Source organism: Mus caroli, unplaced genomic scaffold, assembly GCF_978045245.1.
Source record: "Mus caroli unplaced genomic scaffold, Mus_caroli_1 scaffold_11, whole genome shotgun sequence".
Taxonomy (NCBI): domain Eukaryota; kingdom Metazoa; phylum Chordata; class Mammalia; order Rodentia; family Muridae; genus Mus; species Mus caroli.
In genome coordinates this window covers 75,685,652-76,144,978 of record NW_028227266.1, presented here as the reverse complement: position 1 = coordinate 76,144,978, position 459,327 = coordinate 75,685,652, and the positions used below count along the sequence as shown (strand labels likewise).

General features: G+C 39.2%; 2 protein-coding genes, 1 long non-coding RNA gene and 2 pseudogenes across 18 annotated transcripts; 3 read left to right on the top strand and 2 right to left on the bottom strand.

Annotated features, from left to right (window-relative positions):
- Positions 1 to 8,530: 8,530 nt before the first annotated feature.
- Positions 8,531 to 43,628, top strand: LOC147002070 (uncharacterized). The gene is made up of 4 exons (XR_015048985.1): positions 8,531 to 8,588; positions 18,480 to 18,558; positions 23,203 to 23,295; positions 40,474 to 43,628. It is a non-coding gene; the product is annotated as an uncharacterized LOC147002070 (long non-coding RNA).
- Positions 43,629 to 62,184: 18,556 nt separating this feature from the next.
- Positions 62,185 to 307,060, top strand: Mlip (muscular LMNA interacting protein). Of its 15 annotated transcripts, none has more exons than XM_029481426.2 (17): positions 62,186 to 62,308; positions 62,598 to 62,696; positions 63,533 to 64,119; positions 168,810 to 168,965; positions 172,126 to 172,518; positions 184,942 to 186,486; positions 204,428 to 204,499; positions 229,692 to 229,757; positions 229,839 to 229,922; positions 230,046 to 230,105; positions 240,628 to 240,672; positions 248,025 to 248,069; positions 256,908 to 257,036; positions 275,225 to 275,431; positions 295,819 to 295,893; positions 300,671 to 300,746; positions 306,754 to 307,060. In XM_029481426.2, the coding sequence occupies exons 3-16, from the start codon at positions 64,051 to 64,053 to the stop codon at positions 300,716 to 300,718; spliced, it is 2,994 nt and encodes a 997-aa protein (XP_029337286.1). In that variant the 5' UTR covers positions 62,186 to 62,308; positions 62,598 to 62,696; positions 63,533 to 64,050; the 3' UTR covers positions 300,719 to 300,746; positions 306,754 to 307,060. The 15 variants fall into 15 exon arrangements, with proteins under 15 accessions (XP_029337290.1, XP_029337297.1, XP_029337286.1 ...); XM_029481429.2 differs by having other exon boundaries at positions 62,187 to 62,308; positions 185,017 to 186,486; XM_029481430.2 differs by lacking the exon at positions 229,839 to 229,922 and having other exon boundaries at positions 62,185 to 62,308.
- Positions 307,061 to 309,948: 2,888 nt separating this feature from the next.
- Positions 309,949 to 312,217, bottom strand: LOC110302553 (disintegrin and metalloproteinase domain-containing protein 29-like; annotated as a pseudogene).
- Positions 312,218 to 352,682: 40,465 nt separating this feature from the next.
- Positions 352,683 to 354,151, bottom strand: LOC110302370 (pseudouridylate synthase RPUSD2 pseudogene; annotated as a pseudogene).
- Positions 354,152 to 365,388: 11,237 nt separating this feature from the next.
- Positions 365,389 to 458,977, top strand: Tinag (tubulointerstitial nephritis antigen). Of its 2 annotated transcripts, XM_021172721.2 has the most exons (11): positions 365,389 to 365,820; positions 381,432 to 381,495; positions 382,149 to 382,238; positions 387,980 to 388,094; positions 398,771 to 398,894; positions 402,090 to 402,240; positions 406,102 to 406,282; positions 407,964 to 408,009; positions 410,818 to 410,941; positions 447,998 to 448,043; positions 458,658 to 458,977. In XM_021172721.2, the coding sequence occupies exons 1-11, from the start codon at positions 365,469 to 365,471 to the stop codon at positions 458,790 to 458,792; spliced, it is 1,428 nt and encodes a 475-aa protein (XP_021028380.1). In that variant the 5' UTR covers positions 365,389 to 365,468; the 3' UTR covers positions 458,793 to 458,977. The 2 variants fall into 2 exon arrangements, with proteins under 2 accessions (XP_021028380.1, XP_085700926.1); XM_085844800.1 differs by lacking the exon at positions 458,658 to 458,977 and having other exon boundaries at positions 410,818 to 410,946.
- Positions 458,978 to 459,327: the final 350 nt, after the last annotated feature.

Sequence of the window (459,327 nt, the reverse complement as noted above, 5' to 3'; positions counted from 1 at the left end):
ATTATCATGGGTGACGTGGGTGAGCCTGGTCAGAGCTGCTGGAAGGCATCAAAGGCAGGACGGGTTTTCCCACGCAAGCAGACACTGTAGATGGCAGCTTTGGTCTGTTTCCACACAGTCTTCCTGAGCTCCTGACTTTCAGTCCTGACAGCTACGTGAGCCAGTGGTGCTGATGGTTTGGCTCTGTGTCCTGCTGCCTGCCTGTCACATCATATAAACATAGATGTATATATACATACAAAAATTCTTTAGTCCTGCTTTGGTCTAACTTTGGCCAACAGACTGTTTTCTCTTTCATATAAATTACAAAGCCTGCTTTACTGTACAAAAAATATACATGTTTGGGCTTTGATTTATATTACATTGAATCTATATGCTAATTTGAGTGAGATTGCTATCTTCATCAAATCTTATCTTCCAATCTGTGTTTTCCACTTAGCTAAGTCTTGTTAATAGTTTATAAAGTTCTCATCTTCTCCAAAAAGCTAGTAGCTATCACAGATGCCAATTTAAAACCATATTCATATTAACTGAAATAAAGATATAAACATTGCACAGCTGAAGGGACCGTCATAAGCATCTATTTAATTGACTACCCAGGTGAAGGAGCAGACATCACCTGAGACTTTCTAAGTACCCTCTCTGATTACAACCCCTTCTCTGCTTGACCTTAACTGTCCTTATAATAGGAATAGCACACACTACATCCTCCCATCTTTATTTTCTTAAAAAAACCTTTTCTTTCTTTCGTTTTTCTAAAGATTTATTTATTTATTATATGTAAGTACACTGAATAGCTGTCTTCAGACGCCCCAGAAGAGGGCATCAGATCTCATTAAACATGGTTGTGAGCCACCATGTGGTTGCTGGGATTTGAACTCTGGACCTTCAAGAAGAGCAGTTGGTGCTCTTAACTGCTGAGCCATCTCTCCAGCCCCCTTCCCATTCTCTTAAGAGAACCTTTGTTATTCCCCTTTCCAAAGATCTATAGAGTTTGTTCTTTTCTTGTATCCCTAATTGATTACATTTTAAAACGTTTGTTCTAAGTAGGGTGGTTAGTACAACTTAACTAGACCATTACTAGAAGCATTAACAGAGTTTTAATTGTATCTTCTTTTAAATTGTTTTTCTTCATGGTTAACTTGTGTAAGATGTCATTTTTATGCATTGATCTTAACTTGTCCACTCGCTACAGTTTCTATTTTTAGCTTCCTGCATGTAACTATTTTGTTCCTGTGTAGATCTTGGTGAACAATAAAGGCTTTTCTTTCTAGTCTTAATGCTGTATTCTTTTCTCTTGCCTTGCCTTGCCAGGTATCTTAATATAATTGATCAAAACTCTTGGGGAGAGAGAGAGAGAGAGAATGGTGTGTATGTGGTGTGTTTGATATGTATGTAATGTGTGTGTGGTATGTGTGTGTGTGTGTGTGTGTGTTGTGTGGTATGTGTGTAATATGGTGTGTGTGGTATGTGTATATGTATGTATGTGCATATGTGTATATGTATTTGGGGGAAAGCGCCTTTGGCTCCAGACTTTAAAATGAATTCTTTCATTTTCACCGTAAGCAAGGCAAGGATTAACTTCATCATACCTTCTGTGAAGGTTACTGAATTTTCGTGCTGTTTCTTCTGCATCTGTTGAGATGACCCTGCCAGAATCTATGATTACTGGAACATCACATTACCAGCAGCATGTCTAACTTCACTTGTGACACTGAACCTTCTGCGCTCCTCTGAACAAATTCAGTCCAACCACATTGTCATTTCTGTCCTTCTCTTCATTCATGTCACTGATAACTCATCGAGGGCTTTTGTTCTCATGTTCGTATGTGGCGGGAAATTAACTTGCTTATAGTATTCATGTCTAGTCTGGGCATTCCAGCCATAGCCAGCTCATAAAACGAATGGGGGCGTACTTCCTGGATTCTTTTTTGAAGTGACATAGGTGTGGAATTATCTCGTCCTTAAGTACACAGGAGAGCTCGCTTGTAAGCTATCTGGATCTCGCCTTTCTTTATGGGAAGACTGTAAATACTGATTTAGTTTATAGGCAGAGTGTACATCATTAGATATTCCTAGCGTGGGAGTTTGTAAGGAGGGTGACCCGACCCAGCTGGCCACCATTGCCTTGCTGGTCTCTGCCCTCTAGTAACATTAAGTGAAATACACAGAGGCTACAGCGACCCCCAGCGGCCTATGAAAGGCATCTCTTAAAGGGACTGACAATCAGGGTGCTCCATCCTAGCCCCGGGAAGCAAAGGCACAATTCCTCTTACCTCATAACTATAGAAAGCCTGCCATCTCCTCACTGCGGTGAAGGCTTTGGTTAGAGAAAGAGACAAGTAGGAGCTGCAGAGGACTGCTTGGTAGATGGATGGACTAAGGAATATGAGGACACAGAGATTATGACACAGAGATTATGATGGTACTGGGACTCACTGCTGTGTCTCATTCTGGCACTCAGCTTCTAGATGAGGGGACATCCCAGGAAAGGGGCACTTGCATGGCTGTGGTACATGCCTGAGCAGGGGGGTGGGGCTCAGTACTTCAATGCCAATTACACCTTCTTTGTACCAACTCTGTCCACTCTGTATAATTGTAGACCAAGAGATATTTTCTTTCAATATTCATAAAGCATCTTGTCAAGCCTGGGTTATATTATCCTGTAAGAACTTAATTCTTAGTGGAGCTGTAAATTGTTGGAGATGTTGCCTTTTCTTTATCACAGTGGGGTTTTGTTTGTTTGTTTGTTTGTTTGTTTTCGAGACAGGGTTTCTCTGTGTAGCCCTGGCTGTCCTGGAACTCACTCTGTAGACCAGGCTGGCCTCGAACTCAGAAATCCACCTGCCTTTGCCTCCCAAGTGCTGGGATTAAAGGTGTGCACCACCACACTCAGCTCTATCACAGTTTTTAAGACTCTTTTTTCCTACTTGGGTATTTTGACAATCATATACCTGCCAGTTCAGCTGATTCTTCCTGCTGTGACTTTGCGATCTGAGGATTGCAGTCGATCGCCAGCCTGAGACCTTTCTCCGGAATGCCCCCTCAGTGCTTACTCTCCCCAGTCTCTCAGCATTTCTCTTCTGGGTTGTTCTCTGTGCCCTCTTACTTTTTTCTCACATTTATTCATGAATTCTATTTTCTACAGTGTCATTTGGAAGATATTTGGGGGCCTTAAATCCTGCCTCACCAATTCTCTCCTCAGGTATACCTAACCCACCACAAACCCACACAAAGCTCCATCCCTAGAAGCCTTTCTGTTCCCTTTGCATAAATGCGGACTAACATTTGAAAGCCTTTTATTATTTCTTTGAAATGCTAAAATGTTTGGTTTGCATTTTATCAGGATCCCAGTTGTCTCAGTGTTTGTGGGTCTCCCGAGACTTCTCACTATTGGTCTTTGTTTCTGCCATGCAGCCTGGGCTAACCTGGAGCTCCTGGTGGTCTACCTGGCTTCAGGCTCCAAATGCGGGGACTGCAGGATCCCGCTGTTCTGCCTGATTCACTTTACTGATTTTTAACTCAAGATGCTTATTTCTTCTGGCATGCTGAGCTTTTACTGTTCAGTATTTTTTTATTTTTTAAACAATTTTGTCTGTGAGACATCATTGAGATTCTGAACTTGAAGTGCTTGGCTTAGTGAGTACCTTAGCTTCCATGCTGCGGCTTGATGTGAATTAGAGACTGGAACCCATTTTCTTGTGAGTTGCTTTCTAACAGCTTTGAAGGAGAGACTGTCCCATCCCTCCCTGTCCACTGGAGGAAAGACAACGACTAAAATAGACTATCAGTCCCGTTTTTCCTGCATCACTCACAGTGCACGTTTCTCTTGGGGGTCAGCACTGGGTGTGGTCTCACTCTTGTGCCAATCTAACTTCTTGCCAGACATTCTGAAGACCCTGGTGATTAGCCAGCACATTTTGGGAAGAAGAACTCTCTTTTGGATTTTAGGAGCCCCAAACGATGTAATTGGCAGTAGGCTAAAATGACCTTGCTTTGAGGGAAGACCTATCCAGATGTTTGGTAACAATCTTTCAAGTTCCACCAACATTTAAAAGCTGTCAAGGAAATAACGGAAGAAAGAAAGAAAAAGAAAGAAAGAAAGAAAGAAAGAAAGAAAGAAAGAAAGAAAGAGGCAGAGAGAGAGAGAAAGAGAGAGAGAGGAAGGAAGGAAGTGAGAGAGAGAGAGGGAGGGAGGGAGGAAGGAAGGAAGGAAGGAAGGAAGGAAGGAATCAAAGATTGAAAGAAGGAAAGAAAGAAGGCTCAAACTTTCAGAAATCTAGATCCAGGAGCTTTGTAAGACAGTCACAGAAAGCATTGATTCATTTAGCCAGTGTTTGCTTTATGTGACAAGCACTGTTCTAGCACAGAAAACAGTGATAGTGTGCAATAGAAAAAGCCTGTCGTCTGTGGACCAGCATTTTCTGCATCGGTAAAGTCAGTGCTGGGCAGGCTCCACTCTGAGCAAACCTATGTAGAGTTTTATCAGAAGCACTTTCTCCACCAACTGTTTTATTTTGCCAAGACCAACCTTACAGCCCACATATGGTGACTTCTGTGATGAAATTGAGGCCATTGCTAAACAGCCAATACTTCCTGATTGTTGCTCATTCCCATCAATGTGAAACTGTATAAAAATACACAAATGGAAAAGTCTATTTCTCTGAAATACAAAAGATTCCTTTGCCATACCTGGGCTAACACACTGTGTACACTGTTCTTACCTTTGTGGGTTCACTAAGCCATGACCAACCTCCCAACAATGGTAGGAACTCACACATATTTGTTAAAAATTGGAAAAGTACTTTGATACTGGAGTGCCCCAACTTAGAGGCCTGTATCCACCAAATATTCTTTAAAGATAAAATGCCTTTTAAAAAGCCATCAACTTCATATTCTTATGAAAGCTCATTTTTGTTTAATACACTGGATGCACCCTGTGTGTCAGACTATTTTGACCTGTCTCGTTGTCCTGTGTGGTAGTTTGAATGAGATCTCCCCCATATGTTTTGAATGAGATCTCCCCCATATGTTTTGAATGAGATCTCCCCCATATGTTTTGAATGAGATCTCCCCCATATGTTTTGAATGAGATCTCCCCCATATGTTTTGAATGGGATATCCCCCATATGTTTTGAATGAGATATCCCCCATATGTTTTGAATGAGATATCCCCCATATGTTTTGAATGAGATATCCCCCATATGTTTTGAATGAGATATCCCCCATATGTTTTGAATGAGATATCCCCCATATGTTTTGAATGAGATATCCCCCATATGTTTTGCATATTTGAATACCTGGTTCCTCATTCTTGGTTGTTCACAGAGATTTGGGGATGTGGTCTTGCTGAAGGAATTATGCCGCTGGGGGTGGGTTTTGAGGTGTTGAAAGACTCCTACCATTCTCAATGTACTTCAGTGTGCGCTCTGCCCCCCCTGCTTGCCGTTCAAGGTCTGAGCTCTCAGCTGTTTCTAAAGCCTTTGCCTCACTTCGTGGCCTCCAGCCTTCTGGAACTATAATCCCAATTAAATACTTTCTTTTATAAGTTGCTGTGGTCAGGGTGTTGTATAACAACAGCAATAGAAACATAACTAAGATATCCTGTTTACTGTAGTCATTTACTAAAATTACTCTCACAGAATCTCAGGTGGTACCTTGTCTCCCTGGGGAAAGAATGAAGTCTTTCCATAGCAACTGCCACAGGGGAGGGCCTCTCATTTCTCTGTCTTGTGTCTAGTTTTGCTGCTACATCCTAAAACCTGTATTCTTATCTGGATATTTTTTCTCATTATTTTTTATTATCACCGTTTTGTTAGAATGTGACTTCCATATTTATTGATATTGCTTAATTAAGATTATTCTACCATGTATGTACTACAAGACAAACACTCTTCCATGTTCTTCCTCTTCTATCTATCCATCCAAGCAGAGACATCATGTTCCTCCATACAGTCTGTCTCACCTGGTCACAACTGAGGTAGGCTGTCAGCTACTTGACCATCAGTGGGACTAGAACACGTGACAGAAACAGTCTAAGAGAGGGAGGGTTTTTTGGCTTTCTGGTTCCAGAGGCATCAGTCCCCTCATGGTGGAGGGTGTGACAGAGTATGGTAGCTGACATCTTGCCAGCTGGGAGGCAAAAGGAGAATTGTGAGAAGCCAGGCAAAATACAGCACTAAGGACTTAGGCCCCACTGACCTACTTTCTCTGACAAGACTCCACCCCCTACCTTTCATCACTATCCAATAATGCCATCATTCCACAAGCCTACCAAGGAATTAATCCTCTTTTTATATCATAGCCCTCAAGGCCTAACTGTCTCCTGAAGTGTCATCATGGACATCCCTCCAGTGTGCTTCACTGATGTCTTGACAAATCCAATTACATTGATTATCAGGATTAACCATTACATATAGTAATCAGTGGTGGAACTAAAGGGTTTTGAATCTGTTGACCCAAATCTTTTTGAATGACTGACATCTTACCAGAAGGTATTGGCCATTGCTGTCTTCCTTTTGGAGAGCTGAGAGTCAGAGTCTGACTCACATCTGCTTCAGAAACCTTCCTGTTGGAATTCATGTGGATCCTCCTCAGGAAATCATATTTCCCAAGTCACAGTGCAATGCTGTAGTGGTTTGAATAAGCTTGGCGCAGGGAGTGGCACTATTAGGAGGCATGGGTTTGTTGGAGTAGGTGTGGCCTTGTTGGAGGAAGAGTGTCACTATGGAGGTGGGTAATGAGACCCTCCTCCTAACCATGTGGTGGTTAGTCGTCTAGCGGTCTTCAGATGGAGATATAGAACTCTCAGTTCCTCCCATACCATGCCTGCCATGCTCCCACCTTGATTGGACTGAACCCGTAAGCCAACTAAATGTTGCCCTTTATAAAGAATTGCCTTGGACATGATGCCTCTTTATAGCAGTAAAACCCTAACTAAGACAAATGCTAAGTTGTAGGATTGGTTTAAATTGGGAAATATCTAAATATGGAACTGTTTGAGGAATCCCTAGTTATTGTTCATTGTTCATCATTTTTTTTTTTTTGGTAGGGAAATAAAAACTTCTCCCAGAAACCAGAATGCACTATCTTCATTAGGAAATATGCAAAACTTGTGAGACAGGCAGTGGTTGGGAAAATAGCTTTTTGAAAATATTATATTGACTCTATAGCATATAGTGTATGTGGCTACAATCCATGCCACCATGTTCTCCCCCCAATTCCTCCTCTATTTTCTATCTTTCCTTTCTCATCCCATGCTCTCTCTGTCTCTCTGTCTCTGTCTCTCTCTCTGTGTGTCTGTCTCTGTCTCTATGTCTCTCTTTATCAGTCTCTGTCTCTCTCTCCTTGTCTTTTAATCCCCACTGAGTCCATTTAGTGTTGTCTCTGTGGAACATCTTTTAGAAAATGGGCAGCCTCTCGGTGCCCACATCCCCAAAGGAACCTGACCCTCTCTCCAGCTGACCCTCTCAGCAGCTGTCATTTGCCAGTAGCTCCTCAGAAAGGAGTGGGACTCAACACAAGCCTCCTCCATCCATGCTGGGATTTGGGTTGAATTGATCTTGTGAATGTCCTGTGCCTGCGAACTCAGCCACCATGAACAGCTTCTCACTTCACACATCTGTTCCCTCTGGCCCTTACCATCCTTCAGTTCACTGTTTCTCCATGGTCACTGAGCTATTAAGGGAAGAGGTATGACATAGATGTCTCATTTAAAGCCGAGAATTCAACAGGCATTTATTCTCTACATGTTGACTGGTTGTGGGTCTCTGTCTTAATCACCAGCTACGCCTAAACTAAGCCTCTTTGGTGGGCATTGAGAACTACATTAATCTGTGGGTATAAGATAAGAATTTAGGGAGCGCAGTTTATGACTTTGTCTATTTAACAGAGTGACTCTCAACCTTCTTAATGCTTTGAGCCTTTAATACACTTCTTCATGTTGACCCCGCCCCCCACACCATAAAAATTTTCATTGCTACTCTATAACTGTAGCTTTGCTATTATTGTGAATCGTAACGTAAATGTCTTATATGCAGGATGGTCTTAGGTGACCACCATGAAAGGGTTGTGTAGCCTGTGGAGTCTTGGAGGGAGGTGCTGTCCCTTTGGTGGTCTCAGAGATACTCTTAGTGTCTCGATAACCTAAAATAAAATCTTAGGAATTTTATAAATGTAATCCAATGATTTAGTGTCTAGTAAGAACGTTTTCTGAAAGATGGTCTGAAAGTTTTCAGAACGATTATTTTTGAAATGACCATGTTACACTTTCTCAGAGTCGGTGGCCTTTGCAGGTCTAAGTTCCTCTTAGCAGTGTCAGCAGCTGGACCTTGCTTCAGGAGCAAATAGGATGATGCTATTGTGGGTAAAACCAGTCACCTGGTCCTACCTTGCCTCCCCCGACCTGGGAACGGGGCTTGTGAAATCTCCTAAGAGCTGTAACACAGGAGATCCCCAGAGGAGCTCATTACCTGGAAAGGGAACTTCACGGTGGTTTTTGCACAAACTCAGATCAGCTAATGAAAAGCGGAAGGAAGAGTCAGTCAGCCAAGAACAAGAAGACGGGAGACAGAGCACCTGCAGGAGACGTAAGAAAAGATTTCCTTTAAAATAGGTCTAAAAGATAAATAGCCACAGGCATTTCTCTCTGTGGCTATATACTTCAGCAACTATAAAGAAATATCCTGCTAGTTTGGGCTTTTAGAAAATGTGTGTGGATAGTCGTGTCACCTGGCCACCTTGCTGAGTTTCCCCCATTAGGCTCTCTCAGCCTCTCAACACTGGTCCCCTTTGTGTGATGATGGCCTGTTGCCATGGTACCGTTAAGCCAGCTTTCCTGAAGATGGACCTGCTAATAGGCTTTTCTGTTCTCAATTTCAGGAAGGGAGTGGAGAGAGGGAAGGAAATCTAATTATTCCAATTTATCTAATGAGTTCCTTGAAGGACTGTGAAAGATTGGCTATTTGTACATAGAGGTGTTGAGACAATTCCCTAATATATATTGTGCTCAAACATTTTTTTTAATTGAAAAAAAATTTCACTTTGAACTTTCCAACCTGTGATGTCATACTGCAGTTTGTTTTATGAGATATCAACTTTTTTTTTTTTTTAAGCATGAATGCAGCCTTGTCAGCTGGACTTAAGTCACTTAAAATTACATTTAGTGTGTCTGTGTTTGTGTGTGTGTTGTGTGCACACTTAACCATGGTGGGAGCATTGAGGGCAGTTTTGGCGTCAATTCTTTCCTTCCATTTGGTTCCAGAGGATTGAACTCAGGTGGGCAGGCCGGGTGCAAACACCTCACCTGTCCCACATTTACCTGCTTATTGGGTGGTGTATGGTCTGCGGATGCAGCACTGGGCCTTACAGAGCATCACATTAGAGTGAAAGAAGGCTTTTTACAAAGAAAGGTGCTCTCTTCTCATTAGTGTAAGATGCTTTGCATGTCTCAACTCCCTGAAGGATTGGTGACCATCCTGGTTATTACTCTCAGCGTTGCTTAGCTTTTAAAACTGGCTTGCTGGTAATTTTAGTAGATTACTTATTATTTTAATAAATAGGAGATAAAAAAACCTTAAGAGTAAGTACCACCTCACTAGTTACTTTCTTTATTATATAAATTTTATTATATAAGTTTAAAAAGTCAGATTGATTAAAATTAATTAATTAAAAAATATATGTATATATATGTGTGTGTATATATGTGTGTGTATATATATATATATATATATATATATATTTTTTTTTTTTTTTTTTTTTTTACCCTCCCCATCTCTAGTCTAAATGTAAGGCAACAGTATTTAAGTCGATAGTGGACTTTCCCAGGACCATGTGCTTTGAAAATGTTAGCTACTCACAATCTTCACAGATGGAGATTTCTTTGTTAGTGGAACAGGAGAGGTATATCTCGCTGCCTGGCATCACCTGAAGTTACCGATGCTTTGTTGCTATCCATCCAGACACATCTTCGTCTGTGTACCGCCACTGTCCAGTGTGGGGCGGGCAGGAGCAGACTTAGGTTGGGAGTTAATGATTTACCCTTCCCCTAAAATCTGACTACGGAGCAGCTGTCTTTCCTGACTTCAGTCTCTGGTTGTTCAAATACACTTCTATCATAAGGTGTCTTGGGTCTCTCTGTCGTCCTTAATATGGACAGTCACTGAGAATCTAAAAAGGAAATAAGATGTCTTTGAAGTTCCTCAAGCCGCAGAGCTGTCAGTCATTTGCAGGAACGACATAGCAATCTAAAGGACATTGCTATTTTGAATTTCCTCAATCTCTTCAGAGATTCAGGCATGGCTGTTTCCAGGGTCATATCATTTCTGTTCTGCATGTCTCCCCTGTTGCTTAGGAATAAGTGCTGGAGGACTCCTGGGAAGGCTCTCCCAGATAAAAGCAGCTTTAAACTAGTTACAGAAACAAAAGGGTGGACATTATCTTGAATTACTTTCTTAAAGTCTTCACCAGTTTTGATTCACTTTTTTGGTGAACATTATGATTTAAAAATTTGCTTCTTTTTTTTTTTTTTTTGAATGAAGACTTCACAGCTATGTAAAGGATTTTGAATCAAAGCTGCATCAGTGTAAAAGGTTAGTTTATTCTGAATGAAAATGAAGAGTCAACAAAACAAGTCAAGGACGGCCTGGAGCTCCGTCACTGGCTGTTACAGGTTGTTTTACCATCAACCATACTTTGCAAGGTGTGTTGAAAAGAACCAGAGGCTGCGATACAGGCAAAGTCGTTTGCCAATCTGGTTCAAGTGATATCAACTCTGTTAGAAACAACCTTACTTAAAACATTTGTAACCTTGGATATAATAATTTTACTTTTAGAAACTGATTTTTCCTCTCACAATTATATCCCAATATAGATGGGAAGATAATTTTGTGGAAAAGATAGATAGGCCACTTTTAGTAAAAGCTGTTCCTCTTATGTTTTGACTTTGTTCCTTCCCAGGCTAGATAACTTTCTTCCCTTTAGAAAATTTCATACATGCATATCATGTGTGTAACCCCTCTTCCTCGCCTCCCATGCTTCCCACCCCCTCAACCTTTACCACCCAACTTTATGCATTCCTTTTAAAACCCAGCAAGTTCACTCTACCATGCCAGTATGTGCATGCTTGTAAAGGCCTTCCACAGGAACAGGGACAACCTGTCAGGCTGCATCCTTGAGGACAACACCTTCTCCAGCCCCTAGCAGCCATTGGTTACTACTAGTTCCTCAGGTAGAGGTGGAGAGTTAGCGAGCCCCTCCCCAGTCCATGCTGGCACTTTGGCTGGCTTGATTGTGTGCAGCCTTGTGAATGCAGTTAAACCATGTGTGCTGTGTGTGCCTAAGGTGTCAGCTATCCCTGCAGTCACTGTCTTGAGAGTGCCTCATGGCTCCTGTCTGTCCCTCTGGCATCACTTACCTGGCCAATCCTCGCACCGAGTGAGCGTCTTTCATTCCCATCCTTTGGCTCACTTTTTATCCTGCTTAGAGAGAACCAGGCAGAATAATGGTGCCATCAACTGATGCTTAGCAACCTCAAGCATGCCTTACTGATTTGCTCAGTACATGCCAGGTTTCCTTCTCTGTGCCTATCTCGGGACTAATGTTTTCCATGAAGCTGCATCTTTCTCTGGCGTTTGGAGCATATGCCCTCTTCCTTCCTTTCTCTCCTCTCAGAGGTCAGCGCCTGCCCCTTTGCTTGGCCTTAATATTTTCCATTTCCCTGTTCTCTATGGTTGGGCTTTCAACTCTTCTCCTCTCCCTGGGTCTCAAATGACTGTATATGTAGCAGTGCCCCTGCCATTAAATGCAGCCTTTATCAAACTGATATCCAAGTATATGTTCATCTTCAGACCTACCTTCTCTCCTCAGCCTCAGATTCCAGTATCTCACTAAGAACTGGGTAGAAACAGTGGTCATAACCACCCATTGTTTAGAAAGAGTCTTTGTATGTAGCCCAGGCTGGCCTCTGGGGTGCTGGGATTCCAAGTACATCACACCTTCCTGCCTGGCTGCTTCACTTGCTTTTACCATCTCCTCCATGCCGCCGCTGCCTCCTCCTCCTCCACCTCCTCCTTCCTCTTCTTCTTCTTCTTCTTCTTCTTCTTCTTTTGTCCTTAAAATGCATATTCTCCATAAAGAAAAGAACAACTTCCTTATTCAGGTGAATTTCCTTTTGGTAAACCAACGTTATTTTTGAAGAGAAATATTGATATTAGGAGAAAAATAAACATGCTATAATTAAAATCACAAGAATTCTTTTATCAAATTTATAATTTGGGATGTATGCAGAATGTGTTGAGTGTCTAGTTCAGCAGACATAAATGATAGTAAAGAAGAAACTTGGGGCTTTACTAGTGAATCCAACGTTAATGTAAATGTTGAAAAAAATATAACCTTTGCCCGTTTCTTAAGCTGTTGAATCTACAGTTTAGATAAACAGCATGGCAGATGTGAGAGATGTAGCTCTCAGAGGAGGAGGTGCACAGTTATTTCCATTTGCAAAAATCCACTGGGATTGGTAACACCAGCACAGACATTCCACTTACAGCCCACAGCCTGCGGGAGAGAACGGCTGTGTCTGTCTTCAGGGAGCCACAGAGACAATGTGTGAGCATTAATGAGATAGATTCACATGTGAAAAGTAGATTCACTCCACCTGTAAATTAGAAACAGTTTTCTAGCTTGCTGGCTCTCAAGTTGGAAAGTTTGAGGATATCTTTGCAACGTGGAAGAGGAGTTACAGACAGCTTCTTGCAAAACGTCCACCTTAGACAGAAATCTAACACAAAATCATGGTAGCCACTACAGTCCCATGTCTTCTACAAACTGCCATTTCCCTGTGATTTGCTCTACAGTGAATCACAGATCTCAGAGCTCTAGTGATCTATCTGCCCCTTGCTTAGAATGGGATATTGAAAGTGGATTGGAATCTCTGTGTTTGCGAATAGGACTGTCCAATAGGGCTCTTAGTCATAAGACATTTACTCTTTTCTATTTCTAGGGGATTTCTATAAGCTTGGCAATGTTGGTATGAACTTCCATTGTACTTTCTGAGGTCTTCAGATTCCATAGTGAAAAGTTCTCTTAATTTTACTTAGATAGTTGCCTAAGATCATCTTTATTATTTTTAATACAAAGAGGGAAGGAAAGCCATTTATACTTGTGATGCTAACAGAGGTGGGCCCTGCCAGAATCAAAATTTGTTCCAGTTGAGTCTGTGTAGAGGTCTATTATTTGTACAGTTGAAGTATCTTGGAAAGGTAGGAAAGACCTCCGAAATGGTAAATGGATAGATGTGGATTACATTTATCTCTGGTTCCATAGCAGAGAGTGCCTATGTTTTCTCATAGCAAAGAAGTTTAAGGGGAACAGGGAAAGATGAGGCTCGATGGCTTTTAGCAGACAACCATAAAAATACTCAGATGGCTGAGGCAGGGAGATTATGAATTTGTGGCCATCTTGGGCTCCAAATATAGCAAAATCCTATCTTAAAACAAACAAGTATCTACACAAATGACAAAACCACCACTCACACCAAAGGGATGCTGTAAACAAGGGGCAGAACGGATGCTTTCATACGGGCTTCCACCTGCAGAAAGGGCTTCTGGGAGCAATTATGCTACCTAAGTCTGAGATAAAACTATTTGTTTATTTATTGTGGTGGTGCTGGGAATTGAACACAGAGCCTTGCATGTACATTGTTATGCAAGTGCTTTACCACTAAACACACACACACAAACACACACACACACACCCACACACTGAAAGCTTCTGTTCTCCCTTTGTGTGCCAGTAGGGAGTGAGACCAAGCAGGATTGGTAGGTCCATTTGCAGAGTTGTTAAGGACTCTTTAAATAGAAGGTCTCAGAGTGTGGTAGGTCACTACCAGCCTTCAGAACTAGTTATAAGTGCTAATTCTCCAGGCCCATCTCCAAATTACTAAATCAGGGTTTGGTGCTCTTAACACATACACATACAACCCTGCCTTTGCACATACAACATGCAAGTTCTGTTCTGCTGAGGAAGAATTTGGAGAGCTGACTTATGCTGTATAATGAACACAACAAAGGTCTGGGGCCTCTCACCTTCCACTGGCTGGTGGGAAGGATGGAGGCGGGTCACTGACCTCAGGAAGAAGAGGCACAGGGCAAGTTCTCTGCAGAGAGGCGAGGAGCTTAGCAGCACAGCAGAGGAATAAGAGGAATATAGCTGGTAAGTTTCCAGAGGCCAGGGAGGCTCAAAAAAAAAACAAACAAACCTCAGTGTTCCATGCCATCCTGCCCCATTCTCAGTCACAGGTCTGTAGAGAAATCATACATGTATATCTAAGTCGTGCCAGTGATACAGTGGAGAACAAAGAAAATGCCTCAGAGAAAAACTGGACCACTGATGTGCATGCAGGGGGATGGGGATGGGGCGCATCCTTTTTACTACTTTTATTTTCAGCAATCCACCAATACATTTTATTGGTTACGGAAGAAGTGAAGTGTCTGGATATTTTCAGGACTTTTGTTGCTTAGTTTTTTTTAACCCGACACAAACTAGAGTTATCCGGGAAGAGGGAATGTCAGGTGAGGGATTGCCTCCGTCAGATCGGGTGCACTGGAGGGGCATTTTCCTGATCAATGATGAGTGCAGGAAGGCCCAGCCCACTGTAGGTGGTGCCATGCCTGGGCAGATGGTGCCAGTTTATAAGAAAGCCGAGCAAGCCAGGAAAGCACCAATCCCACAAGGCCTGCACCAGTTCCTGTCTCCAGATTAATGCTTGGAGTGTTTGCCTTGGCTTCTCCCAGCAATGGATTGTTACCCAGAAGAATAAACCTTTTCTCGCTAAGCTGCTCTTGGTCATCGCGTGTATCACAGCAACAGACAACAAAATTACAAGAGGACTTATGTGTGCCTAGTATTGTTTTTAAAGAAATGATCATCAGTTGCCTTAGGCCATAATACAGTGCTAAAAACAGAAATGAGAAGGCCAGGGTTGGTGGTGTATAACTTTAATCTAGCACTTAATAAGAGGCAGATGCAGGAGGATCTCTGTAAGTTCAAGGCCAGCCTGGCTTACCTAGTGAGTTCTACAGTGAGACCTTGTCTTGAAAGAAAGGAAGGAAGGAAGGAAGGAAGGAAGAAAGGAAGAAAGGAAGAAAGGAAGAAAGGAAGAAAGGAAGAAAGGAAGAAAGGAAGAAAGGAAGAAAGGAAGAAAGGAAGAAGAAAAAGAAAGAAAGGAAGGAAGAAAGAAAGAAAGAAAGAAAGAGAGAAAGAAAGAGAGAAAGAAAGAAAGATATCTTGTTTTCTTAAAAATGTAGATATTTAGACCCAATGATCATGTTGTTTGGATCATCTAAATATTAGTGCTACTTTCTTTTAGTAGAATGTAGTATAACTATTTATAAAAACTTTCTTTAACATCTACATGTATAGTCTTGGAAAGTTAAAGTAAAATTTCATCCCTGTAGTCAGTCAGATTTCTTATACATTTCTATCATACCTTCTCTCATTAAAAAGCAAGGACAAAACCAAAACCTTTATTAGGGATGGTGGTGATTTGAGTCAAAGGTACCCCATAGTCTTGGGCATTTGATTAGTCAATCTCCAGTTAGTGGTGCTGTTTGGGAGGTGTCTTAATTAGAGGTTTATAGCTGTGAAGAGTCACCATGACCACGACAACTCTTATAAAGGACAACACTTAGTTGGGACTGGCTTACAGTCTCAGAGGTTTCATCCACAATTGTTATGGCAGGAAACATGGTGACCTGTGGGCAGACATGGTGCTGGAGGGATAGCTGAGAGCTCTTTGACTTGATCTGCAGGCAGCAGAGGGAGACTGTGTCCTGCACTGGGCATAGCTTGAGCATACAAGACCTTAAAGCCTGCCCTCACAGACACACTTCCTCCACCAGGGCCAGATCTCCTAATAGTGCCACTCCCTACAGGCTAAGCATTCAAACACATGAGTCTATGGAGGCCGTCCCTATTCACTCACCACCATCGGAGGTTGAGGACGTGTGGCCTTGTTTGAGGACGTATGTCACTGGTGGCAGGTTTTGAGGTTTCAAATCCTTGTGTCATTCTTGGTGCAGTCTCTCTGTCTGCTTCCCCTTGGTGGTTTTGGATATGAGTCCCCAGATCGCTGCTCCATTCACCGTGCCCTCCTCCCGTCATGCTTCCTTGCTGTGATGATGATGGACTTTTAGCTTCTGGGACAGTAAAACCCAAATCAAGTCTTCTATAAACCGCTTTGGTCACGGTGTTGTATCACAGCCACAGAAGAGACATCGCTATTATTGACAACAAAAGTCACCCATAACAATACAGCGGGTATGGCTGGAACCACATAGAATCTTCTTGGAAGAGATTCCTGTATGATGATAGACCCAGCTGGTACAAAGTTGTCTCTGAACTTCTAGCTCTAGATCTGTTTATACATTTTCTTTATTGATGTAGACCAAAACACAACGTCAGATGTCCCCCTCTGTCCTATGAGCACTTCTCCATTCCTCCCGCTTATGTGAGGCATCAGACTTCCCTGAGAAAGCCTTGCTCACGACACATGTCTATTTCATTGTGTCTTACGTGCCTTGTTTATGTGTTCATTTCCTTTGCTTCCATGACCTTAGGATCCCTAACCTATTTTTTCAAGCTTAAATTTCTTCTCTGCAGCAATTTCCTATCTCCATCTGTTCTTTCGAGGTTTGATTTTGGATGTTGTTTTGTTTCCTTCAAGTCTTTTTTTTCCAGAATAGAATTTTGGTCTCTCCAGGTCTCCTGACAGCTGTTTTGATTTATGTCTCTGGATTCATCACTGCTCTTGTAAATGTTACTGTCTCCTATCTTTGTCTCTCATCTCAAATCAGCTCCTAAGGTCCCTTGGTAGTTCTTTTGTGAGCCCCTCTGGATGCTGTCCTTCTCGTTAGCCCTTTGTGCCTGGCCTCCCCCCCCACCCCCCAAGTCTCTTTCCTCAAGCCACAGCTCCAAGTGCTGCAGAATCAGCCCTGTGAACTTGTCATTCACAACTTGTCATCTCCTCCCAGCTGCCCTCAAAGGCCTACCCTTGCCCGAAGTTTAAAACCTGGTCATCTGGTGCTTAGCTCTCCACACTCCAGCTGCAGCTCAGGTCTTCTGTAATGGCTGACCACCCTTGAAGTATCATTTCTTATTATAAAAGGACAGACAGCACCTCTCCTCGCGTTCTGAATGCTCCTGGCTTATTTCTCCCCCTTATGGTTGACTGAGGTTCTCCTCATTCCTTCCAGTCTTACTTCAGATGAGAAAACTATATATCCAGGAAACCTTTCTAGTCCATGTGTGGTGAGATAAGTGTGTGTGTGCACCTGTGTATGTGTAGGTCAGAGGTCAATATAAGGTTCACTTCACTTTTTGAGGTAGGGTCTCTCCCCAAGCCTGGAACTCATCAGTCAGGTAGGCTGACTGGCAGATGAACTTTAGGAATCTGCCTTTCTCCTATTCCCTCTGTCTTCCCCTTACCACAAGCAGCAGCAGATTCCATGCCTGGCTTCTGGGTGCACTGGGCATCTGAAGTCAGGCCCTCAGCCTTGTACAGCAGACCCTTTACTGACAGAACCGTCTCCACAACCCCAAGGATCTCTTTCGATCAGCTAACCCTTAGCTTTCCTTTCGTTCATTTGAGGCTGAAACAACTCCCATCCCATATGTTTGGCTCTTACCTGTAGGAAAATAGTGCCGACCAAGGTTGTCCTTAGTGACCATCACATAGATGACATGAGTGCAGTCTTGGCTCCATGTCGTGAGGAAACCACGCCCACAACCAGGTATATGAAGTCACAGGATGGCTTCCCGGCACAGGCTAACTGTTGAGGGTCAGTTCTCTGAACTCAGCTCTGTTTTAGAGCTTCTGAACTCTTGGATTGCTCCTTTCCCTGCAGTGGTTGGGATGTATATCCTGTGTGTTCCCTTCTCAAGTAAAGTGCCTGTCTGCCCCCTCGAGGCCACAGCCGTATAGTATACCCATTCCCCAGCAGGATTAGAAGAAGGCTGTGTGCTCCAGTCAGCTCTGGATGCAGTGTGGGTTGAGCGGACTGTGGGGACTGCTTAGTTTTGAGATGATATAGTTAATTTCCATCAGTTGTAAAAGCAGTCTCAAGTTCTGGGCTCTTGAGAGAAAATACTCAGAGAAGCCTTTTTAAAAATTTTTTTATTTTATTATTATTATTATTTTTAACCCCTGACTTTTACCACAGGGTCCAGTGGCATCTACTCATTTTCCAAGTTATGCGGTGTGGACATCTAAAAAGTAACACCGATGCAATGATCCCACGTAGTCCTTGCTGATTCTTGTCACAGGAAGAAATCAAACACCAGCGAAGTCCATGAGTCAGCAAATATGCAGTGACCCCAGCCTGGGTCCAGTGTCTCCTCAGCTGGGTGGTTTTACGTTCTTCCCTTTGGCGTTGTATGTGAAATGTGGGTGGAAAGTTCTGACAAGATGTTTTTGTCTTTTTAAGGATCCCTCACTGAGACCTCAAGTTGCTCAAAGGAAAGTAAGAAATGCCTGGCTTGCCTGGAAGAGGCGTGTCACCAGAGGTATGACTGAGGGGGGGAGGTCTAGTGTTTAAACACTGATTAGCGTCTCAGCATTACCCGAGGCTGGGTCATGAGCTGCAGCTTTGATTTACCACTCTCTCTGGAATGAGACCTTTCCAGGAGCTTGTAAGAGCGCCTAAATTATGTATAAATGAGGTAAAACTGTCTGTCTTAAAAGCCACTCTCTTTTTAAAAAGTAGGCATAAGTCTCAGGCTGTACAGTATCAGAGTGTTTAATCGCCTTTTCTAGAATGTTCTGAGTACTTTAAAAGTGAAGAGCAATACTAACTTGAATACAATCTGACTTGCTAAGGTTCTTGGATGAGCACACATACACAGTTTTAAAGAAAACAAATTAGACATTCCTCGCAAGTCATACATGAAGCCTACTATCCCGTTAGGTAAGAAATGGTGAGGGGATGGAGAGAAAACAGGCTCAGATGCCATTTGCCTAGCTGTGAAGGTCCGCTTGGGTGGGAGCCCATGTCCTTCAGCCACATCTTTTTATTTCAGATGTCTCAGCAGCTTCAGTGATATTCTCTTGTTCACAGATGGAAGGGCCGAGGCTGTACCTTTACCTTGCACTTGCTCATGTGGTGCCCAGGCTGCATGCGTGTTGGTCCTTACCATCGTGCCTAGATGTGTTTGTATCTAGCCAGCGCCACACATTTGCTGCTGATGTCATTCAATGCTCTGAGTTCTGAAGAGGTTTTTTCTTCCTTTGTGTCCGTCCATACACCAGCTACTGAAAGTAGATCAAAACCAAACAAAAAGTTAACTACAAATATCAGACAGTAGTGTACTAAAAACGGTGTCATCTGGGAAATGTTTCTCAATATTCAGAGGCAGAGCAGTATCAGCCAGGAGGGACTTATTCCAAGAGCCAGAGCATCTATCTAATTTAGAGTCTGCCCGGGACTTAAGTTTTTATTGTTGGCAGGTTCTGTAAAAAGGGCAAACGACACCTGACCTAACTCTGCCTAGGGATGTGAGGAAGCCCACGGGAGCCCATGGAAGAGAGCAACTAAGAGACAGGTTGAGCACCCAAAGCCAGCGGCTAAGCTTCCGGCTACCACAGCCTGCAGAGCCTTCACACGCTCTCTTCTGAGAGAAACTGGCTTGTGCTTATTTACTGAGGGCGCATCCATAATCCACAGATGGCAGGTCTTCCCAGAGAAAATCTAACAGCACTGGCAATTTTGAAGAGATTTGAAAGCATGTATTTAACCTTCATTAGTGTGAAGAGATGCCAGACCTACCTCCAGAGCGGCTCTGTGCAGTGCAGGAGCCTCTGGCCACATGTAGTTTCTGTGCACTGGGAATGGGGCACCAATTGTGGTATGCTAGACAGATAGCACACATCTTGGATTTTGAAAGCAATGTAAAAGTCCAAGGATTGAGTTGTTAATACTTTGATTTAACTGCGTTGGGATGATGGTGTTTTAGATACACTGACTGGATTACACATAGAAAGATAGTTTACTTGGTTATTTTTACTTTTGGAATGGCTACCAGAGAATTTAAAGGTCCACATGGGACATGCATGTATGGCTCATATTATCTTTCTGTTGGACAGCTATTAGTTAGGATTTAGATAGACGGGGGGGCGGGGGGGGGGGAAGAGTCATACAGGGAGAGCACTGCATGCTGGGGCCAGTGCTTTAGGGGCGGTGCCCGTGAACCGAGCCACTGGCAAGTAGGTGGCCCTGCCAGGGATCAAAGAATTGGGAGAGGGGATAGGTCTTAGAGAAAGAATACAGCTGGAAGGAAAGGTTGGTCAGGAAGACAGACGTTAGCCTAAGCACAGAAGAAAGATTAGGGATTTACAGAGGAACCTGCCTGCAATACAAAGAAAAGGGGGAGAGAGAGGGCAGAGACACCCGGAAGGCACAGATAGTTTGTCTTGATAGAGGTCAAGTTTTGTGAAGCCCACCTAGAATATTATCATATTACTTGAATAACAAGCCTATTTTACTTACAAAGAATGCTTTAATGTTAGGCATGTATTATCTCAAGGTGCCAACAGATGGCACTGTGTTCCAGGATTGAGAAAAAGGCAAATTGTTGGTTTAGTGATGCTTAAAATTTCAAAATATAACTCTCTCTCTCTCTCCGTCCCTCCCTCCCTCCCTCCCTCCATCCCTCCCTCCCTCCACCCCTCCCTCTTACACACACACACACACACACACACACACACACACACACACACACAGTTTAGACTGGTTCTTGGACTTCAGAGGGTGGGTTCTTAGGTAAAGACTCCATACTTATCATCCAGAGAAGGACAACTCCTGGTAATTATATTCGTACAATATGTTAAATCATTTGGTTAGCCATGTACAGTATAGTATGAATAAGGAAACTTGGCTAGGAACTAATAATTTCTGTAATGGCTGTGACCCTCTATAACCAGGTTGAGCTTCAGTCTTGCTACCTTTAGGTAGTCTCTGGGTTGGTACACTAACATTTCAGGCAGCTGGAGAGAACTAAGAGGATGTCATCTCAGCACAACTTAAATTATAATGGAAAGTACAATTTAAAGTTTTCTTCTGAAGACGGCACCAAGTTCCACCCTTAGTCTAGAAGGTACTGGAAAGGGGGAAAAAAAATCAGGTTTCTTTTTCCAATGGAGTGACATTGGGTATATCAGTCACATGCTAGGGCAGGTTCCATGGTCAGGAGTAATTGGTCAACACAAATCAAACCCCATGTTTTGTTTAACTTTTTAAAGGGGAAACGATATGATAAAAAATACATTGCATGACATTCTTAAAGAAAAAATAAAAACATTAAAAATAAACAAAGTTCTCTTTCTCATCACGGGGCTGGCGTTTAGCTCTGTAGTGGGCATTGGGCCCTGTCTTGCAGTTGTGTCCCATCTTTTCCAGCCCAAGACTCTTAGGTATTCTGTTTTGATAGAGAAAGGCAGCAAGAAGCCTGCGCCTTCCCTAACTAGTGCTGGCTGTATACTCTTCAAGGACTCCTGCTGATTTTCAGAGCCCTAACTGGTTCTAGAAGTTTCGCGTGTGGCAGTCAGAAACAGGCAGACTGTCTGAGTGACTCTGGAAGCCTTCCAAGGCCTCCCTCATACCCCAGCGTTCCATCAGGAATCTGGCTCCTCCCCTTGCTCTACGAAGACCTCTGAGGTTCCGGTCCTTAGAGGCTTGCTGGTTCTCTTGGCCCAGGTCTGCCATCTTGGGTCATAAACGAGCTCGAAGCCGGGGCCATGCTTCCCTCCTTGCTGTGCGTGCGACCCAAGGAAACCCAGCATCCCTCTGGAGCCACCGGCACAGGCTTCGTGCTCATAGCCGCTTCTCTTCAGTTGTTTGCGCCTCTCCTGGGAGACAAGCAGCTGTAGAGCTGCGAGAGAAATGCCCTCCCCTTAGCTTCCACCGGAACGAATGGAGGAGAGGTGGGAAGATTCTAGCCTCGTTCTGTGGCTCTGGTTTACGTCCAGTCACAGCCTCCTTCGTAAAGAACATCTTCTAAATACCTAAGCTCTGCATTCTTTATACAACAGATACTTTGTAACAGGCAAGGGCAAACACAAGACAAGCACAGGTTTCTGTTTGATCACTACTGGGCAAGATATGGTTGGAATGAGATGCTTTGATCCCGGGTTCTGTTTTCTATGTATGGAGTGTGTGTGAGAGAGAGGGGGGGGGGGAGAGGGAGGGAGGGAGGGAGAGAGAGAGAGAGAGAGAGAGAGAGAGAGAGAGAGAGAGAGAGAGAGAGAGATGCTGGGTTCTTACTGCAGGCAACAGATCCGGGTGGTGGTGGAGAAGTTTTAGTAAATCCAATACCTGCTTGGCATCCATAGCTTTTTTGGAGTCTCTAGCTTTCTTGAGAACATGAAGCAATGTTATCCTTGCTTAGTTTTGTTCCTGTGGTATACTCACAGAACAGAAGTGAGGTTAGGGCCACAGACTCTCTTAAAAGGCACTCTTCCTTGGGGGGTCCTTTCAAAGATTGCTTGCAGCTACATTTCAAAGTCCAAAACCTGTGACCACATGGCACGAGGTACCCTTAAACCCAAGAGGCGGCTCTGCTGCTTTGGCTCTTGTCTTTCCTCAGTGCCCACTTTCCTTGGGCAGATTGCTTGATTTGTTAATTTTATACGAGAGACGCTTTGAGTGTCTATGAAAGCTCGGGGCAGACCTTAGGAAGTCAGGAAAGCAGGTGTCTTAGCAAGGCTGTCCCAAGTGTTCCTTGTCTCAACCCCGAACCAGGAGAAAGAATAACAGGGTCAGGTAAAGAAGCTGACGAGGGGTAACGACTCCCTGTCCCCTCCGTGAATCACCGTGTTAGCCAAGGCAGTGATGGGCTGCTCTTGCCAGTCACGGTGGAGAACGATTCCCGATCCCTCTGGCTCTTTGCAGGAGCTAGAGGAGGAACAACATTTACAGGCATCGGAGGTAGGGCATCCCAGAGCAAGCCAATCCCCCCTGGATTCCACCCTTCTGTGCTGCTTCACGGAGTCAGGAGGGAGCCAGCCCCTCTAGTGCTCGAAGGGTTGGAATTTTGTGACAGGCAGCGGAATTAAGATCATACAGATGGTTTTATTTTATTTTATTTTATTTACCAGCTCAACCCTGAGAGTGATGAAACAAGTGTGGTCCTGATGAATTTGTCCTTCTCTTGCAGGAAAGCGATCCCTCAAAACCAAGCTCATCTGACCGTGCCCATGACTCACCTTCAAAGGCTGTCTCCCTCCAGTCAGTGAAGCGTGCAATCACAGTGAGTTTGCCCCACGTCAGACGTGGATAGCTCTTGGTGGACTGCTGCTGTATTTCAGCAATACTTTCGCACCATTTCTGTCTGTAACCCTTTACACAGGTCAGAGTAAGTAAATGGAAAGAGATATACTTTTATTTTGTTTTGTTTTACTTTTGAGACAGGGTCTTGCTATATGTTAGTCCAGGCTGGCCTGCAACTCAAGATCCTCCTGCTACAGCCTCCCAAGGGCTGGGGTCTCATGTGTGTTTTTGGTAAAGTCTGTTATATCTTGATAATAATAAAGTCATTTTCTTCTCTTGCTACAACCGAGCCTCTGGGAAGATCAGATTGTTTAATTTTTCCAAGCCACCATATTAGAGTCCAGCCCAGTGATTTCCCTTGCGCTGAAGTGAAATTCATTTGTAGGTTAGTCGTAAGTGACTACAGTGCACAGCAGGATTTCTGCTGACAATTGCAAAGCCTGGTATGGGACATCCGCCTTTTCATAGCTCTGTGTTGGTGACATGGGAGCCATGTGATGTTTACCATGTCACTGGACCAGAGTCTGTGAGTTCTACTGTCCTGTGATTGATTCATAGCAATGAATTATCACTATTTTACTGGCTTTACTTAGGATAAAAATGCATCAATCCTACTATTAGTGGCATTTGTAAACTTGGAGCCCACTGCCCTCAGAGTCATCCTACCTGCCAGGCAACACATGCCATCTTAATCCTTTGTTTTATTTATTTTTTACATTGCAGCATATTCCTTATTGTATTTCTATGCCCTGCAAATATCTTGGAGGCGTGGAAGAGATAAGATGCCTATATTAAGGAAAACCCTTATGAACTGTTTATATATTAAATAATTTAAATGTGTTGTCTGTTACCATAACATTCACATAGAAATGTACAAAATCATAGTTTTTAAACAGGATGAAGCAAGCAAACAAACAAACAAGAAACAAAACAGAATGCATTGATGTGGGAGTCCCTGTAGACACTGTGGCTGGTGACAAGGATACAGCAGCAAAGGGGTGAGAAAAAAACTGGGTTTAGCTGGACCCCGTCTGCCTGGCTGGATCAATGCCAGGCAATTTACTGTAAGCCTATTTAAACAGTATGATTTGGGGGGAAAAGGTTTCCAGGCAACAATCACTCCAATTCCAGGTGCACAGTAAAGCTTAAGTTGTGACTGCACAGAAACTCTTTTGTAAAGTACCTGTGACTGTGATGGTGGATTCTATAGTTTAAAGGCCTAGGATCTGGCCTGGTCACTGACCAAGACAGCATGGAGGTTAGCAGGCTATAAAACACGCGTGGCTTCTCCCCAAGGATGGGCTCTATTAAGTGGAGGTAAAGATAAAGGTCTAGGGAAGGGGAGTCTGGGATAGGCATTCTGGCAGATTTACAGGGGGTCTGGCTCCACAGATAGCAAAGGTCACCAGGTCATTAAGAGCATCCACTCGCAGCTCTCTGGGTGGAAAGCAGGAATTTTATTTCTTCCATGGAGGTGACAACCCTGAATGTTTAGCATTCCTGGTTCCCTGGTGCTTATCTGTGCACACAGGACCTTGTGCCTTCTACGAGTTTAGCATAAGATCCTTTCTTCATGCTAATCTCGAGGTATAGAAGGGCATAGTCAAAACTGAGCCACCTTATGGTGCTGTGGAAATGAAAGCAAAGCCAACATCATCCTGAGATGAGCTTTCAGAGTTACTTATCCAAGGTTATACACACACAGTCACACACACACACACACACACACACACACACACACACACACACACAGAGTGAAGGGTTGTCTGGGGACACACCCAAAGCTTTGGCAGCTATATGTAGAAGAAATTTTATTTGATCACTTTCTGGCAGCTCCTGTGTGGAAGCCCACAGTTTTTTCCCTTTTTTCTTTCTTTTTCTTTCTTTTTCCTTTTCTTTTCTTTCCTCTTCTCTTCTTTTTTTTCTTTTTTCTTTTTTTTTTTTGAGCTGAAGGTCTGTCTTAGTCAGGGTTTCTATTCCTGCACAAACATCATGACCAAGAAGCAAGTTGGGGAGGAAAGGGTTTATTCGGCTTACACTTCCATACTGCTGTTCATCACCAAAGGAAGTCAGGACTGGAACTCAAGCAGGTCAGAAAGCAGGAGCCGATGCAGAGGCCAGGGAGGGATGTTCTTTACTGGCTTGCCTCCCCTGGCTTGCTCAGCCTACTCTCTTATAGAACCCAAGACTACCAGCCCAGGGATGGTCCCACCCACAAGGGGCCTTTCCCCCTTGATCACTAATTGAGAAAACGCCTTACAGTTGGATCTCATGGAGGCATTTCCTCAACTGAAGCTCCTTTCTCTGTGATAACTCCAGCTGTGTCAAGTTGACACACAAAACCAGCCAGTACAATTGACCCCTTGTCAACTTGACACACAAACACATCACTAGTAAGCCTCAACCCTTACATTCTTATTCATCCCCAAGATCTAAATAACTTTAAAAGTCCCACAGTCTTTACATATTCTTAAAATTTCAATCTCTTTAAAATATCCATCTCTTTTAAAATCCAAAGTCTTTTTACAATTAAAAGTCTCTTAACTGTGGGCTCCACTAAAACAGTGTCTTCCTTCAAGAGGGAAAATATCAGGGCACAGTCACAATCAAAGCAAAAATCAATCTCCAACCTCCCAATGTCTGGGATCCAACTCACGATCTTCTGGGCTCCTCCAAGGGCTTGGGTCACTTCTCCAGCCATGCCCTTTGTAGCACACACGTCGTCCTCTGGGCTCCAGATGCCTGTACTCCACTGCTGCTGCTGCTCTTGGTGGTCATCTCGTGGTACTGGCATCTCCAAAACACTGCATGACCCCTTCAGTCCTGGGCCTTCAATTACAACTGGGGCTGCACCTTCACCAATGGCCTTCCATGGCCTCTCACAGTGCCGAGCCTGAGCTGCTGTATAACCCCTTCATGCCTTCAAAACCAGTACCACCTGGGTGACCCTTACACATTACCAAGTCCCACTGCAGAAGGAGTACAACCTTGCCTATCTCTGGAACACAGCCTCTTTGTGCTTTCAGAAAACACTTCCCAGAAGATGTCACCTCAACGATGCTGGTCTCTTCTTAATCACCGCTAATTTCTTAGCTCCAGCTAACCAGCATCAATAGTCCCAGTAATGCAAAGTTTTTGCTTTAGTAGTTCTGGTATCTTGTTAATCACAGCTGATTCTTCAGCCCCAGCTAACCAGAACTACAAAATCTTCACAATAAAAACAGCAATGGCCCTGAAGAGAGTCTTTAATTTTCCCCCTGAAATTTCACAAACCAGGCCTCCATATTCTGCACTGTTCTCAGCATTATCTTCCAAGCTCCTACACAACATCTGACAGAGCTCTTAACAACGAATGGATCTTCAAGCCCAAAGTTCCAAAGTCCTTCCACAGTCCTCCCCAAAACATGGTCAGGTTGTCACAGGAATACCCCACTCCTGGTACCAATTTGTCTCAGGGTTTCTATTCCTGCACAAACATCATGACCAAGAAGCAAGTTGGGGAGGAAAGGGTTTATTCGGCTTACACTTCCATACTGCTGTTCATCACCAAAGGAAGTCAGGACTGGAACTCAAGCAGGTCAGAAAGCAGGAGCCGATGCAGAGGCCATGGAGGGATGTTCTTTACTGGCTTGCCTCCCCTGGCTTGCTCAGCCTACTCTCTTATAGAACCCAAGACTACCAGCCCAGGGATGGTCCCACCCACAAGGGGCCTTTCCCCCTTGATCACTAATTGAGAAAACGCCTTACAGTTGGATCTCATGGAGGCATTTCCTCAACTGAAGCTCCTTTCTCTGTGATAACTCCAGCTGTGTCAAGTTGACACACAAAACCAGCCAGTACAAGGTCTTACTTTATTTTTTCCCACAGTTTTCTTTCATGGCAATTTGAAACCAACCTGCAAACAACCTGTTCAAATATGAAATGAATAGGATAGTCTGTAAATTAGCACGGAGAGCCACTGAGGAAACTTACCTGTTAAGTCTAATAGTCCTGGTTTGTTGGAGACTTGGATCCTTTCTCCTCCCTTGGCTCTTGAGTGTACTTTCACGGATGTCCAGCAGGGGGCAGGGTGGTGCCAGCTGAGGGTTCTGCCCTTCAGGGCTCCTCATTCCCCGATATTCCCAAGGAGAATTCGCTTTGATTGTTTTCCTCTGATTCCATACTTTTTAGAATATCTGAAAAGAACTTACTATGTTTTTGTAGACATTATTTCACTTGATCTTCACATTTTTTTTCCCCAAGGAAAGCACTTTTCACATTTTTATGTGATAAAAGAAACTCTGAGAGGCTAGAGGACTTTTATAAGTGGAAGAGCTAGGAGCCATGTGGGGCTTCACTGACTTCTACCCAGAGTTAGTGTATTCTGTCAGTCTTAAGCACACCCAGACCGAACTGCTTGATTTTATTTTGTTTATTCATAGTATATGTATATGTGTGTGTGTGTATGGTTTTTTGTGTATGTATGTTGGCACATCTGTGCCACTTAGAGGGTTTGGAAGCCATAGGAGTTGGATCTCTCCTTCCTTGCTGTGGGTCCTGGGGTTAGAACTCAGGCCACCAGGCTGGTCACAAGTGCCCACTAAACCATGTTGCTGTGAGCCGACTATGCTGTAGATTCTCTGTCGTTGCTCCAGAGTTCATTCAGGTGGCATCTGGCAGAGCCGGGGCTGCAGCTCAGTGTAAGCACCGTGGCTGCCCTGTACCGGAGGCTACATTGCTCATTAGAGAGAAGAATTCCCTGTTCTGCTCTAGGACTGGAGTTAGACAGCTGTGAACCACTGAATCCTCTGGAAGAGTAGTCAACGCTTTTAACATCCGAGCCACCTTGACATCCCCGTTGGCTTGGTTTATGAAGACCTAGAAAGAAGTCTCAAGTGGACGTCACCAAAATGTTACAATCTAGGGGACTTGATTTTTTTTTTTTCTGCAGGTTAAAGAATTAAAAGGCAGGAAAATACAGAGTACAGCAGATATCAGCTGGGGGAAAAAAACAAAACAACCTCAGACAGAGCAGACTAGAATCAGCCAGTTAAGAAAAGCTTTAACACAAACACACACACACACGGGTATGTGTGTGTGTGTGTGTGTGTGTGGGCAGGGCACAAATGGAGATAAAGACCCCCCTGCAGAGCTGAGGGAAGGTATGGGAGCCAGAAAGAGGGTCCTTCTCTGCTAAGTTAGGGTTGGTCCCATTGAATAAAGACAGAGAAGCTGATAGGCCCACTCACAACTTTGGTAGAAACATGCTGTGACCCAACCTTCTACTTGCAGGACTACTGGCAGGAGGGAACAAAAAAAATCCCTCTAGGCCTGTTTTAAGCTTGTAGGCATTTGTCATGGTAGAAGAAACTGAAGTTGGCCATCCTTCTATTGAGGCTCCTCTCCCTGTCTGACTCCTATCAGGGATCCGTCTAACTTCCGGTCCTCCGACCCTGCGCCTTACTGCAGCGCACGGTGTGGGTGTGCCCACACGATGTGCCCGGCCTGAAACATCCTTAAAGGGTAAAGACAAGCTTTGGCTTTGCAGTGTGGCCTCAGAGATGTGGTTTGCACGACGGAGGATGTTTGCCTCCTGGGTAGGGCCTGGCAGAGCTCTCTACACACCCCACCAGCCAGCTAAAGGAGACGAGTCACCCCGCAAACAGCCGCGACATCTTCAGCGTCTTCACTGGGTTGGTGGTCCAGCAGCTTTGATGTGTGGAAGTGGATGATCCACCTCTCGATCCCTCAGATTTCTTTAATGTTTTTTTTTTATTAGATATTTTCTTTATTTACATTTCAAATGTTATCCCCTTTCCTAGTTTCCCCTCTGAAAATTCACCTATCCCCTCCCCCTGGCTCCCCAACCCACCCACTCCTGCTTCCTGGCCTTGGCATTCCCCTATACTGAGGCACAGAGCCTTCACAGGACCAAGGGCCTCTCCTCCCATTGATGACCGACTAGGCCATCCTCTGCTACATATGCAGCTGGAGCCATGAGTCTCTCCTCGTGTTTTCTCCGGGAAGCTCTCAGATTTTACCGTCTGCTTTTGCTGCTGCTGCTTTCTGCTCTTTCACATTTTGCATCTGACTCTGACTCTCTCTCTCTCTCTCTCATATCTTGACTTTAATTTCCTATAAGCATATAATTATCACTACATTTTGAAATAGGGTTTTTTTTTCTTTTAAAGGAAATTTGGTATTTTTAGTGTAGGTACAGTTTATCTACTTTTCTAATGTTGTCTCCTCAGTCTTCCCATATCTGGATGACACATTGTGTGTGATGCGTACAGCACTCCTCCTATATAAATACCCTCGGGGCGTTTCTTTCCTGATAAATGCAATTCTAGATCACATGCAGAAGACTCGGAAGGAAGGTAGTGTTAGCAGTTTTTGGAAGCTGACTCCTGGAGGTGACTGCATGGCAGAAGGTGGCCAGCAGGGGGCAGTCTCTCCCAGTAGAACAGAAGCGTCGTCTTCCTTGTGGCTTGTTTATAGCCATTTGCGTTTTTTTTGAAGGAGCAAAGCTGACTTCTTGTATGTTTTAAGCAAACTGTTTTGTGGCTTACAGAGAAGCATCATCTCAGCCTGGTACAACTTCACAACCAGTGGTTCATACTGATTTTTCCCTTGTTAAAATCACTGACTGGGATATTGTCTGGGCATCTGAGCATCATTAAATAGGTGATTGGGATTTTAACTTTTTCTTGAAGGTGATTGATTCATGGCTGTGAATACAGGGCTAGAAGTGTCCCCTTGATATGAGCCCCATATCCCAGGTCCTGGAATTTTTAAGTTAATAAACACATGTAGGGAAGAGATTTGTTTAAAGATGCACAGCTGTAAAGGACAAGATCAGAATTAGGGCCAACACATCCAGGTCTTCATTAAGCCTGAGCACTGGGCTGGAGCACTGAGTTAAAGCACAGAGCGACTGGTGACTTCCTTGACCGTGGCAATTGCCTGGAACCAGTAATCCGTCCTGAGAATTGACAGGCTCAGAGAGAGGGGCAAAAACAAACACTGGTCTCCGGCAGGCTGTCAGAATCCACACATGCTTGACTAGTGATTATCTTCGGTGTATGTCCCTTGGCAATGAAGGACAGCGCTAGCCCATAGCTGGGTGATAAAGATGATCATGCTAGAGAAGGAAAGAAACTCCCAGGGGAAGCTTGGCTCAGGAGGGTGTCTCGTGCTTCTTTGCCACTGCGGTTGCTTTTCCCGTGGGCAGCCACAATAAGAAAGAGGGCTTGCGAAGTGTGCTGTTCACATAACAACTAGAAATCCCATGCTGGCTGGAGCTTAGAGTCCAACTACCTGGCGAGCCAGAAATCACCCTGGTTTCTGGAGTTCAGCCTGTTAAGTTTGCTCTGCTGCCACCCTACCAGCTGCCTTTTATCATAGGGATCCCTTCCCTAGGGATGGCTGAAGTTTTAGGCCAAGGACCAGAAGCTAATGGTGGCTTTCCAGATGGAAACCTTGGCTGATAAAACTAGATTTAATAAACATGGGAACAAGCCCACGGCAAGACTCCCGGAGCTCACTTCGTTGTGTCTTTAAACGTCGTGGTTTGGGGCTGCTGAGTGACTTTGGCAGGGAATGGTACTGCTTTGGATGGAAGTGGCTGGGTTGCGTGCCCTGTGGAGTCCGTTCCACAGCAATGCAGAAATCGTGGTGTCTGGTCCTTGCTGGCCAGCAGGGGGAGTGTGCCCCACATCCGGATGGTCGCTGTCACTTCCTGTGCCTCCCTCCACTCAAGAGCCCACCTTCAGTGACTGAGATGAAGGCTGGGAGGAAAATGAAGTTCTTTCATCCAGCGGGGGCCGTCAAGCCCAGAGTGGCCTGCTTGAAGTGAATTGACTTTCCTCTTGGCTTAATCCATCCCTGTCCCAGTCCTTCCCAGATAATCCATCCTACATCTGCTTCAGCATCTGCAATAAGTAATTGTCTCATTTGCTTGGAGAGCATTCAGTGGGGAAAAAGTAACCGGACCCATAAAGTAAGCCTACGATGTCCCCCGGAGGTATTTCCCCTTTATGAGAGAGACAAGCTTTGTTTTCTCAATGTCTCAGAAGAGAGAAGTTGTCTAGTGTTAATATGAGGGTTACTTACAGTAAACTGACTCTCAACATGCTCACTCAACTACATTTTGCAAGGGGGAGAAAAGGCTACTCAACTTTTTAGTAGGATCAAAGCACACCCCGGTATCACGTAGGTATTGTCGGGGTAAAGCCCATGTGTCTCTCCTCACCCACCCCTGCCCCTGCTGAGAATTCCTGCAGGACTCTAGGAGTAGCTTGATGAAGTGAGAGAGGGGAGGAAGGAGACATGGTTTCAGCCTGTTGCCCTGGCAACTGTGGTTCTCCCTCTTGCTGCGTCAGCTCTTGACCTTTTAATTTTCTGAGTAAGTCAGAGACCGTTTAGGATCTATGGATTGGATGGGAAGAGGGGAACCATCTGCAGGAATCAATGTTTATTTACCTGTTTGTGAGGCGGGATCTCATGCATCCTAGACTGGCCTTGAACTCGCTGGATAGCTCTGGATGACCTTGATCTCCGATCCTCCTGCCTCCATCTGCCAACTGCTACAATTACAGGCAGGCAAACACCCCTGAGGACTGGCGATTAGAATAAACCATCTTGCCTTGAAGGTGCTATAGAAGCACCAAGAGGAGTTAACAGCCAACCAGCTTGTGGCTTTGGTATTCTGACTTTTGAGCAGTTGAGGATGGACATATGCTACACAGAACCCACAAAGCGATGGACATACACGAGTCAGCAGGTTACGTGAAGTGTGAAGATGTATAACTTAGCAGAGGGAGCAACTCAGTCCAAGTCAGATTTAGAACTGGCTTTAATATGATGTTGTGTCAAGATCTCCTGGCTACCACTGCGAATGGATTTGGGGTGTGTGTTAGGGCAATGGGCAATGATAGCATCTTGTCCTTATGAGTATTTCTTATTAGAACCACCCAAAAGAAAGAGTTATATTAAAAAGCTTGTGACATGACTTAGTCTTCAGTATCGCAGGACAATGAAAAGCCACATCTGTGGCTCTCACTTGGAAATCTTATTATTAAGAGCAAAGACTAAAAAAAAGCACATGAGAACACCTCCAAGAAATGTTAGCTTCATTTGTGGGATTTACCAGTCACAGTGATGTGTGGATACAGTTCTGCCAAGATATGTGGCGTATGTTTTACTCAGTGCCTCATGGCCGCTGCTCTGTGGGCTCCTAATGCGGCCTCTTTCAAGTTTATCTGCTGTGTGAGAAGGAAGCCACCAACTTCTTACAAAAAGAAAACATCTTCCTCTTGATTACATTCTAAAGCTTTCTAAAAATATTTCCTCACAAAGTCACCAAGGAAATGTTTTTAGAACTATCCGTTTTTAAACTTTTCCTTTCAGTTCGAATTAAGAATGGACATTCTAGACATCAGCTGAGAGGTGTTCATCCCAGGCCACCTCACTTGTGCAGCTCACGGTCTCTGATCTGTGGGCCTATGGTAAGCTGGTTGGCTCCCTTGTGATGTTGAGTAGAAAAAACATCAGTCAGCTTGGGTCCAACATGGTTCCCCGTGTTCCACTCTTTGACTTTTAAAGGTTTCTTCTCTTACTCCATTGTCAGCCTTCATCTCTGCTTATGTTTTCTCCTCCTTTATCCCCCCTCCCATGTGTGTGTGTGTGTGTGTGTGAGAAAGAGAGAGAGAGAGAGAGAGAGAGAGAGAGTGAGAGAGAGAGAGAGAGAGAGAGAGAGAAAGTATGTGTGAGAGACAGTGTGTGTATGTGTGTGTGAGAGAGAGAGAGAGAGAGACAGAGACAGAGAGAGACAGGAGACAGTGTGTGTGTTTGTGTGTGTGTGTGTGTGTGTGAGAGAGAGAGAGAGAGACAGAGTGTGTGTGTGTGTGTGTGAGAGAGAGAGAGATAGAGAAGACTGTGTGTGTGTGTGTGTGAGAGAGAGAGATAGAGAGAGAAGACAGTGTGTGTGTATGTGTGTGTGTGTGAGAGAGAGAGGGTGTGGGTGTGAGAGAGTGTGTGTGTGTGAAAGAGTGTGTGTGTATGTGTGTGAGAGAGAGAGAGGGGGGAGAGAGAGTATGAGAGGGTGTGTGTGAGAGACAGAGAGTGTGTGTGTGTGTGTGTTTGTCTGTGTTATCTCCTAGAATGGGAAAGATTTCAGCTCACGAGAAGTGCTGGTCACACTTTAGAGAGGTCTCGATTGCACTTAATGTACAGTATTTTACCTGAGAGAAAGGCTGTTGTTCAGCTGCGTCTTCTCTACAGCTCAAAGCAGGAGGCCGAAAGCACCATTTTTCAGCAGTTACTAAATCATAGAAAAGTGTGACATGTGTCTGGGGAGAACAGGGCAATTCAGAGAGGGTTTTATTCTCCCTGTTATTTCTTTAAGCTTTGAGTATCAGTGCTCAGTTTTAAGTTCCCATGGCGGATGCTCTTATTTTATCGGAAAACTTCAGTGAAATCTCTCAGTGCTGTTATCCAGGGGAGCTTGCAGAACCCAGCCAAGTCTTCCCAGTCCCTCCTCTTGGAGGTCTCCCTTCCTCTGTACTTATCAGATCCTTAGAACTGGCTTCATGGAAGTTAAATATTAGTAATAAGAAAGCCAACACACCCCAGGGCCCAGAGATTTAGTATCATCCTGGGGTTTGATAGTCAGTCTTTGAAAGGTAAGAACAAACCATGAGCCAATTGAATTCATTGGAAGGAGTCATACTAGAGGACAGGGAAGATGGGGAGAATGTTGAGGACGGGGAGGACGGGGAGGACAGTGTCCCCAGAGGTTCTGAGTCCTGAGCACCTTCGGGCCACAGACAATTCCTTTTCTTCCCCGTACATCACTGAGACAGCTCATTCCATTAGCAGTGATTTTGCCACCCTTGACAGACTGATTTATCTTCCAGCCTAAGCAAACATTACCTCTCTCCATTCTATCGATGGTTAATGGAGCCAACCAAAAGATTGGATGACTTTTAACAAATGGCTGTTTATTTTTCTTTGTGTTTTGAAAAATATTCCTCAAGTCACATATTCTACTGATGAGGCAGATGTCACGTCTTGAAGACATATGTGTATGATGTGTGTGTGTGTGTGTGTGTGTGTGTCTTTTTGTCTAGAAGTAATTTCACGTTTATGGAAGTTTCTTGAGTAAGAATAGCATAAAGAACAGTATTTCACCAGTCCACGGGGTCCATGCCCTGGTGACGTCTGCTAGACTGTTTGTTTACCATCCTATTCTTTCCTTTCTTCCTCTCTCTCTCACACGCACATGCAATGACATGCCCTTTCAGGGAAGGCACCAGTTTGAGTGAACATATCAGTGATTCTTTTATCTAATTTACAGTGTAATGCCCTCCCATTCTGCTAATGTGCAATGTGGCTTACTTTTGCCTCAGCGCAAGCTGTAGCCAGAAGGCGTGTTCCACATCCCTAAAACATTTCTGCAGACTTTTCCTACTTTTATGGCATTGAAAGTTTTGTGGCAAGGGTAGAAGTCTCCTCTCTCTATGAATTTGTCTGAGTTTCTTCACCACTAGAGTCAGGCTGTATAATGATGCCAGAAGGTAGCCATTTCTGAAATGCACGCTTCTCAGAGAGCCAGTTCGCCCAGTGGGTAATGCATTTTCAGCACACAAAACGGCTGCACCAATTCTCAAGTTGTAAATGATCATCATTTTCCCCACTGCAAATGGTTTACAGAGAGACATGTTAAGACTGTGCGGCCATCAGCATCTTCACCTCAATGTCCCCTTAGTGTTAGCATTTGTTGAGGATGCTTGCCTGAGCCAGCAGCCAGTATTGTGGTAGTAACTCAATGATAAGTAAGGATCTACTCTGGTGGGCTTTTGTTTTTGTTTGTTTGTTTTTCAGCCAGCATCCGGGAATTTACTAGAGCCTAGACCCCTCCTTTCTCCTAGTGTGTGTGTGCTAAGCTAGTCTCCTGTGTATGTGTGTGCTAAGCTAGTCTCCTGTGTGTGTGTGTGCTAAGCTAGTCTCCTGTGTGTGTGTGTGTGTGTGTGTGTGTGTGCTAAGCTAGTCTCCTGTGTGTGTGTGCTAAGCTAGTCTCCTGTGTGTGTGTGTTAAGCTAGTCTCCTGTGTGTGTGTGTGTGTGCTAAGTTGGTCTCCTCTGTGTGTGTGTTAAGCCAGTCTCCTGTGTGTGTGTGTGTGTGTGCTAAGCTAGTCTCCTGTATTGATTATGGTTATGGATGCTAAGAAGTCAGAGATCAAGGCACCATCAAAGTTTGTGCATCTTGTTTGGCTCCTTTCTCATGATGAGTGCCTTCTTTGTGTCTTCAAGGCCCCTCCCCCTCCCCCAAGTCCCACCCACAATACCCCAATCACCCAGGCTCCCCACTTACCCCCAGTTATTAGCACAGGGTCCTCCATGGTCTATTGTCGGAATCTGGGGAACATACACAGCAAAACCACCGTAGCATGTATTATCTGTGTGGATACACAGTCCCCATTTCTGTTCTGTGCTTCAGATGGCCCCCCAGTTCTCATCCACATTTAGCTCCATTCGTAGATTAGTCTGGATCTGGCTAGCTGTGAGACGTCCAACCTGGTTTTGTGTGCCTGTGCCATACGGCAGTTATCCATGTGAACATATCCTTATATTCTAATGTAACAGCATATTCCAGGCTCACCTTGTATTGCAAGATCTAGAACCTTGCCTTAATCCACTTCTTCAAGAATTTCTATTTCCTTTTAGTGGAGAACAGCATTAAAGATAAAGATCACTAGCTGAACTCATTGCTTCAGAGATCTCTCTTTCCAGAGTTTTTAGTTAGAAGATCCGGGAATACAGGCATGTAAACGTTCACACAAACATGCATATATACTATACACAGCACACACAGATGGGTCTACATGTATATATGCACCACAACCCGTATTTTAGCGACTGTGTCAGCCTCAGTTCATAGTCAATGCCTTCTGTGCGGATTTGGCTTTATGTGACTATAACCACCTTGGTTTGTCCCAGATTATGGAAGAATGGCCATTCCAGTTGGCAAGTAGCATGGAGAACTTTACAACCATAGCTTTGTACAGACCCCTTCGATATTATTCTAAGACAAACCAGCTATATTCTAGCTGGGGTGAAATCATCTTTATCCTAAACCATAAATATATCCTTTTATCAAAAATTGTAGGTCTCACTGCCAACCAGTAACACACAGCCATCAACTTTGGGTCCATAGTTGTATGGAGATGGCATTCATCCACCGGAACTGGGTTATATCAGAACACCTTCCCCATTCCACATTTGCTGTTTTTTTTTTTTTTTTTTTTTCTTCCAGGAGTGAGAGCCATGGCTTCCCAAAACTTCCACACATTCCCCCTATAGCATATGTAAAAATAATGGCCATGCTCATATAGAACCTACAACAAAATAAAAGCACTAGAATGAAGCAAGGGTCTTCATTCTCCTTTTTCTTCCATCTTCCCACCCTGACCATGACTGAGGGGCACAGGAGGCTGTGATGAAAATTATATAATAGCTCAAGTTGTTATTAGATAATAACCCAAATTATCTATTTTTGAGAAACAGTTTTGGCCCTGTGTGATGATTATAATTTTCATTTGACACACACTTGAGCTAATTTGCTGCACTGTCCCCTCTTTGCCCTGTTAGCTTTGTTTTAATAGCAGAGGAAATTTTAGTCGGTTAGAAAAACATTTTCTTTCTCTCTAAACAGATTTATTCATTTGCAGTTTCACGGATGTATATACTACATTTTGACCATATCCCCCATTATCCTCTCTTACCACTCCTGCCTGCGGAATCCCTTCCCCTTCCACCCAGCCAGTTCTCTCTCTTTCATCTTGCCTTTTTTTTTTTTTTTTTTTTTTTTTTTTTTTGGTGCCTTTCTGCATAGCAAGAGGCGGGTTGTTTCTCCAGCTTACCCCTGGCCACACCACTAAAGGATGTGACCCTCCCTTCCCCACCAACCACAACTCACAAAACCCCTCCCCATTCTATGACAGAAACTGCCTGGCCCCAGCCTTGGGAGGGTAAGCCCGTGCGGAATGTGCACCCGTGCGGAAACGCGCGTCTAGAAGACAGTGTTTCCCGGAATTCCTTCCCTCCTCCACTCCCACATTCTTTCTGCCCCTCTTCCGTGATGTTCGCTGAGCCTTTATAGGAGTACATTAAACATTAACCTGTTTCCGAAAGTAAAAAGGTAAAAGCGGGTGGATCCGGAATGTGTTCCGTCCTCCGTATTCCTCTTCTCTCGCATCCTTTCTGGTCAGACAACACAACATGCTGTTTCTCCTCCCCTCCACCCACCCACCCAACCTCCCCGGAAACAGAAACATAAGCCAGGTCACAGTGTGTTATTTCTTCTCCAGCGGGAGGGTGTTTTCACTTGTTGGCTAGTATCCTGCCTTAGTCAGAGGACTTGCTCACTCCTTCACAGAACATCACAGTAGCCATCCTGTGCTTGGTTCGGAGTTTATTCAGGCTCCTTTGACTGCTTCTACAAAGTTTCACTTACGGTGACTAACTCTTGTCTGTACTTCAAATTGTTGAAGGGATATTATGGGGATAAATTTCCAGGAGCAGGGTTCCTAGGGTTGAGAGGGAACTCCATTCAATTTGTTAGATATTCTGTGGGGTAGCAGTATCTTGTACCCCAATGATAATGTATGAAAGTCTGGCTTCCCCATACCCTCTGCTCAGGTTTGTGAATTTTTCCAAATCTGATTGCTGAGTACTGTTTTGTGATTTTAGTCACTGTGCATTATTAGCAGTATTAATGAAGTGAATATCTTTTCATATAAGTAAGTTGCCTGTTTTTATTTATTGTCCATTGATCGATGGTACTTTTCTTACTTCCTTCAACTTTTAAAGTTTTTTTTTTCTTTATATAATTGGGATAGTAGCCCTTTATCTATGATACATCAATATTATGTATATTGAAAATATTTCTGATCTGACTTTGCCTATGCCCACTGAGTCTTAAGTTAAAAGCATTTAGTTCAGTTGCCATTGTCTTCTTAAGGTGCCTCTGGATTTGGCTTTAGTCATAGGTTAAAAAGCATTTCTTAGTCTATATCACAGATGAACATATTCTTCTGCCTTATACTTATGTAGTTATATTTTTAAAATTCAGATCAAATTGCTGTGATATTTACTTTTCTATATGATGTGAAGAATTGATCAAAAATTCCCAAATAAATAATTTATTGACATAATTTATATAAAAGTTACTATTGTGCCAGTTATTTGAATGATGTATGGGATTCTATATCTACATAAGCTGTGGTGTTTTCATATATACAGATATATGTTTCAGATATACATGTTATGTTTTAATATGGCACACACATGCACACGTGCACACACACACACATATATGTATATATATGTTTCAGATATATGCACACACACAATTAAGTAAATATCCTTTTAGGATTTAAGATGAAGCCACCACCTAAAGCTTTCTGTATTCGGATTATTGCAATTCTGGCATTTTGTATTGTATTTTGTGTTTGTGTTGTAACCCTGGCATTTGCGTCCCACATGATAATGATGGCAGTAGCTGTCAGTCATCTCGAGCACCACTTCAGAGAGGACAGAAGTGCTGGCTCCTGAGCTCAGTCATTAGAAGTTGTCAGGGGTCCGGGGTGGAGCCTCATTTTACATCAGCTTTAAAGGTAACACAGCAAAGATGGAGCAGAGCCACTGGGTTCTTTCTTAAGATGGTCTTAGAGAAAAGAGGCAGCGAGAAAAGAGGGTCATGGTTAATTTATCTGCATGACGGCACACACAGCACCGGAGGGCGACTCACAGAGCTAGGGCTCTTCCTAGTGCCGCAGTGGCTGCTGGAGATAAACTCACATTCGCAGCTCCATAGCTGAGATTTCAATTTCATTTGCTTACATTATTGAGTTCTGTGGTTTTCAGTCCCTTCGTTTTACACATTGCTTTGGGCTCAGAGGAACTTTTCTTTGTGACAAAACCCCCTTTAGCATACAGTGACAGGTGGCTTCTCTGATCCTGTGGGATTAGAAGTTAGATCCAAGGACTACACTTGCCAGAGTTTAGCGTTACACGTTTTATGACGCTGCTCCATACAATCCCGATATGTTCTTTCAGAACCAGGGGTATAAATGGTTGTGCATGGAGACCATAATCAATTTAACACTCTACTAGTCTTGGCTGGGCCTTTCACTGTGTGGTAGACGGCAGAAGCACTTCCTCTCCTTTCTTACTGAATCCACTCAGAAAAATTTGTTTTCCTCTGACCGTTCATTCCTACTTTTTTTTTTTTTTTTTTTTTTAGCTCAGGGTCTGTCGTGATTCTAGTGTCCATTATAACTGGTCCCCACAAATAAACTTCCAGGCTCTGGTACACATGTGCATATTTTACATTGTGATAGTAAAAGTCACGGAGGGCAGGGACCACATGGTCAGCATGGTCTTAATGCTTTGCAGGTTGAAACCATCAACCTGGCATTAAGCACAGGAATTTTTCTGTTCACTGTCCAAGAGTACAAGGCAGCAACGGAACAGTTAAAATTAGCTTTTTGGCAAAGACTTGGATATCTACCCTCTGGCTTCCTCTGGTTCGCATCTGTATTTCAGAACGCAAAATTAACACGGATTTAATTTTGGTGAAATCTGCCTACTAAATGATGCTTGCAAATAGCACATTCACCCATTAGCATTTGGGATTTTGATTAAACCATTTTGCAAGTAATTTCGCATTAGTGGCTGTTAAAGAGTATAGCTTGAAAGGGGGAAAATATGTTTTGGCATTTAGCACTGTGGGATTCTCTGCATTTTATCAGCATCTATGCAAATTCTAATGTGGCCTTTTAATGTACAGCTGAACCCTTCTGACCCCAGCACTAACAGTCTGCTGTATAAAATAATCTACATGCCTTCATTCCTAAAACGTCGAAAAGAGGCAATGGCTTACTTTGCACTTTTAGCATTGTCTTCTTGGCTTATTAGCCCTAATGGAATGTATCCGCTCCATTTTTGCCTTGATTTCTTCTGTCTCATTGTGCACCCCCTCCCCCGACTCCCTGTCCAGAGCTTCTGGGGTACACCATCTGCAGGTGCCTTTTCCTCCTCACATGCTGGTTTCTACCCACTGCTTGTCTTTGGAAATGCCTCCATCTCATATGTCAACAATCTCTGGTTATCTCAAAGGTACCTCGAATTATCCTGACGGAACCTTCAGCTTCTGGTGAAGACAGCAGCTTGGTGCTTCGTGGGATCCATGACTTGGACTCAGAAGCCGGAGCCAGCGCCGGTGTCCTCCATGCTTCATAGGTTGTTTGAAGCCTTTTTTTGTCTTTCCCCACCCTTCTGTTTTCCTAGGAAAATGGCTTAATATCGTTGCCATTCATGTGTTTCCGTTGATGGAATCGGCTAAAGTTGGTACCATAGGCATAGTTAAATAGGTTGTACCGAAGTTGTTTTCAATAGAGTGGGGACAAAAGAAAGGTATTTAGGTTTAGGTTGTCTTTTATTTACAAACACTGACGTGAGTTTAAAGTTGTAAAACTTGGAATAAAACAGTCGATCAAATAAAGTTATGGGCTTATTGAAATTTTTCAATGTTTAGGCTAAGGAGATGGCTCTGTGGGTAAAGTCTGTTGCTATTCTGTCTGGACTCTACCCCCACAGTTACCTGGTAACAGCCAGGTAGGCCTGGTCCACTATAACAGGGGCTGCTTGCCCCCTATTCTCCCTCTTGTCTCTCTTAAGCTCTTACTCTCTTGCCTCTTGCCCCCTGCTCCCCCCCTCTCCATTCCCTTCCCCTCTCTCTCCACTGTGGGGGTGGAGTCCAGAGAGATACCAATAGTCTTGCCTGTTCAAGTATGAGGATCTAAGTTCAAATTTTCAGTACGCTTGTAAAAGCTGGGCACCATGATATACTCCTGGACCCTTCACCCTAGGGATTTGGAGACAGATGGTGCTTACTGGCCAGCCAGCCAGCACCAAACAGGCAGAGTCCCCCATGTCAAAGTGTATACACACACACACACGCGTACACACACACACACACACACACTTCCTATTGTTTACTTTATGTGTATTTTATTAAATACGATAGTCCACAGCATTACAGTAACTATGATGGCACTCATTATATTTCATGGGGAAGAATGATGAAAATGATCACATAGATTTTTTTTTTTTTACTTTATTGTGTTGTGTTGCTAAGCCAATTATTTGCTTTATGTACGAATGCCTTAGTTCCTGAAGTTGTTTACTGTTCATTGGAATAGAGAATGTTTTCCATTTAATAAATAACTTCTGATGTATATGTATTTGTTTTGAGAAAGGGCAAATGATACCAATTTATTATGTACCACTTTTCTTCTGAACATTATTAATCCACTCACGGAGTAATGAATTTTTCTCAGGATAATATTCTCCTCTCAAGTAACTGCTATCCCTCTTAAAAATATTTTAGCCTGTCTTTATTTTTTCAAGTTTATTTTTCTCAGTAATTTCTTGTCATTGTTAAGAATGATAGAGCTGGTTTAAAGATGTCAGATCGTGTGGTATCATCAGTCTTAGCCCTTTGCTCCTGGTCACAGGACAGCTGCAGCCAGTTCAAGCATATCTACTTTTAGAAAAAGAGTCAGTCCCTTTACTTTGCAATTTAGGAGATGTATAGGAACCTCTCCTTGGGAGAATATGTTACCTGAGAGCACACATATCACATCTTCTATTTGCAGAAACATATTACTTTTCAGAGGTGTCCTCTAAAACATGCATCTTAAATGCATTATATACTGTTCACCATGCTCCAAATGATGGTTAAGGAACCGAGACAATAAATATAAATGAAACAGATTCTTGCCTTTGTGTTACTTCTGGACTCACCAGGAAAGAAGGATGTGAAACAAAGAACAGATACTGGTAGCTGAGTATACTACTGCATGAGGGAGAAGCCATAGAGCTTGCTGCTTCAAGGCATAGGGAAAAGGATGGAGTTGCTCTATGGAACTTGAACAGATGAGAACTGATCTACAATGTGGCACTAAGAGTGAGAAGGAGGAGTAAGATGAGGAGGAGGAGGAGGGAGAGGAGGAGGAAGGGAAGGAGGAGGAAGAGGAGGAGGGAGTTCCTGAAACATCAGGTCCAGCATATGCGCAGCCCTTGGAAATGCCAGAGCTCAAGAATCACAAGTGATTCTGGGTGGTTTGATTCTAGGCAAAATTGGGGGAGATCTAAATAATCCCCTCCTTTATTCTTGGATCTTAAACTTCCCCTCATTAATTATGCTGCAGCCTTTTATATTTGCCTGGTATTGATTCCTTAGACCTTCATTTTACATGCACTATCCTGGAACTCATAGATTATAAAACTCCGCTATTTTTCTTGTATCAATGTTAGTCTTTAATGAAATTTCTATATTGGCAATTCAATAGCCTAATCTCACCTACAGACATAGATAATGAGGTAGTTTCCCCTTTTCATCCTGTGAAGCTTAAATACAAAAATTAATTCATTACAATATCAGAAAATCAGGATATTTTATAGATGAGCCCAATTACTTTAGAAAAAGGTAGAACATTTAGACTGGGAATGTGAACCAACATGGCATATGTAGTGGACTTCTGTCTTAAGTATAGAAACACACAGATAACCAAATAAGAATGAAGGAGGGTGTCTTGGAATCACAGACCTCCTACACTGTGCAGTGTGTGGCCCCATTCCTACTTTTTTACAACATGCCCACTTGACTAATTGAAAGTTGTTAGCTAGTCAGTCCCTGAAGAGATTTACATTTGCTACCTCTAGTAAAATCTCAGGCAATATAAACTCTTTTACCTGTAGCTCTTCTCAAGGTATGGTGACATAAATCTATTGTCATTGACACAAATTGGCCACATGATTAACACTGACACCAACTTGCTTGATGAACACTAAGGAAATATGTCTATAGCATTAATCTTTTTTCTAATTCTTAAGTCATCTTTCTGTGTGTGTACCATGCCCTCCTGCCATTTCTATGTCTCTAACGATCCCTTCTTGATAGACATCATACTCTGAAAACTTTTGTCAAATTATGCAAGAAAAACACAATGATAAAACTCCTAGTCTGTAGACATGATGTCTAACTGTAGCCTCCCCCAGCCTGAAGCGGGCTGGTGCAGACCTTGTCACCACTGAGGCAGGGCCACCTGCAGTGCAGCTTTCCAACTTGACTGGCTTCTTTTGAAGTGACAACTGCCCTGCTCTTCTTCCGAGATGCTGCTACGCCAAAAGGCTGAACCTGTCTTCCTGAATAAGCAACAGCCTGGTGACCAAGTGCTGACAGCATGGCGACAAAGCACCAAGGATGAACTGGCGGTGGTGGGGTGGGGTGGGGATTGGCCTTTGCCCTTTTAAGCACAGTCTCTTAGTAAACTTGCGGGCCTTGATCAGAGAAAAATTTGTCTTGGCCTCATTCTTTTCTCATGTCTAGTCTCTCTCTCTTTCAGCCCCAGCCTGCCTTCCAGAAATACCCAGTTCATGTAGGCCGCAGGCTGGCTTACTACTACACTAACAAACGTATGGTGGTAGCTAACTGTATTTACTCTCTTAGCCCTCAGTGTCTTCTTGGCTAAAATATCTATAGTGAATGGGATGGGATATGGCTTAGTGAGAGTGCTAACTTACAATCAGGAGGCCCTAGGTTCTATCCTTAGGACCACACCAGAAATTAAAAAGAGGAAAAAAAAAAAAAAAAGAAAAGAAACGAATTTATCTGTGAGGCCATTCTCTGTGAGTGCTATGGAGAGGTTCGGGTGGGGTGGTCACGGCTTACTGTTGTTTGGAGTCTTGGGGCTGTTGACAGTATCATACCTCTTGATTTACTTGAGAGTACGCCTAACCTAAGAAATGATCCCCCTTTAACTTTCAGTAACTTCAGCACTGCATGGGGGCGTGTGGTCTTTAGACTGAAGGATACAGACTGATGTCGGGGCATTTGGTTTTGCTCAGCGGAACAAGAGAGCTCACTAGTCTCTGGAATGCGTTAGATCTCTATAACGGAGAAGTAAACAGGAAGTCACTTCAGGCCACTCATTCTAGTAATTTCTAAGTAGATTCTAGAGGGACAAAGGGATGAGGTAGAATCAAATTGCCATAAGAAGCAGTGATGTCTAAGTCTCAATCCAAGAACCCTTCTATGATGCCTCTGAGACCTTCAAAGAGAGAGATTTGGGTGGTGATGTGGGGCTTAGCTACAGAGGGTTGACAAGGTTTCTGACTTATAAAGAAGCCGCTGAGTTTTAAGATATCTTTACATTGTGTGCCAAGGAAGGGAGCCTCCATCCACAGTTCTTATCCCTGATGGTTTTGAGTTAACAGGACTTAGTATAAGCTCTGACTTCTCAATGGTTGGAGGAGCATAAACAGGGTTGCTTCTTTGCCTCAGATACTCTGGGATGCAGACATCTCAATTATGTTATGTGCCTTTGCTGTTGTGGTCCTGTCTTTAATCCTGGCTATGCAGGAGGAATCTTTTCAACTACAAGCCTGCCACAAGTTTCCTCATACACCCATGAGGAAACCTATTATAGGTGAGTAAAATCACGTTGGCTCTACGAAACTTCTCAGTAGATTGGATTTCATTCCTAAATTATCATTGTCAATTATATCATTGCCAACTAAATAATTCTTTTTCTAGCACGAACTAGCTTAACACTAGAAATCAATCCTGTATTTTTATTTGATTGCTTGGTCCTTTTGATGATGACGATGACAATATTTATTTATTTATTTATTTATTTATTTATTTATTTATTTATTTTCTGTTTCTCTAGTTGAGATTTCTAGATCTATTTTGCCTGGGCTTCTCCAGTACAGCTTGTGATTTTCCTGTATCACTGCCTGTGATAGACTGATTGGACTTGAAACTGTCCTTCTAGAGCACCCTTCTAGTTGAGTTTCCTGTGGAATTAGTGAGAGAGGAACTGGACTGAAACCCAGAGGTAGAAGCATAGTTAGTGTTGAGAGGACAGGATGCAGAGGCATCTGATGGATCCCAGGTGTTTCTCACAATGCTCCCCTTGATGACCCTTCTGTCTCTCTTGACTCCTGGACCTGCTGACCATCTGTGACCTCAGACCCACCATCAAGAGCAGTAGCTGCCAGGGGCAACAGTTCTCCTGAGACCTCCAGGAATTTGGCTCTTCAGCTCTGCCTTAGAGGCTCAGCCTGCCTGGCTTCCCAGTGGGGAAATGTTGTCTAGCCCAAACCCAGTAAGCATATCTTGGGATCCTTCACAAGTCTGTCCTCTAACTGCACTTTCCATCTTTCTCCTTCTCTTGCTGTAAGAAGTTCTCTGCATCCTGTCCTCTCAACACTAACTATGCTTCTACCTCTGGGTTTCAGTCCAGTTCCTCTCTCACGAATTCCACAGGAAACTCAACTAGAAGGGTGCTCTAGAAGGACAGTTTCAAGTCCAATCAGTCTATCACAGGCAGTATTCAACACAGAGTGATACAGGAAAATCACAAGCTGTACTGTAGAGCTCACACTACATAAGCTCTAACTCCTATATTAAATCTCTTATTTCCATATTGGTTGTCTCTCTGATGCCCAGCAGATAACTACCCATCTAGGCTCACTAGTTTCCTCTTCCAGAGCAAAACTTACATGGTGAAAATATCCTGTGCTGACCCAATCTTTCTCTATCCCAGTTAATCTTTGATCCTCAGAAAAAGCATTAGACAAAATACAACACCCTTCATGTTAAAAGTATTGGAGAGGTCAGGAATTCAAGGCCCATACCTAAACATAATAAAAGCAATTTACTGCAAACCAACAGCCAATATCAAATTAAATGGAAAAATACTTGAAGCAATCCCACTGAAATTGGGGACAGGACAAGGATGCCCACTCTCCCCATATCTATTCAATATAGTACTTGAAGTGCTAGCTAGAACAATAAGACAACAAAAAGATCAAGGGGATACAAATTGGTAAAAAGAAATAAAGGTATCATTATTTGCAGATGATATGATAGTATACATAAGCGACCAAAAATTCTACCAGAGAACTTCTCCAGCTGATAAACAGCTTCAGCAAAGTGGCTGGATATAAACTTAGCTCAAATAAATCAGTAGCCTTCCTTTATACAAATGATAAACAGGCTGAGAAAGAAATTAGGGAAACAGCTCCCTTCACAATAGCCACAAATAATATAAAATACCTTGGGGTAACTCTAACCAAACTAGTGAAAGATCTGTATGACAATAACTTCAAGTCTCTCAAAAACAAAATTAAAGAAGATCTCAGAAAATGGAGAGATCTCCAATGCTCATGGATTGGCAGGATTAACATAGTAAAAATGGCCATCCTACCAAAGGCAATCTATAGGTTCAATGCAATCCCCATCAAAATCCCAACACAATTCTTCAAAGACATGGAAAGAGCAATTCTCAAATTTCATCTGGAAAGGCAAAAAACCCAGAATAGCGAAAACAATTCTTAACAATAAAAGGAAGGTGGGGGAATCACCATCCCTGACCTCAAGCTTTACTACAGAGCAATAGTGGTGATAAAAACTGCATGGTATTGGTACAGAGATAGACAGGTTGATCAATGGAATAGAATTGAAGACCCAGAAATAAAACCACACACTCACACATACTTGATCTTTGACAAAGAAGCCAAAAATATACAATGGAAAAAAAGAAAGCATTTTCAATAAATAGTCTGACTGTCTGTCTGTATGTAGAAAAGATGAAAATAGACCCATATTTGTCACCTTGCACAAAGTTCAAGTCCAAGTGGATTAAGAACCTGACCATAAAACCAGATACACTCAATCTAATAGAATGGGAAGTTAGGAAGAGCCTTAAACTCATTGTCACAGGGGAAAATTTCCTAAACAGAACTCTAATGGCTCATGGTCTAAGATCAAGAATTGATAAATGGGACCTCATGAAACTGGAAAGCTTCTGTAAGGCAAAGGACATAGTCAATAAGACAAATGAGCAACCTACAGATTGGGAAAAAAAAATATGCCCTAACCCCACATCCAATAGAGGTCTAATATCCAAAATATATAAAGAACTCAAGAAGCTAACCACCAAAAGAAACCAAACAACCCAATCAAAAATAGGGTATAGAACTAAACTGAGAATTCACAGCAGAGAAATATGGAATGGATGAGAAGCACCTAAAGAAATGTTCAAAGTCCTTAGTGATCAGAGAAATGCAAAGCAAAACGACCCTGAGATTCCACCTTACACCAATCAGAATGTCTAAGATCAAAACCTCAGATAACAACACATGTTGGCAAGTATGTGGAGAAAGAGGAACACTCCCCCATTGCTGGTTGAATTGCAAACTGGTACAACCAATATGGAAATCAATCTGGAGGTTCCTCAGAAAATTCAAAATAGATCTACCTGAAGATCCAGCAATACCACTCTTGGGAATATACACAAAAGATTTCCCACCATGCCACAGGGATGCATGTTCCACTATGTTCATAGAGGCCTTGTTTGTGATAGCCAGAAGCTGGAAACAACCCAGATGTCCCACGACAGAATGGATACAGAAAATGTGGTTCATTTACACAGTGGAATACTGCTCAGCTATTAAGAATGAGGGCATCCTGAGTTTTGCAGGCAAAGGGATGGAACTAGAAAACATCAATCCTGAGTGAGGTAACTCAAACCCAAAAGGACATGCATGGTATGTGCTCACTAATAAGTAGATATTAGCCAAAAAAAAAAAAAGTACAGAATACCAAAGACACAGTCCACAGAACTCAAAAAGGTCAACAAGCTGAAGGGCCCAAGTGAGGATGCCTCAGTTCCACTTGGGAGGGAGAAGAAAGCAACCATGGGGTGGGGGAAGGAGGGAGGGAGGGAGGGAGGGAGGGAGGGAGGGAGGGAGGGAGGGAGGGAGGGAGGGAGGGAAGGAGAGACCTAGGAAGGAAAGGTGATGGTGGGGGAGGAGGGAATATGATCTGGTATTGGGTTGGGGAAAAGGAGTGAAGCCCTGAGGGCCAGCAGAAAAAAATGGAAACTGGCAACCTCGGGAGGTAGGAGGTTGAGGGAGCCATTTAGAATGCACCAGAGACCTGGGAGGCGAGAGACTCTCAGGACTCAAAGGGAGGGACCCTAGATGAAATGCCCTACAGTAGGGAGAGGGAATTTGTAGAGCCCACCTCCAGCAGAAAGACAGGGCATCAAGTGAGGGATGAGGTTGCTATCCCACAGTCAAAACTCTGACCTATAATTGTTCCTGTCTGAAAGAACTGCAGGAGAAGCCTGAGGAAACGAAGGTCCAGTGATGGGCCCAAAGTGGGATCCAGCTCAAGGGAAAGTCCTAAGGCCTGACCCTACTACTGAGGCTATGGATTGCTCACAAAAAGGGACCTGTCATGACTGTCCTCTGAAAGACCCAATAAGCAGCCGGAAGAGTCAGATGCAGATATTTGCACCCAACCAATGGACAGAAGCTGCTGCCCCCTGTGGTTGAATCAGGGAAAAGCTGGAAGAAGCTAAGGAGGAGGGCAACCCTGTAGGAGGACCAGCAGTCTCAGTTAACCTGGAACTCTGAGATCTCTCAGATACTGGACCACCATCCAGGCAGCACACACCTGCTGATACGAGGTCTCCAACACATATACAGCAGAGGACTTTCGGGTCTGGGTTCAGTCAGAGAAGATGCATATAACCCTCATGAGACTGGAGGCCTCAGGGAGTTTAGAGGTCTGGTGTGGTGGGGGTGTGGGTGTGGGGGGGGTGGGAACATCCTCGTGGAGATGGGAGCAGGGTGGAGGTATGGGATGTGGAACAGTCAGAGGGTGGATGAGGAGGGGAATAAAATCTGGAGTGTAAAAAAATATAAGATTAAATAAAAAGAAGGAACACACACACACATATATATATACATTATTATATGTATATAATTTAAAAAGACATGTAACCCCCTCCAAGAAAAACCCCAAAACCCCCAAAACCAAAAATCTCTCCTTACCTAAGATTCTAAGCAATTTCACTAGGTCCCATCCATCAGCCCCTTACCTGCATATTTTGGTGTGTTGGGTGTCTGCTCTGACAGGGTCAGGTTAGACTCTGTGGAGAGGACATTGATTCACTTCCTCAATTTCCCTTCTGAGCTGTGTGAGAGTTTTAGCATTTATTAGATGTGGCTTTATCATTTGTGAGATCAGGACAATAATAACGGCTACTCCACAGAATCACATGTACACACAAAACCCTTAGAGCTTTTAGCAGGGCTAATACTTAAGAATAATGCCACAGACAATGACTTTCCATCAGCCACCAGTTTTCAGTGTCTTCCTAAGAGAAAGATGTGGTCTCATGATCTAGGTGTCTTAGTCTCTACTCCCACTACCTTAATAGAAAAAGAAAATGATCCAGGATGAACTGTGGGCTGAGACACTGCACTGAGGTAGGGGCATCTTGGCTCAAGTGTAGGGAGCTATGCCATTTACCTATCTATCTATCTATCTATCTATCTATCTATCTATCTATCTATCTATCTATCTATCTATCTATCTATCTATCTATCTATCTATCAGTGTAGGGAGCTATGCCATCTATCTATCTATCTATCTATCTATCTATCTATCTATCTATCTATCTATCTAGACAGTCTTGGTATATAGCTCAGGCTAGACTAAAAGTCTGAAAGTCTAACACTTATAAAAGACCTTTTATAAGAGTTCTTAGCACTGGGTTCTGTCTTTTTTTTTTTTTTGGATCGGATATATATATATATATATTTACATTTATATTACATTATATTTATTTACATTATATATATTTACATATATATATATATTTACATTTAAAATATTTTCCCCTTTCTGGGTCTCCCCTTCAGAAATCCCCTATTCCATCCCTTCCCCCCTGCCTCTATGAGGGTGCTCCCCCACCCACCCATCTATTCCTGTTCTCCTGCCTTAGCATTCCTCTACACTAGAGCATTGAACACCCTCAGGCCCAACGACCTCTCCTCCCACTGATGTCCAACAAGGCCATCCTCTCCCACATATGTGGCCAGCACCATGGGTCGCTTCATGTGTATTCTTTGGTTGGTGGTCCAGTCTTTGGGAGCTCAGGGGTAGGGGGAGTCTGGCCTGTTGACATTGTTGCTCCCTCCATGGGGCTGCAAACCCCTTCAGCTCCTTCAGTCCTTTCTCCGACTCCTTCATCGGGGATCCCAGTGCTCGGTCCAATGGTTGGCTGCCAGCATCTGTCTCTGTATTTGTCTGGCTCTGGCAGAGCCTGTCAGGAGACAGCCATATCAGGCTTCCATCAGTAAGTGCTTCCTGGCATCCACAATAGCATCTGGGTTTGGTGGCTGTATATGGGATGGATCCCCAGGTGGGGTAGTCTCTGAATGGCCTTTTTTCAGTCTCTGCTCCACACTTTGTCTCCATATTTCTTCCTTTGAGTATTTTGTTCCCCCTTCTAAGAAGCACTGAAGCAGTCTTCCTGTCAGTAACAACACTGAAGCTAACATTTTAAAAATGCTGATGTTGGAGTCCTTTAAATATATAAAAATGAACAAAACGGGAGAAAAGAAATAATGGAAAAGGGCTTGATTGTAAAATTAATTGCAGGCATTTACATTCATGGCCTCTCATATGTAATTAGCACACCACTGCATAACAATGGCACGCATTAGATACACCACTCCACGGACTTCATTCGACTGAAACAGGAAGTTCAGTGCATAACCCTTTTCTTGTTTGGGTCGTATGTTTATTTTCTGACAACCCAGAACAACTAGAGCAAAAAACGATTCCCACGAGATCGTAGTGACGTACTGCTGTCATTTTAAACTTCCCGTCCTGGGAACAGCGTTGAGAGAACTGTTAGTTTAGTGTTCTGAGGAGAAACTAAGGTTCAGGGGTGGAAGGCTTTGCTTTGGGATCTGTAGGCAAAGTCTAAGTGTGGCATGAAAATGTGAAGAGATGACTTGGGAAAGCCAGGGGCAAGGACACCACTTCTTATTTGTCCCCGAAGTCAGCCTAACTCAAATATTTGCTTTAGGTGAGTGTGCCTACGTACACTGTATAACCCATAGGCTTCCTTCTTGGTCCTAGTAGACATTCACACCTCGAACCAAAAGCCTCTGTCCATCTCAGAACCAAATGAAGCTAAAACCAAAAGAAAAAAAATGCAGACGAGTGTGTGGTTGACCCTAGCTCTCAGCATGTATTCCTGTCACTCTGATATAATGGTTCTGAGATTCATCTTCAAGGAAAGGACAGAGGTACAACTGAGGCTTTTAAAGGCTATTAAATATTTCCCCCTCTTTGCCCTAGTGTTCCTTGAGGTTCTTACCATCCTCCTGCCTCAGTTTCCCTGTTGCTAAGATTGCAGGTACACAAATCCACACTCACCTTGCTTTCAAGCTTTCAGAAAGCCACAGTGCACTGTCTTCTCTCAGGGAAGAGTGGCTACTACCTCTTTAGTTTGTTTTGTTTTTCTTTTCTTTCAGTGTAGGTTAGCAGTTATTTTACACTCCCTGAAAAAAACACTGTAGCAGTTACTCAATGAATAGTGCACAATTAATTTATGAACAGAAAAATTACATGCCATCCGCTACTATGTTAATAAGTGTGTGGCTTTCATTAGTAGGTAGAACAATTTTGAGCTTTATCAACCCCAATTGTTGAAATTAAAATGGAAATAGCAACATTTGTTTTTATTCTTCTTGTACAAATGACTAATTATTTTCCTCTGGGTAAGGATAATTAACAAATTCCCTCCTGTGCTCCCGATCCATGCACAGCTGCTCCTCAAGTGATCGCAAAGGCTTGGCTTTATGTGGTGACATTAAACTCCCAACTTGGGAAGTTTATTAACTACATGGTATTGTCTGAGCTTATTAATTCTAATTTATGCCTCAGTGAACTTCACACACTGGGAGCAACATTTATTTGAATGAATTGAATGAAAGAGGAAAAAAATAAAGACATGATATGTATATATATACATATATAATGTATATAGATATTGAATATTAATGTACCATGTGCTGACATCCTCTGCTCTTCATGATATAGCTGAGCATATGTTTGATATGCTTGAGTGCATTTGGAGAGCAGCTCGTCCATCACCTGGGGTTATCAGCCATCCTTTGAGTTATGCAGGAACAGTCACGTGCTAGGTGGGTCTGGTTTGGGGACTGAAATGTGTTCAGATCATTGCCCACCTATTCCTTGGGCTTCTCTGACTTGCATGTTTGCACAAGGCCAGCAGAAAAGCCTGCCATGTATGCCCCATCGCAGGGTAAGATGCAACGAGGTCTTTCTGAGAACCCCCTATCCCATCCCCCCTCCCTCTGCTTACCAACCCACCCACTCCCACTTCCCTGTCCTGACATTCCCCTACACTGGGGCATTGAGCCTTCACAGGACCAAAGGCCTCTCCTCCCATTGATGTCCGACTAGTCCATCCTCTGCTACATATGCAGCTGGAGCCATGGGTCCCTCTATGTGTGCTCTTTGGTTGGTGGTTTAGTCCCTGCGAGCTATGGGGGTACTGGTTGGTTCAGATTGTTGTTCCTCCTATGGGGCTGTAAACCCCTTCAGCTCCTTGGATCCTTTCTCTAGTTCCTACATTGGGGACCCTGTGCTCAGTCCAATGGTTGGCTGTGAGCATCCGTGTGTGTGCTTCCATCTGGACAAACATCTTTCTTTCACATTCTTTGTGCAAGTCTCAGCTAAGATAAAGACCAGGTACCTATGCCAGTTTATTTTTGAATTTTTAAATCAGTGACTGGCTGATTGTTACCTGACCCATCAGAGCTTACTGGATGATGGGACAGTGTGGTACAGAGGTAGGAGGCCTGAAGCTCATTCTTCTTTCGTTGAAGTTGGAGATTTTTTGTTTGTTTGTTTGTTTGATTTTTGAGTCAGGGTTTCTCTGTATAACCCTGGCTGTCCTGCAACTCACTCTGTAGACCAGGCTGGCCTCGAACTCAGAAATCCCCCTGCCTCTGCCTCTCAAGTGCTGGGATGCATGCGCCACCACTGCCCTGCTGAAGTTGGAGATTTTTTTTTTAAAGATTTATTTATTTATTATATATATATGTACACTGCAGCTGTCTTCAGACACTCCAGAAGAGGGCGCCAGATCTCGTTACGGATGGTTGTGAGCCACCATGTGGTTGCTGGGATTTGAACTCTGGACCTTCGGAAGAGCAGTCGGGTGCTCTTACCCACTGAGCCATCTCACCAGCCCCTGGAGATTTTATTATAGATGTTTTAATATAAGACTTAAGCAGCATGCTTAGGAGAAAGGGAAGTATCAGGAGAGTATAGGTGAGTATTCTCAAACTGGAATAATAGAATATGTGTTCCCCAAGAGAGAGGCACAGCTCATTGGGGTTTTTGTTTGTTTGTTTGTTATTTTCCATTTATGGAATTTTGGGGGGCTTGAAGTAGCATCTAATCATGGAGTGGTTCCTGGGAGGCACCTGAGAGGATTTTAGTTGATCAGATGTATGCAGCCCATGCAGGTACCCGAAGCCTTGTTGATGTCTGAGATCCTTGTTGATGTCTGAGATCCTTGTTGCCAAGGGCCATGTCTGAGTTGGTGGTCCTACCGTAGCAGGGGACCGTGTTAATGTCTGTGGCCAGCCCTCTAGCCACCCAAGTAATGACTTGGAGACCTTTTGTTAATTATGAAAGCCTAGTCTTAGCTGGCTTGTTCTCAACTAGCTCTTATAGAGTGAATTAACTTGTTTTTGCCAACCTTCATTCTACTTCTTCTCAGGACTGGTACCTGTTTCTTCCTCCCTGTTTGGCTGGTGAATCTTCCTGCCTGGGACTCGTTGTCAGGGTTCCTATTTCTGCTGGGAAGTTCCACCTGTCCTCTCCTGCTCTGCCATAGGCCATTCAGCTCTTTATTGAATCATTCAGAAAGTGATGGAGAAAAGTGTTTATTGAACACTGAGACAGGTGAAGATGCTTCATAACTATAACAATACAAATGTTCTGCCTGTACCCAACCCTGTGCCTATAGAAACCAGCATCTGAATAATACAAAGGCAATCTTTACCCAGTGCACAAGAAGATAATCCCTACAGGCCCCCGTTACCACCTAAGGTTGTGAGATGTCCACAGTCTGTGCTAACGCCTGAAGCCATGATGATGTCCATAGGCCGTGCTGCTGCTAGAGGCCATGATGATGTGGGTAGCTTATGCATCCACCAGAGGCCATGTTGATGTGTGTGCTCCATGCCATGGCTGGAAACCATGTGGAAGTCCATTATCCAAGCTCCTGCTTACCGAATGGAGTGAGCGAGCATGCCACGAACCTGCTGTAGGTGAATATTGCAGTCAGAGGAATCCCGTGGCTCTGAGGAAGGCACATGTGTGGACTTTTCAGGGACACACTGAGGTTGTAGTTGAGTTTTAGAGGTTTAGTCCATTATTGTCATAACTGGAAGTATTGCAGTGTGCAGGCAAATGCGCTAGCGAAGGAGCTGTGAGTTCTACATTACGATCTTCAGGCGGTAGGAAGAGAACTCACTCATTTGTGGTGTCTGAACCTCTGCAGTGTGAGAAGTAACCATATTTGTATCGTCTCATTCCCACTATGGAGATTATTAAATGCAGCAATGTACTGCATGTGTGTAAGGGGCACATCATGTTTCCCCCATTGAAAAGAAATTTAGCAATACCTGTCTACAACTTGAGTGATGTTTATTTTCTTTATTGCAGTAAAACCGAGTACTGGGAAGTAAACCTCAATTAAATATTTAAAATAGAGAAGTATCTTTCTGCACACTTTTCTTGGAAAATGAAAGATATAAAGGCAGCCTAGAGTTCAGATGCCCGGGATTGTTGGTGCCAGTGGCACAGTCTCTGACCTCTTGCTTCACTTAAGTGAAAGCAAAACGTTTTCCAACTCTACAGTAATATGAACAATCAGTATATTAAATAATAAGACCGATGAGTCATCCTCGCAACAGAAACACACTGAGAGACGATTCTTAGATGTGAGGATTAAAAAAGAAACCAGAAGAAAATACATCAAAGCTTTAACATGCTTAGTTGTAGTCTTTGTTCCGTTGTTTTCATTTCCCTCTTCTGGTAAGAAGAGCTGTTTTCTCTTCTTTCCCCCATTCCTTTGTGTTGAGAGCGCCTGGCCCTGTCTGTAGTCCCTGTCTGTCAGTCTGTCTCCTCCTCCTCCACTTGCCCCACTCCTAGCAGATTGGATCATGATGGACACCTCACTCAAGCTCAGAAAATTGCATTCTTTCTTCCAGGAATTTATGCTCGAGAAGTCAGAGGAAACAAGTCTATTTGTATGCATGATTCAAGTTAAGGGGGATGCAAATCACCATGTCTTCTTTCCCTTGTATAAACAAAGCAAAATTTCATATATATATATATATATATATATATATATATATATATACACACACACAAAAGTAAAGAAAAAGATACAGAAAAGGAAAAGAAGAACAAAAAGAAAGGAAAGGAAACAACCCCCCCCAGGAGCTCAGGAGACCCCAGGAATAAAACAATGCAGTGATTTGTTGCTCTTGCTCTCAGCCTTCCTCGAGCCTGGTGAGTGGCGTGAAATGTCCTCTTGGTTATTAATACAGGACTTTGTTCTCAGTTTCTGTTGCTTACAATCAGGTGAAAGTAAATAAGGTGCCTTTCTTTCAGATGTTTTTAAGGATGCGTGTAAGGAACATGCATCTCTGCATCACTTCTTTTGTTTGTTTCTGAGCTAAAGCTTCCTTCTGGAGATCAGGCGGCCCTCCAATTTGTATATCTTCTGACACAGGCTCTGTGTGCCGGCATTAGAGGCAAACGTTTCCACACCTGACAAGAGCTCTTACATTTTATTTTACCTTTAACAAGCAAGTCGAGGAGGTCACTGGGGGGTCCTGACAGCTTTTTTTTTTTTACGTATGCTCAGTTCTGTCTGCTTCCTCCTGGCCCCTCCCCCTCCACGCACCAGTCATTTGTCTCCCTGGCCCCTCCTAAGTTCTATCCCCCACCGCCACCATTCCTCTTTTCACTTTGATATTACACGTGTTGGACTCCCATTCTCCCGTCCATTCCTTAAAACCTCTTTCTCCTCCGTGGGCCCTCTTTTTGGAGCTCACACTCACTGCCACATAAAGACACACAGACAACAACCGGAAGCCAGGATACTTGTCTGAGAGAGAATATGCAGTGTTTATCTTTCAGATCCAGAGTTACCTAACTTAATATACTCTCCAGTTTTTATACATTTTCCTGAATATTTCATTTTTTTTTCCTTCACAAGCTCCCCGTGTACATGTACCAGGTTTGACATGCTGTTTGTAACGAGTAAGAAATCAAGGTTACTCATGATCATAAAATTAGTGTTACGTCTGGTCTTATTTTCTTCCCTTTCAGGAAATTCGATGGTACCATTTGCCTCTAACATGCAGCTATTTGTTAATGTAAGAAAATGTAGTGTGGACTATTTCAGTTTTAAAATGCAGTAGGAAGACAAATCCAGGGTTGTAGGTTATGTTGTCAACCCCTCTCTCTCGTTTCTGATACCGGCTAACCTCTAACCTCCAATTTTTTGGCTTAATCAGGCAAAAATTAGGTGTTTCCTTACCCAACCATTGGACACATTGATGGATAAAAGTTCTTGTAGCAGAGGAAATTCTCCACAGCACCCTGGTCAGCAAAGGTGTGGTCGAGAGGACAATATGTGCCCATTAAAAGTCACAGATAATCCAATCAGCCTGGAAAACTAGCACGGAATGTCAGCTGTCCTGTATTTCAGACTCCTCTCTAGAGTCCATCGGGAACAGGATTTGGAGAAGAAGGACAAATTTAACATGGGCCATGTGGACTGCTCAGCAGTGTAACTCAGGCGTTACAACTCACCTCCTGTGCTGACTGTAGGCTGTGTGAAGCACTGGGGGGTTGGAACAGGTAGAGAGAGAACCAGGGCTCAGAAGTGAGTATTAGTTTAGAGCCTCAGCTGTGTTCTTTTCTGTCCATCCGTGGGAACTTGGAAGATGACAACACCAGTCTTAGTGTTCTCCCTTGTAAAATGATGGAGTTGTTGGGCACAGAATGGGAGAACTTTGAAACGATCAGTTAGCTGGGTGGCTGTGTCAAAGTCAATGGCCATGTGTGTATGTGTGTGTGTGTGTATTGTTTGTTCTAAGTTTCAGATGGTGACAGTCAGAGCTTTCAGACATGCTCATACATCTGCCACATGCCCTTGCCATTACTCATGTACATAGCGCATATTTTGGCTCTCATTTGCCTTTCCACCTGACTTATCTTTTCAATATCTCTAGCAATCCCAAAAGCAGTTTAATAAGTGTTTTTTAAAACTTTAGTGCTCATACACATAGCTAGAGGATCTTAATTAAAGGACAGATTCTGACTCTAGGTTTGGATTGTGGCCGAGGATCTGAATTTCTAATAGACTTCCATGTGAGGTTAGCTGCCTTTACCCAATTGTACCTTCACAAGTACCATGATGACCCACTTCCAATCCTGTGTCTCTTTGTGGGCAGGACAGAATCTGTGCCTGAATGGGTTCTTCAAGAACATTATCTACACTTCTCTCTTTTGCCCCCTAGTGGTGTGAAAGAGAACTGTCCCCCAGAGGCTCTTTGAACATTTAGTCTCCAGTTGGTGGTGCTGTTTGAGAGATTATAGCCTTGGCCCCCTTTCAGACTGCTGTCTTTACTGTGTGCTCAGGGTTAAAGGCATGTGCTCCTGGCTTCCTGATTCCACTGTCATAGCTGCCTCTTGCTCTTCTGCATCCCTGTCAGGAAGGCCTCTTATCCCTCTGAAACTGTGAGCCAAAATAATGTCTTCCTTCTACAAGTCTTCTTGATCATGAAATTTTTCAAGACAACGCAAAAGTGGCTAATGGAGGCCGCCATCATCAGTTTGCCCTGCTACATTCAGTATGTGACGCTCTGTACCCTTGTCAAGGAACTGTGTGTTCAGCTTTGAAGTTATCAACTCCAGGACCATGGTGTGAGTGCGTGTGTGTGTGTGTGTGTGTGTGTGTGTCCTGACTATAAGTTTCAAGTCATTGAACTGGCTGAAAAAGAATAAGAATGATGCCTGAAAATAACGTTGTTTGACAAGAGTATTAATTAATTAATGTTAATATTAATATTACCAACTTAAATCTTAATTAGTGAGAGCCACTGAAGACAGTGGGCAGGAGAGTTAACTCAAATGCAAACATTCAGTCGTGATTTGTTTTCTTTTTGTCTTGTTTTTTGTTTTTAATGTACGGCACATAATAAATGCAACATAGGATGGTGTGCTGGGTGGGAGGACGAAGACAGTCTTGGATTATTTGTATTCTAAACACAGGTGACAAAATGGGTAATGATTTGTTTTTTTTTTTTTTTTTTTTTTTTTTCAATTCTGAGTCTCTTAGGTCATAATTTAAATGGAGCTTCTAACTAGACTAGAGTCCAGGGTAGATCCCCTGCATAGAACCGAACACACAATTAATAGTTTGGGTGTGTGTGTGTGTGACATGGTCTCAATTTTGCTAAAATTATCCAGGAAATAAAACTCACGGTGCTGAAGGAGTGGAGGAGGTCACCCTGCTCTGGCAAGAGCTGCTGTCGGGTGGCCATTGCTGGTGCTACTTAACTGTGGAAGTAATTCATCCTTATCATTGGCCATCTGCTGTTTAAATCCACCTTTCCTTCCAGGGAGTGATTGGCATCACATTTCAGAACTTTCAATTCCCTTTAAAACTCCACTCAAAATACACGGGACCTTTTACGACACCACTCACATCCTTAGGAGAGCGTGGAGAAATTTCACCAGCACACCATAATTGGCCGTACCAAAAAACTTCCGGCACTTGGATCCAAACCTTCACGCTGTCTAGGACATTCTCATGAAGAAGTCGTCTGGGGAAACTCAGCAATTATTGTGTTTGAAAAGTGGTCCCAGTGGGGATGAGGTGGATACCTAACTCTTTTAATTTAGGTTCTGTCTCTTGAGTCTGGCATCCAATATTAGTGACAGAGTAAACAGTATCTTCCAAAGACTGACAGGGTCAGCTGCTCTGGGAATGTGGGCGTGACCTCTCCGGTGGATTATCGTCCTGCTGGCTGAGTCCAAGTCCGTGGAAAGGTAAGATTCTTTTCCTAAGTGCAAGTCGCTTTGGAACATGCTTCAATTTGCACTGATAAAACTGGACACACTGGGCACAATGTTGCAAAGGGCACAGGGTTGTTACTTTGGTGGGGGGCGGGGGGGACACAGTGATTTGTCATGTCAGCACCACCAAGACAGCTAAGCTGCTGGGTTTAAGGGAGGGCGATTGCTGGTGTTGAATTTGGTTGTTTTGATTAAGCCACAAAGACGGGAAATTTTCAATGCAGGATTCCTTTCTGAAGTTAGAAACATTCATCACAATTCCATGTGAGTCCCTTTAATCAGTTTAATCTGGCTTGCTGCTGTTCTTCCTCAGACACCAGTGGAGTGTGTGTGTGTATGCGCATGTACACACATGCAAGAGAGAGAGAGGAGAGAGAGAGAGACAGAGAGAGAGAGAGAGAGAGAGAGAGAGAGAGACTCTGCTAGGCAATTTACTTCCTGTTCAAAGTAGCTGGAAGTTATTTGAGTACAAATGTAAGAGGAAAAAACCTCTGTTCAAGCATGCACCGTCACCATGAAGAGGAGAAAATGCATCCTAGTATCGTTGGAATCGATAGCCATCAAGCATGGAATGGTTGGGCATCCCATCCGGAACGTGCTAGGCCTTGATTCCTAGTGGATTTAATCATTTTTGTAGACCCGGAGCTATGTTTTTAGCTCATCTCCACATCACTGTGTTTTAAGTTGCCAGTTTTGATGTGTTAGCATTTTTACAGCTGCACACTTTGACTTCACAAGAACTTTTGATAAAAATAATTGCAGTTTCCATATACAATAACAATTTTGAAGCAGTTTAAAAAGATATATTTATTATTAGAAATAAGTACACTGTAGCCATCTTCACCCACACCAGAAGAGGACATCAGATCTCATTACGGAGGGTTGTGAACCATCATGTGGTTGCTGAGATTTGAACTCAGGACCATCAGAAGAGCAGTCAGTGTTCTTAACCACTGAGCAATCTCTCCAACCCTCTGAAACATTTTTTAAGTGTAACAGCTATCACTTAAAATATTTTCTGCTATTCTAAACACACATTCTAACTTAAAATCAAAATCAAAAGTGATTTTATAAAGAATATGCTCCTTTCTAGTGACTAACAGCTTTTGTCTTTGGTCATTAGAAAAATAGGGTTCAGTCAAGACCAACACAAGAAAACTCACAGAGTCCACTTACATGGGCTCATAAGGACTCACAGAGACTGAAGAAACAACTAGGGGCCTACATGGGTCTGACCTAGGACCTCTGCACATATGATAGAGTCCTGTAGCTTGGTCTTCCTGTGGGACTCCTAACAGTGGGAGTAGGGAGTGTCTCTGATTATTTTGCCAGCTTTGGGGACCTTTTTTCTACTACTGGGTTGCCTTATCCAGTCTTAATATGAGGGAAGTTGCCTAGTCTTACTGCAACTTGTTAGGTTTGGTTGATATCTATGTGAGGCAGGCCCTTTTCTGAAGAGAAAGAGAGGAAAGTGGAGGGGGTGGGGGAGGAACTGGGGGGAAAGGAGGGAGGGCAAACTGTGGTCGGGATATAATGTCTTTAAAAATGGAAAAAAAGAGAGGGCCCAATATCAAAGTTTAAAGAAAGACAACAACATCTGAAGGGAAAATCATATTTCAGTAAAAGCAGTTCTTTTGAAAGTAGTTATTATAAAGGCACACATTTGCTAGCCTTCAAATCATAATTATTATAGACTGATATTTTGAGGTATTGTTTTTTGGCAGTTATGTAGTAAGTTTATTATAGAGTGATAAACTCAACTTTCCAGAAGTCCTTCCATAGCTGTTATCCTTTCACAAGTTGTGGACACAACACCATGACTGTCTTGCAGTGTTGGTGTGTACAAGCTTTAAAGTGTCCCCTACACATGGCTGTGGTGGGAGGTTAGAGCTCCCCGATGTTTGCCTCTTCACCAGATGGGGAGGCAAGAGGAATCAAAGGCAAGCGACAGAATAGCTTGGGCTGTTGCTCTAGAGTTCTGAATTGATAAATATATGCTAGATGAACAGGGGGAGTTTAGAGCCACTTGCTCTAAGCTGCCTCCTCTGCTCTCCCCGAAGCCCTGATGATCCACTGGACCAGTCAGTCCTCTGTATACACACTCTAACGGGTAGAGTGTGACCACTCTGAACCAGCTCAGTTCACAGTTATGCTAGAGCTGACCTTTTCATCTTCAACTGGCTGCTGGGTGCCACAGGAAGTGCACTCCTGGTGTGGTTCTTGGGTCAGGCTATCCCTACCTGGTTCTTTAATAACTGGATTTAGTCTTTTCAGTCTGTGACCCCTGTCTTGCAAGGGGCATGTGGAATGATAGCAAGTCAGTATACCATGTTGATTGTCTTGGAGGAGAATTCTTAGCAATAGACACTTTTAACCGTGAAGGCTGCAATGGAGAAAGTCGTCTACTCCCTCCTGTGCAGATTGGAATTCTTGCAAAGAGACTCCACATCTGCTCTCATGCCTTGTGGGTATGTGGTCAGTCTTATGAAGCTTCAATAGAAGAGCATTTCTTTGACTCCCTCCCTCCCTCCCTCCCTCCCTCCCTCCCTCCCTCCCTCCCTCCCTCCCCCTCCCTCCCTCCCTCCCTCCCTCCCTCCCCCTCCCTCCCTCCCTCCCTCCCTCCCTCCCTCCCTCCCTCCCTCCCTCCCTTCCTTCCTTCCTTCCTTCCTTCCTTCCTTTTCTCTCTCTCTCTTCTTGAGGCATTGATCTCACACTGTAGCTCCAGCTGGCCTGGCGTTGGTTATACAGTCCCTTTGGCTTTAAGTTTGCAACAATCTTCCCATCGTAGCCTCCTGAGTGCTGGGATCACAGACATCAACCTGCTTGCCCAAGGTGATGATGCAGAGGGGTGAAGAGAGGTGGCAATGTCTAGAAGTAAGTGTCACTTTGCTGATGGTCTTCTGTGTCACTGTTGACAAGAAGAACTTCTTGCTTGTCTTCTATAGCACAGGCTTCAACTTTGGAGTGACCCATTGTGCATATTGTATTTCTAAAAAACCAGAAATTTCCATTTAAAGAGGACTTTTTGTTAACTTTTAAGACAAAGAGTTTATTATGATATAATTGATATACTTTAAAATTCATACTTTTCATAAAATTTATTGGTTATTAGGGTTTCCACAGAGTTATCAAATTAACAGTATCCATTTTTTTGACCCCACAGAGAATCCTGTGCCACTAACTACCACTCACCCTTGTCTATATAACAGCTTCTGGGAAGAATGTATCATCTTTATTCCTATGGATGTATCTGAAGTCTTAAGTAAGTCGTATAGTAAGTGGCCTTTTGTGACTAGATTTTTTTCAATTATTTTTTAGAGTTCTTTCATGTTGTTGTTGTCTATATGAACGTTCCACTTCCTGTTAGTACAGAACAATATTTTTCTGTATATTATACACACATATATGTTTATACACATGGTAATATATATGAGATACCACTATTGCTTCAAGTTCCTGGGAGAGACAAGAATAAATGATTTGGGATAAATTCTGTAGCCTTGTCTAGCAACAGAACCATAGAGTTACTGACAGATATACTCTTCCAACATATTTCCTGAAGTGTTTCTTCATCAATGAGGGGCAAACTAATAATCAAAGGTAAATAAAAAAAAAAACATCCAGTCATTAACATGTGTGTCTGAACAGGTCAAGGGCTAAGCTCCAGAGAAACCATATCCATGTATTCTGAAAGACACTTTCATTTCCTTTTTATTGCCATGCACAGATTTTTTTTTGCCTCAAGACACAGAAGGAGTTAGTTAACCATTACATTACACAATTAATTTTCTTTAAGACATACAACACTCTGTAAAGAACTCTGAAAACATTTGTTGCATTGGATGAAATAAACTTTGTCCCTTACATCGTTAGCTTTCTTCCCAGAGGAAGTGCTGGGATCAGGATGACCAGAACTGGCATTTGTTAAGTGAATGCCACTTTTGTCTCATGGTATATCTAGATGCAGTCAGTTAAGTTTTCATAGAAGGACATCGGCAGGACCGCGTGACTGTTCACATTGCTAGCCCTTCTGGCTTTGATTAGTTATTTACTCTTCCTCTGTAAGCAACATTATTTTTGTTTCTTTTTTATGTACAGAGGGAAGCACACGTGTCTATCTACACTGCCAAGATGGAAACTGGACTCTGAAAGCGCTAACTTAGCCCAGTTATAGTCATTGCACTATCATCACATTTGTCCTTTTACTTGATTTACAAGGCTGGATTCTGGAGTATTTTTATTCTTCTCCAGCAGCTATTGATGAAATCTGTGGCAAAACTGCTTGTCACGTGCATCTTTCTGGGTTCAGAGAACCAAACTTGTGGGACATTCTCCTGCTGAAGGGTTGCTTTCATGTTTAGTGACATTTATCATTATCTAGGGCCAGCTGCCTGACTTCTCTTCCGTGCTCTGTTTATGGGGTTTGAACATCTATAAATGGAAACACTAGCTAACCAGAAATTATCGCCAGGGCTTCTGATATCGTCCTAGGCTCTTACAACGTGGAATGCCCGGCATTATCTAACATGCAAGCATGTCAAATCAGTTTCTAGACAGAATCTGGACCCCTCTCTCTTCCATTCTGTCTCTTTCTACCTCTCTCTCATTCTTTCACCATGGAATTTGAAAAGCACGAACCAGGAAGCTCACTAAAGAGGAACAAGAACTTAGAGGAGGGAGTGACGGTAAGATGCCTGGGATTTTGCAAACTCAGGATTAAAATCTAACTGACAGGATGAAAGGGAAGCAGTCCCAGAGTAGAAATGCTGTTTCCCTGTCTCAGTTTGCATTTCAGGCTGGTCAATAATCTTGGAATGAACGAGTTCGCTGGCTTTCTCAAATATGGTGTAATAAACTTCTACAAAAATGTAAAAAATGTCATTGCTGGGAAGTGGGCAACTTGGATTTGAACGATGTGTTCTCCCTCCATGTTCATAGCTGGCATTCTTTACTCTGAGTCTTTGCTTGGTTTATTGTCTTACTTACTGATACTAGGAATGGTGAGTGTTCAAAGACCAGTCTTCCTGGGAAATACAAAGGACATTCACAAAAGAAAGTCTTGTAGAATATTTCAATGCCTTTTGAAGTAAGTTTTATGAACTCAACATAAAGCTTACTCATCATAAAAATTTGGATTTCTTTTGTTTTTGTGCTATAGAAATAATAAAAGCAGCATTACTTTGACAATAATCAATTTATTGTCAGTTAACTACCATCAGTATTACTGTCTCCAATACGATGTGTTTTACATTCCCCAATACAATGTGTTGTATATGGTCCACCTCCTGGGTTTAGATGGATAACTTTGCTTGCAAGCTTACTGTGGTTACAGAGCTAATGTTAGAATTATTCATGCTTCATTTTAACAGCAGCAAGCACAAGGCTAAGCCATAATGACTCTAATAAGGCCCAACTTGTATAATTATATTGTTCTAGATATCTGAAGATAAGGATTACATACTCCTATTGATATTAAAAACTAAACAAACAAACAAAAGACATTCTGACTTGAAAATTCTTGAAGAATATTCAAACAAAAGACATTCTGACTTGAAAATTTTTGAAGAATATTAGAATTTCAAGATCTTAAGAACATTTTGGATAACATATATGTGTTTTTTTTAAAAATACTCAAGTCATCATTATTTTGAGCAGTAATTATAGAAACTGTGTAGCATAGAAGGACCACAGACTACTTTCGCCTTTGACTTTATTGGAAAATCAAATGTTGTAGAAATAGATAGAGCTTTTGAGTCAGAAATATCTATACGAAAGTTCTTGTTGCTCTACTTTTAAGTAAAAAGCTTTGGATTTTGCTCAGTCTTTCTGAACTTCCACAAACTCGCTTGTAAGGTGGGGAACAGTAGTAACTAGTTTGAAGGGGGTCTGTGAAAAATAAAAGGTGTAATGTGTGAAGTCTCTAGAATTACCTCATTTTCATATTGGCTTGTCTTGACATGGCCCAGAGACTACACAACACACACACACACAGACACGCACACACACAAACACACACAGACACGCACACACACAGACACACACACACACAGACACGCACACACACAGACACACACACAGACACACACACACACAGACACACACACACACACAGACATGCACGCACACACACCTACACACACACACAGATACGCACACACACAGACACACACACACAGAGGCACGCACGCACACACACCTACACACACACACACACAGACACCCACACACACAGACAGACACACACACACACAGACACCCACACACACAGACACACACACACACACAGACACGCACGCACACACACCTACACACACACATGCACGCACTCACAAACAAGTTATAAAAAGAGAAAGTTGAAATGTATTTTAAGGCTAAAGGAAACCCCAGCTACTGCAAGTGTAAATGCTGAGTGTTGTAACTTTGATAGAAAATATGCGACTGCAGTCTAGCTGTGAACTCGACTCAACTCTAACCCGAGTGAGTTTTGCAAATAAATGCAGTAGACCTGGGGCAAATCCACGAAGTAAAACCGAGCTCTCGCTATTTGACATGGCTTGATGCATTAACATTCCACTTTCTGGAAGGTCAGACATTTTTACATGTCCCACTCTCCCTTGGAAATAGCTATAAATCTAAAAGTGAGCAAAACATGTCCCCTTAGAGGATGCTGCCGTCCCTCAACTCCTGGGCATGGCTCTGTGGCAGAGGCCTAAGGCTAGTCTCTGATTCATGTTCAGCAGACTGGAGGACAATGTGGCAATGGATGAGAAAGCAAGCCCACGAGTATTCAGCTTGCACTGTAGAGACAACTCCCTAGGACAGAAGGAGTGTCCAAGAGCTCGTGTCTGGGGAAACGGATACGGGCAGCCTGTCAGGCTTTCAGACCTGGGGATTTTGATAGTGCTCATACCAAGAAAAGAATAAGTCCTGGTCAGTGTTTACTGCAGGAGAGAGCTGGGAAATGTGTAATACGTTTTAGAAAAAAAAATTAAGCCAAACGTAGCGAGCATATGGTTGCTTTGAGGATGTGCACCTAAACATGTTAATAGCTCGATCACTGCTTTCTTTGTCAATGTCAACATTTAGTGAGGTTGCTAAAAATCATTTGAAAATATTTTATATGGCGTTCACTTTGTTCTGAAAATTATTCATTATACTTACTACAAATAGTACTATTTCTTACATGTTTTTTTTTTTTTTTTAAAGAGGAGAATAATTTTCTAAAGGGGAGAATATCTGTACCTTGCTTAATTAAAGTTGTATTTCTCTGGATTTTAATGAACAATATTATAATATGTATCATGAGAGAAGGCAACATACACAGTTTCACTTACCATTTTAAGTTATTATGCACATGAATAAGTAAGAAAATCTCCTGCAGCATTTAGAAAGACATACTTTATTCTACTAGAAACAGACAAAACTGAAGTGGTAGTCCTAACTGTGTGCCATCCGATGGTGAACGAATTAAATTTCTACCTTTTTTTGGTGTGTGTGTGTGTGTGTGTGTGTGTGTATGTGTGTGATGTAGGTGTTTCAATGTTCACATGTATGTGGATGCATATGCATTTGTGTTTGTGTGAATGTGGAGGGCCCAAATTGATGTTGGATATGGTTCTCAGTAGTTTAGTCTACTTGAGGGACTGAGGCAGAGTCTACAGCTGAGCCTGGAGCTTGCTGATTCCAGTTGGTCTCACTGGCCAAGCTCACTCCAGGGATCCCCACTGCTGCCTCCTTAAGGACTGCGATTGGAGGCAGGGGACCCACTTGTCTGGCTTTGATGTGGGGAGACTGGAGCTCCAGTTGTCCTAGCAGGATGACAAATAAATGTTTTATCCATAGAACCATATTTGCAGTCCCATCTACTTTTAAATGTTGACTTTTCTCTTCGCCCTGAAGTCGTTGCTGTCTGGTGGCTAACAGTGAAGATTCCTGGGTGCTAACTACTTTCCCTCTCATCTAATTAATAATATGAAACATCCCTAAAAAAGATCCTCCAAAGCTTTCTACAGCTGTCAGTGCTGAGTGAAGTCATGCATAACCAGGTGGCTATCATAGCCAACTTCCAAACACTGTAGTGACAAATCAGTTTCCATGGATTTACAAGTCCATTCTCAGCCCTTGAGAAACCTGCTATGACTCATGCTGACCTCTTAGTCATGGAAGCTGTAAAAGGCAGACTATACTAATGCTAAGGTCTGGGGAATGTGGCAGGGGTCGGGAAGGGGAGGGCTGTTTGTGACATATTTCAATGTGGTCCTTTCCTCAGCCACAGACATTAGTGCTGAATGGACTTTTGTTTTTCTGGTCCTTCTGCATCCCCAACTGTGTTCCTAGGAACTCTGATTTTTTTTTTTTTTTTGAATGACTTCCTCCAAAGGAAGTGGCTACACTCAGGAAGATTCAGAAAACACTAGGGAATGTACTTTTTGAGCCTTGTATTGTATTTAACATGCATCTGTGGGATACACTGGAGCTTGATTTAGTGTGTCTTAAGCTAACGGATGAGTGTGACAGTTCTTAACTTGTTACCAGGGTCGGTTGAGGGTTCGAGGAACCGTGCCCTCTGGAATATAATTAGGAGATCACAGATTATCATGTAAGCTAGTCTTTTGATTTTATATATAACTTTATAGCTTGCATCTAATAGAATAAAAACCTCAAGCTTGGTGTCACAAAAATCTATAACATAAGGTAAATTTGGGAGTAGTTTAAAAACAGCTATCAATTTCTATTTAATGTCTTAAAAACTAAGCAAAACCAATGCAAAATATCCTAGCTGTTTTTCAGAGCAAGTCTTATTTACAATTACAGTGTATTAGCAAAAAAGGTTACTCACATTTATAGTAATTGAAATCTTGAAATGAAAAGAACTCTTCATATATTAATGTAGTAGAAATAGTCATCTCCCTTAGGGCATTCTAACATACTGTGGTTTGAGGTGATAAAACCAACTAAATTTCATATATAAAGCTATTAGCTCCTATTGTGTTATTGTGATGTGTCTCAAGGGACAGTCTTATTGTCTCGAGTATTGACGGTTCAGTGATATTATACAGTAATTATATAACAATAACTCATTTTATACTCAAACTTGTTAGATGCAAAGCAAGCCCATAGTTAATTTTGGAATGTCATAAATACTGTTTCAGAAGAGGAGCTCTCTGGGGGGGGGTGAGTAGGCACCTGATGATTAGAATTCTAACAGAATATATGACATAAGAAGATGAAAAATTTTACTTTTCATGTTTAATGATTGACTCACTTTGAATTTAAAATGACACACATAAGTTTACAGATTACCTTACAATTTTTTTTAATTCAGAGAGAAATTAATTTTGATTAGTTTTGAATACAGGGAAGATAAACAAAATTAAAAGTATTAATCATTGCGAATAAAATGTAAAATATGAAAGATTATGCCTTCAAAATCATGATAACCCAGAGAAATACAGCTCTTTAAGTAAAAGTTATAACTCCATCAATAGGAGGAAAATTAATTACTTTCTGAGAACAACCTTGTTAGCAAACAGAAGAGGACAGGAGTAATAGTTTTGGTTTAATTCCTGATGTGATTATGTGATGACATTGTATTTTGTTGGGCATAATAAGATAGAAACAGTCTTAGGAAAAATGATTCTCAAAGCAATGTGTGTTTCTCAATGGCTATTTGGAATAGGGCAGAGCAAATTTAGCAAAGGCTCTGATTTTGAGAAGAGCAGTGAGCTTTAGGTGTTTCAAGCGGATTATGAATGATAAGCATACATTTTAATAGCTTGGAAATATTCTAAGCATACACAACCCAGACATCCCAGTTTCTCATATAGATCTGTGGCAGCAAGTCCATAATTATTCACCAGAATGTCTTAACAATGGGACAATTATAGAGTATTTCATGCAGTAATGTATTTTCCCTATTCATTTTTCTTTTTAACTGTGTCTCATTAGAGTGAATTGCCAGGAGGTACTCAATACCGAAGAGAGCCGATAAAAAGTTTTTGTTGCTATTATTTCTGGTGTGTTACTTGTTAATCGTGACATGAATGTTGTTTCTGATTCATAGAGTATTCCAGACAGGGAAATTTCTATAATTAAAAAAAAGTGGTAAATCTCTGAATATCAGGTGGCATCATTATTTGTCTTTTTAACAAGTTCATCTTGGTGGTAATCAACACATAGGGAAGATAAAATCACCCTTTTCTTTGGCATGAGTTTAATTGTTTTGGAAACTTTATTCCATTCACTTCTTTACTACTCAGGATGAGCAAATGATTCCTGCTCTGCCGTGGGCTGGGATTTCACTGATGAAGTTGCCTTGTGTGACCATTCTGTCTGATTACTTAGTGGGTGTGAGCTAACTTACACCTATACTTCAATTCTCTTATGCTGTTGCTGTATGTGTGTTGGTGGTGATGTGCACATGTGTGTGTGTGTGTGTGTGTGTGATGGGCAATGTTGGGTATTCTAGTGTGGTTTAACAATGGGGTTGCGGATAAAAGAACCTCTGGTGGAATCACCATGCTGGACCTAAAGCTTTACTACAGAGCAATTGTGATAAAAACTGCATGGTACTGGTATAGTGACAGACAAATAGACCAATGGAATAGAATTGAAGACCCAGAAATGAACCCACACACTTACGGTCACTTGATCTTCGACAAGGGAGCTAAAAACATCCAGTGGAAGAAAGACAGCATTTTCAACAAATGGTGCTGGCACAACTGGTTGTTAACATGTAGAAGAATGCGAATCGATCCATTCCTATCTCCTTGTACTAAGGTCAAGTCTAAGTGGATCAAGGAACTTCACATAAAACCAGAGACACTGAAACTTATAGAGGAGAAAGTGGGGAAAAGCCTTGAAGATATGGGCACAGGGGAAAAATTCTTGAATAGAACAGTAATGGCTTGTGCTGTAAGATCGAGAATTGACAAGTGGGACCCCATGAAACTGCAAAGCTTCTGCAAGGCTAAAGACACCATCAATAAGACAAAAAAACCACCAACAGATTGGGAAAGGATCTTCACCTATCCTAAATCAGATAAGGGACTAATATCCAATATATATAAAGAACTCAAGAAGGTGGACTCCAGAAAGTCAAATAACCCCATTAAAAAATGGGGCTCAGAACTGAACAAAGAATTCTCACCTGAGGAATACCGAATGGCAGAGAAGCACCTGAAAAAATGTTCAACATCCTTAATCATCAGGGAAATGCAAATCAAAACAACCCTGAGATTCCACCTCACACCAGTCAGAATGGCTAAGATCAAAAATTCAGGTGACAGCAGATGCTGGCGAGGATGTGGAGAAAGAGGAACACTCCTCCATTGTTGGTGGGATTGCAAGCTTGTACAACCACTCTGAAAATCAGTCTGGTGGTTCCTCAGAAAATTGGACATAGTACTACCGGAGGATCCAGCAATACCTCTCCTGGGCATATATCCAGAAGATGTCCCAACCGGTAAAATGGACACATGCTCCACTATGTTCATAGCAGCCCTATTTATAATAGCCAGAAGCTGGAAAGAACCCAGATGTCCCTCAACAGAGGAATGGATACAGAAAATGTGGTACATTTACACAATGGAGTACTACTCAGCTATTAAAAAGAATGAATTTATGAAATTCCTAGCCAAATGGATGGACCTAGAGGGCATCATCTTGAGTGAAGTAACACAATCACAAAAGAACTCACACAATAAGTATTCACTGATAAGTGGATATTAGCCCAAAACTTAGGATACCCAAGATATAAGATACAATTTAATACAATTTACTAAACGCATGAAACTCAAGAAGAATGAAGACCAAAGTGTGGACACTGTGCCCCTTCTTAGAATTGGGAACAAAACACCCAGGGAAGGAGTTACAGAGACAAAGTTCGTAGCTGTGATGAAAGGATGGACCATTTAGAGACTGCCGTATCCAGGGATCCATCCCATAATCAGCTTCTAAACGCTGACACCATTGCATACACTAGCAAGATTTTGCTGAAAGGACCCAAATATAGCTGTCTCTTGTGAGACGATGCCGGGGCCTAGCAAACACAGGAGTGGATGTTCACAGTCAGCTATTGGATGTATCACAGGGCTCCCAATGGAGAAGCTAGAGAAAGTACCCAAGGAGCTAAAGGGATCTGCAACCCTATTGTTGGAACAACATGATGTACTAACTAGAACCCCGGAGCTCTTGTCTCTAGCTGCATATGTATCGAAAGATGGCCTAGTCGGCCATCAATGGAAAGAGAGGCCCATTGGACTTGCAAACTTTATATGCCCCAATATAGGGGAATGCCAGGGCCAAAAGAATGGGAATGGGTGGGTAGGGAAGTGGGGGGCGCTATGGGGGACTTTTGGGATAGCATTGGAAATGTAACTGAGGAAAATATGTAATAAAAATATTAAAAATTAAAAAAACAAAAACAACAAAAAAACAATGGGGTTGCTCTTTGTAATATTTTTGGGTTGCCTACTGTGCACTCAACCCTCCTACTTGGCACATTCCAAGATGGCTCAATTATCATTATATCATTTATTTATTGGACTCTTTTCTCCAGAGAGTGCCAATACTCTGTAATAAGTCGATATCCAAAATGCTCGTTGGAAATAATTATTTTTAAAAACCAGCCAGGCAGATGCTGCAGGAAGTTCCTCAGTAATTGCCCCTCAGCTAGAGTCCACAAAGAGGAACTTCAGGGCGGGCTGCTCTGGGTTTCTGGACTCAGTGCCACTTCTGAATCTCAAGGAACATTGCTAACGTGTTCATTGTTAGTAATTTAATTTTATTTCTCAGGGAACCAAAAACTCTCTGAGAACCCACTAAAGAGCCTGTAGGATTGTTCCATCTGCATCAGGTATTGGAGAATTCTCGGATTACGATAAGGCTTTCTGGAGAAAGGCAGCTTTCCATATCTCTATGAGCAGGAAGGGAATTCTGGCTTTATTTCAGGCGAAGAGGTAAAGCTGCACACATTGTGATATTAAACAAGAGTGGCTTTTCCCACATGTTTCTCTTTCGTAAGAACAATCCCACCCTGACATACTTCTAGTCCCTCTTCTCTCTTAGAGCCACTAACAAATAAATAATAAAAAATCTTGAAGAATCCATGACCCCTAAGTACAGAGAATGTAAGATCCTGTGAAGGGTGTGAGAACTGAAGTCCTACTGTGAGCCTGTACACGATGGTGAGCCTGCGGAAAAGATGAACTGGGTGTTTTAGTCCCATCCTCAGCTTTCTGTAAAAATCCACTTTTAGTGCCTGAATGTAACTCTGGGTGCAGATGAGGACTGCCAGTGCTGCTAACATGGAGGGGAGCTCCTGGGAGCCTTCTCAAGGAGCCCAGTGCGAGAAAAATGTTGTGTTTATGTGACCTTTGGCAAATCACTTAACCTGTGGTTTCCTTATCTACAAAGTGAGAGGTTAGATTGGTTTTTTAAAGGAATGTTGTACTGTGTAGCATTTTATAAGTGTATGAAAAAATGTCCCCTTTGCAAACATAAGCGGTCTTGAGGCAGTTTATTTTTTATAATGTAAATGTGTTGGTAGAAGTTATTGCTATTAAAAAAAGACTTTTTAAAATATAAAATTCACAGTTCAGTACTCATGTATTCAATTGCATATTTTTGCAGTTTTTTCTCTTTTCCTTACTGAGAAACAATAGAGTCAGGAATTTGATCATGGGAGAATATTGTGGAATAAGTGACGAGAAGAAAATGTAAAGGTCTCACTATTTGTATAGAAAGATCAAAATAAAATAGTGTTTTTGCATAATATTACAATATTGTTTTTTTTTTTTTAATCAGCAATGAAAACCTAGAACACAGAAGAAACTTGTTTTAAACGTCATTTCCAAAATGGCTTCTTCAGCTGTGACTCCTTCTGTTTTGTAGTTTTAACCACCCCCTGCAAAGCACCTGACACAGATAAGCTTGATCGCTTCTTGCTTTAATTTTAGCCCCTCCGCATCACAGCAGGTTGAGGGAAAAAAAAAAGAAAAAGGAAAAGAAAAAGAAAAGAAACACGTAGAAGCAGGAGAGTGGCAAAATCCTAGCTGGTGTTCATGTTTCTTTTTCTCGTTAACAAAAGCAAGGGCTGGAGAAGATTAGAACCCAGGGGGAGTTAAGAAGTGAAACTGATAGAATCCAGATTTTTGCTTTCTGGTTCAAATCCAGTTCTTGAAGCCATCCAGCCTTTTGAGAACCACTGCTAATTAAAGCAGTGTCTGCTGATAACGTAAGTCCGGGATACGCTGTTTGAATGGCTCTTTTGATGTAGCTGTGTGTGATGGCAAATACAGAAGCGAGGCAGATGGATTGCAGGCTGTAGCTCAGCTTTCAAAGTGACATTTAGAGCGCACTGTACGAGGCAGCGCGGGGCGGGGGGTGGGGGGGCGTTCAAGTCGTCTTCATGGGAATTACAATTGTGTATAAGTTCAGCCCTAAGCACGGTTCCCCACAGGGGTGGGGATGAGGAATAGACTATCTTCGCGACAGAATTGCATTGCTACGTGACCGTCATGAAAACAAGGAGATGATTTTTCAGATAATTTTTGGAGGATGGCTGTGATATAATTGCTGGCTCGTTGCAAGTGCTTTTTGCCTAAATATTTCCCCAGGGTCCTTTCTTGAGTTTTCTGAGTTAATGGGCAACAGCCTGCCACCTCTCCACCTGGTTCTATTAAATAGGTCCTGTGCCTTTGTAAATATCAGGATACAGTGGTCCAGGGGTCGCCTCATGATTTTAAGTACAGACTTGATAACCTTCATCTTAGAAGATCAGAGAGCCAGTAGGATTGCTTTTCCAAGCCTGTTGTAATTTCTCTCGGGATATCATGTCATAGCGTGAGGCTGAAGGCAGAAAATGTCAGCATGAATTAACAAGCTTATTGCAGAGAGTGGGGTTCTCCTAAGCCTGTGGGGAACGAAATAAAACCTTTGCCAATCCTGACTGCGTTTGCAGTTGAGCTCAGCTTCTCAGCTGGGAATTCCTGCAGACATTGTCAGGCTGTCTGCTCTGCTCTCCTGTAGGTACATCCATCCCATCCATCCATCCATCCATCCATCCATCCAGACGCATGCTATCATTCCTCAGTCTAAATGCATTCATTCATCCATAGGAGCGGGCAGTCTGATTTGTTCACTTCCTCGCAACTGCTACTACTATGTCTGAGGTGCAAAATGAGGTGACCCCCAAGACTTCCACAGAACCCTCTTGTAACCTCAGCGTCATAATGAAGGCTCTGTGGGATTTCTCTCCCTGACTGGGGCACCCTCGGGAATTACAAGGTGCCCATTAAGGGTCTCTTCCTTCAACTCAGCTTCACCCCACTGCTCCATTTTCTTTTTCCCTAGAAAATTACAGCATGCGTTTTCATACTGATTCTCTTCTCCTACCAGGTTTCTCTTGGTTGAGAGTTTAACTTTGAAACTTATTTTGACTGGCCAAGAGATACATGCTCCATCAGACATCTTGAACCAGAAGATCCTTGATATCTCCCCCCCCCTCTCTCTCCCTGCATGCATGCATGCCTGTGTGTGTGTGTGTGCGCGCGCGCATAGATGAATACACATGAGTGCTGTTGCCTGCAGAGGCCAGAAGAGGGTATCAGTTCTCCTGGAACTAGAGAGACAGGCAGTTTGAGTCCTGGTATAGTCACTGGGAACCAAATTCTGGTCCTCTGCAAGAGCAGCACGTGCTGTTAACCCTGAAGCCACCCGCCTACCCGCCCTGAATTATTTTTTAAAGGGTTCTCTCAATATTTTATTCATGTTGCATATTCTTTGCAATCAATAGCTGATGAGTGTTAGATAGCATTTTAAAATTCTAATTTTAGGTTTTTGTTTGTTTCTTGAAAGAGAATGTTGATATGTAGCTCAGGCTGACCTTGAACAGCTGGGAATCCCTGGCTGGCTTTGACTACAACATCCACTTGATTGCCCCTGTGCCTGGGTTGTTGTAGGATATTCACATTATCTATTAGAAAATGCTATAGTCAGAATCTGCCCCCTTAGTTCATATGCTGAAATAAGCCAGTGTGCTTCTACTGAGGACTGGGGTTTTTAAGGTGAGAGGGTAATTAAGCTGTGTGATTGGAGACCTAATGAGTGAAGTTATGATCTTGTTAAAGACTTTGAGGGAATCAAGACAGGATGGAGCAACTGTCCTTTTTTTCTTTTTACCATTTATTCATTTCTCTATTTGAGGACACATGGGAGTCTCCATCTCTACTAAAAAAATAAACCAAGCCTTCTCCAGACACAACATGTTCAGTGCCTTGGTCTTGAACTCTAAAGCACAGGACAATGAGAAGGCACACTCCTGTTCTTTGAAATAGATGTAGGTTCTTAGTTATGCAGCACACATGGACTAAGGCATTCACAGGACTGTGAAACCATTTTGTAAGCTATGTCATGTGGCATGCCAAAATACGTAGATCTTGAAAAGTCAAATCCTATTTTCATGTCTTGCATTGACTTCTCTGTTTCATCCGTCTCTCATCTTTGAGTTGCTCAGCTGTAGTTATGACCATTCTCTAATTGCTTAATATGTTCTTTGCCTTTTTTAGGGTCCCTTATTATGGGATCTGTACTTTTCAGTGGTGATATGTTATTTTTTTAAATGCTGCTTTTATTTCTGAGTTGAGATCTGTACATGGGGAGCTACTGACAGTTACTAGCTTCTAGGAGAACAACAGCCACTTTTCTTTAAGGGCATGGCCTCTGGTGGATAGACCACCCTCCAGTGAAGGCCACATATCCAAGAGTATTTGAGCAATATAAGCTATAGTTGATGTGTTAAGGGGGAAACAAAAGAGGACAGAAGTTGGATGGGTGGGAAAGGGACGGATATGACCAAAACACATTCCACAGAACTCTCAAAAAACAAATAAAAATGAGAAACAACGTAGATGATGTAACTGAAATGGTCCCATTTTAGAGGTTTGGAAACTGACTTGTGTGGCTGTGATATGCACATGGTGGTGCCCATCTCATGGCTCTTAGACTTTCAATGTGGGGTTTTATAGGAAGGGACAAGAAGGAGGAGAGACAGAAAGCATCCTGGTACACATGTGAGTGCAGAGAATGTTCGAAAGATCTCAGACACACAGGAAGCGACACTACTTGATTCAACATTTTATTAAAATCCATTTTCTACAATGTTGAAGATCAAAGCCACACAAGTTACCCTCCCCTGCCAGCCCTCAAAGGGGTTCAAGCCCAGATTCTATTTATTCACAGTATTATCATCCTTACCTCTTTCTCTAGCACTTTTTCCTTTTACATAATATTTTCCCAGGAAATGAGCATTTCTCATAGTCTTTTAAAAGAGTTTTCCTATGAAATATATAGTCCTTAAGAGTAATATTCCTTAAGAGTCATAGGTCCAGAGACCCAACTATTCAACAATATGCTTTTGGGCAGGTAGTTTTACCGTTGGAATTTCTTAGAAGCAAAGAAATATACATGTGCTTGACTGAAACGATGCTCATGCAATATTGTTCATAAAAAGAATAAACAGTAGAACATTGCTAATCTATGATGGCAATACCTAAGGGAGTTTGTTGTACCAGACTCTGTTTTTTATTATTTTGCTAGAAAATACAGCTTTTATCCAAAGTAGAAGCATCATAGATCATCCATGTCACAGACATTATGTATCTGTCCATGAGTGTATTTGTTCAGGATATCCTCATTTGCCAACCTATACAAATTATTTTTTCCTTTTTCTTTTTTCTTCTGTCATACATCACAAGTGTAATTTCCCTTCTCTACATTCCTTCCAGTTCCCCCCACAAATCCTCTCTCCCCCAGACCCACTGTTCCTCTTCAGAAAAGAACAGGCTTCAACTGAATATAGCATAACAAGATGCAGTATGACAAGGCACAAACCCTCATATCAAGGCTGGATGGGGCAACCCAGTAGGAAGAAAAGGGTCCCAAGAGTGGGCAAGAGTCAAGGACAGACTCCACCCCACTGTTAGGAGTCCCACAAATACCCCAAGCTAAACAAACACAACATATATGCAGAGGACATAGTGCAGACCCATGCAGGCTCCGTGATTGCTCCTTCAGTTTCTGTGAGCCCCTGCAATCCCTGCTTAGTTGATTCTTTGTGCCTTGTTCTCCCAGTGTCATTGATCCTTCTGTCTGCTACAGTCCCAACTCTGCAGTCTTAAGTGTCCACATAAGGATAATTCTGTGGAATAAATTTTTATTTTTCAATTTTACTGAAATTTCAAATAGCTGAGAATGATTTTTTTTTTGCAATGAGCTCATATTTTGATGGCTGAGCTGATTGATGAAAGTGTATTAAAAAGAATCGCAAGACTGCCTGAGACATGGTGCTGAATTCATCTGGCAGCAGGCATAGAGAGGCCTTGAGTGCATTTATGCTTCTGCCTGTGTAAGTCCAGCCACCTGGAGAATGCGAAGCTCCTTTAAGGTTAGGGACCTCGTGTTCTTGGTGCTTCATTATCCAGGTCAATGTGGACTGGCACTCTTAAAACTTTGAGCTATATAGACATGGCACGTACATACCTAAGTGTGTGTGTGTGTGTGTGTGTGTGCATGTGCGTGTGTGTGTGTGTGTGTGCGCGTGTGCGCGCGTGCATTTGTGTATGTGAATGTGTGTCTCTGTGTGTGTGTACTGCACTATATATAATTTAATACATTTCAGAGACCCCAAACTAAACCTAAATAGCATACTATTAAGCCTCAGTTATATATGAAAAGCTGGTTATTTGACACATTTCCAGGACTGGTTTCAAAGGATGTTGAATCTCAGGAAGAGACATACCCCAAGGGAAAAGACAGATGGGATATTTAGGTTTTTGTTCATGAAAAGCAGTAATCCACAAGCATGAGAGCTGGCTTCTCTTTCTGATTGATCTCCAACTCAGCCTCTCCAGTCCTGGCTATGAGTACAAATTGAGTTGTCTTTCATAGAATCTTCATAGGATGTGAAGAGCCAGAATACAAGCATGTTTGATGCTGTGGCGTGGGAGAGTCCTGGACACCCTTGTGTAGATTGATGGCAGCAACTGTGACGTTGGCAACACTGCAGGCTGTTGGCATTGGCAGTAGCACCACCAGAGAGTTATGTGAAAGCGATCCCGACTATGACACGAGGGACACAGCAGTTTCTGTGTGTTTGTCAATACCCCCATCAAAGAGGAATGATGGAGTACAGAGATTATGAAACTTTCTCTTAGTGTGTAAAATTATATATAGAGATATTTTTATATATAGTATTTAATTTTTTAGTTTGTTTTTTACATGTACACATATAATACTCATACCTCCTCCCTCTCTTATATGCCTCCCCATCTCTCTCTAACATTCTCCTTCCTCTTTCCTAGTCTCCATCCCATCTTCATGTCTTTTTAACAATTATTATTGCTTTATTTTTTTATTTTTTGCTTTGTGGCCCACTGTGTTTAGCCAGTGCTACTCCTGTGAGCATGAATGTGGAGCTCTCTGTTGGACCACGAGTAACTCAACAGTGGCTGCATCATTCAAGACAATGACTTCCTCTTGATTCCCTTTGATTGCTCCTCTCTGTGTGAGAAGTCCCATGAGCCCCACTCCCCATCCATGACTGAAAGTTTACAGGCTCCTTCTTGTCTAGTCCCTATGCAGGCATGTGTAGTCTTGAGTTCATACTACAGTGGCCATGGCATACCCATAAGACAACCTTTCAGTGCCTTACTCTGAGTTCAGCTATCACATTCTTTCTGTTAACTGTTTTCAAAGTGTTCTTTGAACTTTGTGCAGAGTGATGTGAGTGTCATCATCAATGCTGTACACTCAACAAGTCTTTCACTTTCAGCACCTTGGCCAGCCAGAAACCTATACATTAATTGTTAATTACTGCTTCCTGAAAAGTTTTAAAGACATTTTAAAAATTAAGGCCAAGGACAGTACTAGTCCATGGGTATAAACATAGATATTTATGAAGCTATTTGGCAACATGTTTATTCATCAAACCAAAAATAGTAGCCCCCCCCCCATGCCTATGACTTCTCTAGCCTATGACTTCTCTTGCCTATGACTTTGACCCAGGTGCGAACTCCCTTCTAATGGACCAGGGCTCAAGTCTAATCAGAAATCATTTACTACTCCCCATGAGTAGTCATATCACTGTTACACCATTTAACTTCTCTTGCTTTGTAGCTGGCATTGTACCATACAAGGTTGAAAGGTGGGGAAGGCTACTGTTTGCTGCTCCCTTCCCCCAACTTCCCCCATAATAATCTTTGGCCAGTTTCAACTTGGTTTCTTTGTATTCTTCAACCAAGATGTGTGGTGTCTTCAGCGATAGGGTCTTAACATCCTGTTTTGAAAGCAGTCAATGGCAACAGCTATCACCTGTATAGTTCTGGAGGCCACTGTGACCTTCTTGGTCAACAATACTTAGGGAGGTGTCCTGTAACTAACACTGGGAGTTTCCTTTAATAACCCCTGGCTTCTGGGATAAGCATTGCTCACCTATGCAGGACACTTATATTCAAAGAAACATTTTTTTTAAAAATTTATTTATTTATTTATTTTATACATGAGTACACCACCATTGCTCTCTTCAGACACACCAGAAGAGGGCACTGGATCCCATTACAGATGGTTGTGAGCCACCATGTGGTTGCTGGGAATTGAACTCAGGACCTCTGGAAGAGCAGCCTGTGCTCTTAACCTGTAAGCCATCTCTCCATCTCCCAAAGAAACATTTTAAAATGATTTTATTTTTAGCTGTATGTACTGTGTTTTTCTGTGAATGTATGTACAAATGGGTATGGGTTTCTACAGAGGCCAGAAGAAGACATTGAATCCCCTGGAGTTGGAGTTACAGACAGTCAGGAGCCACCTGCCATCAGTGGGAACCAAATTCCAGTTCTCTGCAAGAGTAGCAAGTGCCCCTCACTGCTGCACTGTCTATCAAGTCCCCCAATGAGGGACTTAGCTTAAAAACTAGTTCGTTTTCTTGGGAATTCTTTATACATAATTAGTTTTGATGAATCCCTTCTTGTACTCATAGCCTCCCTTCCTCTATCTCTGTTCAAACTATCTCTGTCCCTAGCAATCCCTTCTATTTTTATAATACATGTGTTCTGCCATCCCCACCTTGTTAAGGCCTCTGTCCCTACCACAAGCCTCCTTCTGGCTTCTAAGTCTCTATAGACATTACAGTTGAAATTAGCAAATATTTAAATTCAAAGCTATGATTTATATATGAGTGAGAACATATAGAGTCTCATTATTAAGCCAAGGGTTATTTGGCCTTACCTCACTAAGCATATTTTCCCCAGTCCTAATCATTTCCTGAATAATTAATTTCACTTTTTCTTTATGTGAATACATTTCCATTGTATATAGGCACCATGTTTTTTTATTATCCATTCATCTTTTGATGGTTATTTAGGCTGACTCTGTTTCTTAGCTATTGTGAATGGAGCAACAGTGAGCATTGATCTGCATGTGGCTCTTTAGTAAGACGTAATCTTTTGAGTCCATCCTCAGGTGTGATATAGCTGGGTCATATGGCAGTTCTATTTCTTGATAGTACACTTCCTTCTTTCTTTCCCTCCTTCTCTTCTTCCCTCCCTCCCTCCTTCCTTCCTTTGTTCTTTTAAAAACCAAAATATTCATATTAATTTTCAAAGTGTCTACCGTTTTACACTCCCACTAACAAGTATAAAGCTTACTCTTTATGCACATCTAAGCTAGCACTTGTTATCATCTGTAACCTTCATGTTGGATGTTATGACTGGAGAAAGACGGAATCTTAAAGTAGTTTTAGTCTGTATTCCTATGATATTTAAGGATTATGAACACACCTCTGTTCGGTTCTTAAATATCTCATTTTAAAATTAAGGGCTTTGTTTCTTTGATGCTTAGCTTCCTGAGTTCTTTGTATATTCTAGAGTCTCAGATGTGTAGCTGGCAAAGATTGTCTACCATTCTTTGGACCATCTCTCATGAAAGAGATTTTTCTTTATGTGAAGAAGCTTTTGGTTTTGTGAGGTTCCATTTGTCAGTTATTGACCCTATTTCATGCGCTACCAGAGTCCCATTGAGAAAGTCTTTGTTTGTGCCTATAAGTTGAAAGATACTGCCTTGATATTTCCTCTAGCAGTTTTAGGGTGGTAGGGCCTTTGACCCATTTGGAGTTGAATTTGTACAGAGTGAAAGATAAACATCTTGTTTTAGGGCTAGAGAGGTGCAATGATTAAGAAGAACTCATTTCATTTCCAAGGCCCCATGTCTCAAGGCTCACAGTTGTTTGTAACTCCAGCTCCAGGGAATCCAACCCTCTTGCACTCCTGTATATATATACTGTTCCCATGTACATGTAATTAAAAATAAAATAAGACTTAAAGAAAAAGAGTTTAGCTTCATTCTACATGACAAAACCAAGTTTTCCAAGTATCATTTATTGAAATTGTTCTTTCTCCAGTATGTATCTTAGCATCTTTGTTAAAAATCAGATTGTTCTGTGTTAGACCTGGAAACCAGCAATGGTGATACCTCCAGAAGTTCTTTTATGGATCAGGATTGTTTTAGAGATCCTGAGTGTTTCCATATGAAACTGAGTATTGTCCTTTGAACATCTGTAAAGAATTGTGTTGACTCTCTAGATTGGTTTTGGTAGGATGGCCATCTTTACTATGTTAGTAGTATCAACCCATGAGCATGGGGGATTGTTACATCTTCTGATATTTTCTTCAACTTCTTCCTTCAAAGACTTGGAGTTCTTGTCATATAGGTCTTTCACTTGCTTGGTTAGGGTTATCCAATATATTTTATAGTGTAGATGAGTATTGTAAAGGGTGTTGTTTCCCTGATTTCTTTCTCAGTCCCATTGGCCTTTGTATGTAGGAGGGCTACTGATATTTTTGAGTATCTTGTATCCAGCCACTTCGCTGAAGGAGTTTATCAGCTGTAGGAGTTCCCTAGTAGAATTTTTGGGGTCATTGATATATTCTATCATATGTCTGCAAATAACAATTTTTTTGACTTCTTTCTTTCCAATTTGTATCCTCCCAGCTTTGGTATGAAGGTTTATGCCTAGTTTCATTGCATCTTGTTATGTCATCTTTGTTTGATAACCCTAGAAAGTCTGTTCTTTCTGAAGGGAAATGGAGGAGCAGTGGATCTGGGGTAGAGGGGAGGTGGGGAGGGGCTTGGAGGGGTGTGGAGGGAGGGGAGGCTGTTGGGATGCATCGTATGAGAGAAGAATAAATAAAAATCTAAGGTAGCTATAGTTGCATGGACTTATATGTGGGTTTTCTTTTATTCCATTCAGCTATGTGTCTGGTTTAATGCTAGTGTTATGCTGTTGTTACGATAGCCTCATAGTATAATTTAACATCAGCTATGCTTATACTACTCACAGTATTCTTTTGTTCAAGATTGTTTTGACTATCCTTGGGATTTTGTGTTTCTGTATAAAGTTTTGGATTTTCTATGTCTGTTAGGAACTGCAACTTCGGTTAGGATCGCATTGACTTTGAAGGTTGCTTCTGTTTGGGATGACTGTCTTCATGATTTTGATTTTTCAGCTCATGAAAATGAGAGATTTGTTCTATCTTCCTGTGCCTTTCTCAAATCCTTTCTTTAGCATTTTAAAGGTGTTCTTAGAAAGATATCTTTCATTTCTTTGATTAACCTTATTCCCAAGTATTGTATTTTTATTTACTGCAAGTGGCCTTGTTTCACTGGTTTCCTTCTTGGCATGCTTGCCACTGGCATAAGGAAGACTACTGATTTTTTATATGTTGATTTTGTGTCATTATGAATTTTGACACTTTGCTAAAAGTGTTTGTCAGCCCTAACGAATTTTTTTTGGCAGCATCTTAAAGGTATCTTTTGTATAGGGTCATATTACTTGTATGAAGTGATATTTTACATCATATTTTTTATTTGTATAACTTCATTCCCCTTTCTTGTCTTATTGCTCTAGTTAAGACTCAAGCACTATACTGAATAGAGACAGTAGACATCCGTGTACTTGATGTCTTTCATTTTTAGTTTTATCTCTTAATGGCATTAGAAATCACACGAAAGTTTCAACATATGAATTTTAAGATAGTTAATTATCAGTCCATAACATTATGTTATATTTTATAAGGAGGAGAGAGATGGTCTTCATGTCATTACTGCACAGCTACATGGACAGTGACATAGCTAAGTGTCCTTGACCATAAAGAAAAAAGTAAAACCAGCTCAGATTTCCTTAAATATTGGTTGAGTTTGCCTGCTAATGGGAACTGAGAGAAAGAAAGATGAGCGATGTGGCTAAGTAGCTCTGGGCCTACCAGCTTCCCAATGGACAGAATATTGGGTTGGTTTATTCAAAGGTATGAAATATATTTTTTCAAAATTATAAATGTAATTTTTTTTGTATCACAAGGTTACCAGGGAACTTTAAATGTTTGTCAAATCCTCCACCTTTTATTGTTGTGGTTCATTGAGTTATGCAAGGTGATATTGTGGGAAGAAGGAAGGCCTGGGCATTAGCAAGCATGACTGAGAAAACTTGCTTAGCTCACTAACTCTCAATTTCCTCATCAATAAAAGGAAACTAGTGAATATATAAGTTGAAGTTTCTCCCACATTAAATCTATGTAACTCTGTAACTCTGAGAAGTGTGTGCTATTGAAGTTTGGACTTCAGTGACATCATGCTGCAACTTCATGAGTCATCTAAGGAAGAGGGTAAGTCAAATTTGTTTCTCAAGTTGTTTTTCTACCCAGAATAACACTTCTTGTTCCAGTATTAATCACTATAATATATTTAAAAGCACCCCACTCAATCTCCCACCCAACACCACATCTTGTTTCTTATTGTCACTAATAACGATTGAGTCAGTGCTGCCTACGTGTGCAGGTGGGTAGTGGTGGATGGATATGATCAATATGCAGCATATAAATGGAACTTACAAGAAACAGCACTATTATTTATAGAAGAATAAATATATCAACAAGTTTATTAAGAAGCACAGACGCACATATTACAGGGGAGTGTGTTTTATAATTACTAATATTATAGAAAGGACAATATAGAATAAATATTGAGCAAGGATTTTCTTTTAAAGTGAAAAATTTGTTCATTTAAAGAAGTTCCAGTTACTTTTCCAAATGTCTGAGCTGGCTTAGCTCTTTGAATATAGAGATGAAGGAGTTATTATTATTATTATTATTTTTTACAAAGCAGATTATTCTCTTAGTCATTGAGAAGTGGTTGCAAATTTTGAGAAGCGTGCGACTGTTTTAAGTCACATTTGTTGTTGACAAAGTTCACTGGTAAAGGATGCAACATGCCAGGGGAATGTTCTAGAAACAGAGACCCTTGGTTCTCATCGGTGAGGATTGTTGGGTAATGATCAGAACGGTCATGTGATGAAGGTAAGGTGTTATCTGGATTCAGGGTTCCAGACTGAATCTCTTTACCACCAAGTGGGGGAGATGTCCAGTGACTGAACATGAGCTTCAGTGTTGTTCCTATATACTCTGTGTTGTCCACTGACAACAGCTTTGTTCTTTAATGTGTGATTAAATAGCGAAGCCACATAGATGAACACATACAGAATCCAGAACGTTTTTGTACATATAAGCTTCACTCCGCTCTCCAGTCTCAAGGTTCAGCTCTGTTTCCCTTTTTGTGGTAGGAGTCCGAATGCGTGTACCCACAAGTGTAACTGTACACCAGACTCTGTGTGCTCCTTTCAGCCCAGCTGTAGACACTGGATACCTGCTGGGGCTCCAGTCTGAGAGAAAGTAGTGAATTTCATAATAGGAGTCTTTGGGATATATGTTCAAAATGTCTGAAACTCCTCAAAGGGAGGACATATTTTAAAACAAGGAAAGCAGACTTAGAAGCGTTTTGTTTGTCTACTGCTGGATAGGCAACTGGATGGTGAAACAGGGTTTCTGGGTTTGTGTGTGTCAGGATGAGGCTGCACTTTATTCCTTTGCAAAAACAAAGATAACAGCAATATAATTTATTTTACCAAATAGTTTATGTTCATTCAATATTTAAAAGATTTTTTTTTCTAAGATTATAGTTGTCCTTGTGTTTTTGTTTTGTTATCTTTATATTTACAAAAGAACATTTCTTCTAAGCTACAGCTACTGACCTGTATATAACTGAAAAGCCTGAAGACCACTTTTTCTAACCTTCATGTCTTAACTTTCAAATATCCTTAAAAGGTCCATGGAACTTTGTTTTCTTACCAGCTGTAGCCTAAATGGTATATTATCTTGTTTTGCTTTTTTAAAATATGAAATTTCTTATCCAGCAAATTTCCCTAATTTCATTCTTGTATAATTTATAAATAGTTTCCATTTAATTTTTTTATATATAAGAAAGTTTGATTTAAAGCTAACAGAGATTTTGAACATCTCACTCACTAAGAGACCGTACTCCTGTTGTGTATGTTGAGAAGTAGGGTTTGTCATTGGGAGATTTTTGTTTTGTTTTGTTTTTCTGGTAAAATTATAAAACATAGGATAACCACATGATATATGTAATTAGTACAACTTTTTTGGTCAAGATTGGCAGCCTTTAGCTCTTTGAACAACAAAGATTTCACTCATTAAAAAGTCATAACCAAACTCTATCAAATCATCCTTGGTGACTTTTGATCAGATTATGTAGCATGTTTAAAAGGCTTAAGTCTGATTTTGATCTTCATTGCCTGAGTAATTTGTTAGAGAACGTGGAACTGTATGATGACATTTTATGAACTTTAGATCATTCTCTTCTGAAAGTCATGCTGGGAGCTGCCATTTAAAAACAAACAAACACAAGTAAAGCCACTCTAGAGGAATAAATGTGTTGGATGTAAAATGGGCGAATGCTGTTGATGTGCATTAATGACCAAGACCAGTCTCAAAGTGGGAGCTCACCTGCCTTTCAAAATGAAAGACACCAAGCTCCCTGACATGGTGCAGATATAGGCAATTACATTGTTCAGGTTTAAAGACTGAATGAAAGGAAAGTTGGTGAGTAAAACCAGACCTGAAAATTGTCTCTGGCATAATGCTGAATTTGGTTTCAATTGACTGAGTGGGTACTGATCTTGAATGAAATTATAGGCCGTTTATTTTCTGACATGAACAAGCAAAATATGAAATTTAACAGCGCTACAATTTAACCATGCTTTTAAATCACTCAATGCCTTTTGTTATTTTTAATCTTATTAGAATAAAATTGCAATGAGTAAAAAGGATCAGACACAGTGACACAAATCTGTGTCTTTTAGTTATATGTTCCTCACCTCTGGACTTCTGTAAAGTACACACTTGTTCTTGAAAGCTAATATTATATCTTTTTGAGAATGTTGTATCAGTAGAGTCATATTGTAGATGTGCTGTCAGCTTTCTGTCTTTGTGACAGTGTGTCTGAAAGAAGCTCGGCACAAAGGAGATTTCGATCCAAGCACAACAGGCTCCAGTTCTTTGCACCCGTGGCAAGGCAGAATATCATGGTAGTGGGAGTATGTGGCTGATGAACAGCTCTCTCTGTCTCTCTCTATCTTTGTCTCTCTCATACAAACACAGGGGAGAGAGAGAGAGAGAGAGAGAGAGAGAGAGAGAGAGAGAGAGAGAGAGAGAGAGAGAGAGAGAGAGAAAGAAGAAGAAGAAGAAGAAGAAGGAGAAGGAGAAGGAGAAGGAGAAGGAGAAGGAGAAGGAGAAGGAGAAGGAGAAGGAGAAGGAGAAGAAGAAGGAGGAGGAGGAGGAGGAGAGGAAGAGGAAGAGGAAGAGGAAAAAAGAGGAAGAGGAAAGAGAAGAGAAGAGAGAAGAGAGAGAGAGAGAATAGTGACATGATATACCTTTCATGGACATGTCCTCAAAGACTTACATTCTCCAACTCCTCCCCACTTCCTACTATTCCACTCAGCTATAAATTCATGCATTGGTTAATTCATTGATTATATGTGAGTTCCTGTGATCAGCCACTTCTCATGTCCCACTCCGAGCATTGCTATTCTAACTCAGCATTCAGCACACAGGTATGTAGGCTACTGACCGTCTGAAGCTAGCTTCTTTTACTTGGAACTTGCCTCGAAGGTCTCTGTTCAGCATGCCACCTGACTGGGCAGGACAGTTGTGTGCGTTATTAGTGTTGAGTTGGGCTCCATTCCACCATTTCTTTAACTTAGGCCTCTGAAAAAGACCTGGGTTGTTTCCTGTCTTACTGCTATGAAGAGAGTACAAATACCATTGTACAGGTTTTCTGTGGACACGTGAATGTAAATTTTCATTATGTAGAATGAATAACTAGAGAAGGAATTCCTGGGTCATATAAGTATGTTTAACTTTATAAAAACACTATGAACTGAAGGAAAGTCGCTCTTTCTCATGTTGCTTTTCAGGTACAAGAAAAGTGATTAATATAGCTGGAATCTGACCTTGTGGCTAAATTGCTTCCTCAATAGTGAAATGACAGATTTACCTCCTTTCTTGTAGCTCTGCATCTTCTATTCATGACTTTTCTGTGAATAGAAACCTGACAATACTCTTCCTGTGTGCAATAAGTGTTTTCTGGTCTGAGCTTCTTCCATTGCTTAGGGATTTTTGGGGGAGGGTTGTTGCTGTTTTGTTTTTAATGAGTTTTTTTTTTTTTGAAGAGATACAAAAGGACAAAGCATTTCCTATCTGCCATCATTCCACCCCCCTTGTCTATTTCCAGTTCTTCTGTTTTCATAAATACAGTCTCAGATTGATGGCTGAGTTTCCATCTTGTCTCCATAGCAACCAATTTTAGGGTACCGAATGAATTATTACTTTTCAAAGGCACAACTCTGAGAAGTATTAAATCTAATAGTATAATAGCAAGATTATTATCAAAATGTTACAAAACAGTGAGGGACAGCATGCAAAGTTATATAGGAACCTTAACCAACGCCTGTAAGCCAGTGCTTCGTGATTAACTCAAACATGGTGAGGGTACAAAGGACAGAGGAGCTGTGGACGATGGCTCAATGAAAACATGCCGATGCAGTCACATGACTGTTAGTACCAAGTGCGATTGACCCAATCTCTCCTTTTAAGTTTCACATTTGTGAATTAGGGATGTATTTTCTTCCTTATAAACATTACTTGTGTGTAAAAGTAACTTATTTGCCTGACGTAATTGTTGTCTTGGACAGAGGCTTATGTTGAATAAGCTCACCCTTTCTAGCTCTTTCAGACTTCTGGCTGGTTGCTTCAACTCAGCTGTCCTGGCTCAAACTCCTCTCTAAGCTGACTGATTCAATCGGTTATTTCTTGGCTTCTCACTGAATTGCTCTGCTTGGTCTCACACTGACTCGGGTGATTTGTTCTAATCTCCTGCTTCTGCTGACCTGTACAGAACTGCATGCACTCATGAACAAACTCAACTCCACTGCACTGTGCTCACTGCACTGACTCTCACCTGATAACTCAACTCTCTGACTCAGTTTCACTGCACTGAACTCAACAGTCCAAACAGAACTGACTGCTGAGTGCTGGGGTTAAAGGCATGAACCCCCATTCCTGGATCTAAGCTTTTCTGTATCTGGAACTTGCTCTGTCCCAGGCTGGCCTTGAACTCAGAGATCTGCTTGTTTCTGTATTCCAGCCAGAATAGCCATGTTGCTGGATTAAAATTCCTCTACATTGGTGCACAGCTAATGTCAGTTGGATTCCATGTATCATGATTCCTTGAGCTCTGGGGATGTAGGAATTCACATATTTCTACCAGTACCATCAACCCTTAGTTACAAAGGTTTCCTGACTTCAAAGGGAACAGCTATGGACAGGAAAAGAGACGAAGAAGTTATAGCAGTACAGGGGGATATTGAGGGGGATTTTGACCTGGTTGTGTCTGTTCACTATTACCTGCATACAAAAGCTTCAAGATTTCTGGTGGTTTTCAATGGTTGTGCTCTTGATCATGGCAAGTAGAGTAATTTATGACACATCTCTTACAACATCCTCAAAGTTGTTTTACAGCCTAGTGCTGCTTCCCCTGAGGCAGCCTTCAGTCAGAGAAGAAGAAATTTATACTTCCAATCAAAAGATGTAATAAACTGAAATGATTAATCTTGAAAACTGGCATGAATGGAAAGTTTAGTGTCTCTTCTGTATAATTTCTCCATTTTTGTATTTGAGTTTACTCTGAAGGTTTTTCATTTATGACCACCCCCAGCCTTCCCTAAAGAAATCTGCTCTATCTACAGCGCCACGACTTTCCTAATTTGTGTCAAGTATGTGGTCCACCCATCTCTTTGTAAAGTTTACTGAGCCAAGGGAACTAAAATGCTCAAAATTGACATAGTGAGTGGGGTCTGCTACACAGAGGGGCTGGAGACCCTCTTTTAGAGATAGGGAATATGACGTCTGTTGATGATAGGGGTTATCATGCTACACTGAAGAGAGAGACCACAAAGGAAGAGAGTAATACTTGAGTAAATAGTGGAAAAATATAATTTTAGATAATTGGAGTCAAGCTTGGCACTGCGGTATAGTATGTAGTGAATGATAGCTCAGAGAAATGAATCAAGAAGCAAGCACATTCCTATGCAGTTGTGAATTTCTTGCGGCTATAAGGAAATATTCAAGGCTTTATATTTTATGAAGAAAAGATTATTTAGCTTACAGTCTTAGAGGCAGGATGACCAAGATTGGCTCACCATTTTGGTCAGTGGCTGGTGAGGGCTCCCCTGGCTACATCACAGCATAACAGATGGCTCATCTTGGGAGGACTTTACAAGGATAGATAGTAGGGTGAGACAGGAAGTCAGAAGAGTGGAGAGGGACAAGTGTTTCCCTGTTTGTACCTCCTTCTCACAAGAACTCCCTCCAGAGGAGAGCAACATTAGTTCCTTCTGAGGACAATGTATCAAGTGACATAGTTCCCTTCCTCCCACTAGAACTCAACTCCCAATTCTTCCTCTGTTACTCAGCTTTGTCCAAAGACAAGTTTAGCACCCATCTTCAAGAAAGCAACTAATTTTATTTATTTATTTGTTATTCCATGTGGCCACATTGAGAAGATATACAAAGAGATCAAATGGCCTTCTCACTTCACCAAGTCCATCTTTGGGATTCTGCAGTGATTAAAATTTAGACGTAAAGCCAGGGATATACACATCTACACAATCCTGGTCAAGATATAGTCCCTTCCACCATTGACCAATTATTGGTTGGGCTAACATCGGATATTACAAGGTGACCTGATAAGTCCTTAGAAATCCTCTTTCTAGGAGAAGAGTTTCCCCTCTGCTTGGGACTTTTTCCTTTCCTCAGCATAAAATTCTGGGGGAAGTTTTCATTTTTTGGGGGGTGTCTGTATTAGTTACTTTACTATTGCTGTGACAGAGCATCATGGCTGAGACAAGGTCTTGAAGGATGGGTTTATTTGAGGGCTACAGTTTCAGAGAGATAGGAGTCCATTACTATCACCTTGAGAGCAGAACGGCATATGAACTTGGAACCTCAATGCTCACATCTAGTGACACACCTCTAACAAAGCAATAACTTCCAATCTTTCCCAAATAGTTCCACCACCTGGGAGCCGAGCATTCAAATAGATGAGCCCATAGGGAGGACTAGCACTCTCATTTAAACCACAACAGTGTCCACTGTTTTAACAATCAGGTAGTCAGATTGAAAGACACAACTGTTTAGAATGTCTTCATTTCTACTAGGCCTGTTGTATTCTTATTCTCTTTCTCCTCCTCTTCCTTCTCCTTCTTTTCCTCCCTCTTTTCTTCCTCCTTCCCCATTCCTTTCCTTTTTCCTCCTCTTCTCCTTCTCTTCTCTTCTCTTCTCTTCTCTTCTCTTCTCTTCTCTTCTCTTCTCTTCTCTTCTCTTCTCTTCTCTTCTCTTCTCTTCTCCTCCTTCCTCCTCATCCTTCCTGATTCTAGCTCTTAAAGGCTTTCCTACCTCTCAATGGTGCCACATTAAAGACTCCCTTCAGGAAACAAATCACATCCAAGCCATAGCACCTTCTATCTCTGATGTGTGACATGAAAGTGGGTTGGAATGAAGTACTGACTGTGGAATGAATGTGATTCAGCTCAATGGGATGTGTACATCCTGCTGGTTTATTTAAGACACCAAAGAAATGGTGACTTTTTGACTATTTTAACAAAATGCCCTAAAGTTGACTTATGGTGATGATTGTCATTCACTGAAGATTATAACAATCTTTGAATAATATACTTGCAATAGATAAATTACATGTTCTGTAAAATACATACCAATAATTCTGATCCCTTTAGGTGAAAATTCTCAGACTTATAAATAAAGAGATACTTCTGTCATCTTTCTCTTACTAGTCCAAAGGCAGCTATGCATAGGGAAGGCAGCAAACAGCTTGGCTACTTCAGATATTTAGTCCTTAATTTGACAAATATGTTAATTACATTGCTCTCTGGTTCCTGGTTCAAGAATTAAAAGCCACAATCAATTTTAAGAGCTGTCACATAACTACAGAATGTCATAGCAGATGTTGACCGTGGGTGGGGCTTGATCTGGGTCTGCATGAAGCTAGACACTGTTTGTATGATATCCTTTCCCACATGAATCATATTGTGCTGTTCCAGGTGGAGTAGACTCATTGGATACCACTGTAGGAATATGCCTAGGTCTTCTTTCCTTCTTTCCTTCCCTCCCTCCCTCCCTCCCTCCCTCCCTCCCTCCCTCCCTCCCTCCCTCCCTCCTTCCTTCCCTCCCTCCCTCCTTCCCTCCCCCTCTCTCTCTCTCTCTCTTTCTTGTAAAGAAAACATCTCTTGCTCATTACTGCATGAATGTCAAACAAGAGTGCTCTTGCTAATTCTTCAATGTTTGAAAGAAATTTGTCCCATTGATGGTAAATTCTCCTCTTTTCATGGTACCCTATTATTCCCGTAAACCTTCCAGTTCATTCTACAAGGAGTGGGAAAGGTCCTTTTATTGGGGTGGACGTGGAGCACGGGCTAGTCCATGATAAATGATGTAAAAGAAAGATCCAGAGGAGCCAGCTCTTTCCTGCCCTGGCATGGGCTCAGAGTGAGGCCTGGGCACGGGAGGACTCAGAGGACCTGTGACCCGGCCAGGCTTGTGGGTGAGAAGGAGGGAAAAGGCTGCTCGGTGTGTTGGGGGACCAGCCCACCCTGTGCTCTAGATCCTGGAGAGGTCTCTCTGTGGGTGGCTGGGTGGGGGACACCACTGTGCTTTAAAAAGCATGTACTGATACCTCGCGGCTGGGCCTGGTATCCCTTTAACCAATGCTTGACACCAGTTACAGCAAAAATAAAAACTCAAGGAAAATAAATACATGGATCCTATGAGGTCAGAGGGCGCGGCCTGATGTAGGAGGCGGGCCTCGCTTACACTCGCGGGTGGGAGCAGACAGAGCTGACAGACGAGGGGCAATGCACAAAACCTAGGTGTCCTCCTCCGGCATGTCTGGGCTGTGGTTACGGGCCACCATGCGAGGTGGGGCTGAGCTCTCGCCCTCCGCCTCCACGTGCTCTTGGTCTCTCTTCTTGGCAGCATTCTTTTTGTCCAGTTTTTTTTTTTTTTTTGGTACTTCTATTTCTTCTATTTTTTTCTGTACTTTTTTTTTGTACTTTTTTGTTTTGTTTTGTACTTCTAGTGTGGAACATGTAGGGAGTGTTTTTCAGCGAAATTAATAAGTTCCTACTTGAACAGTGACTTTTGTCACTTTGCTCTTTGTTTGGTACCGCTGAGGTGTGTCACCTTGCTTCCAATCCCTGACAGGGAAGAGCAGATTGAGGCTGAAGTTGTGTCACAGGGAATGCCGTAAGGGGGTGAGCATAGTATTTGACATGTAGGAAATTTCAGAGTTTTATTGAAAATGATTATAGTTCAACATGGTTATTTTAAAACTTGGCTTCAGATTGTCAAATAATATTTTCATCATTAGAAATTCATGAGGCATGGTGGTACAATACACCAAGGCCAATTTTTAAGATTTTTTTTAAACGTCTCAGGGAATGTGCTAGTGGCAAAAACCTGAATTTGATTTCCCCATGAATCATCGTGACCTATTTTGTTATTAATAGAGTTGCCATAGATGTGGAAAGAGGACCAGAGCACTTGGCAGCGACTCTAATTCTGCATTTCTTTAAGGTCAGTTGTTTTTAGTGTCAGGCTCCCTCTAGGCAAGGTTATCCAGTGGAGAAGCTGTAATTTCCTCCTCCCTTTACTTTGACTGGCCTAGTCACTCCCCGAGAGGTCGAAACTGGCATCTCCTTTCTCCCAAGATTTCATGAAAATATTTTCACATAAAGTTGTACGTGGTTAACACTAACTTAAACATTGATGGACGAAGCCTATCCTCTTGGCATAGTTATTGCTTTGGGGAAAGGAGACTGGTAATACTGAAATTAAGGACATTTCTCTTCTTCACTGAATAATTTAATGCATTTTATTATAGAACATGTACCATGCAGTTAACAAAGAAAGCAAATTCACTATGAACCTAGGTTAACCTTGCCACATGCTTCTCACAATAAAGTGACATCATCTTGTCATGTCACCCACCTTTTCTCTTGACCTCTGGTGATATCTGTAAGATTTATGATTACAAGGCATATTCAGATGTAGACGGCAGGAAGTCCTTGTGCACACACATGGTGAAAATATGACAACTGGTGTTAGATCCCAAGGAGTTTGGCCTAGCACTGGTTACCTAAGTTAGGCTGAATCAAGTTTCCTTTTTCTCTCACCTGGTTTGTTCCCCTGTCGGCTGGAAAGCCTGCAGGGACCCTCCATTTTCAGTGTTTGGTGATGGTGTTGTCTGTAACCTTCATACTCGGAAGTCACGATCAGTGTTACGTGATGGTGTTGTCTGTAAAATGCCATCTTTACAAGTCACACTCAATATCCGCATGGTCTCATGCTCTATGACTTTTCCTTAAATTATTTGAACAACATATAACTGCTTGACATTCAGATTTTGCTTATGAGATCATGATCATTTATTGTAGACTTTATTGGTCACTTTCTTCAAATATAGTCACAACAACAGGGAGAATAAACATTGGATGTACTATACCTCCTTACCAAGCCTCTTGATTTTCAGAGAAACTTTTTGTTTTAGACATCTAGCTAGCTATTCCAATATTTTTCTTTGCTTGCTGATGAGCATAGCTTTGTGTGACAGCATTAGAAGTTATACATTAGGACAAAACTGAGCTAAGGGGCACCCGCATGTGGAAGAAAGCAAGCAGTTACGCTGTGTGCTTTATATTTGCTTGAAGATAAAAAGTATATTATTTGACCTGTATTCGACCCAAGAAACAAATATTTGAAGATAAAATAATCAAACTGAATCACAGCATTGAAAACTGTATCAGAGAAATGGTTTCTTAACTGAAATGCTCATAATTTTGAGTGGTTTCTCTTCTCAAGCCATGATCCCTCCTTAAACCATTCCTGAGGCAGATGATGGGGAACCAGGAATGGATCAGTGAATGGAGAGGAGAAGGGTACTTAACAACAAGGTCTGTGAGCTTGTAACCTCATTGGCTATTAAGAGAGGGGAAGATAGGATGAAGGAACAAGGACTAAGGACTGTGAATATATGTAATGAACCCAGAGCCCTTCTGATTGTCCATTCATTAAAGAAGAACCAATTTTGTGGACACAACAACTTTTCTCACTGAAGACAGAGTTTCTGCCAGTTTAACCACACAACTGGAACAACAGTGTGTATGATTCATCATTTTAACCATATAGGGAATAAGTCTGTGGTGGTTTGAATGAGATATCCATCATAAGCTTGCAGCCTTTTAATACTTAGTATGCAGTTGGTGGCTCTTTGGAGATGATTAGGAGGTGTGGTCTTAGTGGAGGAAGTGGCCACTGGAGGTGGGCTTTGAGGTTTCAAAACACTTGCACCATTTCCAGTGCATCCTTTCTACTTCCTATATTCAGTATGACCATGAATTCTCAGTGGTCATTCCATTGCAATGCCTGCCTTCTGCTACCATACTACCCTTCTCATCATGATGGTGATGGATCTAGACGTCAGGAACCATAATCCGCAAATAAACCCTTTCTTCTGTAAGTTACCTTGTTCATAGTGTTTTGTCATATCAATAGAAAGTCACCAAATACATTTACTTTTATGTAGCTAGTTATTTATGTATTTTTCTTTGCTTGCTTGAGAGCATAGCCTTATGTGCCACTACTTAGAAATTATATATTAGAATAAAACTGAGCTAAGGGCTAGCATACTGAGCATAACCATTTACTGGTGTGTTTTTCTACATGTGGATGCCCCTTAGCTAAGTTTTATTCCAATGTATAATTTCTAAGTACAGGCACACAAGGCTATGCTCAACAGCACAAGAAGAATGGGTGTTTACATAAGAAAATGAAGGAAATGATGCAATGGTAGAGAGTGAGCAATGCATGGAGCAGAGAAGAGAGTGCATAGTTGGGAGGACATAGGAAAAAGACAGCTTTGGAGACAGATAACAATGGAGCCCTGCTGGCATACTGACCTGCTTTCTTGTTGAATGTCAATTAAGAAGTCCCAAATGAAGGTGCATTTAGAAGCCAGACAATAACAAAATTAACACTAACATTAAGAAAATCTAATGTGTGGAGTTTTTCATGTGGTACCAGTGCCAAGCACATCATTTGTTACACAATTTGTTCCTTGTAGCAATGGCTAAGTGAAGCATGATAATGTCTGTCAGTGATGGAGGAAGTACAGTGGAGCTTCAAGCCATTTTGTTTTCTTTTGAGGAAAAAGTCAGGTTTTACTTTGAGGTAAGAGTTCATTAAGATGAAGGAGGGTATGGATACAAACACGTCAAGCTGTGTGAGTGTTCCTAGCTCACTTGCTCTAATAGCAAACCTCAAAGGAAGGACAGACTTTACCCACTGAGAAGGAGGCAGACAGAACGATGAAAACAGGGCTAGAATGGTGTCTTCTCCAATGGAGACTGGTTCTCTGGGTACAGAAGAAGGTTTTGTGCTGAGCCCCTGGTGGGATTATGGTTATTAACCACCACATTTTATTATTATTAACCACCACTTGTGGATAGTAGGTAATGAGCAGGTTGATGACACCTGCCCTTATGGGAATAGAGAGGACTGGGAAGGGGCCTTATTTTGGCTGAGTCTTAGACCATCTCCTCTCTACTGGTGCCTCTGATTGCAATGTTGATGGAATTGATTGGTTTTTTTTTTTATGTTTAAAATCTGTTTTTTTTTTTTTTTTGACTGTCAAGACTCAGTACTCAGGATCGCTCCAGAGTTGAAGACACAGACAGTGAGGATGGGCAGATGTCTTTGGAACTTTCCTTGAAAATCTATATGATACAATAACATTTTAAAAAAAGAATATGTCATCCATATCTTAAGTGTGGGCATTCTCTTCAGCCCCAGTGTTCACAATATTTACACTCATTAATCTCCTTAATCTGGGCTGTGAATTAGGACCTAGGGTTCACCAAAGACCAAGTGGAAGTCCTGATGTTGAGAACTGAGCAATGCTCCTCTGTGCTTCTGTTGCTCAGTAGAGGCTAAACACATCTGCTTTATATGAAGAGCTCAAAACCAGGAGCCGCTGAGCAAAACGTTCATAAATATGTCCATGCTCCTGCTAGGTCAGGCCAGTATTCTTGTGCCACTGACAAGTCTTAGCATTGATATTACTTATGGCTGATTCTTTTTTAAAAATCATAGGCATATTAGCACACATGCTGGGTAGTGTTGAAGATATTAGTCTTATATTTCGGGTTCCAAAATGTGAAATGTTAGATGCAGGTCAGCAAATAGAGAAGCAGCCTACTGCCTGCAGTGTGAAGAACTGGCATGATGAAGACACAAGCTTATCTCATAGAGTTGCTTTATCTTTATTTCGATTTATCGATCCACAGGGCAAGTTCTGCAGTTCTTTGATAAATAGTCTTACTCACAAGCATCCATCTCTCATGCATTATTTAGAAATTACATGAGCTGAACTTTTCTGCCATAAAATTACTAATCTAATACAAATACTCTATGTTATCATCAAGCAGTTTTAGAGCATTGTTGTGAGGTAATGTTCAAAAGAAATAGGTGAGTTTAATTCTTTTCTTTCAGTTAACTTAAAAAATAAGCTATGTAAAAAAATTTTTTTATGTAAAGTTCAACACTGCAGGTGTTCCGATTGAAATGTTGATGGAAGCTTAAAAAGTATCCTGGAATCAAGTAAATGAAATACACTTGTAGTGGGCATGGGAGCTTTATTTCAGGAAAAAGAATATGCATGCATTGATTTACCATTTTTCATTTTGACCGAACAGCAGAAGCCCAGAGTCTATGTCTATTTTAAGTTTATTTTCACACAGGTAAGGACTTAAGCTTGTATATACGTCACAACCCCCCCCCCCCCACATACATGCAAGCATGCATGCATGCACATACAGACAAATGCACGCACATGCAGATGAGTGCATGCACAATATGAACATATACACATATGCACACTTGCACATATACACACATGAACACATGCACCTAAATAAGTAAACAGAAGAAATGAAAACCTGGGTGTGATCTGCTCACTTTAGCTATACTCACACATTCCTGTTTACGGCATTGGAACACTGATGTTCTCATGCTGTCTTCCTCTACAGTACAACCTTTCTGGATACGGTTTTCATGGTTTGAATACTGTAATTCATTTGACAAACTTCTGCTAGGCATTAGATCGTTCCAATTTAGAAACAGGAAAGTTTAAAATTTTAAATGCAGAAACACAGAATTTTGAAAGGGAGTGCAGTTTTGTTTTGGTTGAAAGAGACAATAGGGTGCATGTTTTGTAGGTCAGCAGGTGAAAAGCCTGTCACTGTGTTAGCCCTCTGGCTCTGAGAATACCAGCTTGTGACATCATTAAGCCCCCTCAATAGGTAACACTGGGTATTATTTTTACCACCTTACTTTTCTTATGATCATTCTAGATCCGTGACCCTAGCTTTAGAAACACACTGTGACCTGTCTGCATTAAACCTCATTACCAAGTATGGGTGCCTTTGTGCTGCCCCATCTCCAGAGCAGGCCCATGGAACTCAAGTCTTCAGTAAAGGTAGCTTATAGGTCATTTTGTCAAGAAAGTCTCCCTCTGCCTTTCAGGAAGATTCTGCTCCTTTTCTGTACCTCTGGGTCCACCCTGTCCTCCATACCCAGACACCCTGTTTCCACGTTGGACCAGAACAATTTGCCTGTTGAACAATACCTGAGAAACTATTTCTATTGTAAATATTAACCACGTTCTGCAGTATGCTATACTGCCATCCTTGAGTACTTGAGAACAACCTAAATTCTTGGAATTGTTTAATAATTCAATCTTTAAAAAGATGCTTCAATATTGAGCTTTCTTCTTGTCCCTTTCACTGTAACACAAAGGCAGAGAATGAAGAATAAAGGGTAAATGGAAAAATTATAATTTACTGATAATTCCCCATTCTTATTTGAAAATGAACATAGTTTTAAACGTGAAAAATACTTCTTCACTCAGCCTAAAGGTTGGATATTCTTTTTACTTCTTTATCTGAGTCAGATGACATCTTATGTCTCTTAAGCCTTAGTTAATTCTGAGAGCATTTATTTCTCATAATAATGTAATATTATTATTTTATTATAATATCATATACAATGTTTTAATCATAATACAGATGTATAAGAAAGTCTGGGTTAAGATTCTAGGTGTTCAAATAAGAGTAGTTTGATTATGAAAAATTCTAACCTTCTTGAGTCTCAGTTCCTCTAGGAATGGAAGATCTCTGTTCTCATGTAATTATAAAGTTCCACAATATTAAAACATGATGTCTATATTTTTTAGTTTAGGATCCTTGCAACTGATTAGCAGAAGGCTGAGCATTTTATATACTTTCCAGATTGAGAGCACATGCTATGGACGGCTACTGGGTTGAATATCTCCTATACCTCTTTGTTGATAGCAGAAATCTAATCGAAATGGTTTCTAAAGCTAGGGTCACGGATCTAGAATGATCATAAGAAAAGTAAGGTGGTAAAAATAATACCCAGTGTTACCTATTGAGGGGGCTTAATGATGTCACAAGCTGGTATTCTCAGAGCCAGAGGGCTAACACAGTGACAGGCTTTTCACTTATTGGCTAGTCTAACTGGAAAGAGAGGAGGATATGGACTGTATTGTTAGATTCCAGCTACGGTGACACAGTCACGTGCTTTGCCTGGGACTTACTGCTGTCATGATGTCTTGGTGTTTTATGCCCTGGTTTCTCTGTATTGACCTTACATGCCAGGGACACAGAGCTAGAATCTGCAGCAGTGTAACTTGAAGCTTGACCTACTGGGTCTCATGCTTAAGTATTAAGCCTTCCAATGGGTTCTACGATATGAAAAAAATTTTTTTTTGATGTGGTTCAAAACAGTGAGGTAACAGTTATTTCCTAGGGTAACAGAGCCAGAATGGACAAGATCCTTTGAGTGTATATCAGAAAATAATTATATTTCTCTGCCTTTCAAACCTCCTGGGAGAATAAGAATTCATCCCATCTCTTTTGACATAGCTTAGAGCAGTTTGCCTTTCTTTTCTCCTGATCCTCATTCCGGGAATATATGGTAAAAAGCTATATCTAGTAGCCTTGCTTAATATAAACAAATATGTACATACAATCTCATTATAAAGTTCAGGTGACATGATGCTAAATTTTTGACTCATCATAGCAGGTGATTGTGAAACTACAATGGAAATAAACAATGTCAACTACAGTGTGCTGCAATGATTATGTTGTTTGCGACTCCAGGTAGGTTACTGAATCTAAGGTAAATGTGTTAATGTTATGTACCATTGTGATACTATTGGAAAAATAAAAATAGAAACTACACAGAAAAGACCGATGATACTGCTGAGCTTAGTATTTTTCTGTTATTATATTCATCATACTTCCAGATTTTTAAGTGTGTATTTGAGAATTGTATCTATTTGGATATTTTGAGATATTTGGACGATACAAGTATCCTGATAGCTGACACAGCAGACAATACAGCAATTACTTGAAGCCGAGAATGCTCGAAGCACTCTCAGGATACTTAAATCTCTGTTCTACAATATAATCCTGGGGTAATGTTTATGAGCAAAGCTTAATTCAGAGTTTAAATTTTCTGGCGTGGAAACCTTCCAGCTTTGTCATTTGAACTACTTGGGAGAAACCTACTGATACCCAGGGTCGCTGCCCATCTACAACTTGGTTATTTTGCCACATAAAGACTGAGTTTTAAAATTTCTCAGTGTTCACGGGTCACAGAGACCATGAGAAATCTTCCCCCTTCTTCTGAAAGGCTCCTTCATCAGCACACTGCAAGAATGTACGGCCCGCAGTGAGTCACGTTGCAAGTCTAGTGCTTCCCGGCAAGGAGCTTAGCCTCAAGTTCCACAGCTATTCTTAGCTGCTCCACACCCTGTCATGGATGGAGGATACTGGATGAACTTGCAAACGACATACTGTACTGGTGGCAAACAGGGCAAGTGTCATATTGGGTTTCTAAGTCTCTCGTTTCTTTCGTGTATTGATGTAGGAGAGGGGGTGAACTAACAGCAGCAACAACAACAACAACAACAAAACAGATGGCCCTCCTTGTGATTTCAACCCCTTAGCAAACATGAGACCCTGGGTGGGACATGGGGAAAGTAGACTCACTCTTTTTAGTCTTCCCTATCTCCAGGTTCAGGTCTACATTCTGGCTTAGATACATTGTGTCAACGCAGTAAGAATTCATGTTTCACCAGTACTGCAGCATGGTGATCTGGTGATTCTACAGCAGTTGCAGTTTTGCTTGTACAATGGTGTTCAGAATGGCAACTTGTACTAGCCCTGGCTGGCAACATGGCCAGCCATCACAGGTGCCAGCATTTTGTCTCATGAGATAAACTGTTTCAGCTCAGACAACTTGTAACTCTGCTTCACAAATTGCACCATCACTGTCTTTTTATTTTATTTTTTTTTAGTTAAAAACTTATAGTCACATCCAAGCAATCTGCTTTCCTGACTTCCTCATGTGTGTGTGTGTCATTGTGCCTTGCGTGTATTTATGGTACTGATCTATTCTACTCTCTACTTGGTCTTCTCCAGTAGTTCTTCTACCCTCACCACTCGTGTGTGCATATGTTCAGATGCTTTTTCAATTTGGGCTCCACATGAACAAAAAAGCATGCGAAATTTGTCTTTCTAAATCTCAGCCTGGCTGCTGTTTTACTAAACAGGATGCTCTCCAGTTCCATTGTGTACACAGAGCACAGTTCTGCATGCACTCATCCATTGATGGGTATCCAGGCAAGTTCCATATCTTGGCTCTTTATAGTCTGTAGCAAGCTGCAATATCTCTATGCTTACTTTGATTCCTTTAGGTGTATTTCATTGCTTTTTATATGTGTATCTCCTGTGTGTGCATTTCCCTTCTGTATTTCTCAAGTACATGATCATAGTCCTAGTTATACAGCAGAGATTGTGTATCAATATGAATATATATGTATATATATATATATATATATATATATGATTATATAATATTTGTCTCTGGCATCTTTCAAATTCTGCTATGCTTGTGGAAATGTAGATAGTGTTCAGCATCAAGATATAGAGATGCAAGGGACTAGAGAGATGGCTCAGCAGTTAAGAGCATTGATGCTCAGAGGTCCTGAGTTCAATTCCTAACAACCACATGGTGGCTCACAACCATCTGTAATGGGATCTGATGCCCTCTTCTGGTATATCTGAAGAGAATGACAGCATACTCATATAAATAAAGTAAATAAATAAATCGTTTAAAAATGTATTTGCTAAGAAGATATAGAGATGCATACTTTAAAGCAGTTCTTTTAAAAGACCTTATTTTTAATATTTGTAGTTATTTTAGGGAGATGATAGAAAATAGAACAAGAAAATGTATATTAAAGATTCAATATAGTCACTTATGATCTGCTGTTTTTCTGAATACATATGTATATATCATATAAATCAGTATAATTATTAAGTTATACCGAGTTCATATGTGATCGTTGATATAGAAAAAAACTTAAATGGAATGTATTGGAGGGAGATTTGGAATAAGGTTCTCTGGGACTGAGCCTGAGAAGGTGACATTAATGAAAGAACCAGAAGAAAGGCTCCTGCCGTCCTGTTCTGGGACAGAGACCTCAGTTGTTTTTGTCACCTGTCTGTGGGAATTCAGGCACTCAAGGAGATGTAGTAATTTGGGTTGTTTCCTAGTACTGAGGCATAGATAGTTTCAGTATTTTATATATACAATAATTTCCATGCTCTTATACAATAACCATATGTTAATTTTGAAATAGAAACAATTGATATTCTCTCCTTCTCTCTCTCTCTCTCTCTCTCTCTCTCTCTCTCTCTCTCTCTCTCTCTCTCTCTCTCTCTCCCACTCCCTCTGCCTCTGCCTCTGCCTCTGTCTCTCCCCCTCTCCCCCCTCTTCATTTCCTTCCCACTCCTTCTCCCTCCCTCTCTGGTGCTGCAGATTGATCCTACGGCTTTTTGAACTAAGGTTTATTTATGGAGGCAATCCTCACTTTGGCTTAAGAGCACTTGGTATATGCATATTTTGTTTTAGCTCTTAGTTCACCAGGATTGGAAAATTGCATGGTTTTGCTGAAAGTCTGAAATGGGATGCGCTGTACAGTAGTTTGAATGTGAAAGGTCAGGCTGACCTTTGGGAGTAATTCAGAGGCTGCTGCTCATCTCTGCCATCTTTCTCCACTTCAGGAGGATGCTGCTCTCTCCTTTTGTCAGAGGTCATTTTACCCTCCCATGCTCAGTTGATAGCTTGCTCTATGAATCGAAAGACTAGGATATTCATAGAACTAAACAGTGCTCAGGACTGAGAGACCTCTCCCAATCCTCAGAGGGTGTCCTTACATTTCTGTGTAGCATGTTTGTAGTTCACTCTGTGCTATTGTAAAAGCCTCATGCTTCTCGATGTAGATAAATGCTAAAAATTGGCTCTGGAAGCTCACCATCAAGAATGCCTTCGTCCCTACAGTGGTCATCTGCACTGCTAGCTGCACTTGCTCTTAGTGGAGCATTTCTCTTAGAGAAGGAGGAATCAGGATGAATAAGTACTTTCAACTGAAGGATGGAGAGTTTCTTAGTTTACAATACTGAGTTTTTTTTTTTTTTTTTTTTTTTTTTTTTTTTTTTTTTTTTTTGTGCTTGAAAACATTTCCACATCTGTCCTGTGATTGTCATTTGCTCTGTGTTGGGGGTGGTTCTGTCTGTGCATTCTTTTTAAGTGAGAAAGCAAAGACACAGAAAAGGTAAGAAACTTGCTTGCAAGAATAGGGTTAACAGTTTTGGAGTACCTGCACTTGTCGGGCATCGTTGTGCTTGATAAGGATTTGATATTTGCTCTTTAAAGTAGACCAGGTTACTTTGATAGTATATCTATCCCAGTTCTTTAAACAGGAAACAAGGCACTGAAAAATTCAATTATTTGCCTAAGGACATGAAAATCTTGTTAGTGATGGAGAAGGTGCTTGCATTCCAACCCCTGATCCTGTCTGAGAACACTGAGTACCGTCTGTGTGTAAGTTTGGTGAGGGTGGAAGGTGGAGGCTGTAGTGAGGAGTCTGCTTTCAGGGATTTCTAAGTATAGTGCTTGCAACCACACTTCCATGGCAACAGAGACTAGTCTTATGGGTTGTATGGCCAACACAGTAAGCACACAACCAAACACAGCCCTGGCCAAATGGATGGAACTAGAAAATATCATTCTGAGTGAGGTAACTCAGTCACAAAAGAACACACAGGATATGTACTCACTAATAAGTGGATATTAGCCCCAAAGTTTGGAATACCCATGGTACAATTCACAGACCATATGAAGCTCAAGAAGAAGGAAGACCAAAGTGTGGATGCTTCAGTTCTTCTTAGAATGGGGAACAAAATACTCAATGGAGGAAATATGGAGACAAAGTGTAGAGCAGAGACTGAAGGAAGGCCATCCAGAAACTGCCCCACCTAGGGAACCATCCCATATACAGACACCCAAATTGGATTCTATTGTGGATGCCAAGAAGTGCTTGCTGACAGGAGCCTGATATAGCTGTCTCCTGAGAGGCTCTGCCAGAGCCTGACAAATAGGGAAGTGGATGCTCACAGCCAACCATTGGACTGAGCACAGGGTCCCCAATGAGAAAGGACTGAAGGAGCTGAAGGGGTTTCCAACCTATAGGAAGAACAACAATATCAACCAACAAGACCCTCTAGAGCTCCCAGGGATTAAATCACCAACCAAATAGTACACATGGAGGGACCCATGGCTCCAGCCACATATGTAGCAGAGAATAGCCTTGTCAGGCATCAATGGGAGAAGAGGCCCTTGGTCCTGTGAAGGGCCCCAGTATAGGGGAATGCCAGGGCAGGGAGGCCGGAGTAGGTGGGTGGGTAGGTGAGTGGAAGAACACTTTCATAGAATCAGGGAGAGGGAGGATGGGATAGGGGTTTCCAGAGGGGAAACTGGCAAAGGGGACAAGATTTAAAATGCAAATAAATAAAATATCCAATAAAGAAAAAGGAAAAAAACCCCACATCCCTGGCAATCCCATTGTATTTGTTTTCTCACAATGGATAGCAAAATGACATGATGCCTGTAGATTTAAATGCAGGGGAATAGTCATTGCTTTGATAGTAAAAGGATCTTTATTCATGGGAAATGCTGAGAGTACACCTTTCTTCATATGCCTTTTCTTTTTCTGGAGTCTTTTTACAATAGCCACAAGCCCACTTCTGCTTCTTCAGGTCCTTAGGCAAGGCAAGTTATGTGTGTATGTGTGCATGTGTGTGTGTGTGTGCATGAGTATGTGTGTGTGTATGTGTGCATGCATGTGTCTGTTCGGGGGGCACATTAACTGGTTAGATTAATTGATTTTTCAATTTTAAACTACATTTTACTTATTGTGTGTGTTTGTATTGCCATCTTATTTTTGTGAGTGTGTTTGTGTTGGTGAATGTGTAGATGTCAGAGGACACCTTGCTTCTGTCATCTCTCTCCTACCTTTGTCTTCTCAGTCAGACTCAGTTGTCAGTCACGATGACTAGTGCCTTTCATCCGTCCCCTTCTGTCTGAACAGATTCATTGGAAGACTCAATGCTTATGGTTAGACCTTGACTTGACCTGTCCATCATCATGAGTGGGGCTGGCCCTGGATGAAGAAGCATTTCACTGGATGATCCCTCATCATGGCATAGACTTACATGCTGGAGAAGGGAACCCTTATAGATCCAACATAAGTATACCATATGAGCTCTAGACTTGCTTTAGAAGGCCCACATTCTAACAACAAAGACAGTCTTTGAACACATGAACCATTAGTGTTACAAATGAGAATTTTAAGATATTTTATTTGGGTCAAAATGCGAGAAAATCCTTATTAAGCAATTGATATTTAGAAAGTGTACCAAAGAACATGGTTAGGAGTTATAGCCATATTTAAGAGCTTGTCTCTGGCCTTGTAGAGAAAATTGTTATTGAAATGACCACTCAAACAAACCCTAACGTCATCTCAAAGACAGCTGTGATTTGCAGTTAGCTAGACAAATGGAAGGTGGGAGGAAATCTAAAGAAAGGGATAAGGTTGTTGACTCATCTTCTACTTCTGCGAACTGAAGCTTAAGGCTCTGCATTTGAAATGGAATGGTTTCAGCAGTTAAAGCAAATAATCATTATACTGCAGATATGTAAGGGTAGAAGAGCTATAAAATCACCATAGGCTTTCTGCTGCAAGTACTGCAGACATTATAATTGATAGACATTTATTTTGTTCACTATTCCAGACGCTTGGAAGTCTCTACTAGACTGTATCTGTGTCTTAATTTTCTTTCTGGTGCTCTGATAAAACCATGACCAAAAGCAACTGTGAGAGAAAAACGTATATTTCATGTGATAGCTTATCATTCATCCATGGGGGAAAGTCAGGGCAGGAGCTCCAGGCAGGAGCCTGAAGGCAGGAATTGAAGCAGAGACCTTGGAGGGACATTGCTTTCTGGCTTGCTCCCCATGGCTTGATTAGTTTGCTTTCTTATACAACTCAGGATTACCTGCTTAGGGGGAGCACTGCCCACAGTGGACTGGGCCTTCCCACATTAACCATTAATAATAATAATAATTAATAATAATAAACCTGTCTCCACAGAGTTGCCTACAGGCAAATCCAATGTAGGCAATTTCTCAATTACATTCCCTCTTACGAGACATGTTGAAGTTTGTGTCAAGTTGAAAAAAACTAACCAGCATAATCTGTGAATATCTTTGTTATGCAACATAGGCAAGGGACAGGGGTCTGAGTGTAACTATCTGACTCCAACATTAGTGACATTAGTTCATTCATGAGAGTAGAGTCTTTGTGCCTTAAAAGTATTCCCTTTCTTTTCCGTTTTTGTTTGTTTGTTCATTTTTTAATCATGGTCTCTTTGTAGCATTGGTTGGCCTGGAAGTAAGCTGCTCTCAGACTCAGAGATGTGCCAGAGATCTCAAACTCAGAGATCTACCTTCTAAGTGCTGAAACGAAATGTGTGTGCCATTACACCAGGCCAAAGTATCCCGCTCTTAAGACCATTAACTATGGAAATTGAATTCCAGCAAACATTTTGGAGAGAGTCAACACTATAGAGACTGGTGTATTGGTCAGTAATATGTTTTTTAATGTAAGGAGGAGACTGAAGAGAAGAGGAGAAAGCATAGAGGGGATATATATATATATATATATATATATCCTTTTTCTGTTTTTTTTTTTTTTTTTTTTTTTCGAGACAGGGTTTCTCTGTGTAGTCCTGGCTGTCCTGGAACTCACTTTGTAGACCAGGCTGGCCTCGAACTCAGAAATCCACCTGCCTCTGCCTCCCGAGTGCTGGGATTAAAGGCATGCGCCACCACGCCCGGCTATATATCCTTTTTCTATTGACTTTGCTTTCTGTCCTTCCTATATGACAAATATACTAGTTTTCCTTTAAAAAATAAAGAAAACAAAAGCAAACACACAACAACAACAACAACAACAAACCAACCCAGCCTGTTTTATGCCTCACATGAGTTCAGCCAAAGCAAATCTCAATGCCTTTCAGCGGAAACTGCAGTGTTGGGCAGCTACTCAACGTAGCTTTGGTCTGTGTATGCAGCTGTCTTAGTGACGCTCAACTCAGGCATGACCGTGTGCTCTGATGTGCTATTTTCCCAGCACTGCTTCTGATTCCAGGTAATGTTTCCACTTCACCCTCCCGACCCACAGAGGGAAGGGAAAATACTGGGGCAAGTCAGACGTGAATTAAAAGTGACTGACCTTTAGGGAGAGAGTGAGCAATGGGATGTGCCCTCCCTCCCTCTCTCTCTCTCTCTCTCTCTCTCTCTCTCTCTCTCTCTCTCTCTCTCTCTCTCTCTCTCTCTCTCTCTCTTCCAGTTATAATGGGACACTCCTCTATGCTGGCAGAATGTACTTTCATTTACTTCAACAATAGCTACTCTTATTTTCTAGCTCTCATAAATATTTGAGATCTGATTAACTCATCACAGATATGCATTGCTGCCCCCATAGGTCCACAGAAGTACATTTTTGTTTAAAGACCATTTTTAGGATAGTAAGTTTGTTGCTACTCTGATGACCTGACCTCTCTGGCCTCTACCTAGTGGAGGGAGAGAAATGTTGCCAGCATTTGTTGTCCTTTGACCTCCACACCCTTGATGTACTACAGGAGGGCACAGCACACACAAGCAGATGTATAGATAAATCAATGTAATTTAAAAATTTAAATATAGTAAATTTGCTTCTTCCCCGTGGTCCCTTTTTAATGCTCACATTGTGACTACAGAGAGCAAGAGCATGCAAATGCCTGCTGTGGAAATTGCTGTGTCCTGGAAGCTCCAGGCATCCTTCCCACAAGCAACATCTGGGTGCTCTTGCAGTCTCCAGGAGCCATAGTTACAGATTACATTTAACGGCCATATCACGTTGCAAATATACAGAATTCTCGACAGAATTTCTAGAGTGTTTCACACTTAGGAGTCATTTTCCTGGGTCACAGATCTTTAGAAATGCTTTTCAACTGAGAGGGAGAAAAATCTCATTAGAGAACTTATTTATTTGTGCTGTGGCTTGGAATTTTCTCCTGTTTATCTGATGTTCCTAAATGTTCACCCCACGGCTGGAGAAAACAGGAGGCCTGCCTGAGTGGAGGTGTTTGTGGTCTGTGTCCAGTGATATGTATGTGAAGGCTGTAAAGTGACCCCACTGATCCGGGTCACACTCTCATTGACTGCTCTTTGGTATTCAGTTAATAGATATATCAATAAAGTTTTGATATCATTACAGGGAAATGAAAATCTCTGAAACTGGGGTGGGAGACATCTTTACTGTCAAGGACAACAAATCTGTCAGAAGTAACAAGTGTTCTCATTTATTAGTTCTGGAGTCAGCTAAAAACAGGGATGAGAAACAAAATATGTTTAAGATAAGAACAATACATTCACAGAAAGGGTTTAGAAAAGACAGATGGAGAATTAATTGTAACATGAACAAAGAATACGGGCAAAAAAGAAAAAAAAGTTTCCCTTTTCTTTGAAGAAACTAGTGTCTATTTTGAAACAGCACCTTAAAGAGGAAATCCGTAAGAGGCGCTCAGGGAAGCCAGACCTAGGGACCCTGGTTAAGGACACCACAGGCATTTCAACTTTTATTGACCTTTTTATTTCTAAAGAATTAAAACATTTGGATTTCACAAAATCTAGCCACAGTTGTCGTTTTATAAAAGCTGATGGGGGCTGAGCTACCTGGGAGAGCAGCCAGGACATGAGTCTTGGCTGCCAACATTTGCCCATTTCACCCTTCTGAGCAGTTTCCTGAATTGCTTTGGCTTTGCAAATATTTCACCATATTATTAGCAACACAGCTGGCCCAGAAAGGAAATGGAGGTGAGGAAACAGAGCTAACAGAGCGACATGTCTTGTGGACAAACCCCTGAAAAGCAGGAGAAGGCTCAGTGGGAGACGATGCTACCAACCTGGCAGTTCAGCAGTTACCTAACGTGGGGGCTGTTTCTTAGCCACTTATGGGAACCAAACATTGGTCTTCTGGATTTTTTTTTTGAGATCAAATGCAGTAGTGCATGTTCTTCCCTAACTACAGGATGGACAGCGTAAGCAAGTCACCCTGACCTTGTTAATGATTGCCTTAGTCACTGTTCTATTGTGGTGAAGAGGTACCGTGACCACAGCAACTTGTTTGAAAGAAAGCATTTAATTGGGGCTGGTTTACAGTTTCAGAGGTATAGTCCATTGCATCATGGTAGTGTGTAGGCAGACATGGTTCTGGAGAAGTAGCTGAGAGTTCTACATTTGAATCTGCAGGAGAGGGGGGGGGAGGAACAGAGAGAGAGGGAGAGGGGGAGGGGGAGGGGGAGAGGGAGAGGGAGAGGGAGAGGGAGAGGGAGAGGGAGAGGGAGAGGGAGAGGGAGGGGGAGGGGGAGGGGGAGGGGGAGAGGGAGAGATTGGGTCTACTCAAAGCTCACTCCCCAGTGATACTCTTCCTTCAATAAAAGGACACCCATTCAAACAAGACCACACCCCCAATTCTTCTCAAGTTGTGCAGATCGATCACCAAACATTTAAATATATTAACATAGGGGGGCCATTCTTATTCAACCACCACAGTGACCCAGGTCCCATCTTTGAAATTTTTCAATAATTCCAGAGGTAGAATATGCATGCTGATTTTAAACATTTCTGAGTAAGTGGAGAAAGTCATGTGTTAACCATTGTACAAATGACAGCTTTGCTTATTCCCTTGGGGAGTTTACACTGAACAGTTAACATAGCAAACTAAGGCAAATTGTACTAAAATGATGCTAACAGTGCAGATGTGAAAGGCTAAAGAAGCCACCTATTACAGGGTTAAACAGAAAACTCTTGGAGAGATGTCAGAGCCAAGGTTAGTTTAGAAGTCAAATTGGTTGGTGTGCAAGGATTGCCTGGGGATTTGTGTCAATCCCATTACTCCATCAAATTGGTTATATATACATTTTCCAAATCACTGCCTTTTAAAAGCCTTTGCTTTGAGATGTTCTTATTTTCACTCTACACCCTTTAAACATTTCATTTTAAAGAGATCTTTGAAATCTTTTCTGGTTGACCTGATTTTATGTTACTCACCTTGGTTATCAAAGAGGCAACTGCATACAGACAGGCAAATCCCTACTCTTCCCCATCGGTGTGAGGGGCCAAAGGAGCCATGGAAGAGAGCCATTATGTTCAGCGTGAGAACTGTCTTATTTTTCGGTATTGCCTTTGACATCTGAATTATTTTCCTCAAACTTCTGATTGCGTATGATTCCCCTCTTACCCAGACACGGTGTTTCTTTGGTTTTTGCCCTTTACTTCTCTAGTCAACTCCTGACACAGGTTTTCAAAAAGTGCGTAGGTGTATGTATGTGCCTGTGCAGGTGCTTGTGTGTGTGTGTGTGTGTGTGTGTGTGTGTGCCTGTGTGTGTATGGTGGTGGTGGTGATGGTGGTGGTGGTGGTAGTAGTGGTGGTAGTGGTGGTGGTAGTGGTTTTGTAAGCATATATAGTGAAATGATGCTCAAGATCTTATTGTTCAAAGCAAATATGTCCCTGGTAAGCTCTTGGGATTCCATGCTCAGTGTAATTGCTCTAATCAAAGAGTTAAGCAAGACGCTTATGGCTTTAAATTAAATATTTTTTTTCATCTAGAAATTCCAATTAATGTTCCATTGGAACCAAGTTAGCTCTGCTTGAGGAATTGTTCTCATTTGGACTTTTTGCTTCAGGTCATGATAATAATGAGCTCTGAATTTCCTACTAGTAAAAACTGCTGCCTTTATTTTAGAAATAATTTGAGAGTAATTTTGCTTAAAAATGGAGAAAATAATAAAAATAAAATTCCAAGAGATGATAGTGGATCATAGCTAATTTTCACTGTTTTATTTAATTAATTTTTAGTTTACTCTTTCCTTTAAATAGTGTATTCTTTGAGAAGTTCATATATATATATATATATATATATATATATATATATATATATATATACACAGACATATATTATAAAATATTATAAAATAAAATATTTCCCCATCTAATTTTCCTGGATTCTTCTTACATATCCCCTCCTAATCTTGTGTTCTTTTTTAAAAAGAGTAAGATTCCTGCTTATTCCAGTTAGTGCTGCTCATATGTACATGAGTGTAAAGTCATGCCCTGGAGCATGGGCAACTTGCCATTGGCCACATTTCTAATAAGAATGGTTTGTCCTTCTCCACCAGCCCTCAACTGCCAATAGTTCCTCAGCTAGGGAAGTAGTCTTGTGAAGGCTCTTCCCTAATTCATGGTGGAATTTTGGCTGGCTTAATATTTTGCACATCTTGTTCAGGTAGTGAGAGCTGCTGCCAGTTAATGAGTTTAATAATCACATCATATCCAAAAGACAACATTTCCTTACATTCATCCCCATTCTCTGGCCCTTATATTTTTCTCTGCCTCCCCTTCCACAAAGTTTCCTGAGCCTTGGTGGTATTTATAAAACTGTCCCATTTCGGTCTGATCATTCACAGTGGCTTATATTCAGGATTTGGGTCAGTTATGTATCTCTGCATTGATTGCTTCTCTGACCAAGCTTGAGAGCAGTCCAAGTCTATGTATAAACATTCACATAAACATTATTTAGCAAAGTTATAACAGTAGGTTCTACTTTCGCACATGTGACCTAGTGTTCTGAGATTTTTGAAAAGATTTACAGTAGCAAGCATGAAATCTCTCCTGTGGAGCAGGCTTTTAATCAGAAAACCAATCAGAAAGCAGTTGGTTACTTCCATACCAGTTATACCACTATTGCATGATTAGTCTTCTTTTATTTACTTTTGATTAGTTCTTGATTTAAGAGTCTAGTCTAAGGCAACGTTTTTGTTGTCTAAGGAAGGTGATTTGACTTTATAAAAGAGTGCTAGGGTCTGGAGGCCTTCATAGTCCCATCCCTGCTGATGGCTGAACTATAACACCCCCTCCCCCAGAGATTCACCTCTTTCCTTCCTGCTCTCCATTACCATCAATACCCAATGTTGTGACATTTAACTTAGTTTACAAAATAATATCCTTAGTTTACAAAATAATTCTTGGCTATCTTTAGTGTTAGTTCTCCCTCCCTCCACAGTCCTGCTTTGTCCTACCCTCCCATCCTTCCCCCTTTCAATCCTCCCTCCCTATCACCCCCTCCTCTTTTTAATTACCTGTGTTCTACTATCCCTTTCCCTTAAAACCTTCTTTGCATCTTCCCAGCAATTGTTCACTTTTAGTTTTCTGGATCCTATAGGCATTTATTTAAACACAAATATAAAGATTATATAACTAAGACAAAGATGTGAGTAAGAACTGAATGTTTATCTTTGTAGGTCTGAGCTACCTCATTCTGTATTATACTTTCAAAGTCCCTCAAATTTATTAACTGTAAGATAAATGAATCGCCCCCATATGGGAGTGTCTTAGCTAGGGTTTTATTGCTGTGAACAAACACCATTACCAAGGCAAGTCTTATAAGGACAACATTTAACTGGGGCTGCTTACAGGTCATTATCCTCAATGTGGGAGCATGGCAGCATCCAGGCAGGCATGGTGCAGGAGGAGCTGAGAGTTCTATATTGTCATCTGAAGGCTGCTAGCAGAATACTGGCTTCCAGGCACCTAGGAGTAGGGTCTTAAAGCCCACACCCACAGTGATACCTACTCCAACAAGGCACTAATAGTGTCACTTCCTGGGCCAAGCATATACAAACAATAACAGGGAGTCAATATCAGATTTATCTTCTACTTTTTACTTTTTTCTGTAAACAATAGATTAATTTGCACTAATCCAATATAATATTCCTGTCATGGCTATGCGTCGCTCACCCAAGCAACTCATGTTCAGCAAATGGCAACTTCTAAAACATTAGAGAGTTTAACTGTAAATAGAGTCTATATATTCACTGTGCATGGTCACTTCTCAATGTAGGTTTGACAAACGTCTGAATTTAACTGCTTCTAAGGAAAGGGATATCCTTAAAGGCGAGCTTTAAAGTTTTCATTCTAGTAACTTGACTTAAAAAGAATGAACCAGCACATACCGACCAAAGAAAACACAAACTGGTATTCTCTTTTTTTTTCTTTTTCTTTTCTTTCTTTCTTTCTTTCTTTTTTTTTTTTTTAAAGTTCAGAAACAATGATAACCCAATCACAGGGCACAACACTAAAATTCTAATCTTGTAAGCCTTATTAAATCTAAGTCCTCGGGTGGGAAATTCTGACGGATCCACCATTGAAACCGGGAGACACTCATAGCTACATCTTGCCTTCACATTATCCCCATCCAAAAAGCAAACTGGTATTCTTTTAAGACAGACATTTCAATATGATATTCATGTTTCTTCTTCTTCTTCTTCTTCTTCTTCTTCTTCTTCTTCTTCTTCTTCTTCTTCTTCTTCTTCTTCTTCTTCTTCTTCTTCTTCTTTTTTCTTTTTTTGACATGATTTAAGGGCTAAGGTAGGCAGTATTGAATGTGACTGAGTGGCTTGTCATTTAGATGGTCATTATTAATCCTAGCTTTCTTGCAATCAAGTTGTCAAATCTTGGAGAAGAACTATGCCCTTTGCTTCCTTGTATGAAGAATGGAATAAATAGCAAAGCAAACGCATACACGTATTATGTATGTAAAATGAATCAACCCACTCTGGGCACCCAGAATGGTGCCCAATAAATAAATGCATGTTCTGGTTTGTTATAACCATAAATTATAAAGAAACAATCACATGTAAAAACAGTTGGGAAACCTGATGGATTTCTGTCACCCCTGTGGAAAGTGTGAGCACTGTAACTTCCCAGAGGTGTTTATTTATTTGTTTTATTTATTTTTTATTTTATTTTTTTACCAAGCACTGATCTCTCTGATGGGAAGAAGGAGGTTGTGATTGATCAGAAGGCCAAAATGAATTTTAAAATTCGTGTGTTGGCATTTGATCTTTGGCGTGGCATTAGATTGATTCAGTATATTATATGTATTTGTGGCCAAATTAATCAAATTTATTGAAATTAATAAAAGAAGAAATAGACTTTGACATGCTGTTTGATAGTTTCCATTAATTAGATGCCCTAAAGCTTTAATAAAGTGCACAGTCAATGTCGAAATAAAATTTGGTTTATGTTTTTTTTTTTCTGAAAATTGTCTCTAAGTACCTTTTAATGGGTTCCCAAAAGTCTTTAAAGTAAAGGATTCTTTAGAGATGAGACAAAATTTTAATCCATTTGGAATCAGGAGCTCATTCCAGTTCATTTTCTGGAATTAGGACTGATCATTTTCTTTGAGTTGAGACTAAATTTTACTTCTCTCTCCTAAACAGTCAATCAGCACATTGAGGACTCATTTGAAGTAAATTTTGTATTTTGATATTCAAGGCACAAACCCAGGGAAGTTAAAAGCTTTCCTGTGCATATCTTGTACCTTTTCTCTACAAACAGAAGAAATTCAGGAGGTCACAAAGCTGTGGGTATGTGCTTTTTCCTGGGCACCCAGCTCTGGTAATTTCTCAGTGAACATGAGATTTGCTTTACAGCTAGATCCAGAGTGCCAATTGCTCCTGCAGTGTACCACGTACCACTTTGCTGTCCAAGGAGTTTCAACAACCCAGTCCCAATTTAAAACATTAGCACAGATGTTAATAGTGAACCTGATGTCAGGACTATTTAATGGCACACTCTCAGATCCTTAACAGCAAGAATGGACTTTTAGATCCGTTACCCGCCAGAGTCACGCAAGGCAAATGGAAATCTTAATTTTTATCTGACAGATGATATAATTATTCATTTAAAAAGTTAGGTAACTTTCACAGGTTTACCAGTTAGGCATCTCAGAGCTAAGGCATAGATGCAGGATAGGATTCTGTCAGGTGGTCAGATCTGGTCAGGACATGGCCAGCCTTTCTTCATAGTACCCTCTATCATCCACTGTTCTCTGTCATTAACTTCATCTGTGCAAGGGGAGTGCCTTTTGGGTGCATTTCTATGTAGAAGGGCTCGGAAGCACCATGACACATGTCCTGAAGAGAGAATGGCGTAGCAGACATCCACATTATTCACACTACCATCACACACTATCTCCATACCAGCAGCACAGGGATCTTGTGGGTCCTCTTACACGGCCTGTGTGCTAGCTGTCCTGGGACAGAGTCAGACCTCAAAAGTCACTTCATGCTTAGTAGCATGTCGAGCGCTCTGAGAAGCCACCTGTGAAGTTTCCAGGCCTGTAAGCCAAGTGTGTAACTTTACTCCTGTTTTGTTTCTTTTATTTTTGACATTTGTAGTATAATTTCAACATTTCCTCCTTCCCCCTTTTCCCTCCAAACTCTCCCAAATACGCCTTGCTCTCTTTCAAATTCATGGGCTCCTTTTTACACACACACACACACACACACACACACACACACACACACACACACACACACACAACTATAACCTGCGCAGTTTGTATAATGTTGCTCATATGTATGTTTTCAGGGCTGAACACTTGGTATTGAATAACCAACTGGTGTGCTCCTTACTGAGGAAGGCTACTTCTCCCACTTTCAACATTCCTGAAATTCTTTGTGTAGGGTTGAGGCCTTGTGGGTTTTCCTCCCATTCCAATCACATTTATTATTATTTTATTTTATTTATTTTTTATCTTTAGGACTGAGATATATTTGTTCCTTTTTGAGATAATTTTGAAAAATTTCAAAGAACGTTATTGCCCCCCCCCCCCCCCAGTTAATTAGATTTATCCTTCTTGTTTGGGTGCTTATAGATAACAAACAGTAGAAGGATATTCATTTGTACATGTTCAGCTGGAGCACCACACAGCTGCTGGATGATGAAGATAAGCTCATTTCAAAAATCAATTGCTTGAAAATTAGTAGATAGGTCCTTTCAAGGGATGTATGGAAGTTGTGTTTTTATACCAAGCATGATAAACAGAACCACCAAACAAGCTTAAATTATATATTATTTCTCTTTCGAACTGTAGTGTTTTATAAATGTAATTCTTTGAAAACAGAAAGGAAAAATGTAGAGTCAGCCTCAGTGTAATTCTTTTGGGCTCAGGTCTGCTTTGCTGTTACTGTAGAGTTGGCCCAGCTTTGTCAGAACCGTTCCCAGTGACATCTGAAACCCCCTTTTGCCTGGACAAGCTGGTCAAAATTCACACTCGCTGTTATACAGCTCTGAAAATGGATCTATTTTTGGTAAATACCAGCCTGTAATTCTTGGGCTGCTTAATCTCACTCCCCTGCTGGGGACTGTGGATGGAGTCCTGATGAAAGACGTGGCCACACCCTTCCTCTTCTGGAAAGACAGCCTGGTAAAAGAGACAGAGATTGGCTCAGGAGACTCCAGTATAACTGTTCTTGTGGGCTCTGGGATGAAAAGGACCATCATAGTGAGGAGAGAGTTACTGAAAGCAGGTGAGAAAAATCTTCAAAGGCTAGGGTGCCTCCTTGGAGAAACATTCTAAGCTGCATCAGCTCAGATCTTGGTTGTGGAAAACCCAGCCAATACCAAGTGACTGCTAATGCTTTAAAGAGTGCCATTTTCTCAGGAGACCAGTCCTTGACTGATTATGGTCAACCATGCTCTGGTGAAATAGAAACAGAAGTGGAGGCTGGCTCACAGAACTCCCCATGACTGGGCAGCAGCAAGGCTAAGCTGTCCCCAAACTCAGAACCACCCAGTGCTGTCTGCCGAGAGCCCAACTCTGACCACAGCAGAGAGCTCTGGATCAGAACACAGAAGGGGAATTTTACCCTAGGGTGTTATCTCTGATGGAACCCCAGTGGGATTCATGGCCATCTGCTTCCCTATTCCCAAGGTCATCAGGAATAAGACCTGGAGGTTTGCTGAGAAGTATGTCACTGCAAAGAAACTGGGAGAGGGACTATCCTACCTGTGGATTTCCTCCCTCTAAATGACAAGGTCATCATTTCGATATGAACAAATAACTCAAAGCTGGGCAATTTAAATGTCCCCTTTGACTTTAGTACTAAATACTGTAATTGTTTGCGGGCAGGAACACGTGTTAAAGTCTTTGTGATTCTTGGTACAGATTTGTGAGTGGTACTCTGTTGTCACGCTTGTTAGTGTTGCATCCTAAATAAAAGTACATTCAGGTGAAAAAAAATCTGTACTGTGATGTGAAGAATTAAGACAAAACAAACAATGTCTCTTTTGCCAGATAATCTTTCAGAAAGAGGAAGGGTGTGGGGACCCTATCTAGAGTCCCCAGCAGGGGAGTGAGATTGAACAGTCCAAGAATTACAGACTAGTATTTACCAAAAATGGATACATTTTCATGCTGTGTCCACTGCAAACCATCTCCTTATTTTAGTTCCCCGTTTTCTTAATTGTGCGAGTAAACTTACAGTATGACCTCTTTAGTGTAAATCTTGAAGTGGAGACCATTGCTTACGCTTGGCTATTTACGCTGTTTACCATATAGATACCAGGAGCCCCTGCATGTCAGTCTCTTCACGTCAGTCATACGTTGGTTTTTTTTTTTTTTTTTTTTTTTTGTTCTTCTTTGATTTTCTCAATGACTCAGTATCATTTTGGGTCTCAAACCGTTTGACATGATGTCATGTATTCTACTCCTTTCTTTCCCTCCTACTCCATAATTGATATCCTGGGTAATAATAGATTGCTAAACTAGGGTGTGTTCTGTAGAAGTTCTCTGCTCATGGCTTAGCCACAGAGATCTATGAGGTGAATCAAGGTAATTATTCCCAAGCTGGTAGTGCTTCTCTGACCACATTGCTGCATTTATATGTGGAAAAGGTAGCATGTGCCAAGCTTCTGACATGCAGATTGGACCTTCTAATCTTGTTCCTGCTTTCTTCACAGCTAGAGGGGTACTGTTATTTAAATAGCTTATTTATCTTCAGAAAGAGCCAAATATCATGAGCTAGCTTGTTTGGGATGGAAGAGAAAAACAAGGGCTATTTTAAGACAAGGGCATCTAAGAACATTAATTTTGAGAAAAATTTTAAAATATTTTTCAGAAAACAGAGCACTCTCTTCTCATTGGAAACTCTGACATTGTGGATCAAACTCAGGTCCTGGTGCATGCTTGGCAGTAGCTGTATTATTGAGCCATTAACCAACTCTCCAAAGCAAGTTCATTGTACATAGGATTCACATCAACATATGTTTTACTTCTGAGGCAAGTAAGATAGATTAGCGCATAAGGGTGTTTGCCACTAAGCCTGACAACCTGGTTTTGATTTCCAGGACTCATGGTAGAAATGAGAACTGACTCAAGACATGCACACACACACACACAGACAGAGAGAAACACACACACATACAGAGTGAGAATCAGAGAGAGTGACATAGAGAGACAGAGTCAGACAGAGAGACAGAAAGAGAGACAGAGACAGAGAGAGAGAGAGAGACAGTGACAGAGACAGGGGCAAACACACAGAGTAAATAAAAATGAATAAATGGCATTTAAAAGATTAAAAGATTAAAAAATTTTGCACTTTGGGTACAGAGAGGTCATTTTCTTGGCCATTCCATCCTCTGATTTAGACATCTGTATTTTCCTGCTTGGCTTCCTTTAGATTCTGCTGCAGTCTGAATGGACTGAGGCACTGCTTGCACTGGTGCCTGTCAGTGTTCGCATCAGTGTCCTGGAGTGCCCTGTGCTCCACTGCTCAGAGCCCATTGTGATTTGCACTGACATACAGCCGTGATCTGGGAGAAGGACCAGGCAGGTTAGAAGCATGAAGTCGCTTTTGTATCCATCAGAAGAAGTCATTTTGCCTTCCTTTTCCTCCCTGTGACCATTTTCTGTAAATATATTAAGTGATTGGTGACCTGACAATTCTTTACATTGCATTTGTCCTTGATTATGAAGTTGCCAATAGTATTTTTTAGTATGAGATATCTAACTGTAGAAGTCAAATATGATTTGTGGATGTGGCAGAAGTTTTGTATGGCATTTAGAATATCTGTAGGGAAAACTACACACATTGGTAAATTTTAATTTCTGTAAGTTGGGAATCATAGCAGTTCTCTTTTCCTTTGGTTATTCATGTTTTCACATGTTTTAACCAGTTTTCCTAAGCTACGTACATCACATAGTTTGTACACCCTAGAACATATTTCCCACCAGGTGACAGAGTTCTCAATTTTCAAAGTGTGGATTTGAAAGTTTGCATTGTAATGGATCAAAAATGACTGTTAACTTATTCAGTTTTCATTTCTTCTGCATCTGAATGAGTTTTATATTTTTGTCTGAATATGACAGGGTCATTGCAGTCATGAATACACAGCTGCTATGTTTCATAACTGCATGAAGTCTGTGTGAGACTGGGCCTTTTAACATCCCATCATGCATTGAAGGAGGTGCCAATATAGTCCAGATTCCTGCTGAGGAGCTATTGGAAGCTGGTGTTTACAGGGTTTGGGGAGTGGTAATTTCTTCAGTGGTGTAGCCCCTACTGAACTGCCCATGTTTCAGCAAATAGCTCCCATCCGTGCTTTTTGCTTTTTCAAGCAACCTTAAGTGGGTTAAAAAAAGTTGTAAGAGTAAGCAAGTGACTAGTTAGGAAGGAAGTGGCAGAGAGAGAGAGAGAGAGAGAGAGAGAGAGAGAGAGAGAGAGAGAGAGAGAGAGAGAGAGAGAGAGAGAGAGAGAGAGATATTAGGAGATCAAATATAACCAGAATATATTGTTTGTGTGAAATTATAAAAAAGGAATTTGGGTTTTAAATTATGCAAATGAACACAATACTCAATGGATATGACATATATTTACTTACTTGCTTATTTTCAAGTTTGCAACCAGATATTAAGCCCTCAGTTCATAGCAAGAGTCTTACAGTCATTCCTTATCTTGTGATTTAATCTATTAGATCAATCCACTTTTACTTACTTGTGATCAATTTTCTTCTGGTCTTTGGCTTTTGAGCCATGCTTTCTTGGGAATTGCCTTTCAACAGTTTTACAAACCAAGTTTGTTATCTTTTTAGTTTGAAATCAGTAGGGTCCCCTCCCGACTAGTGACACCAAATCGCTTGTAGTTTATTCCTCCTACAAGAGGTAAAACAATGTAACTGACTTTATTGAGGTGCCAGGGCTCTGCTCTGGGGACTGTCTCCACTTGACATATGTGTGAATGGAATCAGAATTGGAGAGTTCTGTTGCTAATCACCACAAGATGCTGGGCTGGGCTTGGGCAGCAAACAAGCATAAAAATGCTTTTCCTTTGGATGTGTGTGTGTGTGTGTGTGTGTGTGTGTGTGTGTGTGTGTGTGTGAATGAAATCAAAGCTATGACATGTTCATATGGTTGGCTCTCTTGTTCTCACTTAAAAAACACAATCCTTTTGATTAAAATACTGATATGTTCATTTAAATGTCACCCTAAAATTTGAACAGTTTTTTTATACCTTTGATTCAAGAGGTTTACCTAGAGGCAGGAAAAGCCAGAATTTGTTATATTTTATGAGAATTAGTGAGGGGTTTCCTTATTCCCATGTGAGTACTGAAGCATTCTATGTACTGGGTGGCATTGATGCACTCAGGAAAGCACATAGTATTAAATAATGATACCACAGAGATAACAGCCTTAAGTTCAACCCCCAAATCTGTTACTTTATGTAAAGTATTCCCTTCACCTTGGAAAAGTAATCTGGGAGACAATTGTAGGGAGTTTACAGGGCTGGGAGGGCGGGGTCACACACAACAGCTGGAGAAGGCTTGACACTGAGAGGAGCCAATAAGTGGAGGTTATTGTAGTCAGAGAGTCAGTGATTTGCTTATTGATTTAAAGCCTCAAATTGCTGCCATTCACAAAAGAGCAGCTACCATTTGGGGAGCCCTCAAGGCCCTTGATGATAGCAGCAGATGCTTGTGTGTTTCTCACTGAGTTTTTATTCAAGGGGACTTTGGATCATTTGTCCCAGCTTTCGTCCACTGGAGGGAGAGATTTGCAATTGGCTCGTTGAATGTTAATAGCTGCCTCAGAACTTCTACCTATTTGATCAAATTCTTTAAAGTAACTTTTCAGTGTGCTGTAGCTATAAATAGAACTTCTATGCTCATCTGATAAATTCTAAAAAATCATGCCCAATATTGCCACTTAAAATATTAGTGGTTCTTTTAGTAATTACATTCTATAGTATGTGATCCAAGTGCTTCCTGTCCTGGCCACCCCATATGTGGGTCTGTTTCAGATGCAGGTTGAGATAAGAGTTGTTAGCCTTTTCATCCATATAACTGCTTCTAGCCTTTGAGGTCACCATTGTGGTTTTCCCAGCCCTGAAGTTGCTTCATCCAAGGGGCTTTTTCGCTCTGCATTAACATCTCAGAGGACAATCCACAAACACAACTGAAGTCTTGACAACGATGACTCATTTCCCTACACTTAAAAAGAAGAGCTTTGAATATATATTTCATCAATACGGAGTCATTTATTTTCTTCCTGCGGCTGGTAATTGGTTACACAAGGCAGAAAAAAGTCTGATTAAATTCTGATTAGTAATAATATTTGATGTTAAGGTTATTTTACTGGTTTTTAAATGACCAGAGCTGATTGCTTTGGTAAATATAAGAATGAGTCATTTCTTACCTCTTTGGAGAAGGATTCATCTCTGTCTGTTGCTGTCAATACTCTCCGACCCCAGGAGTTCAGGATCGATGAACTTGGCAATGGGTGGGTTGGTGTGAGAAAAGCTAAGCTGCTTCACTTTTATCCACTGCAAGTCTATCCAAAGGAAGCAAAACTTTATCTAAAATTCATGTGCTGATTGTTCAAACATTGGCAGCATGTAGAGAGGATGTGAAGACCATGTGCAGACCAAGCTGATGCACCTTGGCTTTGGGTAAGGAGAGCAGTCTTTTATGCAGCAGTGAGAGAGTCTGGGCTATCATTTGGAGTGGTTGTTGAACCCTGTTTCTTGAGGATGCACTTCTGGTGCATAACAAATAGCTGTAACTAATGAGATGGAGTGCATCTGCTTTCTGTTATAAGGCATGGCTGTAGTTAATGCTCATGGGATTTACTGAAGGAAACTCTATGTAGTCCATAAATGACGTTTCCAGACCTCAAAGAATATGTGTTGGACAGTATGATAGTTAGCTTTAAACTGTCAGTATGATACAACCTAGAATTATCAGGGAAGAATGTCTCAATGAGAGATTGTCTACCTTCGATTGGCCTGCATGTCTGCCTGTGATTATTTTAGTTACTTGATGTGAACCCAGATGCCCCTCAACAGAGGAATGGATACAGAAATTATGGTACATTTACACAATGGAGTACTACTCAGCTATTAAAAAGAATGAATTTATGAAATTCCTAGCCAAATGGATGGACCTGGAGGGCATCATCTTGAGTGAGGTAACACAATCACAAAGGAACTCACACAATATGTATTCACTGATAAGTGGATATTAGCCCAAAACTTAGGATACCCAAGATATAAGATACAATTTGTTAAACGCATGAAACTCAAGAAGAATGAAGACCAAAGTGTGGACACTATGCCCCTTCTTAGAATTGGGAACAAAACACCCATGGAAGGAGTTACATAGACAAAGTTTGGAGCTGTGATGAAAGGATGGACCATCTAGAGACTGCCATATCCAGAGATCCATCCCATAATCAGCTTCCAAACGCTGACACCATTACATACACTAGCAAGATTTTGCTGAAAGGACCCAGATAGTCTCTTGTGAGACTATGCCGGGGCCTAGCAAACACAGGAGTGGATGCTCACAGTCAGTTATTGGATGGATCACTTGGCTCCCAATGGAGAAGCTAGAGAATGTACCCAAGGAGTTAAAGGGATATATAACCCTATAGGGGGAACAACATGATGAACTAACCAGTACCCCCGGAGCTCTTGTCTCTAGCTGCATATGTATCTAAAGATGGCCTAGTTGGCCATCACTGGAAAGAGAGGCCCATTGGACTTGCACACTTTATATGCCCCAATACAGGGGAATGCCAGGGCCAAAAGAATGGGAATGGGTGGGTAGGGAAGTGGGGGGGTATGGGGGACTTTTGGGATAGCATTGGAAATGTAATTGAGGAAAATACATAATAAAAATATTAAAAATTAAAAAAAAATGAATATCTGTCCTCAGATATATATGACTCAGAGAACATGTTTTCTTATCAGATGTACTGTTGATTTGTTTAAACCTCTATGGAGACTTAGGAACATATTTTCCATTGATGACATGATAGCTTTCTGTGGGTCAAAATTAGCTATCTCCTCTATCGAGAATCCACTTTTCTGTGGTCTAAGCTATTCTCATTTTCACTCAGCAATTGAACAGAAAAGAAGGAATGGTGCCCTGAATAGCCATATGCCCTCAAGTGCTGTTATTTTGGCAGAGATGTTTAAATGGCCCCTATTTACTGCCCCTGACAGGTAGTGAGTTCTTTGTGATATTAAAGCAGCCATTTTTGGGACAGCCAGTGCTTCTTCCTGTCACCAGGTTAATAGTGTTTGGAAATGGGTTTGTAATCAATTCATTTTCTCTTAAAGACTGATGCTCAGAAAACACCACAGAGTCTGTAAATGGCTTAAATAGTGTTTTGGTTCCTTTCTCATCACTGGGGACAAAACACCCAACTGAAGCACCATAGGGGAAGAGGGGCTTACTGTGACTCACTATTGAGGGACTATAGCAACTTGAGCAGATGACATGGTTGGGTTCATGTTGATGAGAGTCTGCTCTATGGCTTGTTGACATCTGACAGGACCAGGAAGGAAAGAGCTGGGGCCAGGAGCAAGGCCCATGTCCCCAAAGGAGTGTTCTTAGTGGCCTGGGGCCTATATCTTTACGTTTGTACAACATCTCAAAACTGCTACCATCAACTAGAGCAAAGTATTTAAACACTTGAGCCTGCGGGACATTTTAGACTCAAACTGTGACAGCTGAAGATGTCGAAGTGACTTATTAAACTGGATGAATGAAAACCCATGAGTTCCAATCAAATGTGCGACAAATGGCAAATACTGCTTTACTATATGAAAAATATTTGGGACATACTAGTGCTTAAATACTTATTCTAAATATTTTATCTGATATAATTATGACCAAGACTTATTTAAGTATAGTGTGAAATTCAAATTTAATTAGTCATCTTAAAACATGGAAGTGTATTTGGTAAGGAAAATTTTTCTAGATGATACTCTACCCAGATTGCCACAGCCATCTACGTGGGCACATGCTTTGGGTGGGCAGTTTTCCTCGGCAAATCCCCTCTCATGTTCCTGTTCACCTTGTTAGCTAGTAAGACTTGGTCACAAGAGTGGGTGCCGCTTTGATGACATCACAGAATGTGTATTTCCGTTGCATGAATTTCGTTTTCTTTATTCATAATTGGTACCTAAATGACATTAGGAAAACAATCTCACTCACAATTCTTGAGAACAACCATACTTCCTAAGCCTCTCAGGAATAAACTCAACCAAAGAAAGAAAATGAAATGATATCTTATCTACTGTGAAAATTATAAAACAACGAAGGAAGACACTGAAGATGACAATGCAATGGACCAGTTTCCCATGCAGAAGCGGCATCATTAATACTGTAAAGATGTCCTGTCTACCCCAAACAGGCTGCAGATTTGGTGCAATTGTCATCAAAATTTCAATGAAATTCTTCAATAAAGAACAAGAAAAGGCCTAAAATTCATCAGGGTATGTAAAGGACTAAAGAAATCCCAAGCTACATATGCAACTAGAGACACAGCTCTGGGGGGGGTGGGGTGGGGGTACTGGTTAGTTGCATATGTAGCAGAGGATGGTCTAGTCGGCCATCAATGGGAGGAGAGGCCCTTGGTATTGCAAAGATCATATGCCCCAGTACAGGGGAATGCCAGGGCCAGGAAGCGGGAGTGGGTGGGTTGGGGAGCAGGGAAATGGGAGGGTATAAGGGGCTTTGGGAATAGCATTTGAAATGTAAATGAAGAAAATATCTAATAAAAAAGAGAAAAAAATCCTAAGCTAAATGAATAATACTGCAGATATCACAACAACTGATTTCAAAATATACCACCAAATCATAGGAATAGAGAAGTGTACTACTGGGATAAAAACAGGCACATAAACCAATGGAGGAGATTGAAGGACCCATGGACCTACAGTGTCTGATTTGGACCAACCACCAAAGCAATGTATTGGAGAAAAGATAGTAGATCAACAAATGGCATTGGAAAAACTAAATACTCACACACAGATGACTGAATCTAGACCTACAGCTTATACAAAAAAAAAAAAAATCAATTCAAAATGTGTTGGGAGACCTTAATATAAGAACCCTAAACTTGAATCTACTAGAAAAAAAAAAACATAAAGAAAAATCTTTAAGATATTGGTACTAGTGAGGATATTCTGAATTCGGGAAACAAAAATCAAGAATTTGTAAATATAATTGCATTAAAATACAAAATTTCCTCACAGCACACAGTGAATCATACAACAAGTGCTCAATCAAAATATGGAACGGAAGAAAATATCTATCCTGGTACTCATGTGTTAGGTTTACTTTCTAGAATATGTAAAGAATATGGGCCAGTGAGAGGAATTATCATGTAAAGATGAGAGCAGAAGGGTCAGTTGAGAGGGTTTCCTGGGTGAGGGCGCATGCTGTCAAGCCTGGCAACCTGAATTAAATCCTGAAACTCACACAGAAGGAAAGAGCCAGTTTCCACCAGCTGTCCTCTGACATGTGCTGTGACATGAACCCACACATATTCAGGCGGGCACACACACAAACATGCAAACATGCACATGCATACATGTAACAAACTTAAAAATAACCCTATCTTCCAAGAACAAGTAGTCCAATCAAAATGATCTAACACACTTCTTATAAAGACAGATGGCTAATAAATGGATGAAGGAAGTGTTCAGGATCTTTTCCCATCAAGAGTGCAAATCAAGACTAAATTGAGATTTCCTTGGCCAGGAGGGCTACGATAAGCAAAGCAAACAGCCAACAAGAGCTGCTGAGGAAATATCTGCTCCATATGTCTTTTGTTTTTCGAGACAGGGTTTCTCTGTATAGCCCTGGCTGTCCTAGAACTCACTTTGTAGACCAGGCTGGCCTTGAACTCAGAAATCTGCCTGCCTCTGCCTCCCGAGTGCTGGGATTAAAGGTCCATACACCTTGATAGCGACACATACCACAGCAACTACACACAACAGTATGGAGTTTCCTTCAAAATCTGAAAATAGAATTACCATGATGTAGCTCTATTACTAAGTATTTACCGGAAGGAAATGTAATCACCGTACAAAGACAGATAGATGAACCTGGAGATCCCTGTGTTAACTGAAACAAGCTGGACACGGAATGACAAGCTTCATGGTTCCTCTCCAATGCAGAAAATTAAAAGAAAACCAAACTAGTAGACATAAAGGGAATGGCCTCATGATAGAACCACGGATGGAGAGGGCACACATGACTTTCCCTTCTTCCTGGATGACTTGCCTGCTTCCCAAGGCCTCCAGCAAGTAGACATGTCCTGGAAGTAGAGCTGCTCCCAGGCCCTGTGTAGTCTAAACCACCACACTGTGATGGAACATCTTTATCTTTTGTTTCCAGACAATTGGTTTGATTTCTTTCTCCATCTGGTGGGATGCCCCTTAGGACTTCAGTTGAATATTTCAAAAATATTCCTGGAGAGAATCGGACTGTGGACAGCTGCTCTCTGTTCTGCATTTCCACCGTTCCTCAACCAGTTCCCTCTCACAGGGCTGAGCCTGTCACTTTGCTTCTCATTGTTCCTCTAGACTCACGGTCCTGTGCATCTGACTGTCCCAAAGATTAGAAAGTTACAGGGGGTGGGTGTGTGGGACTCAGTAACACACCGGCAAGGTAACTGAGTCCAGAGTAGTCACTCATTCTGCTTCTGGAAGCTTCCCAGACAGGCTCTGCATCTGCCTTGTAATTTCAAGTCCAAGAGACTCCTGTAAGCTCTCATCTTATTCAAGAGCCTGGCTTTCCCAGCTCTGACAGTCTTTGCTTTCTTCTCCTGTCTCTCAGCCTGACTGAACACTGGCATTTCTTATCCAGGGGTGTAATTTGTTAAGCCCCTCCTGCCACTTTTTCAGTCACCTTAATTGAGCCCTTCTGACCCTTTCCCCAGCAAAGATGATGAAGATACAAATGGACAGATCCTATAATTTTAGTTCTCTCGGTTTTACTCTTTTAGGTGATGTTTGGTAAGTGAGCCATCTCTACACTTTCACAGGGATCCTGGCAGTCAGCACATTATTTTAGTCAAGGCATTTTTTGTTGTGTAAATTCCTATTTTTCTCATTGTTTTACTTAATGAAAATGAAAACCTATTAAATTTTCTAAGTGGCTGTATTCATACTACAAAGATGCCATTTTATACTCACATGTAAATACAATGACACAATAAAACACAGATTTTGTTCTCTCTTAGAAATGTGTTGACATAAGGACCAGGAGAATCTTTGAGACCAATTCTTTCTAAAGTTCCTCCTGTGGGTGAAAGGTCAGGTATTTTTCTACCTTTCTGCCTCTTTCCTGTCAACCTTCCTCACCTTGAGCTCTTAGATATTTTTTTTTTCTCAAGTCTGTCCCAGCTCTGCTTCAGCATTTTGTGACTCTGTTCAAAGTGCCCTAAGGGCTTTGCCAATCCAATGGACTTTCCATTTTGATGCTAAATTCTCCTGTCAAATCGCTGCCCCCTCTCTCTCCCATGCCCTCTGGAGTCCATGGATCCTCTACATACCTTGTTGGCTTGTTCCTCTCTCTGGGAGCTTCCTGCAAGTGCAGGTCATGTCAAATTCTTGTTCTGTGTAATTCATTATCCACTCACTGGCTATAGAGCATTTAGGTTGTTTGCATTTCCTAGCTTCTCCGAATAGAGCAACAAGGAATGTGGCTAAGCAATTATCTCTGGAGTAGGATGTTGGGTCTTTGAGGAATATATCAGAGAGTGATACAGCTGGGTCACATGTACATCTAGTTTTAGCTTTCTGAGACTTCTCCACAGTGATTTCCATAGTGGCTGCTCTGATTTGCAAACTCACCAACAGTGAATGAGGGGTTCTCCTTCCCCATGATCCTTGTTCCCATTTGTTGACAGTGGTTTTTTTTTTAGATCTTAGTCTTCTGGCTAGGGTAAGATTAAAATCAGAATTTGCATTTGCACTTCTCTGATTGTTCAGCAGTTTCTGACATGTTTTGTAGCCATTTAAAATTCTTTTTATTTTGAGAAACCTGTCTTCAAATTCATTGCCCATTTTTTTAAAAAAGTGGAACTTTGGTTTTTCTTGATTCTTGTGTTTCGAAAGGTTCTTTGCTCATTTTGGATGTTCTTGTATCACACATACAGTTGTCAAAGATTCTCTCCCATTCTGCTGGCTTATTCTTCACTTGATCGGTGGTGGTCTGTCTCTTTTGATGTACAGAACCTTTTGATTTTTGTGACCCACCTGTCACTTGTTAATCTTTCTTTCCCTAGTAATGATAGTCTTGTTCAGAAAGCCCTTTCCTCTCTAGACACCCCAGGAGCATTTCAGTTTCACACTGGAATCTTTGCTGTGTCTGGAGGCGATTTCTGTGCTACCAGTCCAGCCTCCTCCGTGTGGACAAGCAGTTTTCCAAGCACCATTTGTGGAAGATGCTGTCCAATCTTGTTTGTATTTTTGGCATCTTGATAAATATCAGATGTCTATAATTATGTACACTCATGTTTGGGTCTTGTATTTTGTTCCATTGATCTACATGTCTACTTTTCTGTGAGTACCCTGATACTTTAATTTTTATTATTAATCTATTATTTTACTTATTGTTATAGCTCTGTAACATAGTGTTAAATATGGTGGTGTTTTTTCCAGCATTGCTCTTTTTGTTCATGATCTTGCTGATTATCTGGGGTCATTTGTGATTCTACATGAATCATGAGATTTTTTTTCCTATTTCTGTGAATAACTAAGTGGAATTGCATTAACTCTGTAAAATGTTTTTGATAGACTGGTTATTACACTATTAATTCTACCAATCCATGAGAATGGGAGCATTTTTCATCTTCCAGTGTCTTCCTCAGGTTCCTTCAGAGATTAAAGATTTTCATTTCATTTTTCTTTTTACATCTCTGGTTTGTTTTTCTCATTGATATTTTTGAGGCTATTTTGAATAAGAGTGGTTCTATGAGCTCATTCTTAGCATTCCTGTTATTGGTATATGAACAGGCTATTGTTCTTTGTAAGGTGATTTTTGTATCCTGCCACTTTGTTAAAAGAGTTCATCATTTCTAGAAGTTTTCTGGTGCACTTTTGGGATCTCCTATGTATAATATCATATAATTTGCCAATAGTGATAACTTGACTTTTCCTATTTGTATCCCTTAATTTTGTACTCTTATGTTATTGTTGTTCCTAGGTCTTTAAACACTATGGAAAGGGGTGGGTATAGTGGATAGCCATGTCTCATTTCTGCTTTAATGTGGTTGCCTCTAGTTTTTCTCAATGAAGGATGATGTTAGCTGTGGGTTTGTCATATGTAGTCTGTGTTGAGATACATTCCCTCTAATCCTACTCACTTCAGAACCTTTATAATGAATCATGCTGGATTTTTCCAAGGCTCCTTTTTTGTGTATGTTGATTTTTGTTTTAAGTCCATTTATATGATTTATTATTACATTGATTCACTCCATGTTATGAGCCATCCTCCTTATATCTCTGGAATAAAGCTAATTTGATTGTGTTGGAGAATATATCTATATCTATATGTATGTGTGTGTGTGTGTGTGTTTTGTATTTGTATGGCTATGTCTTAATCTGAAGTTATTTCCTTTTATGGTTTTATTCTATGAATATTTGGTCTATGGCACCATCTTGATATATTTTCCAAATATAAGCCAGTCATAGATTAAAGCTTTCCTAGTGTCCCAAACTTTCCACACACATATCACTTTCATGAGTTTGAAAAAGAATTCTTACCCTTTGCTTGTGCGGTCCAATTCCTCTACTGTAAGTCCTGATACTCTATTTCAACACGATCTGTTCTATTCATAAGCCTGACTTTTCTAATTGTATCATTGAGGTTTTCAATTCCATCTGAGCTTAGTTTGTACGTTCTTCAGCATTTCTATCTCATTACTTAATTCAGTTTTCACATTTTTTTTCATCTGTAACTCATGTCTTCTGAGACCTACTTACAACTTTTTCTTATCCTCTTTAAGTTCATTGAAGTGTTTGTTCATGTCTTCTTTAAACTCTAAATTCTTCGATCAAGTTTTTGATTGCTGGTTTAAATTCTGCATTCTAGATTTCAATCAATGTACTTCTCATTGGAGACACCATTTCTATAATGTACTTTTGCCATTCATATTTCTTTTTATGTGAATTTTCTTCCTGATATAAATTTCAAATTATTTTATTATTCTTAAGAAAGACAAATTACAGAGGACTTAAGTATATTTAATTGGTTTTTTATTACATTTATGTATTTATGTGTGTATGTGTCCTGTGCATCTGTCTCAACAACAGGCCCCTTTATCCACTGAGTCACCTTTTTACCCACTTGGCCTGAGATTTAAGTTATTGGGTAAGCATGCAAAATAGTGACAACCCTATACATACGTGCTGCCATGCTTGGCTCCCAGTGGGACCCATGGGAGAGGTCCTGTTGTCCTCTCCCATGCTCTCTGTTCTCCTCTGACTGGTTCCCTTCAATCACCCATGCCACACCCTCTTCTGCTTCTTATCACAAACTTCACAGGAAACACTCTCTGTCCAGCAAAGGAAACCAGAATGAAGAGACAGCACATAGAAGAGGAAAACCTTTGTTAACTTAAACGTAGCTTTGACTCTTACATACTTTTTTGATTTTTATGTATGGCAAGTATATTCTCCCCATCCATTATTTAATTGCAGTAGTTTTAATATAACTCTAGGAAAACCATTAATGTAATTTACTATAGGAGATCATATACATTTAAACCTTTTCTCGCTTCATGATAAAGAATTTTCTATCATCATTTTCATGGGACATATATACCCATTCATAGGACATATGCATATAATAATTTTTGTGCACATGAACAAATACTTGTACACATATGAAGAGTGGTATTGTTGTTCTATGTCAGAATAGGCTCTTTTATTCACTTTCAACTGAAAATATTTTCATTTATTATTATTGTCAGTGTGTGAGTTTGGAGCATAGGTGTACCGAGACACTCACATAGTAATTAGAACAACTTTTACAAGACTGTTCTCCCCTTTCAGATTTCTGAGGAGGGGTCTCTCCTGCGTTTCTTGCCTCCTCTATGCTCTGGGTCAGATAGCCACTGAGATTCTCAGCAGCTTCATCTCTACTTCCCAACATGCCATGGGAGTGCAGGATTACATGTGTGCTACCACATCCAGTTTCTCGTGGGCTGAATGGGCTGTCCTCAAGTCACCAATGTGGCATGGCAAACGTTTCTGCCCACTGAGCAATCTTGCCAGGCCTTTACTAACTTTCAGAGTGGAACTCTGTAGTCCTAGGCAGAATTCTTCTCAAAACGAGGCTAAGGCTGAGGCTGAGCAGGTTAATAGATTCGGGTGGGGTTGAAATAGCAGATTCATTGTTCAGAGTTGTGGCTGAGGAAGATGTGAAGGAGGGTGTAATTTGTAGATTGCTTTGTCATCTCTGCAGCTCATCAGTGTCAGCAGCTGACACAGGCAGGTGTCTGTCAGGGGGAACTATTAGCTGACACTGACCTTGTCATTGCAACCGCTGCTTTCTTGATGTCTGCTGGTTTGACATGTGCCAGACTCCGTAGAGGTGGTAAGTTGGACTCTGAGTTCCTTGATATAGGTGCAATTCCTTTAAACTGTCACTCAGTGAAAGTTGTGTATTTCTGTGTCTTGTTGCATGTCATATCAGCTACATTTTAGGTAACAGTTGCTCTTTATAATAAACAGCAGCAGAGAACAGATGCTGGAGTAGCTGTGGACCAGCATGCCTTCATTGGCAATTGCTCCCCTTTACTGTAACTTAATATATCTACATCTAATGAGAAATGCCAAAGAACTTATATAAGTAAGTTGTGGGTAGGCATGAACATGAAGACTTAGAAAAGTTATTTTGCATTAAACTATAATATTTTTTATATTTCAAATTTGTATTATTTTATATTTATATAATTTTCATAACTGCAGACTTAAAAACATAAGATTAAATTAAAAGATTGTACATCTAAATTTTTCTTTTCTATATTTTAAGTAGGAGTGGCTTGCGTCTTTAAATGTAGCATGATAATAATCAGAAAGTCTTGAAATAGGTTTCAAAATGTAAACCTAACTTCTTCTTCATATAGTCTTAGTTGTGAATTTAGATTATAAAGTAGAGAGATAGGAGTTTCTGCTTTTCTCCCTTGTCCTTCCTTAAACCAAGTTCTTTCCCTCCCTCCACTCCTCCTCTTCCTTCTCCTTTGCCCATCTTGGTAGAAGGTACCTGGTATTCCAAATATTCTTCTGTTCTTCAGGTGAAGCTTAGGATTTGACTTAGGAAGTTTCATCATCTGTTTTGCTCTGGGTGCTTCCCTTTAAGACTAAGAATTCTGCACAGTACTGAGAAGAGCATCGGCTGTGTTGATTGTGGGACAGAGCAGCATTGGCTGTTGGAATAATAAATGGTACTGAATGTTCCCGCAGCTTTTATGGGAGGCATTGCTCTGCCATCAGGGTCACATTACCTAGCTGGAAGCAAAATGAGATGGGCAGAGGAAGATTTATCTAATCCCCTGTGCATGCATCCCAGAGTGATTTGATTGTTCTCAGTGTCTTTGAGTAGGGTGGCTGGGTGGGACATGGGCATGTATGAATAGCTGGGAATCTCTTTATATTTGTGTAAGTAAGGAGAGAAAAGAATTCTTTGCTTTGCAAATTTAGGCTTTTTTTTCTCCCCTCCTTGAGTTCTTCAGAGAATAAGAGAGATCAGTGTATTTTTAGAGATTCTTAGCTTGTTCCCCAATCGTGACTGCTTTAACTGTGTGCAGTGTAACCTGCTTATTGTAAAAGCTGTTTTAATCTTAGCATCAAGGGGACATTTGAATAGTGAACAAAAGCTCCAAATATTCAACCACTGTGAATTTCTGTAATTTTTTCTATACTTCATTTCTTTTCTGTCTAGAAGTTAGGTATGTCAAGACTTAAAGGCTCCTTGAGAGGAAACTTCAAAGACTTCTTTTGAATGACTTCACATTTGTCACAAATACATGCTTCTTAAAAGGTTCAATAACTTAGATGTGATTTCAAATGCACAGTATCTGGGCTTCAGACAGCTTCTCATTAGAAACTAGACTCATGGCACACTGTTTGTTTCCAGTGAATCATAGCTCCAAATGAGGGCCCCTTAAACAACTGAGGCTCCGAGCCAGATGAGTGACAGTCATATCCCAGCCTTCCTCACGATAGCAGCACAGCGTCACCTGTGAGAGGAGTATTCCTGAGAAACACTGCACCGTTGTGGTTAATATCACAGCGATACAAAGTCCAAAAGACCTGGACTGTGCCAAGCCTATAATCTGCAACCTTGTAAAGTGTACAACCTTGGTGAAGGTGAATTTATTATTGCTCAGCATTAGAATTCTCCCCTTTAACTGTGGATAATGCTAGTGTTTAGTTTATGGTTTCTATAAAGCTGAATGAGAAGGTACTTGGAAACATTTTGCATACAGTAAGCAGTAGGTGCACATTAGCTTGAATTTCATGTTCATTATTTTACTGTGATCATCATTGCTATTTCTGGTGAAATCAGAATTCGGTGGTGGTGGTGGGGGATATTTGGAAATGACAGGTTTCTCATTTATAGCTAGGATACAGGTAAACAAAAGCAATCCATGAGATTAAGTAGGGAGAGCCAGCAGGGCGAGTCTGAACACTTTTGAAAGCACAGCTGCAGTATTCTGTGAAAAGCCTTCAACGTGCCAAGTGTTGATCCTTTTCCCTTGAAAAGGTCATTGTGTAAGGAACTGCCTACCAGCACTTCCCCTTACACAAGTTTCTATTCATGTCCATTTTTGTATTCTTGCTTCCAGTGTGCTGGCCTCTGCTCAAAGCCTTCAGTCTTCCCCTCCCCCTGGAAGAGGCACTGTTTAAGTGCATCGAGCTTCACCTTGCCTTATGTAGATGCCTGGAAGCCCATGCTCTGGAATTCTAAAGAAGATATTTTTAGGCTGCACGCCAGGCCCTGTGTTCTCTCTGAGATGTCTTGCCACAGCCTGAAGTTCCAGAGCTCGGCTTCCCATTCTGCATCCAACAAGCTGAGCTACTGAAGGTTTCCAGGAGGCACACTGTGGCTTTCAACCTTTGTCCTCCCATAACTACTTTTATTACTTGGTTATACAATATAACTCAATCTCAAGGCTATAAACACTCCTTGTATTTTTGTCTGCACTATTTATATCTTCACACCTTGTAATTGAAAACCAGACTTACATTCAACTCCTTATTCAGCCCTTTCTCTTAGATATCTTGTCTCTAACCCAAACTATCCAAATTTTAATTCTAATATATTCTTCCCTTAATTCACTTACTCTTACACTTTCTTACTACAGAAAATTTTAGTTCACTTTTGACTTAGTAACTTTTTGTATTGGTGAGGCAAAGTGTTTGACAAAAGAACTAATGGAAGGCAGGGTCTCTTTTAGCTCATTGTGTGAGGCTGCAGTCTGTCATGGTGGGGAAGGCATGGTGGCAGGAGCTTGAGGCAGGTGATCACACTGCATCTGTGGTCAGGAAGCAGGGAGAGACGGATGCTGATATTCAGTTCCCCTTTCATTTTTGTTCAGTCCAGGACCCCAACCCATAGGTTGGTAGCACTGCCCACATTTTGGGTGTGTTATTCCATATCAATTAATTTCATGTAAAAAGTCCCTATTAGGACCCATTACTGTTTCCTCAGATGTAGCACAATGTCTGTAATTGGGCTAGTGCTCAGCCAATATTTAACAAACTGCAAGTAATGAATTCAACTGAGAAGAGGGGAGGCCCTTGAACTTTAGTGCTTCTGAGTTTGTGAGGGAAGAACATGAAGTTAAAGAATTACCCCAAGTGTTTAAACTGCAGAGGAGGTAAAAGTTTTGAATTTACTGCAGCTAGATATGGATTTAGAATATCTATTGACGAGTTCATGCTGATGACTCAGTGACTCAGCGGAGGTGGATGTGTAACAATAGAAAAGCCATTTGAGAAAAAGGGAAAGTATGGGGAAAGGATGAAGACAAAGAGAGGAAAACAACGTATCCAGATCACTGATGACCAGTTTTAAAAGCTGTTGAGTTCTCCCAGTTCTACTTCACTGGAGGGCAGCTGTTTATGAAGGCAGAGAGGAGGAAGACAATTCAAGTTCAGGGTTCCCATGATTATGTCTGTTGTGGGGATACTGAAACTACTTAGTCTAAATAAAAGTATGTTCTGAAGTCTGCCTGGGGAATGTGTGCAAAGCAGAACACTTGGATGACCTGAACTTGCTCATCACCTCTGTCCAGGAGCTGCATTGGCACTGGGAACCTTCAGCAAAGGCCACACTCTCATGTTTATGTTGCTTTAGTTTCAAGAGAAAATGCAACATTTTAAAGGATAATGTGTTTTATGCATTTTACATATTTAGCTTAAGCAAGATGGTTTGAGAATTTAGGTGCAATGATTTGTTTCCCCTGAAGAAAATGCAAAGCTTGTACAACCACTCTGGAAGTCAGTCTGAAGGTTCCTCAGAAAACTGGACATAGTACTACCAGAAGATCCAGCAATACCTCTCCTGGGCATATACCCAGAAGAAGTTCCAACTGGTAATAAGTACACATGCTCCACTATGTTCATAGCAGCCTTATTTATAATAGCCAGAAGCTGGAAAGAACCCAGATGACCCTTAACAGAAGAATGGATACAGAAAATGTGGTACATTTACAAAATGGAGTACTACTCAGCTACTAAAAACAATGAATTTATGAAATTCTTGGGCAAATGGATGTATCTGGAGGATATCATCCTTAGTGAGGTAACCCAATCACAAAAGAAGACATTAGATATGCACTCACTGATAAGTGGATATTAGCCCAGAAACATAGAACACCCAAGATACAATTTGAAAAACACAAGAAAATCAAGAAAAAGGGAGACCAGTGGGTAGATATTTCATTCCTCCTTAGAATAGGGAACAAGATACCCATGAAAGGAGTTACAGAGACAAAGTTTGGAGCTAAGATGAAAGGATGGACTATCCAGATACTACCCCACCCAGGGATACATCCCATAATCAGCCACCAAACCCAGACACTATTGCATATGCCAGCAAGATTTTGCTGAAAGAACCCTGATATAGCTGTCTCATATGAGGCTATGCCAGTGCCTGGCAAATACAGAAGTGGATGCTCACAGTCATCTATAGGATGGAGCACAGGGCCCTAAATGGAGAAGCTAGAGAAAGCACCCAGTGAGCTGAAGGGGTCTGCAACCCTATAGGTGGAACAACAATATGAACTAACCAGTACCCCCAGAGCTAGTGTCTCTAGCTGCATAAGTAGCAGAAGATGGCCTAGTCGGCCATCATTGGGAAGAGAGGTCCCTTGGTCTTGCAAACTTTATATGCTTCAGTACAGGGGAATGCCAGGGCCAAGAAGTGGGAGTGAATGGGTAGGGGAGCAGAGCATGGGGAAGGGTATAGGGAACTTTTGGGATAGCATTTGCAATGTATATAAAGAAAATATCTAATAAATAAATAAATAAATAAATAAATAAACAAATAGAAAATACAAGGGAGGGAATGGTGTGTGTGTGTACGTATGTTTATATTTTCTCTAGATGTTATAATTTAAATGTTTCACAAGTACCATTAAAATTTAATTGATTTCTTAACAGTGTTGATGAGGTAGAATCTTTAGAGGTATTTGAGTTGTAAGTGTCCATTTACTCTTCGTGGAAGTGCGACTGGATAGACTTGGTCTGCAAGTCTTTCTTGTTGGCTCATGTCTTCTCCTCTTTCTCCTCTTACTCCTCTTTCTCCTCTTTCTCTTCTTCCTCCTCTTCCTCCTCTCCCTTCTCCTTCCCCTGCTGCTGCTTCTGCTTCTGTTTCTGCTTCTTCTGATGAGGTATGGTGCTGGAAGAAGGCCCTTGCCAGATTTGGTCCTTTCAGTCTTAGACTTTCCAGCCTTTCAATCTAAGTGTGGTATTTTGTTATACTAGCAGGAAACAGACTAAGACATTGAGATTCAGTAGTAGAGGAGGCAGTCTTGCTGCCTCAGTAGACAGAGATCAGAATGTGATGGAACCTGAAAACAGATGTCATTCATTGCCTCTCTTCTAGCTCCTTGTTTTAGTTATGGGAACATCTGAGATCAAGTCTCCCAAAGTGTACCTGCTCCCAGGTTTGGAACAGGTTGTCTCTCAGCTTTAGTGGGCATTGTTTTCCAGTTCCCATTAACTCAAAAACATTTATGTCAAAAAAATCAGCTCCTAGTCTACTACTCTTGAATAGATTAAATTGCATGGTTCGTAGTACTCTCATAACATATAAGTACATCCGCACTTTTAATCTTTCCTTGGAATTCTTCACTTATACACACATTTTACATGATGCATTCGTGAAGAAGTATGTATGTGCATATTTAAGTAAAACAGTCATACAGTGGGGGAATGAGATCATATTTTTTATTAGTGTGTACATAGAGCTGGGAGATGATTCTTTGTTTACCATCGAACACATCAATTGAAACTTGAGCATCCCCTGTGTTCAGACTCAGGCAGAAACTTCCCTTTCAGTGTTTAGTCATTATGCAGGTTCTTTGTAAGTCCTCAGCATGGCAGAGGATACTGATCCACCACAAGGGATTCTCTTCATCTTTCTAAATAAGCACACTCATTCTAATTGATTATAACTTAGTAATTTGATGTATTATTTTGTAATTAAGAGCTGTATAAAAATTGAAATACATGGGTGAGAACATGCAAAAACAGGAAATTAAAAAATTTAGAGTTCAATGATGGTGAATTTTAAAGAAATAAATTGTGTTGCCAAAACAAAAAAATGACACCAGCATCTTTATTTTCAGAGACGCCATCTTTATTTCCTACAGGTCATTGAATGAGTAGAGGAACAAGGAATTAAAAGATGTATATGAATTCATAGAGATTTTTAATATAGATGTTTGGTGAAACATAACTTAATTTTTAAAAGCTAAAAGGTCCCTTGAGCACAGTAACAGGTCAGCAGGACTGAAATCCCTGTGTTCAGGATATGAGGATCATTAGAACCTGATTGGCTAAGCTTGAATTTGGAACTACCTGTTATTGCATTTAATCTTATTGATGCTGTGCTCAAGGCCACAGAGTTTTGTTTGTTTGTTTGTTTGTTTGTTTTAGATTCAAATTCATGCCTTTTCTTTTCCAATTGCAGATATATTAGAATGTATTTGTTTCAATCAGTTCCAGGAAAGTAGAATGGCCTGCGTTTTAGGACTGGTCTGTTTCCATGGATAGCTCATATGGCATAGCTCTGATGAAGAGATGGTCCTTCCTACAAAATGCTTTTACTTTGTTTTTTGAGTCTCTCAGGAGTAATCCTCAAACTATATGCCCCAAATAAACTGTAATTCCCCTAAATATCAAATACACCTGAAGGATTTGTTGAAGACTGAATTGAACCCAATATTGAGTTTATTTTCTTAAATAAAAATTGGTACTGAGCATATTTCATTGTATTCTTAAACTTATTCATGTATTAACTGCCATGAAACCTAAATATTTCCCAAATTATGATGCTGCAACAAAACTAGGCTGTCAATATAGTCTCTGGAAGGAGCTAGGCTTAATCCAGTACCTTGTCTTCAGTCCTTAACTAAACCTGCTCACAGCAATAAAATCCCCCAAGGCCCCTGTGCACCACCACAGACAATATTTCTACTTAACCATGCTAATAATACCTTACTTCTTTCAAACAACCCTGCTCCTAACTTGGAAGCATTATTCTTAGAGAAGATAAGACTAGCAAAATGACCCATCACTTTTAATTTATTTTCTTCTTCATGGGTTTTTGCATTTGTAAAAGCACAATAAACAAGTGTTCCCAGATTTCCTTGATCATCAGAGGAACTCTGATTCAGGGTTTGCTTCACCTTTTCCACTGATGATAAACTTCCTTAGCCCTTAAAGCAGAAAATGCTTGTGACAGCACTGTCCACTGCATATGCATCTCATGAGAATGTATTAGATGTATGTGCTGTGCTTTACACAATAGCTCTATTATAGATACAGACTCTTAGAATCTTCTAGATATAAAAATGACTCAAGATGGCACCTCACACATCTTCCCAACCTCCACTACATTCTTTCTGCCTCAATCTTGATACTCCCTGAACCTTGGCAGTGTGTAGGGGGCAAAGGGAAAGGGTGTGTGGGGGTAGAGGGGTGGGACAATAGGGGACTAAGGAGGAGTGAGACTAGGGGGTGACAGATTGCTTTATAAGAAAACAAAAAGACATGAGGTTGCCAGGAGACATGTTACGGGGATGTGGGGAAAGTCAGAGAGGGAAATGGAAGGTGGATAGGTCATATTTCATTATATGCTTGCATAAAATTCTCAAGAATAAAGAAAAATTGTGTGTGCACATGCACATATATATGACACACACACACATACAATCTGCTTCTAATTTTCTAATAAAACTAAGAACAAAACAAATCCCCAAAAACCAAAATACTCAGTCCTTTTGCCCCCACAACAGGGTGATTGTCAACCCTAGACTTGATTTTCTGTTTAAAATATTTTACTTTTATTTGAGCCCTAATGACTTCCTTTGTCCATTAAAATAATTCAGTTTAGATCTGGAGTGTCTTCTATAGGCTCAGTGCATGTTTTGATTTTGGTCCCTTCCTGGTGGCACTATATTGGAGATGGTAGGTTGGGCTCAGCTTTTAAAGGTTCCATTTACTCCTGGTTCAAGGCTGCTGTCTTGGAACAATGAGGCAAAATCAACATAGTCTTCCTTCTGTTGCTTGTCAGGCATTTTGTCACAGCAATAAAAAAGTAGCTAGCTACAGACTTCAGTCTTTTCAACACCAAGCCAGTCTTCTATCTGCAGCTACTCCACAGTGCTGGAGATTGAACACCAGGCTTCAAAGCTGCTGGGAAAGCAATCTATCACAGAACTACACATTCTCTTTCCAAGGCAGTCATCATGATTCTGACACCACAACTATGGGTGTATGGGAAACCATTGTCATGAAGTAATAGGCACCAGTTGTGTGCAGGGCACTCTATGTGTGTGTGTTTACATGTGTTTGAGGCACAGTGATTCCCAACACACTCCACACAGCTGATGCAAGATCTTCCAGCATACATGCCTTTGACATTCATAAGCAGTCCTCAGATTTCAAGTTAGATACTCAGTTTGTTTTGGGGGGATTATCCTGTATGTCATTGGATGTCTCAAAATATCATTATTTTCTACCCACTAGATTCAGGTACATAACTCACAGGTGACAAATCAAAATGTCTCTGGACATTGCTAAATGTACTGTAGGGGATAAATTCTCTCATGATTAAAAGACTTTTGGATGAAAAGTTAAGCCATCATAATCCATACCTCTATTTTCTCTAACTATTCTGTAATACTTTGTGACTTATTACTAAGAACCTGTCCATTCACAGCATTGCAAATTTATTTACATTATTTATTTTTAAAAAGTAGTTATTGACACAGAAAATGAAGTATAAAATCTCTATTGTGTTTAAGGAAAAAAATCTTATTGATAAGGCCTCTTCAACCTTTCTGACGGTCTTTGAACTGAATACTATCAACCGTTTCTGTTGAATATAAATGTACTTGCGTGATGCAAGCATTCTTTATTAACAGAAATGACTAAGCATTTAGATGTGTGATGAGATGGTGAGCGGGAGCAGATGATTTGGGAAATACAGGCAAAAGACTGTTAAGATTAATCTTGCTTATAAGAGGGGAGGAAAGATACTTTTTCAAGAAGTCATAGAAAAAAAAAGTCACTGAGTTCCAAACAAACGGCCACACTCCATCCAGTAAAACACAGCCATCCCCTCCTGCAGTGGGGACCCAGCGTGGCCTGCATCTTTAGACTTGGGAGCCTCTAGGGGCTCTGTCTCTTCTCCCTGGGTAATTCTTACATCTGGACTTGTGTTTTGTAATGCTAATCCACCAAGATAGTGTTCAGGAGAAACTGCACCTAAGTGAAGCATTAATAATTTGTCAGCCTGGAAACTCTTCACATGACTTGATCAGGACCCCCCTAGACTGAAATACCTAAGAGAGAACTAAGAGTAGAGTGGCATCCAATTTCAAAAGGAAGTTTCTCCAGTTGTCTTTCCTGTCCTTTGCATTCCATTTACTACTACCTTCACTGATACTGTTGTCTCTGCAGAATTGGCAATGTTTCTTCTAGGCCTCTAGACTGAAGCAGAGTCAAAGGAAAGGGCCTAATTCTTTTAGCGAGATAGTGTTTCGTGCTAGTTGAGTTCAGTTTTAAGGCAAATTGTAATTATTAGCCTGCCAATATGCTCTTCAGATGGAAGTAAGAAATGGTATATTTTGTACTCTTTATTTTTATTTATTTTTATTTTTTGGAATTATAGGTGTGTACCAACACACTCAGTCCTGTTTTTTGCTTTTGTCTGTGATTTCTTTTTTTTTTAATTAGGTATTTTCCTCATTTACATTTCCAATGCTATCCCAAAGGTCCCCCATACCCACCCCCCCACTCTCCTACCCACCCACTCGCCCTTTTTGGCCCTGGCGTTCCCTGTATTGGGGCATATAAAGTTTGCAAGTCCAATGGGCCGCTCTTTCCAGTGATGGCCGACTAGGCCAACTTTTGATACATATGCAGCTAGAGACAAGAGCTCCGGGGTACTGGTTAGTTCATATTGTTGTTCCACCTATAGGGTTGCAGATCCCTTTAGTTTCTTGGGTGCTTTCTCTAGCTCCTCCATTGGGGGCCCTGTGATCCATTCGATAGCTGACTGTGTGCATCCACTTCTGTGTTTGCTAGGCCCCGGCATAGTCTCACAAGAGACAGCTATATCTGGGTCCTTTCAGCAAAATCTTGCTAGTGTATGCAATGGTGTCAGCGTTTGGAAGCTGATTATGGGATGGATCCCTGGATATGGCAGTCTCTAGATGGTCCATCCTTTCGTCACAGCTTCAAATTTTGTCTCTGTAACTCCTTCCATGGGTGTTTTGTTCCCAATTCTAAGAAGGGGCAATGTGTCCACACTTTGGTCTTCGTTCTTCTTGAGTTTCATGCATTTAGCAAATTGTATCTTATATCTTGGGTATCCTAAGTTTTTGGGCTAATATCCACTTATCAGTGAGTACATATTGTGTGAGTTCCTTTGTGATTGGGTTACCTCACTCAGGATGATGCCCTCCAGGTCCATCCATTTGCCTAGGAATTTCATAAATTCATTCTTTTTAATAGTTGAGTAGTACTCCATTGTGTAAATGTACCACATTTTCTGTATCCATTCCTCTGTTGAGGGGCATCTGGGTTCTTTCCAGCTTCTGGCTATTATAAATAATTGTACTTTTTATAAATGTTGGTGTACTATGGTTCTCTAAAGGAACAGAACTAATACAGTTAATATGTATGATGTCTCAGCAGTCTCTAATATGCTGATGGGACCCAGGAGGATTCCTAAAGAGCTATTGGCCTTCAGTCTACATTGGAATCCTTAAGATATAGGTTCTAGTTCCAGTGAAGGAATGCCCCCAAAACAGGGAAGGTGAACTTGCCAGTGCGAGTAAGGATAAGCATCAAAAAGCAAAAGGTTCCTTCTTCCATATCCATTTATGTGGGCTCCCACTGGACTGTACTGCCCAGATTTAGATTATGTCTTCCCACCTCAAATAATCCAATCAGAAAAATCCTTCACAAATATGCCTTATATCTTGGGTTTTAGTTGATTATTGATGTGATAAGATGTCAACCAAGATGAGTCACCAGAATGATTGACATTGAATCATTTAAAAATATTCCAATATTCAATGTTATAAACATCTTATTTAAGCTTACTGTTGTGTTAGTACCATAAAAGTCAGGTGGGTTTTTGTAGAACCTATTTTTTTGGAGTATTTTTCAAATTCAAATATATTTAAATATATACATATGGAATTACATACATTTGCAATGTAGTGAAAGTAGTGTTACAAACTCTATTGTGAAAGAGTTGCTATTCAATGACGGATATGGCTTTCCAGCAACTGCTGCACATGGTGGTATGGAGAAGGTTTGTAGTAAGTGCAGTTTCTTTGACCTCAGTCACATCAATGTGTGGACTGAGTGGTTTCATCGCAATGAGGGGGAGCTATGGACTTACTGAATCTCAAAGCTCCACAGAATTCTTGGATCATCTGCTCCAGTAGTTTTCAAACTTATGAACCAGAGCAAAGAGAGTGTGTTTTAACAGAACACTGGAACAGCCTCCAACAGAGAACTTAATCAAATATCGCTACCGAATTTGGTTCTAATTTATTTTCTGGTTAAAATTTTAAAATTTTGAGCAGGGATCACTATTAGACACAAATTCCCAGTTGGAAAGCACTCTTTTGGGCCAGCAGTTGTTTCACAGATGGAGAACCTGGGACCTGGCAATGCGAAGTCACTTATCTAAGGACAAATGGTTCAAATGAGTAGTCTTTTGAAAATGCATGTGGAATTTCAAATTTAGGCTTTCTAGTATTGGTGATTACAAGATGGCTTCCTGTCAATCCGATGGCCCTGGAGGAAGTTAGTCTATGGGCCTGCCACATGATGGCTGTGCATGCTCAGTGACACTTGTGTTTGCTCTGTTGTTGGCCTGTGAACAGGCACATAGTTACACTGAAACACAAGCTAGTAAGTTTATTGGAATTTTTTTTATGGCTGTGTTTTCCTTACAATGAGATGGGTCACTGCGAGATAGTATGGTTCATAGAATGTTCACTATTTGACATTTCACATAAACATTTGCTAAATCCTGAGACTCACTTAATGAGGTATTTACAAGTCCTAGCACATAGAAAGAAATATAAAACAAAAAGCTGTTACACAGGAGCATTAGTGACTTAACTGACAAGAAAATAATGGTGATGTTGGTTATGATACTAATATTATAACATTAATAACTAATAATAGTAGTGTTGACAATAACAACCAAAATATAAATAAAAGTAATTTCTTGAACTATAAACTTTGGATTACTTTATCTTCTTATAGAAGCAACTTCTTATATTGCTCAGCTAATACATAATTCGTTTTCTTTGACTTGTTATCACAATTCATTCCAAGAATCTGAAACCTGCTGTTAGGCAGAAGCATGAAGCTCTCTATGTTTATGGTTTAGTCATAGTGTTGGTGGCTACTTTGCAGGACACTCTGGGCTGCTTCTTGTGGACATCTGCATAATGGAGTCTCTAATCATATCACGTCTATATGTTTCATGCTGGACAGCTCCCCTGAGAGCACCTGTGGATCATTTGCTCTTCTGCAGTTCCTTTAGATCCCACCAGCACCGCTCACTGGAGCCTTCACAAGTGTGAGCCTTGGTTGTGAACTCCGGTCATTTTTTTTCCAACCCTGACAGTCTTCTAGAAAATACATTTGCCTTGTATTTGGAATTTAAATAAAGACATTTCCAAAAACAAAATGAAGAAAGAATAATACCAATAAGAGTCTTTATTAACAGATAATTTTTGTTATGTTTATGGACTGAAAACATCTCCCTCATTTTTGCCACCCATGGACCCCAAATGTGTCTTCAAGTAAATTGGCTTGACCTGGAAACTTAGCATCCATTTCTTCTCTCAGTTATAAATTCACGAATAGATCTGTCTCCCCCTTTAAAGTGGTTTCCCTGGCAACCGAACCACCCTGGCATGATCAGAGCAGTTTGTCATTTTTGAAGTTTGACTTTCTGACAAAGCTGCCTGACTCAGGAGAATGAGGAAAACATCTAAACACAAACATTTCCAAAACATGCCAATGGTGGATTACATATGGAAAGCACACTGAGGTGACTCCTCTGTAGACCGCATGTCACCCCATTAGCATCACCTTCCTCCACCAACTGGCAAAGGGAAACATCTCTTGAAGTAGCTATCTTTGTAGCAGGGAACAGATGGAAGTGATTCTTAAAGTGGATCTATTACCATAAAGATATATTCTGGGCAGCAGTGGGAAGATAGAGATAGGGGAGACAGCAGAAGGCACATGAAGTGAATTCACCTTGCTATTGCTCAGCCTTGCTTATCTCCAGGCTAAAATAAACACACGGGCCACCTCAGACAAATCATGGGAATATAGACACATGTCCCACTCACAGTCAGACAGGGCCAGATGAGAACAATGTGGGTCTTATTGAGTCCCCAGGCTGCCTTGTCATTTGTTTTACTCTCTTTACAATGGCATGAGTATTTAGTATACATCCCTAATGCTTCCTCAACACCACATTGATGTGTTATTTTTCTGGTGACCAGTTAGAACCTCATTCAATCTGAATTTCCTTCTTTCCTGAAATCCTATTCCAGCTCTTGTTCCTAGAATACAGTGGAGGGAATAGTGCTAGAGAGGATGGTATGGAAAGAAGAACATGTAAATACGTCTGCTTTTTAATATAATTTTCTTCTACCCTTTGAAAAAGTGAGAGGGATTTATAAAACACAGAAAACGTTGAGATCTATAGTAACCCCCAAATGGGCATAAAATCAAAGAAGTCAAAAGAGCAGAGTAGATGCCATAATGGGGAACTTGTCAGAGTTCTCTCCTAGTGAGTTTGCAGTCTTGGTATAAGATGAATAACAGGTAAATAGGCTGTGTTGTCCTACTTGCTGGCCTTCAGATGGAGTGTGTCTGGGGGTCCTAGCAACATCTAACATGGCAGTAGGCATCATATAGGATTATTTGACAAAAACACAACAAAACATGCAGGGGGCTTAACTCTTATGCTCTGAGTGCCCATTCCTGAGAGGCGAAAAAAAATATTTGACAGAGTTTTTTTTTTTTTTCCTTATGAAGGAACTGTTGAACACCTTTGTTGGGGTTCTGGGGGATTAATTTCCTGAACTCGATAAAGATCATGTTTCTTAGGTCAGTCATAGAAGAAACTACAATGGAGGTTTCTGTAGATATTTAGCAAGAATAGATTATATGTATTTTTAATATTAAAATTGGCATTTTGGAATGTGAGTGTAGATACTATGGTGATCACAAAGATAGGGAACACAGGACCTTTTTGAGAAAGACCTGTTGAGCAAATGCAACACAGGATATAGTTGGAAGTTTCTGCCTGGTGCCTCTTTTCGGGATACCTCAGCGGCAGAATGATAATTGACTCTGTTGCCAGCATGCCTGTGCAACCCATACCAGGAAAAGCATTAAATACTTTGTCTGGGTATGATATGCTTTTATGTGGCAATGCTTCAAACCAGCACATATTAAGAGATACACCCATTAGAGAAGTCACTCTCAGTTAGCCCAGGCTTTTCTGGATTTATATTCCAATTCATTTTTTTTCCTTTGACCTACGTTGTTTCTGTGATGGTTAATCTTAAGCCATAAGCTTCTATCATCATGGGCATCATCTTAACTATCTACTTGATTGGATTGAGGATGCCTAGGAGATTAGTAAAGTGGACCTTTAGGGTCCTGGGAATAAGTCTATGAAGAAATTCAAAGAGAGGATAAGATCAGAAGCTCTTACCTAATGAATAGATTCATCTATTGATAGGTTCTTAGTATGATGACATTAAAGGAGATGGTGAAAAGTAGGGAGTCTCCAGGGACCAGATCTTGCCCAGGTTCATTTTGTGTCTCTTGTTTCCCATAAAGTGGGCAACTCTCTGCCGTAAGCTTCTATTATCACGGGCATTATCTTACATCAAGAGAATCAAAAACATGTTGGGGGTTGTTTCTTGCACCCCCTGTTAAGTAATTCAGGAGACTAGGAGATCTGCTGTGGATTACTGGTGAGACTGGGCAGAATATGCATGCTATACAAGAGGAAGATGTTTAATCAGTTCAAATATCTGAGTGTCCTCCACAATATATTTTTTTGTTAGACTAAGATAGGAAAGTGTTAGAAGTGACAAGACAATGAGGCCGACTGAGCATAAAGAGAAAGAGCACAGTGAAACTATGAGAAGATGATTCTGGCTGGACCCAAGGCTACACAGAAGGCTGGAGTTAGAGGTCAAATGATTGTTAGCTATGGCTGTAGACAAGAGAGAAAACAACAGGAAATGATTGAATTCTTTACATAAGTGATTAACATTATGGCATGGTCAGTTCTGACATTCTTTGTGGTTTCTTCCTTTCTACCTATTCATCACCAGCCTGTGATCTTTAGAAAGAAGCCTTGTCCTTAGGCTCTACAAAGGCTATGAGATTCTAACCATCACAACCAAGTTTCAGATGCCAGGATACATGGTGAGATAAAGACATGCATGCCATGCCATTTTAAAGAAGCTTGCTTCTAGTATGGCTCAGTGGTTATCACTTGACCAAAGGGCCCTACCTACTCATTAGGGTGGCTACAGGATATAATCTTTAAAGGCAGCAGTGACATTTATATCTTTTAAAAAATGTTTTTAAATTGCACCTGAAATGTAATCTATTGTTTCATATGATGAAAACATAAAAGCTAAAATCTGGTGTTTTAGATCAGAAGGTAGCAACAACATCTTCCTGGAAACCACAGAGAAATGTTAAATGTCAAAATGTATCCCCTATATCTCCCATGGGAGTCCGTTACTAATCATCTAACATGTAATGAGATGTTTTCCACATACCAGGAACTCTGCCCCTCTCTCTGCCATTGTATTTGACAGAGCCTCTGAGGTCATTTTAATGAATGACCTATTATAGCAGATAAAGAGATGGAGGGTTTGGGAAAGTGAAGAAAATCGTTCAGGGTCACAAATCTCATGCTTTTCTGGTAAACTCATGCCCATTCTGACTTCCCCCTTGTACTGTGATCTTCATAGTAAGATCCACAGCTGAGATATCACAGAGAAAAAGCTAGAGCTCAGGTCAGGGTAGCTATGGAAGTCAGGGTGGACTGTGAGACTCAGCCAGCTCTTTTGAGTGTTGGAACCACAGGAAAAGATCATACAAAATTAAGGGGGAAAGACCTTCAAAGTTGGAAGCAGTAGGTGGCATGCCAGTGTTGTCTCTAGGAGGAAGGCACCCAGAAGGGTCACTGGAGGAAAACCAAGGAGGAAATATCAGACAAGTCCTGGAGAATGATTTCAGCAGAAATGGGTTGAAATATCCACAGCACAGAATTTTTCAAAAGCACAAAAATGCCAATGGTTTGAGTTGTAGAAGATCCTATTCTGAATATCTTTGGAGTGTAGACAGTGGGATAAGATAATCCATTGAAACGTGTATGACAACTATGATGCTAATAGCATCTGACAGAAGCGAGAATATGAAGAGAACTCTGTGGCCCAGTGATGTCCCATCTGCTTGGTTGCATCTGTATCCAGTCCTATGGCATTACACCTTTGACCATCTTTCTGTAATCTGTCCAAGGTCATACTGCTCTTCAGTGACAGAGCTGGCTTCTGAGTTCTTGCTTATGATTCTATGAAAATGAATGCATTTGTTTGTTTGTTTCTCTTCTTGCCTTTCCTTGTTTGGTGTAGCTTGTTGCTCTCAGTGTCTAATGAGACATATAGACTATCAATAAGCTGGGTGCCAACTAAAGTTTTTATTTATTTTTTTGTAAGAGAATGGAAAAAGCCCATAAATCCCCCCAAAATAATATTGGGTACACTTTTATAGGAAATACTAAATGTATTAATGATAACTTATTCTTTCCCTAAATAAAATGTTTTAAGGAGAAATGAATTTTGATCTATTTTTTCCTGCATTATCTTTCAAGACTATACATAGCTGTTACTTTAAAAATAATTTTAAAACTTTGAAAAATTTTTTGGAGAATATGATAATTTTACAAGTAAGTTCATTAAGAGAACTCAAATGGTGCATTTTGGATCACAGTAAATGTCTCTGGAAATAAAGAAGGCATTTTATCTTTAGAACAAGACATTTTACCAACTCTGTACTCCAACAGTACTCCTTTGTGTTTTAAATTCCTTTATGCCTACAGATTGGTCAATTGAATGCCATTAGGACCTCTAGAACTTATTTTCGCATATTTGAAAGCTCACCCGTCTCCTACACAGTCATGCTGGTAAGAGAAGCCCACCCTGTGTATATATCTGGGCATGATACAGCAAGGGCAGCCATTGGAGTCTGAGGCTTACAGATTGCTGCTCTGTGTCCCTGGGCCTTCTCAGACAACAAGAGTCACACCACAGTATACTTTCAAAACACTGGTAAGAGACTTTTAAAATATTTATATCATGAACTTTGAGGATATTTTTCAATAAAATAATATGACTGGATTTTTAAAAAGCCCCCAAAGCTAAGGTTTTTCAAAAAAAAACTGTGTGTTTAGAATTTGGGAGTAATTAAAATCAGATGACTGGAAGACAATTGATTTGTCTTGTTGCCATACCAATTAATGGAAATGTAAGTGGGAATAAAGTCTGTTTATACACAGATCTATAAAGGCAAAGATATCAAAGCAAGAAAAATAAATAGAGATTGATTGGGAAATAAAGAGAAATCAAAATAGTGATTTTTAAAGAAAAGTACTTTGGAATATACTTGATACCAATCTTTTGATTTTGTCATAGGTATGTACTGGCTTTTATTGGGCTCTCAACATTAAATTGCTAGTTGATTGGGAAACTCTACATAATACCATATAGCAACAGCAGCAGGCAATACCCATAGCTGAGAGCTTACTGGAGGAGCCCCATGTTGGGAATACCCTATGTCTATTTTTATTTCATTACTATAGAAGCCCTAAGAGTCAGATCAATTGGTGCACTATTACTTCATTCTATACCCTGAAAAAATAAGAAAACCACTTTTTCATGTCGCCTTCTGTTCTATGTCTTGTCATCTCACCTTTGAAATATAACCTGTTTGTGATTATACTTAGGCAACTTTCTATCACTTAATATGACTTGGTGAGAGAAAAGGGAGTGGCAGAGAAGGGTTAAATTACATCTAACTAGTGAGATGACACTCAGCACCTGTGTTTCTTACTTTTTTTTTTTTTTTGTAAACAAATATAATGTACTCACCCAGCAGCAAACAACACTTACTAAACACAGGCAACAACAGCACCTACTAAGCACAGGCAACAACAGCGTAACAAAGCATCATCATTAACTCGGTCTCTATGGAAGACTGCCAGGTTTTTTCCCCCCAGAACACTTCTCAGGCTGTGACAAGATGCTGGTTAGCATGGCTCTAAGGTGCACAGAAACTGCTTTTCAGTTAAACCAAAAGCAACGACCATCCTAGTGTGACTTGATTCACCGGCAAGTTCTCATGCATCCCGGCGGATTGTTACTAATGCACGCATCTTCATACAAAACAAGACTTCAGTGTAAATGCCGACCCTCGGAATTTGCTTTTCTATTCCAGGGTAAAAACATAAAGGGCAGAAAAGGGGAAATGATATAAATATTAAAAACAGAAATGTGCTGTATATATTAACTGGGGGTTTCTGCTAAGCCTCATGCGTTTATTCTATCCCACCCCCCAAAAAAAGAAAAAAATAGTATTGACTGGATTTTCACTGTGTGTAAAATATCTACTAGGGGCTTAAATGTCATTTCAATTAAACTCTAGGAAGATATTCGTTAATAATAGATTGATTTAGAATTTGGGTCTCATTCCAAACATCATTATTTCCGTTAGCACAGATAATAATGAATCAATGAAATCAAACATAGAGATCATATATTACCTTAGATTTATTTTTATTTTATGTGCATGGGTGTTTTGCCTGTATGTATGTCTATGTTTCATGTGCATGTATGGTGCCTTCTGAGTCCAGAAAAGGACTCATTGTCAAGAGTCATTGGAGCGCATTTTACAGATGGTTGTGAGTCATCATATGGGTATTGGGAATTGATCCTGGGCCATCAGTCAGTGCTTCTAACTTGTGAGCCATCTCTCCAGCTCTACATTAGATATATTATTAAGATAAATATATTTGCTAAGAACTCTGGTCACTGTGCATTTTGCATTTCCTACATAGATAGTTATATATAATAGTTTTGCAACTCTTATCAAAGTCCATGAAATTCTATTCTTCAGTGAGATCTTCTCTACTTTAAAGCTGCGCTTCAAAACAACATGAATTTCTTTCACAGCTAGGATTAAACACACAAACACTAAGTGTAACATCTACGAATAGCTGTATAGTAGTATGAACAGGTAGTTATACTTTGACTACCAGGGCTTAAGAAAAGTATTCACTTGCGCTCAATTCTCCTGGGTAGGAACCATGTTCAAAAACAAAATCCTCACTGACTACAGCGCTGTAATTTATCATGTCCTGCCACCGTCCTTATCTCTGTGTGGTAAATGAGCGTGTCTCAGATAAACTTTAGAAATGGGGAACAGAAGAAAGGCGGCCTGAACCCAGCTTCTGGCAGGCAGGTGCACATGCAAATCCTCTCACACTGGGTGCTGGTCAGCGAGGCCTTTCATCTTCCCAAGGCTCATTTTTCTTTCTTGTCTCATGAACATAATTCTCTTGATTCTTTGTGAGAATCACAACAGATGAAACACTGAGTACCAGAAGCAAGTCTCATGAAGCTCACTCAGTGGCATGTCTAGGTTTTATATGTAGAGTGAAATCTAGTCTCTGGGGGAGTGTTTGAGTTGGCCACTGAGTCAAAGCTTAGCTGCCAACGAGGTCTGATTCTGAGCAGGAGACACTTCTGTATCTCTCTTTATGCCCTCAGGCTCTCACATACACCACTTTCATGCCGATTCTTAAAACATCCAAAGTGTTGGCACTTGGCATAGCTTCTTCACCGTGAAAGGGGAAAAAAAGGAATACAGTGATTAACTCCTGTTACTCTGCAGACACTGAGATTCTTGAAGCAGAAACCTCCACCATCATTCTTTTATTTAATAAACACTTGCTGGCCTTTGGCAGTGACACGCACTATTGTAGGTCCTAGAGGTATTCATGGAACAATAATGAGAAACTTCCACTGTCTTTGTGATGATGTCCCAACTGGGGAGCCAGAAGCTAAAAAATGTTCTGTCTGCTATAAATGCAGGGCAACAAGTACCACATAGAGATCCAAGGTCAGAAGGGAGTGTGTGCACAAGCAGGAGGCACCCTGAGACCTTTGCTATCAGGGAAGCCAGAAGGTACAGTGTTTATAAAGAGTGGCCTGTGTCAGAAACTGTTAACTCACATGACATAACACAAAATAACTGCCTCACAGTCTGAGCTTCGGAAAGCTAAGCAGAGAGGCTATCCAGGAAGAAGCTTATGGGAAGAATTCTAAGCAGACCGTGTAGCATCTTAGGAATCCACCCTACTTCATGTAAAAATCTCCCCTTCCTTTCCTTTCTTGCTCTCCTCAGGGGTGTGTGTGTGTGTGTGTGTAGGATCCTGTGTTTGAGAGTACACACACACACACACACACACACACACACACACACACACACTGTGGTACATAGTATAAGTGTGGAGGTCAGAGGACAATCTTGGCTGTCAGAAACCATACTCATAAATTATTTAGCAGAGAGAGAGGGAGGGAGGAAGGGAGGGAGGGAGGGAGGGAGGGAGGGAGAGAGAGAGAGAGAGAGAGAGAGAGAGAGAGAGAGAGAGAGAGAGAGAGAGAGAGAGAGAGAGAGATGCAGTCCTCTGCTGTATATGTGTTGAGGGTTGCTTATCAGCTGGTATATGCTGCCTGGTTGGTGGCTCAGTGTCTGGGCAATATTGGGGGCCCAGGCTCCTCCCTTTGTGTCCTGAGAGTCTCTCACCTCCCACATCTCTGGTACATTCTTGAGGGTTCCCCCATGTTGTATATTTCCATTCATTCTGCTGGCCCTCAGGGCTTCTCTCTTGTCCCCCCAATACTTGATCATGTTCCCCATTTTCCTCTCACTCCCCTCTTCCACCCAGATCCCTCCCTCCCTCTGCCTCCCATGATTGCTTTCTTCTCCCTTCCAAGTGGAATTGAGGTGTCCTCACTTGGGCCCTTCGACATGTTAATCTTCTTGAGTTCTGTGGGTTATGCCCTAGGTATTCTGTACTTTTTGGCTAATATCCACTTATTAGTAGTACATACCATGCATGTCCTTTTGGGTCTGAATTATCTCACTCAGGATGATATTTTCTAGTTCCATTCATTTGCCTGCAAAATTCATGATGTCCTAGTTCTTAATAGCTGAATAGTATTCCACTGAGCTAGACAGAATTTTCAACAGAGGAATCTCGAATGGCCAAGAAACACTTAAAGAAATGTTCAAAGTCCTTAGTGATTAGGGAAATTCAAATAAAAATGACCCTGGGATTCCACCTTACACCAATCAGAATGGCTAAGATAAAAAACTGGTGATAGCACATGTTGGCAAAGATGTGGAGAAAGAATACTCCTTCACTGTGGTTGGATTGCAAACTGTTACAACCACTCTGGAAATCAATCTGGAAGGTCCTCAGAAAACTGGAAATAGATCTTCCTGAAGACCCAGCTATCCCACTCTAGGGAATATACCCAAAAGATATCTCAGCATACCACAGAGGCACGTGTTCCACTTATTCATAGCGGCCTTATCTGTGATAACCGGAAGTTGGAAACAACCCAGATGTACCACAATGGAAGAATAGATATAGAATTTGTTTTAAATCAGGGACCATCATCATTTGCTGGCCAAGTAATGGTTTCTTCAGAAGCTATTCTAAACCCATGGACTCTCTGGAGCTACCGACGCAACTAAGCAGATGGTTGACAAATGTTGCTGCGATGCATGGCTTTTAAGTTTTTATTTTAAGTAAAAATTATGACTTCTCTCACTGAAGTAGTTGTAACAGCAATGATTATTTTTAGTGAAACAATAATTGAAAATTACAAGAGAAAAAATGCTAAAAGATAGACAAAAGTTGCAAGTTGACAGGTTAACTGTTCTGATGTTACAAAGTGCTTCAAGGAAAGCTTTGGATATAGCTAAAGACAGAAGCTACAATGTTTCCTTTTCCAAATTTGGGCTTAATTGCCTTCCTTGCTTTATGTTTGAAGAAGAGAATGGGCACAAGACAAGATCCGAGTGGGGAAAGCAGAGTGACATAGAAGACAAGAACACTGGAGTTGTCAAGTTCTTTTAGAATAAACGGAGCCATTGATAAAATTCTATACATCACTGGCCTGGGATCCATATACTAGATAGACTTCAGAGAAGAGTGCATCTAAGACTCGATGGCAGGCACTCTTTGAGGTTTTGTTCATTACATAGAAGTACACATATTCATCTCTGAATCCTTATTGAACGACGCATAAAGTTAAAATACCTTGATTCAAAGTCTTTGATGATGATCTAGATTTGACCGACTTTTCTGGTCTTAGGAGTCTTTTTATTCTCTCTTGTATTATTTATAAGGTTAAAACCCCACAGTGCCACGAGAAGTAACATACAAGGGATAGTATCTAACACATAAGCATGGGCTGCCCAAGCTGAATCTAACTGTAAGATTCTATGGAGCAATGCTTTCCTTATTCACATTCACAGGGTAGACATTCAGAATAGCTCAGAGGTCCTCCAGCTGATCTTCTGACTTGTGTCCTATGCTTTTTGTCTATTCTTGCTACTCACTTCTCTTACTGCTCTAACAAGGGATTCCCTAAATCTTCTCTGACTGCCAGATAAATTCTTCTAGATCCAACAGGACACCATTTCCCCATTCTGAGTGTAGCCAAATTCTTGCAATTAATTCACAGCAAGTGTCTGTGCTCTTGTGGCTTTATGAATGGTCAGGAGAATACCACCGCATGATTTAGTTTTTGTCAGCTTGACACAAACTAGAATTGCCAGGCAAAAAAACAAATTTCAATCGGAGAAATGTTCCCATTTTATTGTCTTGTAGATAGGTCTTTATGGCATTTTCTTGATGGTGTATTGATATGAGAGGGCCCAGCCCACTGTGAGGGGTGACACCCCTGGGCAAGTCCTGGGAGGTATAAGAAAGTGAGCCTGGAAGCTCGTTGATTAAGCAGTGTTCCTCCTTGCTGCTTGCCCTAGTTTCCCTCAGTGGCAGACTGGGATCAGGATGTGTAAGCCAAATAAGCCTTTTTCATCTTCAAGTTGCTTTTGGTCATGATGCTTATCAGTGCAACAGAGAAGAGAAGTAGGAGAGTAACACACCAGCAATGGGACACAACCCAGAAGCTTGTTGAAAGTGCAGGTGTGGAGAATCCACTGCTGAACTTCTCAAGCAGAAACTACAGTTCTAAAGGTCCTGCCAATGGTGGATCATGCAGTGACATTTAAGAACTATAGGATGGGCGATCTTTAAAACTCTCTTCTCTTTGTATCTCTGTTATTTATATGACAGATTTATGTATATTCTCAGAAAGAATGAAAGGTTCTTGGCATCAGATATACATAGCCATAAGTGTAGATGTCAGAAGATATGTTTTACTGATGTAACAGCACATACATTTAGAAATTTGGCCCTTTCCTGGGGCAAGATGTACTAGTGTTATTTGCAGTAGTTTCCCTGCTTCTTTTTTTTTTTTAATTTAAGATTTTATTTTTTTAATATTTTTTTATTACTATTTTCCTCAATTACATTTCCAATGCTATCCCAAAAGTCCCCCACACCCTCCCCCCCACTTCCCTTCCCACCCATTCCCATTTTTTTGGCCCTGGCGTTCCCCTGTACTGGGGCATATAAGTTTGGAAGTCCAATGGGCCTCTCTTTCCAGTGATGGCCGACTAGGCCATCTTTTGATACATATGCAGCTAGAGTCAAGAGTTCCAGGATACTGGTTAGTTCATAATGTTGTTCCACCTATAGGGTTGCAGATCCCTTTAGCTCCTTGGGTATTTTCTCTAGCTCCTCCATTGGGAGCCCTGTGATCCATCCAATAGCTGACTGTGAGCATCTGCTTATGTGTTTGCTAGGCCCCGGCCTAGTCTCACAAGAGACAGCTATATCAGGGTCCTTGCAGCAAAATCTTGCTAGTGTATGCAATGGTGTCATTGTTTGGAGGCTAATTATGGGATGGATCCCTGGATATGGCAGTCTCTAGATGGTCCATTCTTTTGTCTCAGCTCCAAACTTTGTCTCTCTAACTCCTTCCATGGGTGACTGTTTCCAATTCTAAGAAGGGGCAAAGTGTCCACATTTTGGTCTTCGTTCTTCTTCAGTTTCATGTGTTTTGCAAATTGTATCTTATATCTCGCTATACTACGTTTCTGGGCTAATATCCACTTATCAGTGAGTACATATCATTTGAGTTCTTTTGTGATTGTGTTACCTCACTCAGGATGATGCCCTCCAGGTCCAACCATTTGCCTAGGAATTTCATAAATTCATTCTTTTTAATAGCTGAGTAGTACTGGACGAAATGGACCAATTTCTAGACAGATATCAGGTACCAAAGTTAAATCAGGATCAAGTTAAGGATCTAAACAGTCCCATATCCCCTAAAGAAATAGAAGCAGTCTTTAATAGTCTCCCAGCCAAAAAAAGCCCAGGACCAGATGGGTTTAGTGCAGAGTTCTACCAGACCTTCAAAGAAGATCTAATTCCAATTCTGCACAAACTATTCCACAAAATAGAAGTAGAGGGAACTCTACCCAACTCATTCTATGAAGCCACAATTACTCTGATACCTAAACCACAGAAAGATCCAACAAAGATAGAGAACTTCAGACCAATCTCCCTTATGAATATCGATGCAAAAATCCTCAATAAAATTCTCCCTAACCGAATCCAAGAACACATTAAAGCAATCATCCATCCTGACCAAGTAGGTTTTATTCCAGGGATGCAAGGACAGTTTAATATACGGAAATCCATCAATGTAATCCATTATATAAACAAACTCAAAGACAAAATCCATATGATCATCTCGTTAGATGCGGAAAAAGCATTTGACAAGATCCAACACCCATTCATGATAAAAGTCTTGGAAAGATCAGGAATTCAAGGCCCATGCCTAAACATGATAAAAGCAATCTACAGCAAACCAGTAGCCAACATCAAAGTAAATGGTGAGAAGCTGGAAGCAATCTCACTAAAATCAGGGACTAGACAAGGCTGCCCACTCTCTCCCTACCTATTCAACATAGTACTTGAAGTCCTAGCCAGAGCAATTCGACAACAAAAGGAGATCAAGGGGATACAAATTGGAAAAGATGAAGTCAAAATATCACTTTTTGCAGATGATATGATAGTATATATAAGTGACCCTAAAAATTCCACCAGAGAACTCCTAAGCCTGATAAACAGCTTCGGTGAAGTAGCTGGATATAAAATTAACTCAAACAAGTCAATGGCCTTTCCCTGCTTCTTAATAGAATCACTGTGAGTCACTATTGCACTCATGATTGTCCTAAGTTCAAGCTCTTGACAATGTTGAAAATATTAAATGCTGTAACTGTACATGAAATAAAACCTTCACTTTTGCATATCGTTCAGTATATAGCCAGCTCCCTCCACATTACATCTTCCAGTGCTTATGCACAAATATAGGTTGTATAGGTTTGTAGAAAAAAAATCAATGCTTAGAGAATAGGAATACTGAATAAATCAATCTCATGAGAAATATTTGTGACTTGTTTATAGGTAGGCAGGGCAGTCACTATCTTCCAGAAACAGTGGAAGGGAATTTTGTTTTGACAGCTATTTGGTAACAAGCTCTCTTTTAGAGCTACTTTTGTTTAACAGCAGAACTTGAGTCACTCGGATGCTCCAATATCATTGACTGCCGTTCACACGCCAAGGACTTGTCACTGAAATGACTGGCTTTCCAAAATGATCACTGTGTTTTCCAGTTCTTTATTTAGACGCTCTGTTTGCATGTGTTTGTGCATCTGAATGTTCTCTGTGAGCGTGGTCAACTAATCACTGAAACTGGCAGATGCCAGGGCCCTTCAATCAGCTTCTCATTGCTGTCCAATCTGGCTTCTCCCTTCCTTTCACAGAATACATAATTGGACTGCAAGCCTGAAAGGAAAAGAGGGCAAACACATAGAGGTAGCAATTTTTCACTTCCACTGATCCCATTTTAGCAGTCAGTGTGACCTCTCGTGAAGTTCCAAAAGAAATAATTGTCAAAACAAATCCTTTGGAGCTGAAAAATATTCAACTCGGAGAAGCATCTGTTCTGTCTTCTTTTAGATTCCTCCTCCCCCACAACCGTGTGTGTGTGTGCATATGCATGTGGGTGCATGCGTGTGTGCTTGTGTGTGTGTGTGTGTGTAGGCGATTGCGTGCGTGTGCCTGTGTTGTTTTAGTAAAAGGCTCTCTTTCCACCTCAGTCATTGGTTTGCTTTCAGAGCAGGGGCTTCTGAGTGACTGCAGGAACAATTACTTCCAAATGACCTCCTGCATCTTAGCGGGGAGCCTTGAGACCACACCCAAGGTAAAGAGAAGTCTTTGCTTAATGCTTTCAGTAACTTTAAAAGACACACTGTTCTGGTATATGCGGAGGGTGTGAGGGCGAGCTACCCGGGTGCTGATAAATTTGTCTGTGTTGTTGAAATGAGATGGTATCTATAATCAGAGAAACGGGCAACTGATAAAGACAAAATTGCTTGTTGGGCAAAGAAAAAGCCAAGGATTGTGCTTGGCATAGAGTTAATGTTAGAATGCTTGTGATGTCTTTTCTTAGTAAGAGGCTATTGGTCCTTTGTGCTGCGGGTGCCAACACGGTGGTGTGTTTGGGGGGCACTTTTAGGGAAATATAAGAAAGAAAAGCACACAGCCTGAAGCTGAGCAAAGGAGTTTACAGCCTGCGAGGCACTGGGGAAAACACCTGTCATGTTATAGCCTGTGCCACCGGTGAGAAGGGGTCAGTCTGACCAATTTGGGGTATCTCAAGCCAAATTTCGTATACTATTTTAATCCATTTAGTTCTTATTTCTGTTATTAAAATAATTTCCCAGAGATCAGATGTTTAAATGGCATTGGCAGCTGAAAGTGTTAATTGCCAATTAAGAAGCGAATGCCATTAACTTGCATCCGCTTCCGCTTTGTGGGAAAATGATTTTTCTTTTTTTGTCTCCATAGCAATTCATTTTGGGGCTCTGTTAGATCTGCCACACAGTGTGCAGTAAATGGTAAATGGCTTTCTTCTTCTTTTTTTTTCTGAACAAGGGATTCATCAGTCTACAGGCTAACATAGATCTTCAGAATATTCCACAGTGTGGCTAGTGTAGCTTCAAATCCCATTCCATCAAAAGGTCCTTTCAAGTGAACCTTAGGTTTCTGGTAAGACACAATACAGGTGCTAGATAAACACAGTGAAAGACCTGGGTGCTAATTTTGTAGTACTTTCTTGAAAGTTAATATCAAAGGGTTGCCCTTTTCCTGATGTTCTGGAATATGCATATAAGGACAGGAATTAATCCCTGAATTTATTCCTACTCAGTCATAACTCTGAGGTAAGCCTTTAATCTTTAGATTACATATAATATATATCACATATCACACACATATATCTATATGTAATAAGTAAGTATTATATATATAATATATATATAATAACTAAATAAGGAAGTAGAATTGCTTCCCTACATTGATGTAGATATTTCACTTAGGGAGGGCATTGAAGTTCCTGTGGGCAGAGTGTAGCCATAAAGTTGAAGGCCACTATCTTGCTCCTGTTCAGTGGCCTTTTTTCTCATCGTGTGTTCATGTTTAGAAATCTCTCCATCATACTGTGAGAAGGGCACATCTTGTTCATCTATGTACTGGCTTCCTTTTGTTCTTGTTTTGTGTACTAAAATTATAATTACCAACTTTTTAAAAGACTATAGGTGGAAGTATCCCTTGCAGAATTTTGTACTTTAGAGATTTAAGACAAGCTAAGCTGGACAATTGTGCAAGGCACTTGGGGAAGTAAGTTTAGATCACTGTATATGCTTTAGAAGATATGGCTACTGCCCATTTATTAAGAGTTAATGGATTTTGTACCTGTGGGCTATACTGAAGGCTTTTCTATAAATCTATTTAATTTCCTTTGGATAGACTTCAGGGAGACCAAGTCATTTCATAGGAAAATGAGGGCAAGAATAAGCACCTGGAAGTGAGGTCAACATATCATCCCTTCTTTCTTGATAACTATTAAATGACTATTTTGCCCAAAGGAGAAGAAAGGATAAATATTTTAATTATTATAGATAGTTATTTATTGTTGTAGCCAAATACTTGCCTAAGGCAATTTAAGAGATGAAGGGTTTATTCTGGCTTGTGGTTTGAGTGTGTAGGTTAACATGCTCAGGGAGCCAAGGCAGCTGGAGTGTGAGGCAGCCTGCTAAACTGAACCGTCAGTCAGGAAGCAGAAAGAAGATGGATGCTGTCACCAATGTGGCTTCTCCTATCTTGTCTTTTGCTTGGAACCCCGGTCCACTGAATTCTGCTGCCCACATCCAGGTGGGTCCTCTTCCCTCATCAGTTAAGCCTTTCTGGGGTACTCCCATAGCCACACCAGCAGTGTCTCCTAAGAGATTTAAAAATCAGATCAAGCTGACAAGGAATCTCAACTACTGAGTACTCAGTGGTACCCCTCTCTACACCGATCTCCATATCTGCAGGACATTGACAAGCTTAACTATGTAAGAAAACATCCCTAGGAAAACCTAGGAAGTCAGTAGCATTCATTATGTGTTGTTGATTAGCCTTAAGGGCCTTTCTTTCTCAGTCCTATAAGGAGTCTAACCTTTCTTCCCACTAAGGAAAAAATGTGAAGTACTGCTTTCAGATGATGAGCTACTACTCGTCAACTCTGACATGGCTATTGTAAAGAGATCATGACAAATAATTTTAATTTCTATGTTATATTTTGTTTATATTATTTCCATTCCCCAACTCTTTCAAGATATTTCTCATTTCTAACCACATAACTTCGTAAACTTTCTTTCAAAAAAAGAAAAGAAAAGAAAAGAAAAGAAAAGAAAAGAAAAGAAAAGAAAAGAAAAGCAAGGCAGGAAAGAAGGAAAGAAGGGAAAAAGGGAGGACAGAAAGGAAGAAATAAGAAAAATCTATTTACGGTGAGAATCAGGTATTGAAGCTATCTGCCCTCATTGTGTTAGGATCAATGTGATTTTAGCATAGTAGTAGTGTTTCTTTTATGAAATTGGGTGCCCTTGCATTGGGTACATAATTGTTTGCAATTATCCTAATCTCTTGTTTGATTTTTTTCCTTTAATATGTATGCATTGTCCTTTACTATCTCTTCTGATTATTTCTTTTTTATGTCTATTTTGTCAGAAATTAAAAAAACTACATGTTATTTTTTTTTCTTGGATCCATCTGCTTGGAATAACCTCTTCCATTCTTTTACCCGAGGGGATGTCTATCCTTAATGGTGAGATGTGTTTCTCAGAGAAAGTAAAAAGGATTCTGCTTTCTATTAAAATCTGATATTTCATGCTCTTTTATTGAGGAATTGAGACTGTTGATACTGAGAGTTATTTCTGAGCATTGCTTATTAATTACTATTATTTTATTGTGGATTTTTAAAAATTCATTTGGTTAACTGTTCTGGGATTATTTGTTCCTTGAGTATAGTTAACATTCTCTTCAGACTGAAGTTTCCTTATAGTGTCTTTTGTAGAACTAAATTGCCAAAATGAAAATTTTTAAGTTTATTTTTATCATGAAATATTTTTCTCTCTCCTTTGATTATGACCAATAGTTTTGTTGGATATATCCAGCAAAAATTATATATATATATAATTTTATAATTATATGTCATATATATATATATATGACATATGTGGCTTTTCAGAGCTTGTAGGGCACCTTCCAGGTCATTTTGGCTTTCAGAGTCTCCATCAATATGTCAGCTGTTATTCTAACAGGTCTGTCTTTATATATGACTTGATATTTTTTCCTTCAGCTTTTAATATTCTTTTTTGTACTTTAAAATTAATATTTTAGTTATTATGTATCACAAGGCTTTTCTTTTCTGGTGGTGTCTATTTGATGTTTTGTATGCCTCTTGCTCCTTAGTAGATATCTGTTTAGATTTGGGAGATTTTCTTCTATGATATTTAAATATATTTTCTGTGTCTTTGACCTCAGTTTCTTCTTTATCTATTCCCTTTGTTTGTAGGTTTGATCTTTTCATAAAGAATTTTTTTTACCTGAAATTTTCTTTTATATTTCATCTAGTTTGTTGATAAGACTTTTCTTTGAACTTACTCTTTTGATTTCTTGAATTTTTCCTACCAAGTTTTATTTCAGTTTTGCTGTTCTTTAGTGATTCTGTTTCTTTGTTAAATTCTATTTTTATATCTTAGTTGTTTTTATTATTTCATTCAAGTGTTTGCTTATATTTCCAAGCCTTCGTATCCTCTTTAAAGTCCTTTAACATATTCACAATTGCTATTTTGAAATTCTTGTCTTATTTTTCAGTTAAATTCACCTTTTTAGGGTATTTTAAAATAGGGTGTGAGATCCTGGAAGAGGTATATTGTCTTGGTTGTTTATATTTATGTTTTTGCACAGAGTTAAAAATTCTGTGGTATTTCCTGGTATTGATATCTGGTCACATCTTTGTGGTGTGAGTATTTCTTTCTTTTTTTTTTTTTTCTGTGTTTCTAAATATTTTATTTATTTATTTTTTTTAAATTTTTAATATTTTTATTACATATTTTCCTCAATTACATTTCCAATGCTATCCCAAAAGTCCCCCATAGCGCCCCCCACTTCCCTACCCACCCATTCCCATTCTTTTGGCCCTGGCATTCCCCTATATTGGGGCATATAAAGTTTGCAAGTCCAATGGGCCTCTCTTTCCATTGATGGCCGACTAGGCCATCTTTCGATACATATGCAGCTAGAGACAAGAGCTCCGGGGTTCTGGTTAGTACATCATGTTGTTCCAACAATAGGGTTGCAGATCCCTTTAGCTCCTTGGGTACTTTCTCTAGCTTCTCCATTGGGAGCCCTGTGATACATCCAATAGCTGACTGTGAGCATCCACTCCTGTGTTTGCTAGGCCCCGACATCGTCTCACAAGAGACAGCTATATTTGGGTCCTTTCAGCAAAATCTTGCTAGTGTATGCAATGGTGTCAGTGTTTAGAAGCTGATTATGGGATGGATCCCTGGATACGGCAGTCTCTAAATGGTCCATCCTTTCATCACAGCTACGAACTTTGTCTCTGTAACTTCTTCCCTGGGTGTTTTGTTCCCAATTCTAAGAAGGGGCACAGTGTCCACACTTTGGTCTTCATTCTTCTTGAGTTTCATGCGTTTAGCAAATTGTATCTTATATCTTGGGTATCCTAAGTTTTGGGCTAATATCCACTTATCAGTGAATACATATTGTGTGAGTTCTTTTGTGATTGTGTTACTTCACTCAAGATGATGCCCTCCAGGTCCATCCATTTGGCTAGGAATTTCATAAATTCATTCTTTTTAATAGCTGAGTAGTACTCCATTGTGTAAATGTACCATAATTTCTGTATCCATTCCTCTGTTGAGGGACATCTGGGTTCTTTCCAGCTTCTGGCTATTATAAATAGGGCTGCTATGAACATAGGAGCATGTGTCCTTTTTACCGGTTGGGACATCTTCTGGATATATGCCCAGGAGAGGTATTGCTGGATCCTCCGGTAGTACTATGTCCAATTTTCTGAGGAACGACCAGACTGATTTCCAGAGTGGTTGTACAAGCTTGCAATCCCACCAACAATGGAGGAGTGTTCCTCTTTCTCCACATCCTCGCCAGCATCTGCTGTCACCTGAATTTTTGATCTTAGCCATTCTGACTGGTGTGAGATGGAATCTCAGGGTTGTTTTGATTTGCATTTCCCTGATGATTAAGGATGTTGAACATTTTTTCAGGTGCTTCTCTGCCATTCGGTATTCCTCAGGTGAGAATTCTTTGTTCAGTTCTGAGCTCCATTTTTTAATGGGGTTATTTGACTTTCTGGAGTCCACCTTCTTGAGTTCTTTATATATATTGGATACTAGTCCCTTATCTGATTTAGAAATGAACCCACACACCTACGGTCACTTGATCTTCGACAAGGGAGATAAAAACATCCAGTGGAAGAAAGACAGCATTTTCAACAAATGGTGCTGGCACAACTGGTTGTTAACATGTAGAAGAATGCGAATCGATCCATTCCTATCTCCTTGTACTAAGGTCAAGTCTAAGTGGATCAAGGAACTACACATAAAACCAGAGACACTGAAACTTATAGAGGAGAAAGTGGGGAAAAGCCTTGAAGATATGGGCACAGGGGAAAAATTCCTGAATAGAACAGTAATGGCTTGTGCTGTAAGATCGAGAATTGACAAGTGGGACCTCATGAAACTGCAAAGCTTCTGCAAGGCTAAAGACATCATCAATAAGACAAAAAAAAAAACACCAACAGATTGGGAAAGGATCTTCACCTATCCTAAATCACATAAGGTGTGAGTATTTCAATCATTGTTTGCTGGTTCCTTAATCTTATTGTGGATCAGCTGAGTGATTCTTCGTTTTCAGTTCTGAAGCCACTCTGAGTTTCAGGGTCACAGGACACCGTGGTTGTCAGGTTGGCTGAAAGCAGAGAGAGTAAGGTGAGGAGAATGACTCTTGAGAATCTCTACCTGAAGTTCTGGCTGGAACTGTGGGCTCTGACTCCAATTAGTCCCAGATTGGTACAGTAAGAGTCATGGAAGAACAAATGGCAAATGACAAAGAAGAGCCTGTTAAAGGGTGAAAGCTGAATAAGAAGGGTGTGGCATGTACTTTAAATGCCCTGAAGAATGAACATTGTATTCACATATGTGCACCAGTTACTAGAACATTATATCCCATGACAAATATTACTGAGTAGTTTAGATCTTTCAAGAACATGGGTGAAGTCTAACACAGGGCTGTCTAATTTTCTTCAGTTGATTCATGCTCACAAAGAATATCTCTAATCAATAACCTAATGTCCATGTTGCCAGTTCCAGAGACTCTCTGGACCTCACTCTCCGACTTTTTCATGTTTGTGCTACTGTGCTGACTCTTGGTCCTGCCATTTCTGCTATCTCTCCACACTGCATGTACAGAGATAGCCCTGTCATCTTTTACCTCCTATACACTTGCCCTTCATATGTTTAGTGACTTCTTAGATCATCTTCTCAAAGTCAAAGCCCAGACTCCATAGTCATTCAGAATTTCTATACTATTATTTTTTTTTGTTGGACTACCTCTTACTTTTCTAGAGTAAAATATGATCAAAACAGAGGAAATGCAGTTACTATGGAAGATTCAGATGCTTAGGTAGTTTTCTTTTTAACCCCTATGTATTAAAAACGGTGTCAAAATTAATGCATGGCATGAATCAGATGGGACCTTCCTTTCTATTCAAAATGATGACATCCATGCCACAAAATGGTTTCACAGAAGGCAAGGTCGGCCTGGTTTTCCTCTGGGCTGGCTAGACTGTTGTTCTCTCCAATTTACAACTGAGTGGCTCTTTCTCAGTGTTCTCAAGCATTTTTCAATTTCTCCATCTAATCCTGCATTTAAAAAAATTACATTATGTGTATATGTCCATGTGCATGTGTGCTCCGTGTATGTGTGAGCATAGGTACCTTGGAGTCTAGATGGGGTTGTTGGTTCCCATGGTGTTCCAGGCAGTTGTGAGCTAGGACTCTAACTCAGATCTCTGCAAAAGCAGTGTGTTCTTAGACACTAGACATCTCTCATCCCCTTTGTTTTTGAACTCTATCGTCAAACCAGTTTGAAATATTGGGTCTCTTATTTCAGTGAATGAACTCCCATTTCCTGTAGTTATTTAGTTAAAAGGTTTTATGCTTAGATAAAAGGTTTATATTTTTCTTGTCCATGGTCTTCTTTCTACAAAGCTTTATAGAAACTCTTCACTTATGGAAATACTATATATTTCACATATTTATTTATCAATACCCCTCTCTCCCCACTGGATTACACATTCATGACAGCAGAATTTTTTTCCATTGTTAAATTGCCAGTCCCTGAAGTTGATTAGACTTTGTTGAATCATTCAAAGGATAAGGCAATGTGCCCAAGTGAGTGCCAGCTGTAGCAGAGGCATTGAAGCAGGCTAATGGGCATGGAGGGAGACAGATGTGCTGGGATGAGCTGAGGGGTAAAGGAATGGGATTCAGGGCTCTGGAAACACAGGTTCTTTAACTCTGTTTATATATCCTCTTCTATTTGTGTTTAGTGTGTTGACTCTTTCCTCTTCACTATTATAGCCTTCCTCCTGGGGCCACAAAAGTACGCATTTAATGAAACTATTAAATTAATTAAGTATAAACGAGTAAGAAGGCACATCTGTAGGCATAACTTTTTTGCAACCTACTTTTAATAAGGGTTCAATCTCTCCTCTATCCAACTACCCAACAGAAGTAGTGGAAGAGAAAAGTTATTAAGATATGGGGGAAGTGGACCTAGTTCAGCAATAATTCTTTGGGGACAAGGTCCATCTTCTTTGGCAGCAGTTCAGTCCTGTAGCAAACACCAAATACTACTCAGCAGCTGCAAGCCTGTCCAGTAGGCAGGCAGATACGAGACACAAACACCAGCAGGTTTGAGGTGAGACTATCGAAGCAGCAAGCTATAGCAGGAACCCCACTAGCAGTTCTTGGGTAAGTTTCTCTCACTGTCAGAGTTATCACAAGTTGAGCTCAGTTATGCAAGGTGAGCCAATACACGCACATTGTTAGAGAAGAATATTGAGGCAGAGCAAATCAAACCAATGTTCAGTGCTCATCTCCGACTGTCTGTGGGATCATATTTATACCCCTTCATCAAAACATCCTTTCACCGGTGTCTGCTTCAGGAAAACATTCTTTCATTTGTGTCTGCTTCAGGAAAACATTATTTCATGTGTTTGCTTGAGCAAGACATTCTTTTATCTGTGTGCCCCAGCAAAACATCATTTGACATAACTGACACTAGAAGTTTCTGCATCACACATCCTTTAGAGAAGGTGCTGCTATTCCAACAGACATCTTTCACTTTCAGGTTCACATCTTAACATGAATACGATGCAATGATGCATGCTGGAATTTTCTTGCATGTCTGTTGTTCCTAAGTCAATATTCTGAGACTTTTGCCTTAGGGTTAAATGGATAGATGTCACATTTGAAGTAGACCAAGTTCTGTGGTTAGAATGTTCTCAAATACCCATGTAAGGAGTTACAGAGACAAAGTTTGGAGCTAAGATGAAAGGATGGACCATCCAGAGACTACCCCACCCAGGGATCCATCCCATAATCAGCCACCAAATCCAGACACTATTGCATATGCCAGCCAGATTTTCCTGAAGGGACCCTGATATAGCTGTCTCATGTGAGGCTATGCTAGTGCCTGGCAAATACAGAAGTGGATGCTCACAGTCATCTATAGGATGGAACACAGAGCCCCCAATGGAGGAGCTAGAGAAAGTACCCAAGGAGCTAAAGGGGTCTGCAACCCTATAGCTGGAACAACAATATGAACTAACCAGTACCCCCCAGAGCTCGTGTCTCTAGCTGCATATGTAGTAGAAGATGGCCTAGTCAGCCATCATTGGGAAGAGAGGCCCCTTGGTCTTGCAAACTTTATATGCCCCGGTACAGGGGAATGCCAGGGCTAAGAAGTGGGAGTGGGTGGGGAGGGGAAGAGGGAGGGGGGAGGGTATAGGGAACTTTCGGGATAGCATTTGAAATGTAAATAAAGAAATATCTAATAAGAAAAAAAAAGAATGTTCCCTCTTCACATCACAGGGACACGGTGAGCTTCAGCGAAATGGCTTTCCAGGCTGCAACTTTGTGCTATTCACCCACCCCCCCCAACACACACAGGACCTCTCTAGAACAGACTGATTCCCTTGATATAGTCATAGTCATTTTGTTTTCTGGCTGGTTGGTTGGCTTTTTTGAGACAGGGTTTCTCTGTGTAGCCTTGGCTATACTGGAGCTTGTTCTGTAGACCAGGCTGACCTTGAACTCACAGTAGCATGCCTGTCCTTGCCTCTGAGTTCTGGGACTAAAGGTGTGTGCCACCACTGCCTAGCCTGCTATGGTAGTTTTAAAGGGGGTTCTAATGTGCTATGGATATTTTTTATGTGAATTTTATTTGCATCAGTACAGGTCATCACATGACAGTAGGCAATTTATCAAAGTGAATGAGATAAATACGGAACATGGAGGATAAAGTCAAGACAAACCTACTTTATTAAAGACAGTCTACTTTATTACATATCTCATAGGTCTCTCCTGGAGATCCTGAAGCCAAACCTCTGATCTTCACATTTGTCCCCACTCTCAGAAGACTACCAACCCACATTCAGTTGGCTGACACTTCCAAATTCCTCGTTAAAATTCCCGAGGAATCAACTGATAAGAGTCCAGAAACTGTAAATAGGGTAGGATTATTTTTTTTTCTTTTAAAATTTCAAATGACATTCTGAAATTATCCATAATAATGACTTGGAAAAATGTATCAATGTGTATTTCTTCTGTGTAAAATAAGATGATTGTGAAATCTAAGAATGGCTAAAAATAGGATTGTGAGGGCTGAAGGTTTAGCTCTATAGTGGAGAATGAACTTAGCTTGAGCTCTGTAGGCTCCATTTCCAGGGCTGCCATCTGTATGCATATGAATGTATAATATGTATATATATACACACATATATATATATGTATATATGTATATATATATATATATAAATCTTAAATGACATCAGTTTCTCAAAGTGTATTTCATTATTCTCAACTCTTCTGAGTTGCTGTTTTGCCTCCTGGGACCTTCCCCAAAAGTATCTGAAAACAAAACAAAAACAAAACTGAAACCAAAAACATTAAAAACTTCAATTGACCCTGAAAGGAAACCCAAGAGAAACCAACAGGATGTGAGGATGCATTTGTATGTGGTGAATAAATAATCCATATTGGGACAGTTCTGGGAACATTGGCATGCTGTATTTTGTTGTCAGGACTTTTATTTCTTTGTATGTTTGATAGAAAACCCTTATCTATACTCATACAACTGTTCTAATGTATTTTAAAGTATTAAAAAGAAAAAAATATTACACAGTAAAATGATTGGAGAAAAATAAAAAGAGTGTGAGACTTGACAAAGTAAAAGATAATCATATTCCTAGCATATGTCCTAGACAAAGTTATACTTATATTAAGTACATGATTCAATTGAAATGTTACTGTTTGACTATTAGTGTAATAAAGTACACTGTAAGGCTGTCTATCTACCTGTGTGTGTAATAGGACAGTACTAGAAATGAAAGGGAACAAGTATAGGGTCTTGGGAAAAGGGAAGAAAGTGAAAGGGGAGCATTAGGGGAGTGAGGGGGGGAAAGCATGATTCTCGAGTGGTGAATTAGCAAGTTAGGGGGGAAAACATGATTCTCGAGTGGTGAATATTGTCAAAACCAAAATACTCATATATGAAAATGTCATAGTAAAACACATTGCATTGCACGTTTAATATGCATTAATCAATATTAAAAAAGTTAATTTTGGAGCAAATGTTGTCTCTTTAAGACATATTCTAATATTGTTTTATTTGTTATTTTAAAGAGTACGAGATAGAAAACTTCCTGTTTTGTTATTATTCAGTTAAGTGGAGGGGTTGGGCTAATACGGTTTACCTTGTATATATGGAAAATTCTTATCTAAAATGTAGCAAGATTTTCATGGTGCTAGAATTGCCGTGTATTTCAAAGACTAAGGAAGTCAAGTCATTTCATGGCAGTCTTAAATACATAGAGGTCTCCTGGGATGTTCCTTTTTAATAGTGTCCCATTCCATGCAATGTAGTAATAGGTTCTTTTTTTATTAGTCCTGTGAGCAGGGTGAAACACTGTAGCTCTATGATTCAGTCTTGGCAGCAGACGCTAAAGCTTCCCAGACTGATAATATTCATCTGTGGATTCCATATAAATTATATACCTAATACTCAAAGGTTTAGATTTCTATTGAATCATGTACTTATTATAATTATGATTTGGTCAATGACACACACACATATAGATAGATACAGAGATAAAGATAGATATATATCACCAAATATCTAAAAGTTTAAGATTTTTCTTCCTAGTTTTTAAACCATTTGGTATTAAAAAGAGGTCATTCTTCATTTATATATTCAACAACTTTGCGACATATATTCCAATGAATAATAACAACTCACAGGACTTACTAATTATTGAGAAGACCTAAAAGCAAAGACAGAAAGAGTGTGTGGTAAAACCCGAGGTAGTGATAAATGCTGTGAAATAGGTCAGAGTAAAAGAATAGAGAAAAACACTGAAAGTCACTACAGACAAGTCCACCTGTGTCATTTAGATGGCATCAGTATTGGGAGCAGCTACACAGTGTGGGGTGGGAATAGAAATTACCTCTTCAATTCAGTTGTATTTAATCAACTTTTGACTTCTTTCCTTATACACGTAATGTGTAATGCATACATGTATATACCATAGTTGAACTTGTTAGTATTACTGACTTAGCTTTTTTAAACTAATTTGAGCATTATAGAAAAGTTGCCTTAAAGAAAGAACAATCAGAATAGTGATTAAAATAAAGAAATTGGCATTGAAATTTTCAAGTAACATCTGCCTGTGGCTGTTATTTAAAAAAAAAAGATATTTGATAGCTTGGTATAAACATGAATAACGTTGTTGAAAAAAACCTTTACATTACATTTGTTTATCTTTTTATACACTGGTGCATATGTCTTGTTCACATTGACATGAGTGGAGGCCAGTGGTAGACTCTGGGTGTCTTCTCCAATTGCTTTTCGACCACATCATTTGATACAGGGTCTCAAACTCACTGAGCCTGGAACTCACCATTCTGGCTAGAGTGGTTCACTGGCTGCTTAGCAAGCCCTTGAGCCACAGTGTTGGGGTTATAGACATGTGTAAGTCATTTGACTTTTTCTTTTGTGGGTGCTAGGGACCTGAGGTCAACTCTATGTGCTCCTAAAGCAATGAATCCACTTACACATCTCTCCTGTTAATCTTAAGTAAAGAAAAAACAAAACATCCAATTCATGAGCTCCTTCCAGTTAGCTTAGATCCCTTTATTCTGATAATTGATCTTTCCTTTGAAAAGTTTAGAAATTTATTTTATTTTGGTATCTTTCAATAGCATTTTCTCCCCTCAACACCATTAGTAAAGGCTATGCTGGTTGTTTGATAATTAAGTGAAGCCTTTCCACTCCACATGGCCGCTGTTTCATAAATATCTCCACTGATCCCCTTTGTTGTCCCATCCATCCCAGTTCTATTCCTCACTCCCTTTCTCATGATTTACTGGGAAGCAGTAAGTGTCACTTGTTGATGTGAAGTCTGGACTCGAAGGCTTTTGCACTTAGGGCAATGCAAACAGGCAAGGGTGTCAGAGGAACACCCTGTTTCGGTCTATTTCTCTCAGGTGAGCCTGGTGTTTAATGTAGTAAAAACCTTCCAATGAGAAGGTTAAACATCTTTAGCATATTCTAACAAAAAGTTGCATTTGTCACCCCTGCGTCAACAGTTTTTTATCTTTCCACATCTGTTGCAGTTTGAGTACAGTGATCATATGACCTTCAGCTGTGAGAGCAAACAAGAGCAGGACCAGAGGATACTGGATTATTCTTCAGAGGTCAGTGGGAGGAATTCACAACAAAAGGAATTCAATACAAAGGAACCTCAAGGAATGCAGAAAGGTGATCTCTTCAAAGCAGAATATGTTTTTATTGTGGATTCTGATGGGGAAGATGAAGCTACATGCAGACAAGGTGAACAAGGCCCCCCAGGGGGACCAGGCAACATAGCTACTCGGCCCAAGTCTCTGGCTATTTCTTCTAGTCTGGCTTCTGACGTGGTGCGTCCCAAAGTAAGAGGGGCTGATCTCAAGACCTCATCACATCCTGAAATTCCTCATGGGATAGCCCCTCAGCAAAAGCATGGGCAGGTAAGTTTCATCTGAGTGTTGCTTGCATTATCTTTTGTTCTGGGTGTCTGCAAACATCTTCCTTTTTAAAGGACATATGACTCTCAAAGAAAACTATATTAAAACTCTCAAGGCTCAAGATCACGACTATCACACTGTAAATAAGCATCAGGAAGTTGATGAGACAAAAACTAATATGGTGAATCAACTGGACAGACAATGTAAATTTGGGGAAAGATTGTCCTTTCCCTGTGAACAATTCTTGGAGAAGGTTGACATTATAGAAGGTGTGTGGAGGGATGGGTGCATAAAGAAGCATACTTCAAACAAGATATCCAAGAAGAAGCATTCAATGTATCTGGGGTAAACAGGGTACTTTTTTTAACAAATAAGGGAGTAATAAAAGGATAGGCCAGGAAATAAGCATATAAGGAATATAATTTTCCTACGTTTATCTTAGAGAACACACTTGTCTATTATGGTTTCCCAATACTGTCAGAACTGACTTCAGTGAGTCGGGGGAGGATATCCCACTCTGAAATTTATCAGTGAGATAGAAACTTCCTCTAAGGTGGAGAGCCAATGGTGTGGTTGGAGAAGCCCACTCTGTGATGGCAAAAGAGTTAGGGAAAGAACTTGAAGGAAGTCATGGGAAAATGCTGTTGTTGACTGGCCACTGAAAGTAACTGAAATGCCAGGGTTCTCTGCAATGCAAGGTGTGGTTAGAAGGTATGGTTAGAGGTTGGCTTTGAAGGTGGTACATAGAGAGGCCTCACTGCTTATCAGTAGAGAGTAAGCGGGATCTGGGGCAATCTGCTTAGGTCCTATCTAGCCAAGCTCCTATATGCATTATAAAGTAGCTTGAAGGACATTTTCATCGGTGAATTGGTCATTTTTGTGATATTAGGATTTAGCAAGACGGTAGAGTAGGTCTTCTACACTTGTTTCTCATGTCTGTTCTCACAGCCTTCCCTGGTTCACGATGCGATGCTGTAATTTTCATTACTCTCAAGAACCAAGAGTACTCCACTGCTTTGAGTAATGGAAGATAATCACTGGGGCACAACTATTGTGGACCTAAGTCTAAGACATAACTTTCTTCTTCCTCTTTTTCATTCTTTAAAAGCTTTTGTTGGTATGGGTGTTTGTCTGAATGCATGTCTGTGTACTATGCCAGTTGCTCATGGAAGCTAGAGAAAGCTTCCGATCCTCTGGAACTGGAGTCTCAGATGCTTGTGAGCTGCAATGTGGAGGCTATGAATTGAACTCAGGTTCTCTAGAGGAGCACCTGGTCCTGTTAACCACTGAGCTGCCATCTCTCCAGCTCCTAAAATATTTATTTTTTTGAAAAGTATTCAAAGCTAGGTACTGGAACAAAGTGTGATAGTAATATAACTCAGGGTGTTCTCAAAAGGCTGTACCACCTAGGACATTGCTTTCTTGACTCAAGAAAAATGATAGACGAGAAAAATTGGAGGCACAAAATTCTGGTACTACCGGAGGATCCTGCAATACCTCTCCTGGGCATATATCCAGAAGATGTTCCAAATTGTAAGAAAGAAACATGCTCCACTATGTTCATAGCAGCCTTATTTATAATAGCCAGAAGCTGGAAAGAACCCAGATGCCCCTCAACAGAGGGATGGATACAAAAACTGTGGTACATTTACACAATGGAGTACTACTCAGCTATTTAAAAGAATGAATTTATGAAGTTCCTAGGCAAATGGTTGGACCTGGAGGGCATTATCCTGAGTGAGGTAACCCAATCACAAAAGAACTCAAATGATATGTACTCACTGATAAGTGGATATTAGCCCAGAAACTTGGAATACCCAAGATATAAGTTACAATTTGCAAAAACACATGATACTCAAGAAGAACGAAGACCAAAGTGTGGACACATTGCCCCTTCTTAGAATTGGGAACAAAACACCCATGGAAGGAGTTACAGAGACAAAGTTTGGAGCTGAGACAAAAGGATGGACCATCTAGAGACTGCCATATCTGGGGATCCATCCCATAATTAGCCTTCAAACGCTGACACCATTGCATACACTAGCAAGATTTTGCTGATAGGAACTTGATATAGCTGTCTCTAGTGAGACTACGCCGGGGCCTAGCAAACACATAAGTGGATGCTCACAGTCAGTTATTGGATGGATCACAGGGCCCCCAAAGGAGGAGCTAGAGAAAGTACCCAAGGAGCTAAAGGGATCTGCAACCCTATAGGTGGAACAACATTATGAACTAACCAGTACCCTGGAACTCTTGACTCTAGTTGCATATGTATCAAAAGATGGCCTAGTCAGCCATCACTGGAAAGAGAGGCCCATTGGACTTGCAAACTTTATATGCCCCAGTACAGGGGAACACCAGGGCCAAAAAAGTGGGAGTGGGTGGGTAGGGGAGTGGGGGGGGAGGGTATGGGGGACTTTTGGGATAGCATTGGAAATGTAAATGAGGAAAATACCTAATTAAAAAAAAGGAAAAAAAAGAATTCTAAAAAAAAAAAATTCTGGTGTCAGAGAAGACTGTTTTTAGTATTACTTAGATAAGGATATGTAGCATGCTTACAATAACTGCTAATATAAATATTCTTATGAAGAAATTTGGAGATTTTCTTTCTCCTTTTTCTGTTAATCGATTTATTTCATTGAACTATCCATTTATTTTGCTTTTGTGTCGTCACATATAGAGGCATCAAAGTAAGATGTGTTCATACTTTGGAATTTGTTTTTCCTAAAAGCTAGATGAAGTTTGTAATTAAAATACAAAACAAGATCAATAAAATGGCTACTTCAAGCCCATTAAGCTGAAAACTAGGAGATTATGTGATGACCTTAGTGGGAAGAGTGGGAATAGGGCATCAGGGGCAGAACTAGAGCTGAACATGGATGGAAAGGGAGGGCAGGGAAATCTGATGTAGGAGGCACAGACATAGGAAGGCAGACATGAGGCAGGGACCTTACTTTCCAATCCTCTGAGAAATCACTTGAAATCACAATTCCTTTCTTCATTTTTAAAATGAAGTGAGAATATCAACTTTGGATCTGGAAAAGAATGCTCAGCTGAGAGAGAGAGAGAGAGAGAGAGAGAGAGAGAGAGAGAGAGAGAGAGAGAGAGAGAGAGCGCGAGCGAGCTTGGAACTATGGAATTGTGTCTAGGATAAGCTATTGGTACATGGTTTTCTCTATTTAAGAAGGCTGGGATGAGCAGGGCGTGGTGGTGGCGCACACCTTTAATCCCAGCACTTGGGAGGCAGAGGCAGGCAGATTTCTGAGTTTGAGGCCACCCTGATCTACAAAGTGAGTTCCAGGTTAGCCAGGGCTATACAGAGAAAACCTGTCTCAACAAACCAAATTAAAAAAAAAAAAAAAGAAGGCTGGGATGGCAACATGATTGGGGACACATAATAAGAGGCATAAAGAACAAGAGGCTTTATACATTTGTTCACTTACAGCTTGTATATGAGAGCTGGAGAGATGATGTGGACAAGAAGATCAAGAGAATAGGCTAAAATAAACACAAGATGTTATTCTATAAAATTCTAGTTAATTTAGACATTGCTGCCTGTATTTATTAGATCCAAAAAATGTGCAATATAGTAGTACCTTGGTCAATGATAGATGAATATGCAATTGTGGTCCTAATCAAATTTGGAGTGCTACTGTGGAGGTCTTGGTTCTATCTGTGCTTTCTATAATGTTTGCACAATGATGAAAACAGGTAATGATGTATTTCTTAGAATGTGTGCCAATCAAAAGTGCCAGTAAGCACTTGTATGTCAAAAATTTTAATATTCCGCCAACTCCAGTTTTTTCTAGGAGCACCTTATTCACACCAGCACATTGGGTCACAGTAGCTTTGTATATCTGATCCCATTAGAATGGAGTATTGACAAAGATTTTCCTCCCTTCTGGTCCCTACCAAGGAACACAGTACCTGAACTAGTGAGAGTGCTTAGAATTTATCACATGAATGATAAAACAAATAGTCCTAGGAAATATATACAGAAAAGGCACCATCATACTAAAACTGTTAGTGAATATTCACAGCTGAACGGGAACCATAAAAGAGCACAGAAGATAGCTCTGGGCCACTGTGACATAGCTAGTGATGTTGCTGATATTTGATTCCTAAAACAAACTGTCCTCAGCTTACAGCTGGAGGATTTAGATGCTGAATATCTTCAGATAGGTTGGAGTATTTAACTTCTTGTTGGATTGTGCTAACTTCTGGAAGGACCATCTTGGGGCCCACCAACTAGCTTTTGCAATACGGCATGGTTATATAAAAAAGCTAGGAAGCAATATGTTCAAGGTTCCACCTGGAAGACTCCAACTATAAGCAAAACAAAACCCACAAAAGTGATCCGACCTTGCATGGTAGGTGACAGGTGATGAAAAGTCTTAATCCAGGAGGTGGGCTCTCATGGTGGGGTGCTAAACATTTATAGATGTTTGTCTTTATAGTTGATAGAAAGAAATACAGTTTTATTCATTTCAACCACTTTTCTCAAGTGATTGCTCTTTCTTCCACCACCTTGCTGCTTGTGCTTGCTCCTTTAGCATATTATCTCCTCTCCCTCTCCCTCCCCCTCCCCTTCTCCCTCTCCCTCTCCCTCTCCCTCCCCCTCCCCCTCCCCCCTTCTTCTATGACAAGTAAGAGCAGACATAATGTAAGAGAACTTTTCTGAGTTAGTGGGAGATTACAGGCTCTGTCAAATGCTGGCAAAATCTCTATTATTCACGAGTAGTGGTTATTTCCTCTCGTGGCTCAGTCTGTACTAGCAGTCATGTTCAATGGGACTGTTTATGGGAAACTCAGTTTGAATGAACATTCCAGTAGGAAATGCTATAGGCTTTTTAGAGGATGGGCTCCTGATTTGTTGGTGCTAGACATGATTTTTGTCTGTGTCTGGGAGGCAAAGAATACATCAGACATTAATGTCCAGAGCCTAGAGCAAAATAAGTTGAAAAATCACAGTCTGGTATGAGCTCAGACTCCACTAAGGAGCAGAAGCAAGATCTAGCACAATAACTCTCCAAGCAGTTGTTTCTGTAGAACAAAAGTCCACAACTTGTGGGTTAGGACCCCTCTGACAAACCTTTATCTCCAAATATATTTACATCACAATTTGTAACAGTAGCAAAATTACAGTTATGACATAGCAATGAAGATAATTTTATGTCTGCGGGTCACCACAACCTGAGGTATGTTAAAGGGTCGCAGCATAAGGAAGGTTAAGAACTACTGCTGCAGAAGATTTGCTATTTTACTACTGGCCAAGAATAGGTTTTAGAAAAAGGACTCAGTAAAAAACAGAATATTGTCATTTTTCACCCCCACCACAGTCATACCTGTTAAAATTTGTTAAAATTTGAAGAGATAATCTCTCTTTTTATTTTACTTAGGATGGGAGAGTTAGTTAACCTATAAAAAGGATGAATACATAAATCATGGGGTACAGTTGATGAAGTGAAATACAGAGAAGGCCAGTGCTCCTGTGACTTAGAGTATGCATGAGAATTCAGCTTTTAAAAGAAATTAGGGAAACAACACCCTTCTCAATAGACACAAATAATATAAAATACCTTGACGTAACTCTAACTAAGGAAGTGAAAGATCTGTATGATAAGAACTTCAAGTCTCTGAAGAAAGAAATTAAAGATCTCAGAAGATGGAAAGATCTCCCATGCTCATGGATTGGCAGGATCAATATAGTAAAAATGGCTATCATGCCAAAAGCAATCTACAGATTCAATGCAATCCCCATCAAAATTCCAACTCAATTCTTCAACGAATTAGAAAGAGCAATCTGCAAATTCATCTGGAATAACAAAAAACCTAGGATAGCAAAAACTCTTCTCAAGGATAAAAGAACCTCTGGTGGAATCACTATGCCTGACCTAAAGCTGTACTACAGAGCAATTGTGATAAAAACTGCATGGTACTGGTATAGCAACAGACAAGTAGACCAATGAAATAGAATTGAAGACCCAGAAATGAACCCACACACCTATGGTCACTTGATCTTTGACAAGGAAGCAAAAACCATTCAGTGGAAAAAAGACAGCATTTTCAACAAATGGTGCTGGCACAACTGGTGGTTATCATGTAGAAGAATGCGAATTGATCCATTCCTATCTCCTTGTACTAAGGTCAAATCTAAGTGGATCAAGGAACTCCACATAAAAGCAGAGACACTGAAACTTATAGAGGAGAAAGTAGGGAAAAGCCTCGAAGATATGCGTACAGGGGAAAAATTCTTGAATAGAACAGCAATGGCTTGTGCTGTAAGATAAGAATCGACAAATGGGACCTCACAAAATTGCAAAGCTTCTGTAAGGCAAAAGACATGGTCAATAAGACAAAAAGGCCACCAACACATTGGGAAAGGATCTTTACCTATCCTAAATCAGATAGGGGACTAATAGCCAATATATATAAAGAACTCAAGGTGGACTCCAGAAAATCAAATAACCCATTAAAAATGATGGGCAGCTCACTATCAGACAAACACCAGTGTGCTTGATCTGGGTCTAGCAAATCGTGTGCATTTGAATCAAATTGGGATGTAACTCCACTGAATCACGGTTGACTCTCTGGTTGAAATCATAACTGGCATTTGTATTTATTTTCTTGTAGCCATATTAAAACCAGTACTTTCCAGGATATTTGTCAAGATGAAGAGCCAGTTTTAATATTTTGATTTAGTGACACTACTGGCATCTACAGGACAGGGGTTGAGGTGCCCCTACACCCAACCACTCTACACTGAATAGATGGATCCTCCATCAAAGAATTGTCTTTCTTTTAATGTCATTAGTTACCAAGGTTGCATAATTAGCAACCTTGTAGTAGCCTGTAGCACAGTGGGATCTTCATATCTTCTGTCCAGGTACTGTGTTTGTAAGTCTTTGGACATTAAAAATGAGTGGCTTTCATATCCTGACTATTAAAAGTCATTTAAAAGAAGATTTATTCTTTTGCATTGTACATGTTTGAGTGTTTGACCTGTGTGCATGTAAATGTACTGCATGCATTCCTGGAGCTCAGAGAACAGAAGAAGGCATTGGATGCCTGTGTACTGGAGTTGTGGATAGTGTAAGCTGCCATGTGGATGCTAGGAACCAAACTGGGATCCTCTGCAAGAGCCAGTGCTCTTATCTGATGAGCCATCTCTCCAGCCACAATTTTTATACTTTGAAGAAGCAATAAAAGTCTCTTCAAAAGGAAAAAAAATGGGGCTCAGAGCTAAACAAAGAATTCTCACCTGAGGAATACAGAATGGCTGAGAAGCACCTGAAAAAATGTTCAGCATCCTTAATCATCAGGGAAATGTAAATCAAAACAACCCTGAGATTCCACCTCACACCAGTCAGAATGGCTAAGATCAAAAATTCAGGTGACAGCAGATGCTGGTGAGGATGTGGAGAAAGAGGAACACTCCTCCATTGTTGGTGGGATTGCAAGCTTGTACAAGCACTCTGGAAATCAGTCTGGCGGTTTCTCAGAAAATTGGACATAGTACTACTGGAAGATCCTGCAATACCTCTCCTGGGCATATATCCAGAAGATGTTCCAACCAGTAAGAAGGACACATGCTCCACTATGTTCATAGCAGCCTTATTTATAATAGCTAGAAGTTGGAAAGAATCCAGATGCCCCTCAACAGAGGAATGGATACAGAAAATGTGGTACATTTACACAATGGAGTACTACTCAGCTATTACAAGAATGAATTTATGAAATTCCTAGGCAAATGGATGGACCTGGAGGGCATCATCCTGAGTGAGGTAACCCAATCACAAAAGAACTCACACAATATGTACTCACTGATAAGTGGATATTAGCCCAGAAATTTAGAATACTCAAAATATAAGATACAATTTGCTAAACACATGAAACTCAAGAACAAAGACCAAAGTGTGGACACATTGCCCCTTCTTAGAATTGGGAACAAAACACCCATGGAAGGAGTTACAGAGACACAGTTTGGTGCTGAGACGAAAGGATGGACCATCTAGAGACTGCCATATCTGGGGATCCATCCCATAATCAGCCTCCAAACACTGACACCATTGTATATACTAGCAAGATTTTGCTGAAAGGACCCAGATATAGCTGTCTCTTGTGAGACTATGCTGGGGCCTAGCAAACACAGACGTGGATGTCCACAGTCAGCTATTGGATAGATCACAGGGCCCCCAATGGAGGAGCTAGAGAAAATACCCAAGGAGCTAAAGGGATCTGCAACCCTATAGGGAACAACAATATGAACTAACCAGTTACCCCCCCCCCCCCGCCCCCGGAGCTCGTGTCTCTAGTTGCATATGTATCAAAAGATGGCCTAGCCGGCCATCAGTGGAAAGAGAGGCCCATTGGTCGTGCAAACTTTATTTGCTTCAGTACAGGGAACACCAGCAATGCCAGGGCCAAGAAGTGGGAGTCGATGGATGGGGGAGTGGGTGGGGGAGCAGGTGGGGAACTTTTGGGATAGCATTCGAAATGTAAATGAAATAAATACCTAATAAAATAATAATAATAATAATAATAAAGGTGGTGAATTAAGGGTTGGAGGAGAATATTAACATTGGAACAGTTTCAGCGAGGAAATGGAGAGAAGCCACATTCTCAAACAAACATACAAGCAAACACAGCCAAAGCATATAAAGTCCAGCTGAAATGAAAGAACCCCTGGTGCCCTGTCGTGTTCCCAAATGCTGCTTGAGAAAGGGACCCAGTCTCCACCTGTGCAGATCTTTTGCATTTTCACCTTGTGCTGCTTTACAGGGCATGGTTGTAAATCAAGTGCAGTGGTGACAGTTTTTCTTTCAGAGCAGCTTTGGGTAGACAATGGCCAGGAATGTAATGCCAGTTAGTGGGATTAAGAAGGAAGATTTTTTCCAGAACATTGATTAGAGACCAAGCTTGCTAGAATGTTAACCATATTCACAAAAATGCTGAGAATGAGGAAAGTACTGTCAAAACCTAAAATGGAAAATAAGAAAGAGGATGAGACTCAAGGGAAGGGCCATGTAAGAAGGGAAGACTGTTGGTTCACAGTAGCATGGATAACGTCTTGAGCAAAGATTGAGTAGATTATAAAAGTTCAATTTAGTGATGAGTTATATGAATTAAGCTAGAGTTAGGTATACGGGAGTATATTATGTCATTGATTCAGATAAGAAAGGCTAAGAATCATCCTGATAGCGTTAAGTACATGCCTTAGAAAGACGAGGATCAACCAGTAGGTAGAAGGCCACCTTTCTATGATACAGTGATTTGTGTGTTAGGGCAATGGGGCATTTTTCTACAAAAGGCTGTTGGGGGAGGCTGTAGTTGTGAAGGATCAGCATCTGGCCATGTCTGTATCTCAGAAAACTGAGCAGTCATGTCAGCGTTGACGTCGATACTCTCGAATCTCTTTCACACGTTAGAAAGAGTGAATGTGTAAAGACACAGTTAACGTTAAATTTACTAAAATGACTTGCAAGGTAGCTCTCTAATAGCATGGCCATTTAAAGAACGTAGGGCCTCGATGATCCTCGATGCAGTGATTGAGTTCATCTACCTTATGAGATCAGCACACTGAAAACACTTCCTCTCAGTAATAGCTCTGACACTGCCACCCAGCATCGAGGACCGTCTTTTGGTCTTTTGAGAAGAGTGTCTTGAGAATGAATGAGTTTGGAGGAAGCCTGTGGTCAAGGGCTCAAGGAAGTGAGCTTCCTGGGGACAATCTCAGTCACTACTACAAAAATCTTCAGACAGTGTGGGAGAAAGAAGGAACACAGAGTAGTTATCCATGGGGAAAGATGAGAGGGAATACTTTGTACATTTCAGTTAAGTTTTCCATTGGTGGTGCAGGCAGTCGGAGGTTAAATGAAGGGCGCATTCCAGATTACTGACTGGGCATTTGATGAACATCCCTGGTTTCTACATGAAATTATTAATTTACGTCTTTGGTTTTTTTTTAAAGAAAAAAAATAAAAATAATATGAACTCAGGAATGTGTATTTTTTAAAATTAAAGGTGAATCTCTTTTATAAGTCTATAAATTATGGTGCTACACTTAATTAGTGTTGTGTAAATTAGAATAGTATTAGTGTAAATTAGAATAACATTATGGAACATTTGGAAATTACTAATGAGCATTCTAAATATAATAATAAATAGCTCCTAAAATGTGTGACAAAATTCGGAATTATTATTAGAAAAAAATATCATGTAGTGGAGTAGGTATTAGGGAAATAGCAGCCTTTCCCTTGAGGAAGCTCAGAGAGGCCTTTTTCTTTTATTAACACCTAAAATTAGGAAACTATGTTCTTAACACTGGTAATTTGGTAACTAATCAAGAGAAATTGATAGTTCATTGCATATATTGAAGTTCTTTAAAAAACAGCATTATTCGAAAGATAGTTGGATTCTGGTAGTAGTTAGTATTAATTTACAAAGTATCTCTAGTAAATTCTAACAGGTTTTCTAAACAGGGTACAGTTTGCAGAAATATCCTGGACACTTGAAATGTCCCCATTCTTCTTGTGAGGAGAAATCAGTCATGAGGAAGAGTAGAGAAAATATTTCATGCTTAAAATACACACATGTACACTAGCATGCAATACACACACACACACACACACACACACACACACACACACACACATTTGAAAACTAGGACCTCTGAGTGATTTCTTTTTAACATTAAATGTGACTTCAATTACAAATTATTGCAAAACTCCAAATAAAATGTTGTCATCTTTTATAACAGAAGCCTGTGTTGCCCAGTCTGTGATGCTTGCATTTAAGCATCCTCCCAACTATGGGAATGAGTTCCATAAACTCCAGCTAAGCAGGGCTCCTTCCAAGATAAACTGTATGGGGATGATGCGGCTTTCTCAGGTTGATTAAATCAGTTCTATTTCATTTCCCATTTTCACTGAGGTTTTGATATTCTGGACTCTGTCAATGGTTTCAAATGTCATTTATGTGGCAAAATTACATGTTGATCTTCATACTTATAAAAGAAATACTTGGGACATGTTTGCACAGAGGCTAAGAATCTCAGGATGGAATGTTTGATTTTGTTAGATTTAAGTGTTTTTAGGGCTCAAGACTACATGTTATGATGGCCATTGCAGGAGGTCTCTTTAGAAATTTTTTCCACATCATTCTGAAAAAAATTCTAAAATATGTTCCTACCTACTGATAAACTTATACTAATTTAAGTTTATAGACATTTTCCAGCTATTTGATATATATATGTATATATATATATATACACATTATATATACACATTATATATATATATACACACATACATATATACACACACACATACACACACACACACACATATATATATATATGTATATATATATATATATATATATATATATATATATATATACACTTTTTTGGGTGACTCATCTCTCAAATTCACTAGTTGTGCATATTTTTATTTTATAGTCTGATAAAATCAAACTAATAATTTTAAAGTCTCTGTTTAAAAACTTTGGCATGATTTCAGCATTTGCCTTAAATTCTGGACTACTTAAGTGGGGCAAGAATACAAGTACAAGCTATCTCTACCTTAGACAGGTTATGGCAAATATTCTTTAATCAATTCATATTTTAAAAATTCCTCCTCTTTTGATGTGGGATTGTCAGTTGCCTAGTTTCAAATGGATTATAAAATATTCTGTACTTTTCCCAGGAAAGGGAGCCCATTGATTATAGGAGATTCCACACCATTGGCTATGTGTTCATTAAGTTATTGTTGTATGTTCATTCTGGCAAATACTTGAGGAAAATAAGCTAAAGTACCCCTTCTACTTTGGATTTGATGTTAACTCTCAATTTATCTTGTGTGTGTGTGTGTGTGTGTGTGTGTGTGTGTGTTGGTGTTAGGAGCTTTAGTCTTTGAATTCTGGGCACCTTTTCAGGTTCACAATATGTATGAGTACATATTCCAAGTTCTTAGAGCGTTAAGCAACTGAAATACATAAATGTTTAGGATTCTAGTCATTATCAAGCCATGGTTTAAATTCTTTCCATGGTAGAAAATCCATTTCATTTTCCAAAATGATGACAATCTTTTTAGACTACACATTTTTAGATTACACATTTCCAAGTTAGGGCAACTATTTTAAATATTGTGAATTATTTTTGCAATAGAATTATGAAGACAACTTTTATATTGATTTTGTTTCAGGGAATAAATGGGCTGCAGAATGTAATGCCTAACAGTTCAGGTCTTATTTAAAATTCAAAGACATGTCTCATTAGTAAGCATACATTCCATCATTATTAATGGGGGCTTAAAATCGCATTTCATATAAAACTAGTAGAAGGACTGTTTGCATAACCACACTGAAAAGAATACCTTGATAATTTCATAAGTAATGTCTATTTAAATCTATCTTTCTTTCCTCTAGCTAATTTCTCCCACTACCTCTGAGCAGCTCGCTCATAAACCACCTGCTTTCTCCTTTGTTTCTCCAACTAATCAGAAAACACCACCTGTCCCAGCTAACGTCAGCGGAGCCACTGTGCTACGGGAGTTTCACACTCGCAGGCTGGATGTCACTGGGGCCTCTGAGGAAGAAACAACTACGTATTTTCACACTACTGCTCACGATTCTCCCCTTTCTGCATGGAAGGGCGCTTCGACTTTAGTATTCTCTCCTTCCACTCAACTGTCAGGTTCTAGTTTATGTGGCTCAAATGTCACTGATCACACACGTGGGCTGGCATCGGAAGCACAGAAGAAAATGTCCACTTCGAATGTCCTTAATCCCAAGGAAGATGTGAGAACCTGTCCTGTGCCTGCCTCTGGTGCTTCTCTGACATCACCCTCAGCTTCCTACATACCAGTCCGTATTGTCATGCACTCACTGTCCCCAAGTCCCAAACCACTTACCTCCTCTTCCCATGGCTCTTTGTCTACTGTCTGTAGCCAAATGTCATCCAGTGGAAGTCTTTCAAAGTCAGGGCTGAAGTCCCCAGTACCCTCTCGGCTTTCTCTCCTCACCGCTATCCTCAAGTCAAACCCTTCTCACCAAAGGCCTTTATCCCCTGCATCCTGCCCGACCTTCTCCCTTAATTCCCTGGCTTCTTCTACTCTTACACTTGATCAAAAAGTAAAGCAAACTCCACCCACACCTAAGAAATCTCTCTCAAGTGGCTCCTTGACAACGGGGTCTACAGAGCAAGAACACCAGGCTTCTGCAGAGAGCTACCAACCCTGCCACCTCCCTTTCTTTTCCAAAACTACTCCACTTTCTCAGGCACAACCCCTCTCTCCACTAGCACTGGCCAGTAGCAGTTGTGCTTCTATGGATATAGAGAAAATACCAGGAAGCACACTAAGGAGCAATACCACCTCACCCCAATCACAGACTGATACATTCAGTCTTGCAGATGTCCCTTCTGTCACACCAGTCTTGTCCCCTCTTTCTTCTTCCAAGGGCAGAAAGGATGGTGACCCCAGGACTCCAGAAAAAAACAGGAATATTTGCATACAGCCTTCTACCTTAGCTTTGACACCGCCTGTTGATGAGAGCTCGGCCCTTTCCTCTTCGGGGAAAGGTTTCCACCCTTCCCCAGCCCTCTCAGACCTGATAGACAGATCCAAAAGAGCGTGCTCCCAACAACACCCAGGCCAGCAGCCAAGCCCTTCAGCTCTTCCGACTCCTTCAGTCTCCAGGGCTGGCTCTGCTTCTCATCCCCATTTGGGGTGCTCCATTCTCCCTCTCGAGAGTTCACTCACCCAGACACATCACCCTAGTCCTTCAGCACTGCGCACAAGTTATGGGAGTGCTACATGTCCTTCAAGAACTGGGACGCCGGAAAGTACGGCATCCAACCACAGCTCACGTGTTTCAACTCCATCACTTCCTGTCTCTCTAACAAGAACCAAGGAGCTGTTCTCGCCTTGTGCCCTGTCCATGTCAGCAGGCCCTGAAAATAAGAAGCCCAAGGTATTTTTTTTTTTTGGCTTGTTGCATGCTTATTTTGAAATATAGGGTGAAAGTCAATAATTATTATATTTATCTTATGACTGTGACTTTAGGAACATGCACACACATACACACACACATATATACATATACATATACACAACACACACAGACACACACAAACACAGACACACACAAACACAGACACAGACACAGACACAGACACAGACACAGACACAGACACACATACACACATTTAAAAATTTTGGGGGTCCTGGCTTGCAGCTTTGTTCCCAATTAAAAACAGATAGCATTTTACAGTATGCTACATTTCTAATCACTTAATAAGAAGGGTCTTATTATCCATAAAACTATGTTGTACTGAAAGGATTAGTCAGTAGACAGGATTAGTATTAATGTATATAGCATAGGTCTAGGCTCATGATATACCCAACACCAGTTTGAACATTATCTATTTCCTTTGTCTTTGTTATTTATAACGATCACCTTTCTTTCCCTCCTGCAAGGCTGATTTTTTTTTCATTGCTCCCCTGCTGCAAACTATATCAAATTGGATTTTACTCTATACATAAGACAAAATGGAATAGAAATTTTCTTTATGTGCAAAAATATTTAATTTACGATGAGCACTAAATATTTAACATTGTTCAACACAGAGAGAATGAACAAACAGAATAAAGAAAAAGAAATAAGAAGAAGTACTGCTGGTTTTTAAATGCTCTGTTGAGCAAGAGTATGGAACAGCATCGATTTAATACGAGACCAGAAACATTTGAGGAGAGAGTCCGTAATTCAGTCCTGCTGGAGCAGACAGTCCTACTCTAGGGCATGGCAGCTTTCCCTGCATTCTCAAAGGGCTCAGGAATGGATCCGATTGCCCTTAGAACTGGATAGTTGTTAAGTGAGTGAAATAAAACCGTGGAAGTGCTGGTGTTAGCAGTCCACGGGACTTTCAATTCAATATATTTAAATAGTACAGTTTCTAGGCTTTGCAGCAGCATCACACAAAGTGAGCTCAGTACTGTTATCACCAGGTGATGAATGTAAGGTGAAGGAAGCAGAGCAGCTCAGATGATATTGTTACTGGCATTGTAATACATTTCAACTGAAAAAGTAGGCATTAGAAACAGCCTGCTTGCCACCATGCTAGCTTTCTTAGGAGTCGCTGTGATCATTTTAAAGAGAACAAAGAGGTAATTATTTATCTTGAAAAAAAATCTTGTTAACATTTAAATATAGATGCATGATTATGAGATTGGTGTGCCATGTACTAAAAGTTGTCATTCTAATCATTTTTCTGAATTTGTTGACTTGTTATTTTCTTAATTTAAGATAGGTTCTCCCCATGTAGACCAGGGTGGCCTTGAACTGGAAATCCTTACTTCTGTTTCCCCAGTGCAGATGTGCACCCCTATGTTCTGCTATGGAGAACCATGCTTTAATGCTTTATTGATGTTCTGGCTTGGTTTTTAACTGCTGTGATAAAACACCATGACCCATCGCAGTGTGGGGAGGACAGGGTTATTTCACCTTACAGTTTACGGTCCACCATGAAGAGATATTGGGACAGAAAGTTGGGTAAGCACTCGGGCAGAGACCAGGGAGGAGTGCTACTTCCTGGCTTGCTCCCCTGGGTTGATCAGCTTGAGTTTTATATATTCTAAGATCCCTCCCTTTCCAGAGATGGTGCCGTTCAGAGTGGGTGAGCCCTCCCACATCAATTATTAATAAAATAAAATGCCTCACAGAGTTGCCCACTGGCCAATGCGATGGAGGCATTTTCTCAGTTGAGATTTCCTCTTCCCAGATGACCTGAGCTTGTGTTGAGTTGACAAAAACCAGCCATCCCTCTTGCCATCAGTTACTCTTGAGTTACTCTTTACCCTTTGGGAAAAGTTATTTCACTAGAGGAGCTTGTTCAAAGGGGTTCTATTTGTGCTCCAGTGTGCTTTGTTCACATTGTATCTGATCATGGATACAGTCAGTGTTTGATGAGGATGAGCCTGAAAAGCCTTTGATAAATTAAAGACCTGTATGGCAAAGACCTATTTTCCCTTGGTTTTCTTCATACTCTCAGTTTTGAAGAATTTTCAGCACTAGCTTTCTTTGTTTAATTTTCCTGATTTCTAGTTAAGGAAATTGTAGCTTATAGATGTGTTTGTTTAAATTGGTGACCATGAAAATAACAAGAACTATTTTCCTATCAGTCAAAATATTACTGTACTCCTTTTTTTAACCAAATGTTATAACACACAAATTCAATATTTCTGCCAAGAAGATGTCCCTAAGACATCATCTTCTCATCTTTAGTTTTTTATTTCCTTCTTATTTTTGCATTTCTATAGTTTAAAATTAGACAAACCAACACACATTTTATTACAAACTACCCTTCTTGGGAGTTCTGTCTTGAGTATAGAAATTCATTCAAATTGACACAATCAGAGGTGAACTGCATCCCAATTTTGTTTTTGTATCTGACTGTTTTGTTTAAATTGGTGCAATTTTTTCACAGAAGGAAAGGATGAAGTAGACAAAAGCTCTGAGATATCAAAGAATTTATTTGCTTTTGTGAGTTGTTTCTTGCCTCAGTCCTTCCAGGGTGGTACAAAATGATCAAAGAAGTAAAAGTATGTAAATAAGCAAATAAATAAATAAATAAATAAATAAATGGATAAATGTTCAGATTTATTTAAGCTTTATGTACCAAATAGATAGGGGGTCCTCAAACACAGGTACTCAACAAACTGAAACAGTCATGCCTAAAAGAAATCAGTTCAAAATCTGGGTTCTACCTAACTGTCCTTTGATATTAAAATAGATTGGAATGTGTAGCTAAATTTCGATAAAAAAAAAAAATGTTTGAAGCCCCTTTGTCGTTGTCCAACTTGTATTTCATTAATATGGGATAATTGGCATGCTAATTTTAGGTGTTGCTTTATTATTAAATATTCTGGTTTGTATTCATGGCCCTGGACAGGATGGACAGCTCCCTGAGTATTCTTTGCCAACTTCTGCATTGTTTGAGACACTTTTCCCCTTTGGAAAATGGGGATTCAACATTCATCCAAGGTTGTGTTTGGTTCCAAATATAATTCATTATCATTTTTAAAAGTGTTTGATTTTTTTCCCTCCTAGTGTGCTGCCATGGTATTTCACATAGAATTGGAGAGTCTATTATATTAACATCTCATATAATCTAGTACTCACTGGAAATGGTTTCAGATTTCTTCCAAATGAGTGCTTCCGATGGTCTGGCTTAAAGCTATCTGGACTCAGCTTGTTTACAGGATCAGTAGGAGCTTTCACTGCTTCATGAGGCTTTATAGCCAGGGTCCTATTTATTAAATTCTCATTCCTTGAAGGCATCAAAACATTTCCAATTTTGTTATACTGGAAACTTGGTGCAGCAGGCAGGAAGTGGCTCTCCGCATTTTGTAGAGCCAAGTATGACTTGAAAAAGGAGTGATAAGAAACATGAGCTAAAAAACTAATCTGGGTCACATTCAATAAGCACGCACTGCCGTTCTATATACACTTTGCTAAGAAAAGTTAAAAAAAAAAAAAGAAGCAAAGAAAGCTTACATTCTGTGGTGGAAGAGAATTCATTTCCCGCATTTAATGTCCATTAACTTCTTAGAGGGTGGAGTGTAGTATGGAGAAGAACATAGCCCAATGAAGTCACTACAGAAAGGGGCTATGTCTCAGATCTGTGTCAGATTGCTGGAATAGGTTTCTTTGAGAAGTTATCATTCAAAGAGGTGTGTGATGAAGATAACCCCGGAGGCTAAAGAGTTCTTGATTGACAGGTAGAGGAACAGTCTGGGAGCAGGTACTGGGGCTTGTAATGAGCAAGAAGATGCTGAAGGTGTGCGTGCGCGCGCGCGCGCGCGCGCGCGCGCGCGAGAGAGAGAGAGAGAGAGAGAGAGAGAGAGAGAGAGAGAGAGAGAGAGAGGAGGCTGGATAGCACATTCTATGCTGAAATTCCCGATCTACTTTAAGGAAGACAGTAAGCTTGTGTTTTGTCTTATTGAAAGTTTTAAATTTTGTTTTTGAAAATTTAATGTTTTGAAACATTTCACACAAATACAGTATTTACATTGTTTCACATTTCTCACCCCTACTATGACTCTTATGTTCCCTCAGTCCCTCTTAAATTAATGATATCTTATTAAGTATCTATCTATCTATCTATCTATCTATCTATCTATCTATCTATCTATCTATCTATCTATGGGTTTAGGGCTGACTGCTTGGGTTAAATACATACCAGAGGATGTATTCCTGAAGAAAACCATTGCTCTCTCTCGGTAACCAGTTTGTTACCAGTTGGATGTAGTTCTTTGTTTAAAGTGTAACCCTCTGATAATTTTCCCAATCCATGTTGTCATGCTGACTAGTATTCTGACAACCACATTGCTGATATTTCATGGGAATGACTTCCCTGTCATGTCAAGAAGATACAGTTTAACAGCAGCCATCCTCTTCCTCTGGCTCTTACAATCTTTCCACCCCTTGAGCCTTAAGATGTAGAGGTTGCATTACAGATGTAGCAATTGGGGTTGAGCCGCGCATGATCACTTACAGTCTGCATTTTGACTAGTTGTAGATCTCTAATAGCTTTTATCTGCTTCGCAGGGAGTTTATTTGATGAGTGGTGAGAGCTACACTTCCCTGTAGGTATAATAATACATAGTTAGAATACATGTAGAAATTATATTAGTTTAAGAAAATGGCAGTTGGTCTATGACCCTAGGGTTGTTGGCTAGGTTTACAGCACCAGGCATGGATTCTATCTCTTGAATGAAAGCCAGTGTCTACTTAGATTACTGCTGGTTACCTCCTGGATAACACTGCCACTGTTGTGCCATTGGGGATATCTCACTTGGTTGGTCATTAGTGAGATTTGTAGCCTATAAGGCTGGGTAGGACTATTGGTTGCTTTTCTCCATTGGCCGCTTCCATAACACCTTCGGATATTATGAGTGTTGGTCTCAAAGATGATGCTTCTAGTTCCAGATCAATTCTTTCAAGAACTATGTCTGAAGTGTGTATGGTCTTCCTCAACAGGGTTTTATTTTCAGGTTCTTGAAAACCCTTGATTAGCTAGGTGATACAATATTGATTGGTGTATAAAGAATGGAATAGACAAGGATAGACAAGGAAGTAAAGAGACCTTGGAAGGTGATTATAACTTTCTAGATAAGACATGGTCAAGCATAGAAGAGAAAGTGAAGGTGTTTGTCTAGAGTTTGTAAGTTGTATGACTTTTAGCAATCATCAGACCCACGGTATGGGATGTTAAGCTACTACATTTTATGACTTCCTGTTTTTACTCCTTTTCTGTCACTATTATTTTTTTGCACACTTAATAAGTTTTCTGTGATTTTAGGGGCCTAATGACTCCCATCATTCTCCTACCCTTATTTCCTGTATCTTCCAACTCAATACTGAGTATTTTTCTGTCCTATTTCTTTGATTTTTCTCCAGATGAACCCTGAATTGTTCTTAGTGATACATAATTTCTATGTGCCAGGTGTTGACAAAAGCTTATTTTATTCTAGGGGAGTGCTTGCTTTTTAATTGTGGAGTTATTCAATTTAATTCAAGAAGAGACTTTATATTTCTTTTTGACTTTGTATATGTGTGTGTATTTTATGTAATCTTGAGTGTAAGTGTGTGATGCAATTTCTATTTATGCATGTATGTATGTATATCCATGTGTGATATAATCATGTGTGTATGTGTGTACTCATCTTTTATGTACATCTGTAGGTTAGATGTTGATACGATTATATCTTTTTCAATTGCCTCTGTACCATATATTTCGTGACAGGGTTTTTCATGGAATTTGGAGCTCACCATTTTGACTAGATAAGCTGGTCAGTGAGTCCTTGGGATCTGCTGGTAACTGCCTCTCTTCCCAAGTGCTGGAGTTAGGGAGGTGTGTAGTCACACCTGATGTTTTACATGGATGATGGGGATCCAAAACCCAGTTCCTTCTGTTTGAATAGCTAGAACTTTACTGAATGAGCCATCTCCTCAGCCCAGAAAAAAACTTTTTGAAAGAAAAAGACAATGAAGAAAAGAAGACAGTAATCCAAGTTCCTAACTTAAATGTTACAATTTCACATCTAGAACCAAGATAAGGCTTGGTGTGGAGATATATACCTTTAATCCAGCAATCACTCTGAAGGCAGAGGCAGGCAGAGTTCTGTAACTTCTTGGCCAACCAGGTCTGCAGAGTAAGATTATGTCTCAAATAAAAGCAAGCAAGCAAGCAAGCAAACAAACAAACAAAATAAAACAAAACAAAATAACAAAACCAAAAAAGCCCAACCAAACAACAACAACAACAACCCCAAACCAAAACCAAAACCAAACTAACCCCTCCCCCCGACACACACTGAGAATAACAACAGCAATAAAGAAGATGACCTTAGAACTCTAGCAAGTTAGAATTGTCTAGTGAAGTGTTTGATGGAGAAAAAGGGATCACCAATGAAGAACAAAGTTTGTGATTTTTCATGTTCTTTGGGTTTTATTATAATCTTCAGTTAAAACTTTAGTCAGATACTCATATTGGCAAAGCATGTTGCCCATTTGTTCTGTGCTAAGCTAGTATTAAGAATAAGATAAAAATAAATAGAAATACAAAGTATCTCTGCTAAAATACCTAGCAGATAAATAGGTGTGGAAAAATATTCTAATGAAGTAAGTTTTATATATTTGGGATATTCAAAACACAGAAAGGATAAGTCAGCTATAGGTAGAGTTTCTGTGAAGAGAGGTGTGTAGACAAAGTTTGTTAGCAGCTACTTCTCCCAGATGATCTGTTAAACACAGGTCTTTATAGGTTTTGATGGTTCTTCCCTGACTGGAACATTCTGGTAGAAATGCAGACAGTCTAAAGAGACATTTGTACCCCTCTTTATGGCTATCAAACTACTGAAACAAGTATTCTAAAATATATGGATTTTCTCAGGAATATCATGCTGAAAGAAAGAAAAGACAGAAGTCATGCTGCCATTCAGAAGGATAAATTTTCTCTGGGAAAAATTTCACACAGTTCTGAAACTTGTCAGAAAAAACTTGCAGCAGAGACTAGAGTTCAAACAATGATGGGTAGGCCACATCTGGGCTAGGACTACTTAGTTCTGTATATACTCCTTGTTATTTGCTTAAGTCTGAACTTCATGGCAAGGCCCCAAAGATGGACTTGGGTACCACGGGGCATCTTGTTTCATTTCTAGTATGATCACATTAAATAAATCTTTTTCATTTTTTTCATTATTTCTTGTTTGTTTAATTGACTTTTAAGGAGGTAAGGATGTAGTTTATCTTGTCAGGTCTGCCATGGTCCAGGGTCTGTGCCCAGCACCTGCCGTCATACGAATTCTGCCTATTCAGTTATCAGGATCATTATAGATTGTAATGCCCAGCATTTTAGAAATAATATGGAGGGTGTGTCTCTGAGATGAGGTTGACTTTTTATCTCAGATCTTATATTACCAAAATAAAGACTGTAGTAATTTGGGTGTAGTCCTGGAAAACCAAGAAGTGAAAATTTGATTCAGATTCTTTTCAAACTCATAAATCTAAAGAAGCTGATCATTGTAATGAGAATCTACTCAAAGAACCCCATGTTGTTGCTAATAAGGGGTTCTGCTTCTGAAACTATAACCATAGATCCAGTTCTCAATACCCATAACCTGGTGTATCTTGATATGTTATTGGCTTTTATGACTGGCTATCTCTTTGACCCTACTGATGGTGATTTTTGTAACATCACAGGCTATAATTCAAGTTATCTGCTATTATCTTCTCTACAACAGTTTAGATTTATACCAAAGATTTCAGATTTATACCAATGAGATTTGCATATTATGTAGAAGTCTTGGAATGTTGGGAAGAAGTAAGTTCCATATTAGAACAAAGAACTCAGCTTTTGCCTCAGGATTGGCGGGAGCCATCTTGGTTCCGGGACTCCGCTGAAATTAGTCTGCACAGGTGAGAGTGTGCACCAAAGAAGCTGACAGCTTCTGGGACAGGCGGGAGCCACAGAGCTTCTGAGGCAGCACCCTTTTTGGGCTCCAGACATTTGGCCACCCTCCCGGCCAGAGGACAGGTGTCTGCCAGGCCCGGGAGGCTTTTGCCTCAGGATCAGCTGGAGCCATCTTGGTTCCCGGACTCTGCCAAAATTAGTCTGCACAGGTGAGAGTGTGTACTACAGAAGCTAACAGCTTCTGGGACAGGCCAAAGCAACACAGCTTCTGGGAAAGGTCCTGCTTTGGGCATTCATCTTCAGCCAGAAGGAGGTCCAAACACCAGATATCTGTGCACCTTCCCTGTAAGAGGAGAGCTTGCCTGCAGAGAGTGCTCCGACCACTGAAACTCAGAGGAGAGAGCTAGTCTCCCAGGTCTGCTGATAGACGGTAACAGAATCACCAGAGGAACAATCTCTAAACAGAGACAACTATAACAGCTAACTCCAGAGATTACCAGATGGCAAAAGGTAAATGTAAGAATCTTACTAACAGGAACCAAGACCACTCACCATCATCAGAACCCAGCGCTCCAACTTCGCCCAGTCCAGGGCACCCCAACACACCCGAAAAGCTAGACCCGGATTTAAAAGCATATCTCATGATGATGGTAGAGGACATCAAGAAGGACTTTAATAACTCACTTAAAGAAATACAGGAGAACACTGTTAAACAGGTAGAAGACATTAAAGAGGAAGCACAAAAATCCCTTAAAGAATTGCAAGAAAGCACAACCAAACAGGTGATGGAATTAAATAAAACCATCCAAGACCTAAAATGGGAAGAAGACACAATAAAGAAAACCCGAAATAAGGCAATGCTGGAGATACAAAACCTAGGAAAGAAATCTGGAACCAAAGATGCGAGCATTAGCAACAGAATACAAGAGATGGAAGAGAGAATCTCAGGTGCAGAAGATTCCATAGAGAACATTGTCACAACAATCAAAGAAAATGGAAAATGCAAAAAGAACCTAACTCAAAACATCCAGGAAATCCAGGACACAATGAGAAGACCAAACCTATGGATAATAGAATTAGATGAGAATGAAGATTTTCAACTCAAAGGACCAGCAAATATCTTCAACAAAATTATAGAAGAAAACTTCCCAAACCTAAAGAAAGAGATGCCCATGAACATACAAGAAGCCTACAGAACTCCAAATAGACTGGACCAGAAAAGAAATTCCTCCCGACACATAATAATCAGAACAACAAATGCACTAAATAAAGATAGAACACTAAAAGCAGTAAGGGAAAAAGGTCAAGTAACATGTAAAGGCAATCCTATCAGAATTACACCAGATTTTCCACCAGAGACTATGAAAGCCAAAAGAGCCTGGACAGATGTTATACAGACACTAAGAGAACACAAATTCCAGACCAGGCTACTATACCCAGCCAAACTCTCAATTACCATAGATGGAGAAATGAAAGTATTCCACGACAAAACCAAATTCACACATTATCTTTCCACGAATCCAGCCCTTCAAAGGATAATAACAGAAAAAAAAAAAACCAATACAAGGACGGAATCCACGTCCTAGAAAAAGGAAGAAGGTAATCCCTCAACAAACCTAAAAGAAGACAGCCACAAGATCAGAATGCCAACTTTAACAACAAAAATTATAGGAAGCAAAAATTACTTTTCCTTAATATCTCTTAATATCAATGGACTCAACTCCCCAATAAAAAGACATAGACTAAAAGACTGGCTACACAAACAGGACCCAACATTTTGCTGCTTACAGGAAACTCATCTCAGAGAAAATAATAGACACTACCTCAGAATGAAAGGCTGGAAAACAATTTTCCAAGCAAATGGTATGAAGAAACAAGCTGGAGTAGCCATTCTAATATCTAATAAAATCAACTTCCAACCCCAAGTCATCAAAAAAGACAAGGAGGTGCACTTCATACTCATCAAAGTTAAAATCCTCCAAGAGGAACTAACAATTCTGAGTATCTATGCTCCAAATACAAGGGCAGTCACATTCATTAAAGAAACTTTAGTAAAGCTCAAAGCACACATTGCACCTCACACAATAATAGTGGGAGACTTCAACACACCATTTTCACAAATGGACAGATCATGGAAACAGAAACTAAACAGGGACACAGTAAAACTAACAGAAGTTATGAAACAAATGGATATGACAGATATCCACAGAACATTTTATCCTAAAACAAAAGGATATACCTTCTTCTCAGCACCTCATGGTACCTTCTCCAAAATTGACCACATAATTGGTCACAAAACAAGCCTGAACATATACAAAAATATTGAAATTGTCCCATGCATCCTATCAGATCACCATGGACTAAGGCTGATCTTCAATAACAAAATAAATAATAGAAAGCCAACATTTACGTGGAAACTGAACAACACTCTTCTCAATGATACGTTGGTCAAGGAAGGAATAAAGAAAGAAATTAAGGACTTATTGGAGTTTAATGAAAATGAAGCCACAACATACCCAAACTTATGGGACACAATGAAAGCATTTCTAAGAGGACAACTCATAGCTCTGAGTACCTCCAAAAAGAAACTAGAGAGAGCACATACTAGCAGCTTGACAATACAACTAAAAGCTCTAGGACAAAAGGAAGCAAATTCACCCAAGAGGAGTAGACGGCAGGAAATAATCAGAGGTGAAATCAACCAAGTGGAAACCAGAAGAACTATTCAAAGAATAGTTCTTCCAATCGAGGAGCTGGTTCTTTGAGAAAATCAACAAGATAGATAAACCCTTAGCCAGACTCAGTAGAGGGCACAAGAAAGTATTCTAATTAACAAAATCAGAAGTGAAAAAGGAGACATAACAACAGATCCTGAAGAAATCCAAAACACCATCAGATCCTTCTACAAAAGGCTATACTCAAAAAAACTGGAGAACCTGGATGAAATGGACAAGTTTCTAGACAGATACCAGGTACCAAAGTTAAATCAAGATCAGCTTAATGATCTAAACAGTTCTATATCCCCTAAAGAAATAGAAACAGTCATTAATAGTCTCTCAACCAAAAAATGCCCAGGATCAGTTCAGTTCAGAGTTCTATCAGACCTTCAAAGAAGATTTAATCCCAGTTCTTCACAAACTATTCCACAAAATAGAAACAGAAGGTACTGTATATATGGAAATCCATCAACGTAATCCAGTATATAAACAAATTCAAAGACAAAACCACATGACATTCATGGCGTGACTCTAACTAAGGAAGTGAAAGATCTGTATGATAAGAACTTCAAGTCTCTGAAGAAAGAAATTAAAGAAGATCTCAGAAGATGCAAAGATCTCCCATGCTCATGGATTGGCAGGATCAGTATAGTAAAAATGGCTATCTTGCCAAAAGCAATCAACAGATTCAATGCAATCCCCATTAAAATTCCAACTCAATTCTTCAACGAATTAGAAAGGGCAATCTGCAAATTCATCTGGAATAACAAAAAACCTAGGATAGCAAAATCTCTTCTCAAGGATAAAAGAACCTCTGGTGGAATCACTATGCCTGACCTAAAGCTGTACTACAGAGCAATTGTGATAAAAACTGCATGGTACTGGTATAACGACAGACAAGTAGAACAATGGAACAGAATTGAAGACCCTGAGATGAAGTCACACACCTATAGTCACTTGATCTTTGACAAGGGAGCTAAAACCATCCAGTGGAAAAAAGACAGCATTTTCAACAAATGGTGCTGGCACAACTGGCGGTTATCATGTAGAAGAATGTGAATTGATCCATTCCTATCTCCTTGTACTAAGGTCAAATCTAAGTGGATTAAGGACTCCACATAAACCAGAGACACTGAAACTTATAGAGGAGAAATTGGGGGGAAAACCTCGAAGATATGGGTACAGGGGAAAAAATTCCTGAATAGAAGAGCAATGGCTTGTGCTGTAAGATCGAGAATTGATAAATGGGACCTCATAAAGTTGCAAAGCTTCTGCAAGGCAAAAGACACCTACAATAAGACAAAAAGACCACCAACAGATTGCGAAAGGACCTTTACCTATCCTAAATCAGATAGGGGACTAATATCCAATATATATAAAGAACTCAAGAAGGTGGACTACGGAAAATCAAATAACCCCATTAAAAATGGGGCTCAGAACTGAACAAAGAATTCTCACCTGAGGAATACCAAATGGCTGAGAAGCACCTGAAAAAATGTTCAACATCCTTAATCATCAGGGAAATGCAAATCAAAACAACCCTGAGATTCCTTCTCATACCAGTCAGAATGGCTAAGATCAAAAATTCAGGTGACAGCAGATGCTGGCGAGGATGTGGAGAAAGAGGAACACTCCTCCATTGTTGGTGGGAGTGCAAGCTTGTACAAGCACTCTGAAAATCATTCTGGCAGTTCCTCAGAAAATTGGACATAGTACTACCAAAGGATCCTGCAATGCCTCTCCTGGGCATATATCCAGAAGATGTCCCAACCGGTAAGAGGAACACTTGTTCCACTATGTTCATAGCAGCCTTATTTATAATAGCCAGAAGCTGGAAAGAACCCAGATGCCCCTCAACAGAGGAATGGATACAGAAAATGTGGTACATTTACACAATGGAGTACTACTCAGCTATTACAAGAATGAATTTATGAAATTCCTAGGCAAATGGATGGACCTGGAGGGCATCATCCTGAGTGAAGTAACACAATCACAAAGGAACTCACACAGTATGTACTCACTGATAAGTGGATATTAGCCCAAAACTTAGGATACCCAAGATATAAGATACAATTTTTAAACGCATGAAACTCAAGAAGAATGAAGACCAAAGTGTGGACACATTGCCCCTTCTTAGAATTGGGAACAAAACACCCATGGAAGGAGTTACAGAGACACAGTTTGGAGCTGTGATGAAAGGATGGACCACCTAGAGACTGCCATATCCAGGGATCCATCCCATAATCAGCTTGGAAACGCTGACACCATTGCATACACTAGCAAGATTTTGCTGAAAGAACCCAGATATAGCTGTCTCTTGTGAGACTATGCTGGGGCCTAACAAACACAGAAGTGGATCCTCACAGTCAGCTGTTGGATGGATCACAGTGCTCCCAATGAAGGAGCTAGAGAAATTTCCCAAGGAGCTAAAGGGATCTGGAACCTTATAGGTGGAACAACATTATGAACTAATCAGTGCCCTGGAGCTCTTGACTCTAGCTGCATATGTATCAAAAGATGGCCTAGTTGGCCATCAGTGGAAAGAGAGGCCAATTGGACTTGCAAACTTCATAGGCCCCAGTACAGGGGAATGCCTGGGCCAAGAAGTGGGAGTGGGTGGGTAGAGGAGTGGGGGGGGTTATGGGGGACTTTTGGGATAGCATTGGAAATGTAAATGAGGAAAATACCTAATTAAAAAAAAACAAAGAATTCCCTCTGTGTTAAATTCTAACAATATTAAGGGAACTTAGAAGAAAGATACTGAATCTGATAAGCATCTTTTATGTCAGTAAGCATGGTTTTTCAGATTGAAAATTTGGGAAAAGCACTTGTCTTAGAGAAGTACAGTATGCCACAGAGTAGCTATTCAAGAGGTAATTATTGAATAAACCCATTAGTTGAATTCTACATCCAGTAAGATTGACAGAATTTTTTGATGTCAATCACACTGAGAGAACTCAGTAGTGAGAGCTTTCCATTTGGACAATGAAAAAGATAATACATCTAACAAAAATGGCTCATGAAATAATATAAATTTTTTGTTTACACAATTTAAAGCAAGAAAACATTGCTCTAATATGAAACTAGACAGAAATAACATTCAAAGTCTAGGATATATCATTTGATTTCTGGTTTTCCTGATGAATCTTTAGCTTCAGGGATCTGTAAATATATGCCATTTTTCCTGTTGTTCATAAAGAAATTGCATTTCATTTTAAATCCTTACCCAGATCCATTGTTTTCTAGAGGTGACAGCATTGTAGGATCAATGTAGATACTAGGACTGGAAGTGACCTCAGGTATCCTCCAGATTTGCCCCTCACGGAGGAGATGGGAGTACAGGACCCAGGAGAGTTGGAGGCTTGCAAAAGATCACAAAGCTGCTGCTTCTTAGAGAAAAGAGGCATTTGGAGAAAGAAAGTTGCAGATAACTATGCAGAGTCTAGTCTCCAATGAGAGGAGTGTTGACTGTTAATATTTAGAGGTCTTCATGTGTGTGGGCTGTTGATTATGTTTTCATGTTTATATGAGAGTATGTATGTACGTATGTATGTATGTATGTATGTATAGATATGAACTTATGTGTGCATTTAAATAAGTACATTCATTTGCATATGAGTATGTGTAAGTGAGGGTTGTGAGTGATATGCTACAGTGGCTTCCTGACATCCTGGCTTTGGGTTGCTAATTCCACTCTAGCTAATGTAACGAACAGAACAAGAAGGAAGAAAACAGCAAGAAGAGAGAATGATTTTGGCTTTCAGCTGTACACTGCTGTTCTTCCTTTAGGTCTGTCACTAAAGCCCTCGTTCTTCCCAGATCCTTCTTAGAAAAATGGATGTGCTAGACTCATCATCGTCATACAAGTTTAACCAAGTGTACTGTAATTGTATCCATAAAACTTAAGGATACATAAAAAAAAAATCCCCACAATATATTCTGATCATACTTTTCCCACCTTGCAACTCCTCCCAGATCTGTTCACCACCTCCCTACCCACGCAACTCTACACCCTATCTCTTTCTCTCTCTAAATAAAACAATCAGGAAAACAAACAGACAAACAAATAACCAACCAACCAACCAAAAAAAAAAAAAAAAAAACAACTCCAAAGAAACAAACCCCACAAAACCAAAAAACAAACAAACAAACCCCCCCCCACAGTTGGAAACCACATATACAAGCAAAAGACCAATAAGACAAAAAGATTAAAAAAAAAGGCTAAGCAAAGAAATTTGAGGCAAACAGTCTACAAAAATATCACTGAGTTTGTTTTGTGTTGGTCATCCACTGATGGATATAGGACTTACTCAAAAGTGTGTTTAGTATACACAGTGAGAGTTTATTAGGGGAAAAAACCTCTCTGTAAGCAGGTCTCAGTTTCTTGGTTAGAGTTGGTTTCCTATATCTACTTTCTTTCCTCCACCTTGGAACCCTGTCTAAGTTGATCCTGTGCAGGCTCTGAACATGTTTCTACAGGCTGTGAGAGTTCATCTGTATGTTAGTATATTCTGTTGTGTCTGGAGTATGCTTTTTTATTGGCATCATCTATCCCCTTTGCCTCTTAGATTCTTTCCATATCCTCTTCACATAGCTTTCTGAGCCTTGGGAGGAGTAATTTGGTGAAGACATTCCACTTAGGACTGAGTGTTCCAAAGTCTCCTGTTTCTGCACATTCTCAGCTATGTGTCTCTGTGTTAGTTCCCATCTATTGCAAGAGGAGGCATCTTTGATGATGTCTGAGAAAGCCACTAAGCAGAACATAACTAGGAGTCATTTTATCGTAATGTTTCTTTAGCAGAACCATAGCATTTGATTTTCCTTTATACCGATGGCAAACTAGTCTAAAGTTTGTGGCCACCTGAGAATTGTCAGGCATGGGCTTCATCTCTTGGAAATGTCTTTAAATCAAACCAAACAGTGATTGGTTGCTCACACAATGTTTGTGCTGCTATTCCAGCAGTATATCTTTCAGGCAAGTCACAGAAGTGCTGCTTCTTCTTCTATTTTTAGTTTCTTTTATTTATTTATTTATTTATTTATTTATTTATTTATTTATTTATTTAATTTTCATTGAATATTTTATTTATTTACATTTCAAATGTTATCCCTTTCCCAGTCCCCCCCAAAACCTTCTATTCTATCCCCCCTCTTCCTGCTTCTATGAAGGTGTTCCCCCACCCACCCACCGACTCCCTTCTCCCCACCCTGGCTTTCCCCTATACTGGGGCATCCATAGAGCCTTCACAGGACCAAGGGCCTCTCCTCCTACTGATGCCAGACAAGGCTATCCTCTGCTACATATGTGGCTGGAGCCATGGGTGACTCCATGTATACTCTTTTGTTGGTGGCTTAGTCCCTGGGAGCTCTGATGGATCAATAAAGATACCAGTGACCAATGACTGAGGGGTGGGACACTTAGAGTTGTGTGGAAAGACAAAGGGAGAATCAGGAGAATGGGGGAAGAAAAAAGACAACAGCAGCATGAGATAAAGCCAACCAGCCATGTGAGTTTTCAGTTGGATTGGCCAATGGCTACTCTATCTGATTATGCCTGGGGTGGCAGATGAGTTTTAGGGGTGCCCAGTTGTTGAGTTAGCAAAGATGTTTTAAGATTAGCTGGTGTGTGTGTGTGTGTGTGTGTGTGTGCGCGCGCGCATGCATGTGTGTATGTATGTATGTATGTATGTATGTATGTCGTTTTTCATCTGTGGATCTAAGGGGATCTGGGTGGGGACTGGTAGCATGGTCCATCTAGAGTTTAAAGTGAGGTAACAAAAAATACACACAAGTCAGTATGAATGAAGCTTCTAGTTAGGCAATAGCCCAACTTTTGTATGTTCAAGGAGATGGGTCAGAGTTGTCATCAGCACTAGGATGGTGTCAGCTGTCTGTTTGAAGAGAGAAACCAATATCCCTGGCATTTGGGTCTTTCCGTTGGGCCCCTTTGGCCAATGACTCAACTAGATTTAACTCATTCATGGCATAAGAGGTTTTATTTGGTGGTGAACAATGTTTAGCTGGGGCATTGTCTTCCCCATTATTTGGTTACTTCACTCAGATTTTTTTCTCATATATATATGCGCATAGACATGTACACACACACACACACATATGAGAAAGTCTCTCTAATACTAGGTTTACATATGGTCCTCAAATGGCCCTTAGTATTAATTAATTTTCCAGCTCATATTTCCTCCCTTCCCCCTTTATCCATCTCCTTTTCATTTAATTTACTCATTCCAGCCTTCCACCTTTCTGTAACTATATATTCTATTTCCCCTTAGGTTGTATGTTTTGACACCCCCAGTTTTTATTTGTTAAATCTTTGGTTTGCTTTGCAAGGCACAGAGGGAGGCAGCTTGGAGTGCTGTTCCTTGTCCCTGCTGGCTATGAGCCGCTGGGGAAGCTGCCTCAGGTAGGGAATTTGGTATCATACAAGTCTCAAATTTAAACAATCAACTCAAGACCAGCATGAGATAAAATTATGGCTTCTGATACTGAATTTTATCATATTCCAGTTTCTATAGCTTCATTCATCTCCAGATATTCCAAACAACTCATGTAGCTCTATTTGACTAAATCATAGAATGTGTTAAATTTCCTTTGTTAATATCATTGATTAGAAAGCAGAAGTATTTATAGTATTAAATATAAGATTAGGACCAAGAGATTGGGCCTCATTTCCACTATGGACAAATTGTGGTGTTAAAACTGCTGTTAGCTAGGTATAGAGGACTATCCAGCAATTCTACTACTTAGAAGAGGGTGGCAAGAAGAGCATGGGTTTCAGGCCAGCTTGAGCTACATACAGATGTCAAGCCTATCTTAGGCTATATAAAGAGACCTTGCCTAAAATTTCAACTTAAACCAGCCTAAAACTGTTGCAAAATTTTGTATATTATAATCTATGCTTTCGTGAATGATGCAAGTATGTATCAAGAGCTCAATTAAATGATTGGAATATTTACTACTAATGGCTATGTAAAAAGACAAATATTTAGAATTTGTAGGCTAACATCTTATTGTGGTGTTTATTGACCTATCAGTCTAATAAAAGATTAACATGGACTAATTTTTCTTTTTCTGAAATATGCTGTGGAAAATAACTCGTTTTTTTTCATCTGATAATGTGTTATTTAACTTGATAGACCTGCCTACAGTTATGCCTTATTCTTGTCCCTTTTCATCTCCATTCTTGCTTTCTGGTTACCCATTCTAGCAATACAAGACCATGTCAAGCTACAAGGCTTTTGCAGCAATCCCTACAAACACATTGCTCTTGGAACAGAAGGTTAGTGTTGCTTTCAAAGCAGGGTGATGGTTATGCTTCTACTATTCCATTTTGCTATGTGCATAAAATCTCTCCTGAGAAAATGTATGCTTTCCACTTATTCTACTTAAACCAAAACTGCTCCTAGTTGAGAATCCTGTGATGAAAACATCTTAGTTAGCATAATGTCTGACATCCTAGTGATAACTAGGGTTAAGTATGATCTCTGAGCTGTCTTGTCTACTGTCAAGCAGACTTGGAAGTTTGAATCAGAATTCAATATATCTTTCTTCTTTGGAAATTTAAAATCTATTATGTTAAAGAGTTTCTACCTCTGTTTTCATAAACAAAATTCAATGGAATGTAGTGGGATTATGTGCACAACTGGCTAACTTGTTCATTGACTGATCATGATTTGATGAATATCAGCTTCCATTACCATGCTATGTGCATACCTAGCTTTAATACCCAAATATCTATTATAGCAATATAGACTCTACCACCAGCCAAATCTCTTCATCTATGGCTGTCAACTATTGGTCCTACCCTTTTCCCTTCTGATTAGCAGGAAGATTGGTGATAACTCCTAATGATGAAATAACTTTCATATAAATCTATGTAGTTTTGCTTTGCTTTTAAACATCATCAATTATAAAATTATAGGATGATATATATATTAATAAGTTAATTACATATGTGCACGTGAAATCACTTGAAGGATTCACATCAGAATGAAAGTGAAATTGTTCACCAAGTATGGGAAATTGTAGACTTCATATGTTATTTTATGGTGATTTATTTAGGCTATTTAGCAATTACTGCATTAAGCTATTTTTTAACATGGCTAGTAATAGTGCTTCAAATATTGTTGCAATCATTTGTTAAATGTGAACTGGTTATCAGGCAGGTGTAATTTTGATAACAGGTTTATGAATCATCATTTTTATTCTCTTATAATAATGTAGAAATTGAAGCCTTTGTATGATAGCTAAAAAGTAGGAACTATGTGGAACATGTTTAGTAACATAAAGTCAACATTAAATGGGTAACATTTCTTGTAGTCTGAGTTTATGGTAATAATTCCAGATTATCCACATGTGATCTAAAGTCTGTGTTCTGTATGCAAGACTTCATTGATCTTCATGGCTATCTGCTGGAGAAACATCTGAGAGTTGGTCTCTAGCTCCTTTTTTGACTTTGTATCTTTCATACCTTGATAAAAGTTAAGATAGGATTAAAGTATTGGAGAGCATGGGAAGCAACACTTCCTTGGTTACTCATTTTCTCTTTATCTAGGGCCATCATGGCCGTGTTTAGGGATATAGAGCAGCTGCCAGTTTCAGGTGGTCACCTCTGAAATCTGATCACAAGCATCTACCTTCAGAGACGTGGGAGAGGTTTTCTTGGTAGCTTGGGAAAGTAAACACACAGCCTGATGTCTCCTCTGATACGTAGTCCCCTGGAGTATGAGGTGCTGTATGCAGCTATATAAACTTTCCATGTAGAAAAATGATAGTTAATACTCTCTGGAAATCTTTAAGATATGGCTCCAAGTCATATTTGCTTGAGAACCTCTGACTCTCTAGTTTCCCTTTCTACTAATGAACTATTTGATAGGAGTGATAATATGTTGGACATTAAAGATAAAAATTAATTAGTTTAACTTCTAATTTTATCACAAACCTATGTCACAAAGGTGTGTGAGGGATATTGATGCAATTTGTGCAGTTCATATGAAACAGATTTTATGTTGTTTATTTTAAATATAATATTATAGAAGAAAATTAATATCTTATTTTGGTATGATGGGCTATAAATGTCATGATACATGATTTAAAATAATGCTTTTCTAATGAACAATACATTAGTATATAAAATTAATGTAGTCATTTGACCAAGATGAATTATTCTAGACCATAGATACTTGGCATCCTCAAAAGCCATGAATTAAATGAGAATGATTTTAATTTTAATATCATTTGTATAATTGTACATTCTTTTAAAAAATACCAGTGACCTGTAGGATTTATTTATACAATGCCACTAATCTTCCCCCTTCAGTCAAAAGTGTTTCCTGTGATCAACAACAAAGCATTCATAGGATGCCCTTCATAGTGTTCACTGGCCCCATTCTGGTTTTCACCTGCAAGGGATTTGATAGCTTTGAAATAAAAGAACCTTGACAAAGAATGAAAAGGATGAGCTGGCTTCCTCTGAGCCTCTCCCCACCATTGTAGCTTTTAGAGATGGAGCCAATCAGGTCACATACAAACACAGAATGACATCATTTGAACAGCAAAAACATGGAGCAGGGAAATTATAATTTTACATATTTCTATTAATTTTTCTTATTGTATGTTTTAAATCTGACAATTACTTTTAAATAATTAAAAAATGATTTCCTGTTTCCTACCTTACTTTTATTTCCTCTTTTGCCCATTCCTTCTCTTGTTTGTGCTTTTCTTTCCATTCAATAATATTGGAGACTGAACTCAGAGCCTCATGCATGCTAGACAAGCATCTATCATTAAGCTAGATCCTTAGGACAGCAAACTTTTTAATGTAAAGTCATGCTCATTTCAGATAACCTTTTAAAATGACACTGTATTTGCTTTTTTTCAGTGTTGTAGTTTTTCAGAAGTAAATCTGATAGCTTAGTCCTTTGAACCCAACTGTTTATACAGCATAATTCATCATGTCATTGAAGTCAAAGGGATTTACTTCTGAATTGAATGAGAAAATTAAGACCATTTAGAAACTCATTTATTTTGGAAAGAATCAGTAATTTGGAATTAAGAAGAAAGTCTGTGTGCTCCATTTGCATGCATATTTGTGCATCACATGTGTGTCTAATGCCAGGAGAAGGTATTAGACACACTGAAACTGCAGTTGCAGACAGCGGTAAGCCATGTGAGTTCAGGGAATCAAATCTGCTCCTATGGAAGAACAGTCTGTGGTGTTAACCACTGAGCCAGTTCTCTAACTCAGTGGTTTTCATCCAGTGGTCACGACCCCTTTGACAGTTGCATATCAGATATCTTGCATATTAGATTTTTACATTACAAATCATAACAGGAACAAAATTACAGTTAAGAAGTTGCAACGGAATAATTTTATGGTTGTGGGTCACCACAACTTGAGGAAATATATTAAAGGGTGGAAGCATTAGGGAGGTTGAGAACCTCTGCTCTAGCTCCTAGAATATATTTGATATAATATTTTAAAATTTTAATACAATATATTTTGACCCATATTCATCTCTACTACTTCCTTTAAGTCAATGGTTCTCAAACCATGGATCACAATTCCCTTTGGAAAACCTCTATCTACAAAAATATTTACATTATGATGCAGAACAGTAGCATAATTAGTTATGGAGTAGTAAAGAAAATAGCTTTATGTTGGGGTCACCACCCCACGAGGAACTGTATTATAGGGTCACAGCATTAGGAAGGTTGAGAATCACTGCTTTCACTTCTTCTAGATCCACTTCCTACCTCCCACAATACTTATAGTATAGTCTTATGGCCTTTTGCATCCAATGGAGCAAGGCCAACCTACCAGGTGCTTAATCCTCAAAGAAAACCTACCCTCACTCTCAAAGCAGCAATTAACTCTCAACCACACCAGGTTGCAGTGGGGTTCATAGACTGCTTTTCCCCCACTGTGCTAAAATCCTAGCTGCCTTGACCTTGTGCAGATGTTGTACTTGATACCACAAGTGCTGTGGATTCAGGGATACAACAGCTCTTTATGTCCAAAAGACACTGTTTGTTGCGGTCCTTCCCGACAACTGGCTTTTACAATATTTTCACCCCCTCTTCTGCCTTGATCCCTGTTCCTTAGGGGGAGGATGATATTATTGCTTTCTCATTTTGGTGGAGCATCTTGCAGACATTTATTCTCTTTGACCAGTAATAAGTTTCTGTGCAAACCTCTATTCACTACACAATTCCCTAATAAGTTCTGAGAGCAACACTAACCTATGGCTACAAAGATACACATTTAGAGGATAATTTGGCCCTGTGTATTTTTAGTAAAACAGTAGTCGCAGGTTTATATAATCTCCCAAAATGTGAGTTCTTGGCCAAGTTTTACAGTATCAAGTATTTGTTTCTTCCCACGGAATGGGCTTCAAATCCAATCAGAAAGCGATTGGACACCCCAATAACAGTCATGTTACTATTATACCTTGGGCATGTCTTGCCATGCCATTAGGTATTAGTTAGTATAGCTCATAGACTCCAGAGCTAGGAAAGACTGTTGATAATCTGCCTTTCTAGCAGCCCAAAGAGCACCTTCTGGTACTTTGAATGTTTTCAGTTCCTACTTTTGTCCTGTGATAAAGGTGGATAGTATTTTCAGCAATAGGATCTCACCTTCAAGTTCTGGAGGGTGACTGTCTTTGTTAGGGTTTCTATTTCTGTGAAGAGACACCATGAACACACCAACTCTCACAAATGAAAACATTTCATTGGGTCTGGCTTACAGTTTCAGAGATTTAGTCCATTATCATCTTGGCAGGAAGTATGGGAGCATGCCAACAGGCATGTTTCTGGAGAAGGAGCTGAGAGTTCTACATCTTGATCTGCAGGTAGCATAAGAAGACCATGTGCTACACTGGGTGTAGAGCATAGGAGCCCTCAGTGACACTCTTCCATCCACAAGAACACACCTATTCCAATAATACCATTCTGTATGGACCAGGCATTGAAACATATGAGTCTATGGGACCATTCCTATTCAAACCATCACAGTGATCAAGAGCTATAAAATGGCTTGCATTGTTTTATGGTCTTTGGTAATACTCTTACTAACAACTCAAGGGAAGGTATTTCAAGCTGCACCTTTTTATTTGGCAACCTATAACTTCTGGGATGAAAATTGTCCCCTATGTAGGATAATTTCAATTAAAGTATTTTATATTCATATGTGTGTATTATTTACAGATGGAATATTCTCTCTTTTTCTCTTTTTATTAGGTATTTTCTTCATTTACATTTCCAATGCTATCCCAAAAGTCCCCCATACCTTCCCCCCACCCCCGTGCTCCCCTACCCACCCACTCCCACTTCTTGACCCTGGCATTCCCCTGTACTGAGGCATATAAAGTTTGTACAACCAATGGGCCTCTCTTTCCACTGATGGCCAACTAGGCCATCTTCTGATACATATGCAGCTAGAGACATGAGCTCTGGGGGGTACTGGGTAGTTCATATTGTTTTCCCACCTGTAGGGTTGCAGGTCCCTTTAGCTCCTTGGGTACTTTCTCTAGCTTTTCCATTGGGAGCCCTGTGATCCATCCAGTAGCTGACTGTGAGCATCCACTTCTGTGTTTGCTAGGCCCTGGCATAGTCTCACAAGAGACAGCCATATCTGGGTCCTTTCAGCAAAATCTTGCTAGTGTATGCAATGGTGTCAGCGTTTGGAGGCTGATTATGGGATGGATACCCGGATGTGGCAGTCTCTAGATGGTCCATCCTTTCATCTCAGCTCCAAACTGTGTCTCTGTAACTCCTTCCATGGGTGTTTTGTTCCCAATTCTAAGAAGGGGCAAAGTGTCTACATTTTGGTCTTCGTTCTTCTTGAGTTTCATGCGTTTAGCAAATTGTATCTTATATCTTGGGTATTCTAAGTTTCTGGGCTAATTATCTACTTATCAGTGAGTACATATTGTTTGAGTTCTTTTGTGATTGGGTTACCTCACTCAGGATGATGCCCTCCAGGTCCATCCATTTGCCTAGGAATTTCATAAATTTATTCTTTTTAATAGCTGAGTAGTACTCCATTGTATAAATGTACCACATTTTCTGTATCCATTCCCCTGTTGAGGGGCATCTGGGTTCTTTCCAGCTTCTGGCTATTATAAATAATGCTGCTATGATCATAGTAGAGCATGTGTCCTTCTTACTGGTTGGAACATCTTCTGGATATATGCCCAAGAGAAAGAGGTATTGCGGGATCCTCCGGTAGTACTATGTCCAATTTTCTGAGGAACCGCCAGACTGATTTCCACGTTGTACAAGCTTGCAATCCCACAACAATGGAGGAGTGTTTCTCTTTCTCCACATCCTCACCAGCATCTGCTGTCACCTGAATTTTTGATCTTAGCCATTCTGACTGGTGTGAGGTGGAATCTCAGGGTTGTTTTGATTTGCATTTCCTTTATGATTAAGGATGTTGAACATTTTTTCAGGTGCTTCTCAGCCATTTGATATTCCTCAGGTGAGAATTCTTTGTTTAGCTCTGAGCCCCATTTTTTAATGGGGTTATTTGATTTTCTGGAGTCTATCTTCTTGAGTTCTTTATATATATTGGCTATTAGTCCCCTATCTGATTTAGGATAAGTAAAGATTCTTTGCCAATCTGTTGGTGGCCTTTTTGTCTCATTGGCGGTGTCTTTTGCCTTGCAGAAGCTTTGCAATTTTATGAGGTGCCATTTGTCGATTCTTGATCTTACAGCACAAGCCATTGCTGTTCTATTCAGGAATTTTCCCCCTGAACCCATATTTTTGAGGCTTTTCCCTACTTTCTCCTCTATAAGTTTCAGTGTCTCTGGTTTTATGTGGAGTTCCTTAATCCACTTAGATTTGACCTTAGTACAAGGAGATAGGAATGGATCAATTTGAATTCTTCTACATGATAACCGCCAGTTGTGCCAGCACCATTTGTTGAAAATGCTGTCTTTTTTCCACTGGATGGTTTTTGCTCCCTTGTCAAAGATCAAGTGACCATAGGTGTGTGGGTTCATTTCTGGGTCTTCGATTCAATTCCATTGGTCTACCTGTCTGTCACTATACCAGTACCGTGCAGTTTTATCACAATTGCTCTGTAGTACAGCTTTAGGTCAGGCATGGTGATTCCACCAGAGGTTCTTTTATCCTTGAGAAGAGTTTTTGCTATCCTAGGTTTTTTGTTATTCCAGATGAATTTTCAGATTGCCCTTTTCTAATTTGTTGAAGAATTGAGTTGGAATTTTGATGGGGATTGCATTGGGGATGGGATATTCTTAATCATGGAAGCTTGTCTAAAGCCCTTCCTATCACATAGGGCACAACCAGAAGACTGATACGAGATCATCCTTACAGTCCTATTTTAGGATCCATGCTGAGAATTGCTTTGACAATAGAACTCACATATAGAACTCATCTTGCATTGTTCAGCAATTAACCCCCTTCAAGACACATTATATGCACAGTATGATTTTATGCCTGGGACATTATATAAGTGGCAAATAGAATTATTTTTGGAAAATAAACCTATTTTTGAAAACAAGATTTTCAGTAAGTTAGAACTCAGCCATTCTTTGTAATGAGATGTTAAGCTATCAGTAAATTATGGGATTGGCTTCAGCTCTATTACCTCTGGACAAAACCCATCATTTTCAAAGGAATACATTTTGTTGGCAGGCAACATAAGGTTTCTTAACTTGTCTATATCAGTTGTTCTTTATGTGGGTCCCCTAACAATTGGCTATCTCTGACCCTGCAGTTGGATCCCCTTCCCCTAGCTAGACTGTCTAGTCCGGCCTCAGTGGGAGAGGATGTGTTTAGTCCTATAGCTACTTGATGTCTCAGTGGAGGGTGGTATCCAAGGAGGGCTTTATGAACGAAACAGTTTTATCTAATTTCTTTTAACCATGTTTTAATAGGAAAAGATAAATATAAGGCACATTTTAATGAATTAACTTCAGCATCTTTTGTTTAGGCTTGCATCAGTAATCATTTCTCTCCATCATTTGGGAACATGGAATACCAATAAAAATGCCACCTGCTATAAACTTGGTTAAGATAAGTGACTTTGTTATATGCATTAACCTTAGTCACAGTGTATACACTTGTCTATTGCAGAAAGTGTTTGAGATCTTTCGAATTTTTTAATAATTCAAGTCTGACCGCAATAAAGAAAACTTTAAAATTAAATTGTGGGCATGTACTAATATTCCAAGTAAATAAATCATTTTCCTTACAATTTTTAAGGTAAAAATTTCTTCTTTAAAAAGGAAGAGCCGGGCGTGGTGGCGCATGCCTTTAGTCCCAGTACTTGGGAGGCAGAGGCAGGCGGATCTCTGAGTTCGAGGCCAGCCTGGTCTACAAAGTGAGTTCCAGGACAGCCAAGGCTACACAGAGAAACCCTGTCTTGAAAAAACCAAATAAATAAATAAATAAATAAATAAATAAATAAATAAATAAATAAAAAGGAAGAAATGTCTATATTAAAAAATCATATGTACTTACTATGTTATAAAAGAATAATATTTTTCTATGGAGAGATATTTTTTATTTGGAAGAAAGTTCATATTCTTTATTCCTGACCTTCCAAGCATCCGTAAAGATAACATGTTTATCTAGTTTTAGACACACTTTTCCCAATAAATGTCATTACTGCCTGCCATTTTAATGATATATTTAATTTATAAATAATTGTGTCTTTGCTAGATTCTGGAGCTGTTCAATATTAAAACAAATAAAGTAAAAATATAAAAATAGTTGTTTAAGTATAAAGTTAAATGGTTCACTTCCCCATAGCAGAAGGATACAAGATTGCTATTTTGAAGATTATAATGAAAACTGTCATATAAAAATAGTAAAGCAAAAAAATAAAAATAAAAAGGAAAAATAATAAGTTATAGATTTGGTTTGTTTTCCTGTCAGGTCAATTTATCTTAAGCTGTCTGTTTAATATTTCAAAACATGGATTGCTAACTGAAATCTGATTAAATGTAGGTCTTTAGTGAATGTTTTATTTTTTTGTGGTTCAAAAATAATCTAGTTGTTAACTTAGGACATGACCTACACTACAGAGACATCAACTAATATTCTTTATTTTAAAATTAATGAAAATATTTCTAGGATTCAAATCTGTACTGATTTGTTATATGCAAGTACTGTCAGATTTGCATTACTTTAGAGCACTTGTGATTACCACTTATGAACCTGTTGGTTCCAGGCTTTATTTATGTATGTATCAAAATTACATCATGTCCTATCTTCTCTTTCCTCTCTCCAATATCTCCCATGTAACCTTTTCTCATTCAAACTCATGGTCTCTCTCTCTCTCTCTCTCTCTTTTTAAATTCACACACACACACACACACACACACACACACACACACACACACACACACACACACACAAACACACACACACACACACCTCAGTTCATACAATATCAGTTGTGTGTATATTTTGTCAGGAATAACCATTTGGTGGTGTTTGTAGTGCTTTGTTGAAGTTTGAATTCTCATGAGTTTTCCTGTTTCCATGTTTGCATGCCTATTGGTAGCGTCCTTGTTCAGATCTTGGTCAAACAGCCATGTTGGTGAAATATCACAGCTATAATTCCCTGACATTTCTAGCAAACACAGTCTCACATAAAACTCTGGCTCTTATGATCCTACTAGCCCTCTCTTCTGCAAATATCTCTGAGTCTTAGGTGAAGGAGTTGTATTACAGATGTGTCAGTTGGGACTGGGATCCACAACTCTTAGTTTTGAAAACCTGTAGTTTTTTGTAATGTTGAGCCTGTTGCAAAGGTGATTTTCCTTGGTGAGAGGTGAGAGGTGAGAGGTGAGAGGTGAGAGGTGAGAGGTGAGAGGTGAGAGGTGAGAGGTGAGAGGTGAGAGGTGAGAGGTGAGAGGAGAGAGGTGAGAGGAGAGAGGAGAGAGGAGAGAGGTGAGAGGTGAGAGGAGAGAGGAGAGAGGTGAGAGGAGAGAGGAGAGGAGAGAGGAGAGAGGAGAGAGAAGAGAGGTGAGAGGTGAGAGATGAAATCTATAGTTTTCTGTGGTATAATGATAGATATGTGGAATGCAGGTAGAGGTTATGCTGGTTCAGTAAAATTATAGTCAGTCATAGGTTTTCTTTTGAGGTCTCTAACTTTACTATCCATGGGTAGTTGGCTAGATTTTAGTACCAGGTATGATTTTCTTTTTATTGAGTTAGCCTTCAATCAAATTAGAGAGCTGTTTGTTACTTCCAAGCTATACATGCTACTACTGTATCCTTAAAGTTATTGTGCCATATTGGACATTGTTGTGGTCACAGGGGCCACAGCTGGATGGGACTGTTGATTGCGTCCCTTCATTGGAAGCTTTCTTGGAGCCTTATGGTATACATGAAAGCTAGTTCTCAGGAAGGAGGCTTCTAGATCCAGCTCAGGTTTCTGATCCTTGTGTTCAAAGTGCAAGGTATGCTAGGCTGTAGACACTTTCCTTTCACCTGTGGGAGACAAACAAAGGCCGTGTAATGTTTTGGAAGTCTATTAGACAACCTTGACCAACAACTCAAGAGGGATTCTCATGACTGGTGTTTGGATATTTGTTAGATAGTCTATGGCTCTTGGGGAAAGCATTGTCAGCCCAGATGGCAGAATTTAAACGATATGTATGTGGATACACCAGCTTTTGTGTATTATCAATATTGTTATAGATAGTTAATGAATCGATTTCTTGTAAGTTTTCTGGTATCCTTACTGGCATTTTATCCCCTCCTTTCTTCTTTATCTCTCCCCTTATCATTAATTACAGCCACCCTGTTTTTCACATTTCTCCCTTTAGATCACTTGTACTTTGCTAGTCCCCTCTTAGTTGCTCTTCCATTTTCATAAATGTGAAATAGTCTCTGGTCACTTTCTGGGTTTCTGCAGATACTCCAGATTATACACTCACATCTGAAGATGTGGAGCTAGGCCCCTCAGATGACAGAGAACAAGTGGTCTTTGTCATTTTGGGTTTATGTTATCTCACTCACCATGATGTTTGTTTTTAGTTCCTTCATTTATCTGAATATTTCATGATTTTGTTTTTCTTTATAGCTTAATAGTGTTCCATTGGATAAATATACCACATTTTCATTATCTGTCCATCAGTTGAAAGACATTTATGTTATTTCCATTTCTTAGCTATTGTGAGTAGAGCAGCAATGACCATGCATGAGCAAGTATCTGTGGATGTTGAGCCCTTTGGGCATATGCCAAGGAGTGTAACAGTTTGGAAATATGGTAAATTCATTTTTAACTTTTTAAGAATTCCTTACATTGATTTCCAGAGTGGGTGGGCCAGTCAGCATTCCTCCCAACAGAGAATGGTTTCCCATGTATCCCTTTCAGCACCTTATACTGGTTGTTTTGTTTATCTTCACAATAGAGTAAGATAAAAATCTCAAAGCTGTTTTGATGCATAATTCCCTAATTGCTAGGGATGATGAGTATATTTTGAGATAGTTTATTTTTTAGCAATTTTTGTTTGTTCTTTGCTTTCTTGAGTTCTTTTTATATTCTGTTTATCAATAATCTGTGAGATGTAGAGCTGGCAAAGATTCTCTCCCATTCTGTGGGTTTCCTGGTCACTTGATAGATGGTTTCTGTAGCTCTTCAGAGGTCTTTCAGTTTTATGAAGTTACATTTCCTATTTATTAGCCTTAATACTTGGACAAATGGGGACTTAATAAGAAAGTCCTTTTGTACAACTCTATCAGGTGTGCTACAGTCTGTGTTTTCACTTATAAGTTTCAGAGTTTCAGGTTTAACATTGAAGTATTTTAACCATTTAAAGTTATTTTTTGGCAAGGTGATAGATAGGGGTCTTGTCTCATTTTTCTACCTCTAGGCATCCAGTTTTCTCTGTATTATTTGCTGAAGATAGTTTCTTCTCTCCAGTGTATATTTTTGGCCTCTTTGTTAAATATTAAATGGCTGAAGTTATATGTATCATGCTTGACTCTCCAATTTTGATCCATGTGTCTACATTTATTATTGTGCACTACTACTGATTTTTATTACCATGTATCTTTATTATATCTTGATATCTGGAATGGAGCAAACTCTCTAGCAAACTCTCTAGTTCTTTTTGCTCAGGATTGTTTGGATATCTGAGGTCCTTTTGTGGTTCCATACGAGTTTTAGAGTAGTTTTTTTCTATTTCTGTGTAGAATGAATTGGGGATTTTGATTTATATTTCACTGTAATTGGCTTTTGATAGAATGGTCATTTTCACAAAATGAATTCTGCCAACTCATGAACTTAGGATGTCTTTCCTTTTTCTAGTGTCTTCTCCAGTCTGTTTCTTCAGAGATTTCATGTTTCCTTGTAGTTGGTTTTCACCTCCTTGGTTAGATTCATTCCTAGACATTTTATTGTTTTTGCAGCTACTGAAATGGTCCTTCTTTGTGATTTTGTTGGTGATGCATACAAAAGCTATTGATTTGCCTAAGTTGATTCTGTATCCCACTAAATTGGTGAATTTGTTTATAATTCTTTGGAGTTATTTTTAGTAGAAGCTTTGGTATCTTTTATGTACAATAATGTGTTATTGGCCAAAAGGTGTAGTTTGATTTCTTCTTTCTTATTAAGATCCCTTTAATGTCCCTTTGCCTTATTGTTCCAGCTCGGAATTTGAGCACAATAATGGAAAGAAGTGGATTTAGTGAACACCCCTGTTTCCTTTCTAATTCTAGTAAAATTGCTTCAAAATTTTCTCCATTTTGAATGTCAATGGCTGTGTGTTTCTTCCATACAGCTTTTATTATAGTGAGGTATGTTCCCACTAGTCCCACTCTCCAGGAAGTTTGTTATGAAAACATACTGGATTTTGTCAAAAGCTGTTTTTCTGTACCTATTGATAGGATCATGTGATTGTTTTGGTCTCTAAGTCTGTATGTTAAATAGTTTATTGTATTTATTAATTTGCATATGTTGAACCATCTATGCATCTCAGGTATAAAGACAACTTGGTCTTGGTTGATAAATTTTTTGATATTTGAGTTTGAAATGTTTTTATGAGTATTGTAAAACCTATGCTTATCTATATTGGCCTGTAGCTTTTTTTGTGTGTCTTTTCTGTTTTGGGTATTAGAGTAATACTGGCTTCATAGAATTTGAGAGCACCTCTTTGGTCTTTATTTTCAGTTTTAAAAAATTGTTTTGAAAAAATTGACTATAGTTCTTTTTGAAAAGTCTGGGAGATTTGTGCTGTGAATCCACTGATCTAGTTGGAAGGCCTTTTATTATATTTTAATTTTCTAAGAAGATTATGGACTTCTTAGTTTAATATTGGTAGTTTGGCTGAGTCTAGTAATTGTTCCTTTAATTTTTGTTTTTGAATGCAAACTTTTAATACCCCGTATGGTATTCTGAATACCTTTGGAGTATGCTATATTTTCCTATGCATGTCTGATTTTGTTAAATTTGGTTTCTTTATTTTAGTTAGTTGTGCCAAGGGTGAGTCACTCTTATCTTCTCAAAGAATCAGCTTACTTGTTAATTCCTTTTTTTGTTTTGTTTTTGTTCTCTTTATTTTATTGGTATCTACTCTGATTTTTATTATTTGTTTCTGTCAATAAAATGTGAATTTGGTTTGTTCTTGCTCTTCCAAAATTTTGAGTAGTATCATTAAGCTCTTTATCTTCTGATTTTTAAATGTGGGTATTTGGAGCTATAAATTCTCCTCATAGGACTGCTTTCAGCATGCTCCAGAGGATTTCTTTGTTGTATTTTCATTTCCATTTAGTTTCAGGAAAGTGTTTTATTTCTTTCTTGATTTTTTTTGACACACCCATAATTCAGCAATGAGTTGTTTGATCTCCATCAAATTTATGTATTTACCAAAGATTTGTTTGCTGTTGATCTTTAGTTTTATTGAATTACAGTCAGAGCAGACATTCTAAGTAATTTCAGTATTTCTGAATTTGTGATGACTTGTTTTTTGTCCCAAGGTGTAGTCCGCTTTAGAGAAACTTCCGTGTGCTGCTGCTGCGTAGGAAGTTTACTCTTTGATATGTGGGTTAGTCAATAGGTTGGATCCTCCCCAACCAATCACTAATTAAGACAATGCCCTCAGGCTTGCCTGCTGCATGATTTATGGGGGAGTGTTTTCAACTGAGGCTCCCTCATTTCAGATGACTTTAGCTTAGGACAGATTGCCAGAAAACTAGCCTGTGCACGTGAAATATTCTGTAGGTACCTGGTAAGTCCATTTGATGTTTAATGTTATATTATTCTGATGCTTCTCTTTTATTTTTGTCCAGATGACTTAACCATTGTAGAAAACTGAGATATTGAAATCATCCACTACTAATAGATTGATCTTAATTTGTGCTTTAAATCTAGTAATAATCCATCCAGTGATACTTTTTTTTTCTCCAAAAAAAAAAAAGAAGAAGAAATTGGTTGTACTTGAGTTTGGTGCACTTATGTTTACTTTAGGATAGTATGTCTTCTTAGTTGACTGTCCCCTTGATTAGAATGAAGAATCCTTTATCTCTTTTGAGACAGTTTTAGTTTGAATTGAGTCTTGTAAGGTATTAGGATAGTAGTAACTGCTTGCTCTCTGGCCCCATTTGATTAGAATGCAGCACCCTTTAACTCCTTTTACTCTACTGAAGTGTCTATTTTTACAGCTTAGTTGCACTTTTTGTAGAAAGCAGTCATATGGATTTTGTTTCTTTTTTTAGTATATGTGCTGCCGAAGCGAGCACGGATTTTGTTTCTTAATACATTTACCAATTCAGTGTCTTTTGACTGGAGAATTGAGGCCAATGATATTTAAGGTTATTCAAAGTATGCGTTGATGGCAGCCAGTGTGTGCGACTGTGTAGCAGAGGCTTTCCATGGAGATCTCTGGCCTGAACTGGGTGAGAGTTCCCCTGAAGGGAAGCAAGTGAGGGCAGGGAGGGGAAGTCTGTTGCTTCTGCTGCTGCAATTGGCTCTTCCTGTCTCTGCTGTGCTGTCTAGTTACTCCACACTGCCTTACACTGAGTCAGTCGGGCTGAGTGGGGCCAACTGGCCAGTGAGGAGTCTGGCGGAGTTTCAGACAGCGCTTCATGAGAGAAGTCCTCTTCCCAAGTGGTAGAGCTTTTAGAACAAAAGACTCAGACGACAGAATAGTTCTCACACCCCTTTAATTCCCTGGATAGGATTTATATATAGTTTTGGGGATGATTCAGGATTTCACAGCAGGTACCTCTCATTGGCTTGGACTGAGAGCTTGGGGGAAACCTTATTTGCACGTGGGAAGGCTTAGGGCTGCTCCTACATGACTGATAGTCACACACCTCTCCTGCGGGTGACTGTGGGTCTGTAACTTCAACAGGAGCCAGGGGCCCAGGAGACATGACCAAACATCTTCTGTCCCATGCAGGTAGAAATCACCACCCACTGGGTCATCAGGGTTCCAGGCCTTTGCTTTACAGGAGACCAGGCTGTCTGTGCACAGCCCACAGCCCCATATCAATGGTCCTTTAGGTTTTAGTAATTATGACTTCATATTTTTTTCTATAGTTTCTTGACCATGCTTATTCCTCTCTTGAGTTCGAAAATTTGCTCCCTATATTTCTCTAAGGTTAATTTGTTGCATGTAATTGCTTTAGACTATTATTGTAGAAAATTCCTTCTCCTTCAACAATAGCAGATAGTTTTGCTGGGTATTTTAGTCTAGGTAGGCCATCATGGTATTTGGGGATGTGGAGTACATTGCTATAGGTTCTATTGACTTTCAAAGATGTCACTGAGAAATCAGCTGTTATTCCAATGGATTTTCTTTATATATGATTTATATTTTTTCCTCCTGAAGTTTTCAATCTTTTTTTTTGGGGGGGGGGAAGTTCCACATATTTAGTGCTTTATGTTGTGAGGGTTTTTTTTTTTTTCTGGTCTTGTCAATGTGATGTTCTGTGTGCATACTGGATCTCTATAGTTATGTCTTTTCTTTTTTTTTAGTTTGGGAGTGCTTTCTTCTGTGATTTTGTTGAAAATGTGGGATATGCTATTTACCTGGAATCCATCTCCCAGATTATAGTCTTATAATTAAAAATTTTCAGGGCATTCCACATTTTCTGTATGCTACTTTTATTGTTCTTAATCATATTCTTTGCTAATTTCATCTAGACCCTCTACTTTGTCTTCAAGTCCTATTGTTCTATTTTCTGTTTGGTTCATCCTTCTTGCTAAGCTTTACATTGGGTTTTCTAGGTGGGTTTTTGAATTTTCTAATGGAATCTTAAGTTTAACTTTAGTACTCTTCAGGGTTTATATCTCTTTATTAAATTCTGTTTTCATACACTAATTTTTCTTCATTTTCATCATTTCCATTAGCCCCAGGTTCGAGTTTCACTGTGCATATTTCAGATGTTTTATCTTTTTAAATCCTATACATTCATTGAGCTATTTGTGTCTTTTAAGTCTTTAAATTCTTTGATAACATTATGATTGTTATTTTAAATTCTGTGTCCTGTGGGTTTATCTAGGTAATTTCCTCTGGCATAAGGTGGGGTTGGAGTGAAGATACTGTCTTGATTTTTCATATTGCTTTTATTTTCGTGATGAGATTTGGGCATGTAAACTTCTTTTGTTAGTCCTATGTCTGATATGGATAGAGCAGTTTTGGTGCAAAGAGAGCATGTGCAGGTTACCTTGGGCCCATGATGTGGCTTAGGTAGAATAAAGTCAGGTGGACACAGGAGACTGGGTTGATGTTCAGTGTCTGCATCTGGGTCCAAGACTGGAGTATGAAAGCAGATCTGGGGTTGGTGAGGATACCTGGAGACGATGATCAGGCAGATTCACCTGGGTAAACCCTGGAGAAGAATGTCAGGATCTGACTGAATGGAGAAGTGTGTTCAGTGTGGGAAGGTCTTGTAGGTAGGAGGCAGGCATGGAAATCATGAAAGAAACTTAGAGATTGGTTGTTGTATAGGCAGTGTTGATCAAACTAGGCTAGGACACTAGGTGTAGCACAAGGGCTAAATCTGGGGACTTGAGGAAAATGCATGGATAGATCACTAGGATTCACCCTGGTGAAGGATCTGCAGAATCTGGCTGGGTAGTAGGACAGAGTAAGTCCCATTGAGTAGCAGTAACCAAATAGCATTACTCAAATTGATCCCTTTGGTGGCTCATATTTCTTGCTACCTGCCCCAGTGTTCTGGGTTCCTGAATGAAACACACACACACACACACACACACACACACACACACACACACACACAGAGAGAGAGAGAGAGCCTTTATACTTTCATATACCTTAAACAGTCAATGGCTGGGCTACTTCCTAACCTCCACATGGCTCCCCTCACCCCCAATCATATTCTCAAGTTGGTTACTTACTAATCCTATATTCCATCTTTGCTGCCCTAGACCCCAAATGTGCAGTCCTCTTGAGCCATAATCCCCACCATCTAAGTGACGGCAATGCTCTCTTCCTCACCTCTCAGATCTGGTGTCTCTCTTCTTTCCCCAGCATGGAAGCACTCACTTCCTGTTCCTTTCTCCATCTCTTGCCCAGAAAATCTAAAAGTCCCACCTCTGTTTACCTGTCTAGCCATTGGCCACCAGTAACTTTATTTACCAATTAAAACCAAATGGGGGCAGAGTCCCTCAGTGTCTTACTTGCGGGACACTGCAAAGTTTTTTTTTTTTTCCCTGGGGGGCATAGTTTGTATGAGAATATGAGCAGCTATGCATTGATTGTACTTTTACTGAATAGTTACAGAAGTCCTTCTGCTAGGAGGGAAGTTATTTTAGACTTGGTGACATTTAGCAATGGGACAATGTAGTTGTGAGAGCTTCTATCTTGAGAACTAAAGGATGTGATACATATTTTATCATCTTCACAACTCAGTAAAGAATTTGGTGTTCAGAGAAGCCTCATAAACTCCCCTAAAGCAGTATAACTAGGATGTGTGATTAAACTGGGGCTCAGACTTGATCCAATCTCTCCCAGACTTGTTCTGATTACTTCCCAGCAATAAGAGCAGACATATTCATTGAAATACTGAGCAAGAGGTAATGAGTTTGAATTCTTTTTTATAATACTTTTATCATTAGTTGCTAGAATGTATTTATAGTCTCATAAAATGAGAATGACATAATATTTTCCCTTTATGAGAAAATATTTGAGGGAACTGGAAACAATTTAACTTTGAGAAAAACTGATTAAGCCAGGGCTCACAAACATCCTGATTCCTTGTGATGTTGAGAGAGGCAAGGCATATTACAAGGACAGGATCACCGTATGGAGGTAAGAACCAAACTCCAGATGCTCTGACTGAAAGGAAAGCCAGATGTGAATCCTCCTTCCAGGAAGCCTTGATGGGATGAACTTGAAACTGGTAGCAAGTTTATAAAAACTAAAAAACCAAACACAACAGCATCTAAAAATAACACAACTGCCTTCTGAGTGAGAGGAGCAGGTATCGAATCTTCTCAACCTCCAGAATTAAAAATACCAAGTAAGACAGAGCTCCTCGGATTTTGAAGTTCATAGACATGCCATGTGAAAGGAATATACTTTGAGTAGTTGAAGATCCTTAAAGAAATTGTATTTGTTTTTTTTCTATATATTCTTTCAGCTTTTTAAAGTGGAGGGTTAAATCTTAAATGTTTTTAAATAAAAAAATGTATCATAGAATAAAAGCTATATTCTGTGGCTATTAGGAGTGAGTTAAGATGATGTATCTGACAAATTACCTATCATAGTCGATCAAAAATATATTTTAGTAAAATTCAAGGACATTTTGCTCCAATATATTTTATTTAACATAGTGTGGGCAGTTTACACTATCCCCAAATCATAGCCTTACTTCCCAGTTCTCATCACCTCTTATAGCTTTAGGAGAACATTTTGACATTCATTGGCTATATTTCAATATTTCAAGTAGCACAAGAATTATGTTTGCCTGTGGTAATTTTCCACAGACTAAAGTATTGACTTCATTTGGTTTGGGCTGAAAAAATTCATTTCATGAATATTTATCACATGCTAAGGCCTTTGATTGCAAAGAGTTGAATAGTAATATGTAACGTTCTTATTTGTTTGTTGAAATACTCAGTTTATGGTGAGATCACATGCAGAGTCCCATAGCCAAATATTAGGCAGAGCCTAATACTCCTGTGGCGTAGGGGTAGGAAGGATTGGAGAAGCCAGTGAGATCACGAACATGGCCCACAGAATTACATAACAAACTGATAGGGACTCAAGTGGGCTCACAGAGATCAGGGAGTCTGTATGGGTCTGACCTAGGTTCTCTGCATATTTGTTATGGTTGTGTGGCTCTGTGTACTTGTGAGACTCCTAATAGTGAGACCGGACTGTTTTTGATTCTTTTGCCTGCCTTTCGGACTCTTTTTCTTCTACTGGATTGCCTTGTCATCTTGATGTCAGAATATGTGCCTGGTCTTATTGTAACTTATTGTAATATGTAATGCCATATTTAGTTGATTTACCTGGAAGTCCTTATTTTTTTTCTGAGGTGAGGTGAAAGGGGGATAGATCTAGGGAAGAAAGGAGAGGTGAGGAGGAGAGATTGTAGGAAGGGGAAGGAGGGGAAACTGTAGTCAGGATGTAATATATGAGAGAAGAATAAATAAAAATAAAAAACCACTCAGTTTAAATCACATATCTATAGTATTTTACTGAGAGCTACAATAATATTACTTATGTCATTTATCTATTTAACTGTTTCCTCCTCTGTTTACCCTTCAATCTATTCTAAATACCTTTATTGATCCATTGATCACAATGGAACAAAGACCCAGTAGACTAGAGATACAATTGAAAAAGCACTCATGATGCAATAATCTTTTTTGTTATGTGTGTGTGTGTGTGTGTGTGTGTGTGTGTGTGTGTGTGTGTGTGTGTATGGGGAGGTAAGTTGATTTTTGGAGTTCTCTGCTATTGTTTTTCTCCCATAATTCCTTGAGACAAAGTTTCTCAATCAAATTTGGAGCTCTTCTGTATGGTTAGTCTTGCTATCAAGATTGCTTTGTGAGTTCCCTATCTACATCCTCTGAAGATGGAGATACAGGGGGACCACTATACTCACTCTGATTTTATGTGGGTTTCTGGTGATATGAATGTGATTCTCATGTGTGAGTGACATGCACTTAACTGCTGAACTGTCATTTCATGATACAATATTCTTTACGATTTCCAAAATATATTCCTAACCAGGGAATGGCTAAATTTGGAGTGAGGTTATCAGAAGACACTTGGATCTTCATGATAGAAGAGGAATTCCATATGTAAATGGAAATTTAGAGCAAGTAAATTCCACAACATATAAAAGATACAAAATTCAAGGAACACAAGGAGGTCTTTGTGGGAAAAGATTAGCAGTAAGAAGTGCATGGGCAAATGTTGCTGGGAGTCAAGGGTGCCATTCTTTTTGCTGTGAACTAAAGGGATACCATATGCTTTGTTGTGAAGCCAAAGGGTGCCATCAGCTTTTCTGCCATGTTCAGCCTCCTATACAGAATTTGGATTTAATTTCTTGAAAATTTCTTCTCCACAACTAATACTACAGTGAAGGCCATGTGTAGTGTAATACTCAATATAGATTTAATATTATACATGGCTCAGGCTCTGGTAAATTGGGAGATCCTTCAGTATCTAACTACAGCTTGCCTCTCCAATATGTTCATGTGGATGTAGCTCACTAGCCAGACAGCCCTTCTCAAAAGACCAGGTGATGCTCCTGCTTAAGCTTTAGAGGCAGCTGACAGTTCCAGAGAGATTGGAATAACTGAATCACATGTGTCTGTGGAATCAGATGACACTTCATCTTCTTGACACTGCAAAAGCTCCTGTTATAGTTCTTCATTGTTCTCTAGTATAACTTTTCATTTTATGACTTCATTCCCTGGACTATGGTTACCTGTGACCATGCATATTATATGTAAAGCACTGTGGTTGTATCTTGAAGTACAGACATCGTGTACTCTCCCTTTCCTACAGGGTAAATAGCAGAGGAAAAACACTGTATTGGGGAAAATTAAACTTTCTGAGTTAGCTTTTATGAAATTTTTATTTCCTCCTTTCATTTCTCATGATTAATCATAATTATAGAACATAAAGGAAAAAGCATAAGAATAATTACTATAAAGTTCTCCATTGTTATTATTAATTTCCCCAATTTTTTCTAATACAGAGAAGCAAAATTTGAAAACAAAAGTTTTCAGACAATATTTTCCTAAGTAAGGAATGTTGAGAGTGGAAGCAACAGTTTTCAATAGGGAAGAACATACCAATTGCATGTCTAGTACCACATTGTCATTCCTGAAAACACAGAAAAGTAAAATAGGACTGAACAGGGTATATTTAGGAATATATATGTATATAGATACATACACATAATAACAATTAATGAAAAAGGAGGCCATGGATTTGAAAGAAAACAATAATGGGTATTAAGAGGACTTAGAGGGAGGAAAGGGAAGGAGGAAATGATGTAGTTAATTTAGGATTTCAAAAATTAAAAAAAAAACTATTAAATTATGAAATTTATCTTTCATGTTGCTTTCTCTGAATTCTTAGGAGTATATTCCATGTTCATATCCTGTATCTTCCAGACACAGTGCCTGTTAGTGAAGACTAGTTGTTTGTGATGTTTCTTGCTCTATTAAAATAGACAAAAACAGATTCTGATGAGCAATGAGTCCTGTGTTTCCATGGCTGATGAGACACTTTGTAGTCAGGGCATGATAGCATTAGAATAATGGTGAAGATGTAAGAACTAGGAAGTGAATGCAGACGAGAAGGCAGGGTGGCTTGTTATTCTAAACACCGTACAATCCATTCCAGTTGCGAATTGTCTTATTTGTTTGTGTACAATGCAAGTGATCATTTTTTTTTCAGTTGAGAGCTATTGCCTTAAGGGATCAGACATTTGTTTTAATTAGTTTGCTAATCATATTTTATAACCTTTTATAATTGCCTTCAAATACATTCCACATATTTTTGAATGACTTTAATGATGATAAGTTGTCAAACTTTGAAAGTGAATTAGGACTAGGTATCTTGGAAAATTCCCTGTAGCAAAAGTCTTAGAGTTTATTGATCAAAAATTTAAAAGATGAATGGGAATAAAGGGTTAAAAGTGATTCTGGACTAGGAGAGGTTAAAGAAGAGGCAAGAGCATAGTAGAGGAGAGAATATTGGGAGACAGAAATAATACTAATGGCATTTGAAAAAAAGTCATATAGAAACCCACTACTGTAGAAGCTTCTGTATACATAAACTAAAAGACTAAAAATGAGGTCTCCCTTTAGGTTGGGCAACAATAATCCTACAAGACAATGCAGACTAACAAAAAAAGGTAGTAAATTCTTGGTCAGTGAGGTTTCAAAGACCCTATAATGTTATAGGCTATTGCCAATTTTTTTGGTGACTCTCTAAAACTTGAAGATATAATCCTGTTGCTGAAGACATCACACAACTGAGTCATAGGACCTAAAGCAATTGAGCTGTTATTGACCTTGAAGATTCATTCCTATTGGATAGTTTCCATAGTGCAGGAAGTTGCTATGTACACCAGTGGAAGTAGGAAGTAGTCATCATTCTTCTGCAGCTGTGGACCTTGTGAAATATGATAATGACTATGCTTGATAAGACGTGCCCACTGGTGCAATAGTAGCACAAATGTCACGGGAGTAACCATTTCCATTGGATTTAAGATCTGCTACTTAACATGAAAATCATACCTAACATTATTATTGGGACAAGAATTTTAGGTTAGACAAGTCATAGACCATAGAATATAACTCATTACTATTATTCTGCTAAATGGATATAGTACTAAATTAACTCTTAATGACTTATCAATATACCCATAAATTAATGCATCTCTTCCAATAGATGGCCAAGGTATAAATTAACTCTTAATGACTTATCAATATACCCACAAATTAATGAATCTCTTCCAATGGATGGCCAAGGTATAGAGAATAAGAGAATTTAGCATGCCTGCCTTAAATGGGACACACATCCCTTTTTCTTTCCTTCTTCCCTCTGTCTCCTCTCCCTCCCTCCCTCCCTCCCTCCCTCCCTCCCTCCCTCCCTCCCTCCCTCCCTCCCTCCCTCCCTCCTTCCCTCCCTCCCTCCTTACTTTCCTTTCTTCCTTGTTTCAAGACTCAGACATCACTGAGAGATAGGGTAGGAAACATGTAAAAGCCAGAGGTAGTAGATGAAGCCAAGGAAGCATGTCCTGGCGACAGCAGGGTAGCTGTTCATATGAACAGCAGTAGTAACAGCACACACAAAACCTTCAGAAGCTCAAGCAGACCAAATGCTAGCATAGAAAGGGAAGGGTCCTACTCTTAGGTGATGAATTCTTGGTAATTTTCAGGTGTGGGAGAAAGAAGGTCAATTTATGTAACAGTATAGCCCCTAATAAGTTGACCATGTTCATGCTTTAGTCGAAGGCCACACATCCAAGTATATTTGGACAGTATAAATTGCCATTGATAGGAGAAAAATAACACAAAGGAGGCTGAGTACAGGAGTGGATATATCTGGAATAAGGTGGGGGAGGAAGAGTGAACATGATAAAAAAAATCATAGCATGAAATCCTCAATGTAGTAATAAAATATATAGAAATAGGTAGAACATCATGAAGTAACCATTTCCTTAGGTAATTTTAAATTAAACACTGACAATTCTATATGCTTCAACCTAAGAAAAATCTGACAACAAAAATGTGGGGAAGAGAAATCTCCAAGTTGTCACCTACTGTTTATTTGGATTCTGATGCTATTCTGAAGGCATTGAACTCACCAAAAAGATTGTCAATCAGGCAAGGTTAAAAAAAAGACTGGGCTGAGAAATCCAGAAACAGAGTTTGCATCACTGTTACAAAACCAAGAAGTTTTTAATCACTGAATTCTCTAGGACAAGATGGATGAGAAAAAATATTTGCAAAGGTAAATGACAATGATATTTGCTTAGGGCAGGAAAAAGGTAATCTTTAGCCAGAATCCTATTTTTAAGTGGTTTTAAAATTTGAATTCACAAAATCTTACTGTTAAAAAACTTGTGAGCTTAAAATATTAAATTAACTTGTTTCCCTTTGCTTCTGAAAATGGAGGGGCAGTCGACATTGGGGCAGTTGTTTTGCAGATCACAAGTGAATTCAGGAAGATGCTTCTTGGTGTAGATAACTCCCAGCGGATACAGGGCCAGACTGACTGCACAAAGTCTCGGGCTTAATCTCTAGCAGCAGATAAACTAGACATAATGTCTCCCCATGTCCATAATCCTAGCACTTGGGAGATAGAAGCAGGAAGACCAGGAGTTCAAAGTCATCTTTTTGTTACATAGAAGTTAGAGGTCAGTCTAAAATACATGAGACTCTGCCATTACAAAAGCAAAGAGGATGGTTTGAAGTTACTAGACTAGGTAGGACAAAATTACTGTGGAACAATATTCAGAAGAAGAAAATTATACTTTTTTCTTGCTTGTTTTATTTTGCTTGTTAGTTTTATTTATTTTCTTTCAAGACAGAATAGCTAAAACTTAGCAAAAATCTAAAACCTTGTTGAAATTCAGAGAAAAAGATGCGAGGTCACATAAAAACTGGAATTTGAGGGGATGGGGGAATTCTAAAAGTCTCCACAAAGGAGAACCCCAAGTGCTGCTTCATTAACTCTGGGTACCACTTATGACAAGCAGAGTATAGAATAGCTGAGTAGAGACTTTGGCTGGTATTCACTATCAGGGAGTCAGAGTGTAAAGCCAAAGACTAAAGGAAGGGCTGATGAGATGGCCCAGGAATCAAAAGTGCCTGCTATAAATACCATCAACCTGAGTGAAAGCCAACTCTCATTGAAAAACCCATGGTAGGAGAGAATTAGTCCTCTGACTTTCATGCATACATGCATCATAGCATGCATTAAATTAAAGAATACAATGGTAAAAATTTAAACTAAATGAAGATAGTATTTATGGGATTATATCAGAATCATGAGTTTTTTGCTTATAGTTCATATTTTCTAGTCATTCAAAGAAACAGAATAATGCCACCCATATTCAAAGGAAAATATAAATTCATAGCAACAACTCCAAAATTTTGCAGATGTTGTTATTAACTAGCATGGACTTAAGCTTTAGCTGTTTCATAGATGCATGAGAAATGAGCCATAATTAATGAGTTAAAATAAAAAAGGAGTAAAAGCAAAATAGAAAATGTAGAGTAGGGTAAAAAGTTAAAAACAGTTGTCTGCCTTTAGCATTTCTACACCATAGATTAGAGGCACTGACCTGAGAGGAGAAAGTGGACATATGTGAAATGTGTCTTCATGTCTGAGAATATCTTACTAAATGATTCCATCAGTTTTTTTTCCCTTAGAAAAACTGAGGTTTATTTCTAGGGCTTCTTTGTAAGGATATCACTACAGCATTGTAATCAGCATGAAACCTCATATGAGAACTGTTTCATTTATCACTAGGCACTAGATGAACCAGCCAGGACTGAAAGCAACTCCAAGGCCAGCGTGTTAGACCTACCAGTGGAGGTAACAACTTCAGCTTACCCTGCTTTGATATGCAACCCCCAAATTCATTGCTAACCCCATTCCTGGTTTCGATTTTTCCAGTTTTGTTTCCCTGCACAGCTCAGGCAGCAAACTGAAGAGCTCTGTGCTACCATTGATAAGGTCTTGCAGGACTCCTTGTCTATGGTAAAGCTGTAGAGTAGAATGTGCTATTCAAACCTTTGCTTTGCTTTTCTTCATTTCCCTCTGTTTTGCCACGATGCCTCATAGGCTTGTTCTTCCCTTTTCCTTTGTTCTTTTCTTTTCCAGCATTCTTCTGATTCTCCTTCGAGGCCCCCACAGACAATGTTGGGTTCTGAAACAATCAAAGTATGTATATATTTATTACAGTGTACTGTACCATTCAATTTTTGCATAGATAATTTCGAACTGTTATTCAAGACTCAGCGGTAACCTCAGAAATCAACTGAGGAGCTAGCAATCAGGATATACACAGCAAAGTATAGTATTCACTCTTGCTTCTGTTTACACATATACACATAGGTCAGTCTTCACAGAGCTGCAATGTAAAATTTCTTTTAGCCATGAGTCTATATCAAACAGTTCGAAAAACCAATATTTCAGGTTTTCAACATTGAATGTTGGCATTTTGTGGGTTCACATGCCAAATTTCTACCTTATATTAGTTTTGGACTATAGCTTCATTATCAATATAATTTACATATACTTAGAAGTGTAGATATGAAGTCGACTAAAGTAACACTCTGGTAGCTCTCGTGGGTGTTAATTCAACAGTTCTTTGTTTCTTACCAATTGAATTGAAACAACTTCACTGATCTATGACTTAAACTATCAGAACTTTGGAAATGTTAGACCGTCAGAGGAGTTATTCTGTATTATTTGTTTTTTTTTCTGTATAATGTAGCTGTTTGCATTTGTTAGGACAAGGGATACAGTTCCCTAAATTTATACATTCCAAGGCTAATGCTGCTCTATTCATCTCAAATTTGAAATACACTTTGTTTTTCCTTTATGTATAACAATATTCCTTTTTTATCATTTACAGACTTATTTTTTTCTCTTTGATTGAATACAAACACTTTTGCCATAAATTGTTTACAATGGGATACATGATAATGTATCTGAAAAAAATTTAATGTACAGATGGTCATGACTTAAAAGAGTAGTCCTCATTTTCAGTTGTGCAGTTACAGATAACTATCATGAATTTTTGTAATTTTTTGGGTGGTATTGGCAGTTTCCTTTGCTTCAAGTATCTATTATGTTCATACTATAGACTTGGGCTTTGAGACAGTAGGAAGATAAAACAACCCAGGTGAAAATCCTAGGAAGTTTATTACAGTTGTGGAAGTAGATATAATTTACTCTGAGATCCACATGTGGAATGGAGTCAGAAAGCCCAGTGATAATATTCTTAGGCCAAGGCATAGTAATATATGAATTTCCTGAGGTTACCTGACTTGCTTATGTGAGGATGTTGAAAAAGTCAGGGTATTTGAAATTTCATGAGCCAGGGACAAACAGCATAAAACTAGTTCGAGAATCTATTTGTTATGATATAAAATTTGGAACTGAAGGAAAATATAAGGAGATAAAAATGATCATTCTGGTTGCTGGGAAGAGGCTACTGAGGAAGTCAGTAGTACAGTGACTGATGGTAAACTGGAAAGGTAGATTCAAAGGAGCCATGGAGAAGCAAATGGGTTTGGGGCTTAATAATAATTCATGTATGATCAATAAAGGAGAGAAGCCATGAATGAGTTCAACATCTCTGGTCAGGGCATAGTGAAATAGGTGCAGAAAAAAGGAAGATAGAGGGTGTGGCAATTTAAGTGGTGTTTGTATGAGAATTGTATGAATGGAGTCATTCATTGTGCAGCTAGTAGGAGAGATGCGGATATTACATATTGTGAGTCTGTAAAGAGTGCCAAGGAGCAAAACATGACAGGTAGGTAGAGGTTGATCCAGTCAAAAATATTGTAAAAAGATTATGTTAAGGGGATAATTAGAGCAGAATACTATCATGAAAGCTGTGATAGTGTTGAAGAGAATAGGCTTGTTTATTGCTACCAAGAGGGAGGAAAAAAGTATTCAACAGGCATTATGAAATTTGACTTGTGCATTTTGAAACTAGATTATTGATGCTTATAGGAAGATCTTGTTCAAATCTAATATTTTATAAATTTGCTATAATATAATCTTTTTTGAACACAGATTTTCTTGTGTGATAAAGTCTCTATTCTTTCATCTTTGTCTTTTTTTTTGTTTTGTTTTTGTTTTTGTTTTTTTTTCGAAACAGGATTTCTCTGTGTAGCCCTGGCTGTCCTGGAATTCATTTTGTAGACCAGGCTGTCTTCAAACTCAGAAATCCACCTGCCTCTGCCTCCCGAGTGCTGGGATTAAAGGTGTGTTACCACGCCTGGCTCTTTTGTCTTTTTTTTAATCCCTTTGCCCAGTTTTCTTTCAAGTCACACATTTTTATGTATTAGTTTTTATTCAATGTAAGATTGTGTTTATTTGGAAATTTAAGCCAGTTACACTTATTGTAATATTTGTCTTATCATAATGACTTCTGTTATTATTAATATTTTCAACTTAAATCTTTTTGTTCTTTTTGATATTTTGATTAATTTCTCTTTTTCTTTTGGTAATTGACTTTTACTAATTTAAGACTAAAAAAATTAGAAAATTTTGTATTATATTTTATATTTTTGTAGTTGCACACACATTATGGAGAGTGATTGCTGGGTGTTGGTAAACCATTTCACACTGGATGATCAAAGAAAGAGAGATACTCGAGGGTGAAGCAGCTTCAGAGGACTGAACCCTGAGCAGCTTTGCAGAAGCATATTTATTGATTGTTATACAAAAGCTAATTTTACAGTAACTCATTTCTCATACTAGTCTCTGATCTGACCTATGTGCTGACTGAACGTACACATGATTCACATGCTTCTCAGTCTTTATTGTGTACTATTTGCAGTGCTCAGTAATAGAAGAATTTCAAGTTTACCAGGAAGTCTTGTGACTGGAGTCATGCAAAACCCATAAAGCAGCCGGGCATGGTGGCATACACTTTTAATCCCAGCACTCAGGAGGCAGAGGCAGGCAGATTTCTGAGTTCAAGGCAAGCCTGGTCTACAAAGTGAGTTCCAGGACAGGCAGGGCTATTCAGAGAATCCCCGTCTCAACAAAACAAAACAAAACAAAACAAAACAAAACAAAACAAACAAACAAAAAACCCCCACCAAACCAAAAAAAAACCCCTAAAAAAAACCAACCAACCAACCAAACAATAAAACCCCATAAAGCTCTTTCAGAAACACACCAACACAGCTCTACAAATCTCAGAAAGCAATCATTGATGAGATGCAAAAGATTTCCTTAGGGCTTAGGTACACCTGAAAATAATCCCAGTACTCAGTGTTCACGCTAGATACAAGGCTTTACTGATTTTCTCACTATATATTCCCCTTTTGTTTAAGGTACATTTATTTATGTTGAGGATTATATACTTATGCTGAAGGCTATACATTCTTAATGTAAATACAGATTTTTCTCTAGTGTGCTGTTGCACAATCTTCTATAAATAAGCCAGAATACATTTCAAGGCTAGTAAAGTTATTACAGCAAAATCAAGTATAACCATTGCTGGAATAAGTAATCTGTAAAAATGATGCATAGGAATAAATGAAGTTAAGGTACAAGGTTTCCACAGCATCCATTACAGTCATACCAGGCAATCTTTTTGAGAAAGTATCCTTCATTTCTTGATGTAAATCATGAATCATTTGGGAAGAATTAAAATGATTTATCAAATGCATTTTAACCTTTTCCCAATCATACTTGCTTCCATTAAACTTTAAAGGTTTAATACAGTAAGAAGAAACATTCCTACCACATCTAAATTTCATCTGTTTTTTTTCAAATATATCTAACTGACTTCTAATCAGTATTACAGCTTATCTCAGAGCAGCTATTTTATTAACTATCTCACCATCTATTTTATTCTGTTGAGCAAAGAGTTCTACAGAATGCTTATGACAGGTTTTAATAAAATCAGCAGTTTGAATTTCTTTATGAAGCATCAATCCAGCTTAACAGCAGTAAGCAGTACTTCAATGGCCCCCATAAAAACAGCATTACAAAGTCCGCTAATCTGGTAAGTTCTTGATACTCTTTCAGCAAGCATCTGCATTAGTGTCATCACAGTTGAGTCTAGTGTCACACACTCATGGTCTTGACCATTTCATCAGCATCTATAAGGTTGATCTCATACTGCAAACTCCACAGTAAGGACTGAGAAGTGTGTGGGTAACATGTTCCCTTAAGCAGCACATACATCATATCAGATGCTCTGAATGAGGAGTGACTTACTCTAAAATTAACTTTGGTATAACTGTCAATAACTTCTGCAAAGCTGCCCAGTTAGCTCAGTCTGTAGAACATGAATAGCATGGTTGTGGGTTTGAACCCCACATTAGGCACCAAATGTTGATCAACTGTTTTACTCTGGACTACCTAGGAGGGACACCCAAGGATGTAATAAGGTTTTCAGCAGCAGGGTGGGACAACCTAAGAGGACAAGCAGCTTTGCAGAAGTGTATTTATTGATTATTATACAAAAACTAATTTTAGAGTAAGTTGTTCCTCATACCAAAGCCTCTGATCAGATCTATGTGCTGCCTGAAAGAATACATGACCCACAGAATTCTTAGTCCTTATTGTGCACCATTTGCAGTGCCCAGTAATACAAGGATTCTAGGTTTGCCAGGAATGTCTTGTAACTGAAATCATGCAAGGCCATAAAGCTCTTTCAGAAACACAGCTCCATGAATCTCAGAAAACAATCACTGATCAGTTACAAAAGATTTTTTCAGAGCTTAGGTACACCTAAAAATAACTCCAACATTCTGATGTTTATTCCAGATACAATGGTTTGTTTATTTATTAATTTCCCACTACAGTTGGGTTATGTTAAACTAATTACTATCTTTTTGAATGTTATATGAGACAGTACTTTTTATTGTATACTTTTTAAAAATCAAGACAAACATATAAATACATACTATTTGTTAGTATATTTTGGAGTTGTGTCTGAATTATATATATATATATATATAATTATATATATATATATATATATATATATATATATACCTTTTAATTTCTCCTTTAGATCTTTCAGTACTTTTTTATTGTTTTTTGAAATTGTACTGATAATTATTTCAACTTAATCTATTTGTATATTTTGTGAACTTCATCTATGAAAAAATAATCTTCATTTTGCTCTTCCAATTAACCATAGTTCCTGGGCTGATAATATGGTTCAGTGAATGAAGATTCTGTCTTCTAAGTTTGATAGCCTCAGTTGTACCTGTAGGACACATATGGTAAAAGATGAGAACTGACTTCTGCACGTTGTCCATTGACCTTTATGTGCATGCTACGAATACACACACACACACACACACAAACAAAATCAATAATGTAATTAAAATTATAATTTTGCTAAAAATAGGATGATATGTCTTCTTTTTGACTTTATCTATAATCTCTTTTTCATACTTAAAAATATTTTGTCATATGACATTTGTAACTGCAAGAGAGTGACCACTTTTAATTTGGCTTTGTAAGCATTTTGAATATTAACTCTGAATATGACATTATTAATTTTTCCTATAAGTATCTAGGAATACATTTTCATACTGTGTATCTCTGCTGTTATTGTCTATGACCTTTCATCTAGAGTCTTGACACTTCTTCCTATACTTCCTAAGTTATATAGGTAATTTGGGTATACATGTATCTAGAACAGCAGTAATAAATCCAATCACTAGAATTACCAGTTTTGTCAAGGTTCTCCCACTATTTTCAGAGTAAGAGGAAAGTCTACTACATAATGTAGATGTTCTCTGGTACCATCTTTCCCAATGCAACTGTTTCCATTTAGTAGCTTCTATGCTACTAAACAATCATATTTTGCTGATAAGCAAGTAGCATCATTGTGATGTGGGTACCTCATTTTGCTCTGTTCACAATATACCACACAGAGATCCTGTTAAAGTATTCCTATATGACTTTTGTCCAATGCCTACATATTTTCCCTGGAATATAATTCAAAGTCCATGTAAGATGCTGAACTTCATCCTGATTCCCTGACCCTCTGCTTACAGCTCTCTTCTAGGTATCATTCTGTGTGTCATGACTAAGAAAGAGTTCAGCAGAGAACTAGCAGAAGCTATTAGGCCATTGTCTTAGTCAGGGTTTCTATTCCTGCACAAACATCATGACCAAGAAGCAAGTTGGGGAGGAAAGGGTTTATTCGGCTTACACTTCCATGCTGCTGTTCATCACCAAAGGAAGTCAGGACTGGAACTCAGACAGGTCAGGGAGCAGGAGCTGATACAGAGGCCATGGAGGGATGTTCTTTACTGGCTTGCCTCCCCTGGCTTGCTCAGCCTATTCTCTTATAGAACCCAAGACTGCCAGCCCAGAGATGGCACCACCCACAAGGGGCCTTTCCCCCTTGATCACTAATTGAGAAAATGCCTTACAGTTGGATCTCATGGAGGCATTTCCTCAACTGAAGCTCCTTTCTCTGTGATAACTCCAGCTGTGTCAAGTTGACACAAAAATAGCCAGTACAGCCATGTAACTTGTTTTTTTTTTTTTTTTTTTTTTTTTTTTTTCCAGCCTCCCTTTTATTTTATTTTCTGGGCATATTGTCACCACAATTACATCACTTTTTAAAAAATATTGGATATTTTCTTTATTTACATTTCAAATGTTATCCCCTTTCCTGGTTTCCCTACCTCCCGGAAACACCCTATCACATTCTCCCTTCCCCTGCTTCTATGATGGTGTTTCCCCCCAAATCCACCTACTCCCACATCCATGCCCTTGATTTCCCTACACTGGGGCATATATTGAGCCTTCGTAGGACCAAGGACCTCTCCTCCCATTGCTGTAGGCTAAGGTCATCTTCTGCTACATATGCAGCTAGAGCCATGCATATTCCTTTGTTGATGGCTTAGTCCCTGGGAGTTCTGGGGGGTCTGGTTGGTTGATACTGTTGTTCTTTTTTTTTTTTTTTTTTTTTTTTTTTTTTTTTTTTACCATAAAGTAGTGGCTTTTTATTTTTTTTATTTTTATTTTTTAAATATTTTTATTACATAATTTCCTCAATTACATTTCCAATACTATCCCAAAAGTCCCCCATAGCGCCCCCCACTTCCCTACCCACCCATTCCCATTCTTTTGGCCCTGGCATTCCCCTATATTGGGGCATATAAAGTTTGCAAGTCCAATGGGCCTCTCTTTCCATTGATGGCCGACTAGGCCATCTTTCGATACATATGCAGCTAGAGACAAGAGCTCCAGGGTTCCGGTTAGTACATCATGTTGTTCCAACAATAGGGTTGCAGATCCCTTTAGCTCCTTGGGTACTTTCTCTAGCTTCTCCATTGGGAGCCCTGTGATACATCCAATAGCTGACTGTGAACATCCACTCCTGTGTTTGCTAGGCCCCGGCATCGTCTCACAAGAGACAGCTATATTTGGGTCCTTTCAGCAAGATCTTGCTAGTGTATGCAATGGTGTCAGCGTTTAGAAGCTGCTTATGGGACGGATCCCTGGATACAGCAGTCTCTAAATGGACCATCCTTTCATCACAGCTACGAACTTTGTCTCTGTAGCTCCTTCCCTGGGTGTTTTGTTCCCAATTCTAAGAAGGTGCACAGTGTCCACACTTTGGTCTTCATTCTTCTTGAGTTTCATGCGTTTAGCAAATTGTATCTTATATCTTGGGTATCCTAAGTTTTGGGCTAATATCCACTTATCAATGAATACATATTGTGTGAGTTCTTTTGTGATTGTGTTACTTCACTCAAGATGATGCCCTCCAGGTCCATCCATTTGGCTAGGAATTTCATAAATTCACTCTTTTTAATAGCTGAGTAGTACTCCATTGTGTAAATGTACCATAATTTCTGTATCCATTCCTCTGTTGAGGGACATCTGGGTTCTTTCCAGCTTCCGGCTATTATAAATAGGGCTGCTATGAACATAGTGGAGCATGTGTCCTTCTTACCGGTTGGGGCATCTTCTGGATATATGCCCAGGAGAGGTATTGCTGGATCCTCCGGTAGTACTATGTCCAATTTTCTGAGGAACCGCCAGACTGATTTCCAGAGTGGTTGTACAAGCTTGCAATCCCAACTTGTAATAAGCTGCTCCCCTTTCTGCAGCCAGCACAAAGGACCGTGGGGACTCAGTTTACTCCCAGAGTTTGCTCCTTTACTTGCCTTATCCCTGATGTTGCACAATATTGTGAGAAAGTAAAGACAAAATATCTAAATGCCAACAGACAAAAACTATAGATTAAATAACACCTGTAATTAATTTGAAAAACTTCAATAAACTGATTAGTAATGGGGTCAAGGAAGACATTTTTGTTTGAGACTTGGAATGACTAGATCATGGTGTTGTGCTGATGGGTGGGTCTCATGATGAATGACCGTGAACTACTGGTTATGCTGAAGAGTAGAAAGGCTACAGAAAAATTCCATCCAGAATCGAATCTTGATTCACAACAGAATGTGTCATGGTCTGACTCCTTCTTCCAGGAGTAAGTGATCAATCATTGATGTGATGGTATTATAATGAGGCCTTTTAAAGTGTGTGTAGGTCATGGGGATAGACTCTTAATTAATGGGATTATGAAAAAGACTGGAGAGCAACTCTTTATCTCTTTCACTGATTAAACAAGAAATTCCCAACTGTGATGAGAAAACAGGACCTCACCATACAATGAGCCTGTCTAAGCCTGTCTACCCTCTAGAACTGAGAAAATTAAATGCCTGTTCTTTAGGAGCTACCCAGTCTATTGCATTTTGTATAAGCCAGCCTGAGACATTATGCTTTGATGAAAAAAGAGAGAATGGCTCTTACTACAGAAGGACAAATAATAGAAGACTCACATCTAGGATAGTTATAAATTGAGTCTGAGAAAATTAAAAAAAAAAATTTGAATGGCATTCTTATTTCACAACAAACTTCTTTTAATAGAGTATGCTTAAGATTATAATTGAGCACCGTATTCTTCCAATTTCCTCTCTGCATTATTATTTCTTGCTCCCTTATGTTTGCCCATCTGCCTTTCCCAAACTGACCAATGTAAGGGTGTTTAGGGACCAGTCCCTAGATTTCTCATTCCTTTAGTATGGTTATCCAGCCTTATGAAAATCATATACATGCTGGCAGCTTCATATGTGTGCCTCTGTTCTGGTACTTTTTTCAAGTTTTAGATTCTTAACTATTTAGTCTTTGTTCCACTCAGAGCTACAAAAAAAGCTTTCAAGCTCAGCACTGGTGAAGATGCAGTTAAGACTTTTTCTTTCAACTGATCACACCCACCACCCTTTTACATTTTTTTTAGTAGTCTTTCATTCGCTTAAGTCCAGAAACTTTGCATGAGTTTTTTCTCTTTTTGTCACATTCAACAAATCCTCTTTTTTTCACTATAGTTTTAAAATATCTGTAGAATGTGATTATTACATAGCTTCTGTGCTTCTAAACTGTCGCCATATTTTACTGACCAGCACAGAAGCATCATTGTTACGTGGGTACCCCACTCTGCTCTGCTCTGCTCTACACAGAGATTCTGTTCAAGTATTCCTCTATAACTTGATAAAAGCTACATATTTCCTCCCAGAATATAAGTCAAAGACCTTATAAGGTGCTTTATTTTTAGGTCTCTGAACTCTGTCATGATTTGTCCTCCTCTGACACTATCTATTCTGCTTTGAACCCTGGTAACCTCATTACTATGACTTGAATGTCCAAAACATGCCACCACTTAGCACAATTATCTGATCCCAGAATCTTACAAGTTAACAATGAAGACTAATCATCATGAAGACCAAGTGATGTCTTCTGGGTCACACTTGAAGCTTAAATCTGTTTCTGTAATCCCAGAAAGTAGACCTAAGGGAAAAAAATATTAGGGGATTATCAAACCATCTGGATTGTGCACAGGTGAAGTTGATGGCCATTTATTTAAGATGAAATCAAATTGTGGTTGAGAGTTCCACAGAAATATTTTACCTCTCAGATTTACATTTGAGATAGAATAGAGATAAATGGATCAGAGAGCACATGTAGGATTTCTGTTCTTGTTTTACAAGCAGATGTGTCATATAAAGAGAGGAAAACAGGATAAATGAAATATTAAACATGAGGTTTGAAATCAATTCATATTAATTATTAATTGAACATTAATTAATATTTTATTAATAGTAAACTAAGCGGTAATAGGACCAGAATAAAGTTAGTGATGGCAAACAATTTAGAAATCTCACTGTAATATAGCTGATAGTAGACGTATTAGAGACATGAAGGTATGGGTAAAGAGAGAATTTTGAAGGAGGGATATTTAAAGTTGAAATTTAGAGTTTCAATGTTATTCCTGGAGGTAAAGTTGAGTTTGATCTTCAAAGTAAATTACTGAGATGGGATGAATGTCTTTGGACATAAGGAATTCAAAGAACTGACAGAACAGAAATTTCTAGTGAATTTTGAGTCAGCCAAAAATGATAGACGAACTGTGTTTAGGTACTGTGGGACTCATGGGTAACATTATCAATAAATAAGAGGAAATTGCCCGAGTATGAACAAATAACAGCTGTGAAGAGACTAACAAATGGGGACAATTTAATAAAGCAATTTTAGAGATAAACGGAAGTCTGATTCAGTGGGACTTATGGTTGGAAAGCCTCAACAGAGAAAAAGATGCGTTTCTTCCTTAAAATCTGAATCTTTCAGTATTCACTAATCATTGAAATGTATAATTATTTTTATTTTCATGCAGACTCCTACAACCCATCCAAGAGCAGCTGGTCGAGAAACCAAATACGTAAGTATCTTTCTAACTATGCTTGCTACTTTTTCAGTGGAGGCACGTACACATTTTAAATGGAACTCAGCTTTGTATCGACTATACTGTATAATTATAATTCACTCTTTCATACGTGGAAAGGGATACGATGCTATCCTTGGCCCAGACACAGGAAATCAGATACGTCAGGTGTATAGCATCAAGTAACTGTATCAATTGGGTTCCTTCTTAAACGAATTATTGTCTAATTCACTTAGCTAAACAAAACAGAATGCTATCACCTACCTTTTGTATCTATAATCATCAAAGCTTAGATGGCATTTATTTTTATAAGCACTGATTCTGTGTTTAAGAAATAGCCAACTCATATGCTTGAAACATTGAGGTTATTCCACAATGTAACTTTAATTCCACAGTTTAATTGAGTGATTGATTAGTTTGTTGCTTTCCTGTGTTTAGTTAGCAAGTAATTCAGTGTCTGTTTATGAAAAAACCAGGAATCTGGAGTGATGGCTTAGGGGATGAGGGCATTTTCTACTGCTGTCAAACACTCAGGTTTGGTTTCCAGCATCCACATGGCTATAATTCTAATTCCAGGGGATCTGGTTTTTTTTTTTTTTTTTTTTTGCCTCTGGAAGGCAACAAGCACTCATGTGGTCTGCATACATACACTCAGACACACACATATAAATAAATGAATCTTTAAAAAAAAGAATACTTCAGCAAAATCTTGCTGTCATATCCAATAGTATCTGGGTTTGGTGGATGATTATGGGATGGATCGCTGTGTGGGGTAGTCTCTGGATAGTCCATCCTTTCGTCTTAGCTCCAAACTTTGTCTCTGTAACTCCTTGATATAGCTGTCTCATATGAGGCTATGCCAGTGCCTGGCAAATACAGAAGTGGAGGCTCTCAGTCATCTATAGGATGGAACACAGGGTCCCCCGTGGAGGAGCTAGAGAAAGTACCCAAGGAGCTGAAGGGGTCTGCAACCCTATAGGTGAAACAACAATATGAACTAACCAGTACCCCCAGAGCTCATGTCTCTAGCTGCATATGTAGCAGAAGATGGCCTAGTCAGCCATCATTGGGAAGAGAGGACCCTTAGTCTTGCAAACTTTATATGCCCCAGTATAGGGGAATGCCAGGACTAAGAAGGGGGAGTGAGTGGGTAGGGGAGCAGGGTGGTGGGAGGGTATAGGGAACTTTCAGGATAGCATTTGAAATGTAAATAAAGAAAATATCTAAAAAAAAAAAAAGAATACTCACACCAACAGACGTGTAGATATGAACTCCCTCGCTTAGTTTGAATGATGGTGGGCTGGCTTAGTACGCTATGCACTCAGACCCTTATGCATTCTTGTCATCTATGTCATGACTGTGTTCCTCATCTGCTTCCTCACAAACATATTCTGCTGCAAATGAGACAGTTTCCTAGCAAGTGCTGAGCATCTAATCTAAAATGAACCATTAAACCACTCCTTTTACAGCACATGCTGCTTCCTCTAATCTGTGGTTTTCATCATTATCAAGGATAAATAGTTATTAGATGTGGATTGTGCCATACCATCGATGCACTTCACACCTTTCTGCCTTCATTTGGATCTCCCTAAGGCACACAATAAGCTCAGTGAAATTATTAAATTTTATCACATTTGGGAAATGATGCTTACAGGATGTGGCAGGAACATGGTTCAGAGCATTTCCTGGAAACATTTGCTGTCAGTTTCCATTATTATTGGAAGCCCTTTGGAGGAATGTTCTGAAAGACTGTAGACATTGGTAGGCTAGATCCCGATGGAAACTGTTGCTTCTGGGGAGGATCACTTACTTTATCTGACTGTGCCTTCATTTTCATCCACAAGATAGGGAAAGCCGATAGTCTTCTCATTTGATTAATTTATGATTTATATTGTCCTTATGTGAACTGCCCTTAGAGCAGTTGTAACACGATGGAGTTATTTATAAATTATAGCCTCTTCTCTTCATTTCCCCTTCATTTTTACCTTTATCCATATCTCCCCCCCTTCTCTTATACCTACCTATCGTTAGAAGACTAGACGCCTCATATATCGGGTTCCTTGATTTTTTTAGTGGGCACAAGGAAAAAACATTATTTAAAATTATATGGGTTTGTTTTTGTGTGTGTAACATAGATATTATGGTCATAAGGACTGCTCCCAAGAAAAGTACCTAAAATATTTTTCTCGCTAAACTTTCTCATCCATTGCTTCAGTTTCATAGAGTAGACCACCTCTCATGTTTAGCACCTTTCATGTGTTTAGCTTCTAGCTAACCACACCCTGGGGAGGTATCTTAATGTAATAGCAGCTGGAATATTTCTGGAAGGGATACTTCAATCTTCACAGAATTTTTTAAAGTAATTCTTTTAAATTTTGTTTTTATTTTTGCATATGGACTTGTCTGTAATGACTACACTTGTGTGGGTGTGGAGACAAGAGGTTGATATCAGGAGTTTCTACAACCATTTTCCATTTTATTTACCAGAGCAGGGACTCCCACTTGAATTGGGAGTGTAACACTTTAGCCAGTCTAGCTAGTCAGCTGGATCCAGGATCACTGGCTCCTGAGTGCTGAGGTTACTGGTGGCTTAGCATGCCTGGTAGGGTACAGGGAAGGCCTGGGGTCCTTGGGCTTCACAGTGGTCATCTAACCCACTAGTCATCTACCCAGGCACTTAAAAGGTTTTTTATTGTTAGACCTAGTTAAAGATGATTTTTCATCTCCATAGCCTGTGAGAGCAGTTGAGTCATTTTAAGTTAACGGTGACTCATTAAACAAATTCAGGATTTGATTAGAACAAATACAATTTTAATTCTACTAAGATTCTTGACCTTAAAGTTTGTTTCCTGAGAAAGAAGCCTTGATTTTTACTTTCTATTACAATATAACATTTAAATGTGGGGCACCTTAAATATGTCCACATCTTTGGAAAATAGGTCTTTTGGAAGAGTACTTTCTATAATGGCAGGTAAAACCATTTTTTTTTTTTTGGTGTCAACTTATAGACAACTCATACTTACCAACACACAGCTGCTGTTACTGTAATTACTAAGTGACTGCTGATTCATTTACTCTAAGGAAAAAATAATACAATTTTTAGGGCAAGAAGTTCAGTTTAGCTTTAGGCCGTCTTCTTACAAGTATTTGTCTTAAACGCAATATATTCTGACTTTAAAAAAATGAACAAGGAAAAAATTCATTTTTGAAATTTTAATATAATGGATAAAACACATGATGTTTCATCAAAGTACAAATTGAATAGTTTTTATTTCATTAATTTCTCATTTTAGTTTTCTCCCATGTCCTGTCAGGACATGAGACTTTGAGAAGTCTGTCGACTAAAATTTTAGTATTTTACTCTCCTGGGGACATTAGGCATGTTCACAGTAATATACATGGTGAGACTCCGTGTTTCATTAACTTCGAAGAGAGTCCTAGATTCCATTCAAAAGCAGGGGCCATGCAGTTCACCAGCCAGTGTACCACAGAGAGGACCGAGGAAGGGCAGGATGAAAGCCAGAGAGAACTGTGCTGCACTTGAGTGTATCTTGGGCAAGCTTCAAACACACTAAATCTCTAGTCTCAAACAGAATCCAGGGATCATTAGTAGTGGGAAAACTAGTTAGAATTTCCCAACTCTGGTGTTCAGCTTCCTGCTTTATTCACTGATTTGGCAAATATGTATTGTACAAGTCATTGAAGTATCACTGGCTTGAGGGAGGTGAACACAATGGCAAGACCCTCACTTCTGAGATGCAAATGCCCAGGGAGGCCACAACAAGCCACAAAAGAACAAAGGAGATGGTCACTTTCTTATAGAAATAGGGGGAACAGGCCAGAGGATTGAATGCTATTCAAGGAGACAAACAGAATGGGTACCTCCTGGAGTATAAGCATATCTGGATGCTCAGAGGATTCTCAACTTTCCTGTGATTAACAGATTAATTAAGTAAAAAGGGCTTTAGGAATATTTATTTTGTGTGACTCTTGGGCAGAAGACTGTCAGAAAGAAAGAACGAAAGAAAGAAGAAAGATAGATAGAAAGAAAGAGAGAAAGGGAGAGAGAGAGAGAGAGAGAGAGAGAGAGAGAGAGAGAGAGAGAGAATGGTAGAGAACAAGGGGAGGAGAAGGGAGGAGAGGGAGGAAGAATGGAAGGGGATACGTAAAGGAATGGAGGGAGGAAGAATAAAATCGGTGTAAAAGTGCATCTTTACAAGTTGTCTCCCCCTCTTACAGGGTTTTAGGATGAGTGTGGATCAATGACACCCTCATTTGCTTAGGATAATTAAGGCTTTCTTATTGCTTCTCCCAAGGTATGCTTGTAGCAAAGGCTATTTTCAAGTCATTTAGTTTATTTTCAAGTGCAATAGTAATAGGGCTAACAACATGTTGAACATGTTAGTGTTAGGCCTTTTGTAGGACTGGATAGAACAGTTATCAATAGCATTTTATTTGACTATTAAACATATGCTAAATTCAACAACAACAGCCAGTGGCAGATAAACTTTAAGTAGTTAATTAAACCACCAGTGAGTCCTATGTGGTGAGTTTCACTATTACAAACTATCCAGCATCCTCTGCTGCCTTCTTCTGTTGCTAGGAGTCAAACCCAGGTCCTTGTGTATGGTAGGCCACTGTTCTACCATTGAGATGTATCCCGGCATTCATTCTGAGACAGTTTCTGTTCTCTATGTGAAGCAATATATTTTATATTAAACACTGTGTCAGTTTTCATTCAGTCTTTTGTCTTTGGGAGGAAATTTTTCTCTGCTTTGCATTTGCCTTTATTATATTTTATGAACTATCACCTGTATAAATCCATTTCATTCATGTAATTTAAAAATCACAGCATGCACTCTTAATAAAATTCAATCTTAGGAAATAGAATATTTGTGCATCTAATGAATTTATCAAAAAGAAAAAAAAAACCTTGGTTTTGGAGTAACATTCTACTTGATAATAACTTCTTTCATGATTTTTTTTTTTTACATTTCATGAATTACTTTTAAGTTCCATAAAAATAAATGGTACAACCTTATTAAATATATGATAGTTTATAGGTAAAATCTCATTTTAATGAGCTCAGGAGACAGAAAATGTCATTACAATGAAAGAATATTGATTCCTAAATATCACAATATATTGAAAAATGTGTCAAACCTTATTAAGAATATTTCCCACTCTATATACAGATATTCAAATAAAGGTCATCTCTCATTTATGCAGCTCACACATTCTTCTTGTTGCTATGCTTGCAGGCGTTGCTATGCTGGAGTGACTCAGGTGCTGCTCAGGGAAGGCATAGATCTTAGGGGAAAGGGTAACTTAAATCCCACGTGAGGTCCAGATCTGCTTCCAGAGGATGAGTCCAGAGAATGATGAGTTAGAGGAAGAGCTGTGCACAATAGAGGCAAGAAAAGCCAGTCTACCAATTATCTTCATTTTCTCATTTTCCTGCTCATATGTGCTGCTGCAGTGCACATGTGTATGTGAAAGGGGCTGAGGGAAGAGTGGAGGTTACTACCAGGCTTTGTTCCACTAGCATGAAGAAGACAGAACCAGTTCTATATCTTACATCCACAAGAGGATATAATCTTATGCAACTTTACTGTTTCTCCAATATGGCTTTCAAGGAAATGGAGTTCCAGACAGTGACTAAGGAGCCTGGTATCACTTTGTGACTTTGGTATTATGTCTTGGGAAGCAAAATTAGTTTCTCCAAGGCTGACCAGCATAGCTGGGGCCCTATGTAGTCATTTGTGTTTCAGAGATAGTCACATCCTCACTTTGCAGTCTTCACTCTTGGTTCTTATGGAACCTAATTGCTAAGTAGGACATGGTTGCACATTATTCTGTTGTCAGCAATGTTGTCAGGCTGAGCAGGAAGGTTATGAGATTGAGTACACCTTAGGCTGTAATGCGACCCTAGAAAACAAACAAACAACACACCCCAAACCCAAATTAACCAACCAGAAACTATAGCTAACAGAATTCCTTTGATGTTAAAAATGTCACCTTGTTGAAAATCTGCTATACTATTTTATGAAAATTTATACTGATCTTTAATTGACAAATAATTTTATATCCATGGAATACAGTGTGATGTCCAATTTGTGCACACATTATAAAAAATTTGATCAAAGTAATCAATTATACCTCCCTACCAAATTGTATGTTTTGTATGTGGTGAGAATTTTTAAAATAGACTTTAGTAATTGTGAAGAACATGATATTTGTAGCTATAGTCTTAGTACTCTCATGACTCATACCCAGCATGAATGAAGATTCCTCAGAGCCTTTCTTCAACATAAGCTGTTCCCTTATCTCTGCTCAGCCCACCCCTATCATCCCTAGCCTCCAGGAAGATCACAGCAAAGCATATAATGTTATTAAGAAAAGTGCAAAATACTAACGAGTTGTAAATATCTGATCACCAAATTATGGCTTACCTGAAGAGCAACAACAGAAGCCAGTGCGGATGGGATAGAAAAATGCGATTATCTTGGAATTCTGAAGCCATTTCAATTATTTGCAAGTAAAGACAAAATAAAAAAAGAATTGCAGGAAAAATGATGGAAGTAGAATCTGAAAAGAAAGTATTTATTTCATTAAGAAGGAAATTGGCATTTGTACAGGTAGTATGGAGGGGAGACATCATCATGATCACTAGGTTTCAGCTGAGCAAGTTGAAAGATTCAATGGCCATTTGGTGTGTAAAGTGTGTTCTATCAGCAGCACAGTACACACATGTAAGGCTCATGCAGAGGGCAGATCTTATGTTAACACTCTTACCAAAATACAATTTAATAAAAAGAAGGAAGTTAAATTCAGGTGAAAGAACTGAAATATAGGTACTATTGACAAAGAAATAATATTAACAAGTAAAGAAATTTGAAAGCAAAAAATTAACAGTTTTAATGCCAGGGAGTCTTGTCATGCTTTGCTCTTAATGTAAATACGCTTTGAGAAAAAAAATCAGCCTTGTTTTTTATTTTCATGTAAGTAAACATGATTATCAACAATAGTGTTATGCTTAAATAAAATATGGACTGAACAAACAGAAGATACTATCAAACATTGGGGAATCATTGATATCATATAGTGATACTTACATTATAAACACAAGAAGAAAAACAGCATATACTCTGCTTTGTGAGCTAAAGTGGCAAGGTCATGTGCCACTCTGCTCAAAAGGACTGTTTCTTGATATAATGCATTTCCATTTCTTTTATATTTTTCAGTATCCTACAATGAACATGAATTGTTCTAGTAAAATACAATACTTAGAACAGACATGTTCTTTTACTAAACAATTTCACTAATATCCATCATGTTTATAATTTTAGGCAAATCTTTCTTCATCATCCTCAACAGCGTCTGAGAGCCAACTGGTATGTACGTGCTTTAAACATTCTATTTTCTCAGGAAAGCTCCACTGAATGAGAATGAAGAGATAATAAATTTGCTCACTTGCCTAACAAAATTTACTGATGTTTTAGTAAAGGCACTTGATGGCTGCCTTTTACGTGGCTAACACATAAGACAATTTATAGACTGTAACTACCATAAACTCTGAACAATAGTGTTACAAGAGATCGAATTGAGTCAGAAAAAAATGTGACTTGCATTTTGAGAGATCACGTCTTGATGAGAAGGATCCCACCAGTTCAAAGAGATCAAAAGAGATACTATGGGATAGCTTCTAGCTATGTGTGGATTGAAGAGGTAATTACACATGAGAATTAGCATGTAAGTGGTCTAAATCTATGCTAAGCAATAGAAATATATTCTGAATGACAAATGTAATCCACACATAAAAACTTTAAAATATTACTTAAATTATTTTGAGATTACAACATACTTTCACAATTTTCCCCTCTTTCTCTCCTTCCAAGTCTTCCCATGTTCTATCCCCCAGATCTTTCAAGTTCATGGTTTTTTCTTTAATTGTTATTATATACATAGTTAAAATGTTGTAGTCACTCTATTAAGATATAAATGAAACAAATAGACTAATTTAAATAATTGGATATGAATGCTAGATAAACATTATCTCAGTAGATTGTTGGTACATTTGTACATTCTTTAGAAAGCTTTTCCTTTATTAACCATCAACACAGTAGACAACTGGAAAGAAATCTCCTATCTCTAAGTGGCATAAGTGTAATAATAAGGACTGTGCCAGCCTGAAGGAATTTTTATGAGACTCATATAGCACCATAAGCTATTTTCAATATGGTCTTGTCGAAAATTATGATATTATTGTACCCTAAAGCTTTAGATTATTAAAAGATATGAGAAGCCATTTTTCACAGGCAGAGAAGTAGAGGCTGAAAGAGTTTAAATACATTATCTAAGATAATAGAATTAGTGTTCAACAGTCTTCTTTGTGGCTTTCAAAAGGAATCATTATTGTTGATTTTCAAATAGTTTGAGGGACTTAAGAAACATCTGTTGAGTAGAGTACGTTGGGAAATGGGCCGCTGGAGAACTGTTATCTTCATTGACCACCTCCAGGGTCTGGCTCATCCTGAAACTTCGCATTGTCTGGTAAATGTGATGATTTAATGAAGAGGTGCAGAGAGGATGAGGGACAGTGGGGCCAGATGGATAGTGCTTCATGTGGCACATAACAAAGAGGAAGAGGGAATGGACAACATAGGCTTTCAGTTTGAAGCTCTGACGAAGCCTTCCTAATTCTGGAACTGGACCATCTCAATATTAACAAAGATGAGTGTGTCCTCTTTTCCCTGCTCAGAAATAGCTTAGTTTGAACGAGATGGGTAAGACTTGTTCATTTACTTTTATGAAGGGAGCCTGAGTTAGATGGCAGCTAGCTCTTTTGGATTGGAATTCAATGCCATTGCACATAATTCAGCATCATTCAGGATGGGCTGCAAAAGCTACAGAGAAAACCATAAGAGGTTTAGAAAATAAACCCCATGGCTGCATAGAAGTAAGAGCAAATGCAGCTTACTGGAATAGAATAAAGAAGAGCCTTAAGCAGGCAGTTGCTTTGTCTCTGGGTCCGAGTCCCAGCTGCTGTAGCCTGCTCTGCTGGGATGACTCAGCTTCCTGAGAGCCCTTAAGTCTTTGTGGTTTAGATAGGCATTTGTATAGAACTGATGTCTTCTTTCAGCTCAAAGGCAGTTTCTCCTTGACCAGTTTTCCTTGACACAGCATACTTAGCAACCGTGGCCTTCATCAGGTTCACCTCCTCAGCCATGACTCACACTATTGTCTTTTGTCTATCAAAATAGTTCAGTCTGGTCAGTCTGCACTGTTTATATTCCACCAAACAGTTCCAGAGCTATGGAATGTGCTTTATAATTGAATAATTGAACACTGTTTAGTGTTATAGAACTGTTATGGTAGTTATAAAACTTTTAAAAATAAAAGCCCAGTAAATAGATATTTTCATGAGTTGTCTAGGGCACTTACAGTTGACATTCTTTATATATTCTATATTTATAAATATGTATTTTACCTTTCAATTTTTAAAATTTCTTTTCTTACAATGTTCTGGCATGCATCTTATCTCATTGGACCTTCATAATCACCAAGGGCCACCTCAGTAGCCTCACAGAATAAAAATGAACTATTTTTATTCTTGGGAGATTTACCATATACTAGAAGATTTTGAGAGCTGAGATATTTATTTGAAGGTAAAATAGGTGTAAATGTTTGATTCAAGTACTTTGTAATGAATTAGACCCTGTTACCATTCACCAATTGAGTGAACTATTAAATAAATAAATTAGATATTGCTTCTTTTGTCTACAATGTAAAATTCTACATTTTGGACTCCTATAAGCTTTTATTGCTGTAAAGTTTCTAAGGAAAAACTCAGTTGCAAAATGGTTAGAAGATAGAAGCAAACAGAAACAAGTAACAGTTAGTCACTTTAAACATGTTTTGATCCATGAAATCAGTTGAGTATCTAGCAGGTTCACAGTGTTTGGTATGTAACACTCTATTGCTGGTTACTGTTGTATGACTATCTTATGATGCAAAACCAACCAACAAATCAAAAAAAAAAAACCCGTGAGATAACAGACTTGAAAACTGGGTCCCTTTTATGTCTTTTGTTCTACATCGTATCACCTTATAATTTATTACTGTAGCTACAGGCAACCTATCTCCCTATTTGTGGAAGTTACTAATTTAGGAAAGATGTTGCCGTAGAGGCCATCATTTAAAAAATGTTGGCATCAAACTGGCTAGGTCACTGCTGGCAGTAAATCTTCATCTTTGGTCTACAGCCAGAGGCAGCAACTTGCTGCCATAGAATTATTATTGTAAGTTCTCAAATCTGAAAAAAAAATTTATGTGCACTAGTAGCAGTGTTCAAGTGAAAATGTACATGTGATGGATTATAAATTCAAATAAATAGAAGCCTTAGATTAATGTCTTTCAAATCCCTCCTCCACCCCCCCAAAAAAATCCTGTTAGTGAATTCTCAGTACTCCATTCTTTCTGTCTCAGATTTTCCACTGATGCTTAAGAGTAGAGTGAGATGTGATAAGCAGAGTGAGACACTATGCAAGCTCAATCTCATGCTTCATTTGTATTTTCCAGAAACAGTGACACCATTTTTTTTTTAAATGAATGTATGGTATGTATGGCTGCCGCAACCTGTATGGCTTTGATTTGGGGATTGATGTGACTAAAGTGATGGGAAGGCAGAAATGACAGACACACATAATGAAATCACGGGCGTGAGTAGGCCATACACTGATGGAGATACTCCAGTAATGCCCTGGGAATCCAGTGCATTTCTTGTATTAGTTACAGCATGATGGAGGCAGTGACAGGTTTGCTAATCTGCATAGGAGACTCTGGAGGGTATCAGTCTCAGGCTGCAGTCAGCCTGGAGGTGGAAGCTACAGTTAAACCTTCCGCAGAGGTTGTCAGCATTCATACTTGTACCAGGGGAAAGTCTTGCCATTCCTTTGAGCCTGATTCAGGGAAGGCTTTGCCATTTTCTGTGAACCTGACCTGGGGAAGGATTTGCCATGAGTCTGAGGTTTTAGAATCCTTGACATAATTTATGCCAATGTCAATCATACACATTCACCCAGAAATACATCCATATATATATGGGGTTTTATACACACACACACACACACACACACACACACACACACACACACACACACACACACACACAAACACATATTAGTGGCAATGGAATACCTCAGGTGCAATTCTATGGGGTGCCATCCACTTCTTTTGAGACAAGGTTTCTTACTGGCCAGGATCCTTGTAGTCATATCTTTTGACATAGACGACAAGTGTATGCAGTTGGGGTGGCAATTTAATGTCAGCTCTGGGGAATCAAACTCAGGTCTTCAGAGATCTCTGGCCTCATGGAGCTTGTAGACAGAGCAAGACAGTAAACACATATGCAGATGTCAAACGGTGGCAGATGTTACAGGGTTACAGAGATGAGAAATTTATATGGATGATCAGAAAAATCCTTTCTGATAAGGTGATGTTTGAGCAGATACTTGAAATAAAATCCATATATAGAGTAGAGCAAGTGGAAACTCCTGGAGGAAGTTCACAGTGGGTGAGTTACAGGGAATCAGAACCAGGGAGCCAGAGTGATTGTGCTGGTGTGAGGGGGTTAGCAGTCGAGGACAAGTTGAGGAAGGGGGAAACTAGTTGAAGACAGGGAAGATGCGACATTGTAAGAATTTGTAATTTTGAACTAGAAGGGGAAGAGCTAGGAACCTTTGAAAGATCAACTGATAGGATTTTGCCATTATTGGGAAGTTGAATGATGGTGTGACTTACACAGTACTTACTCTATTGGATTACTTGACTAGTCTGTGACATTTCTGAGTTACAAGTTGTGTTGTACCTATCTCCGTTGATACTAGTTTGGTAGAGCCTAGGTCTCATTTGACAGAATAGGTCCTAGCAGCCTCACATCGAGGCAGCTTCGGAGTTCATGGACAGGTGTTTCCTTCTTGAGGCACTGCAAAATGCTTGCATCTAGAGGAAAAAAAAAATCTCAGCTCATCACAACAGCTGACACTCATGGTTTTTTGTTTGTTTGTTTGTTTTTGGTTTTGGTTTTTTTTTTCTGTGTTCTGGGCATGAACTATGTGAAAAGGTCCTTTCACATTTTTCCACTTATTTCAGACACAAATTACAGAATCTCATTTATGGGCACAACCAAAGTGATATGTGTTTATTTGTCAAAGGTCTAGATATTCTGTAATTCTAAAGTGATAGGAGGCCCTCTGCGGATGGCTTTAGTTGTTGGACAGTGGTGGTCTCATAGTAACTCACTTTTATGGAGTCCTCCAATTGGCTTTATCTAATTTTCTTTGTATTTGTCCGCACACAGACTTAGCAAATTAGATTTGCAAAAATTAAGGAAATCCTTCAGGAGAACTCCTACTTGATGTTCAAGGATAATGGATTACTTTGAGCAGAGAGAAAACAGAGATGAGAAATCTAAAAAGAACAGCCTGATCTTCTTCCATGGGAGACAAAAGACCCTTATAAACAAATGTGTCTGAAATGGCAAAGCCATCTCCAGCTGAGGAGCTCACTTGATAGAAGCTCTAGTCTAGTGCCCTGTAGCTTTTCCTTTGCACACAAACTATCTAAGGACCTTTTAAAGTGTAGATTCTAATTCCTATGTTAAGGATAACTCTAAGGTCTGCCCTGTTTAAAGGGTTCTCAGGAGATGCTCACAGTTGCAAGTCTGTAGACCTTATTCAGAGTGGCAAGGGACTAGGAGACTTCTTGGATGGAACTATTAGTTTACTTTGTGCTGTAATTTTGTATTGAGAAAAAAATTATATGATCATTTGATGTAGAGGAACAACATATTAGGAAGGACAGAAAGAAAGGACTGTGGAAGAGCCACCTGTAAGCCCTTGCTGTGTCATGTATATTAAAGGCTTTCTGGCACATTCTTTAAGAATACATTTGGATGATGGATTTGAGGACATAGAAATAAAGCTGATATGGTAACATTACATGGCATCATTCCTGAATAGAAAGGGAGATTAGGAATATAATTTAAAACTGCCCATTATGAAAGTGCATAGCTAAAGATTAGAGTTATAACACTTCAGGAGGTGTGCTCTGTCAAGTATTTTTTTTTTCTTTTTTTCTAAGATTTTATAGTCTAATATCTAAATTTCAGAATTGAAATGCCCTTATTCTAATCATACCATCATGCTTTGGGAGTGGACTGCTAATCAAATCTAGACAGTTGTAAAGTTTAGATTCACTGGCATATGGGTAAGATATGTGTATGAGTTAAAAGAGGAGAGGACTTATGTACATATATCTTTCAAAACTTGAAAACTTGGGGTTCCATAATGTTCTGAGACTATTTAGAAGATCTAGTGAAAATAAGAAAATGACATAGAATGATGCAATGGTGGGTCAAAAGCAGGGTAGTGGTGGAAATGAAGAGATGAAATTAATTTAAATGGAATAAAAAATGAAAGAACTTCACTATTGGTCAGATGTTATAGGGAAGCAGGTGCTTTTAAAAAGATTTTAAGTTTTCTCTATTGTTGTCTATGTCTTCTAGGTTCAGGAGCATTTAAAAGCACAAACCTGGTGATCAGTCCTAAATATAGGTCTTGGTTCACATGGTAACTGAATGACTTTTGATTTTCTCTCTTTAAAGCTCCTACCATATTTGTGAAAGATTAACATATAACCCAAATGGATGGATGATGGATTCAGGGTGTCTAGGAGAATGAGGGTTTATAAGTGCCAGATAGCCCACAGGGATTTGAAACTGGTTGTGCGTTGTGTGGAAGAAGAGCGAGAGGCACAAGCTACCCTTAGTCTGATTTGTTGTGTACAATGACTACAGTTTTAAATTGACCAATAGAGAGAGTGTTTGGAAGGTCTGATGAAGGTCATATGAAGGGGAATATCAATAGTATCCAAGACATTGCATGCCTGTTTTTTCCCTTCCCTCTGGTTTGCACTCATGGCTATGAAATACTGATAATTATATCAAGTACAGAAGCAAAAATAAAAGAAGGAAAGAGCTAATGCACAGTTTAAGAAAGAAAAATTTGTGAAAATCAAGTTAACCATGAAGAGTTGGGACAGTTCAGATACTTAGGTAGAATGAGATGCAGTGTTTAATAATAATGAAGGTGGGAAAACTCCTACAGTACAGTGGAGACTGGAAATAAGACTCAGTAATCATCTGCTAGTGAGGCCACCATATCTAAGAAGCACACAGAAGACAAGGAACAGAAAGGTTGACAGAGAAGCAACCTGAGGCATTAGTGACTGACTCAGATACTCAAATGCATTGCACTTAATATTTCACACCCTGAAAATTCCTTCCTTTTTTTTTTCTAATTTTACATAATGTTAAAACTTTAGCACATGTGTGAATGCATGTGTGTGTGTGTTTGTGGTGTGTGTGTGTGTTAAAGAACAAAGAACAACTGATGAGAATCAGTTGTTTCTTTCTACCATGTAAATCTTCAGAATTAAACTCAAGCCGTTTGGCTTAGCAGCAGCCTCCTTTATTTTCTGAGCCATCTCACTGGCCCCAAATGGTCTCTTTTCTGATCTCATCTTTGAAGGTGTTGGTCACAAGTCAGATGGGCTCTAGGGCAATATAACTCAAAACATCTGTTTGCAATGTTTTGAAATGTGCAGGTGTGCAGGAAATGAGATAGTCATGTTTCTCTGGCACAGAGACTCTCTGCCAGTTCAAGTTCCATTAGGTGGTGTCCTCCTCTCTGCATGATGACACCTCGATTCAACTCCTAAAGTTCCATGTTGGTTTGGGGACTGGGAAGGTCGTTTTGATTTTCTATATTGGTTTCATGAAGAAAGTGTAGGGATGAGAGAAGAAGGAAGGAGAAAAGAAGGATGTCTGTATGACAGAAGGTCATGGTCTCAACACCAGGCTGTAGAACTGGAGTGGTGCTCTTATGCTGTGCACTTGAGAGCACTTGCTCTCATATGTGTTAAATAACTGGATGCTACTGGCTCATTTTTCTCCTTGGAGATGAATCAGTTTCTTAAGCTGGAGCTATTTCTCAGCTTGAAGAAGGAAAACACTTTCTCAATCTGTATTTCCCCACTTGGCATCTACACCACAAACAACTGGGGAAATAGCAACGGAAAAGAGTATTGCAGAGCGACATTTATTCAAGACTCAAAATACATCAAGTGCTTTATAGAGCAGAAAGATAGATGCAATCCCTTAGGGCTTAACTTGTGCACGCCAGGATTGACTAGGCAGTGCTAACTTATAGTTTTCCAGGAGTAAAGAGGCTGACAAGAATGATTGCAGCAGAAAGCTCAAACAAAGAGCGGCACAATTTCTCTTTATTAAATTTTCATTTGGCCTGGTTTCAAAACGTATCTATCACTTCATGACATTTGATAGTGTGACAAGATTTTACATGTTGTGAAACGTTTAGAAATTGCCCCAAGAAGTCAAGCCCCTCTCATGTTGTCACTGGCTATAGTTTTATGAGTTCCTAGTGACTGATATGTTAGCCAAGGCTATTCTGATATAAACTACATCAAATGGAACCTGCTGTCAATGGAGAGGGCAGTCTTAGGGAAGTACAGGACAAGCCCAGCTGGACCCATGGATATTCTGGCATTCAATCCCAGCGTTTGCCTCTTTGGGCTGCCACTTTAGAAAGCTTCATCTCATTAGATCTGCCTTTGAAGTTAAAATAGGGCATCTTATAGCCCCGGCTTTGACATAAAGTAATTGAAGGTAACAGATCTCTCTATCACATTCTAGATAGGGATAGTATATTTTTCATCTAGACCTATTTCTGTCATACGTAATATGTGTATGGCCTATAATAATATGGATGGAATTTCCAAGGTCCTCTATCCTATTATATCTATGATGTATATCACAGAACAGGCATTCAAAAAACCTTTATCAAGCAAAGTGTAGAAGAGCATATTTGGTATGGTTTTGCAATTTTAGATTATGATAGTAGATCTTTACAACTTGGTTGCTACCATAATCAATGAACTAATTGACTATAATATGTAAACAATTATATTGATTTTTAAGCTTAGTTACATTGTTAAAATAATCTGATTTCTAGGCCATTTTATCCATTATTTTAAAGCACTTTAAATTTCAAAAGAAAATTGTGAGAACATTGTCTAACAACAATAATCATACTTACTCATTTTAATAGTATTTTCTCCTCTATTTTAAAAAAAATTTCTCCTTTATGAAGACTAAGCCTGGAGTAATTCGTCCAGTACCTGTAAAATCCAAACTACTCCTGAGAAAGGATGAAGAAGTTTATGAACCCAACCCTTTCAGTAAATACCTAGAAGACAACAGTGGCCTGTTTTCTGAGCAGGTAAGTATCTACATAGAAAGTATGTCCTATTATAAGTGCCTGTATAACGTAACAATATAATATGTGCAAGAAAATATGTTTAATAGGTTCTATCCCAGATAATGGAACAGGTAAATGTGTATACAAATGGAAATTCATATTCAAGAGTATTATTTTGAAGCACCTCAAAGTTTTTTTTTTCCAAAAAGTAAAAGAAAAGCAATATCTACACATTGTAGGTATTGTATGGGAACCTGCAGTATTCATCTCAAGACCTCATGATCATGCTGCGGATGACCATATGCTGCTGAATTATTCCTGAGTCCAGCTTGTTTTGAGAATATATGGTATTTTAGATTTGTTAGAGTTGGCAACAATCCTATTGCCCGGATGCGATATATATATATGTATATACACACACATATATACGTATATATATACACACACACACATATATATATGTGTGTGTGTGTGTATGTATATGTATATTATATATTTTATAGTATAATTAAAGTGTGATGTAATTCTTTTAGCTTGAGAGTGCTAATTACTGTATAGGGCTCAGGTAATTTCATGACTGTGTGTAAAGAATGCATGCTCTGTTTGCATTATAAGTGCTAAATGCTGCAGAAAGGAGAAATGAAAACTGTCAATGGGGACTTTCTACAATAATAGGAAAATATGATAATACACGTGCACATAATATAACACTTCAGGGTCTAGAGAGATGGATCAGTTAGAAACATTCACTGATGCTGCTGGGAACCCAGGTTCAGTTTCCAGTACCCACATAGTGGCTCACAAACATCTGTAACTCTAATTATAGGGACCTGATGCCTTCCTCTGTTTTTCCTGAGTACTACATACACATGGTGCGTGTGCACTTACATGCACACGTGCACACACACACATGTGTACACCCACACACACACACACACACACACACACACACACACTGCAAGCCAAACTCTCATGTACATAAAATAAAAATAAGTTAAATCTTTAAAATGTATATAAAAGTTTGTTTATCCAGCAAAATGAAATTGTACAGCTTGATTTGTCTTATTAAATGCAAGAACTAGGCATGAGCTGTACATTTTTCTTAATCTTAAGCATTAAGTGGCTAAGCAATGTTAAATAGAAAAAATACTGTAAGAACACACAATCTCATCACATTTTATGTTTGGTAATGAATATATTTATAAAAGAATATAAGTATAATATCCTCTTTAAACATTTAATTCAGAAACTACAGCTAGCAATATTCTTGAAATGTAAGCTACGTTTGTATTTATAAGATTGAGGGATGTTTCATGTGCCATGTGTGAGCTCTTTGACCCTGGAAAGATTGCCTTCCCATGACTTCAGTTTCTCAATGTGTGCAGTAAGCTGTGAGGATCAAACCCTTTTCATCAATTATTTAAACTCTAAGATTTGGGTTAGGTTAAATCATTGATCAGCCCTGACTAGCTCTTAAGTCTTTATGTAACCTTGGAAATGTTCATCATACATATACTCTCGTGAGTAACTATTGATTTTATTCCTATAATGAGATTGAAGATGGATGAATAGTCTCTAGCTGTGGTTCCAGCTCCTGAGGGCAGAGGTGATACAACTTCCTGATGCATGAGTTCAAGTCCAGACTGCACAGCATAGTGAGATTTCACATCAGAAGTGAGAGGAAAATAAAGATTAAAATATTTTCAGTTATTTATGTTCATTTTGAGAGACTTCTGTTTTTTATAAGCTTGAGCCTTTAAAGAGGTTAAGAGGCAGTCTATTTTCATTTGGCTATAAATCTTATTGTTATGTAATTTATCATTATTAATTCTATACATTACAGAAAGAGAAATTAGGAAAACAGATTTCATTGTCAACGAAAATGGGAAAAATCCCATATTGCTTGTACAACACTAACATTTTTGAAGACTAATGTGAACTTTTGGATTTGAAAATCATTGTAAAATATTATTACAATATAATGTAGTATTTATATGGAAACAAAGTGAAGATATTAAATTAAATTTTGTGAATTATTATCTATGCACATTAGAGTGCTCAGAATTTGATTAGCTGCTTTAAGATAAAGATTTTTTCCTTTTATGTAATCTTGAAACTTAATTTTTCTTCAGGCACACTCCCTAGTGCACTTCAGGTTAATCTGCCTGTAATTTATCACCTTCATTGTCTGTGGAATGATGAATTCCATTTCTGTACAGAAAATTCTTGTCATTAAAAAGAATTGTCGTTTTCTTTTTCATTCTTCTTTTGTGGTTAGACAAGTTGAAAACATTGTTTATGTTACAGCTTTCATCTGTGTGTTTCCAGATAATTGGATGAAAATATTTTCTGTTTTTTTCTTTAATATTGTAGACTACAGGCACAATTGTGTTTAAATTTTTTCATTAATTAATTCTTTCCTACATCCTTACTTGAAGGTAGGACATCTGACTTAATAGGACACTACAGAATATTAAGAACTGAAAGAACCTAGCATCCTACTTACATGTGAATTCCAAGGCTCTCTTAGCATCATATGCAGGCAGGGTAAGAGAGGACAAAGTTTGATAGAATCCTGAGCCATGAAAGCCTCCTATGCTCAACTGCCTTCTATACATTGAGTAGTATTTATAAATTCTTTACATCCAGAATCTACAATGAAGCAGATTACAAAGTTAGCTCATACATAGACATAGTTAAGTCCACCTAGGAATTCAATGGTTACCAGTGACTCATGATGCTGGCATTGCTACCTCACTAGAACTCCATATGAAGACGTTCACATTCAGCTCCAGTCACTACTGTTCTCTTTCAATCTGCCATAGAACAAATTGAATGTTTCCAAACTTGGTTGATCTCATTCGCCCATGTAATAGAAAATTTCTTAGGCAGGCAGCTGGCCAAATTGAAGCAGCTCACATCCACTAATCTCCCTTGTACCGGGGGCTGTTCCGCATGGCAGGACATGTTGGATGGGATTGCTAAGTTCATAAATTTTCCCTAGCAGTTTCACTGCTATAAAATATGATTTCCAAATGCTGTTACAAAATGTCAGATGCTAAAGATGATGAGACAAGGCAGAGATGTATGTATTGTAGCTCAAAGAGATTTAGCTGGGCAGCCTACTGAACAGATTAAGAGCTGACAAATTGTCTGCAAATAGCCTCCCAGTACTAAAAGCAAAGTTTGAGACCAAATGAGAAATCTAGTAATTGAGACTTTATTATTTAATGATTTTTTTACATCAAAATGTTCTAGGGAAGAGAGTATCATTTTGCATTAGATGGATTTTTAAAAAAACCCTTTTTTAAATAAAGCTTATGTGTTTCTGAAATTCACTCCAAATCCATTATTATATCAATTTATGATCCTTTTGAATTATTACAAAACATCTTCACATTCTACCCTAAATATACAGATTTATACAGACGTGTAGTGATGGTCATGTACTTTTAAGAATGCTGCTATTGGTAACTTAAGGCAGAGGTAGAAATAATTACTGGGCTTGTTTGGCCCAGTGAGCATGTGGCAAGTGCAGAGATCTGAGATGAAGTGGTATTACATTGTTTTGATGACTTGTGAGCATCAAAGCTCACAATGCAAAGCAATGACTTGCTGATCATGTGACCTATTAGTTTGCTAAAGGTAACTTCTCCACTGAAAAATTTCATTTTAATATAAAATACAATATCTTAATTCAGTTTTATAAGTCAATATGTAAAACACCTTTTTCCTTATATTAATAATGTAGCTCCTGAGATTAGATACGTTATTGCCTCCTTAAAGCTTTAAAGAACCAGCATGAAGGTCTGGACTGAAACCAAGGGAGACTGTTATTGTTTTATCTGATTTTCCAGAGACACCTTCTTTTTCTTTATGAGAAATAGTGTTTCCCAGCATGCCTGGCCCTTCCATTTCATTTTCCTTCTGTCCTGTTTCAGTGGAGAAGAGAATATGTTTTGGTTAAAATGACCATTTAGAGCAGTGGTTCTCAACCTGTGACCCCTCACGAGGAGAAATGACCCTTTTACAGGAGTTGCTTAAGACCATCAGAAAAAAAAAACACAGATTTTTATAAAATCAAAAGGTCACAGCATTAGGAAGGTTGAGAAGCACTGAGTTAGAGGATGCCATCTAACAAAATAGGATCATTGTGGGAGAAATCTCCTCCATGTATCCTTCTCATCCCCTCTCCCCTGATATTTTTAAACATCCAACTTTTCTCCCTTCCCTTTCAATTTCTCTGTTTGATGACAATGTGAGAAACTTTCAGATTGCCGTTTAATTATCCATGAAGTTATATATTGACTATGACCTTCAGCTGCCCTTCCTTGTTCCACCCAGGTGAAATAGCAGGCAAATATCTTTGTCACAGATAAGATGAACAATGCCTCCTTTTACACTGAATGTCATAAATTACCAAGTATTTTTTTTTTCAAAAGTCATTTCAATCAAGGTGGCTTGGTTTCTTCTGTCATAAATGTTCCTTCTAACATGACTAAGCTTTGACTCATCTCTCCAGGTAAGATGTTTATAAGAACATTTTTTTAGGTGTAGAAATGACTAAATGACTTGGACCATTTTAAGGAGTGAGAAACAGAATACCGTTTAGTGTTACATTGACTTTGGAAGGTTTAGCCTAGAAGTTTGGCATCTCTCAAATAGTGCTATCATTGTGAATGTTTCTTCTGTGCTTCTTCTTTTCTTCCTCCCTTCATTTCCCCTCTTCACTTTGTATTTATAAGAAGGAATTCATTATGAATGCACTGGTTAGTATATATAATAGATAATTTGTTATATATCTTATAAACTAACTTACTCATTTGCATTTTTTGAAAAATGTCCTTTTAAAATAATATTATTTCTCCTCCATGATACAATCAGATACACTCACTTCATATTTAAGCTTCATTATTCTTCTTTGACATTAAATTTCCCTTGACCTTGTCTTCATATCAAATGGAAAAATCATAACTAAGGAGCTGTAGTTTTTGTTGCCAGCATTTATGTTGCTAAGGGAGACTTTATTTTCTATTTCACTTTACCTGATGTATGTAGGGATAAGAATCTCCAAGAGACTTTTCCTCTTTAATTGTTTTTGTTTTTAAGCATACACACTAAGAAGTTCAGGGTGTTATGTCTGCTGTCATAGTATGAGGCAATAGTTACTAAGGAATAATTGGTGTTAACCCTCATTCAACGGGGAAGAATATCACCATTAAAGCTTTCAATAGATGTGTCCTGAAACCTGCGTAGCCCATGATGCTTCTGAATCTTTATTCAAGGGGCTTGAGCATATTCAGGACCTCTCACAGAAAGTACAGTTTGGTTTTAAATAAGAGCCTTGTCAAAATAGATTTTCTAAATTCCATCTTGGTTTTGATCCTAAAACTATTAAACGAAAGAACCCCAAAACTGAAGACAACTGTATCAAGTGGATCCTATTCACAGACTAGAGCATTAGAGAACTTTACTGGTTGATAGAAGAATGTCTCCTCACAGGAGTCTCTATGACAAAAGGTCCCCTTGAACTTGGTGTCAAGGCAGCCCATGTCTAGCACTGCAGAATGTTCTGATTATATGCCTTCAGAATATTTATGTCTTTTTGTTCAAGATGGGATCTGATCTCCCTCTCTGCACAGTTCCTATCCAAAGCTTTACTGGAAAATTTTTCAGATGCCCATTAAAAGTGTATATAGGAACAGAGGAACAAAGAGTTTGCTGTGAGGTTGTGTCTCCTAGTCATGGTAGAAGATACACCCTTCAAGTCTCACCAACATAAGACTGAAAAAGGCATTTTAAAAGTCATATATGTTTTTCAGGGACTTGTAACCACCCCAGAGGGGACTGTGGGGACAGACATGATTCCTTGGACTCACTGCTTAGTCAGTATAAACTAATGTGTGAGCCCCTGTACACTAAGAGCTCCTGTCTCAATAAACTAGGTGGGTGGCATATGCATGCATATACTTGTACAGCACACACACTCACACACAATACATACACACAATTAGGTAGCTGTGTGGGTTAACCTCCTCTCTCTATTGTATTCTAGAGGTCTGAAACCAACTGTTTTGATACATCAAATACTCCTTTTTCTACTTGGATTGCTTTGCCCTCTCAAGGACTTTTATGCTTCCTAGTGAATTTAGGATATTTTTCTAGGTATGTGAAAATAATCTGGACGTTGCCTTTAACGTGTAGATAACTTTTGATATTACCACTTTGCCAATATTAACATTGTCAGGGCCTGCATCTGGGAAGGCTGTCTGCCATCTACTGTCTTCAATTTCTTTTTCTAGTGTTTAATGCTTTCATTCTAGAGGTCTTTTACCTCCCTGGTTAGGGCTATTCTTGGGTATTTTTTCTTTTTATTAGACTTCTTATACTTGTTTCCCTTCTCCAAGTCCTTCTAGATTCTCCTTCCCAACCTACCCAACTCTTTGTTCTCCCCCCTCTAAAAATAACCCCAAATCAAAACCAAACAAAACAAATATCAAAGAAGTATACAAACAAAAAAACAATAAGATAGCAAATACCCAAACTAAAATAATGAAACTACCAACATCACCACCACCACCACCACTAAAACCTAACAAAATAATGTGATCATCTAATAAATTTCTCCATGCTTGATGCAACAAATAAGCAGTGTCTTCAGCATAAGTTTCTTGTCATCAGGTTGGAGAGGGTAACCAGTAACATTGACAGCAATATTTGCTGGAATTTATGGGGTCCCTTTGGACAATGAATGAACAAAATGTAACACATTTCTCCTACTGGAGGTTTGACTTACTGACATAGGGTTTCTAGTTGGGGTATTGTGCCCCCATTGTTATTAGTTCAAAGCCCTTAGGTATTCATTTGGTTTTGAAGCGCCTGTGAGTAGCATTTCCCCTTCCCTGACCTCATTTCTTTATTGATAAATCTTCTGTTGGTGTATAAAATTATATGTTGATGTTGCATCCTGCCAAGTGTATTTACTAAGGCTTGTTAGTTTCTGCTGGAGTTTTAAAGAAGTTTTAAGGACTGGCTCATGTCATTTGGAAGTAGCATTCCTTTCCCATTTTTCTTCCTTCTCTATTTTTACCTTTTATGTTGTTCTTCTGTCTTATTGCTCCAGCTTAGAATTTAAGACTCTTAAACAAGAGAAGAGCCACAGCCTTGTCTTGTTCTATATTTTAGGGAAAGTGCTCTTTGTTCTTTTTACCTTTTAGTATATAGTAGCTATAGATTTTGCTGCATGTAGCCATTAAGTTCCAGTATGTTCTTTCTATTCCCAGCTTTTTAGTTAACCATGAAGAGATACTGACTTTTGTCAAAGGGCTTTTCTGCATCTACTGAGATGGACCTGTGTTTTTTATCCTTAATTCTATATACTGTATTTCTCCCATAGGTTTGTATGTGTTGAACCAACCCTACATAACTGGATTAATGCTAACTTGGTCAAGGTGTAAAACCTTTTTTTAAATTTTTAATATTTTTTATTACATATTTTCCTCAATTACATTTCTAATGCTATCCCAAAAGTCCCCCATAGCGCCCCCCACTTCCCTACCCACCCATTCCCATTCTTTTGGCCCTGGCATTCCCCTATATTGGGGCATATAAAGTTTGCAAATCCAATGGGCCTCTCTTTCCAGTGATGGCCGACTAGGCCATCTTTCGATACATATGCAGCTAGAGACAAGAGCTCCGGGGTACTGGTTAGTTCATCATGTTGTTCCAACTATGGGGTTGCAGATCCCTTTAGCTCCTTGGGTACTTTCTCTAGCTTCTCCATTGGGAGCCCTGTGATCCATTCGATAGCTGACTGTGAGCATCCACTCCTGTGTTTGCTAGGCCCCTGCATAGTCTCACAAGAGACAGCTATATTTGGGTCCTTTCAGCAAAATCTTGCTAGTGTATGCAATGGTGTCCACGTTTAGAAGCTGATTATGGGATGGATCCCTGGATATGGCAGTCTCTAGATGGTCCATCCTTTCATCACAGCTCCAAACTTTGTCTCTGTAACTCCTTCCATGGGTGTTTTGTTCCCAATTCTAAGAAGGGGCAAAGTGTCTACATTTTGGTCTTCGTTCTTCTTGAGTTTCATGCGTTTAGCAAATTGTATCTTATATCTTGGGTATCCTAAGTTTTGGGCTAATATCCACTTATCAGTGAATACATATTGTGTGAGTTCCTTTGTGATTGTGTTACTTCACTCAAGATGATGCCCTCCAGGTCCATCCATTTGGCTAGGAATTTCATAAATATGTGGTCTTGATTTTGTTTTGTGAGAATTTTATTGAGATTTTTTGGTGTTTCTGTTATCAGAGGAATTGGTCTATGTCTTCCCCGTTATGCCCAAAGGAAGAATTATTCTCCTTCTAAAGGTGCAATATTGGCACTTCTTTCTTTGCGGTAGCCGAAAGTTGTTTATATATTAATTGTTTACTCTTTCACTAATTTCTGCTTGGATCAAAGATGTTTTATTCATTCTTTTTTTTTCTTTTTTGGTTTTTTCGAGACAGGGTTTCTCTGTATAGCCCTGGCTGTCCTGGAACTCACTTTGTAGACCAGGCTGGCCTTGAACTCAGAAATCCTCCTGCCTCTGCCTCCCAAGTACTGGGATTAAAGGCCTGTGCCACCACGCCAGGCTTATTCATTCTTAATGTATTTATCTAGTTTCTGTAATTTTACTTGACATGACTTTTAACTTTATTAATCTATGAGCTTATAAAATATATGGACTTATTTCAACTTATTTGTGTTTGGTAAGACTTGATTTTTTGGCCTATAATTGCATATTAATACTCCGATCTATCATGTTTTCTAAAAGAATTTTGTTATCCAATGTCCTAGATATTTGAAGCTAGAATGTTTGACTCCCAAATATTCCCTCTGCCATGAGCTCTCAAAAGTGTACTTTGAAACAAAGAAACAACTAAATGTTTTGGATGAAATAATGCCTTAACATTTACCACTCTGAGCATTAAATTGGAGTTCATCTTCAGCATCCTTGACTAGTTGGAAGAACAAATTTGGAAATACAATTGCTGGGCCAGAGCCAGGGGTTCCACCCAGTATGGTAGTGTTGTGTTTTGTGAAGTTGGCATTGCTGTCTCTCTCCCTGCACTTTTGTTCTTGTGAGTCCTTGTGTAGTGACTTTCCCATTGCTGGGAGAAAGCATCATGACAAAGGGCAACTTAAAGAAGAGTTTATTTTTTCTTATGGTTCCTAAGTGATAAGAGTCCATTATAGTGGGGAGGGATGGCAGCAAGCTTTGGGTGTGCAATAGGAAGCTTAGAGATCATATCGTCCACAGCAAGCATGAAGCAGAAAGACAGAGTTAACATCACATGTCATTTTCCTCTAGCAAAACCACACCTCCTCAGCTTCCCCAAAGAACATCACCAACTAGGAACCAAATGTTTAGCTCCTACCTTTGTATAGGTGACCAGCATCTTCCTGGCTCCTCTCCGCCCTGCACTATTAAACACCATGGCTCTACTCTATTTCTGTGCTTAGGCTTTCTCACATTTTATGTTGAAGATATGCAATATTTATCCTTTTGTGACTGACTTACTTCACCTGAAGTAATACTTTTTAGAGTCACTCATGTTGCTGAGAAAGGCAAGATTTCCATTGATAAGGCTGCATAATATTTTGTGGCTTGAATTTCACATTTTCAAATCTGTTCCTCATTGACAGGCCCTTAAGCTGCTTCCTCATCTTGGTTGTTGTGATCAATGTTGTCATAATGAAATGAAATGGATATGGTCAACAGGTTCTGGACTCTTTGAAGGAGTACAGTTTTAATATATTTACGATTGTAATTTCCCGTAAAATCATTATTGTGTTGGAAGAAGGAGATTTACATCTTTTTGAGAAGTCACTGAGTTCATCTCCTTTCCATTTTGAGGAGACAAAGAAGCCTTTTAAAAAATCTACCCTCTAATTTTTCAATCTAAATTTCTGTCAATATGTCCATATGAACAGTATAAGGGTGGGAAATAAAGCACAAATAGAGAAATGTGAAAGACATGGTATCTTAACACTCTTCGCTGGATGAGCTTAGGAACTATTTTCTCCATCTGTTCTGTTGAGTTTCTGCTTCAACCATCTTCATACTATTCCATTGCCAGACACTATACACTTGAAACACTGTGAACTGAAGTCTATCTTCAAAATTAGGTTGCAATTATTTTTAAAAATATATAGAAGATTTGAAATAGCTGAACATATGCTAAATTTTTTCTTGATTCATAAATTCCTTTTTTTGGTTCACATCAGTTTTTAAAATAGATGTGTTAGCTTAAATATGTCTTTTTTTTAAATTGAGGTTTGTGAACCAGAAGGTATGGCTCACATTCACAGCTATGAAGCCTAGTTTACTAGACTGATCTTCAATATATGTAGCCAGCCAGAATCTCTATCATAGTATTGTGGGCTTTGTGATGGTATATGTAAAACAGTGAATTCATTTTGGATAAAGGATTCATTCTTTCAGAATATACTATAACTCTTCTTGACTTTAACTGAATGCTGCCTTAAATTAAAAGAGAAGATAAACCCTATGGTTTTTATTTTGAACAATTGCTAATGTAGTTTACTGTTTCAACAAGAAGCTAGCAGATGCCTAAGGGATCAAGCTGAGATTTAGGTCACACAGTTGGCTTGTGCTCTGTAGATAACACTCAGCACGAACAGACAGTGTCCATACAGAGACAGTGAATTTTCCCTATCACTTCCAAACCACAGGAAAGGAGGTACCATTTAAAATGCTAGGAACAGAACAAAAGAGAGTGAGATCTGTAGTTTTCAATGAGAAGAGCCCAAAGTGGCTTGAAACGCCTCTTTATTGCAATGGAAGTAGCTTTTGAAGTTAAGAGTTTAATGGTTGAGGAGAAGGTAACCTTTTGCTAGAGTGGACAGAACCCTAGACACGACTGTGACATTCATTTTCTCATTTTCTCTGTCAATTAGGCAGAGCCAAATCAATTTACTTACCACGTATTTGTCTGCTATTTCTCCCTCTGATGAACAGAATATTATTGCTTCGTGCTCCCGTATCTTCTTGAAGTTTTGCCGTGTACCATATCAACACCAATGAAAATAATTTGCCCCTTTTAAATAATCAAACTTAAATAAGGCTCAAAATTTGGGGAGTTTTTTTAAAAAGTAATTTTATATTGGAGAGGGCAATTATGGAGAGAGCAAGTAGTTTAAAACATTTAACCAGAAATATCTACACTGACTATATTAATAATGAGAGCAGGTATGTTTTTTCCTTTAAAAATTAGAACTTGAAGATTCACATGCTGACTGCTGAGGTGGAGGAGAATGACAATCCCTTCAGATCATTTAGAAAAGTGATTTTCACAGTGACGTGCTGAGCACAAGATAATTCACTACGGTGACACAGGAGGTGGCTGAGATATGAGAAATTATTAATGTGCTTTAATAATAAACTGAAAAGAGAGTTTGAAACCATGGCCTGGGGACAAAATATGTTCTACCAGTATCTTTATGAATAACCTTATGGGAAGTTGGCTGCTCCTGTTTACCTGCATCTTGTAGAGGCTGCTCTCACATGATCGTGGTGAGGTCAAGTCCTTGTGGGATAGATAGATGTGTGGACTCTACAACGTCCATGGACAGTTCCTTTACAAAATGCCTGCAGCTTACACCTAAAGTAGGAAGGTTTGTGCTTTGCTCATTCTCCCTTGTAGTTGATTTCTAAATGGTTGAAATCTTGTTGCATTCAATTATAGCTCATAGCTATAATCCAGAGTTTATCATCTTAACTTTTTCACTAAAATAATCCTGATAAAATAACTGCCTTTCTTTAAGGTAAACCAAAACTCTAAAATAATCTGGACAAAACAATAAAAATGACATAAGCATAAATAACAAGAAATTCTATGTCCAATAAAGCTAATCAATCATAAGTATAAATTTAAAATATTGACTTGACCAGATGACCAGTTTTTAGTTATATAAATAATTTGAAATATAGATGTGTATTGTACTGGCTGGTCTTAGAGATGTGGGGAAAATGAGTAATGAAGAAATCAATAAACTGAGTTTTATTATGTGTCTATATCAGAACATACACTTTAAAATATTTCAACTTAGCACATTTATGTTCTAAGTGTGAACCATACAAAAAGTCACATTCTTGAGCCTTATGGGAAAACTAGAGAAAAGCATTGGCTAAAGTCAATAACCTTATGGGAAAATGTGGAGTGCATTGAGTATATTTAAAAGACCTTGTTAGATTGTTGCAGTTACAATAGAAACCACTGAAGGGTGATGATGAGACAAAAGAATCAGGACCAGGGAGGAAGGGGTAAGGGGCTCCCTGCACCAGTGTGGGGTCTTGAGCTCAGATCTCTAGCACTCATATGTAAGAATAGGGGCAAAGGGGCACAGAGGAGACAGGTGGCTCTCAGGGACTTTTGGCTCAGCCAGTCTAACCAATAGGATGTGCTCCAGACTCAGCAAGAAACCCTGTCTTCAAATTAATAATAATAATAATAACAATAATAATAATAATAATAATAAAGACACAAGACAGAGATGCAACTGAGGAAGACATCTGAAAGTCCACCTCTGATTTCATGTGCACCTGTGCAGGCAAGTGCCTCTGCATGCGTACCTTCAGAATAGGCAATATTTCTTTAAGACAATATTTTCTCCAAATGCTAAAGGATAAAACTCAAAAAGAAAATATAACTAGAGTCTCTAAATGCTAAATTTAATATCCATATATGAAAGTTTGAGGATTACATGAAAATAGATTAATGGTGAGGCGTTTTAAATTATTTTCCAGCTTATGACAGAGTAAATGGCAAACAGAAACACGGCTGCTCTGAGTTAACTCTAATAGATATTTGAACTCTGTAATCTCACAACCAAACCCAAGCAAGAAATAACACTATTCCTTTGGTATTCCTTTAATATCATAGAATGTATCTCTTAGGACAAGCAGAACCTTCCACTAATTGTCAAAGTAGAAACAAGACACTCAAGTTTGCCAGACCACAGAATTTTATAAATTGACAAACCGAGAATTCCCAAAAGTTCCCTGACAATGTATATGAAATATTTGCTTTGCAAGGAAACTCAAAATGAAGTTTCTTTTTTTTCTTCTTTAGTCCTACTTTTATTTATTTCTAAAAAAATAAGTAAAAATACTATATATGTAAGTATACAATTTGATGTTTTGATATCCTTCTAAATTACAAAATGGTCTCAAGTAGCATGTCTACCCACATCTCCCCACATAGAACTGTTCATACTTGTTGTTATTGTTATTTTGGGAAGTGCACTTTGGATCCATCCTCTCAGCACTTTCAAATATACAGTGCTGGATTGCCAGTTATAGCAATGTTGCCTACATTAGATCTCCAGAGCTCACTTAATCTGCTTAAGTGAGTTTGTCTACCTTCTGGCCAACACCTTCTGTGTATATAACTGCTGACTCAAGTCATCCTACATTGCAGGGGCACACCAGAACTTCCTGTTCCTCTCCAGTTGTATAGCAGTGCCCATCAATCAACATTTTCTCATCTCCCATCCTTCCTCCTCCCCATCCACCTTAGTTACCAATCTACCCTGTTTCTATAAAGGCAGCTTTTCCAGATTGCTCATTGCAGTAGTAAGGTTACTCAGTACCTGTTAGTGTCTGGATGGCAGGATTCTGTTCTTCTGAAAGGACAGCAGGTGTCTCATGCTCAGTATGGACCACATTTTTCTTCATCCATTCTGCTGATGAGTCTATATCTAAAAAAGGTCATTGCATAAGCCATCATCAAAATACTTTTATTATTTTTTTTTTTAATTCAGAACATTTATATTTAAATTGATTGTTGTAGATGATATAAGGGTCAAATGTCATTCTTCTACATGTGGCTATCCAGTGTCCTCCTTTATGCCTTGAATCTTTGTCAAAGGTCATTATGGATTTAACTTTGGGCTCTCTACTCCAATTCATTGGCCTCTGCATCTCTCTTTCCACAGTTACCATAGTATTTTGATTGTTGAAGCTTTGTGATTTATTTTGACACCAGGAAACAGGTTTTCTGGCATTCTAAAAGTGGTGTTAGGGGACTGCATCTGGGTTCATAGGATTGATTGAAGATTTTAATATTGTCATTTTAGATTGTGTTTTGATATTTTAGACACTGGTTGTGTTACTTTATAATGATAACAAAATAATATTTTAAAATAATCAATTAGAATGCATCAAAGCAATTTAATGCCTATCTAAGAGATATATTGCCCTCTTAGGACTTAAAATTGTTATTTATTAGACTATTCTAGAAGTTATTAAAAGAATATTTCAGAAAATTTTTGAAATATTCAGAAAATATGGTTAATGAAGAAAAGAAAGAGAATAAAATATAATTGAGCATTCACCTTGGAGAATTCAGAATAACCACAACAAAAATTAATATTTAGAAAACATTATTTAGGAGGAAAAACATTATCTGCTACATATAAAAACCAAGAGAGTGGAGTTAAGATTGATATTAGACTAGACATGGATATAAAGGAGAAAACTGTAGAAATCAGAAACATGAAATGTGCTCTTTGAAAACTATATAAAACAGCAAGTTGTCTGCTAAAAGATTAGTAAAATGGGAGAAAATATAAAATAAAAAGTAGACATGGAAATAGCTGACAACACAGAAGCCACTAGATGTACAACACTCTCCCCATCTTACACAGAGGCAAATCCAAGGAGACATACAATTTATAACCGACATGGGAAACTTACAGGTTCCTAGTCTAGGCCACCAAACCTGTAGCCAAAAGAAACACAGTGAAAGTGGTAAAAGATAGTTTCTAGAGCACAATGGATCAGCAGGAGGCAATGCACACAGCTGTGGGCTACATCTATCTAAGGGTATTCACTAAAGCGTTGGATGACACTAAAGGTGACAAGACAGTGAAACCCTAACATCAGTACCCAAGAGCCAGTTCACAAAAAGGAAAGAGTCCAAATTTAGTTACAGGCAGCCATGCAAGCATCTCAGCTTCACCTACAAAGAACTCAGCAGTGCATTAAAGCAAACTGTATTTTGACAGGTAGGATTCATTCTAGACATTCAAGGAGGAAGTAGACCCTAGCTCTGTAGACTTTTAAGAGTCACTTTTATCAAACAAAAGTCTATTAGGTGATTCGTCCAATAAAAAGAATTACATACACACACACACACACTGTGTGTGTGTGTGTGTGTGTGTGTGTGTGTGTGTGTGTGTGTGTATACATATATATGACTCTGTGGATGTTCTTTTATGGCCGAGCCCATGGTGGGGAAAGTGAAGAAATAGAACAACATACTTTTAGAGCTATAACAGCATCTTGATGAGGTAAAACTGATAAAAACTAGTGTAGAAACTAAATCCTGAGCTGGCTTCTTAGAGATCCTTGATTTTCTTTCTACCTTAGATCCCTCAACAGGCTGAGGCTTTAGATGTGCCTGATGATAACCTGCCAGAGATAAAAGAACAGCAGCTAAAAAAGAGATACAGTACCAGTTACTTAAGTATCTATCTCCAAGACCTTGTCTCTTAGTGGCTTGCATTCTCCCCTCCTTCAGGTTAGAGGAAAATAGGTTTCAGATTGAAGGGGAGCTGGTACAGCCTGAAGCCTCATGGCTCATGTTGATAGCCCATTCTTTTTTTTTTTCCTACTGTATCTCAGAATACAGTCCCCTGGCTTTTCTTATCTGCTGGTAATTTTTCTTTCAACCTCTAGCCTGGTGATTTGGAAAATTTTCAGTGAGCAATCTGATCAGCCTAAAGCAGCAAACTCTGAAATGACTGAGACTTCCATATTTTGGACAGTGAACTCCAAGGACAGTATGTGGGCTTAGCATCTCTATGAAGCCCTGTGTCAGACTCAAATAACATAACAGACAATAGATATCCGGATAATTGGAGAAACCCTCCAGTGCAAAACAACACAGCAAAATAAGCAAAACCACTAAGCCAGGAATTAAACAGAAATGCAGAGGAGTGGTTATCTATGGAGAGAGAAAAGTCAACACTAATATTTCTCCATGCTAAGGAAGAAAAGACCTTAGGAAATTCAGAACAAAGTGGTGTTTAATGAACGGAGCAAAGTCTTGGTAATAAGTGAAGAATAATACAAGTGATACAGAATCAAAGTCAGAGTGCAGGGTGGGGGAATGAAAAAGTCCCAGTTTGCTTTGGTACCACAAGTCTCAGACCGGAAAAGTGTCTCAAGTGTTAAATATTGTCATCTGCCAAGCATTTTTCATAATTCACCCCTGTATTTGAAAGTACTAAATTAGCTTGGCCAATACTCAGCTTCTTCGTGTGTCCACCGTGATCAGAGCATGCTCTTTCTTCTTGCTCAGCTGTCTATACAAGCTGAGGATATCACATGTTCTCATGACAAGCTGAGGATATCACATGATCTCATAGAAGTGTGCAGACTGACATACTCCTTCAGCCAGAGAAGGGCCATGGTGAGATTCCTCTCAAACTGCACAAAGCTTGATCCTATTTGATTCCCAAGTGTGAAGGCTACATAGCTTCTCATGGATCTCAAGACTTGACTCGTGACATTCAGCGAACTGGTACTCTACGTCCTAAGAAAGCCAACAGTCTTTAAACAAGAGACTCCTAGGCCACCCTTTCCGAAGCTTCCTCAACTATCACTGGGAACATGGCCTTGTTCTTGCACAGGGAGTTTTGCTCCTCAATTTTCTACTAATTGCTTTTGACACTAAATAAGGCAATTAGTTGTTCACTATGTGATTGAGAAAATTGGTAAAATTTGAATATGTTTCTATATAAATATGTTTCATTTAAGTTGCTTACTAGCAGGGGTAGTATTGATAAGTATTAACTAAAGAAACTAAACAAAAGATAGAAAGGAAATATATGTTAACTAGGGAAAAGGGAGGTAAATTCATTACTGTGTTAGGTGAGTTGACATTTTAGGTAGTGTTCCTGGATGTTCTAAGAGAATCAACTGAATACCCATAGAATTAATAACTAGCAATGTTCCTCTTATAGTCCGCATTTTTCATTTATTGGTTTAAAGGCCTATCCAAGACTTTAAAAATATTGCTTAAAATGAAGGACATGAATGTAAAACATTTATTTACTGTTACAAGCTGAGTTTGTTTGCCAAATACCATTGTGATCCACAGGTATTATTTTATACTAAGTTTGTTACAAGTATGAAAGAATAGCTTTCTATTATTTACAAAGCACACAAATAATAAAACACACCATTGAAGTTACAAGAAATATCATTTTCCTTTGAAATTCAATATTAATGCATTAAGTATCTACTGTAGCCTCTCTTTTCTGGATTCTATTGTCAGAAATGTAAGAAAGTAGGTTGCTCGGCGTACAGTAAATGTCCTGGTGGGCTCTGTTGTAGGATAATCAATTTATCTACTGACAAGATTTCAGAAGTATAAAACATTTCTACATAACCGTAAATATTATCCCTTGGTTTTATAACTATACTTCATATGTATATGTCAGCTCCTTCTAACCTTTGTGGATTCCTTGCTTCATTCACATAACTTATGCTCTTGTTTACTTGACTGTTCCTTCCATCTCTCGCACTCACCCTTTTATGTGTTGGCAATCCATCCTAGATATGGCCTCTACTACAGCGAACTCACCTGTTTGCTGAACTGTGAGGTTCCATCCGAGACAACACTGCCTGGAAGTGAAAATAGTCTTTATTCCTTTTAGACTCATCTATAACTAATCCTTTATTTCAGTTCAGTTGGCTAAGTTAATACATCCTGAGTTTCTTTGCCTCTGCTCATAAATTAACTCCTTCCCATTGCTCTGGCAAAATTCTAGACCAACTTGGCTGTATTCATGAGTTAATGCCTTCCACTGCTGACTCCTTTTTGCTGACTGCTTGCCTGGGCCCAACTAACCCCCTCCAGATAGGTTCTGCAATTCTCTATACATTTCTTCTATCAGTACTTTCATGAATAACAAACAGAATCTCCAGGAGATATGTTGCAAGCTCCTGCTTGCAGGAAAGGCTGAAGGTGGGGTCAAAAAGATTATTCAAAGAGACAACATAGTCACTATGAAAACAAGTACCTTGTGAGCGATGCCTTCTAAGGCGTACTCTTTTTCCTTTTCACAGGTAAGTTGTGGCATGCCTGATTTTCATTCACTAACCTTTCCTGTGCCTTTCTTCTTCCTAGGATATGGCCATCTCTCAAAAGCCTGTCTCTCTCCATCCTTTATATCAGTCTAAACTCTACCCTCCTGCTAAGTCCCTGCTATATCCACAGACTCTCTCTCATGCTGACTGTCTTACCCCAGGACCCTTCAGTCATTTGTCTTCCTTCTCACTGAGGGATGAACAGGAGAAATCCCCTACTCTTCTTAGTCAGGACACAAACAATAAGGTGAGACTATTTTGCTAAAATGAGAATTGCTCTTTGCTATGAAACTTTAGGGTGCTTAACTTATAAAACATGATACATCTAGATAAAAGCTCTAAATGCTTATATATTTAATATTTAAATATATTAAATAATTCAATACTTGGGTTGAGTTATAGTACATTAGGTAGGTGACAATTGACTTTTAGACATGATAGACATTGATAGACATGCATTTTTCTTAATTCCATTCCTTCTGTCGTTTCCTCATTATTTCATGGTCTTATCCCAGGGTAGAGATACCAAGGAAATGTCTAGAACTTAATAGGGTGGCACTATTAGTTTTTGTTCTAGTCTTATTTCACTATCATTGGAAGCTTAATTAATTACAGTCAATTGTTGAGAGGATATAGATCCAGACTGTAAACAAGGAATATTTAGAATTATTTCAAGTATCTGAAAAATAAAATTAGTATTTTATTATATAATGTCTATTTGTCTAATAGTTTATAGTAAGTGCATATATTTTATATACTATATATATGTAATTACATAAATTTATGTGTTTTGTATACTATATATCCTATATATACCATATATATAATTATATGTGTATATATGTTGTATATATTATATATAGGCCATATTGTGTACACACACATGTACGTTTGTAAGACACAAAGTGTTTAGCACCTGGGCTATAAGTATATGCTAATATATTATGTGTATTATAATATATTTGTGGTTGCCATTGGAGTGCATTCATGAGACCTGTTAGCAATGCACAGTACCACTGTGTGGCCTTTGAGTAAGTGTCCTTTTGAATGTTACATAGCAACCAGGTTATCTAATACAGACTCTCAGAGCCCCAGAATTCTCTAAACTAATAACTGACCTTCAATTAAATAAATAATTCAGATTAACAAATCTTGTTTAAAAGAATTTATCAAAACTTGCTTCATGTCTAGTAAAGTGCATCACTGCCACTAAAAATAAAAGCAAAGGCATCTCCTAGGAGATGGCAGAACAAAAGTCATTGGCCCTTGAGATTTTATTCATTAAAAAAAATAATGTTGATAACCTACTGCAGATATAGTCATCTGAGAAGTGAGCATCGGTGTATAAAGAATTAGCTTTTTGTATTTTATATCATTTGTGATGAATGGACAGTAAGTTATGAGTTAAATAATATTTATAGGATGAATTACCTACCAACAACATTTAGGATGACATTACTATTGATTTTAGGTGAGTCCTGCTCTTGGTGTTCGATAAAAAGAAGTATATAGTAGGGAAGGAAGCATCTTAAAATGAGTTTATTTTGTTTAAAGTATATATGAAAATAATTTTGACTTGTAGGTACTTTGTGACAATTATGTAGCTACTCTCTGACTTACAAATTGTGCTGCATGATAGGCAATAATTATATTTTATAGGTATTAGTTATAAAAAGCAGCCCCTTCTTTGGGTATCTTTGTGGTACTGATTGCAACTGTTCAACAATATTAGATCTACCATCCCATTCCTAGTTTGGCTTTGCTTATCTAGGCTGAAAAATAATTCACAAAAGCCATAGGCATGCAGGTATTGTAGACTTGCCTGTAGGAGCCAGGTTGCATTGGAAGGGTCACTTGCGTCTATGAGATTGGCATCAGCAGAGTCAACACAACTGAGGTCCTATTTGAGGAGAAAAACTAAAAAGGTAAAAGTTGTATAAACTAAACAATCTTTATAAGTAGATTTTTTTGTCTTTCAGAGTCTAAGATTCATTTATATCAAACAAAACCTCACTTATATCCAAAATGCTAATAAAAACCATCTTGTAATAAGACAGTATTTGTCAAATGAAGATTTAATTAATTAGTCACATATTCCTATCCCCCATTAAAATATATTAGTTACTAAATTTGATAGTAACATGTCATAACTTTGGCTAATATTTCACATTTACCAACATTTCTTATTTTCTTGAAATAAAATCTCCTGGCTTGGAGTTGTAAAACATAATCAGCTGTACAGATGAACTTTATTCTAATGTGCTAACGTGATTTCCAAGTTTGACCTTACAGCTTTACCTACACATAAGACTTCTTACTCTTGCTTCTGAAGAACTCCCTGGAAACACATGCTGAATTTGACATGACTGGACTGTGGGGTCCAGCATTCTTTCATTTTTGTTGCTGTTGTTGAAGTTGCAGTGCATTCTTCTAAATTCTCACCAGATGCTTTGTATCTTAAACTCTGACCCCAATCCATTCCCTCCCTACATTCTTATCAGAAGTCCATAATGAGGTCACACCGCATCATGTGATGAGATCTATAATGAGGTCATGCCACATCATGTGATACTCTGACCCCAATCCATTTCCTCCCTACCTTCTAATCAGAAGTCCATAATGAGGTCATGCCACATCACGCTTTGATTTCATCTTGTTCTGAGCTGTTTTATCTGTCTGCCTTATTTGTTATTGTTCATATAGTAAAAGGAAACCATATCTGTTAGTTCCTTCTATTATTTGTGAAACAACTATAGACTTGTGGGTAAGGGTGTATTCCTTCTACATCAGCTATTTGAATTCATTTCTTGACTCCACCCATTCTAGATAGTGGTATTTTGTGAGTAATCCATCCTCTGTGTGCTTGTTTCCTCATCTTTGAAAATGAGGATGATACCAGTAACCACCTTACCAGAGCCTATGAGAATCAGATGGGCTAAGTATATTAATGTATAACAAAGAGCCTCAACTATCACAAGAATCATGCGGAGGCAAGATGTTATATGAGTGAGCCTTTGAACTATTTCCTCAGATCTCTATGTCTTCATTCATCTTTTCTCTACTGAGTATTTCCCCGTAGTACAAAGGAAGCTCAAACAAACAACACAACACAATTACAGTACCACTTCTCCATCCAGTTCCTTCATGATGCTGTAAATCTAGCAATTTCTTTTTTTCTTTATTTTTTCTTTTTTTGTTCTCATAATGGACAGTAGGCATTTTCTACATGCCCAGCTACGATTATCTCACCCTTAAAAGAATTCCGATTTTGTTCCTACCACTGAACTAAAATTGCTCTAATGAATATTAATTTATTATTAGCAGAATGTCCTCAGGCCTCAGTCTCCATTATTCCTCTGTAGTGATTGCTTCTCCTCTTTGTTGAACATTTCTTGTGTACTTGTTGCTTTTTCCTTATTTTTTCCTTGACTCTGGATTGAACCAATGGTTTTGTGTATACTAGGAAGTTTTTCTACCACTTTGCTACAGCCTAAGCCAAAATTTTACTTTGTTTTGAGAGACTGTCTTGCTAAGTTCTAGGCATGAACTGTCCATCTTCCTAGTTTCTGCTTTGTATATAGCTGGAATTATCATCTATAGGCATGATGTGCCATGACAACTGGCTAACTTTGTAGTTGATACACTTCAGATATCTGGCTGCTCACAGATTTCAGTGATTATCATACTGTTTGGTGAGTACAAAATCTACATGTCCAATTCTTACTTCTCCGTTGTTATTCCATCTCTTACTTGCACCTGCTTGCTCATCACCTCCACTGGTGTGGTAGCTTAAATGAGCATGGCCCCTGTAGGTTCAGCTGCTTGAATGCTTGGTCCTAGTTGGTAGCCCTATTTGGCTTAGGAGGTGTGGCCTTGTTGTAAGAATTGTTGCTGCAGTGAGCTTCAGGAATTCAAAGACTCATCCAGGATGTTCTCTTCCTGAATGTGGTTCACGATATGAACTCTCAGTTTGCAGCATCATTCCTGTTTAAAATCACTGTTTGATACTATCAGGGTGATGGACTCTAATCCCTCAGGAACCATAAACTCAAATAAACCCTTCATCCCATAAGACGCTGTGGTCATGGTATTTATTTATTTACTTATCCATTTATTTATTACCACAATAGAAATATAGCTGAGAAAATCAAGTTGTCATTCCACATTCATTTTACTGAAAACTGTCTTGTACTGGTTTCCTTACTTTGGTCATTAACATAGTATTGAAAGTCTCCAGACTGAAAGCTGGATTCATCTATTACAATCCATTTTTCCTTTGCTTTGTTCTGGTAGTAGCTTGTAGTTTCCTAGGTTGAATGGGGTCTTCCTTGGCTGTGCAGCAGCTGCTCTGCATGGCCGCTTGACTTTATTTGAAATGATGGGCCTATTGTCCCCCAGGCATGCCATCAGCACCCTGTACTATTCTAGTTCTACATGGATTCTTTCAGATAAAATTATCTTGGTTTTCTCCTATGGTTGTGAACATTTGTATTTTATCAATCAGTCAAATTATGTCTCCTTTTCAGCAAAGTTTCTCTATGTACCCTCAAAACAATTGTTTCCCTTTTCAATTTCTACAATCCGTGTCTGTACAAGCACCTCCTGTGCTGTTATAGATTGACACGGTTCTTTATTAAACTTTTCCTGTTCAGGTACAACGTGACACACTTGACATGGTGTTAACCACGTTGTAGAAACATAATGTGTGTTTTGCATTGTATATAGGCATTGTAGAAAATGTGTGTTAATAATCCATTTTCCTAACTGAACCCCAGATCCTAGGATAATCACAATTGTTTCTGTTTTAAAAACACTAAATCTGGGCTAGAGAGATGGCTCAACGGTTAAGAGCACTGGCTGCTCTTCCAGAGGTCCTGAGTTCAATTCCCAGCAACCACATGGTGACTCACAACCATCTGAAATGGTGTCTGATACCCTTTTCTGGTGTGTCTGAAGAGAGCAACTGTGTACTCATATACATAAAATAAATAATCGTTAAAAAATACTAAATCTGAATCAACTTAAAGTTTGCTTATATATTTAGAATAATCTTAGTAAACTGAAGAGAACTGTTTTTTTTTTTTTAAAGGTGGCATCTGGTTACCCACTGTTGGGAAGCCTCAGTTTTGGAATATAAGTAGACAGAGAAGTGATGGTGCGACCATCTGATCTTCTCTTGCTTTATGTAAACTCTGTAATCTCTTTTTCTGTATAATGTCTCGTTCTCTATCCTTCTTCTTTCTTATCCTCCTGTTTTCTACTCTCATAATCTCAGGTCTATTTATTCATCTTCTTTGGCCAGCCTGAAGTTCTAACTCTTTTGCCTACTTAAGCACCCCAAGCCCATCACTCAGATGCCCATACTCTTTTTTTTTTTTTGTTCGCATTCCAATTTTCTTTCTTTTATTTTGTGCAGCTAAGTCGGTGTGGGTAGAAAGTTATAACTTATCCATGTTTCTCTCAGTCCCTACTCTGCCAATAACAATAAACCAGAAGAAGGAGATCCAGACTCAGTCTGAGTGAGGCTCCTGATCTGCCTGAAGGATGATGGTCAGGATTTCCTAAGCAAGAAGTTGCTATTCCTGTGGAAACTTGAGTAGCTTACAAGCAAGAATAGGATCAACAGTTTTGAAGCCAAAAGGATCCACAGGCAGCCTTAAAATTATCTTCTCTTTTTGTGTGCAAAACAGTCTCTTACTTTCATGCTTTGTTAATGGCTCGGCAACCATTTTATTGCAGTCATTTTCCAAAAATACATCACCATTGCTTGCAACCATACTCAATTTTACTTCATCTTGAATCTGTTCATATCCCCACCAAAGACATGAAGAGATTTCTTTGCATGCATATCTTCTCCTTGAACCAACTACAGTTGTGTTCTACTGCGTGAACATTGTAATGCACGAGCTTCCTCTAGCATTCCTACCACTTTAAATTTAAATATCTCAGTGATTGCCTCTGGAGTACCCTGTTTGGAAAGAAATTAACAAATGAACAACAACGAAACCCAAAGAAAGAAACAAAAACAGAATAAGGAAGCTTTTACTTCAGGACCGGTCCAGGCAGCCCTCTTCTCCCTGTTCAGAAGCCCTCAGATCTGGGGTTATACCTGCCTTTACCCCTTTGTAGCCCCCCACCCCCAGGCTGCCACCAGTGCTGGTGGGAGTTAGATCAAGACTTTAGCTTCTCTCAAACAGCTAGGAAAACGCATGTTTCTGTGTAGATAACTTGGTGTCCTAATTAGTTTGGACTTTAAAAACCATAAATGACTGTGTGCATTTATTTATTTATTTTGAGGCAGTTTTATTTTTAGAAAGTGTTTTTTTTTTTGCAAAGAAATATTTGATCTGTTCTGTAAGAAACAATTTTAATCAGTAAATATGTATTTTGAGAATTAAAATATTAATTAATTCAATGTCCCCTTTCATTATCAAGTGTTCTAATTCGATTAGTAATGACAATTCTTAGGGTAATGCACAATACCTATTGATAAGGTATCTGTTGCAGATTTTCTTTTGGTGAATCATTAAGTTATCTTATAGCTATATTTGAAAAAAAATAAATCCAACACCCTTGGGGGTAGGGAAATAAAATCTTTCCACTCTTAGCAGAATCAAGTGAAATTTTTACTTGCACATTCCAACTTTAGTATTGAATTTATTTCACTTTTCTATACATAGCTTTATTAATATAACTTTGGTACTAGAATGAAAGAAATGGCCCATTGGTGTAACTGGGAAGTCAGGCTTCATCTCAAATGACTTTTCCTTTATTGAAGCAGATTTCCTTTCTAAGACTCCCATTTATTCACATGTGTGCCTTGTCATCTGCTCACTCTCCTTTCTGCCCTCAGAAGCCATCCCTGAGTACTTGAGTTTTATGTTCTGTCTGTACATATTCACTAGTTGCCTTAGTGATTTCTTGATACACACACACACACACACACACACACACACACACACACACACATACACACACACACACACACACACACACACACACACACACACACACACACTATTCTTACCACAGAGGAAATAAAGATGGTTTATTCTGAGGCCAAATATGAGAGATCATGGCCTGGAATCACAAACTTATGTTAACCCAAATTCCATGGAAGCTGTTTCAGGAGACTTATATAGAAACAGAACAAAGAATGTCATAAATCACATCCCTGTTGAAAACACAGTTTTGGAAACACCAGAGAAGCAGGCAGAGATCTCAGCTCTGAGCTTCAGAAGCTACTAATCAAATTCTTAGCCCTTTGAGTGGCAGAGAAGAGACTTTTGTTAAGTTAATACACCCAAGCTTTATATTTGTTTAGCAGAATGTTCTAAGAGGTGGACAAGAAATAGCTCGTTTAGAGCTAAAGATAGCCCAAAGTAATACACACACACACACACACACACACACAAATGAAAACAACAACATAAAGCACAGTCACCATGTAGATGTTGTGGCATCTATGAGGTCCCACTGCTGAGTTGGGCTTGACTAAGGAAGGATGCGACCCCGGAATGTGAGGTGGGAAAGAAGCAACAGTCTGGCCCTTGTTGGGTGTGAGAGAGCAGGAGGAGGGGAGACAGCAACTCAGAATCATAGCATGAACTCCGGACAGAGTCTGCATTTATTATCAATGCTTCCTATAATCTGTCTCCAGACCTCAACATTCGTTGGTCAGCCATAGCACTAAAGGTTAGTGGATAAAAGTATTTACTATTCTGGCAAAAAATGAACACTAAACACAGCCCAGCAAGTCAGGGAAGGAAGAGGTGGGAGAGTTGCTTAAGCCTCAGGGCTTTAAGAACAATTTAGACAGCAAGATGGGAGGAGGAGGAGGAGGGAGAGGAGGAAGAGGAAGAGGAGGAGGAGGAGGAGGAAGAGGAGAAATAAAAACAAACCAAAAATAATACTTTGGCAGTCACTTTACTAAAAAAGGTTATTTTGAAACTTGGAGGCAAAACTGCCTGTAACTACCTCATTAATCATGCTTGCTACTCTCTGACTGTATACACAAGTAGAAACCTGTCTGAGAGAATAAACCAGGGTAATTTATTTTTGATCAACATAGAGATAAATGGCCTTGCTCTCAATTTGAAAACTTTTCTGACAATTTTTGGAGGCAATGTGAATTGGATAACTATTAGGTTGCATCAGAAGAGAAAAATCTTTGTGGTGGGTGGAATGGGATATTTTATCAAACTCAAAATGGGTTTTTAATGTTCAGAGACTTTTCAGGAATGCGGAGCAGAGGCAGTGTTTTCGGATCCTAAATTGTTTTCAGAATGGATGGACTCTTTCAATATGTTCATTAAGAACGTTCTGTTCAACTGGCTAAATCAGAGTAATTGGACTTTTAGCATGAAAAATGAATGTCAATGAGCAGGTATTTTAACAGATGCACTTGTGCGATTGAAGTATCAAAGCTCTTTAGTTCTGTTCTTCAGCGGCAGACTGAGTAGTTCACCACCCTGGGAGCCTCTGTGACGGTTCGCCGTATGGAATGGGAGTGTCTCTAAGTGCTTGTTGTCATCCTGAAATGTTTTAAATTTAATTACAGACCGGTTGACTTATGTTTTTCTTCTGGGAAGCTAAGAACAATTCATTCTTTTAATCCTAGTTCTCTTTTTGGCTTAATCTTAGTGACAAAAACATCTGTCCCTGAGCTCATTTGTTGTGTGGTGTTAGACATGTAGTATCTAACTGAAATATTTCATTGTGACATATTTTCTTTTTGCTTTTTCCTTTGTTGGTTTTTATTGAAAATAATGTTTTTATACAATGTGTTCTGATTACAGTTTCTTTTCCCCAACTACTCCCTGATCCCCTCTTCCTCCCCAACCACCCAAATCCTCACTTTTTCTTTCTCTCTTTCATTAGAATACAATAAGCATCTAAAAACCTAATAAAACAAGATAAAACTAAAACAAACAAACAAGAGTGAGACATAACAACAGCAAAAAAAAAAAAACCCAGAAAAAAAAGAGCCAAAAAAAAAAAAGCCCAAGAAATACATATAAATAGAGATACACACATGTTCACACACAAAGAGATCCACTAATGCAGGACCAAAAACTGTTGGCCTACACTCTATGGAGGTGTGGCTATTTAAGCATTAATACTGTACTGGCAGAGAGCTAAGAGCTCATCACCAGTCTCATATTTTGTAAATATGTGTTCCTTTCTCACCTGCCTAAGGCAATGTAGAATTGTATCTGATTAGCTTTAATAAAGAGCTGACAGCCAATAGCTGGCCAAGAAGCAGAAGGTAGAACTTCTGGGCACAGAGAGGGACTCTAGGAGAAGAGACCAGCGGTGGGAGATTTACCAGCAACTCTGGGATGGTCAGATGGACCAGATTAGAGCAGAGAGGTAGACCTGGCCACAGGGTGGGACATAGGCCAGAACGAGTCAGGTTAGAGTAGTCAGAAGACTGCCAAGCTAAGGCCTAAGCTTTAAAATATCAATATTTTATATTGTAGTTAATAATTTTATATTAATATAAAGTATTAATAAGTTTCTGTTTCATTATTTATATCACTGGCAGGTCTGTGAAAGCCTCACTATAAGATACAATGTATATGAAATGGATTTGTAAGACGGAAATAGCTCTGACAAAGAGCTATCACAAATACCGTTGAATTTGCTTTGTGATGGCCATTACTCTTGAGCACCGAGCTTGGCCTTAAAAGTATTTATAGATTTAGTGAAACTCCATTAGAAAAAAACTAATTTTTTATTTGTGAGTTATCATTTGGAGATAGCTTCTGACTTAGGGATGGGGGCTTATGTCTACTCCCTTTCTCAGTGCTGGAACCATATCTAGCTCTAACTTGGACAGGCTCTATTCATGTTGCCGTAGTGTCTGTGAGTTAATACGTCCATTAGCTCTTCAGTTTGGAAGGTCTTGTTCCTTGGTGTCTTCTCTCCTCTTTTGGCAAGTTCCCTAAAGCCTGAGGGGATGTATTTTTTGAAGATCTCTCTTTTAGGACTGAGTATTCTAAGGTCTCACTCTCTGAGCATTGTTCAGAAAAGTTGTGGGTTTCTGTATTTATTCTCATATACTTCAGGAGAAAGCTTCTCTAATGATGGCTGAGTAAGACACTGATATAGCAGAAGGTCATTAGGAGTTATTTAACCACTGTGTTCATTTAGCAGAGTATTAATAGTTGGTTTTCCTCTAGGCCTGTGGCCTATCTAGTCTCCGGTTATTGATCACCTGAGCAGTGTGAAGGATGGTTTCTATCGTAGAGAATAGATCTTAAGTCTCATCAAATATTGGTTGGTTCCTTCCAAAAGTTTTGTGTCATTATTGCCCAAGTACATCTTGCAGGGAGGTCTCTCTTGTAGATCAAAGGTTTTGTATCTGGATTGGTGCTTATCTTTCTCCTTTGGTAGTAAACAAAAACACATCAAATTGGAGACACCAGTTGTACCTCATTCCAATGGAGACACTAAGGGAAAAAAGAGCTTGCACTTCACAGCATGTACTTGGCCATAATTTTCAAGGCAACTGGGGTCAGGTTCTTGAGTAAAAGAGCCCAGGATAGGGCACAGTGTTTTGCTGGATTATTGAATAAGTGCTCTTTACAAATGTGTCCTTTAAGCAAGTGAGAGAATCCTAATTGGGTGGTAGGGTGGGGCAGGGAGAAAACTCAATTGTGCTCTCAGATAAATGCAAGCTTTAGATTGACACATAAGTACAGGGACCTAGGACATCAAAAGAAACTTGTCCACACATGAAGCAGGCACCCTCCTCTGTCACTTTAGTCTGTTCTTGTTGGTGGCAGCAATTTAGGGAGGTGGGAACACACTCCCCAGTGAGTATTTGCTCAATTCAGTGAGACCTTGATGAGACCTTCAACTCTCTGTGCCCTTGCTTCCTATGTTTCTTTTACTATCATCCTGCATTTTCTTTCCTGTTTAAGAGAAATATGAAAAAGTTTTAAAGGAGGTTTATTTGTTTTTGTCTTTGTTTTCTTGGCAAATATTCTGTGGTCTTTCTGCCTTGTATTGTCCACATTTAACAGGTGCTAAAATTCTATCTGATACCTTAGACAAATGTTGTATAGTAAAATGGATTTCTGACTTTTTGTTTGTTTTTTACTTATTTTTTAAATTTTTCTTAATTTTTTTCCCTTTGCTTCTTGAGTATGGGATTTTTGGCAAGGAACCACCAGGCCTGATTTAAGTGGTGCTGGTGGTGAGTCCCATGGTCTCTCTTGGGACATGCTTGGCAAACACAACAAGTTGAGCTAATGTTCGCAGCTTACAATATTAAATATTGCTATTTTAATTTTCTAGATCTTATGCATTGAGATTGCTGAAAGCCAATGGTAATGTGGAATTTTCCTACAAGATACTTATAATCAGTAAATAATCTACTTATCTAGGGGTATGAATTTGAATAAAAGCTTTCCTGGTTGTTTGTGCTTCTAGAGAGAACACAGAAGTAAAAGAAGACACGTTTTTCAAACGGGCAATCTCAGAGACTTTCAAATTTTTTAGGAACAGACATGATCAAAAACCTAATTACAGTGTCTGGTGACAGAATTCAGCTTCGTAATAGCTTATAGGGGCAAGGGATACCTGGTGTCCAAACAGTTCTAAGGCAAAATAAAGCAACATAGTAAAATGTTGGCTATAGCTTATGTAATTTTGAAATATATATTGAAGCCATGCATAGAGGTATATGGCTAGAAGAGTAGGAGTTCAATGCCCACAAAGGGTGGGTAGGCACCTTATTTAGGGTAGCCCTTCCGTTATTGGTATTCAAATTATTTTAGTTTACCATTCTACTACCCATTCATATACACTGTCCCTCATCAGCAGTGCCTATCCATCCTCAGTACTGCTGCTGAAGAGGAGCTCCTAGAAGATGTCCTGCTGTGGAGGAGGAGCAACAAAGCCCACTATGGGTCCATGGAGGAGGATGGGAGATGGCCTGAGCCATTTCCTAATTATTACTCAGTCTAAATAGCTGTACAAGTACTTGGGACACTTGACAAAGCGGCAGGTTCTGGGACTGGTTTCCTACTGTTGGTAAGGAACTTGCGGTCAGTGAAAACGATCTAGATGGAGAGTGAGGAAGAGCAATTGGAACTGGAAACTATTTCTGTAATTGAGACTTTATTATAGATCCATTTACTTTCTATTATGTGGCATACAAATAAAAGAGCAATTCTTGTATGGCACAGAAGATAAAGAATAGAGACAAAACAATTTGCCAATATTTCCTTTGTAAAAAAAATAGATATTTGGTTTGTGGTAGCAGTAGAGTATTGGGATATAAAAAAAGGACTGAAAATGATATTTTATTTTATGTGTAATTCTAAGCAACTATGTTCCTAAAGGAAAGAGAAGAACAGCAAAAATACTCCTTGTTAATTTCAATCTCAATTTCCAAAATCCATTTTTAACCCTAGAATGGTATTGGTATATAGATGTGTTTTGCTCCTTTTTATTATTATTATTATTATTGCCAGGGAAGTCTGCACCAAGATAAAGTGAACAGTGCAGTACTGTCCCTGAGGGAGTGGTTTTCTGCTTGAGAAGGGATCAGCTCCAGGTAAAATGTGAATAAACAAAAGGAAATGGAATTTATTTGTAAACAGACTGAACATAGCATGGACAGAAGCATTCCATTACTTCATAAGCTGTCCTTTAGAACATGGAGACGTAGAACATAGAGCACTGACTGGAGAGAATGGGAATGTGCTGTGTTTTACTTCATAACATGGAATAGGAAAGGCTAAGAGTAAAACAAATATATGTGGGGAACTTTCTGTCACCAAGACCGGAGCAGAAACCATTTTTGTTTTCTTTCTGTATCTCAAGACCTGAGATTGGAAGGTGGTTACCAGCATTCCTCAGGGAGAGCTCTGTGGCCACAGAAAACAATGGACATCAGCCCCAAGTCCACATGTCGTCAGCTGAGCTCATGACACCCAGTGAGCACACAGCAGAGCTCTGTAAAACTTAGTGTTTATAAAACACCTAACCAAGGAGACCGTGGAAGAACTAAGAACTGGTATTAAGGACCTCAGATCATGTTCACAGGGAGATTTGTTCCCTGTTTGAAGGCTGGAACTTGGAGCTCTGCTGTGGCCCAAAACAGAAAACTTCAAAAGGAAAGAACTTTCATTTGGAGATTGTGTCATTTCTCAATCAACAGTATTTTCTAAAGAATCATGGAGCCAATAAACTGGCCAACTGCAAAAGAGACTTGAGAGCATTTACATAGGCTTAGCTTTTAAAAAATTGTCATGTATTAATCTTACAAAGTAATAAGTTTCATCGTGACATTTCCATAAATGCACATGATATGCCCCACTACATTTTCTCAAACCAACTCTCTTCCTTTCTAATCCTATTCCATTGGAGTCAATATTTTAATTGACTAATTAATTATATTATTTGTTATTATTTTAGTAGTGAAGGATAGCAAACCCAGAACCTCACAACCAGTAAGCAAATGTTCTATTGCTGAGCTATACCCAGCGTGGGGTAGATTTTAAGAATCGGGAAACTGAGGCACGGAGAGGTCGTATAGGGCATTGGTGTGTAGACAAATTTGTAAGCTTTTGGACACCACCAAAATGCCTTCTTTGAAATACAAGAAATAGTTAAGCTATCTTCTAAGAAACTACTTTTCTACCTTCTGTGGTCTTTTATGCCTTATGTAGCATCTAAGTTTTCTATCTTCCCTTTTTAAATTTAGCTTAAGTGAATTGAAGGATTAGGGCATATAGCCTGTTCTCCTTTGGAAGTAGTGGCATTTCCCTGTGGCACGTGGAGGCCAGTCTTTCATTGTAGACATATGGTCTACTGATTTTCACAAAGACAAACCCGGAGCACTGATGTGTTGTTGTGTTGCCCCCAGGCCTGGGATTATGAGTCATAGTTTTTTAGATGTTCAATTCCTAGGATATGGCAAGGCCTATCATCCAGCTGCCTGTAGTCTTTGGGGGGAAATGAAACAAACTCTCATTTTACAGTGCTCATTCATTTAGAAAATTGAAGAGCTTACTCATTGACTTTGAAGTGGAGTCGATGCTTGCAAATAGGTCCACAGAAATTCCATGACATGTTCTCAGTCACTCACCTTAGCCATTCCCTCTGAATTTCCTCCCTACATTCCAGTCATCCTAATTAGCATTTCTTTTTTGTGAGTGGATCTACATGCATATTTCCTATTTCTTACTTTCAGGAGGTACCTTGGTTCCTTGGGATGTTTCCCTGATATCCTTCTTGACTGGTTTCAGGTCTATTAATAATAAGCCCTCACAACACTCAAGAGCATTATCTCCTAATACATCATTGTGTGTTTGCATTGTTATTATATTAGTCATAATTATATAGTTTTTCAAATTTGTTTTGTTTTATATTTTTTGAGAGAGGATTTCTCTATGTAGCCTGGCTGTCCTGAAACTAGCTCTGTAGACTAGACTGGTCTTGAATTCACAGGGATCCATCTGCCACTGCCTCTTGAGTGCTGGGATTAAAGTTATGTACCTCCCCAGTCTACTTATTTTATTTATTATCATAATTATATAACCATAATTATATATCATATGTTATATAATTATATTACATATAATATAATATAATTAATTATTAGCATAATATACTATGATAATGCAATGTAATGAATATATGATATTCTATAGTTATTTTATTAATATTATAATACGATCATTAAATATCAATGAGAACATAAATCATATTTATCTCTCACACTCAACTGTAATCTCCTAGATCAGTATACTATTCACTATTATGTTAATGACAATTAGCAACATGCCTGGCACATTAATAGGCATAAAATTAAAAAGATCCATAGTAAATAATTTTATTACACAACCGCCATGTAAGTTAATGGATTAGGCACAGTTGATTTTGAGTGCAGTCAACTGGAGGCGTGACTGGGCACCGTCTGAAGCACACTTTCCTCCTCTTTTCATAGGAGGATGTTGTTCATGGCCTCCCTAATTGAATTGCAGCAGCAGCAGCTGCTAGAAATGGAGAGTCTCATGGCCTTCTTGCTTCTTCCTGTGTACATATGAAACATTTATAGAATGTGCTCTGCACCATGAAATGTTTGAAATCAGAGGCCAAAGCCCTATATGCTTTAGTTGACCAGGCAGATTTCCAATACAAGAGAAACAATTAGATTAGAATCTGACCACAGAAAGCCCCTGAACTTTCACCCCCTCATTATAGGGTTGACCAGACTACGTTGCGTAGGGATACTTCAGCTGCTTCTAATTTCTAAGGGGAGGCTGGTTTGCAGATCTAGAAGATAAAAACCTCATGTGTAGACCTTTGCACAGTTCAAGAGAACCAGAAATAAGATGCTGTATGGAATCTGTGGAGTCAAACACCGACAAGCGAAGGCTTCTTACAAAAAAAAAAATCGTGAGAATCAAATAGAGCCCACGTGTTGTTCTCCCTGCAGCGCTCCATGTGTGATGTCTCCTGGGAGACAGTCAAGGCACTGAAACAAGTCCTAACTCGTCACAAATTTGGAATTTCTTACTTTTGTAAATATTTTTTCCGACAGTGTAATTCATTTTAAAATCTATTTTATTTATTTTTCCATATCAATTTGTTCTCTGTGCTGAGTGAGTTGTCTGCTGGGGCACAGACAACATGAGGATGACTGGCATACAATTTAGGACTCCCAGGGACTTGAGGCCTCACCCAACTGCCTTATACTAAGGAAGCAGACAGTACGCTGTCCTCCTTGCTTCAGTAGATTTTCACTACTTTCTAGATGTATTTTTATGCATGCCACACTCGACCTCGAGTTGTTAAGTGTAGAGACAGAAGAAGGTACAGGTTTCTGTGGATACATGGTGTGAAGGTGTATGAGGTACAGTAGATGAATGTGGAAAAGCATTCTTAAGGAAGGAAATTCTGAACAGTCTGTCTTACACTGATGATCTCAGTATGTTAAAACTTCCTGCCACACTTCCTCCTCCTCAGAGTTTCTGGCAGTCAAGAAAAACCTACTCCACCTTCAGACAGGAGCGATTCCATAAATGTCACAGGGTTGGAATCCACTTCTTGCGGGCAGACTTACTATGTTTTGCAAAGTGTCTGCCATTGAGATGTTGGGAGTCTCAGTACTCCATCTGGCCTGGGAAGAATTCATCTTTTTGTCTTTTCATGGAAGGTCCTGTGGCCTCTGGAGAAACAGCAGCCTGGGTGAGAAAGCCCCCAGGTGAGTCAACACTTAGCAAGGTTTTATGCTGGGTTGCTGGCAGCTGTGATCCAGTGCAGTGAAAAGCAAATGAATGTGCTATTGAAATACTGCAGCTATTTGTGTACAAGGGTCTAATTCAGCCGCTATATAGCACACAAGACTGACATTTCCACCTAAGATGGAAAGATGCTTTGTCCAATTCACCTGCACATTCCATTTCCATTTCTGCCCTATGTTGAATAATGCTGAGATGAGGACAGCAGCCTTTCAGTTACATTGTTTATTTGAGGCCAAGTAGTAGTTTGTTTTTCAGAATATTATAGCCACATATAGGCTTGGGGTTCCCTCTATCCTTCCACATGGGTCTTGCAATTATGTAAAACTTACTTTAGTGTATTTCTAAAACAATTCCTGATTCTGGCAGATCTTTTCTACTGTGTTTCATTGCCCCTGTCTCTCAACATCTCTGTTCCCCATGATTTACCAAATCTCTACATTGAACAGAGGTTTGACAATTTACAATTTTTCCTCCTAATATTTCACAGCTCACTTGTCCTGGTCAGCACATCTGATTGCTGCTTCTGTGATTCCTGGAAAGTATGAGAGAGGGAGGAGAAGGAGAGGACGAGAAAGAGAGAGAGGAAGAGGGAAAGAGAGAGGAAGAGGGAAAGAGAGAGAGGAAGAGGGAGAGGGAGGGAGAGGGAGGAAAGGGAGGAGAAGAGGGGGAGAGGGAGGGGAAGGGGAGGGAGAAGAGGATTGCCTCAACCTTGATCCCATTGTCTTTCCCTAGACATCATTTTCAATTAAAATTCCTTATTTCCTTCCATCACTTCCACCCTCCTTTTCCACCTATATCCTTGCTATCTCCATCTCTAATGGACTTCCTAAAGATCTTCAGATGGCCATCAATATTTTGCATATCATTTACAGTGGCTCAGTTCAAGTTGGAATAGCTCATCATGTTCCCCGCCGCCCCCCCGCGTGCCTTTTGCTTACATTACCCAGAGGGCTCCTTATGGATGCTTCCTCTCATTTTCTTCAACTGCCCCATCTTTGGAAACTGGTCATTACTCTCTATTGCTACTTCTGGCCCTTAAATAAATGATTCTGTGTCTTGGTTCTTTAGTTTATCTGTGAAGCAGGGGTTAGACATTTGATCTCTAAATGATGAGTCTTGTGTGGTGCACTTGTTTTTGTTTTTGTTTTTTTATTAGATATTTTCTTCATTTATATTTCAAATGCTATCCTGAAAGTCCCCTATACCCTCTGCACTCCTGCTATGTTTCCCAACCCACCCACTCCCACTTCCTGGGTCCTGGCATTCCCCTGTACTGGGGCATAGAATCTTCCCAAGACCAAGGGCTTCTCATCCTATTGATGGCCTACTAGGCCATCCTCTGCTACATATGCAGCTAGAGACATGAGCTCTGGGGGTACTGGTTAGTTCATATTGTTTTTCCTCTTATGGGGTAAGATATAACCAACATAGCTCCATCTCCATGGCCATCTTTCATTTCATGCAATTTTTAGTTTTTTTTTTCTGTCCTACAAATGCTTCATTTCTAATAAACAACTTTCTTATTTCACACCATATGTTTAATGGTATAAAATCCCCTACATAAAAGAATGTACAGTCCTTTGAATTACTTACCTAGAGTGTCACACTTGTAATCCTAGCACTTGAGAGACAGAGGAGGCTTAGAACTGGAAAGAAAGCCTTGGCTACAAAGTGAAATGAGTCCCTAAAAACAAAACAAAATAAAAATCAAAATTATTAATTGAAAGAACACATATACATAGCTTAGCACATGAGTAGTCAATGAACTGTTATTATTAAACTCATTAATTTTACTAGATGCCAGCAGACTTCAACTGCCTTGAACAAAATGGAAGAGCAAATCTATTGTACTCAAAGATCATCCTTAGGCCAAGTGGAAGTAATTTAGGATTTAATAGTTGTCTTAGTCAGGGTTTCTATTCCTGCACAAACATCATGACCAAGAAGCAAGTTGGGGAGGAAAGGGTTTATTCAGCTTACACTTCCATACTGCTGTTTATCACCAAGGAAGTCAGGACTGGAACTCAAACCGGTCAGGAAGCAGGAGCTGATGCAGAAGTCATGGAGGGATGTTACTTACTGGCTTGCTTCCCCTGGCTTGCTTAGCCTTTTTTCTTATAGAACCAAGACTACCATCCCAGAGATAGTCCCACCCACAAGGGGCCTTTCCCCCTTGACCACTAATTGAGAAAATGTCTTACAGTTGGATCTCATGAAGACATTTCCTCAACTGAAGCTCCTTTCTCTGTGATAACTCCAGCTGTGTCAAGTTGACACAAAACTAGCCAGTACAATAGTTATTTCTGATCAGTTAGTTACCATTCTCTTGGTTGACTGGGGAATTATGACATAGGTTTTGAAATTTGAAGTGACTGTGAACTTGACTTTAAGTTAGATCGCCTATGCTGGGAAGAAGGAATGGAGTGTAAATGTAGGTATCACATGGTGACCCAGCTGCTTTTCTAATCTCAGTGAAACGCTTTTAGGGAATTAGGAAGAAGTTTTAAAATTTCAGGGTGATTCTCCTTGTGGGCATTAGGAAATTAGAATAGTAAGAATGTGCTCTTACAAAACTGTGGAGAGTCATACGAATACCATATCCCACTTCCTAGGTATATTTAAGAGTCTGATGTGTCCAGCTTAGATTACCTGGATTGGAAGTTTGAGCAGTACAGTGGACCCAATCCTAAGTAAACCTTAGTGTCAGTAAGACCAGAAGACCACGTGACAGTGGATGCTTTCAGCTGCTTCTCAGGTTGTTACTTAGAAGGCGGACTGGCTCCATTCTGTTTAAGCAGTGGTGCTGAGGAGGACTCTGGATGCCAAGATAAGCAAAGGATTTGTAGCTGGGCTGGGGTTTAAGGGTTAGAACTTTAAATAAAAGCAAGCTCAATTCCATAAACCTGCTGAAAATGAGTGGGCCTGATGAAGTGCCAGCAGAGAGACCCTGGGAGTCTTCTCAGCAGCCAGACTCAGAGGATCCCCAGGGCTGATTCAGTTACAGACCCCTTTGAACTTGTTTTGAAGAATTGGGAGGTAGTCACTGTCCCATTGTTTGCTCAAAGCAGGATCCTGTTGAAAGTGGAGGTGTCCAGTGGTTTCTGTCACCTTGATTTGCCTCTGACAGAAAGGAATATCACTGGGAAATGGTTTCAAAAACCTTAACATTGGAGCAATAGAGGTGACACAAAGAGTGTATATGGCTATGAGTGGAAATTTAGGCTTATAATGCCAACATTTGGGAGGGTGAGTGAGGATTGCTATGGCATCAAGCCAGATTGTGTGGTGAAAGTATCTTGAAGAAGAAGAAGAAGAAGAAGAAGAAGAAGAAGAAGAAGAAGAAGAAGAAGAAGAAGAAGGAGGAGGAGGAGGAGGAGGAGGAGGAGGAGGAGGAGGAGGAGGAGGAGGAGGAGGAGAAGGAGAAGAAGAAGAAGAAGAAGAAGAAGAAGAAGAAGAAGAAGAAGAAGAAGAAGAAGAAGAAGAAGAAGAAGAAGAAGAAGAAGAAAGGAGAAGGAGAAGGAAGGAGGAGAAAAGAGGAAGAAGAAGAAGAAGAAGAAGAAGAAGAAGAAGAAGAAGAAGAAGAAGAAGAAGAAGAAGAAGAAGAAGAAGAAGAAGAAGAAGAAGAAAGGCAGGGGGTAGAAAATTGTGTTTCAGTACAAATTCTCTGTGTCACAGTCTTATCTTTACTGGAATGGTGTGTCCTTCCTTCTACCTTAGTGAGTTTAAGGGTCTGCATAGCACTTAGAAAATCCATGCACTAAAAGTAAAAAATTCTGACACAGAGGAAGAACTTAGAACACAGAACATGTGACTATGTTGAATTACATCATAACAATATTAATCTGGCAGAATTACAAAATGTATGAAGTTTCTGTGTTTTGAGATTATTGAAGTTCATACCAATGTATAATATTGTATTATACCAGAAAATGTAAACTGTCTCAAGATGTATGCATATTTATTGTGAGTCCTAACATTGGGTGTTGTTTTTACTCTGGAACTATATTATAAAGGGGGGGGGCGGCATCTGAGGCTTGAAACATCAATTTCACTTAGTCTCTTTTCTATAAAATTTATCAGTGTTTCGAGCATTCATTTAATAAGTAACTAATGACAGTATCTGCTCTATTGCTAAGGCCTATTGCAGTTGATTTATGACAGAAAAATAAATCAGATGTGCTTTCATGATCAGAATATCCATCTCCTGACAAAACACTTCCTGTACATTTGAAATGACAGACAAGTTTCATCACTTATATTTGGTAAAACCTACTACTGTTTGCAGCAAAATATTAGGTGTCATTATCTAAATATCTGTTGAAATGAAATCTAAACATCTGTTTCTCCTCACTTTGGCTCCTGATCACAGCTGGGCATCTTTTCTGTGAAGCTGGGTCATCCCATGGTGACAATACCTGAACATGACACTCTTGACTCTAAAGAGGTAATGTAAGATAGGAGTGGAGATCTCTGTCATATTGATTGTAGAAGTAAGCCAATCTTATTTCTTTCAATATTAATAAAATCGTGACATTTTTAGTTTTGAGATTATCTATACATACAACATTCATCACTTTCATTCTTTCTCCTTGCTATTTTTTAAATTCATGGCCTCTGTTTTTTTTTTAATTGTTACTACACACACACACACACACACACACACACACACACGTGTGTGTGTGTGTGTGTGTGTGTGTGTGTGTGTTTTCAGGCTGACCATTTAGCATTGGAAAACCACTTTGTTTGCTTTTCCCTGGGAAAGGCTATTTCTCCCACTCTAAGATTTCTAAGATTTCCTTAGATGTCTGTATTTTTGTGTGTGTGTGTGTAGGGGTGGGACCTTATGGACATATCCCCATCTACTTTGGTGTGTCTATTGGGTCACTATTGTTCAGCTCATGCTTAGGTATTCATGTTGGTGAGATTGCATAGATGTAGTTTCTGACACTACTAGGAGATACAATCTCAGAGCAACCTCCTAGATCTTTAGCAATGTTCTCTGAGACTTTGGTATGGTAGTATTTTGTATATGCATGATTAGATCTGGCTATCCATTTTTATTGGTTGTGCTCTTTTGCAGTCCTCTTTATCTGGCTTAGTAAAGTAATAGTTGTAGGTTCTTCTTCAATACCTCTGACTTCACTGGTCCTGGTTAGCTGGCTGTGTTTCTGGCACCAGGCATGTTGAGTAGGTTTTTAGTCCCATTAGAGAGATGTTGATTACTGCCAAGGAATGCATGTGCCATGCTGGTTACTGTTGTAGTTAATAAATGTTAGAGTTAGTAGGACTGTTGGTTGTTTGATACAAATTCACATATGCCACATTGATTCAATATTAGTGTTGTTATGAAATAAGGTAAAATCAGATGTTTATGTAAACAACAAAAGCATCCAGGTAAGACATCAATACTGAGCTGAGAACTTACCAGTTTTAGGTAATATAAAACACCACCTTGAGTGCCAAATAACATAGGGTAGACAGATAATTTTATTGTGTTATATGTGTGTCCTTATGAAAACTTTTTTTAAGAAACTGAAAACATCATTTTTATACAATATATTCTGTTTACAATGTTCCCTCCTTCTACTCCTCCCAGTTCCTCCCTACAGCATCTCCCATCTGGAGACACACTTTATGTTCTCAAGGAGCTGAAGGGGTCTGCAACCCTATAGGAGGAACAGCAATGTGAACTAACCAGTACCCCCAGAGCTCATGTCTCTAGCTGTATATGTAGCAGAAGATGATCTAGCTGGCCATCATTGGGAGGAGAGGCCCTTGGTCTTGCAAAGATTATATGCCCAAGTACAGGGGAATGCCAGGGACAGGAAGCAGGAGTGGGTGGGTTGGGGAGCAGGGTGTGGGAGGGTATAGGAGACTTTCAGAATAGCATTTGAAATGTAATGAAGAAAATATCAAATAATAAAAAAAGAAAAAGAAAAAAGAGAAAACAAACAGGTATAAGGAATAATAATAAAATAATGTAACATAAATAAAAAAACCAACAAATTGGGATATGACAAAACAACAAAACATGAGAGCTGAAAAAAAGGCACATAGATGTATATATGTACATGTCTGTACACACATGGATGTAGATAGGCGCACATCTATACACTCAGGAATCCTGTGAAAACACAAAACTTGAAGCCATAATAAGAATCTGTAACTAGAAGGAAACAAACAAAACCCCAAACTCCATGACTTTACATTAAGAGACAAAGAACCCCCAAAGATGCTGTTGTGTTCATTTTGGGCCAGCCAATTACTGCTGGGGGCACAGGGACCACCCTTAGAGAGTGGCTTGTTTCCCCAGTGAGATTCCCTTATAGAAAAAGAATGTTTCATTTTAAGTGTCTATCAATTGAGGTAGCTTCTTGGTTAGGGATAGGGGCATATGTCTAAGTCTCCTTTCAACTCTAGGACTCTATATGGCACAGACCTAGGCAGGCCCTGTGCATGCAGCCACTGTTCCTGCAAGTTCATATATGTGCCAGTCTGATGTGTTGAGAAGGCTGTGATTTTTTTTTTTGCTGTCCTCCATCCCCTTTGGCTCTTATTCTCTTTCTGCCCACACTTTCTCAGAGTTCCCTGAACCGTGATGGGAGAGATTTGATGGGAACATCCTTTTTAGGGCTAAGTATTCCAAGGTCTCTCATTTTCTACATATTGTCTGGCTGTGTATCTCCCTATTTGTTCCCATTTGCTTCAGGAAGAAGATTCTCTGATGATGGCTGAGCAAGGCACAGATCTATGAGTATAGCAGAAGGTCATTAAGAGTCATTCTATTGCTACATTTCTTTAACAGAACAGTAGAATTTGTTTTTAATCTAGGTCCTGGCCTATACAGTCTCAGGTTCTTGGCCACCTAAGCAGCATTGAACGTGGGTTCCATCTCATGGGGTAGGCCTTCACTTAAAGCAGGGATTGGTTGGTTACAGCTATTGCACCAGGGCATCTTACATGTTGTTCACCATCATGGGTCAAGGGTTTGGATCCGTGTTGGTATTTACCTTTCTCCTTTGATAGTATGCAGAATAACTTGTCTCTAGGGATACCATAAATACTATTCTCTAGGGGTGAAGGCTTTAAGTAGACCCAGCTCCATGGTCAATGAGTTGTATAGATGCTGCTTTCAGCAATAGTTTTACCATTAGTTTATATTGAGCCACCAATAGCCTTTGCGATAACCTGGGTTGTCTGGGGAGCTTTCTATGGGATCTCTTTTTGTTGTTATTTTGAGATTTTGGTATCACTGTGTTTCTCTGACTGTCCAGGACTCACTTTGCAGACTCAGACTCTGAGAGATCCACCTAACTCTGCTCCTGCCTCTGGTGTGCTGATGCCCAGCTTACCCTCTGATTCTTTTTAATAGAAAGTATCATAACACTGAAGATAAGACTTACAATTAGAGCCGGGCGTGGTGGTGCGCGCCTTTAATCCCAGCACTTGGGAGGCATAGGCAGGCGGATTTCTGAGTTTGAGGCCAGCCTGGTCTACAAAGTGAGTTCCAGGACAGCCAGGGCTACACAGAGAAACCCTGTCTCGAAAAACCAAGACTTACAATTAAGCCACTGGGTAATATTTAAAGAGCAATTTTGAGTTAGGTTTGGAATATATGCAAACCACCATAAAAGGACCTAAATGATAACATTCGTGAGTGGTAAAACTGGCTAGCATGAAAGGAAACAAATAATGAATAAAGGTTATTGTCTGCTGCTAGTGTGACATATGTATTACTAGCATCTGAACGTTTTGAAGCAATTTAACAACTTTCTACAACTTCTTAAGCCACATATTTTCTCCAAAACCTTGCCTTGTTAATTATTTTCTGTATAAAATGAACAGATTAATGAAAAATATTGTTTTTATAAAGCAATTGTCATCTTATAACTATATGCCTGGGAGATTAAAACTTTCTTTTCATAAACACATATATTCTCATATACACATAGAATTACACATATATATACATATACACACTCACACATGACTACAAATGCACATACACACATATAAACATGTGCGTATACATAGAAATATACCCACTCATATATGTATATATATGTATATATATATATATATATATATATATATATATATATATATAAACTCATATACATGTAAACTCAAGTATACTCATATGCTTACATACACAATGCATACTTACATACATATGCATACACTCACATACATACACATATACATAATACACCCATATTCACATGTACATATGCATACGTATACACACACATGCACAAGCACACATAAATATGGCCATGGATAAATTTTCAGATAACCAGATTAGCTTCCTAAACAATCAATTCAAGCATGTATCAGCTGGCTGAGCAATTTTGAAAGAAGACTACTTTTGTTGATTTGTATTGTCCACAGTTATATAATAATCTCCAAATTGATGAATATTTAACACTTTGCAGGGAGCCTTTCTGGCCTCAGATCAATGTCTTAGTGGAGATACAGAGAAGAACTTTGTATTCTGCTACAAGTAGTTATTTCTGCTTGGATGTAGCACATCTTGTAAGTCCGTCATTAGATATGCATATACACATGTACATATATATGTATTCTTATATATGCATTCTTTGATCCACAAACCACTCTATAACTCACTTCTCCCTTTCTAGGATTGACTATGAAGGTCACAGTGCAGAGCAACATATTAACAAACTTGCCTTCTTCTGTCTTCTGTTAAAGACATCCCAAGATGTTTTTCTTTCAGTTTGAGGATCAGTTGACTTCCAGGACAGGGTCAGATTTCCTTCTCAATAACATAGCAGCTAATTATTCACTAGTTGTCCATAAAACACATACTCTGCAGATTCCTCTCCCAGTTTTTATGATTTGTGTATTGGGTGCTGGGGGGTTGAATTTAAGGTCTTGTGCATGGTGAGAAACACTCTGTCACTGAGCTACACCCCCAGGCATGCATGCTGAGAAACTCTGCCACTGAGCTACACCCCTAGCTGTTCTCTTGTTTTCTTACCCCCTCTCCTTTGCAGATTTTGATATATATTAAGGGTTGTGAGGATTTGATTTTGATATAAAGAAACAGTGATTGATTTGCTGCTGTGTGACAAATGAACTTTGTGTTGCCAATCTTAAGGTGAATTCCAAAGGCTCTGTTGATATGCAGGGATCTTGTACAGACAAATGTCCCCATTCTTTCAATGAACACAGAAATGAAAAAGGTCCCTTACTTGCAGGAACCACTTTCACATTCTGGTTTGATTCAAGGTAAATATGAAGTCTAAGAGGAATGGACCCACTGTTTTCCCTCAGGTAATTTCCGCAAACTCATTTCTCAAAATCAAACTTGGGTAAATCTTGGATTGTTAAAAATTCAAGGCTGGGCTTTCAAGGGTGAACATGAAACCTGGCTTATCTGATGATTAAAAGAAGGGCCACATACTTTGACACATAACTTGCTAAAGGACCAGAGTGAATTTGTCTCAACAAAAATAGATGTATTCACAACAGGCATACAAATGGCCTTCTCTCTAGTCAAGACATCCAGAAGACCATCCCTAACCCAGGTTTAGCAGCAATGAAACATCAAAATGACTGTCTTATCATTATGTCCTCTGTCATAAACCTCAAGTCTATGTAGGTAAAATATGCCCCCTTTAACCCCCTTCTTCTTGATAATGCCACCCAGAAGTCCTGTCATTTCTGTCATGTTCATCCCACCCCCCCATTCAACTCTTCCCATGCCCACTTCCCAGTCCCTCTTTCTGTATATCATTGTCTAGAACAAACAGATACTGTTGCCACATATTTAGTACTAAACAGCATCAACTCAGCAGAATGTGATGTTTATCATGGATAATACATTAAGAGATTACAAACCTGGTACAAACCTTATCATAAAGCCATATCAAATAGACATAGTCTATTAAGTCTATTCTCTCAAGGAAGAATAAGTTAGTTTACCCTCAAGTACAAAGCATCAATGTACTGCTTGTAACCCAAAGCTTGTCCCAGATTTCTCTGGTAATTGGATCGGAGAACTCATCATTGTCTTGTTTTACTAAAAAAAAAAAAAAAAAAAAAAAAAGAATTAAACATCTTTAGGAAGTATAGTAATCAGGTGTTAGTTTACTCTGGGAGCTAGGACAGAGCAAGAGAACAAGAGAGAGGGGATAGGGAGGTAGTTAGGGAGGGAGGGAAGGAGGGAGGGAGGGAGGGAAGGAGGGAGGGAGGGAGGGAGGGAGGGAGGGAGGGAGGGAGGGAGGGAGGGAGGGAGGGAGGGAGGGAGGGAGGGAGAGAGTTAAAGCCTCAAAAGAGACTTCCTGGGGTCTCACAAAACTCCCATCTAGTTCCCCAAAAGATTTCTAAACAATTCAAAGAATAAGGACAATTACTGCTTACATATTTTCTAAACTATGTACCTCAAGCAAAGGAGAGAGAAATATGTTCCAATATGTTCAATTGAGAGGATAAAGCCTGTGTTTTAATCTTCCATCTGTCTTTCGATTTTTGTGGGGAAATCCTAGAGAGTCTCTCAACTAGGCAACTGGAAGAAATGGGTCTTATTTGCTAAGACCTTGGGTGAGTCTACTAAAGAGAGGTATGACCCTGATGATCTAGAGGGGTTGACTCCAACAGCATCATAGCAGATGAAATGTATACTGTATACTGCTGTGAGCTGTGAACTAAGCAGGCACCAGGCACTGGAGCAGGATAGCTGGGATTATGGTATCACAGACCTACAAAACCAGGTCCTGCAATCCATTCATGGCTTCCTTCTGTTATGACATTAGACTAATTTTTAAAACAACAACCAACAAGGCAGTAAGGTCAAGCTTAATAAGTATTTGGATCTCAGATATTCTAGAAACCAGTAGATTCAATATTTAGCTTTCAATATTATATAGTAACTAGATTCTCTGGCATGCTATATGTTAGTGTTTTGCAACCTGTGGGTTGTGACCCCCTTGGGAGGGGGGTCACATATCAGATATCCTGCATGTCAGATATTTACATTGTGATTTGTACCAGCAGCAAAATTACAGTGATGAAGTAGCAATAAATTAATTTCATTCTTGAGGGATCACCACAACATGAGGAATTGCATCAAAGAGTCAAATCATTAGGAAGGTGGCAAGCCACTGCTATATATAGAGAGGGGACTTTTTTCCTTCTTTCTTTCTTTCTTTCTTTCTTTCTTTCTTTCTTTCTTTCTTTCTTTCTTTCTTTTCTCCTTCCTTCCTTCCTTCCTTCCTTCCTTCCTTCCTTCCTTCCTTCCTTCCTCCCTCCCTCCCTCCCTCCCTCCCTCCCTCCCTCCCTTCCTTCCTTCCTTCCTTCCTTCCTTTTCTTCTTCTTCTTCTTCTTCTTCTTCTTCTTCTTCTTCTTCTTCTTCTTCTTCTTCTTCTTCTTCTTCTTCTTCTTCTTCTTCTTCTTCTCTCTCTCTCTCTCTCTCTCTCTCTCTCTCTCTCTCTTTCTTTCATTCTTCACTTCCCAATCACAACCACTGTCATTTCCCTTTCCTGGGTTCCCCCTTATACAGTCTGTCCCACCATCCCCTTCCCCTTCTCCTCTGAGAGGATAGAGGCCCCTCTCTGGGTATCTCCCTGGACCCTGGCACATCTCTGCAGGGCTAGGCACACACTCTCTCACTTATGTCAGGCAAGGGAACCCTGTTAGGGAAATGGGGTCCACAGATAGGCAACAGCTGTAGGGATAGCCTCCGTTCCAGTTATTGGGCACCCACATGAAGACTGAGCTGCACATCTGGTACATGTGTGGAGGGTCTTGGTCCAGCCTGTATATGCTCTTTATTGGTGCCTCAGTTCTGAGAGCCCTCAAGAAGCCAGGTTAATTGACTCGGTTGGTCTTCCTATGGACTTCCTATCTCTTTCAAGGCCTCAATTCTTCCCCAGCTCTTCCATAAGACTACCTAAGTTCCATCTAATGTTTAGCTGTGGGTCACTGCATCTGTTTCAGTCAGCTGCTGGGTAGAGCCTCTCAGAGGACAGTTATGCTAGACTCCTGTCTACAAGGATAACAGAGTATCATTAACAGTGTCATGGATTGGTGCTTGCCCATGGGATAGGTCTCCAGTTGGGCCAATTATTGGTTTGCCATTCACCTACTCTCTGCTCCATCTTTGTCTTTGCATTTCTTGTAGATAGGACAAATTTGGGGCCAAAGTTTTGTGGGTGGGTTGGTGTCCTTATCCTTTCACTGGGGATCTTACCTGACTACAGGAGGTGGCCACTTCAGTTTCTATTTCTCCACTAAAGTCACCCCAAACTCCTGGGAGCCTCCCACATCCCAGGTTTCTGGCAAGTCCTAGAGATGATCCCTAGCCCCCCATCCTGGCCCTCTGTTCCTCTCTCCTGTCTCTTCCCACGGCTGATCCCCAGCACCCCCATTACCATCCCTATCTCCTTTACCACCAAGTTCCCTTGCTCCCCTTAATTAGGCTTTGTTTCTGTGGATAATAAACTATAATACCATGTCTCACGGATTGTTACATGTTGGTCCTAGGTACCTTAGTCAAGAAAGAAGCTCACTAAGATGCTAAGCTTTCATTTTTCCAAAAAGCAGAGGGGTTCAGCCTTCTTGGAAGGGACTGATCCCCAGCCAGCTCACTCCAGTAACCTTATTCAAACATTGTAAAAGGTTAGTTGGGGCCAGGAAAGGTTGCAACTACCAAAAGTTATCCTGCCAATGAGAACAGAGAACCACACAAATCTCAGCCCCTTTTGACCATGGCTAGTGATAAAGGTACAAACTATTGCTTGCCAGGAGTGTCTTAGGACCAAGGTCAGTGCAGCTGTAAGCTCTCATGTAGTAACAAGTGCAGATTCTCTAAACAAACAACATTTCTTCAAGGTTCAAACAGTCTCACAACAATTTCTCAGCCTTTACTAATTGGCCCAAACATAGCAAAGTTTTGCTGAAACATTTTTCTCAAACCCAGGCACAAAGGTGTGTTTGTGTGTGTGTGTGTGTGTGTGTGTGTGTGTGTGTGTGATTGCACAGATGCCTCTCATCAAGGCAAATAGTTATAAATATATGCAAATGACTTACATTCTCTCTTAATAGGAGAAATTTATTTGTTAGTGCATGTATTTCTTGGAAGTAGTTTTGAATGCTGGAGGTATGAAATCTGGTTTTATATTTCAAGCACAATGAGGCAGATCATTCTGCCTTCATTTTGCAGGAAAATGTATGAGTATTTACATTACAGGAGCACAAAACCCTATTTGCATTGCCCATTCTTAAGAGAAAATGCTTTCTGCAACATTGGCTTAAAGTTTCACAGGCTCCACTCACTTATTAACCAAACTCAGCTGTAGCAAGAAACAATTTGAGTAAGAGTCTCTTCAGAGTTATGAATTTTTAAGTATATTAAGTTCTTTCTGAAATTTTCTTAAATCCTAAATAACTGTGTGGTTTGTTCAGTTGGCAATAAAAAAGCTAGGTCTGACCTGCCAGAGTGTCAGCTTGAAGATAAGGATGTTTTATTGATTGATTTAATTGTCCTCATCTTTCTTAAGTGTTTACATTCCTTTCTCTTATGTTTAGCTCTTTAGCTATATTGAGCTTGGCAAAGGAATGGAGAAACTTCAGACTGCATCTAAAATGATGGCTCTACCTGGCATAGTCCCATCTATCATTCCTAAACAGACACTGAGTGGTGGTGCCAAACATGCCTTTGCTCTCCCAGAAGCATCTGAGGGCAGGGATGAGCGTGGCCTGAACTGTTAGTCCTGTTTCAGCCTCTTTAATCATGTCCAGAACTACAGTGTGCCATGTTTGGCATACTACGCTTGAGATATTTTGAATATAATATTTTATTCAATGTAAACATATGCATATACATTTCTGATGACAAAACATAAAGCCATACTCAATATTTGCATTGGCATGACTAAGACAGACTAACTTGTGGCCATACCATCAATGAAAACAAGTAGAACTCTAATTAAATTAAGGTTGCCTGTGTAATAGAGTGGCCTTAAATGTGATATTTAATCTCCTTGGACTTAAAATTTTATTCACTGTAAAACAGCATCAAGATACCATGTTGTACAGATCTGCATATATATGTGTATATGTGTATGTATATATATAGTTTAGCATATATGTCATAATCTTTCATAAATGAGAGCCAAATGATGAGTTTAAAAATTATTTGTAGTATTAACTACTACATGAGGACATCTTGAGGAAAATCTGATTAATAACTTTTATTGGTTAGCAATATAAAGGATCTATAATTTGGTCACTTCCTCAGAGACTCTCAAGGATGAGTGTTCTGCTTCTTATCTAATGCCTAATAGCTGGCTATGGCTGGACTCTTTAGTGCTGCACAGAGCCACCCCTATACCATAGTGCTCTTCCTGCCTACTTCCACTCCACTGAATACCATTCATCATAAAGGATGTGGAAAGCATACACTTTTTACAGTGATACTAGATTTCCTTTCTGCCTTAATTACTCCTTGCGCCCTTAGACACGTTTTGGAGCCAGCCAAGCACATGTCTTTTGGGCTTCTGCCTATGGTCTAACCTAGTTTAAAGTTGAAAGAGTTACCTATGAAAGAACAACTGGCCTCCTTTATTCTCCACTGGCCATGTTGGATTGTTTTATCCTCTGTCATGAGTTAATACCTCGAAATTGAAAGTTCTAGTAATTTCCTCCCTTGTCATTGTATCATAGTGTTCTATCAGACTATGTTTTAGAAATTAGTTTTATTTCCATCTCATCTCTGATGCTTTCTTCTGTCCACTTGGCCCTTCCCTGCTGCAAACGTCCATCTTCATTAGTCAAGTTTATCTTATCTGTTCCAGACAGTTTCACTGTATCAACTGGGAACAAACAGAAGCAAACAAATAAAGACGTTTTTGTAATCATTCTTCTACTGATAGCAGCATTATAAAGCCAAGAAAATCGACACAGAAAGAAAGACAAGAAGATCCTTGCTGCCTCTGCTTTATGCCGTGGTACATTTAAAAAAAAGGTGGACTTTAGTAGAACTCCCACTCACTTTCCCTTCTTGGGTTAGGTATCATGTTTAGGGAATGATGCAGGAATTGCTACAGAGGATATCCTGAAGGAGGACAGGACATGTAAATGTATGCCTTAGACATCCCCAGCCTGGAAAGCCAGCATAACTGTTGTAAGACCAGATCTGATCTGCTGAGCCCGCTGGACTACTGCCTAATACAGAAACTCTTTCCACATTTGATACTACATCTACACATTAATGTATAATTTTCAATATACTTTTTTCTGGATGTCCTCACCTTTATCAATCTATTGTTTTATTTTGCAGTAAGGAAGCTGGAGTGGAAGTGGACACCGGTCTGCTGAAGAGTTTTGGAATGATGCCATGGCCAACTGCTTGCTAGTCTTACCTGATGCTTTGTTAGAAGGAGTGCTCTGCTGGCGATCTCAGTCCAGCAGAAACACCTGAATGGTTTGCCGCAGCCACTTAGCATTACCACACGTTGCGAAACCCAGAGCAGGATCATAGCCCTTCTGTTTCTTGCATTGCCGTTCAAGCCTATAATGCCTTCTATTAAGTCAACAGCAATACTAATGTTCCCCTATATTTAGCAGTCAAATAAAGAAGAATTATAGCTGAATACAAGAATGACTGTGGCTATTTTTCCAATGATAGTTTGTTTAGTGTATAAAATTACTAACTGAATCAGGTTTCATTGTTTTTCAAATAGTATTTGTGCCTCACAGGATACAGATATTTCAGGGTCCATCAGTGAAACGGTACACATGAGAAAGGTGGTCTTTTTCAGAATGCTGCCCCCTAAACTGTTAGGGCTCTGACATGCTACATGGACTGTGTCCCAGGGACCACCTAAAGGTGATGATATTATGTTGGGATGTCTCGAATAGACATGTTTTTGCTTATGGCTATATGATTCTTAGGAAAGCCGCTTCCAGGCCTTGCTCCCACAAAGCAAACCCACACTATGATGGCAGTCCCAGGAGCCCAGCAGGGCCACAGTTGCTGCCAGTTCTACTGAGTATGCTCCATTCATCCTCTGGTTGTCATTCCAGAAGTTGGTCTTAGTGTCCTCTGTTAATTTCTTCCTTTTCCTCATCAGTGAAGGCCAAGATAACACCCACTAAGGCTCCTCAGCAGTTCTCAGTGGCAAACTTCAGGTAGCCCAGGAGCCTTTGTAAACTTTTTGACTTGCCCTTGGCATGTAGCTCACACTTCCTGAGAGCTAGATCTGAACAACTGCTCTTCCTCCCACTGCCTCACCAGCCTAGCCGGCCCATCCAAGGGAGGTTCCTGGAAAGTAGCAACTGGAATTGGAATGCTCCATTATGAGCCACTATTTAGTACCTAGCTATAGAATATTTAATAATAAACCCCATCATGGTCATGGGGTTGCTACCTACCCCAATGGTCTATGGTTTATGTTCCCAAATGAAGCACACACATACACACACACACACACACACACACACACACCACACCCTTTATATTTTAATATGCCTTAATCAGTACAATAGCTGGGCACCTGCCTAGCCTCCATGCTGCTAGAATCTACCTCCTGTCGATAATCCCAAGTAACTACTTACTAATTTCTACATTCCATCCTGGCTGGTCTAGACTCAGTTGAGCCGCCCTCTGGGCCTCGTCCTCTTGGCCTCCTCACCTGGCAGCTTTGCTCCTCTTTCCTGTCCACACCTCAGGCACGGTGTCTCTCTCCTTCCTCCTTCTCCAAGGTCTCCAGTCAGGGAAACCTAAACCTCCCCTCTCTCAGTCTCCTCCCCAGCTATTGGATGCTGGCATCTTTATTTATAAATGAGAATTAGCTGGGGGTAAGCTCCCAGAAGTTATGTTCAGACCCTCTTGTGCAAACTAATTTGGGGGACACAAATTAGTCTTAGAACGCAAGCACCTATACCTGGAAATATGGAAATATAACCTTTTCATTTGCTCTGTTGGTATTAGAAGTGCTAAGAAGCCTTGGATCTCTGCTCATCTCTCGTCCCCAAACAACTACATCATCACCAAAAACACACACAATAGGTCTTAGCTCTGGAGTGTTAACATAACCAGTCTTGTTTGTTGTGTCTGGCCAGCAGATCACAGGTTTGGGTTCTAGCCTGGAAAGGCATTTTGGAAACCTGGAAGAGAAGAGGGGCTGGGCTGTGCGAGATAAGGAAGGAACCAAGACAAAGCTCTCTGCTCAAGGTTCAATTTTTACTATTTCAGCACTCCATTATGAAGGAAGGGGGAGGGGCCCGATTCCCGCCAAATAATCTTGGGGTCCAGTAGCAGGGTGACCACGTGTATGGCTCCAAACAGCAAAGCGGCAGGTTCCAGCAGTGGGTGTGGCAGAATGATTGAGAGGGAAGCTCCATCCAGGTGTAAACAGTGGAACCCTTAAGGCTGGGGGAGGTGAGGCTACACTTGTTAAGAACCAGTTACCACAAATTGTTAAGGTGACTTAATTTGACTTAACCTTCATAATAAATGATTTTGTGAGGCAGATAATATCATTATCTATGTTTAATGTTTACAAAAGTAGGCATATACAAATGGTTAAATCAAGCCAGGAAATGGAGGGGTAAATGTCAGGTAAATTGATTCTAATGCCAATACACTTTTTAAAAGTTTCATTTATTCATTAGCTCACTCATTCACTCAATTGTTAGTTATATTCCTCACATCAAGTACAATTGTCATAAATTTGGACAGATCCTTTCTAGTACTGGATTATTAATTGGTGATTTATTTTATAATATTTTTAATTGTTCCCTCGAAGAAGGAAAATATTCTTATGTTTAATGTTTATTTATGTTTTGAAGATTTTTGCATAAGTATTTAATAAATATAAATTATATTGCTTGCTTATGTTGTTTCCAGTATAGCTAGACCCAGTTTTATTCCTAGCAGAAGCCCAACAATTGTAAAGACAACTTTTAATATGCAAAAGTTGATTGAATGTGGTATCCTATATAGATTATGTGCTCAAAGGCTTGTGTTACTTGTTTTGTGTTGGGAAAAAATAACTAACATTGATAATTTTAGAGGAGGAGTGAAAACTTATTCCAGCTTATGGCTTCTGACATTTCAGCCATAGCTCCATTGATTCTAGTTCATGGTAGCCAGAATATCACTGTGACTGGCATGCGTAGAACCGAGTTTATCTGCTCACTTCATGAAGATCAGGAAGACTAGAGACAGGAAGGGAGAAGTTTCAGTAAAGATACTACTCCCAGTTGGCTAGGACTCTTCTCCTAAAATGTCCAGAGACTCTCAAACAGCAGCGTCAGCTGAGAACCAAGCATTAACACATGAGTCCATGAGGGACATTTCATATTCAACACATACATGCTTCATGCATTGAATTGTTAAGCAAACATTAAAGTCTTTTTTTTTATTCCTTAGTGATTTTATTTCAAGATGAAATTTTCCAATTTACCAATGGCTACACATCATCGACAATTTCTTATGGCAATTGACATGGATTTTGTCTATTGTGTGACTTCAAATAGTTTGGTATGAAGTCAACTGTCTGTTAACAGCAGGATGTTACTCCTCTTCTTTAGTTTCTGAAACAAATATTGCTTTAAAAACTGCCCCCAAAAGAATTGAAGCCACGATAAGAATCACGCAAATACTTAAAATGACTATTAGCCTGTTGGCACTCACATGTATTTCAGCTTGATGTCTTTTCTGAGTGGTAGGTGGAGGGCCACTATTTGTACTACCACCTTTTCCTATTTATAAACAACGTGGTGGCTGCTATCCTCGAACACAGTGACAGTTGCCTTTGTTGATGCACAGCCCTCTGAAGTTACACAAACTAATGTTGCAATTAAAATTCAAAGTTGGATGAGCAACACATCTTTGAGCTTTACAGTATTTGCCAGGGCAACAGGTTGCACCATCCACTACAAGCCCCATTTCTGGAAGTTCTGTCCCATGGTGTGCATCATACCCAAAGCACTGTTCTTCTTTAACATCTTGAACCTTTAGGTGATAAAAGGTAGTGTGCTCACCTCCACCAGGAATACGACTGACACCATCGCAGTGGATCATTCCACAAAAAACATCCTCCTTTTGACATGGGACAGGTTGGCTTCCTCCTCGTATGATTCTAATACCACAGTTTCCAAATCGGTCATCTTTGACATTTAATTCATTATAGCCTGCTGGTGAACCATCCTTTACTTGGTATCCAAAAAGAGCTTGACACTGCAAATGATGGTCACTACAGTTTCCTGCTATGCAGACTGCCAGTGGAGAACAAGGAGTTCTGTCCATGATGTAAAAATTTCCTGGGCAATGCTCTGAGAATCCATTACAGTACTCTGGAAGATCACAAAGACCATTTTTGTCTCTGCATATTGTTCCAGTGGGTGCAAACTTACAAGACAGACAGCAACCTCCTGTAGCACAAGAGCTACCCTGAGTGAAGTCACAATTGACTTCACAACACTTATCAGGGGTACAGTCTTTCACAGAACCACAATCACATCTCTCACTGGCCTCTACTCTCTTATTTCCACAACGAGGAATTTCATAGTTTTCTTGTTCATATGTGTGACGCTCTAAACTCAAGCAAGGGTCCCAGTCATGGATCCTCCTATGTATCTCATTATGGGAACAATTGCTAATCATATCACGAAGAGGAAATTCATCCATGAGACAACTGCTCCTTCTGAAACAAACACAGCTGGGTGTATCATGGCTTACATTCAGAAGGTGACCCACTGTATCATCCAGCCAGAAATAATTTTTTTCCTATGTATGTATATAATACTTCCCAGTTGGGGTTACACAATCCATTCTGAAAGCCTGCATAATCTGTATTTCCAGGTCTTGATCCAAGGAGAAGAGCTGTAGTGGCATAATCATTTTTCACTTGACTAGCTTTCCATAGGCCAAAAGATTCCATAGTGTTCCAAGGTTCTCTGTCCTGTTCTGAGGGTACCTTGTGCTGGTCATTCCTATTCCAAATCCACACACAATGTGCATACACAATCAATCCACTCACTTTAGAAGTGCTATCTGAAATACTGTTCATAATCAATATTAACTCAAGTGAGGTGATGGAATTGTTCCCAGTTTGTTTGAATAATTCATGAGTCACTGTGTAGTGTATTCGTAAACTTTTCAAATGGTAAAGCCACAGATATGCAGGGGCTGCTCTGGGACTTCCAGCAAGCTTAGTCTCTTCAAGGGGGTCACCTGCCTTTGCCATAATCTCATCATTTCTACACTTTTTAGACTTACGTGACCTTTCATCCACCACAAGCAGAGAAATTACATGCTAGAATTTGAAAGAAGATGCCAACGGTTTGATTTCATAAATGAAGTCATCCATCTGTATCATACCTTTCAGACCTCCAGTGCAGGTATCTAGTGTAGCTTGGGACCCAGGGACTCCTTCCAGGTAGCTGTAGAAGTAACAATCCCAAGGAACAAATGGGTACTCCTTCTGCTGGGCTCCTTGGTCATTAGAGGTATACACAGGAAAATTTTGAGGAATCATGTTTTTCTTGAGTTTCATGTGGACCACATGTCTTTGTCCCCTAAAGCGCATGCTATAGGTGATGTGCCCTGACATATCACTTTTGCCCATTCTCTGGGGAACCTTCCTGGGGATGATAACTTCAGAAGTAGAGAAGCACCATTTGAGTGGGTCACAGGAACAGCAGGCAGGAAACAACAGTTCCCAGAGCACAGAGAGCCAGAGAGCACCTCTCAGGAGGGCCAAAGTCCAGGTAGATGGTCTGAGGAAGGGGGCCATGGACCAAACCAAATCTGGTCCACTGGGTGACAGACAAGACTAAGACATTAGAACATGAGGAGAGCAGAGTGAGGCAAGAGGCTTACAACCTCTGCTAAGTAAAGGGAGAGAGGCTGTTTTATAACAATGCTGTGCTCATCCAAGCATTGGATGCTTAGTGGTCTGGAGACCCTATGGTAGAAGTCCCAGGGAAGAGCCAAAATGGGGAGGCACTTGGAGAAACAAGTATATATTTGAGTTAATACAGCTCATATCTGACTGTGAAAATATAAGTGGGAAAAAGAAATTTTGAACTTTAGAACAAAATATGTGTATGTGTGATTACATATATCATACAATATAATATATTATATAATATATAATATAAATCTTATAACATATCACATAAAAATTTTACATATATTTAATATATCTACATACACACACACACACACACACATATATATATATATATCCAAAAACAAACATTAGTAAGACATAAGACATAGATGCTCCTCTATCAGGGATCTTGTGAGAATTATAGTTTATAGAAGTAACTGGGCATTTTTTGAAGCATTATTTTATGTGTGTGAGTACACTGTAGCTGTCTTCAGACACACCAGAGGAGGATATCAGATCCCATTACAGATGGTTGTGAGCCACCATGTGATTGCTGGGAATTGAACTCAGAACCTCTGGAAGAACAGTCAATGCCCTCAAAAGCTGAGCCATCTCTCCAGCCCGGACTTTGGCCATTTTTTTTTTTTTTTATTTTACTGGACTTTTGCTAATACATTTTTCTGAATTTGTGGTTTATCCTACATGTGTACACATGTTTCTTTGTGGATTTTCATTTTTGTTTTTAAATTCTGGTTTATTTGTTTGCCTGTTTGTTTGTTTGTTTGTTTGTTTTTTCTCAAGAAAGGAAAGGCACAGAGCTAGTTGGGTGGGAAGGTATGGACGATCAGTGCTGAGGTTCAGCTCAGCATTCAGGTACTGAGTAAGGCAGCAAGGTTGGCATTAGCAGGAGCCAAAAGCTTTTGACTTCTGGCAATTTAATTCTCTCCTGCTAGTCTGAAACCAGATGATGACTTTTGGAAATTTAATTGTCCCTTGCCATTCTGGGGTCAAAAGAGGATGGCTTCTAGAAATTAACTTCTGCTGATAGCAGCAGGGAAATTAAGAACACTTAGTTTCTTAAATTCTTTTCTCTTTGACTCAAGGGCCTTTCACTAGCCTGTTGAGAAACTCAGAGTTCATTAATTCATGAGCCAGAGAGAATAGAAAACAAAGTCAGGTACATACACAGAGAGACATATGTACACTGGATGAAGCAGCAAAGGTCTGCACTACCATTTTCTTGTCTTTCTTAGATTTTATACCTTCTCCAGAAATAGATCACATTGTTTTCTAAGCACTTTTATGTTCTATAAGTTCATAGTAAGTTTAAACTTATAGTCCATGTCATAGATCAATAAGGTTTAAAGAGCTAAAGAAGAACCATTTACATATCTGCCCATTAAGAACAGTACCTAACTGAACATCCACTATCTATTTTCTAGCTCCACGAGTTCATTATAAGTTTAAAACAATAGATTTTTAAAATTAGATATTTTCATTATTTACATTTCAAATGTTATCCCCTTTCCTAGTTTCCCCTCTGAAAATCCCCTATCCCCTCCCCCTGCTCACCAACCCACCTATTCCCACTTCCTGGCCTGGGCATTCCCCTGTACTGGGGCATAGAACCTTCACAGGATCAAGGGCCTCTCCTCCCACTGATGACTGACTAGGTCATTCTCTGCTACATATGCAGCTAGAGCCATAAGTCCCATCACGTGTTTTCTTTGATTGGTGGTCTAGTCCCAGGGATCTCTGGGGAGTACTGGTTAGTTCATATTGTTGTTCCTCCTAGGGGGCTGCAAACCCCTTCAGCTCCTTGGGTACTTTCTCTAGCTCCTTCATTGGGGATCCCTGTGCTTCACCCAATGAATGGCTGTGAGCATCCACTTCTGTATTTGCTACTCACTGGTAGAGCCTCTCAGGAAACAGCTTTATCAGGCTCTTGCCAGCTAGCTCTTGTTGGCATCTGCAATAGTGTCTGGGTTTGGTGGTTGTTTATGGGATGGATCTTCAGGTGGGGTAGTCTCTGGATGGTTGTTCCTTCAGTCTCTGCTCTGAACATTGTCTCTGTAACTCCCTCCATGGGTATTTTGTTCCCCCTTCTAAGAAGAATCAAAGTATCCACACTTTGGTCTTCCTCCTTCTTGAGTTTCATGTGTTTTGCAAATTGTATCTTGGATATTCTGAGCCTCTGGGCTAATATCCATTTATCAATGAGTATAATACCATGTGTGTTCTTTTGTGATTGGGTTATCACACTCAGGATGATATTTTCTAGTTCCATCCATTTGCCTAAGAATTTCATGAATTCATTGTTTTTAATAGCTGTGTAGTAATCTATTGTGTAAATGTACCACATTTTCTGTATCCATTCCTCTGTTGAGGGACATCTGGGTTCTTTCCAGCTTCTGGATATTATAAATAAGGCTTCTATGAACATAGTGGAGCATGTGTCCTTATTACATGTTGGACCATCTTCTGGGTATAAAACAATAGTTTTTATGTCAAGTTACAACAGATTTGTCAAGAGACAAATCAGCTGCCTTGTGTCTTTTTATTTTAAACTTTGTACAGATAAACTACTCCATCATTTATTTTCTGTTCTCGTACCTACAATAAATTGTCCATTCCCAGTTTATAACATTTAGTTACCAGATAGTAGCCTCATTCCTAACCTAAAAGGAATGTATTCCTAGGTTGTAAATTTATTCCAAGCCTTTTTTCTCTCTAGTGCAATTAGCCCATGATACATGATGGTTCACAAGACTCTATTTGTAGGTTTTATTCTATATGGGGCTTGAGATTACTTGTATCAATTTAGGGAGTTTTATAAAATCATGATAAGGAATTATGAAATCATTAATTCATCTAAACAGCATTACTACATGAAACTAAATCTTCCTATAGACACTGCAGGAGGTTTTCCAAAGAGAGTAGGTAAATGCAGGGGGTTTGCCCTGGTGGGGGGTCTTCTTTCTTGTTGGTTCTTCTTGATGCAGTGGAGCTTGCTTCTGTAGCTGACCTGCCTTCTGTGATCCTCTGAGGCCAGAAACTGTAGTTTCTGCACTTAGCACATCCTTCTCAAACAGCAGTGGATTAAGTAAATGGCCTTTGTACTATCTCAACAGGAACTGCTTAGCTCTAACTTTCAGCCTGTTGCCTGTCATAGCCTTTTCTTGATGACTTCTGCAAGACCTTTCTCTCTTGAACCCAGACAAGCAGCAGCATGAAGGAAAACACAACACAAACTTAATTCAGAAATGACGGTAACGCAGTCCTAAAATTCCAATCTTGTAAGCTTTATTGAATCTAAATCCTCTGATGTCGAATCCTCACGGATCTGCCATTGAAACTGGGAGACACTCATAGCTACATCTTGTCCTCATGCTATCCCTGTCCAAAAGTCATTATTAAATTCTTGAACTCTTTTTATTTTTTTAAATGGAGACATCAAATTAATGAACACTAAATGTATCATGAAGCTTTTCCTTCTTGTACTACATCTAAAGAGTCACATGCTCAGATGAACATCGTATTCTAGTGTGTTTGTTCTGCATCTCAGCGAAGATGAGAGTGTTACTAGTGTGAAGGCAGGAAGAGAAGAACACGAAGCATGGAGAACCAGATGCTTAAAGGCTCACGGTATGGAATTTGCTGTCCTCAGAAGGTTGGAGTACAGTGGGTGTTTCTGAAGAGGAAAGAGGTAAGGCATAGAACAGACAACCCTGAAGCTGTGGCCCATCTCAATTTGGTTCTTCTAGAAGCCAACCGTAAGACTTTCCTTTAATGCAGCTAGTTATTTCAGTGGTGAGTACCAGAAGAACACCACTCAGGGAGTGGGGAAGCGAGGAACACAAAGTCTGTCATCCAGCCACTCAGCAAACAGGCAACTGGAACAGATTGCACCAAGGAATCTGGGATACAAAACTTAATGGACATGTGTTAGAACTAGTTCCGCTCTGAGAAAAAGAAAGGTGGTCATTCCCTGCCACAAATTCCATTTGGGAGGCTTTTAAACAATCAACTGAACAATCAAGCAAACACCATTTCATTTGGCAAATCTAGTAGGCCTCATTTTTTTTTTTTTTTTTTTTTTTACTGTGCAATTGCTTTTAAGGGGAAAAAGATAGTCTGTTGAACTGTAATGTTCATTCTACAGACTGTCTGAAGTAAAGAACGTAACAAAAGAGACAAGTGAGTTCTTGCACAAGGGGCTATTCTTACTTTAGTATCCTGGGCAAACAGAAAATTCTGCAGGTAGCAAATGGAACAAAAATCTTCCCATAAGTAGACTTCTGTGGATTTGAAAGTATCTTCTATTAGAAATTAAATCATTCAGTGAGAGGATAACTTTGATAGAAGGAAGCTTGTTTTGTTTAGATTAAGTCCAGGGGATTTAGATTTATAACCTAAGAAAATATTTTTCAATTCGTTTGAAATGTTACATTACACTTGGAAGCTTTCCTTCATCTATGGTATATGATAAAATTAACTATTATATTGCCTTCAGTTTGAATGCTCCATTTGTTTGAGTGGAATTAAATTTTCTTTACTGTATATTTAATGGGTGTATGTTGATACTTTTTAAATGAGGGTTTTATAATGTGCTTTTAAAAAATGTTTGTGCAATTTCTCAGACTCACTTAAGCACCTGAGCCTAGACTTTTCCGTGGCTGAAAACTCTGAAGGTAAATTTAAAAAATACGCTTCGATAGGCAGATGAAAACCTCACTAATAGTGAAATAAAAACATGAAATAAACAAAGACAAATTTTTCTAGGTACCTACAGGTTGCAGCTAAAAAATATGAGTGAAATCTTTACTCTGAGAATAATAAGCGACTCAAACTAGTGGGAGAAAGGCAGCCTTGTCTTGCCAGAGCATAAAGCCAGCACATGTGGAAGAATTCATATACTATGGATAGAAAAGGAGATGGTTCCTCAGGAGGCTTGGGGAGTCTTTCCACATTTAAACTGAGTTAAATCATTTAAGTAGGAGTCCAGAAATATTTGCCAATTCTGCTTTGGGTTTCAGTTTAGTATTTATCTGAACAAATACCATATTAGATAAAACATAAATTATGGGGAAGTTAAAATGAATAGGTTTTGTTTTCTAGTAAATGTAGTTCAATGAAAAATTGTTAAGTCATTGCATGCGCATTAGAGAGTACTGTCACTAAGGGACTTCAGAGAGGACTCTGAGGATGAAACATCTGGTGTTGAAGCAACAGGGTCTTACTACCAATTCTTATACCATGAAACCTGAGGCCTTGTTTGCAGTGTCAGGACTGGGAGAAGCTGCAGAACAGAGAGGCAGATTCATGAAGCCTGTTTTCAGCCAGAGGAGCCAGTTGTTGAACTCCAGGTTCAGTGAGGTCCTGTTTCAAAGGATAAAGTGGAGAATGAATGAGTCCAGTGTTGATTTCAGGTTTCCATGAACAAGTGCACAATTACACATCTTCAATCATAGTCTGGTTTCCTTGGACATTCAGTGTGTGTGTGTGTGTGTGTGTGTGTGTGTGTGTGTGTGTGTTTGTGCATATGTGAATGTGTGTATGATAATAGACAACAAATAAACAAATTATAAATACTATATATGAGACCATGTCTGAATTATCTCAGCCTGGTCCTGGATGATAAACACATCAAATAGTTCTAACAGAATTTGGAACCATCTACAAACAAGAAGTCAGGGTTTGTCGGTTATAACATGCTAAATGGTAATGCCAGGGGAGTAAACAAAAACTAAAACAAAAACAAAAGTCTATTTCCCAAGACTTTACCCTGTACAAAACTAATGATGTTTTCCAAAAAGGGAGAAAACTGAAATAAGCCTATCTCTGAATTTTCAGTCCTATCACTGGCCATAGATTATAGCCCATTGCCTCCCCAGTAAATCCAGAGACTGACTCCTCTACCAGCATGCAGTACCATGGGCCTTGTCTTTGCATTTCTTACCACAGATTAAGGGCTTCTTGCCATCAAGTGCCTTTTCATCTTTCCCTGCCACATGCCCTCTGTGCAGGTGTATCATTCTAGTTATTAAACGGAGATGAAAGCCAGAGCCTGTCTACCAGCTGAGATAGCCTTGAGCCTTTTATTTCTCAGGTTAAGAGTTCAAGTCTCCACTTGAGCAATCAGCAGAAAATCTTAATGGCTACACCTTGACATTGTACTCTATTCCCCTAGACAAGGTCTGTGTGCAAGATGGAACAATCCTTTGAGAGCTAAGTTCTCCCAGGTTGTCTGGATGGACACTAAACTACTCAATCAATTCTCCTCAAATTCATAAAATCTGTGGCATGGTGATATGTCTCTGGAACTATGAACATAGCTCTGCCTTTTTTTTTCTTTCTTTCTTTTTAAGTTCCACTTTGATACTCCATCACCACAAAAGTTTTCCAGAATACACTTCAGGTGCTCTTTCAAGCTTCCCTATACACTCATGCTTCACCCTCATGGTGTAGAGAGTGTCTACGTCACACTATTCCCTGGAGCCAAGTAAGCCTAGTGTGATTTGTTCACAATTTCAGGACTTACTTGATAAGCTACATCCAATAATACATAGAAAGTACCCCCTCTGCTTCAGACCTGCTTACACCTTTACCTACTTGCTAAAAGAAATCCATTGTTCTCTCTAAAGTATCAATGAATTCCCAAAGACTATGATTTTCTTTTCTTAGCCTTTCATAGATCAAAATCTCAGCTTCCAATGTTATATTTCACTGCTATGTTTTAACTTGTCCCCATGTTCCCAGAGTGTTCCCTGTGGGGGCATAATCTTTTTTTTTGAACATGTCCCCTTAGGATTTCCTAGAACATGGTATAAAATACACTTCACTACAGATTTGTGAGAATGGTGAGGGTTGAAAAGATAGGACATTTACCTATGTGTAAACTGGCTGATTATTTTGGTTGAGTTTCAGAGTCCCCTCTTCTTAGGAAAAAAAAAAAAGCAGACTTATGGTTTTGGTTTCCATCTTGGGGACAAGGGGCTTTCCTACATCTCACATCTTCTTAAATGTATTTCCTTTACTAATGGCACCTTAATGTTGATATAACCATTTTAATGTGTCTTTCTCTCATCTCACTGCCATTAAGTGGCATGGGGGGTTTCCTCAATTAAAGTTGGCATTTCCACCAGCAGTGTATAAAGGTTCTCTTATGTCTGTATCCAGCTTTGTTGTTATTAGTTCTCTTACTGGATGGCCTTCTGATACTATAAAGTGGAATTTCAGTGTAGATTTAATTTCCATTCTTCTGTTGGCTGGAGAGGTTGAATAGTTTTGTATTAATTTGCAGGAGAGTATATTTAAGTAGAAACCATACCACTTAGTGAATTACATGAGTCACAGAAGAAGAATATTTTTCTCTTTCATTTGTGATTTATAAAGACCCATGACATCATTAACGTGTATGTGAAGATAGATGTGAAACTGTCTGGAAGAACAAAGGGATGAAGTAGGAATGAGGAAAGGGGAGGGAAAGACTGAGAAAAGAAGCCCAAAATCCATTATATATTTGTGTGAAAATGAATCCCCCCAAGTAAACATGAAAACAAACAATAACTTCTTTCTTCAGAACTCCACCTAAGAGATGATCTCATATGATATCTGCTATCAGAAGATCATATTGTAAAAAGCAGTGAAGATATCCTGAAAGCTCAGTAAAATGGCAGCAGTGGTCATAGACTTAACTGCTAGGTAGGACCAGCGATCTCTTTTCTCCTTTTGAACCTTATATAGGATCTTCAAATGCTATGGGAGTCAATCGGCAGGGAAGAAGCTTCCAGAGACATAGTTCCAGCTCAGTTCCTCTGAGCTAAATGTGTCACATTCTCAGTAAGGGATGAGAGGCCTCAGCTTACATTGATTTGGGAGTTCCTTGGGCACAGCTCTCCAACCCCATCATGAACAACTAGCATAAGATGTTTCCTATGTCTGCCTCTAGGTTTTTGTTAGATAACATAGGGCTAATGGAAGAAACATTATCAGCCCATTTGTCATAGTCCCATATACATATATATGGATATTAAATGTACTTATAAAATGTCTCTGAAAATTTCAAGCATCCTTAGTGTAACATCCCTCCTATAGTCCTCCCAGTCTTTATTATATTACCCTGACTTCCATATTCCCTTTTTGAATTTATTTACTTTACATCCTGCTCTCTGCCGCCCTCCCTGTCATCCCCTCTAACAATTTCCCCTGCCCCTCCCATTCTCCTCTGAGCAGGTGGGGCCCCCTGGGTATCTCTCCAACCTGGACCATCAAGTTATTGTGGGGTTAGGCATATCCTCTCCCACTGAGACCAGACAAAGCAGTCCAGCTAGAAGAACATATCCTATGTACAAGCAACAGCTTTTGGGATAGTCACTGCTCAGTTTGTTTGGGATCAAGATCAAGCTGCACATCTGTTACATATGTGTGGGGAGGCCGAGGTCCAATCTGTACATGCCTGTTGGTTAGTGGTTCAGTCTCTGAGAGCCCGAAGGGTCCAGGTTAGTTGAATCTGTCGGTCTTCCTGTGGAGTTGCTATCCCCTTCAGGGCTTGAAATCCTTCCCCCTATTCTTCCATAAGAGTCCCCAAACTCCATCCAATGTTTGGCTGTGGGTGTCTGCATCCTTCTCTCATAGAACATCCATGATAGACTCCTGTCTTCCTGTATAACAGAGTATCATAAATAGCATCAGAGATTGGTGCTTGCCCATGGGATGTGTCTCAAGTTGGGCCAGTTAATTGGTTGGCCATTCCATAGTCTCTTCTCCACCCTCTGCCTCTGTGTTTCTTTAAGAGAGGATACATTTGGTGTAAGTGTTCTACATTTTCTTTATCCATTCTTCAGTTGAGGTACACCTAGGTTGTTTCCTGTTTCAGGCTATTATGAATAAAGGTGCTATAAGCATCTTTTGGGTATATACCACGAGTGGTATATCTGAGTCTTGAGGTTTTCCAGTTTTCTGAGAAAACATCAAATTGATTTCCAACATACTTGTAGAAGTTTGGACTCTCATCAGCAATGCAGGAATGTTTCCCTTGCTCCACATCCTCACTAGTATATGCTATCACACGAGTCTCCCTTCTTAATGCCTCCAGCTGTTTTTCTTACATCCACTTCCACAATACCTGTGCCCTACTGTTCTTTCTCTAGACTCCTTTCTCTTCCTTTTTACAGTCTTAGCTTTTGTGGTTGCTTCAGGTTATATATTCACAAAACATTCAAAGCTAGGATGCATAAACAAGAGAGGGCATGTGATCTTTATCTTTCTTAGACTGGGTTACCTCACTCACTATTGTATTTTACAGTTCTGTTCATTTACATGTAAATTTCATCTTTCTTTGCAGTTGGATAGTACTCCATTGTATACCTGTGCCATGTTTCCACTTACCTTGGACTTCACTAGGAGTTTATTCTGACCCTCAATAAATCTACCAAGATCTTTCTTTGTGTCTTTTTAAACATCTTGAATTCTTTGATTATATTTATGAATATTCATTTAAGTTCTGTATTCCAGGATTCATTTCAGTAATTCTCATTACAAAATATTTCTGAAGGACTAACGGTTTTAGCAGAGGGTGTTTGGTATTCTTCTTTCTTTGTTTATATTACTTGTGTTTTTGCAGTCTGAGCTGGGCATGTGGAGATCTGAGAATTGGTTCAGCAAGTAGAGTGTTGGCCTACATGTATGATCCTGGGATTTGTTCCCCAGCACTGATAATTCAGGCACGGGGATACATGCTTATAATCTTAACACTGCAAGGAGGAGGTTAGCCATTGTGGGCTACATTGCAAGTCTGAGAATAGCTTGGGCTACATACAACCATACTTCAAATAAAAAAATATTTATATACAGTTCCTTGTATAATGAAGAATATTGGGATACATAGCAAATTTGTGGGTAGCTTGGGCTACATACATCCCTGCTTCAAATAGAAAAGTAGTTATGTACCATCTCCTTGTATAATCAAGAATCTAATCTGACAAACAAGTTCTTGTATCTTAATTAGGAGTGAGAACAGCTATGTCCAATATAGCAAGAAAATAGATCTTTCTGATCCCATACCCATGCTGAAGAGGAAATTATGAATTCTGAATCTCCCTTAAGACTATATAATACATTTAAATTATAATTAATTAATTAATTAATTAACTATGTGCAAATGAAAGGAGCAAATGCATTTTCTATGACACAGGTGTGAAAGTCGGGGGAAAACTTGTGGGAATAGTTTTCTTCTCCCATCAAGTTTGTTCCAGGAATTTCAAACTCAGACCATCAAGCTTTGCAGCAAGCTCCTTGACCTGCTAAGTCATCTCTCTAACTCTGTATTGTTTACTCAGACATAAGTCATACACCCACCCACACATACAAACACACACACACACCTACACATACGCACATACATACACACACACATACAAACACACACACACACATAACCCACACACATACACACACCCACACACATACACACACACATACAAACACACACATAACCCACACACATACACACACCCACACACATACACACACACATACACACACACATACAAACACACACACACACACATAACCCACACATACACCCCCTCCCCCCCCCCCACACACACACACAAACTTTTCAAGAGGCTTCCAAAAGTTTATATCTGTTCTGAAGCACTGATGAAATCCAGCATAACAGAGAGATCCAGAGACCACTGTAAGTAAAAAGGATCCCAACAACATGCTACTGTTCCAGAAAGTCCATGATAGGATGTTACAGCTTGATGCAATCGTCCGCAACAGGTTGTTCTACCTCTCCTGTTTGAGGAATGCAGAGGAAAAACATTTCAAAACATACCACCAACACCACCACAACAGCAAAAACCAAAATAATGAGAGACAGTAAAAAGATGTATGGAAAAACAAATGGCAAAAATATGGCAAATTAAAATGAAACTCTACTTCTTCACCAATAATTACACTAAGTATAAACAATTAAGCTTCTTAATGAAATATAATAGAGTGGAAGACAATAAAAGCAACCAAATGAAACCACCAATGAAAGCGCGATCTATCTTTATATCCACATTACCAAATTGTTTTAGAATTAGAAATGCTGAAGATGAAGACATGGGAAAAATTCAGTGTGAATGGTAGCATAAAGGCATCATGGATCGCAATACCTATATCAGGCAAAGATGAAAGACATGGTGATATATAGAGGATGCATAAAATAATGTAAAAAAAATTCACCTGATATCAAAACACCTAAATATAGGAACTAAAGAACAATAGAATTGAAGGGAGACCTCAACAATAACATAATAATGTCATAAGACTTTCATATCTGACTTTCAATCAGCAAAAATACAGAATAAAGTTCCTTAGTGAAAGAGGGTACAGTAATAGCACAGAAAAATGGAGATAAGCCAAACATGTAAGCACTGAACCAATGACTGTGCGATTCTGGATACATAAGAGCCTTCTCAAAGCCACACCTCATGCTAGATTATAGAAAAAGCCTTAATGAATTTAATGAGTATAAATTCATATCAAGTGCTTCTCCCTAATGTTAATTATAGCATACGGAAGTGGGAAAATTTACAAATAAGTGGTAATAAAAATTACAAACACTTGAGCATCTAGTGTTTGTGAACACTAACTAGATTTGTGTTTGTGAGCGTCTAGTGAAACACCAGATTTAAAAAAAAAAAAAAAAGGCATGGGAAATTTTTTACAGATAAATGAAAAAGACAGTATATGTCAGAACTTACAGAAGGCTGCATAGCCACACAAAAGAGAAATTTATAGTGACAAATACCAACATAAAAAGAGAAGCATCTCAAATGCATGCTCAGACTTCAGGTTTTAGAGCTTCAAGGGACTAAAACAGGAAAAGCCATGATCACAAACATAGCAAAGAGAAAGAAAAAGTGAAGATTAGAGAAGAAAAAAAAAAAAACACAAAACAAAACAAATGGTAAAAATCCATTAATATCTGACATTTGAACAGAACAGCATTGTCAAAACCTCAGCTTTGAGTGCTCTCCATGCCACAGGACCTTGGGATCAACTCCAGATTATGGGTGAGTGGAAGTAACATCAGCTCCAAAGAATCGCTGCGGATTTTGTGCCAGCAAGAACAGGGACAAAGGAACCCTGCCAGACCAGAGGCTGGGATCCTTTCCAGTCGGGCCACCCCGCCATCTTCCTTCTGAGCCCAGCGGAGGCCACTAAAGGCTCCAGAGTTCTCTCCACGCCACAGGACCTCGGGATTACGGGTGAGTGGAGCACAACTTTGGCTCCGGGAATCACAGAGGGTCTTGTGCCTGCAGGAACAGGGACAAAGGAACCCCGCCCGACCAGAGGCTGGAATCCTTTCGGGCTACCCTGCCATCTTCCTTCTGAGCCCAGCAGAGGCGGCTAAGGGCTCCAGAGTGCTCTCCACATCTCAGAACCTTGGGATCACCTCAGGATCACCTCTGAATCATTGGTGAGTGGAACACAACATCAGCTCCAAAGAATCACGGAAGGTCTTGTGCCAGCAGGAACAGGGACAAAGGAACTCCCCCCGACCAGAGGCTGGAGTCCATTCAGGTCTGGGTTCCCCGCAATCTTCTGTGTGAACCTGGCCAAGGGCATCTAGGGCACCAGAGGACTCTCCATGCCACAGGACCCCTAGCACACCATGGACCTCCTGATCACCTGAGAGCACCTGGGTGATAGAAGCAACACAGCTTCTTGGTCAGGGTCTCCTCAGGCCTTCATCCTCAGCCAAGAGGCAGAGCTGAGACCCAGATCCCTGGGCACATTTTTAGCCAGAGGAGAGTCGGCCTACAGGGAAGGTTCTGACCCCAGAACTCAGGAGGTGGATCAGAGCCCCAAACTGCTGGACACGTGCCCTGCAAGAGGAGAGCTTGCCTGCAGAGAGTGCTCTGACTACTGGAACTCAGGTGAGAGTTGGACTCCCAGGAGTGCTGACAGAGGCTAACAGAATCACAGGAGGATCAAGCTCCAACCAGAGACAGCTTGATCATTAACACCAGAGATTTCCAGATGGTGAAAGGCAAACATAAGAATCTTACTAACAGAAACCAAGAGCACTGGGCATCATCAGAACCCAGTATGCCTACCACAACGAGTCCTGGATACCCTAGCACACCCAAAAAGCAAGACGGGGATTTAAAATCATATCTCATGATGGTGGTAGAAGATTTTAAGAAGGGCATTAATAACTCACTTAAAGAAATACAGAACAGTGCTGAAGAGGTAGAAGTCTTTAAAGAGGAAGCACAAAAATCCCTCAAGGAATTACAGGAGAATACTGATAAACAAGTAGAAGCCCTTAAAGAGAAAACACAAAAATCCCTCAAAGAATTACAGGAGAACACTGCTAAACAGATAGAAGTCCTTAAAGAACTACAGACAAATGCTGCTAAACAGGTAGAAGAAACACAAAAATCCGTTAAAGAATTATAGGAAAACACAACGAAAGAGGCGATGGAAATGAACAAAACCATCCAAGATCTAAAAATGGAAGTAGAAACAATGAAGAAAACCCAAAGGGAGAAAACTGTGGAGATAGAAACCCTAGGAAAAAAATCAGGAACCATAGATGTGAGCATCAGCAACAGAATACAAGAGATGGAAGAGAGCATCTCAGGTGCAGAAGATTCCATAGGGAACATGGACACAACTATCAAAGAAAATGCAAAACGCAAAAAGATCCTAACTCAAAAAATCTAGGAAATCAAATCTAGGAAATGAGAAGACCAAACCTACGGATAATAGTAGATGAGAATGAAAAGTTTCAACTTAAAGGGCCAGCAAATATCTTCAACAAAATTATAGAAGAAAACTTCTCATACCAAAGAAAGAGATGTTCATGAACATACAAGAAGCCTACAGAAGTCCAAATAGACTAGACCAGAAAAGAAATTCCTCCTAACACATAATCAGAGAAACAAATGCAATAAATAAAGATAGAATATTAAAAGCAGCAAGGGAAAAAGGTCAAGTAACATATAAAGAATTACTCATATTAAATATTAAACATATTAGAATTAATCCAGACTTCTCACCAGAGACTATTAAAGCCAGAAGATCCTGGACAGATGTCATACAGACACTAAGAGAAGAAAAATGCCAACCCAGGCTACTATACCCAACAAAACTCTCAAATTACCATAGTTGGAGATACCAAGTATTCCATGACAACCAAATTCACACACTATCTTTCCAAGAATCCAGCCCTTCAAAGGATAATAAAGGGAAAACATCAACACAAAGATGGAAACTACACCTTAGAAAAAGCAAGAAAGTAATCCTTTAACAAAACTAAAAGAAGACAGCCACAAGAACAGATTCCCAACTTTAACAACAACAAAAAAAAAGTGACAAGAAGCAACAATTACTGTTCTTTGATTTCTCTTAACATCAATGGACTCAATTCCCCAGTAAAAAAACATAGACTAACAGACTGGCTAAACAAACAGGACCCAACATTTTGCTGCTTACAGGAAACCCACCTCAGGGATAAAGACAGTCACTACCTCAGAGTAAAAGGTTGCAAAAACAATTTTCCAAGAAAATGGTCTGAAGAAACAAGCTGGAGTAGACATTCTAATATCTAATAAAATCGACTTCCAACCCAAAGTTATCAAAAAAGACAAGGAGGAGCACTTCATATTCATCAAAGGTAAAATCTACCAAGATGAACTCTCAATTCTAAATATCTATGCTACAAATGAAAGGGCAGCCACATTCATTAAAGAAACTTTAGTAAAGCTCAAAGCACACATTGCACCTCACACAATAATACTGGGAGATTTCAATACCCCACTCTCACCAAATGGACAGATCCTGGAAACAGAAACAAAACAGAGACACATGGACAGGAACAGAAGTTATGAAACAAATGGGTTTAACAGATATATACAAAATATTTTATCCTAAAACAAAAGGATATACCTTCTTCCCAGCACCTTATGGTACCTACTCCAAAATTGACCATATAATTAATTGATCATGAAACAGACCTCAACAGATACAAAAATATTGAAATTATTCCATGCATCCCATCAGAACACCAAGGACTAAAGCTGATCTTCAATAACAGCATAAATAATAGAAAGCCAACATTCATGTGGAAACTAAACAACACTATACTCAATGATAACTTGGTCAAAGAAGAAATAAAGAGAGAAATTAAAGACTTTTTAGAGTTTAATGAAAATGAAGCTACAACATACCCAAACTTATGGAACACAATGAAAGCAGTACTAAGAGGAAAACTCATAGCCCCGAGTACCTCCGAAAAGAAACGAGAGAGAGCATACACTAACTGACAGCACACCTATAAGCTCTAGAATGAAAGGAAGCAAATTCACCCAAGAGGAGTAGACAGCAGGAAATAATTAAACTTAGGGAAGAAATCAACCAAGTGGAAACAAAAAGAACTATACAAAGATTCAACCAAACCAGGAGCTGGTTCTTTGAGAAAATCAACAAAATAGATAAACTCTTAGCCAGACTAACTTGAGAGCACAGGGACAGTATCCTAATTAACAAAATCAGAAATGAAAAAGGAGACCTAACAACAGATCCTGAGGAAATCCAAAAAATCATGAAATCCTACTACAAAAGGCTATACTCAACAAAACTAGAAAACCTGGATGAAATGGACAACTTCCTAGTCAGATACCAGGTTCCAAAGTTAAATCAGGATCAGATTAACAACCTAAACAGACCCATTTCCCCTAAAGAAATAGAAGCAGTCATCAATAGTCTCTCAACCAAAAACAACCCAGGACCAGATGGGTTTAGTGCAGAGTTCTATCAGACCTTCAAAGAAGACATAATTCCAACTCTCCTCAAACTATTCCACAAAATAGAAACAGAAGGTACTCTACCCAATTCATTCTATGAAGCCACAATTACTCTGATATCTAAACCACACAAAGATCCAACAAAGAAAGCGAACTTCAGACCAATTTACCTTATGAATATCAATGCAAAAAACTCAATAAAATCCACACAAACAGAATCCACGAACACATCAAAATGATCATCCATCATGATCAAGTAGGCTTCATCCCAGGGATGCAGGGATGGTTTAATATATGGAAATCCATCAACATAACCCACTATATAAACAAACTCAAAGACAAAAATCACATGATCATCTTGTTAGTCACTGAGAAAGCATTTGACATGATAAAAGTCATGGAAAGATCAGGAATTCAAGGCCCATACTTAAACATAATAAAAGCAATATACAGCAATATACTGGTTAGTAGCCAACATCAAATAAATGGAGAGAAGCTGGAAACAATCCCACTAAAATCAGGGACTAGACAAGGCTGCCCACTTTCTCCCTACCTATTCAATATAGTACTTGAAGTCCTAGCCAGAGCAATTCGACAATAAAAGGAGATCAAGGGGATACAAATTGGAAAGGGGGAAGCCAAAATATCACTATTTGCATATATCTATATCTATCTATCTATCTATCTATCTATCTATCTATCTATCTATCTATCTATCTATCTATCTATATCTATATATATATCCCTAAAAATTCCACCAGAGAACTCCTAAACCTGAAAACCTGATAAACAGGTTCAGTGCAGTAGCTGGATATAAAATTAACTCTAACAAATCAGTGGCCTTTCTCTACACAAAGGATAAACAGGATGAGAAAGAAATTAGGGAAACAAAACCCTTCACAATAGTCACAAATAATATAAAATACCTTGGTGTGACTCTAAGTAAGGAAGTGAAAGATCTATATGACATGAACTTCAAGTCTCTGAAGAAAGAAATTGAAGAAGATCTCAGAAGATGGAATGATCTCCCATGCTTATGGATTGGCAGGATTAATATAGTCAAAATGGCTATAGATTCAATGCAATCCTCATCAAAATTCCAACTCAATTCTTCACTGTGTTAGAAAGGGCAATTTGCAAATTCTTCTGGAATAACAAAAAACCTAGGATAGCAAAAACTATTCTCAACAATAAAAGAACCTCTAGGGGAATCACCATGCATGACCTCAAGCTGTACTACAGAACAATTGTGATAAAAACTGCATGGTACTGGTACAGCGACAGACAGGTAGATCAATGGAATAGAATTGAAAATCCAGAAATTAACCCACACACCTCTGGTCACCTGATCTTTGACAAGGGAGCTAAAACCACCCAGTGGAAAAAAGACAGCATTTTCAACAAATGGTGCTGGCACAACTGGCGGTTATCATGTAGAAGAATGAGAATTGATCCATTCTTATCTTCTTGTATAAATCTCAAGTCTAAGTGGAGCAAAGAACTCCGCATAAAACCAGAGACACTGAAATTTATAGAGGAGTAAGTGGGGAAGACCCTGGAAGCTATGGGTACAGGGGAAAAATTCCTAAACAGAGCAGCAATGGCCTGTGCTGTAAGATCAAGAAAGGACATAAAATGCCAAAGCTTCTGTAGGGCAAAAGATACTGTCAATAAGACAAACATGCCACCAACAGATTGGGAAATAATTTTTGCCAATCCTAAATCTGATAGGGGACTAATATCCAATATATCCAAAGAGCTCAAGAAGCTGAACTCCAGAAATCCAAAGAACCCCATTAAAAATGGGGTACAGCCAGGAGCTCTTGACTCTAGCTGCATATGTATCAAAAGATGGCCTAGTTGGCCATTAATGGAAAGAGAGGCCCATTGGACTTGCAAACTTTATATGCCCCAGTATAGGGTAATGCCAGGGCCAAAAAGTGGGAGTCGGTGGGTAGGGGAGTGGGGGGGAGGGTATGGGGGACTTTTGGGATAGCATTGGAAATGTAAATGAGGAAAATACCTAATAAAAAATATAAAAAAAAGAAAGAGAAAAAATGTGGTACAGAGCTAAACAAAGAATTCTCAACCGAGGAATACAGAAGGGCTGAGAAGCACTTGAAAAAATGTTCAACATCCTTAATCATCAGGGAAATGCAAATCAAAACAACCCTGAGATTCCACCTCACAGCAATCAGAATGGTTAAGATCAAAATTTCAGGTGACAGCAAATGCTGGAGAGGATGTGGAGAAAGAGGAATACTCCTCCATTGCTGGTGAGATTGCAAGCTTGTGCTACCACTCTGGAAATCAATCTGGCAGTTCCTCAGAAAACTGGACATAGTACTACTGGAAGATCCAGCAATACCTCTCCTGGACATATACCCAGAAGATGTTACAACTGGTAAGAAGGACACATGCTCCACTATGTTCATAGCAGCCCTTATTTATAATAGCCAGAAGCTGGAAAGAACCCAGATGTCCCTCTACAGATGAATGGATACAGAAAAAGTGGTACATTTACACAATGGAGTACTACTCAGCTATTAAAAACAATGAATTTATGAAATTTTTGGGCAAATGGATGTATCTGGAGGATATCATCCTGAGTGAGGTAACCCAATCACAAAGAAGTCACTTGATATGCACTCACTGATAAGTGGATATTAGCTCAGAAACCTAGAATACCCAAGATACAACTTCCAATACACAAGAAAATCAAGAAGGAAGACCAACTCATGGATACTTCATTCCTCCCTAGAATAGGGAATAAAATATCCATGGAAGGAGTTGCAGAGACAAAGTTTGGAGCTAAGACAAAAGGATGGACCTTCCAGAGACGACTCCACCAGGGGGTCCATCCCATAATCAGCCACCAAAAGCAGACACTATTGCATATGCCAGCAAGATTTTGCTTAAAGGACCCTGATATAGCTGTCTCGTGTGACGCTATGCTATGCCTGGCAAATACAGAAGTGGATGCTCACAGTCATCTATAGGATGGAACACAGGGCCCCCAATGTAGGAGCTAGAGAAAGTACCCAAGAGCTGAAGGGGTCTGCAACCCTATAGGTGGATCAACAATACGAACTAATCAATACCCCCAGAACTCGTGTCTTTAGCTGCATATGTAGCAGAAGATGGTCTAGTTGGCCATCAGTGGGAAGAGAGGCCTCTTGGTCTAGCAAATTATATGCCCCAGTACAGAGGAAAGCCAGGGCCAAGAAGTGGGAGTGAGTGGGTAGGGGAGCAGGGTGGGGGTAGTGTATAGGGGACTTTTGGGATAGCATTTGATGTGTAAATGAAGAAAGTATCTAATAAAAATGAAATAAAAAAACTTTAGCTTTGTTATGAAAGGAAGAAGAGTTCAAAGAAACAGCCTGCAGCAAAAGAAGGACACCACAGCTTATAGGACACACATATAAGAGAGGGTCACACTGGATAACATAAAGCAAAATGGATAAACTCCAGTAAAACACAAACCACCAAGATTAAATACAAACATAACCCCCCACGGCTAAACTGAGAAACAGAACAGCTGAACAAACCTGTCACCAGGAAGCATATTGAATTGATACTGGGAAACCTCTCAAAAAAGAAGAGTCCAAGGCCCAGTGGCTTCATCAATGAATTTTACTGAATTTAAAAATGAGATTGAATGTCAATCTTTCTCAAACTCATGCAAAAATTAGAAAGAAACAAAATCTTTCAAACTGGCATGAGATTGGCTTTTCCTTAATGCCAAAGACAGAAAGGCATTATTAAAATAAGGACATAGGACAATATCACTAAGGACGTAGGACAACATCCCAAGGAATATAGACTGTAATGCTTTTAGCAAACATCATCAAACAAATCCAATGCTATATTGAAGATTGGGATGTGAAGTGAATAAATAAAAAAATGAAAAACAAAAAAGAGATATCAGTGTACCTTTAATTTTCGTGTGGATTGCAAAGATGTTTCAACACATGAAATTCCAAGCATGTGACACACCGCATTCATACAGGAGGTATAAAAACTACATAATCATGTGTAGGCTCAGAAAAATGATAAAATTCAGTGACCATTTGTGATAAAAATATTTCATAAACTAATAGAATGAAATTGTCCTAACATGATAAAGGGTATACTCAAAACCCCACAACTGAGATTATATTTAATGTTGAAAAATCCAAAATTACTATTTTTTAAATTAGAAATAATGTTCTCCTTTCAGATAAAGATTAAGCTGTCTGTGCTTGGAGCTTTTAGCTAATACCGTTGTGGCAGTCCTAGTCAGAACAACTTGGCGATAAAGAAATGAAAATATCCTCATGAGAAAAGCAAAATTATCTGAGTATATGTATGATCTTACATAAAATAAAATTATTTAAATTCTGTTTATATGTAATTATAAAATATTTTAAGCTATACAGCAGGGCCAGCATGATTGCTCAGTGAGAAAAGCACCCACCATCAACCCTGACTGACCGTTTCTGATCCTTTAGATTCACAAGGGAGAAGGAATGAGCTGACTCCTGCAAGTTGTACCCTGATCTCCACACATGCTACAGCAGGTACATGCCATGTGCATATATAAAATAAAGAAATCAAGAGATAAACAAACGTTATATTTTTAGTATAAATTTAAACTTATATATGTAAATCTAACTAACTACTCATATAATCTGAACTATAATTTAAAAATTAAAGTTACAAGTAAAGAAAAAATAAAAACAAAGAATTCCATAGAAGCTACAAGATAGAAAACCAATATAAATATCCATCATATTTCTACCTACTCACAGTAGTAAACCTGAAAGGATAATCAAGAAAATAATCATATGTACATCAATTTAAAAGTATTTATGGTAGATTTAATCTAGAGGTAAGAGTTCTGTAGACTTAAAATCATATAATATTACAAAAAAGAATTAATGAAGACACTAAATGGAAAAGCTCTATGTTTATGGGTGGGAAAATTCCTAGTTTAAACATCCCATACTTTCCGAAGGAATCTACGCATTCATTGCATCTCCATCAAAGTTTTATTGGCACTTTTAAAATAAATGAGAGAATAATTCAATTTCAACAGAACAACCAGTGATCCTGGATAATTACACCAAAGCTTAGAAGAGCAAGGTCAGGGGCTTTACTTATGTTTCAAGACATATTAAAATATAGTAACCAAACTGGCATTGACCTGCTGCAAGAAGAAATACAGATAAATGAAGCAGAATAGGAAGACCAGAGATAAGCTTATGATTCAATAATCAATGTATCTTCTTCAGGAGTCATATATGCTTAGTATGAAAAAGGATAGTTTCAGAACAAATATTTTGGAAAACTGGATTGTGTTTTCTTTTTCTTTATTCTTCTCTCATACAATACATTCGGAGTGCAACCTCTCCTCCCTCCCCTCCTTCCAGTACCTCCACCACCTCCTCCCTCTCCCATATCCATTGCTCCTCCATTTCCCTTCAGAAAAAGCTGGCCTTCCAGTGGTATCAACTGAACATGCCCTAACAAGTTTTAAGACTAGACACAAACCCTCATATCAAAGATGAATGAGGTAACCCAGTAGGAGATAAAAGGTCCCCAGCACAGGCAAAAGAGTCAGAGACACCCCCATTAACCACTGTTAGAAGTCCAACAAGAAACCCAAGCTGAACAACCACAGCACGTGTGCAGAGGGCCTAGCACAGACCCATGCAAGCCCCATCTTTAGACTGTGTTTTTTAAAAATGATGTTGAGATTAGATATGCAAAAGAATACCAGATTCTTATCTTATGTGTATCAAAAGTACACTTAGGTGGGTTAAGTATTTAAAGAAGAATGAAACTATAAAACATCTAGAACATATTATACATTTATGCCCTCATCCAACACCCCTCTGGTCATTTCTTGTCTGAATTCCATTCACTACCGCACCCCGTTTTCAAATAGAAATTTTGGCAATTTTCTATACTCATGCTGAGTACTCAAAGACCATTCTAATTTTCTACTCCTGACATGTCCCATGAATTTCTTACCCAGATTCTCTTGAGTTGCTTTGTTTTTTTTTTTTTCTTTGCTAGGTTACACCTTTGTTACCGTGTAATTAATTCATAGAGCACAAGAGCACCTTTGTGGAGTATTGGAAACTGCATGGTTAGTTACATGTATTCATTAGGTTGTACAGCTATCATCACTGCACAACTCTCAGGTCTTTTCATCACCCCAAAGGAGACCCCAAAGGAGCTGTCACCCTCACCTTTAGTCTCTAACAACCATTAATCAGCCTGATTTCTCTATGGATCTATTGTTCTACACATTTCATATAAATAGTTGGGGATTTTGTTATTGATTTCTTTTATGAAACATATTTATCAAAGTTCATCCATGCTATAACATTTATCAGGACTCTGCTACTTTTTATTAAAAGTATTCTATTCAACGGGTGTATTGCATTTTGTTGAGTTATGTTAGCTGATCCCTTCATTTAGAGATTTCATTATAAAATTGCTGCAATTAAGAGTCATATATAATTTTTTTGAACATCTATGCTATCAGTTTTGCCAAGCCGATTATTTTTATTTTGATTGAGTCCTATTTGTTTTGTTTTTTTAACCTGTGGTCTTAGTGTCATGCATTAAATCATTGTCAGCAGCAATGTCATAAGGCTTCTTTGACCTCACATGTTGTCATGTGAAAGTCTCCATGGATATCAAAGGCTGGGGGACTATTCAAGATGGACAGGCATCATTGAGAGAACTGGGTATGCAGAAAGCACTGCATGGTGCACAGTTTACAGGGACGGATAGGCCAGACTCCAGGAAGAAATGGACTGATCAGGGACCTCAAGAGTGACATTGGGATATCATAGCTTTGCTGAGCACTGGAATGGAAGGCTCTTTATGAAGTAGGAAAGGCTTTGACAGATGTACAACAGTATGCAGACCTACAAGTAAAGGGTTTATAAAGTAAGAAAAATCTAGAGGAGCTAAGAGAAAGGCAAAGCTGGGTTGCTCAAAGGTCAATGCAACAGGATTTGTTTTAAGTGGGAGTTCCTAAGGAGGAGGGGAATGGAAGAGAGCTGAATTCTTTGCTAAGGAGCTTCGGGAAGGTGCTAAAGCCAAAGGAGTAGTTTACAGAAGGGCTCTGTGATAAAAGCAAAACAACAACAACAACAACAACAACAACAACAAAATACCTTAAACAAAAGCAAGCAAGCAAACAAACCAAACCAAACCAACCCCCCACTCCCACCCCCCCACACAGGCATGCATGCAGCCTGTCTCAGAAGTGGGTAACCACCTCCTCCCTCACTCCCCATAGTAAGCAAAGTTTCTTTCTCTCCCTCTAGCAAAGGTTATGTATGGTAGGCTTGTATGTTTCCTCCAAGAAAGAATTTTAAATCATTTTTGTACTTGTTTTATGCCATTGTTTATTACTGTTGCATTTATTTTACAGGTGGATGAATGAGTTATAAGGATGTTAAGTATATTATCAAGCCTACACAGTTACAGATCTTAAGAGCCCAATCATAGTCAATAAAATGTTTTAGCTGATACTCTGGTAGTAAAAATGGCTTTCAAAGGGGTATAGTGAAAAGCTGTGATTTGGAAGTATTCATTAATTATCTCAGTCACTTCATACATGTTTTGTCCTGTTCAGCCACTGATCTGAGCAGGGGCTGGGCTGCAAAGGTATGACTTAGGAATGTTAAAACTGTACAGAAAACCCAGAGAATGGTGACTAGAGATTCAAAGTTCACTCCTGAACAACTCATTAACCAAGCTCTCTAAATCATGAGGTATGCAAATTTACCTTTCTAAGCTACAAAAGAAATTCCTCACATCATGAGAAATTGTATCTTGCAGGCTCTACGGCTAAGCACATCAGCATTTCTACCAGATCTCACATTTGCCTCCATGTCTGAGAACTCCATTATCACCTGTTGCTGCTTACCCTCTTTTCCTTCATGCTAGTGTTTTTCTCAGTAATTCCTCTAGTATTTACATTGTTTTATACACACACACACAGACACACACACATACGTACATATATATATATATATATATATATACATACATATATATACATGTCTATATGTATATCAAAACCCAATGTGATTATGTCAATATCCAAATTCTATTGTGGTCAGAATTTTAAAGTGTATATTATTTATACTTTATATTATGTATATTTATATTATTTATATGGTATATAATATAGTATGTATAAATATTTATTGGTGTATATTAATTTTTTCCCATTGCCCTTTCTTGCCTCTCCCACATGAGTCTCCTTCCTCTTCTCAAATATCATGCTTCTATTTTCTTTTTTTTTTCTGTGAGAATAGGCATTTATTATAGTACCTGGCAGTGGATTTAATTTTAGCTTAGTTTAGTTATTGTTGTTTTTTTGTTTTATATTTTTATTACATCTTTTCCTCAATTACATTTCCAATGCTATCCCAAAAGTCCCCCATACCCTCCCCCTACTTCCCTACCCACCAATTCCCATTTTTTTTGGCCCTGGCGTTCCCCTGTACTGGGGCATATAAAGTTTGCATGTCCAATGGGCCTATCTTTCCAGTGATGGCCAATTAGGCCATCTTTTGATACATATGCAGCTAGAGTCAAGAGCGCTCGGGTACTGGTTAGTTCATAATGTTGTTCCACCCATAGGGTTGCGGATCTCTTCAGCTCCTTGGGTACTTTCTCCAGCTCCTCCATTGGGGGCCCTGTGATCTATTCACTAGCTGACAGTGAGCATCCACTTCTGTGATTGCCAGGCCCCTGCATAGTCTCACAAGCAACAGATATATCTGGGACCTTTCAACAAAATCTTGCTAGTGAATGCAATGGTGTCAGCGTTTGGATGCTGATCATGGGATGGATCTCTGGATATGGCAGTCTCTAGATGGTCCATCCTTTCATCACAGCTCCAAACTTTGTCTCTGTAACTCCTTCCATGGGTATTCTGTTCCCAATTCTAAGGAGGGGCATAGTGTCCACACTTCAGTCTTCATTCTTCTTGAGTTTCATGTGTTTAGCAAACTGTATCTTATATCTTGGGTATCCAAAGATTTGGGCTAATATACACTTATCAGTGAGTACATATTGTGTGAGTTCCTTTGTGATTGTTACCTCACTCAGGATGATGCCCTCCAGGTCCATCCATTTGGCTATGAATTTCATAAACTCATTCTTTTTAATAGCTGAGTAGTACTCCATTGTGTAAATGTACCACATTTTCTGTATCCATTCCTCTGTTGAGGGACATCTGGGTTCTTTCCAGCTTCTGGCTATTATAAATAAGGCTGCTATGAACATAGTGGAGCATGTGTGCTTCTTACCGGTTGGGACATCTTCTGGATATATGCCCAGGAGAGGTATTGCTGGATCCTCCGGTACTACTATGTCCAATTTTCTAAGGAACCGCCAGACTGATTTCCAGAGTGGTTGTACCAGCTTGCAATCCCACCAACAATGGAGGAGTGTTCCTCTTTCTCCACATCCTCGCCAGCATCTGCTGTCACCTGAATTTTTGATCTTAGCCATTCTGACTGGTGTGAGGTGGAATCATGGGGTTGTTTTGATTTGCATTTCCCTGATGATTAAGGATGTTGAACATTTTTTCAGGTGCTTCTCTGCCATTCGGTATTCCTCAGGTGAGAATTCTTTGTTCAGTTCTGAACCCCATTTTTAATGGGGTTATTTGATTTTCTGGAGTCCACCTTCTTGAGTTCTTTATATATATTGGATATTAGTCCCCTATCTGATTTACAATAGGTAAAGATCCTTTCCCAGTCTGTTGGTGGTCTTTTTGTCTTATTGTCAGTGTCTTTTGCCTTGCAGAAAGTTTGCAGTTTCATAAGGTCCCATTTGTCAATTCTCAATCTTACAGCACAAGCCATTGCTGTTCTATTCAGGAATATTTCCCCTGTGCCCATATCTTCAAGGCTTTTCCCCACTTTCTCCTCTATAAGTTTCAGTGTCTCTGGTTTTATGTGAAGTTCCTTGATTCACTTAGATTTGACCTTATTACAAGGAGATAGGAATGGATCAATTCGCATTCTTCTACATGATAACAACCAATTGTGCCAGCACCATTTGTTGGAAATGCTGTCTTTCTTCCACTGGATGGTTTTAGCTCCATTGTCGAAGATCAAGTGACCATAGGTGTATGGGTTCATTTCTGGGTCTTCAATTCTATTCCATTGGCCTACTTGTCTGTCACTATACCAGTACCATGCAGTTTTTATCACAATTGCTCCATAGTAAAGCTTTAGGTCAGGCATGGTGATTCCACCAGAGGTTCTTTTATCCTTGAGAAGAGTTTTTGCTATCCTAGGTTTGTTTTTTTTTTTCCTTCTTATTTTTTTTATTAGGTATTTTCCTCAATTACATTTCCAATGCTATCCAAAATGTCCCCAATACACTCCCCCCCCATCCCCCCCCCACCCACCACCATCCCTTGGCCCTGGCATTCCCCTGTACTGGGGCATATAAAGTTGGCAAGTCCAATGGGCCTCTCTTTCCAGTGATGGCCGACTAGGCCATCTTTTGATACAAATGCAGCTAGAGTCAAGAGCTCTGGGGTACTGGTTAGTTCATAATAATGTTCCACCTATGGGGTTGCAGTTCCCTTTAGCTCCTTGGGTACTTTCTCTAGCTCCTCCATTGGGGGCCCTGTGATCCATCCAATAGCTGATTGTGAACATCCACTTCTGTGTTTGCTAGGCCCCGGCATTGTCTCACAAGAGACAGCTATATCTGGGTCCTTTCAGCAAAATCTTGCTAGTGTATGCAATGGTGTCAGCGTTTGGAAGCTGATTATGGGATGGATCCCTGGATATGGCAGTCTTTAGATGGTCCATCCTTTCTTCACAGCTCCAAACTTTATCTCTGTAACTCTTTCCATGGGAGTTTTGTTCCCAATTCCAAGAAGGGGCACAGTGTCCACACTTTGGTCTTCGTTCTTCTTGAGTTTCATGCGTTTAACAAATTGTATCTTATATCTTGGGTATCCTAAGTTTTTGGGCTAATATCCACTTATCAGTGAGTACATATTGTGTGAGTTCCTTTGTGAATATGTTACCTCACTCAGGATGATGCCCTCAAGATCTATCCATTTGCCTAGGAATTTCATAAATTCATTCCTTTTAATAGCTGAGTAGTACTCCATTGTGTAAATGTACCACATTTTCTGTATCCATTCCTCTGTGGAGGGGCATCTGGGTTCTTTCCAGCTTCTGGCTATTATAAATAAGGCGGCTAAGAACATAGTGGAGCATGTGTCCTTCTTACCGGTTGGAACATCTTCTGGATATATGGCCAGGAGAAGTATTGCTGGATCCTCTGGTTGTACTATGTCCAATTTTCTGAGGAACCGCCAAATTGATTTCCAGAGTGGTTATACCAGCTTGCAATCCCACCAACAATGGAGGAGTGTTCCTCTTTCTCCACATCCTCGCCAGCATCTGCCGTCACCTGAATTTTTGATCTTAGCCATTCTGACTGGTGTGAGGTGGAATCTCAGGGTTGTTTTGATTTGCATTTCCCTGATGATTAAGGATGTTGAACATTTTTTCAGGTGCTTCTCTGCCATTCGGTATTCCTCAGGTGAGAATTCTTTGTTCAGTTCTGAGCCCCATTTTTTAATGGGGTTATTTAACTTTCTGGAGTCCACCTTCTTGAGTTCTTTATATATATTGGATATTCGTCCCTTATCTGATTTAGGATAGGTAAAGATCCTTTCCCAATCTGTTGGTGGTTTTTTTGTCTTATTGATGGTTTCTTTTGCCTTGCAGAAGCTTTGCAACTTTATGAGGTCCCACTTGTCAATTCTCAATCTTACAGTACAAGCCAATGCTGTTCTATTCAAGAATTTTTCCCCTGTGCCCATATCTTCAGGGCTTTTCCCCACTTTCTCCTCTATAAGTTTCAGTGTCTCTGGTTTTATGTTAAGTTCCTTGATCCACTTATACTTGACCTTAGTACAAGGAGATAGGAATGGATCAATTCGCATTCTTCTACATGTTAACAACCAGTTGTGCCAGCACCATTTGTTGAAAATGCTGTCTTTCTTCCACTGGATGTTTTTAGCTCCCTTGTCGAAGATCAAGTGACTGTAGGTGTGTGGGTTCATTTCTGGGTCTTCAATTCCATTCCATTGGTCTATTTGTCTGTCACTATACCAGTAGCATGCAGTTTTTATCACAATTGCTCTGTAGTAAAGCTTTAGGTCCGGCATGGTGATTCCACCAGAGGTTCTTTTATCCTTGAGAAGACTTTTTGCTATCCTAGGTTTTTTGTTGTTCCAGATGAATTTGCAGATTGCACTTTCTAATTCGTTGAAGAATTGAGTTGGAATTTTGATGGGGATTGCATTGAATCTGTAGATTGCTTTTGGCAAGATAGCCATTTTTACAATGTTGATCCTGCCAATCTATGAGCATGGGAGATCTTTCCATCTTCTGAGATCTTCTATAATTTCTTTCTTCAGAGACTTGAAGTTTTTATTATACAGATCTTTCACTTCCTTACTTGGAGTCACGCCAAGATATTTTATATTATTTGTGACTATTGAGAAGGGTGTTGTTTCCCTAATTTCTTTCTCAGCCTGTTTATTCTTTGTGTAGAGAAAGGCCATTGATTTGTTTGAATTAATTTTATATCCAGCTGCTTCACCGAAGCTGTTTATCAGGTTTAGGAGTTCTCTGGTGGAATTTTTAGGGTCACTTATATATACTATCATATCATCTGCAAAAACTGATATTTTGACTTCATCTTTTCCAATTTGTATCCCTTTGATCTCCTTTTGTTGTCGAATTGCTCTGGCTAGGACTTCAAGTACAATGTTGAATAGGTATGGAGAAAGTGGACAGCCTTGTCTAGTCCCTGATTTTAGAGGGATTGCTTCAAGCTTGTCACCATTTACTTTGATGTTGGCTACTGGTTTGCTGTAGTTTGCTTTTATCATGGTTAGGTATGGGCCTTGAATTCCTGATCTTTCCAAGACTTTTATCATGAATGGGTGTTGGATCTTGTCAAATGCTTTTTCTGCATCTAACAAGATGACCATGTGGTTTTTGTCTTTGAGGTTGTTTATATACTGGATTACGTTTATGGATTTCCATATATTGAACCATCCCTGCATCCCTGGGATGAATCCTACTTGGTCAGGATGGATGATTGTTTTGATGTGTTCTTGGATTCGGTTAGCAAGAACTTTATTGAGGATTTTTGCATCAATATTCATAAGGGATATTGGTCTGAAATTTTCTATCTTTGTTGGGTCTTTTTGTGGTTTAGGTATCAGAGTAATTGTGGCTCCATAGAATGAGTTGGGTAGAGTACCTCCTGTTTCTATTTTGTGGAATAGTTTGTGAAGAACTGGGATTAGATCTTCTTTGAAGGTCTGATAGCCCTCTGCACTAAACCCATCTGGTCCTGGGCTTTTTTTGGTTGGGAGACTATTAATGACTGCTTCTATTTCTTTGGGGGATATAGGGCTGTTTAGATCATTAACCTGATCTTGATTCAACTTTGGTACCTGGTATCTGTCTAGGAATTTCTCCATTTCATCCAGTTTCTCCAGTTTTGGTGAGTATAGCCTTTGGTAGAAGGATCTGATGGTGTTTTGGATGTCTTCAGGATCTGTTGTTATGTCTCCTTTTTCATTTCTGATTTTGTTAATTAGAATGCTTTCCCTGTGCCCTCTAGTGAGTCTGGCTAAGAGTTTATCTCTCTTGTTGATTTTCTCAAAGAACCAGCTCCTTGATTGGTTGATTCTTTGAATAGTTCTTCTTGTTTCCACTTGGTTGATTTTGCCCCTGAGTTTGATTATTTCCTGCTGTCTACTCCTCTTGGGTGAATTTGCTTCCTTTTGTTCTAGTGCTTTTAGGTGTGTTGTCAAGCTGCTAATGTGTGCTCTCTCTAGTTTCTTTTTGGAGGCACTCAGAGTTATGAGTTTTCCCCTTAGAAATGCTTTCATTGCGTCCCATACGTTTGGGTATGTTGTGGCTTCATTTTCATTGAACTCTAAAAAGTCCTTGATTTCTTTCTTTATTCCTTCCTTGACCAAGGTATCATTGAGAAGAGTGTTGTTCAGTTTCCACGTGAAGGTTGGCTTTCTATTATTTATTTTGTTATTGAAGATCAGCCTTAGTCCATGGTGATCTGATAGGATGCATGGGACAATTTCAATATTTTTGTATCTGTTGAGGCCTGTTTTGTGACCAATAATGTGGTCAATTTTGGAGAAGGTACCATGAGGTGCTGAGAAGAATGTATATCCTTTTGTTTTAGGATAGAATGTTCAGTAGATATCTGCCAGATCCATTTGATTCATAACTTCTGTTAGTTTCACTGTGTCTCTGTTTAATTTCTGTTTCCATGATCTGTCCATTGGTGAAAGTGGTCTGTTGAAGTCTCCCACTATTATTGTATGAGGTGCAATGTGTGCTTTGAGATTTACTAAAGATTCTTTAATGAATGTGGCTGCCTTTGTAATTGGAGCATAGATATTCAGGATTGATAGTTCCTCTTGGAGGATTTTACCTTTGATGAGTATGAAGTGCCCCTCCTTGTCTTTTTTGATGACTTTGGTTTGGAAGTCAATCTTATCAGATATTAGAATGGCTACTCCAGCTTGTTTCTTCATACCATTTGCTTGGAAAATTGTTTTCCAGCCTTTCATTCTGAGGTAGTATCTATCTTTTTCTCTGAGATGAGTTTCCTGTAAGCAGCAAAATGTTGGTTCTTGTTTGTGTAGCCAGTTTGTTAGTCTATGTCTTTTTATCGGGGAGTTGAGTACATTGATATTAAGAGATATTAAGGAAAAGTAATTGTTGTTTCCTGTTATTTTTGTTGTTAAAGTTGGCATTCTGTTCTTGTGGCTGTCTTCTTTTAGGTTTCTTGAGGGATTACCTTCTTGTTGTTTCTAGGGCGTGGTTCCCATCCTTGTATTGGTTTTTTTCTGTTATTATCCTTTGAAGGGCTGGATTCGTGGAGAGATACTTGTGAATTTGGTTTTGTCGTGGAATACTTTGGTTTCTCCATCTATGTTAATTGAGAGTTTGGCTGGGTATAGTAGCCTGGGCTGGAATTTGTGTTCTTTTAGTGTCTATATAACATCTGTCTAGGATCTTCTGGCTTTCATAGTCCCTGGTGAAAAATCTGGTGTAATTCTGATAGGCTTGCCTTTATATGTTACTTGGCCTTTTTCTCTTACTGCTTTTAGTATTCTATCTTTATTTAGTGCATTTGTTGTTCTGATTATTATGTGTCGGGAGGTATTTCTTTTCTGGTCCAGTCTATTTGGAGTTCTGTAGACTTCTTGTATGTTCATGGGCATCTCTTTCTTTAGATTTGGGAAGTTTTCTTCCATAATTTTGTTGAAGATGTTTGCTGGTCCTTTGAGTTGAAAATCTTCATTCTCATCCACTCCTATTATCCTTAGGTTTGGTCTTCTCATTGTGTCCTGTATTTCTTGGATGTTTTGAGTTAGGATCTTTTTGCATTTTACATTTTCCTTGATTGTTGTGCTGATGTTCTCTATGGAATCTTCTGCATCTGAGATTCTCTCTTCCATCTCTTGTATTCTGTTGCTGATGCTCGTATCTATGGTTCCAGATATCTTTCCTAGAGTTTCTATCTCCAGTGTTGCCTCATTTTGGGTTTTCTTTATTGTGTCTACTTCCCTTTTTAGGTCTAGTATGGTTTTGTTCATTTCCATCATCTGTTTGGATGTGTTTTCCTGTTTTTCTTTAAGGACTTCTACCTGTTTTATTGTGTTATCCTGTTTTTCTTTAAGGACTTGTAACTCTTTAGCCATGTTCTCCTGTAATTCTTTAAGTGACTTATTAAAGTCCTTCTTGAAGTCCTCTACCATCATCATGTGATATGCTTTTAGATCCAGGTCTAGCTTTTCCGGTGTGTTGGGGTGCCCTGGACTGGGCGAAGTGGGAGTGCTGGGTTCTGATGATGGTGAGTGGTCTTGGTTTCTGTTAGTAAGATTATTACGTTTACCTTTCGCCATCTGGTAATCTCTGGGGTTAGTTGTTATCATTGTCACTGTTTAAAGATTGGAGCAGACTCTGTGTTCCACTCACCAGAAGTCTCAAAATCCTGTGGCGGGTGTCGTGGGTAGCTGGCGGGTGTCAGCTGACCCTGCGCTCTAGCTATCCAGGTGCTGGTTGCCCGGATGAGGCTTGTGGCCCTACTGAGGCCGGATTTCTGCCTCCCCAACCAAAGCATTCTCAGTTCCCGCACGATTGGACTGGAGCAGAAGCTGTGTTCCACTCACCAGCAGTCTCTGTGGCGGGTGTCGTGGGTAGCTGGCGGGTGTCAGCCGACCCTGCGCCCTAGCTACCCCGGTGCTGGTCTCGACACTGTCTTGTTTAATTCATCCACTACCTCTGACTCTTGCCATCTTCCTGCCCTTTCTTCCAAGGTGATCCCAGAGATTTTCAGGAAGAGATGTGATAAAGACATACCATCAGGGCTGAGGACTTTGTAGTCTCTTATTCTCTGTACGTTGGCCTGTTGTGGGTTTCTGTGTTCACACAGAAGAATATATCCAAAATATGCTTGCAGCTTGGTAGAACTGATGATTTCTCTTTTCCTCAAGGAGCATGCATAACACCTTCTGGCTCTATGGAGGCTAGGCAGAGGGAAGAAGCTTACCAACATGACTTACTACCTACCTACCTACATACCTAATTGCCTACCTATGTCTGTCTCTCTATCTCCCTATCTATCATCTATCTTCCTACCTGCCTACTTACCTACATACCTATGCCTATTATCTATCTATCTATCTATCTATCTATCTATCTATCTATCTATCTATCCATCTATCTATCTATCATATATCTATCTATCTATCTGGAGTTATTTTATAACCAAGAATAATACTTCTACTAAATACCATGTGCTGGCAAATAGAAACCCTACTACCAGGAATGAGTTACTTCCTTTTGAATTCTTTGTGAGTGGTGTGAATAGTATCCCAAACAACCCCACCCAATTACAGGTTTTTGCTATTGCCCTTGGTTACCCTACAGAGCTTGACAGAAAGAACATGTTTCTAAAAGCCAGGTACATGAGTCACTTTTTTTTTTAATTACTATAGCTAAGTCTTAGAATATTTTAAAAATTCTGTTCACCTGTATTCATAATTGAAATCAGTATTATGAAGTTACTTATAATTATCAAACCTCATTTCTTTACATACATATGTATGCATGCTAGTTGGTATTGTTTTTAAATTATATTAGGAAGATTTTAAGTCAGTTAAAAACAGGTAATAGGACAGGGAAAAAGATTACTAAGCATCAGAAGTTACAGTCTAATGCAATATTTAAGACAGTAACTGGTTAGTGTAAAATAATAAGCATCAAATATAACTAATTATGATGTATAACATCATTTAAATTAGTAGTGAGTGGGGGTAAATCTGAAAAATGATGCATATGGCATTCACAGGAGAGAAAAAGTAGCCTAATAGGACTTGACTGTCAGGTACACCAATTCTGAGTGTCCTTTACCACTATAAATAATGCAATTTAACTATATTAGTCATACAAGTTACCAAGGCAAATAAAAACACCACTGGCAGAAAATGCATACTCTGGGGGAACAAACATAAGAATAGCTGTGATGAGGGAGTAGTAAAATTCTTTACAAATGTTAACCCTATGTGTACTTACCTAAGACCTTTTCCAGGATGAACTCTGGAGATTCCCAGGGTAAGTCACAGAACTTTCCCTAAGAAGGGCCACATTGTTGAGAAAGGTAACTCTTCTTAATTTGTACCTGGTTGTTGTTTTTGCTTTTGTTATTGTTGTTGTTTTTACACTTGTTCCTCTCCAAAGAAGTTCATTATGAATGAAGTTGTTTAAAAAATCATTTTATTTTCCTTTATATATAACAGTGTAAATGTAAGAGTGAATTCAAGGGGCAGAGAGATCTGGAGACACGGGAGCAGACATACAAAGCAGGTGCAAGCTTTGAGAATGAGAATGGAAAGAAAAATGCTAACAAGAAGTCATATAAAGACTCCTAGAATTTTCCAAGCTGACACCTAGTTCTCACACCCAGTGCTTACTACTTGGTTGAGTAAATATCAAGCAGGAGATCCAGGGAACCTTGTCCATGTACTGAGTTAGGATGACTTGGAACTTCACAAGTCAGAGATACTGATGATCCCATAGAACAAGCACAAGTCTATCTTCAGAATGAAGAGTATATTTGTTCTATGCGTCAAGCTGAAGCCAAATGATTTGACTACAGATTTAATGATGAATCTATCAGGTTACCTCAAACACAGGGGCTTTGTAATCCAATTTTCCAAGAAGAATGGATTAAATAGAGTCCGAGTAAGAATGGGGAGAGGGAAGGGTACATATGCAGTGCTTAATATGGAGTTCATGGGAAGGTATCTTTGTTGATATATTTATTCCACGTTTTAAAGGATAAGTAGATTTACTCCAGTGGAATTTGGGAAGCATGTGTGGCTTTCTGATCCTCAGGTACACATATAAAATGTTTGTAAGGAAGAAGTATTAACTTCTTTGTGCTATGAGAATTTCTGATGGATGAACAACCTTGAAATAGAAACAAAAGGCATGCCTTATGCTCTCCAGAAAATAGCTGAGGATAGTTGGTTTTTTTTAATTGGATATTTTTACTTATTTTTCCATTAATTTATTCATTTTACACCTTGGTCACTGCTCCCCCCATACCCTCTCACAAGTTGCTCCTCCCACCACCTTCTCCTCTGAGAGGGTCTCCCCCCCACACACACACCCTCTACATATCTCCAACCCTGGCAAATCAAGTCTTTGCAGGGTTAGGTGCATCCTCTTCCACTGAAGCCAGAAAGGCAGATCAGTTGGAGAATAGATTCCATGGACAGGCAACAATTTTAGAAACAGTGCCTGCTCCAGTTGTTGGGTACCCACATGAAGACTGAGAGGCACATCTGCTGAATATATGCAGGGGTCCAAGGTTCAGCCTGTGTATACTATTTGGTTGGTGGTTCAGTCTCTGCAATCCTCCAAGTGTCCAGGTTAGTTGAATCTGTTGGATTTCCTGTGGAGTTCCTATCCCCTAAGGAGCCTCCAATCATTTCCCTAACTTTCCCATAAGAGTCTCCAACTCAGTCTCTGTCCAGAGCTGGTCCTGTGCCACAACACCCAGAGCTGATCCTGTGACACAGTGCTTCATACCCAAATACCACAGGGAGAGAACTGGTCTCCCAGGAGTGTGGACAAGTCTGTGAACACAGGAAAACCACCACTTCTGTTCAGAGGGACTCTCCTGGAACCCTCAAGACACAGGAACCAAAGAGCAACCTGGGAAAGGATCTTTCTGGTTTCTGTCTGCACCTGGAGATGATCCTGTGCCACAGCTCTCCATCCCCAAATTCTTCCCAGAAAGAACTGGTCTCTCAGAAGTACTGACATGAAGGCTTGCAGGAGGGAACAAGCCATAATCAGAGAGAGCAAGACCAGCTAATACAAGAGATAATCAGATGGCAAGAGGTACAGGCAAGAACATAAGCAACAGAAACCAAGGCTACTTGGCATCATCAGAATCCACTTCTTCCACCACAGCAAGCCCTGGATACCCCAACAAACCAGAAAAGCAAGACTCTGATTTAAAATCACATCTCATGATTATGATAGAGGATATTAAGAAGGACATAAATAACGTCCTTAAAGAAATACTGGAGAACACAGGTAGACAGCTAGAAGCCCTTAAAGAGGAAACACAAAAATCCCTTAAAAACTTATAGGGAAACACAATCAAACAGGTGAAGGAAATGAACAAAACCATCCAGGATCTAAAATTAGAGATAGAAACAATAAAGAAATATCAAAGGGAGAGAACCCTGGAGATAGAAAACCTAGGAAAGAGGTCAGGAGTCATAGATGCAAGCATCACCAACAGAATACTAGAGATAGAGGAGAGTATCTCTGGTGCAGAAGATACCATAGAAAACATTGATGCAACAGTCCACGAAAATGCAAAATACAAACAGCTTTCAACCCAAAACATCCAGGAAATCCAGCACACAATGATAAGACCAATTCTAAGGATAATAGGTATAGAAGAGAGTGAAGATTCCCAACTTAAAGGGCCAGTAAATATCTTCAACAAAATTATAGAAGAAAACTTCCCTAACCTTAAAGAAAGAGATGCCCAACAACATACAAGAAGCCTAGAGAACCCCAAATAAATTGGACCAGAAAAGAAATTCCCATCAAATAATAGTCAAAACACCAAATGCACAAAACAAAGAAATAATATTAAAAGCAGAAGGGAAAATGGTCAAGTAACATATAAAGGCAGACCTATCAGAATTACAGCAGACTTGTTACCAGAGACTATGAAAGCTAGAAGATTCTGGGCAGATCTCATACAGGCACTAAGAGAAAACAAATGACAAATGCTACTATACCCAGCAAAACACTCAGTTACCATAGATGGAGAAACCAAGATATTCCATGACAAAATAAAATGTACACAATATCTTTCCAGACATCCAACCCTACATAGCATAATAGATAGTCTTTATAATTTGATGTGCTTTAAGCAGTGCAACAGCTGAGTCACTCCTAACCTCAGCATGGTTAACCCACCTCCCTCTAATAATCCTGAAGTATTACTTACTAAATTTTATATTCTACTTTGACTGCTCTGGACTCATATGGCTGCCTAACCAAACTACACTATCCTGGCTCCTTCATATGCTTGCTCTCATATAGTGGAGCCTGTGTCCTTGTAGTATGGTGGAGTATCTTTTGGGTATATGCCAAGGAAGAGTATAGCTGTGTCTTTAGGTAAAACTATTTCCAATTTTCTGAAAAAAACCATTAGATTAGTTTCCAGAGTGGTTGTGGTTGTACAAGTTTGCACTCCCATCAACAATGGAGGAATGTGTTCCACTTTCTCCACATCCTTGCCAGCATATACTGTTGCATGAGTTTTTGATCTTAGCTATTTTCATGGGTGTAAGATGGAGTCTTAGGGTCATTTTGATTTGTATTTCTCTGATGACTAAGGATGTTGAATATTTTTTTAGGTGCTTCTCAGCCATTTGGTATTCCTCAGTTAAGAATTCTTTGCTTAGCTCTGTACCCCACTTTAATAGGGTTATTTGGTTTTGTTGTTTTGTTTTGTTTTGTTTTGTTTTGTTTTGTTTTGTTTGGTATCTAACTTCTTGTGTTCTTTATATATTTTGAATACTAGACCTTTATAGGATTAGCTAAGATCCTTTCCAAATCTGTAGGCTGTTGTTTTTTTCTATAGATAGTTTCCTTTGCCTTACAGAAGCTTTTCAGTTTATGGGGTCCTATTTATCAGTTGCTATCATTTTACTTATAGGGTCATGGATGCTTTGAAATGTGTATGCCTAGTACCTATGCAGGCCAGAAGAGGGCCCTGGATCTGGAGTTACAGATCACTGTGAACTGTCATGTGGTGTTGAGAACTGAACATTGGTCCTCTGAAAAAAACAGTACGTGCTCTTAACCACACGACCTTCCTCGCAGTTCCACAAACAGATTTTGGTTCAAGGGGTTATATGAAAGAATTCTTTTTTTTTTAATTGGATATTTTACTTATTTACATTTCAAATGTTATACCCTTTCCTGGTTTCCCTTATGGAAACCCCCTATCCATCTTCCCTCCCCCTGCTCCTATGAGTGTGATCACCCATCCACCCACCCACTCCTGCCTCCCCGTCCTGGCATTTCCCTACACTGGGGCATCAAGACTTCCCAGGTCCAAGCGCCTCTCCTCCCATTGATATATGACAAGGCCATCCTTCGCTACATATGTGGCTGGAACCATGGGTCCCTCTATGTTCAACTCTTTGGTTGGTGGTTTAGTTTTATGGAAGTATTCTTTTTTTTTTCTTAGATATTTTCTTTATTTACATTTCAAATGTTATCCCCTTTCCTAGTTTCCCCTCCGAAAATCTCTTATCCTCTCCCCTGTCTCTTCCCCCCTCCCCACACACTCCCATTCCTGGTCCTGGCATTCCCCTATACTGGGACCTAGAGCCTTAAGAGGTCCAAGGGCCTCTCCTCCCATTGATGACCGACTAGGCCATCCTCTGCTACAAATATAGCTAGAGCCACAAGTTTCACCATGCGTTTTCTTTGATTGGTGGTATAGTTCCAAGGGGCTCTGAAGGTACTGGTTAGTTCATATTGATGTTCATTCTATGAGGCTTCAGTCCCCTTCAGCTCCCTGGGCATTTCTCACGCTCCTTTATTGGGGACCTTGTGCTCAGTCCAATGGATGACTGTGAGCATCCACTTCTGTATTTGACAGGCACTGGCAGAGTCTCACAGGAGACAGTTATATCAGGCTCCTGTCAGCAGGCTCTTGTTGGCGTCTGCCTATTGTCTGGGTTTGGTGGTTGTTTATGGGGTGGATCCCATAAATACATGGAAGTATTCTTAATGAAAACAATCATCAAAGACTGAAGGAGACCATACCAGGTAGTATTCTAGTTGCAACCAAGATCATGTAAAATTCTCACTAGTGAATTCTGGAGGGTGGGATCATTTGCCTTTCATTGACCTTGAAGAGAAGTTCAAAGATAATGGAATAATCCCTCATGAAGCAGCTTATTTTCATTCTTGGGAAAGCATTTCAGCTATGAGCTATCAGATGGTCCTATCAAAGCAGCTAGAAACAAAATGAATTACATTCCAAAGAGAAATCTACACAGCACATAAAACTGTAAATTATGACTAAATAAAAGTAGAGTCAAAATCACATAATTAGGAGATATTATAAATCACTTATAAAGGTTTATTATGCTGAAGGGTAATTTTAATCAATGGGGTTTTAATAATTTTAAGTCCAAAGTTAATTCATGTGATCATCTTACTACTTAAGTACTTAGTACTTAAACAGTCAATATGACTTAAAAGTAAAGCTGACTTTAGGGTAAAGATAATAAAAGAAGAAAGATGCATTATAAACTTGTTCCAGGTGACAAAGAGGAGATGATGAGAATTTGATGTTTGTGGGTGGAGCTTGGAATAAAGAAAAGTGAACTGGTTAAAGCAATATAGAAATATTCTAACTAGAGGTCCATACTTCACATGAAAAGTATGCAGGGTGATAAAGATTGATGAAGGCTGCTTCTGACCTGGGAATCTGAAGTAGGAAATTTGGTCAAATACAATGTTACATGACTTTCATTTCCTGTGTTTTTTGTCGGGCTCATAGAAAATTGTGTTTGGCAGTCCACTTGAGGCTAGGGGGGAATCGTGCAACCACTTATGACTAAGCATGGTTGGAAATGATGCACGCTAGTTCTGAGACAAGACACTAGAAAACCCTCAGCTATGCTGTAGCCTTTATCTTTCTCTTTGGCAGGAAGCAGAGAGGCCATATGTGAGCTGTTGAATCCTGGAATCAAAGTGATGAGAACAGTGAATCCCTTCTTGGAGGGCAGATCCTTTGGTCTGTTGCCCAGTCAAGAAAGGACCTTGTATGAGCTAGGAAAATACTTTATATGGCGTGCTTTTAAACTTTGTTGCTATTGTTCCTTAAAAATAGGGCTAGCCTATCCTGATGTATGCTGTTGCATAGAAGGTGTGTGTGTGTGTGTGTGTCTGTCTGTCTGTCTGTCTACAGGCACAGTGTAAGTTCAGTTTAGAAATACCAAGTTTGAGATAACTAAGATATAAAATGGACATATTTAGAATATAGTTAAGAAATATGTGTGATAACTTCAAGTAAATACTAGACTAAAAATATAGATCTATACAACAATCAAAACTAATGTTAAGTTGTTTGGAGGAGGACTACAAAACCATTTAATAGAATATCTTTTGGATACCCTCACAAAAGAGCAAAGAAGTCACCCCATCAACATTAGCTATTTATGACTAGATACCCTCTTCCTTGTTGTGAAGTTTCAAACTCAAATCAGAAGTTGTATTTGAAAAATTATCCAAGGAGGCCATCAGTCACACAAACACAGAAAAAGCCAATATACTATTATCAACAACTATAAAGTAATCACAGTGCAATTACTTTAGGAACAGAAAATAAGATAGTTATTTGGTGATATAAAAGTTACATGACTAATCCAGACTTCATAATGCTACAGATGTTGTATTGACAGAAATGTATTAGAGTCAGTTTTAAGTTCAGCCTTTCTTAGGTTGGTATACTATTGTTCAGTTGTGTGTGTATTCCTGTTTAGCAGTTAGCTGCTAGAGACTTAAATTGAAACTCAGTTCAGTGGGAACACATACAATCATGAGGTTCACATAATTTTGTAAACAAGGCTGAAAGAAAGAAGTTATTTGAACATGTCCAGCCTAGTATGGTTTAAAATGTTGATATTTTTCACATAATAATGTATGTGAGTGGGGGTAAGCTGATATATTATGCAATCTATAACTAAGTTGCAACGGTAAGAAAAGATCAAAAGCTCACATGAACTCTAAGAGGAATATCCTGTAGGAGAAAGCCAAGTCCAGAGCCAAACTGAAGTCTCCTTGATTCCAAGTCTCCTGTGCTTCCCTCTTGTCCGCATAGCCTTACATGGGATTGTTGTAGGTGAGGATTTCATTGATGTCATATAAAAATGTTTTTCCTGCAACCAGGTCTCGGAGCAGTTCCTCGTCTATCTTTGGAATGTGGCCACCCTGGCCTCGAGAAGGAACCCAGGCAGTTGAATTGTAGATGGGGTCATTGAGAATGGGGTGGCCCAGGAATTGGAGGTGGACTCGGATCTGATAAGTGCGACCTGTAAGTGGTCGGCACTGTACCACACTGGAACGGCCATTGTAGCTCAGCCTCTGGAACAGTCTCACAAGGCTTGCCCCGGGGATACACACGGCACACTCCTACCTTGTAAGACACCACTAAGATGGGTTCCTTACAAATTACCTCCTTGTCAGGGAACTCCCCTGCAACCCGGCATACATACTCCTCCAGCTGCCGATCCCGAACCTGCTCATGGATCTTCTCGGAGACTGCAGCTGTCTTCGCAAACATGAGCACTCCTGAGGTGAGGCGGTCCAGCATATGCAGTGGGTGTAGCTCTTTCAGTTGGTGCTCCTTGCCTAGGATGAAGATGACTGTGTTGTGTCGGAAGCGGCCACAGGGGTGCACAGGAATGGAGGATGGCTTGTCTATGACAACCACATCGTTGTTCTCAGCTAGCAGGCGGATGGGCTCTGCTGTGACTGGTGGCTCATGTCTGTGCACTGTGTTCCGCAAGAAATCATTGTCCTTGAGCACGATGCTGAGGTCCTGGACTGGTTCCTCGTTGAGATGCAGGCGTCCTGCCCGGACAGCGGCCTCGTAGTAAGACAGTGGTTGGGATCGGAACACGGTGCTGAAGACGTGCAACAAGCTGCGGCCCACCCAGCGACCTTTACAGTAGGTTTGGAAGTCAAAGTAATAGGGCCGCACCTTGCGCAGGGCGCCAAAGAAAGCCTGAGTATGCTAGATCTCTGTGAGGGTGACCTGACCCCAGGGCTCATAGACTCAACAGCTCCCTCTTCAGAGTTGACTAAAGACAGCCTGGAAGGGTTGGCTACAGCAGCCCAGAAGATAGATGGGATAGCTGAGGCAGCCCCTCAGCATCTGGACACACCAGAGAAGGCAGCTAAAGCAGATGTGACTCAGGAAACAAACCCGCTCTGTGCCGAGTGCCGAGTGTTGCGACAGGATCCCTTGCCCCAGGATCTTGTAATGTTCCTGCATGCCCTCCACTATAAAGGGCCGGACTTTGAGTACGTCTCACCCATCCCAGCCTGGGCACAGGATGACTGGCAAGAAGACTGAGGAATGTGACCATTGGAAGAATGGCTTCTTGGATTAGAACAGGGATGGGCCTTGAGACAGGGACTGCTCCCATTGGTTGATACTCGGGTTTGGAGAAGAGCAAGGTTTCACAGTAAGGAACCTGCTTGTACCTGCTGCTACCTCCTTCCTTCTGGCTTGTTGGGGCTTTCAGATCTGTACATATATCATTTTTTCTAACACCTTGTATGTCCATTTTTACTGGTTTCTTACAATCCCTTCCCTCTTCCCCCAGTGCTTAGGATAGAATCTAGGTCCATTAGAAGGCAAGTGCTCTACAACTGAACTCCAAGCCCCTTAGTATTTCTGAGTTTCTCTAGCTCAGGCCGATCTTGAACCCTGAATCCTCCTACATTGCCCCCAGAGCAGGAATACAGGTATGAAACACCATGCCTTGCTTTTTTTTTTTTTAATTGAGATAAAACTCACATAGCATAAAATTAACCGCTTTAAGATAAACACTATTGGCATTTACTATGTTCACAAACTAGAGCAACCTTATCTCAAGATTTCAAAACATATTTCTCACTCCTACAGGAAATCTGTACAGCACATTCTTCCCTTTCTCTCTCTCAACTCCTGGTAAACAGTTTATTCTTTATTCCACAGTCATGGACTCAGACAATCTGTGTCTTTTTCTTTTTTCTTTTGTTTTTTGTTGTTGTATGTTTGTTTTCTGAGACATGGTTTTGGTGTAGCTCTGGCTGTCCTGGATCTTGCTCTATAGACCAGACTGGTCTTGAACTCACAGAGATCCACCTGCCTCTGCCTTCTGAGTGCTGGGATTCAAGGAGTGTGCCACGCCCCCCAAGCCACCCAACACTTATTCTTTTCTGTTTGTTCTACTGATCATATCTCTCCTAGTGCATGTGATGTAATTTCTCACAGTGGAATATACTCTTTTTGTTGTGTTGTTTATTATTTATTCTGGACATAAAATCTTAACAAAAGAATTAACAGCCCAATTATAAAATGTCCAAAACGATTCTGTTTAACACAGACACACACACACACACACACACACACACACACACACACACACATACACACAGTCTGGTTAAGAGCACTCATTGCTCTTTGAGTGGCTCACAACCACCTGACACCCCAGCATTAGGGGACCCTACCCCTCTTCTGACCTCTGCCAAGGCTACATAGTGAGACTCATGTCTCAAAATAACAAAGACGGAAGCAGTGCAATTAACAAAACTGACATGTCTTAGAATGGCAGATTCCCTGGAGTCAGGACTATTACCACCAGAGCTGACTCTGTTTTGATGCCCTGCCTTCCACAGGTAAGCACTGTGCATGATGTCGGCTGTCTTTCCACTCCAAATGAGCTCTTCTCTCCTTCCTTCTCCCTCTTCTCTCTTCCTTCCTTCCTTCCTTCCTTCCTTCCTTCCTTCCTTCCTTCCTTCCTTCCTTCCTTCCTTCTTCCATAACTTTGAAACATCTTAGAAAGCTATTGGTCTTTATCCATTCTGATATCTTTGTGTGTGTGTGTGTGTGTGTGTGTGTGTGAGTGTGTGTGTGTGTGTGTGTGAGAGAGAGAGAGAGAGAGAGAGAGAGAGAGAGAGAGAGAGAGAGAGAGAGAGAGAGAGAGAGATATTAAAACAGTTTCCTTCCTTCTTTCTCCTCTGGTTTTAATTATAACAATGCTAAAAACAACTTATCATTTCAAGCCTATGATAGTGGGTACCTTATGGTGGGGAAGAAAGATTTACAACCTACCATCATTACACTACGCAGAAAGGTAACTGCTTCTGGTAAAACAAGGAACTCTGGTCCAGGTCAGAGCCATCCCCTGTCTCAGCCCACATACATCCATCTCATCCTGCCTCTCATCTCATCTTGCTCATTCTATTCTGATTAAACAGCATCTTTTGAATGGCTTGTTATCATCATCTTTATAAGTAAATGGAAAATGAATACCCCGAGGATACCACTCATGAATATAGAGTCTCTTTGGTTATACAAAGGAGACACATGATGCTGCTGAATAATAATAACCCACCAGAGATTAGAATTTAAGATTTGATAAGTTCTTCCCAATGCATTTATTATCTGAAGGAGAATGATAGGAAGGGGAGGGCAGAACAAGAGAACGATTTAGAGGAAGTGGCAGATACTGACTGCCTATTACACATCTGGTGCAGAGCCTTTTAATCAGATACACTTTCAATTTATGGAGTCTCAGTAAGTGAACAAAATTATACTGTAATTAAAATCACCCATCACCATTAGATATGGTTAGGCCAGTGTTAGGGCATTTTACTCACTGGTTTTCTAGACTCACGGACAGGAAGTGGGCCATCTGCACCATTTTGGAGGTAATTTATCACCTCCATGGATAACCCTATGTGTGTGGTAAGTAGCAAGTGAGTGCCTGAAAGACAAGGCTTATGGGATAGAGAGTGAAGGTAACTTTTATAAATTAGAGGATGTGAAAATGGATAATTATGTACAATTGTGGATGGTGACTCATTTTTCTCAGAAAATGAATCCAGCTTGTTATAATCAATCAAGGCTGAGGGAGGCCTGAGTCTATACCTCTGGAATTGATAGGGAAAAGAGATGATGAGAGAGTGATTGACACATACATCAGCTTGTGCTCCAGGAGCTGCCTTTCAGCTGCCTTCACCTTGAGGGTCACTAAGGATGTGAAGTGCTACTTCTGAACTCTTCCTTGCTGCTGCTCTCCCGAATTCCACCGGAAGAATAGGGCATTATTCTGCATGTTATTTTAAATATCCCTGGAAGAAAACAGAGGTTGGTTCCTGTGATTTGCTTATAAGCTTGTTTTCCCAATCACACTGGCTGGTCCTTAAGTACAAGGAACAGATTTCATCCATCTATATATCCTCTGATTGAGCACAGTGCCTGAGATACATTTGGGGTTTAATTGCTTGGGGTGTGGGGGTATGACCTAACAGTTTATTATATCATTTCCTACTGGATTCTAAACTGAAGCTACTGTGAAATCACTGGATTAGTAGTTTTGGAATGAGACTATGAGTTTCTAAATAAAAAGAATTTGAAGCATCTGGAGGTACCAATGAACTATATTTTCAATAAAGTAACCATGCCGTGGAAATTCTGTGTGCACAAAGCTGCTCAGTGTGACATTTAAATGAGGGGTCAGTGATCGGTGACACTGGGTGCTGATAAGAATTGTTCATGTATAGACGTCATTGGGTGTGGGAAGCCACATGTGCCCTTGCAGGGTGGTGCTGGCTTCTGCTGGCCACCACACATACATAGGCAGTAAAGCTTTTTTGCCAAGATGAGGTTTTGAGAATTACCAAAATTAACCAATCAGATGAGAGAGAAGTTAACCAATCAGATGAGAGAGAAGTTAACCCATCAGATGAGAGAGAAGTTAACCAATCAGATGAGAGAGAAGTTAACCAATCAGATGAGAGAGAAGTTAACCAATCAGATGTAGGCATGCAAATGAGGTGGTAAGCATAACCCAAGCACAACCAATCCGGGTGTGAGACACGCCTCTCCTAGGCCTATATAAGCAGCACCAGTTCTGGGCTTGGGGTCTCTTCGCCTCTGCAATCAAGCTCTCCCAATAAACTTGTGCAGAAGGATCCTGTTGCAGCTTCATTCTTGCTGGCGAGTCAGGGTGCGCACAAGAATTGGGATAGCTGAATCAATTCATGTAGTTTTGTATATATGCTTCAAAAGGGCTTCCTAATTGAAAGAAGATATTTTATTTGACTTTAAGTCATTTATATGAAGTATATCGGGGATCTTAGTTTGTCATTTTCTCAGTCTCTGGACTTTAGAACCCATGAATCTTATATGAGCCTTTCGAACTGACCTTTTGCAATTCCAGAATTTTCTGCATGTTTTCAACACATTAACCTGTGTTGTTTTTACTCTCCAAGGCATCTCTACTGTTTTTACTTTATACTTTCTACTTCATTACTTAAGGTAGTCAAGTCTATTAGGATCTAACTATCTTGATCAATGTCTCATGGCTAGTAAGGAGGGCTTGAATTCAAAGCTGAGACCCCTTCTATTATACAATGTTTCTCAAAAACACATATATGAGGTACATTGGGATTTTTTTTTTTTATCATTTGAAGAAAGAATCATGAAACATTTTAGTAGCACTCATGAGGTACTAAAATACATTTCCTTGCAGTTGACTTTTATAAACATACTTAGACCATTTTAATGTCTTGCTGACAGTTCTGGCTGATAACAGGTAACACCATTCAATTCCACAGCTTTCAGTATCAACTGTATGCTGATAGCTCCCACATCTATACTCCAGCAAAGATATAAGTGAGTTTCTCATTAGACTGTTCCATCTGGACAAACCAGAGGAATGTCAAACTGGGTACATAGCAAACTGCATTCATTTTTGCTTTAAATTGCTTTTTCTAAGCTACTGACACCTACTATCTAGCCACTCATGCAAGGAAGCTAAAATTCACTCTAGTAACTACAGTGCCTTTTCTGCCAGATCCAAGTGACTTTCACAGTCCTTAGCTCCTTACTGTGTCTCTTCATTCTACAATCAGTTATCAAAGGAAGGTTATCATTATTTTTCACAAATACTGCAGTATTTTCCCAGCTCATCTTCTAACCTCCAGTCTTACCATTATAGAATCTGTCCTCTTATTTTGATGACATGGCAGTCTATTTAATACAGCAGTCTAGCAGGTATGTTGCTACATATCTATTATCACAGCACTTGAGCTTGGGTCAAGAGATTGTGAGTTCCCTGACAGGTTGAGGTATGTAACAAATTTTTATCCAAAGTAAGTAAATAAGTTAATAAATAAATAAATAAATAAATAAATAAATAAATAAATGCATTTCCCTTTCCTTTTTTGAGATTATAATGTAATTACATTATATCATCCCCTGAACCTTTTTATATGTCCCTTCTTATTCACTTTCAAATTTATAACCTTTGAAAATTAATTGTTGTAACCTGCATACATACATATATATTCCTAAATATATTCGGCTCAGTCTATACAATGAGTATTGTGTTTATGTTTTCAGATAAAATATTCATTTGTTGTTGACTTTGGGAATTATCATTTAATTACAACATTTCTCCCTTCTCTTTTCTCCCTCCAAGCCTTCCCATATAACTCTCTCCTTCAAATTCATGGCCTCTTTTTTATTGTTATTGTACTTATGTATGTATCTGTATATACACATATTCTCAAATATAACTAGTTAAAGCCATATAATGTTTCTTCTGTGTTTATTCAGGAATGGCTTTTTGGCACTGGGCAATCAATTTGTGTGTTCTTGCTTAACGAGGACTACCTCTTCCACTCCTAGGTTTACTCAGCTGCCATTTAGTTTTTCCTGTAGGACTGAAGTCTGTGGGCTTTTCTCTGTGAAGTTTGGCATGTTTGTTGTTATCATCCTTGTTCAGCTCAGGTTTGGCTGGTCATGTTGGTGAGAATTTATGGGTCTAGCTTCTAGTGTGACTAGGAGACATGATGCCATAGCAAACGTCCTGACTCTCTGTCTCTTGTTATCTTTCTGTACCCCCTTACACAATGTTTCTGGAGTCTTTGGTATGGAAGGGTTTTGTAGATGCACCCAGTGGGACTGGGTTTTACAACTCTACACTTAAATAGGTTGTGGTTTCCTGCAGTGGTCTCCAACTGCTGCAAAGAGAAAGTTGCCTCGATGAGGGGCCAGATTTCATGAATCTGTGGCTATAAAGACAAATGTTTGTAGCTTATTGTTAGGAATTATTCTGCTCTCATAAACCAGTGGTTATAAACTCTCTTCCAATAACAATGATTTCATAGCAGAGAGTGGCTATCTAGGTTTCTGGTACCAGGCATCTCCTTCTTGTTGAATAGATCTTAACTCCAGTTAGAGAGGAATCGATTAGTGCCTAGATATGTGTGCCCCTTTTGCACCCATAGGGTTATCATGCCATGATGGTCATTGATGTGGTCCATAGACAATATTTCTGGGTAGGACTGTTGGTCTTTTCCCTCTTTTGGAAGCTTGCATGGTGTCTTCTGGTCCTCAGGGAGGGGGGGGGCATTCAGATCAGTTCTAGCTTAGGAGTCTCTGGGCCCTGTTTTTGAAATACATCATATCTTTAGCAGTATGGACATACTTTCTATCTCTTGCAAATAACCAAGGACAACAGAAATAGACTACATCTTGGGCAGTCTCTTAGTCATTTGTGTTTAACAACTCTGTCTGGTGTTGGGGCGTTTGTTAGGTGTTTTTGGCTCTTGCAGGCATCACTATCAAGGGCTGATATTTTAAATACATCATTTTGACCTTATTAATGTGTTGTTACAAAATTTTGGTAATTTTCTGTCTCATGAAGTCTTAGTTTGGGGCAGAGGGAGATTGGGGTGAGTTGAGGGTGGATATATTTAAGATACATTGTGTGGATGAAATTGCTAATGAATAAATACAAAATTTAAAAGAAATGACATTTTTTTGACTAGAGTCAACTAAATTCTCTGCTGAATAAAAAAGAGAAAAAGAGAATGTTTTAAGAGAACATTACCATTTACAGAGTTAAGAAAAAGTTGAGAGTGTGTAAGTCATGATCAAGTTTGGCAGTATTGTATCTGAATGATCAATGCCACTATTTATGTAGTCAGTGTCTTCTGAGACCTGGGTGACTAGATAGAAGGTCTGGTTTACCACCAGATAAGAAACCTCTAAGAGGTGGTAGAGATGAGTTCCCTTGGCTGACAGTCCCTCTAGAACTTTAGTATAGAAGCAGAGTTCATGGATACTCCAGGCAAACTATGAGCTGTCACATAGAACACAAGAGTGACAGTACAACCAAGCATGTCTTCTTGATTTTCGACATCCCCAGCATTCACACTGCATGTCATTCAAGATACAGTTATGTGGCCAATGAGTTCTGCAGGTGTGCTGTGTGTTGTATTCTTTTCCTTGGTGTACAAATTGCATGGCAAACAGACTCGTGTGTAATATTATTTGGTGTTATTTTCTTTATATCCACCAGAAGAGCTTCTCAGCATCTCTCTGTGCCCTTGTGAAAACATTTTACATATCCCAGCAATAAAACTTAGGGGGCAGGCACTGAAATGGCTTCTTGACAGGCTTGTTTTTCGAGTGTCCTGGGCCTGTTTTTAAGGATGAGGGTCATTAATCCACATACCATTACATGGTATGGAATTTTGAACTTATTTGAAATTAACATGCTTTTCTGTATTTGATGGGAGCCCTCCCCAGGGCCTTTTGGTTACCAGGCACATGCTCTACTTAATGAGCTACATCCTCATTGCCCAACATTTTTTGAGTAAAACTGAATGCCTAATATTTACCTTCTTCAAAGCATTATAACGCTGGAAGTGCAGGGTATGTTTAGTTTGAGATATCAAGCCTAGTTCTTCTTTTCGAGTGCTTCTTGTGAAATGAAGTACTAATTAAACATTTTTTTTAACCTCTAGAATTAATGCCTTTGTTTTCTCCACTACTTCCAATTCCAATACACTGGAATGCAAGTTCTGAAATGAAACTTGGTTCTGACTCATATGTGTGTGCAGCCTCCTTCTGCAGAGAGGTTGCCACTGGCCTTCTCTCTCCTGGCCTTTGTCTCTATCTCGTTTCCTTTGTGGATGTCCCTTCATTTTGTGTTTCATTTCTGGCTTCTTTGGAGGATTGTTATTATGGAATTTGAAAAACCTCTTCATAGTCCACAATGAAGCAAAGGGCTGAAAACAATGTTTCTTTGGTAGGCCTTTCATCAAAAGTAGGAATCCTGGAACACGGTGAGGTAAGGCTTCAGTGAGAGTCTCTCTTCCTTCCAGGCTCAGAAGAATACTTCATATTGGTCTATTGGAAGTTTCTGTGTTGATGATTTAGTTTGTCCAAATATGCAGTTTCACAAATCATCATACTGTACAGCTAGCTCTGTGTGGGTACATAAATAGAAAAAGATGTTGAAAAAACAAGAGGAAAGTAGTACCCAACGCATCCATCTAACAGTAATGAGATAATAGAAGTCTATGAACAAGACTGCCAAAAATCTCAGACCTCAACCAGCATCCAGAATTGCACTGTAAGATCCCCTCTTCCATCTGATTAGTCTGTGAAGTTTTCAATATTTTTCTTTTTTTAAGTCAGCATTGTATAATTAAACATCAGATTTACATTAATGATCATAATTCTGCACAAGAAAATTCTTTCAACACTTGAACACTTTTATAATACACAATTAGCCAATTAGCAACACTCATTATCCTTGCCTAGATCTCTACCTCTGCCACCCACCTCCACCATATTCTCTCTTCTTCAAAGATCACACTGGCTTGGAAATAGACACACGGAACAATTTTTTTCTGATGTCATGGATGGAGGTCAGGCTTCAGATAAGAGACTACAGTAAATGTTTAGACAGAAGAACAGATGGGGTAGCAAGATGTTCTCTGAGCAAATATTTTGTGTGACCTTGATTAGTCTCTTGATTCCTAGCTTATAAAAATAAATACATACCATAAACACCAAAATATGAATGATAGTCATAACCTCTATCATCAAAGAGAGCGGCAAATGTCATATGTGATCATGTACTACCATCTATATGTTTTCTTTAGTCACTAAAATTCTTCATTCTACAACACTGAGTCAATTCTGTGGAGGAGAAATAGGCCACAACAATATCTGAAGAGTCAACATATGAGGAAAGATCCCTTTACTTCCAAGGCTTTAGGTATCTTTCCAGGCCAACCAGTCTTCACCAACTCATGATCTATCCTAGACGTCTTGTCAAGATAGAGGTGAAGCCTGCCATGCTGAGGTGAGTCCACATTACCTGGCCTCCATTACTGAGAAACACTTCCAATCAGTGAAAAATGTTTACTTATTAAATGAGTACTGACAGAATGTAAGTCACTCGGGTCTGTTATTTTAGCAGGTCCACCTTTCTGTCCCCCCACCCACCCCAAACACTCCTAACCCTTTGCCTTACATTGAAAAAGCCCTATCAATCCCTAAGAAAACCACAGAGAACAGGTGGTTCTCCCTGGAAATACATACTATTTCATTAGTCACTTTCAAGATGAAATCACTTGTTGGAGGTTTGTCTGAATGTTCTAGAGGCTCAAACTGAAAAGAAGCACTTTACAGACTCTGTGTATACCAGGATGCTTAGCGTTGACCCTATCTACTACCCACTAAGTAAATGCCAGCAGCATCTCCACAGATAGAACATTAAAATTTCCGTAGACTCTGTCTAACTCCCAAGAATGAAATTACACTCTGCTGAGAACTACTGACTTAAGGGAGTCAAGCCCTTGTAGAAAGTACATCACATTTCAGCATGGGGTTTCTCTTACAAAATTTAAAGCATTAAATTAGAGGTCATGTAATAGGTAAAATAAGATATTATCTGAAGTACTAGTATATGTACTTACTAGACATTGATAAACTGAGGTATTTAATAAAATGCCATAAGCAAGTAATTAAGATAATTATGTCTATTCTATTTTGCAGAACTAAACATGGGATATGGTATTGATATGGGTCCCAGAAAGAACCTTTCCACATGCTGGCAGCACATGGTATTTAAAGGCCATTTTTTTTAGGGCATTGCTTGAGATCTGCTTCTGAAAAGCTCCCTAACATTGGTGTGTGTCAACATTTTAAAAAACATATTCTATGATTTCACCAATAAGGACTTCACACACACACACACACACACACACACACACACACACACACACTGCATGAATGTACAAGGAGACTATATAGAAAGAGGAAAGGGAGTAGCAGGAAGGTGAGTGGAGAAAGGGGGACTTGGAGAATGCAAGTGCATGATAATCATACATGGGATTATCATAATGAAATCCACCAAGAAAAATTAATTCATGGATTAAATTTTATAGAAGAAATACTTTAATACTGTGATAAAATAAAAGGAAAATCAGTGCAGAAAGACAAAAGATGTTACTCAGGAAAATACACACAAGTAGTTAATACATTCAGAAAATATATTTAGAGATATGGCTGTGTAAGTAATAGTAAAGCATGAGTCACCTCATATCTGTTAGGATGGCTATGATCAAACGGACAAAACATAGCAAATATTTGTGATGACATGGAGAAAAGAGGAACTGTATGTTGTTGGTAGAAATGTGAATGAATTTAGCCATTTTGGAAAACAAGATTCAGGTCCTTCAATATAAAAATCACAAGTGTGATTAGGTTCTAGTGATAGTATCAAGGACCTCATAACGACAGGAGATAGGATAGTGATACCAAGGTGGTGAAGAGTCTTTTAAACATATACAAAGAATTACACTTGTCCTTACCTAAGAGTTCACTATCCAAGGGAAGTGCCATAATGAAGAAGAAAATGACAAATCAAAGGCAGAGCAAGATCAGGGAATGTATTGATGACAGTTCTCAGTTATGAATTAGCCACCAAGAGGAAGAACCCTTGTTTTTCAGGAGAGGAACCATGGGATATAGAAGAAAATAGTGACCCACAGGCCACAGAACCAGTACATTGTTTGGGGATGGAAGTTCAGCTCTCTGATTGCTAAGGTAGATCCTTTCATAGTTAATCTTGCCGCTCTTGCTGATTCATTGCCTTCTGGTTATTTGTCCCACAAAGGCAGTTACTATAGTTAATGAATAAATATAGTCTGGCAAGATCCACTGTAAACGCATAGCTTCACAGAATACCAGACATCTTGACCTCTGAGTGTGTCTTATGGCTCCCTCCCCCCCACAGCGGCATAGCAGGAAGACTTGACTTTTCTTGGCTACAAATGCTTCCCAGAATGTTCAGTTCCCCCATTAACTCTAGGTAGAGACTGGGGTAGGGAGAAGTCAGGTCAAAGTCAGAAGATTCTTGCTGACTAGGGCTTTGGCAAGCCTAAACACTGAAATGCTTGTGGTAGGTAAATGATGTATAGACAAGAGGTGAAACCAGCCTGCCTGTGTGCGGATGATTCAGAGGAATGCTGTCCATGAGACAGGTCCCAGCAGGTGACATTGGAGGAGCCTGGGTTCAGTCACCATGCAAGCAGGTGAAATGAGTAATTCTATTTTTGGTTTCTGAATTCCCTGTACCTTGCTAGTGCTTTTATAGCCATGTTTCAGGACATTCCTATACCAGGGGTTGTTTTCTTAGATTTAGCAACCTAGATGTTCTGAAAAACAAGCAATACTACATGCATCATTTATACTTAAGATCTTAGGTAGTTTTTGTTTGTTTGTTTGTGGGTTGCTTTTTTTTTTCTGATGATCACATAAATTTTGAAACATTGTATGAGATATACATTTTTTTTAAACTTTAGATAAATTATAATAGTCTATTTCTAACACTTGTATTATCTTGTGCAAACACTGAAAGTTTTTTTGATTAATGTTTAACCATAAGAGGCTCCAGTAAAGAATGAGTCTCAAGGTCCAGGCTGAGGTACCCTGATGGTTACTGATCAGGCTTCAGAGAAAAAAAACCCAAGACTAAAAGAATCAGGTATAGTTGAAAGAGGAAGCTGAACCAACAAACAATAATGTGGACCGGATATAAGATCTTAATCTTCTTCTCTCTGACGACAGACATCTGCGCTGAGACTCATTTATCTCAAGGAGAAGCAGAACCAAGGCCAAGATTCACTAGAAATCACACCATTTTTGAAGGTTCTCGGCACAAAAGGGCCATTTTCCAAGGGGAATACTGTAGGCGCTTTGGCTGCTGTGAAGCTAGAGATGACACCTGTGTCACTCAGTTCTACGAGGCCAATGCACTGTGTTACTGTGACAGCTTCTGTGAGCGGGACACCTCTGACTGCTGTCCTGATTACAAGTCATTCTGCCACGAAGAAAAAGAAGAGCCTCCTTTCCAACAGCCTTCAGACCCGGAAGGTAGGATTTGGGAATGTGTTTGAACATTATCCTAGTCATCAGATCTGACAACCTTCTCTCCTCTCCTCTCCTCTCCTCTCCTCTCCTCTCCTCTCCTCTCCTCTCCTCTCCTCTCCTCTCCTCTCCTCTCCTCTCCTCTCCTCTCCACCTGCACACCCCACCTGTAGTATTAGAGTTCATGGTATTAGTAATGATATCAAAATTTATTAAAGCAAATAAAACTAGTTAGTACCTTTGGCTAAAGATAATAAATTCTTGAAGTACATTTTTGTCTTATTTCAACGCTTTGGATATTTTAAGTCTGTCAAAGAGAGGACTATGGACAGATTACATTGGTAGAATGCTGGCTCAGCCTGTATGAAGCCATGGGTTTGATCCCCAGCATCACACAAACTGGACATTGGTAGCACACATCTGTCATCCTAGCACCCTAGAGGTAGAGGAAGAGTGACAAGATACACAAGGTCACCCTCAGCTACATGGTGATGTTGAAGACAGCCTAAGCTGTATGAGAGTCTGTCTAAAAATATCATTAAAGAGGAAGGAAGGTCACATAAAATATTCTTATAAAAGTCTCAGACCCAAAAGGTCAATAGAAGTGATGTGTAGGAAAATAAGTAGAATGATGGTATTTGTTACACAGAAACAATTAAAGGAGAATGGATATTGATTGGGGAAGTTGTTTCAACAAATGCACATAGAGCACAGGGTCAAATGTACTCTATACAAGATCTCACAGTGTCAAATTTCTTCATCAGAAGTTTGTAGTTAATCAGAGCCTTTTCACACCATTTTAAATGGAATTAGAACGTGCAGTTAGAAGGCACTTAAAATCCTATTTCAAAATAGAGATGGATATTTATTTTCAATAAACTTGTCCTGTTTACAAGTTTTAATTTTTTCTTTAAATATGTTTATTATTTAGAATTGTCCACAGAATTTTCAATTAGCCCCAGCTTTAATTTTACCAAAAGACATCTTAGTAAACATTTCCTTCATTTTTCAAAGTGGCAGATACTCTGCTAGGTATGAAAAATCTAGTTTTCCTTCCCCAATTCTGACAACCCTGTTATGCCAGGCATTGTGAAAGGCCTTATTGTTATAAACATGAATGAAGTAGGATGAATAGGGAAAACTGTAGGAAATTTACAGAGTAGCTACAGATAGTGATGCATTCTTTGAAGAAAGCGAGAGTATTCCTCTGGACTGTGGAAATAGCTTAGAATATTAGAGTACTTGCCTTGTAAGCACAAGGACCTGTCTTTGGCATCAAGAAGCCATATAGAAAAATAGGATTGGTAGCAGGTGTTTATGATCCTTTGGACTGGAAAGACAAGGGTAGGAAAAATCAGGGGCTCAGTGGCCAGCTAACCTAACTGTACCCATTCCACATCAGTGACAAACCCTGATTCAAAAGTGAGGGGGTGACTCACGCACTCACGTACAAACCGAGTGCCCTGAGGAAGTCTAACCCAAGAGAATATTAATATGCACCAAGCTATACACTATCTGTGTCACCAGAGGACCAGTAAGAGAAAACATATAAACTGCCACATGATAAAGGAGCAGCTGAATTGGAGACCAGTTTGCACGAGAGTGTTACAAACCTGACAGTGAAGACCACAGCACTATTTATCAACTGGAAGAAAGCCATGGTTTCCAGAGAATCCTGATGAGGGAAGGGTGAGAGGCGGGATATCAGTTTGGAAAGTGAATATAAGTTATTGTACATGAGATCATTCAGGCCATGTTGGACATTTGAGATCACACTTGTTGACTAAAACTCATCAGAAGATGAGACATTGGAATAGGGTGAAGGGTCTTAGATGTGTAGATGTGCAATGGTAGAGTCAAAGACTTCCCATTCTCAGAAGACCCTCAAGCTCAGTCAGTGCCATCTTGAAGCTCTTGATAATTTATAATCTATGGGTTCCAATCCTAACGTTTGGCTCTGCTCCTCAATATATGTATGCTTCAGATTTTAAGTGGTATGGGAGGATGAAGAAACAAGGTAGCATGGACAAGCTTTGCAGCAATCACTCTCAGATGGAGAAAAAGCAGAAACTTTGAAAGACACAGTCCTACCCTAGAGGAACTTAGAGAAGTTAATGACATCCAGGGGGCAGTAATTGTGACAAGAATATTCTAGACCTGGAACGTTAGAACAGTCCTAAGAAATGAGTGGGTCATCTAGAGGGTAAGTAGGGTGTTCTGCATTTCTCTCCAGAGGGAATGTAATATGTGCATGATGAATGTTTAAGAAACTGCACAGTCCAGACTGAGATTCAGTAATTACTCAGGAGGGAAGGAAAGTCTCCATAAGGACATGGGGTATTACACCAAGGACACAAGTCTCATATTGCATACTACCTGCCTGGAAGTGTGTGTCTGGCCCTATAGACAGTGTTTTAACAAAATGAAATATGTTATTTCTTCTGTATCATCTCTGGGTGGAGAGAATTGAGTTAATTAAAGTCCATTTAGGATTCAATATATCTAAAGTGTCATTATAAAGCATGTAGGATAATTTTATATATCTGAATTATTAAATTTTTAAAGTACCTTCTGTTAAGGAGAAGCTTCACTCTTACTCTGTTCAGACAGATGATGCTTTAGGTCTGTCTCTGTCTCTGTGCCTGTCTAGACCTCTGTGATTGTCCCTTTACTTCCCTCTCTGTCCTCTCCATGATGAATGGGTATCAGCAACCACCGAAGTCCTTGGTGGAGAAGTCTCTTACACATCCTCCCCGTGAACAATCAGTCTTTGCTTATGTACAGTCCTACTATATCCAATTTTTGTGTGTTACAAAGTGACATGGGTAAAATTTTCATTACATTTTTTAGTGTATATGTGTAAAGGCTACTCATAGTAACAAAATTCACAGTGAAACTTAGTTACTATATAATATTTATAATTTTTTAAAAGTTAATTGAATGTTAATGATAACTACCTTTACTGAAAATCATTCAATTCTGTTCTATCTTACAAAACAATAATGTTTAAATATGCATTGGTCTCAACATCCTAAACTAATTTATTTTCATTCAAATTCCCCTTTATGGTGTCACGCATATACATAAATGTATTTTGCTCAACTTTTCCCCCAAATAACCTCTAATTTACTTTTCCCAGTCATAGGACCTCTTCTTCCCTTAAAATCCCTCTCCTGTTTTCATATGTGTGTGCCCACTGTATTTAGTTAGGGTTGCCTGCAGGAGCCTGAGTTGGGGTTAACTACTGGAGCAAGGATACTTACTAGTGGCTACATCACTGAGAGGAGTATGACTCCTCTGTCCTGGGTAGACATTAAAGTCTATAGCTTTCAAGTAGAGTTGGGGGTCTTATATGCCCCTCCCCACTCTGTGATAGAACTTTCACTGGCCTAGTCTCATATAGCTACTGTGTCTGTGAGTTTACAGGCACAAGGACCATGCCATGTCCAGCAGACAGCACTGTACAGGACTCCTTTGCATCCTCTGGTTCTTAAATCTTCCCATCCCCTCTTTGCATACCTTCTCCTGTAACTGTGTGACAAAAAGAACAACAAAGTAAAATGAACACTGGATATTCCTAGGAAAGGGACATGCAATGATGTAAACTGAGTACTGCTACCTGGCTATCCAGATTGTATGTCCCAGTCTGATAGTTCCAGTCTGGACCGAATGCAAATTCATTTACATAACATTTTTAATGCCCCATGCTGTAACGTTTCCTTAGATGAACAGTGAAAACTGGCTCTCTCCCTAGATTACTGACGGGTTTGAGTTTCTCTTCCTATCTTATGTTGGACTTTCTTCTCATGATTTGCTTTTGACCGCCTATAGCTAAACATCTAGAAAAGCCAGTTTACTTCTTTGTTTTTTTTTTTCTTTCTAGGATGACAGGATAGGACTTAATCCTTTAAAATGAGTTATATTGTTACTTAAAACAAGCTAAGACTATAGAATAATTGCTTGTAATTTTGAATTTTTATTTAAATTAAATGTACTTTTGAATTGACACAAAACAAACTGTAAGGTACAGGGTGATGTGTTAGTACACATGTGTATTGTATAATATTTAAATCAAGTTTGGCACTTATCATTTGTTTATGGTTAAAACATTCAAAAGCCTTTGTTCTACTGAGTGTGACATGCAGGTACATTGTTTTTGTCTGATTTCACCCTGCTATGCAGTATCACATCAGGACTTCCTGCTCCTATGTACTTTGACATATTAGCATTTATCAACCACCTGTGTCTCACGGGTCCTATTCTCCCAGGTCTCTGGGAAAGTTACCAGAGGATCCACTTTGAGATCATTGCACTTGTAAAGTTGGATGTTCTATCAAACAGCATAGCGTATGTATCCTCTTACGAAGAGTATTTGAAGAAGTCTTTAGGTAAAAGAATATTTTTCTCTATAGTAGCCATGTATTATGTAAATTTGTGATTTTTTTTGCACTATTGGGGATTAAATCCAGCACTTAGGCATGCTAGGTAAGCACTCGACCATTGAGCTCTGGACTTAGCATTGTATTTAGAATGAGTTCTTTCTATTTCAGAGAAATGCTATGTTTTTATGATTTTTCAGATACTACCTGAAAATTTTTCCCAATTCTCTTTTTAGAAATAAAAATAATGCAATTAATTATTGCAATGAAGAAAATAAACTTTATGAATAATGTGGGAATTTACATTTCTTTAAAACCAGTAACAGGCCATATAAATGTATTATCTTCACAACTACTAAATAAGAAAGTCCCTGCTAATGCTTTTAAAAATATGCTGAACAAACTGAAGAGATGAAACTCTCATTACTGAAGTCAATATAATTATGTAACGGAAAACACCACTAATATGTATTACACTTGAAATCAGTGATTTCACTGTGGAATGTAAATTATTAGTAACCCTTGGGGAACTGGAAGGCTTGGTGAAGCTGGGTCTTTCTCCCAAAGGTGAGTGTACATATCACTCTTTGGGAACATATGCAGCTTCCACTCAAACATACTCCATAACACCTATTTCTTACTTGATTCTCTTTTCTAAATTTTATGCAAAGGCATCTATAGGTTCTTTGAGTAAAAGTTCTGGCAGTATCCAAAACCCAACTTGTGTAATTGTAGCCCTGGGACACTACTTAATATAGTTTAGATCTGGAAGACAGAAATTGCTCTAGAAGTGAAAAAAGGGTCAGAGTTGCCTTTGTAGTTTGATTTACTTATTCTATCCCACTGAATTGATTGTTAAGGACATTATAAAGTTAAATTACATGATAATCTATGTTAATAACTCAATGATAAGAGTTGGGCATTGTACAGAGCTCTACACCCAGGATCAGTCAGAGGTAAGATCCTTTTGGTAAATATTGTTATGCATATAGCATGTTTGAGTGTTGTAGACAGGAGAAATTCATTTACCACTTAGAACACACAGTAGATGCTTAACAGACCTTTCTTTTCTTTTTTTTTATTACACATTTTCCTCGATTACATTACCAATGCTATCCCAAAAGTCCCCCATACCCTCCCCCCTACTTCCCTACCCACCCATTCCCATTATTTTGGCCCTGGCGTTCACCTGTACTGGGGCATATAAAGTTTGCATGTCCAATGGGCCTCTCTTTCCAATGATGGCAGACTAGGCCATCTTTTGATAGATATGCAGCTAGAGTCAAGAGCTCCGGGGTACTGGTTAGTTCATAATGTTGTTCCACCCATAGGGTTGTGGATCCCTTCAGCTCCTTTTGTACTTTCTCCAGCTCCTCCATTGGGGGCCCTGTGATCCATTCACTAGCTGACTGTGAGCATCCACTTCTGTGTTTGCCAGGCCCCGGCATAGTCTCACAAGAGACAGCTATATCTGGGTCCTTTCAGCAAAATCTTGCTAGTGAATGCAATGGTGTCAGCGTTTGGATGCTGATCATGGGATGGATCTCTGGATATGGCAGTCTCTAGATGGTCCATCCTTTCGTCACAGCTCCAAACTTTGTCTCTGTAACTCCTTCCATGGGTGTTCTGTTCCCAATTCTAAGGAGGGGCATAGTGTCCACACTTCAGTCTTCATTCTTCTTGAGTTTCATGTGTTTAACAAACTGTATCTTATATCTTGGGTATCCTAAGTTTTGGGCTAATATCCACTTATCAGTGAGTACATATTGTGTGAGTTCCTTTGTGATTGTGTTACCTCACCCAGGATGATGCCCTCCAGGTCCATCCATTTGGCTATGAATTTCATAAATTCATTCTTTTTAATAGCTGAGTAGTACTCCATTGTGTAAATGTACCACATTTTCTGTATCCATTCCTCTGTTGAGGGGCATCTGGGTTCTTTCCAGCTTCTGGCTATTATAAATAAGGCTGCTATGAACATAGTGGAGCATGTGTCCTTCTTACCGGTTGGGACATCTTCTGGATATATGCCCAGGAGAGGTATTGCTGGATCCTCCGGTAGTACTATGTCCAATTTTCTAAGGAACCGCCAGACTGATTTCCAGAGTGGTTGTACAAGCTTGCAATCCCACCAACAATGGAGAAGTGTTCCTCTTTCTCCACATCCTCGCCAGCATCTGCTGTCACCTGAATTTTTGATCTTAGCCATTCTGACTGGTGTGAGGTGGAAACTCAGGGTTGTTTTGATTTGCATTTCCCTGATGATTAAGGATGTTGAACATTTTTCAGGTGCTTCCCTGCCATTCCTCAGGTGAGAATTCTTTGTTCAGTTCTGAGCCCCATTTTTAATGGGGTTATTTGATTTTCTGGAGTCCACCTTCTTGAGTTCTTTATATATATTGGATATTAGTCCCTTATCTGATTTAGGATAGGTAAAGATCCTTTCCCAATCTGTTGGTGGTCTTTTTGTGTCATTGACGGTGTCTTTTGCCTTGCAGAAGCTTTGCAGTTTCATGAGGTCCCATTTGTCAATTCTCGATCTTACAGCACTAGCCATTGCTGTCCTATTCAGGAATCTTTTCCCTGTGTCCATATCTTCAAGGCTTTTCCCCACTTTCTCCTCCATTAGTTTCAGTGTCTCTGGTTTTATGTGAAGTTCCTTGATCCACTTAGATTTGACCTTAGTACAAGGAGATAGGAATGGATCGATTCGCATTCTTCTACATGATAACAACCAGTTGTGCCAGCACCATTTGTTGAAAATGCTGTCTTTCTTCCACTGGATGGTTTTAGCTCCCTTGTCAAAGATCAAGTGACCATAGGTATGTGGGTTGATCTCAGGGTCTTCAATTCTGTTCCATTGGTCTACTTGTCTGTCACTATACCAGTACCATGCCGTTTTTATCACAATTGCTCTGTAGTAAAGCTTTAGGTCCGGCATGGTAATTCCACCAGAGGTTCTTTTATCCTTGAGAAGAGTTTTGTCCTATCCTACGTTTTTTTGTTATTCCAGATGAAGTTGCAGATTGCTCTTTCTAATTCGTTGAAGAATTGAGTTGGAATTTTGATGGGGATTGCATTGAATCTGTAGATTGCTTTTGGCAAGATAGCCATTTTTACAATGTTGATCCTGCCAATCTATGAGCATGGGAGATCTTTCCATCTTCTGAGATCTTTAATTTCTTTCTTCAGAGACTTGAAGTTCTTATCATAGAGATCTTTCACTTCCTTAGTTAGAGTCACGCCAAGATATTTTATATTATTGTGACTATTGAGAAGGGTGTTGTTTCCCTAATTTCTTTCTCAGCCTGTTTATTCTTTGTGTAGAGAAAGGCCATTGACTTGTTTGAGTTAATTTTATATCCAGCTACTTCACCGAAGCTGTTTATCAGGTTTAGGAGTTCTCTGGTGGAATTTTTAGGGTCACTTATATATACTATCATATCATCTGCAAAAAGTGATATTTTGACTTCATCTTTTCCAATTTGTATCCCCTTGATCTCCTTTTGTTGTCGAATTGCTCTTAACAGACCTTTCTTAAGTATTATGTTTCCTACCAGCCTACTAACCCTCTATTCCTCTTCCTAGGAGCTAATATTATCAAGTACCTATTATTGCATGAAAGGCTATTCTAAGTATCCTTCAAGCTTTAATATGCCCATTATTTTGTGTCTCATTGTTTAATGGTGTAGTTATTCTGTATGGATTTTATGAACAGTTGTTGAAAGTGCATGGTGCTTATTGCCTGTGTTGTATTATAGCACATGAAGAGGAATACTACTAAGGACCCTACTAAATATTGTTTCAGTTAGTATTGGATTGATTCCCAGATGGTTTTCATGTTTATTTGAATGATATATCCATGAGATTAAACAATAATCTTATTTCTGTATTTTATAAAATAAATACATTTTAAAATTATTTCTTTTATTTTTTGAGAGCATAATAACCCCCATTACCTCATAAGTTTCTTCTATTCAAACTCTTCTATATATCTCTTTTTGCTCCTGCTTAAATTCATAGCCTTCTTTATCATTGCTTGTTATCTCTCTCTCTCTCTCTCTCTCTCTCTGTCTCTCTGTCTGTCTCTTTCTCTCTCTCTCTCTGTCTCTTATTTATATCATCTATATATATCTATGTGTATGTATTTAGGAATATATTTATAAATACATGAATGTAAGTCCATATAGTGCCACTTTAATGTATATGTTTTCAGGGCTAACCAATTTGGTATTCCTGGGTAAAACAATTTATCTTTCTCTCAGTATTTCTTAGTTGCCTATAGTTCTTTGTGTCCAGCTGAGGCCTCATGGACTTTTCCCTGTCCATATTAGCATACCTATTTATAGCATCCTTATTAAGTCAATGTTCAGGCAGTCGTGTTGCTCAGACTTTGTGGGTGTAGCTTCTGACATTCCCAGGAGACAAAACCTCACAGCAAACTCCCTAATCCTTTGGATCCTCTAGTCTTATGTCCATTGTTCACCATGGTCCCTGAGGGTTGGACACAGGAGTTGTGTTACAGATGTAGCTGGAAGTGAGCTTCTCAAATCTGCATGTTAAGCAGTTTTATTTCTCTGTAATGGTGTCTGTTTCAAAGAGACATTTTCTAAATGGAGAGGAAAGGCTAGCCATATCTTTGAGGGTAAAAACAAATATAGTTAGAGATTATATTCATTTAGTAAGGTGGTGGTTACAGGATCTTCTTCAAGTTCTATTCCTATCAAATATCAGTTCTAATAGTATTGGGTTGATATCTAGAAAATTTTTACATTTTTTAATGTAATTTTCACTAAGTAATAATTTTATTTTGATATACTTTAAAGATTGTATTTGTTTTATTTTTGAGACTATATTATAATTACAACACTTCTCTATTCCCAATACTTCTCCATTCCCTTTCCTCCCTTTAAGCTCTTCTATATATCCTTTTCTGCTTCTTTCAAATTCATGGCCTTTTTACCATTAGTCATTAGTGTATTTCTATCTATCTATCTATCTATCTATCTATCTATCTATCTATCTATCATCTATCTATAAATGTAGGCTTCTCAGTGCAAATAATATTTTTTGTGTGTGTGTGTGTGTATGATTTTAGAGCTAATAAGTTGGCACTGGAGAGACGGTTGGTTTGCTCTTGTGTTAGGGAAGACCACTTCTCTCAGCTTTCCTCTGTTGCCTATACTTCATTGTCTATAACAATTTAAAGAATAAACACATTTTAAGAATCATGTTTTTTTGTCATTCTGGAGGTCATTATTAAAATATACTTATAGCTGTAATTTTCCAGTTTTCAAAAGGTAATGCTTACATCATTTTTCAAGGCAACATCTTGGCAGAAGCTGTCGGTGGTATTTAAAGCTTGTATGTATCTCTCCATGAAGTTAGCATTGATGTGCTAATGAAAGAGGGCTATAAAGCCTCACATCTTGAGATGACTACGGTCTATACACGTGAGCAATTTTTAGCATATAAAACAATTAGAACAATTTTAAATGAGTAGGAATCTCATGTATCCTTATGGACAATGGTCTCTAATAAATTAAGAATCATGTAAAAGCATCATTATCTAGATACTTGCCTTTTTAAGATTTAAGTCATAATTTCAATGGAATATAATGATCTCCGACTTTGCGACTGGGCTTAGCTTTGTTTCCCAAGCTAGGCTTGAATGCTTAGACCCAGTCAAGGCTCTTGCCTCTACTTCCTGATTGTTAGGGACCCAGGTTTCTTGCATATTAGTATTTTATTATCTTGCATATTTGTCTTATAAAATAAGATGACTCAGTTTCATTGACAAAGTAGACAGGGTCTCATCTCAAAACCCAAACTGGACTGGACATCACTGTGTAGTCCAGAGCAGCCTTAAACTCACAGCAAGCTTCCTGCCTCAGCCTTTCTCCTAGTTTGGGAGATTACAGGTGTCAGCCCCATACTGCTGACTCTGACAGCTACACTGCTGTCGACATGCTAAAGTATATCCAGAGGTTACTTATTTAAAACAGATAGTTCATTCTGAAAAGTGAGCTTTATCTCTTCAACATTCATTTTTTTTTCTCTAGAGGGAATATTGCAAAGATTTCAACTCTGTAATATTTTAGGTAGAATTTATGTCCCAGGGATAGCTTTTAGACCATTTATTATGGATAGAAGCAATTACTCATTTTAGTAACAAAAGGTTCACATTAGACTATAATTGCTTTCAAGAAAGATAAGTTTTCTTCTTGTTTTTGTCTTACCTTGAGAAATAATTTGTCAAAAGAGTACTGCATGAAATTCCAGAAATGTATAACATTAACTAAAAGAAAAGAAAATAGTATATTATTTCCACGATTTTCTCTACTAAGCAGCTTTACTCTGTGATGCTACAAGTTCACTTAGTGACTATGAGTTTTACATGACCTGGGTATATGGTCATTTCTATTTCTGCTGTGATAACTGTTTAAATGAAAACCTTGAAATTCTACATTATCTTAATTATGAAAAATAAATACATCAATTTTTATAAGATAGAAGTTGAACATACATTAGCTATATCCCTTCCTTCTTTATGTCCAGCACCATATCCTTTGGTGACTTCTAGTAACTTGAGGCTTTCAAATGTCAAATAAAAAAATATCAGTGATAGACTTTAAAATACAACTAGCATGGAGACTATATGTACATACATACATACATACATACATACATACATGTGTACACATACATACGTACACACACACACACACAAATGTGTGTATGTGTGTGTCAGTGACATTATGTTTATATATGGATCACTGACATATTTGAACTTTTGACTTGCATGACTTCCTTGACCATTGTCAACCTCCTTAACCATATGGAACAAAGATCAATCACAATGAAGTTTTCAAATTTCCCTACACATATCAGACAATCTCAAAAATACATTGGTTAAGAGAGTACACATAGAGGGACTCATGGCTCCAGATTCATATATAGCAGAGGATGGCCTTGTTGGACATCAATGGCAGGAGAGGCTCTTGGTCCTGTGAAGGATCCATGCCTCAGTGTAAGGAAATGCCAGGACAGGGAAAAGGGAGTGGGTGGTTTGGTAAGCAGGGGGAGGGGGTATGGGATAGGGGATTTTTGGAGGGGAAACCAGGAAAGGGGATAACATTTGAGATGTAAATAAAGGCAACATCTAATGGGAAAAAAAGAAAAGGAAAAGAGAGGAGAGGAGAGGAGAGGAGAGGAGAGGAGAGGAGAGGAGAGGAGAGGAGAGGAGAGGAGAGGAGAGGAGAGGAGAGGAGAGGAGAGGAGAGGAGAGGAGAGGAGAGGAGAGGAGAGGAGAGGAGAGGAGAGGAGAGGAGGAGAGGAGAGGAAAGGAAAGGAAAGGAAAGGAAAGGAAAGGAAAGGAAAGGAAAGGAAAGGAAAGGAAAGGAAAGGAAAGGAAAGGAAAGGAAAGGAAAGGAAAGGAAAGGAAAGGAAAGGAAAGGAAAGGAAAGGAAAGGAAAGAGAAAAGAAAAGCTCTGTAACCCGGGTGAAATGTCAAGTCTCTGTGCTAATAGGAATTCATTTCTTTTAAAAAAAAAAGAAAAGAAAAGAAAAAAGAAAAATCCTGGAGGAATATGCGATACTATAACAGAGGTTGGGTCCTATTACCCTTGCAGTAGGTGTCAGATTGGCAAATCTTAAATGTTGTCACAGTATGCAGGATAAAGATCAATCTGAGGGGACTGGGTCCATGATTGTATATGGTCTCCTCTGCAGGAGTAATAAATAAATATGAACCATGATGTGAGAGGTACAGTGTGACAGGGAAACATCTTAGCTAACCACGTAAACTGATCACTATTAACGTAACCAGTTGTGAATGCTTTAAACCTACTGTGTTTAGAATCAAGCTGCTAATTTTACCAAAAACCCTCCAAGTTGTATCTTCACTATGCTAATTCTTGTGCTGAACTCATGGATAATGTAAGCCCACAAAGCAGCCACCCTCAAGTCTGGCATCTTAGAATGCATGCTAGTGCACACCCCTAGGGTGAGGATTCCTGATGACAGCAAGTGACAATCTCTCCTAGAGTGCAGCTTCAGCCTGCACAGATATTTATAACACACGGTGATGAAGTATTTTAAAATAAACCACATGCATCATATTATTATCTTTTCTTGAAGCAACAGGACCAACTATTTCCCTCTCCAAGTAATTGATGTGCCTAATTCTAAAAGCTGTTAAAGTCATAAGACTCCCTTAATTTCAATAGTCACTAGATTTACTTTTAATTTAATGTAATGCTTTTTACAAAACTGTTATATGTATAAACAATTTGGTGAACTCCCTCAGAGATACTTCATACACATTTTCCAAAAACAAAAAACAAAACAAAACAAACAAAACAAAACAAAACAGAATTGTTTTATGTCTCCACCACCAAAGTATTAGCTTCATCGTCTTAGTTCCATCTTGGTCCCAGCTTCTGTTGAACTGAGGCTTTTGAGAATTTCTTATAAGCTTGGAGTCCTGTATTTCTAGTCAGCTCAATTCTTCTTTCCTATTACAATATTCTCTCTCTCTCTCTCTCTCTCTCTCTCTCTCTCTCTCTCTCTCTCTCTCCTCTCCTCTCCTCTCCTCTCCTCTCCTCTCCTCTCCTCTCCTCTCCTCTCCTCTCCTCTCCTCTCCTCTCCTCTCCTCTCCTCTCCTCTCCTCTCCTCTCCTCTCCTCTCCTCTCCTCTCCTCTCCTCTCCTCTCCTCTCCTCTCCTCTCCTCTCCTCTCCTCTCCTCCCCCTCTTTCTCCATCAATTTTCTAAGTGTAATTTTCAAATACTTTAATTAAAAATAAAAAGACCTTTCCTTGAATCTGTTCTTGTTTATCTTATTTTCCTTTGTCCATTTAATAGCAAAATATCTTTAAAATTTTGCTTGCTTTCTTTCAAGTTGCTCATCACCTCATTCCCAAAGGATTTCACTGTTTGACACTCTACTGATCCTTTCTTGATAAGCCCGTTGGTGACTTATCAATATTGGATGTAATGTCCCAGATTTCGGCTTTCTCGCTCTTGATCTCTGCCTAATATTGTACATAACTAGCTGTACTTGTTCGTTTCTCATTGCTTGATGAACATTGATAAACAGCATGATAAAAAGCTTGGAAAGGAGAGGATGTATTTCACTTGATGGTTTATAATCACGCATCCCAGGAGGTCAGGGCAGGCATTCCAGGCTGAAACCCGAAGGTAGAAACTAAAGCAGAAGGCATGGAGGAGGGCTGCTTGCGGGCTTGTTCCTCGCGGGTCTTTCAGTTCGATTTCTTATACCACCTGCCTAGGAGTGAGTGGGTTTGGCCCTCCCACATAAATCATTAACCAAAAATGTCTCACAGACACGCCCACACACTACTCTTATGGAGTCGTTTTTCCCAAATGAGCTGGCCCAGGATGTGTCAAGTCAACAACAAAAACCTAACCATCAAACCTGCCATTTTGTCTTATGAAGGTCTTTGTGATTCAATTTCTGTTGAACTTCCTGCTTCCTTGCAAGCCATTCATTCCCGAGTCTTGTGAATGTTTCTCATTTGGAGTGCGTGGAACTGATTCACGGAAAACTTTTCCTGCCTGAACACACTACTGCAATAGACTTGTCGTCTCAGGTTTTAAGAAATATGCAAGATAATATCAATACCTCCATTTAGATGCTTAGCCTAGATTTAACACAAAATGTACAAAGCAAAATGGGAGCCTTTTATGTGTTAAGTATACTTAGCTAGTGATACAAACCTCCAGCCTTAGAATTCTTTATCTGATGGCGCTGCCTGATTCTGTATTTCCAGTAATAAATATTACTCATTATTAAATAATATTAAATAGTAGATATGCCTCATTATTAAAACTACCTCCCCTGTGGGGTAATTAAACAATAAACTTAATTTAAAGTTAAATCTCGCCTTTACTTGAGTTAATCTTACTATAAGAAGCCTGGTCAGGAGAGCCTAGTCAATCAATGATTATGGGATAGCAAATTTCTATGGAAAAGGAGTGGAGAGGTGCAGATGCTTGGAGCTTTAGTCCATTCAACAGAATATCAGTGAAAACTCTCATATTTTTAAATCTAAGGGTTTTAAATAGGAAGTAGTCTATGACATTGTGACTAGCAGTTGAATCAAATCTCCCAGGGACTTTTTGAAATGTTTTGATCCCTATCAACATAAGGAGATTAGAATTTTTTGCTAAATTTGGGGCAATTGATATTATAAATCAATAATGTATGTTTGTTTTAAAATGTTCTGTCCTACAAAGAGGGCTTTCTTTTGCTAATCAGCATTGACTAAATTTCTGAAAATTATATATTTAAGACCCACCTAGTTTGAAACCTGTATATTACTCTCATGATACTTTGCTAACCATTTCCATATTATCATAATTCACTATCAGTCCCTTTTGGATAATTTGTGTAATCTTATAAACCAATTAAAGCCAATTTCAGTAAATAGAGGCATTTATATCTCTTTTTCTTATCTCTCTTCTTTTAAATATCTCTCATACATATTTTAATCATGTTTTCCCTCCCTCCAGCTTCTCCCACAGTCTTTACCTCCCTATACATTAACTTGTCTGTCTTTCTTGCTCTTTCTCTCTCTCTCACTCTCTCTCTCTCTGTCTCTCTCAAAAAAGCCCCATAAAATAGAAAATCAACACAAACACAATAAGACAAAAATGTCATAATAACAACAAAAACAAAAAAAATGAAACAAAAATCTTAAACACAAACCAGCATGGAGTTCATTTGTGCTGCTATTGAGCATGGCGCCTGCCCTAGCGTGTGCTTAATATACCCCATGCCACTGCATTGTAGAACACTGATTTTCCTTGGTAAGCAGCTATCATTTGCAAATTAGTTTCTTAATTAGGGGTTAGATCCCGTGTTCACTGGCCCTCTCAGTGAGGTGTGTTTGTGCATCTGTCCTGTTATGTCTGGAAGACACTCTTGAAGTCACTCAAAACCTCTGGTTCTTATAATCTCTGTGCTGCCTCTTCTTCATAGAGCCCACATTGATTTATTTTGGGATGTAATGCACACCATAAAAACAAAACCTCCCAGAACAAGCACAAAAGAATTTGATATATAAACCCTAACACAAACCAGATGGAGACTGCTATCAGATTGTCACTAAGTAGTTTTTCACATTCCATCAACTAATGACAATCAGAGATGGCATGGCACGCGGCTATGGTTTACTCAGCTCAGAATTCTCATTTGCTTGCATGTCCTGTTGTCAGGTTGCTTCAGAGGTAGCCAGCATTATGAAGAAGGATCAGTAGTTAAAGAAAACTGCAACTCCTGGTGAGTAACAGAAGCGACACGAGCCAGGGCTGTTCTGTCTGCATATTTCTCCAGGAATGTGGGAATCTGCTCATGAAAGCACACACCTAAACACATCTGGGCAAAAGTTACATTCCCTAAGACATACATTTTCAGAAGCATGAAAATAATTTTGGATATGTAATTATGTATGTATTTAATGTAAGCTTCCAATTTGATGTTTTTATAGTAAGCCTTCTTCATTTAGCAAGTACTCAATAAGCATATTTTAAATTATAAATGTTTTGGTAGGATGCTGACAAATTGTGGTTTTTGTTGTTGTTGTTGTTGTTTTTTAGCACAGTAAGTATACAGGCTGATTAAGTTGAATTAACTTGCAGAGAATTTTCAAATACAAGTATATAAAGTCTATATTTTAATTTGTTTTTTTCTATGCTGCAGTGGATTGAAGTCATGTCATATATAGTTACTTTAGAGGACACAAGCACATTGAGTTGAGCAGCATGTAATACAGGTTTTATAATTTATTTTCTCCAATAATCAAATATCCATATGGTTAATATTAATCAAGAAATTTGTTCCATGACTTACTTAACAATGCACTACTCGTCTTAGTATTTGGGAAACACACCCTATAAAGACCAAGGACTTTTGTAACTTTTTTATCTTTACAGTACATGTTCAGGACAGCAGTGGAAATGTTCCCAACATGTGTGCCTTGTTCATCCAGAATTAATTGACCACATCAATAAAGGAGACTATGGGTAAGCTATGTCTTTCAGTATAGGCTTCTTAGCATTCAGACTTACTCAAAAACACACACTGTGTGTCGTTTGCTTCTAATCTGGTCACTAATTATAAAAACTGACTGGTAAAGAACTATTAAGGGAGAGTTTGAGGAACGTGTGTTTCAGATACACAAGGTGAACATAAAATGGTTAAAATAATATGTTTACAGAAAATGAAAACATAGATGTTAGTTTTAGAGTATCTAGGAAAGGTTTGTGTCCTTGAGTGGTGAGAGTGAATGAATCTTCCCTTGCATATGTGGTAGTTAAAATTCCCTTGCATATGTGGTAGTTAAAATTCCCTTGCAGATGTGGTAGTTAAAATTCCCTTGCAGATGTGGTAGGTAAAATTCCCTTGCAGATGTGGTAGGTAAAATTCCCTTGCAGATGTGGTAGGTAAAATTCCCTTGCAGATGTGGTAGGTAAAATTCCCTTGCAGATGTGGTAGGTAAAATTCCCTTGCAGATGTGGTAGGTAAAATTCCCTTGCAGATGTGGTAGGTAAAATTCCCTTGCAGATGTGGTAGTTAAAATTCCCTTGCAGATGTGGTAGGTAAAATTCCCTTGCAGATGTGGTAGGTAAAATTCCCTTGCAGATGTGGTAGGTAAAATTCCCTTGCAGATGTGGTAGGTAAAATTCCCTTGCAGATGTGGTAGGTAAAATTCCCTTGCAGATGTGGTAGGTAAAATTCCCTTGCAGATGTGGTAGGTAAAATTCCCTTGCAGATGTGGTAGGTAAAATTCCCTTGCAGATGTGGTAGGTAAAATTCCCTTGCAGATGTGGTAGTTAAAATTCCCTTGCAGATGTGGTAGGTAAAATTCCCTTGCAGATGTGGTAGGTAAAATTCCCTTGCAGATGTGGTAGTTAAAATTCCCTTGCAGATGTGGTAGGTAAAATTCCCTTGCAGATGTGGTAGGTAAAATTCCCTTGCAGATGTGGTAGGTAAAATTCCCTTGCAGATGTGGTAGGTAAAATTCCCTTGCAGATGTGGTAGGTAAAATTCCCTTGCAGATGTGGTAGGTAAAATTCCCTTGCAGATGTGGTAGGTAAAATTCCCTTGCAGATGTGGTAGGTAAAATTCCCTTGCAGATGTGGTAGGTAAAATTCCCTTGCAGATGTGGTAGGTAAAATTAAGACTGATTGGTTGTGATGAGTTTCTCTCTGTTGTTGCCTTAACCAAGTCAAACCCACATGCGGCTCCCCTAGGTAGATAGACTATGAACTCAGTCAGATGGAGTTCTATCTTGACAGTACCTTTAATATTGTGCTAATCTAAAATCTCATGGAATTGATTGACATTTAATAAATATCACTTACAGTGATATCCAAAGACATGTAGAGATGTACTGTGTAGCTAGCAATTTGAAGATATAAGGATGGCTAAGAAACACTGGGAACAAGCCCTGTCAGCTGAAGACCCTCAAGTTTGGTCACTTCTCCACTTATACACAGGGAAATAAGATGTAGGCTCCTACTGTTGCTTTCTTTACAGACTGGAATGAAAAGGGAATAACCTGGCTAACCTATGCTCTAACATTCCCCCTCCGCCATTTATCAGTCTAGAAGCCACCAATACTTTATTGACATTCCTCCAAATACCAAATGTAAAAAGACCACCTTGAAGCAACTAGAAAAGTGAAGGAATTTTCAGATACATATCTTTAAAAGGTGTTTTGAAATTATATTTTAAAATTTTGTGTGGTGTAGGGGTGTGGGAATAGCGTGGTTGTAGTATGATGCTAATAGTTATGGCAAAATTGGAAGGGTCGGCTCTTTCCTTCCACCATGTGGACACCTGGGAGGGAGCTACCTTCATCAGTCTTGGTAGTAAGTGCCATTGCCCCCTGACCTATCTCAATGGCCCTTAAGATACATTTAAAAAATATAACTAGTATTTCTTTAGGCATAACATTTTATGTCTCCCAGGACATTGGTAGCACTGAATTTCAATGTATCTAATGCATTTTCTTAGAAGACATAAAGTACAGAAAGTCACATTTTTTTTGGACATGAAAGTTTATTTCTAGCCCTGAAAGAACAAAATTATTCATTGACATTAATATTCTGAAGTCATTCTTAAGTTCTCTGATGTGTTTGTTTAACCAGTGTTTTGGGAGATAGCTTGATGACATTTGAGTATTTCTAGGGAAACCAATTATGGTTTCCTGTGCCTAAATTATATCCAAATCATTGAAAAGACATAACAAACACAAGAGTCTGTATCATCATGATAAATGGCCCCAGTCAGGTTTCTCAAAGGATTTAAATGCTGGACCTATGCAGCACAAATTTCCAAGAAACCATAAGAGAAAAGCTTTTTACTGTTACAGCATGCACAGGAACCACTCCTACACAGGATGGGAAGAAGGCATTCTCAAGACCTTGGATGCTCTGTGGTACCTGCATTCCTCAGAAGAAGAGCTTTTCTTCTCTCATTTACTTGTTTTAAGTACAATGGAGGCATACATATGAGGCATGGGCTTTTTACTTTTGTAAAAAAAAATTAAAGCATGTGAATTACAAACACACAAGCTTTGCTTGAAAATGTCGTTTCCCTAAACCTTTACTGTATTTTAAGCTCAGATCTGTATTTATTGTGCATAATATACTTTAGTGTGTATTTATCTACTATTTATTTTCTTGCTTGTTTGTTTGTTGAGACAGCATTATGCTGCATACTCCAGGCTGTTGTCTGAGTCAACATCCTCTTCTATGGTCAGTTCTCAAGCTCTGGTATTAGAGGCATGAGCCACCAGGTCCTACTTGTCTGTGCTTTCTTTTGTATGGAGATGAGCAATGAAAAGCATCTTTCATGGAATTGCTGAAAATATGAATATATATATATATATTTTTTTTTTTGCTTTAAACTGATTTATTCTCTTAAAAAGCCAACATGCTGTGCCATTATAAAAGGCCAGAACACAATGCCAAGTTAAAATTGCACAAATAATTCTAAGTGAGTTAGCAGGATAAAAGGAGATCCATACCTGTTATATTTATCTGAAACTGTGAAGCAAACATTCCAGACTCTGTACTTTAAAGCTAAAAACTCAACCGGGCTCGAGAGCTGAAGCTTGTAATCCCGGTAATGGATAGGCCGATGGAGGAGGATCAGTATTTGAGGTCAATTTAAGTATGATGTAGCCAACCGGGGTTACAGAATAAGACTCTACCTAAAACAACTAAATGAAGCTAACAACAAAACAAAACACAGGTAAGCGCTGTCACACTCTCCCCTGAATCCTAGTGGATCTCTTGCTCTTTCTGTAATAGAGAGGGTGGGTTGATAATGAGCTGCACAGATGTTTCAGCTTTATGATCCCTAATCCTTTCTCCAGAGCTGTGTGTGAGGGCTACTGTGCCTCTGTCACGTGATGGTGGATTTGGGCAGGTTGAATTCACTTTTGTTGCAACTATTGGGCTCTTCCCTCAGCCTGGCTCTGTGGGCCTACAGGCTGGTCACGTGCTCCTTCAGTCGTTGGTGGAGATCATCATGAGCATTGGGAATCTCTCCATCTCAGATTTCCTCACCCTCTTCTAGTGCTCACATGGCAATTTCTTTACAATTTCCTCTTTAGTAGTCGAGTTCACCCATGGAGTTTCCTGCAGAGTCAATCAATTCTCCAAGTTCTGACCGGTCCAGGTGCTGAAGTCTTCCTGCTCCTTCCTGGCAGGATCTAATTCCATGCCAGTTCTGGGTATTTTTCTATGCCCCGACTTCTTGGTGGGCAAAAGCCCATTCTGTCTTAGTTCTGTGATCTGCAGTTCTTTCTCTCATTTCCTGTACTGATGTCTTTTTATCTTGATCTTCTTTCACTTACCTGGTCTCAAAACACAATTTCTGATCCTCAGAATTGAAATCTGAGGAGGATTGCAGGAGCTCTAGGTGAAGTGAAGTCCTACATACTGTCAGCCAGGAACCAGATCTCTATACTATTATTATTGTTGTTTTTAAAGATTTATGTACTTATTATATAAATGAATGTTTTGCCTGCCTGCATATATATGTACATCTCACACATGTGCCTGGTGCCTGCAGAGGTCAGAAGTGGCCATTGTATTCCTTGGTTCTGGAGTTACAGAAGGTTCTGAGCCATCATGTGGGTATTAAGAACCGAATTTTAGTCCAAGAGAAGCAGATGCTCTTAACTATAGCTGAACAACCTCTCCAGACTGTCTCACTTTGCATCTCTGGCTAGTCTAAAACTCACACTATTGCCTAGGCTAGTGTTGAACTCATAGAGCCTTCTGAGTGGTGGGGTTAAAGGCACGGTCCACCCTCCAGATCCATCCCTCTATCTTAAATTTTAAAATGATTCTTCCTTTCATTAAATTGAGTGCGAACTTAAGTGACCCCTTGATGTATCTGACCAATTTGAAGACTACTGATCAGATACCTCCCTGCACCCCCATCCGACTTCATCCAAGCAAGTTGTCTTTGTTTTTTAAACAACACGATCATGCATAACACACATCCAGAGGTTTCCACCTTGGAATTTCTTAGGTGTTGCCGATTTTGCTTTAAAAATATTACTGAAAATTTAGTTGAATTTTAATCAGTCAAAGGAGCCCATCACACTATAGGTAATTTTGATAACAAACACATCAGTATGGACCTGATTTAAATACTGAAAAGATTTGAGTGCCGTGGGAATGATTTGGATGAGTGATGTTCAGATGCCTGTCAGATGTGCAGTTTTCAGGCACTGTCACCTACTGGAGAACTCGAAGTTCAATTTTCCACATTGCATTATGAAATTAGGGATTCTTAAAAGGCAAGGTAGTAAAGGAATTTTTTTTTTTATAAAAAAAGATTTATTTCATTTATATGAATGCAGGTACCTGTCTTCAGATACACCAGAAGAGGGCACTGGATTTCGTCACAGATGTTTGTGAGCCACCATGTGGGTTGCTAGGAATTGAGCTCAGGCCTTCTGGAAAAGCAAGCAGCCAGCGCTCTTAACCACTGAGCCATCTCTCTTTAGAAAAACTTGCATTTTAATAGCTAATTTTAAACAGTGGACTTAATATGTTTGCCAGTAACTGTTAATAATGGTTAACACAGGATACAAATTAATTCCTTAACACATTTATCTTAATGTCTTATTAACAGTTGCTAATATAATCTTTTTAAAGAAGGACAATGAAGATTACAAAGCTGTGGTTCAATGGTAGAACACTTGCCGCCTGCATATATGAAGTCTTACATTCAATCTCAAATACTGCAAAAATTAAGATGCTTAGCTAGCTAACTTTCAATTTTTTATGGGTACTTCTTTTTAATTGATAAATTTTGAATATAAATTCTAAAGGCACCAATTGTCCTATTTAAACCTGTAAGTACTTGTCTGTAGAGTCAAATTTCTTTCTAAAAAGCAATTAAGTACATTTCAAAGAAACTGCATATATTAGCCTTATACTTAATTCATTTATAGAATATTAAGATTTCATATTCCTGGTTTCAACTTATAACTATTTGGCCTCATGATTCTTACATCAATCATAACTGAGATGGGTCAAATTCTAGACTAGCGTTTTACGTACTTCGTTGTAGAATAATCAGTGCTGGATCTGTATGAAGAATATCTACCCTGTACTGATATTTCCCATATTTTGAGATCCTGTTACTATATACTATTCAGATCTAGAAATACACCTGTATTTGTAAGCGTGATATCATGTGACCTATGCATATTTCTGCTTCATTTGTAAGGTAGATGGACAGCACAGAATTATAGCCAATTCTGGGGAATGACCTTAGAAGAAGGATTCAAATTCCGCCTTGGCACCTTGCCACCTAGCCCCATGCTTCTCAGCATGAATGAAATGACAGTAAGTGTTCTTTCTGTTTTGTGGTTGTTCATGTGTTTTTACAGGTGAATTGATGTGCATGCTTAAAGAAATCTGAGCCATAATATAGTTTTGACTTTTCAGGCCACGAAAATGAGACATTTTTCTCACTAATTAAAAAGACAAATTCCTAAATGTAATGCCCATTACATACCTAGAAAATTGTGTGTGCCCTTCAAACAATGAGTGATGTTCTGGTTCGTTGTCAGTGATCTCACAGAAAACCGTATGTCTGCTGAAAGGTTGTTCAATGTGTTCTGTGGCAAAACTTGATGTCAAGTTGATTTGATTGAGGAGGGTATACTTCCAGAAATGAATGGACGATTTTTTGTTGTTGTTGTTTTCGAAATTATTTGTTAATTAACACATAGTTAAAGAATTAATTAAAACAATCGATTGACTATTTTAATTAAGTAATAAACTTAATAAGATAATTAATTATCTTAACTAGAGTAATTAAAAGTAAGTGGCATTATCACATAATCTAAGGCCCCCGTACAATAAGAAGAGGGGAAAGTGGGAAGCTTGCTCTTTGGCCTCTTGCTCCCCCTCTGTTTCCTGGTCATCAAAGTGGGAATGGCTGGCTCCACCTGCCCTCTCCCCATGACTGCCTAAAACCTCCAAAAACATGAGCTAAAATAAATCCTTCCTTGTTGAATAGTTTAGACTGTTTTGCCTCTTTGACACAATACACCAATTTATTTGTCTTTACTTATTTATTTTATCTGTAATGTTTAAGATATTGTCTTATTGTATAAGGCAGATTGTAATGGAATTTACTACATTGGGGCCAGGTAACCTTTATCTCACAAATATGCTAAAACCAGTTGTGTGTTGAGATTATAGGATTGTGCTATCGTGTTTGGCTATTCTTTGATTTTGAAAGGAAATGTTTTGTGAATTCATCAAAACTTTGATGGCCTCTCTTAGACTACTCATTATCATATAAGGATAAAATAAATACTTGGAACCTCAGGTATGCATTCCGTGATCATTAGAAAAGAGAGGTCCTCAAAAGTCCTCAAATTGCCTTAAATAATATATTTGAATTTTGCCTGAACACCTGGCACACTCATTTATGTAATTGTTTATTAGTATTTTCTTGCTTCACATCGTGTTATTGCACAGATTGCATAAGGAAGCTTCCACCTTTCTAGGGACTGCAAACACCACTCAGCATATAGTGTTTCCCAGGCACATACACTTTTAAATTGAGCTATTTCTCTAGATCTACTAGAATCCAAAGCAGAGTGGAATGCAGTGGCACTGTGGTGGAGCTTGTCAGTCAACAATAAAGACATCAGCTTCAGCTGCCCAAATGCTTTTAGCATTCTGCTGCTAGAGGAATTGTAAATTAACTAATGCCTATTAAATATCGAACCCAAGCTTGGTTTACAGGCATACGATCACCCCAGTTACGTTCCAATTTAGATTCCAGCCTTGCTAGAACATAACTAGTATCAGAGAAAATAATACTAGGTGACATTTCCTGGGCAGATGTGTGCCAAGCATGCAAATACCTTCATACTTCATTTCATTGAATTCCCATAACAGCATGGTGTTCTGGGTCCTACCATCACTCAATGTCAAGCAAAGTAAAACTGAGTGAGCCCAAGTCCCACTGAGAATGAACAAACAAAGTGCTGCCCTGGGGTTCATTACATTGCAGAGCCTTGTCTATTTCCCCTATCCCAATAGTCTGCATCATAAGCAGGTCCAGGTAACTTTAGCCAATTCACATCAAACATGAAAAGAAAAGAAAAAGATGGTTAATCTCCTACCAAGAGCTATTTTTCAGCGATGCACAGTTAAGAAATATTTTGAGGTCATTTACGCCACTCTGACAAAATCTTTAGCAGCATGGCTCATTTCATGTTTTTTAGTAACATAAAATCTTAACTTTATGCAATTGGAAAAACTCATTTTCCCTTGTGGTTTTTGCTGTGGTGTTGGTGGTGGTGGTGGTGATGGTGATGGTGGCTTCTCTTCTCTTCTCTTCTCTTCTCTTCTCTTCTCTTCTCTTCTCTTCTCTTCTCTTCTCTTCTCTTCTCTTCTCTTTAGCATTGCTCAAGGTAAAATTCATTTTAATGATTATTCTTGACTTTTCTTCGAGGGCCACAATGAGCCCAATCTTTGGTAAATATTAGTATGATCTTCCTCAAGATTGTTTCTAATGTTTCCTTTTCAAACTTTAACTTCCTGGCTTTTTGTGATTTATTCTAGTTTAGAAAAATATGTGATAAAGTTTTTCAAGCTACTACTCAACACTGCAGACAACAAAACATTTCATTCTGAACATGTATTGGTTCCTGAATATTTGTTTGCCTAAAAGTTTTTGTGGAGATTTATAAATGAAAAAAAAAAAAGACTGATTAGCATTCTAGGAGAGTTTAAAATGCCTCGTTGCTAAGTATTTCTAAGAAAGCAGCAGGAACAATTCAGCTGACCTACAAGAGTTCCATTACCTAATTACTACAGAAGGCATAGAAATAGAATCTGACTTTTTGGGCACAATAGCTTGAATGCTAAGTTTTAAGTGCTAAAATTGTCTTAAATACTACTCAAATGGAAGAGAATAGGACTAAGGTAAGTTTTTTGAAGAAGGACATAAGATCAACACAAACTGAGCTGAACTGGAAGCCATAGATAGGCTAATGACATAGCCTTATGACTGTACAAATAATATCCAATAAATGACATTAGACTGACTCAAAGTACAATAAGAATGAACAGTTTATGTAATTTTATTTCTGAATAACTGGTATTTCCTCCACTTAAAATTATCTTCAGCACAGGATGGAGTATAAGAGGATTATTGATGTAAAATCCTATGGTTGAAGGCTATACATTTTAGTGGAGTTATTGGTTGATTATTGATTTATTTCTACACTTGTCAAACCATTATAGGAATGCCAGAATACTGAGAAAATGCACTGCACCCTAGCCCCAAAATCTCTCTCATTATTTGGCAATAGTGTCTATATAAGTGTTGGGAAGGCTTTACTCTGGATTGAGAAAATGAGTGCTGAAACATGCTTAATTCCTGGGTAAAGTCTTATCTCCCTGATTTGGTATCCTAGCTTTATTCTTTGGTTGAAATCACAATTGGTCTGTGATAGTCTACTGGACTTCAGTTAGAGGAATATCAGTGGCTTTTATGAAGATATTCACAATAAATTTAAGACTCTGTTGCACTAATGAACTGAATGAAGCTGAGGTTGTCTGCATAAAACATGTCCAAGATCAAGCTAGTTAACATACTTTCATGAAGGGGAGAAGGATTCATTGTCTCTCTCCCCTAAGTGAGGAGCTATTTATAGTCTGTGGCTTCTGGGAAGGGTAGAGTCAGTTTTCTTCAAAGCTATTGCCAATAAGTAGTTGACTGTGCTACAGTAGATGGTCGTATACCCATGAACATGTGCAGCATAAAAAAAAAAGTAGAAGACAAGGAGTTGTGATTTGGAGGTAGGCCTCAGGGTAGGAGAAAGAATGGGGGGTAAATATGATCCAAAATACGTGGTGTGAAATTCTCAAAGAATTAATACATATATTACATTGAAAAATTAACTCAGAAATTCCTTCAAGCATATTTTCCATGAATTGTGATTGGCAACAACATGGAATACAAGTATGTCAATGAGGTGGGGCCAGAAGATAATTTTGTGAATTTGTGAATGGCCCCCTTGGAGGGGAAACCTAGGTAAGGCAACCAAAAGGCAAGTGAACATATTCTCTCTGGCACAAGCAGAATGGTGAGCAGACGCAGAAGGAGCAAAAAGGAGAAGTCTGAGAGGGAGCTCGCCTGGACTCCACACGTAGGCTTCCATGGGTAGCAGACAAGAACCATATGTCAGCAGATGCCAGAGGAAGCTGTGATAAACACATTGCATCTTTCTTCTGAAGATTCACACTATTCATAAGGATAGTGAGGTCATTGCAATGTTTATTTCATCAACTTTTTTTTAATGCAGCATGTTCTAAATTCAGGAAATTAGAGAAACTTTTGGTTAAGTAATCAGGTATTTGATTCTACACGATGTAATTTAATAAATACTAACGTCAGCTAAAATTTTAAAATAAGAGTAGCAAGTGGGCTAGAAGCATATACTGGGGAGAAAGTAGAACACTGACAGTTCCTGGGGGTGGGGGTGGGGAAACAACCAATTACTGTTGGCTGCATGCAAGCTTATATTTATGGTGGGTCTTCTGAGCCAGCAGAAGCACTATTGTTGAAGAGATTTTTAAAAGTATATATGGGCTTGGTATTGAGCTTAGGAGTAGAATGTTTGCCTAGTATGTGCAAGCCCTGGTTTCTACATCAAGTCCTATACATTTGCACATATATGTGCATACATTCATATATCTATTCATATATCTATCTATAGGCTAGAACATTCACTGAAGCCAGAGTGTTTGGATATTAAGGTCTTACTGCTTATGCCCTCCATGAAATGATGGTTACCATTGAGTCCAGATCTTATAGCTTCATGAGTATTATAAAGTGCTCAGTATGTGTTTAGCAAAGCAGGCTGCAGTAAGATGCCAAGGGACTGCTTTTATACACTGTTAGGTAATTTTCTCCTTCTTTGTGTTTTTTACTTTGATTTCCTTAACTTTGAGGTAAGAGTACAGTCTGAAATGGGTTAGGTCTATGAAGACCAAATTATTTAGACCTTCATCATTCTTAGCATTTTATTTTCTACTGAAAGGTGCAGCTTTTCACGTACTGGCTGATGGAGTTTACATGTTTTTGATGAGCCTGAAAGTTCTACTCTGTTCTTAAGACTAAACTAAACCAAATTAAATCAAATTAACAGTATAAGATCGTTATTACCATATTTAATACTCAAGTGCTTGGGGATTTACCAAATAGCTCCAAGGAACCTCATTGTATTACATTTATTTATAAATCTTGGAAATATCTTGGATTAAAAATTACCAGTTTTCAAAAAAACCTGAAAATTAAGAATTTACTTTTATATTTGGTTCAGTTGAAATTGTTGAAAGTAGCACCCAGAGAGTTGGCTTAGAGATTAAGAATACTTTCTAGTCTTATAGAAGACACAGTTTTAGTTCCCTGCACCCATATGGCAGCTCACAATTACCTGTAACTACAGTTCCAGTGAATTTGATGTCATCTTCTGACTCTGCAGGCACCAGGCATAAATGTTGTACACATACATACATGCAGGACAGACATGTGAACACATTCAGTAAACTCAAAAAATTTAAGAAATAAGCATTTTTATTTCCCCCGTTGGTTGACCCCATGCCAATAATTTGATGTTACATCTGAGGTGCGACTCTTTAGAAAGTATGAAAATGTTAGGAAGGCTGACATGTCAACTGAAACCCATAGCCAAACTAGTACATTAGATATCAAGTTGGTAAGGATAAAAATATTCACAGTTACTCTAACAAGAATATTTATTCAGTCATTCAATGTAAATGAACTTAGTTGACAAAAGTAACAAATAATAATGACAACATAAATTTTCTATGGTATGTTGAAAGTTAAACAAAATAGCATTTTATGAATTACAAACTAACTTTTAAAGTCCCTAAATATTTTGATGAGAAAATAATAGTGCATTTGATCATCTGAATGCTTCATCACTAATTATGTTTTACTGACTGATTTTGATAACCCCCTAGTAATTTGACATAATCGGTTTGTTTTCTTTTTCTCCTTACTTTTAATTTTTTTCACACAATATATCTTAAACATGCTATTGTCCCTCCATCAGCTCTTCTCAGATTTTCTCCATTTCATGATCTCTCTTAAAAACAAAAACAAAAACAAAAACAAAAACAAAGAAATCACAGTTAGATACTTCTATAATTCACATATTAGACAAAAAAAATGGCCCCTTTCCCCACGCTGACATACAGGGTAGCTGGCCACAGCACAGTGAGTCTGGATGGTGTCAGAGAGTCTGGGTCAGGAATGGTGGAGGCTGGGTCAGTGTGTGTTCACCTCAGAACCTTCTTACATCTGTGGGAGAATGGCAAGAGCAAACCAGAATGTTTGACATTCTCATTGTCACTGAGTCAAGGTTCTTAAAGTTCTAGCCATCGCTCTGGGACAGTAACTGGCAAAACTAGACCAGTTCAGGGACCTAAGTGATCAGCAGAGATAGACTTTCACAACGGCTGTTAAAAAGTACATTTCTGAAGTAATGTGAGGTGCTCATGTACCATATACCTGCTAGCTGGCTTTCCAATACTAGGGTCCATCTTTTCTATTCTTATTTCTTCCCCAAATCTGTTCCACAGACACCAATTCTTTCCTTTATCATCAACATGAGATAAGAAACAGAATAAAATGAAACAAGTTTCACTGAGCTAGACAATAAGCTGTTAAAACTATGAATATCATCTCTAATTTTTATAACCTCACATACACTGGCACTTGCTGAAAGACTGTGCTGAAAATATAAACCAATTTAATTTTAAATGGCTTATAAACTGTTCAGATAAATCCATTCCCCTTAAAATTACCTGCTAAGTTTGCTTCCAACTGGTAAAAATCATCTAGGTAACCATTCAGGACATAGTCATCTATTTCATATGTATTTTCCTAAACTCTTCAGTACCTCGGAAAATGAAGCGCTTTCTTATCTTTCATGGTTTTGGTTCAATGTAGTACAACATTGACCTAGAAACTTTAACGGCAATGGGCAATTCTTTATTCTTTACTAAATATGACCAACAAGTCCAAAAGTGACAGTGGCATAAGCCTGGCAAAAGTCACTCCCTATCCTCCTCATGCAAAGCCTCAGATAGGGAGGGTCCTGCACCCAAGCTTCCATCTGCACTGTTGCTTCTCCTTCACTTTCTCCTTCATTCCCAAGCTTGGATACCAGCTCAAGGGGTCTCCCCTAGGCCCAACTATGAGGCCCAACTATGAGGTAGCGGGAGAGTAGGAAAACGAGTTGTCTTTTAAAGAAAATTATCATACACTACCAAGTGACACTTGTGTGTATTATGCTGGAAATAGCAACAGCAGCCACCGGAGTGTGGCCAGTACAGTCACTTTTGAGAGCCTGTGAGTGCCACGATAAAAAATTCCATGCCTATAAAGAAAGAAGAGGACTAGAGAAGAGCTGGCACTAGTGACTGAACATCAGACAGCAGAGAAACATAAAAAAATTTCAATGCTAACACGCAAAGTTAAAGACTTTGGAGGAGGAGAAGTATTTCTGTATCCCCTGGCCACTCGAAAAGCCTCAGCGTCCTCCTCAAGATGAAACAATCCAGAGAAATGTCCTGGTATTCTTTGCCACTCACTTGGAATGGTGAAATACTGAAATAAACTTAGGCTCTCAGTCTCATTATTGGAATTTTAGATGTTTCTGGTTATCCACATTAAGATAGGGAAGAAGGTCAAGTTGGAGCTGGAGTTAAGAGAGGGTTGGCCCACATAGTATGCGTCCTGTAGGTATGGACTCAACAGGAACTATGTATATGCTTTCCAATGTTTCTGAGAAAATAAGTGTGCCTTACGCTTCTCGGTGATGCCTTCCCATTCCTCACAGTCTAGATGCAGAGTTAATGTAAGGAAGGCTCTGGGGATTAGCACTGCTGTGGGTTTGGACATCTGTCCACAATAGCCTTATTTTTTCCAAAATAAAATGTTGAAACAGGGCAACTGTACAAATTTAATCTCAAATTTGGCTAATGTTAGTTTGAAAATTATAAATCAAATTTTGATTGATTTCTTTCAACATAACAATTTAAAGAATTAAATTGGAAGAGTGCATATTCCAGGTAATGGCAAATTCCTATTTCATATAAGATACCACATTTGTAATTTCTGTCACTCTTAGGTGGTCCTCAGGATTCCTTTTGTTACTAGGTTATATTTCATCAAGTTAATTAATCAAAATGTATCATTTATTAAACCCAGAAATCTTTAAGCCATTTCTAAGAGTTATTCTGTGACTTATTGGCTCTCAAAAATATTTTTTGTTTCTACAGGAATATAATAGTTAGGGGATTTTCTTTATGTTTCCTTACTTAAATCATTTGTTATCCTAAGGGAAATAAAATTGAAAGTAATTTCTCTGGCAAGCTTTATGTCATAGAGACCAGTTTTGTTTTTTAAAGGAAAACCAACATTAAATAAGTGGTAAAAATCTTTAAAACACCAACAGATGAATTACACGTATTCTGGCTTATCATGCTGAAAAATACGTTTTCAATAAAAAGTATTAGAATTGCTGTGTGTCTGATATCTTACTGAGAAGGATTACCCAGATTTTGTGATTTTTTTTTTAAAAGCAGAAATCGTTAAAGTAGCAAATACCTAGTGCTATAGTAGTTCAAAGTGCTAAAGGAAATAGGGGAAATCCTATGTTAAGAGATGGAATCTACCTGACTTGCACACACACACACACACACACACACACACACACACACTTTTTTTTTTTTTTTTTGGTTTTTTGAGACAGGGTTTCTCTGTATAGCCAGGTTTCTTTGTAGACCAGGCTGGCTTCTAACTCAGAAATCTGCCTGCCCCTGTCTCCAGAGTGCTGGGATTAAAGGCCTGTGCCACACTTTTATTATTAACAGGCTACCTTTCATATGCAAAACAGTCTGATTATCAAATGTGGAAGTAAAATTGTACATAACTAAATCCTGATGAACTGGATTAGCAGTGGTGGGTCATTGCATCAGCACAGTAGAAGGGTTGTACTTTCACTATATACTTTAATTGTATTTGAGAGTCGTACCATAACAAGTGCCATTGAGACAATCAAGTTTTCTGGAAACTTGAGGCCCCTTCATGTGATAAGTGATTAAAGGCACACTGATAAGCTGATGAGCGTAATGTGGGAAGCACGGTGATGTGTAAGATGTGTGTCTGTTGCCCACTTAGAAAGATGCTTTTTGAGCCGGGCATGGTGGCACACTCCTTTAATCCCAATACTCGGGAGGCACAGACAGGCAGATTTCTGAGTTCGAGGCTAGCTTGGTCTACAAAAGTGAGTTCCAGGACAGCCAGGGCTATACAGGGAAACCGTGTCTCAAAAAAAAAAAAAAAAAAAAAAAGAAAGAAAGAAAGAAAGAAAGAAAGAAAGAAAGAAAGAAAGAAAGAAAGAAAGAAAGAAAGATGCTTTTGAGGTGGAGCCTCTATGTCTTCAGTGATTCCGTTCAGCCCACTATGCTTATGTTGTTCCGACTTAGCTTCTGCCATGCTGTTCATCATGCAACACTGACATTTTAGATCCCTTGGTTCTGTGATGCTGGTCTTGAACATTCAGGCACATTGTAATGACCAGCTCCATGTCCTTCCTTCACTCTTATAAGTAACAACACACTTGAAATGGATTCAGGACACCTTACTCTCTCATTGGGTAGTAATAGTTCTCTACATCTAAAGTGAATTCTCTTACCAATGCCATAATTTAAAAATTAGTTTGGGTCGGTGCCCTTTTCACAAGGACATTTTACTTGAGCTAGACTTTGAATCCGTTTTGTAATTGTGAGAAGCAATTTCTTATAAGATTTCATATCAGTTGCTTCACAAACATGAATCATAAAACCATTAAATCAATGATCTTTTATTATTTACAGACATTTAGTTTTTGACACAAGGTGCAGAATCCATATATATATATATATATGTATGTATATGTATATGTGTATATATATATATATATATATATATATATATATATATATATATATATATATATTTTGAGGCAGGGTTTCTCTGTATAGCTCTGGCTGTCCTGGAACTCACTTTGCAGACCAGGCTGGCTTCGAATTCAGAAATCCACCTGCCTCTGCCTCCCAAGTGCTGGGATTAAAGGTGTGCGCCACCACATCCGGCTCCCACATATTTCTTGTAGAAATGACAGTGATGGTGGCCGAGGTCAAGAAAAACTCTCGGTCAATGGTCTAGTGCGAGGAGGAAATCTTTCTTAACAGAGCCTTTAGCATATCAATTAGTTTTTGGAAGTAAAATCCCTCATTTATTTAAAGGGCTGCAAATATTTTCTTTTATTATGTCACCTACGTGTGTTGAGATAGTGGCAAGAACTGACCCTGTTAGAAAATTAATATGGGTTTTTATAACATCATGGCATTATCTATTTGGTATTACACAAAGTTTATAGTCCTCTTTAAACTTTAATAACTTTATAAATATGAACAAATTAATTTTAGACTTATTTCTCATAATGATATAAAATTGAATGATTTCTTGTTTTAATATTCAATTACCCTATATGGCTTCTTTTGAAAAAAATTCCCCTGCCAGCCATATATACGTCCAAAAGGAATAGAGACAGGGAAATAAAAATTCCTTATTAGTAATAATTTTCACAATCTTGTGTGTGTGTATGTGTGTGCGTGTGTTTAATATGAATGAGCAAGCTATGATTCAAGAGGACAGGTGCAGGGGTAGAAATGTCCTTGTACTATTTGGTAACCTGAAGCAGCATTCAATCTGTGTTGTGATTCTCTACATACAGCTGCCTTTCAACATAAGTAGTACAGAAACCCTCTATACCTATGCTTCCATCAGAAACCAGAATGTATAAAACAATTGAAAATCATTATAAGCATTGCAAGAGGGCATGCGTGCTTATTACCCTGGCAGTGGGGACATACTTGAGAACATCTAATGTGTCTGTCTCTCTTTCCCTTAGGCATCTTTTCCTCCCAGAGCTGATCTTCCTGAGATTTTCATTGCTTCTTATAAGTGGCCTGGATGGACTCATGGTCCACTGGATCAAAAAAACTGTGCTGCATCCTGGGCTTTTTCCACCGCAAGTAATAACATCATCTCAGTCCCTTCTTCATAATTTCTGTTTGTCTTTAGAGCATAATAGAGTACTTGGACAGTTTGTAAGCTAAGAAAAAAAGATTTACATAATAACAAATGATCAGTCCAAGGAAAGGAACACAGAGGTTATAAATTTATTCTAAAAGTTGGATATTGATTCCTATTTTTATATATACAATAAATGAAAAAACAAAAAACAAAAAAAACCCCACCAAAATTCATTTGATTTTGAGTTTGGACCAGGTAATGAGAAGGGAATTTGGGTTTCTTTTCACTATAACATTACCCACAATACTAATATTCATATATAAATTTTACATTTTTAAATAAAATTTATACAAGTATAGTTATTAAACTATATTGCAAAGGCAATCTTTAGAATTAAACCATAGTAAATTAAAGTATTACACCTCATTTTATCAGATCACTTTCCAAAATTATGTTAGTGCTCATTTGAAACTATAAAAAAAAAATCCCCTCTCTAGTGGCTACTTTTATACAAGTTCTTAAGTATAACAAAGAAGGATTCCAATATGATCTCCAAAGTCATACCCAAAGACTTTACCACAGTGAAATAGAAGCTGCCATGTTAATCTCTGGATACTATCAACATCTTCACTGAACTATTTTGTGGGGTTTCAATGCAGTCCAAAAGAGCATTTAGGAGCAGACTAAAACACTACAAGCATTGTGTGTGCCCAGGCTCTTGGGCAAGCCATCTCAGGCAGCAGCATTCTCTACGACAGAAACTTGCTAGCCATTCTGTATCTCTACTTCTTTCTAAGGACTTGATGACTCTTGAAATGCCCTGGCATAACCTTAGCCTTAGGACTGCTTACCTCAGGTACTACTTCCCACCTTACCAGTATAAACATTATCTGCCCAGTGTTTCTCTTACTGCGTTAGTAATCCATGACTTCCTTGAGCTCTGTTTCAGACAGTTGAATAAAGATTTAATCAACTAAAACATTTACTAATTTGAGCTTATGTGGTAAATACTTCCTAAACGAGGTCAATTCTTGACATCTAGGGTAGACCAGTATTTGCAAATACATTTAAGTAATATTCTTGGTGGTAATAAACAGCAAAAAAAAAAAAAAAAAAAAAAAACTTGTTAGAGCTGATCTGGAGGACGTATCCTTTAGTCTCCACAGGTCATGGTCTTACAGACAGCCTCAGCGCATCCTCTGGCAACCTTCCTGTCTTAAGAAAGAAGTCCATGAATGTGAATTAACACACAAAGAGAAAACATGTCAGAAATCAGCCTGAGCCTCAAACTTCCAACTCCTCTGTTTTTCTTCATTGCGAAAGTATTCTAAATGAAATGTTATACAAACCTTTAAAAATATATTTCATCCCGAGTCACAAAAAAAACCAAACAAACAAATTCCAATATATCAAAGAACTTCTATTCTCCACTACAAAATAAAGATTTGTTCTCTTGAGAATATCAGAGGCAGCAGGATACTGCCATTTTATCCCACAAAGTGTATCTTCTGAAAAAAAAAAAACAGAGTAGAGAATGAAGGGAAGCTGTTAATGAACACATCTAAACATAGCAGAATAGTACACACATTTCAGGCATGTACAAAGCACACAAAAACTGCAAATTGACACCTTGAGGGATTCTTGACAAAATTTGGTTGAGAAAAAAAAAATAAAAAAAATAAAGTTCCTCTGAGAAAAGAGAATTTATAATCGAAAGTGAGTTAAAAAATTGACTTATGATTCGCCTGCGATGAAGCATGATGTAGGTTTTTTTTATTATTATCAATTGGTTATTTTATTTACATCTCAACTGTTGTCAGCCTTCCAGGTCTCTCCTCTGCAAATCCTCTCCACTTTGCCTCGAAGAGGGTGCTCCCCCATCCACACACCCACTCTTGCCTCATGGCTCTACCATCTACCTACACTGGGGCATCAAGCCTCCACAGGACCAAGAGTCTCCCCTCCTAATGATGCAAGATAAGGCCATCCTCTGCTACATATGTAGCTAGAGCCATGGACCCATCCATGGATATGCTTTGGTTGGTAGTTTAGTCCCTGGGAGCTCTGAGGGGTCCGGTTAGTTGCTGCTGTTGCTCTTCCTATGGTTCTAACATCTCAAGAATTCCTACTGAAATGACTTTCACCCTAAGGTTTTGATCTCCTGATGACAAGAGTTAATTTTCACTACTTTTGACTCATTTCCTATACTATTATTCTGTGAGGAGAGAGATATGTTATCTCTTTTATTCTGCTCTTCATCAATAAATGTTTTTATTTTTCTTGTTACAATTTTAAAATAGTATGCATGGTATTAAGTATCCTGGCATAGTAGCAGCAGCAACAACAACAGCAATAAAACAAACAAACAAAAGCCTACACCTAATGACACATTCTCTCTAGCAAAGCTGTATTTCCTAAACCTACCCTAATGCTCCATTCAACTTTGAAATAAATATTCAAATGCTGGGGACTATTGGGACCATCTATCATTTAAAATAAACATTATATGCCCCTAATAATTTTTTAAAGTATATAATAATGATATCATAACCATACCCAGTAATACACTCACCTAGTTGCACACACACGCACACACACACACACACACACACACACACAGTGTGTGTATCTATATGTGTATATACAGAATTAACTGCATGCTTACTAAAATATGATTATTTTAATCATGTTATGAATATAAAAGTATGCTATAAAGATTTTAGCTATACATTAATGTAGATTTATAGTAGCACAATTTAGTCAAGTGTGGTGTCCAGGATAGTTATTTTAGAATCCAATGTAAAGTTATGGATTTGGTTGTTCTACTATGTAAAATTACTATGGATTAATTTACAGTTAATATTTCTGCGATGAGCTTTCTTGATTTTCATTTGTATAAAACATAGACTTGCCTGTAACTCTATGGAAGATGCTGTTCCAGATGCAAGAGTTAGACAATTTGGGTACATATGTCTCCTTCTCTCAGAAAACCTACCACTTGACAGATTCCTTAAAGAAAAGGGGTTCAAAGATACATAGACTACGTTTGAATAACCAAGATAGAAAAGCCTTTAAGAAGGGATTTACTGGAGCAGTACCAATTTTGAAGATCAGTTGAGGGCCCATATAAAAATTTATGAGAAATATCGTATGACATGATAGTTGAATATTAATCAGTATTTTGTTTGAACTAGGTGTGGCAGCTGACCGAATTGCAATTCAGTCCAAGGGTCGATACACAGCCAATCTCTCGCCTCAGAATTTGATCTCTTGTTGTGCCAAGAATCATCATGGATGCAACAGTGGAAGCATAGATAGGGCCTGGTGGTTCCTGAGAAAACGTGGGTAAATAACCGCACAGCATGCAAATCTAGGATTTTCATAAGTGAGACTATAGAAAAAGACTCCTTCCAAAATTGTTTTTTTTTTTTTTGCAAAAAAGATGCTCCTGAATATACCACATCTATATAACCATAAAAAATGCCACATTTAATTATATGTTATACCCAGCTTCTAGCATTATCAGCCACTGGGGATAATGTTAGAAGACAGTACTCATTTCCAGCTAAATTAATATGAAGACTGAAAGAAGTATCTGTTCTTGTTGCTCTGAGTCAAGTAGTTTTACTGAGTCTTCACAGACGGAGTAACATTGGCTAATGTCACAGATAAATCTGTGGTTCCATTTGTTTAACCAGGTTAAGGAATATACACCTGAAAAAAATCATACTAAAAACAATAAAAATAAAACTAATGAGCAATTTAGAGTTTTGGCGACTCATCAGCCTCCATCCTATTTGATTGAAAATGGCAAGTGACATGTTCTCATTCTTATGGCATTTAATATCTATAGAACAACCGTGTCTACTGTAAAACTAGGTTATTAAAACACAAAGGGTCCGGTGGCTGATAGAGAGAGGGGTCAAGGACGGGTCATTTGTTCTTCACCATACAGTTCTGATATACCTGCTGTTTCATGGCATCTGACCACAGGCAGCCATAAGTGTGAGCCATTTCTGGTATTGATGGGAGCTAACATAATAATTTGTCATTTATTTTATCGAATAAAAATTATTTTAAATTGAAGTTGCCTTATTTGGACTGTTAACTTCCAGTGAGGTAAACTTTTGCTCTGTCCCATGATTAAATGAAATGGTTACTACATCTACAATCCCTAAACCTAAGCATCAGAGCAAATCACAGTGAAGAGGACAGAGAGTTTAACAGCCTGAGGACTGTGACATAGCGTCTTCTAGACATGATAGGGATGTTAGGCCCATAAAATAGAGGCAATATTGTTCTCTAAACTAGACCTGCATCTTGTATGTTAATATTAGTCAGCATACCACCGTGGAGGAAGAAAATTTCACAAGTTCCACCCGTAGATGAAGAGCTACCAGAAAGTGAGAATCAGGTTTTTTCCAGGTGTGAAGTCCCAATAGAATGACTCATAAGCAGTCATCTTAAACACATGTACATATGTGCAACATTAGATGGACTCAGTAGGTTGATATACACATATCACATATATTACATACATGTGTATATGTACTATAATAATATAACAAAATTAAGGACGAGGTCATGAACTTGAGAGGAAGTGGAAGATAGGAGCATTGGGGGTATTGGAGGTGGGAGAAGTAGTAATAGAAATAAATCCAGTATTCATGTGTGAAATTATTTTTTAAAAATTAAATTATTATCATCTCTATCATCACCATTATCATTATGTAGAGATGGCTCAGTGGATAAAGGGCTTGAATAGAATTATTGTAACATTCATAAGAAGCCAGCTATAGTATTACAAAACTATAATATCAGTGCTGATAATCAGAAACAGAAATGTCCCAACGACTCACTGGCCAGACAGACTAGTCTATTAGTGAACTCTAAGTTCAGTGAGACTCTGTCTAAAAACTTGAAGGAGAGTGAAAGAAAAAGACACCAACATAAATCTCTCCTCTGTATGTATAATTATAGATCACACATCACCATCACACATGTATGCACACACATGTGTACACACATATGGCACACACACAAACTTAATATGTGCATATTACATATGTTGAATACATAAACTGGCATTATAATCCAATTAAATCTCATTGTGTTTATCTGCTTAGATAACCACAGAGAAAGCTATAGACAATAGACACTTTGTTCTGGAGCTGGCCAAGTCTTGATCAGCATGCTGGCTGCTTCAGTCCATCAGAAGAGCTCTTTCCTGGCTTGCAAATGCCCATATTTTCATAGTATTTACTTATAATGGAGAAATAGCTTGTTTTTAGGAAGAGAATAATCCCATTCATAAGAGGCCTATTCTCATGACCTCACTTAAACCTGCTTAACTTCTTTTTTTAAATTTTTTTTATTAGGTATTTTCCTCATTTACATTTTCAATGCTATCCCAAACGTCCCCCATACTGTCCCCCCCACTCCCCTACCCACCTACTCCCACTTCTTGGCCCTGGCGTTCCCCTGTACTGAGGCAGATAAAGTTTGCACGACCAATGGGCCTCTCTTTCAAGTGATGGCTGACTAGGCCAACTTCTGATACATATGCAGCTAGAGACACGAGCTCGGGGGGGGGGGGGACTGGTTATTTCGTGTTGTTGTTCTACCTATAGGGTTGCAGATCCCTTTAGTTCCTTGGGTGCTTTCTCTAGCTCCTCCATTGGGGGCCCTGTGATCCATCCACTAGCTGACTGTGAGCATCCACTTCTGCGTTTGCTAGGCCCCGGCATAGTCTCACAAGAGACAGCTATATCAGGGTCCTTTCAGCAAAATCTTGCTTGTGTATGCAATGGTGTCAGCGTTTGGGGGCTTATTATGGGATGGATCCCCTGATGTGGGTCTCTAGATGGTCCATCCTTTTGTCTCAGCTCCAAACTTTTGTCTCTGTAATTCCGTCCATGGGTGTTTTGTTCCCAATTCTAAGAAGGGGCAAAGTATCCACACTTTGGCCTTTGTTCTTGAGTTTCATGTGTTTCACAAACTGTATCTTATATAAGGCCTAAGTTCAAATATCACTACCCAAGTTTTATAAATTTAAACATCTTACAAAAATACATCTCCTAGGGCTGGAGAGATGGCTCAGTAGTTAAGAGCACTGTCTGCTCTTCGGAAAGACCTGGGTTCAATTCCCAGCACCTGCATGGCAGCTCACAACGGTCTGTAATGCCAGTTCCAAGGGATCTGACACCTTTATACCAATGCACATAAAATCAAGTAAAATAAGTTATTAAAAGACTATATTTCTATTGAAAATAGAATATCAACCCATTCCATTTCCTTTCTGTAGCCCCTCCACTCAACCCCTCCTCTGTGCCCCAACAACTTTAATTTATAATTTTACTCTGATTATTTTTGTTACAACCATACATACATATAAACGGAATTTTATATTTAAATATATAAATATAACCTGTTGAGTCTACTTTTGCTGTTGGCTTATTTACATTTTCAGGGATGACTACCTTTGATTAGATAAACAACAAGGGCATTCATCCTTCGGAGAGACAAATTCATCTCTCCCAGCAGCCACTAGTGACTGAAAGTTCTTTGTCTAGGGTTATAGCATTTTTGGTGTTGGATATTTATATAACTAATTATGTGGTTTTTGTTTCTTTGCTCTCTACTTCTCTATTCATTAAGGTAATGTTAAATTTGGAGTCGAATATTTTGGAGCCAAAATAATTGGTGTGCTTAGTTTCAAAATCTACCAATAACAGTTTCATTTTAATATAACATACAACTTAAACTTTTCAATATCGTACAAACATTATATTGTTTCCCCCTCAGTGACATGAAATAAATATATATATTTAATTAATTATTAAGTAAAAGGTTAGGTTAATATGTGTCAACAAAATAAAAATATCAATCTTAATTTTAAAAATTAAGTTTTTATGATATCCCATCAGCAAATAATCAGATTATTAAAGAATACTTTTCATCTTCAGGAAATTTCGTGCCAAGTATATAACTCTTTACCTAAATTGTGTTGAAGAAGACTTTAAAAAAATCATAATGTGGCAATAAAAGGAGAGAAGAGCCTAGTATCATTAAGCTCCTGTGGTATGTAGTTGGTTGACATTTTAGAACTATGCAGGTGAATAAATAGCAAATTTCACAAATATTTAGCCCATTAAACTTGATTGAGCACTTTCATAAATAATATCTTCTTCATTCTTATTCTCTTAGACTGGTATCTCATGCATGCTACCCACTTTTCAAGGACCAAAACACTACCAATAATATCTGTGCTATGGCAAGTAGATCAGATGGGCGGGGAAAACGGCATGCCACAAAGCCATGTCCCAACAGCTTCGAGAAATCCAACAGGATTTACCAATGTTCTCCTCCATACAGAATCTCTTCCAATGTAAGTCTAAACTTCAAGAACTAACAAGGATGTCATTCTCAAGCTATTTGGCTCACTTTATTTTTAAATCATTCGAAAACATTATAGAATACCAAATGTTGTGCTTGCATGTAGACTTCTCTCTTTTTACTACATGTATTGTGGGGTGTGTGTCTGTCTGTCTGTCTGTCTGTCTAGTCTGTCTGTTTGTCTGTCTAAGGATGAATGTACTATACATGTTTGTATAAGTCAAACAACTTGCCAGGAATAGATTCCCTCATTCCATCATATGGGTCCCGGAGATTAAACTCAGGTCATAAGTCTTGGTGGCAAATGCCTTTACCCACTCAATCTCTCTGGCCTATTCAGATACAGTTGTTGTTATTCTTACTTGCATTTTTAGCAGGTTTTAAATTGTTAAGGCAGGAATCTAAAGGATTGACTTAAGTTTTAATGTATCTCCTAAAATAATTTTTAAATTACGACTTATAAAGTATGTATATGAATGAAACTGACAACTCAGAGCTAAACCACTAATATTTGGAGTCAGTAGTTTCTTTTATTGATCTCATGCCTCGGCCCTTGCTATAGGGAGAAAAGGATCATATTAGACTCCAGCTTGTCATGTTTCATGCCGACCCAATTTTAACCTAATCCCATCAGGGTTGTCTAGACTTATTTAAGAAATATATTAAACTTTTGTTACTACAAGTTCTCTCTAGATCACAACCCAGTGATTAATTTTGGTGTTCTGGCCTTTTATGTGTGGTTGTCCTATAACTTTCAGAAATTAGTGTCTTGCAAGTATTTAATCCTCCACTCACCATAACAATACTGGTACATGAGGTAATTTTCTACTGTCTAGATATATTATGCCTTCTCAATTTTTTTTACTGTCATAGGAAATAATTCCTTTGACTCAAATGAATATTCACCTTTCCAACTGGGGAAATGTTACCCAATAGTTACCCAATAGTCCAGGCCTATGTCAAAACTTCCTGATACTCTATTTTACTTCTGAGTGGAATTAAGCACCTTTCATGTTTTTAATCAATGGCTCTTTATGCTTTATCTATAAGAACATATTGTATAATATTATGTTAGCTGCTTCATAGGCTGTCTACTCAGCCAAGATGTAACTACCCTGAGATTGATGAAGCATCCAAATTTTTTTCTATCACAGTTTGTAATACAGACTTTGTATGGATAGATGAATGCATGAATGCATGAATGCATGAATGAATGAATGATGAATGAACTGCCTCCTTACTGAGGGGACACTGACTGCAACATGGTGATTTTTCATAATGAAGTTGTTGTTGAGCCTGACTTATCAGTTGCTTGGTGTAGCTGCTCTTGTTTATGATCCTAAGGTGAGAGATAACATGAATATTCACTGGTTAAATCTTCTTTCTTACCTTTACTATTTTCATCCATCACCACAAAAAGTTACTCCATTCTCTCTCCAACCCGAAGTTATTGTAATAAAAATCAATAAAGCAAATGGACATATCTTAGTTTTAGCAAGTTCGTCAATGCAGTATTGGTGCATGTGACCATTTCAAAGCAGTACAACAGTGCACTGCAAGTGACCAAGTCACTAAGAGTTATGTAATCCCAAAATGGATCGCACAGTAGCTCATATGCATCAGACATCAGCTTTAGCTGTCTTGTTGATGTTTACTGATATATTTCATTCCAGGAAACTGAAATTATGAGAGAAATCATACAAAATGGACCAGTTCAAGGTAAGCCCAGATAAAATGTCATTTTCAGTTATGAATTCCTATAATAAACAACATGATATGATATGACCTTAAAGGAGCTTAATAAAAGAGAAAATCTTAGACATCTTCATAAGGGTTCAACACGTCTAGCCTGTGCACTCATAGAAGACTGGCCCATCAAAGCATATCATGAGCTTCTGTTGACTTTAAGAAGACCACCTGTTTATGAGTTGAACACATAAATAGTAATGACACATTTAAAGAAAGTCTGCTAAGTCTTTTCAGAGTTATTATGGATGGGCACATATGACATGCCGTTATTAATTCAATGGAGCTCACATTATTCATATGGTCACATGTAAGAATCACACATAAGGTTAGATTTGTAATCAATTTCAGCTTAGGTGGCCTTAGAAATGCGTTGAGAAAAAACAGTGTTACTAGAAACAAAGTATATAATTTCATTTTTATATTAGATCAAGGAAAATCAAACAAACTAGGATGACTTTTGTGTTTTACAAAACTATTTAAAGTGACCTAAATCTGTAAATTTGTTATTGGTAGTACAGTTTTATTAAATAATATAATTATACTGTGGGGTAGGAAATATAGATTTTGACCTTAAGGCATATCTGATCTTTTTCCTTTATTGGAATTTGTCCTATACCAATAATTTTAATAAAGATGAATACACAAAATATATTTTCTGTGTAACATTTTCCCCAAAGTGCATAGGGAAACATACCAAATGAGGTATGAAATGGGAATTTTAGTAGCAAACAGGGAAGGGTCGGGGTATAATGTCAATACATTGGGACATAAATTAAAAACACTTGTTATGCATTTGAAGGAATATCGACTTTTTTTTTCCTTTATTCCTGAATGCTGATCCAATTAATATTGATATAGGGGGAACCATGAATTTTAATAACTGTGTTGAAATTAATTTATCAGGAAATCCAAGCTTATATAAACATACTCTAAATTTAATTTTAAAAAATCTTAAAACTTTACATTAACTTTGCAACCAATAAATAAGGCTCTTTTCCTCTTAAATGTGTGAAATTTGTTGGCTGTTATAACTGTGGGAATTCATTTGTAATTTTACTATGTGCTTTGTCTAGTGGTGTCTGTGAAACAGATATGAAAGACTGAAGACATTTTAACTAAAGGCCAAACTCACAACCTCCACTTTGACATTTTCCTCTTAAATGGTTTTAGCAATTCATTAGGCAACAGAATTGGCTTACATCATTCTGAATTTCCAAATCATTGTACTCCCAACCCTCCAACCCATGTTCCCAACCAAAAGAAACTTAGATGCCAACTGTTTAAAGATGTGGAAAAACCGAGGTTTACTTTGTACCCATATGTTATTTTTTGGTGTGGGTTTCACATAATCGATTTGAAATTAAAAAATTTCCAGGCTGTATAATAAAAATTCAAAGCAATGCACACTCATTTTAGACTTGTTGAGAAAAAAAAATCTCCTGCCAGTCTTAGCCAGAGTTAAGACAAAACCGGACCCAGGGCTCTTTCTTTTACCCTTACACATCTTACAGGTCTGGGCCATAGTTTACCATGTGCAGCTTTCAAGGGTTAGAGTGCAGAACACTTCCTTGTAGGTCAGCCTGTAGAATTTTCTGCCTTGGTTTAATGTCAGAGACTGAAGAATGATGGTGCCTTTGCTAAGTCATGATGTCTTCTTACTGTTGGCTTCAGTTGGCAGTGTTTTATAGTGGTGATCATATAGTTTTTCACAGTACTTAATGCAGTGCTGAGTGGTAAGACCTAAATGGGACGATGATTATATAGAATGGGAAATCACTGTGAATATCATAATTTTTTTGTGTGTGAATGAAAAGAATGTTATTTGGTCCTTGCTGTAGATGCAGTTTGAGTTTCTGCTTGCTGCAGCCTGATTTAACTTCCAGTATTTCTTTCTGTCTTGGGACAAAAGAATGTCAAATGGATTGAACCTTGAATAAATAACACCGTGAGCACTTCTCTAAGACCTTCAGAAAGCAGAAATTTGCATAGGGTACAGCCTAAAAATTCTTAAAACCCTGTGGGGATGTGTTTTATAGCGGATAAAGGAGACTTAGCTTCCAATGACACTTAAATTTCCCCAAAAGGCCCTGAATGCTAAAGAACAAAGTTAAAAACAGAACAGGAAAAGCCACATCTTCCTTTGCAGCCTGAGCTTTACTGTAGGACCTGGCAAATGTCAGTGACCTTCATTTTGACTTCATTTAAAATACATATTGAGCTAAGATAGGTAAGTTTGCTCTTAGCTACCACGGTATCCATATCTGGTTCCAGTGGGGGGGTGGTGGTGGGGAACAAAAAACAAAAACAAAAAAACAAACAAAAAAAAAACTTCGATTTATGCCTCCTGAGAGAGAAGTTTGAAGTCTTTAACCTGAATTGCACAAGCCCTTCCACAAAGCCCCATGTGAAATAGAAAAGAAGTAATCTATGTGAGGAGCAAAGGAACATTTTATGAAGCATGGGCTCTGGTTTTCAAAGAGTGAAAGGCAGACTCTGCTCTTCAGAGCGGAAAGGATGAAATCCCTACAGAAGATTTTTTTTTCACATGACTTTCTTTTAATAGAACTCAACAAGAGAAGGTTTGAAAGACATTTTAAATACAAAATGTGTACATAAGAAATATTCTAAGTAGTTGAAATTGTTTTGCTTTTAAAGGAATAGAAAAAATTTGTCACATGCTAATAAGAATAAAATTAGGTGTGATTTCTCTCTTCTTAGATTTTTTTAAGAGGCTTTTTAGTAACTGTGGTTTTTATCCTGTTGGGTTTTTTTTTTCAGCCATAATGCAAGTCCATGAAGACTTCTTTTATTATAAGACAGGAATATACAGACATGTTGTCAGCACAAATGAAGAACCAGAAAAGTATAAAAAACTTCGGACACATGCAGTTAAACTCACTGGGTAAGGTAATTACTTTAAGTTATACACACACATATATATATATTTAATTTATAAAAATGAATTCAAATGTAAGAGGAAATAGCTCTATATCATTGATTAATTGATTGATTGTTTGATTAATAATTTTTGAGTATTCAGTCATACTTTCTTTGAGTCTGTATCTGATGTCTTTGGTTGCCTCAGATAATTTATTTTTATCTGTATATTCTCCATTTGCATTTTAGTATTAACCTTAGAAATATAATCTCTTATATCGGGATTCCATTCTGACTAGCATTTCTCATTTTTCCAGTTCATATCCTTTCCTATTTTGGAGTCTAACAGTTCTTCATAAGTTATAATAAATTATTCATTCAATTTGACCTACTCAACTGACACTCTTCCAAACCTACATAGACAATCTTATCTGTTGCAACTCCACAGTAAGCCTTTATAACTACCTTTATATGCTCACTTCAGTAGTCAGGGATCTTTAGAAGAACAGAAGAGATAAAATGAGCATATGAGAATGTCTTCAATAGACTTATGTAAAGATAATAACAGCAGTTTCCTTGCATATGAGAGGGAGCCGAGTAGTTTCATGGTCGTTCAGGCCAAGTTCCTCAGCATTTGGCATGGATCCTCACCAGCTGTGTCACCTCAGAGATGACAAAACCCACTAGTTATTCACTCCACAAGACTGAGTGACTGATTCAGAAGTTCCAGTCTGGTCCCTAAAGCTTGGAAGGTTCCTGGAGACCTGTTTCTCAGTCAGTGATGGAGCCTGGACACTGGTTCTGATAACAACTACAGAATCAGCAGGAGCAGCAGCCACAGATTAAATCAATTCAGCAGTGAGCAGGAGGGCTGGGCAGGCAAGAGGGGAGGCAATAACCTTCCTTTTGTCACGGTCTCTTCTTTTAAACCAGGACTGCTACTGAAGGTGCTGCCTATACGTGGACCTTTCTGCATCAATAAGGCAAACAGGATAACTCTATAGTTTAGGTTCCCTACTTAGTTAAGATGACTTCAATTTGTGGCAAGTTGGCATTCGTTAAAACCAACAATCATCACACCCTCCACTCTTCTTCTTTGCCCCAATCACTGTCTTATCCTGCCAAAAATTAAAATATCTGTGAAAACTATGTTAACTTTACTTTTATACCATTTTATGATGATACATTTCCATGAGATGTCTTATGCTACTGGCTAATCGCCTTTTAAATACTCATTCTCTTTGTTTTCCCATTCTTCGAGTTGAAATCTCAAAATCATGGATGCACCATCCTGCTCTTAAATGGTAACTGGGTTGTGATATCACTGACAAATTTGAAGTCAGCAGAACACATTTCCTGGAGTCACATGTCACTGCTAGCCTATGTTGTCTTTATCTTGCAGACTGTACACAGAAACCCTGAATCCTTCTCCCTAAGTTTCTCTTTTTGTAGCATCTCCCCCACCCTTAAAACTACTTGGAAACCCCCTGAGGAGTTTTCTCTCTTTCTCCTTAGGATTAGACTTCACTTGAGTAAATGCCCTTATGTTTCAGATCTCAACTTTTAGAAGCAAAATCTTAATTCTTTGTTTTGTTTTTGTTTTGCTTTTTTCAAGACAGCTTTTGTTTGCTTGTTTATTTTATGTGTAGCATGACTGTCCTGGAACTCACTCTGTAGACCATGCTGGGCTCAAACTCAGAGATGTGCCTGCCCCTGTTTCTCAAGTGCTGAGGAACCTTTATTCTTGACTTCTTCCCAATTTTCTAATTTTCTCACTCCAGTACTGGCTTTGCCAGCACTCATTGTCCTCAAAACATCTTCCCCAAAGTCTTTCTAAACTTAACTACATTCTTTCTTAAACTTAATCTTTTCTCATGCTTATTCTAAAGTAATCCCCATTACTTTTCTAAAACCCACTTATTTCAAGGCTATCAATTATCTCTACCTTGTTAAAACCTCTTTCCCTGTCCTGACATTCCCATACTTGTTGCTGTTTGCCAAGTTTCTTTTCCCCCTCTTATTCTGCCTCTCACTGCTGTAGTTGCTAAACCCTGGCCTTGGGCCTTGATCTCTTTTTTCTCTTACTCATTCTCAGTGAATTCAGTGCTCTCTAAACTCCTTTTGGCTTTCAGCACCAGATGAAAGCTGGCATCCAACTAAACAATATTCCCAAGTTCGAAGCCTCTCCTGAACTCCAGACATGTATATTCTGTGTTCTAGCAACATCTCCCTATGCAGAAGATGGACACTTCAAACTTAGCACTTCTGAAACAGGGCTCTCCATCTTCCTATTTCTCTGCAGCAGCAGCAGCATTTTCTCCCTGAGTCAATGTAAACTCTCCTCCCACATGGTCTTGTGGGAAAGCTTGGAATTATCTCTTATTCATTTCCTCAAAACCCTCTTTGAGTTTATCACAGCATCCATTGACACTATTTTCAATGACACTCTTCATCCTCTGTATTATCTCTGCCTGAATGTCCATTACTCTTCTTTTGTATCTGGATTACTGATTGGCATTCCAGATAACTGTATTTTTAATATAGAACCCAGGGTTTCTTGGTAAAACATTATCAGATCTAGCTGCTCATTAGCGTAGGCCTAGTGGTCCATGATTTTCTTGCCTACTAAACTAACACAGCTACCAGCTTTCTAATGTCAAATTCTACTAACTTTGACTCTCCTTCCATCCAATGTGTTCTTCTACCAAATAACCAATCACGTTGGTGTATACACCTTTATCTAGTCTGCTCAAATTTACCTTATCCGTGTGGCTTCTCTGAATGTCCTATGGAATCTATTATTTGCTCTGTCTTCCCTTAGTTCTTCTTCTCCTTAGATGTTGCTCTGTTTCTTTACAGTTCTATATAGTTATAAATTTCTGCCTTAGTGAAATGGTTTAATAATTCTCTTCTTGTTGACCACGTATCATCTAAGTTGAAGCTTCTCGAGACCAGATCTCTTTGCACAATGAGTGTTTGTTAACAAATCATCTAATACCATGTTAACGCATAATAACATTTATTACTGAACGGTGACCTTTTAAGCTCCTGTTCTTTGCTAGTTCTTAGGTGTTACTGTTCAGCTTTAAATAGGGTAAGTTTTACTTTAAAAATAAGATAAGGAGAAAGTGGCAAAAAAAAAAAAAAAGCCAAGGTACTCATCAGCTTTGATTCGATTTGTGGACAACGGACCCATGATCACAGGACCCTTTCATTTTCTTCTTCTTTTGTATATCTGGTTCTGATCTCAGTTTTCTGTGAGCCTTCTAATACATCTTGCAGGTGTTTGATATTTGCATGGCTTCTCAGCCATTACTCTGGATGGCTGCTGGGATTTTGGTAGCACAAATGGATTCCAATGTGGTTTTATTCTGACCTCCCATGGATAGTTTGGGAAGGGAACAGAGTCTGCAAATGCTCTCACTGTAAAGATATTGAGAGAAATTTCTATAAAGTCTGACATAACTTTCAGTCTAGGATTTATATATTCGGGTTCAGTGAGGACAGGGTTGAACTGATTGCCACCTCTCAATATCCAGTCTTATTTTGATAGCGTGCAAAATGAGTCTTTGTGTTGTTCCTTAAAGTTATGTTTTATATTATGACTGCTTCATTCACTAAAGATAGAAAAACGGAATTGATGATATAAGGGTTTTGATTGTTTTGTGTGTGTGTGTGTGTGTTAATCATGCAGTGAATTTTCAGGAAGTGAATAAACACATCAGTGATTGCATAGTGTTTCATTGTTATTCAACACTAACTCTACTTTAGTTCTACTCCCTAGCAGGTTGAACTTTTTATTTTTCTAATCTTAAACTGTGTCATTCATATTCACTTTTGTCTTTGGTGATATCCCTAGTCTAGAAAAACTTCCTCAGAGCTCCTTATATGGTAGATCGGATCAGATCCTCCTGATTTATGGCAACTGCTCACTGTCTGTCTCTACCGCTTTAGTAGCCACGGTGTCTATGTTATCCTCATTTTCATTATCATGCAGGCTGAGGTTGATGAAGGTAGATGTGCTTTCATAACTGCTGCTATTTGCAGAAATGTGCCCACATTCAGAAGCTCCTGGAATTTCGAACCTTTAAAATGTATTTCCTCTCTGTGACAATTAACAAAACTAATTTTGTTGGTAGTGTTAGTAGGAATATCATTTTTTTAAACAAATGTTTTAGGCCATTTGGGCATTGTTGGATGCCCCAGAGCCATATATTTTAATTCTTTTCTCCAACAGCAATTCCTTATTTGGTAATTATTACATTCAGGAGATAAGTGCATTAGTGAGCCAGAGAGTAATCAAGTATTTCAAGAAAGTTAATGTCCCTTATCTGCAGAGCTCAATATACTTTTGTGAAGTATCTAACACATTTATCTGAACAAACTGTTTGCTGTCCTTTGTGTAGAAGTCAAAGCTATTAGGTTTAATTTACTTGAACAAATGAATTTGAGTGTCTATTAAGTGCTTAGCACTAGGGAACAAAAGCTCGATTAATGTGTAGTCTCATTTCTCAGGAATTATGGTTAATTCTCATTTTCATTTCTATTGCATTAAGGAATACCTCTGAAATCAATAAGGTACACTTTTGGGTGTGTCCTTAAACACTTTGCAGAGTGGACCAACTGAGGTATCCTTAGGATGTGCCTTAAATGTGGTCTGCATTTTCAGACTGGATACTGAGGGGTAAAGTAGAGAATTGGTAGAGTAGCAGCGTTTTTTCCCCATGTTTTCTGACCCACCAAGATGTGAGCAACTTCTAATGGCAGGTGTGAGCCATTTCTGCTGCCATGCCTTGACCACCAAGATCACTGTATCTTTTGCCCCTAACTCAATGTACAACTGTCTTCTTTTAAGTTGCTTCTTTTTAGACATGAAAAAGTAGCTAACACAGAAATTGAGGCACATACATATATAACTGATTCTATCAGAAGACAATAAAGGCTGTCTTCCTATGTAAAAAGCGAAGGACATAAATAAATCTAGAATGTTTCTTTTTTAACACCCTTACTTTGTCTCTCTCTTTTTATTCCCAAGACATCTCTTGATACTACTTGGGGATGATGTACTGAATAAAAATACTTTATCTTTAAATAGTGTTTTTTCCTATACTACAAATTAGAAAATATCACTGCCAATTCTAAGGAGTCCCTTTGGTTTCAAAATGGATCCTAGTTCTCAAGATGTTGGGACATGAAAACATTGCATCTAAGTAAAAAAAAGTATTCTTTGAGATATTTCATTCCAGCCCATGCTTCCTATGTTGCAATTACATTGCCTTGTCATGGTTCATTCATGTCCCTGACATTTACCTGAAGTCCAAAGTTGGCAATGTGTTGCGGCCCGCCCGCGGTCCACAACACGAACGGTTCAACTGAAAATGGCAGTTCAGGCTGAAAAGAGAGGAAACAAGACGGGGCGGAAGAAAAGAATGAAGCCAGGACAACAAGTTCTGATCGAGGCTCAATTTTATTAATTCCAGACACCCAGTTAATAAAGGAAGGGGGAGGGAACCCAATTTCCCGCCAAGTAACTCAGGGTCCAGTAGCAGGACGAACACGTGTGTGACTCCAGGCAGCAAAGGCAGGTTCCAGCAGTGGGCGTGGCAGGACGAATGAGCCGGTAGCTCCACCCTTGAGCAGGCAGGTTCCAGGCTGGGGGAAGGGAGGCCACATTTCCCCCCATTAGATAACAAAACAAAAATAAAAAAGGGGGTGGCCTGAGGCAGAAAAATTATCTATGTTCAATAATTTTGCCTGAGTTCCTAGGGCTAAAGAAAAAACTTATTTCCGTGGGATTCCCTAACTTTTCTAATGGTAAACTGTATCTGGCTAAGACTGTCTTTAAAGCACTGACTGAATAGCAGCGCTGGGCTGTAGGCTCTGACTTTATAATGCTAATTAGTGCTGAATAGGTAGCTACCTGTTTACATTTTAAGTAGGGCGTTGGAACCCTGGCTGAGTTTAACTAAACGATTTAGAATAACACTGAGCTTATAATTATCCACAATTTTGGGTGAAAGGCAGGGGGACAGGGAGAAGGGGTTAAGACTGGCTGGCTCCTAGTACAAGGCCAATTGGCTTTTTTATTTTTTGGGTGGGAGGCAGTGAAGGGCTTGCCCTTACGACAGCAAGGTCTCCAACCTCTCTCCCCCCTATTAATTAAGTTTAAATAGGCAATGCTTAACAGAGGTGATCAAATGATTTTCTCATCCGTAGATGAGTGGGCCTTTAACCTTGACTTGGGTGGACATTGACCCGATTCCTCCCGTGGGAATTATAACAACCCACATCTGTGGCTCTTGGTATCTTTTGGGGAGGGGAGGCAGAGCCTTAAGTATTTTTGGTTTTTAGCTGGAATCGGATACCAACCTCCTTCAAATCAGGTGTGTCGCACAGGGAACTCAGAAACGGTCAAGCTGGACCTTCCCTCCGCAGTAATCTCCTGCGCCAAGCGGTACCCATACCGTATTCATATGATTATGAATCAGTAGCGCAATTCTGAGTCATTGCGAGGTCTCTATATGAGACTTGTCAACCTCAGATTTAGCAAGGCCAAGATAAGAATATGTCAGTATTAACACCATTAATTTTGGTTAAAATAGGAGCTGAAAGTCTTTCCTCTTCATCCCTGTTATTCCCAGTAGCCTGAGGAACTAAGGACACCTTGCAGTAACAGCAAGGGTGAAAAGCCAGAGGCCAGCTAAGGGACTAAGCCCATCTCTATCAAAATAAGAACTAATCTCTGTAAATATATATGAAATTTTTACTTTCCTAGCTCTCCTGGTAAATCTAAATCTTCTCTAGACTGAAAAGCCACATGCTGGGATGTCCCTGGAAGGGAGATTAGCAATACCACTTGTTTGCTCGTAGGGGTGGAGAACCGGAGAATGTAGATTGACCTGCTTGAGAGAAGGAAGAATTCTAAACAATGAGAGTGTAGCAATGTAAATTTTTTGTTCGGAGAAGTCAAGTTACTTTATTTAGATGCAAATTGTAAAGCTAAAGTTAATCTCCGGCCTCTTGTAGGGGAATTGGCTCAGAGGAAAACAATTTTTTCTGAGAGCTTCCACTCCCAGCACAAGAGGAATTTTAGTCTTTAGAATGATACTTACGAGGAGAGACAGAATCTGTGTTTACCTGATTAATCTCTCTGGTAGCCACCGTGCTTCATCTTCATCTCGTGAAAAAACACAAACCGAGCCTCTTCCCCAGATTAGAACTGGATCTGGACCCTTCCATTTATTAGTCAGGGCGTCCTTCCATTTTACCAATGCATAAGAATTAGAAGTAACTGGGTGCCAGTGGCGTTCCGCTGCAGACTGACCTTTAATGTCAGTTTGCAAAAAGTTTAGGACAAATAAGGTAAAGGCAAGATGAGCCTTTGGTGACTTTGGGGGAAATGCTCTGAATTAACTTTGTTAGGTAATTTAGAATATAGGAATCTCTAATAATTGAACTGAATATTAGACCAGTCTAAGATTGAGTTAGAATGGCTGGTCACACTGAAGAAGAGTGAAAAATCATTATGACTCTATTAAATGACTAATTTTACTAAGTCTGAATATACAGTCTCTGATGTACTATTGCCATAAAGTTAAAAGGCTAGAAGCTAGTCTAAACTGGAAAAATGACAAGCAAGGATGGATCTAAAACATGAATTTAATCTTTTAGTTCTTTTAATCAGGACACTGAGTTAACTTACCTGTCAGCTCAGCACACGAATTACCAATATGCTTCTGTAGAGTTCTGTGGAGAGAACCTGTTTTTCTCTTTCCTAATAAGGTAGCTGTTTTAGGATTAATCTATAAGCCAATAAGTAGATCCTTTTAAGATACTAAAAAGCATTTATTAAATTTGACATTTTAATCTCAAATTTTGAAAATAAAGGTATGTTTTAAATAGTGTGCATGGAAATGCACTAAATAGTATATATGGGGATATAATTTCTCTCTTTTGTCTTTTAAGAGGTTAAAGTTTAAAATTTTACAATATCTAACCTTTTGAATTAATAACTTGTTGGACAAAACATTTAAATATTTGGCTGTAAAGGGGCAGTGACTAATTGCACTTTCAATTATTTTTTTTTTTAAGGAACGGTTGTAACTAGAAGGCTAGAAAAGTTATTAAGAGTCACACGTATATAATTTACTTATTTATTAACTAAAAATATGTATAAGCAATTGTAAATTTGAGAATTAATAGTATCTGAGGGACGAACAATTTTAAGTAATTATGAGCTCAGAGATATAGCATTGACTATTAATATATAAATTAAGGTTTGATTGTTCAGCATTTTAAAACACCATCTACCGCACACAACCAGATTATTTGTGCTGGAATAGGGGCAACTGTGTCTTAAGACTCCGCTCCACAGCAGCTAGTTGGGCCCACGTGGCCAACGATCGGCTGGGGGGATGAGAAAAATGACTTTACAATAATGTTTTTTCTGGCCAAAGAATTGTCTTGGGCACAACTAATTTTTAATTACCAATTAACAACAATTATAAAAGCTTTCTTTATTTTTTGTAAAACCTTTTGTAGTAAACTAAAACACTAAATAATAAAAGGATACTGTCTCTGAATCTTTTGGGTGAGAGCAAGGATTTAAGGTAAACTTCCCTTGAGAAGCATTAGTTAATAAAATACTTTCCACTTAGGAAACAATATATACTGAAAGATTAAAACTTTTGGCTTCTTGTAAAGAAGCAGAAACAATAAACATTTTTCTTACATAATGTAAAGCTATATTAGCCATACATAGAGGCAAAATTTTCTAGTGATTACCAGTTTACTAGAAGCAAAAATCTTTGAATTTAAGCATTATTTTAAACATCTGAATAGATTTGTAACACTGTTAAAAAGAAATTTTTTTGAACACAGGGAAAAACTTTTTTAGGCATTGTTTGCAAAACAAAAGAAAAGGCCACAAGCCGCTCTGGGACTGCCCAGAGCCCTGTATTGACTCAAAGGTAAAATACTTTTTAATCTGAGCATTAATTTTAAATTTGCAATCAAACTGCAAGCTGCAGTCAATGGAACAATGGCAGTTTTAACCATAATTTTTAAGTTTTTGTGCAAGGTTAGGATAATACCTACAACTTTGGGAAAGCAAAACCTATGTTTAAAACAATTTATCACTGTTAAAATCAATATTAGAAGCATTACTATCATATTACGAAGTTTGGATATCAATTAATACCTATGAATACCTATTAAGGCAAGCTTTAACAAAGAGGCATTGCTTTATATCTTATCTTAAATTTTACTATTTAGGATAGGAACCACATTAATCATTATCTAAACTAGAAATATCTTAAGAGACTCAGCCTCTGAAGCTTAATCTCAAACTTTAACTCGCTTCAGGGCCTCACCAACTTTCTCCCAGGTTCCACAATCTATCGTTTCTTTTTCTTTGAACCATGGACAACAGCTATCTATCTTATCTAAAAAATTTCTTACTAATTGTACTTCAAGCCTTACTCCTTTGGCCCGAAGCAACTCCTGAAAGCTAAAAACAATCGCCTGATCCATGATTTTGAACCCTTCTTTCTTCCACCTAAGCAGTTTTCTAAAAAAAAACTGCGGCACACCGCCTGTCTCCGTATCTAGTTCCGATTAACGAACTGCTGACCCCAAGCAGAAACAGTGTTGGGTCAGCACTGGTTCAAACTTGATTCGTATCCTACCGCATCCTCAGCAACACTTTACAAAACTGAAATTTTTTAGGCTAGCGCTAGCATGTGTACCTGTCCGTTGCTCCGATGCTCCTCCGATACGAAGATTCTTTCCTTTCTTGTGGAGCTCCACACAGCAGTCGTTTCTCTTAGCGTCCCTCTGCCATTCTTCAGGTCCCTGTTCGGGCGCCAACTGTTGCAGCCCGCCCGCGGTCCACAACACGAACGGTTCAACTGAAAATGGCAGTTCAGGCTGAAAAGAGAGGAAACTAGACGGGGCGGAAGAAAAGAATGAAGCCAGGACAACAAGTTCTGATCGAGGCTCAATTTTATTAATTCCAGACACCCAGTTAATAAAGGAAGGGGGAGGGAACCCAATTTCCTGCCAAGTAACTCAGGGTCCAGTAGCAGGACGAACACGTGTGTGACTCCAGGCAGCAAAGGCAGGTTCCAGCAGTGGGCGTGGGAGGACGAATGAGCCGGTAGCTCCACCCTTGAGCAGGCAGGTTCCAGGCTGGGGGAAGGGAGGCCACAGCAATGCATTCCATGAATGGTATTTATTTTGCAAATGTCTCTCAAGGATCACTCAGAGAATTCAGTGATTAAATGTAATATTTGAATTTTTAGATAATTATAATAAAAAAGACAAGTTTTAGATCTCCCTTAATGTTTTCTCTGTAGAAAAGAATCATTGAAACTATAGTCTATGTATCACCAAAGGAGAATAATGCTTCAAGTCATTATTTTATTGTGTATAACTAATGTCACATTTACTGAACAAATGGTTAAGTGTTGAGGCTTTATCCATGGGTAGAACAGACAAAGACTCTGACTTCCCCCCATCAAACCAAAAGCCTGATAATAGCTACACAACTATTCAACAACAAAAATTATATTTTGTAAGGGCCAGAATACAGATACTGTACTTTGTTGTCTAAAGTCAGTAGGATGAAGAATTTTTAAAAACTTATGAACTTAAGTACTTATACAGCAAAAGGGGAGAGAAACTATAGTAATATGGAACATGGTAGGGAACAGAAATTGCACTCGTCAAAGAAAGGCAAAAAGAAGAATTATCAAAGTAATTTCCTGAGTGGTTTGTGGTTTGTTGCTCTTTAAGTTAAATTGAGTTAATTAAATTTAAATTATCCACCTACAAATATCCCAAAAATTTATGCTGAAAAATGATTTAAAACTTTAGCATATTTCCTATGATCATTGTGAAGAATTCTGTAAGATGAAAACCTCCAGATGAGGGTTAGGCAGGCAGCTCAGTGGCACAGTATTCACTTAGTAGATGTGAGGCTTCAGGTTTCATCTTTGACATCCCCCACCCACTGCCCAATAAAGATAAATGACAGAGTAAGCAAGTGGGTGTATTGATCTTAAGACAGAAAACCAATAAAAGCTGAAGATGAACAGTATTAAAAATGATAAGAAAAGCACTGAAACTTAAGGCATGAAAAATCCAATGTCTGATGAACTAAGAAAGAAGAGTATTAGAACAGGAAAGGCTGGTGAGGAGAGGCCAGGGGAGGAAGATGGCAGAGAGGCAGAGAAATAAGAGTGTGGAGGAATTTAGAAAGCTGAAAGAGATTAGAAACCAAAGGACATGAGCCTTATTTGGATGTTATGGTAATCCCATTGTGTCAGGAAAGTAGATAAGGATAGAACAAAATGCTTTAGTGTTTAAAGTAGTGGTATCTTGATGAAGAATGGTTCTTTTGTCTCTTGGAGTATAAGATTACATTATCTGTAGAAGAAAGAAGTGATTAGATTTCATTGCCAATAATTTGAGGAAAAGAAGATTGTTGGCAATGGGCTTCTAGATATTTAGGATATAGAGGAGCTCAAGGAAGCAAGAGGGATTGCCATTTGCTGGTCATGGTGCCACCCTGCCCTCTTGTGTGCACTTTGTGCAGTGGTGGGCCATTGCTGAGGTTCCAGACAAATAGGAAGGGATAGTTGAGTTCAGTACTCCAGTGCTGGAGATGGGTACCATTAAAGAGTCATCAAAGCTGGTCCTCCATCCACACCTAGACCTCCATGGAGACATGGCTGATTGACACATTGATTAAAGTTGAGTTCACAGCGGTCTCCAAGAAATCCAGGTGCATAGTCACAGAGATAAGCCCCAAAAGCATCCTGCCACATGACACCATGTAGACAAAGCAAGGATCCATATCCATTAATTTCCAACTTACAATTTACACCACAATACTCTTGAGGACAGCCACACATGAATCTTTCTATCTCAATGAGGTCCTAACTGATACTGTGATTGCATAGGTAGCAGATTCACAGGAACATACTGTGAGACTTTGATGCCTCTTTGTTGGTCAAAACCTAGTTACAATATACAAACATGTGAAGATACTATTGGCATCTATATTTGTCACTACTGGAATGGATACACAGGTGCCCTATGTGAGACATACATAAAAGCATGTAGTAGCCAATTTCGGAGTAAGGAATGTGCTAAGCTGTTGGTACCCAGGGGTTCTCCCATTTCTCAGAGGTGAATGGAAGGTTTGGGGGAAGTGGTTGTGTAAGGGAGGGACTTGGAGGAGGGGGAGCTGCAATTGCGGTGTAAAGTGAAGAAAGAGAGAGAGAGAAAGAGAGAGAGAGAGAGAGAGCAAGCATCAGAAAAGTAAGGTGTTAAGGATACGCTATAAAATTACAGAACCTATGAAATAGGAAAAAAAATTTAGGAATTAAGAGAAAGTAGAATGAGCTAGAAGCCATGATAATTTTACTCTCAGTGATTTCATTTCTTTAATTAATTTTTTTTACTAAATTCAGAAACAATTATGACAAAATGTCATGCAATAATAAAGAAATAGTATTATACAGATTAGACATATTCTTGCTGAGTTGCTAAACACCACGATTTTTAATAGATGCACATTTTTGTCATATTAACTATGAACTCTATGGTCAAAACTATGTACTCTCACTCTCTCATCCATCTATCTATCTGTCTATCTGTCTGTCTATCTATCTATCTATCTATCTATCTATCTATCTATCTATCTATCTATCTATCTATCCATCCATCCATCCATCCATCCATCCATCCATCCATCCATCTATCTATCTATCTATCTATCTATCTATCTATCTATCTATCTACCTACCATTATTAATCATCTATTATGTATCTATATACCTATCTATAACTATCAACATGCATATCTACCATCTGTCTATAGAGCAAGTGTCATCTCTCTATGCATATACTATCATATATGATACTTGCTTGCTAATATATCATAAAAACTATACTTTCAGTTTACTAGGATCTTATTCCATACTTTTACATATGTAAGTTTCAATGATTTTTCTGAACTTAAATTTATAGAATGATTATAAAATCATCTGACATAGTTTTTATTAGGGCACTAAGCTTTTACTAACATGCTGTTTTTACCTCTATCTTTTAGAATAGCAATTGAAAACTAAGTTTTAAATTTTAGACAATGTTACGTTTAATGCCTAGACAATACATTACTTGTGAGTAGGAGTTTTAATTAAATTTTTATGGCACAGATTTAAGATAATTGAATGAACATTTCTACTACGATGATTTAATGAATTTGTATAGATGTGTAATTGGTTTTTTAATATTTTTATTAGATATTTTCTTTACTTATATTTTAAATGCTATCCCCTTCCTAGTTTCCCCTCCAAAAATCCCCTATCCCCTCCCCGTCCCCCTGCTCCCCTACCCACCCACTCCAATTCCTGGCCCTGTTATTCCCCTATACTGGGGCATAGTACCTTCACAGGACCTAGGGCCTCTCCTGCCATTGATGGCAGACTAGGCCATCCCCTGCTATATATACAGCTAGAGTCACAAGTCCCACCATGTGTTTTATTTTATTGCTGGTTTAGTCCTAAGGGGCTCTGAAGGTACTGGTTAGTTCATATTGATGTTTCTCCTAGGGGGCTGCAAACCCCTTCAGCTCCTTGGGTACTTTCTCTAGCTCCTTCATTGGGGACTCTGTGCTCTGTTCAATGGATGGCTGTGAGCATCCACTTCTGTACTTGCCAGGCTCTGGCAGAGTCCCTCAGGAGACAGTTATATCAGGCTCCTGTCAGCAAGCACTTTTTGGCATCTGCCATAGTGTCTGGGTTTGGTGGTTGTTTATGGGATGGATCCCCAAGTAGGGTAGTCTCTGGATGGTCATATCTTCAGTCTCTGCTCCTAAATTTGTCTCTATATCTTCTTCCATGGGTATTTTGTTCCCCCTTCTAATAAGGATTCTGAGCTTCTGAGCTAATATCCACTTATCAGTGAGTACATATCATTGTACATTAGATGTTATGAACATTAGATGAAATGTTTATATATATACATATATATGTATGGATATATATATATATATACATATATATATATACACATGTGTGTGTGTGTGTTAAATTCATTTGTTTCATAATTTCTGTATGTTTCACTGTGTCTGTGTTTAGTTTCTGTTTCCAGGATCTGTCCATTGATAGAGTGTGGTGTTGAAGTCTCCCGTTATTATTGTGTAAGGTGTAAAGTGTGCTTTGAGTTTTAGCAAAGTTTCCTTAATGAATGTGGATGCTCTTGCATTTGGAGCATAGATGTTTAGAATTGAGAGTTCATCTTGAAAATTTTTACATTTGATGAGTAAGAAGTGTCCTGCCTTATCTTTTTTTGAAAACTTTAGTTTGAAAGATGATTTTATTCAATATTAGAATGGCTACTCCAGCTTGTTTCTTGGGAACATTTGCTTGGAAAATTGTTTTCCAGCCTTTTACTCTAAGGTAGCGTCTGTCTTTGTCACTGAGGTGGCTTTCCTGTATGCAACAAAATGATGGGTCCTGTTTACATAACCAGTCTGTTAGTTTTTGTCTTTTTACTGATAAATTAAGTCCATTAATATTAAGAGATATTATGGAAAAGTAATTGTGACTTCTTGTTATTTTTGTTGTTAGAGTTAGAATTCTGTTCATGTGTCTATCTTCTTTAGGTTTGTTGAAAGATTGCTTTCTTACTTTTTCTAGAGCTTGTTTTCCATCTTTGTGTTTGAGTTTTCCCTTTATTATCCTTTGAAGGGCTGGATTTGTGGAAAGATATTGTGTAAATTTGGTTTTGTCACGGAATACGTTGATTTCTCCATCTATATTAATTGAGAGTTTTGCTGGATATTGTAGTCTGAGTTGGCATTTGTGTTCTCTTAGGGTCTGTGTGAGATGTGCTCAGGATCTTCTGACTTTCATAGTCTCTGGGGAGAAGTTAGGTGTAATTCTAATAGGTCTGTCTTCATATGTTACTTGATCTTGTTCCCTTACTGCTTTTAATATTCTTTCTTTGTTTGTGCATTTGGTGTTTTGATTATTATGTGGCAGAAGGGATTTCTTTTCTGTTCCAGACTATCTGGGGTTCTGTAGGCTTCTTGTATGTTCATGGGCATCTATTTCTTTAGGTTAGGGAAGTTTTCTTCTATAATTTTGTTGAAGATATTTACTGGCCCTTTATGTTGGAAATCTTCCTTCTCGTCTAAAGCTATTATTCTTAGGTTTGGTCTTCTCATTGTGTCCTGGATTTCTTGGATGTTTTGGGTTAGGATCTTTTTCCATTTCACATTTTCTTTGATTGTTGTGTCAATGTTTTCTATGGTATCTTCTGCACCTGAGATTCTCTCTTCTATCTATTGTATTCTGTTAGTTATGCTTGCATCAATGGCTCCTGGCTTCTTTCCTAGGTTTTCTATTTCCAAAGTGGTCTCTCTTTGTGATTTCTTTATTGTTTCTACTTCCAATTTTGATCCTAGGTTTTTTAGTTCAATTCTTTCATCTGTTTGGAGTTATTTATTTCCTTCTTATAGTCCTTCATCATCATCATGAGAAGTGACTTTAGATCCATATCTTGCTTTTCTGGTGAGATGGTGTATCCAGGACTTGCTATGGTGGGAGAGTTTGGTTCTGATGATGCAAAGTAACCTTGGTTTCTGTTGTTTTTGTTCTTATGCTTGCCTCCTGCCATCTGATTATCTCAAGTGCTCTCTGCCCTTGATATATCTGATTGGAGCATATCCTTCCTGTATTCCCAGTTGAGTCAGGACTCCTCAGGGTCCAGCTTTCTCTGTGATCCTGTGATTCCGGGATCTTGTGATCCTGAGATTCTGGGTGTGTCTGAGTTCTAGGCAGTCAGGCTTTCTCTGAGACCTTGAGATCCTGGTGTGACCAAGTTCCTGGGATCCTGGGATCCTGAAATCCTAAGATCCTGGGCATGTTACATTTCCTGGACGTGGTACCTCCTCTGGGGACCATGGAGCTGTCTGCTGTGTTCAAAACCAAGGTAGATCAGCACAGACCAGAAGGAACCTGAGCAGCTGGTCAGGCAGGTTTCCTGTGTCCCTGCTCCTGCTGGCACCAGCCCCTCAATGATTGTTTTGGAACAGATGTTGTGTTCCACTCACATCATGTTGTGATCCTATGATCCTGGGTATGCTAGGGCATCTGGGGTGTGGAGAGTCCTCTGGGACTATGGGAATGTCCGCTGAATTTGTGCCCAAGGTAGCCCAGTAGATGTGTAATTGTAATAAGTAGAACAGCTAGCATAAATTATTTAATTTGCATGTTAAAATTACTTTTGATCACAACATAGTTTTTCTTTCACTTTTCTTTTTAATGGGTATGAGAAAATATAACTGATATGAAAATATAGCACGTGGATCCCAATGGAAAAGTTAGGGGAAGGACTGAAGGAGCTGAAGGGGTTTGCAACCCCATAGGGAGAACAACAAAATCAACCAACCAGACCCCCCACCTCCCAAGGGCTCCCAGAGGCTAAACCACCAACCAAAGAGTACACATGGAGGGATCCAGTTTGCCTTGTCTGGCATCAACGGGAGGGGAGGTCCTTGGTCATGTGGAGGCTTGATGCTCCAACTAAGGGAAATGCTAGTGTTGTGAAGTAGGAATGGCTAGGTGGGTGGGTGATCTCCTTCATAGAAGCAGGGGGGAAGGGTATGGGATAGGGGATTTGCGGAGGGGATAACATTTGAAATGTAAATAAATAAAATAACCAATAAAAACTATATATTATATAAAATATATTATTGCCAAAAAGTGGGAGTGGGTGGGTAACAGAGTGGGGGGGAGGGTATGGGGGACTTTTAGGATAGCATTGGAAATGTAAATGAGGAAAATACCTAATAAAATATTTAAAAAAATAAATAAGTAATTATTATAAATATGTTAAAAATAAGCCTGCTATGAATGTAGTAGATTATGTGTCCTTATTACATGTTGGAACATCTGAGTATATATTCAGGAATCAGGAGTGGTATATCTGGGTCCTCAGGTACTATGTTCAATTTTCTGAGGAACCACCAAACTGAATTCCAGAGTGGTTATACCAGCTTTCAATCCCACTAGCAATGGAGGAGTAATTCTCTTTCACCATATCCTCATGAGTACCTGTGGTCACCAGAGTTTTGATCTTAGCCATTCTGACTCACCGGTGTGAGCAGGGACCTCAGGGTTGTTTTGATTTGCATTTCCCTAATGACTAAGGATGTTGAACATTTCTTCAGATGCTTCTCAGCCATTCGGTATTCCTCAGTTGAGAATTCTTTGTTTAGCTCTGTACCCCAATTTTAAATAGAGTTATTTGGTTCTCTGGAGTCTAACTTCTTGAGTTCTTTGTATGTATTGGATATTAGTCCTCTATATGATGTAGGGTTGGTAAAGATCTTTTCCCAATCTGTTGGATGCTGTTTTGTCTTATTGACAGTGTCCTATGCTTTACAGAAGCTTTGCAATTTTATGAGGTCCCATTTGTAAATTCTTGATCTTAGAGCATAAGCTATTGGTGTTCTGATCAGGAATTTTCCCCCTGTTCCCATGTGTTCAAGGCTCTTCCCCACATTCTTTTCTACTAGTTTCAGTGTATCTGGTTTCATGTGGAGGTCCTTGATCCACTTGGACTTGAGCATTGTACAAGGAGATAAGAATGGATCCATTTTCATTCCTCTATATGCTAACTGCCAGTTGAACCAGCACCATTTGTTGAAAATGCTGTCTTTTTTTCCACTGGATGGATTTAGCTCCTTTGCCAAAGAACAAGTGGCCATAGGTGTGTGGGTTCATTTCTGGGTCTTCAATTCAAAGTGTGGATACTTCAGTCCTTCTTAGAAGGGGGATCAAAATACCCATGGGAGGAGATACAGAGAGAAAGTGTGGAGCAGAAACTGAAGGAAAGGCCATCCAGTGACTGTGCCACCTGGGGATCCATCCCATATACAGTTACCAAACCCAGACACTATTATGGATGCCAACTTTCTTTATGAAGATTATGTTACCTCAAGTGTGATAATTTCCTGATTATATATTTGTTTATCCCTTGGGACTTTTATCACTAATAAGAAGGGTTTCAGGAAAAACAGAAATTTGGGGCATGTGGTCAAGAGAAAGGTTGACATAGATGTAGCAAAGAGTTTGTGGGGTCTTTTGGTTAGAAGGTTTTGTGGAGTTCTTGGTCATCTAAAGTCAAAGGGAGTTTTATTTTCAAAGCCCTTTATTTTCTCATCAGGAAACAACATGACTTAACTTTTAAGAACAGCCATTCTTTGTGATGCTGAGAGAATAAAATTATGTAGTTGAAATTTAGAAGAATTTCAAATACCAAACTAATGTACAGGCATTGGAAGTTTAATAGCAGGTATGGGTGAAGACATCACCCAGCAGTTAAGAGTGCTTGCTGCTCTTGCAGAAGACCAAAATTCATTTTCTAGCACCAACATGGGTATGGGTGCTCAACACCACCTGTAACTCCAGCATCAGGATATCTGACACCATCTTCTGTCTTCAGCAGGCATCTACAATCACATGTACATATGTATATACATGCATACGCATACAAACAAATAAAATCTAAGAAGAAGAAATAGGAGCAGTGTTGCCAGCTGTGAGAATGAATAGGTGAATATGAGGTGTAATTTTGGCCATCAGTTCATTGTAGTTTGTTGGATGTTTCGGGAATTGAAGAGAAATTGTCAACTGTGACTCCCAAGTTTCTTCCAGATTGAAAATATATACTATTAACTGTATTGAGGAGTTACAGAAAGGTAAGAGATGAACGATAAGAGATAAAAAGCTTTTAAAAAGGCAAAATTGATCGTATGGGAATTAAGAAAAGTTAGTTTATTTTCCAATAAGGAGACTGGCAATGATGTGTCTTAAAAAAAAAAAAAATCACTGTTGACATTTCCTCTACAGCCAAAGTCCAGCAAGTAGAGAACTTCCCTCTGCACAGGAATATCAGATAAGATTTCAGTGACCCTGACTTTAAAGGTCAGGTGGAGAAATAGCCATGTAAGGAAGAAGAAAGCTAGAGCATTTCATGTCAGACAGATCTTGGAGCAAGTGAAGGCTAAGGAAGACAAATTGCTTCATAGTGTGAAGTGTCGCTTAGATGGTGGATGAATTAGATCACTGAAAAACTGTACTGAGGGACTGGAGGTTTGTGTCTTAGAGAAAGAAATTTTAAAAATTACAGTTGGTTCTCACTGAGCCTTTTTATTTGCATAGAAATGTAGTGAAGATTCTTTTATTTCCAGGTGAGGTTCTAACAAAATGTATTTCTTCCACGTGAATTTTCTCGGCATTCAAATATTTATATAGCTAGTTTGTGTGTGTGTGTGTGTGTGTGTGTGTGTGTATGTGTGTGAGATTTGTTAGTGTGTATTTCTGTTTGTGTGTTTGTGTGATTATTATATGTTTCTGTTTGTGTGTGTGTATGTGTGTATGTGTGATTAGTGTGTGTTTCTGTATGTGTGTGTGATTAGTGTGTGTATTTGTGTGTGTGCGCACATGCATGTGTGTGTGTGCTGAAAAAGAGATAGTTAAGTGTCTATATAAGAATGTTTTCTTGCTGTTCCTGCAGTGAACTAATGCTCTCTTTTCTTGGCACCCATTTTGGATAGCTAACAACCCCCTGTAACTACAGCTCTAGGGGTTCTGACACCCTATCCTGGCATTTGTGGGTGCCTACATTAATAAATATACACATAATTTTAAAAATGAAATAAGTGTAGAAAGATGGTTCAGTGATTAAAAGCTCTTGCTTCTATTCTAGAGGACCAAGGTTTGGGTCCCAGGCAGCTCATATCTGTAACTCCAGGGGATCTGAGGCCTTTGGCCTCTGAGCATGCCAGCACTTCAATGCACATATCCACATGCTCACATAGATACTTATTTATCATTTAAATAATAAATCCTTTAAATATGAAGGCTAAATTAATGACTTACCAAAATATTTGAACCTTACATTAAAGTGGAAAAATGTCATTTAGTTCAGTTAGCGTCTCCCCAGTTTTTCTGAACTTTCAATATATTTTATTGAGCAACAACTGTGTAAAAATCCTTCAGTTAGGTACAGAGGATACTGAGATGAACAACATGAATTGTGTCAATAAATGAAAGGAAATTAATGGTCTCACTGGTTTGATGTAGATGTTTCACTCTGGGAACCCATTTGGAGGTCCCCTAGGGCTGAGGGCATTCAGAAAGTCTCACTTAAGCATGCACAGGAAAGGCTCTGGAGACCATAAAACTGATCAATGGAATTTCTTTGCTTCTGCTTTCAGTGCTGATAGAGTCCTGTGGTCTCCTTTGTCAGGGCTGAATCAAAGTGACAAGTCCATGCCTCACTTGTTCTCTTCTCAGACACTGTCTCTCCCTGATTTGTCACCTCAATGGCTCCCCACCTCATAACTACTGTTTCTGTGATCTGCCTTTTACAAACAGCACATAAAGCAACAACTCAAGGGGAGGGGGAGCTTTTTTTTCTTAGACCAACAAATGATAGGAGGGCTGTTATGAAAGGATTCTGAGAAAAAGCATGTTAGTGTGCATAAAAAACGTAGTTTATTAAATATCTGGGCACACATGTAAATGCACACGTGGGTGTGTGTGTGCATGTGCACGCAGGTATATTAGTATGTGTGTGTACTTGTGTAAGGGTATGAGTGTGTGTACAAGTGTATGTCTGTGTGTATGGCATGTGTGTAGGAGTATGAATATGTGTGCACATGTGTATAAGTGAATGAGTGCACATATGTATGTGGGTAGGAGTGTGTGGGTGATTCTTTGATATCATGTCAATCACAGGATTAATGATAATTGTGATGAAGTGTATCATAAAATATAAGAGTTCTTTACTCAGTCTTGGATTGAAATGCCAGTTCTGTACTCAGCAATCTCAGCTTATTTAATCATGTGGTGGTATTTCAGCTTTCTCACATATTCCACTGAGAGAACACATTTCCTCTCTGCCTTGTTGTGAAGATTAATTAAGACAAGATATATGTCCTCTAATAGGCTTATCATTATATACTTGCTTCAACTTTTAAAACCTGAGCTTACTCTTGCTCAAATTAATCCAAGAGGAAGTTTCTGTCCTAGTCCCTGAATGTGAGGCACTATTATGCCCCTTCTGAAGGTTCTTTAATATATTAACCAACACAAACGCTGAACCTGCAGGTCTCTCTCTCGAAGGACAACTCAAAGGTTGACAAAAAATTAGACACTACCATACGACAACCTCTGAGGTCCCCTTGCCTATCTCAAATCTTTGGAAATTCACACTTGACTAGAACACAAGCCTTCTGGAAGTGTATGAACCAGGATACAAAGGCAGTGTGGAAGAACTGCACAGCCTACAGACAGCAGAGTCACATGTGGCTAGCAGTGGTGTCTAGTATTCAAGGAAAAGATGTTACAGGTGCTCATAACACAGGCTCAGCACAAGAATAAGCTGTAAGTAAGAGAAACACAGAAATTAACCCCAACTGTATCTACCAAAAGCCTAGGATTTTTGAGGACCACAAAGAAACTGCATTGAAATTTATATTACTTTAGTCAGAATGGTTATCAAAACCAGGGAGCTGGGGGACTCTCTTTCTTTCTCTTTCTTTCTTTCTTTCTTTCTTTCTTTCTTTCTTTCTTTCTTTCTTTCTTTCTTTCTTTCTTTCTTTCTTCCTTCCTTCCTTCCTTCCTTCCTTCCTTCCTTCCTTCCTCCCTCCCTCCCTCCCTTGTTCCTTCCTTCCTTCCTTCCTTCCTTCCTTCCTTCCTTCCTTCCTTCCTTCCTTCCTTCTTTCCTTCCTTCCTTCCCTCCCTCCTTCCCTCCTTCCTTCCCTCCTTCCTTCCTACCTTCCTTTCCTTTTCTTTTTTTTTCTGTCTTTCATTCTTTGTTCTTAGTCTCATTAATAGAAGAATTTCAAAATGACTTGGAAGAAAGCTTGTAGATAATTTTCATGGGTGAGAAAAAAGAATAAGACAGTCGAGTAATACCCTTGGAATCTGCCAGGAGCAGGGGTATGGATGATCTGTGCTGTATCCTGAAGTCATGGGCCAGCCCCCACCTGTAACTCCAGCTCCAGGTGATTCATTGTCCTCTTTTGACCTGCAAGGACACCATATCTACACATCCCCTAACCTTTGCTGTGCATCACATAAATTCAAAGAAATCTCGTGTCTTGAGACATAGGTCATCAGGTTAAGATGCATTCTGCTAAGTCTGATGACTTGAGTTTAGTTTCTGGGACAAACATCCTGGAAAGAGAGAGCCTTCATTTTCAGGTTGCTTCCAACCTCCACATGCATGCAAAGGCAATCAGGTGCAAACGTTGTGCTCACATGTGAACACAGATATAGCTGGACACACACTAAACAATAATTTTAACAGATTAATAGAACTATTTACTTATTACTCAATTTTTATATGAATCACATTCCTATGGAAATGGTATGGATGCATGAATAAGGAATATTATCATTATCGCAAAATTCCTCTGTGTAGAATTACTTTTTCTGAATTTCTTTTAATAATCAATTTTTCAGGATTTTAAATGCATTTACTGTCTGTAATCTCCAGTTGCCACACATTATAGGTTAGTATGGACAAGCACTATCAAACCAACAATACTGAGATATCAAAAGAAGATGTCTTAATTCTATGATTGTGGTGTTCAACAATGATAAAATATTCTATCACCTGGAAGACATAGCTATGTAATGTAAAGTGCTTCATAGGTAAGACATATGCCACGTGACAGTCAATTTAGCCTTGAAATCCCTGTGTGGATCTTGTCTTTCATCTCCTTTCAGTCCAATAAAATGAATCAATGAATATTATTGCTTTAACTAATAGCTGTGTTCTTATTCTCATTGCCTGTATAGTTCAAAACACAGCAAATACCTATAGTTACCAATTTGACAGTCACTCTTTAGTGTTGTAAGAATAAAGCAATAGTGGTTTTTATCAATATTTTGTTATTTTTCTGCTTGTCCTACAAGATTTATATTTTCTACTAGTCTTCTTCCCCTGGCATCTGTTCCCCACGGTAGCATCACAACTGTCATTTTCAAGGACTATCTATATTATACCATGCCCCATGTAAGAAGACTTCTTATTACCTACACTGTGAGTGCCAGTGTTTGTAGACATAAATGCTCTGGAAAGCCTGTGTCAAGACTGAATTTTCTAACATCATTTCCTGACACTTCCACTCTATATGGAACCAAGTGTTGTTCTAGAATGAGCTGCAGTGAGGTTCAATCATTGTCCCTAGAACAGGCTCAGATGGGGTTCAAATGCTGCCCTTACAGCAGGCTCAGATAGGGTTCAAGTTCTAGTTTTATATTAGGCTAAGTTGAGCTTCAAGTAAGGTTCCTAGAATAGGTAGAGATGAGGCTTCATGGCCCCTTTATGCTTCCACATTTACTTATTGTGCTTCAATTTCTATACTCTGATTTCAATCTGAAGACTTTAAGCTAAGATCTAGGAAGAAAGTTGTCATTGCACACAGAAGACAGTTCATTTTCACCTGAAATTTGTTTGTTTGTTTTTGTTTTTCAAACCAGGGTTTCTCCGTGTAGCCATGGCTGTCCTGGAACTCACTTTGTAGACCAGGTTGGCCTCAAACTCAGAAATCCGCCTGCCTCTGCCTCCTGAGTGCTGGGACTAAAGGCATGTGCCACTATGCCCGCCTCACCAACAATTTGTAGTTTACAAAACATGCTATTATAAAAGGTTAGAAATAAAATTGTAATTACTTATACATGTGTTTATTTTCCCCAATGTCATACTTACTTGAATGTCAGCTTTGAACAAAATCAAATAGTTGATTAGGTAAAAATAGAACTCGATGTATGAAGTACAAGGGTGACATTCTTCTCTTTTTTATTTTAATAAATATTTCATTAATTATTTAAGAACTTCATGTAATATATTTTGATCAAATTTACCGAACTCCTCCTTAGGTCTCCCCAGATCCAGCTCCCTACATCAATCAATGGTATGTGTCTTAGTCAGGGTTTCTATTCCTGCACAAACATCATGACCAAGAAGCAAGTTGTGGAGGAAAGGGTTTATTCAGCTTACACTTACACATTGCTGTTCTTCACCAAAGGAAGTCAGGACTGGAACTCAAGTAGGTTAGGAAGCAGGAGCTGAGGCAGAGGCCATGAAGGGATGTTACTTAACTGGCTTGCTTCCCCTGGCTTGCTCAACCTGCTTTCTTATAGAACCCAAGACTACCAGCCCAGGGATGGCACCACCCACAAGGGGCTCTCCCCCCTTGATGACTAATTGAGAAAATGCCCCACAGAAGGATCTCCTGGAGGCATTTCTCCAATTGAAGTTTCTTTCTCTGTGTTAATTCCAGCCTGTGTCAAGTTGACAAACAAAACAAGTCAGTACCATGTATTTTTGATTGCTTTTTTAATGAGCCATCATTTCCAAATTGTGCTGTCCATATATCTCTAGGTACATGGCCATCCACTGGAAACCCTACACTGGGTGAGGCATGCAGGGTTCATGTCACAGGTTTTTACTTAAATGTACATCTTGGCATTGCATCTTTAGATTTATAAACGACTTATAGTACACAAAGAGCCGTGATTCTATATATTCTTTAAAGTGAGGACATATGACTTGCTTGGTAGAAAGTTTCAGTGGAGGGGGCCAGAGAAGGCAATAGAGGGGAAATGGTTTTAAAGACATATATGTCTGCTATTAGATTTCACAAAACAGTAACTACCTTTCATTTCAAACTAACCAAAGTAGAAAGTTTAGGCAATGGTTCTTAACTACATTTGACCCTACTTGAGGGGTTGAAAGATACTTCCACAGATGTCACCTAAGACCTCGGAAAAATAGATATTTACATTACAATTCAAAATAGTAGCAAACTTTCAGTTATGAAGTACAACAAAAATAATTTTATAGTTGGGAGTCACCTCAACATGAGGAACTGTATTAAAGGTCATGGCATCAGGAACGTTGAGAACTGCTGATTTAGGTTGTTTTCATCTCACCATAAAGAAATAATATATGTTTGAGGCAATGGACTTGCTAATTACTGGATGTAATCATGATGCAGTATAAGCATATTGGAAAATTACATTGCATTCCATAAATATAAGCAATTATGTGTCAGCTTTTCTTCCCTTTTGTTCTTAGATACTTTCTTCATTTGCATTTCAAATGCTATCCCAAAAGTCCCCTATACCCTCCCCCCCTGCCCTGCTCCCCTACTCATTTACTCCCACTTCTTGGCCCTGGCATTCCCCTGCACTGGGGCATATAAACTATGCTAGACTAAGGGGTATCACTTACCAATGATGGCTGACTAGGCTGTCTTCTGCTACATATGCAGCTAGAGACATGAGCTCTGGGGGTACTGATTAGTTCATATTGTTGTTCCACCTATAGGGTTGCAGACCCCTTCAGCTACTTGGGCACTTTCTCTAGCTCCTCCATTGGGGGCCCTGTGTTCCAACCTATATACGACTGTGAGCATCCACTTCTGTATTTGCCAGTCACTGGAAAAGACTCATAGGAGACAGCTATATCAGGGTCCTTTCAGCAAAATCTGCTGGCCTATGCAATAGTGTGTGCGTTTGGTGGCTGATTATGGGATGGATCCCCGGGTTGGGCAGTGTCTGGATGGTCCATCCTTTTATCTTAGCTCCAGACTTTGTCTCTGCAACTCTTTCCATGGATATTTTATTCCCTATTCTAGGGAAGAATGAAGTATCCACGTGTTGGTCTTCCTTCTTGATTTTCTTGTGTTTTGGAAATTGTATCTTGGGTATTCTAGGTCTCTGGGCTAATATTCACTTATCAGTGAGTGCATATCAAGTGACCTCTTTTGTGATTAGGTTACCTCAGTCAGGATGATATCGTCCAGATACATCCATTTGCCCAAGAAGTTCATAAATTAATTCTTTTTAATAGCTAAGTAGTATTCCATTGTGTAAATGTACAACATTTTCTGTATCCATTCTTCTGTTGAGGGACATCTGGGTTCTTTCCAGCTTCTGGCTATTATAAATAGGGCTGCTATGAATATAGTGAAGGATGTGTCCTTATTACCAGTTAGAACATCTTCTGGGTATATGCTCAGGAGAGGTATTGCTGGATCTACCGGTAGTACTATGTCCAGTTTTCTGACAAACTGCCAGAGTGGTTGTAGAAGCTTGCAATCCCACCAACAATGGAGGAGTGTTCCTCTTTCTCCATATCCTCGCCAGCATCTGCTCTCACCTGAATTTTTGATCCTAGCCATTCTGACTGGTGTGAAGTGGAATCTCATGTTGTTTTGATTTGCATTTCCCTGATGATTAAGTATGTTGAACATTTTTTCAAGTTCTTCTCAGCCCTTCAGTATTCCTCAGTTGAGAATTCTTTATCTAGCTCTGTACCCCATTTTTCAATGGGGTTATTTGAATTTCTTGGGTTCAGCTTCTTGAGCTCTTTGTATATATTGAATATTAGTCCCCTATCAGATTTAGGATTGGTAAAAATTCTTTCCCAATCTGTTGGTGGCCTTTTTGTCTAATTGACAGTACCTTTTGCCCTACAGAAGCTTTGCAATTTTATGAGGTCCCATTTGTTGATTCTTGATCTTATAGCACAGGCCATTACTGTTCTGTTTAGGATTTTTCCCCCTGTGCCCATATCTTCAAGGCTTTTCCCAACTTTCTCCTCTGTAAATTTTAGTGTCTTTGGTTTTATGTGGAGTTCCTTGATCCACTTAGACTTGCTCTTTGTACAAGGAGATAAGAATGGATCAATTCTAATTCTTCTACATGTTAACTGCCAGTTGTGCCAGCACCATTTTTTGAAAATACTTTTTTCCACTGGATGGTTTTAGCTCTCTTGTCAAAGATCAAGTAACCATAGGTGTGTGGATTCATTTCTGGGTCTTCAATTCTATTCCATTGATCTACCTGTCTGTCACTATACCAGTACCATGCAGTTTTTATCACAATTGCTCTGTAGTACAGCTTGAGGTCAGGCAGGGTGACTCCCCCAGAGGTTCTTTTATTGTTGAGAATAGTTTTTGCTATCCTAGATTTTTTGTTATTCCAGAAGAATTTGCAAATTGCCCTTTCTAACTCAGTGAAGAATTGAGTTGGAATTTTGATGAGGATTGCATTGAATCTGTAGATTGTGTTTGGCAGGATAGCCATTTTGACTATGTTAATCCTGCCAATCCATGAGCATGGGAGATCTTTCCATCTTCTGAGATCTTCTTCAATTTCTTTCTTCAGAGACTTGAAGTTCCTGTCATACAGATCTTTCACTTCCTCAGTTAGAGTCACACCAAGGTTTTTTATATTATTTGTGACTATTTTGAAGAGTGTTGTTCCCCTAATTTCTTTCTCATTCTGTTTATCCTTTGTGTAGAGAAAGGCCACTGATTGGTTTGAGTTAATTTTATATCCAGCTACTGCGCTGAAGTTGTTTATTGAGTTTAGGAATTCTCCGGTGGAATTTATAGGGTCACTTATATATACCATCATATCATCTGCAAATAGTGATATTTTGACTTCTTCCTTTCCAATTTGTATCCCCTTGATCTCCTTTTGTTGTTGAATTGCTCTGGCTAAGACTTCAAGTACTATATTGCATAGGTAGGGAGAAAGTGGGCAGCCTTCTCTAGTTCCTGGTTTTAGTGTGATTGCTTTGAGTTTCTCTCCATTTACTTTGATGTTGGCTACTGGTTTGCTGTATATTGCTTTTATTAAGTTTAGGTATGGGCCTTGATTTCCTAATCTTTCTATGGCTTTTATTACGAAGAATTATTGGATTTTGTCATATACTGTCTCAGCATCTAACAAGATGATCATGTGATTTTTGTTTTTGAGTTTGTTTATATAGTGGATTAAGTTGATGCATTTCTGTATATTAAACTATCCCTGCATCCCTGGGATGAAGCCTACTTGGTCACAATGGATGATCGTTTTCATTGTTCTTGGATTCAGTTTGTGAGAATTTTATTGAATATTTTTGCATCAATATTCATAAGGGAAATTGGTCTGAAGTTCTCTTTCTTTGTTGGATCTTTGTGTGGGGTTTAAGTATCAGAGTAATTGTGGCTTCATAGAATGAATTGGATAGAGTACCTTCTGTTTCTATTTTGTGGGACAGTTTGAGGAGAGTTGGAATTAGGTGTTCTTTGAAGGTCTGATAGAACTCTGCACTAAACCCATCTGGTCCTGGGCTTCTTGTTGTTGTTGTTGTTGCAAATAACATTTCTTTCTCTTTTTTTCTTATTTTTTATTAGATATTTTCTTTATATACATTTCAAATTTCAAATGCTATCCCGAAAGTTCCCTAGACCCTCCCCACGCCCTGCTCCCCTACCCACTCACTCCCACTTCTAGGTTCTGGCATTCCCCTGTACTGGGGGCAGAGACCCCTTGGTCCTGGGCTTTATTTGGTTGGGAGAATATTAATGACTGCTTCTATATTTTTTTAGGGGAAATGGGGCTGTTAAGATCATTAATATCATCCTGATTTAACTTTGGTACCTGGTATCTGTGTAGGAAGCTGTCCATTTCATCCAGGTTTTCCAGTTTTGTTGAGTACAGCCTTTTGTTATAGGATCTGATGATATTTTGGATTTCCTCAGGATATGTTGTTATGTCTCCTTTTTCATTTCTGATTTTGTAAATTAGGATACTGTTCCTGGGCCCTCTAGTTAGTCTGGTTAAGGGTTTATCTATCTTGTTGATTTTCTCAAAGAACCAGCTCCTGGTTTGGTTGATTCTTTCAATAAGTTTTTTGTTTGTTTGTTTGTTTCCATTTGGTTGATTTCAGCCCTAAGTTTGATTATTTTCTGCCTTCTCCTCCTCTTGGGTGAATTTGATTCCTTTCATTCTAGAGCTTCTAGGTGTGCTGTCAGACTGATAGTGTATGCTCTCTCTATTTTCTTTTTGGAGGCACTTAGGGCTATGAGTTTTCCTCTTAGGAATGCTTTCATTGTGTCCCATAAGTTTGGGCATGTTGTGGCTTCATTTTCATTAAACTCTAAAAAGTCTTTAATTTCTTTCTTTATTTCTTCCTTCACCAAGGTATCATTGAGTATATTGTTGTTCAGTTTTCATGTGAAAGTTGGCTTTCTATTATTTATGCTGTTATTGAAGATCAGCCTTAGTCCTTGGTGATCTGATAGGATGGATGCATGGGATAATTTCAATATTTTTGTGTCTCTTGAGGCCTGTTTTGTGACCAATTATATGGTCAGTTTTGGAGGAGGTACCATGAGGTGCTGAGAAGAAGGTATATCCTTTTGTTTTAGGATAAAATATTCTGTAGATATCTGTTGAATCCATTTGTTTCTTAACTTTTGTTAGTGTCCATGTGTCTCTGTTTACTTTCTGTTTCCAGGATCTGTCCTTTGGTGAGAGTGGGGTGTTGAAGTCTCCCACTATTATTGTGTGAGGTGCAATGTGTTCTTTGAGCTTTACTAAAGTTTATTTAATGAATGTGGCTGCCCTTGCCTTTGGAGTATAGATATTTAGAATTATGAGTTCATCTTGGTAGATTTTACCTTTGATGAGTATGAAGTGCCCTTCCTTGTCTTTTTTTGATAACTTTGGGTTGGAAGTCAATTTTATTTGATATTAAAATGGCTACTCCATCTTGTTTTATTTGATATTAAAATGGCTACTCCATCTTGTTTCTTCAGACCATTTGCTTGGAAAATTGTTTTCCAACCTTTTACTCTGAGGTAGTGCTTGTCTTTGTCCCTGAGGTGGATTTTCTGTATGCAGCAAAATGTTGGGTCCTGTTTATTTAGGCAGCCTATTAGTCTATGTATTTTTATTGGGGAACTGAGTCCATTGATGTTAAGAGAAATCAAAGAAAAGTAATTGTTGCTTCCTGTCATTTTTGTTGTTAAAGTTGGGAATCTGTTCTTGTGGCTGTCTTCTTTTAGTTTTGTTAAAGGATTACTTTCTTGCTTTTTCTAGGGTGTAGTTTCCATCTTTGTGTTGGTATTTTCCCTTTATTATTCTTTGAAGGGCTGGATTCGTGGAAAGATATTCTGTGAATTTAGTTTTTCCATGAAATACTTTGGTTTCTCCATCTATGGTAATTGAGAGTTTTGTTGGGTATAGTAGCCTGGGTTGGCATTTATGTTCTCTTAGTGTCTGTATAACATCTGTTCATGATCTTCTGGGTTTCATAGTCTCTGTTGAGAAGTCTGGAGTAATTCTAATAGGCCTGCCTTTATATGTACTTGACCTTTTTCCCTTACTACTTTTAATACTCAATCTTTATTTAGTGCATTTGTTGTTCTGATTATTATGTGTCAGGAGGAATTTCTTTTCTGGCCCAGTCTATTTGGAGTTCTGTAGGCTTCTTGTATGTTCATGGGCATCTGTTTCTTTAGGCATAGGAAGTTTGCTTCTGTAATTTTGTTGAAGATATTTGCTGGCCCTTTAATTTGAAAATCTTCATTCCCATCTACTCCTATTATCTGTAGATTTGGTCTTCTCATTGTGTCCTGGATTTCCTGGATGTTTTGAGTTAGGATCTTTTTGCGTTTTGCATTTTCTTTGATAGTTGTGTCCATGTTCCCTATGGAATCTTCTGCACCTGAGATGCTCTCTTCCATCTCTTGTATTCTGTTGCTCACATCTATGGTTCCTGATTTTTTCCCTAGGGTTTCTATCTTCACAGTTGTCTCCCTTTGGGTTTTCTTCATTGTTTCTACTTCCATTTTTAGATCTTGGATGGTTTTGTTTATTTCCATTGCCTCTTTCGTTGTGTTTTCCTATAATTCTTTAACGGATTTTTGTGTTTCTTCTACCTGTTTAGCAGCATTTGTCTGTAGTTCTTTAAGGACTTCTATCTGTTTAGCAGTGTTCTCCTGTAATTCTTTGAGGGATTTTTGTGTTTTCTCTTTAAGGGCTTCTACTTGTTTATCAGTATTCTCCTGTAATTCCTTGAGGGATTTTTGTGCTTCCTCTTTAAAGGCTTCTACCTCTTCAGCACTGTTCTGTATTTCTTTAAGTGAGTTATTAATGCCCTTCTTAAAATCTTCTACCACCATCATGAGATATGATTTTCAATCCCCATCTTGCTTTTCGGGTGTGCCGGGGTATCCAGGACTTGCTGTGGTGGCCGTAATAGGTTCTGATGATGCCCAGTGCTCTTGGTTTCTGTTAGTAAGATTTTTACATTTGTCTTTCACTATCTGAAAATCTCTGGTGTTAATGATCAAGCTGTCTCTGGCTAGAGCTTGATCCTCCTGTGATTCTGTTAGCCTCTGTCAGCACTCCTGGGAGTCCCAACTCTCACCTGAGTTCCAGTGGTCAGAAAACTCTCTGAAAGCAAGCTCTCCTTTTGCAGGGCAGGTGTAGAGAAATCTGGAGCTCTGATCCACCTCGAGTCCTGGGGTCAGAGCCCTCCCTGTAGGCTGAGTCTCCTCTGGCAAGGAAGTTGCCCAGGGATCTGGGTCTCAGCTCTGTCTCCTGGCTGAGAATGAAGGCTGGACAGGACCCTGACCAAGAAGTTCTGTTGCTTCTATTGCCCAAGTTCTCTCAGATGATCAGGAGTTCCTGGGTGTGCTAGGGGTCCTACGGCGTGGAGAGTCCTCTGGTGCCCTAGATGCCCTCGGCAGGGTTCATGCAGAAGATGAAGGGGTTGACCCTGACCTGAATGGATCCCAGCCTCAGGTCAGGCAGGGTTCCTCCATCCCTGTTTCTGCTGTGATCCCGAGGTGATTCTGAGGTCCTGCTGCATGGAGAGCACTCTGGAGGCCTTAGGTCTCCGCTGGGCTCGAAAGGAAGATGGCAAGGGGTGTGTGTGTGGACCCGACCAGAATGGATCCCAGCCTCTGGTTGGGCGGGGTTCCTTTGCTCCTGTTCCTGCCATCACAAGACCATCCAAGATTCTTTGGAGCTGATGTTGCTTTCCACTCACTATGTGTCAGCTTTAAAGAAGGAGTATATAATATGAAGCCCAAGAGAATACAGAGACCATATTTCGTGAGAGCTGTGCAGAGTGTTTCAAAATCTGCATGTTCCAAAAGAGAGAAAGAAAGGACTTATTCCTAAATAATTCAAAGTTTATTTTAATGATATAGGTAAAATTCTGAAGGACAGTATAAAGTTAAAATTCAGTATCATACTTTAAGGTACTCTTTAGCTTATCAATCTGCAGCCTGTAATATTAAAAAATCATTCCACGGTATTGCTGGTTTTTGGTCTCGGTCTATTCCCAGCCTGGCACATAGGCCGAGATTGCATGTTTTCCCTTTAGTCAAAGCCTGTCCCACCAAAGTTGGCTCTGCCTCTCTGGGGCTCTGAAACAGCTCTCTCCTCCCCGTGGTTTGCTGCCGCCTAAACCTGCTCAACACTCCCAAATTTCCACGGCTAACTGGGGTGCACTTCTTGCAAACTCATGCCCTGCCATTTTTACCTTTCCCTGGAGCTCAGTTGAGTCTCTGCAAGAAGGAAAACACCACACAATCTTAGTTTAGAATCAATAGATAACACAATTACTGGGTGCAGAACCTAGCATCCTAATTTCACCAACTATTCTACTTTAGAACAGTCTCTGGCCTCCTACAAGTTGGTTGGCTTGCTCCCATGTCCTTTCTCCTGCATTCTCTCTTCCTCTTCCTGACTAGGAAGTCTCTCCACTTTCTCGCCCAGTGATTGGCTCCTTGTAATCTTTATTTATTAGGGGAAAATTCCACTACATCAACCTAAATAATAGTAAAGTAATAGGAAAATTTCATCAAAAGTTCTAGTCTGTTTGAATAGATGTTTATTGGTTCTCCTTAAAAATCAAGGGATTAATTTTATTGGAAAAGAGAATGGTTATGATTGCAGATAATATTCATGTTGTAAAAGTATGTCTTCAAAGATGTTCACTGACTTATACGAGGACATGTGTCAAGATGTATGCATATTTTTTAATTTTCTATCTTCTGTAATTTTCTATCTTCTTTCTATCTTGTAATATTTAGTAGGTCAATGTATAAACTACAATTCAGCAGCATGTGTGTACTAGGAAAAAAAATGTTCTCTAGCAATCAGGAGAGGGGTTTTCAATAATGAATAACGAAGGCTGCATTAGTTGTTCTTGTTTGAATAATTACTCTCTTGAATTTACTGTAATGCAGGTGAGAGATCATTTGCTTCAAAGTCCTTAGTCACTTAGAACATGGGGTATTTGAAAAACAACCTTTAAGTCTGGTTCTTTACAATACTACGCTGCAGTTCTGTCATACCTCATGGCCATCTTAGACATCTAGAGAAGTTCAGAAATCAAAAGGACAGTTGAAGGTCACTGTTCAGTGATGAATAGGTCTTGCTTGTAATTTGACCCAGAGACTATACATTAATCAAGCAATGTCTATGGTAGTACATGTCTCCGTGCAATATTTTTATTTCCATTTGAGTTGTACACAGAGGTGAATATTTTGTTAAAATATTCTTTCACAAGCTTCCTCCCTAAAATGATTCAACTCAGCCATCTTCCTTTGTCTTCCTTCTCTTACTTCTAGGCAGTTAGGAATCATGTGTTTTGCTGTCCATTTTGTGAATGTTTATCATAAATCTCAATGTCACCATCCTCTCTGGGTTTGAATTATCGGTGATTTATTATTTATTTACTCGTTATTTAGTGTTAACAGAGATTGAAGCTTGGGCTTCAGATATATTAGATAAATACTGTACCACTTAAGCCACTTCCTTGGGTCTCTTCCTACTTTATAGCTCTCGACAGTCTTGCTCAGTTGCCTAGGATTAGGTTAAATGTGCTTCCCTCCAGTTTTGGCTTATCAAATGCTAATTTTAAAAAGCACACTAAAGTTATAATTAAAATGTTCCTTGAGAAGATATTGGTATCCTTGGCATAATCACAAAGAATATATAGAAGCATAGTAAAAAAACATTGGCAAATGAACAAGTATAGAGACAAAAAATTGTATGTGCTAAAAGTCAGCAATAAAAGGCAATTTCTTTTACTTTTATTTTATTTTATTTAGAATCACTATAAAAATGAAGAATTCAAAATAATTAAGTACCTCTCACACTTTGTAATGAAATGTTTTGTATGTGTGACTGTCACGTTGTTGATTTTCAATCCCATTTGTCAGCATATATTTTCACTTACCCTAAAGGTATCACAACATATCTGAGAAGCCTGCGGGTTATGCTAAGTAGGCTTATTAAAAACGCAGCGTTTGCTTCCTGGTATGTTTTCTTGTAAGTCTTATCTGTTTTCTCTATTAACTTTTTTCGTTCTTCTATGCTTCACTCCTAAATGCTTCAGAGCACAAGAAATTCAAAACATCTTACCAAGTGACAACACAATATTGATGACGTTGTGTTTGCAAAATGTTTGAATGTTGTGAAATTGTTCTGTATAAGATACATAACTTTTCGGGAAGTAATTCTTGCAGATGTTGATAATAATTATGTCATACACCTTCTTCAAATCAACTTGCCACAATATCTGTTGGCCTCTCAGACAGCAGGACTCTGTTATGCTTACATTATCTCAGATGAATGATTTTTTTCTATTTTATCTTGTGTGTGTGTGTGTGTATATATATATATATATATATATATATATATATATATATATATATATATATTGTACTTTAACTAAACAGCTAATGTGTCAGCCAGACCATATTAAAGGAAGCCGGCTAGCATACTAAAGGCATCCTGAAGTTGTTAGGATAGCTATTATCAATGGACAAAAAAAATTAGTAATAAAATGTTTTCATCTGTAGGGTTGGGGAGATTGCTTAGTGTTTATAACACTAAGTCTGTAATCTGAACATTCACAAAGGAATGTGAGATATAGAAAAGGGAGATTCCCTAGATGCTCACAGGCAGTTATCCTGCCATCTATAGCAGGAAAGGAAAAGAAAAGAAAAGAAAAGAAAGGAAAGGAAAGAAAAGAAAAGGAGGGGAGGGGAGGGGAGGGGAGGGGAGGGGAGGGGAGGGGAGGGGAGGGGAGGGGAGGGGAGGGGAGGGGAGGGGAGGGGAGGGGAGGGGAGGGGAGGGGAGGGGAGGGAAGGGAAAAGGAATCTTGTTTCATACAAAGTAGAAGACAAGTACAAACATCTGAGAATGTCCTCTGACTTGAACACATCATGTAGCACATACAAAGATACATTCAAACACTTTGTCTGTCCCTCTGTCTCTCTCTCTCTCTCTCTGTCTTTGTCTCTCTCTCTCTCTCTCTCTCTCTCTCTCTCTCTCTCTCTCTCTCTCTCTTCCCCCCCTCCTCTCCCCTGATGGGTTCTAGGATGTGAAAGAGGCATTGGCCTTCTAATATTTTGAGACACTTATGAATGAGATTTTTTTCAACAATCCATGGCTTTTGAAAAGTTGCAATGAGTTAAAAAAAACAGTTATAAAACTATGCAATGATTTTGGAAAGTGTACTCTTCTCTTAATAACATACACATTAAGCTGCCCAGAAATTCAAGCCAACATGTTTTTTTATGCAGCAAAGTAAAAAGCAGAAATCATAAGTGCAACTAGCACCCAGTCTTGGACAGAATTAAAAGAAAGCAGAGATGATCTTCAGATTTTCTTAACCATCCTTATTACATTTTCTTTCACAAGCTCATGACAAAGGTTCCAAACTCAGAGTATTCTAAGAATCCTATTGGAAGTTATTGTGTAAAACTTTCCCAGGAGAGCTCAAAACAAACATCTATTTAATTGAGATAGATCACCAACTATATAGCAAAATAATGACTCCACAAAACTCTGTGAATCAATGAATTTATAGGACTTGCTACCAGAAGTGTAGCTGAGCAGTTACTTACAGAAGCTTGGACAGCTCAGGGCACCTGTATCACTGAAACTTACCTGAACCTGGGTGAAAATTTATTGGAACTACAACCTTGAAGTTCACTCTATGACTTGCAGGCAGCCTCACATTTTTAGGCAGCTCAGATGGTCAGTCTTTCCTCCTCCAATTTATATCTTGGGTAGGAACCCTGTGCATTTTTTAGTTTCAGGAACCTTGTAATACTTATGAGTTGTTTACTTTCTGAGTTTTAAGAGTGCATTCCCCATTATTCTGGAGGAAATGTTTTAATAGAGAGAGAATATTGTTGTACAACATATGCCTGTCATCTTTGGACAACAACTTTGTATTTTGTTATAATTATTCTTTTAATCATAAATGCCATTTGTACAAATGGACAGATCGTAAAATATTTGAATGATGTTTGTATATTTTCTGGCAAAGCTTGTTCTATAAAATTTTGTCTTGATTTAATGTAAAGAAACTCTGAGGATGAGATTGTATATGTTAAAGACATGTTAGTACAATGTCACAGAATAACACATTTCATTCTCATAATCCATCAAATTATATGAAGATGAAAGTCATCATACAATCCAGTGCTTCATAGGAAACGCCCACAGTGGGAGTTATGTGTTTATAATAAAAAGCAACATAATATGAGTATGGTAGTATAAGTTTTATAACTCTAGAGGCTAGGAAGTAGAGGCAAGATATATCCACATAACTTGATCTGTATAGTGAGTTTTTGGCCCATGTCACCTAGCAAAATCTTGTCTCATACAAACAGGAACAATGCATGGGTCTGCACTAGATCTGTGCATGTGCTATGGTTGTTAGCTTGATGTTTTTGTGGTACTCCTAAGAGTGAGAGTGGTGTCTTTGACTCTGCAGTTTGCTCTAGAGCCCTTTCTCCCTCCCTCTCTCCCTCTCTTCCTCCCTCCCTCCCAGTCCACAAGGGATCTTCTTTTGCAAGTAGTGTGAGTTGAGTATACTACTGTAGCAGTTGCTTGTTTGAGAACCAGACCTTCATGGCAGGGTCTGTCTTTTGTGGTAAACAGCTTTAATTTCATGATACTTGGATAAAAGTAACTTTTTATTGTTCATGTAAATAATGTTATAGTGAAGAATAAAGCTATACAAGCAAATTCTGGAAGTCAATTATGACACTTTTGTTGTAAAGCAGATTAGAACATGAAAAATTTAAAAGAGAATGTCAGTGAAATTAATGTTCTCAGGCATGAGCAAAATGTTTTAACTAATTAATCATTGTTATTATTTGTAGATGGGGCACACTGAGAGGAGCACGAGGAAAAAAAGAAAAATTTTGGGTATGTAAAGCTCTCCAACTGAATTCTTATGGTAAAATGAAAACCAGCCCCATGTTTCCCAGATTGATATTATGTAATCACATTCTGAAATGTTTTTCACACATTGTTGTTTTCCTCAACACAAAGCTAATTATAATAGTTTGTATTGAAATAATAGTTTTCTTCAAGTCCTGTGTTTTCAACTTGTAAAAGAATAATTTGTTTTTGTTTCTTTCAAATTGAGACTCAGTAGGACAACTATTTGTTTTATTATCATCTAGATTAAAATAATACTTATACTGCACTCATATCTGTATTCATATCAACCAACTTGAGGTCTTTATTAATATCATATATATATATATATTATGTAGTATAATATATATACATATCTAATAGAAGATAAAAGTAATTTATGCCAATTATCACATAAACATGTATCTTTAATGGGAAGGATTTAACATGTAGTTTCAAAAGTAACATGGAGCTTTATCAGGACTGTAGATGCATGCTTATTACATCAGCAATTAGAAAGCCAAGGCAGTTATATCAGGAGTTCAAGGTATCCTTGTATACATGGATTTAAAATGGAATATGAAATCCAGCTCAGGTTATAATAGAACCTGTCTCACAGTAAAATGCCTCCAAAATAAAAAGCCGTAATAGATATAGGTGATAAAATATTTGAGGATTAGAACATATTGAAGAAAATGGTCAGTTAATTATAATGAAAGCAGCTAATTACCCCAAATCGTATTTTTAAGTTTTTAAAATTATATTGATATTTATTTATTTTGTGAGCTTGTATTTATATGTATGGACATTATCATCCACATCAAGAAAAATGGACATGAGAGGACAACTAACAGAAGTCATTTTCTCATCCAATATGTTGGCTGCAAAGGGTAAACTCACTCTGAATAACAGGCTTATCAGCAAGTGGCTTTACTCACAGAACTAGAACACACACACACACAGACACACACAGACAGATACACACACACAGACACACACACACACACACACACACACACACAGAGAGAGAGAGAGAGAGAGAGAGAGAGAGAGAGAGAGAGAGAGAGAGAGTTACTTTTCTATTTTCATGATAAAACATTAGAGCCAAAGCAACCTATGAAAGAAATAACTTGGTTATGGTCTCAGAATGTTAGTGTCCATGACCGTCATGGTGGGGAGTATTGTAGCAGATGTGGAGCTAGAGTAGACATAGCTATATGGCAGAGAAAGACAGAATATTTTGAGACTTTTGAAACCTCAAAGCTCTTTCCCAGAGGCACACCTCATTAAATAAGGCCACACCTTCTAATCCTTTCCAAACATTTCCACCAACAAATGAGCCTAAGGGGACCATTTTCATTTACACCATTACAATCCACTCCCTAACTCCCACAGCCTATGGCCACATCATAGCACAAAATGCATTTAGTCCATCTCATAAATCCCCATAGTCTTTCATAATGTCAACACCGTTTAAAAGTCCAAGATCTCATTTTAAGACTCAAAGCTCTTACTAAAATTTACCTCTCTGTACAATCAGAAAAGCAAATGACATACTTCTAGCATACAACAACAGATCTATGCCATTCCAAAAGGGAAGAATAAAGACAGTGAAGAAATACTGGCCCAGAACTAGAACAAAACCCAGCAGGGAAACTTCTGTAGCTCCTTGTCTGATACCAAAGGGCTTAGATGACTCTACCCTTCCAGTTGTATAATAAACTTCTCTCCCTTGAGGTCTGAAGATTTCCTTGGCAGGTATCTCAAGAAATTGACATCTATAACATATTTGGGTCTCCAATCAATTCTGTTTATGCCTTTACAGCTTCACTCAATAGCTTTTAGAGCCTCCTTACAGAGATTTCCCTCCCCTGCCACATACCAGACCTCAGTATTTCTCCTTAACTGCTAAAGAAGACTCCACAACCTTTTTTTTTTTTTTTTTTTTGTATCATTTTGATCCTAAAGCCAGAACCACATGGTCAATACTGCAGAATTTGATTCCTTTCTTGGTCTGGAGCTTGGACCTCTTGAATCACATTTGAATATGCTTCCATTTGTACCTTTTTAGGTGCAGACAATTCTTTAGTCCTTTCCTTTTTACAAGTTGGAAGCTTAGCTTGGAGAGGTCTTGAAAATTGAGACCACCCTGCTCTTAATTCTATTTTTGAAAGACCTTACTTTAATCTTCTCATTTCTTTCAGCACAAGCCTTGGCTCCAACATAATTTTCTAGATGCTTCCCTCTATCTTTTTGTTTTGTTTTTCTTTCTTTCTTTCTTTCTTTCTTTCTTTCTTTCTTTCTTTTTCTTTTTTTTTTTTTTTTTTTTTTTTTTTTTTTTTTTTGAGACAGGGTTTTTCTGTATAGCCCTGGCTGTCCTGGAACTCACTTTGTAGATCAGGCTGGCCTCAAACTCAGAAATCTGACTGCCTCTTCCTCCCAAGTGCTGGGATTAAAGGCGTGTGCCACCTCTGCCCGGCTCCCTCTATCATTTTACTTTAACCTTCTCTCTCTCTCTCTCTCTCTCTCTCTCTCTCTCTCTCTCTCTCTCTCTCTGTTCTTTCTCTGACTCTGTGGTCTCTTTCTCTCTCTGCATGTGTTTGTATGTGTCTTTTGTCATGCTTTCTCTTTTTCATTGAGACTTACATATGTGAGTACATGTAAGTACATGCTGAATTCAGAGGATTAGAGTCTGTGATTGAAGAACAAAGGCATGACAAGAGAAATCTCTGAGAACTTACATTTTGACCCACAAGGCTACAACTTCTCATCCATCCCAAACCATTTCACCACCTAGGAACTAAGTATTCAGACATATGAACTTTTGGGGACCTATCTCATGTAAGGTTTCAGCCCTCAGACATGTCCAGAAATTGTAAAATGTCTATGCCTTGTAATCTAAATATCAATGAACTAAACATAATGAATATACCATACAAGCCATTAGGTGTTGGGATTTATACTCATCGGAATGATTTTTAGTAAATGTCTTTATAAATAAAATTAATGTTTTATAATTAAAATATTATGAAGGGCAATATTTAATATTTGCAATTAAGCCTCTATGTTGAGACTCTTATTGAACAAATTTGAAGCATGTTTAATTTCATTATAATGTTTAGAGAAAGAGATGATTTGGTATAGTTAACTCATAACAGTTACCAACACATTATGCTGGATAGTTATTTGTTGAGTGGGTGTGAGGAAATGTGTATTGGAAAATAGTGTAAAATCATCACATCTTATTCTTGATCTTTTCCAACTGAGAGACCATAAACAATATGCATATGAATACACGAACAGACACATATGACAATATATACCCACACATATATGCTTTCAGATTTTTACTGCATACATACACTATTGTGTGTGTGTGTGTATGTGTGTGTATCTACTTATGTGTGTGTGTTCATGTGTGTACATGTGCTCCTGCCTGTGAAGATATGTAAAGATTAAGGACAACCTCAGGTGTTGTTTCTTTGGTGCTACTTTTGGAAGCTCATTGCTGCTCATTGATATGGAATTTGCTAGTATTTTCTTCAACTTGCTAGAGCTGAGACTATAAGCAGGCACCACCACACCAGGCTCTCTTAATATGAGTTCTAAAGATTGAGCTCCTGCCCTTAGGCTCATTGCTCATATTTTTTTTTCATTTTTCTTTTTTAAGCTGGGTATTTTCTTTATTTACATTTCAAATGGTATTCTCTTTCCTGGTTTCCCCTACAGAATCCCCCTATCATATCCCCCCCCATCCCCTGCTTTTATGAGGGTGTTCCCCCACCCTCCCACACATTCCTGCCTCCCTGCTCTCACATTCCCCTACACTGGGGCATCAAGCCTTCACAGGACCAAGGGCATCTTCTCTCGTTGATGCCCAACAAGGCTATCTTCTGCACATATGCAGCTGGAGCCATGGGCCCCTCCATGTGGACTCCTTGGTTGGTTATTTAGTCCCTGGGAGCTCTGGGGGGTCTGGTTGGTTGTTCTTCCTATAGGGTTGCAAACCACTTATTGCTCATCTTTAATAGAGATAATGTTTGACTTATTTTCCAAGGAATGCAATGTTATCAACATGTACATACAGACATATCACACATAGGATGGAGCACCTGGGTTATAAAGAGAGCCCAATTCACAATACAGCCAGGTCAACATAGAGTAATATCTCAGCAAAACAGCACAGGCTGCACACACCTCATACGTGCTTATGGCATAATGTGAATGTGGAAATTTCTAGCAGTAGATGTCCCATAATGAAGCAATAGAGACCAGGGGATTTCTCCAGTTACCAACAGGAGAAAAGTAGCTTCCTTCATTCCTGAAGAATAGGGGAAAATAAAATGCCATTTCTTACATTGCCCTGGCCTTTAACAATATAAATATATCTTCCCATGGCCTGAATAAACTCCAGATAATGTCTTCTAATACTGTGCTTTGTCTATTTTGACATGTAAATACTAAGGGAGATAATGTTATGTACATAGGGACTAATTCAGGACTTTGTCTGAGGAATCACACTTTGGCTTAGGGGAGATATAAGAGAAGCTGTATCGCTCATGTACATTAAATCAGTGAACTAGACAGACAGATGGCTACGGGTTTGATCCCTGTTATATGTGAAGAGTAAATATTTTTAGGAGAAGTAAAGGAAAGCATTCCTTATCATTGTATTATTTCCATTTTGGGTTCAACAAGATTCTTGCCTTTTTTTTCCCCCAAAGCACCCAGAAATAGAAAACAAGCTACTCATTATTTTCCCAAAGTTATGTGATGTAGTTTAAAAATATTTACAACATTGGCCCATTTTCTAATAGAGGTTGTTTGTTGTTGTTGTTGTTGTTTTTCTATTGCTGGGTAAAATGTAGTAGATATCAGTAAGCCAGAAACAAAACTATATAAAAGCAACAAACAATTCTTTGTTCTTTTGCCTTGACAATAGATTCTTCTATCATACAATATATCCCAACCACAATTTTCCCTCCCTCCACTTCTCCTTGCCCCCAACACATTTCCTCTCCTTCAGATCTATTCCTCCTCTGTTTCCTCTTCAGAAAAGAGCAGGTCTTTGAGAGATGATAGCCAGACAGGACAAAACAAAATACTATAAGACTAGGTAAAAGCTCTTATATTGAGGCTGGGCAAGGCAACCCAATAGGAGAAAAAGGGTCTCAACAGTAGGCAAAGATATACCTGTTCCCACTGTTAGGAGTTTCAAAAAGAAAAATATAGCTACCAAGATAATAGCATACACACACACACACACACACACGGGATCCCATATATTTAAACTTATGTTTTATTTTAAAAATGGAAACTGAATGAATTATGGATCATTTTCTGTGATCTGGGAGCATTTAGTGGGTCCAGACTCCAGCTGAGTATCATTTTTTGTCATGGGTAGAGAAAATATTACTGAGAATGTGAATCAGCTTACAAGGAAGTCTAGAGAGACCCAAAGCTTACGTCTGTTTTTCTCCCATGAAACACTTACTGAGCACTGGAACAGAGCTGTAAGTAAAGGAAGAGGGATGGAAAATCTGCACAAAATCTTCTTTATCCCAGGATCCTTTGAGTAGTGACCATCTTGCAATGCTTAAAAATCACATATGGATTGAGGTGAATAAAACTCATATTTCCTGACCAACTTAAGCTCTGCCATGCTAAAAAGATGCATCTCTTAGCATATCCTCCTACATAAAGAAGGGGCTAGCCCTTTGTGGAAAACAGATCCAATATCAGTATTTGCAATTAGTGGGTAGATATGGAACATAATAAAAATTTAAATGAATAAGCAAAATTTTGGCCAATTCTCAATAGAAGAAAGCTTTCAATACAATTAACAAATTATTATTATATTGCAAAAGAAATCTCAAATACCATTTTAAGAAAAAGTGACTCAAGTAGTGGAGAAACTCATACTGAAAAAAGAAAGAACATTTATAAAGATAAGGCCTGAAATTAATAATAATAAAGAAAGTACATTCAAACTAAAGAAAATAATTGTTTCTTGAAAACTAATTTTCTGAAAACTATAAAAGAATAAAAATAATCCACACTGCAAGTGAAGCTGCAAAATGCATGCTAAGTTAATAAAGAGACCATTGCAGAAAGTTCTGGTGGAACATCAGGGTTTTTTCCTTTTTATTTACTCTTCTCTCATATACTATATCCTGACTGCAGTTTCCCCATACCCAGTGTCTCCCCTACTCCCTCTCCTTCTCCCGAATTCACCCCCTTCACTTAGAAAACAGCAGGCCTTTCATAGACTTCAACCAAATATGGCATAATAAACTATGAGACCAGACACATATTCTCAGATCAAGGCTGGATGAGGGAACCCAGGAGGAGGAAAAGAATCCCAAATGCAGGGCAGAGTCAGAGACAGTCCCTGCTCTATCTGTTAGAAGCCCCATAAAAACACCGAGCTACATAACTATAACATATATGCAGAGGACTAGGTCAGACTCATACAGGCTCCCTGATCTCTGAGCCCACTTGATTCTGTGGCCTGTGTTTTTGTGGTGTCTTTGATCTCTCTGGCTCCTTTTCTCCTCTGTAGGACTCTCCTAACTCCACAAAATGGAATATTTGGCTGTAGACCTCTGTGGCAGTACACTGTAAATTATTTAGTAAGAAATGTATGTATTTCTGAGAAAGGAAACCTTCAACAGGATGGCAATAGAAAGCCTGAACATTTCTTGGGATAGTTTTACAAAACTTACTTCATTACAACATTCTCACACACACACAAAAAAAAAACTTTATATGGGCAGTCTTCTCAATTTCCCCAAACATTTAAGGAACAAATAAAACGAGTGTTACATTTGTCAAAATCAGGTGTCTGTGGTTGTGGGGACGTGTGTGTGTGTGTGTGTGTGTGTGTGTGTGTTTACTCTATTCTGTTGATTTTGTATATATTTTTTCCACTGCCTATTTTATCCATTTCTATTTATGGCATTGGAATTTTTATCAACATTGTGTTGAAACTGTAGGTGGCTCTTAATAGAATGGCCATTTTCACAAAAATAATTTTGTAATCCATTAGCATGAGAGGTATCACCTAGTGTCCTTTTCAGTTTCTTCAGATTTCATGTTTTCAATGTACAGATTTTCACTTTCTTGTTTATTCCAGGTGTGTTGTTGTTGTTTTTGTGTGTGTTTGTTTGCTATTGTATATTGGATGATTTCTCACATTTCTTTCTCAATGTTTTCGTAATTGGTACGTAGAAAAGCTTCTGATATTTACATGTTAATTTTGTACCTCACAAGTTTAATGAAAGTGTTTATGAGCTCTTAAAGTTTTCTTGTGAAGTAGTAAGATCTCTTATATATGGAATTGTATCACTTGAATATGTTAATTATATTTCTTATTAAACACTCTTCATATTTCTTTGTCTTCCTTAAATAGAGCCTAAGGACCTTCCATTGAAGACTTGATGGCTTGATAATAATGAATGCTATGCTTTGTTCTCTAATGATAAAAAAAAATGCTTTCAATACTTCAAAAGTGACTGGTATTAAGCATAGATTTCTTGAAGATATAGTGTATAAAATGGTGGAAGGGCCAATTTATTTTTAATTTATTAATATTTTTATCATGAATGGACTTTGTGGTAGGCTAAATGTAAGATATCATACCCCAACCCCAAGATTCTTGCCTCTTTGTGACAACATTAAACTTTATTAAAAAGTTGTTTCTACAGATTATAAATTAATCTCAGTAGTTCCCATCTTATGTTAGGAATCCACAAGATTCTGAGAGAGCTATAAGCCCTTAGTCTGTGTTGGAATTCTGAAGAAGTAGGTTCTGATGTCAGTGAAGGAATTCCTCAGCAAGAAAATAGATAAACTTTCTCTACCTCTTCCATTGGGGGCCCTGTGTTCCAATCTAATAAATTACTGTGAAGATACCCAAGGAGCTGAAGGGGTCTACAACCCTATAGGAGGAACAAAAATATGAACTAACCAGTACCTCCAGAGCTCGTGTCTCTAGCTGCATATGTAGCAGAGGATGGCCTAGTCGGCCATCATTGGGAGGAGAGGCCCTTGGTCTTGTCAAGATTATATGCCCCAGTACAGGGGAATGCCAGGGCCAGAGAGTGGGAATTGGTGGGTTGGGGAACAGGGAGGGGGGATATAGGGGACTTTCGGGATAGCATTTGAAATGTAAATGAAGAAAATGTCTAATAAAAAAGAAAATAGATAAACTTGACAGGAGAATAGGAACAAACTGACAAAAAGGGAGCCTTCCTTCTCCATGTCCCATGTAAGCTACCCCAGATGGCACATCCCAGATTTAGGATGGGTCTTCCCACTTCAAATGATCTCTTCAAAAAAAAAAAATCTCTAACAGGCATGTTCAACTATTTAGGTTTTAGTTGATTCCAGATGTAGTCAAGTTGATAGCTAAAATTAGCTATCTCAGCTTTCATCAGCAAATGGATTTACATTTGTTTAACAAATTCTACATGTACTTCCCAGTTTCTCCAAAGGTAAAATAACAACATTTGAATGGTAATAATCTTCAGATACTCAGATGAGAACATGCACAAGAGTAATATAATAGCTTCACAATAAAAATAATGTTTCTAAAATATTTGTCACTCGAGATTATATTTACTTGATTTTTCTGTCTTAGGGAAGACATATTTTTATTAGGGAAGTATATACAAATATATAGATACACAACAAATTATTTTTTAATATTTACACATATTTATTTATATTGACTACAAAATTTGGGAATTAGAACTTTGTTTAGACCTCAGTTGTAAAGACACTCACACACTTTGTGGATGTCTACTTTCCAGGTGTTCAAAGTCCATTTCAACTTTGAAGGGACACACTGGATTCACGGTGTCAGACCCATCTTTGAGAGTGCCCCTTTCAGGTGTCAGGGATGATTGAAGAGGCAAAAAAGACAAATCTAAAAAGGAAACACTGATGATAATTGGATGTTTTTTTTTTTTAAACTGATGCTATCATGACACCTTCTGAAGCTGAGGGAGTCTGTTCTCAGAGAAGAAAACCGTGGAAGCTGCCTGTGACACCATATGCCTTGGGACTATCAGTGTAGATCACACCCAAGATCACTTTCCATCTTAGACCCAGCACAGGCTGAGTGGAAGCCAAGGGTGGCAGCTGTTGTTATGAAGTCTCTAATTTACAGAGCTTGTCTACTGCATTTAGATGTGGTCAAATAACTCCCTCCATGTGCCTCTCCTGCCTCTATGACATTCTCTGCACACTCCATTAGCGCTTTTGCTTCCCAATGTACTTACTCACTCAACCTTTAGATCTCAATGCTATTCTGGACCCAGCCCAGCTCTCTATTCATCCCCAGAGTTTAAAAAGAAAAAGAATAAAGGAAAAATTTCTCATTCCTGCTGATTTTACTTTCTCAGATGCTTTATATTCTCCATTAGATTACATAACTGGAAGTAGTCATTTAGCAAACAAGCCTGGTGGCTTCTGTCTACAGAGCTAGTTCTAGAGAGGAAAACAGTAGTTTCAAGGACTCTCATTCGGCTATTTAGTGAGTTTGAGGCTAGTATATAATCTATGATGAATCTGAGGTTTTCTCCTAGGTTGAACTAGGTAACAAGAATTACTTTACAATTTAATTACTTCAATAAACTTCTTTATACTGCTTCATGCTTAGTGCTGATGGTTTTTGCTGCTTCTTTCTGCTCGAGCATCTCTCTACAATGATAGCATGGTCAGTTTCTGCATAGCCTTGCCTTTGCATTTTGGAGAGCAGGTCCACATCTTTCCTGAGCCAAGCAAATAAAGGTGGTACAGCTAGTGACCTCAAGTGCACTCTAGGCTCTATCCACCTTAGTATTTAGCTCATAATGGTCAAAATTCATTAGATTATAACTTTCCTGAATACAAAGAATAATATATTATTTATTTGGTGTTCTACACAAGGATGGGTCCTAATTCTCATGCACTGTATCATACTTTCTTCTACATTTGATATGACAAAACACCCAGATAAAAGTAATTTAAGGGAGAAAGGGTTTATTTCAGCTCCCATCTTTAGATTCTAGTCAACCATAGTGGGGAAAACACAGGAACAAAGTAAAGAGGGAACTGCTCACCTTGTAGCCATCGTCAGAGGATCAGAGAGGGGGAAAACCAACACTTGCAAGCAAGTTTTCATCATGCTCCTTTCTCTCTCATTCAGCCCAGAGATTGGCCCAGTGAATGGTGCTGCCCACATTCAGGGATGGGTCTTTCTATCTCAGTTAATCAAATTAAGAAAATTCCTCATATGCATGCTTCTAAGCCAATCTAATCTATAGAATTCCTCAGTGAGGCTCCCATCTCAGGGGTTCTTATTTTCTGTCCTTTACAGTCTACACATGCCATCACATTTAAGGGCCATCAGTTCTGGTTCTTGCCAGTGAATCCATGCAGGGATATTAATGTGATATAAGAAACAGAAATCCTTGATCATTATTCAGAAAATATTTAGGTGATTAATCATTACTGTTTGTAAAAGTCAAAGGCAATTTAAAGCTAAATAGTATTTTTCTGTTTGTAGAAAAAGGATTTTAAAAAAATATCAAAGCATAATGCTCAACAGTTTCATGTTTTTGTTTCTTCCTGCAGATTGCTGCCAATTCCTGGGGAAAGTCATGGGGAGAGAATGGCTATTTTAGGATTCTTCGAGGAGTAAATGAGTCTGACATTGAGAAATTGATTATCGCAGCGTGGGGCCAACTGACAAGTTCAGATGATCCATAGCTATCACATTTCCATAAGGTCATGCCTTCAAGTAACTCATTAAATCGAATTTTAGCAATCCAAGGTTCCCTGAGCCAGAGGAAGGGGTGCGTTTTTGCTATGTGCGTAGGACATTCCTGCTTTCTTGTTTTACTCCAGACGCTAATCCGTCCTCTTTATATTATCAAAATACTAATAAAAGAAAGAATGGCTAAATGTCATCAAAGTTCCCTGAGTGTTATTTTGTTCTCATGATGGTTTTCCATTTGAATATAATAATTCACAATGTAGCAGGATTAGGTTTCAAATTTCCTATCAATCCTTTAGAGAAGTTATATGAACCCACCTTGTGCCAATGACACACACACACACACACACATACACACATACACACACACACCAACTCACCAGTGTGCCAGATCCATGTTTTTCTTTTCAACAAATAATATTTTCTTCATTTAAGCATTGCTTATGCTTTGCTGGAAGCAGAAGAAATGAATTCTTAATTATTGTCTCAATAAGCTAATAGTTTGTTTCCTTTTATTTTGTCTAAATC

Excerpts from the sequence above, each read along its gene's own strand:
- Mlip (XM_029481426.2), top strand. The coding sequence starts at position 64,051 with ATGGAATTTGAAAAGCACGAACCAGGAAGCTCACTAAAGAGGAACAAG. Across the intron at positions 172,519-184,941 it reads CTCAGCAAAAGCATGGGCAG|CTAATTTCTCCCACTACCTC; the intron begins GTAAGTTTCATC and ends TCTTTCCTCTAG. Across the intron at positions 275,432-295,818 it reads GTCAGGACACAAACAATAAG|CTGGGCATCTTTTCTGTGAA; the intron begins GTGAGACTATTT and ends TCCTGATCACAG.
- Tinag (XM_021172721.2), top strand. The coding sequence starts at position 365,469 with ATGTGGACCGGATATAAGATCTTAATCTTCTTCTCTCTGACGACAGAC. Across the intron at positions 365,821-381,431 it reads ACAGCCTTCAGACCCGGAAG|GTTGCTTCAGAGGTAGCCAG; the intron begins GTAGGATTTGGG and ends TCCTGTTGTCAG. Across the intron at positions 382,239-387,979 it reads ATCAATAAAGGAGACTATGG|ATGGACAGCACAGAATTATA; the intron begins GTAAGCTATGTC and ends TTTGTAAGGTAG.